General features: G+C 46.3%; 18 protein-coding genes across 49 annotated transcripts; 7 read left to right on the top strand and 11 right to left on the bottom strand.

The window, feature by feature from the left end:
- Positions 1 to 5218: 5218 nt before the first annotated feature.
- On the top strand, positions 5219 to 39722 carry CLUH (clustered mitochondria homolog). 3 transcript variants are annotated; one of them, XM_062012116.1, is made up of 26 exons: positions 5219 to 5383; positions 17080 to 17276; positions 18437 to 18608; positions 18757 to 18900; positions 19102 to 19229; positions 19857 to 20011; positions 20860 to 20985; positions 22619 to 22766; positions 23460 to 23552; positions 24073 to 24767; positions 25594 to 25811; positions 26320 to 26424; positions 27558 to 27658; positions 28709 to 28861; positions 29441 to 29503; positions 30106 to 30350; positions 31116 to 31200; positions 31779 to 31932; positions 32200 to 32339; positions 32452 to 32532; positions 33154 to 33279; positions 33737 to 33858; positions 35173 to 35266; positions 35909 to 36043; positions 37131 to 37204; positions 37920 to 39722. In XM_062012116.1, exons 1-26 carry the CDS (start codon positions 5266 to 5268, stop codon positions 38086 to 38088), a joined length of 4041 nt encoding a protein of 1346 aa, XP_061868100.1. In that variant the 5' UTR covers positions 5219 to 5265; the 3' UTR covers positions 38089 to 39722. The 3 variants fall into 3 exon arrangements, with proteins under 3 accessions (XP_061868100.1, XP_061868102.1, XP_061868101.1); XM_062012118.1 differs by lacking the exon at positions 5219 to 5383 and adding an exon at positions 6273 to 6541; XM_062012117.1 differs by lacking the exon at positions 5219 to 5383 and adding an exon at positions 8222 to 8294.
- LOC133627375 (uncharacterized) lies at positions 12861 to 15169 on the bottom strand. The gene is made up of 2 exons (XM_062012467.1): positions 13876 to 15169; positions 12861 to 13281 (listed from the first exon to the last, which is right to left on the bottom strand). The coding sequence occupies exons 1-2, from the start codon at positions 14271 to 14273 to the stop codon at positions 12870 to 12872; spliced, it is 810 nt and encodes a 269-aa protein (XP_061868451.1). The 5' UTR covers positions 14274 to 15169; the 3' UTR covers positions 12861 to 12869.
- A 6022-nt stretch (positions 39723 to 45744) lies between the features above and the next one.
- PAFAH1B1 (platelet activating factor acetylhydrolase 1b regulatory subunit 1) lies at positions 45745 to 75187 on the bottom strand. 2 transcript variants are annotated; one of them, XM_062012119.1, is made up of 11 exons: positions 74984 to 75187; positions 59261 to 59471; positions 57375 to 57459; positions 54812 to 54886; positions 53572 to 53778; positions 51507 to 51675; positions 50415 to 50517; positions 49432 to 49660; positions 47963 to 48064; positions 47154 to 47310; positions 45745 to 45915 (listed from the first exon to the last, which is right to left on the bottom strand). In XM_062012119.1, exons 2-11 carry the CDS (start codon positions 59290 to 59292, stop codon positions 45842 to 45844), a joined length of 1233 nt encoding a protein of 410 aa, XP_061868103.1. In that variant the 5' UTR covers positions 59293 to 59471; positions 74984 to 75187; the 3' UTR covers positions 45745 to 45841. The 2 variants fall into 2 exon arrangements, with proteins under 2 accessions (XP_061868103.1, XP_061868105.1); XM_062012121.1 differs by lacking the exon at positions 74984 to 75187 and adding an exon at positions 74740 to 74896.
- A 35387-nt stretch (positions 75188 to 110574) lies between these two features.
- On the top strand, positions 110575 to 144197 carry MNT (MAX network transcriptional repressor). Its single transcript, XM_062012485.1, has 6 exons — positions 110575 to 110700; positions 121399 to 121969; positions 123805 to 123846; positions 124530 to 124641; positions 138793 to 138985; positions 140481 to 144197. The coding sequence occupies exons 1-6, from the start codon at positions 110628 to 110630 to the stop codon at positions 141194 to 141196; spliced, it is 1707 nt and encodes a 568-aa protein (XP_061868469.1). The 5' UTR covers positions 110575 to 110627; the 3' UTR covers positions 141197 to 144197.
- A 6200-nt stretch (positions 144198 to 150397) lies between these two features.
- Positions 150398 to 197557, bottom strand: SGSM2 (small G protein signaling modulator 2). Of its 7 annotated transcripts, XM_062012466.1 has the most exons (24): positions 197392 to 197557; positions 190771 to 190846; positions 177633 to 177795; positions 174468 to 174629; positions 172014 to 172081; positions 171584 to 171729; positions 171035 to 171175; positions 170485 to 170609; positions 169417 to 169484; positions 168448 to 168608; positions 167789 to 167918; positions 166243 to 166377; positions 163295 to 163445; positions 162730 to 162794; positions 162150 to 162289; positions 161497 to 161625; positions 158690 to 158872; positions 157362 to 157730; positions 156592 to 156716; positions 155920 to 156002; positions 155717 to 155826; positions 154390 to 154486; positions 153216 to 153383; positions 150398 to 152017 (listed from the first exon to the last, which is right to left on the bottom strand). In XM_062012466.1, exons 1-24 carry the CDS (start codon positions 197446 to 197448, stop codon positions 151929 to 151931), a joined length of 3141 nt encoding a protein of 1046 aa, XP_061868450.1. In that variant the 5' UTR covers positions 197449 to 197557; the 3' UTR covers positions 150398 to 151928. The 7 variants fall into 7 exon arrangements, with proteins under 7 accessions (XP_061868450.1, XP_061868444.1, XP_061868445.1 ...); XM_062012460.1 differs by lacking the exon at positions 166243 to 166377; XM_062012461.1 differs by lacking the exon at positions 166243 to 166377 and having other exon boundaries at positions 153216 to 153290; positions 168448 to 168611.
- A 230-nt stretch (positions 197558 to 197787) lies between these two features.
- On the bottom strand, positions 197788 to 213356 carry TNFAIP1 (TNF alpha induced protein 1). The gene is made up of 7 exons (XM_062012453.1): positions 213282 to 213356; positions 210017 to 210353; positions 207793 to 207962; positions 206570 to 206659; positions 206415 to 206467; positions 204434 to 204629; positions 197788 to 203175 (listed from the first exon to the last, which is right to left on the bottom strand). Exons 2-7 carry the CDS (start codon positions 210231 to 210233, stop codon positions 202957 to 202959), a joined length of 945 nt encoding a protein of 314 aa, XP_061868437.1. The 5' UTR covers positions 210234 to 210353; positions 213282 to 213356; the 3' UTR covers positions 197788 to 202956.
- Positions 213357 to 213542: 186 nt separating this feature from the next.
- IFT20 (intraflagellar transport 20) lies at positions 213543 to 216164 on the top strand. Its single transcript, XM_062012323.1, has 4 exons — positions 213543 to 213740; positions 214401 to 214486; positions 214887 to 214990; positions 215762 to 216164. Exons 1-4 carry the CDS (start codon positions 213614 to 213616, stop codon positions 215841 to 215843), a joined length of 399 nt encoding a protein of 132 aa, XP_061868307.1. The 5' UTR covers positions 213543 to 213613; the 3' UTR covers positions 215844 to 216164.
- Positions 216165 to 216288: 124 nt separating this feature from the next.
- TMEM97 (transmembrane protein 97) lies at positions 216289 to 219470 on the bottom strand. Its single transcript, XM_062012478.1, has 3 exons — positions 219325 to 219470; positions 217631 to 217775; positions 216289 to 217214 (listed from the first exon to the last, which is right to left on the bottom strand). Exons 1-3 carry the CDS (start codon positions 219442 to 219444, stop codon positions 216964 to 216966), a joined length of 516 nt encoding a protein of 171 aa, XP_061868462.1. The 5' UTR covers positions 219445 to 219470; the 3' UTR covers positions 216289 to 216963.
- A 2999-nt stretch (positions 219471 to 222469) lies between these two features.
- On the bottom strand, positions 222470 to 272965 carry NLK (nemo like kinase). Of its 3 annotated transcripts, XM_062012403.1 has the most exons (12): positions 272947 to 272965; positions 271355 to 272385; positions 242825 to 242954; positions 242001 to 242056; positions 233754 to 233860; positions 232747 to 232832; positions 231649 to 231858; positions 230552 to 230653; positions 226229 to 226315; positions 224377 to 224575; positions 224005 to 224098; positions 222470 to 223496 (listed from the first exon to the last, which is right to left on the bottom strand). In XM_062012403.1, exons 2-12 carry the CDS (start codon positions 271810 to 271812, stop codon positions 223442 to 223444), a joined length of 1584 nt encoding a protein of 527 aa, XP_061868387.1. In that variant the 5' UTR covers positions 271813 to 272385; positions 272947 to 272965; the 3' UTR covers positions 222470 to 223441. The 3 variants fall into 3 exon arrangements, with proteins under 3 accessions (XP_061868387.1, XP_010201105.2, XP_061868388.1); XM_010202803.2 differs by lacking the exon at positions 272947 to 272965 and having other exon boundaries at positions 271355 to 272881; XM_062012404.1 differs by lacking the exon at positions 272947 to 272965 and having other exon boundaries at positions 223999 to 224098; positions 271355 to 272881.
- Positions 272966 to 273486: 521 nt separating this feature from the next.
- Positions 273487 to 304927, top strand: LYRM9 (LYR motif containing 9). Of its 9 annotated transcripts, none has more exons than XM_062012057.1 (6): positions 273487 to 273669; positions 276191 to 276315; positions 285516 to 285586; positions 297168 to 297308; positions 298003 to 298095; positions 299602 to 304927. In XM_062012057.1, exons 4-6 carry the CDS (start codon positions 297183 to 297185, stop codon positions 299695 to 299697), a joined length of 315 nt encoding a protein of 104 aa, XP_061868041.1. In that variant the 5' UTR covers positions 273487 to 273669; positions 276191 to 276315; positions 285516 to 285586; positions 297168 to 297182; the 3' UTR covers positions 299698 to 304927. The 9 variants fall into 9 exon arrangements, with proteins under 9 accessions (XP_061868041.1, XP_061868044.1, XP_061868036.1 ...); XM_062012060.1 differs by lacking the exon at positions 285516 to 285586 and adding an exon at positions 299259 to 299307 and having other exon boundaries at positions 299602 to 299689; XM_062012052.1 differs by lacking the exon at positions 285516 to 285586.
- On the top strand, positions 299779 to 331869 carry NOS2 (nitric oxide synthase 2). 4 transcript variants are annotated; one of them, XM_062012048.1, is made up of 29 exons: positions 299779 to 299861; positions 313379 to 313458; positions 313555 to 313642; positions 315081 to 315256; positions 316060 to 316156; positions 316376 to 316498; positions 316588 to 316736; positions 318139 to 318301; positions 318683 to 318774; positions 319140 to 319281; positions 319688 to 319827; positions 320395 to 320569; positions 321396 to 321497; positions 322067 to 322261; positions 322599 to 322681; positions 322998 to 323142; positions 323408 to 323512; positions 323655 to 323704; positions 323800 to 323974; positions 324455 to 324587; positions 324975 to 325053; positions 325919 to 326097; positions 326732 to 326895; positions 327697 to 327907; positions 328230 to 328317; positions 328747 to 328868; positions 329461 to 329609; positions 330335 to 330529; positions 331101 to 331869. In XM_062012048.1, exons 4-29 carry the CDS (start codon positions 315150 to 315152, stop codon positions 331194 to 331196), a joined length of 3459 nt encoding a protein of 1152 aa, XP_061868032.1. In that variant the 5' UTR covers positions 299779 to 299861; positions 313379 to 313458; positions 313555 to 313642; positions 315081 to 315149; the 3' UTR covers positions 331197 to 331869. The 4 variants fall into 4 exon arrangements, with proteins under 4 accessions (XP_061868032.1, XP_061868034.1, XP_061868035.1 ...); XM_062012050.1 differs by having other exon boundaries at positions 313594 to 313642; XM_062012049.1 differs by lacking the exon at positions 299779 to 299861 and having other exon boundaries at positions 313329 to 313458.
- Positions 331870 to 334732: 2863 nt separating this feature from the next.
- Positions 334733 to 397553, bottom strand: KSR1 (kinase suppressor of ras 1). Of its 2 annotated transcripts, XM_062012210.1 has the most exons (20): positions 397137 to 397553; positions 363789 to 363929; positions 353880 to 354027; positions 352490 to 352919; positions 351635 to 351639; positions 349851 to 349911; positions 349541 to 349624; positions 348943 to 349004; positions 348731 to 348837; positions 348283 to 348451; positions 347393 to 347434; positions 346414 to 346468; positions 346022 to 346071; positions 344935 to 345310; positions 343944 to 344040; positions 343218 to 343351; positions 342735 to 342866; positions 342320 to 342455; positions 341853 to 341986; positions 334733 to 337792 (listed from the first exon to the last, which is right to left on the bottom strand). In XM_062012210.1, exons 1-20 carry the CDS (start codon positions 397389 to 397391, stop codon positions 337714 to 337716), a joined length of 2697 nt encoding a protein of 898 aa, XP_061868194.1. In that variant the 5' UTR covers positions 397392 to 397553; the 3' UTR covers positions 334733 to 337713. The 2 variants fall into 2 exon arrangements, with proteins under 2 accessions (XP_061868194.1, XP_061868193.1); XM_062012209.1 differs by lacking the exons at positions 347393 to 347434; positions 351635 to 351639; positions 352490 to 352919; ... (1 more) ...; positions 363789 to 363929; positions 397137 to 397553 and having other exon boundaries at positions 349851 to 350541.
- A 24673-nt stretch (positions 397554 to 422226) lies between these two features.
- On the bottom strand, positions 422227 to 430831 carry WSB1 (WD repeat and SOCS box containing 1). Of its 2 annotated transcripts, none has more exons than XM_062012348.1 (9): positions 430695 to 430830; positions 429920 to 430088; positions 429034 to 429302; positions 428083 to 428214; positions 427595 to 427695; positions 425243 to 425415; positions 424765 to 424878; positions 423883 to 423990; positions 422227 to 423368 (listed from the first exon to the last, which is right to left on the bottom strand). In XM_062012348.1, the coding sequence occupies exons 1-9, from the start codon at positions 430732 to 430734 to the stop codon at positions 423209 to 423211; spliced, it is 1266 nt and encodes a 421-aa protein (XP_061868332.1). In that variant the 5' UTR covers positions 430735 to 430830; the 3' UTR covers positions 422227 to 423208. The 2 variants fall into 2 exon arrangements, with proteins under 2 accessions (XP_061868332.1, XP_061868334.1); XM_062012350.1 differs by lacking the exon at positions 422227 to 423368 and adding an exon at positions 423397 to 423592 and having other exon boundaries at positions 430695 to 430831.
- A 14919-nt stretch (positions 430832 to 445750) lies between these two features.
- On the top strand, positions 445751 to 529293 carry NF1 (neurofibromin 1). 5 transcript variants are annotated; one of them, XM_062012609.1, is made up of 58 exons: positions 445751 to 445959; positions 452544 to 452687; positions 455246 to 455329; positions 457480 to 457670; positions 459936 to 460042; positions 460301 to 460368; positions 460609 to 460684; positions 460770 to 460927; positions 461573 to 461746; positions 461926 to 462048; positions 462341 to 462415; positions 463094 to 463225; positions 465983 to 466117; positions 466628 to 466741; positions 467569 to 467648; positions 469019 to 469142; positions 469403 to 469546; positions 469988 to 470234; positions 470552 to 470625; positions 470734 to 470817; positions 471421 to 471861; positions 472256 to 472395; positions 472879 to 473001; positions 473432 to 473515; positions 474030 to 474146; positions 474710 to 474891; positions 474998 to 475209; positions 475838 to 475999; positions 476366 to 476469; positions 477285 to 477420; positions 481642 to 481704; positions 483572 to 483730; positions 484537 to 484634; positions 484774 to 484920; positions 485275 to 485421; positions 485717 to 485827; positions 503798 to 504230; positions 504453 to 504793; positions 505522 to 505724; positions 506722 to 506915; positions 508292 to 508432; positions 508661 to 508940; positions 510019 to 510233; positions 510440 to 510501; positions 510614 to 510728; positions 511618 to 511719; positions 512628 to 512768; positions 513038 to 513164; positions 513703 to 513834; positions 514337 to 514472; positions 515265 to 515422; positions 516293 to 516415; positions 517115 to 517242; positions 517952 to 518052; positions 519087 to 519229; positions 519380 to 519426; positions 520156 to 520372; positions 523904 to 529293. In XM_062012609.1, exons 1-58 carry the CDS (start codon positions 445900 to 445902, stop codon positions 524044 to 524046), a joined length of 8502 nt encoding a protein of 2833 aa, XP_061868593.1. In that variant the 5' UTR covers positions 445751 to 445899; the 3' UTR covers positions 524047 to 529293. The 5 variants fall into 5 exon arrangements, 2 of the variants coding, with proteins under 2 accessions (XP_061868593.1, XP_061868594.1); XM_062012610.1 differs by lacking the exon at positions 481642 to 481704; XR_009820141.1 differs by lacking the exons at positions 481642 to 481704; positions 484537 to 484634; positions 484774 to 484920; ... (22 more) ...; positions 520156 to 520372; positions 523904 to 529293 and having other exon boundaries at positions 476366 to 476455; positions 483572 to 483657.
- Positions 491372 to 493817, bottom strand: OMG (oligodendrocyte myelin glycoprotein). The gene is made up of 2 exons (XM_010197985.2): positions 493438 to 493817; positions 491372 to 492697 (listed from the first exon to the last, which is right to left on the bottom strand). Exons 1-2 carry the CDS (start codon positions 493441 to 493443, stop codon positions 491372 to 491374), a joined length of 1332 nt encoding a protein of 443 aa, XP_010196287.2. The 5' UTR covers positions 493444 to 493817.
- Positions 494600 to 497173, bottom strand: EVI2B (ecotropic viral integration site 2B). Its single transcript, XM_010197986.2, has 2 exons — positions 497087 to 497173; positions 494600 to 495933 (listed from the first exon to the last, which is right to left on the bottom strand). The coding sequence occupies exon 2, from the start codon at positions 495900 to 495902 to the stop codon at positions 495036 to 495038; it is 867 nt and encodes a 288-aa protein (XP_010196288.2). The 5' UTR covers positions 495903 to 495933; positions 497087 to 497173; the 3' UTR covers positions 494600 to 495035.
- On the bottom strand, positions 499343 to 502643 carry EVI2A (ecotropic viral integration site 2A). 2 transcript variants are annotated; one of them, XM_010197984.2, is made up of 2 exons: positions 502468 to 502643; positions 499343 to 500750 (listed from the first exon to the last, which is right to left on the bottom strand). In XM_010197984.2, exon 2 carries the CDS (start codon positions 500732 to 500734, stop codon positions 499976 to 499978), a length of 759 nt encoding a protein of 252 aa, XP_010196286.2. In that variant the 5' UTR covers positions 500735 to 500750; positions 502468 to 502643; the 3' UTR covers positions 499343 to 499975. The 2 variants fall into 2 exon arrangements, with proteins under 2 accessions (XP_010196286.2, XP_061868475.1); XM_062012491.1 differs by lacking the exon at positions 502468 to 502643 and adding an exon at positions 501022 to 501165.
- A 2764-nt stretch (positions 529294 to 532057) lies between the features above and the next one.
- On the top strand, positions 532058 to 552345 carry AKAP1 (A-kinase anchoring protein 1). Of its 3 annotated transcripts, XM_062012550.1 has the most exons (12): positions 532058 to 532181; positions 542933 to 544484; positions 544647 to 544850; positions 546225 to 546358; positions 546942 to 547068; positions 547532 to 547662; positions 548427 to 548604; positions 549280 to 549430; positions 550065 to 550132; positions 551550 to 551623; positions 551779 to 551844; positions 551979 to 552345. In XM_062012550.1, the coding sequence occupies exons 2-12, from the start codon at positions 542957 to 542959 to the stop codon at positions 552036 to 552038; spliced, it is 2721 nt and encodes a 906-aa protein (XP_061868534.1). In that variant the 5' UTR covers positions 532058 to 532181; positions 542933 to 542956; the 3' UTR covers positions 552039 to 552345. The 3 variants fall into 3 exon arrangements, with proteins under 3 accessions (XP_061868534.1, XP_061868532.1, XP_061868533.1); XM_062012548.1 differs by having other exon boundaries at positions 542933 to 544850; XM_062012549.1 differs by lacking the exon at positions 532058 to 532181 and adding an exon at positions 542711 to 542746 and having other exon boundaries at positions 542933 to 544850.
- The last annotated feature ends 13026 nt before the right edge of the window (positions 552346 to 565371 follow it).

Raw genomic sequence — 565371 nt, forward strand, 5'->3', positions numbered from 1 at the left:
TCTGGGATGTGGGCAGCTGGTTGACAGTCGGTCCCGTGGGTGCAGAAGGATCCCCCTTGCATGGGGCTGTGCCAGGTGCCAGGCCTGTGCTCCCTTGCGTAGAGGTTCCTCTGTCTCTAACACGGACGTTCCCCACGTTGCATTTACACACAGGACTTGGACAAGGCAGCTGGATGTGAGCCATGAGCACCAGCTCTGCCAGACACCCTCGGCTCCTCGTGCTGCTGAAGCAGGGCTGTGACCCACACTGCAGCCCTCGCCCCGTCTCCAAACCATCAGCCTTGTGAATCCATTCCCTGGGTGTTGTGACACAGCAGGAGGAGAGGATGGCTCCGGGCAGAGCCAAGGTCTTGTCGCTGGGGCACCAGGGGGACCTGCACCACTCAGGGCAATGCCGAAGGGCAGGTTTTGCCCTGTGCTTTGGCTGCCAGCCCTGGCCCCTGCCCTCAGCCAGCGGCCTCCCACAGCTCCCCCACGGCCTCTGTGGGCAGGAGGAAGCTGTGGGCCACGATCAGATCCCATTTTCTTCCAGTTCAGTTTGAAACCCCCTAAAAGCCTCGTCCGTTGTAGACCAGCCGGGCTCGGCCCGCCCGAGCCGCCCCGCAGCACGCCCACGCAGTCAGAGGTGTCTATTTTTGTAGTCGAATATTTATATACTATATTAAAATGCTTTTACAAGATTCTCAGCAACAGTCCCTAGGACAGCTCTTCGGTAAAACCAAACCCCCGAGTGTCTGAGCTGCACTAGCAGGACAGAAATTAGCAGCTTTTGTCCCGTTTGTTTCGCTGTGATGTGAACATTCAGGCTTTGGAGAGCACCCTGAAGGGTCGGGACCCCGCACTCCCCAGTCTGTAGCCCACCCCTGCGTGCGGGAAGAAGCCCAGCAAAGCCGTGCTGGGTCGGTCTCCCCCGGCAGGGTCCCTGGCTGAAGCCTTGCCGAGCTGTGCAGCTCCTGGGGGCAAAGGCAGAGCTTTGTGCCGCCCCTGATGCAGGTGGAGCCGCTGCCTCGGGAGCTCAGAGCCCTCGGCAGCTCCCGCCTGTCCTCCCCGGCCGGCACCCGCCGCAGAGCCCGGGCCGGGCGCTGCCGTGCCCCGGCTGCCAGGCTGCGCCCGAGCCGCGCTGCGAGGCGCGGGGAGCCGGGGCTGCCGTGCCGCCGGGCTGGGAGCTCCCGGAGCGGCTGCCCGGCGGGGCACAGACCGCGGTCTGGCTGCGGGGTGCTTCCCGTCTGTTTGCCGCGGCGAAGGGCTCGCGGGCGGAGCGCGCCGGTGCCGCAGCGCCGGCTGAGCGGGGCCGGGCAGGCTGCGAGCGGTGAGCTGCCGTTCTCTCAGGTTCGGAGAGGTTCTGCTGAGGATTTGTCTCTGTTCTCTTTTAACGGGAAGGAGAGTGATGTGTGTCGCTGCTGTTTGGCCGTGCCGGTGGCGGTGGGTGTGCACAGCTGCCTTCCCCTCTCCTTCCCAGACAATCCTGACAGAATACGTTGCGTTTTTGATACCGAATCCTTGGTAAGGTGATGGTGTTGATGAACACTGAAAAGCGGAGGGAGAGGTGTGATGCTTCTTCTGTGTAAATACGTTCCTAGCAATCATCATTTCTAGTGCCTAGTATGTAAATGAAGCAACTCTGTCTGAGCTGCAGGATCCTTTCCTCTTCACCACTAATTAGCAGCTTGCTCCAGGAGTTGATCTCGTTTCCAGTCCCCTTCTCGATTGCTTCTCCGTCCTGCGGGTGCCAGCGGGCGGCCCCTGGCCGTGCAGCGAGGGGGGCTGCTCCCACCGGGCGGGAGAGGGACTGCTCCAGCTCCCCCCTTCGATGTTCCGTGCTTGGAAAGCAGCTCTGGGGGCGAGCCTTGCACTTTTCCCTGGACGCCTTTGCCTCGGAGCAGGAAGGATCAGCTCCTGCACGCTGTACCTGCTTCAGTCACTGCTGCTTTACTTGGGGGGGAGGGAAGCTCTAGAGATACTATATATACACGTATAGCTATATACACACATGCACTTGTTTTGAAGGGAAAACACTGTATGATTGTAATAGAAATGATGTTGAGATAAATTATTTTAATCTTGGTATTTATATAAAGTGATGAAAGAGATCAAAATGGTAAAAAAAAAACCCCAAAAGAACAACACAGCGTTGCTGTTTCTCAGTGAGCTGCTGCTGGGAGCCACGGGCAGCACCAGGAGCCCCGGGAGCCACGGCAGGGCCTGCCACTGTGCCTGGCCAGGGCTCCTACAGCCCCTCAGCCTCACGCAGAGTTAGCCCTTGGCCTGTGAGGTGCAGCAGGGGTCTGCAGGTGCGTTTAGTTGGTGGTGCTGGACTCTGTGGGAGTCCCACGGGTCCGCACAGCTCAGACCCACGCCGTACACGCCACGTGTAGGCCAGGGCATGGAACTGCTGACACGACCTGCTTGGTGTGGAACAAGCAATGTTTGATGTTGACTCGTGAAGCTTAATGATTAGACTGCAATGGATGCATAGCAATAACGCTCGTTGTTAAACAATGCCTTATGTGTACAAACCACAATGTGCTGAGAGGTTTCTGCGTACAGCCGGCCAGGCACCTCTCCTCTGCACCCCCCTTTCCTTCTGCAGCTCTGCAGAGCTCATGGATTTCATGTGTTGAGTTTACTAGTCTCTCTTTCTGCTATTATTGCTACTTTTCCTAATGCCCTCTGAGAAAGCAATGTCTCAATTGTGCAGCCTCGCAGCAGGTGGGGAGGAGATGTGCCCACTTGCTCTATGGTCCTCCAGACTGGGTGCATGCTCCCCTGGACTTATTTTAACCCCAGGCAGACTGGTTGGGAAGTTCTCCCTCTTGATCCTGTTAATTAAAAAGCCATATTTTCGGAATGTGTTTGCTGGGGCTAATCAAAGTGCTCCTGGCTGTGTCCTTCCCATCCCAGCTGGGAGGGTGCCACTGTGAGGGCCTGAATAAGTAGCACAGCTGCTCCTTGAAACCCCCTTGGGAGGCTGCACGATCTTCCCTGCTGCTGCATGGCTCTGCCCAGAGACCTGACCCTGGGGAAGCTTTTCCAGAAGCAGAGCTCAGGGCTTTCTCTCAACCACCTTACTGCAAGTGTAATTAGGCTCAGGGCACAGCTGATGGCTGCTGTGCAGGGGCATCTGCGGCAGAGGGGCTGAGGGGGTCTCTCCTGGGTGCCCGGGAAAGCTGGCAGCCACATAGCAAGAAACGTCCTGCCCGAAGTGCTGGAGAGCTGGAGCCAGCAGCGGGCAGAGGGTGCACAGTGCATCTCTGTGGATGAGTTCTCCAAAACAAGCTCTCAGGAGGCGCAGGAGCGGCAGCAGCACGGTGCTGCCCAGCCAGCTCTCCCCACCGGGAAGGGAAATCAGCAGCACGCTGATGGACTTCCATTGCCAGCAACTAGGTGAACATTTTGAGGTCCTCGCGTGCAGCCTCGTGAAGCGGCTGAGCCGTGGCTTCAGCCCTGCTCCAGGAGCCAGCGGCCCTCGCTTCCCGTGCTGAGCCACTCTGGCTGCAGTGACGCCGCAGCCGCCTCGCTGCACGTCTGTTCTTGTCACCCTCTTGCACTGTTGGTGCCTGGCTGCCAGGCCCTAGGGGGACGTGACAGGAGGAGAGAGAAAGCGTCTGTACGTCGGAGGTTGCCTCACGCTGTGCTCCGGAGCAGCGGTGTCGGTGTGCCAGGCTGGGCCAGAACCCGGAGTCGATGAGCACAGCAGCCACACAGGATCCCGCCAGACGCCGCGGCCCGTAAAAGCACAAAGACCAAAGTGCCGTGTCTGCTCGCGGGCGCAGGCTGCCCTTTGCCCCCGCGGCCAGGGCTCTGCCCTGCTGCCCGAGGGCTGGCCCTGCAGCTGGCCCAGCTCCCCGCTGCAGCCACGCCAAGGGCCAGCACCCGCGGGCTGGGGCACACGGAGCATGACACCGGCACTGTATCACACCCCTTCTTTTCGCTCTCCCCTCACGCCTTGGGGCCAGGAACAGGGTGGCAAAGCTGCCTGTGTGAGACCTGTAACCCAAGGAGACCCAGGCAGTGGCGGCTCCTCCGCGGTGTGGTGAGGGCTCCTGCCTCTTCCCAACAGATTTCGCTGCTTTTGTGGCTTCCAAAAAAGATCCCTTTCCTGTCATTGCAATTGGAATGAGACTATCAGGCCATGAGAAACCCTCAGATCTCTGTGTACCTGAAAAAGCAGACCCTTTCTTTCCCAGGGGATGTGGGTAAGGTGCTGAGCAACAGCCTTTGGTCGTGCAGGGATGAGCACAATCTGCATTCCCTTGGGTGTTTCAAGGTCATGGAGAAGGTCATTGTCATCCCAGTTCCTGCCAAGGCTGCAACGTGCCCCCTTGGGGAAGCACATCACCTCTGCCTGGCCAGAGCTGTGCTTGGGACCCCAGAGAAGGCTCTGGCAGAGGGAATGAGGAGGAAGCACCCCTCAGTAGAGCTCCTACAGTACCAGAGCGGCCGTGCTTTCATCAGAGAAAAATACTCTCCTCGGTGTAGTCTGAGCAGTTCAGCTGAGAACAATGACAGCCTGTGCCTCGCGCTGGGGAGGGCCATTGTGGCTGGACAGATGCCAAAGGTTAGACGCCGCTCCGCTGTACCTGAATGTTCATTTTACTACATGACACCATTATCCGCCAGCACAACGTTACTGTCGACTCTGCTTTTTAACCAAGTGCTTTTCAAGACGTATTACTACCCAGAGACCAGAGGATGGAGCTGTACTTTAGGAGTCCTTGTAATATGCCTTTTTCTTAATAAAGACATTGAAATCGGTGCAGGGTCGCCTGTCCCGGCGCGGCGCGTCCCGCGCGGTGCAGGGGCTGGGTCTGCCCCGACCCGAGGGGCAGCGGGCGGCTCCCCGCCAACCGAGTGTGCTGCCCGGGGAGCGGCTCGCCGCCCCGAGGGGTCTGCGCGGGCTGCGGGGGAGCAGAGGCAGGGGCCGGTGCCTTCCCCCCGCGACCTTGAGGCCTGCGGGAAGGTCGCACGCGGCCGGGCGGGAGCGAGCGGCTGCGGCAGCCGGTGAGCTTCGGCGGGGCCTCGGGGGGCCGCGGCCGCGCCTGGCGCCGGGCCGAGCGGGGCAGCCCGGCCCCGCGGTCCCGCGCGGGAGCGCTTCGCGCGGGCCGGGCCGGCGGCGCGGCGCTGCCCCTTTAAGGCGTTGCCGCCGGGCGCGGAGGTTGGTCCCGGGCGGCGCGCCGTAGCGGCGCGCGGGGTCGCGGCACCACGTGGGGCCGAGCGGCGCTGTCCTTCGCGGCGGGCGGGCGGGCGCGGGGCTCGGCGCGGCCCATGGTCATTAAAGCGGACGAGATGCCGCCGGCCGCCGTGCCGGCCGCCGCGCAGGGCGCCGAGCAGCAGCAGCAGGGGCAGCGCGCCGGGAGGCCGGCCGACAGCCAGCAGCGCCCCGGTAAGGGGGCGCGGGGGGCCGGGGTGGGCGCCCCGGGGGCCGCCGGGGCCGTGTGGAGCGCCGGGGCGCGGAGGCCGGGGCCGCGGCGGGGGACTCGGGGCGCCTCTGACAGCTTGTGCTGGGCGTCCGGTGCCAGGAACCGCCGGCGGAGCGGCCCGAGCCCGACTCGCCCGTTCCGCCGCGGCGCCCGGCTCCGGCTTTGCCCCCGGCCCGAGGGACGCCGTTTCCCGCGGGGCAGCCGTGCCCGAGCCCCACGCCCAGTCCGCGGCTCGGGGAGGCTCCGCGCCGGGGAGCGCCGGCTGCCGGGCCCGGAGGCCGCGGCGCTCGCAGCGAGGCCGGGACGCGCGATTCCCGCCGCTCTTCCGCGTCCCGGCGAGGCCGAGCCGGAGCCGGGGCGCCGTGGTCAGGGCAACGGCCCGTCCGCGCCGTGCGGCGCCTGAGCCCGCCCGCGTCGCGGCGGAGCGGGAGCCCCGGGCCCCGCTGAAGGTCACCTTCACCCGGCCGCACACCGCGCGGCGCGGGGGGGGAGCGGCCGCTGCGGGCTCCGGGCCCCGCACGGCGCGCGGGCGGCGGCGCCTCGGGGCCGCGGGCCGGGGCGGGACCGGCGCTGCCGGCAGCGCGGCGCGGGCGGCGGGTGCGGGAGCGGTCGCCAGGCCCGGAGCGGGTCGCCGGCGCTGCCCGGCGCTCCACGGGCCGGGGTGTGGGTACGGGAGCCGTTGAGCCGCCGGGAAACGCTCAACAGCGAGAGCTTGGGTTTCCCTGGGAAGGGCGGACGGCTCGTTCGAGATCTCAGCTGAAAGCGTCCCGTTTTAACTAGTTGCGGGATGGCTGCTCCTGCTGTGTCAGAGCCCGAGTGGCTCGAGCCAGGGACAGGAGCAGCCCCACGCTCTGATGGTGTCCAGCGCCTGCTGCAGGGCTCAGGGCATGGCTCCCGGGGGGCTGTCTCCTGCTCTGCGTTTTGCTGAGCTCGGTGTGTTTCCTGTCCAAGAGAGCCCAGTCCTGAGCTTTCATCCCAGGCTCGGCCCTGTTCTCTGACTTTAAACGTACGAGAAAGTGGGAGAAGCAGGGTGCTGCGTCTTTGGCCTCGTCCCCGGGCCCCCGTTCCTGCCAAGTGACCAACCGGCTGCTTCCTCTCTCCCGTGATGTTACAGTGGCAAGGTGAATTTTTGAAGTTTGTCACCCAAAGCAAAGTTCATGGCTGTTGAGTGCTGGAGCAGGCTGGATGCAGTTCAGGAGTGGGGAGCGGGTGCTGAAAGCCTCCCCCTCCCCCTGCACGCCCGGGTTTCCAGCAGCCGCCACGCTTGCAGTGCCAACAACTGGGTTAAAAAGTTACCCCGGGTAATCTGTGCCTCTCGGGGCACAAGCTGATTGCCTGAGCCGGGAGGTGGAAAAGTCCCCCCCACGTTTCAGAAGTGCACAATTGCTCAGGCACCTCCTGGCTTGGGGGAGGAGAGGGAGGAAGGCTCTTGTCCTCTCTGGGAGCTGGGCAGAGGTGCTGGGCTGTGGTGGAGATGGGGGCAGCCTGTCCACGTTACCAGCTCTGGTTCCCAGGCCCCACTGTCTGCCAGGGCCAGGCTGCTGTGTCGTACCTGCTGCTGCCCTTGCAGCATATGGAGCCCCTGTCTCGGGCACATGCTCTGTGTGCAGGAGGCTGTGGGCAGCTGGGCCCTGGGCAGGCTCCCGTGGGCTCCTCGCTGGGGAAATGCACCTCTGTGCTGTGCCAGCTGAGGGGACCTGGGGGTGTCTTCTCTGCCTTTGAAAGGTAAGAAGGCTCTTGCTTCCCTCTCCCTCCAAACTGGACAAAACTTGCAGCCCTCTGTCCTTCTGAACGCAAAAACACACACAAATGTGGACAGTTGGCCTTACTGTGGTGATTTCTGACAGAGGCAGTTATGGGCTCCGTTACCTTTCTCATTAGCCAGCCTGAGATCACTGTTGTGTGCAGCGTTTCTGGGATGATTTTTGTTCCTACAGTTGTCACTGCCCGAGAATGAGCTTGTCTCATGTGCAAGTTTAGCAGTGCTTCTGGCTACCACAAAATGCTTTTCAACCTCACCTTGCCCAAAGATTTGCTTTTTCTAGCCAGGTGTCTCCGTCCCTGTTCTTCGTGGCCACCCAGATCTTCAGCCCCATCTGTTAAAAAGCAGGAGAATGCAGGTGTTAGTGGAAAACTGCTGTGGAGGCGAGTGGAGCTGGGCGTCAGGAGCAAGGTCAGGAGACTGACTCTTAATCTTGGGATCTGCTATCGCTGTCTGTCGCCCGACCTTGGAGGTTTGCTGGTGTTTTGGAACGGGCCAAATTGCTGGCAGTTGAGGTTTTAATGTGCAGCTGTAACAGGCGTCAGGGAGAGAGCTGGAGGAATATTGTGCAAGAGAAATCCGATCACTGCTACAAGGTTAAGAAGAGGAAAGGAGTGTGATAACACAGCGTGTGTGGCAGGAGGGGGCTGGGAGCCTGGGGTCACGGCCAGCGGGAGAAGCACGGAGCTCCCTCTGGAAGCTCTGCCCTAGCAGTCTTGCTCACGGGTTTCCCAGATGAAAAGCAGCAGTAAATAGGTCAGGAACATGCACCTAGATAAATCCACTGGCAGGACTGCCTTCTGCACAGTAAGAGCACGTTGTGGTGCCGAGTCCCGTGTTTGTCTTCGTTGTCTGCAAATGACTAAACTTGGCAGCGCAGCCTCTCCTGGCACAGCTTCCAGCACTCCCTTTGCTTTCCTGCATCGTGCTCTGTTGGTTGTACTAGAAAGTTGTTATTTCTAGAAGCTTTCAAGGTCTGAAGTTCATGCATTTATTTTATTTGCATTTGAGAAGTAAAACCAGTCCACGAGGCAGCGCTTGGACAGTGTGAACGATGAAGACCCAGTGTGGCTACTCCTGTGGTGGCTGTGGCTGTTGCTTTTTGGAAGCAGGTCAGTTTTGTTTGCCAGTAGCAGCAAGGCTAAAGGTTAGCCAAGCACATGGGTGATGTAGTGGAGCTCACACATGCCCATTTACCAGTTGAGCTTTCTGTTGCAGTTCACCTGTGTGAGTCTGGGATGAATAGTTATCTGGCATTTTCTTGACAATTCAGTATAGTGACACTTACAGAGGTGACCAACCTTCCTTCTTTGGGTGAGGAAAGTAGATCTACACTTGCAGAAGTAAGCTCTCTTCTCAAGCTGAAGAAATAACTGCTGTGGCGCTCACCACATCCGCTTGACTGGTCCTGAGGGAAGAATCCTGTAGAGCAGGTCACTGGAGTCAGGTTCCCTCCAGCTGAGGGACAGGAGAGTAATGGGACATTTGTTTAAGGAAGCATTTCCTCTGTTTGCTCTCTCCTTTCTCCCTAAAGAGAAAAGCTCTACTGCAACCCTTTGACGAAGCTGCAGGCTCAGAGGAGGTTTGTGCAGTTACTGTCCAACACCACAAACCTGCAGGACTGTGACTCTTGCAGAGAGCTCCACGGGCTGGGTTGGCCTGGCACTGGCCTTTCTTCCCAAGCTCTGCACCACCTAACCCCTGCCCTTTGGCTGGGGCAGACTGGGAATGGCAGTGTGGTGCCAGCTCTTGCAGAGCCCGTTGCAGGGCTGGCTGGGCAGGAGGCTGCAGCTGATCAGCACGTCTGTGCTGCGCGATGGCAGTAGGAGCTGCTCAGGGCAACATTACAGCTGTTGGGTCTCCCCTGCAATGCCTACCCAGAGCTCCCTGCTCTCAGCTCAGCAGGTCTTGTTGCTCTCAGCTTCATTAAGGCTTCATTATTTATATAGGGCTCTTGGGACCAGCAAAGTTGTTCTTTCCAGGTGTGTGCTGCGTGGGGTTCTCTGCAGAGCTGCTGTAGTTGTGGTGGCAGCATGGGATGAAGCTGAAGCCTTCCCTGTGCTACTGTGGAGCTGTGGCTGTTGCTTCCTGCCATGGCTGTTCTTGTCTGCAAGCCTCGTGTTCTGCTGGTCCTGCTGCATGCAGAGCCTAACAGGGTAGTTCATTGTCTCTGGATCTTGTTGTCTCAGTAGCTTTCAGCCACTAAGGTCTGTGCCAGAACAGAACACACGTGTGTGCAGCATTATTGATTCTTGGTAGCTGCCTGAAATGTGATTCCTTCATCTGTCTCCTCTTGAAATTTGAGAAACGTGCTCTTCCTAACAGTTGATGTTTTTGTTGGTGCTGATCTTTGCACTTTGCCTTAGGTCCTGCTCTTTGTTTGAGTTGCACGTTGCTGTAGCAGGGTCACCCACACAGATACTTCCAGGATGAAGTTTCCAAAGTTTTGGTCAGATAAAAAGTTTACAAATGAGTTTAAATGTAGTTCCCAGGTGTGGAGAGCACAGCATGGGGAACTCTGGGTGCCAACTGCAAAGCACGAGGCACTTCAGTGGCTTGGAAGTGCCTGAGACAGCAGGTGTGGGACCCACCAGTGCCACAGTGCACAGGGAGGCACCTCGCGCTGTCTCCCACCTCCCCGACGGGATGTCCTGCAGAAGTGTTTCCAGCAGGGCTGTCTCTGGAGCTAATGCCTGTTCATTTAGTCAATTCATTTGCATTCATTAAACTATTTTGATTTATTATTTGGCTAATGTTTCATTTGCACTTGCTTACTGGCACCATCTCCCATGTTAAAGCTGGCACCACGCTGCTCTGAACTTGCCTTGGTGTGAGCTGAAGAAATGCTTCTTAGTGTCTTGAGACCTCCTCACCAGGTACTTCTCCAGGAGGAGATTTCACCTCTTCCCAGAGGTCTCTTGATAAGGAGGAAGAGTTGAAGCTGTGAGTACATCTAAACCCCTTCAGAAATGATCAGAAAAACAGAGTTGGTGCTGGCCCCTGAGGCCGAGGGCTGCTGTGTCTCCCAGGCCCTGTGGCTCTTGCACCAAGGAGCAGCCACAGGTGTGCCATTGGCTCCCTGCTTATTGAGGCAGGAGCTGGAATAGATTGGACAGACAGCTGATTCCTCTTCCCTCCAAAGGGACAGGAGAAGCTAGCCAGGATTTTCTGTGGGAATTTTGCTGTTATTCAGCTGGTTTCTGCCCTTCTCCTGGCTGGTGGCTGGCTGGCACAGGGGCTCTAGGGGCTGTTCCTGCCTTTCCTGATGCCTTCCTCAGAGAAGGGATTGCCCTTGCTCTGTGCATGTTGTGTTGGCCTTGAGCAAGTGATCATGTAAGCAGTGTGGGCTTGGCTTGGTTCTTCTTTTGAGATTTTTGTGCTAGGGATGTGACAGTTATTTCTCCTCAGTGTAGAGCTGTGCTCCTTCCCATCTGTGAAGCTGTGTTGAGCCCTCAGGAAGGAAGCTGAGGAAGCCTGGGCTGCACCCTGGGCTGCCCAGGGGTGGGGGGTGGCTCTCAGGTTTCCTCACCACACGAGAGCCTTCCCCATCAGGCCAGGCTGCAGCTCCTGCACATCACATCGTGTGTGTGAGACATCCAGCCCATCAGGGAGCCGGGGAACTGAGGCCGAGCTGGCTGCGTGTCGGCTGTCAGAGGGGCTGTGCTGCGGGGCTGGGGCTGCTGCTGAGGGCGAGGGTGGGCGGCTGCAGCGCGGCCTCACTCAGGTGTGCTCTGGCTGCGCTGCGGGCACGCTGCGGTCTCCTGGTGATGCAGAAACCTCCGGCCCCAGAATCCCTGCTGCAGCTGCCAGGATTTCTTAAAGTAGCACGGATAGAGGCGTGGCGTTAGGGGCCTGTGTGTGTGGTTTTGTGGTTTGTGTCTGATATGACAGAGCAGGGCGGGAGGACAGAAGATTTGTCTGGGAACCCTTTCCTGGTTCACTGCCTGGCTGTTTTGTGCTTGCCTGCTTAGTATGGATGGCTGTGCCTGGGCCCAGGCGTGCCATAGTAACCGTCCTCGCCTTGTAATTCAATGCATCTCACTTGCTCGCAGGTTTGGCAGTGCTGAAGGGCTCCAGCCCTCATCCCATGCTGCACCGGTGCAGCACTCGAGATCCGGCTATTTATATCCGCTGCGGGCCGGGGCGATGGGGCTGCGCTGCCCGCGCCTGAAGAACCTGTTAGATACAGTCTGGGTCTGCTGTGGCGCGGTGGGGAGAGGAGAGCAGAGCTGCAGCTGCAGGGAGCTGCGCTGGGGCTTGGCAGGCGTCATGCCGCGCAGCAGGTGAGGGTGGCTGGGCAGCACCCCGGGAGCAGCGCAGCGGGCCCAGCGCACGGCTCTGGTGAGCACACGGCGTGAGCTCAGGGCCCCGCGCGGAGTCGGCCGCCGGCCCTCGCGTCCCAGCACCCTGGGACCAAGGAGTTTCGTTTGGGGAAGGCAGCCCCGGCGTGAGAAGGCAAGCGGGTCCCGCTGTGGAGGGCGAGGGCTGCTGCGTGGGAGTTTGCCTTGTGGGAACTTTGGTATTTGTGTGCAAAGAGAACTAACTTTCCTAACTGGGTGCTGTGAGCCAGGCTGCCTGGGAGCATGGGGAACAGCCTTGTTGCAAACTGCTGCAGGCAAGTCACCGATCTGATCTTCCCGACGCGCAGCTGTAGCTCTCCCGATGAGAGGTCACCGCTCCTACCAAAGCCCCCCCTGAGCTGCACCGACTGCGCAGAGACGCCAGGAGCTGCCCAGCGCGCTGGGCCGTACCCAGACATCATCCCCAGCGAGGCGCTGCCCGCAAGCCCGCAGAAGTGCGCCGAATACATCCGAGACCTATCCGAGGCCAAGGACAAAGGAGGGACGGTGCTGGTCTGTGATAAGAGCCATGTGAGCCCCTGTGTGGGCGCTGCCGGCCCTCCCCGGCGGGCAGAGGCATCCCCTGCAGCCGCCGTCCTTCCCGCCGACCTTGGGGAAGGGCTGGCGGGGCCGCTGGATCACGCTCGGGCGCTCGAGCCCTGCCAGAGCCGTGTGAAACCTGAGGCCGGCGGCTCAGCCCACAGATCCTGCCGCCGGCCGCAGCACGTGGCCGCAGCTGACGGGGGAGATGCGGCCCCCGGAGCACGTCCCGCCGGCCGCAGCGAGGGCCCAGCAGCCCAGCGTTCAGACACGGCCGCGGTGGGCCCGGGCGGGGTGCCGGGACACGGCGGTGCTGCTCCCTCCCCAGGGAGCCCTGGGATGCCACCCTCTGCTCTGCCAGCCCAGAGCCCAGCCCTGCCGCCGGCCTCCCCTGGCGAGGTGTCACCCAGGGCTCGTGACAGGAGCGCGGGGTTGGCAGTGCCAGAGCCTGCTGCCTGTCCCGGCGGCAGATCAGGCTGTGGTCCCGACTCTCGGGTGCAGGCGCTGCCCTCAAAACAGCAGCAGAAGAAGAGGAGGAGGAAGAAGCAGCTCACACTTCTAGGTGCTCAGTGACATGGTGCTTGGTCACATCTCTGTGTAGCCATGTGGCTGTCATGGGAGTGGGTGGCTGCGTGTGCCCGTGGGATGGGGCAGGACAGAGGAGAGGTGAAGTTTTAACTTCACATCAGAAGGAGGAGGAGGAAGGTGGCACGATATCCCACCCCAGGGTTGTACCACAGAGGGACCTGTCTGTGCCTTGTCCCTGTTAGCAACACAAACATAAGGAGGTTTTGCTTATTTTGTTCCTTAATTCGTAAGGCAAATCCTGCTCTTGTTTGTGGCTGGACATGGGGCTGTAAGGGACGGGAGCAGCTCTGCCAGGCCTGGCCTGCAGCAGCACAGTGAGGGGTCTGCTTGGAGCCTTGGGCTCCTCCAGCTGAGCACCTGGGAGGCAACACCTGACCTGGAGAGATGGAGCAGCTCTGCGTCTGCCCAGCGCAGGGACGGGATGTTCCTCCTCATCCTCCTCATCCTCCTTCCCTCGGTGCATCTTTGCCGCCTGTGGGGCAGCAGGCCCAGGTGGTTGCTGCAGCATGGGAGGTGTTTTCCTTCTCTCCCTCTGCTCCACAGCAGGCGTAGCGTGGCCAGGGTCTGTGCCAGTTGCTCCAACATGACACCAAATGGTAACTCGGGCTGGCTTTTGTCCTTGCCAGGACTTCTAGGACAGGAGAAACACAGATTACTATTTTTGAAGTCTCAAGGTCAAATCATGCCTTTCTGTCACCGTGTTTCTGTTCAGTCCCTGTGCAGTGGCTGGTGTCAGCCGCTGTGTTTGGGTGCCACTGGTGGAATGAGGGGCTGTGCAGGGTGACTGGTTGCTTGGGTTCTGGTTTAGTGCCTTGCTTGCTTTGCACATGGCTGTGCCTGTGGTGGGTGTTCAGGCTGCAGGCACAGCTGGGTGAGAGTTCCAGGGTGCTCAGAATTTGAAATGCCTTTGAGGAGGGAAGGGTAGAATTTGGGCCCTCAGAATGACACTGGAGCAGATCATGAATGAATGGAGCCCTACCCTCAGTGACAGAAAAGGGAGGAGTTTAATCTCCAGGTTTGTGCCTCTGAACCTCCGCTGTTACTGAGCACAGGGAAGGAAAGTGCTCATCTGCAGAGCTCTCCCCTTGCCATCAGCGGCACTGCCCGTCCCTGCGTGCAGACAGCAACGCTCGGCTGGGTGTTGCACCCTGTGTCAGGCCGGGCTCGCAGGGTGCCCACCGCCCCTCAGGCTCGTGCTAAATGGGATGAGAACAGGGCTTCTCACCTCGGTGTGTGTGCTCCTTGTCCAGGGACAAAGATGAAGGTGAGTGCTCCTGCTGATCCTCCTCCAGGGAGTGCGGGTGGATGGTGAGGTGCTGCCTGCGCCGCCTCCTCCCCCTCCCTTCGTTTGCTTTGCAGCTCTGGAGGCTTCAGGCCTGTGTGTGCTCGAGGTCTGTTCCTGCTGTGCCAGTCGCAGTGAGCACACTGTGTTACAGCTGGGCTGCCTGCCAGCGCCAGCACAAGCTCTGCAGCCTGACCAGGGGCTGCCTGTGCGTCCCCCAGGAGATGGGGCTCCCGGCGCTTGGCCAGCCCACAGCTCCGTGTGTGGGGCAGGTCCTGGGCCGGGACTGCTGCACAAACCAACTGCCTGTAGTGAAAAGCAGGAGCGTGGTCCTGTCTCATGACTTTCCCCTGCTGTGTGCACACTTTCCCTGTCTTGCTTTCCTTTGCAGCTGAAGGTGGTTGCTGTGCTCAAGCCCAGCGTGTTCATGGGTTGTTCAGCTCTCACATGAAGCCTGTCTCTTCTTGTTTGGTTAGTGCCTGTGCCCTGCTTGTCTCCTCCCCATTCCCACTCCAAGCAGGCGCTTTCTCTGCTGGATGGTGCTTAGAAAAAAAGACATAAACCAAAATCACGTTTGCTCAGAGCTGACAGGGTCCCTCTCAGGAGTATCTGCCAACTGTTGTGGCACAGAAATAGTGCCCACCTCGCTGCTGCTGCTGAGTCAGTTGGTTGGGAAGCATCCTTGATCCAGCCTTTAGCATGACTACAGGGCAGAGGGTGCCTGAAGCATGGCCCAGGTCAGACTGCAGGAGCATCAGGACAGGAGCCATGGCAGGGAACGAGAGCAGAGAGACAAGAGCTGGCACATCCCACAGGCTGCTCCTTCCACACCTCAGCTGCCAGCCACAGTCTGCTGTTCATAAGCAGCACCTCGAGCTTCTCATCTGTGACACTATGGGGAAAGTTCTTGGGCATGGACAGATGGAGATGGGGCACCTTGGGCTGTGTCTGGCTTCTGCCTGTGGCTGCTGCCACAGCAGCTGAAGATGGGCTTGTTGGGTCTTCGGTCAGTGCTACAGCCTTCCTCGAAATGGTGTCTCCTCTGCTTCAGCAGGAGCAAGACTGCAGTGATGCTGCTCTGCTGGGGTGGGCAGGGGCCGCACCAGGCCTGGCCCTGGAGCTTTACAGGTTGCCCTGCCTACAGTGCTGGTAGCCCCCAGATAGAGCGTTTCTGCTCATCCCCAGGCACTCAGGCAGTGGGGAGCAGGGCTGTGCCGGCCCTGGCTGCGCTGAGGGGCTCTCCTCAGCCCTCTGGGCATGGTGTGGTTCTGAAACCACGTCTCTTGGGGCACTCTTGCGTGGAGCTTTTCTCTCTGTTTTTCATCATGACTGCAGCATGCTAGAGGCAGAGCCAGGCCTCTCCCTGGCTTGCCCGTGGCTTCATCTGTCACAGAAATGAACAGCTTGTGTTAAGGACATGGGCAGAGTGACAGGGAGCATGTGCAGCAGCTGCCGAGATGCTGGAGGCAGCAGAGGCTGCTGAAGGCAGCATGGTTACCTGCTGCCTGGTGGGATGGGGCTGCTCTCCTCGTGTTTCTTGCTCTTTCACCGTCTCCCAGTTCGGCCCTCACAGTCTGTGAGGTGGCTTTGCTGTTGGCAGTTGCGTGGAGCAGGAGTGTGACCCGGCAGGGATGCTTCAGCAGTTTGTTGCTGCAGCCTCCTGTTGTGCTCCAGAGGCCTGCAAGGGAGATAGACTGTTTCAGCCCTGTGCTTACACACAGTGAAGGTTGAGTGACTGTTTGGGCTGCCAGAGCAGTTGGGGCTGATAGGTGAGAACCAGCTGTGACAGCTTTAGGTCTTCAAGCCACAGCCCAGTCTGCATTTGAGAAATGAGGGAGCTGAGCTGCCATCTCCCCTGGAGCGCAGCTGGGGCTGGGACTGATGCATTGCTGGGAGGTGAGGAGGAGGAGGAAAGAGACTTGCCAGGTGGAGCTGGCTGGAGGACTGAAGCTTGGTGCTCAGCAGCCTTGGGGCATTATCCTGGCTTTGAGCCACCCTGACCCTGTGCAGCCTTTTGGAAAGGCTGTTCCCAGTGCCCAGGGAAGCCCCAAGCCCCTCTGACTGTGCAGCTTGGGAGCACCAGGCTCTAACTGTGTGACCCTGGGGGTCCCGTGGCCAGGGTGTGCTGGCCATGTGTGGCCAGGCTGGCTGTGCTGAGGCTGTGCCCCATGTGTGTGATGCCCACTCCTCTCCAGCACCCGCTGCCCAGGGAGGCAGATGAGAGCAGTGCTCTGCCTCCAGGCTGGGCCGGGGGGGGTCTCTGCCCTCTCCCAGCAGCTGCCATCAGCGGCTCTGGCCACGGCTCCAGCTTACCCTGGCAGTGCCTGGGCCTAGGTGTGTCCTCCTTAGCGTGGTCCCCAGCAGAGCTTGGTGGGTGTAGGCTGCTCCAGAAGACCCGCAGCTCCCCAGATCCTAATCAGCGCTGTGACGCCAGCTGCCTGGCTGGAAAGGAAAACAAGGCATTGGGAGGGCGCAGTGGGCGCAGAGCTCCTGCCCGGTGACGCATCTGCCTCAACCAGCACTTAAAGTGTCGTCACCTTTTTCCTGAAGAAAATTGCCTGGGCACAGCCTCGCCCTGGCACCCTGGGATCTCAGCAAAGCATTCTGGCAGTGCAGAGGGTGGGCAGATGCAGGCCGGGGCGTGGGAGCTGTTTGTGTGCCTGTGGAGTAACCTGGCTCCACGTGATGTGCGGCTCAGCAACGCAACCGCTGCCTCTTCCCCTCCCAGAGCCTACCAGGAGGGATGTTAGAGCTGTGTAACATGTTGGTGCAGAGGTTACAGCTGCCTCCGGGCTGCACAGCACCACACACCCATTTCTTTTAATTAAGAGGCTTCTTAAGACTAAGCTGAAATGCGCTGTACACTGACCCATCCTTCCTGCTTTCCTTCCCGCCCCTCGCTCAGGGTTTGTGGAAGATGCAAACCCTGCAGGCGAGCGAGAGCACGTTCAGATGCTGGGAGGGAAGGGCCTGGCACACCTCTGTCTAGTAAACACCCACTGCAGAATAAAACGTTTGCTGCCTTTTAACCCCTGGTTTGCTTGGGTGGGCCAGGGGACAGCGGTGGGGCCCGAACCAGTCTCCAGCCACTCGGAGAGGAGCCTCCCTTTGCTCAGACCACGTCTAAACCTCTCTCTTCTCGCCCAGAGCACCCCTCTGGCGTGGCACTGATGAATGGCAGCGGCCCCCACGAGAGCCTCAAGGGTGAGAAGGATACCAGGCAGAACGGGCACGAGGAGCCTGACCCGGGCGAGGATGGGAACGACCAGGAGGTCATTGTCATCCAGGACACGGGCTTCACCGTCAGGATCTGCGCGCCAGGGATCGAGCCCTTCTCCCTGCAGGTACCTCCCTTCGCTGGGGAGGGCAGCAGGGTCGTGGTGCTGGCAGGAGGAGGCAGGGAGGGCTTGAGCCAGGGCACACATAGCACTGTCCCAGGGGATGGGACTGTGCCCAGGGAGGCCCCCCTTAGCCCCCATGGCCTAAAAGTGGGGTATGCAGGAGAGAAACTGCCTGACCTTTTTGTCTAGAAGCCCCAGGAAGGAAGACACAAGCAACAGGCTGTCTGGCACAGGCCTGCCTGGCTTTGCAGGGACAGGGAGGTTGTTTTGCTCCAGATCCGAGGTGTGGAGCAAAGGGAGGGAGTATTAGCTGAGCTGTAGCTGCTGCTTGTCCATTACTGGTGCTCCTTGGGCTGACCTGGGTCTGGTCAGTACAGCTCAGGGAGCTCAAGCCTGGAAATGAAGGGAATGATGGCAGGCCCCACTTCCCCTCTGCACAGAGAGCTCTGCGTGCATCACATGGACGGTGACGTGCTGCCAGCCCAGGACAGGTTCTGACATGTCCACCTGGTATTCTGATTGAGCTTGATACTTCACTGAAAGCAGTTCAGGTGAAGGATCTCTAATCTCAGGGAGAGGCATCTGGAGTCTAAACCCAGTTGGAAGTCTTATGTCCCCAAGACCAGCAGAGGTTCAGTGAAGCTCCATCCCCTGTGGAAGTGGCTGCATTGCAGCCCAGCTTCTTCTCTTCTTTAAATCCCCTTGGCTGTTAGTTTTAATAGGCTAATAATAGCAGCTGTGTTGTTCACAGCAGCTTATGTAAACTACCCTGAGTCCTCCGAGCTTGGGAGCAGTGTCAGTGGTGCTGGAGCCTGGGCAGGGAGGCAGGAGCAGCCGTGTGCCCTGGAGCTGTGACCCTGGCACAGGCACCGCACCGCGCACAGACCGTGGCAGAGCCAGCAGAGGAAACGGGGTGTTTTCCATGTGTGTCACTCAGATGTGCAGTGTGAATGGATAAGGGAAGAGCCCTCAGTTTCCCCCACCTCCTATTCCTTCGCTGCCCTTTCTGCTACCTCTGTCCCATCCCTGGGAGGGAGAGCTGGAGCTGCCCTTCCAAGCCTGGAGAGCTACAAGAGGTGTTTGATTCTGCAGCAGAGGGAGGAAGTTTGGCAAGACCACGTGTGAAGAGGGACAATAGCCATCTGTGTTCTTCCCTTCTGAAGGTCTCTCCTCAAGAGATGGTGCAAGAGATCCACCAGGTTTTGATGGACCGTGAGGACACCTGCCACCGGACGTGCTTCTCCCTGCAGCTGGAGGGCAACGTGCTCGATAACTTCGCTGAGCTGAAAACGATTGAGGGGCTGCAGGAGGGATCGCTGCTGAAAGTGGTGGAAGGCAAGTTCCCCCAGCCCTCGGGAGGGACTGAGGCCTCTCACAGGGAGTAGTTTTGGCCACGTGCAGCCCTTTCCTGCAGTTTCTTTTTGAGAACAAAGGTGTAAGCAGCTGTGTAATTGCAGTTTCTTTCCTCCCTTTTGCTCATCAGAGCCATACACAGTGCGAGAAGCCAGGATACACGTGCGTCACATCCGGGACCTTCTGAAGAGTCTGGACCCATCAGATGCTTTCAATGGTGTGGACTGTAATTCACTGTCCTTCCTGAGTGTTTTCACTGAAGGAGACCTGGGAGGTACGAGGGGGAAAAAGGCTTCTGTAGTGTGCTGTTTCCTGACTCCTTGCCTCTGTAAAAGGCACTGTAAGAGTCAGCTGTCCCACATGGTTCAGAGGTGCAGAGAAGCACTCTAACACTTCTGCCTTCCTCCTCCAACAGCTCCTGGAGGAGGGAATGCTCCGTTTTTCAGCACTCACTTTGTATCTCTGTCCATTCTAGACAGTGGAAAACGGAAGAAGAAAGGTACTGAAATGGAGCAAATTGACTGCACCCCTCCTGAACATATCCTGCCAGGTAGCAAAGAGAGACCCCTGTGTGCCCTTCAGCCCCAGAACAGAGACTGGAAGGTAGAGTTCTCCTGTGTCATTAAAACAGCTATTGGCACATTCCTTGCAGCAAACTGGTGTTCAGGGATTGAATCCTGCATTCAGGTGGACTTTGGGATTTGCTCTGCTCGATGCTTAATGAGTGCTGGAATAGCAGTGTTTAGCCAAAGAATAAAGTCCAAGAGCTCGTGTGCAAAACACTGGACACCGAGTATGGACACCTGCAGAGTGTGAAATGGCCAGTGCTGTTGGGAGGGGTGGCAGGGAAGGGAGAACAGCACTTCTCTGCAAAGATCACTACAAATTACCCTGAGCTTTCCCATACCCTCCCTCCTGCATTCTGGTTCAGAAGCTGCCATTTGAAAACCAGTACAGCAAGAAATTTGTGCCTTGTGCAGCCCAAAGGCCCAGGGTGGCTGTTTTTACCTATGTTTTATGGTGTGAAAGGCAGCAAACTGAGGCACGGGTGGGGATGCAGAGGGCTGGGGCAGGCTGTGCTCCTGAGACCAGTCCCTTTTGTTTTGTTAAGCTTCGTCTGTGGGACCGAGCGAGGGCAGCGGGGGAAAGGAGCGTGGCGCGTGCATCGGATGGCTCTGTAACGCAGGGGAAGGAGCTCCTGCTGACTGGAGTTGTGTTCTTCTCCTGTAGCCTCTGCAGTGCCTAAAGGTGTTGACGATGAGCGGCTGGAACCCTCCGCCCGGGAACCGCAAGATGCACGGGGACCTGATGTACCTGTACGTGATCACGGTGGAGGATCGGCACGTCAGCGTCACCGCCTCCACGCGGGGCTTCTACCTCAACCAGTGAGTAACGGACATTCCTCCTGCCCTGCCCTGCCCTGCCCTGCAGCAGGGACCTTGTGATAGCCAACTGCAAAAGAACCCACAAACAAATACTGGCTGCTGGGTTTTTTCGGTGGCAAACAGCCTGCTTTGCTTCCCTCTCACGTGGGCTCGCGGGAGCTGCTGTACTGGATTGGGCTGTTCGGTTACGCCCGGTACCATCTCTGCACAGAGGATAAATGCCTGATGCTTTAGGGAAAGTTTAAACACCCCATAATGTCGTCAGCTAATTAGAGTAGTTTATGTTGGGAGGGAATTCCTTCCTGACCATTGCAGCCGTCTCATTTTGCCCTGAAGCAAACCCACAGCCTGTCGGAACTTCCGAAGCCGGGCACAGATTTGACTGTTCAAAATAAAAGTGACTGGGAGCCTGCTGAAGTGTCTGTGCTGTGCCTGGCTGTGCTGAGGCAGCTGCAGGCTCCGTCCTGCCCAGCGGCCTGTAACAGACCTGTGGAGTTGTGGGTGGAGAGAACTTGAGAGCAGCAAGCCCTGCTGTACCTGAGCAGCCAGCGGCTCAGAAAAGTCTCTGGGTGGCCTCAATCCTGCAGCCCAGATAATTGCCTGGGCAACTGTAACTGCATGGTTGAAATGCAAGGTCATAATTCACAGGAGAATGAAGCTGTCTGAAGAGAGCTGAAAACACAGGGGTACTAGCTGTGTCTCACATGGAGAGACTGGAGAGGGCTCTCCATTTGCAGCAAGGGCGTGTTGCACAGGCCTGTTGTTCGGGGTGTCCACGGACGGCACTGCTCTGTGCTGCGGGCACTCGGCGATGGCTCGTGACTTTATCTCTTTTTTTTCTCTTGCAGGTCTACTGCATACAACTTCAATCCCAAACCTGCAAACCCCAGTTTTCTCAGTCATTCCTTGGTGGAACTACTCAACCAGATCAGCCCTACCTTCAAAAAAAACTTCTCTGCTCTGCAGAAGAAACGGTAGCAGCACCCTTTCCTCTCTTGTAGCCTGGAGTGGTCTGTTGGGAAGTTGCCTGCTGAGACTCAGCTGTGTGGCTGGTTCTGTGGGCACTGGCTGCCACCGATGCAGCCAGGATTGGGACTCCTGCTTCCTCTGAGCTCACGTAGTGGTGGGTGGTTGGGACATGAATCTCTGCAATAAAGACCACAAAGCACCTGCCCAAACGTGGAGGCAGCACATCATGTAGCAGCCAGTGTAGCAGCTTTCCCCTGCTCAGAGGATGGAGCCACAGCGCTGTGCCTCAGCTGCTGCTGCTCAGCACAACAGCAACAGGCCAGGGGAAGCCCAGAGGCCTGGCCTTATCCAAGGGATGGCTGCAGCTCCTAGCTGGCTCGTGCTTACAGCACATAGATTTAGGGGTTTTGGTTCTGCCTAAGGGACAGCAGCTCCCCATTGCCACAGGAGTGTCAGTTGTAGGGGCCACCTGGAATTCAGCCTGACCTGCTGAGAACGGAGCACTTAGGGCAGGTGTGCACAGTGGGAGAGAAAGCCCAGAGCTGGGTTTGTGCAGGGGCAACTGCTGATGTGTTCCCAGCTCCTGAGATGGGGGTGTCCTTGCTGGGTCTCTGTGGTGGCTGCTGCCTCACAGGCAGGCAGCAGAGTGCACATGAAGCACGGCCACACGCTGCAGCACCCCTGTGCTGGCCCTGCCAGCTGACCCCTGCTGGGTACCTCCTCTGAACCCAAAACAGACACAAGCATATAATACTGGGTAAAGTCACCCCATGAGGGCTTTGTGCAGGCTTACAGGGGAGAGTGAGTAATTCTTTTAAACATGTCTGTTCATGTTCACTTTCTCTAACTTCCTCTAGCTCCTACAAGAAGAAGAATAATAAAAACTAAGAATGTATTGTTGTATTCTGCTGCCCTTGCTGCAGGGACCATTTATTCTGCTCCAGGACAGTGGGTCCTGTGCAAAAACCTGTCATTCTTTAGAGCCCACTTAATGAACTGCCTCGGCTCAGTAGGGTGCAAATTGACAGGCACATTGTGTGGCTTTCAGGAGCTCTGCTGCTGCTCTCATTAAGAAGATGAAAGTGACACTAGACAAGGGCTGGAAATTAGCTGCAGCCTCCAGCCACTACTGTGACTATCTGGCCATTTAAAAATGATTATGCTGTATTGGTTCTCGGGCCAGAAGTAAATACAGATGAGACTCCAGCACCTGCTGAGAGCAGACAGATTACACAAGAGGCCATTTGGTGAAGGTTGCTTTTCACTTCATTAGTGGGTGTGTGCTGTAGGCTGGTTTTGTGATGCAGCCCGGGTGGGCCAGTCCGAGCTGTGCAGCTGGGGGTGGGCACCCTCTGCCTTGCTGCCGAGGGTGATGGGGGGCTCCAGCGGTGCCACTGAGGATAAAAGTGGGCAGATGGGGCTGGGGAGAGCCCGGGTAGCTGTGCAGGCTGCTGCTGAGAGCTGCTGCCCCTGCCAGGCAGTCAGCATGGGCTGACTTGTTAAATGAAGTCTGTGCTGCTCTCGAGGCCTGCTCTGGTTTTGTTTGTCAGAAGCTGATGCTGCAGAGGGAAAGTTCTCTCAGAATAGAAAGAAGGCTTCCTTTGGAAAAAAGTGTAATTGTTTTCACTCCCAAACCAGGGTTCAGAGACACCCCTTTGAGAGGATAGCCACTCCTTTCCAAGTGTACAGCTGGACGGCTCCGCAGGCAGAACACGCCATGGACTGTGTGCGGGCAGAGGACGCTTACACCTCCCGCCTGGGCTACGAGGAGCACATCCCTGGGCAGGTACTGGCCCTGCTTTGCCTGGCAGCCTGTGGCTGCCTGCTGTGCTGGGAATCACTTCACTTTAAACAAACAGACCTCGTATTTGGGGAAGGGTATTTGCTCATCAAGGGAAAACACGGGAGTTCTTGTTCTTGACAGTGCTTTTGACTAGAGGGGTTGTGCTGCTCTGGCTGCAACTCCCATCACACAAAGGTCTGAGAGGAGCCTCTTCTGCTCAGGTGTTTATAAATCCCATGTCTGTGCTTCAACAAGGCAGAGTGCTCCTCCGTGCCAGTCAGGCCTGAAACAGCTCTCATGTCTCTGAGCAAACCATTCCAAATGCTTCAGTTAGAGCTCTGTAGCATAACATCTTGCAGGGCAAGTGGTGCAGCACGGCGTGACCATGTGGCAGTGTGCTGCCAACAGCCCTGCACTGTGCTGCTGAGCTGGCAAGCTGCTGTTGCACTTAAACTGCACCACATGGACTGTTCTAATGTGAGATCTGTCCCAAACTGCTGTTGAATATTACTTGAGCCCACTCACAATGAGTGTTCATTCCTGCTGCTAGTTTGTTTCCCCTGAACTCCACAGCAGCCTGAATTCTTGCCCCTTCCCCTCCCTTCTCTCACAAAATGCCTCATAAAGCAGAAATGCTGAGTTGCCAGCCCCTTCCTACACAATGTATTGCTTCCAACAAGGCTTTGACTCTTTCAGACCAGAGACTGGAACGAGGAGCTGCAGACCACGCGAGAGCTGCCACGCAAGAACCTGCCTGAAAGGCTGCTGAGAGAACGAGCCATTTTCAAGGTAACTTTGGGATGTGCAGGGAGCTCTCCACATGGCCTCTTGTCTGCTGCCCATGTCACATCTGGATATGTCTCCTGGGCTATCCTTAGCAACTGCAAGAGCAGGATCCCTGTTTAGAAATTTAAGGGGTCTTGTTCTCTCTTGCACATTATCATCTGCTCCCAGCTCCACAGTGAAGACTTATGCTTCTTGAAGCCCGTGTCTCCCTGCTGACCCCAAGGCAGCCTCCTCTTAGTCCTCTGCTGCTCTGTCTGATGCAGTTCTTTGAGTGGGTGGGAGGAACAGGAGAAGGAGACACACGCTGTGCTTAAGCCCCCTGCAGAGAGCTAATGAGTCGAAGCCACACTGATGTTCTGCCTCCTGGAGTGTGTATCTCAGCCACTAGCCAGGCTCACAAAAAACAAAGCCACAAAGAGGAGAGGAGCGAAGGAGAAGTGTGCAGGGAGCTTTGAGAGCGAGGTGTGGGAGGGTGGGAGCCCTGAGCCCTTCCTTACCCAGTGCTCTCTTCCCCTCCCTCCAGGTTCACAGCGACTTCACTGCAGCAGCAACAAGAGGTGCCATGGCTGTCATTGATGGGAACGTCATGGCCATCAACCCCAGTGAAGAGACCAAGATGCAGATGTTCATCTGGAACAACATTTTCTTCAGCCTGGGCTTTGATGTCCGTGACCACTACAAGGACTTTGGTGGAGACGTTGCTGCTTACGTGGCTCCCACCAACGACCTCAACGGCGTGCGGACCTACAACGCGGTGGATGTGGAGGGGCTGTACACGCTGGGGACCGTGGTGGTGGATTACAGAGGCTACAGGGTGACAGCTCAGTCTATCATTCCTGGCATCTTGGAACGGGAGCAGGAACAGAGTGTCATCTATGGGTCAATAGACTTTGGCAAGACGGTCGTCTCGCACCCCAAGTACCTGGAGCTGCTGGAGAAGACCAGCAGGCCGCTCAAGATCCAGAAGCACAGAGTGCTCAACGACAAGAACGAGGAGGTGGAGCTGTGCTCCTCGGTGGAGTGCAAAGGCATCATTGGCAACGACGGGCGTCACTACATCCTGGACCTGCTCCGCACCTTCCCGCCAGACCTCAACTTCCTGCCCGTGGAAGGGGAGGAGATGCCAGAGGAATGTAAGAAAATGGGGTTTCCCAAGCAGCACAGACACAAGCTTTGCTGTCTTCGGCAAGAGCTTGTGGATGCCTTTGTAGAACACAGGTGAGCTGAGCTCCTCCCTTCCTCCACCTGCAACTGGTGGTGGTCCAGGTCCCAGGGACATGGGCAGAGGGCTCCCAGCAGGGCTCACTGCACCGTTTGGCCGTGAAGATGCAACTGTAGACCCTTAGGTAATAAGAACACAGTAGGGGCTCTGACAGGCTCATGGGGAGATGGGGAAAGAGAGGTTTTACTTTTCAGTCTCCAGATCTTTAGTTGTTTTCTGTCCAAACATTTAGAAGTTCTGCAGACACCCCGTGCACCTGACAGTAATGGAGTGGGAAGGATTTATTATTCTTTTTAGGGCTCTTGAGGTGTCTTCAATGCTGCCTTTGTTTCCTAGAGGCTGAAAAAGAGCCAGTGCCCTTCCCTGCCACCGGTGCTATGTGCCTGCAGCAGGCTCTGCTGCTCCCTGGGACAGCCCCCAGCCCTGGGGCTGTGGCTGCAGGGTGCTGCTGCTGCTCCTTGGCTAGCAGGGGCTGGGCCTCTCTCTGCTCAGATCTGGCAAAGTTACTGCTGGTTTTTGGTTCAACTGGTCCTGTGCATCTGGCAGTGAGAGCTTCCTGAGCTGATGCTGCATGTGGAAAGCAATCTATAACCCCTGCAGGGAGACTGGTTTCCCATTGTGATGGGCAACAAAAAACTCACCTCTGATAAACTGATGTACACTGCTTTGATTTTTGGAAAGCTCATGGGAAAGGGGGGGTACATCCTGCCTCCCCCAGGGAGCTGTATGGTCTGCACAGCTGACTTGGTGAGATCTTCAGCACAGAGCAGTGCTGATCCTCTTGGATTCCCCTGCTTGCTGAACTCTTTTCCTTGACTGCAGGTATCTGTTATTCATGAAGCTGGCTGCACTGCAGCTGATGCAGCAGAAAGCCAACAAGCAGGAGAGCTCAGGCACGCTGGAAAATGGTGCTGCTCCGGAGAATGGCACTGCAGACAGCGACAAGGCTGAGTCAGAGGATGGTAAAATAGATGATAATGTGACTGGACTTGATCAGGTGAAAGAGCTTGCAGAGACCATCGCATCTGATGATGGAACAGGTATCCCATGCTCAGCACTGGAGGCAGGGGGTGTTCAGGGTGATTATTGTTCAACAGGACAAGCACTGGCTGCTTCTTTCAATATTGTCTTAGCTCTCTGCATAGAGCTGTTCACATGCTAATGAATTAGTCACCATGGGGACCCACTGGGCTGACTGTGACCCACAGTGGCTCTGCAGCAAGCCCAGGGGCAGGAGCGAGGGGCTGTGCTGCCCAGTGTGGAGCTGTGCAGGGTGGGAAGTGTTGCAATGCACACACAGCTTGGGATTTCTGAGGATCTGCGCTGGGGCAGGGGGAGGGCCATGAGTTTTCTGGGTCATCTTATGTGCCCTCATTCAGGCTTTGTGTTTTGCAGCCATCCTCCTTTCCAAGTACCTTCAGACTGGTTGTTTTGTGTAATGCCTTTCTGCAGAACATGCCACCTGCCTGTAGGAACAACAATTTAGTAGCTGGCCTTGTCATTTTCTGAAATCCATTCATTTGTATCCTGTCTTTCTTCCTGCTCCAGTGGATCCCAAAAGCAGAGAAGTGATTCGAAATGCTTGCAAGGCCGTAGGCTCCATTAGCGACACCTCATTTGACATTCGGTTTAACCCAGATATCTTCTCACCAGGTAGGTGCACAAAGGGCTGGGGTCAGCTCTCCAGATTGCTCCTGCACCAGCCAGCTCCAGGCAGAAAATGGTGCTCTGTAGCTCAGCATGTTGCAGCTGTTTGGCTGGCTGAGCATGGTGCAGGACTCCCCATGAAGCACAAAGATACAGAAAAGAGAAAGAAGTGTAATTGATTGCAGTGCTTGAAGTACCCAGTGCAGGCAGCGAGCTCTCCCACTGCTGTGCCCTGGGGAGTCTGCAGAGTGCTGCCAAGAATCTTCTGTGATTCTGCAGCATCCCAGCTGCCAGAACACATGAGGAGAAGGGAGGGGGGAAGGAATTTCAATCCTAATGTAGTGGTTTACACAAAAAAACAGCAGTTGCAGTTGAAAGGCTGATGTTGCATCCTTCATGGAGGGCAGGGCTTGTTCCAGTAACATCACAGTAAGCAGGTCACAGTGCCCTGTCAGATGCATCAGTCACAGGTTGTATGTGGCCTTCCATGGCTGGATCAGGATTTGTTATTTGGAAATACAGAATCTCTAAGGGTGTTGCTGGGAGTAGGTACCAAAGCTGCATGTGTGCATGTTGCATGGCCATGCAGTTAAATAATGTAGCTTGGAATAAATGTGTCAGAAGGAACACGTGCTTTGAAATATCCCCAAGGATCCCTTTGAGCCATCTCCCAAGGCTGGTCAGGATCAGTGCTTTGGCACCAACAGAACTGAAAACCTAATTGTAATTTTGGTGTGCAAAGGCAAAAAGCTCTTGAGTTTGTAGCACTTGCAGTATTTGCTGGGGCATCTGCTGGAGCCTTCCCACTCAGTGTGGCCAGCTGGCTCTTGCAGTACTGCACACAGCACTTTGCAATAGGTAGAGTGGAGCAAAGAGCAGGATTGAGGCATTTAAAAGCTGCATGAAGAATGAATGGGTGGATGGAAGCAGCACAGCCATTAACCAGCCACACAGAGCAGCTGATGCTCCTGCCATTGAAACCTGTTGTAGAGTAGATGAGGCTTTTGAAGGAGCATCTTTAATTCCAGGGAGATAGAACCTTTTTAACTATTTACCTGCTCTTACTCTACACTTTCTGTATAGGACTTGGTCCCTCTCTGAGCTGATGGCTTTGATGTTTTTCTCTTTTCCCCTCCTAGGTGTTCGTTTCCCTGAGTCCAGCAAGGACGAGGTGCAGGATCAGAAGCAGCTGCTGAAGGATGCTGCTGCGTTCCTGCTGTCGTGTCAGATCCCAGGTTTGGTAAGGACCTGAGCACCAGCAGCACTGTCACTCCTGGCAGGAGGGGCTTTCCATTCCCTGTCTTACATCATGGCACAATTTTCCTACTTCAATCCAACAAAGAAATGTTGTCACTGGTAATTAACAGCTATTGCTAAGAGTTTGGGGCACTAAAGACCACGTAAGTCACTCTCCCTGGCCCTGGGCACAACTTACTGTATTACCTGACCCTGACTGTGACTCAGTTGGTGACAAACCATTCAGAGTGAACTGGGAAATTGTTCTTAATATCTACTGTAAAAACTCCCTCTGTAATATCTCAAGGATTTTGGATGATCCCCCATTCACCTGGATAGAGAAAGAAACACCTTTTCCCTTCTAAAGACACTCTGAATTGACTGCTAATGCAAATGTTACAGCTGGTGCTTGCAACCAGGAGGACAGAAGGGATGATCTCCATTCCAAGAGGTTCAGGAGTGTAGGAGGGGATTTTCCTTGCTGGAAAGTTTCTTCCTCACTCTAGAACCACTAGTTTTGTAGTCAGCATAACCTTTGAGACCAGCTATTCAGCCTTTAAATGAAAAAAGAGGGGAGTGAATCAGAAAAAAGGGCTTGGTGACTTCTGTTGTACAAGATAGTCGATAGACTGGTTTATAAACTCAAAATGCTGCATGAGCGTGTGTGTGGGCAAGCTGCTGGCCAGCAGCTGTGAGCAGGCAGAGCTCCACACGCTGCTATCAGACAGCAACTGGTGCCACTCCATGACGTGAATGGAGGGGCTGTTATCAGCACTGCAACACTTGCAAGTGCCATCTCCCTTTATCAGCTGAGTGTGCACAATTCCTTGTAGCCTTTTAATTGGAAATGTTTTTAGTTAGCGACTGTGAGGCCCTGGAGGAAGGGTCAGCCTGCTAGTTCCACATGCCTAGTTCAATGAGCCACGCCAAACGGAAGGTGGTTCTCGCTGCCTGAGCCTCGTTCCCTCTCCAGTCACGTTGTTTATGTATTTAAAGTGGAGGCTCTTCCCTCTGTGCCTGCTGTCAGTGAGGGAGCTGTGCCTGTGCCCCACAGGTCAAGGACTGCCTGGATCACACGGTGCTGCCGATGGACGGCGCGACCTTGGCAGAGGCCATGCACCAGCGCGGCATCAACATGCGCTACCTGGGCAAAGTCATCGGCTTCATCACCAAGACCCCGGGTCGTGCTCAGCTGGATCACATCTTTGTAAGCATCAGGCTTCATTTCAGGCTGTCAGTTAAAACTGCCTCTGGCATAATTTGCCCTATACAGCTTCCAACTTGGCCAATAGTTTGTGTAAAAGTAAACAGCTTCAAAGAGAGAGGAGGGAGAAGGACAAAGCACCTGCAAGTGGTGGATGAGGAGTTTTGCTCCCAAATCCTTACTGGCTTTCCTAATGTTGGGGGTTTGACTGTCCTTTGGCATGGAGAAGTGCCTCAGGGATTCCCAAATGCAACAGCAGGTAACACAGCTGCGCTTTAGGCCATGCATTTTTTTAAGCCTCCAAGTTTTGTTGGGGCTTTGGCTCCAACTGGAGGGTGCTGTGAGTGTGGCTGCCCAGGAGCAGCTCCTGGGAGCAGTGTCAGAGCTGAGCTGTGCCCCATGTGGCGGCTCTGCAGGGGCTCCTCTCCAGCTCCAGGAGTGATGTCAAATGCAAAGCAGCGGTGCTGCAGGGTAAGGACTGCAGAAGACCTGCAGATCCTGGTAACAGCTCACTTTGGAAACTGTATTTCTCACTGTTGTTCCAACTGACTCTTAGTCTCTGTTCTTTGTTCCTTTGGGTAGAAAATAGGAATCAGTGAATTGATCACTCGATCGGCTAAACACATCTTCAAGACGTACCTCCAGGTATGAGCCGCAGTCTGACCTCTTGCCTTCTGTGTCCTCTCTAATGACTTTTCTCCAGAAATAGAGAGCTGTTTGAGTCTCTTCTCTCATTAGGCAGCTCATGGGGGTTGCTTAGCAACAGGAAGTACAATCTCATTAGTGCTAAAATAGGTACTGGCTTGTGTGTAAGGGAAAACAAGTCCCTACTTGAAGATAGCTTCCTCAGAGTAATCTCAGCTTGTTTTCCTTGTAATACCTTTTCCTCTGTAACAGTGTTGGTTTTGCACTTCTAAGAAGCTTTTTTAGTATCATGAACACCAGTGCATCCTCATCCCTGCCTGTATACAGCACAGCAATGTGCCTGGCTTCCTTCCAGTGTCAACACCTTTCCACTCTAGTTTCTCTGTCCCAGGTAGCAGTCTGAAATGGAACTGTGTATTTGTGTGTGTGAGTAGGAAGATCCTTATCTCCAGTACCCACCTAATTCTGTGCTAGTTCCACTTGCAAATATTGCCTTCCTCTCCCTCTCCTGGCAGACTTTGCAGTGTGGGAGGCTCATGGTCAGAGCAGTGGCCCTGTGATGGCAGGAGTCCTCCACCACTGATTTTGGTGTCTCACTGTAGGGCGTGGAGCTGTCGGGTTTATCAGCAGCCATCAGCCACTTCCTCAATTGCTTTCTAAGCTCCTTTCCAAATCCCATTGCCCATCTTCCAGCTGATGAGCTGGTGTCCAAGAAAAAGAATAAGAAAAGGAAAAACAGGAACCTTGGAAATGCTGATAACACTGCATGGGCCAGCATGACCCCTCAGGAGCTTTGGAAGAATATTTGTTCAGAAGCAAAGAACTACTTCGACTATAGTCTTGAATGGTAAGCAGAGGCAATTACCCCACGTGGGCCAGGGCTCACCACAGGTCTGGAGCTCTTACTGTTCTTTCATAGGATTTAGTGTTTTGACTTTTCTTGTTTGTTTGAATATAAATTCGTGCTCTTGAGGGAATGGAAGGATCAGGCAAAGAGCAGCAGGGGGACGTGTGAAATTTGAAATGAGATGAAACTTCTGAGGCAAAGGCAGCTGGGAAAACCAGAGGAGGAAGGGAAACCTCTCCTTAGTGGTGCAGGGGGGAGCAGAGGGCAAGCAGCTGAAGGACAGTAGTCACAAGGATATTTGTTTATATAGATGATGATTTAAGCTGAAGGGGGCTTGTGTTCCAAAAACAAGGACAGCTTCTCCTGTATCTGCAACAGGGATGGGGGAGAAGGCTGCTGGAATATGCCGACAGGGAGTGTTAAAACTGGAAGCACAAGCCAAGGAGCCCGAGAGAGAAACCATGACTATTGGCTAAATGAGTGACAGCCCCCATGGGGACAGCTCCCTCTTTGCCTAGGCACTCAGGCTCTCACCTGAACCCTGCAGTGAGCTTTGAAGAGAACACACGCAGGATTTGAGTAAAGAGAGCTGTTATGCATCTGTGTGAGCTTTAATAATAGACCCTTAGCCACCAGTGCCGTGAGTCATGGGTTGCAGTCAGCACTGAGCTCTACAGGGACCTTGTGCTTCAGATACACCCTGGGGGGAGATGTCCTTGAGCAGGACCTTACCCAAGAGCTGAACCTCATGTGTGCTCTTTGCAGTGAGAATGCTGACCAAGCAGCTGAAGTGTATAATCTACAGAAAATCACCCTGCTTCGGGAAATCTCTCTCAAAACTGGAGTCCAAGTAAGACCCACATCTTCCCTCTCTTCCCCATCATGTTCTATACTGACAAACACCACGACTAAGTGAAACAGCTTTTCACAGTGTGAGCCCCTAAAGGTCTTTGTGGTGTTAATGCTGGGATACAGGTTCTAGCCCTGGGGAAAGATTTCTCACCCACTTCCCTTCTAGGGTAAAATTGCTGTGCATCTGCCGTGGAAGATGAGCCATCCCATACAGTGACTGATAAACACATGCATACACATATTGCCCATCCTGAGAGCAGCAGCTCCTTGGCTGAGCAGAAGCTTTGGGGTGGCCTTTGCCTGAAGAACAAGGGATTCTCTCCCCACAGCACTGCCTGCTCACTCCTCTGCAGGGCAGGGGAGCTGAGCTGGATGTTCCTGTTAGGGCTCCAGGACTGTGCCTTGGCACTGGGCTGTGGTTCCACACACACATAGGTGCACACCTACAGGTGGCCTTCCAAAACTGTCCCCAGGTAGTGGCACAGGAGATGTTCTGCCTCACATGGAATTCAAGGCTCATTTTCTCCTCTTGCAAATACCTGTCAAAGTGATGATCTGTCTCTTCTGTTCCTCCAGATACTGCTGAAAGAATACAACTTTGACAACAGGCACAAGCCCACCTTCACAGAAGAGGATATTCTCAACATCTTCCCTGTAGTGAAGCATGTGAACCCCAAAGCCTCAGATGCTTTCCACTTCTTCCAGAGCGGGCAAGCAAAGGTTCAGCAAGGTACAGACCTGCCGTGCCCCTGCGTGCCCCCACACACCCCCTCTGGGTAGAGTCCTGGTCTCCGGGACCACCTCAAACACATCCTGAGGGAAAGTTACCAGTGATGAACAAAGATGATGCAGGGCAGTAATTTCCTTCTCCCAGGCTTTAGTCCTTGCACGAGGCAGTGACCTGTGGCTGCGTATCCCATGCCCTTGTGCAGCAGCACTGGGGTTATTTCATACACACACACGTTACATACACAGATCTGCATGTTACTTTTTCCAGGTTTCTTGAAGGAGGGCTGTGAGCTCATCAATGAAGCCTTAAACTTGTTCAACAATGTGTATGGTGCTATGCATGTAGAAATCTGTGCCTGCCTGAGGCTGCTAGCTCGTCTCAACTATATCATGGGAGATTATACAGAGGTAAGTGGGGGCTCAGACAGGGTCTGTCCAGTCCTCTTGTCCCTCCTTCACGCCTGCTTGCTCAAGTGCCCAGTGCTGTGTAACTTGCTCTTGGGTCATCTGCTCTCTTTAGGCCTTAAGCAATCAGCAGAAAGCGGTGCTAATGAGTGAGAGGGTCCTGGGCATCGAACATCCCAACACCATCCAAGAATACGTGAGTACAGGGTGCTGGGGGAGAAGCAGCACCTGGAGTCTCTGAGCCTTAATTCCTCTCTCCACCTAGAGAACAGTCACAACTCTCCTTCCCTGGCAGTGTTCCTCCCAGAATTCTCCACTTCATCAGGAGTTTTGTATCTTATCATTGTGTAACACAAATACCCAGGTGCTGGCATTTGCAAGCATCCTGCTTGGGCAGCACTTGTCCCACTTCATTGACAAGCTGGGGGGTTGTGTCCTGAATGTGTATTTACATTCATTAATTCTGCTGGCTTTTGCCCTGGGCTTATGTCAAACACAAAGAAAAGAGAACAAATACCCCCAAAACCACAATCAGAATATCATACATATGGGTCAGTTTTGAAACCATCCTTGAGGTGTGGAAGAGAAACTGAAATGTTGCACTTCAGCTTCCTCAGTACTGTCCTGCCCTGACAGCTCAGTGGAGCTGCAAATCAGCCAGCAGACCTGGACCCTTCTGAAGGTCGAAATCCTTGTTAACCATAAAGGAAGAGCTTTTTATTTGTGTGCAGCAGAGGGGAGGAGTAGAAAAGAGCGATGAGTTTGCTTTACAGAGTGGTAAGTAAAACCCACCAATGCTGGGTTCCTTCTGTTCCAGATGCACCTTGCTTTGTACTGCTTTGCAAACAGCCAGCTCTCCACAGCACTGAACTTACTGTACCGTGCACGCTACCTCATGCTCTTGGTATTTGGGGAGGATCACCCAGAAATGGCACTCTTAGATGTAAGTAATCTTTCAGACTCTTCAAACTTCTCATCTCCAAGGAACCTCTTGACTTTGAAAATGCCCACAGTGCTGGCTGTTTATTTTGAACGTGTAGGCACTGCTTCTTCCTCTCTGGGTTCTACCAGTCAGTACTATTAGAAGAAAGGAAAACCAGAGTTTGACTGCCAGCTGGGAAGGTCAGCCTTCTGTGGCTGGAGCTCTGCACTGGGACACTGGAGACATGGGTTTGAGTGCCTGTAATCCTTGGGCAAATTCCTGACTTAGCCTGTTCTCATTGCATAAAATAGAGTTCTCCACCTCTCCTTTGTCTGCCTCGGACTGAGCTCCCAGGGGAGAGTGGTCTCCTGCCACGGTTGTGGGCTATAGAGGTACCTGCTGTGGCCCTGGGACTGAGGAAGCAACAAATGCTTAGTTGAGTTTGCTTTCTGAAAGCTTGCTTGGCTTCTTTGTGCAGAACAACATCGGCCTGGTGCTCCACGGGGTTATGGAGTACGACCTGTCCCTGCGGTTCCTGGAGAACGCGCTGGCCATCAGCTCCAAGTACCACGGCTCCAAGTCTTTGAAAGTGGCACTGAGGTGAGGCCAGTGGTGGGATGGGCCCTGCTCAGGACAGGGGGAGGGGGCCACAGCTCAGGAGAGCGGGTGCCTTCACCATGTGCTCACCTGGGAGGGATCCGGTCCAGGTGGATTCCCTGAGATTGTCTTGTCTAAGCTGTCAGGGGACTGCTGGCCTGCATGAGTTGAGGTTGTACTGTCTCCAAAGACAGAGATCCCTTGTTCTTAAAGTCAATTGTGGGATCTGCTGTAATGCTGGTTACCCTAAAAATCTGCCAAGATGACCCTGGTCCTTGGAGACTCTCAGCAGAAAAACTGAGAGGCAAGGGAAGGCTGGAGAGCGAGGCTAACGTGATTTTACTGGGAGACTGGGATGACACCTAAACACTCGTGTTTAATTGTTTCAGCCCTCAGGGAGCTATCTTTGAGAAGCATATAATTTGCTTTTGTCCTTTGCCATAAAGCCTTGTATTTAATGAAATACTGAGAAGCTTTCCAAGGGAGCTTCGGGTGGTTGGCACGTTTAGGATCTGCTCTAAACAGCCCCTTCTCTTCAGTGCTGTAGGCACTGTCCTTGAATGCAAACCTGGCTCACTATCAACCAAGCAGTGGCCCACTCCTAATTGCTACCACCACATTACAACCCATCTGTTCTTCATCAGGGTGAAAATAAATCTTACTAAGCACCCACAAGAGTCTGGTTTGTTTTCCAGCAGCTGATGGATATGCATTCTGCAGAAGGCATCTTGCCTTCCCTTAGTAGCGCTGGGATGCTTGATGAGATTCATCGCCTCCCAAAGAGTAATGCTGCCAAAGGCACAAGTACTTCCTCTATTCCAGGAAGATGGGAAGCAAAGTCCAGGCCCAGTCAGCTCTCCCAACCAGAGAGCCCAGATGCTTGGGTCCCAGCTCTGCCACTGTTTGGCTGGTTGTTTCTGTGAAACATTTGCTTGCTAAGAAACAGAAAGGCCCTTTTTTGAAGGCTAAGGGCTTATGGCTGCTTCCTTCTCCAGCTAACAAATCCTGCCCTGAGATGTTCCTGGGGCTGTGCTGCCTCCTATCAGTTCACCACCATGGCCTTCAGCTCTCCTGGGTGAAGGAGGAAACAATCCCCAGTTCAGACTTTACTTCTGTAGGTCTCCTCTCAGCATTTCAACAAAAATCCAACCTGAATAGTGTGGTACATGAGTTCCCAGGGGAGAAGTCGCCTCCTGGACGCTGTGTTCAGGGCCCAGCGTCTGTCTCCTTTCACACTGGTATTATGCTGGTCACACTCACTGCACTGCAGAAATGTTTCTTCAGGAAAGTACTTCTAAACCCTTTTCCTTCCCTCAGCCACCACTTGGTAGCCCGAGTGTACGAGAGCAAGGCAGAGTTCCGCTCGGCTCTGCAGCACGAGAAGGAAGGCTACACCATCTACAAGAACCAGGTGGGAGCTGCTGCTGAAGGGGCACCTGCCTCCCCTGCCCCCTGCCTAGCACACCATGGAAGGGCTGGTCCCACGCAGCTCTGAGCACCAGGCTGGGACACAGCTGCTGCCCTGGAGCACACGTGGCTGCTCCTGGGGCACAGTCTGGCCGTGCTCCTGCCAGCCTGCTCCCCGCTCCTGCCAGCCGCAGGGCTGCATGGGCCAGAGCCCTGCTCTGGGCTTTCCTCTTTCTGCACCACCCATCTTCTACCAGCTCCAAACAAGTTTGGTAGTTGAGCTGTTTTCGTGGGCAATACCTTCTCCTGCTGCACAGTGAAACTTCTGCCTCAGCCCAGGGTCTGCCCGAACACGTCTGCAATGCAGAGGGTGATTCAGTGCCCTCTGAAGGCTGACGGCAGGGGCTGGCCCAGGGACTGCAGCACCCTGCAGACATGCTCCTACTTGATGGAAATATGTAATGTTGATCATACGGCTCCTAGAGGGGTTTTTTGTCTTTTGAATGCCAAGGCAGGTGAAATCCAGTTCTGATTGGTCTCTATAAGGATGTGGAGCTAGCAGAGGCTAGGAGTGCTCCCTGCTTTGGCTCCTGGGCTGATCTGTAACATCCTGCCTTTATTTTTTTCCCCTCCCTTTTCTGATTAGCTTGGAGAACACCACGAAAAGACCAAAGAGAGCTCGGAGTACTTGAAATACCTGACTCAGCAAGCAGTCGCTCTTCAACGCACAATGAATGAGATTTACAAGAATGGCTCCAATGCTAACATCATGCCCCTCAAGGTAACCACGAGTGCTTGCCACTTGTGTTTAGCTGCTCCCGAGGGACACGTGTGTGCACGCAGACGCTGCCAGGGCAGGAGCTGACAATGGCTGTGGCGGTTCCAGACCCTTCACGAGCAGGAGGTCCCTGCAAAGGCTGAGGCTCAGACAGACATAGCACAGCGAGCACTCGTCCCCTCTGCTTCTGAACAGTGCGTCTGTGGGCTCTGGCTATCTCCTGAGCACAGCTGACCCTTGCAGGGCACCCAGGACCCAGGCAGGGGCACACAGGGCAGCTCACAGTGTGAAGCCTGGCCTGCCCACACACAAACTTGCCCCTCCCCTGACTCTCGGGCTGGGGGCAGGTTGCTCAATCCAAAAGTACCTCAGTTTCCTCATCCTAAGAGACGCTGTCATGTCACACCGGGTGCTTTGTTCTCCTTCCAAGGGCTGTGTGCGTGGGGAGGCAGCAGAGCAGAGCAGGGTGTCCCTCTTGGCCACCCTCAGCTGCTGGGCTCTGCCCTGCACGTGGTGGGTCGCACCAGCCCGGCTGTGGCAGCGAGGGGGCTGCCAGAGCAGCCACAGCAGTGGGAAGGGACAGAGGCAGCAAGGGCAGAGCAGGGCAGTGCTCCCTGGCAGTATTTGTGTTTTCTTCTCACTGCCAAGAGCTGGGAACAGGACTGAGGAACTTATGGCAGAGTGAAGCGTAAGGACCTTCAATTGAGTAACTGGTCAGGCCCGGAAAATAGTGTGCAGCTAACAGGCTAAACACAGAAATGGTGCTGAAGATTTTACCCTTGTTACAACACTTAAAGGAGGAAAAACACCCCAAAAGCCAATGCATTTTGAACCGACCCATCAGTGCCTTTGACTGAAGCCCCACAGAGCTCAGAGAGGAGGAGGCTGTGCACAGTGACTGGCTGGGATACAGAGGCAGCTTCTCAGCCTATAGGTAGAAATATCAATGATGCCACCTTACAGTTCCTGGTGTGTCATGGGAGCACTAGGTTTGTCTGAACTGTTGGTGAGGGTGTCTGGACTTGCTTAGGAGCTCTGAGTTGTTCTGGCTGGGTTTTGACTTGTAAAACTCTTTTCCCCTCTGCTGTAGTTCACAGCTCCCAGTATGGCCAGTGTCCTGGAGCAACTCAACATTATCAATGGAATTCTCTTCATTCCACTAAGGTAGAGTGATACCTCTGCATGTTGTACTTTTAGAAGCCAGGTATTCTCTTCATACTGTTGTTGTTCCTGAGACAGCATAAACCCAACACTTCCCTTTGCACTGGGAGTCCCTGATCAAAGCGTGGCATTTCCAGTGATCCGAGGGGCTGCTTCAGGCAGCACTGGGCAAAGGTTGGCAGAAATGGCCACTTTGCATAAAAACTGCTTTTGAAGGTGCTGGGTCCCCTGAAAGCAGTCCTGAGCATGTGTGAGGGGATGTGCTGCACGATCCCTGGGCAAGCCCTTGTGGCACTACAAAAGCTCCTGGTTGGCCAAGCACTGCAGAAATGTTGGGTGTCTCTTTCAGAACTGTAATGTTTCCCTTCCCCAGCTCCACAACATTTGTTCACAAAGAACATTAGCCAAGATGGCAATACTGGCCCCTGTTATCATCATTGTCATCTTTAAGACATTCTAAACAACAGTACTTGTATCATTTTTCATTTAACCTCACTGCCTCTGCCGGGTCACATCATGGTGCCTCTTGGTTCTAAAGCCAGTGGCAAACCAAGCACCAGCCCTGCTCAGGTATTGCTGAGATGGGCTTGGGAGCTGGCAGGAAGAGGGCAAGTGCTGAGAGCATTTCCCACTGGATTGAACCCTGCCTTGTCCCTGTGTTTCATGCCATTCCCCAAGCTCCTCTAACGTTTGCTACCCTTCCTGGTTTCCCCTTCAGCCAAAAAGACTTGGAGAACCTTAAAGCAGAGGTGCAGCGACGGCAGCAGCTCCAGGAAAGCATAAAAAGTGGTGAACAGCTAGAACCAGAGGACAAGGCTGTGGAGGAGAAAGAGGCTGAGCCAAGCATGCCTTCTGCTGAGATCCCCTTAACACAGAGCTCTGCTTAATGTGTACCTCGCTTAAAAAAAAGTTTAAACCACCCTTTTCTGAATCTGACCCAGGGTCTCGGACACCCCTGGAGCAGCTCCTCCTTTTTTGACAATGTTATTGCACTGGTACAATTAATACACAATGCAAAGAACTAATCTGAGCAATGTAATCTGTCTGCCTGAGCTGGTGCTGCCAGTGCCCCTGGCGAGCCCTGGCCCGGGGAGCGGGGCCTGAGGTCTGTGTGTGCGTCTCATCCCGGTTCTACTTTGTACATATGAATTCCAAATGGACTGAATGGAGGTATGTCACATTTCTCAGGTCATTTTTATGTTGACTAAGGACACTGCTTTGCTGAAACAGTACAAACCCAGCCCCATCCACTGCTCAGTATTTGTGTAAAACGTGGATTCCAAGCCAAAAGATTTCTTGTCCCCCCCCCAGTCACTATCCCAGTCTGTGCTAAGGAAAGTGACACAGCCATATTTGTATCACTCAGATGCCTGGAGCCTGTGAGGTGTGTGTGTGTTTGGAAGTGGGGGGATGTACAGCATTTTCTACATCAGGATATAGCCATTGGATTCCTTTAACCATTTTTCTACGTTTGGTTGGCAGTTTGGCAAATCAGTGGGGTTTTGTAACATTCACATTCTAATTTTCAAGGTAAAGATATAGAGAGAAAGATTATATATATATATGTATCTGTAACGATACTCACAGTTCCAGCTCTGCTCTGCTTGCAGCTGAGTAACGTAGGATCCCGTATCCAAAGAGTGAGGGCTTGATGTTTAAAAAAGCGCACAAAGTTCCACTGCAATGGAAACCCCAGTGCCTAAGAGAGAGTGGGAATGGCATCAGCTGGGGTGAGCTGCCCTGGCTCAGCCCCACAGCGCAGCCCGAGGGGGACAGGGGAGGAGGCAGACGTAGGGATGTGGTCTCCGTGGCAAGAGACTGCACTGAGGGACATCAACTGGCAGGCACAGAGAAGATTGGAATCGCATTTCCCACAACCTGAACTCACTGGGCTCTGGGAGGGGCTGAAATAGAGCCCACCCTTCTGGCAGCACTGGGGCTGTGGCTACTGCCCACAGGCCTGTGCACACAGGAGCTGAGACGGGCTGGGGAGCATCCATTGCTGGCAATGGGCGTTACTGCACTGGCAGATGTCTCTCAGCCCCCTCACACAGCCCACGGGGATGTTGGTGGTGGGCATGTGCTCCTGTGACCATGCTAGTCACAAAGTAGGTCAGCAGTGGCCGCCGCAGGCCAAAGCCTGGTGACACAGTTGAATGTCCTTTCCTGAATAGCTCAAGCTGTAGAACAACTCCACAGGCCCCTGTGGTGACCAGTCCGGCCTCTCCCCCTCCCTTGTGTTGTCTGTCACGGATTGTACCCTGTGCTACTTCGCGTTGCTGCTTTTACTGACCCTCTGGAGAACAAGTGCTGTCCCTGTGCTCTGTACTCTTGGTTTCCTGTGCTGCATTACAGGCATCTGTAACTTGGTGTGGGGTTGGGAAGGAGGGGAGCAGCCTCTGCAGCGTTGGAGATGACAATGCAGGAGTCTTTACTGCAAAAGAACTTGCTCCTATTAGAAAAATTCTGAATTTCCTGGAAAGCAATCAATAAATGACTACAGTGCATCTTTCCTACAAGATTTTTCTTTTACTAGTGTCTTTCAGTCCATTAAAAGCTTTTTAAACTATTGTAGGTACTTCACTGGTTTCTTTACAGTTTGGATACTGTTTACCCAATGCCATCCCTGGAGCCACCAGTTCTGTCCTTTTGAGCAGGAACAGATGTGCCAGAGGCTTTAAAACCTGGGACCGTACTGATTGCTTCTTTCACCTGCAATGATTTGTTCTCTGTGTCCAATGCACACTTTTCCCCCCAGCTCACAGTTCTTAGTGATGCTCAAGGTTGGTGTGTGCACACGAGGATGTTTTACTGACCCACATAGGGCTGAAAACTCGTGGAGTGTTTTGGCAGGTGCAGTGGTCACCCACGGTTCAGAGGCTTGGGGGGTAATGCTGCCTCTGCTCTGTGCCCATTTCCTCTAACAATGCACCCCTGTGGACAAAGGAACCGACTCCAAAAGCTCAGCAACAGAACTGGTACCAGAATCGCCACCACTGCACCAACCCCCAAGAAGCAGGAACCACCCTCTGCTCTCAACAGAGGATTTGGAATCGCTTTTGCCTCAAAGGAGAGGAGCTGCTGCTTCTCTTCAACAGGGTCACAGGTGGAACATTGTAGACATGAAATGAAGCCAAAGACTGCAAATCCCAGTAGTAAGGCCCCACAGCAAAGCAGCTTGAACACTGTCATTAGTTGCTCAATAACTGCATGATGACCACAGACATTGGGCAGTTCTCTCTACTACTTTTGGGTGGGAGTGTTCTGGGGTGCTCCCTTCATAGCTCTTAAACAAAAACAAATGCAGAAGACTATTGCTGAGGACGTATGGGGTTGGGGAGGACAGACGTTCAGGAACCGAACGCAGCGCTCCTGGCCTCAGAAGGACTCACCTCCGGGGGGCCACCTTTGTCCCTCGGTCACATCGTCCATCTTTTCACCACCTCAGCCCTATCCAGGCCTGGCTCGGGCAGGATTTAACACCCTGTGCACAAGCGTCCTGCAGAAGCACTGCCCCTCAGCTGCTCCCGGAGCTGCCAGGCAGCTGCACGCTGCTGCCCAAGAACTGCAGCAAAATGAAATGATTTCAGAGAAAGATTAAAATCATCAGCAGTCCTGAAGGAGTCACACAGAAATACACTATTTTTACCCTCCTTGCCTTCTTCCCAGAGAGATATCCAACACTTAACATCATCAGACACACCACATAACAAACGCTACGACTTCCTTTCCAGGACAAGCCACCAGTTAAACCACTGCTGGTTCAGTGGTCGCACTGCTCAGGAAGCTGCTGGACTGGACATGTGACCTGCCCACCATTGACCAAAACTCTTACATGTGTAATTGCTTTTCATATTCTGCCTTGTCTGCTGAACAAAAAATGTTTGAATCCCCATCAGTGCTGCATTGAAACTGGAACCAGCTGCCAGGCACGTCTCATAAGCTTACAGAGGTCCTTTCAGAAAGGCACCCGCTGCATCTCCAGCTGGGAAAATGAAATCCTTCGACTACCCAGATCCCTCTTGGCAACTTACAGTTCAAAATCCCTTCTCTCTCCTTTTTGACAAGCGTACTGCATTTGCAAATACAGAGGAGGCTTTCCCCTCAACCTGCACCAAGAGCATTTCTGCTGAACGCTCAGACCTTTGTCTCCACCAGGTACTGGACTCGCCCCTTGGCTCTGACAGAGTGAAATTCAGTTGTTTTTCCCAAGTGAAAGTCAGTCTCCCCCAAAAATCTCTCTCGGCTCTCTTCCTGCTACCAAGCGACATTGTTCAAGATGCTTACATGGGACATGGCCAGCAGGAGCTTTGTTTCAATCTCTCCCCCACATCATGGTCAAGGTCATGTCCTCACTCCACCATTGACAAGGAACGCACATTGCCTCTTTGGTTCACTGACCCAGTTACAAGCTGCACTCAGACAAGGCCAGAACACGGGAAAAACCCAACTGAACAGCACTCCAAGGGAAAGACAGACAACTGGAAACAAAACCTCAGAGGGAGAGCTGGGTGCCAGGTGCGCCTGCTCCGGCCCCTGCTGCCCGTGGGCTCACTGCTGAGCGCAGCTGGCAGCGCCAGAGCCCCAGCCCTGTCAGCAGCAGACAGCTCTCACTGGGGCTGCTGGGAAGCTCAAGGTGAGAGGGAAACAACCCGAAACACTAAACCAACAAAGAAGTCCAAACAAAGGCATCAAGGGGAAGGCAGAGTAGCGAGGGGGGGGACCAGCCAGAGGGATGCTGCTCAGCCCTGCACAAACCAGGCTCCAAGTACAGCCTGGGCCTGGGACAGGTCTGCAACCATCTCCAGCCACACACAGCACAGTTCTCAGAACAGCTCCCTCAGCACATGAGCCAACCAGACCTTGGAGTCGGCAAACGGCGACTGCCATCAATGAAACCAGACTGAACAAACAGCAGGTGCAGCAGGCTCTGGAAGGGGGAACACCAACAGCTTTTTTCCAAAATAGTTTTAATTCTTGCATCCAAGGAAACAAAAACACATCTAGTTTTATATGCATTTAATAGTTTACCAATTGGTACAATAAGATTTTTTTAATATGCAGAAAACATGAATAAATTTTGTTTTACACAGTCTTGAGAGCAACAAATCTTACTGTAAAACACAGAGCAGTATTATATACATTCCTTTACTGATTTCATAAGTTTTCTTTTAAAATGGTGTCAATAGCTTCAGTTAACTCCTGCAGTCTGGGAACTGTTGTCTCAAATTTCAACCTCTTAACATCGTTCGTAAGAAAAAAATCAAGACATTTGCCTTCATGTCAATGTCAGGATCAACTTCTAAACCGCGAGGATTTTGCTAACGTCTCTTCAGAACAAACTGGGGGAAGCCCGAGGGATCGGCAGGACAAGAAAGCAGCTACTTACAGGACACAGTGGAAAGAGAAAAAGGCCAGTTAAGTCCAGTCGTGACTTGTAAATCCAACTCGAGCTCCTCCACTGCCCCTGCTCATCCCTACAGCCCCTGCACGTGTTCTTGCTGGAGACTCGGTACCGACGTCTCTAGGTACAGCTGGACAGCAAACAACTCATTCTAAGGGCTTTGCCCTTCACTGAACTCAGGTGTGTTTTTTAATATTCAAATCATTAAAAGGATCATCAAGCCACCACTGTCTACAAAAACAAAGTATAAACTTTTCTTTTAAATAGCTCTCCCGCGGGTCAGAAGCTATTTAAGAGTGGTATCATCAGGCAGTTCACAGGAAACGGGACGAGGCAGAGAGGAGAAGCAGGGGACTGACGGAGTCAGTAGACTGGGCTTGGTGAGTCTATAGCCAAAGCTTCCAAACACTACAGTGCTCCACAGCCCTCGGACAACTCGCTAGCAACTAGGTTTGGTTTTTTCTTTTTCATTAGTGCCCCGGGCACATCATTGGTCACACCACACACAAAAGCAGGACGGGTTTGGTTTTTTCATCCTCTAAAGTGCAAGATGCTATAAACCATCAACTTCCAGATGATGCCTAGACCACAACAGACACTGCACTTTTCAGAATGCACCTAAGACCTCCTGGGCACGCTGCGTTCGTGTGGCACGGGAGGGGCTGGCTGGTTTCAGGCCAAAAAGTCTGTGCTGTCCATTTGGTAGCACAGTCTCCGTGGAGTTGGTTTTTTTTTTCAGGTGAAGCCAATTTTAGTCAGGAAAGTAAGAAAGCAGCAGTGAACTTCTGAAACCCTCCAATACATTTCTTTTGTAACCTCATTGTTATACTTATAGTCCCAGGAAAGGCACAGGATTAGCTGACAGAAAACATTGCACAGGGAAGAAGTTCAGCACAGCACAGTATCTGGGAGAGACAGTCAGGGAACCCTGACAACTCAACTCCTGGGCAGGGCCTGCACCTTTTCCTCTAAACAGGGCCTTTTCTTTTGACCCATTCAGGACCATCCCTGAGATTAGTCACGGCTTTTCAAAGGAGAAGGTTGCAAATGGCATTGCAGAAGTGCTTGCAGGGTGTTTCACACAAGCAATTAAATGCTGCTTAGTGACTTCCCCTAAAGAGGTGTATGCTAAAGGGAAAAAATGCTGTAGACAGCTTCCACTTCACAGGTACCTTTAATTTCTCATTGTTGATGAGTTCTGTACATGAGGGCGGTTTACTTTATGCTTAAATAAAGTTTATAGATCCTATCAGGAATTTAACAGATGTGTTACTTTACAGTTGCAGATGCACTGAGGAGTTTTAAGATGCACTACTTGTGTGTCTGGAATTCTCAAAGAGGATAAGAAGCAGCACATTTTTCCAGTCCAAGCAGCTAACAAATGAAAAAAAAAAACCCCAACTTTATTTGTGCATGCTTAACTGCAGAAACACACACTGAAAATTACATAAATCACTGTATTTAAGAGATTGGCCTGAATCTTACACTGTCTCCCCAAACCCATGTCAGAATCTTTTCCTCCAGCACTTCCAGAGGCAGGACCCAGCTGAACCGCACTCGCTCCCACAGAGGACGGATCCTTCAGGAGGTGGCTGCACGAAACGAGCCCCTGTACCCCACACCACACTGGGACACTCTCCAGCCCCCCCGGGTTGCTCAAGCGTTCTTTTTTTTAAAAGGGACAGCTTTAAAAGCCATGTATTAAACGAAATAAGTAAAATAAAGCACAAATTCACCTGTTAAAAACATCAGACTGGTACTTCATCACACGTAAAGTTTAAAGTGGATTTTTTAAAAAGACCATGTTAGTTTGTAAGTACTGAAATTCTTAGTTATCTACAATGGAATTTGTCACAAAAATGCTGATTAAAATATTAATTTATAATATTTCCATTCACTTTAGATCAAAATATGTAGCCTCAGGGATATGCAAATTACAAGTTGTAGACACCGAACACCATAAATAACCAATCGGGGCGATGGCCACTGGTTTGGTTTTAAGTGGTTATATGACAGCATCATTCCCACAGATGGGCTTTGTTTTGTTGGTTGTATCTTGTTTTTCTTTTAGAAGCCCATATCAGTCTGTATCTGCCATTATAATTTGAATCTCAAGGTATCTGGTGCTTTCTTTAAAGCATTTAAATACTATATCCCAAGACTTTTCTCAATATGCAAACCACAGTACATTTCTACTTGAGCCACCTGGTCTTGTCAAGGTAAGTATAACCTCATTTTCCAAAGGGTTGCCAAAGAGGCACTAAAGGAACCAAAAACCTTTGCACCCCTCAACCTCTTGCAAGGGAATGAGAAGGAAGTGTACTCCGAGGCTGTCGTGTGACAGGAATTGCACATCTCTAACACACATGGAAAGCAAACAGTGAGCTGTACCATGGCAGTCATTTGGGAGACTAAGCTCTACTGGAAACCAGATCACTAAGTTCTAGTGGGATGGACAACTCCTCCTGGAAGTTAGCATTAAAAAAAAAAAAGCAAAAATAACCCCATTTAAACTTAGTTTAACAGCACAGCTCAACCACTGAATGACCAAATAAAAATAAATACATTTATCACATCAGCTGCTACTAAGATTTGTTGTCTTATTTCAGGTTTACAGTTAGTTATATAAATATACCAACCCCTGTGCGATAGGAGGCCAAAACATGTGTATTCTGTTGATTTGGCAAATGTCTCATGACAAATATTCCCGAGTGTCATTAATTTCCATTAATTACATATAAGGTTCAGAAGATTCTGAATTGCAGCCTTATTATCTAGTATTCTTAGAGAAGATTTATTAAGCACACTTAAGTGATGTTACATAGATACACATTTCTGAAAGAGCCCTACAAAACTTTTCCCAAATGAGGTCACCAATTCAGGCACCAACAGACAGCAGAAAGAAAAACAGGTATAGTTATCCGACATAGAACGACACTGTCAACTATTCAGTTAAGTGCCCTATTTCAATTATCCAACTTCTGCTCTCTTAGGTCTGATGTGACCAATGCCAGCCCATGTTCTTAAACCTATGGTACTTCTAGACAACGTATGTAAATTTACAGTATACAATTTGGATTCACCATGCATGAATACTTTGTGTGTAACATTTAATAAGCTCAATCTACATCCAGAATAATTTACATGAAAGGACAATATTTATTTAAACAGAGCTCAATGGGTAACCATGGTATCTGAGTGCATCCAGAGGAAAAAGGGGTCAAATGTGAATTCAATCAACGGCACTCCCACACTTTTACTGTTTGATCTACACTTCCAGTAACCACATACGGTGCCGTCTTGTGGAAATCTGCGAGGAAAGAAAAGCCGGTGTTAAGGGCGAATCCACAACGTCATTCTTTCCCACTCATCGCTTTGTGAAAAAGGTTATAGCAGCTCAGAGACTGAATCCCATCACGTCTGTCATTCTGAAGGCAACTTCTCTCATGCTATAATTCCATACAGCATGCAAACCTACTTTCAGTTCCATATAAAGGAGCTTTCGTGGAAAAGACATCAAGATAAAGTTTTAAGGGAGAGGGGTCCAACCCATCTCAAACTACTAAAACCTTTGAATACTACCAGCAAGACAGAACTTCATGTATTTTACATAAGGTATTCAAGAATCAGAAGCCAAGACTTGACTTTTTGCTGTAGACAGTACAAGATGTGAGCTAGTATTTACTGTTTCTTGGGAGAGCCCAAAACACTTCACATATTTGAGTCCAGCCTGGACTACGTCAGGAGAGTACAGGGCAGTCTGACCAAGAGAAGTCAAAGCCTCACTGTGTAAAACGGTTCAGCAAGGCAACTTGTAAATTGAAGCAGCCAATTCCAAGGTTAGCTAATCCATGCTAACAGCTTCACATTCTTCAGCTCCTAACTCTTCCTTGCCCCTTTCTGGTCAGCTGTCTTCAACAATTTAAGAGTGAGGTGAAGTCAGAAATCCTACATTTTTATTACACCTGCAAGTTTGATTAGGAAGCCTCAGCAGTTCCAAGTTCTCTGCTAACCTGACTCACACAGCTTCACTGAAGAAGCCAGAGGAATACAGAGGAAAACACAAGAGAAGACTCCGGAGTAAAGCCAGCTTTGTTGAATAGCTGGGGGTTTGTTTGGTCTGGGTTTGTCTAATCTGTACCAAAATCTGGTAGTACCAACCAGGAATGACCAAGAATTCAGGGTAATTTTTTTCCTTACTGTTTTACTTTGTCTTCACTCCCATTTTCTTTCTTTTTTTTTTGTTTCCCCCGGGCAAGCATTTGCAACACAGCACCCCTCAAACCCCTGCAGACTGTGGTGAAAGGATGCAGAACACGGGCACGTAAAGGCTCCATCCAATGTGCAACACTGGCAATGGAAGTGGAAATACCCAGCTCACTCAAAACTCCTGTCCTTATCTGATTAAAGCACACATAGCACAAAACTTCACTAAAATGCAAAGCGTGACTGTCTAAACTTGGTGCTCAACTTCGGCTGGTGAAGATGTAGAAAAAACTGCCTCTCTGGCTCTGTACTTTGCACTAAGCACCGTAGGACAATACATACCCAAAGAGGTAACAAAGTGTTCGTGCGCATTGAGGGTTTTCATGCATCGCTTGTTCTTGAAGTCCCAGACACGTAGAGTCTTGTCATCAGCACAGCTCAAAATAAATTTTCCCCCAGAATGGAACAGAACGCCACGTACCCAGTTATCATGGCCCACCTTGTGCATAAGGAGAAATCAGTGAGCAGGTGCAAGGTTTCAGTGCTAAGCATTCTACAACTTATGCTGTGGTAAACCAAGTGACTCCTTGCCTTGTTCCTGCAAGGAGAGCATTCAGGTTTCTAAAACCTACTAGAACTCAAAGTTTATCTTCAGTTCCTATTACTACATTTGTATCAGCACTACCAACAATGCAAGTTCCTGTCCTCAAAGGCAAACAAACAGAAGTCCTCATATGATCTGCACTGATCCTGCTCCTCACCCCCAGCACTAACACTGCCCAGCCTGAACATAGGCTGGGAAACAGCACCCTCAGCCTGTGGGAAGGCCCACACATTGAAAGAACACAACAGTTTACAGGAGACAAAATTCAGATGATTATCAGGCATTCCTGTAGACAAATCAAGCTACTCATCACAAAAACTGCACCACAGTACTCCTGCATTTATATTATGTGTTTTGAGATTCTTAGTAGATCTTGGCAACAACAACATTTGAAATACAGAAGCCCTTAAAACTGTGCATTTCCAGTGTTTGTTTTCTTTCAATTATTCTAGCTTCTGTTGAAAACAAACATGCATAATCATTAGTTCCATTAAAACTGGTTTTACATATGCAGCTACAACCACCAGAAAAGCACCAATGAACTTACAAGTGTCATAAGGCACATGCCAGTGCTAATGTCCCACATCTTAATGGTCTTGTCTCTGGATCCAGACAGCAGAAAAGGCCCAGGCTTGCCACTCTTCTTAGTCTACAGAAAATTATGTTTGAAGTTATGGCACATAACGGGGAGGGAGGAGGGAGGGGGGAAAGAGGAGGGAAGAAGCAGATCCTTTCCAAGTGGTATTCTTTAGTAGCAAAATTAGATCCTATGACAGCTTTCAGCTAATAAACACACAACATTGAAACTGAGAGTCACAGGCATTTTGTAACTAATAACAAGCCAAATAATCCTTTGAATCCACACTTGTCTGCTACAAGACATCCTCTTGTAACAGTAGACACCGTTCAAGGAGAGCCAGACATCTTGGGACAACAAGAGTATGAAGTTCAGACATACCTTTGTGTTCTCATTCTTCATAAAAAGTAATGAAGAAAGTTTAAGAACTTTTGAAAAGTTTCTGCTCTAAACTTACTGGTATTTTTTGTTATTATGCAAACTATGAAAAAAGGCTCCATTCTCAGGAGGTGAAGCACTGCACTGCAACCCTTCACAGGCTGGTGCAGGGAGCGGCTGCAGCCCCACTGCAGGCAGCCACCTCCACAGAGGCAGAACAGCTGGAGTTTGGCTTTAATTGCTTTTAACGAAAGGATTATAAGGATCTTTTAAGTATGTATGTAAAGTTTGACTGAAATTATCTGTAACCTTCATCACTAGACAAGTCCCTGTCTTCAGTGTATCTACTCCTCCCCTTGGGTATTCGTGTCCTTTCTGAGGAAGAGGGCAAGGCAGCAATGTCTTAGGTTGCCTCAACTAGAAACTGCAGTTGATTTCTAGTTCATTTCTTCTGCTCTGTCACCCTTAGATGGAAATTTTTGCTGCCCTTTAGTAAGACTTTCTTGAAGGTTTAGAAACTGAACCAGAGAAAGGTATCTGTGACCACACAAATGGGGATTTACGTTTTGCTGAAGAATATGTTCTGTTATAATTAACTTTGTACACTAGGACACGACAGCCAAAGCGTAAATCCAGCCCAATACACACAAGGCAGCTTCATTTCTGCATTTCTGACTTGCTGCATCCCTCCACACCTTTCAAATGCTAAGCACCTTCATAATCATCACCTTATGCCAGAAAAGCTACCTTTCACATCTTTCAGCAAAGAAATGTGGAAATGGTCCCACTCTCACCCTTCTCAGAAGTAGAGCATCCCTCCAAAGCTCAAGTTCATTAGTGCAAAGGTAGAGTCCTACCAGTAAAAACCACAAAAGCATGCATCCTGCAAAGCCAAGATGAGGAATTAAGAGTGCACCAAGCATACTCTGCAAGAAAACACTCATACACGTCCTGTATCTGCCACATATATTGAGAACAGTCGTTCTAAACACTATCGAGTAAATTTTATGTAGAGCATAGTGAAAAACCTCACTGAATATCAACAGCATTGCAAATATTACCTCTGATCCTGTAGCTTCTGATATGGTGGAGTACGAGCTCTCAGGAGCCCAGGAAATGCATTCTACCACATGCTCATGTTCTCGGAGCTCAGCTTTGCATTCCTTCGTCGCTACCACCCAAACACGCACTGTCTGGTCATTAGAACAACTGGCAATTAAGGTGCCATCCTGGTTAGGCCGCACCATGCGCACCCATTCTCTGTGACCCGTGAAAGTCTTCACACAGTAACTATTCAGAAAAGAGAGAAATACAGCTTGACTCAATTCACATTGCAATAAAAGAACGCTACTCATGCCTTGGAAGTTTAAGGATGCTTGACCCACGCTTTGAAGGTAAGGTAAAATATTTTAGCATCCCCGTGTCCATCCTGGAAGTGCATGACCATAACACAGCTCATGGGAAGGAAGCTGATGTGAGAAAGAAAGGACAGCTAAGAAAGCAGGAAGTTCAAGAGAAAAATGAAGCTGACAGGACAGCTTGCATTAAACAGTTATTTTAAGAACAAGGAGAGATTTACAGATCCTTCACACAGCTTTCATCTACAACTTTCAGCAAACGGATGGAGCAAAGACATAAATGATGAATGAAACAAGCAAGAAGACAAAAAAATAATCAGGAAATACTTTGATCTGTGTCAAGAAAGGTATCAGATTTCTACTCCCTCCTTTCTCACTCCCTTTAAACTTGTGGTTAACCACTGAATTCATATTCCTAAACTCATCCTGAGTTCTACACTCATAGCTCCCAGAAAGATATAGTTAGTTTTATAGTTAGTTTTAATTAGTCAGTGCTAAAACCCTAAACCTCTGTCCTTAATGATTTAAGGCAGAATCCTTAAATGAATTACTCTAAAGGACACAATATTATAGCTCAGTTCAAATAATGCTTGTTGGCATTCAAGATTTATGCGGCCCAGTTCTTATTAACAGCGGTTTATGCTTGTTTTGTTCAAGTGCTGATGCTTAGCCAGAAGTGCACTTACCCTGTCTGGACTTCCCACATTTTGATAGTTTTATCCCTTGAGGCAGAAACTATATGATCTCCATTGGGCATGATGGCTACTGAAGAAACGTTATGATCATGACCTAAAAACAAAATAAAATCTTTATTAAGTGGCACTGTAACAGTCTTTACAGAGCACAAAGGACTTGCTATTGACTTCTCTTGGGCAGGCAGCTACAGCAGTAGTGTGTGTTTCATGGAATAAGCTTTGTACGTAAACTTGAGGTTTTATGAAGTGATTTTTATTTTTGTTTTATGAAACACACTGTCCAGACATGAACCACTATTTTGTACTGTCAACCAGCTGTAATGTCTGTTCCTCCTCAACAACAGTGTTCTGTGTTGTTATAGAACTGTATGCACAGAAATCAATATTTTGTTTTCTTCAATATATGTGCATGCATATTTTCATAAGCCTGAAACATTCTCTCTTCCTACTCACCAATTCTGCAAGATGATACTAAAAGCTAGACAAGCAGCACTACAAAAACACTTTTACATCAAGACTATAAAATAAATAGCTGCTGTCAATATTAGAATCTTATACTTTTGGTTGTTTTACTTCCCTGTTTCTTCCCGTGGCTTTTGAGCCTAATACAAGGACACGTTCATTTGGAATTGGACATGAAGCAAAACACCACACAGCACACATATCCCAACCTCTCACCAACTGCTTCCATCCTGAAGTGGTCCATCAGGCAAACAGAGGAGTGGAGCTAGTGGTAATAATTTACTGTTTTGAAGGCACAGATTTATTGTCTAGTAAGCATGCAATTTTGAGTGCTAAACCCCTTCACTTGTTTTCAATATTATTAGGGATGTTTCCCATAGCCTCATGCATAGCAGATTTGAGATGCCATTTCATTCCATAAACACTAAACATATATTTTATTTACAGCACACTAAAAGCATCAAAATATCCCCCCTCTTTTGGGCAACACTCTGGTTTAAAACTCCATTCCACTTCAGCAGCTTTCCTGGATTAAAAACACTCGAAAGCAACACCCACCACAACCAAAAAACACACACTTCTTTACACTTAGCCTGCTAAATCAATTCCTTTTATACTTACCATGCATAGTTCTGATGCACTCAAAGCCTTGGAAATCCCATAGCTTAATGGTCATATCAGCAGAACAGGAGGCCAATAGTTTGCCAGTGTGGTCGAAGGAAATGTCTTGCACAGAGTCTGTATGCCCCTTAAGGGTTCGTTCAAAGTCTCCTGTTTCATAATCCCACACCTGACAAACGAACAGAAAATTCATTAACAGCAACCTATTACTCTGTGTGTTCTCCAGCCCTGCATTTGAACTCTTCAGGCTGGTCTGACACCTTACTCAATAATTACAAGCAAGAGACTAAGACAGCCCTAAAAAGCTTAGTGTCATAGAAAGTATTCTTCTTATATTATTTTGTTACTCCCAAATTAACTGAATTCAGGCATCTTGAAAATTGTTTTTCAGGTAACAAATCATTACAAACACATTAGGAAAATAAGTTTCACTCTAACTAAAAGTCTTAACATCCAATACTCTTAAAAACAAATAAGATTAATTTAGAAAACATTGGACAGAACAATCCACTTCGCACAGATTGTTTTTCCCCATCTCTTCCTATGTTAGTTCCCTAACTCCAGCAATACAGCCTATTTTCAGTTGGTGGAGAAAGCATTCTCTTTACCACCATCCCCCACTTCCCCTCCTTTCCCAAGCTTTACTGTTGCTCCAGAGGTTACTTGCTGCTTCAGAACCAAATGCAAATACTCTGCATCATAAAGAGTAACATTTAAAATGCATTGGTTTAGGGATGATAATCCAAACCACACGGAAGAGTCTGATATGCACACATTTGTAGATTACATGATTTGTCAGAAATTAAATAAACATTTGCAGTTAACTGTAAAGTGGCATAAAGTCCCCATTCTCATCAACTAATTAAGTCGGTCTTCTATCATCTAACCACAAACAGAAGCCTTTGAAACAAAACAAGCTCCTGCAGATGTTACAGTGTCTCTCTCCAGCACAAAATTAGACATCACTTAATTATACACTGAACAATAACAAACGTCAAAAAAATCCCCCAAAATCCCACCATCAAAACACACCCAACAAGAAGAACTCATCTCAATAGATTGCAATCACTGAGAATGCAACAGTCAGAAATTAAGCTACACATCTTGACTTCAAGAATAAGGAAATTCATTCAGTGCCTCCGTAAGAGGGAGCAAACCCAAAGCACATTAGGCTTCTCTAACATCTAATGAACACAGAGCTGTCACTGTTTCAGCTGGCTGTCTACTTGAAGAAAATAAACACCAATTCTCTCTGTTCAAGTCTGCTGCAGAAACAAGAACAGGTTAAAGCTTTGCATTAGCTAGATCTGGCTGATACAACTTGCATTTTAAGCACACTGCTTAATATACTACTCAATATTTTTCAGAACAGCACTTCTCCAAATAATTCTCAAAACAGTGCAGAGGAGAACAATGAGAAGCATCAGTTATTGGTATAATTGGTGTAATTGTGATAGTCAAACAAACACAACAAATTGTGATATTCAAATAACAAGAAAATGTGCAATTGTGTATGTATTGGATGCTAAAATAAGAAACCACTGGTCTAATACAACAAGGCTCTTCATGCCACTGGACATCACAATAAAGGCCTAAGCAGAACATTTAAAGCTACCGAAAGGCACTTTTTCCATTTAGAATAAATGAGAAGTCATCTTCAGTTAAGAACAGAGCTGTTTAACCACTTTAATTCAGCTTTCAGTTGACTTGAGGCAACTATCTTCCTCCTCCAGTCACCACTCCATGCACTGTGCCATTCCTCCTCTACTGAACGGTCAAAATGCATTCTTTATTTATTTCTCTAGTCTCTAAATCCATGTTGTTTAAATTATTTCTTCCTCAAGTCAGAGGAGAGTAAAATATGCTTGAAGATATTAATTGGACCAGCATAAAATTAAAATCTGCGGATGACACAGGACATCATAATTGAAAGAACTGTCCCTACTGAAACTAAAGTAGAATCTGAAACAATCTGCCATCAGTACAACATACGTCCTGCTTGAAAGACTGGTGTTACATATTGCACATCCTCTGACTTGTTTTATTTTCTGTAGCAAAAACATACCTTTATTGTGGCATCCTCTGAAGCAGAGACCATAACACTGAAGACTGGATGGAAAATTACTCGAGTGACTGGACTCCTGTGTCCACTCAATGCATACTTCTCCGGGGGACGAGGAATCCACTCTTTAGGGTCTCGTTTCTGACCAAGAGGTCCACCTGATGTAAATTCTTCCTTAGCTTCATTCAGCTTCGATTCTAATTCCATTACCTAAGATTATGAATTTTAAAGTGACCATTAATTCTAGTTTTATACAAGAGCTAATTTACCTTCACTCTTTAACAACCCAAACATCAACTGGCTCCTGAACTCAAAGTAAAGCAAAGATTGCAGAGATCCAAACTGACTGCCAACTTTCAATAGTGTTGGTATTTCTAAAAATCAAACCTAAATTAATAATTTATAGTTTATTCTTTAATAATGTAATCATCTATTCTTCTCCAACTTCCCCAAAATTTTGAAGGTAAACAAACTCTATCAATCACATTCACTCTGCCATTGTACATGTCTGAGCTACTTTGACAAACTACTGAAGGGGTTCTGCTAAAAAAAAAAACCCGAATGCTACAACTCCAATAACTTTTTGTATCCCTGAGCTGGCATGCATGTCAACCAACAGCAGAGAAACTGAAGGTGTAATAAAACCTTAGGTATATTAGCCTTCAAACAGATGGGTCTTTACTGTTGGCACACTGATTTGTGGCTTGTTGAGGTGGGTTGCTTTTTTTGCTTTTAATACACTCTAGATGCACTGAAGCATTACTAAAAAGAGTTTTGTAGTGTCCACTTGCAGTAGAATCACTTGGTGCAATGCGCTGGAGTTAATGGATTCTTCCCTTTAACGTAATAGCCAAAGACATCTGGCAGCAGAGGTTTTTACCTTCTTTCTAAACCAGCCAAGCCTTCTGGAGATAGCTATTCATTCTTTGCACTCAAACTGCCTTAAGGCGCCTCTTTCATTTTCAGCTTCAGGAACTGCACATGCAATCCATAAGCTGAAGCTGAGAACTTTTTATAAAGATACTGGACAGCTGTCTCTGACAGCACTGACACAAAACGCTTCCCACAACATGCATTTAGCTCTTTTTCCTACTTAACCCCTCAAAATTCATCTCTGAGGCATCATTTTCTAAACCCTGGATTTGTCTTGACAAAAAAAAATATGCAACATTCTGTTCTGCAGTTAATGTTTGCTTTCAGTCATAACTTTCTATACAAGTAAATCCATCAGATCTCTACTTACCTTCTTTTGTAATCTTATAACAGATGTCCATTTTTTTTCCAGAAGTCCAGCATACTTCTTATCTAACTCTTCATTCTGAAGCATTTAAATGAATTAAATTATATATTATATTTTGATATATTATAATAGATTAATAGATTTAGTTCTAAAACTCATATAAGTTTCTCTAAAGGCAATGTAGATGCTCATTCTAATAAAAATCTCTTCACCACAGAAACAGAAATTTAAGAACCCTACAATCAGTTTTACTAGTTAAATAGAACAACCATGCCTGAAATGTTAATAGCTACAATTTACACACACAGAAGAAAACATGAAAAAAAAAATCTTGAATTAATAATACTGCAGCAGTACAGATTAACGATGCTGGATTCTGTAGGCAAAATCCAAAAACCATGTCTCAACTGTTATCTGTGCTGTTTTCTGTCTTGATTACTTGAAAGCTTTTTAATTGCTCTGCATATCTTACAACGTTGTGTCGTATTTTGTTACAGGATTTGCCCCATCCCTCTGCCCAACTAACTCTTACAACAGCCAACAGCAGACAGCACACACTGACTCGGAGGACTGAGATATACCAAACTGGTAATTAATTTTGCAAAGATAGTCTCCTTTTTCATGTCTGCCAACCAGAGCATTAGGAACTCATCAGCTCCTACTTTCAGAAGGAAGAGTGTGCTACATTATTACCTGTTAGCACAAAACACTTCTCTTAGGGAAACACAGGTGGCTTTAAGCAGCAGCCAGTTGTTGGAGTAGGATTACACCACTCAAAAAACAGTTGGTCCAAACTAACTCCACTTCTTGAAAAAAACAGAACTTCCTTGTAGTTAATCTCAGATGACCACCACAACACTGCATTCTTTTGTGCTACCTTCTCAAAGAAAAGCTTCGAGTCTAATCTCTCTGCATTTTTACTTCAGAAATTGAAGCAGAAAGCAGCTTACGGCACCTGCCCTGCTGAACACCACCTCAGGTATGGAGAAATCAACACTCATTTTGCAACTCTAATAAACTTCAACAAAAAAATAACTTTCTTCTGCTAAATATTTTCTCCTTTGAGTGCTGAGGAGCAGCTGAGGGGCAACAATGAGCCGTTGACGTTATTGTGAAAAACGGGGGTTTACTTTTTTTTTCCCCTCTCACCTATTAAAACAGGGAAAAGGAAGAAAGCAACGCTGAAAAACAAGCAACAGAGGCACAGAAGAGTAATTAAACACTGTGCACTTTCCACATACAAAATGACAATCTTATACTAGAATAATGCTGTATTAGATGGGGAATAACAAAGGCATGAGGAAAATAACAATGCCATTGTTTACTTCACAAAAGCTCTGAGGATTGGTTACTCCGGTCAGAGACTGGCTATTAACCTTCCACTTCAGGGGTATTTTTAAGAGCTCGAGTTATCTGCAGGAACAGTCAATACAAAAGACCAAATCTCTTTGCAGAGCTACACTTTAATCCATCCCATTTACTGAAATAATTTCTGCCTCTACATTTTTTTTTTTGTAAGTTTAGTACAGTCTCATCCAATTCACATTTTCCTGCAAGAAAGTAATGCAGAACTTTTAGCAACTGCATTTTCTATTTCCCTCAGGACCATTTAGCCTATTTAGATTGCCTTTTTAACCTTTGGGAAGAGAAGACTTAATTAGGTTGATAGATAAGGCAGATAAGGGAATGGTATTAGGATTTTCAATTATAAGTATGGTATTCCAATTTGTAACTTCTACTTATTTATTAGATACTGGAAGTAGATTGGAGAAATGCAGTCAAGTTTGAACAAAACTTTTTGGAAAAAGAACAAAGCAAGACTTATAACAGAAAAGGCAAGGATTTATCAGAAGTCAACACACAGAATGTTTACTACTCAGTCCAGTTGTTTCCAGAGAAACTTAAAATTCAGATGAAATACCCATCTCCTGTGCTGTCAAGTGGCAGGTTTAAAAATAATAGCAAGAATCACCTGTTACAAAAGCAAATCAACAGAATAGAGTTGCAAGAAATGACTCGTCTAAGTCACTAGTATCCATATAGTCTTAACAAAATAATTGCTTACCAGATCCCATCAACTTATACTATTTCGGCTTGCCCACTTACAACACAGTTAACTGGCATGGAACGACTTCAGGCATTGATTTAACTATTGTCTCAATTCTTATCACGAGAGAGATGTGACATGCATTTATGTTATCTTTTGTTAGCTTTGCTTTTTAGCACCTTTCATCTCAAAGTATTTAAGTCCACTTAGGACTTGGATCCTTAAAAAGCTATTACAGGAAAAGCTCAGCACTGCACAGAACAGTGTCAGTTACACAAAAAAGTAATAATTTAAAGACATGCCCAAGTGATCAGTTGAAGGTGGAGGTGAGAGTTTTGCTCAGAAATTGCCAAGTCATCCAGTGTTTATTTTTTGATTTTATACCAAGACAATGAGCTGTTTATCACCTCAGGAACCAGCAGGAAGATAATATATATGCATGCTCAGAATCGATGCAAGTGCTGTAAAACGATAAACGCTTTGCTTAGAACATACATGAAGAATCTTGTTTGAACTCACCACATCTAACTCCGCTTCCTTTTTAAAAACTGAATATGCCTCTTCGTAGCCATTAGAACGAAGGTAATCTGCTATTGCTCGATTTCTGAAAAGCAAAGAATGGGATCTTCAGCCACATTCTGAACAAGACCTGAATTGGTTCAGACTTTGTTTTTGTAAGAAAACACGATCAATATCTAAGTCTTCAATGCAGCACACCTAGAATTAGATTTGGTTCAAGATGCCAATAGTAGGATACACTTTTTACTTTATGTTTGGTAAAGAGTGTTTTTTCTTTTAAATTACCAAATAGTGAAGTAGCACAAACATTCTAATTAATCTGTATCGTACATAAACCCCATAGCAGATACAAAAGTGACAACCACATCTACATATTAAATTTGTGGCTTTATCTTTGAGGGAAAACTATGCCAGGCACAACAGTCTAGGGTACAAAATTTTACTTCAGTGAAACTTTAATAAAATGCTCAGTTCCAGAGCACAAGTCTTGTTCTTCAGAATGACAACATCCAATCAGATTACAGAAAAGGATATTGCCTGTGACCAAAAGGCACAGTGCTTCAAATTTCACAGTATTCTTCAAAATATTCCGCATTTTGATACGTGACAATTACCAAATGAATCTGTCCATAACTCCCTCAAGATCACATGCACTTGTTTTGGACTTATATAGTTTCAGTATTACTCTAAGACCTCAACAAGCACTCAGCACCTTAAGAGAAGAAGACTAAGAAACCTCCATTTTCAAAATTTACTTCAAATGAACAAATATTTTCATTACACACAAAAGAAAGTTTGCTTAAAGCAGCAAGCTTTTCTAAACAGATTTGAAGATAAAATTACTTTCAGTGACTCTATCAGCCTCCAGAAGGAAGCCTGGTTTTGTTTTCTTATCACCACTTACATACATGTGTATATGTACATATACAGGAAGGGAGGAAGGGAGCAGGCATACACATACTACTACAATATTTAGGTACACTCATATCCAGATACTTTAAAAAAACAAATGAGGAGGTCACCCACAGAACGCATTCATGAGAAAATACTCGTTGCAAGCTGAAGAAAGAAGCAATGATGACATTTTGTTCTGAAAAGAATTTGCTTCACATGTGAAAATTCTTCTTGTGGCTTTCATCACATTCTTCTTTCCTACCTATTACACACATTCAATCTCTCCTTGGACATTCCATTATAAACGTAGCTCTGCATTCGAGCAGAAATTCCAAATTCCTCCCCATGAACAATATATGCTAAAACAAAGTGTTGCCTCCTCATCAGACTTCTAAAGTAAATCCTACATGATCTTTGGTCATTTCCCATTTCCATTTGTAACAATTACTTCCATCTTCCCATTAAGGCATGTACTCTTCATAGTTTTTGTCAGAAAAACAACTTCAGAAAATTGTTTAAAAAAATGAATCCTCAACGTATTTAAACCCCAGAGCTTCTCCAAAATGGAACTAACAGTTGTAAAAATGAAAATCTGAAAATTGCTTCTACTCTATAAGAAGCAAAACAAATATTTAAGTATGTGAAACAAAGAAGTAAAACACATTTCACATAAAGCAGGTTGAATCATTACTAGAAATTACTAGAAGCTGTATTTAAAAAAAGAGCATACCATGAACAAGAGAGACACCAAATAACTTGGTCTCTACTTCTAAAAGGAATTAAAAACCAAACCCAAACCAGAAATGCTAAGTTTATAAATTAAGTTTATAAAACTAGGTATCATGTGAGACGTTGTCATCCCAATTCCTGCCCCCGACTCACTTTTCCATGACTGATTACAGAAGAGAAAGCAATCTAAGGCACTAAACTTGAAACTTAGATATTTGAAGTTTAATGAAAAAGCAACATGATCAAAACCAATGGTTCCTTACAGTTCATCTCGTTGCCTTTGTGACAGCACCATTGTGGCTGCGATGTCAGGTTAATGTGATCCAGCAGTGACTGCCTCCTCAAGATCTAAAGTCTTAGGAACCCTGGATCCACAATTCAGTCTGCCACAGAGTGGCTTAAATCAAAAGTACTTTCCAGATGTGAAATCCAATAGGAAATCCGGAGGCATTCAACACAGAAGATTCAATCCATCTAGAAGGAAGAGAAAGAGACACCATTAAACTCCTTCAAATAAGCATTCAGTCATTCTGGACTGACAAAGATTTCTGTATTCAGATTGCAAAGCCAGTCTGGACAGAACAAACTGACTAGAATTCTAAATGCACTCTTATTTTGCTAGTCTGGATTATGCTTTTACAGCACATCTCCAACTTGGGTCAAGTAGTCTGGAGAAACTTGTACAATTTTCTTTATTCCCCTCTCTTCTCCTTCAAGAAACAGGGAGCTGAAAGAGATGTCTACAGCAGCAGTCCAGTTCTGGTTTGCAGGCAACTCCATCACATGTTCCTGTGATTAAAAGAACTCAGGCTCACCACAAACATCTATTTTTCACACTCCCTATTCCTATATAAAAGCTACCCTCCCAAAATCCTCTATGCTTATGCTAGATTTTTTTTTCTCTGTACATTTCTCTCTCCAAACTAAACCTGGCAAGGTTTACTATTTTCAACACACACTAGAGATGATCTGTTTCAGGCTTTGGTGAGATCTTAGGGCCTATGGAAGACTCTATAGCACATTTCAGTCTGTAACCAACAGCATCAAGACACACTCATTTGTGTAGCTCATTCTGTGGCATCTTTAAAGACTACAGCTATAATTCAGCACACTAACTTTATAGGGAGATTACTACACAAGTATATTAAACAAATTTCTACTTCTAGCAACATTACCTGAAAAATTTCCAAAGAACCACATTCTAAAAGACAGTAATTGCCTTCTTTTTAGTCACATTACTATGGCTTACCTACAGTTAATCTTTTATCTTGCCCATATTTGGAGTACAGCAAATTTTTAAAAAGATCTTTAATCTTATCCAAGTAGCACAACTCATGGTGCAGAGTTGCCACAAGCCTGATCCTTCAGCTGAGTTCAGACAGTGACTCGATCACTACATTTCTGTCAATGCAAGCTAATTCAGAATATAGTCAAAATTTGACATATTGAAGAGTGTTCAAGTCATAGTTTTGGCTTTCACAAATCACATTCCTCCCAGACACACACTATTTAACATCTTCTTCTTCAGTAACATGAACTTGAATATTCTTAGCATACCATCTACTTCAACTGGACGGTTTTAATCTTCATCAAGGTAACATCACCAAATCATTCTGGCTGCACTGCCTTTTCATGGTTGCACTGCAGGTACTCTTTTTGTAAACAATATGATTATGAAAAATGCTGAAGATAGCATTTCTTGCATACCTGACAACAGCCTGTATACAACACATAATTTACTCAAGCAGTTTAGCAAGTTTGACCAATCGCCTTTTAGCATCGAGACAAACTGAACATGACAATAGACAAAGACTTAGGAGACAGCAATTGGGTTTGTAAACTTTTTACCAACTGCTTCAGGAAACACATGCTGCCATTGCCTCTCTCCTACTAATTCTCCATTAAACACACAGATACCTGAGGTTCACTGTAAAAGTTGGATAACAACTTTGGTAAGAAGCCCGTTCTAAAAAAGAGCCTTTCTTATACAAAAAAATAAAGAAAAGAATGAACTCGTATCATTAATGTCTACTTATCCCTCACAGGGGATCGGGAGCTTGTTTCTAAACCTATCTAGGCTCTGCTGTCTGCTTCAAAATAAGCTTAAGCAGCAGGTTGCTCGTATTTCACTCCGCTGGTGGATTTTCCATGTCAAGTGCTATATGCCATAACACTGCCCTGCAAGCCATTTAGGACAGGAGCGTTCTAACCAAACATGACATTATTTAATTAGTTTGACCTCTTTCCTAATAGCTATTTCAGAAACAATTCAGTTGAAAACTGAGAGCACAGGCTGCATCCTTTCAAAGAAGAGAAGCAAACATTTCACTTATTCTCGTCCCATGTCTCCATTCCTGACAGGTACAGAGACAACTGGTTTTCAACTAGCTGTATCTGGTTCACTACACAGCAGACTATTGCACACCAGTTAACAGAAATTTAGTTAATATAAAAACCCCTCTACTGCAACGACCCGAAGAAGTGCCCTCTAGAGGGCAATCCTGCTATAAATTTAAGTACTGAAAGACACAGGCTTATAATGGCTGAATCTCTGTACTTCAATATGAACATAGCAACGCTCTCAGTTGTGGTAAACATTGTGGAGAAGAACAAAATAAGGTACTTCTTTACACATAGACCACAGTTTGAAGTGCTGAATAGGAATATAAAGATATAAACTTTCAAATTCTGCTTGTAGTAGTACTGTATGCAGTAAAAATAATAATAATTTTAAAAAATCACAGGACTAAAATCAGAAAGTGGCTTTTGTGTCATGAACTACCACTGAGCAGTGAAAGTCTTGTAAATCCAGCACCACTACAATAACTCCAGTAAAAATCATACTCCAATATTTTGTCAATTTTATCTAGGAGATGCAACTATAGCACCTGACTAAAAATAACAGCAACTGTGCTTGCAAGGCAATGCTTGTCATGTCATCCAGTTAGAAAGGCACTCCCTCCTCAGTCAAATCCCTAAACTTCTCTTCCTGTATCCCAAACACAGACTGATGGAGCAGGACAGGCATTGCAAACTCAGAATTGTTATTCTGAAACAGATCTCAGTACTAGGTAAATGTCAACAGTTAGAAGCCTAAGCAGCTATTTCTGCTATTACCAAATTATAGCTGATCCACAGGAAGTCAACAATCAACTGATTCTCAGTATCCCGATTCTCTTACAAGTGTCTGTTCCAAGCACCCTTCTCAGTATTACTGATTTCTTTTTAAAGGACAAAAGCATCTGAGTATAAGGCAAAGTACTTATAGGGCAGCTTCCTTCATACAGACCTTTTAACAAAATGACAAAATAAAACAAAAAGAATTAAAACTAACGGAAAACATACAGAAAAATCCACTCAAGCAAACCATGTCCAAAAAGTCCAGAGGACCCAGCTTTAATTGTACACCTGTGCCACTTTCAGAAACACCAGAGGATGGACAACTGTAGTGCCTATGCCTTGCCTTTTTTTTTTTTTTTTTGGCTAGAGAAGGCTTTGTGACATACAGAACTCTGCAGCATGTCTAACCAGTCTTCCTCCACTGCCTATCGGTCACTACTGCGTTATACACTCACAAACAACCTCAGTAATGAGAGGAAGTAAGCGTTCAAAGGGAATCTTTGAGAAAAAAAACCCCATAGCACAAGAAACAACACATGTGCGTTATGTCTTGCCTGAAATCAGTAATTTTTAACATCACAGCTTATTGTGAATAAGGTGCTGTCAGGACTGAGCTAGATTTTTTCTGAAAGAAAAGATGTCTTTGAATGAATTTGTTCTGTATTAAGTACATAAAAAAAGACTGAACTTAAATAGAGCCATCAATTGAGAACAGCTACCAACTAAATACAAAACAGGATATGCCTTTTATTCGCAGCCCCACTCACACAGCAAAAAGTTTTAATTTCTAACTTAAGACCTATTTGATCACATATCAGTAGTCTCCATATATAAAAGTGCTGAGTGGCCAACCTCTGCATATGTACAACCTTGCAACAGAAGCAGGCTACAGGTGTTTTCAGAAAGACTAGTTGTCTCTATAAATATTTTAAAACTGGGAGTTAGACCTGGCTGGACACATAGCACTGGAACAGCTATGGCACATCAGATGATTGCCTCTTACTCCTCCTGGCACTACAGTATCTGTTCAGCTTTCTAGAACGTACAGGAGCCTGGTGAGAGAAGAAACATAGACATTTACCCACTGAAATTCAGGTAGGTTACTTCTCTATGAAACACCACAAACCATTAAAAAACTGTATGTAACATCCTCCTGAGCGCTCCACGAGACTCACACACACTGTACCGAGGAGACATTTACTCCTATTGATACTGCTTTGAGGCTCAGAGATTCTGGCTGACACACGTTTAAGGATGGTCCTGCCCTGATGGTGACTAAATATCTACCTTTTGCAACCGGTTACTGTCAAGGCACTCAGCCAGGTCTAATTTCACACTTGAAAAGGACACCACAGATCTCCCATTGTATAGGAACCACCCTCTTCCTGAAAGTGACTAAGCATCCTAACAATTCAAAAGACAGTTTCTTCTTCCTGACTTATATTATATATATCAGATATATTGATGTATATCAGTGTAGTTCAAATGCTTCCTAAATTACTGGAAAACTTTGCAATAACTTAACAAGAGAAACCTGTTAACCATAAGATGCACAAATAGCAGTTATACTTGTTAGCTCTTCGACAAAGTTATACCATAGGTATTCAAAACACAATGGCTGAACAGAACCAAAGTAATGGGGCAGGAAAAGAAAAATAACACTTTCAGGCAAGAGATAGTCAGAATTCCCCTCAGTTCACAATACATCATACCAATAAATGGTAAGCCTTGGCTCATAGATATTTCTATGACGGTGTTTTTACTTGCTTCAGGTGACATTTAGATGTTATTTTCTGCAAATATTAAAACAGGTTTTATCTGTATGTGGTAGCATACCATTCAACTCTTTCAAAGTAACATATACACCGTACTGTGACAAATTGAAGCTATAAATATGGAGGTCAAAGAAACCATTAGCTGCTAGTTATTAACTCATGATATAAATCATATCTTCAGCAAGATGCTACACTAGTCCCTGCAAGGTATTGGTGCAGTCAGGGATTTCACATTCCTGGAAGAGTGAGGGCTTTTGTCCTTTAAGCCATCCATGGGAATCACACCACTGGAAGGAACCACACTTGTGTGCTAGCAGCTGGTAAGCACAAACAACCAAGCTCTTTAACTTCTCTGCTAACATTGTCATCAACAGGGTGTTTCACATTAAGCTCTTATGAAGCCCTTTCAAATCAAAGCATTTTCATAAACACATCTTATCAAACTCTGCCACTGCCATCAACCATATCTTTCTCAGTATTTTATCTGCAAGATCAGTTCCAAGGTTCTCCATTGTCTTTCCTTCATCCCCATCAAGTGTGTCACAAATATTGCTTAGGGATTGACACCAGAAACAAATTACTGAAATAGCTCAACTGACCAACAATACCCATTCCTGCTCTTCAGAAAAAAGCTACAATGAACTTCACTACCAATTGAGATATGATCCATCTAAAGTGCAGTTTAGCAAGTTAAACTACTGCATATTTTATTTGAAACAACTTACACCCCAGGAAACATCAGCATCAGCACCAACCCTGGTTCATCCTGCTGATGTCTAGCAGTCTAACAACCTCTGCTGACCAATCTGTTGCTGTAGATCTCGGAATACATGTTCTGAGCTCCTCCAGGAAGGTAAAAATAAATTAATTACATTTCTGCAGTTTTAATGACCGTTCCTTAGGCTCCATAAACAGTCTTCCCCACAAAAACACAAGCTACATACACGAAACAAATTAAATGTAGCTCATTATATCCAAATTTAGAAGAGATAGATGGCATAAATTAGAGTAAATGTATTAGTAGGTACATAACAGATCAAGACCATTCAACTCTGAAAGCTTATCAAAGAGCTTTGCCCTGTTTAAGAACAGTAAATTTGGGTTTTTTTTCCAGAATCCTAGTATCTTAATGAACTTGACCACAAGATCATTTGCTTTCTATGTATTATCATGAAATAAAGATACTCTACAAGAATGTTTCTTTGAAGGACACAAAATCTGAAACCATATTCAGTTTAGGCAAGTCTAACACCGAGTACTTGGGTGTTAAAAAGGCATACAAGACTTCGAGCACAAGGAACACAGTTATGTTCACATTATGAAATCAATTACAGAGGTTTAGATTGCTCACATTTAGCTTAAACTTAAATGTTATTTTGCAAACATTTCAAATTCCGGCAACCTATGTAAAGCTCAAGATCGTCTTGAGTGTCCAGCTCCATGCTACCAACTTTCAAATGGTTTCTCTAACACCTCCTACTGTTCTTAAGAAATGTTTTACCTAAAAGAAAACTCTGTATGTTTTCTTCAAATTTTGTTAATGTACCTGAAATCCCAGTTCAGTTTGCCTTCTCTCTCCAGGTAATGTTTTAATCCCAGTGCAAAAGCAAGTCACTTATGAAGTCGTAGCAGAGAACAGAGCTACCAAAAAGACTAACTGAATTGACATAATCAGAAACAAATTCCTTAATTCTAAAAGTTTAGACAATTCATTTAAGCATTAACAAAGTAGAAACTCTTGTTACACCATCTCTTGCTACATGCCTGGCACATTAGATTAAGACAAAGTTTTTCAACAGTGTATCTTGTTTTGTAACATATTAACAGGAATACTTAAGGTGTTTACTTGTATTTACAAGAAATAAGGGCTACAGTCCTTTTTATGAGAGTATAGACAGTACTGCCATGTATCTCCAGATTATATTGCTAACTTCTAGCATTTAGCTATATGCATACACATTGTATATAGACAAGTACATCTGAACACTTCCTTTTATACTAGTCGAACTTTTAATGGTCTGATTTTGTTTTAAATCCAGTAAGCAAAAAGCTGCTTTATAAAACTCAAGCCACAGAATGGGACAACTCTTCCCACAAAGGCACTCTAGAAACAGATTCCATAGAAGCTTCCATTTAAATATAAATCTAGTTAAAAGTGAAGTAATAAGCATATTTCTTGGGCATAACTATTATGACATGAAAAGGTTTCTTAGGAATCCATTTCCATCTGTTGACAAAAAAAGAAAAACAGTAAGAAAATAAAATGTTCAGTTCCTTTTCCCCACTTTCTCTTAGACTTAACTACAGCAGAAAGGCACATACACAGCATCATCACAAGAGAACAGCCACGCAGTTCCTCCTACCATGTGGTGCAAACACCTTATCCTAGAAAATGCATGCAGGGATGAGTGGAGTACAAGAAAGCTACTCATTTATGGGCTAGGCTATTCTTTTTTACACTTTTGAGCCTACATCAGCAAAGTTAACTGAAGGATTATGGAACAAAGAGCTCCAACAACTATCTTGTTCCGGAAAAACAAAACAAAAAGCAAATCTGATCTGACTTACAACTCAGCCTTATTTTTAATTCACGTTTACTAAGCCTGTTATTCTGCAATTAAGTCTTAAAATGCCGTAGGTCTTAAACAGAAATGCTTCGCCAAATATATCAACACAGTATTACACACAATATAGCATTTTGTGCAGTGTTTGTTCACATTTTGCAACAAGTTACCAAAAATATTTTCCACTTCAGTTTAGTTAAAGGTTTACCAAAGCAAATCTTTTTAAGATTAAAAAAAAACCAAAAAAAATCCTCTGTTTTCTTATCCATTTCACCTACTTTTAGAGGTTAATTGAATGGACTCGGCTAAAAAAACTGATAGTTTAGTTTACTTCTGAAAATAATTCAACAATAAACCCATGGGGAAATATAATCTATATCAGATCGGGTAAATGCCTATGTTCCAAAGTCTTGTAATGTATCTGTGAAACAAAGCTAAGAAACATCATGAAGATACCATAAATGGGGTGCAAGTTAACTGTATATTCCCTAAATAAATAATTTCAGTCCTATTTAGCAAAGTGCATTTTGAAATAAACTTATAAGCCCCTCCACTTTCCTGTATTATTTCAAGTAACAGATCACTGGAAGCCACTGCCTACCTCTAGGGCTATAAGACAACAGACATTTTGGCTCCCAGGCATCAGTATTATATGACTTTTCAATACATTCATACCCAATTCACCAGGAAAAAAAAATCTTTTTGTGAAAAGCAGTCTTCAAATTAATTCAATTTTAACATTTATGCTTTGCTACTTTAGTTTTGCAATGCTGATAAAAGTCATGGCACAATTAACTCTGAGGAGAAACATCTCAAGTACCCAGTCACTACATGTAAATTCCAGTGCCTTTAAGCTTCTTCCAGGTCAGAGCTCAAATTTGTATACTAAATATAGACTTTTGTATAAAACAAGTGAAAACATTCTTCTTCTAGCCTGCCTGTTCAGTTCTGTGTAACTTTAGGTTAGTTTCAGTATCAGTAAATGAACAACCTGGGAAAAAAGCAAGCTGCAGTAGAAATGTGTGGGGAAGTTTTAGATATGGAAATCTTTATACTGCTGTTCAGTATGCTGTGACAGTGAAATGGTAGCAAGGAATTATGTAAAAAAATTAGTTTTAAATTCATATTAACCCCCACTGGGTTTTCACTGAACTTCACTAGAAAGCTGAATAACTTTTTGGTCAGAGATGGATTAGTGAAGCTAGGGATGTGGGGATAAAAGAATGGGACTGAGGGGGAAGGGAAGAGAAAGGTTACTGTTACAGTGGGCTAAAATATACCAAGCTGCTACTCTAAACTTGTTCATAGAAACGAGCAATACACTCCATTGTTTATTTGGATTACTTCAGCAACATACTTTTCAAAACAATTTTTCCTAGGTCAAACAATAAATCCATTTCTTGTGCTAGCAATCCTACCTATCCTGTATTTAAGCTACTTTCTCTTAGCCACCAAGAGAAGAGTATATGTACTCAGACTAGTTTCTTGCAGCTGGTCATCACTCATGAGGTAGATTCGACCTTCTGTCTTTTTGCTTCCTCACCCTTCTGTCTACTTCTCTGGCTTGAAAAATTAGGTAGTCCAACTGTAAGGGAGGTCACAGGGGTATATATGCCTGTTATATTGGAAATATGATGTTAACAATTAGCAGGAATTGATTACATTTAGATGCAAAAAACATTTGGAAGGGAACCTGAAGGAACACCTGAATTACAAGCTTGACAAATAGGAGGTCAAAACCATAAAGAAATCTAAAGAAAAATTCCAATAGAAATTCCACTCCTTAAATCATATGAACATTGTTAGTCCTTTAGCAATTTTCAAGGTTTGTTGACCAAAAATGGCTTCACTTGACAAATAAATAGGGGAAAAAAAACCCCACCAACCAAAACCCAAGCATCATTATAGCCATATATACACCTCATCCCATTACAGGAAACTGTTTAATCTTTCATGACACTGATATCAAAAGTAATGAAATCAGGGTTCCAGCAGAAGATGTCTCATCTTTCTTATATCTTCACCTACTACACTATTGGCTATAAAGCGGATCTGAAATAGGGGGAACCAATCCCTAAGAAACACCTGTCTCTCTCTTCACAGCTTTACCAGAGTCCCTTCACTTCCCATCTATTTGCACATGAAGCAACTCCCCTGCTGTCCCTGGAGGAGGGTCCCTCATCTCAGCCAAGAGAGCAGAAGACAAATGCAGAACTACTTCCTTTACTTCTGGAGTGGAAAACACCTTTCCAAGAAGCAATGTTAGATAACACAAAATAGGGCCAAGACCAGAAGCTAGGCAGCAGGCCACGTTATTCACAACCCTCTCACTTCTCATTTTGTTGATGTATAAATTTGTGACTGGGATACGCTGTGGTACTCATCCCAGCCTTATTAGTGTGTCAAAACCATGAAAAAGATAAAAGCCAAGTTTGTTGGAACAGCATTAGCTATTCACAAGATTTTATTACAGAAATGGCATGGATGTTTGAAATTCAACCCCAACCTCACTGTCTGCTGTGGATGAATACTAGGGTCAGAGCTCCTCTGTTAAGCTTCCTCCAATCTAGTGCGTGCTTGTGGCCTACAAATCCAGTTGAGTGAGAACCAAAAACTTCTATCATTACTGACTTAATAGACACCATCTGTTTAAAAATACATATACACACTCACATTAACGACTTCTCCTTAACAGCTTATAAAGACACTAGCATTTCAATAAAACTAATCGTTTATACAATCTTTTTCTTCCCTTAAAAAATCCCAGGTGAACCAATCACAAGACAAACTGCCAACATTGTTTCCTCACAGAAGGGAAAAAAAAAAAAATCTACAGGTAAGCAGACTAGATGTTTCTAACTGATTTTCCTCTGGTCTTAAAGAAGGATAAGCCTAACACCTTTGCTTTAGCATTAAGCTACCTTCATGCAGAAAAGAGAGTGAGAGGCAAGCTGCAGGAGGGGGTGGGGGGAAAAACTTGTCTCATTAAACCAAAAAGAACTTAAGATTTGTGGAGCACAATAGGAAAAATTAACATGAATACAAGAGAGAAGGTATAAATAATCCCAACAATAAAGGTCACTGTACTATCTCAGATGTAAACTAGTAGGACATCATGTCATAAAACCTGTTACTTTTAGCCTTACCTCAAAGGAGGTGGTATGCCAGTTGACTCACCAACAAGCACTGGAGAGCAAGAGGAGCTTCAGAAACACCAAGCTAAGATCTCACTTGACAGGGACCTATTTAACAATGGATCTAAGAAAATTACAGGACAGACATTTGCTGCAGCACCACCTACAAGCCTCAACCACAATGGATTGTCCCGTAACTGGAAATACTTTTCCAGAGCTGCAGCAACTAGATACTGATTAAAAATACCAGGTAAGCCTTCCACAGTCAATGGAATCAGAATCACAAAGATGTATTTATGACATTGATTTAATCACAATCCTCATCCAGAAGTCTACAAGCAGACAGGGCTTTCTCAGACGCAGTACCAGTAAGGAGGAATGGGCTGGAGTATTTCTAAAAGTATCAACTAACAAGTACTTTGAATTCATAAACGTTAGGAGTTTTTATGGAGTTATGCATGCATGAGTGCTACTGATACTGCTTAGTATGACAATATTGTGCACACATGATTTGCTTTGAAGAGGACTGTATGTTTATAGTACTGATGATATGGATCACAGCATACACGTATTTTGTAAGTAACATTTTTCTTTGTAATTTCCGTAACAGTATGTGCCAGCACAAAGTGGTATGATAGGTGATGTCCATGATAATGAACTAAAAGAAAGATAGCCTAAGTCACACTTACCTAACCCCCTAATGAGAAGGCATGATATTAAACACAGCAAAAAAGAAAGAATGATATTTTAAACAGGCTAAATGAGACAAGCAAGGCCTCATTCAAGCCCTGTCTCAGTGAGTACTAAGAAGAAAAGGTCTTTCTTTAAACAATGAATGTACAATGTAAGTTAGATATATACATTTGTTGAAGCTAATCTGCAGTACTTAGCAAGTTCACTAGGTTAAAACTAGACCAAAATTATTCATCAGATAAAAATCGAGGTTCTTTGAAATGTTTCTAATATGTAATACCCATCAGCAGGTCTCAAGACATGGTAGGAATGAGGAAAAGTATTGTTGTATGACTGTAATACAAGAAAAACAGACATTTAACTCAACCTAGGCAAAGGACACCACAACAAAGTTGACAACACAGCTACAGCTCAAATCATCCCACTGCATTTTCAGTAATGGCACAAGCCTCCCCTGCAGATGACCATGTGCGTGCTCCTAACTTGGGCAGCATCTTTAGTAAGAATGCTGAAGAAATTACTTTGTGCATTTGAAAACTAGTTTTAAACAGGTCAGGATTATGTCTTAGTGTAAATGCCCATTTTTAAAAACTTAAATGGAGGTGTAACCTACTGTGCTAGCCAGATCAAAAGGCAAAGCATCATCACCCATTAATAAACACCTGCGCTCACAACACCCAAAAACCACATTAGGAGCCCCACTTCACTTGTGCCAGGTAATAACGTAGCTCCAAAGAAAGTCATTCAACCCAGGGAACGCTTAAACAACTGAATACATATTTAGTAGATGGGTTGTTCTGCCAATGATATTTAAGCTCTTATGAAAAGGAGAAAGAGGAGAACAGCTGTAACTTCATTAATAAACCTGCATGTATAGACAATACATAACTTACAATTTATCTATAATAAACCTCACAGAGGAAACACAAAACCATTTTGAATAATACATGTGGCTCTGATACTTAGAAAACATCTACAATAGCTATCACAAATTACATGTTATAGGCTGGAAACTCTTCCACATCCTATATGAAACCTGAAAAGATCATTTATTAATACTAATTATTGATTTTATTGACCTATTGATTTCCTAAATTTAGGCCTAAGTAGTTCTTATTTTCAGGCTGACAAGTATTTCAGTGCCCACTTCACACGACATTTCGGCAGCCCTCCCACAGTCTTGGCCTTTAGTTTAGAAAATGGGCCTGAATTTGACAAAAGTAGGGTAAAGCTGACTGAAACAAAACTATTCAAAAGCATCTCCCCTTCACACTACAGTAATTCCAACCACTCTAGTTCATGAATATCAGAAGCAGCTACAGAGGGTTGTCAATACTCCATAACAAACATGCACAGTATATTTCTGAGCTATGGAGAGGCAGCGGTTTTCCAGATATTGTTTGCCTGGAATATTTTGCAAGAAAGTATGAACACATTCTAATTAGCACCAATGGGAGTTGGTTATAGAGTTCTTGAAGAAAGACAAAGCTGGAGTGTTGGGCAAGACAGTCAACAGATGCTGTCCCATTGACAGTGAATTTGATAAGACAAAAAAGTTGAGAGCAGATAAAGAATACCAACCAAGCACTTGAGGCTGGGTGAAGCATAGAAACAGGCAGAAGAGTCAGCACTATGTGCAATACAGACCTTACAGTCATAAAGGCAAGTATTAATGCCTTTTTCTTTTGTCAAACAGAAATTAGAGTTACCCCTGTACAGAAAGTAACTGCCATCATCTCCAGGAAAAAAAAAAATAACCAAAGTTGTAAGGAAGTAAGTGTTTTATTGAATTCTTCACTGCTCTCAGCCCAGACACATTTTTTTGGCACAAGCATTTAGTGAACAGTGAATCCTGTAACATCTACTCTAAATAAATTAATTACATCTTATAAAAAAAGCCTCCACCCTTTAATTTTTGTTGAATTAAACCAAAAAAGTCTCATCTCCAGCTGCTGCCATCAAAAACTAGACTCCAGCACTGAGGCAGACCCAAGAAAAATAAAAACTTCAACCTGCTTCGGAATCATCCATGTTCAGTGTTGTACTTGCTCCGATTGACACTGAATTCAGGTGGGAACACCATGAGCCACATCCGGAATGGGAGAGCACTTCTACAAGCAGCCCTTCCTGGGTACTTCATCTGATCCCTACTGTATTCTCCAAATCCTTTGTTCTAATGCCTTTCCTACACAACTTTAAGTCTAAGCATCAGTACTACCCCCATGATGCAGCACTACCCAAGTGGTACAGTAATGCCCTTACAAAGCCATATTGTTCAAAAGAGCTTCCAAAATCTTGAGATGTTATTTCACATGAACTCAGCACAGGAAAAAAGGTAATACAATAAAGTCCATGTACTAATGCGAGTTATTCTACCAGGGTCATCAGAAAAAGCAGCAATCGTCTTTTCTTGTGTGCCCAGCCATAACCCTGTCTGACCACGAAGTTACATGAACAAATAAGAGCACTAAGCAACAATACAGGGGGTTCTCTATATTTCAGAGAGTCTGGTGTGAATAATACCTGCACAAAAATTATAATTCTTATCTAAAGTGTAAATAAAATAAATTCAACAAGTGAATATCTAAGTCCATAAATCGAAATGGTTCTCAGGCACAAAAAAAAAAAATCTGGCTTTGCAACAGTGACTGGTCACTTCTCACTGTCAGACAAATCAAGATCCACCCTGCAGAAAAATAAGCTTCAAAACAGAATGCGAGATCTGTTTCATTTCAGAAGGTCCCTGTACCATTAGATTATTCCTTAAAGAAGAGACTTCATTGTTACGGCAATTAGTATTCCTCCACCCCAGCAAAGGGAGAAAAAAAAGCAAGCTATGAAAGGGTAATCTAGCCATTTCGCAGCTTTGCCTCCTTACTCCACCCAGTCTCTTCTCTGCTCAATGGCTGCACATAGCATTCATAAACATGGCAATATCAAAAGAAACACACAAAAATGAGATCCCTAACAACAAGCTAGAAATTTGCAACAAATCTTTCTGTTTAAAAATAGTTTCTTTGTTTAGCTCCCTAATGTAATTTTCCTATTTAACAAAACGATTCTAAGGGCAAGTAACATTTTGACAGCAGACCCTCCCTGTTCCGAAAGCCAGCCGAATGCTGCACAATCATCTACAAAATGATCACCACCGAATGTAGGTTCTTTAACCCCCATCTCATAATACTATAAACAATACTGTCATAGGAAGGCACACTTAAAAATCTCCACACAAATACATAATTTAGACAGGTCAACGTGTCCAAATATTTATTTACCATAAAATAGTGTTTATTAAAGATTTTTAATATAGGTTAGATTAACCTTCCACCATCTCCTGGTTAGGTAATTCATTACGAATTGACTTGACCTGCAACAACCAAGCCCTCTGCTGCAGCACCATCAGCAAGGAAATTTTACCAGTGACACTATGGCAAAGAAAGGGAAGGTGTCACATTATTATTGGTAATAAAGGTCAAGTTTAATTGCATCCACCTTAAACAACAACAAAAAAATCTCATACCCACAAAACCGAGTAAACCCTAAACTTTTTAAGGGAGGCACCACTCCCACCCCCCAACTTCCACCAAAAACCCTGCCTCCGTATAACCTCCTGCCGACACAAAAACTCAAGAGCAGCAACAAACAGATTGTTTTAGCAATCTCGTCTGCTATTAAAAGGTTTTGGAGGAAAGTCTGTAGGCAACCAGGCAGTGATATGACCCCAAGAAGGAGAGATTACACCTCCCTCTCCCGTTTTTACTGCAGCTGGTTCTGAAGGTCTGAGCCACCTCCTACCAATGCTCTCCCTGTTAGATCACTGCAGGAAAACAGAGTGGATGTGAAACAGTTTCTTAAAATCACAGCTGCTCCTTTCCCTTGCATTATCAGTTCTGGTTTTGTTTTCTGTGCTGCGGCCGACTCCGGAGATCTGGGCCACCTCCTGACAAACGTTTGCCTTGCCCTCGGAGAGGACGGGGAGCGAGAGAGCAGGAGACCCTCCCGGAGGAATTCGGGGAAGGGATGCTCGGTCTTTCCTCTGGCACACACACCCCGGCCTTCTCGCCTCAGACCATTTTTAAAATTATTATCCCCGCCTGGCCCATCGCCGCCTCCCGGTATCTTGCTAAGTCACCAGGAGACATGAAGCGGCCTGGAGGCGGGGAGGACACGAAGGCCGGGAGAGCCGGAGCTCACGGCAGGAGCTCCTGTCCTCTCCCCTCAACCCACGCCGCTCCCTTGTGTGGCCCACTCCTCCCCCGCGCCCTCTTTTCCTGCTAAGTCACCGGCTGCGAAGACGGCGCCGAAGCCCGGGAAGGGTCAGTGAAGAGGTGAGGGAACGGCGCCCGGCGGCCCCCACCCCACTCCGCCGGGACGCGAGGACCATCCCCCGCGTCGCCTCCGTCCCTCCCGCCCCGTCGCTCTGCCTCCCCCGCCTCCTCCCCGGCTCCCTCCTCACCAACGGGCGCGGCCGCCATTTTGAGAGCGAGCTGGAGAGAAGGAGGGAGGGGGCAGGAGCGGGAGCGGAGGGCGGGGAGCAGGAGAGGAGGGGGGTAGGAGAGGGGAGCCTCGCCGGCCGCACGGCCCGCCAGGCCCCGCCACCGGCCGGATAGCCTCCCGCGAGGGGCGACGGTGGCCGGGGGCAGGGAGGCAGAGCAGAGAAGGAGCAGGGAGGGGAGGCGGAGGCGCGGCCCCGGCCTTACCCGAGCCGCCGCGACCGCCGCCGCTTCGCTCTGCTCCGTGAGGCCGGCGCCGCCCGCCTCTCCCATTCACCGCTGCGGCGAGACGGGGCGCGGAAGGTGGGGGGGTCCGGGGGGTCCCGGAGGCTCTCGGCGCTCGCTCCGCTCCGCTCCGCGGTCTGTCAGTAGCGCCCCGGCCGCCGGGAGGGAGGGAGGGAGCGGCGCGGCCCGCCGCGGCACTGCGCATGTGCGCGGCGGGGGCGGGGACAGCCGCCGCCCGCCATCTTGGGAGGCTGAGGCGAAGGGCGCGTGTCCCGGCGTGCCTCGCGCCAGCAGCCTCCCGGCCTGCCCCGCGCGCGCCCCGCCGCGGCCTGAGGGGACGGGCGCGCGCCGGGTTCGGGCCTGACGGGCCCCGGCCACCGCAGCACCGGCCACCGCAGCTCCACCTCACGGTCCCTTCCCAGGCGTCTGCGCTCCTCACGCTGTGACGGCTGTGGCAACCTGCTGCCCTGTCACACACACACCCGCACCCTCCACATCCCTGACCCTGCCGTACTTTGCTTCATCAGCGTTTTAATTAGTGGTGGAACTGCGTTAGTCGTGGCTGTTAATGGCAAAAAAAGCTGCAAATGCCAGAGAAGAGACTTAATACTGCTGGAGGGGTAAGGAAGAGAGAGGCAAAAAAGGCAAAGTAAATGTACACATTCATTGGTGTGGTGCAGCTTGAATGCTGTTCCTGGACTGCCCACACCAGTGGTGCCCACAGGAGACAGGATGCACCGTGTCGCGCCGCTGCTGTGCGGGGAAGGGACAGGACAGTGATGTGGGGCCCCGCGGTGCAGCGCAGACAGAAAAGTCTTAAAGCGAAGCTAGAGTGCCCTTGTCTGTGGGCTGTTGCATTTGGTCTCACCGCAAAGATACACTGCTGTGACATGTTCTGACTTGCGTGGAATCTGCTCCTGAGACAGCATTATTTTTAGTGAGTAACCTTGTCCTGCAGACCTAGAGTTACCAGATGTGAAAGAGGCATGTGTGTCATCTGTGACCGTTACCTCTGCGTGGCTAGAGATCCAGGAACTTCTTGGCTCCCTGTGCGTGCTACTAGTGCACATTGACAGGTTTGGTGTGAAAAAAAATCATGCTTTCCCTTTGGATAGAATGTTTTCATAATCTTATGCAAACCCCTCCTTAGTTAAATCTCAAGATATCCTTGGTTTAATAGATCAGTGTTCCTAATGGTAAGCTGAGGCATAGACCACTGATAATGTCATCAAGACGCTCACAAGAAATGGCTGACAGAAGAGAGGAGAAAGTCCTAGAGAAATGGGCTGCTGCCCCACTTCGTTGCCTTTTGACAAATATCGTCAAGAAAGTGTGTACGTCAGAAGTCAGATTCTCTCCTCAGTATTGATTTTCCAGCCCTTAGGGTGTTCAGTGGTTTGAGTACAAGTGACAGCAGTCCTTTCCCAGGTACATTGCAAGATAGCCTGGTAAACACCAGAGATGAGCTGGCAGTGGGCCCAAACAGTGTAACTGCTTAATGGCAGTAAATCCAGATGCAAAACAGAAAGAGCCCTGCTGTTACAGGAAACAGTTACATGTGTCTCTATCAAAGACTGGTGACCAAAGTCACCTCTAATGTTGGCAGGAGTGACAGCATAATGCAAAGTTTAATGTGGGCCATAAAGTTTTCTGCTGACTTGAAGAAATGAGTAACTCCACATATAAAGTTACCTGTGTAGCAAAAACTTGAAGAAATTTCAAGAAACACTGAAAAATTCACAATCAAAAGCTGTATAGTTTTATCTGTTTCTATTGCAAGTAGCAAGTGACATTACTAGTATCTAAAATTTATGTCATGAATCTGCATTTATGTACAGAAGGCACTTGGCAGTGCTTTCTGTCATCTTCACTGCTGTGCCATGGCTTGTGCTCAGCCACTTCCTCTTTTGCTTATCTTTTTATGTTATATAGCAGTAAGCAAGAGAGGGCTATTTAAACCAAATACACAGTGCAAAACTGCAAAGGCACCCGGGATAAATTACGAGTGTGAACCTGCCTTTAACTTACTTTTTAATTACTGGATTACAAGTTTTAGATCCATTTAGGCCTCAATGGTGTCATAGCCATTCCCAAATACACTGGTGACATTCAAAATGGCCTAAGTATAGAGTAAATGTTCTTGTGAGTTAAAGTAGCTGCCAGTAACAGGTATATTCCTGTTAAAAGTATGGTAAAGTAAAGCAGGGACAAGCAAAGATCCACCTTTGGCATGCACTGTTCACTTTTTTTTGCTCACACCTATAACCTTTAGAAATCACAGTTCAGAATGAAATCAATATGTACACTAAGAATAAAAGAAGCTATTTAAGATTGTTAGAAATTTTGATGTACAAATTAATGTAACAAATTAAAAAAAGCAACTGCAGCAGAAGAGTTGATCAGGTGGGGAAAATCACCAAAGCATATTAGCTAGAGACAGTAGCATTAAAGGAGGGGAACACAAACTAACTTCAATGTATTCTTAATCCATAGTTATCCCAGATTTGGATTAAACTGCCTTCTGGAGGTTTTTTTAAGGCCCTTTTTGTACTGAAGTGTTTACCTTTGGTCACAACATTTCCCCTTCTAATGGGTTTATATTTTTAAAAAGACTGAGGTAATCTTTTCTGCCCAGTGTATCAATGGAGTTGCTGCTGGCTCAAAAGCATAGTTAAAACCAAAGCAAATATGATGGGTTTTTAATTCTTCAAATTCCATTGCTAATTATAGTAATGTCTAATCACGTATGTTGTTACTGCTGACACTATCCACCCCTCTTCTAAATTCCTTTCTCTATATTCCTTTTCACTTGAAATAATAAAGGACTGCCAGCAATGCTAAATGACATTGTTTGCATTTTCTAGAATCATAATACAGCAAAGGGTAGTTTCATTGCACTCAACCTAATACTAAGAGATGTTCTTGAGTTATTTTTTATGCTTTCATAGAGCTATTCAGAACTGTACACGCCATACCAATGCTTCGGTTTTTAAATGGTAGGATATGTGTCATTACCAGAAAATTCAAATTCTCTTTTAGGTTAGAAAATTCATAAGTGTTGTTTCTCAGTGTCATCATGAATGTTATTGGTCTAACTAGAAGGCTTAGAAGTTAAAACAGGTGTATACTGCTGTAAATATTTTAGAAGATGACCCAGGTTCCTTTCTAATAGGAAGGAATGTTGCAGCTTCCTGACAACCAGGAGGTAAGTGGCTCATAATGCTGTGTGATCCACATACGCAAGAATGTACCACAAGCAGCCCAGGTACAGATACTCACACGCCCTAATCAAATTATATGTTTGACATGTCCTTAAAATGAAACTTTCTGAATGCGATTATAGTTGTTAGTTGTTAGTTGTGCTATGATTCAGTATTGTGGTAGCCAGTAATGAAACACGTCAGTGGAATTTGGCTGTTCTTCATAGCATATTTCATCGGGAACAGTAACCTTAGCTTGCCTTTTCACCACTGTTTTTCCCCTGGAGAACTGCATAATTAATATGATGTTTCTAAAGTATATTGTGAAGAAGGACCACTCACAGACATTGCCTGTTGTAGAAGGAAGAACCACCTGTTCATTTTTTTAAAATAACAAGCTCTGAACACTTAGATAGGGTGATGTTACCCATGCTGTGTTCTCTTAGTAACTCCTTTAAAATCTGTTGAATACTTCTTAAAACATTGTCGTTGTTATATTCATGCTGCAATAAATGTCACCACAAAAAGAATATTAACAAGTACTGTAAAAAAATCTCTTTCAAAACCTGTGGTAAAGTTCTAGGTGCCTGTGATAGACTTAATTATGTAACTGGTCACACTGCACTGGCTGAAGTGCTTTCTCAGACCTTGGGTTTACTTCTGTTATTTGTTCCAAGCATAATTCGGTGCCTTCAGTGACTTTATTGTGTTTATAATTAGAAAAAGATACATTTCAGGTTGTGACATTTTCTTGTCTGGATTAGAAAGTGCACTTAATTACAAATGCTTTGGAAAGGAAGAATTATCCCTGACTCTGCTGTATCTTCTGCATTAAATCCAAATAGGAAAAATTGGTATGTTACCTAAAAAAAAAGAAAAAAGAGGTAAATAATGAGTTCTATGATTTTAAGAGCTCTTTAAGAAAAAAGGGAGCAGAACTTTACCTAAATTCACCTTTCTGCAGCTACCTACACATCTGTAGGAACAAGCTTTCACACAGCTGCCGAGTATCAGTCTAAGAGCTTGATCCTGAGGCAAATGTATACACACTTGCCATTTGTCACAGGCTGTTGCAGAAGCAGAAAGAAATTAAGCAACCCAGAAACTTCAATGAGTTGAAAAGAAAAAGTGAGTTATGAGGAAAAAAGCCAGTTATTTGGGAAAATCAGTTTGGTTTTTCGAGGGCCTGATCTTCCTGTATGGACTTCTGCTTTCTCCCTCTCCTATGTTCTCTGTCCACTGATGTTCAGGATGCTTTCAGCTTTTGTTACAAAGTGAGCAGGACTGTGTTCTGTGTGCTAGCGTAGCTTTCAGAATCATTCTTTGAACGTAGAGAAATATCTGTAGGCAATTCCAGCAACAGCTTTTATTTCATTTTTTTGACAAAAAAAGACCAAGCACCAAAACCTGTGATGGTTAAATTGTAATATAAAAAACCAAATCACATACATTTTACAAGTCTAAGAACAAATGCTCAAGGGAAAATAAACCAAAACCTTTCCACCTTAAACCTAAGACATCAGTCTGCAGATTGTATAACCTGCCAGATTTTGTATGTTCACTGTTAGGTTACTTTGTATAAACTACCTTTTTTAGTTCAGGGTGTTTTTCCCACAAGGGAATCTTTCCAGGCTCCAAGTTAATTATGTTTCTCTCCTCTTGAGTTTTTTACTACCTAGAAATTTAAGCTAATGTAGTCTATTTTAGACTTTTCAAAGTGCTCAGTGCTATGATATCTATGCATTAATCTAAAAAGATTCTAAAAATCTGAATATGGGGAAGTAAGAAGACAGCTAGGGATCATCATAGTCCCCACAGAGCACACCTTTGGGCAGCTTAAGTAATTGTCCTGAAGTAGGACTGCATTATGCTATACAGAATGTGTGTATTTTGATGAGGTGAGTTAATCCCTATATTCTAGGAAAAGATCTTGATATCATCATCTGTCATTACAATATTGTCTGTATTCGAGTGCACAGAGCTATTCTTGATCTGACAGACCAGTTAAAGAAAAGTAACCTTCTACAGGGAACTAAAATTCAGTTGCTTACAGGTTACTAATCAGTCACTGTATCAGAACCAAGTGTGTATCAGAACCAAGAAATGACTGCCATGTCTGAAGTGCAATGAGGGCACTGGCAAGGCACTAAAGAGTAACTCACTGGCTTTTGCTGGTTGTAAGGGCTCAGCAGCACTCAGCTCCAGTTTGGGTCAATATTAGCAGTGACAGCTAAATAACAGAAGGAAAGCCACATACTTTTACCAAGATAATGCCAAATGCTGAGATTTTGTAATAAATCCTTTGCCCCCCTATTTCTATCATCCTTGTCCACAGATGGAAGCCTTCAAAACCTGTTAGCAAAGAGCAACAAGTATTCCACTGACACCTAAGACAGGGAAAATAAAACACCAGCAGTACTGAATGTCATGCTTGGAAATGACAATCAAACTTGTTCAGCAGCCCTTTACCAGTTAAAGATTAAAAAGTAAGTGGGTCCTTGCTGCTGGGATGCATGGCCAGTCAGAAAAATGGAAAGGACTCTCAGATCAGAAAGAGCTGAGCCAGCTGAATGCATTCAAAGGAGCTCTGTGCCCATGAGCTGTTACCTAATAACAAGCTCTGATACAGAGACACCTGAAAGCGAAAGTCTGCCAAAACCACCAGATTTTCTTTTTCAGTATCCGTAGTCTGGTGGTTGTGTGAGCTGTGAGACATAAAGGGGAGCAAAATGAAGTTATAAGTGGCTGTAAAGCCAGAATGGAGAAGTGGGGTCAAATAAACAAGAAGGAGCCTCTGTAATGTGGGTTATGAGGAGTGAGGTCTCCATAGTCCAGAAGTGACAGGACACTGTTCCCAGGAGCAGATGCCAATGCCACATGTAAGATGATGGAAACGCACACGAGTCAGCAGGTACAGCGAGAGCCAACTGCACTACAATACCTTTTTGTTACCACTTTCCAGGGGAGTACTGGAGTGACCCAATAGGCACCTGGTGTAGTGATTGCAAGGGGCAGTGATGTCGCTCTGCAGGAGAAGGCTTCTGAAGGACAGGGATGTTCTTTCAGTGGCTGGTGACATCCGTGGTTTGGTCTGTGGGTTCCTGACTCATCTGTAAATTCTTATAAAGACTGGCAGTAATTTTATTGGTGGAGATTCAGCAGGTAAAGGAGAGCAAACACTGCTCAAAGATAGTAAAAGATGGTGCTCATGCTGGTAAGGACTCCATGAAAAGCAGTAAGAGTTTTCTGAAACCTTCTCCAGTGTGGATGCAGGAAAATCAGTTGTCCATCTGAAACAAAAGGTTAAAAATAACATGAGGACAGTAATTTGTATTCAGTCCTGACTTAACAAAGATCTAAAATGCTTTCTTCCACCATTAGACTGTAAAGAGATATTCTTCCTGTAGTTGCAGGGCTGTTATGAAAATTGGAAAGGAAAGGGAAAAAAAGCTACAAAAGATAAGTAGGTTAATTCCAGGAAAGTATCTGTAGCATATACACAATGAAAATGGAAAACTGTTTCTGTCATCTCTACTTGGCTAAAGCAGAGTGTCTCTGTTAATATCAGTTAAACGGTGGCTGCTCAAGAGTTCAGAAAACTTACCCCTTGGCCTGCTTTACCTCTTAGCTGGGGCAAGTTCTTTAAACTAATGGCAAGTCCCCCATTAGAGTCAGCTGGAGCAGGGTGTTTAAGGTGCAAATGAATCGTTCGTTTAAATTAATGAAGTCACACCAGGAGTGAATGTAGCCCTATTCCAATCAGGGATCTCATTTTTGTACAATGATTGCAATTAACAAAGTACATTATTTTCAGATCCTTCTTAATGGATGCGAGAGGTTGATATTAGTTACTATTGTATCCCCAGATCAGCGTAAAAACACTGCAGAACGTCCTCTTAGTACATTTGAAACTGAGTAGAGGATTTCAGTACTTGTAAGACTTTTTCTTCTTTAAGATCTTGAAGTAAAAAAATTAATTTTCATGGCACGACTTAGGGTGTTTCAGTGGGTGATGCTGATAGTACTCTAGACTTCTTTACTGATGTATTTTTGTGCACTTCATTTCCCATTGCCTTGCTCCTTGTGAGGTAATTTACATATATGCAAAATGAATATTAAAAAAATCAAAATTGTGGCCTTTCTCACTAAGGTTTTGCAAGTGCTGATACTAAAACAGGGTGCAAGGCAAGTGGAGAATATAGCCTTCAGGCATGAATCTGATTTCACATTGTTCCTGTCCAGTTCTTTGTTTTGATGTTATTCTTGTTTTCTATCAGTTTTACTAATTAAAAAATACACACCGAACTACATCATTCAAAATTGTTGTGAAACTCATCAGCTAATACAAATTTTAGTCTGGAATGTTGAGAATGATGGTGAGAAGCAAGGCAGGATGTAGTGGGGGTAGGGAGCTTGGAATAATTTAAAGAAATTGGAAGAGAAGGTGAGAAGCTCATTTTATTCTCATTTAGCAATTAAGGCAGGAGTCTGTATCCATCACAGCAGGCAGAGGAGAGTAAAGAGAGGAGGAGGTCATGAGTTAGGTGGGTGTTTCTTTGTGAGAATGCAAGTTGTGAAGAGAAAAATGAATAGAGCAAAAGAAAGAAGTTGCTGTCAGTGTTGGCAATAAAGAAATGTCTTAGTAGGTTGGCAATCAGTTCGTCAGAGATTCTGTAGCCCTCACATTAGCCAGGTGGCCAGTTCCCCACTTAGCCTGCCAAGAGCGTTGATCATCAGCTGGGAGCCAGACAGAGTGCCAGGTGGCCAGATCCATCACTCTGCATCCAATTAACAATGACACTGGTTTGGAGCCAAGTGGAAAGGCAGCTCTGAGACAGGGAGAGGGAGCATCGCTGTGCCACCAGTCCAGTCCCCGTGTCAGGTCCAGCTGCCTTTCATTTTTCTAGAAAGCTTGATGTTGTTTTGAGGCTGCCTTGAGTTCTTTTGGTTGGTTGGCTTTAGGTTTTTTTTTTTTCAATAAAGTTGACTAAATCTTTTGGATGTCTCCAGCATTATCCTTTACAGCACTTCCTCAGTGCCTAAGAGCAAAACTATGCCATGCTGTAAGTGGTGGGTCTGTCCATACTAGAAAGGAGTTACCCAGGTTATTAACTTCTGATGGGCACTTGAATATTAATGTAATGTAGGGGATGTTAGTCTGGTACTGGGTCTCATGTCACAGGTGGTTCTCACCTGATTATACCTGAATCACTGGGTTTAAATGGAAGTGTGAAATTCACTGTTTGTTGTGATTATATGAGTCTAATCATGCATTTCATAAGCAAGCTTTGGAAGACAATTAGAACTTGGGAGACAGCATAGCCTAGTGAAGCTAAGTAGAGAAAATGTGATGTTTTATACACATATCGTGGATAAATAGAGGTCTTCAATTTGTAGTATCTTGTATAAGTGTTAAGATACTAAAAAAAACAGGGAAAAGGGAGTATTTAAAATTTCCTCTTTCTTTAGGCCTCTCAGTCTGAAAATAGCATTCCACCTTTAGGCTGGCAGTTAGGGCAAGATAAACACTTTTGAATGAAGCAAACCAACTGGCCAAAAGTGAGATAATGATTTATAGCAGTAGAGCTATATATAGCCAGAAGGATCCAGCAGTTTGAACTGCAGCCTCCCGTGACTCACTGTCAGCCCAGGGAAGGTGCTTGTGAGGGAGAGGCTTGTCCAGCATCTCAGCACTGTTGCTGCAGTTGACACAAATGAAGAACAAGTGTCAGAGGTTTATGGTCCTACCTAGGCAGCTACAAATAATACCAGCTAAAACTCAGTTCCAGCAACCGGGTATCAAATTTGTCATGAAGCAGATTTGTCTGCTTCCTTATACATTAGTACAAGGATGTAAGAACCATTAGCTACACCAGAAGAGATAGTGGTTATCTGTCAGATAAAATGAAAAGTATTGGCGCGCTTTTCAAATTCTCAAATTCAGTTAAATCATGTAACACTACTCTGCATCACATTTCTCAATGATGAGACAGGAATAACAGTTTTGATTCATAATTCCTTAAAATCAACAGAATATCCCAGCATTTTTTGGATGAAGGAGTTAGTAACTGATGTGGTGTAATCCTGAGTTGTCTCAGAATAGTAGCTTTGTGACCTTGTGTTAGCCTCTCTCATCAGTTTCCATAGGTGCAAGATGGAGCTAACAATGCTTAATTACCCACTTTATCTACTAAATAGGGTTAAGGCTAGAGATGCTGTGACCATTTAATTACTCTTTGTAATGAGCTCTGAAAATAAGTGACTAAGAACCAGAGTTGTAGGAGTAAACGGCTGCTGGATAAACTTGTGTGGGTAGGGTGGGTCAGGCGGGAAGGCCGAGTGTATGCCAAGGGCAGCACAGCATATGCAGCTGCAGCATGTCACCGCTGTCCTGCAGCCCTGGCCCCGCAGGCCTGGCTCCACAGCCCCAGCCCTGCAGGCCCAGCCCTGCAACCCCGGCCCCGCAGCCCCGGCCGGGAGGGCGCCAGCGCGCGGCTGTCTCGGGAGGATTCCAGCGCTTCCTCGCCGCTTACGAAAGGCAGCAGTCTAGCGATTGCTAAGCATGATGCCAAGCTCCTTGCATCATCCACTCTCCTCCCCCTCTCTCCACCACAGCTGTGATAGTAACAATTATACTGGGAGGAGTATATCTATCTGTGGCATTTCTACGCATTTGATCCCTCTCAGACAATCACATGGAGGTGGGGTTTCTGCCTTGCTTACGTGTCTGTATTTTTAAGTAAGCCTCTCCTTATGTTGCTGCTCTGCAGTCAGCACACCCCCAGACTGCGCTGTACTGGGTACAGCAGTGTCTGCATCACACGGTAGCAACTTGTGGCTTGCAAACTGCATCCAGCTCTCCACAGCCCCTACCTGCATGGACCCAGTACCCAGATACCCGCTTGCCTCCAGAGCATCTGCTACTCATCTCTCCCCCTCCCGACCCACCAGCCCTTCCACTGTATTCAAGGAGGGAGGTGTTCTTTCAGTCCAAGAAAATTTGGAGAGAAAAAAGGCTTTGTTAGGTCAAGTGTTGATTATCAGTGGCAGGTCCAAGTCCTAGTAGAGGACTGATGCTGCTCACCCCTGTCACCAGAGATGCTGCACACAGCTATTCCAGCAAACCTAAGGGTAACCATCATCTCTGGCCAGTGCATAGTGAACAAGCAGAGCAATTTTAGTCCCTGAAACTGATTTATTTAGAAAAACAACAAGTTTTTGCTTCTGGCAAATTCCAGAAGTGCTTTGCTGTCTTTGTGAAATATAAAGAAATGAGGACTTTGTGCCTTTTTCTTGTATTTTAATGTGACTGCTTTTAGAATATCTCCATTATTTTCAATCAGAAGAAAGGTATTTTCATGTCAGCTTCCTAAAGGCAGTTAATTAATGTAGTAGTATGCATGGATGAAGATAGTACCCAGTCAGAGAAAAAAGGCAGAGAAAGGAATGGTCAGTTTTACATATTTCAAAATGAAAAGTATTATATAGGTCCTTCCCCAGATAACTTTTTGTCCATTTTAATTAATTCTTCAGTTTCTGTTGCTGTTTTTTACCAGCATCATCAGGCAGTATTTACATTTGTTTATTTTTATATTAGAATGTTGATTAACAATGTGTGAAAGAGTCAAACCAAAAGGAGTTCAAAGATATTATCACTTTGTCATTAATGTAATTTGAGACTTGTTTATCAATGATCTCACATTCTCAGATGCTGGTTGAAAATCTGCTTAAGGAACATTCAATTGGAATGAACTGTCTGTAATTGAGTCCAGTCAGCTGCCATCACCAGGATTCATGTAATCACGTTCCTAAACGTCTGTGACACCATAGAATTTTGTGGCGTTTTTTACCACAAGAGAATGAGAGTCTTCTCAGGTTAGAAGAACCTCTCCTGAATCTCTCTTCTCTGGTGGCTCAAAATCCATACTACAGGCAGTTGACTGTCTCCTGGATAGGTAATAGGGAGTATTTTGGAATATGTTTTAAGGGTAAAACTACTTGCTTTGATTGTGAGTGGCTTTCCACTGGCAGCACAACTAAATTCAGGCTAATTTCAGTGTATATTTGACATGTCAGGCCCTATATATTTCTAAGGATGAAGCCAGCAATTTCAAATTTCCTTGCACCAGTCCCTCTGTTGCCCCTCTTGACAGCCACATATCCATTATCTGCCATTGCACATAATCTGATCCTAATGCAGCCAGTGCAGCTGTACGTGCCTGGCAGTGTGCTCATGAAGGGCCTGATGAAATACAGAAAGCCCCTGCCAGTCACCATAAACAATGCTGCCCCAAGGAAATGAAAAATTGCCTGCCTGTTTTACACCCATGTGCTCTGCAGATTAGAATATGGCTGGAGGTATTTAGGTGCTTTAAGCCTGGCTGTAAGATGTTTTTACCCCCCATAATAATGAAGTGGAACTAAGTGATCTATTTTCCAATATGCCACAAGGCTGATTAAATAGGAGACTGGGAAAGGGAGTTTAGAGTCAACATTCAGCTTAGGGTATTCTTTTGTTTGTTTGTTATTTTTTAACAGTGGGTTGGAGAAGATTACAAAGCCTGAAATGAATATAAATAGTTTCCTGATTTAAAAAAAAGGCAGAAAAGGACTTAATTTAAACCTTGCCCCAAGGAGCTGGCAGCACAAAGGCAACACTGCAGACTCGTGTAGTAGAACTGTGAAGAGTAGTTCCTCACCAGAAGGAAACACAACTCATCTAGTTGGTTTTTGCTTCTCAATGTTCTTCTAGCGTTATCTTCTTTTTTTTGTGGGACGGAAGCTTAAATGTCCATGTTTATAGTTGCATGGAACAAGGCAGGCAGGGCCTGGTAAGGTATTTGAATAAGTCAGGAGTGCAACACCAGCCTGCTGTGTCCCAGCTCCTAGTGTGACCTCCAGACAAGCTCTTTCTTTTTGTCCTAGCACTTGGTTTTTCCAAAGAAATCTGGCAAAGGATCAGGCAAAGTGTAATGGAAAAGCTGTTGCATGCTGCAAGCTACAATCCCCACAGCGTTTTGCATTTATTTGTGTTGCATTTGGAGACATGGACTGGGTAATCTAATGTTTTTCTGTCTTGCCTTGTATTGTTTGTAGCAAGATTGTTTAGTGAGCATGCCACCTTTAGGCATTATTGATGAAAAACATTTGAAAATGGAACCTTAACAGGCTGCTGCTTAAGAAATGTAAAAGCACAGATAATGCTTACAGCAAATCTAGGGCTACGTTGCCAGCCAGCACAAATAGCCATGATTTACTGCCTGCTGAGTGATGCTTACTGAGGATGTGGCCCACTAAAGGCATGCTGTGCTTAAATTTTCTTAATTTAAGACTTTACATATGAACATATGATAGAAATACAATGAAGCAGTTTGGACATCTTGGTGGAAAAATAATACACCTTTACGTATTCCTATTTTCTTATATACCGATCAGTGCAACCATAAATAACATCTAAACATGTTTGTTTACATCCCTGTTGCATCTTATATCTGTTAATTAACAGGTACAAATCATCCCCATCTCTGCCTAGTGCATTAGCAGCTAATGTAGAGGGGTTTTTGAATCACTAATTAGTATAGATTTTCTTATGTTTTGAGAACAGAGCTGAAAGTGGACTTAGCAAAAAATGCCCTGTGGTTGGTGTTTTTACTGGTGTTCTTTAGTGAATACCACCCAAAATGGTTTCAGCACTTGCTGTACTTTGCTGTCTCTACTAAGTAGAATACAAAATTATATATAAATATATAATTATACATTAATTTAAATATATATATGCACTTAAATTTAGTTTTATAGCACTTTGGGGAAGGTGGGGATAACTCTGACCCAATTTTTCACTGAAATTATTAGTGTTTCTATATACCTCAAACTGAAATACATTAAAGGGTGCTGTCTTGTTAAAGTTTTATCTCTAGTGATCAGGTTTCTTTGAGAAGTCTGTAGTTAACCACTCAAAAATAGATTCACTAACAGTCACCAAGTAATTTCTGAATATTTAGGTCAGTCATTTTTCTCATTTCTAGTTTTGAGCATCTGAGGCAGACCTGGTACAAGCATTTACTGGCTTGAACTCGCCTTGGTTTCCACTAAAATTACTGCAAATTTTGCTGTTAACCTCGGTGGTCAGGACTTTATGTAAAGGCTTTCTCTAAAATGATTTAAAGATCTGTTTCCTCTTATCTGGGGAAGATGGTTGCAGAGCGGAGCGTTTCCCATGGTGGCTGCATTCTAATCTGAAACGCACCACTGCTTTGCTAACACACCTGGTGGTACCCAGGCTTGCGCGTCTTTCACCAGGCCCAAGGATGACTTGATGGTCAGCGAGGAGAGACTGAGTGGAACATGCTCAAATTGCTGTAACAGGGCAAACAGACACCTGACTAAGGGAGCTTGATTTGAAGAATTGTCTGTGTGCTGCAGTTTCTTTTTTCCTGTCCAGTTCATGTGTACCTTTTGCCTTGGGGTTTTAATTTTTCACTTTATTTAGGAGTTGGACAGGAGCCAATACAGACCCCTGGATTGCCAGATTAGACGTTGCTGTAACTTTCTTTTCACGGTGAGGGAAATGTCTCTGTGGGGTTTGTAAGCTATTATTAAAAAGTCTTCAGCATGTCTGGAGAACCACAGCTACAGGTCCCTGCAGCCTGGTGCCGTGTTGTGTAGCACTGAGCCTTCAGAGCTCAGGCTGGAGAGGTCAGTAGTCTTAACACTGCAAAGCCACCCCTTGAATTTCAGTGTGTTCACATCCCCTCTTCCCAAGTTGCCATGCAACCTGCAGAAGGACACTGTTAAAAGGCAATGTTAATGGCACTTACTCAGGTCTTTCAAGCTTAAATGTAGCAAAATTGCAGCATTGCTTCCACTGCAGTTTCATGTTTCAGGGTTGATGGATACCTCACTTCTGTTCAAGACCAATGGTTTTAGTTAGTTAGGAGTTCTTTTGGCTGAAATCAGTGTAAGCCCAAGATGGTTTAGGTTTTCTGGTATAACTTCTTTCCCTTCCTTTTCTGCTATGTCAGCTATATCTGGACATGAGCATTTGCTGGGCTTTAACAATCCCATTATAATCAGAGCAATGCAATTTGCCTGTGGACAAGCTGTTAATGTCGTTTACAGTGATTATACCTGTGTTAAACTTACAGTATTAGTTGAGAGAAGCCTAATTATTTTAAATAATTATTTATAACAAATTGGTCATCCTTTTCAATAAAACTGCTTCAAATGTTTTTTCTTCAAATACATTTCTCTTCGATGTATTGATATTATGAGGCCTTCTCTTGCTCTGTCTCACTGAGTGTCAAGTGTAGCCAAACTCAGCTTGCTTCAGTGTTCAGACTGTTGTGCACATCTGGCCAAACAGAGATGCCATCGATCTGCCCCGTGCTGCTGCCGGGGATCTGTCTTGTGCTCCGTCTTTCCTGCAGCAGGAGGAGCATCGAACTGCGATGTTTGGCTGTGCACACAGAGCAAAGGGAAGGGCAGTGAGCCTCGTCACAGAGCCCTGAAGAAACCCTGTGTATCACCACGGGCAATTCTCAAAAGTGACCTTGCAGCAGCAGGTCTCTTGCCCTGGCTCCAAGTCCCTTTTATGAATGCTGCTCTTCAGGGATGTTGTTCTTTGAGATAAAGAGCTTCTAATGAAATGTTTTCTATCAATTGGATAATTAAATGGGCTTTTGTTTTAGGTTGAAGAAGTGTTGGAAAAAATCGTGCTGTTAATTTTACAGTAGGAAATCAATGCACAGAAGTACATACATCAGGAAAATGGACCCAGTCCCCATTTCATTGGTTCTGGTTGTGTATCGTAGACTTCAGGGCAATTGCCACCAATTAACTTTGATTTTTTTAATTCTAAAGGCTGGTGATAATCAGGTCTGATGTTTCTGATTTCAAAGTTGTTTTCTGGTGTTTATCTTAATTTCCAAAGCAAACCCCAATTTACATGCCAAAATAACTTTGCCTGGATTGCTTGTGTGTATGATTTTGTCACTATCTGTTTTGTTGCTGTTGGGAGGATATTCAAGAAAGATTTTTTTGTGTGGGTTTTTTTTAGTGTTTCTGTATTTTACTACAGCAGATTTACACTCTAGGCAAAATGAATCACAGTTGATTTTTGCTGCAAGATAACTACCCTGACCCTGTATGAGAGGTGATGCAGCTGGCATTCCAGGTTTCTCTTTTGTACTGCCCACAACTGGCTCTCCTTGTGATATAGCTGAGACCCTGCTAAAGTGAGGTTTTATAAGATTCACATCATCTAACTAGTAGAGTTGGATTTTCTATGTATATTTTTATTGTAATTTTCCGTATCTTCCATTATCTTTTTACACTCCTTGGCTCCAATTCTCTGTTACCTTGCACCTCATTCAATGATTTTATTCTTGGTCTGACTGTTTGTGCTAACACCCTACAATGCCTTTGACAGTGCAACTTTTCCCACCCTTTGGAGAAACAGATCTTCTGGCCCTTAACCCTGCAAAGAAGAACATTAGTTTAGTTTATCTTAGTTTTCTGTACTTTGATACTTGATACTAGAATATTTTAGGAGATAAAGAATAGAAGTTTCCCCTTCTTCTCTTCGAATTCAACAGTATTATCTCGACAGCTCCTGATTCGGGACATTTTGTGTAGCTGTGACCCTGGACACGCTTTGATCAGAGAGAATCAAATTTGGAATTGAAGATCTCAAGGCAGCTCTTGTCTGCACTGAAAAGCAGGCGGCTCTGAAGCGTCTGTATTTGTGCTGTCCATGGGAGGGAGACAGTGAGCTGTGCCAGGGGTATGGAGAAGGGGCTTTTCATCCCTGGGAAAAATCGCAGTGTAGCAAGGTCTACCTAAGGACTCTTTGCAGGATACCTGGGTCTGGACGCTGGTTCTGCGTAGAACTGAACATATGGCACAGGGCTTGAGTTTACCATCAGGAGGGGAGTGAAATTTGGAACACACTAGTTGCTATCAGTTTCACAAATGAGTCACCAAAGGAGAACAAAAAAGTATGAAAGCAGGCACTTCTTATACCATATACTTGATAGAAATGTGAGAAATTACTAAATGCTTTCAGCATCTGAAAATATTACTGGTGCGTTGTGTGTTCAGATTATCCTTTCTAAACATTTTTTTAATGCCAAACAAATGCAGTTTGGGTTTCTGTGCTCAGACTAACAGTGCCATCCGGTGGCTGCTCAGCCCAGCCACAGGAACAGGAAATAACTGTTTCACTTATCTCTGTTTAGTGGCTTAATTTATGACAGATGATCCCAGAAAAAATTATTGTAAAAATCATAGTACCAGTAATAGAGAAATACTGCCACAGTACTACTGGAAGCCTCAAACACTACACTTGTGAGTAATACAGCATGCCTATGTCATCTCCACCATCAGCATCCTCAAGGTTTAGCAAAAAGTCTTGCAAAATACTTTCAAGGCTCACAGGTCAAGATTAATCAGTTGTGACCTTGAAACACAGCTCCTCTCCTCATGGACTAAAAGCTGAGTAAGGGACACTGAAACAAGGTTCCATACATTTATATACATTTATATATAGCTTAATATGATGGAATGATTAAAATCTATTTGAGCAGCAAAAATAACATTCCTTTGCAGAGGAAGAATCAAAGACTTGCAGGAAAAAGAGAGGTAAAATGCAAGCAATGTTTCAGTGCAAGTAACATTGGGAATTAATCCCTAACATGACTGAGGTGGATGGTTATAGTGTCCCTTTCCTGCTGTAATTCTTTCTCCAGAGCAATTCTTCCTTCTTAAAATATTCTGCAAAGAAAGATATAAGTATAAACGTTTTAAACTGCTGCCAGGTGCTTTGGTAAGAAAGTATTTGCTGCCAGACAAAATGTCAGAGCCTGAGCAGACAGATCTCTCTATATGCTAAAGCTGAAAAGAAGCAGCTTTGACAGTGGCTTTTTAGTAATTTCCTATCTTTTTTTTTATACCTACCAGAGCATCTCAGATCTCTACCCCACTGTACCAATACAGTTTCCCTTCCCAAGGAGAATTCCTGACTCACTGTTTCAGACTGATGTAAGGTTATTTCATTCTGCTTGTCAGGCTTGGCACAGCAGACATTCTTGACCTGATAGTTTTGATGATTTGTATTTATGAGTCTGGAAACAAAAAGCCTTTATAGTTCCATGAATAATACTGGCACGAACATCTGCGTTCTGCTTGTGGTCCGGCTTCGGTGATGCTGTTCAAATTGTGCTCAGCTGTCTTTACAATCATGTTTAAATTGTCCACTCTACAGTTTAGCAAGTCTTCACCTATTTCCACAGATGTAGAAGCAATTCCAAACAAATAGTATTTTGCTGAGTTATTTAGTTTTCTCTGCCCTGCTCTATTCTGTGCATTACCCATTAAAGTTTGCATGTGCCTGCATAGAAAATGCATGATTGTTACCATAAAGAGTAAGTATTTTGAGCCACAACCTTTCTTCCTATTACCTTCTGGTTTTACGTGCCTCTCTAGCAAGACTAATCAATATGTAAACCTCAGCATGTTTGTAGCTAGATCCATCTTTTTATATTAAAAGTTGTAATTTCATCACAGCTTTCACAATATTCGCCTTTTCCTTAACTCCTTCAGGCAAGAGTTTTGTTATTTTAAACATTCCTTATGGTTTTGCAGTTGTTGATAAAAGCTTACAAATAGGACCCTACAGGCTGGCTGATTTCTAGGGGCTTTGCAAAGCACAACAGCTTAGCTGTTTAAAATAGGGTATTCTTTTAAGGCTTAACTTGAGACAGTCCTCGTAGCGATTCATGGGTTTGGGATTGCAGGACTGTATCTAATCTGCTGTTCATTCTCTTTATTATTTTATATTGATGTGCCAACCCAGAGGAAAAAACTGAGACACCCTGTTGTGGTTGCTGGTAGCCCTGGAGTAGCCCAGCTGCGGTGCCTTCCCTGCCAGCAGCACACAGCCTGCTGCAGTGGTGCAGAGCAGAGACCTGCCCTGGCACGCGGGGCCATCTGGCAGCACCAGCCCTGCCAAGGCTGACGGTCACTGAGAAGTCACAGGCGCAGTTGTATCAATTTCCATTTCCATTTCTTGTGCCTAGCACTGTGCTCTACAGCTTGATGTGCAGGCTTTACATCGACAAGTGTTGTTTGAACCTGAAATAGGATTTCTACTATCTTTTCATAAATCCACTGAATCATTTATATTTGTATTAAGGTTTGTAATCTTGTTTTTGAGAAAGGAGCACTGACCTTCGGCCTGTGTCACTACCCAGACTTCCCCTAAGCCGTGCCACCAGGTATTACTGGGATAATGAGGTGGAACAATTTATTAATCTGTCATCCTTGAGCAAATGAGTTACATTTGTTTTGAAGCCTTAATGTAGTGGTCATAGGTTAACCATCTTGTAAAATCCCTTAGGCTTTTCTTTTCAGGTATGAATAAACTAGGGTCTTACTGACTTACCACATATCAGGGAAAATGATGGGTGAAATCTATAATTAGTGTCAAAACTTTGTGTATTCTCATAGGGTCGGGAATTCACTGATGCCTTCAGTGCTGCAACTCATTGCACCGACAGAGCTCTGTACTGACTTTAGAAGAACTTTATCCAGCACCACAATTTTCAGGTTCATGATCTAAATTGATAAATATGTTCCCCTGGTTTTAGCCATCCAGCAGCCATTGTTTTCAGACATCACACACGTAATGAATGCAGTTATTGAACCGTTGACTTTTTTAAACTGTATTTTCATAACCTTATGTATCCTTAACTGCAAAATCTGTTGCAATTCACGTAAAAGAGACTGTGGAATTGACTCACAGCAGTTTAGTGTTACTCAACAGTTTCAAAAATATCTCAGAAAGGACAGAGTTTGTTTCTAACACAGGTCAATCAATACAATACAACAAAGTACATTCCAATATGCATTTAGATACTCACAATTTGCACAAAGGGGTAATGGTGCTGGCTAGCAAACTCTGAAAAGTATGATTTGCCTCAACCTTATAGCAAATTCGTTCAAAGTATTATTTTCAGTGTTTGGTATTTTTTGTAAGAGAGTACTGATGACCCAGTGTTTGATACCAGCTGTCTCACCCGACATTTTTTCCTGTTAATCATCATGAAGAATCTTATATGTGGTGGATATTTATGGACAAATATAATTCTTCTTTAGTTCTCTTCAGGATTACACTTTCTGGTAGGTAGTAGATCTAATTAGGTTAGATTGTGAACTTAAACAAAAATCCCACCAGAAGCTTTGGCATGAGATTATTGTCATGTGCAGAATGCTGCTGGTCACCTAACTTACATCGCAAGAGCTTACAGGTCATGCCTTTGGTGTGGGTAAAGATCAATTTCTTCAGTGTAAGTGTTCTTAGCTGCAGGACAGGGCCTGATTGTATATGAAGTAGATAAGAAATTGCTACTCCATGACTAGAACGTAAGGGTTATAAATTTGATTCTGAATGAATTAAACCTTCAGTTAAGGCTGCTTGGCAGCTCCCTATGTGTTTGTTCTGCATAGAAATGCAAATTTACCATTAGAAAAACACAGCATTTTCAGATGAAATGAAGTACCACTGCATTTTCTTTCTGAACTTTAAATGTTCTTTTTCATCATCTGTCACACACATGTTTGTTTGTATTTAACATTTTCAGCTAATATGTGCATAAAAGAAATTTCATCATGAAAACACCTGCTACAAGTGTGTTCTGTTGCTCTCAAAGCGTGTGTCATTTGAACAGTGTGTTATAATCCTGGATTAGCTTCTCTCCCAGCAGATGCTCCCTAAACTGCTGCATCCAGTCAGGGCCTCATGTCCCACATGTTCTTGGCCTGCTGAGTCTGCACACAAACGTTGTCAGTCTGTCTCTGAGCCTCTAGTCATGCACTCCAGATGCAAACCTAGTGTCTGATACCACTTTGGCAGCAGGAGCTACGGTCTGGTTGCTTAGGTGCTATCATTAGTCCTAGCTTTCTAGGTCTTTCATAATAGCTATTGAATAGGCTTGTATTATTTCACAACTGTGCACTCACTACTTCACTGTTTCCTTTGAAACACTAACAATGGAAAACATCAGGGCGTTTATGTGCTAATGGCCCAGATAGCAGACATGATAAACATAAAAACCTGGAGGAATTTAATGCAGATCTTTGTTTCATTTTTCTTATGTATCCAAAATCAACAAAGACTTTGTCAATGTCTTCTGACTTCCTACATGACCTAGTTCTCTTTTAGTCTAGAACCATTCCCTCCCCTTTACCTTTCCATGAGTCTTCTTTCTACCAAACTTTTAACTCTCTTGTCAGCTAAGCTGCTGCAAGGACAGCAACCCACCCAGAAGAATGTATTTTATGAGGAATTGTGCTGCCTAATGTCTGCAGATTTTCTCATCTGAAGAGATGATTATCCTGTAATAGCCTCTGATCACTCTACGTTTGCCATCCTATAGGTTTGACAGTGCTATAGGAATCACAGTTAAATGATATGGCATAATTTTACAATCATCTCACCTGCTCTTTTAAAATCAAAATATGCTTTGCAATTAGAATCTGGCATATGCAGCCATATCCTGATTTGGCAGCCAGTGCAATAGAAGTCCTTCTTTAGCATTTGCATTTTGGAAAAGAAATCTACAGATCTCTCCCCAGAGCAGCTGCAGCAAGTCAGCAATGCCATTACAATCTCACTTACTGTGCTTCCATTTGTTCTTCTGCCATGAAGTTTTGGTGGTCTGCTCTTTTGTTTTGTTGAAGAAGATGAAGAATCATAAAAATCACTCACATCCATCTCCCATTCCAAAGAAACCAAAACATTCGGTGGTTCGTCTGCATTCTCTTCCCCACTCAAGTTGAGCAGAGGGCAGAGCTAACAGCTCTCTCAGTTCTCAGCCTTTGCTGAGTGCTCTGTGGGCCTGTATTTCTCCAGCAAGCTGACATCTGTCTTGCCCACTTGCATGCGGTTGTCCATCTCAGCAGGACCTTTTTACATGTCCTCTGAATCTGAGGTGGATCCAGTGCAGCTGCTCCTTTGCCAGGATCCAGCCACACAGCCCGTGTCATGTTGATGTTGCGATGATGTAAGATTAGAGCTTTACCCAGCTGATTGCCCGCAGTGGGGAGTGCTCTCACAGTACAAACTGTTATTTCTCATTTTGGCAGTCTGCTGGCACGACTGTGAACCCATAAAACTGTCTGTAGTGCCTGCCGAGGTATGATGTCATGGTGCCTGCACAGCAAAAGCATCCTCCCTGTTTCAAATACAAACAAATTATTATCTATCCAGACCTTCCTCATCATAATCCACACGGTCTCCCTTCAGCCCTCCTAGGCTAAGATGAACAGCTTGAAATCTGAGATTCTCTCTCATTTCCCTCAGGCTACATCTTGTGGTGTTTGTCCAGGTTTAGCATGGGCTGTTCCCCAAGTTTCAGGATCTGATGAAACTGCAGTTCCTCTGTTAATCCCTCCTGGGTTGCCTCAGCAAAGACAGACTTTCACAGAAGTCTCACTTAACCCTAGTTAAGTTCCTAGTCCGGTTCCTCCTGTGCATGGGAGGACACGTGTACAAAATGCAGCACCTTCGTGCTTTACAGCCTATACATACCATCAGAAAAGTTGGCTTTGTTGGTTTTGTTTGTATCCCAGGCATGAAGAAGAGATAACCATGAACCTGAATGAGTGCAGAGCCGAGTTCATTGCTGTAAATTACCAATATGGTGGCTAATTTTTGCCTTGAATTTCCAAAAAAAAGAGTCACACCTTTCCAGGTTAAGGCTGTAGTGCAAAATGCACAATGACCTGGTCCTGTGCAAGCAGACTGGTTGCATCCTGTATGCTAGTGCCTGAATATCAGGCCACTTGCATTTTAAATATCCAGTTCAAATAAATACAGCTTAAATGAAGAGTGCTACCTGTCATGTTCAGGGCAGAGAGAAAGTCTAAGTTACGATATTGCTGACACCACTGTTGTACTGTGATTAAAATATGGCTTTTCATCAGTAAACAGACGGATTTTGATCTGCATCACGAGCGTGAATGAATTTGTTGCCAGTTCTTGAAGCGATTCGTGTTCTTGGAATCAAACTACCAAACAGTAACAGATGTGAGTACATTGAGCTGTCAAGAGCTTAATGAAGTAAAACCAAGATCACTAACCAGTCTTAGAGAAGTGTTAACGGGAACCCTTTCTGAAAGCTAATTATTTAGGACAGCACACCTGTCATTAAGCAGCAGAAGATACCAAAAATTAACCATTGTCTCGCATGAATTCTCGCTCTGCCACATGTGGTTCAAATGATACACAGAGCTGTAGCTCAAAATTAATTAAGCTTTCAAATCTGGAAATAGTGGAAGAAAAAAATTGTTGTAGTGTTATTAAAACAGTTGAAATCATTAGCACAGCAGCCTTGCATTAGCATAAAGCATTTTCTTTTAATTCTTAATATCATAAAGACATTTTGGTACCCAGAACACTGATAGTTAAACCTGGAGACTCCTGCTTTCAGCGTGGCGTGGCAATACAAAGAGGAGTACAGCCTGGCAGGGAAGGCAATGCACAGGGCAAGAAGATCCTGAGGTGTCTGGGTCTGCTCGTGGGCAAGTCACTTAGTGTTGAATCTGGAAGAGTAACACTTCTCCTAGTCTGTGCAGGCTGTGGACCCTCTCTGGCAAAAGCCACTGTAATGCTTGGACAGTGCCCAGCACTGGGCCTTCTTCACTCAACCAAAGGCTTCCTGGATTGCTGTTGTGAAGCGACGCCAGTGAGCAGAGAGAGTGCACAATGCCTTTGTTCCATTCATCTGAACAAAGTGTGATCTTCATTAGTAATTACATTTCTGCTTTGGTGGGGCCATATTGCTCAATTAAGTCGGGAGCTGTGCCTTTCTCTGACCTAAAGATGTAAGTACAAAGTCACAGTTAAGGCTTTGAAGATGCCATCTATTGCTCTTTGTCCCAAATAAAATGTGGTGTAAAAGCCAAGCTATGGGGTCAGGCCAAGGCTGACGCGCCCCGAGAGACCCCTCGCATCTCACAGCAGCAGCTGCTCGGCAGCAGCCTCTGCCCCACCACGCAGCAGGAGCAGCAGCCAGCGTGGCTGAGGGAGGTAAATCACCTTCTAGCAAGGGACACTTACATTGCAGTTTGCTTATTTGGTCCTTCCAGTGTGAACAATTTAGGTTAATCGCCGATCTCATTACTCTTATTGGTGTGGTAAAAATAGCCATTGTGAGACATCAGTACCTGCCACATTAAAATTGTGTTTTCTGAGTACTTTCCAGTGGGAAGTGCTTCCTGTGCCCATGCACAGAGAAACATGATCTTTTCCAGTCCTGATTTTTTGAGGGTGTGTGGGGGTGTTGGGCGTGAAGCCATCTACACAGATACAGAAGTATAGGAATTCTGCCAACAGAAAATGTAAGTTAAAACTTATGTCTAAAATAATCGTGTCTCAGTGACAAGTATTTCCTTGACATCCATCAAATCCGTATTTCAACGGCGTTTGCATTGCTCCTGTGGAGGGCTGGTGACCATGCCAGTGCCTGCCTGGGGATGGGAGGGATCTTCATATTGAAGATGGTCTTGGGGGCATGATGCTGTGCCGGTTTCTGTATGTGAGTAGTTTTACTCGTGTGACTCATACTATTGAGACCAATCACCTACTGCTGGCAAATACAGAGGCTTTAAAACACAGGCATGTAAAAGACACACAATGGTTGTCTGGCAGCAAAAGTGTGGAAAGAAGAGAAACATCTTTGTTAGTATCCCTTTCTGTGGTATCTGAAGGATGCACGTTTCTGACCCTGGGGCTCCTTTACAGCAAAGCAGGTTTAGAAGTCTTAGGGGATCTCTGCATTTTTATAGGAGATTTAGGTAAATATATAACTGCCTCCTTAGGAGCTTTTTATCATTTTGCATCCTACTAATGCCTGGTTTTCCTCTCCACAGGAATCCTGCCACAAAATGATTGTAAATTGCCAGGCAGAAATCTTTGATCATTCACCAATTACCACTCTTCCTTTCAAAATGTAAAGCTCTCTGTATGAGGTAACACTGGTAACTTCAGTACAGAGAGTAATGTTTAGCATCAGCATAGTGGGAAGTTGGTTACCTGTTACTTGTTCTTGAAGAGATTTCCTCTGTGGTTCTTCTTTTATACTGTTCCTTTCAAAGTAAACAACATGAACCTAGTGTGGATGCTCGAATGGCCTTACTTATTTCCATATCCACTGTTACAAAGACTTCACTCTTCTGAGACAAACTTCAATCTTTGGGCTTCCTAATAACACCTTGTCATAAGAAAAGGGCTTGAGATTAATAGAGGACTCTCATTTCTTACCTTCGACTTTTCTTTTTATTCTTGGAAGATGGTGGGAAGCAGTGAAATAATCAAGCTCTGCTTGAACTTAGCAAGTAAGCATGAACTCGGCTTTAGCACTGCCACTGCCCTCAGTCCTGTGCTTGAAATGAAGGCACCTTGCTTGGCTGGAGATGACATTCCTAAGGGGATCATACTCCTTTATTTTTTAGAACTGTGAAGAGAAAGATGAGCTTTCTTTCAAATAAGGTATTTTCCAGTTGTAATTCTGCACAATTTTTGTATTTTTAAGGATTTCCTGACACTTTCAAATGGCAAACACCATTTTACAGGCTGCAATGTCAGTGTGACTTCAGCCAGGTTACAACTAGGGGACTGAAGTCACATGTGAGTTGCACCATTAAGTGAACTGGGGCAGCAAATCTCTCTGCATTGCTATTTACAGGATTAGGGTTTATATTTGCAGAAGTTTGACCTTCTTAGGTCAAAAGAGTTCAGCTGATTCATGCTACCTCATCAGTGGTGGTTGCCAGGCAGAAGGTCAGCTTTGGTTGAACCAACTTCTCGAGAAGAGTGAGGAGCATCCTGAGAAGGACCTTGAGCCCTTTCCCTCTACCAGGAAGCTGAAGTCAGCATTGCCACTGGGGAAGCACAGCCTGGGGGCATTGTTTTGGTGTGTGGGACTTGTACTCCAGTGCACAGAGCTCAGGCACTGAAACAGCTGCTGTGGTACACAGAGAAGAGCCTGGTAAAAACAGCAGTGGTTGAGCTGCCAGTGTTGTGCCCTGCTTTAGTTCGTACTGCGGTGCCACTGACTTCATCAAGCTTCTCTTTAAATACAAATTGGAAGAAATTCATTCTTCAGTATTGGCATTTTACACAATTTCCCTCTGTAAACCACTGTGGAGTTTCAAGTTCTCATCTTATAGTAAGTTTAGGGCTTTTATTTTCCTAACTCTGCATTATCTTACTTATTCCTTCCCAGAGGGAAGTGTCCCACATACTGAATCCAGCAGTGTCACTCACAGAATTAGACTCTTGCTTCCCCTGTGAAAACGTTGCAAAGCTTCTCTTGAATTTTGTTCTACTTCTGTTAAACATAGAGAGTGAGTTTTATCTACAAAATAAATTTTACTGACTCTTGCACTCCCAGAGCAGATTATCTGAAAAAAACCCCAGTGATTGGTACGTATCCATATTAGAATAACTATTAAAAGGACGAGGGGACATGTTACCAGTGAAACAGATCTTGTCTGTTAAAGAATAAAGCCATTCTATAAAAATTATTTCCATTGAAATAGTTCTGTTAAATAATTCACTTATTGTTTGTCAGCAAAAAGAAAAGTTTTCCTGCTAGAATGTCTTGAAGTAAATATGTTGGAGGAATTAGGGGGGTTTTATGGATGTGTCTTCCTTCATAAGCAGTAGATAATTGCATTAAATTGTCTTTACCTGGAGGGGTTTGAAAATGGTATTAAACCCAACAGTCACATCACTGCTCAAACGACATAGATCACTTACAGATTAAGCTGCTCCCCTCCTCTCCTCAAAGCAAAAAGACCTTTTAGAAGGAGAGGTGTTAGCATCCACCACCTGTCTCTCCAGCTGCCGAGATCCTGACTCAGTTCCTTGAAAATGTGCAGCTTTTAAATTACGCACCTGATCGTGTGCTTTCTGGAAACTGTTGAACTAAACTGAAAAACACCCTCTCTGTGCTTTTGGTGGTGACTGGTGTGCCCTGTGCTGCAGGAATGTGCTCTCTCCATCATTTTGATCACTTTCCTTTGGATCATGGAGCCGTGCTTGTGGGCCCAGGTCTGGCACTGGGGCATCTCAGAGCTGTGTTATCTCTAGCTCGGCTGGTTCCCTGGGTCATATCCAGTGGGCAAAAGCTGGTCTGGGCTGTACACTGCCCTACGCTCAAATGCAAAGTTTCAAATGTCTTTTCTGTTTGGGGTCTGTTTGTTTTTTCTTTCCTTAGAAGTGAGTCACGAAAGATTACAGATAAGAATAGGCAGAAAGTGGGCTTTCTTCCCTTTGATAGATTGGTTTTATTTATAATCCAACTAAATCTTAACAGCCCACTGGAATATATAGTAGACCATTTTTCCTTTATGCCACCTGCAAGAGAAGGTGCTAGAAAAGAAGTGAAGCAACTTGCCCTTGAGTACAACTAGAGGTAAACCCCACCAATAGCATGCATTCAGGGGACAAAACTGAACCAAAGGATCGTTCAGCAGCAATCGTTTCTATGCAATTGTAAAAAGTGTTTGCAAAGACATTCGTTTTTTTCTAGGCAACAGCCCGTGTGAGGAGAACACATCTCATCCAGCCACTCCTGGCTCTTCAGCTTTCAGAGCTACTGGCTCATCCATCAGGTTTTGTAATTATTAGTTTCAGTGTTACCTACTGGGGTTGCCTTGATGAAAAACACATGTGGGTGAGTAAGGAGTAGCAGCTCAGACGTGTATCTGTGTTCGTACACATCACACAGCCCCTCCCTTGAGCCCCGCAGAGGGCTTTACATACATTAATGACCCGTGCACGTTTCCACCCCGCTGAGGGCTCAGCCGTGTTTTACAGATGAGAAATGTACAATAGGGAGGAAAGCAGATTATTTAAATCAAAGGTGACTGGATTAATCCAGCACAAACATTTCATTTCAAACCCATTACTTTTCTAATGCTCCCTGCCCCGCTGGTGGTGGAGGCCATGAGGGGTGTCTTTGGGGTGGCAGTGCCCAGCCGCTGCCCATTCCCGGTCACCCAGCCCCTGGCTGTCGCTGCCTGTGTCCGTGTGCTGCTGTGCTTGTGTGTGTGCACACATGGAGCTGCAGCTTCCTGAGGTGGTGGGGACAAGGCCGTTTATTTTGAGGGCAAAATGAATGCAAGTTGCTTGTACAACCCAGGGATGCACACAGGCTGAGGAGCACAGCACGAGCAAGAGCCAGCTAAGCAGAAATATTGGCCTACATTTTTTTCTCCTCCTGGTGGAAGGCATGCGAGTTTCTATGGCAACTTGTGGTTTCTGTTTGTCAGGCCTACTGACTCACTTCTGGGGGAGCCACACATAGAAAAAAGATTGTTTTCTTTCCCTGCCAAGTCAAGTGGCTCCTTTTCTGCAGCCTATTGCTCTCATCCAAGCTTGTCTGCTCAGTGTTTGAGGCTGGTGTGGCTTTGCAGAACCAATTTAGGGCCACAAGAAAAGACAGTTAAACGTTACAACGTCAGTGTCACTAAGTTGAGGTTTTCTGCATTACGAGAGGATGTGGGCCTGGCTGGAACACGGGGATGCGCTGGGCTGGCTCTGGTGGCGGCACGGGGCTGTGCAGGACAAGAGCGTGGCAGCTCCCGGCACGCTGCTGTTCACCCTTGGGGAAGGCACGCGCTGCTGTGCCCGTGCTGTGGCGTAGACCAGAGCACCCAGCCCAGGTGTGCCCGTGACCACTGATGAAACAAGGGCCTGAGGAGATGCTGCTCTCAGCAGCGTCTGCCCACGGGGTGTTGCGAGGGGAACCTGAGCTGGCAAGGGCACGGCATGGCACGGCAGGAGGAGTGGCTCGTGTTCAGAGCCCAGAGCCAAGCGGTGCAGAACACGTTTGTTCCTAAGTCCTCCTGTGGTGATATGCCTTTTGGATTTTTAATGTACTAGTCCATTTTGTCTTTGACTGAGGTGTTAGGTTGTCAGCCTGGCTTTGACAGCTGTCTCCCAAATGGCTTCCCCCATGCAGACCAGTGTCCATTGCTACAGTGTTTGATTTGTGGCTCTGTGGTGACATCTTGAGCTTCCTGGATCAAACTTCCAGTGGGAATGGATCAGCGTACCCTCCATTATATCACCTGATCACTCTATTTTTCTAACCTGGAATCTTCCCTAAGTGTAAAATCTTGATTTTTCAGCAGAGCCCAGGCTTGCTGAGTAATCATCTTTCCTTGAAAGAGAGAGGGAACTGTGCATCCACTTCCCTCAGGTTCTGCTGAAAACTCAGCTCTATACCCTGGAGAACGCTGTGAACACTCCCATGACCTGCAGTTCTTCCAAAGCTTTTTCTTTTGCCTAATTACAGACATACAGCACACTTTAAGGGACATTATCTTTATGTTGCTCACTTTAAAATGCAGCCTTCCTCCAGCTTTACAAGGTCACAGCAGCTATCCATTTCAGTGGCAGAGCAGCAATGTTAACGCAGCGTGACCTTGGTCAATCAGTTAATCTTTCTCTACCCTACTTACTCCAGAAAAATCAAAATCCTTCCCCACACCGCACCGTGCTTTGAGATCCTGGGGTGAAAGGTGCATCATAAGCCAGAGGATTAATTAAGCCCTGATAGTATGCTTAGTACTGGCAGGAATACAGAGAATTTACTGCGTGTTTCTGTATCGCTGCTGTTGACACGGGCTGCAGCCATGAGGCTGTCAGTTCCCTGCCCAAGTGCAAGGTGTGAACACGATACGTTGCTTGTCCATTTTTGTGCTTCATCTCACTAAGGTTTAGAAATTACAAGGAGGTACATGAGGGCTCAGGCAGACACAGTACTACTACTTCAGGGAGTAAGAATGTTTTAAAAGACTGATGTCAGCATTTTATGTAGAGCTCCATATTAATTACACTGCGAGGGAGAGGAGGGTTAGGATGTAGCCAGCCCCAAGAGTCATAGTGCATGCTGTCAGCCCAGTGTGTATCCTACAAAATGGTTTATGTGTGTAACGTGGGGGAGGCAAAAGCTCGTTCCTCTTGCTTCGTGTTGCAAATGCAGCTCCTGAGGTTTTGTGGGAAAACCTAATCTAAACTTGCTCATAAATTGGTTTTCTGGTTGTTACATTAAGCTGGATTACACAGCGTAAAGCATTGATTTTTAGATTCTGGAATGATGAATAATTTATGTGCATGTTGCCTCTGAAACTAGATGGTGGCAGTTTGATTGCCCTGGCTCTTCTCAAAGCAGACCCAGACAAGGATTCGTTTAAGATACAGGCAAGCTTTGAACTCTCTTCCTTTTTAGTGACTGCTTTAAAAAAAAAGGGATTTTTTCTAACATTATGTTATGTTATTGAGGTTTTATTTTACGGCATCCAGTAGTGTCATCCTACTGCAGGCACAAAGCATGGGGTTTAGAGCCGATCTTCCTTAAAACCTGCTTTTACTATCATTCCATTTTAATATGGCCATATATTACGATACAGAAATGTTCAATACAAGCATGAGTACATATAGACAGAGAGAGAAAATTGTATTTTTATGAGCCATGCAGACGTTGATCATAAATCTAAATAAAATCCTTTTCAGTACTTTTGTCAAATTGAATTGGCTTTAGCCATTAAAAACCTTCTATTTCACACATGGCTATTGTGGAAGATATTGGAAAATAAAATAGCATGTTGACAGCTTAGTTATTTAACTGGGTGTTGCACTGTCATTGTGCAGAGACCTTTTCTTTTAATACACTCCCGTATGGGTTCAAGTTGTGTACTGATGTTGATGATAGGTATATCATTTCTGTAACCACTTCTTTTTATTTTTAGTATTCCACATCTTTACAGACTGTAGCAAACAGCGCAGAACGTGTCGATTATCCCCTTGTGCTGGGTCAGCTGCGGTTAAATCACCAAAAGCAAGAGACATCTATTAAGTGCTCTTTCGCTGAATCCTCAAATTAAATGAACTTGCAGGGAGCAGCAAATATTTTTCCTCCTGTTTCTCTACCAGTTTCTGTGTCCCTCAGAGGTCACGGCCTCCCTGGAGAGGAGCCTGATGTCTGAGGAACACTGCTCTTAACAAGCCCAAATGCTGCTATTCAGCAACACTGCAATAATCTAACTGAAATACACCAGCTTCCATCCCTCAAATGATTGATCCTATGTATGAAAGCCCCTCAGTAATTTCAGTCACACAATGCTGGCTGGCAAACTGGTCTTTGCGCTAGCCTTTACCGGGACGGTGCATTGTCCTTACACAATGAGTCACTGACACCACGTCTGAGGCTGGTATTTGTAGTGGGGTTATTGACAGCGGTTGCTCGGTGCAGGGAACGGATGGCTGCTCGCGGCGCTCTGCATCCTGCCCCATCACACCTGGGCGTTGCAGACACGGGCACAGAGACCTCTCCCCGGCAGGGATCGCCCAGCCGAGGCCGCGGCTCTGCCAGGGGTACCCGAAGCGGGGGCCGCCTCTGCCCTGCGCGGGGAAGGCACCGGCGTCCTCCCGGGGCAGCGCCGGCTCCGCGCACCGATGCCTTGCTCGGTAAGCCGGGACCGGCTGCTCGCCGCGCATCCCTCTGTGCTACTCAGGCAGATGCGGTTCCCGCGACCGAACTCTCGCGTCCTCGGTGCTCACCTGGCTGTTTCACCAGCCTGTTCTCTTTTGCCGGGTTGCTTTAATTTTAGTTGTAGACTGAAACTGCTTTGAGTGGCTTTGCATTGAAGCCAAGGGCTCGGGTGGCGTGTGGGCGCTCCCCAGGACCGGCGCCGAGCGCGGGGCCGGGCCGGCGGCGCCCTCTGCGGGCGGCGGCGCGCACTGCAGGGAGGGGATCCCCGCGCCGGGGAGCGACAGCCCCGCACACCCCCGGGGACGAGCGGCCTGGGGCTCCCCAGCGCCCCCCGGGACTCCTCGGACACCCCAGCGGCCCCCGGGGCTCTCCAGCGCCCTCCTGGGACTCCCTGGGGCTCCGCGGCGCCCTCCGGCCATCACGCTGTGCGGAGCCCCATAACGTTGCCCCATCTCTGCAGTCCTGCTACAGAAGCACCTCTGGCACCAGGGAGATAGGAGAGTATGTGTGAAACCCTGAGGTTTTGAGGTTCCCTGATGCAGCGGAGCATGGCGGGTGTTGGATTTGCCAAAATCGCTCTGCAATGTTCTTCTCCAGTGCTCTTTCATTTGGCACGGATTTTAACACAGTTAAGATGCGACTCTGGTTCTCAGTGGTGAATACTTGGATTTCTCTGTGTACTTCCATCGTTCTGAGTAGGTTTTATCACAGGTGGTAGCTGGCAGCAAGCTGAGCAGATAGGTTCAGTGTTCAGTTCTTGGTCAGCTGTTGCTCCCCAAGCCCAGGAGGCCCCAGCCTGCAGCCTGTGGACTTTGGATGGAACTTTTCCCCCACTATTTATCAACAATTCCAGCAACACTTTCAGCAGCCAACTGCAGTCTATCAATGCTGCAAGGCATTTCCTTGTTCTGTTGTCAGTAGCAGGTCAGGTTTTTACCTGCTTAGAAATCTGCAGAGCTCACACAAACTGACGTGTGCCTTAGCACGGACCATGCCACAAGTTCAGATCCTGACCGGAACAAACGCCCACATTACACCAGTAAACACCACAGGATTTAGCAGCATGTCTCCAAAAGCCAGCACAGCGTGTGAGCTCTGGGCACCCAGCAAGTATTTCTAAGGGCTGGAATCACTTTTTGGTTCAGTTTCTGTGAGCCAGTCTCCCGTAGGCACTCCCGTAGCAACGTGTTCCAGGCAGCGCAGGGGCAGAGACATTACGTCGGGTGTTGGGGAGAGTGCAGCCAGAAGGAAACACCCGTGGTGGCACTGCCGCCTGCTGCAGGACACACAGGTGGTTGTCTGAGTATCTTGGGCTGGTTTGGCACTAGCAGAGATTTTACTAACATTGATGTGATTGACACAAATACATTGTACAGAGCTTTGGTGTCCACAAGAGTGACTGACAAATGCAGAATGGAGAATAACTACTTTTAATGCTTCTAGGAGGTTAACATTAGTATAGCTTAGAGACATAACTCTGTCTGTTTGGCTTACCCAAAACACCGAAAGACAATTGCATTGTCCTCCTAGAAGACAACTTCTGGTTTGAAGAAACATGAGGTTCTTGTACACAATCAGTCCCTTCAGATTGCAGGGAAAGCTGTCAGGAGGCCGAGCAGTAAATAGCCACTGAGGCAGGTGGCAGTGCTGGCTTCTCCTGGTCATCATATTTCCAGATAACTTTTTTGGGAGATGCACCTTAACATAATCCCAGCTGTCCTTAACTCATGCTGAAGTTACTGGCTAAAACCAGGAGCAACAAAGTATTTAAGCAGACAATGAAACTTTAGGCCATCAACTATTCCAGAAGGATTATTCAGAGGCCCAAAGTGAAATCTGCAAAGTTTTAAAAGACTCTCCCTAACTGTTCACGCAGTAGATCCAGATATCTTCAGCTGTCTGGTTTATTACTGCCTCTCCTGACGGGGTCAAATGACTCAGCAAAGACCTTTCTTAGTACAACCCTCCAGAGGTAGATGGATGCACAGTTGGTGGATTTGGGATGTGTTTCCAGGCTGCTGTGTTGGTTGGGCCCGAAAACGTGCAGTAAATTAATTTAATCAGGATATGAGTGTTTAATGGCACTGATTTATTCTTGCAGTTGCCAGAGGCAAGAGCTCAGTTAGCACTCGAGAGCCTGCAGAGCTCAAGGTTTCAGAACAATCAACTCTCCTTGAAGATTAAAGTGTTGCAAAAGATGTTACCAGACAGGCGAGGAAAGTTTTGCCTGCTACTAAAGCAGCACAGGACTCAGCTGTTCAAAAGTGCCTGAAAATGTCTCTTTTAAAAGCTGTGTTATAACTTGTGCACTCCTCTAGACCACTGGCTGTTGTGTGGTCAGTAAATTCCTCTACTGATTCTCTTTTTTTTTGCTTTCTTTGAAATCTCACACACTAAAAGCCGAGCGTTTGCAGCCCGTGCAGGGGCAGCAGCGGGGCTCTGAGCAGTGCTGCCAGGCTGCAGGCAGGTACTGGGGCTGTCTGCAAGGGCATGACTTCTGTGGGTAAGATTTGTTGTTTGTAGAGCGAATTTGATCACGGAATAGCAACTCCTCCTCAAAACTGAAGCCATCTGGGAGAACGCTGTAAAAGTGTATAGTTTGTAGGATTACACAAGGTGTGAAAGACAAGAGAGAGGTGGTTGGAGAAAGAATCTGTGGTTCACGGCGCTTACACACATACAGAACTACAGCCTGCATCATCAGCTTAGACTGCCACACGTATTTGTCTCAGCTGTGGATTTCAGCCCTCCCAGACAGCCTAAGTCAGCTCTGTTGTGGTTGTCCTGCTGTCTGAATGCCCTACTTTCTGAAGTGCCACGTTGACCAGTCTAAAGTCTGAAGTCTGATAGTTCTGTAATAGGCACAGCAAAAACAGCACGAGTCACAGGCTGTCCTACCTGAAGCTCTGCTGGTGCTCTTCAGCCTTGGCTCCTCTGCTGTCATCAGACAAACTGGGTTTTGGTTGTAACATATACAACACATGCAAAACGGACCTAACTATGTCCAGGTTACAAAGAGAAAGACAGGAAATGTCAGATAAAGTTTGCCCTGGCGTAGCTCTCACGGAGCTGCTGAAGGTTGAGTGCGCTGTGTGAGTTCCATCAGTAGCCACGCTGGCTTTGTGCAGGCTCCGTGCACAGCCTGCGCGGCTGCTCTGCGGAGTCAGAGCTGGGTGGCAAAGGGCATTTGTGTTGTTAAAACTCAATTAGTGCAGTGGCTGTGAGGAGCAGAAAGAGGACAGGCGACTGAGAAGCGTCTGAGCGGTCCCTTGGCTAAGGGAGCACGTCCCTGCATCAGGTGCCTGTGCCCAGGGCAGCCGTGGCAGCTGGCCTCCCACACCAGCACACTCAGCAGGGAGGGATTCAGGTAACACAGAGGTGAGCTCCAGGAGAAAACGACCACTTCCATCTGCACACAGACCTGAGGAGGCCACGGCCTGGGGGGCTGGTGCGTGATGGGTGCACCTACATGGGCCAGCCTGGCCCAGCACAGCAGGCCTTGGCTTTGCCACCCACCAGGGCTGTCCCTCAGTGCACATTTTGGTCTGTAAATGCCTAAATTTTCTAAAATAGAATTAAAATTCCTTCATGGAAACCTGTTTTTTCCAATCCCATTCCTGCCATGAGAACTGTGTTTTTACTCAGGTAAGCTAAGTCCATCAGAGGCAGACACTGAGCATGGAAACTTTCAATGTGGATAATTACACTGTAATTCAGCTTTGTGGGCAACTGAAGAAAGGGCCTTACAAAGGAACAGGTTCACCAGCGTTAACAGTAGGCAGCACCTTCATCCCCACGCTGGGGCTGCCCGAAGGAGCAGGTGCCACACGCCGTCACTCTCTGCAGACGCTGCTCAAATGCTCTTTCTTTGCTTTTGCTGCATGGAACGGGCTTGGCAGTGCCTTCCCCAGCAGCCACGGGGCAGGGAGGCTGACACGCCAGAGCCCTCGGTGGCTGGGAGCGGCTCGGAAGAAGTGCTGAGGCAGGGCAACGGAGAGCCCCGGGAAAAGCTCTGCTGCCAGAAAACACCGTGTTCCTGGCGGCTGTGGCACGCCGGGTGGAGAAGAGCTTTCATACGGACAGTCCGTAAGGATGGGCGCTGGCTCCAGGGTATCTGGGGACAAGCCGGTGGTGGGAGCAGGGGACAGAGGCGCCGCGGCCGCGTTCGGGGCCGGGGCTGCAGCGCGCCGCCCAACTCTGAGACAGAGAAACGGTTTTGGGTGCACCGGCTGCTGCCGGCCGGCGCCGCGCCGCTCCCCGGGGCAGGGCGGGCCCCGCAGCGCCGCGCGGGGCGGCAGCGGGCGCGGCGCGGCCCCTTTAAGGCGCGCGGCGGCGGCGCGGGGCGCCCATGTGGAGGTGCTCCACGCCGTGTTGTCCTCCGCGCCCATTGGCCCGCGCCGCGCTGACATATTGTAATGGGCCGCGAGCGCACTGCGGGGGGAGAGCCGCCCGGAAAACGCGGCGGCCGGAGCGCTGCGCCGCTGGCCCGGCCCGGCCCCTCCCGCGCCCCGCGCCGTCCCGCGCCCGGCGCCCGCCCCGGGCCGAGCCCGCGGCCGCGGCCGTTCCGCGCGGCGCAGCGGGGCCGCGGGGCCGCCCACGCGCGGCGGCGGCCGGGGCGGGCCGCGCCGGTCCCGTCCCGCCCCGTCCCGTCCGGGCGGCGCCCGGCGCTCCGCGCCGCGTCTTGCCGCCGCCCGCCGCGTAGTAGCGGGGCCGCGCCAGCGCCCGCCTGTTGTGTTTCTGTTGCCGCCCGCCATCTTGTCGCCAGCGCTGCTGCCGTCGGGGCGAGCCGCGGGGCGGCGCGGCGCCTGCGGCCGGGCCCGCGCGAACGGGGAGGCGGCGGCGGCGGCGGCCGCGGCCCGCGCCATGAGCATCGAGACGCTGCTGGAGGCGGCGCGGTTCCTGGAGTGGCAGGCGCAGCAGCAGCAGACCGCACGTGGTAAGGGGCCGGCCGCGCCGCGCCGGGGCCGCCGCCTGACAGCCCCGCGGCCGGCCGGGGCGGCGCGGGAAGGGGGCGCGGGGGCGGCGCGGCCCGGCCGGCCGCAGCGGCGCCTCGGGGGAACGCGGCGCTGCCGGGGCGAGGCGCCGCCGCCGGGGGCCGGGGCGGGGGCGGCAGCGGAGGAAAAAGCCCGCGGCGAGCGGCGGCCGCCGCGCGGGGAAGTGACAGGGCGCGGGAGACCGGCGCGGGCAGCGGCGCGGGGGGGGAAACGGCTGCGCTGCCGTCCCGGCGGGGAGGGGGCGGGGGGCTCCGCGCGCGCGGGGCGGCCCCGGGGGTCCCGGTGCACGGGCCGCGCCGGGGGGCGACGGCCGCCCCCGCCCCTCCCGCGGGCGCGCCGCCGCGCGCGCTGCGTGTCCCCGCGCCGCCGGCGGGGCGGGGGCGGGGCCGCGCGCGTCACGCGCCAGGCGCCGCCCGCCACCACGTGCACGCGGCCCCGCCCCGCCCGCGCGGGGAGCCCCGGCCCGGCCTCGCGCCCCCGGGGGGAGCCCCGACCCGCCCCGCGCCCTGCCCCGCGCCGCCCGCCCCGCTCGGGGTCCCGCCGCCCCGGGCGCCAGTGGCCGTGCAGCAGCCCCTGGCCCGGCGGTGACGCCGGCCGGTTGCGGCTGTTTGGAACCGTCGCGGCGATCGCCGGCTCCGGGCCGGTTGTTTCCCGCCCCGCGGGGGGGCCGCGCTGCAGCATCGGCTCGGTGACACGCGTGTCTACCTGCGGCAGCGGCGGGGGGAGCGGCGCTTTGTGCGGCGCTGCCGGGCGGCAGCCGCAGCCCCATTGTTTCAGTGATGAGTCATGCAGGAGACTGGGGGTTCTGTGAAGCAAGACAGCGCCGAGACGTGCAGGGGCGAGAGCGTCCTGCGGGAGGGACGAGCCGCGGCTTTGTGGCCGCAGGGCTCCTCTCTCCGGCCTGGCGCTGGCCCCCGGCCGAGTCGGGGCTGTCCCTGCGGCCCCAGCGCGGTGCTGACAGCTCCTTGCCCTCTGCCTGAGGCAATTCCCTCGCCTTTCTCCTCAGGCTGAGCTCAGATATTTGCAGCACTGGGGCTTGCAGATGGTGAACGTGTTCTGAGTGTAGCAGAGGTTGAACACTGTTCAGCAGCATTGCTTCGTGTCATCTGCCGCTGGGAAAGCTTTTTATTGTTATCCAGCTACTCCACGGGATGGGATCGGTTTGTAAATGGATGCAACAAGTGAGCATCTGGGATATGTAGGAAGAAGTGTTGTCTGCAAGGCAGGAGGGGCAGAAGCGACCTGGCTGCATTGGGTGGGGTAACCTCTGCAGGCAGAAATCGTTTCGAGACAGGGTACAGGCAAAGCAATGCACCAAAAATACCAGGCGGTACCTCTAGTTACGAGCAGCACCACGTGAGGATGTGTGGAGATGCTGTTTCATACCAAAGCCCACTCCAGGTAGGATCCAGCCCTGTGCAGTGTTCCCTGGGTGGCTCTGCTGTGATACACACAGTTACAGTTTCTGCTGCAACAGGCACGTCGGGGCTGAAGTGGCAGATGAGCCACAACGTCAGTGCAAACGTGGCTACTTCAGGGCAGCCGTGAGCACCAGGAAGATGTGTGGCACGAGAGGGAGGAGCCCATCGCTTGAACTTTGGGTAACAGGAAGATATCAGGGGAGAGCACAAGCAGAGAAATAGCCTGGAAAGACTGTTTGGGCAACAATAAAGTGTTGTAAATTGGCTTCCTCCCTCACTGCCTTCTTCCTCTCCTCTCCCTTCAGCTGTGTGTTCAGAGAAGCTTTACGCTCAGCATCACACCCACAGTTGTGCTGCATAATGCTGGGGGTCCAGCCTGGCCTCAAAATCAACCCAGCAGTGAAAATGTAAAATAAAACTGACTGAAGGCTGCTGGGTCAGAAGCTGACAGAGATGCTGCAGAGTGCTCAGCCCTGGGTGGGAGAGCAGGATGGGAACCTGCCTGGGCATTCCTCTGATGCAACGGTGAGCGTGGTCTGTGCTCGTTGCTGACTGCTGTCCAGACTTTCCCACCACCTAGAGATGGTAAAACACTGTAAATGCTCAAGCTGGTGCTTTTTCAAACCTGAGAATGAAGAAGGAAAAAGTCTTCCCTTCAGCCAAATGTTCATTATCATGTCTTTAAAAGGAGGAAAACAGATAGAAGGAAAAACAAGAAAGGTTCTGGAGAAACAAGAGCAGAATGGCTTTAGGGAGCAAAGAGGGTTGAGGTGTGTCTGGGCCCCTCCGCAGGGATTCCCAGTGATGTGGAGCTCTGGGACTGGCACGTGGACTGCAGCGTGTGAGCACGGCCACTCATCCTGCCTGCGTGGCGAGTGCCGGGGCCGCTGCCCGGCTGGACAGAGGTGGTGGAGCGCTGTGTGCAGCTTGTGACTGAGAAGGAGCTTTCTGAAAGAGAGGATGAGGAAGGATTCACCCAAAGCAGATGGATCGTCATGTTTTCCTTGGACTTGGCAGGAGGTCAGGCCAGCGGCTCTTGTCACTGTTTAGTACTTGTTGTAGCTGATGGTTGCTGGTGCGCAGCTTGAAAAGTCTCAAGCTTTGGGGAGCATCATGGGGTGCAGATGCTGGGAGAGCTCTGTGGAGCTGTCCTGAGTTGTGCTGCTTGTTGTTAAAGCCAAGTTCAGACTTTGCTGAAACCCTTGCTGGAATTTGAAGGATGCAGCACAATTGGGTGATTGGTTGGTTGGTATCTGCCAGGGAAACTGGGAGCAAATGAAATGCAAGTAACGGACTAAGTTAGAGGGAGTTGTGTGCTTATTACTTAAACTACTCTGCAGATACATCTAATGGTTCTTTCATCTCTGGGATCTCTTGGTGACACTTCCACAACACAAACGTCTCCGCTCTGCACTGGCTGGGAGCAGTGGGGTTTGGAGGCTCTCTTGGCTGTGTGCTCGTTGCACGTCCCGGTGTGGTGCTGTGGGCGTGTGTGGGTTTGCTGCCTGCTTTGTGCCGGCCTTGCACGGCTCGAAGAAGTTCCTTACAAATGTGGGGGGTGGATTTGTGTAGCTGTGCAGGGAGCTGTAATGAAAATGAAACCTGAGTGGTTTGGCTCGTCATCTGTACTCCGGTTTGGATGCTCAGCAGACCCGTTCTCCTCTGTGATGACAAATGTTATGTAACTGATGATACCAGTGTTGATGTTATTTGGATCTTGATGATTTGTGGAGAAGCAGCTCAGCAGATTTGGGGGATGTGAGTGGGACAGTCGCTGCTACGCGTTTCTTCTTGTAATGTGGACGCCATGGGCATGCAAACAATAACAGGCACACCCTGGACACACTGTTTTGGCCACATACTTTCAATGTTTTTTGATTGCTTTGGGAGTCTGGATTTTGAAGGGCTTTATTCTCATCCACATGCTGCCTTCATGCTGCTGCTGCTAACCCTTCTCCTTCAAACAAGTGGCTCACATGCACTTAATGCACCTGTTTACACGTGCACAAACCCACAAGCTTGAGGTCCTTTTTCTGTGTGTTCTTTGCAAAATCCAGAGGCATTTGACTTGAATTAGAGGGTGTCTAATGTCTTTGAGTTTAAGTTGATCTGAGAATATGTCACAAAGTTACTTACAATTACAAGTAACTTGTTTTCTTAGGGTCTTTCCCATAGATACTGGGCTAGGACTGGACTCAGCTGGCACTCTGTCTCGCTTGTTCCTGCTCAGTTATGTTTATAGCCTTTTGTTTCTTCAGACATTGCCAGCAAGGGTGGTGACTGAGCCATAAGCATAGCTCTGGTCTTTCCTCACCTCATCTGACTGCCATTTTGGCACCCATCTTAGTTGTGTGGGATTGATAACAAGATGTGTGATGACCAGGAGAACTTCCTTCAGTGCTAGCCACCTGGTGCAGGTGGGTGAGGAAGAGGAGCAGCTCACAGCCAGCACCCGTGGTCTGTGTCAGCCTCCTCTGGTTGTCTTTCAACAGGTCTCATCAGTGTGATGTCGAGACACATCTCCAGAAACCCTGTAGGGCTTCAGGTATTTTCCAACTGAAATGATTCCATGATTCTGTAACCAGTCTCTTGAGTATTTGTGTGACTCGAGAGACTTCCTCCTGCAGCACAGAATGCTCCCTGGTTCAGGATCCTGGCGGGATCCTGGCTAGTGAGAGACACTGTAGCTTTTGCCTGTGATGTAGATTGAGCTCTTGTCTGTTTGCAGGGAGTCAAGTGAGCAAAGACTACACCAAGTATTTCTGAGGAGGAAAGCACAGGGGTGTGTGCTTGGACCCGTGGTGCCGTGGGTTCAGGGCTTTTGTTGTAAAGGTGGGCAGAATCACAGTGATGCTGTAACGTGTGCTGGAGGAGGAGGGTGCCTGCTCCGAGAATCTGCTCTTCCTCTTGGGGTACTGGTGTGCTGATTCTGAGCTAACTTTGGGAAGACAACTGAGGAGTGTCCGTGGATCCAGGGACAGCAGGGGTAACTGCCCTGGTGCAGCCAGTGAGGGTGATGGAGGAAAGCTTCTGGCTCCTGTGCAGGTGTCTGATGGGCAGATCCCCTTGGGTTATTACCTCCTTTCCTTTTTCAAGGGTGCAGATAGGATTCTGAAGGGCAATTTGTACAAATCCATTCATTTCCTTGAGAAGAGAACTGATTAGTGTAAGTAGCCTGTGGAAGCAACCTCTGTCACAGCCCTGAGATGAAACTGCAGCAGTGGGCTGTTCTCATCATAGGGAGCGTTAAGTGAAGTGGTGTCGAGCAAATATGCTTAACTAACAGGCTGGTAATTAACTGACAGATCCAGTTTTGCCATGACTCAGCATGTGACTTGAAGTCATTTAACCTGCCTTTGCTTCAGTTTCAGTGAAACACAGTATGTTGTCTGACTTAGAGCAGTTTGCAGACCACTTGCATGCTGAGGGTCTGAGACCTGTTTGTGAGGGGGGCTCTCGGAGTCTCTTGTGTGGGCACAAGTATCTGGGCTTTTTAGTTGATTAGAAACGTCTCTGCTGGTGGTTTGCCTGGATGCAGCTCCTCCAGAGTCAGCTGTGTGCTGTGGGTGCTCACTCTGGTGGCCAGAGCCTCTGTTTTTCTGCACTTCATCCTGAGTTCTGCAGAAAGGTACAACAGGAATTGTACATGAGTCCAGGCTGCCAAGGGCATGGTCAGCACCTTTGTGGCTCAGAGGCACTGGGGTGCTCTGTGCATATGCAAAACTGCCCACAATGGGTTTGGTTTTTTAAGGAGTTTTGATCTGTTTTCTTTTCTTTGTAGTACTCCTGAATCCTGGCCCTTTATTCATTGCTTCTGTCCACTAAGAATTAGTTGTAACTAAAACGCAGCTAAAATGACTCTCTGGGGCTGATTCAGGGTTTCAGTCAAGCGCTGGAATAGTTAATTACAGCACAATGTAAATTCTCCATACAAATGCGAGGGGCTGTTGCTTTGAGAAGGCTCTGCCAGGTGTTTAGTTATGGTTGATTCTTTTTAGGATCTTGGAAGATGAACTGCATGATTTCTTGAGGGTCTTTCCAACCTTCCTGTCAGTGTTGCAGGAGCAGCGATGGTTTTGTTGAGAGGAATACTTCTTTGTAAGCCATCTGTCCCCGTAAGGTAGGAGTGAAGCTCGTCTGCTCCCTGGATTCTATCAGGTAGTAGGATCACCTTGTTGTTTCTCTAGTTTATTTTGTGCTTGGATATTGGGATCACTGGTTTCTAAGAGTTACAGGTAAATCCATCCTGCTGAAACCACCAATGTTCTGTCCTGGGTGGTGCTAAGGAGGGATTCTTAGCGTGGAGGCCGATTTTGCTTTGCTTTTGCAGATATGACACGTGTCATCATCCTCTGGCTGAGACAATGGAGACTCAGGTGTTTTTGTTGTTAATAGTGAATGGTGACATTGTCTGCAGATGAGGTATGAAGAGCTTGTGGTGTGCTGGTGTAGTGAGGATAGCTCACCAGAGACTCCTGGGAGCTGGGGTCTCCAAAACCCTGCAGTTGACATCCCAGGAGGGCTGGGGTGGCTCTCGCTGCTCTGGAGTGTGCCACGAGCTTTTGACCTCTAATCATGAGGCATTTCCGTATCCCTTGTGGGTAGCATGCTCTCCAAGTGCAGTTTCGTCTTTAAGAGGACAGTGTTTGTGGCCCAGCCTGTGTGAAAAGGAAGGAAAATGTGGCATTTTGGTAGGAGGCTGAAATCTGAGCAGAGCCCCTGGGTGAGCGGCAGCGAGCGGTTGTGTTGAGGAGCCGTCTGTTCCCGAGGCAGGCGGGGGCACAGCCGGAGCCCCGCGGGGTTCTGGGGAGAGGTGCTGTGTCTGGGGGCAGCCACGTCACTGGTGAAGGAGCAGTGCAAGGGATGGACACCAAGCAGTGTTTTTAGCAAAGATGGGAGGGAAAAGTCAGACTTGTGCCGCTGTCAACCAACATTCAGAGGGGCTCAGAGACGGGGTCACAAATGGGCTGGGTCAGTCCTCCAGCCCGTTTGCAGGCACTGGAAAGAGCCAATGGCTGTTTGCTTGTGTAGCCTCCTGTGTCAGCAGCCTTAGTCATGACTCAGGGTGAGCCTGGCTCAGGCTGAGCATTACTGACCTCCGGTGCTGCTGACTCTGCTCTTATCTCCCTTTCCTGGTTCTCCCCTCTGGAGTCTGAGACCTGCAGAAACCAAAACCAGCCCCTGTGCTCCAGCCTGCCCTTGTCAGTGTAGCAGCCCCCTCCCCGAGGGTGGCCAGGCCAGCCTGGACATGACAGTGTCTGCAGACTGTCCCCAGCACTTAGCTGGGATGAACCTGGAGTGGCTCCTGGGGGTGAGGCTGCTGTAGAACCGGTGTGAGTGCAATCCAGGGCACGCTGCTCTGGGTCTGCAGCGGTTCATGGTGTGCAGTGTAAGCTCCCAGAAGCATGGGATGATTCAGAGAACCAGTTTGAACTATTCAGGGCATTATACTGCCAATGCTTAACTGTTCACAGAGTTAAGTGATTCCTTCTCTGTAGCTGGGGACAAGCCTTGGAGCGCACATAGACGTGAGGTGCTTGATTATGCAGAGGCACATGCTGTTGATAAATTCCAGGTGCTGATGGGTCCCTAGTACAAAATATGAGCATTAAAAAGGGCACTGAGGTGCCATGGGGGCAAGCTCCTGCAGGGCTCTTGCAGCGTGGCTCGGGCAGCCTGGCCCGGAGGCACGTGCGGTTCTGCCTTGGCTGCGCCCTTGGCTGGCGGCTCCCTTGGCTGGTAGCACTGCTCCCTCAGCTGGCAGATGCTCCCTTGGCACCTTACCCTGAGTGGCATTTCCAGGGCAGACGGGGAGGAGATAACTTTAAACCTGGCAGGTTATTAGGTTACAAAGTTTGTAGGGCCTGGCACCGTGTGTTCCTGGGCTGAGGGTTCCCAGGGCTGGGTAACTTCCTTGGTTTGTTCCGCTCTCCGTCCCTTTGATGAGCGTCAGCAGCCAGTGGAAATGACACAGGGTTTTGGTGTGCACCTTCTGGTTCAGCTGTCCCTCCTAGCCCAAGAAAATGCCCTAAGCCTCCTGTGCCTTTCCCATCCTGGGCTTGCAGAAGCTCAAGTACCAAGCGCAGGGCACGTGAGGGCTGAGCCACGCGTGTGTCTGAGCACGTGGTGCACTGGTTGCTGTCCATTGCTTTTGTCTGTGAAGAAAAGTGGGTGAACTTATTTCATGTGAAAAATCAAAAGAGCTCCAGGAGCTTTCTTAAAGTGTGTCTTTAGTTTGTTGGCAAAGTGTGAGTACAAAGTGAGCAGGAGGCAGATCTTGGTGGCTTGGGGGCAGCGTTTCTGTTCTGAAGCAGGTTACGGGTGTTGGGAGGAGGTGGCTTAGAGACCCTTCAGTCCTCTCGCTGGTAGTGTGATTCCTTTTTGCTCGTGGACAAGTCAGACACAAAGGAGAGTGGCTCACTGGTGTCAATTTTTGTCTAAAAAAAGTCCTTGAAATGAACTCTTCAGCTCAAGGGGCCTCAGATCTGCAACACCAGGGGCCGTGTTGGCAGCTCCTCAGCAGCCTGGGGACTGCACCTGCCTGCAGAGACGTTACATAAATAGCTCTGCTCAGGAAAGCCTCTGCAACGCTGCTGTCCTGCTCTCTCAGTGGGAATTCCTCAGTGTAGGAATGTCACTGCTGATTCCTGCTCCTGCACCAGAGATGTTGCCATCAGGGCTGGCTGCACGGCTGTCCTGTGCCAGGGCAGGGGGTATCCAGCACGGGCAGGTCCTGCCATCCCCATCAGCCTTCCAGCAGCACCATCAGCTTCCACTGGTTGCCTTCTCTGCTGCTGCCCCCTTGCTGGGCTCGGTGCAGTTTGAGGCTGTGGGCTGCCCTGGCTCAGCCCAGGCACGGCCACGCGCACCGAAACACCGTCAGGCACCGGGCTTGAGTTTCCTCCTGTGTCCTGTGCCAGGGCCGTCACGGCTCTGGCTGCAAACCAAACAGGAAAGTGGGGCAAAAAAATGCTGACAAAGGGCTTTAATGTATCAGTTATTAATGTTGTTCAGTTGGACTGGCCTGAAGTCGTCAGTAGCTGAGCTTTATGCTGTTTGCCTCAGGGGATTGATTCCTGCTGGGGTCTTTGCCACCTTGCCCTGCTTTGCTTCTTCCTTTAAGGAAATGTTGATAATTACCCTGAGACATTCTGAGGAGACACAGAGGAGTGTTGCATTGGGACTCTGAGCCTCTGTTTCAGCAGCCTTACATTCTGGAGTCAGTCAGATCTTGAGCTCACTTACCCTCCTCTCTGGTGCCACAAGGAATGGGATTAGAATTTGGGATTTGAGTCTGAGGCAGCCATGGAAAGGTGCTTTTTGTGTGTGAAATCTCTCCAGGTCACTGGGTTTCACATGGTGTCTTCACAAGTGCTGCAGAGGCTGGAGGTGCAGCCCTGGTGCTGGAGCTCGATCCAGGTGTTGCTTTCTCTTTGTGTGGGTTCTGGGGCTGGCAAGGTTGCCTTACCAGGGCACATTTCCCCTTGTTCCACTTCTTGCTTCTTCTGGAAGATGCTCAGGGGCCTGAGCATAACCTGTTAATTCCAGGTTGCAGTGTACATGCATTTCTGTCAAATTTCCTAGAGATGTACTCCAGGGTTTAGGTCAAGCCCAAGCTTGTCCTTTGGATGGTGTCTTTTGGGCTGTCTTTGAGCTTCCTTTACCTGATACTGGCTGCCATATAGGACAGGAAATCAGACTGTATGTGGTGTTCTTTGCTTGATGAAGCAAGGGTTTATTTTGCAGGTAGTGGTACATTACTCTGGAGCAGTGGTGGCTCGAAGTGTGCTGTTGGTGCAGCTCCTTGGGGGTTGTCAGGAGTGGGATCTGCTGAGCCTCGTGGCCAGTGGGTTGGGAGGGGTTGGGTTGAGGCTGTGAGATGTCCAGGGCTCATACAAATAAATGTCATTTGTGCCATGTTCACACAATTAAAGCTGGAGACCCAGATCACATTTAATGAGGTTTGTTTTGTTAGTTGGGCCACACAGATTGCGTTTGCTTTGTCTCGTGTTCTGGGAACGTGGGAATGTGTGCACATCACAGCCAAGTCAAAGAGCTTGAGTGAAATCCACAGCAGTAAAGACGTGCCCTGGTGGGTTTATATCAGTGTAAAGTCCATTCAGCTGAAGTGTGCACTTGGTAGTATGAAATACAGGGCGTTTCAGCCCAAGGAGCCTGGCCTGGCCTGCAAGGGTGGTTGGTCACGGCCGGCTGCAGTCCTGTGGGGGCTGTTCATCTCGTGGCTGTTGGGTGTCCTGGCTCAGTGCTGGCAGTGGGGGATGCCTGGCTGAGGAGATTTCCTTGTCTGCTGCACACTGGAGGTGATCCTGAAATGCAGAGTTCTGTCCCAGGATGGTGCTGGTCAGGGCTGTCTCCAGGCTCGTCCTTCCCTCCTGGAGGCACTGGCAGTGTCACAGGGTGGGCTCCTTGGTGAAATGCTCAGGAACTCTTTGCCAGTTTAAAGACAGAAGAGGAAGAATTGAAATGTTTTGTTGTGGGTTGATTTCTTCTGCTACACAATAGAGCACAGGGATGTGTTTACAAATGGACACAGGCAGGGAGGGCTTTGGGAAGGTGTACAAGTAAGCATTGCTTGGGGTGCTCAGTCCGTCGTTGTGGGCTTGCACAAGGGCAAGCGGGGGCTGATCCTGCACCTACACTGTATCCCTCTGAGGAGTGGGTACAGGCTCTTGTTCGCATCCTGACACAGCTCTTGAAGGTCCATCAGTCTTACTCAGCTCAGTGATAAGCCCAGGGCAGAAGGGCCTTGCCATTTGTGGCTTTGGACCTCAGGAGTGGGAACTGACTGGTTCAGGCCATTTCTCTCCATGCTCCTGGGACAGGGAAGAAGGAGACTGGTCAGATGGTGACTTGCTTTTCATCTGCTGGTGTCCTCAAAGATGCTGAATGGTGGAGGAGCCAGAAATTGCCTCAGCAGCTTGGTGTCAAGGGCTGGATGTGAGGGCAGCACGTGGTTCGTATCTGAATAGCGCATGCTGGAGTGAAAGGGCAATGAGTGCAAGGTGCAGCGTGGCTGGGACATGGGACGGGCTGGAGGAGCACAGGTCCTGCGCGGGCTTGGGGAGCGCCACGGGCACAGACGCGACGCCTCCGATGCCCTCTCACGCAGGCAGGCAGCCGGCCCCCGGCCGGGTTAGGGGCCTGTGGGTGGGCAAGGCCAAGGACGCGCCGCTAACCACTGTCGTGTTTCTCTTTCAGAGGAGAATGAGAAGCACGAGAAGCTGCGGCTGGAGAGGGAGCAGGAGCAGAAGAAGAACGGCAAGGGCAGCGTGGCGCGGCCCAACTGCGCCCTTCCCCCCGAGGAGCCGCGGAGCGAACTGCTGGTGCCCATCTCCCCGCCGGCCGCGGCGCCCCCGCCTCCCCCGCCCCTGCCAGCCCCCATCTCGGTCATTCCCATCCCCGTCGTCGCCGGCCCCCCGCAGCAAGCGGCGCAGACCGCGCTGTCCCCGCCGCTCGTCCCGCGCCACCAGCCCCTCGTAAGCACTCCCAGCGTCACCAAGGAGGCGGCCTCGGTGGCGCCGGTGATCCAGCGCCCGGGCCCGCCGCTGCCCGACGGCAAAGCCGCCGCCACGCCGCCGTCCGGCAGCCCCAAGCAGCTCCAGCACTACGCCGCGCCGGTCCTGGCCATCTCCCAGCACCACGTGGTCCCGCAGCCGCTGCAGCCCCACCAGCCGCTGCCGCACCCCGCGGCCGCCCCGCAGCTCGGCGCCCTGAAGCTGGCGCCGGCGGAGGACGCGAAGCCGAACGAGCAGAAGAAGAGGCCGGGAGGGTGAGTGCGCCTCGTGTGCGGCGGCTTCTCAGCGCGACCGCGCAGGAATGAGCCGCTCTCGGGCTGTCTGGGGTTTTGGTGGCCGGGTTTCGGAGCTCCCTGGCTGCACACTGTGGCACTGTGCAAGGGGGTCTGTTTCCAAGCCAGAGCTGTGTTAGGAAGCGAGTCCCAGCGCTGCCTGTCTGGCCTCAGGTGGCATCTGATGTTGTGCTTGGCAAATGTCTGCGTATCCTGGGCAGGGGAGCCATGCAGCTGTGCTGCTTGCAGGAACGTTTCTGGCCACTGGTATTGGCTCTGGGAGGTGTTATTTCCCAAGACAGAGGTCACTTTAGCTGCTGTTTCAGTTTCTTGGTGCTGTAAGTGCTAAGGGCCTCCTGCTTGTCCAAAACTCCTGCAGCTGGAAGGGACTGAAGGCTGTTTAACCTGTCCTTGCTCTCAGACAGGACTTGTGACTGACGTTGCTCCAGGTCAGTGTTTGTCTAACTTGTTCTTAAGGACTTTGGCTGCTGGAGAATCTGTCTTCTCCATAGGCGGTTGTTTCCAGACCACAGTAGGGGAACAGATCATTCTCTTCTTTGCAGCAAGCTTATACCTGTTTCCCTTGGCCCTTCACTCCTCCTTCCCTTGGGATAGAGGAGCTACATCTGCTGAGACCCAGCAGAGCTGCAGCCCGTGCAGTGAGAGCAAGTGCCAGCACAACAGAGGCAAAATGCATCCCGTCCCAGGCTGGGGACCTGCTGGGAGAAGAGTTTTGGCTGGGCCAAAACCTGGCCTTGCCTTTTCCTCCCTCCTGGAAGGAGCTCAGTACTTTGAATGTCTCAGAAGGTCGGGACATGGCAGATGACTTACTCTAGGTCCTCTGTTGTTCTGGTGTTTGCTCTGGGGTGTCACGCTCTCGTGAGAGGAGCCCGAGTGTGGGGCTGTGAGTTGGTGCTGGCCTTCCCTCGGTGTGGCCTCCATGCAAGGGCTGGTGGTTTCAGAATCATCTTGTGGGAGCAGAAAGAGACACAAGATGGAGCAGACAAAAAAAGGGGTGATGGTGTCCTTTGGGATGTAGCTGTTCAAATACTGGTTGTAAATACCTGAATGTTTAATATTCCGAGTCCCCCTGCAGTGCTCCCCGCAGTGCTGGGCTGAGCCCAAGGCAGGTAGTTACTCTCACAGCATACAGAAGACATTTGAAATCTCCACATGTCACCACCATAGCTGAAAAGCTCAGACAGCATGTGTTTGTTTGGCTTTTCCTAAAAGTATTGCTCTGGTTTGAAAGGCAGGGCCAGGCCAGAACCCCAAAACCGAGCAACTCCCCCTGGCTCTTCCTTCAGCAGTGGCTGGAGGGTTCCTGGGTTACTTCATTCCATATTTATGCCCAGCTGTGTTATTTCAGGCACAGTAACAAATAAAGTGGTTTGGAGTGTGTCTGCCAAGTCCTGTACACTTTAATTTGAGACTGCATAAATCTCACCCCACTGGAGTGCAGACGCAGATCAGAAATGGGTCGGAATCCGGGCTGCTTAATATAAGTACATGCCACTCATACTTTGTGTCTTTGCCTGTGGTGGTAGTAGCTGTGTCTGTGTGTACACACAAACATCAGACCTGTTTGTATCTTGTGTGCAGCAGATGTGTAGCACTTGTCCCATCTAATAGCCATGCAAAGTGTGGATTTTGCCTTGATCCATACGGGTAGCAATATATATGCAACTAATGTTAAACACCTCTGTTGCTGTTTACTCTTTACCTGTGTGTCCGAGGCACCCTGCTGAAAGTACGGGTTGAATGGCAGTAGGTTTAAACCTGACACTGAGTTTGTCTTTGTTCTGTTTGGGTTGCAGGGTTGGGACCAGGGAAGTACATAATAAACTGGAGAAGAACAGGTGCGTAGAAAGCCGGGGGTTTGGGGCTCTAATGTTAATTCCACTTCCTTTTGGTTGGGGTTTTTCTGGCCTATAGTCTGTGGATGTTTGTTTGGCTTTGGCATTTGGGGGTTGGTTTGTTTGTTTGGTTTTTAACAACCTGAACAAAATTCTTGGTGGCTTTTAATGAACCCTGCAGCATTGCTTTGCTTTCTTACAGCTGGGTTCTGCATCTCTTTGCTTCCCAGTGTGTTCTGCTTGACTGCATAATTGTGTTACAATAACCCTGCAAAGCCCTGATCCTGCAGAGTAAACCCACCCGTGCATAACAGTGTAACCTCTCTTGATTTAAAGTAACCAAATAGCCAAGGTGAGGGTCAGTGTACCGTGTGAATGCAGAGTTAAAGACCAGTTTCTGATCAGAAACACGGTGCAAGTGGAAGCAGCAGCACAGGGAGAGATGTCGTTTGAGTTTGCACGATGGTTTCCTGACAAAGCTAGGACAAGAGTCCATGCAGACAGCCGTCTGGTCTTTGTGCTGATTGAGCTAGCTCAGTTGTGAGCATGCAGGGGGTCCCGGTGACTGCTATGCACATCTGTCAGTGCTTTGCTGGATTAAGGCTCAAATTAAGCTCTATCCCTCTGCTAAGTCGGTTTCTGGTGCCTGCTCCCCCGGGCTGACAAACCCCCTGTGTTCTCTTTAGGCGTGCACATTTGAAAGAGTGCTTTGAGACATTAAAACGCAACATCCCCAACGTAGACGACAAGAAGACCTCAAACCTCAGTGTCCTAAGGAGTGCCTTGCGATACATCCAGGTAGGTGTGGCGTCGGGCTGCTCCCAGAGCCTGTCTGTAGGGCACTCTGCCTGCTGAAACCACGGGATGGTGCTTTGCTTGAAACAGGTGACTTATCTTGTTCCTGTAGTGCAAAGGGAAAAGGAGAGAGGAAAAACTCCCGTTCCTCCTGCTCCTCCTCCCAGGCGAGCGTGGTCAGCTATAAACTCCAGATTGCCAGAACATTTGGCCCTTCTGGGAGCATTTGCTTCGTGTGGTCTCTTTACCCTGGAGGTTCCTGGTTAACCACAGCCATCCACACTAGTGACGGTGATGCAGTGAACAGATAACTCAGGTGGTCCCAAAGAGGAGCATCCAGGCTGTGTGAACTTAAGCTGCTCCTTTTGGGTTAAGATGAATTTCGATCCATATGCTTTGAGGAGGTTTTCTGATTGTTTAACCAAAACAGATTTCCGTGGAAGCTTTGAGTGTCTCACGTTTTGGTGAGAGCTGTAAACACAGATCCTTTGTTGCAGGCAGCAAAAGACTGGCATGTGGGGTTGTGGGTGGATGAGGGGCCAAGAGTGAGTCTGGGGAAAAGGTCAGGCGTGGTGTTTGCAGGCTGAAGTGTCAGTGTTTGCTTCTTTAACGTTTGTGAGAGTGGTTAATGGTAGCACAAAAGAAATTCTCAGACGTGTCCTCTGTGGCTGTGAGGTTGGTGGCATGTAATACAACTAAAATCCATCTGGAAGACGGAAGGTGCTGAGCTCATAGTGCAAATGAAGAGAGCCAGTTGTCCTCATACATCTTACCTGCAGTAAAGGGTGCTGAGGGCTGTTCACAGCGGGCTTTGCTATGGAAGTCTCGCTTTTTCCTTGCTTTCTTCAGCCTGCCCCAAGTACTGTTTCATTCCTACGTTCAGAAGTACTGGTCATTGGTTACTTGCATCAGCTTTACTTTGGAGAGTCAGTAATTGCTCATCACCTTTCAGAGTTAGACCAGCTCAGCCCTTACTAGTCTTCACCAGCCCCTCCCCTTGCAGAGCCTTTGGTCTGTGTGCCTCTGGTGGTTACTGGTGCAGTATGTCCATGGTGTTGGGACAGTCACGCTGTGTGTGGCTGTGTCTGCCCCGCTCCGGTCCTGCCGCGCTGGCCCCGTGCACCGCCGGTGCCTGGCCCGGGGGAGCCGCTGCCGGGACTCTCCGTGTGCAGCGCCTCGGAAACTCCCCTGGGAGCCGATGTTCCCTCTGGGCTGGCTTCAGGGAGCATGCACCGAGTGGCTCTCCCCTGCTGCCACTGGCGTGAGAGCAGAGACATTGAAACGTCTCCAGCTTTGCTCTCAGAAGGGTGACGGAGCTGGTTTTGTGCTGGATCCGTGGGGCTGGGCTGCCACAGCCCCCGGCACGGAGCCGCCCCGCTGTGCGGGAGGGGAGACTGCCTGGCCCACGGGCCGTGGGTGCAGGGCCAGCCCTGCTGCCAGGAGCCAGCCTGGGCGTGCAGCGAGGGGCAGCTGCCCGTCACCCAGCGCAGTCCTGTGCCAGCCCACGCGCTCCTGTGCCAGCCCGCGGCCGGGCGCTCGCCCACCGTGGCGCAAAGGGCGGGCTGACCTCGGGCCCGGCCCGGAGCTCCTCTGCCAGTGGCCAGCTCCACGTGTGCAGCGAGCACATGGTGAGTGCAGCCCCAGCCCCAGCCGCTGCCTGCGCAGGGTGGCCAGTGAGCCGGGGGGCTGGGCCACTGCCCCACGGGCACTGGAGCCGGCAGGGCCATGCTGCTCCCGGCAGCCCCAGCAGCCCCAGCAGCCCCCGGCGGCCCCGGCCAGGTCGGTGTGTGCCTGCCCTCCCCTCGCAGGCCGGCGGGAGCGGCACTGGCCGTGGGCGCTGGCCGTGGGCTCGCGGGGAGGATCCCCACGGCAGAGCTGTTTCGCTTGGCAGCGTGCGCCTGAGTCACGGGACGTGGCTGTGCCGAAAGCTTGAGCCTTGAGCCTTGGGTTTATTTGCTTGAGCAAACAGATTGTTAGAAATCTGATTTGAATTTTCAGAGCTCAAAATTAAAACTGAAACGAAAGCGTGTGTTTGTTGGTTTAAATGCAGTTGAATTCAGCTTTGCTGTGTCTCTACAAGGAGAAGGCGTGTCGGGGTGTGGATGGGGGCAGCCGCCTGCAGCCAGTGCTCACCTCTCCCCGGGGTTACAGAGAGCACAGAGGGGCTGCAGGTGGGGCTGGGACCTCTTACCAGCGGCAGGGGAGGAGGGGAATCCCAGCCAGAGCTGCAGACAGGAGCACAGAGCTGGTCAGGATCACAGGAAAAGAAACAGAAACGTTGTCCTCTTGGCAGCAAACACGCGCCAGGCTCAGCAGCTTTCACTCTACAGGCTCGACGCTCACCTCTTCCTTGGAAGGAGAATGGGGGAGCTACACAAAGAGGATTTAAAAGTAAAACCTCCAGCTCTCAGTGTAAAGTAGTTTTTCACTAAAGGGGTTAAAAAATGACTCCAGAAACCCAAAGCCAGTGAGTGTTGCAGAGGAGGAGTGCAGTGTGCTGGCTCTGAAGCTCTGCCTGGCCGCTGGTCCGTGCCTGCGAGGAGCATGACACTGCACTACTTGTTGCAGCCTCTCTCCCTGCAAAATCCTTTTCCCCCTTTCCAGCAGGAACTTCTTAGGAACAGGCTGTTTGTTTCCTTGCTGGATTGAAATATTTGTGTCTGCATCAAATCAGATAAGTCAGAAAGTTAAATTCCAAACTTCCCATGGAGCTGTCAGTTTAATTTATCCTCAGAGTTGGGCTTGTGCTCTGCAACAGTAAATTAGAATCTGCAATTAAACACACTGTTGCACAAAGGAAATTGGGCTGAACGCAGCTGGAAGTTAATAATCCTTTTAAATGGTGATTCAGCCGTAGGCAGCGTTGGCTGTTGTGCTGTGGCCTTGGCTGAGGGAGTTGTCCCTGCAGGCCAGGGCAGCGGGTGGGCTCTGGTCCGAGGCAGAGCCTGCCATGGGGCACACGGGTTCCAGGGCCCACCTCACCCTTTGCTCTTTCCTCCCAGAGCAGTGTCCCCCAGCAGAGGGGCCGTGTTCCCGTCCCACCCAAGCCACGCTGCGCCAGCGAGCCGCACGGTGCTCCGTGTGTGCTGGAGAAGGTGATGCTGGAGGGGCCAGGCAGCACAAGTCGTCAGACACAGCTCATAGCCAGCATGTCTGTGCAGCTGGGTGTTTTGATTCTCTTTGAAGGATTCCTTGCCCCTTAGGAAATGTTGTAATCATCTTAGTTGGAAGCTAATTGAAGCCCTTAAGCAAGGCTGTTTTCTCTTCTGTGTTCACATATTGTGCCTGTCGCTATGGTACCTGAACACCTTCCAGTTTCAGGGGTTATTTTCTATTGCTTGTTTCCTGTAAGATGATGAGGAGGAGATCTGCTCACCAGGTGACGTTGGGACGGCCAAAATGAGGCAGGTTGGGAGCAGCACAGCCTGGCACAGCTCAGACCACGTCCTGCTCCTTTGCCAGCTTCCCCGCCACAGCTGGAGTCAAGTGCTGACTAAATAATAATGTGCTTACAAAATATTAGACAAATGCTGACTGGATGATAAGGTGCTTACAAAACATTAGACAAAGCCAAGCTTCCCAGGGCGTGCAAATGGCAAAGAGTAAAATCCTCTGAGGAGTGCAAAGCAGAGCACCGCGGGGATGAACGACTGCATGTGCTGCTCAGGTGCTGCAAAGAGCTGGGGGTGGCACGTGGTGACAGGTGTTGGGCCGTGGTCTACAGCAGAGCATTTGCTCAAGGAAATAGACTTTGCTTACAACGTCACAGAAGTCGTCTGTCGGTCCAACCCGCTGCTTACAGTGTTGGAAGATAGCTGTGGTGAACTCCTGGCTTGTGACTCGATGAGGTTGTCATTGATTGCCTCGGGAAGGAGCGGGAAGGGTGTGATTTCTGTCCTGGGGAGCTGGGCTTGGCGTTGGACGTCCTGTCCCGCTGACCCGGCTGTGGGAGCGAGGCCACTGACTGACCCTGGCTGAGAGCTCGTCCCCTGGGCCCTGCCTGTAGTCTGCACAGGGATCTCACAGAGAAACTTGTGTTGCAAACCAGTCTTTTGATTTATTCTTTGTCTGGTTACATGTGCTCAGAGAAATGCACAGAGGAGTGGCTGAGCCGTTTAAAAGTCACGAGCCTGCTCGTGTGGACAGACTGCAGGCCTCTCACTGTCACTGTACTATGGACCAGCTACAGCCTGAGAAGTATTTTACCAAAGTAAAATAGCCTTTGTGATGGAAGCACAGCCAAGGCTGGAGCAGGTCCCAGGCTGCAGCTCTATCCTAGCTTCTCCAGTGCGCGAGTGGAAGCAGCACCTACAGTTTCTGTGGTCTGATGCTTTACCCAGGAGCTAAAAAAGCACTGATGCTAAAACACCCCCTGTTGTACTGGACTCGAGATAATTGTCATCTCTTTAGATGCCCAAGTAAATTACTGCATTGTGCATTTTGAGGGAAGTGGGCCCAATTTCCTCATCTGATTACGAGCACCAGCTTCCTCAGCTGAGCTGGCTTCACGTGGCCGTGCCGTGGCCCCGGCTGACCTGCTGCCTGGGTCACTGCTGCCCAGGTCGATGCCATTTTCCTCTGTCATATGTAACAGCTTCAGACTGAAGTTAAAGCAGGGGCAGAAGTTCATAGGTCTCTGATCATTGTCAGATGCAAAGAAAAACAGTAGTTCAGCAAAGCAAGAGCAATGGGCGTGGAGGGAGAGGTGATTTTCCTAGGTGGGAAAATGGGCTCTTTCACAAACAAAACCCTGTGATCCTGCAGCAAAGGACGTGGCAACATCAGTCATTGTACTTCAGTGCAGGAGGCTGGGTCAGTTTTTTGCTGTTAGCATGTTGGTTATTTTGGCTTTCTTTGTGCCTGTGTCCTTTGCCACTGCTCTCTGCAGCACACGGGCCTCTGCCACCCCTCCTGCCCGCCTGGGGCGTTCTCAGTGGCCACCGACTAAGCTGAGAGCACAGGATGCTGTGTAAGACAAACAGTGAATGACAGAGCTGATTCCTGACCTCCTGGCAGCCAGGAGAAATCCCTCGTGAGCTGACTTACCTGTGCTCATCAGTAATGCTCAGTGTTTATGGGCTATGTTTAAGTTGTTTGTCCTCACCTCGTCTCCTTTGGCTTTTCAAACTGCCCAAAGCAACACGCTGTGCACCTAAAAATGGTGCAGTTTCCCATCTGTGACAACAATAAACAACAGAATTGACTTCCTCAAGGGCAGAACATATACAAAGTACTGTCCAAAGATGCCTGAGCAGTGTGGGTAAAAAACCCTTTGTCCTGTTGTTTTTAAGCTGATCTTGTGGACATGTGAGCAGACCAGATACCGCTCTCACATTTGTTGGTTTTCTTGTTAATAACCGCAGCATCTCTTCTTCTTTTGCCTTGGTTTTATTTATTGGTTGCTTCAGCAATGCCTGAGCACAATAATTCACCCCTGTCTGGTGCTGAGGACCGGAGCATGACCAGTGGATTTTTCAGGTCCTGTGGTAATGCTGCAGTTAGAGTTCAGGTGTGACACAGGTACGGGAGGCCACTGCCAGCATGCTGGTTCCTGGTGCAGGGGATGCTGTAGCGCAGACACAGCCCCTCAGATCTGGTGTTAGCATTTGGTCTTGTATACAGAGTAGAGCTCATTTACATTCAGGCACTGTACTGGCTGGGTTATTGATCAAAATGCATAAACCAAGCTGAGGCTGAATCCAATTAAGTTCCCACCTTGAGAAGCGTAGCTGTTGTTGTTGTATTCTGTGCCAGCTGCTAAGTCAATTTGCTTCTCCTCTGTAGAACTTGCCCAGTAAGAACTGGGTCCATTGGTGCTTTCAGTGCCTCCTTCATGTGAGCAGCACTCACGTGCCAAGCAGTGCTGCTTCGTGTTGTTTACCTCACCTGATCAATTGGTTCTATCTTGCCTAAGTGGCCTGATTTTCATTGCCAATAATAAAGACTTTCAACAGCACTGGGCTGTGGTCATGCAACGTGGTGTCATCTGTGGGTTCCAGAAGGTGATCAGAAATGAGCCCTTTACAAAAGTAGTGTTTGGTACAGTGAGGCAAGTTGGGACCTGCTTAAAAGTATGAGCAGGTAAGAATTGGGAAGTAGAGCTGGTGTTCCACCCAAGTGAGAGGGAGTTGTTCCTGTGCAGCAGATGCAGGGTCTGGCTCCTGCCCTTGATGGAGTTGCTGAAGAATCGATGTTCAGCTTGAGAGGCACAAGGTCAGGCTGTGTTGATATGGGAGGTGGGGTGCTCAGGGAACTCCCTGTCCCTTGGCAGTCAGCATGCAGGTCCCAGCCAGAGCTTACACTGTCAGGCATGTTTCAGTAGCTTCCAGCCCTCAGCCTGGGGCTGTGCTTAGCGTGCAGTAGCACTGGCATTGTTTTGCCTTTGACTTGCACGGTCATCGAGTAGAAGAAATGTGGGATTCCCATCTTGAATCGTAGAGTTTGGCACTTGAACTGGCACATCCACCAAAAGTGATGTGGGCTCCCAGGCAGCTGCAGGCATCTGAACTGAATCCCTGACCCCCTCTGCTGTCCCTCCCCACCACAGGCTGCCTGGAGGGAGGCCTCAGCCAGAGAGCCATCGGGGCGTTTGTACTACAGCAGCGGCTACAGCACGTGTTGTGCTACAAGGTGTTTAAAGTGCCCAGTGTGTGAACTCTGTGAGTGAGTGGAAGCTGTTTCTCAGCCTTTGCCAAAAGGGATGGTGACTTTTGGCGGTTGTTTTTTTTAGCAGTGTCTCATTTCTGACTCGTGCACAGGAGTTTGGAAAGGGTAAAGGCACGATAAATCCTGTACATGTCTTTTCATTGTTAGAAAATCCACGTCCATTGTACTGCTGTCAAGTAGCAGTTTGAAGAAGCACTCAAGGTTGCAAAAACTAAACCAACCTGTAAGTGGAGCACAGAGCAGGGTTTCAAAATGCTGGTGTGTTGCTCATACTGCTGTGACATCTGTACTGGGGTGACATCTGCCAGAGAGCACACGTGATGTGACAAGCGTGGTGATAATTAGAGCCTGACTGCATGGGCTTTATTTTGTGTGTAGTGTTGCAGGAGTCGCCTCTGAAACGAGGCAAAACCCACAACCAATCAAATATCTCCACTGACATCATCACTGTTGGGGTTTGTTTGTGTTTCTGTATTTCCCCAAGAGCCTGAGAGGGAAGGGGTCAGGGGCCCTGTGCACCAGTCACAGGCAGTTTGGATTCCTGCTCTTGTTTGTGGCAGTAAAAGGTGTGTGTTGAAACTCTTCAGAATTAGGGTGATGTGGTGCCTGACCAATTAAAGTTACCAATACTTGCAAGCAAACAATAGTCATTGTGTGTGCCCAAGGGCAGCAGGGTCCAGCCCACCTTACAGAAAGCTGCAGGTGTTGGTGGCAGCCGTGCAAGACATTGTCAACAGCACAGTAATAAATATGGGGGATGTGGAGCTGTGTGTTGGACAGCAGGAAGGTGTTGGACAGCAGGAAGGTGGTCTCAGCTTGAAGTGTGCAGCTGTGACTTTTCCCCCCCTTTGCTGCTGCTGTGGGGAAGGCGGGTGCAGGCCGTGGGAGAAGGGGTGAGCTGGTGCAGCAGCCTCTGCACAGGATGTTGTCACACGCATCAAATAAACCAGAAAAGAATGGAGTATCTTTTCTCCAGTTCTCTTTTAGCTGCGTGGCTCCTCTACTATATCATTATGAGTTAAAATACCAGATCAAGTGTACATTTAGAATGTCCTTTCACTGCAGGTTTCTTACTGTTTTGTTAAGCCTGTCTGGGTGACATTGTGTTCGCTCAGGGACAGCCAGGAGAGCACCCACAGGAGCAAACACAGTCCACAGCTCATAAAGAGGGTGCAGGGCAGGGACTGTTGGTCCTGTCATGCTGAGGTGCATCTTGATCTGGATAATTAGGCTGCTTGTGTCATCCTGAGACAGCGTTCAGGGAAAATGATGTCTCTGGTTGACATGGGAAGGTGGGAGGCAGTGACATGTCCTGCAGGACTCCGCTGCAGGTCGGGTGCCATCTGCAGGTGCCCAGTTCCTCCTGGAGAGCAGGAGCTGAGGGTGATTGTGTAGTTTCCTGTGGCATTAGAAAGAATAAGTTTTCTTTTGCTCCTCTTCCCAAAAGGCTGAGCTATTTGAGAGGAAAGTGGCTCTAAAAGAAGACTGGTGTCACTCTGCAGACGCTCTGTGCTGGTGTTGGTGGTGTGCAGGTGGGGCGGGTGTGCAGAGCTGCTCCTTCTGCTGCATTCTGCTCTTTTAGAGCAGTGTGTGTTGTCATGCAGAGCTGCTCATCCCCAGCAGCTGGCACCTTCCTGTCACTTCACATTCAAGAATGTCCTGGGGCTTTACCTACACCAGGGCAGCCTCTCAGCCCAGTGGGCATGCTGCACCACACTGAGCTGCAGCCTTGGGACCGCGCTGAGAGAAATCCTCTGGTGACCCAGATCTGCCCCGTGGGCTGTAGGTGGAACCATTAGGGTGTGAGTAACTGGCACTGACCTCGTTCCAAAGCTGGAGAAACAGGGAAGAGAGGTGGTGTGGGAGGATCAGCATCCTTTGCTGAGTCACCAGCACTTCAGCCTCCCAGCTGCAGTACACGTGGGGTGGGGAGAGGGGGCCCCTTCTGCCGGGCAGGGTGGCTCTCACAGCTCATGGCTGTTGGGGTCACCCTCACTGCGTTTTGGGAGGTGTGCTTCTCTCTTGGGCAAAGCCTTCACCTTCCAGCTACATTGTCAGGTAGGCTTAGGAGAGGCTTGCAGGGTCCTGCATCCAGCAGCTGTGTTGCTAACAATAGCAACAGGCAGAAAGTTATTACAGTTAAACCAGTGACGTGTCTCCCACACCAGACAGAAACACCAAATAACAAACTTCACGGTATTTAGAGATCTTTTGGGTCTCCAGAATCCATCATTTAGGTGTCTCACTTATTTTGTGAATGGCAGAGACTGTTTAAATAAATAAGGAAAGCAAAGCATGTGTCCAGACTGCTTTGACAGCAGCACACGGGGCTGCTGCACATGGTCCTTCCACTTGTAAATGTTGAATTTCCCCTAACCTTGAGAGTCATATCAAACAGTAGCCCAGATCTGCTGAACTGGTCGAAGCCAGTGTGGTTTTGGTGACTGGCCCTGGTTTGTGTTTGTTTTCTATGTTCCAGTCATTTGCTGCTTTGGAGGGGTTGGGGATTTTTTCTGAGTTAATTCTTTGTCTCCTTAGTTTAGGTTCTTCCTGCCCTGTACCCTGGTAACTGTTTGTACTTTGTCCAGTGGGTCAGCAGGCTGGGTCCTCGTGGTTCTGCAAGGCCAGTGCAAACAGCTGCATTTTTGTTCCAGAGATTACTGCCCAATGCCTTTTTTTATCAGGGATCTGAACTATGTGCAAATCATAAATGTAAATAGCGATGCGTGTTCTCCTTTTTCCATGCTGTCTCTGCTCCAGGCAGATACCCTGTTCTGGGAAGTGTTTCGGTATAGATGTTCATCCTTTGCCACCAGATTGAACAGTGATGGGTGCACAGAAATGTGGTGATGACAAGCCCCTGCCCAGCACCTTCCTCCAGTTGCAGAGAAGCTGCTGCAGCCCCTGCAGCAACCAAGGTGCCAGTTTCCCGGCGTCCTGGTGCCAGCTGGGTGCCGGCGGGGCTGAGCTCAGCTCCTGGCACACGGCAGTGCCCTGGCTGCTGGCACTGGCAGATGTGTGGTCAGGGCTGTGCTGGTGAGTGCACGGTCAGGGCTGTGCTGCCCTGTGCTGAGGCTCTGCCCGGGAGGCTCTGCCCAGGAGGCTCCGCGGGGCAGCGGCCGTGCCTGAGACTGGGCCAGCGACGGGCTGCGAGGAGTGTGGGACAGTCTCTATTTCACCTTTCAAGTTTGCTTTTGGTGCTTGCATTGAGTGTTACCTGAGAGCTCAGAGGCCTGAAGTCAGTGTGAAAACAGCATCAGCCTCAAGTCCTTGTCCCATCTCTCCCTCTAGGCACAAGCTGCCACTTCTCACAGCTGGCTGGGAGCTGGTCGCTGCAGGACCCTCCCCAGCTTTCCTGCTGTGCTGAGCCTGTCACCCTCTCACGTTGATGTCTCAGGGCTGAGCCTGTCACCCTCTCACGTTGGTGTCTCAGGGCTGAGCCTGTCACTCTCTCATGTCTCGGTGCTTTGGGTTCAGCCCGTCCTGGGTCTGTGTTTGTTGTATCTGGCGAAAGCGAGACCATAATCCTGCCCTGAGTAAAGGCTCTTGGGGAAAGCCCATGAGAAGCTGCTGTGGTGCAGACTGTGCAGCTGCTCGTGGGTGGTTTGTGGGGAGGCTGTGCCTGTGTGCAGCAGCTGCTCGTGGGTGGTTTGTGGGGAGGCTGTGCCCGTGGTGCCACGGGCTGTACCAGCGCATCGGCGCTGCTGCGGGATCTCGTCTCCAAGAGCCAGCCGAATGAAGCAGTTACCCTGGAAACCATGGCTTTGGTTCCCATGGCAACGGAGGGGGTTCCACACAAGCAGGGGAGGCACCACCAATCCCTCTGCTGATGGCTGGATCCTGCCTGGTCCTGCTGGCGTGGGCAGGAGCTCTGGTCGGGGGCTCTGGGCGGCGCGGGGAGCGGGTCCCGTGCCGGCTGCTGGCTCCCTTGCAGGTGGGCAGCGCTGCTGGGGCACGTCGCTGCTGCCAGGGCTGGCGGCTCCAGCCCGATGCCATGGGGGCAGCCAGCTCTGTTCTGCTTCCATGGGCTCTCCTGGGCCCTGTTTCACCGCAGGTTGGGTTGAGTTGAGGTGAATGATTTCTCTAGGTGCTGGGCTTTAAACAAACTGCTCTCTGCACCTGCAGAACTTCATGGAAAGTGTAACAGGATTCAAAGTAGGGATACCCCAAAGAACTACAGGTGAGTGTGGCACCTCTGCCAGCAGAGGCTTTGGGGGCTTGGGCTGTCTGGGGCCTGCAGGTCCTGCAGCATCCTTCTGATGCTTCTGGTTGCAACACTTGTGGAGACAGGCTGGAGGACTACTCATGCTGTACATCTGCTGCACTGTGGCAGTCCTGGCAAGGTTAAGATCCTTTTCTTGAGATTTAGCTTTTTTTCCCCTGATACATAGGAATCAAAATGGTGTGTGGCAGTGGAACCTGTGACTGGCTGGGTTGGGTCTGTGCAGAATGGCATCGGAGTCCTGGGGTGGGACTGGAGACCTCCCCTGGCCCAGCAGCCATGATTCCAGTGGCAAAGAGTTAAAGAATCTGGCTCAAAATTGCAGATCACTGTGGTGCTTGCTCATTGACGAGGAATTTTTAATCAGTGAGTGCCACGTAACAGGACACAACAGCTGAAATATGCTTCTGGATAAAGCTCATAATGGAAAGTGTGGGTTTAAATTGCTAATATAGTGTTTATAAAGGGAGCTTTTTAATAAGACCTTTTAAAACCTTACTAATGCCAGCTACAGGGCTAGCATTATTCTTGAGGCAGGCACAGAGAAAGCGTTTGGGGGAATTATTTGCAGTCTTGACATGAGAATAAGCAATTTAATTACAGGCAGCTATAAAATGGGAAATTCTTTACAGTGACAAATGGCTGTTGCTGCACAGTGACAACAGTGGTTTGTGTTTGGTTTGTTTACCAAATAATGGCAAGTGGGATGCTCACAGGGACCAAACTGCAGCACTGCAACAGCGAGAAGAATGGGCACAAAGGAGCAAAATGCTACAGCTAGTAATGCATTGGGTGTGTGCCGTCACTGCAGTGGTGCTGGCCTGGCCTTAATAACCCCTGTGGGAAAGGCTGAAGCTGACAGCTGTGTGTGAGGGAGGAAGATCAAATACAGAGCCAGAGCAAACCCACGGGTGGATTCAGATTTGGTCACTGCTGTTTAAATAAAAGATGCAGGGGCTCCTGAGCACTGCCCTCACTCGCCTGTCCCTGTCCCCAGTGCACGCAGGAGCAGCAGCCGCTGGAGGGGTCCTGGATGCTGCAGGCATCCCCCAGCCTCCCTTGGTTGTGTTTTCCACATGACCACTCTCATGCCTCATGTTACACACGTGCTGAGGTGTGTAGTGTGTGGTTTCAAGTGCAGCTTTCACGTTTGGGATTGTTATTGCAGGGATGCCGATCCCTGCAGCAAATGATTGCTGAGCACTTGGCCTCAGCTTCCTGCTTCATCTGAGGCTGGGAGTGAAACTGCAGGAATGGTGGATGTTTGGAGGGAAACGATCAGCTCATTTTCACCAGAGCCAGCAGCTGATTTGCAGAAGCCATGGGGTGGGTTCACATGAAGAAACCCCATCGTTCCTGCCCGGAGCAGATGAGCTTCCCCCCAGCGGGGTCGGCATCCGCTGGCTCGCTCCAGTGCTGCTCTTGTGGAATGTTTTGAAGTGCAGAGAAGTGAAAAACAAAATCAATGTTAAAGTTGTAGTTCCTTATACTGCAGAGTAAAAGTTGCCTGGGCAACCAGTTTCTTAACACTAAAAAAAGAAACGCTACAGTCATGACTGCACAGACGTAAGGAGAAGGGTCTGTGCTGGCTTGTGTCTCGGAAAAGAGCAGTCTCAGGGCGGGGGTTGAGCGTCTGCTGAGCTGGTGGAAGTCATGCCACCTTCTGTGGTACACGTGGGTTGTGCTCAAACCACGGCTCCCAGTCAGCAGGGACAGGAGGGGACATGCCCCCACACCCCCCCCACCCACTGCTGCTGTGCAGGAGAGGAGGGTCCTGACCCACTGTCCCTCTCCAGCAGGTTGCTGCAGCCGTAGGGTTGTGTCTATTCCTGCTCCCAGGCTCTGCAGGAGAGGCAGGAAGGCTGTGGTTAATCACCCTGGGTTCATTATTAGGCCAAAGCAGCTCAGCCAAGGGATCTGTCTTTACTAAGTGATCCACAGTGAATTGCATCCTAGAATAGTTTGTGTGAGATTACTGGTGCCAGCAGAGACTCCAACCCATCTGCTTCCCCAGGGGCTTCCCTCAGAGAGCTCCCAGGCTGCGAGCACAGCGGCCAGGGGGCTGCAGGAGCCCGGGGGCTGCAGGAGCCAGGGGGCTGCAGGAGCCCGGGAGCTGCAGCCCGTGGCCAGCACGGGCAGGCAGAGGCAGAGCCCTGTGCTGGGAGCCTGTGCTGGGGGAGCAGAACACCCGAGAGCCGTGGAGTGGGCTCCCTGGCCCCGCTCACTGGGAGGCTCATCCTGCTGCATGGAAGGGGTTGCCTGCCCGTTCAGTAATTAAAGGCTTGTACCTAATTGGCAGCTGCCCTCCCTCGTAGCTGTGCTTTCCCCTGGTGTGGGAGTCCTCTCGCAGCAGGGACGGAAGCCAAGCGTGCCTGGCTGTGCGTGTGCCGTGCTCGCTGCGGGGCCGCGTGCCTTTGGCTCTGATGCTTCCTGGAAAGCCATGGCACTGCGTTCTGTCCTGTCCTTGTGCCCTGTGCGTAACCACGGAGAGCTGCTTGGAGAGGAGTGCTGCAGAGAGGGGCTGGGCTTGTGTCTATAGCAGGCTTGCTCCTGCTTGCTGCTTTCCTGGTTAGACAGTAAAGGGGCAGACGTTCTGGCATACTGAAGCCTGAGCACAGGAGCAGGCACCTTCCCCGTGCCCTTAGCTTTGCCCTCTGTGTCCCACTCACACCCCTCCAGCTGCAGCTGAAGAGACCTTTGAGCTCATTGAGTGCAGCCTCTGTCCCAGCCCTGTCAACCACTAAAACATTTCCCTAAGTGCAACATCCAGCTGTGTCTGAAACCCCTCCAGGGACAGTGACTCGGGCACCTCCCTGGGCAGCTGTTCCAACGCCTGACAACCCTGTCAGCACTGAAATTCCTCCTCGTACCCAGCCTGAACCTCCCCTGCTGCAACTTGAGGCCATTTCCTCTGTTCTATTGCTTGTTATGAGGGAGAACAGACCCACCCCTCACCTCACTACACAGTGAGGGACAGAACTGCCCTCTTTGCCTGAAACTACCTGTTTCAAGAGGCTTTTAGCTCTGCCAGGGGGCAAAGCATGAGCCTCTCTGAGAGCTGTCTCCGTTCACACATCTGGAACAGTTGTGCCCTGCTGATGTGCTTTGTTTGGCCATTTTATAAACACTTCCTTGTTCTGTTACTATCAAGACAAAGGCACCTTTTTTCCCATTTGAGTTTTCTATGAGAAGGGACATGGGAGTGACCAGGTCAGGTTATGCTGGTCTTTGTTCTCCTTACCTTTCTTTTTCTTTCCTGACTTTAGACTTTAAAGAGAAAGGAAAAGGAATATGAACATGAGATGGAGCGTCTGGCAAGGGAGAAGATTGCAACCCAGCAGAGACTGGCAGAGCTGAAGAACGAGCTGAGCCAGTGGATGGACATCTTGGAGATCGACAGAATCATTCGTCAGACGGTTCAGCCAGAGGATGACCAGGCATCTACCTCCACAGCATCAGGTACCCACAACCTTCCTGTTCTTGTAGTCATCAGCGTGTGTTACTGACACAGTCATGTGCTGGTGGCCGTCTCCAGTCAGCACCATCGAGGTTTCTTTGCATTCAGAGTAAAGTGAAAGGGTTTTGAGTGTTTTGTGGTCGTTGACGTTGGCCTGATTATACCCTGCTGCTGGCGTAAAGTGGGCTGGGAGTCGTGCATGGATGTCAGGCAGGTGCAGGTGCAGGTTTGCACGTTCAATCTGCTGATCTCTGCCTCCAGAACTTTGTTTTCCTCTTGCACAAGTGTGCATCCCTGCTCAGCAGAGCTGCGTGGTGTGTGAGCGTCCTGACGTGTTTGTGCATGGATGTGGGAGGGTGTTCAGCCCTATAGAGAACAAATTGGTGCAGGAAGGATCACCAGAGCATTTGAACAGCTTAATAAGCCTTTACATAGTGTGAAAACACTTGACAGTGAAGATGAAGTGATACTCAGGAGTGTGTGATGTGCTGTTCCCGGTAGGAGGTCTGTGTGGGGTAGGAGAGGGCATGCTTTTGTCCGTGCCAGCGCTGTGCAGCAGGACGAGCAGGCAGTCTGTGGCTGCGCAGCGTGTTGCTTCCCAGAGATGAGGAGGCTGTAGCAGCCCAGAACCGTTTGCAACACTTCCTTCAAATCTGGACAGCGTTTGCTCTTGGCACTGCAGGCAGGTTATCATCAGTGGCTTCCAGGATGGGAAAACCTGAGTTCTCTGGTTCATTCAGGCTTGTATGGGGCTGGTCACCTTTGAAGCCCCTCTCTGAGTGTGGGCTGGTGGAAGCTGTAAGTGGGAGCACTTTGTCAGCAGGAGCGTCAGCCCCCACCCCTCAGTGGCCTCTGCTGGAAACTGTCGCCTCCAGCTGCGACTGACCACAGAGTGTGCAAAGGGGAAGTGTCTTCGCTGCTGTTCCTGCTGCTTCCGTGTCTTCTGAGGTCTTTAATCTGCACTGTGGGGCTGGCTGTAGAGCAGGCAGTGCAGGCTGCCCTGCTGTCCTCCTGAGCTCCACAGGGTCAGCACGTTCCTGCCTTGCTTCACTGGTTCCTGGACTGGACGCGAGGAACTGTCTGCCCTGTGTCTCCATGGCTGTTTCCTTCCTGGCCTGGGAGCAGAAGGGATGGTGCTGGTGGGCGGAACAACGGGACGGGAAAGGAGACCCTGGTCCCCTGCAGCCCAGGCGCTCTCTGGCTGCCCCTGCACGTGCTGCTGCCCGTCCTGCCCGTGAGATCACCCCTGCCTGGGGCCGGGGCTGTGGGCTGGGGGCTGCTCACACCTGCCTGCTCTGGGTCTGTGGCCCACCAGCAGTGAGGAGAGGGCCGTGCCCTGCCGGAGCCTGCTCTGCCCTGCGCCTGCTCGTAGCTCAGTGACTCCTCCTGCTGTTGTCTTTTCTGCCTGTGCTGCCTTTCAGGGAGGCTGGTCAGTCCGGTTGGTGCTCTGCTTTCGTTTTCACGGGAGTTTCTTCCTTTCCTTTCGTTTCCTTCCAGAGGGTGAAGACAACATGGATGAAGACATGGAAGATGACAGGCCAGTGAACTCATTGCCAAAACTAACCCAGCGCCAGCACCCGGAGCTGCTGAAAGCCGTCCCATCGAGCGCCGCTCCCCACCACCCGGCAGTCCTGCCTCAGCACCTCTCCATCCAGCAGAAACAGCCCCCTGCCCACGCCCAGCCTCCCATCCAGACACAGGCACTGGTCCAGCCGCAGGCGATCGTCCCCGCACAGACTCACATCGTGGCGGCCTCGACCGTGCAATCGACTGTTATCGCCCACACCGCCACTACCCACGCCTCGGTCATCCAGACTGTCAACCACGTCATTCAGGGTCCACAGACCAAGCACATCGCTCACATTGCACCTTCCACGTCCAGCCCCGTGCAGCTCACCACCGCCGCTCAGCCCATCGGCCACATCACTGTGCACCCGGCCACCATCAACCACATGGCCCACCTGGGCCAGCAGCTGCCCATCTACCCCCAGCCCGTGGCCGTCAGCCAGCCCGTGGTGAGCCACATCGCTCACACCATCTCGCACCAGCAAGTGAACGGAACCACGAGCCTGGGCCAGCCGGCGGTGATGGCCAAGCCCGCCGTAGGAACCCAAGTGGTCCATCACCCGCAGCTGGTGGGGCAGACGGTCCTAAACCCGGTGACTATGGTGACCATGCCGTCGTTCCCCGTGAGCACGCTGAAGCTGGCCTAGCGGGGGCCGGCCCGCGGCGAGGGCTTCCTTGGGAACCTTTCCTAAACTCCACACATTCCACCCCCGTCCTCCTGGGCGGGAGGGAGCGCGGCGGCGCGGGGCCGGGCTGTGCCGGGCTGCGCCCCGGCCGCTCCCCGGGACACTGCACAGACAGTTGTTGATGGTGATTTTCTTTCCCTTTTACGTGTAATCGGTGACATATGGATATGATGTTCCTCAGACTTTAATTTGCCCCTTTTATGTGTCGCTTCTTTGTAGAATACAAATTGCTGATCTCTTACCGAGACGTGGCGTAGAGCGGGAGAAGAACCATAGAAGTCTATATTTATATATATGTGTGTATGTGTGTGTATAGGCTGTATATACATATATATATAAATATAACATTTGAAGAAGGCCTTTTGTAAGGGTGATTATTTTGCAGGATTATTAAAGCTCGTTTCTGGAGGAAGAAGGCAGAGTGTCCTCTCTAAACAAGAAGCTTGGAGGTAGATGGTTTGGTGGACCAGGGTACGTGCACACTGACAGCAGTCAAACCGTGGGGAAGGCGTTTCCCGGCGATGTATTACATTTCAGAAAAGAAACAACCACCATCTAAAATCACTGTGACTTGTTATGGCATTTTAAGGAAATTCTCTGTCCTGTCTAATAAAAGGAAAAAGAATCCACAACCAGACTTCCTTTGTTGCAGTTTTATAAATGACCTTTATAGCTCTGTCAGAAGAGGAACGCTGTTGATTGTAACGGCTGGCAGGGTCTTGTCCGGATGGTCTGGGGGGCTCTGTGCTCTGTTCCAGCATGGTTTTGCAGCTGCAGTGGTTGCTTTTGCAGGTCTCTGTGCGTGGCACTCCCCCTCTCGGGACTCCTCCCGCCAGTCCCCCACCCACAGCGTTCTCGGGTCAGTTTTTGTTTGGCAGAGGCAGATGCTTTGTGCTGCTGGCAACTTGCAATATGTTTGTCTGGCCTGATAGAGCGGAGCCTGGGACAAGAAGGCCAACAGAAATGAAGTGGATTTGCTGCATGGCTTGATGTGCTTTGTTAGCTTGTTCCTGAAGTGAGCAGGTGTTAGTGTGGGAGTCGCTGGAGGAGGCAGGGTGAGCGTGGATGTGCACGAGGTGGAAGCGCTTTTGGCTGTTTTACTTTGGGGGGAGACATAAAGTCCGATCCCTCCAGGTTAAGGGTGTAACTGCAGGAGATGAGCGTGTAGAGCCGGTGTCTTACAGCAGTGAGATGTGCCCAAAGAACAGCCTGGTCCCACGCGGCCCGCGGTCGCCCCCTCGGGGCTGGGTCACGGCGGCTCCCGGAGCTGGGAGAGGCGGCTGCTGGCCCTGGCTGGTGCTGGCCAGCCCTCCTGGCAGTGCTGGGGAGGCGTCTCGTTGCTGCGTGTTCTGGTCTGTGTTGGTGTGTAGTTCTGCTGTCAATGAGCTGTTCTCCGTCTTCCTCTCTCAGCCACAGCCTCTGTGCAGCCCTGGGCGCAGGCAGGTCCCGGCATGGGCAGGGGCTGCTCGGGGCTGCTCTGGCGCGTGGCAGCAGGCGAGGGGCGCTGAGCGGTCCCACCTGCCCTGGGCTGGGGGCTGCATCGAGCTCTGGCTCGAGGTCTCCCACAGCACCACGTGCTGCCCAGAGCCCGTTGGCTGCAGGGGACTGTTGTCTGGCTGTTGGGCTGTTGTGAGCAGTGGCAGAGCTTTAATTAACAAAACTTGCCAGTTGAGTAGTGTCTGTGCTGTGGTTGAGGCTGTGCTGGAGGCAGGAGGAGTTACTGCAAACAGATGGGTGTGATTGTACCTTCTGAGCAGACGTGGCCGAGAGCTGCATGAAATCCCTTCAGCAAGCCCTGGGTTGCTCCCCAGGTACAACTTGTTTTCTCCTTTCTTTTTTCCTTGCATCCTTGGGTCCAGGAAGGTCTGGCCCGTGGTGCTGCCGCAGTTTCTGCAGCAGGACGGGTGAATCTTCACGGGCTCCTTGTCCTTACGGTGCGTTTCAGCAGCGGCCGCGGCTCTGCCGGCCCCGTGGTGCCTTCCCAAGGACCCTGTGCTTGGGCTGACAGTGTTTCAGGGAACAGCGTTAGGTGTCAGGACACTTCAGCTGTTCCTCATCAGAAACTCTTGAGAACTGAATGTCTGCAGCAGGATCATCTCCCTCCTTAGGAACGGTGTGGCTTTGCCTTCTGTAGCGGCACTGGCAAGGGGAGGAGGCATCGTCCTGCCTTTCTGTACTGTCCCAACCCACAGAATGACAAAATGGGAGCAGGAAGCCTTGTTACCAGCCAGGTGTAGCTGGATGTGGAGGAAGAGGAGCAGCACCCTCTGCCCCACGCGCTGCCGGCTCCCAGCCCGAGCCTGGCCCCAGGAGGGTGCTGGTGCCCAGCACTGACCCGGGTGTTGGGGCTGGAGACGAGGCTGCCCTTGGCTCAGCACGAGCTGTCTGGCAGTGACCCTGTGGCCTTTCCCATGGGGACACGTGCTGCTCACTCATCTTTTACTCCCTTTGGGGTAAAGGTACCGGGGTCACTGCTCTGCTCCCGTGGGTCCTGCATCCCTGCCAGGTTTTCTCTTCCCCCTTGGAGTTCTGTCTGAGCCCTTCATCCGTGATAGCTGCACGCAGCTCGTCTTCCTCATCCAGCCCAGAGCTGGGCCGGACCTGCTGGGTCCCCTCTTCCCATCTGCCTTTCCCAAGGCTCACAAATGCTTCTTTGGGTTTTTTTCTGTTGTTTTTTTAATTAAAGTCAGCAAACTTCTTTCTGTTCTGCAGGGAAAAGAGCAAACTGCTGCCCTGCTTTGCCATTGTCTGTCGTTCCTGCTCAGAGACTTCAGATTTATGCCAATGCTCTTAGAAATCATGTTCAGTACTGTATAAAGGGGCACTTCAGAAATGTCTCTCCTCCTTTGATATATGTGTTTTCCCTATGGAGAAAGCTATATATAAATATATATGTACACTTGGGGATTCAGAAGATCTAATTTGTCCCAAAAAAAATCAATAAATATGAAGTTTACAAGAACTCTGTTCTGTTGTTGAATAATGTTAGTTGTTGGTAACCATACCAGACAAAAAGCAGCGAATGAGGCTTCTGTGCAGTAGTTTGGAGAAGATTCTTCTGCCCTCTCAAGCCTGGCCCAGAGCCTGTAGGTCAGTGGAGATGCCTCCAGCCAGGCAGGCTCTGGGTCTGTCATGGCACTGTGCTCCCCCTGCTCCCCCCCACGCTCCCAACAGCTCAGACATGCTCAAGAGCTTGATCTGGGCTCAACATTTCAGCCAGGTCAGTTGTGTCTGTCTGAAACGGACACCAGTGGGTCTGTGAGCAAAAGCCCTGGGCAGCCGTGCTGGGACGGTGCTGTCTGGCTGCAGCGAGCCCAGGCTGGGCACAGCGGCTGCCCTGCTGCAGGCTGGGCTCCGGGCTCTGCTCTCACCAGGGCTCTGCTGTCACCTGCCAAGGGCCTGTAAGAGCAAAAACCCACAAACTGCTGCTTGAAATTAATCCTGCAAGGAGTTCTTAGAGCTGACACTTTGGTGCATCTCTGAGCTCAGGGATGAGAGTCAGCCAGGAGCCGTGGTTCAGCCAAGGCAGGGAAGCACCCGCTCCCCGTTGTCACCAGGCTGAGGGGGTGTGGGGCTGTTCCTCAGCACAGGCTGCTGGTGCTGCCTGGCCTGTGCCGTGCTGTGGCTGGAGCTGCTGCCCCTGGCTCTGGCTGCTCAGGCTTTGTAGAGCTCATCAGGCAGCAAGGTCAGGGGAGAGGGAGGTTTACAAGAGGCAAATCAGCGAGGCAATGTCACCATTTGCAGTGTGGGTTCAGGTGGACAAATGCAGGAACGTTTGGATTCTCAGTTCATGAGCTGGGTTTTAAAGCCCTGCTGAGTGTTTTGCCCTGTCCCCAGCACGGGGTGAGGGGTTGTCTTGGCTTTACTCAGAGTACAGCAGTGGCTCTGCACAGCCCCCAGCTCTGGAGCAGCTGCCTCGGGGCTCCTGTGTCCAGCCCTTCAGTGCATTTGGGAGCTGAGTTTTTGACTGGGAACGTTTCTCTTGTGTTTTTACCCCCAGAGGAGGAGTGGCATGTTCGGTGTGTGGTTTGCATCCCAGAGGGCTGAGCAGGGAGGGCTGTTGGTGATGCAGCAGGGACGGGGCCCTGGGAGCTGCCCACGCTCGGGGGGTTGCTGTGGTCTGTGGGGTCCCAGCCTCACACAGGCCTGTGGCGAGTGGGATGGAGCTGTGCCCGAGAGGCTGGGGCATGGCAGGGCAGCAGCCACGTCCCCTCGCCCCCAGCTGAAGCCAAACCACTGTGTGTGTCGGGCCATGCTGGGGATGAACACGGGTGGAAGGCAAGGAGGGCTCCTGTGTGGCAGCTGGGCAGCCCCTGGCCGCAGCAGGATCAGGTTAATGTTTTCTGAAGCAGAACTGGAGGCTTCTGCCCTTTGAAACTCATCCTCCGTTCATCCAGGTGGGAGATGCAGCAGCAGCTGACTGGCACCTGCAGGTCGAGGCACTGCCCGGGCTGCTGGCGGCCCCTCTGCTGGTGTAAAGTGGCCTTCTGTGGGATAAAGAAACAAAACAAACATGAGATGCCTTGAGGTGGCTTAGGTGGAGGTGAGAGGTTTGCTGCTTGTGTCGCTGTGGGTGTGCCTGTTGTGTGCACGGCTGTTGGTGTAGCTGTAGGCGTTCGGTGCGGCTGTGGCGTCGGTTCTGTCTGTGCCCGTGTCCCTGCGGCTGGCTCCTGTCCGAGGGGTTCCTTGCATTTAAACGTGTGCGAAGTGCTGTGTGTGGGGAGGGTCCGGGGGGGCTGGGGGTCGGGGGCTGCTGGGCAGGGGCGGGGGCAGCGTCTGCCCAGGGTGACCCTGCGGCTGGTGCTGGTTTGGCTCTTTGTGCCAGGGCAGGGCTGGGCCGGGCAGCACGCTGAGCTCTCGGCGCAGCAGCTCGCTGGCTGCAGCCTTTGGCTTCGGGCACTCGCCTGAGCTTGGTTAGATGTGCGGCTGTGCTGGGACCTGATGCCCTAAGGCTGCTGGGGATGGAGCTGCTGAGCACCTCACTGGGGAGGCTCCTGTCTGACTTTGCACCTGACTTTTTCTCGAGTGAAAAGTTCATTTCGTTCATTTTAAATCTGAAAGGTGCTGGAGTGAGGAAAGGAAAACTCTCACACCTCTGCTTTCCATCCCTTGTTCATGTTTTGAACAGACTGATTCTAACTCTGGATTTAGGTGATTTGCTCCCTTAGTCAAACCAATCGTTAGGAACAGAGGTTTGGGGTCGAGGAGAGAGGCTGTGGACAGGGTCAGTCACAGCATCTTGCTGCGACTCAGGAAGATACTGATCCAGAACTGGAATGATTCAGGTATGGTCGGAGGCAGAGGCCGGGGAGGCACAGCCCGGGCAGACGCTGTTGGGCTGCTCCTGCTCCCGTCCTGCTGCACAGCACGCAGCCCACGCCGGGACCTGGTGTCCTCACCCACGGGGGCCGTGTGGCTGGCTCTGCGGTGGGGCAGGATGAGGCCCATCGAGTCGCACCCTCTGTGCCGCCACAGTGAGTCTGAGAGTGAGAGCAGCAGCAGTGAGGGGCTCTTGCCTCCAGGGAAACGCCCCAACCTCTCTGTGCTGGGATCTTCCCTGGTGGGCACGTCCCCGAGCTTTGTGCTGCTGCTGCTGCGGGCGCCAGAGGTTCCAGAGCCTTGCAGCCGCCTTGAGCAGCCGAAGGGGTGCTTGTGCGGTGAGAGCTGGAGCGCTAACTGCAGCCGCCGCGGCGTCCCCCGGCCTCTGCTCCAGCCCGGCCCGGCCGTGAGGAGCTGTGGTGGGAGCTCCCTGGCTGTGCTTCACCCACCCTCGGGCTGACCCGCCCCGTCCTCGCCGTGCTCCGTGCTGGGATGTTCCGCTGGAGATGCCGGCTGTACGTGCAGAAGCGCTGCCGTGCTGCAGAGCTGAGCCGTGCTTACGGTGAGGATGTGCCACTGTTACCCCTCCTCTGAGACACTAAATACTGAAAAACCCGGACTGCAAAGATTTGTATGTGTTTGGATACATCTGCTAGGGGAAAAAAACAACTACTTTTGTACATATTGTATTTTTACTACCCAGCTGTACTGTCCTGGCTCCTCACGCCCCAGACCTGAGGTATCCAACATGAATAAAGTCCGTGTAATAAGCACTTGCCTGAAATAAAACTGAAATAAACATGCACTGAAATCTGACCCAGGATTCTGTGTTGTCCTGCTCACGCTTTGCGTGCAGATGTTTCCCTCCAGCCGTGCTGCTCCGGCCCAGCCCCTGCCCAGCCGGGCAAACGCTCACCCAGCCCCTGCAGCTCGTACAGCTTGGAAAATGGATGTGACTGGAACCTGCAGCAGCAAAGCAGCTCCAGTTCGAGCGTCCTGGGGAGATGCAGCTGCCCATTGGGTGGCCAGTGGTGCCCCATGCCCTGTGGGGTGGCTGCTGGGGAGCCCCTGGGGCCCTTTCTGTGGGTCACAGCTCACACCCCCATCATTCCCCCCTCACCTTCAGCTTTGCTTGGGCGCAGACTGGGATACTTGTGCTTATACTGGCACAGACTTGTCAAACTCAAGAGCTCTGTCAGCACTATTCTGTGGGGGACTGAGGCTGGCAGGAGACCCAGAGTGCCTTCAGCCTGTGGCTCTTCCTCACCTGTGAGGGTTTGGGTCCCTCTGGGCTGAGCCCCCTGGCTGTGGCATCCCGGGGGTGCTCCCTGCCTTGTCCCAGCACGGCTGGCTCCTTACTGGCACAAGCTGGTTGGAGGTTTCAGGGACAGCCATTCTAACATACCACAGCAACCTTGCAAAGGCTGTTAATTGGCAGTCTAATTAGCAGCTGAAAGCCTTAGAACAAGCCTTGATGCTGGGCAGCTGCTGTTGCTCCTGTTGGCAGTGTAGGGAGGGGTGTGCCAGGAGGGTGCTGCCCCATCATCAGCCCTTCCCTGTCAATGTCAGGGCCCTGGGCTGAGGCTCCTTGTGCCTCAGGAGCTGCAGTGGGACCCCCATCCTTCCCGTGCTTGGGGAAGGGGCTTTGCCTGTGTGATCTGGAACACACAGCCTGGCTAAACTTTCTTCACCTGGCTCAGCTGTAAATGCTCTCTCCTGCAGATGATGAAGCTGGAGTCTGGGGCTTTCTTCGTGCCTTTCCCTCTGGTACACAGACACAGAGCCTGGTGAGGCAGAGCAGGGTGAGTCACAGCTTTGTGGCAGCTTTGGTGGTGTTTGTGGCTGAGGTTGTGACCTGCAGCATTGTTGTGGCAATTTTTAACAGCCGTATCTCAGTTTCCCCACACAGACCCCCACTCCTGCCCCAGCCCCTCTGAAGCTCTCTCATTATGCCCAGTTTGATTGTCTAAGGTTTCTGTTGAGCCATTGCTGCAGGATTTTCTGGGCTGTCCTGTCAGCCCCAGAGGTGCCTGTGTTGGGTTTGGTTATCAGATGCTATTGAACAGCCCAGGGAGGTCAGTAACTGCTGTCACTGGTGTGGAAATGGTCTGTCATGCAAGGTGCTCAGCTGAGTGTGCACAGTGCCAGACTTTACAGGGGATCTGAATGCCCCATGTTCTGAGGAGGCGGCTTCTGAGGTTGGAAGAGCAGCAGCAGCTGGACTGAAGCGCTGCAGGTGCTGGTGGGACCCAGCTCCCCAGGCACAGGGACCCACAAAGGAGTTGCCTGGCTGCCAGTCACCTGAGCAGAGGCCCCACAGGAGGGTGTGAGCTCTCTGCATGCTCAGCAGCTATTCTGGCTTCTCCTCTCCCATCAGAAGTTGTTGGTTCTGTCATGTAGCAGCTGATAAGCTGCTCTGGGCTTTGGCAACTTGGGTGGGTTAAAGGGCACTTCTCAGGCAGTGGCCTGGAAAGGCTGAATCGCTGTGCTGTGGTGTGGGGGATGCACAATCAGACCTTGTGAGCTGCAAAGCAGCAGAACCTGTCTCTCATCTTCCTCAAGTGTCTCTTTTTGAGCTCTTTATGGGGTGTGGGAGGTGCTTCTTCACACACAGATGGAGACAGGGCAGCTGCCAGGCTGGGGTCTGTCCTGAGGAGGGGCTGCTGTGGCTGGGGCTCTGTGGCAGAGACTGTCCAGTGATGAGGTGTGACCCCCCCCAGGAGCTGCACAGCTGGCTGAGGCTGCAGGAACACAGGTATGAAGCTTGGGAGGGGAGGCAGTGGCTGCTGCCCCAGAGCTGGTTGGGAGCTGCTATGGGCTTGGCTTTGGGGTGGTTTTTTTGAGGAGAGTACTGAAAACTATTTCTAAGTGTGCTTCTGAAAATGGAAAGCAGGTCTTGGACTAATTCACAGGATACTGGGAGATGGGGCACTAAAGTGCAGGTGCCAAAGCTGCCGTGTTTGCAAAACTAATGGTAGAGTGGAGAAAGCAGCTGGAACTTCCCCAGGCTGCCAGTGCTGAGCTGGGGGGAGAAAAGGGGCAGCAGATGGTGACGAGGCCTCCTTGGTGTGGTTTTTGGCTGTTGGCTGGGAGCATTGGGACTTTCATGGTCACAAAACATCATTGGGATGCTGTGTCTTGCTGGAGTAAACTCCTGTTGCTGCAGAGCCTCTGCAGCTCTGGGGGAGAATGGGCTAAATATCTGCTGTCAGAGTTTCTGAGGCTTTGCAGAGGCTGCTGGGGTGAGTGTGCTGCAATAGAAGGTCCTGCACAAACCAAATCTAATCCTAGTTTAGCACCCACCCCTCCCTGCCCACCCCAAGTCTCACGATGCAAGAAGGACCAAGGCAGAGGACACAGGAAGATTAATTAAGCCAATGTGTCATTGGAGACACCTCAGAAAGGGCTCATCCTGCCTTACAGGGATAGATACCTGATTAAGGGCTGCAATAGCCACAAGCAAGGGCTGAGGGATGCTGCACCCACCCCAGTACAGAGCAGGCACCTTGGGACTATTCGCAGTAGAGGGGGGAAATGCTCTGTTGCTGCCATAGGCTGCTTCTGCTCCCAGCCCTTCCCCTGGGCTGAGCTGGACCAAACCTGCCCACAGAGTCACCTGAGGGACACACCTGTGCAGCCCGTGGGGAGCTGCTCCTTAAAAATGCTGCTTAATCCAACAGCCACGTGTGCTCCTCACAGGAACGTTCGTTACCCATCCCAGGGACTCGCTGCTCCTGCTGAAACCACCTCAGAGGGACAGAAACTGCTCCCACAGAGCCCCACAGAATGCTTTGCTGATAGGTATTTATTAATATGGTACATTTAAACATAAACAATTGAGCAATGCAATAGTCTGTCCCCAAGAAAAATAAATAAGTCAATACACAATACCCATAAAATACAAGTGGACAGTGTTGTAACAAACACAGCAGCTGGCACAGGGCTGGGCTGTGGGGCTTTAAACAGAGCTCATAGCACATTCCCAGCATACCAAAGGAAAACAGTGCAGTTGGAGTTTTCACATCACTCCTCGGGCTCTGGGAGGGTTCGTTCCCTCCTGTCACTGTTCTTAAAATACTGTTTCAGTTGGGAACAACCAGCCCCAGCAGTGCTGTGAGGCCTTTCAGCAGCCCCAGGACGGGGCAGAGCCGTGGCTGAAGCTGCTCTGTCCTGCACAGCTCAGAGGAGCCTTTCCCTCAGAGCTGCCTCATCCCAGGGCTGTGCAGATGGGGGTTTCCCTCCCAGGGGTCTCTGCAGTTCCCTTCTCAGCACAGAGTCAGCTCCTCTGTTCTCACTCTTCTTCCACGAGCACGGAGACCACGCTCCTATCTGATGGCATCTGGTAGCATCAGGACCCGTGTTGGCTTTTTCCCCTCCCTCCCAGTGTTGAGACGCCAGTTTCAGGGGGCCCTGGCTCTGTGTGTGCATTTTTTCCCCTTTTTGGACTATTATTTCCCATCTTTTACTGCAGTCATACAGACCAGTGTATGGTCAGAGCTGTCAGTCCTCCCAGAGCTCTGCAGAGTGGGCAGGAGCAAGGGCAAGGAGTGTGCAGTGAGGAGAGGAGAGGCTCTGTGCTGCAGGATGGGGCCTTCATGGCACAGATGGCACCTGGGAGCTGCCAGTGTGAGCAGGGACCTGTCTGTGCTGAGCTCGTTAACCTGAACCACGGCCTGCTGGCTGGGAATAGCCACAGAGGCAGTTGGCAAGGTGAAAGGAAGGAATGTCTGGGGCAACAGGACTCAGGAGCCCGAGCTGAGGCAGCAAAGGGTAACTGATGTTTTCAGCATGTGTTGACAGATCTTCACTGCTCACATTAACCACAGCATTTAGTTCAAGGGTATTCTCCCAGCTGGTAACTTTATTTACCTTAACTGCTGCTCAAGACTCTGCTAAATACACGCCCAACTGTTTTGGCCACAGGTGCTCATGCACATTCTCTCCCCTGTTCAAGGCACAGACGAGGAGCCCTCGGCCAGGCTGGGCCCTGCAGTGAGCGTCAGATCCGGCTGCACCTCCGTGGAAGGGGCTGGCACAGCACACAACACACATCCAGGCTTTAAAGGTGTGCAGGGAGTCAAAATACAAACGTTCTGGTATGTCAAATCCCCCCTTTTTGATATCTCAAAGCTGTAGAGAGATGGTCTAGAGGGGGAAGTAGGAGAATGCAAAAAGGTTTTGTCTAGAAATACAAAGTGAGTGTAACAAGGACTATCAAACACAACCTCTCTGGGGAGGGGGAAGTTCTGCTTTTAAAAGTCTGTTACAAATCTCTCTGGTATTTGTTACATTACATGGAAGATGCAATTAAAACACCACTCTGAAGTTACAGTGCAAGAACTGCTCCATCCAACAGCCCCCAGCCTGGTCAGTGTCACTTGTTCTCAATCAGTGTCTGCACTTTGTAGACAAGGTCTCTTGCTATCCTCAGGATTTCCTCTGCATTATGATGCTCTGCCATCTCTAAAAGACAGACAACAACACATCAGCAACATGCCTCTGCCCTAGCATTGCTAGTAATGCAGCCTTAGCATTAATTAGCATCAGTGTAACATCAGCAGCAACCCAAAAGCATTGCAGGGGGTGGGTTTGTAGAATTAAGCACAGAATGAGGGGCTGAAACCCCGTTGTGCTGCAGAACCTGGCATCGAGGTCTGATCCTCGTGCTGCAGAAACCCCGTGACCCTGGCGCAGGAACAGGGGCTCTGTGCCCCCAGGTGCCTGTCAACAGCCCTCCTGGGACCTCAGAAAGGGCAAGTTGGACACGACTCCATCGAGAGAACCCAAGTGGTGAAGCGCAGGTGAGCTGCAGCCAGCGGCTCCACGGGCACGGCGCGAGGCGCCCACAGCTCCTGCAGCTGAGGGCAGCACTGGGGCTTGCCTTCTGTTTGGGGATCTTGGGTGTTTTTGGTGTGGTGGGTTTTTTTGCAGGAAGCATTAATATACAGCTTTGGAGTAAGAGTGGCTGAAACAAAAAGACCCCAACTGTGGGGCTTGTGCAACAGCTGGCTGAAAGGCACAGCACTGACAGCTCAGTACAGCACTGGCACTGCACAGAAGGGTTTGCAAACCTCCTAAAACATCCCAACAGAGAGCACTTGCTTGGGGCTAACTGCAGCCAAAAGAGACCCAGCTTGCTTTGGCAGAACATGTTTTGCTCCGGCAGTAGCTGGTGGCTACTATCTCTGGCCACTCAGTGGCCACCAGCCATGGAAGCCACTGGGGAGGTTGTGCTTAAACATTCCAGCCTCAGCAGAGTCAAGCCCCATAGACAGAAATGACCTTGGCAGTGTTTAAACCTGTGAGAGGCTTTTGCAGGAATTAAGCAACGTTTCAGCACCTCCCAGCCAGCCCAGGGCAGGGTCTCTGTGGCAAAGCTTTTCATCAGAAACTGTGCAGTTTGCTTCGTGGTAAAAATTACCCCTGGCACTGGAAAGGCTGCCAGCTCCCGTGGTCCATGGAGCTCCTCAAACCCTCGGTGTGTGTGCACCAGTCAGAGCTTCAGAAAGCACTTCAGAATCTGGGCACTTGGTGTCCATGAAGGGGGATGAGATTCAGAGGTTACAGTGACCAGCAAGGGCACTGCAGGGGTGAGCCAGGGAGAAGGAGCAAACTCATCACTTGCTTTTTATCCAAAGGCTCATTTAAAACCATCTCTTACCATTAAAAAACTTGATGATATCAGTGAAGTCCATGTTGTTATCTCGGATAATCTCTCGATAAACTTCCACAAGTGCTAAGGCAATGAAAAGGACAAAATGTTCTGAAGAGATGTGCTTTGCTGCCCAAATAACTTCCCACACTGTAAATACATCCTCGTACAACAATTCTGAATGGGAATAAACATTACAAGAGCATCTGATTATTCAAACTGACCATTTCCCTCTCCCTAACTAATGCCTTGCAGGCCTTAAGCAGACATGAACAGTACTTTCTGGTGACTTCCCTTTCCCCCTCCAGCCAACTCCCATCATGTGTGCAGCAGAACTGGGGTTAAAGGAAGGAAGAATGGAGGTGTGGTGGTGCAGGAGCAGCCCTGGGGCGATGCCTGAGGGGCAGGCAGGTGGCAGCAGCACAGGCAGGTCTCTGTGTTCTAGGTAGGCTGCAAATCTGACTGCCTGTGCAGGGCCCCCTTCTTGGCTTTGCAGTGGCCCCTCAGGACTAAGGCTCTGCTGCCTTTAACTGGCAGCAGTTAATTGCACAGTGGACGTGTGTGTGTCCTGAAGGTGTGTTCTCTCTGAAGGTGTAGGCAGATGTTTACTGTTCAGTTACAATTCCTGCCCCCTCATAATAAATGGCTGGTGGATGTCTCCCTGTCACCCTTGTGCTTGAGGGATGTCTTCTTTTGGTTCTTGCAGATCAGTCAGTAACTCAAAGGAGCTACTGCCCCAGCTGATAGCAAGATGGGTGTCTGTTAGCTGCTGCTGTTGGGGTGGGTCTGCAGGGATCCTGAGGTCCTGGGCAGTGCCACAGTGTATAAAGTACCTCACCCAGTAGCTCTTGGGCTACTGCAGAGCTGCTCCTTGGTAACAAATGGATGGGAAAGGAGATATCAAAGCTTACAAAGGAGTGTGATCAACTTGGGATCACCTTCTTTAGCAAACAGGCATTTGCCCTGAGCAGAAACTTGGCTTGAACCACGTTATCAGGAATTTACAACGCTCCTTTCTAAGCTTTGGCTTCATTCCAGTGACAGTTCATCTCACATTCACATGAGCTTTCAAGCTCCAGCCTCTCTCCTGAGCTCAGCTGCTACCCACCATCCATTTAGACCAAAACACAGAGCTAGTCACAGTTTTGCATGACTCTAAACCATAGGAATAGAACATTCTTACCTCTTTTGAAGTCAAGCAGGAACCAGCGGTAGCAGAAGTAGAAGTGAGTGTAATCTCCATTCTGGTGCATCAATTCAAAAAGCTCAGAGTCCAGAATCTAAAATGCAACACATCAGCTGTCAGGCTCTTGTCTGGAAGGAGCCAAGATCAAAGGGGTTGGAGCCTGGTGAAGGTTCCACACTGCTCTTTACCCCCCAGCCCTGTGGTCAGTCAGCAGCTGCCGAGCACAGACACATCCCTTCACTACATGTTTGCAAAATGCCTGTGAGCTGGGTGCCCTGATGGAGTGATGGGGGAGAGCTGCTGCAGGGCAGCTACAAGCTGACAGCAGGGAGGCTGCACTGTGGTTTTAAAGGTCCAAGCAGTGGGTCACGACCCTGCTGATCCTGATTTTCATCTTCCCACCCTACGCTGCTCTCAGATTTACACAGGAACTGGGGTGCAAACACTGACATCCAATTGCCTGAGGAAAAGAAGGAAGAGGATTCTTCACAGCAGGTCTGTGCTTCTGGGGAGCAGTGGCACAGTCCCACAGTGCAACACTGGCACTGAACCACGACTTGCCAAACCTCTGGTAGGTGTCTCAGGTCTGTAAAGCCCATCTATAGCCTCATGGCTGTCACCCTCAGGGCTGCTGGATAAGCAGGATGGCATCCTCTGACAGTCCTGTTCCTCAACAGGACCACTGCAGCCTGCACTGCCATCCTGGCTCTCTTCCTTCTTGACTCATCTTTAATTCCATTACTTTTTCAATATGTCCCCTATCAAACCAAACAATGGCTTCTCCTGATAGTTTTCACCCTCTTTATGCTGATCTTGCTCAGGTGCCTGCTGCTTTCTGGACTGGAATGTCAAGGCCTTAAATCTGTCCAAAAGATCCCCAGCCAGCAAGCACCCTGTGTGCATGCAAGTACAGCCATGGTGTGCTGAAACCTGTAAGAAATCAGTTTGTGGCACAAATATCAGCGTTTTATCTTCCAAAAAGCAGTGAAGACTGGATCCTGCTGCTCTTTCTCATTGACTTCATTTGGACTGAGCCATCAGTGGGAGCCCTTACATGACATTGGTGCTGTACTGGAGGCAGATGTTGTGAAGGTTTGTTTTGTTTGCCAAGTTGAGACAAATTGACCTGGCCCAACACTGTCCCTTGAGAAGCAGGAAACCAGCTGGGGCTGCATAAAACAATTCTGGCTCTCCTCAGCCCTGAAGGCCCAGCTGACCAGGAACCCCAGTCATTGCAGTTCCTGCCCTTCACCGTGTCACCAAGCTCGTTCTGAGCCTCTGCCACAACCTCCTCTGCTTTCAGGTAAGATGAAAAGAGACTCACCTGGATCAGGGACCGCATGTTGGCAAAGTGTGTGTCCATGGCTCCGCCGTTGGGGAAGTTCTGGCTCATCCTCTTCATCAGGTGGCTGAAGCAGCTGTAAGCCAGCTGATCTGCAGACACAGAGTGCTCAGTGTTGCTAAGGGGGTGACACCCCTGAACCAAAATAACCAACTCCATGTGTTCCAAAAGAAAACCCTTCTTACCATTGTCAAGTACAACCATCAAAGGAGCCAGGAGGTCACACATGCCTTGAACATAACCAACTTCCAGGTGCTCCCAAACATAACTGCAGAGAGAAGAATACAGAAGAGGTAACAGGACTAAAAATACTCTTGCTGCATGCTGGCCTCAAAAAGGTGTCTTACACCTAAAATGCAGCTCCTCTTGGAAGCTTTTAACAGTGTCTCACTCTAGAGTGCCAGATAAAAGAGATCTATTTTACTTTGTCTCTTTAAAAGATAAAGCTGGAAGCCCACAGAACTGCAACAACTCAAATCTTCCAGCATGGTGCTAGAAAATGATGAGTATTTCTGCTGTGGGTTTTTTTCCAGACAGACAATCCAGCGAGGACAGAGCAGCGTGTGAGATGGGAATCTCTCCAGCAATGTGACTCTTGCTGTAGGGTCTTCATGTGCTGTGAAAGGGTAAAAATGGGAGCAATTGTCTCCTGCCAGGATGAATTCATCCTGAGTTTACTTTCAAGCCTTAGACCACCTCTATCATACCCACCCTCCCTAACCTGCCATCCTACTTGTTCCTCTTCCATCTGAGATTTTTGTTAGTGAGGATTTTTGTAGAGAACATTATCTGCATATTATTATAGTTCCTGGGTTATGACACAAGTGTGAAGAGTGGTTCAGTTTACAAGCTGTTACCTGCACATGACATTTCGGAGCTTCTCCAGGTTGTCATCAGTAAAATACCAGTAATTCCGGTCACACCTCTGGACATCTTTATCAATTCTGTGCAAATTTAAGGCAACAGTGTCCAGTAACTCTATCTAGAAGAGAAAAGGTTTAGTTAGATGTGCTGAGTTGAGAGTGTTGCCAAGACTTGGTGCAGATTTGCTCTGAGACCAGACCTAAGACAACGACACTTTGGGCACAGGAGAGCATCAAAACACTCGGTTACTGTCCGTGTAAAAGGCAAACAGCCTCCCCTGGTAAACGTTCCAAGCCTGGCCCTTTGCCAAAGGGTTATTTCCAGATGAACAACTTCAGCACAGAGAGAGAGGCAAAAATCTCAACTACTAATCTGTTGACAGCAACACTAAGACAGATGGTGGAGTCCTGAGTCTAGATTCAGGTTGTGGTTCACACTGATAAACGTGGGGTTTAGTTTGAATTAAGTGACAGTGTCGTCCACACTCCACACCTGCTCCCAGCCCCTGGAAAAGTTTGGCTGCTAGAACTGTACCACAGTCTTGTCCTTGCTCTCCCACTCAAAACAAAACCTATTTCTTTTTTGCTGTCATTTCAAATCCAGCTCAAAATCCCGACAACAGACTGGGACACAGAAACCCTCAGTGGTTGTCCCGGCAGCCGTGGTTCTGGTTTGGGATCATCTCTCACCAGACCCTGTCTGAGAAAAGAACGAGTCTTTGCCAGCAAAGCAATGCTGTGCAGGGGACGATGCTGAGACTTACTGTGTAGGACGCAGCGCAGACAGAAGCAACATCCATTAAATAGTCGCCCTGGGCCCCCAGCTGCTGCTCCGACACGGACTCCTGGGGCCGCAGCCCTGACCCGGCTCTGTGCGCGTCCGGCCCGGCCCGGCACAGCTCGGCGCTGCCCTCGTCCTCAGCCCCTTCTTCGAAGGAGCCGCTCTGCCCGTCGTCGATGCTGGACAGGACGCCCGAGGCCACCGAGTAGTTCCTGGAGGACGGGAGCCCGGAGTCGGGGGAGTCAAACTCCACGGAGTGCGGCTCGGGGGCAGCCGCGGCGGTCACGGCGGTGAGGGAGGGATCGGCCCGGCCCCGCTCTGACGAGTCCGCTTCATCCACCGAGATAAACACCTGGGCGAGGGCAGGGGAGAAGAGAGAAGCAAGAGACGTTGATATAGCAAACAAACCTTCAGCCACAAGACAGGAAAGACTCGACCGAGCTGCCTGGCAGAGCTTCCCTGCATGCAAGTAGTTGAGAGCTCCTCACTCAGTCCTTGTACTGAAACTGCAACTCTAAAACCACTCGCAGTTTATGATCTCATATCTGTCTGCGAGGATGCTGCCTCCCCCTTTCCTAGTCTTCAGTTAGACATACCTTGGAAAGCAGTGAAGCTTCTGTGTCTGCAACATCAACACTAAAAACATCTGGTCACTGCAATGTATCTGTGAAGAGGATCAACATACCTCCAGTTCAAATACTGCTCTTTCGAGTCAAGACTGGCTTCCACATTCTGTCCACCACGTGCTTTACTTCTCTTGCTAAAAAACTCTGTTGAACTAGATTTCAAGTTCTTACCTACAGTTACCAGCTGTGTGAAGTCTGCATAAGTAATGGATGCCCAGACACACGTTTGGCACACACATGCCAGCTTCCCTGCCCAACAATGTGAAAAGAAAATCCTTTCCTGGTTATTCAAGTTACAAAAGAGTTAATAAAATCACATCCAACCTGTTGATCAGGGACACAACAGAATCAAAAATACACTTTGAGAGCAGCAATCGTTTGCTCTGTGCTGGATCTGAATAGAGCACCAGTAAGTGATCTCCAAAGCTCTTCCTCTACTGAGAGAAGCATCTTCTGTAGTAGGTGAACCCTAAAGCCTCTTGGGCAGGTCCTGCTTAAGAACTGCTACAGATTACATCAACTACATCCCTGCTCTTAAAGAGGCACTACAGCTGCAGGTTCTGTGCAGGATTCAAGCAGCCTTGGAGCCGTGCTAAGCCAAGTCTCTGCTCCCCGGGCTGCACCTCTGCACACACCAAGGCTCCCGTGCTGCCTGCACCCAGGGGGAAGGGGCAGGGGTACCTACGTCATTGCTGATGGTGGAGTCCCTGTGGATCAGCCGCTGCACGTGGCTGTCAATGCTGCTGCCTGATGAGAACTTGGCCAGGGTGGCAGAGTGCGATTCCTTCTCTCGCTGCTTTACAACGACCTCACAGGCTTTCCACTCAGCCATGACCTTCTGATAGCGCAGAGCGATGTCTTCATCCACCTGCAGACAGACAGACAGATCTCAAAATGCTGGTCCTCCTTGAAAGACAGCATTAACAATGACTGGGAGCCAGAAGGGAGAGGTCTAAAGCAAGTTTAACATCTCAAACTGAAAGCCTGAAGGATCGCGTCACTGTGCCTGGGAAGTACAGCAACTGGAGCAGTAAGATTATTGTGTATTTACTGCAGGGAATAAACCATCACTGTAAAAAAGCCAGAGAGGATTCATATATGTATGTACAGACACTATCAACAGTGCTTCAGCATTGTTTAGGAAAGAGCACTGCAGGTCGCTGCTCCCATGTGAACCCTCACGTGTAAGTCACAGGGAACACGATGGAGAGATCACCGCCTCGAGCCAGACCATTCCTCATTTCATTACACCTCCTGCCCAACTCCCTCTCTATCCCAACCCCAGCATAGCCCTTGCAATGAATCCCAGGCTGCAGCTTTGTAGACATCAGCCTACACAGAGATGCTGAGGAGGCTCCAGGCCAGCAGCAATCGTGGCTCTGGCTGCCTGGTCTGGGGTCTGCACTGCACGTGGCCAGGTCCAGCCACTCTGGTGCCTATAGCAATAAACCAGCTGGCTTCCTCTGTTGAAAGACAGACCCAGAACCCCTCTTTGGGCTATTATGAGAGTAGTGGTAATGCTACTACCCTGTCACTTGTCAAGAGCTGAAGAGAAGCCGCAATGGTGAGCTGGCTTCGGGCTGCAGCCTGGGCGGGCGCGGCGGCTCACGCCACCAGCTGCAGGCTGGCTGTCACTCCAGCTGGCTCATAAATCATAAAATACAACAGTTACTGGAAGGCTGGAGGAAAGCCACACTTGGGAATGCCCCAGGTCTGATGGATGACTGAAACAATATAATCAGAAGGCAAAGATGATGAATCACCCACACGGACTGCAGTCAGGGCCACGCTGAGTTGCCCACACCTGCAGATGTTTTCATGTCATTCTCATCATACTCTTACATTCAATGGTAAGCTTTGGACTCCCAACAGCAGATTTCTTTGAGGAGATGTTTATTACTGTTATTTACTACTGGTGCTAAGTATTAGAATCCCAGGTAAGGTTTGGAGCACTCCTGGTGTTAGTGTGCTACAAACTCAGCTGGGGAAAAACCCCCATGCCTATGGGTGCTCACAGGGATATAAACTACCCCTTGGGATATAAAGTAATGGTGAGGTAGCAAATGCTGCATGTGTCAATATATAAACCATTCCTTATCCATTTAATCTAGAACAAGATCAGCTGCTGCATGAGTGCTACCTCCCTGGCAATAAAACAAATTAACGTGTTAATTGCATCCCAGGGCAAACCTCATCACTGCTCTGTCCAGTTCAGCAAACGTTTGGGTGGTTCTCAATGGTAGTTAAAAGCAAAGTTTTAGCACCATACAAATGCATCCCTCACCCAGTGTCCTGCTGCAGTCCTGTGGCCCTGGGAAAGAGAAACCCCTTCACTGCTGAGCAAAGGGAGGAAGAGGAGCAGCAGTGTTGGGGTCTGTAACTGCTGCTCCCGCCACGTCTGAGCCCAAGGAGACCTTTACAACAGTGGCCTTACCCCACCTGCTCCAAGCAGCAGCCTACACTTCAGTTCTTGCTGAATGCCACACAGCATCCACAGTGGCAGCTCCCCTGGATCAGCTAAAGGCTGCTGCAGCTGCTTTTGAAAGCACACGGGAGTAAGGAATTGAAATATTGTTGTATTTGGCTCAGCCCTGAGGCCCAGACCACGTCCAGCTCCTGTTCAGAAAGGCAGCTAAGAACAGGCCCAACAGCCTGCCATGTCACCTGGCTCTGCCTAGTACCAGCCTGGTTTATTACCACTGCACTTGCCTGGTAATTACAGCAATGGAAGCACTCAGCAAAGTAAAAAGTTGGTATTGCTATAAACACATGAGCAAAGGGAGATGGCATAACCAAGAGATGGGCAAACTGTGGTTTTGTTAATGGCAACTCTAATGCTCAATGCCAGTTTCAGACTGCAACATAAGGCCACGACGTAGCCCAGGCAATTAGTCACTCATCAGTGTTAGCAGCAGCGTGGGAGACATTAAGAGGAATAATGTCTCATCTGAAATTGCACCTTGTGTTTTACAGAGGCACATCTTATTTCAGTCTAGCAAAAGCATAATGAACTTACAAACCAAACCTTCCTCTGTGCACTGTTAGCCTCTAGACAGTAACTCCAAGTGCACTTCAGAAGGTGCATCTGGGCTCTTCACAGCTCCAAGTCCACACATGCAGATGCAGTGTCGTGCAGATAAAGTAGCATTTGGAAGCGTAACTGGCTAACACACCACAGAAGAGAGGGATGACTCCAATTACTATCCAGATGTCCACGTGTCCCCATTTTCTAAGAGACAACTTTGTGAAAACAGGATTTACTCAGGGCACTGCCTGTCACAGAGCCTGAATGCAGGTTTCCTGACTTCAAGAAAACTCCCTTTCAGTGCCATTCAGACATCACGACATCGTATCATAATCCTCTACTAACGTGCCACTTGTTTCAGTCGCATCTTTCCCTTGGGAAGATGAAACGATAATCAAGACAAACGCTATTCAGAGAGCAAACCCCACTCTGCACACATACCTCACATCCCAGAGAGCTGTGCTTACCTGCTCCATTTCCTTTTTGGCCATGCCAAACCTGTAGTGCCCCAAGAGGAAGGGCCAGACTTCCTTCCGAATCTCATGCTGCACCCCGCCGTAGTAAACTCTTCTCAGCAGCTCCAGCTCCTTGTAATTCTACAGCAGTTGGGAGAAAGAGCTACTGAAGGCATTACACCTCTACCCTCCTCATGCTCCTATGCACTTAATGCCAAGGATAAAGACAGCAAAATGCACACACAGCACCACAGGAACGTTGCCAGTTGCTTCAAGCCTTTGGGGCTGTAGCTCAAATCCAGTCTAACAGAAGCTGCCATGTCTCCCATGGAACTAGTCTAACTTGTAACAGACCAGAGTCACCATGAGATCAGCTGCTTAGATGCTATTTGATATCTTTGCCATCATCAGAGAAGCAATGGCTAAAAGAGATTGTAAGAATCACAGAATCATCTGGGTTCTTAAAGCCCTTGACACCCCTCTCAGGGAAACCTCCCCTGGGGCAGCTTGAGGCCATTAATCAACTCACTAAAAAGAGAGAAGTGGTGCTCTGAGACTAGAGAACACGTTGAACAGTTCTCGGGGTCTGTTGTAAGGGGTATTGCACCCAAGGCAGCAGCGTGTGGGAGCTGGTGCCATGGCCACACAGGAATTCTGTCACTCACCTTCTTGTCCTTCTGGTACTTGCTCCAGACCTCCTTGGTGAGCCCGGCGGCGCTGGGCCTGTCGGGGGGGACGATGGTGTGGTTCACCAGCGCCGAGAGGTGCGTGCGCACCGTGCTCAGGTGGCGGCAGTGGGCGAGCCCTGCGGGGCAGGGGGCTGTCAGCAGGGAGCAGTCTGCCTCCTAGCAGCAGCCCTCAAACATCAAACCACGACATCTTAAACCTGCCACCAATAATCCTCTGCGAACCAGACTTGCATTTGCTGTGTGAGAATGGAGAAAGGCAACAAAGCCAAGGAATTCTTTACTCTCACCCAGGCTGGTGCAATCCGAGTCTTACACTGCAACGTGAAACTACATTCTGCCTTCACTAAGCATCAGTTCACCCACTGCTATGTGCCAAACCCAGAAATAATGGAATTAGGAAGCTATGACACTTGAGTCATGTCCCCTCTACTGCCCTGAGGTGATCTGACTCACAACAACAATCCTGGGTTTGGGCTGCTTTCTAAAAGCAGCATCACATGGCTTTTAGATTATTGTATGGGTACCACAGAGGCTGGACAGAAGCAGCTTCACTTACATCCATAAAAGGCTCTGGAGACGATTTGCCTCTTCATGCTTTCACACAACATCTTTAATGGAGTTCTGTGGAGACACATCAACAGGAGCATGATAGGTCATGAGGACAGGGATCATCATGAGTGTTGTGCTGATCCCCATGGCCTGCACATGGCAATTGTGTCTCTGCACCAACAGTTATGACAACAATAATGACACACTACACTTTTAAAGCATTTTCTCCACCAACATTTTGACCCCAAACAGGTTCCCCTGGCACATTTAGCCACAATTACTGCAGGTGCATTGTAAAAGTCCCTGTCAGATTAATTGTTGCCCTTCACTGTAATTGTTGATGACTTGTGAAAGAAAACACTTCCAGAACTGAATTATGTTAAACTAGACAAAAGAACTAGATGCAATTTTCTATCACAACTGACTTGAGAGTGGCTTAACAAGGTTAGCTTTAACAAGCTGAATTTCTTCCTGGATAACTCCATCTTTTGAAGTCAGAAACTACTTGAAAATCATTACACCTTGTGTGTGGTGCTGCAAGCAAGGACACCTCCCTGCTTTGAACAGCTTACCTATCATGGATGCAGTTGCAACAGCTGGGTATATCGTAGGGGGAGCTGCCTGTTGAACAGGAGACACACGAGGAGCCTTGGCTGCAGTGCTCCAGCTGCCACGACAGCAGGTTTGCTCCAAAGCCTTGCATCTCTATCATTTCACTGGTGTCTAGGGAAAAACCCAAACAAAACAGTAGGCCATCAACCTTTTTTCCTTCTTTCCCCTTCTTCCTTCTGTGCATCCTGATGACTTCATGCTTTATATCTCAGCAGGCTCTGAACCTTGGTTCCAGAAAGGGGAGCAGCATTGAGTGCCCTCAGCGACACTGCTCTCAGCACACCCCCACCAGCAGCATGCTGTGCACGTCACCCCTCCAGTCAAATCCCTTCACCATTTCCCCCTTTCGTGCCCATGCACATCCCAGTTTGTGTTTCAAGAGAACAGAGAAAAGGGTGCTGCAGTAACAGCTAAAACTGGTGGTTGTGTAATGCTATGGTAATGTTATTTATGGCCAGAGGAGATCATCTGACCTGACCTTCTATTTAAGTCAGGTCTCAGAATTTCATGTTGCAGTTCCTGCTGGTCCAGCTCCAGTCAAAGTTTGAGCATAAAAGAAATTAAACTGATTCAGTTACTTTCAGAAGATGCTTCTTTCCCCCTCCAAACCAGATCCTAAAAGATTTAGCACAGAAGGATAGATCAAGTCCTGCTCATGTCAACACTGTGTTTATAGAGGTAGGATACTCTGCAGGAAAACGTGATCCAACAGCAGCTCCTGGAGTTATCTCTGCTCCACCAGGTCTATTTGCTTTTTTAACCAGGAAGGCAACTCCAAATAGCACCAGCTGCCTTCAGAAAGCTTGGCTTCAGCTCTTCAACTTTCCCAGCTGGCATTTGAGCTCGTGGGCTTTTTGGTTTATAATAAATAACTGGCCTTTCAGCTCACCCATGATTAAAATTAAGGCAAATGCCACAACACTGTATTGTCACTAAATTAACAAAGCAAAATCCAGTCCCCTGGGCCGTGCTTTTAAAACATACATTTGTTGGGTGGTGGTAGGGGCGATTCCAAACCATCTCATGCATTTTAAATCAAGGTAGCATAAAGCATTTTAGTCGTGCCTATTGGAGAGTGGGCATAGGCGAGGAAGGAGTGGAGTAAAACCATCTGTTAACAGAAAAAGCACAGGCTCATGCGGAAGCAGCCACGTGTGTCTCATTTCACAAAACAAAAGTGTGATGCAAAAATGCTCTTCACCTTAATTCTTCAGGAAGGAGCTGAATGACCCAGTATTTATTGCAGCTTCTTATTGGGTTCAAATAAAAGCCATTGGACAGACGTTTTTAGATGGTGATTTTTGCCTCCCCTCCATAGACAGGAAAAGTGGGTTTTTCAGTTTAGATTTTTTAGTTCAGCTTTTAGAGAAACAAGGAAAGAACCCCACAGAACCTAAAGATTCAGATGAAAGGTGCCTGAAGTAGTGAAGAATTAGAGTGAACAGCATCTTTTATTGAATTGTAGTGGTGTTATTTGTAACTTCAGCTACATGCAAAAGTCGAGCATGTTGCAAAATGTAAAAGCAAATGGCTAGCAAACCTGCTACCACAGTGTTGTCATTACTGAGAGGGGATGCTGCTGGAGAGACAACGGCCAATCCAATCTACTTCAGCAAGAGTCACTTCTCAAGCAGCAAACTCCTGACTCTACCATTACCATGGAGATTAAATAAGCAAGAGCAGATACCTGGTAGCCACTCAAAGGGGATAACTTAACATTTCCATCACCTGACTAAATCGTGTTTCTTACACCTTAGACCCCAGCATCCACCTCTTAACGTGTGTACGTGGCAGTGTTAGACCTCCCTGTCTGTCATCACCCATATCCAGTCATGATCAGATCAGACACACAGAAACTTCCTGAAACATTGTCTTTCTTTTCTGGGGGAACACTATATTTGGAGTTTCTTTCCACCCATACCTTTCAAGAGCTCTGTACTAACTTGGGCTGGGCTTTATCAGTTTTAGGGGCTACTATCTTGGAATAAATGTGTGGGCAGCCTACAAGAAACGCAGAGGATCTCCTTGAATACATGTTCATATCCTATTAACCAGAACTTAAGCACAGTACAGAGCTGCAGGGCAATTACTGTGTCCTACAGTCAGTCCCACCAGACCTGGGCTAACATCAATTTGGAACCAAACCCACCACTTCACTGTTTAAAGGTACCAGTGTCTTATCTGCAGTAAAGATACATAATGTTCTTCTTAGGAAAAAGAAATGCCAGAAAAAGCATGTTCATGCTAATGTAAGGAACAAAAAATAGAGACAGGAGCCAAAGTTGCAAGCAGTTACTCTCCTTCCTGCTTCCTCTGCAGATGTCAACCTCCTGACAGCTCCTTTACAGCCTGGTAACCCTCATCTGAACCCCACCTAGCCCAGGAATGCAAGAAGTGGAATGAAGGCACATGACCACAGAAAGGTATTGCATCTCACATGACCTTCTCTGCTACCTTACAGAGGTAATACCTGAACCATCCCTGGGCTCCATCTCCACAGGCACACTCCGTGTCTGGCTTGGTGCAGCACATCACTGCTGCTGGTGTAATGCTCACCTCTGATCCTTCCTAACAGGGCTGCCCTCTGCACACAACTAACACACAGACCTGCAACACTCCCTCCATCTCTTGCTCTAGTGTCCAGCTTCCCTGAAGGTGGGCAGGAAGCCTCTGGAAGGAGAGGAGGTTTGTCTGTTCAGCAGCATACAGGCTCAAAGGAGCAGGAAGATGCTGTTGGTTCCACTTCCCAAAGGCTGTGAGCACATTCCCAGCCTCTCTGCACACTCAACCTCCAGATCTCACGGGGTGAGTAAAATGTTCTTCCCTGTCATAATGCCAACACTGTTGTATGCATCAGTGGAGCGAGCTGCAATAGAGCTCTGGGAGACAGGGGGAGGAGGATAAAAACCTTTCATCCTATTAGGAGCTGTGAGGTTCCGAGAGCAGATCATTGATAGCATTGCGTGTAGCTTATCTTCCTCCTCCTCATCATCGTCAACAGAGGTAGAGCGGCTGGCAGCTAAGTGGTGGTAGTTAATAGTTACTGCTCAAAGAAAATAGTGAGAGGAGCATAAGAAGAGAGACCTTGGTTCTGTGGGAAAGCTCAACAGGACACGTTCAGCAAAGACACAGGACTTGAACCCTGCCCTCTTCTTGAAGGCACCAGCTCCTCTAAGTGGAGATGAAAAATGAGTTTCTTGCAGGACAAAAAGCATGCTGCACCAAACCCAGGCAGCCCTGGGCTGCTCCCAGAGCACACGTGGCACAGCGTGGCAGAGGAGACAGACCCCAGTGCCAGCCTGCAGCAGCTCAGTATGCTTTTTAGCAAAACTTCCAGGGGAATTCTAGGTTCCAACTAGCTTCTCTCCTTCACCATGCCCCTGTCAGTGCTGTGGCCTCTTTTTCACCCTGAAACCTGTGCCAGATGCATCTGGCCAGCAAACATTCTGCTCCCCAGATGACTGGCACTGCAAACATGCAAGGTACAGGCCTCCTCCTAAAGAAGCCTGAGGCAGGAGCCAGCTCTCTGTCTTGCACTCAACAGGCAGGTCTGTGCTGAATGTGCCCTCAGAATCTGCAGTCCCTTTGATTCACACAAGGGCAGAACATGCTTTTGCTGGTGTGTGTACATGAACTTACCTGTGTGAATGCAGCAGCCCTAATAAAGCCTGGCCACCACTGTGATTCAGTCCCCTGGGGTAAGGAGGCTTCAGCTGAGATTTGACAGCTGTAGTAAGTCCCAATATGAGCAGTAAATCCAAATTCCCCCTAAACTTTACGGTCTGATCTTCCTGGGAAATTCTTGCTTCTTCACCAAGGGGAATAAAACCAAACATGCTGTTTGAGAACTAGCCCAAATGCCTTCTTGCATGTGAGGAACTGGTATTCACTGATGACATGAGGTGGTTTGGTGCTTGGGAATTCATTCAGTTTCCTTGGAAGGGGCTTTATTTACCCATTGTTAAGTTCTTGCTTCCAAGCTAGGAAAACTTAGCCCAGGGACTTCTTGGGGCACTTTAAGAGTTGAGTTTCTGTGATTTTTTTCTAGTGACAACATTATGAGCAAGTAGTGTGGCCAATAAAAATATCCTCACTTTGGGAGCAGAACTGCTCCTGGCTGGTCAGGCAATCTGTTTGCTTTTAGCCTCAGTTTGCAAGCCCAGGGGAGTATTTTGAAAACTTCCTCTGCAAAATGCAGAGTAAATGTAAGCAAGATGCCCCACCTCACCTCCACTGCCACGAAGATAAAGTCTCACTGCATTACGGAAACCTACAGTAAGATGTACCTGTTATCACAGTTACTATACAATGGAAGTTTGTGATAGGGTTCCCCCCTCCCCAAAAACCTGTCTTGCCTTGTTACCTTCAGTTACCCAGGATATTATTCCCAAGTTTCTTAGGTTTTGGGGTTTTTTGGTTGTTGTTTTTTAACAAAGCAGAACAAATGCACTTACTGTTTTCATGCTTGTGTCCTGGATAGATAATTCTGAACACATAGTCTGTAGAAGTGTCTTCAGCTGGCATCTCCTCTAGGTCCACTGATCTGTTGCTGTTCCGTTTCCGAAGCTTTGGGAACACCTTACCCTGAGAAAGCAATTCCAGTTCAGTCAGCAGTGACTAACAGCATCATAAACCAAGTACTGCAGCCCTTTGGCATCTTAAAACTAAACTTTCAGTGTTGGGAGGAGGTGAGGGAGAAGACAACAGCAGAATCATACACAGCAGGGGGTTTAGAGGTACCAACCACAACTTCTCTGTGTACTTAAAACACAGCTTTTTTCTTGTAATCCATGGGTGCTGGGCACCAGCCTCTTCAATAATCCAAGCCTCTGACAGCAAGAACGTCTCATTCTATCTGAGTTCCCATCGACTGGGTTCATATTTTGATACAGCAGCAGATCCCAGGGCGTTACTCAATGGGATAATCAAAGAATGAGCATTTCTTATATACTATTGTATAAAAACCAAACTTGACTAAATGGACTTATTTTGTCTCCCACTTTACTATAAAGCAACTGGAAATCAACGCCCAGACTCTGTGGAGCAGGATGGTGGTTGAAGACATGAAGATCAGCCCTACCTCCCACAAGCAGCCCATCAGAAAAGGTAGTACCTTGCCCTGCTGGGACCACAGCGGCGGTTCCAGCTGGCCACGAGGCAGGAGGCCGTTCTCCAGGCAGGAAAGGAAGGCGAGGAGGTGACCTCCTTGGGGGAAGTGCAGTGGAGGTCTCTGAGTTCCATCCTGACTCACCAGGACTAATGTCCATCTGCTTTCTGCTGCAAAGGAGGACAAGGGAAGTCCAGACTGTTACATCACAAACTCTGTATTTTGCTCTTACCTCCTAAGTAAATTTTGTGATCATGTCTGAGTAGATAAATGAACTCTGCAAGCCACAGTGTGATCTCAGTCCTTCAGTCCTGCAAAAGCTCAAGACACTAGCAAACTGTGACAGGCCTCATGCAGAAACATTTAAAATTACTCTGAACATACAATAAATAATACAAGAATAAATAAATGAGGTCTCTGGTGTATGACATAGCCTGACAAAGGACACACAGTTTAGAGTGAACACCAGCCTAATTGGTACAGGAATTAGCAATTGTAGATTTTTCTCATCTGTCTTCATTGTCACTAGAAATTTGGCACAAGTAAGAAAAAGCAGCCTGGGCTCTGGATACTCTTTGAGCATGATAATCTGCATCCTGTATGATCTTCAAAAGAATATAACTGAATTAGGTTCTTAATTTCCTTTTCCAGAACTGAAAGAATGAGGCATGGAGAGCCACCTGGGTACAGGGGGATGTCTGAGAGCAGGATGTGCCCCACAGCGTGGCTGTGCAAGCTGCAGGCTGGTAGCGAGGTGCTGGAAAACAAAGAACATCGAAAGCAACTGACAACTGCAGCACTTTCAGGCAGAGGAGCTCTTACCAGGCCTTTTAGTGAAGACATCTGCAGAAGAAAAATGGTTTGCCTCCTTCTGCAATAAACCCCTAGCAGGCAGCACGTGAAATGGCAGCAGCATGAGCAGCACTAACGCTCACCCAGCAGAGGAGTGCCCGTGAGAGGAAGGGTTATGCTTACGTTGCTGATGGCAGTGAATGCAGACGATCTGGCTGAGGGGCACTATCAATGCGTAGTCCCAGTACACACTGGTAAGGAAGAAAAAGGGCAGGAAATGTCTTGGGTTTGTTTTTTGCCATATTCAGGAGTGCTCGAGGTTCCAAGCACCCAATAAAAAGACTCTGCTAAGTTAACAACTGCTTTTTAAATTGGGTCAATTACGGTAAATTAATAGTCAAGTAAAAGGCAAAGAAACTACTGCCCAGAGTGGCTACACCTGACACCAGCCTCTCCACCACCTCCCCTTCCCTCCCCACCTCCCCTTCTCTGCCACCACCCCATGCTGGGTGAGACCAGTGCTCTGGCTCAGACTGAAGTGCCTGGGGCACAGGCTCCACGATGGCCTTGGAGCTGGGGCTCAGGACAGCAGGTTCAGTTCTGTCTTGCTCCTGTGATTTATGGGCAGCAGCATGAAGATGCATTGGGGCTCGAGCTTACAGACTAAACACTGGAAAGAGCTTTGAACCCTCTGAGAGCAACTTCATCAGTCTGGCGATAAAAGCAAGGGTACTGGGCTTCATTAATGTGCCAGTAAAAACTACACATGAAGCTTTAGAAAAAGAATGGTGTGGATTAAGCATTTCAGAGCAGTGTCCTGAGGCTGAAGGAAGCTTTCCCTGAGGAGACACACCTGCCTGGCTCAAGGCTTTACCCATCCTTCTACTGAAGTGGAATGCCAAATTAGATGAATAGCTGATCTAACGAAAGACAATGACATTGCCTCTTTTGAGGCTGAAATTAGCCATGCTGCCAACTGATTTGTGACCCTCTGAAGGGAGGGACTAGAATTGTGAACAGCTGGAAAAGCAGGCTTTTGTTTTCCTTTTGAAAAGGCCTTATGTCCAAGTGCATTAAAAGACCTTTGGAAAGTGGCAAAATATGAACAGAACCCAAGCCAACACCTCAACCTACAGACTGTTCAGAAGCCCTTTGATTAAATCAGCCTTGTTACACTTAGGTCATATTGACAAGCATACAAGAAATCAACACCATAAATGCCTCTGGTCTTGCCCTGAACGCAATGATTACCTCTTCTCCAGCTCTGAATCCCCAAGGGTTCCATTCATCAGTTGATTTGGAGTCCATTTTAATGTCAAATTATCTGCTGACTGATGAAGGGAGAGATACCCAGGAATTGCCTCCAAGTCGTCTTTCTATTCACAGAAGCAACAAACAACCAACTCAGGTGACGCAAGTGCACAGCTGTGATTGCCATGTTCCACTCTTCCTATGCCCCACCAGTTCCAGAGCACTGCATCATCTAGGACCTTCTGAGGAAGCCCCAACCCCAAAGCACTGGGATTTAGCATTACTACTAGAAAGAGGGGAAACACACAACAGAGTGACTGGGTTTATGAAATACAGCCTACTGTGCTCGTTCCTACCTATAGGGCCCATTCACAGTTCACATCGGCCAGGCAGTGAAAGCATTTGTCACGTCTTAAGGAGCCGAGTGGGAAGGCAGCACTGCCATGAGGATGAGACTTGAGAAGCCCACGTTGTGTTCTGACCTACGGCGCTGAGCTCTGCAGCCACAGCCAGGCAGCGGCCGCGTGCCGCCCAACGCTGCGGTACTCACCGGCTGGACCAGGACGTTGTTCTTGCCGTACAGGAGGTGTGTGCGCGAGTTCTGGTGCAGGGACTCCACGTACTCCCTGGCGGAGGCGGCGAAGCGATCGCGCTCCTCGGACGTGCTCCCGCTGGAGTGCCGCTTCCGGATCTAGCACACACACACGGGCAGGGCACGGCGGCTGGCACGGGGTGCCCGCACTGCCAGGCCGCCCAAACGCCACGGTCCCACTCAGAACAACACCCTGGCTTCTGGAGCCAGGAGGCCTTGCAGAGAAGTAACCTGGACTCTCACCCGCCCCTGGCCAAGGCAGCTCATGATTGCTTGGGAACTACATCACAAGTGTCAAAAGCCACAGAACTTAGTCCTGGGTCTCGGGCTTTTCTAAGTGTAGGTAAAGAGGGTATTTGGGCCCAAATGGACTTCTGATTTGTGACTGAGGCTCCACTACAGGAGAGAAGACAAAGGCTGTTCTAGAGTCAGATCCCTCCCTCCTGGGGTTGTTTGTATCACCGACCCGTGCCTCGACTCAGAAGCAGGTACCCAGTAAACACCTACTCCCAGGGCTGGGCGCTTCGAGGGAGAGTCCTGGCGGCCGTGCACGCCGTGAATCCGGTGCCGTTGCACCAGCTCGTCTGCCGAAGGGTCTGTCCAGTAGTGATCTGCTGTTTTCAGCTTGGTGTACTCCAGAGCACATGGTCCAACTAAGAAAACAGCCCAAGACAGACACCTTCTGAGCCCATTCTGAAGCATACTGACCCTTATCCTGCTGGCAAAGTACTGAAACTGAGATTTCCTTCTCAAGCCATGTGAATGTTGATGATCACTTAATGATGCTACAGGACTGGCCCATACACAGACAACACATACAATAACATACCAGACCCTATCATCCAGGGCTGGAGATAACATTCTGTCATAAGCCTGTCAAAAACATTTTCAGAAACAATTTCTTTTCATTAGAAGCAGTAACTTTGCAAGAACTCACCTAGAAGAGAAGCCAGTATTGGCCCACACACTGGATCTGCCAGTAAAGCTTCTTTCTCATAGTATTTACTAGGAATAAAACATGAGAGCCCAGTTAAAAACAGTGGTTGTTACTGCAAAAGCTCTGATGCCTCCTGGTAACATGAGTCCCTTGACTTTAAAAATATCCCATGCTACCACTTGCAAAAAGCAATGCCAAAGGATACCAAAGGCAACAAAAGAGATACGAGCAGAGAAACTCAACACACCACTCTGAACCTGACAATTGCTTGAGCCTCTGCTGTGATCCCCTGCAGCCCAGGGGAAGCTGGCTGCCTGTGCAGGGGAAGCCTGGCTGCTGAGGTCATGTTCCAGGTCAGGCTTCGCATTTCATAAAAACTGAGGTCAAACTCATTTCAAGAGCAAGCCTACACAAAAAGGAAGGCTCAAGAGTTTAGAGTTCTGAGAGCTTTACCAAGGCTGAAAAGGGGATCTAGGCTGCACATCTGGAGTGCTGTGTACAAACTGAAGCAGAACACATATTCAAAGCTTGTTTTAGTTACAGTTCTAATACAAAAAATCCAGCACCAGAATTTTGTTGTGATTACCAAATACACTCTCTCACACAATGAGCTGACAAGAAAACTGTGTAACTAAACAGCCAGAGACAGGACCAAAGGGATCCAAACCCCCTGTGCTTCCTGAACTTGACAGGTATGGCAGTTGCTAGGATTACTTAGAAACCACTGATGCTTGCATCTCCTTTAAAAGCTCTAGCAGAGTTTGACTGGCTCCTCTACTGATGCAGAAAAGAAGAAACATCGGGTTGGGCTTGCAGGTAAAGAAGCCTTTTACACATAGGTGTGTCCTCAACTGTTTTTAAAGATCATTAGAATATACTGTAAGAAAGCTATGGAGAAATTCATTTAGCCCATTTTAGGTATCTGCTTTAGAATGAGGTAATTTCCTGACCTACATCAATAACATTGACTATGTCTCCAGGGAGTGTTAAGGAGGCTAGAGCAACCAGTTCAATAAGCCTACAGACTTCTATATTTAACAAGATGACCACCCCCCTACTTTGGGTCCCTATTCTGCCCTGGATCACCTGTGTATCTCAGGCACGTTGCCTCTTCTCAATATGCTCATTCTGCCTCATCTATTTTTGAGCTGAGCTCTTGAGAGGCAGGAGCTTGCCTTTTGCTGAATGTGTTTACCCAGTATATTTGATTTGGGGCTTTGGGCACTAATGCAATATGGAGACAAACAATAACTCTCTGCAAGCAATTGTGTCAGTTTTCCACAGAGACCAAGAGATCCACACACTTTCTTAAAACATCTCTTCCATCTGTGAGGAATCATCTCGAAACACTGTCAAGAACAATGAACTCCTACAAATGGCAGCTCTTGCCATGACCCCGAAGTCTTCCCATCACAGCAGGCAAAGCTGTGAAAAACCACACAGCCAAAAACTCAAACCTCTCGTGTCTCGAACTGCATTATCCTCTGCTGTCTCCTCCACTAGATGGGGCCCAAACTCTAAATCACCTCCTCTTCCTCAAGAGCAGAAGAGCTGAAGGACTTGAAATGGAGCATTTCAGCAGTAAGGACACAAAAATACTTGAGAACAAGCCTTATGGAGAGGTTTGTTTTATTCAGTAAGTCAGGTTCTCAGTCACACACCTGCAAACAAGGCCCTGATCCAAACTCACCTGAATGGCTGGAGAAGGCAGCAAGGTGAACAGCTACAAAACACAGGCAGGGAACAACTGAGGCTGAACTCTAGACGTGCCTCCAGGTGAATTATGTACATCCATGTGCCAGCAGACATACTGATGTGCTGGATTTCAGTGCTGCAGTTATGTCTCTGGGGTGCAGCCACCCCTCTCACTGCCTCTGCTGCACACAGCTCTGAAACTGGCATTAGAAACCCCAGAGCAACGGTTCACTCTGCACAAAGACTTTTCTTACATTCTCTGTCTTTTTAGTGGCAAGATAGATGATGAAAATAAAGCTGATGACAAGGAAAACAGTAATGTAGGCTTGGAAAATGCTGTGGAAATAAGTTCCTCTGCCCTAGCTCTCCTCTTCAGACCCATGGGCTTCCAACACACAAGATGTGTCCCCCCAGTGCAGAATTACAAGAGCACCACTGTGAACAAATTGTAATGACAGTGAGTTACAGACAAACCTTTCTGGGACCACACTGAGCTTTAGGGCTCCTATCTTTCTCTTCTTATGGGAAATCTGGCACCTTACATACTCCACGTTAGTTTTTCAGCTGATTTCAGAAAAGCTGTATGGCCAATACTTCCTGTCCATGACTCAAAACAAAAGCACATGTCTGTGCAACTGGTTTTCTTTGTACCAGAAGTCTGCATCACACCAGTTTTCAGAAGGCTTTTGATGAAATTCCTTGTTGCAGATATCCAAACACGAGTCCAACAAACCCCCGTGCTGCTGATTCTCTCCTTACCTGCAGTTATCGACAATATACTGCACAATCTTGTCAAGCACCTTCTCAATCAACGCTGTTCGAACCCAGATGTGCTTGATGGCCTGAGGTGTCAGCACAGGTGTTTTGTTTGTGGTTGATCCCTGCCTCTTGAGGGGCTCCTGCCCGTTTGGCTGGTTTTTCCTGCAAAAGCAAATAGTCAGAATTGAGACTCCTCACAGGAAGCTCCTCTGGTGGGAGACTGCATGGAGAGGTGCTGGAGTACTCAGCCTGTCTCTGACACACACATACCTGTATCCAACCCATCTACACTACTGAGCCACTATTCACTTCCACTGGTGTGTGGAGTTTTAGTCAGTCCATCATGAGGGACCTTCTGAAAATCATGCCTTTAACGATTTAGGATGCCTCAGTTCCGACTTCTAGAACGGTGGGGGTTGGAAGGGACCTGTAGAGATCATCTAGTCCAACCTCCCTGCAGAAGCAAGTTCACCTAGATCAGGTCACATAGGAACGTGTCCAGGTGGGTCTTGAATAAGAGAAGTCTGTAAAGATTATCTAATTCACAGACATGCTAAATAAGCCCTAAAACCCCCCCCAAACAGACCTGTGCTGAGTATTATGGGCTACACGGTCAACTACTGAAAATGCCCTTCCTGCTTCTGGACCTCCAGGCAAATCCCCAAACTCCCACACACTGTGCTGAAATCAACAGGCTGTAAATCCAGCCCAAAAGACTGAAAAACCAACAAAATACAAAGTGTAGCAGGAAATAAGTAGCATCCAACGAACAGAAGTCTGCTTCTTATCAGAGCTTCACACTTAGCTGTGAAAGTCACCAAGAGGATGGCAAAAAGAACATTCCTGTCTCTCAGCTTTGCCTGATACCTTCTGGCTAAAGCTATTTGGGACCCCAAGGAAGGCATACAGCTCCTTCTACATGAGATATTCCCACTGAGACCTGAAGCATGGAGTAGGATTTGGGGTAACACAGGCAGAGCTTTTCTAGGGACCTCCTGCCATACCATCATCAGGCAACCCCTGGGCACAGGCCCATCTCTTCATTCTCTCTGTGAAGCACCATATATAGCTATAGCACAGTCTGTGCTAGTGTCTTGGCAGTAAGATCCTATTTCCTACCACCTACAGAATGACAACAAGACAACTAAGAAATAAGCAATATCAAACTGAGAAACTAGAACTATAGCAAATGAGCATTCAAAGCCAGCTGGGAGCTTTCTTACAGCCAAGACCCCCTGCTCGTTTCTACAGCATAAGCCAGCACAGCAACAGGTCCCCCTCAGAAAAAAAGGAGCTTAATGCTGCCTTTTTGTGCCAGGATGGCAAGCTGGCTATGCAGCACAGAATCCCTTCCCAAGTGTAGCTGCAGACAAGAATACAGGGACTGTCAGCACGGAGGTCTCTGCACCATGCAGGAAGCTGTCATTCCTCTCTGGGGAGTCATCTGCTGCCCAGAACTTCTACATGACCCCAGTCCAGCGAGGGACAGCGGTGTGCTGTGCCACAGGCATGCTGTCAGGAGGTGTTTTGCCACGTGAACAGGATGGTACTGTTCTCTGTAGACCCCACGTGTGCTGCCATGGCACTGCACAGCTCCACGTGGCTGGAGTTGCACTTTGCATCGTGCCAAGGAGCAGCTTTGTGACTCCTCAGCACAACACACATGCTCTCACCTGTGCTGGCTGTCCTGTCACAGTGAGCATTCAGCTCTCAAACACTGAGTACTGATGTCCAATGCACATTTGCACAGAGACAACAATGCTCCCTTCCCTTCCTTGGTGGCACTGACACAAATTATCACTTGTCACTGTTGAGATAATTAACGGTCTGAACAGATTTAGAACCAGAGGCTGACTCTGAAGCTGAATGTGCTGCCTAGAGCTTTCCCGTTTCTAAAAGGTGGCCCAGAGAAAGGCAAATAGGTTTGTTTTCTCCATTTCTCTTTCCTGCTGTCTAGCAAAGCAGATGAAATGTGGATTTGTGTTCCCTTCCTCCTCCCCACTAGCTTTGCCTGCAGCACGACTTATGTAAGACGTGATGACAACACTGCTCCAGGCCCAGCACCCAGCATGAAGCAACAAGTCACAAAGCCCAATTTCCTAAGGTGGTACCAGTCACACATGGTCTCTGGTGACAGCACTGGTGGGGTGCTACCCAGATCCTCTCCTCCTAAAATACACAATGCAGCCAAGCCACCTGTCCACAGCAGAGCTGGTGGTGAGGCTGCCTCAGCCCTGCCATCGCATCTTGTGGCGGGTTCACACTCCTGCATCAGGCGACATATTGCAGGAGAAAGGTGGACTATAAATCTGAGCACTGGGAGAGCTTCCTACTTCTGTATAGCACTGTAGGTTTGCCCTGGCTCTCCATACACAGCATGGTGGCAGGGGAAGACTAACCCTCTTAATCTCTTTCTCTGAAAATTTTCCCCTTAAAATGTCAGAAAGAGTTTAATTTTGTCCTAGTAAGGACAGAAACCCTGACATCTTCAACAATGCAGTAGAAAATCCATGTTCTCAAATGATCCTGCTCTTTGACAGCACTCAGTTCCCCTTTCAGGAACGGGTTCAGTCACAAAGAGTAACTACAATGGTTGGGTGCTGTTTGGAGTGAGATCTGTAACTCCCCTCTGTGTTTACACGGTGCCTAGTTCCCTGTGATGCCATGACAGCACCTCTACAAGGCAACACACATGCAGTGACAATCCCAAATCAAGAAATGCATGACACCACTGACCTCAGAGGAATGAAAATGTCTTTAATTGCATCTAAATAGAGGCTTTCTTAAGTCACAGCCTCAGGAGAAATCAGACTGCTACAACACTTCTGTCTCATTTTACACACACAACAAAGCAAGTCCAGCCCCCACCAATATTCCTAACACAGTCTCTTTGCTGTACATATTCTCTACTGCACTTCAGATCTGTGGTTGTCAATAGCTGAAGAACACACAAAAATCCACCAAGAGAAAGCATGGAATTTAAGTTCATTGTCTCCTTCCTGTTAGAGGACACAGCCAAAGGTTTCTGGTGCTTAGAGCAGGGTTTGGGTGGCTCTTAACAGAGCAGCAAGGCTGGAGCAGGTCCCTTTACATTTACCATGCAGTCTCTGTATTGTCTCCAGGCTGCACACGTATCACATGAACTTTGCTGGTAACAGACCTCACCTGCCTTCTACCTGCTGCTGCAGTTCCTGCACTTTCTTGCACACATCTCCAGCTACTGCATACGTCTTGCCAACCTTGGTGAAGAGCGCAGCCACCTTGTCAGTCCGCAGGAAGCCGGCGGCCCTGCGCTTCAGCATGTGCAGCAGACACGCTTCCACCACACCTGCGAGACAGGGAAGGACACGAGGTTATGGAGCTGCTGCCCTTCAGCCTTCCCTTTGGCCAATGTCATTTGCTAAGTGTGGAGTCACGGGAACGGCTGTGTGGGGAGAGGCAGACAGACAGACTAGAGCTCAAAATCAGGGTCAATTCTAGCAAAAAATGAGGCCAAAGGCAAAACCTCTTCTCAGCTCCTTGTGGCAGAACCAGATCCCCCAATGCAAGACACAATAAACTAGAAATCTGCTTTTACTGATGATCTCTGTTTTGAGCTGAGGCTCCTGTTTACCTTTGTGAGTTCCCACATCCTTTTGTGCCACTTGTATTCCTCCTCATGGTCTGGTGTTTGCCATGAAAAGGACTAACTGGAGGTTATACTTTTCTGTTATTTGCTACTCACTTTCAAAATCATGTTGTGGGAACTTTAGCACTGGCCTGTGAAGAATGACCCTGGCAAGAAGGAACCTCATGTAAGTTACACAGACCTGATCTCTGAACACAGAATGTGAGACATGCCTGTGTTTAACCAGCTACCCACATGCAGTCAATTGCTGTGTATCATTTACTCTGTCTAGTGCCCACACAGCTTTTGTTGCTCCAGGATCTTGATTTGCAGACACAGGGCAGAACAGATCACCCTTTCCTTTCTGATTATAACAATGTTAACTCAAATTGTCCCAAATGGAAGTGATTTACTTTCATCATGCCATCACTCACTGGAAATAGGTATGAAAATAACCAAAAAAGTCTACCAGGTCCCCTCCCAGCTGCCTTGGAATGTCACTCGCCTCTGGCAACGGGAGGACTATGAAAAAAGCGTGAGACACGCAACTGTTACCACACACTGGTCAGTACGACTGGGAAGGAACTCAGATGCAATGAGACTGCAGCATATGTGGAAATCTATGAGACAGGCAATGCTGTGTATCAGGAGAGTTAAAGCTGCTTTTGTTATGTGTTTCTCTGTTTAAAATGGCATGTTCAAGACAAACCCACAAGCTGCTCCTAGAGTACTGCTGCCTGCAGATCACTCATGTGGTGAGTAATGCAAAACTTGAAGAGATGAGGAGGCTGGGTGAAAACAAAACAAACAACCATAAAACCTGGTAAGACAGGCTCACCTTCCAACAGAGCCCATCATCTAGCTTCAGAAAGAATGATCAAAAGCCTACAGACTGAGAAGATGTAATACTACCACAGCCTGAGAGGGAACAGACACAGCCAGATCCACAACTCCAACAGATCCACCTGTCAGGGTCATTTTGCAAATCTGACTGTAACGTGCTCTGATGGTCACTGGGAAAAGACTGCAGTGCACTTTCAGCCTTGCAAGACTGTGCATCAGAAATCTAACCTGCTCTCCTTTAAACTGCTGCAGGAAAGAGAAACAAGATAAACACAATAAAAATCACAGTAAAAAGCAAGCCTTCCCTGTCTATCAGCTTTCATAGTGAGACTGCAGATGACTCATCCAGTCAACACTGTCCATAAAAAGGCGTGAGGGAGAATAGCCCAATTCATTCACAGGCAGGAGAAAAAGCCCAGTGTTATCTGCAAGGTGTGCACTCACCAACGGCCACACAGGCACGTCAGTCCTGACAGAGGGGGCTCAATTGGGCACCTGGGTGATGCTCTCCTGTGTTTAATGACAGCAGGCAGTCCTGCAGTAAACTGCAGCTGGAACTGCCATACTACATTTTGGTGTGTGTGCTCTGATACACATCCCATCTCTGCTGAGGTCTGGCAGCTGATGCTGAAAGGAGGTGGTATTTTGTTGCCCTAGAAGCCCAATACTGCCAAGTGCTGAGCACTGAAGACTCCTCCTCCTTCCTGTACTCCATGGCCTCCAAACTCCACAATACCCAAAAGCCTGTGTCTAAGAACAACCTATCCCCACTGCTGAGTCCCTGACAACTAAGCCATGGAGCCTGACTGCCACAGAGGAACACCTCCTGCATTTTGCTGGTCTAGAGGCCGCGGCAGCCGGGGACGTGGGACACGCCTGCACCCAACAGTGCTGGCAAAACCCGCCCCTTCCAGAACTGTTGCTTTCTCCTGCACTTTGCTTTGCTTTGAAAGACTGAAGAATGACCTGCTGAATGAACAAAAAGTTAAGCAAAGCTTAAATAATAACTTCATATTCTGTGTCGTATCGCACTGGAAGAAACCCTCAGATTGGCCTCCTCTTATCACCCGCTGCACAAATCAACCTAAAGCGTGTTCAGAAAGCACAAACATCTGCTCTCAGGGTGCAGAAAACAGCAGAGAAAAACAAACTGGAAACGTGCTGTGGGATAACCATGCCACTATTTCGCTTTCAGTGGTGAAGGCAGACATGGTTTTAAGCTGAGTTACATTGGATAAACTCTGACAACAGAGAGTGTTTCTGTCCAAAGCCGTGACGTGCCGGTGAGACAGCCCCTGGGGCTAAATACTGCTGAACTGGGGATTTGGGATTGCTCATTTTTAACAATTTTCACTGAGGTACAACTAAACTGACTTAGCAAAACTAAGCCTTCTAATTGTATATCCTGAGTTCATTCTCTGTAAAATAGAGCAGTCAGCACTCTCCTTCTCCTTCCTAGTCCCAAATTTATTTAGACTGCAAATTCTTCTGAACAACTGACATATTCCCTTATTGCACAACCTAGATGAGAAGCACAAATGAGATGGACAGTAAGTCACCATGTTTCTCCTCTCAATCACATCCCCAAGACGAGAACACCAATAACCCCTCCATGATGAGAGCTTTGTCAGCCTGGGGCTATCCTGGAATAACTGTCCTAGCATTTGTTACTGCTCAGGCAGAACCCAGAGCAGTCCTAGCCCAGGAGAAGCAAAAACCAGGCTCACTGAGATGTTACATAGCAATAATGGAACAGTGCCTATGGCCTCAGCTTTCACAGACTTCTGTTCTCTTAGGACATGGGCTTTATTGCATCAAACAAAGGTACTGAGGAGTAAGTCTGACACTGCTCCCCAAACACAACTGCTGCCTCAGAAAACAACTGCACTCTTTTATTTTTTACCTATACTGTGCTCAAAAGAGTAAGCATAGCATTATTCCCTGAAAAGAGGAGCAGGACACACAGGCACATCCCTGCTTGACCCCTCTGAGCAATCAGGTTGTACCACGGAACATCCTCTGCAATCAAAGGGCATCTGTAGGTGGCAAATACAGAGCCCGTGCTCTCAGGCAAGCTGGAGCCCAGTGTTGATGCCATCCCTGCAAGCAAGGCTGCTTCCACTCCAAGGGAGAGGCAGCATCTGTGCACCTACACAGCAGCAGCGGGGGCGAGCACTGTCTGGCTGCCCGTGGGGTTTTGCAAGGCCACGCAGAGCAGGCACGGGAAGAACAAAGAGTGATGACAGCGTGGGGATGTTCTTCACGTCACAGTCATAGATCCCGTCTAGCAACCGTCACAACTCTTAACCCAGCTCCTGTTTTGCTCTGTCTTTCAATTAGAAACACAGAAAATGAGAGAAGCCAAGCAGCTTTCCGGATGCCTGAAGCAATGCAGCAATAATTGGTTCCAAATCTTAAATGAAGCAACCTGCCTTTAAAAATAACTGCAAAGCAGCACACTGCTGTTGCTTAGGAAACAGGCTTCTCTTACCACCTTCACTGTTGTGGGTTTTTTCCTTCTTTAAAACAATAAAATATTAATGAAACAAATTTAGTGAAAAGCACAGCAGACACAGCTTTAATTATTAATAAATGCTGCAGCTGCCACGGAGGGCAACTTCCACACTGACTGTCCCTACAGCCACAACGCTTCATTGTTCCATTGTGACACTTCTCATCGCAAGGACTTGGCATAACATCAGTCCCCAGCTGACTGCAATATACATGTAGTGGTTATTTGCAAGGGGAGAGACGCCAGAATTAGCTGCTGGGTTGCCTCAAGACGTATGTTCCATGGGATGAGAGATGAAGGCACCACCTCCAGTTCTCCATGTAAGGCACCCTCAGATCTGGGTTCAGGTTACAGTCCCTTCCTTGTCCCCTATTTCACCCACAGACTGAGGCTAACAGTACTGTCTGTCTCCAGCTTTCTCTCCAGGTTCCTTTATACGAGGCAATAATGCCTCTGACCTAACCTGAATCAGCTTACAAACACAAGGTGGCTTTTATCCAGTTTAACCATGAAACATTTGAGGGCAGCACATCTTGCAGCACAGATGCCCTCCTCCTGCAGCCCAAGGGCCCGTGCAGCTGCCAGCCAGGTGGCATTCAGCAGGGAAGGCCCTGCTGCAGCACTGCACACGCTGCAGGCAGGAGCTGAGCTGAGCTGCCAGGGGCAAGGAGGGCTTTTTGCTTACAGGGTGGCTGAAGGCAGACACGGATCTCAGTGCACCCTGTTCATATCAGCCATAACCACCTTCTGCATGTGCACACACAAGTTGAGCCAAGCCAAAAAGGAAACTTTTACACATCCTGAGCAAACCTGCAGGAGAATCACCCCAAGCTGCAGGGTCTTTCAAAAGACATGACAGGACCTTGGCAGTGGTGCTCAAATGGCTCTACAGACTCTATGAGGATGTCTCCTTAGCTCCACTTACCTTTTCTCTTTTAGTTTCTCTTCTGTTTTAAACCAAACACAAAAACTAGATTATTTTATAAGAACTGGATTAAAACAGTAACCCCACACTTTTCACAGTGAAACAAACCAGCATTTACAAACTCTTCCTCCTGAAAAACCCCCTCACCTGCCCAGGAAAGTCTCTTCTGTGCAAGAAGGCTTCCACAAACCCCTTGCTTTGCAGTTAGGCTGCTTATACTTTGTGCATTCTGGTGATCTGCAAGGGAATTAGCATTGTTTCTTGGCCAGCTCTTGGATTTAAATCAACCCTTCATGGCAGGCTCTCAGCATTCACCTTGTAGGCTTGTGGGACACAAACCGAACTAACTCATTGACCCTGGATTTCATAGGCTCCCCTCCTGTTGTTCTGCTGGATGGCGTCAGAAATGACAACAAATTTCAACTGAACACACACAGGGTACAGTGTGCACAGACACTCCCCTTCTCTGTTTCCATAGCACACAGCATAACTCTTCAATCAGCTGAAATCGATACAGACTGAGCATCACATCCACACTGAGACACTTGCACAGAACCCAGCCAGCATGCAATGGAGAACACATCAAGAACACATGGTAGAGCTGGGGGGAGAGGAAAAATAACCTTGACAGAGAATGATTTTGGGGGAGGAGAGCTGAAGGGTCAGGCAAATCAGCTTTCTGTGAACCTGCTTTTCTTTAGTTTTGAGGAACCAAAAACAGGCAAAATCCATCTAGAGCTGTAAACTGCAGAATGCAGAGCTCAGATTGCTGCCTGGAAAGATGACACAAAACATTTCAGGGGTTATAGTTAGAACAACCCCTGGGACAGGAAAATGAAGTTATTTATCTATTTTAAAGAAAATGAACCATTTTGCTCTTTTTGGAACCTGACACTCTAAAAAAGACATAAAAATAGATGAAGATGTAGCTGTTTCTGGAGGAAGCAACAGAATCAGAACGACATCAACAGGTAGTTTTGAACACTCATACAGAGGCTTCTGTTTACATGTGCACACACATGGGTGTGCTACTGAGCACTGCCCAGCCCGCTGCCGTTCCCTCGTACGGGTCAGCTGACAGTAGCCACCTAAAAATTCATTAACTTCTGCCAGTTTTGAGGAATGTCCCCTGCAGAACCCACCACTGAATTTAATTAAGTGCAGATTTGTTATTGATTTACAGTCCAAATAATCACAGTCCCCAATGAGCGTTGGAAAATGTGACTTTTGCATGGCTTCACCGAAGGAGCCTCTCGCAGTGTCTCATGAACACGTTCAGCTCTCCCTTCTTTTGCCTTTATGAAAATCTTGACGTGACTTAATGGGATGTGAAATGAAGGGAGCTCTAGGGTTGAGGCTGGGAGGGTGGTATGCAGAGAAAAGAAAGCCTGTGGAAGGATTATTTATGGGGTTTATTTAGCAGATGAGATTTTCCTTGGACAGGAAGATATACTGCAGCTAAATACCTTGTTTTCATGGAAACTGTGCACAGGGAATTGAATTCATGAGGCTGAAGACAGCAAGAACAAATGAAAAGAGGAGGATGATACAGAAGCAATCAGCTGCTCCCCATCTCCAGCTGCTGTTGCTTTACCTAGCTAATCACAGATCTGCCCAGTTTGAAACCAACTTTATTACCAAGTTACAGCATGTTATGTCATTGTGAAATGCCTACTGAGTAGATGAGATCCCCAGCTGTACCTGACACTAGCTTAAGAGGCAAATGACTGCAGAGGAGGTCTTCACATTTGCTCACTTGTCCAAAGTGTACTGGTTTGTGCATTTCATGGAAGAGGGATAAACTGGGTATCAAAACCATGCTGAAGTCTCAATCCTCGTTTAAGTTCACCAGGACTCAAGCTACTTGGGCACACAACAGGACACAGACATATTTTCAATAAATCCCTGTGGGAAAAATAATCTAAATGGACAATCCTCAGTTCTAAAGATAGCTCTGGCTGGGAATCATCAGAGCTGGAAGTTAGTGGCTGCTCCTCCTTAAAATCTTGACCATTAAGCTTCAAAGATCTCAATAACCTTCAGAAAATGGAAATGTTTCCATTAAACACTATTAAGGCTAAATCAAAATTACTGATGTTTCTCTAAATAACTGATTATGATCCAATTTGATGGCCCAGGACTGAAGTAGAATGTTCAGCAGAGTGTTCTAAAAAGCACTGGAAATGATATTTCACATCTCAAACTAAAACCACGTGCAGCTGAAAAACTGTTTGAATTCACATCAGAGCTAACAGTCACTTTTTTTTTCCTCTATAGCACACCACTCATTACTTCAGAGCAGTTCTCTTTGGAACACAACCAAATTCCTTCTAAAATTGTGTGAAAAAATATTAGCTTCTTCACAGTTATGCTAAACTCTGGTAATCTCTTTGGGCTAAAGTATTTATGAAGTGAAGGAGAACCTCTGGAAACTTTTATTAGCATTAATCATCACTGAATATGTTCCATCTGATTTCCAAACAGCAGCAGTGATACAGAGAGGCCCATAGTTTGTTGATGAGACCATAGCAATGAACCACATCTTGAAAAATACCCATGCCAACGGTAGAAAGCCAAAGGAATTAACATAATGGACTGTCTAGGCTGGGAAATGGTTATTTACATACATTTCTACACATTTCTGTGAGCTAAGGAGAAAAGAAAGTGAGGAAACTGATTTCTTTTGTCAAACCTGTGCTATTTAGAAGTCTCAAGGGAATTACTTAAAAACCCCAAAGCACAAGGCATTGCTTCCTAATGGGGCTGATTTTCAGGGGAACTGCAAGGCTGTAAGTCCATCTGAAATGGATGGGAACAGCTTGTTGTGTGGACACTCGGGACACACCAAAAGCAAAGTCCAGACTAGCTCCAAATCAATCTCCTGTTCCTTTCCTCTATTAACACTTTGTTGCTGTACTTTAAATAGGAGGCAGAGAAAGGGTTTCTATCTGGAACTTACTTCTTACTTCCTTAAAACCAACCAAACAAGTTTCCTACAGTTCCTCTTTGCCTCCTTCCATGATTTTACTGCAAGTCTGTGGACAGTTGTCTTCTGAAAGCCTCCCAGCCCTGAAGCATGCCCCTGGACAAGAGTATCAGGATAAGAAATGTAGTTCAATACATTTCTACTCATCAGTTGATGTTATTTTCCTGTCATGAACTTAAATCCAGTCTTGTAATTTAGGACCATGAAGGAAAAGATTTCTGACTCATGATTTTTCATTGCTTGGGGCCGGCAATCGTGACGTTGGGTGACTCTGGTAATTGCTTGGATTTCAGGCCCTGACCGAGAGAAAACAGAACACAAGCCCCAGCACCATGCAGTCCTTGGTTCCTAATTAGATCTTCTCTTTCAAACACAATTAACTTTGTGCAAAATGAGATAACAAGTCATCATAAGATCAACAAAGAAAACAGTCCCACAAGTAATTACATTGTTGTGGTTAACCCTTGTGTTAGCAGCTTAGATCCCTAACCAGCAACCCCGACCTGCTATCCAGCCTTGAAGTACCCCAGGTAACGTGTCCTGAGGAGCCACCACCCATTGTTGTGTTCAGGAGCTTCCTGGTTTTCCACTGCTAGCTTTGACAGACATAGCCATGATTTCACTTCAAGCTAGCTGAATGTATCCCTGCGCACATTTACAGACCCTGACACCCAAGATCCTACCTGACCTCAGACTAAGCACACAGCTCCAGAAAATCCAGCCACACAATTGCTTTCCTGTTGTCTGCCACCTCCAAAGAGTATGGAGTAATCATCTGCTTTAGAAAGCTGTGATGACACCTAATTCAAGCTGTGAAGTAACTGTTAACTTGTTTGATAGAAAGTCCAATCTTAATAATTGCTTTGCTCTTTACTGAATGGGTTCTGAAATGTTAACGGGCCTCAAGAACCATTCTGTTTCTATTTGCTACTCCTCCCTGTGAACAGACACTGACCCACAAAGAGCTATTCCAACCAGCACTTCCCTCTGCTGATTTTACAAGAAGGAAAGTCCTCCAGCATGAGAGGCTCCAAAGGAAAACGGGCACCAGTCGCTGACATGGGAGGAAAGGACCAGAGAGCAACGATGCCCCTGCAGTGCAGCCACCCACTCCCAGCACAGCCCCGCTGCCAGTGCAGGCGGGTCCCCAGGGAGCTCCAGCAGCACAGCTCCCAGACACAGCAACAGAAACCCCCAACTCTCTCCTCTCCATCCGTATCTAAGGAAGAGATGGAAGGCAAACCTGCAGTCCTCAAAGAAGGTTTAAAAGAAGCCTCAAGCACAACATTAAACACTGTTCCACAGCTTAAGATCAGAACTGGCTTTTTCATTCCAACCACAACGGGACTCTGTACATGGTAATTAACAGGTTTAATTACTGGTAGCAGATTTATTATTCAGGCCAAAAAAAAAAGGGGTTTTGTGCAGTTCATCCCTTCCCCAATTTGATCAGAAATCTCACTGAAAAGCCAAGTTCTGCATGTTTGACAGTGCCCAAGTTCCCACTCTTACTCAAGTTTACTGCCAACCTTACCCACAAATGCAGTAACTACATTCACTTTGACAAGCAGGCACACTGGATTCACAGCTACACAAACGTTTTGGTTCTGGCACCTCCCAGCTCTCTGTAACCCACCTGAAGTCTATGGCACTTATTTTACAGTATAAGATTTCAGTATTATTTCATTTAATGTATTCAAATTACCTATTCAAAGAGAATAAACTACTGAGGCTCATTTCAAATCATAACAAAACAGAAGTATAAGCTAGGCCAAGCACAGTCCACTCCTATGTACAATAACTTCACTACAAGTTAATTGAAAGTTCACTTTTCCTTTAAAACAAACGCGCAGTGAATGCTGAACCTTTTGTGCAATCCTGGCTTTTATTTGTCAGCATCCTTGCTACACTGAAAGGAAAATCACACCAATCAGAACAACACACCCTTAACTCCACTGAGGGAGATGCTGTCTGGACAAAGTTTGTTTTCAGAGTAGTTATCAGTTTACCTTTAACAACAAGACATTAAAAATATACTCTACATTTAATTACTGCTATGATGGGAGCACTGTCCTTCTGCCAACACAACCCATTCCCTCGAGCATCAACCACACACCGTGTGCACTGCTTGCTTTAACTGCCTTGTCCAGGAGAAGGCTCCTCACACACTCCATTTTCTCCCTCCAATGAATAATGCAAACAAATAGAGTATACAGTCTGAGCAACCAGGGGTGGTTATTGCAGCTCTGCACGTAGAGTAAACAAGCAAAACACAAAGTGCACTAAACAAATGTCCTGGTGACCCATGCTATTGCAAAGAACTGATTCTGGCCACTCGTTCCAGTGTGGATGCAGTAACTGAGATCAATAGCAAAGAAGGAAAAGAAGGCTGCAGAAGCCTTTCCCAAAGCTGCTCTTCAAGGGCTACCCAAAGACCACCATTCGTGTAGCCCTGTCTTGGATGCACTCACAACTAAGGCACGTTCCATTATGCTTGCTGTACAAACTCGATTTAAACAGGTTTGTAATGCTTTGTTTGTAGCAGTTAGTGTCAGACCTAGAGATGGGCAACCATGCAGAAAAAGGCTTAGCAAAGCTGCAGGTACTTTGGGACAAACACGGGGAGTTTAATGCGCTGGACTGGAAAACTGCCTGCTGATCACTGGTAAATACACATCAGATAACTGCAGAGACAGAAGAAAAGCTTCCTTTTTCTTCCCCCTTTCCCTCAGAAGTGTAAAAGCTAGAAGAGCTAGTATGTCTGTGGAGAACATGAGCAGCCAGGAAAAGCTGAGTGGAGCTGGTGCCAGGAAGGGCTGTGGCAGGAGAGCGCAGGTTGTCCCTGGGCTGCAGAGCTGGCGCTGGCAGCAGCCCAGCCTGGTCCCACCTCAGCCATGGCAGCAGCTGTTCCCAAGGAAACGGCACCAGATAACCCCAGCTGCAAACAGCCACATCCAGCTGATCACAGAAACATCCTCTAAAGACACCCCAATATCCACAGAGCTGGGGTCCTTTCATTGCACTGACAGCACACACTGCTGAAATGCCCTCATGCCAGCCCTGGGGTCTGACACTGTAACAAAGAGGGACCCAAACAGGCCCTGGGAAAAGCGACACCTGGTATTTAATTAGCACCTTCAGCCAGTTGGGACCTAGGAGAGATAGGAAATGTTCAGTTACCGATGCAGACAGGCCCTGGAAATCAACTACCATGTATTTAAAAGTCTCCTGCTAAACTCAGCCTTGCAGGAGTGTAAAATGATTCACGAGAATTCTATATTTGTAACGAAGATTCACTGAAAGTGACTCATGTACTGAGCCAATCTAATTTTAAATGGAAGGGAAAAACCTCTTGAAGAGGCACATGGAACTACAGTGAGGAAGAGAACTGCACACACATAAGAGCCCCAGCCAAGAGCTGTTAGCCAAATCTACTGGAAATGGTTTCTCCATTCAATTAGCTGAAGTGGTAGCAGAACATTCAGCTGCACCTACTTCTGGTTCAGAGTTAATTAAGTTCTACATTCAAAGCAGCTGCAGGTTGGAATACTTCCTTAGGACAGGTAGGATGCTGGGCAATAATAAGGAAGCTCATGGGGAGTTATTAATTCTTCAGGCCCTACAGAATTCAGAACACAAACCCAACTGGAATCACAGTGGGAGGAAGGGAGAAATACTAAGAAGATTTTACAGTATTCCTAATTTTGGCTGAGCAGATTCTAACAGAAATAGCTGCTTCCCCACTACCCCTGACATCACCACTGCAGCACATCCTACAGAATGCAATGTCAAAGGGAGGACAGACACACCAGGAGCTCTCTGGATCAAACAGGCAGCCTGCAGCAAGGGCACTGGCTCAGGGCTCCTTCACCTGCTCCAGTCCTGGGACCTGCTATTTTTCCTTACTTTTTCTTCTCTGTATAGTACAAATATACAGTAGATAAAAGGGGAATATTTAATATAATCACAACCTAAATGGAGGAAACAGCTGTAGTTTGTATCAACAGCAACACAGCACTTGCCAGAAAACATGGACTTGCATTCCTGTCCACAATACGTAGGGATTAATAAAATCTCCTAAGCTCTAAGTAAAAGATAACTTGGAAAGGGCAGCAGGCTAGTGAAAGATTAGCCCTGCACACAGAGTAACCACAGGCAGCAGAGCCAGCTGGAACTTCAGTGCTGGGACGGGAAAAGGTAACTGCTCTCTGCCTTTGGCGTTCAGAGACGTGTGTCCATACATCTTTGTCTAAACAGTTCACTTGTGTCCAAAGCCAAATCTAACTTCCACTCCTCCTAACCTCTCCACTGGCATCAACACACGACTGGCTCTGCTTGGCTGCAAATGCTCCATTCTGTGAAATCCAGAGGTGTTCAGATGGTGGCTGTTCTCCAGTCACTCTCAGCATTGCTCCCAGCTAAGGCTTCAGCTTGAAGTACCAAGAGAAGGAGCCAAGAACTCACAGGTCAACACATGTATTTATGGTTGTACATAGCTTTCATTCTCTGCAGCACCTTGCTGTGATGTTTCCCCACACACCAAAGTCTGATGAACAGGGTTACATTTGTACTGGTCCTGGTAAATGATGGACTAGATTCCAGACCTGTTGAACCAGCATTCAAAAGTTCCTTCTCAGGCACTGAATGAAGTAGCAAAGTCTCCAAAGCAGTCCTTGGTGTGAATCCAGTGCTGAGAAGCCATCATTGGACCATCCTTCATCCATCCACCCACCCAGGGTCTGCCTCACTCCATCACATCGCAGCACACACACACTGGGCTACGTCTGCAGGGACCAGGCAAACCACCACCGAATTCTATAAGTGATTCACACTTTGATTGATTCACAGAGTTCTGAAACACCAGCTGCCCTTGGTATATGTTACCTCCAGAGAAATGATATCCAGTGCACAGAGAAGGGAGAGAAGTGTTGTGACGATGTGAAACATCCCAAGTAGCCAAAAGTCACTGAGATTTTCATTGTTGCTCTTAAGAAAGGCAACAGCTCTCTCAATGACTTTTTGGGCTGGATTCTGTCACCTGTACTCAAAAGGAGACACCTTCAAATACATTGAGACAACTTACAGAACCAAGTACTTTCAGCTGGAATGTAGCTACGAGATATTAACCCATGGCTGTGCAAGTTCCTTCTGTGGGCAGTTATCCTGTGTTGTACCCTATCTCCAAACACATATAATTTAACCTACTAGCGTTTCCTAGCAAATCACCTTGTTGTTTGGGCTTGGTTCTTGGTTTGGATAATGCCATTTCAATAACAGTTATTGTTTGTCATGTACACAGAAATGTAGCAAACACAAAGAAAAGTTGACATAGGCCTGGACTCCGTGATTTGAATATTTAAATCCCTGCATATACCTTTCTATAGGAAAAGTAAGAGTATGTAGCATTAGGCTCTTTTGTGTGTCATTTACCACATAAGGCAATGATGTGACTGCTGTCTTCATGTACAAATTTCCGGGTGACAGCTTCTTCCATGATCTGCTTTACCTAAAATAAATAGAAAGAAGTGATGGTAAGATGCCAGCACCAACAAGCACAGCACTGGAGTTGCAGTTTTAACCTTTGCTTGCCCTTTCCCCATCACCAAAAGGCCAACAGCTCAAGCAAGTTACATTTTGCAAGGAAGGAAAGATCAAAGCATTTAAGGGGGGAAAGGAAGGGAAAACCTGAGCAGCTTTTCATGGGATGAGGGAACCTCTGGTAGAACAAGGACAGGCCTACTTGGGGCGTGCCTCGTAAAAGGCTGAACTAATCCAAGTGCCCAGAGTGCTCTCTGGGGAACTTCTTCAGCAAAACTTCTTATACAATTCATCCTTGGCTTTCCTGCACGTTATAACTCCTGCTCCTGGAACGAGACTATGTATTGCCATGTCCTCTTTCCACTTGTGGCATTCTGCTCTTTTCGAAGCACCAAGAATCCCTGAGCTACACAGGCACACATCCCAGGAGCAATCTTTCTCCCATTTGGGGACTTTACATGCCACAGTAACTATAAATCATGCTTTAAAGCTGTGCTGCTCCAGACACTATATAAAAATAATCTTGTACCCCTAGAGAAGACAGTGCATCCAGTCTTCACTGCTAGACACAATTCAGCAATTACAGAAAAGTACATTGATTGCACTTTGTAATGATTTAAAACAAAGTTCTCCCCAGTTTCAAGGCTGAGATGTCAAGCTCCAGAGCGAATTCACTGCAAATTACTGACTTGCAAAAAATAAAGAAGAATGCAAAGACAAAAAAAGGGCCAAATCTTACAATTAGTCTCTTGAAGAGAGACTGCACTCACCCCACATTCATCTGCTAGCTTATTCCTCCCCCAATGGCTTCCTCAGCCTGATACCAGATGAAATCTATTTGCCTCAACCAACTCATTTGTCAGACATTTGATTCTTTCTGATGATGAAGCACTTGCTTTTCCAGATACAAATCCACAGTCTTTTTTGGTCTCTCTCATTTGTGAGCTACAATTACAGGGTTAGGACACTCTGCTGAAATAAATGCAACACTGCTTTCAGTATAGGAAAGGAAAGGCTACTGTGGCAGATGATTAAAGAAGGTATCCTCTCCTTCCAACATTTCAGACTTGAAAACAAGTTTACATTGGTCCTGGGATCCAGCAAACAGCAAATTAACTGTCAGGCAGTCACTGTGTGAGCACTCTTTACCAACAAGCTCAGCAGCACAGCCTGTATGCCAGCCTGGCAGGCCCCAAGTGCCAGCACAGGCTGTGCAGCCACGCTGCCCACCAACTCTGCATCCCCAGCCCTGCTTCCCAGAGGGGCTGGCACCTGGGTACGCTGCTCTCCTCAGGCTGCAGCTGGGACCTGAGATAATCAGTGTAAAGCCACCTGGGTCACCACTTTTTTCCAGCACTGACAGGTCCAAAGGTTTTAAGCCTTCTCACTCAGTGCTGGAGCCAGGGGAAGCTGCAGGTGCAAAGCTCAATGGACAGCAGGGCTCTACTTGCACCGCTGTGATGATGAGGCAGCAGCTGCCCGTGAAGGTGCTTTCTCCAGTTTGGAGGGCTTCCTCCTCCAGTAAGATCACTTGAGAGGCCAATTCTGGATGCTGCAAGCAGGCATGCCTTCCTCCAATAACCATCTTGAGGCCACCATGCCCACTCCTACACCCCCGCCCCAGCTGGCAGCAGCCTGCAGCTCCAGCACTTGCTGCACGAGCCTTGCAGCACACGGCACTCTCCTCACCGCAGTGTCGGGACCGAGTTGATCCTACAGAATTTGGGCTTCTTTTCAAGCAGGGGCACTCCAAGTTACAAAGAAAACACTGGGGTGGGATGAGAGCAGAGGCTTTGGAAGGAGAGTACGTTTTATATCTGAGGACCTCAAAGCAAGTGTTTTGCACTTTCTAAAAGCTGGCTTGCTGCTCACACACTGAGGAGTGACAAAAAACCCCCTAACAAGGCACTTTGGGTACTTTTCCCACAGCATTTCTGACATGGCTATTAGAACTTTGGACCTTACAGTAAAGCTGTGGGAGTTGGAGTAGTAAGAGAATATCAAGAAAGAAGCAAAGGTGTGAGAAGGTCTCGTGGATGGCAACTCACACAGGAAGCATCTGGATCACCCTGTTTACACAGTAATCCCCTTCTCACATTTTTATTCACATCACTGTTGATTTACAAGCTTGATGTCTTCTTGTTCTTGGCAGGAACCAAACAAACTCTGTTCCAAACCTCACCTAGATGTTTGAAATCATCTAGATAATAGCACTTAGGCAGCCCCCAGCTAGGCAAAAAGGAGGGGGCAGGACAGCTGCACAGCTCTGCCCTTTTCAGTTCCAGCTCAGATCCTGACCTGCAATTCCACACGTGGGAGGCAGCATGTTCCAGCAAATACAGCTTGCAGTGGGAGAACAGGGACAGTGCCATCCACTGTCTCCAAGCCAACTCATCCCTGTGCCTCAGCTGACCCATTTGTGAAAGCAGGAGGGTGACCCAACCTTTACAAGCTGTTCTGATTTCACTGGATAAAAACTATATCTCATCTACCAAATAAAAGGTCTGATTTACTAATGGGCCTCTGGGTGCCAAAGTTGAACCACAGAGGAAGCACAAGAGAACTGTACCGGGATAAGTCATGCACATGCAATTCAGGGTCACAGACATGAATTTAGGCACCATTCAGGACTGCAGACTGTGATCTCAGTCTCAGCTCCCCAGAGAAGGGTAAGTAGAATCCAATCCCTAACAACAGGGAGGAAGAGGAGCTGTTTACTAGGAGCAAGAGCTCTGGAGCTGAGAGGCCAGCTCCCTGCTGTCACACACTCCCCAGGCGTACCCCAACCATTAGCCCTTAGCTCAGTATATTATTTAGATCCCACTCTGTGTCCCAGGAACAAAAAATCTGAAATGAATAAAAAAGTAGAAAGAAAAAGGTTTCAGATGCAATAATCAACCCTACTTTTATCCAGCAGCACCACACAGTCAGCCTGCTAGCAGGCTTTGAATCCAGGACCTCTAGAGCTGAGCAGTACAGACCAGGCAAGCAATCAATGTCTGTTCCCAGCTGCCGCAGCTTTTGCACATTTTCTGGAGAGCTAGTGAATGTTATTAGAAAACACTTTCAGGGCATAGACAGTAGATGTGAGGATTCAAAAGCTTGAATGCAGCGTTCTTCAGTCCTACGTCATTCTTCACTGCCACGTAATTCAGGGATGCTCCAGGCAAGGAGCTACATCAAATGTTTCTGATCAAATGGAACAAAAGCTTTTTTTTTCCCCCTTGCAGTTTTAGGCAGCTGGTTGTAGGAATTGTGCTGTCATGTCTCTGTGTTCTGGGGAGGCACTTGTCAATGAAGCTCTCTGAGCACAAGCCTACACAGACACCCACTGGCAGATACTTGCAGACCTGACCAAACTGCAAATTAACCTCACTGGAAGAAACATCAGCAGCCTGTCCCATTGCATTCACCCATCCACCTGCAGAGACAGAGAAATTCATTCAGCCTCCTGGGCTACTGTTTGTGCAAGGGGTGGGAGGTTGTCTGCTCCTTCAGTTGGAGCCAGAGCTGCCGACAGGGAGGTGCTGGGGAGAAACCTGCTCCGGTGGGAAGGAGGCGGCAGAGGTTGGGATGAAGCACGACACAGGCTCCCTCCATTGCCCTGGAGACACTCCTCCCGCTCTCTCTGCCTCCTCCCTAAGATCCATACAGGATCTACTCATCTTTACCAGGCTGCTCATTTACGCCTGCCAGGTGGCACAAGCATGCAGAAAAGCAGCAAGCGCATCGACTCCTTGTGCTTGAGTCTCTCCATGACCCAGCAGAACTGCACCAAGGGAACCAGAGAGAGCTCTGACAGGCCGCAGCAAGAGGCTTACAGGGCATCCTGTTTTCCTTGGAAAAGGTGCCAGGCTCTGTGTGCACCTTTTACCAGCCACGGGAGAGCCGGGAGAGCTCTGCTTGCCTACAAGTAAAGAGCCGGGCATGTGAGGAGTGAAGCGTATCCTGGTGGCAGCACTATCCAGGAAAAGCAAAGAGAGTTCTCCTTGAATAGCAGCTGGCAAGCATTTGCTTGGTGACACAATGGATCATTGCTCTTTCTCCTACACGTTAACAATGGCCAAAACTTTCAGCAGCAGTGAATGAGAATGACCAGACAGAGATGAGACTGGGAGGCAGAGCCTGGGTTTAAAGGGCTGGAGAAGAGGATGGTTGCTTTAAGAACAGACATGGACCAGTCAAGGTTTCAACATAAGACCACCAGCACACAGTGTACATGCAGGTCCAAGCAGGGGAGTGAAAACTCACAGAATAAAAAATGAGGATGAACACTCTATTGGAAAAGGTTAACTACTGTCATGAAGGGCAGCACGATCTGGTGGGTGGTGTACTAGTGGTTTGTATTCCATTCCTGGGTCCACTGATTCTCCATTCAAAAGCAAAACAAATATCTCAATGTGGTATCTCTGCCTGCTAATATCCCTTGTCCTGCTGTGAGCAGAGCAGATGGGGTCCCCTGGCACACGAAATATCTCAATGTGGTATCTCTGCCTGCTAATATCCCTTGTCCTGCTGTAAGCAGAGCAGACGGGGTCCCCTGGCACACGCCCGTGCAGCGCACAGGCACGAGGCGCTACCTGAAAGTGCACACAGCACCAAAAAGCTCTCGTGCCTTTGTCAGGATGGAAAGCTCCGGGCAATCCCCCAAAAGCCAAGTCAGTGTAAATCCTCCAAAAGAGCATTTGTGATAAATTTGAAGAGGAAAAAAACAAATCAAAGACAAAACAAATACACAGATGACACAGAAGGTACAAATAGCACTTCCAAGCATTACCGAGTAATTTAAAAGCTAGAGCCCAATTAAAAACGTTTTAGAGACTTTAAAAACAAATTAGCCTCAGACTTTTTAATTATCCACTACTTGTTCTCCTCAGCTCGAGCCGGCTTGCATGACAAAAACCCATTTCATTTTCCATCTCGTACATTAGCACAGGATTGCAACGCTCAGAGCTGGAGAACATTTGTCACATTTGTTTATACATTTAAACATCAGCCCAGGAGAGCAAGTGCACACTTTTAAATCAAACCTTGCGCTGCCTTGGCCCAAAGGTTGTAGTTTAAGCTAAAATTTCTACGTGAAGGGGCAAGGTAAGGGCTGCATTAAGCCGCAGCACTCAGCACGTGAGCGAGCAGTAGGTAACGCCTGCTCAGTGCCCTGCAGCCAGGTGCTGGCTGGGTCATTCTGGGACACCGTCCTACAGCTCTGCCTGCAGATCGTTCTTTACGTCTCTGTCCCTACTCTGCCTCTTCCAGACAATCCACACTCACTGAAACATCTGGTATTTTCCAGTTTCAGCACTGAGAAGTATCAGGACACCAGATGTGGGCTCAGGAACCTTGCCTGTTAACATCACCTTTCACTTGAGCTTTAACAAACCCTGGAACCACACAGCACTCGGGTGTCTGGGAGAGGCGGCCGCTCTCCACGCCAGCCGTTCCTCCGGGAGTGTGCTCACCGAGGTGCTCAGACCGGGCTCCCCACCAGGCACCTCGGCTGGGGCCCCAAAAAGCCGCCTGTTACAGCACGAGCGTCACTCTGTGGCAAGAGATGCTCCACACAAGCACAAAGCCCCTCAGGAACCTGTCCTGCTGAGCACATCCCACCAGGCAAGGAGCATCCCTCTCTGCAAAGACTGACGTTCTACAGGTCCAAATGCAAGAGCTACCCAATGCCACCGTCCCCATCCAGGCACCGGGTGCCTTGGATCTCAGATCGCCCCGGCACATAAATGTCACACAGCTGCTTGTAAGAACAGACACCCAAATTATCCGAGCTCTCCGTCCCTCTCTCAGCACACCTCCTGTCCCGGAGCACAGGTGTTACCACCACAGCAGCAGACACTTCTGCGGGGGCTCCAGCACTCGGGAGCCGACTCGCTTCACTCAAAGATATCTTGAGACTTGCTTTGTTATCACTAATCTCCCTTTCTCCTCCCGAACTCACAGCTAGGGAAAAGTTGGTAAAAAACAAGTAATAGGGAAATAACACGCCAGGGAAAGCAAGCTGGACTGTCGGCTCGTTACCGCAGCAGAGGAGCACAGCACGGGCTGCAAGGCCAGAAGGAGCAAGCCCGCAGAGACAGGAGCATCCCTACTCCGCAGGTTCGCTTTGGAAAACCCCAACCAAACCAGCGGCATGTTTCTGAAGGAGCGTTAGGCGTCAGCCTCGACAGCTGCGCCACGCAGAGCCGTAATTTGTGCATTTCGGCCACGGGAACGTCGCGTGTTCAGCGGCAACAGCACACCGCCGGTTCCACGGCTGTAGCCGCGCAAATCCTCCGCTTCCCATCCATCGCTCCTCAGGGGACGCCTGCCTTTAATTCAACCTGGCCAAAGCTTTACTTTATCTGCTCCAGGCAAACTCTCGGCCACCGGCCGTCCTACGAGAGACGGCGAAGCCGCGGCCCGGGCCCCGCAGCTCTCCCGGGGAGAGGACTCGGCCGGCCGCGGGCACCTCTGCCCGTCTCACAGCCCCGGCCGCCCCGCGTCGGGCGCCCGCCGCCGCCTCACCTCCTTCTTCACGTTCCACAGCAGCTTCTCCTTCACGGCGTCCGCCGAGCAGCTCATGGCGGAGCGGGGAGCGGGGAGCGGCACCGGCCGCAGCTGCGGGCGCTCAGAGCCGCGTGTCCGCGCCGCTGCGGGAGCGCCCGAGAGGGGACGGCTGCGGCGGCCCCGCCGCCATCTTGCGCTGACGTCACGCGGGGCGGCGCCGCACCTGCCGCGGCTCCATGGCAACGGCGCGCGGGCGCGGCCCGGCCCGGCGCCAACCCGCGCTGAGGGAGCGGCGAGCGCGGCCCCGCAGTCCCGGCCCCGCAGCCCCTCAGCCCCTCGGCCCCGGCCCCTCAGCCCCAGCCCCGGCCCCGGCCCCCCCCGCTCCCGAACCGGCCTCAGAAACAGCACAGAACACAAAATATAGCGCTTTATTAAAAATTAGTGTTCCGTTTCCATTTACTGCACCAATAAAACAGAAAACACTGTAATCGATAGCTAATATGGTTACTGCATTGAACTATTTCATCTGTAACTCTGACCTTTAAAAGTTAGTCACAACAGTAAAACAACGGCTGATGCTGTGAGGAAACGAGTTGATCACAGAGTGTCAGTTTCAACAAGCTCAGCAATTGTATTTGCTATCCTCTGGATATAAAACCTTACACAAATTCAAACTCCCTCACTATTATTAAACAAATTAACCTTCAACCCCCCTCCCCCCATTACAGAAACACAAAGTCCCTTACTTTTATTAAACAAATTAAGCTTCAACATCCCTCTGAGGTAGGGGAGGCTCTTACCAGCATTTTATGCCATACGAGGAAAAATTAGACACAAAGAAAAACTGACTTTCCGTATGTCACCCAGTTAGTGGCAAAGCTGGCAACAGGACTCATGCCCACTCATCTCTTAATAAAACCTCCGTTCTCCCAACAGAGGGGATGGGGTGTATTCTGGCTGTAAAGATTTAATGCCAATGATTGTCAGAAGATATAATCCAACTGTGTAAGACGGGGACTGCTGGGCCAGACACTTGCAGTTACCGTGTACTTCAGAGTGAATTGTGTCTGAAAACTGAAAAACTTCATGAAAAACCCCTCAAAACCACAATAAGCATTGATTGCCTGTTCCACACAGATCACAGCTTTCCAGTACCACCACTGTATCAGCCCCCCCAGTGCTACCCCAGTCTTGGACAGTTATTTAGTATTTTAACCAAGTGCAAGAGACAAGAAGTCATCAGAATGGAACGATAGGATAAACGCCTCCTCTTCCAAAAACTAAATGTCAAGGTGAAGGTTAAACACTTAGTTTTGCCTTGGCATTATCAAGCAGTTGGAGGCTGCTGCCCATAGAACTCTCCCTTCTGACATTATTGCCCAACAAACCCTGCTGCTGAGGAATGTTTCACACAGGACATTCACTCGGCACCCAGCCTCCTTCCCTGTGAGAAACTGACCGAGGCCCTGTCACATAAACACGTGTACAGATGGCAGTCAATGGTTTCCATTCATTCTCCTAGTCTAATGTAGTATCTGAGTGCACAGAAGTTCACTTACATTTTAGAATAATGAGGACAGTAATATTTCCAAAAGAGCTCCAGCAGCTAATGAACTCCAGCTGATGGAGTCAGAATTCATACATTACAAATGAGGCAAAAAAGGCATTTCTTCCTCCTAAAGCCTACTATAAATCCACGGGCACATCAGTGAGCACATCCACTGCCGATGGCCTGTGCAGGGAGCCAATTACAAGTCTCTTAACTCACAGACAAATGCATATAAATAGAAATGCACATTTTCTTAATAGGGATCATAATTTGGATATTTAAAGCCAGCAGAGTGCTCGGAAGCACAGCTGTTTGCTCTCTCTACAAGTGGACAGCTTACTACAAATAAATGAATGCTGCAGTTCCAAACTCTGTTATCCTTTTCAGCCCTGCTTTTCCTCTGCTACACCAGGTTGTAAGAGTATGTTCTAGAATGTCTAGAACGTTCTTGTCAAAACAGTTTGTAGCCTCTAATTAAGTAAAGGATTACTAAGATGAGAATACAGAGCATGTATTACAGCAAACCACATATTTGAAATTACCATAACCTGGTAGTACCAAGACTGTATAAGTCAACATGCCACGATTTTGGTGGAAAGAACATTCAGTTAACATCCTCTATGGGAGCAGCTCCAGATCAGCAGGATGCTTAGGAGAAAATACAGTGCTCTATTACTTGTATTAGAAAAGTGTTTGACCCATGAACTAAGTGATGGCTGCGTGTATGTCTACATCCAGACCTACTGAGACTCCATGTAAATGATCTAATTTTGTAAGCACTAAGGGAAAAAAAAAACTCCAGGCATTAAATAACTCCAGGCATTCCTGATTTCACTGGAAACCCAAGCCTGGCAGCCTGGTGTAGGGAGGCCATCTCCATCACTACGGTCATTTTCACATACCACACTTGCAGGAACACTCCAACACAGAGCATTCCCTGATATTCTCCCACTCCCCACTGTCCACCTGTGAGGGTCCACAGATCTGCTGGTCTAACCTGTGAGGGTCCACAGATCTGCTAGTCTAACCTGTGAGGGTCCACAGATCTGCTAGTCTAACCTGTGAGGGTCCACAGATCTTCTGGTCTAACCCAGGCACTGGCATTCACCTGGGATCTCTCGGCCATATCCTGAAAATCCTACCAGGAGAAACACCAAGAGCGTGGTTTTGAAATCTCTTTTGTTTTGACAAAACTTTAGTGTTTATGCAACTAGACTGTTACATTGAGTAAAGTTTACAGACTCTGTCCACAGTGGCCAAGAATTAACCCCCTTTCAGTTCTAGTCATACCTTAATCTAAAAGTAGATGTTCTGTGATCAGTATGAATTGGAGGCAGAGAAGGGAAAATGAATGGAGTTGAAAGAAAGATGTGTACATATTTAAAATCATTCCTAACTGCTTACAGTTCTTACTGATATTCCACGTCTCACAGATGCCAAGAAGTTATTTTACACTCTTTGAAAAGATTCTCACAACCCAGATGGTTCTCACAACAGTTTGTTTTCAAGATTAATCTAATCTGAATTCAAATCAGAAATTAATACTATTTGTCGGCTTTGGGAGACAGGGAAAAAAAACCCAACTAGAGCAAAACAGAAGCTTTTCTCTGCTTCTTATAGCATAAGAATTCACAGTGCCAATCCTGGGAGTACAGAATGCAACCATGGAATGAAAGCCTCTGGACTGCACACAGATCTGACACTCATTCTCTTTCACATACTCCTTCCCGTACTCATACTCCCCAGAGACAAGAAATGCAAGGATGACATATTTCTGCTTGTCACTTCTTTAAGGAGGATTTTGCAAGGCATCACTCACCTCATCTGGCAACATTCACTATGCAAGAAACAAGAAAAAAATACCATAAATCATGTGCTGAGGAGCAGAAGTGCCACACACGGACTGGAAACGGGAATCTTGTTTGTTACAAGATGAAAAAAAGGTACAAGAGAATAAATTGAAGCAATTAGTAGTGCACAAAGATCTTATGACTACAGGAGCTGCTGGTAGCTTCAAAGCACCCACCACAGTGTAATTTAAATGGCAGCAGCAGTGGGGAAAAAAAAATCAGTAAAAAACAGTCCATGTCCCACTCCAGCAGAACTGGAGACAAAAACCACAAAAGACTTTGTCAGAACGAATCCAGCAGCTGTATTTTCACTGGCACAACAGAAAAACCAGCTGGAAAACAACAACTTACAGAAAGCAGTTACCAAACAAAAGAAGCTCTGAAGTGGCCTTTCACAAAAAGGCAGGTGCTTCACTGTGGCAACGGCACTTCCTGAATGTGGAGGATGAAGTGAACGCCTGCACACGCAGAGCTCTGGCTAGGCAGTAGCACCCACAACATTTGCAGCCATTAGTGTTTTCTTACCCAGCCTCAACAAACTCACTTCCAATGGCCTGACTGGAAATGTATCTTTTCTTCCCTTCCCTGCCTCTATTCCCACCAAACCACTCACCATCTTCATTTTGCTTATGACTTCACTGTATTAATTTGGGATTATTTTCTTGCCAGGCTCTTGCAGCAATTTGCCCTAAAACTTCCAGGTAGATTTGGCACTGCTCAAAGCAGTTGAAGACAGACTATGATGAGGTCTGAAGCTTCCACGTTTACAGATAACATGGGAACATAAAGGCAGCTGTGAAGCAAGCTCCACCACCTCACAGATCCACAGCTGCCAATGAAGAGCCATCCAGTAATTACTGCCCCTGACAGTGGTAACCTTTGATCTGCAGCCTACAGCTGAAACCTACAAGCAAACGCTTAAAAATACAGCAGCAACTGCCCATACTAACCTTAAAGCTGTTTCCCAGACACCCAATTTGCAGAGCAGCCTTGACTCCAACTTTCTGACAGGTCTTTTACAATCAGCACCAAGCCAAGCACTCAAACTGATGCCCTCAGTTTAAAACCCAGTCCCAGCTGCCTCTCTCCTGTGTCCAAAGCCTCCATGCTAGAACACCACTTTTAAAGCTCTTCTTTCCACTTCAACTGTTCATGCTCTAGAGGGATTCAGGACATGAAGCCTGAATTCACCCTTTGGTGTTTGAACACTACCTAGCCTTATAAAATGTGGTTTAGCCTCTGCTTCCCCAGCCACTGCAATTTTCCCCCTGCTGCTTCAGAAACTCAACATCAAACAGCACTTTTGGGCCACAGGAGGAAATGAATACATGTAAATGTAAAACTAATTTCCTAGAGTGCTGTTGTTTATATAAACAGGATTACACTACACAAGCCTAAACAATGGCAACTCTGCCACAATCTGTTCCTGAAGTTTTCTTACTCGAGGAAGTTTCTTCTCTCACCATGCCCCATTTCTCCATCTCCCAGGACAAATCAATACATATGCATTTACCTCTTCAGAGTTTTCCCATTTCTCACAGGGGAGGGTTTTGATGGCTTGCCTCTTACCTCTCTGGAAGAGCTTGCTTTAGAATTTGAGAGTTTTAGACAGCTGTCTTGGAACACAAAGTTTTGCACGTCTACTGGGGGAAAGAGGTGGAAGAAATCACAAGTGCAGTGCACCTGACTACTGGATAGCTAACCATTGCTTCTGGGGGATATCAGGTGTAGTGTTTGCTAAGAGTAGCAGTATTCCAGTTCTCTCCAACCCCTCTTTAGTCTCTTGATTTAAAATCTGGAAGTTCCATTTCCACACAACCCCAAAAGGGCAGGTATTGAGAAAAGGATTTTCAAACCACACCATGTCATGCAGCAAAAGGAAGTAAAAACACTGGCAAGTCACTAGATATGAAGAAGCAGCCACAAACTGTCAGAATGTCTTCAGAGTTCCATTCCTCAGGTGGCATGAGAGAAGGGGCCAGTCTGTACAGAAACATGGTACAAATTCACTTCTTTGTTCTCAAAGCCCTCAGCTTTAGTGTTGCACAAATGCCCATTTGCTTCTCTAGGGAGTCAAGAAGCCAGACGAAGAGCAATCCACAGAGTGCAACCGATCCCTCCCTACTTCCTGATCACCCTCCAGAACACTGACACAGCCTTGCCACCAAACCCTTTGTCATAGTGTCAGTGGCCGAGCTGCCGGTCGTCGTAGGTGCTGTATCTCTTCACGTGGATGCGGCGCACTCGGTCCCGGAGCTCAAACCCCTCATCGTCCTCGCTGTGAGACGCCTGGCTCCGGCTCCTGCTCGTGGCCTCCAGCAGAGAGTTATCAGGAACCCGGGGTGTTTCATACAGTAACACGTTTAGTGTTTCTTCATAAATTCGTGCCTCGGGGAATTCAACCTGCAAAAAACAGCACATGTCCTTTTCCTGCTCTCCCAAGGGTGAAACACATACCCCCAGCAATAACAAGGTACACACTGTACAGAGTAAAACAGCAGTGAATTGGAGAGATGAGGAAAGCAGCCTAATTCCTGGCAGGGGATTGCTCCAGTCACCTGATCGCTCACCTATCCTCTTCTTTTAGACTGTTCCAGAAAAGAAGCAGAATCACTGTATTCCAAAGTGCTAACGTTGGACCCTGGTCACCTCACCTGCACCACTGCAAGTCAAGGTCACTCCTGACCCTGGTCACCTCACCTGCACCACTGCAAGTCCAGTTCACTCCTGAGGTCAGGGAAACTCTGTACATTTGTCATGCTGTTGTATTTTCATGCATGTACCTCATCTCTTTAGGATGTACTGTGTGGGAATGCAAACCTAGGGAATTTTTGCAAAATCAGAGGTGGGAAGACCATGAGAAGGATCACTTGCCATGTGGGGAAATGAAGAGGGTTGATTACTGGGAGCCTGCACTCCGGTTGAACTCTTGTTTTTTAACAGATATGTTACAGATTTGCACATATCAGTATGACAACAACAAAAATACCACGTTTCTAAACAGTGCTTGAGCTCAAGTTTCCATTTCATTGATTTCATCCCATCCATGTCACTTAGGCAGGTTGGGACAGATCAGTTTCTGTCTTCTTTTTGGCATCTATATTCCAGCACTCTGGAGAAATTTATACTTCCAGACATAACCATTTAGTCCAATTACATACAGTGATTACATCAGTGCAAGTGAAACGCAGTACAAAGTAACCACAACAAAGCAAACTTAGGTAGGCATAATTAGGAGTAGAATCAAGATCTTTGCTTCATTTAATTAGAGAAGAATATAAAGGCATTTACATACTTCAGGGACACAAAGTCCATCAAGTTTAACAGAGTAATGCTAAACCGCATGTGCTTTCAGAATTACCTTTCTGCCTTTCCTTCTCCAAACCTGCTACTGTCTTGAGTCTTCCCTGGATTCCGGTCAGTGTGCAGACACTGGCTCCTCCTGCAGCCCCTTAAGCAGTGAGCCACCCTGGTAGTTTAGATGTCACTGACCCTCAGCTCCAGCCATTACTCAGGAGAGTTGGTATCAAAGCTTTTCCAGTCAATGACATGGCTTGCCAGAAGCAATTTAGCTTCAGGTACACAAATCTGTATCTTTCTGCAAGATGTCAGCAACCTGATTCTCTTCCAACTATGAGATAGGTGCATAAAACTCCATTACCTTGGTTTGCTTCTTCTCTGTAGCATAGACTATAGAGGTACAGCAGACTTCAGCGAGTTTCCGCCCCTGCCCGTAGAAGGACCAGCAGCAGATTTCATCCCCTATAACATCCTTAATGAAAAGGACTCTGCCGTTGAACCGGAGAGACAGCTTGTCAAACAGTTCTATGTTCTTCAGTAAGTTGTCATCTGAGTTACTGAAACACAGCAACAGAAGAAAGGGTTTGTGGGTCTTCAGCTGGCCATCTCTACAGAATTCATATGCCTACTCCACCACCGTTTTAAGCATTGATCTAATGGCAGAACACAAGTAAGCAGTGACTCACTGCCGTATGCTGTCAAGAAAAGAGAGGGCAAGAGCCAATTTCAGATACAAATAGGATGCTCTGATCCCCATGAGCAAACACACTAGCCTTTAGAAGCTGTTATATAATTAATAACGACAGCACCATTTCCCAAATCATTACATCAACTATCTCTTGACTGACGCTCCAGACGATTAAATCATATGGTAACTGCAGCTCTCTGGAGCTTCCTCTCCCAGCAAGAGCCCAAAGAGGCAATGCATGTCAGAAGGCCAGCTGAAAAGCAAGGTGTTCTGCACATAACACTGCTGAGACCGGCCCCACATTCCCAGGGTGAATACATTATTTAGGAAACTTAAGTTTCATTGACAATCAGTGTAATGCAGGATCTTAATTGTTTTCCAAAGCAGGATTTAGATGTTCTGGGCTGAATCCCAGATTGCTTTATCCAAAGATTTCTGTGAGCTGTAGATTTTCTCTGGTTGCACATCAGGCTGTTTTGATTGAGATCTGAACAGAGCCTGAGAAGCAACCTGGGATCTGGCCAGTGACAAGACCCAGGGTCTCCCAAGTGGCAGAGCTGAGAAAACAATTTAGAGGTCTTCTTTGTTAGACCCCACCAAGAGCATCACTGAGAAAGCTCCTTTTATGCTGTTGGTTAGGAAGAATGGATGGAAAAAAAAATCTTTGCTTGCTAGCAGCCAGTGTGGAATGTTAAATAAAGATGTGTCATTTAAATACCACCAAGGCATGCAGATTCATGCACAAGGAATAATTAGAATCCCACAGCTAGTCGAGATACCAGCACCTTCTGGTATCTAGGATGCTGTTGCTCTCAATGCTAGCACATTTACATTCTCAAACCCATGGTGATTAATGTGCCATTCAGAGCCTGCACCACTGCCTCAAGCTACAGGGTAACACAGGGAGGACTCCTACAGGACCTGCAGGCACTGAACACAGTCTGCTGACAAAGGGGCTGCTCCTCAGCACTCCCACAGGTAACACTGCCAGGCTACCTGAAATATCGTGATTAGAATCCATCCCTCTGATAGACACACAGTCAGTTTGTCTGGAGAAAAAAGTTTCCAAGATTGCATTTTGGACAGAAAGGGCCAAAGAGGAGGATTCTGCACAAAGGATTATTCACATTGCTTCAATGACTGGTTTGGGAAAATCCAAAGCCATTCTGATAGCACCAGAATAAAGGGATCATGGTAGTTAAGAACATAAAACTAAATAAACAGTTACTTTGTACAGGAGGAAGGCTGGTAAATTCTTCTTCAGAAAGCCTGTGTGGGTTGTTCCTGAGAACAGATACTTCCCTTTGGAACCAAATACTCTATTATTTTAGAGGCATTGGAGTTACACCCCTTTCAGCCAATATCAACAGCCTCATCATCCTTAGCTCTTATCCCTTGTTTCTGTTTGCCTTTCTCACTGAGCTGTACACTAGACTTAAACAGAGAAAGTTTTCTGTCTTCTCCCCCCTTTAGACTCACATCAATCAAAAATAACTGCACTCAAATCCACAGAAGAGCATTGTATTAATCAAGAAAAACCCAAGCCAAACTAACCAAACAACAAAAAAACCCCAACTAGTTAGGTTATGCCACATCTTCCTCCACTCCCACGTCAAGGGAACTTTCCCATTATAGCAGGGAAAAAGACACATACCTGGTGTAGGAGTATTTGTTGTTGCTTCTGTTATAAAGCAGCTTAACAACAGGCTATTGGGAGAGAAAGAAAACAGCAAAGAAGGTAAGTTCTGTGTTTGAATACATTTGGTATAAATTCAGTTTCTCACTGGATAGTGGTGGAAAAGCAATTACTTTCATTGATGATTCTATCAGCCTCTCCTCCTCTTTTGGAGATGTGATAATAGGGATGCTACAGACAGGTTCATACAAGTCCTTCTTGTCCTGTTTTAAAGAAAGAAGAGAAAGAGTAAATAACCTCAAGAGAGAGAAATGCTGATGCCAACATCTGCTGCTGTCTTCTCCAGCCCCTCCAGCCATGTTCCCAAATCCTGTGATGCAAAGGACAAAAAGCCCCACCGTGTGTTGCTATAGTAACCTCACAGCATTACCTCGATGTGCAACCCAGAGCTACGGCTGAGAGACTTCTTACCCCCAGAAGGCAGCAGTAATTGAAATACTGGGATGCAGGTGCATGACCTCAGCTACAGCAAGGACTCTGAGCTCAAGCCACATTTGGTTTAAGCAGGTTTATCATTCTGACATTTTTTTGAAGAAAAGGACACTAAGAGTTAGCACCAGTGTTAGTGAACTCAAAGCCCTGCAGCAGATAATGATATCACAGTCACTACAAACTGAATGCTTGGCAAGAACAGAGTCACCAGAACACACTTCAGCCCCTGATACAAAAGCAACACTCAAGAGCATGTGGCACATTCTGTGACTCCAGATTCCTCAGGCAGCAAATGAAGGAAAGCTCAATGGCTAACAGGAAAGCCTGAGAACATTTTGTTTTTAGAACGGAGCTTTTAAATTTCACACCAGAAGGAAAATTGTGAGTGTGGCTGTGCATTGCTTTCAGTGTACAGAGGCACACTGAACCCAGCATGTGAGGTATTTAGTAATCACCAAGTTTTGTCCTGCAAGAAACATTCATTTCACAATCTTAAGACTAATAATAAGTTCTATATATTGCACCTGGGCTAACCTTATTGAAAAGGGGGCAGAACAAGCTGATTTCGAGCAGCTGAACCCATAGGCATTAGTAAAGTGACTACAGCTACTATGGGCCTACATATTTGCAAACAGTAGTAGTAAACTGACACAGGTCCTGAAGCAGAGAGTTTCCATATGGGGCTTTTTCTCCATTGAGACTCAAACTTCTATTTCCAAGTTACCACAAGTTCAGAAATTCAAACCCATTCTCTCTATAAATAATATCTACCTAGAAGTGCCGTTAACTTGGAGGAAATGCAGACAAACGCCGTAAGGTCTTTTAAAACACACGGAGTTGTCTTCAGTCAATTTTATAAGTAAAACACCCACAAAAAGCTTTACAGGCTACTTCTGTTTCTTACCTGCAGGGCTGCTTGGCACATGTCCACTAAGCCCTGAATGAGATAATATTTGGCTTCTGCCATCAACTCTTTGATCTCCTGTCTGTGTTTTGGAAGTGCAATTGTGTCATCTCGGAGATAGTTTAAAATCGTTCCAAAGTGTTTCCCACAACGGTCTATAAGGATCCAGCCTGAAAAACAACCATCACATCATTTCTATCACCTCAACACTGAGGGGCAAGAAAAAGCTCCTCAGAGAGGTTAAGTAAGCCTCATGTTTTCCGGAACTGCACATGATACTCCTCTCCCATTTCATTCCTCAGAGGTCTTTACTGACACTGAGCAAACGGAAGTAGGCTACAGAGCAGGCACTGACAGTGGAACTCCTCTGGTACCCCCAATATGTTCACTATTTCCAGCACTCCAAAAGAAAAGCCTCAAGCTAAAAATACTTGGCTTCCTATCAAAATACATTCAAACTGCTGCAGGAACCAGGCTGCACTGTATCAATGGATCAGTCAGTGGGCTGCCAAACCAAAATTGTTATCTGTGCTTCATCTTTTCTGGAGTAGATTCTGATTAAAGGAATCAACTGTAACAATTACTTTAAAAAGTCATCAGTTTACATTTATTTAACTGACTGTTCAAGCCATTCAAACCACTAAAAAAAAAGCTTACTGTTAGGTAGGTCTCCTCTTTTATTTAGGGGCTTGTCATAGTCCCAGCAAAATGGGGGTGTGCTGTATTTGTATGGAATAACTGCACTAACTGCTGCCACTGCATAACGCTGGGCAGTGAGAAACTTGTCTCTAAGAAAGCCAAGGAGGGGCTAGAAAAGAGAATTCACAAATATCTGCAATAGTAGATTTGGGGTGTTTGGTGGTCTAACAAGAAGGACTTGGTAGTTTTCCAACCATATCTTCTGCTGTTGTTTGGAGTTAAGAGACAGAAAAGTGTTCTGCAGATGCTGAAAGGCAGACTAGCTCAGAAAACCTACTATGGGACAAAAGCTGTTCTCGTCTTCAAACGGGAGCAAAAAACAGGAGAGAGACAGATGAAGAGGAAGTGGAGAGGGAATTCAACATAGGAAACAGCAGCAGATAGATCTTGCCATTGTAAAACATCCCTGAAGTCACATTCAGCAGGAAACAGGATGTCTGACTCGCTGTGAACAATAGCAGTGTAGGATGCACATAGGCCAAGGGCTCAACACAGGGCCAAACCCTCTCCTGTAATGTGGAATGCAGACAAAAAAGTGCCATTTTGGGACTTATGTACAGAAAACAGAATGGCAAAGTAAGCTAAACCCCTGCTGGACTCTCAAGCTGCAGCTGTCAGAACATGAACCTGTCCTGCATTCAGGCTCACACAAAACTGCTGGACTCTATGGATTTAGCTGCCCAGAACACCCAGAAGACTCAGCCCACCCAGGAGAACTTGGTTTAAGTGATACACAAAACCCACAGGGAGCTGTCTCAGTTTAAGCAAACACACTGTTGTGCATCAGGTGTAAGCTGATGGAACCTGGGCATGCAGAAGAGCTTTCACATGGGAGCGTTCAGAAACAGCAAGAGGTCAAATACTTGCCAGCCTTGCTCAGCCTCTTCACAGTACCACAACCCTCATTTCTAAGGTGTCACTTTGCCCTCGACCACTCAAGAAGAAAATAAAAGCACTCACAGCCGTTGCTGATATTGGTCTTCTTACTTGTTCTACCCTCTGTAATGTGTTAGGGATTTTTATAATGTCAGTGTTTGTAAGAGGTGACATACTGCCTGCCTGGCAGCTAAATCCTGTCACAGCACCATAAGCCACAAATGGAACATGCTACTGAGCTGGGTTCAGGATGGCAAGCAAGGTGCTCCTGAGTTTGAAAGATGGAAACCAAATGTCCCTCCCCACAGGTGCATTAGAGATGATGCCACTACATGACACCACATAAATGACCACCCACATACTGTCTGTTCAGCCTTCATAACAACCCCAGCAATCTGCACACCAGCTGTGATCGTGGCACACAGAACCAGTCCTTCTGCTGATTAATTTTAGTAACAAAAGAACACATTTGATCCAGCACAGAGGACTGTCAGTGCCAACGGCTGTTGGCTGCCCAAGGCTCCAAGCCAGTTGTGGAACACATCTTTCCCTACAACCTTAACTCAGCATAGTCTTAAGATAATTAAAAAACCTCCACCCAAACCCAGTTGTTTTACAGAACTGGCAGCAGCAGCAGATGTCCCCTCACCTTCCTTGTCTGTGAGCACTTCCATCCTGCCACTGAACATGGCCTTGAGCATCGTGTCGTGCCTGGTCAGCACTTGCACCGTTGTGTAGTACAGAGAGCCCCCAACGTTCAGTCGTACGTATTTGTTGCCAAGGCTGCCCCCTTTGAAGCTGCAAGTTTTGGGCTTGGGCCCTGTGGCTGGGCAGAGGGTGGTGGTTAGACACGTGTCCCCTGACATCTCCTTCTGTAGGTAGATGACAACCCTGCAGAGCGTGGGCCTGACGGACTCCGCCGTGGCTGGTGAGGAGTCACGGGGTGCCAGCGGAGGGTGGCGAGGCTGGAGTGCTCATAACAGGCCCTGAAACACAAACACCACACGTCAACACGGAGGCCTGCAACTCCCAGTGACAACACAAACATGAGCCCATGCTGGAGGAGAGAGGCACTTGGTGGGGTGCTGAGGACACATCTCCACACACTCTGACAAAACAAGACTCATCTGTCTGTCAGACAGCTCACCCAGCGATGGAGCGGCTGCCCAGCACCACGCAGCTGCCGTCCTGTTACTGAGACACCCCCTACTCTGCTGCACTTCCTGCTGTTTTGCCTTCAGCCAACGCTACAAACCCCACACAACACCAGAGACCTCGCTCAAACACTCGCTAGAATTTCCCTATCAGCTTCTGAAAGAGGAGAGAAGGGCTTTCTGCCCCCTGCAGCTGGGGGTGGGTGTCTGTGTGTGGGGTGGCTGCTGCTGTTTCGGTGTTTAACTGGAGATGTTTACGTCTGTCTCTGAATGCCTCCACACTGAAATGCTGGACTGTATTTCCCAGCAACTATTTCTATTCAAAACTCTTCCTCCTCCACGCTGGAATGCTGAGCAGGCAATGCAGTTTTAATTAAAAAACAACTCCACCCCCCCACCAAGTATGTCCAGTCTGTGCAATATTTATCTCAATTAAAAAGCCAGCTAGACATTCTCTGCTTCTTTCTCTCCCAGGTCTCATTGTGCTTATCTTTCCACTGGCAGTAAGCTCAGAATGGAAACAAAGACACGAAAGAATGAAACTGAAGATCAGAAGATCTTTAGCTGGGAAAGAACAAGCACAAGTTTCTTACCTCTCCACCTAACAAATGCTGTTCTCAACAACATTTTGCTGTTGCTTTTGTTTGCGCTGGGGTTTTTTTGAACTTTCTCAGATAACAGATGACAAGCATCTCCCTTCTCTGCTCTGTGCCTATGGCACATGAATAACCTTTTACAAGTAAATATAACCACCTCCTAATTAGATTGTTATTCTTCCAACATCCCTTTTCCTTCTCACACCACCACAGCTTTCAACACAGAGGAAGAAAACAAACCACAACCAACCATCTGCACAGCAAATTTCTTGGCAGCTACAGATGGGATCTTAAAATTGCCAGAGATTTGAGTAAGTACTGAACTTAGGACAACATAAAATAGGATGTTATTCTGCAATGCCTAACTCAATTAAGCACGCACTACCAACAACAGTTATTGAATAACAAGCAAGACAAATGTTTCACAGATATCAGGAGACAAAGCAATTCTAATAACTTTAGTGGCAAAACCCCTCAGTAAATGCTTTAACTGGAACTCCCACTAGCTGTCACCATTCTCTGCTTTTGACTCATCACCATAAAACACAACAGCAAGCTCCAGCCCACATCTGGGCAAGCCCCAGTTTGTCCTGGAAACAGCACTTGAGTAGTCCATGAGCAAATCTAAGCCAAAGACAACTGCATGCTGCAATGGGAACTGGTCAGAAAAGTAACTCCCGACTGGCAAGCAAGCAGCAGCAACCAACAGCAACCAAAAGCTGTGCATTATGGTTGTGGTGTTATGTAAGACGTTAATTACACAAACAAGGCAGCTGAGGATTATAGCAAAATCAATTAGAAACTGTCCAAGCATGGTAACACAGTTCATCCCAATTAGCCAGAGGTGTTTACTACAATCCATTACCACTAGGGAAATCAAGACCAGAAGCAGCTACACCTTGTCTTGCAGTCAGGAGCTTTGATCACACTGCAGTTACATCAGGTCCCCACATCTGCCATCAGCCCCCTGCCTCGCTGCTCTGGAGCACAGTGTGTCTGCAGCCAGCCAGGCCCCAACCCCAACACCCACAGAGCTCTCCAGCTCCCACACTGAGCTGGTTAAATGTTTTCCTCAGAATCAAGTTTTGAGTCAGTTCTGCCAATTCAGGTATTTTCTTACTTCTCTGTCCAAGCAGAAGGTGAGCAGAAACCCCCACACAGCCAATGCAAGCAGGATTCAGTACTGTTGCTCTAACGTGTTTGCTAACTGAGCAGCCAGAGGCTGTTGTCGTATACAGCAATGGAACCTTTAACTATTCCCTATAACCCTTCCCATATCCCTTCCTTCGTGCTCCACGTGGGAGGCAGTGGCAGGACTGACAAGGACAGAACAGCTTGGCCACCACACCAGGAAATGGCCCCTGCTGAGAACACAGAATCCCAGCACGGTGGGGGCTGGAAGGGCCCTGCAGAGCTGCTCCAGCCCCAGCCCCTGCTCAAGCAGGATCCCCTCGCTCGGGGTGCACAGGAACGTGTCCAGGTGGGGTTGGAAACTTCTGGAGACGGAGCCTCCACACCCTCCGTGGGCCAGGGCTCCCTCACCTCAGCACCAAAGGACTTTCTCCTTGTGTTTATGTGGAACTTTTTGAGATCCAGTTTGTGTCCATTACCTCTTGTCCCGGCACTGGGCACTGCAGAACAAAGCCTGGCCCCATCCTCCCGACACCCACCCTTTGGGTACACGTAACTGTTGATGAGGTTCCCTCGCGGCCTTTTCTTCTCCACGCTGAACTTGGCTAAAACAAGAACCATCTGCACTCCTCAGGGGGATACCCCAGCACCCACCCCGCCGCGCGGCACCACTCGCCAACCGGGCACGCGTTCGGGCCCGGACGGCTTCATACCCCACGGTCCCCCGGCCTCCAGGCACCGTCAGGCCGCGGCCGGACAGAGGCGGGACCGCGGCCGCGCCGAGCCAGGCCTGGCCGGGGCCGAGCAGCGCGGCCGGGGAGAAAGCTGCGCCTGCCCCGCGCCGGGCTCCGCGGCCGCCGCCCTCCCGCTCAGGCCGCGGCGCGCTCCCGGCAGGGCCCCGGCGGAGCAAACCGAGCCTGCGCCCCCGCCCGCGGCCCAGCGAGCCGTGCTCACCGTGCTCACCGCCCCAGCCCCGGCGCGGCCGCCGCTCCCTCACCCGCCCGCGGCCGCCCCAGAGCTCCGCGGCCCTCACCTGAGCTCATTCCTCCACGCCCGCTGGGAACCGGCCGCCCGGAAGCGCTTCCCGCCGCCGCCTACAGCTCCCAGCGTGCCCCGCGCCGCCGCCGGGACCACGGCTCCCAGCGTGCCCCGCGCCGCCGCCTACAGCTCCCAGCGTGCCTCGCGCCGCCGCCTACAGCTCCCAGCGCGCCCCGCGCCGCCGCCTACAGCTCCCAGCGTGCCCCGCGGCACCGCCACGGTGGCCGGCAGGCAGCGCGCATCGGGGCCGCGGGTCGCGCCGGGGCGGCCGCGGCGCTCAGGGCGGCTCCGGGGCGGCCGCGCCCCGCTCTCGCCGCTCTCCCCGCGATGGCGCAGGCGGCGCTGGGCGCGGCGGGGCTGCACTTCGACGAGCTGAACAAGCTGCGTGTGCTGGAGCCCGCGGCGGCGCAGCAGACGGGGCAGCTGCGGGAGGAGTGCGGCGCGTTCCTGGACAGTGAGTGCTGCCGCGGCCGGCGGGCGCGACGGGCCCAGCGCCGGGGCGGCCTCCAGACCAGGCCCCGGCCGCTGCGGGCGCGGCCCGGCTGCGCCTCCCTTTCCTCGCCCTTCCGTAGCCAGGGCACGGCGCATCTCACACGCCGCCGGTCCAGGCCCTCGCAGCCGGGCCCGCTGCCGCGTGTGGCTGAAGCACGGGCCGTGTCACGGCCGGGCCCGCTGCCGCGTGTGGCTGAAGCACGGGCCGTGTCACGGCCGGGGCCGGTGCTGTGTGTGGCTGAAGCACGGGCCGTGTCACGGCTGGGCCCGGTGCTGTGTGTGGCTGAAGCACGGGCCGTGTCACGGCTGGGCCCGGTGCTGTGTGTGGCTGAAGCACGGGCCGTGTCACGGCTGGGCCCGGTGCTGTGTGTGGCTGAAGCACGGGCCGTGTCACGGCCAGGGCCGCTGCTGTGTGTGGCTGAAGCACGGGCCGTGTCACGGCCGGGGCCGCTGCTGTGTGTGGCTGAAGCACGGGCCGTGTCACGGCTGGGCCCGCTGCTGTGTGTGGCTGAAGCACGGGCCGTGTCACGGCCGGGGCCGGTGCTGTGTGTGGCTGAAGCACGGGCCGTGTCACGGCTGCTCCCACCGTCCCGGCACAATTCCTGTTTTTCTTTCTTTGCAGAAATCGTAGAATTTCAAAAAATAGTGGGTAGCTTAATCGAACTTGTTGACCAACTGGCAAAAGCTGCTGAAAGTGAGAAGATGAAGGTACTGTGTCCCTCCTGGCTTGTCCTGTGCTGGCTCTGGGCGTGACAAACCCGCCCTCTCCCCCCCTTCCTCTCCCGCATAAGCAAGCCTCTGCTGTCAGTACCCAGCGGCCCTCCCGGGGTAGTGACTGTCCTCACTGGGCAGAGGGCTGGCTAAAGACACATCAGTCTGTAACTACCATCAGAATCTCCTTCAGCCTCTTACAAACATCACTAGTTGAAGAATGCCCCAAATGCCCCCATCTGCTCAGCCTCGACAGGGCCTGTTCCACCAGCCACTTGCTATCACGAGTGTGTTAGTGTGGCTGAAACACTTAAAAAGCGACCTGCTAGTACTGGAAGGGGTCAAAGTAATCAGGAATCCCCACGCAAGCCCCTTCCTGACAGCCCTGTCTTGACAGGCCATCGGTGCCCGGAATTTGCTGAAGTCTATAGCAAAGCAAAGAGAAGCTCAGGAACAGCAGCTTCAGGCCCTGATAGCTGAGAAGAAAATGCAGTTGGAAAGGTAAGTTTTCTGTTCAGTCCTTCTGGGGTAGGGTGTAGGCTGGAAGGTGAATGTGGCTGTGGGAGTGTGGCTGCAGGTCCTGCCCGAGCCCCTGCAGCAGCCTCCTGCTTCGGCCCCTGCTGCCACAGCAGTCCCTGCACAAAGCACACGCAGGACAGCGCGGAGCCACGGGCACAGCGGGACCTGGGGCCCTGCCTGCCATTTGCCCAGCAAGGTTCATCTCTGCTGACTCACAGAGGCAACGTGAGGTCATGCAGCTGAAGGGAGCAACCCCTGTGACACCGTGCCACGTGTCCGGCCCGTAACGGCACCTGAGAGCTGCAGTGGCCTCGGGCAGCTGCCGTGTTGCGGGTGACGTGAGGTGCTGAGCACCCTGAGCTGCACCCAGTGTTACAGGTGATGTGCCCATGTGGTGCTGAGCACCCTGGGCTGCACCCAGTGTTACAGGTGATGTGCCCATGTGGTGCTGAGCCCCCTGAGCTGCACCCAGCGTTACAGGTGATGTGCCCATGTGGTGCTGAGCCCCCTGAGCTGCACCCAGCGTTACAGGTGATGTGCCCATGTGGTGCTGAGCCCCCTGAGCTGCACCCAGCGTTACAGGTGATGTGCCCATGTGGTGCTGAGCCCCCTGAGCTGCACCCAGCGTTACAGGTGATGTGCCCATGTGGTGCTGAGCCCCCTGAGCTGCACCCAGCGTTACAGGTGATGTGCCCATGTGGTGCTGAGCCCCCCGGGCTGCACCCAGCTCCCACCATTGGTGTGTTCCTCCAGGTACCGCATAGAGTACGAGACTCTGTGTAAGATCGAAGCGGACCAGAACGAGTTCATCGACCAGTTCATTTTTCAGAAGTAGAGGCCTTCCACACCAGCCCCAACGTGGAGCTTTTGAGCATTCCAGAAGCATCAGAGTCTCACAGATATGCAATTTCCCCGGTGTGAGTGAGTGAGGAGATGGTGTGTGCGAGTGGAAGCTCCCGATTCGAGTGGCAATAAGGAGAGCTTTCCAACAGCTCTAACGACTGTTCTGTCCCTTGATTTTATAGCAGTTTTGTACAGTCAGTAGTTCTACACTCAGACTGGTTGAGTTGGTCCTACTGGCGCTGTGCTGTGTCTCTCTTTTGGAACTGCACAGCTCTTTCAAAGAAACTGGGAAATAAATCATTTTCAGACTTTCTGGGTGTGCCAGACTCAGTTGCTCTGCTCCATTATTTGCAGCTCAAGAGTTCACAACTCCCTGGACAATCCTGTTGGGTTTCTTACCTGTAGTAGCTTTCAGGGCAAAGACACAACACACAGGCAGCAGTAGCAGTTATCTGTATTGAGAGGATTCATTATTTCTATAGAGTTAGGAAAACCCCCCAGGACTTTGTGATTAACAAAAGGGATCAACTGCAGACACACAAAGAAGCAGGAACTCCTCCAGGACCCCTGCCTTGCTGCCAGACAAAGGTCCCTTTAAGCACTGACACGTTCATGTTTTGGCACACCTGTCACTGACCAGACGTTGACAACTGAACTGAAGCAAAGGACGGTGCAGGTCTGACGGAAGGGGTGAGGGAGCTGGGAAGCACCAGCAGATGGGGAATGCCCATCTGAAGCACAGCTTTGCAAAGGGTGTGAGCAGGTTTGGACTTTGCAGAATAGGCTCTTGGAAGACAGTGGTTTTCTAACACACATCTTGGAAAAAAGGAACTAGAAAGCACCAGCCGTACTTCCCCCCCTCACCACACCGTGACACCTGGAATGGTTAAAGCCCCTGGTCCTGTGGCTGATGTAGGGCACAAACCCTGTGGGAGGGGAGCGATGCTGGGAGCCCCCAGGCTGCCAGAGCCCCTCCTGAGGGAAGGAGAGTGGTGACCTCCAGTGTGTTCTCTGCGGGAGGCGGCTGCTCTGACGCTCATCCCAGAGGAACACGTCAGCACAGGGTCTGAGTCCAAGCCAGCGAGTGTCGTGTGTGCAGCAGGGAGACAGCACTACTTCCTTTTCCTTTTCTCAGTGTGGCTGTAGTGGGGGTTGCAGAGCATGGTGAAGAGCAGGAGCAGTGGGATCAGCAAGTAGGGCAGATAGACCGACAGCAGGAGCAGGCGCTCGCGCTGCGTCCGGGGACCCCCGAGCTCAGCCTTGGAGAAGTCGTGGCACAGGATGTGTGCGAGGATGGGCAGCAGAGTGGTAGCCACGTGTGTGGAGTAGATAATCGCAGGAGTCCTTATCCATTTGCAGCCACCTGCACAGAAGCAAAAAGGGAACTATTTTAAGTGCTTGGAAGCAAGCAGAATTCATCAGCATTTGAATTACCAGAACGCTGAGCACCACACCTCCGGCAGGATAAGCCATTACTCAGGTAGCAAAAAAACCCCCTGAGTACAAGTAACAACCCAGGAAAATGATCTGTCTTTAAGGAAATTCAGTGATGGTGGGATTGTGAAAGTTTTAAAGTAACTAAATGAGCACACAGGCTCGACCCAGAACTTTGTCTACCTCGGAAACGTGCCAGATCTCAGGGGCTGATGTGGGTTAGAGACACAGCTGCAGCGCACCAGGGCCTGGACTCATGGCTTTGTTTCTGACAGGCCTCATTAAAAGCAAAGGCTGGGCAGAAATGCTGCACAGGTCGTGTTCTCACACTCGATCTGCACCAACCTTTCAAGAAGGCGTAGAATGCCACGGGGAAGAACGGCAGCTGCAGGAAGGCTTCGCAATAGACAAACGTCTTGAACCACTCCGGGGGCTGGAGCATCAGGGGGTCTCTGAAGCTGGCTGCATACCACTGCAACAACTCTGTCAGCTTGAGAAAGAACAAACCCACAGATTAATACACCCATCACCCGCAAGGAGGCGAGGGCTGACCCCAGCTGACGTGTCCCTGCAGAGGGGAGATGCAGCCCTCTCCCACAGCAGCTGAGCTGTAGCAGTGAACACGCTCCATTCAGTACATGAGATGTGCACGACAGGTGATTGCAGTACAGCTGCTTTTCCAAGAACTATTCCTGCAATGTCAGCTCCTACCACAACAAAACCCCAAACCACCAGAGATCTGCACCTTGCCACTACTAAGTGTTATTTTCCTCTTTCCGACTCTCCTGGTGCCAGCTGCAGCAGCTCCACGTTGCGAATCCTGGTGAGCACGTGCTGTCTCCCCAGGAGATGTGATCCCAGCCCAGCTGGCTGAGCCAACACCCGGGGCCTCCCTCCCTCAGGAAGCCCATGGCTGGGTGACGTGGATCCTGTCACTGGGTGACAGATCCCATCGCCCGGTGACGGATCCCATCGCCGGGTGACAGATCCCATCGCCGGGTGACGGATCCCATCACAAGGTGACGGATCCCATCGCCGGGTGACAGATCCCATCGCCCGGTGACGGATCCCATCGCCCGGTGACGGATCCCATCGCCGGGTGACGGATCCCATCGCCGGGTGACGGAGCCCATCGCCGGGTGACGGAGCCCATCGCCGGGTGACGGAGCCCATCGCCCGGTGACAGATCCCATCACTAGGTGATGGATCCCATCGCCGGGTGACGGATCCCATCGCCCGGTGACAGATCCCATCGCCGGGTGACGGATCCCGGCTCCTGCAGCTTCAGCAGCTCAGTGTGAGACGTTTACCTTGGGGAGCTGAAATTACCCTCCATGCCAGAGCTGTAACCTTCAGCATGGCTTTAGGGTGGACTTTGCACAGGGAGATACGTATTGAGATTTGCTAGTTAACTATTAATTAAACCCCAGCTGTGTAAGGGAGCCGTTCTACAGGCAACCCTACCGGCAGACACCAAACCATTCATTGTGGAGCCCGTGTGGGGCTACGGCCGATCTCACCGCGATGAACACAGCCGATCATCTGCCATCTAACTCATTTAATTGACTTTATTATGCTTATTGTCTCCTGCAGCGTTACTCCGGACCGAGCAAAGCAGCGGCGCTGCCGGTGAACGGGGCTGGCGGCGCAGCCCTCCTCAGCAGCACGTTTCTGGGGGGTGTTCGAGCCGAGGCGGGGACCCGGGGCCCGGCAGCACCTTGAGCTGCCCACACGGGCACCTTGAGCTGCCTACACGGGCACCTTGAGCTGCCCACACGGCCAGACGGCAGCGGGCCCGGCCCCGCGCCGAGGGAAGCGCCCGCCGGGCTCCCGGCCGCGGCCCGACCCGGCCCCAGGCGCCGCCGGCCCCGCGCCACGCTAAAGCGCCGTTCCGCTTCAGGACATCCACGGCACCTCCCCCCGGCCCTCGCGTCTCGGCAGGAGCCCACACGACCCGTTACACCCCGCGGAAAGCGCCGCGGACACGCGCTTCGGTGCGACCCCCGGCGCGACCCCCGCCCGACCCGCGCCCCACTCACGGCCGGCGGCTGGAGGCCCGCGGGCAGCAGCGGCTGCAGGTCGATCAGCAGCGTGATGGGGATGTGCGAAAGGAAATACAGGGCGAAGAGCCGCTCCCGCCAGCGCGGAGCCGCCGCCATGACCGCGTGGGCACAGCCTCCGCCCCCGGCCCGGCCCCAGCCCGCCCCAGCCCCGAGCCCGCCCCCAGCTCAGCCCCGAGCCCTGTATCCGCCCCGCGCCCGCCCCCAGCCCCAGCCCGGCCCCGCGCCCGCCCCCAGCCCGGCCCCCGGCCCGTATCCACCCCCGGCCCCGCCCCAGCCCGGCCCCGCGGGAGGGGGAAGGACGAAGGGCGGGCTCAGGCCTCGTCGCAGCCGCCCCAGCGCCGGGAGCGCGGAGCCTCCGCCCGCTGCCCTGAGCCCCGGCACCGCTTTCCTGCGGTTTCACTCAAGCACAATGAACTCCCCGTTGTGCCACTCGCGCCCGCCCGGGCTGGCTGCCGCTTTCCTCTGGCGTTTGCGTCTAGGGTCAGGCTGGGGAAAACACAAATCCCTCACGGCTGCCCCCGACCCGCTGAGCTCCGACCAGCCAGCACAGCAACTCACGGCCCGCTCGGGTAGCTCAGTGGGGCTGATCCCATCCTTTATTGAGCACAGAGGCTGTGCGGGGTGTACACGCAGGTCATGCGTCAGTCTGCCCGGAGGCCAGTCTCCCCCGTTACCAATGCCACAACCAGACCTGAGCAGGATTACAGAAGTACAGCAAATGATCTTCCATCAAGTCAAACTCGACAGAAGAGCTTTAAAAAGTTAAAAAGCACAGACGGTTTGAGGATCTCACACAATACTCCGTTACCCAAACAAATGAAGGGTGCAAAAATCACGGTGATTAGGAAAATTGCCGCCCAGTAAATAGGAACCCATCAGTCCCAGCCGGGAGCCACACGGCCAGCAGCCCGAGGAGCCAAGTCCCAAAGCCGCACCAAGTCGTCTGAAGGAGGAAAGCACTTCGTCACTCCCACCCAGGAATGGGTTTGAAGCCGTCGGTGACACTCCACCACGCACCGGGAAATGGATTTTAGCCACTTACTTTTCCATGGTCAGCTCCTTCGCATCGCCGTACACAGACCAGGCTCCCCCTGTCCGATGCTCCTCCGACAGCCTGTGAGCCATTCTGGAGGTGTTCTTTGCACTCACTACTTCTGTGCTCTTCCCAAGGCACAAGTAATAGAAGGAGATGCAGGAGCTAGATTTAGAAAGCTTAAAACTTATGATTACAATCTGTGATTCATTGGATACTGATACCAACACAGCTTAAATGGTTACAATGCAACTGAAAATGGCAAGCCAGGTTTTAACCTCACTGGGAAAGAAAGCAGCTCCCCCGACCCCACATCAGACCCCGAGGCACACACACGTGTGCTCACTGCAGAACCACAGCTCCCTCTGCCCAAGGCAGCTCTGAGGAGGTCCCACTTCCAACGGAGTCCAGTCACGTTAAACGTGTAATAAATGCAGCTGAGGCTACAGAAAACGTCACCCGCAATGGCTTCATGGGTATATCTGCACACAAGGGCTTAGTTACACATCTGTGCCTGTTCCAGTCACTCATCCGGCACCGTGCCTTGCCCACACTCCCAGGAAGACACCCTGAAAGGTAAATGTCCAAAAGACATTCTTGTTACGTTCCTGAAGGAGATTAACCCGATGACCTCTTGGCTCCAGACCCCACAGCGGTGCACAGAGCGGTCGCTGCCTGTTGGTCCCACAGCTCTGCACTGACAGAGGAGCCTTTGAGCAGAACGAGTGAAGATGGCAGTGAATTAATGGCAGCCAGTTCAGCAACAGGCAGCCATGAAGGAATGGTGTCACCACCGAGTCTAACGTGCTGAAACTTAGCCCATAATGGTACAGAGACTTGTAAGAAGAGGTTTGAAGGAGAGGCACACACACGAGTCCCCAGCAGCAACAAAGCACATGCTAAGGAGGCTCAGCAGTCTGCTTCTTGAGAGGTCCTGAGGCTTGAACTACAAAGATGAAACAAACTCAGGCATGAGCAGATCACACTGATACAACAGGGCCCTTTCCAGCACGGCCCACAACGCCACTGCCTGCTGGGACCTTTGCACCAGCACCGAGGAAACAATGGAAGCCTCTGTGCTGGAAAAAGGGACATCAACTCTGCAAGCTAAGGAAAGCCCATCTTTGACTGGATGTCCTTCAAGCTCCCAGTACACTGCCAGTCAATTGCTTTTTCAGACCTCACCAGTACCACAAATGAACATCTCGCTTGAGAAGCCACGTTTCTGTACAGACGGGCATCTCTGTATGTATAGGCATGTAAAAACCAAAACAGCCCCAAACAAGATGCTACAAAGACTCTTTACTTGTGTTCTTTTGGACAGTGCTTAAGATTGTGACAACTCATTGTCAAATAAAGGTGGGGGATCAGGCAGGAAAGAAAGATAACACCACTTCTTTTTCAAATGTCACATTTAATGTTTCCACCACTGTACTTCAAATCTACATTTTACAAAGTGACCAGCAAGTGTGCCACATTAACGGACCAACCTCTGAGATTTTACCTTTCATACCAGTGTCTTCTCGGGCTCTTTTAATTAAACACGTTTCTCACTCAAGTGACCTGAAATGCTTCCGTTGGTTTTATTCTCAGGAGCCTCACAAAAAACAAAGATATTGCACCATCTTTGTTCGGTTATTCAACGTTTGTCTCTTTCACAGCAAATAATTACTTCATTGAAGTTAAAACTTCCAAACATAACTTACTAATAGTCTCCCATTTCAGCTCAGATCACTCTTGTTGAAAATACTCTGCTAAATACAGATAACTTACAATAACTTTAACAGTTAATTGTCCATAACAAACACCACGGTTTTTCTCCAGACCAATGCTCAAATTTCAAGACCACCCTTTAGGATTTCTTTGTACAGGTGAAAAACAGTCTTCGATTTTCTAGTCTTGTTTAAATACAAAAGTTGGAAGGGACATTCAAGTTTCAAGTCTCCACACTGAACTTAAAAAAAAAAAAATCATGTGGAGGTAAACAAACCAAGTTGTACACTCCAGGAGGTAGAGGCCTTCAATTGTGTTCATATATACATATGCACAGAATTCAGTGTTCCAACAGAAAAACAGTTAGCCAAAAAGTAATAAAAGTCATTTACTACGGTGACATTTCAAGACTTCCACAGCTCTGCCTAAGACACGAACACAATAACAGAATTCCCTATGTGCTTGGTTTTTTCCTTGTCTCTTGGTTTCTCTCTCTCTCTCTTCTCTCAACTGTCCAGTGCAGGAAAAAAGTTCTCACAAAATTTCACAGACCTAAAATGTGCAAGCTAGTTTCTCTCTATACAGCAATGATGTCAGGGATCTCTGAAATTAGCCCATAAATGGAATTATTTACACACATAGAAGATGCATGCTGGGGGGTTTTATGTAAGAAAGAGCAGAAAAACTTCTAATAAAAATAGATTAAATATATATATATATTTATACTGGGTAAGGAAACAGAAGTTTAGTCTCTCCTAGTCACAAACTCATTCTCTCTACTCACAACATTTGATTTTAGAACAGCACACGTCACCACCACAGCTCTAGTGAGAAGCTATTTATAGGATTTGACCGTCAGGTGACACGGCCACACACCGTGGCCGCCGCCGCCCGACGTGGCTTCACGATTGGTCGCAGTCAAGGTTTCTGTGTTCCTTAGTTTTAGAAAACCCCAAATCTTCAGGAATGGCTCAATATCAAAATGTATGTCTATCTTTTTGTACAATCTCACTTCAATAAAAAAAAAGAAGAAGAAGAAAAAGGAAAGAAACCTCCCCAAATTTGGTTCAATTCTGTTTGTTCTGAGCTGAGCCATCACAGCTGCACTAGAATTCATAAAACACGTGCAACTCTGGGTAAAATATTTTCTTCTAAAAGCACAACCACTTTACAAGATTAAAAGTCTAGTACATTTCTAAATATTATTCATATTGTACAAGTAGTGGTTGTTAATTTAAAACTTCATTAGTAAAATTACAGTACAAGCATGATTAACCTCCAGAATTGCAAATCCCAGACTCCAGTGGAAAGCTACATTACATCTTCAGTAGTACATTGTCTTCCACGTTATTCCCAAACCAGGGGAGATGGCGGCATCTCGGATGGTTGAGCAACCGTGGAACTAGAATGCAGGCGACAGAAAATCAGTGTTCATTTGCAGCAGCTCACAGAGAACAACGTTAATGCTCGACCAGCACACAAGCACTTCAGGAAAGCAGAAACCCCACCGAAGCCAAACCCAAGCACCCCAAGCCCAGCACCGACCACACTTTGCTCTACTCCATCTACTCATTTTCTTAACGACTTCTCCTCTACTGGTCACTGCTTTTACGTTTGGACAGTGCGATTCGAGGACCAAAATTCAGCTCAGCCTCTCGGTTCTGAGTTTTACTCTGATTTCGGGACTTTTATGCAAAAACGTTACTTGAAGCTTTTGCACATTCTGCTTCAATTCCAGAAGAATTCATACAAGCACTTTTAAAACGCAACCATACAGGGTTTGGATTTGCAGGAGTTATCTATGGGCCTTTCCTACTCCTGGAAACTTGAACCATGAGACACACTGGATATGTGAATTCTGTACTACTAAGAAATGTGAATTAATATCAGAAGTGATTACATACAGTTACCTAATAAAGCTCTTAAAAGCAGCAGACTGCGGGTTGATGCAGAGAGGCACTCTGTTTCCTTTCTGCTGTTCCAAAATGAACTGATGAATTATTTCTGTACACGGGAGAAAAAGAAACAACACCACACCATCAGCACTTTCTGCTTCAATAAGATTCCAAGTAGACTGGAGGAAAACAGAACGTGCATTTCAGTAAGAAGAAGAGAACTGCAGCTTCCCTGAACCTCGTCTGATGCCACACCTCACTGCATAAATTCACACAGAGCTCGTATGTGCACGCAGAAGTGGATGTATATGGAATGAAGCCCAGTCACCTCTGTCACACTGACGTGGCAGGAGGGTCATGCAGATGCAAGGGTTAATTACCACTTACCTTTAACCTGCCGAACGGAACTGAGGTTCTTTTCAAAAGTGTCATCAAATTTGGGATTGGTGATGGGTTCAAAATCACTGGTATAAACTCTTCCAGTAGAGGTGGAAAAACAACATTTACACATACAAGTGTGGTATCGCAACCGCCCCTCGTCGAGATACGGGTGAGCTAAGGCATCCTTAGCAGATATCCTTTTGGACTGGAATGTGGCATAAGAAAATGAAAGGAAAAAAAGTCAGGATGTTTTCAGAGGTACTGAAACAGTCTAAAGAACCCTTACTCATCAATTGTTGTACATTGTTTGATAACCCCCTGAGCACATTAGAGGCTTAGCTCTGTCAGACGCCTGAGCTGCAATCACTGCCACTGGGGGGAAGAGTTTACCCAAAAACAAGCAGCACTGCCAAGCTGACACTGACCTTTCTGTGCTGCACTAACAAACTGCTGCTAATGGCATTTCTGGAAGTGTATTCTGTAAGAGCTACTTTCTCCAGGTAAACTTGACATTGTGACTCCTACAATCAATCAAAGTAAGCCCCAAGAATTGTTAGCAAACACGGCATCTGGCAGGTCCATCTCTGCAAAGCATTTAAACGTGTCGTGTTTGAAGCAGAACACAAGTTGAAGCATCACTGCTAACAGAGGAACTCGGGTTATGGCATCTGGAGTAGCGAGAAATACTTTCCACATCAAATTCCAGAAAGCAAGAGGTGAGGGAAGTGCAGGGAAGAAGAGGCCTGAGCAACTGCTTCCATTGCAAAGTCTGCTTCCACAGTACTGAGGCTCTCTGTGCATAACGCAAGGAAAGGGCTCAGCCTCCAGCTGCCCAACACCACCCTGGCAGAAAAGGAGAACACTCTCTGTTTCTAAAGAACTGCAGACAGAAGCCCTGCTGCAAGTTCAGGGTGCAATGCAATCTGCTGTTATAGGTGAACTAAAAACCCACCAAAACAAGCCAAAACACAGAGAGAACCAAAGTTACATGCTCAAAGTTGCAGAGCAGAGGCAAAGTTTGAAGTAAAACCCACGTGTCCCAATTCCCAGGGTATTCTTTTAGATGAAATTAAAATCACCTGTTCTAAAGGACTGTCCTGATTCTTTTAAAAACCAACCCCACATCTATTGAAACGTGATTTGGGAGCAACAGTGTGCTACTGAGGAAGGCAGAAAGGAAAAGAATAGGCTTATTTACATGGAAGTTATTGAACATTTCCATGGTTTTGTCCAGAAAAGCAATCTTCAGATTCAAAAAGCAATAATCAAAAGGTACTGCCTTCTGAATTCTTTATCAATGACAGGCTTCTCCCCTGCAGCTCAATCTGTCTCTTTTCCATTTGAAACTTTAGGGGGCTTCTGTAAGGATGAAACAATTCTGATCATCGATTCAGGTACCAGGTTTTCTAGTGCCCATGGTGTATAGTAAACCCCAGAGATGAAATCCAAAATCCACAGCAGCACATTTGTGCTAGAAAAACAGACCCTCAGTGGGAAAAATCCTGTTCTGTGACTGTGTGGATGCAGGAGGAATTTTTTGTGTGTTGCAAGACCACGAACACCCACACACCTCTAATTAGAACTGCATCAAAGTAGCTGATGTTCTGCTACCTACACCTAGCTAGGAAAAGATAGCATGATTCATGAACACCCTCAGCTTTCTCACTCTGCCGTAGCCCTCTTCAGAAGACTACTAGACTTTAAATGCAAAACCCCCATTCCAGGGGGAAATGAACTGACCGGTTATAAGACGACACTTCAGTCAGTTCAAGCAGCTGTGTCAGTAACGTACACATTTAGCAGCAGACAACAAAAACTAAACCAAAAAGTATCAGAAACAATTCCAGGTCATACTTACTGGATCAAAGACCAACATTCTGCAAAGGAGATGAACTGCTTCATGCGTAGCTTGACTGGAAAGTGTATATAGGACAGGAAGGGATGGCTGCAGGGGAAATGGGAGAGAGAAAAGGACAGACAATTGTCCTGTCAGATCCATCAGCAAGGAAACACTGCTGGAGTGCGTTGTTTCACGGCCACCAAGGACAAACTTCTCGTTAAAGGACGTGCAGTGCCCAACGCTGGCTGCCCAGCAATGATCCTATCACAGAATGCAGCAATTGTCATAGAGATCCAATTGATTATTTCTTCCCCTAGCTCAGATGTCATCCTTGGGCAAACCCACATTTCATTTATTTCTTTCTTTTCCTGCACAGACACCACTTCAAGCTGCAGCTTCTCGGGGCCTCGATTCGCCACATCACTTCCAGTATCTCATTTTTCTGATCTCAATCACTGCCAAATTATGGATTATTTTGCTTTTCCTTGCCCAGGCAATCCATATCTAACTGACAGTGACATCTCCTACAATTAAAATGACCTTCAGGCACACAGCATTTCACACAGAGATAAATAGGCCACTGCCAAGGCTTGGAGGACTGGGGGAGGGGGAAGGGGGGCTGGGGAACTCCCCCTTGTTTTATAGCCCATGAACCACATAGTCAAAAAAAACCTGAAATGGCCCAAAATGAAAAATAAATGCTCATCAGTAACGTTGAGGCTCCATGCCAGAGGTTTTAAAGCCCCATCTATATCCTGGACTCTCTGGTAGGAGCTTCAAAGATCTATTTAAGGCCACAACAACGCCAGTTTCCAAAATCAACTGAAATATTTTCCTGCTTAATTGACATTATTCCCATTCCCAGCCAGCTTAAGAACAGAAGTAGAATGCACTGCAGTGACTCTTCAAAGCAAAGAAAGGTGCTGCAGACCAAATGAACAGTTACTGCTCTCAAGTGACAGGCGAAACGGGGAAAAAAGACACTGAGATGGGACAAAGTCTCACATTTTTGCACTTAGAAGAAAGCAAAATCACAAACCTATTGAAAAAAAGAAACCAAAACCCCCAAGCAAAGATAAAAAGACCTTTCAAACAGCTTTGTATTAACCAGTGAGTGCAGGTGCTGGGAAGAGCCATTAGGGCAGGAGGAATTACACAGAGTGCTTCACTAGCACGTGTGCTTCACTGCCACAGAGATGTGGCAAGAATATACTGGCCAGCTGATAGAAATTACTCCAATATTCTGCCTCAAATCCCACAACTCTACTGGAAGCTCACTGGCAGATATTAAGGGGCAAGATTCACTGACAAACTTTGCACAGATCCACGGGATTTCCATTAACTCTACACCAACTGAACTGGTGTGCAATGCTAACATGTGACAGGCAGCTGTTGCCTCTACCTGTTTAGCAGATGAATACAAGTTATTTACTTGCTCTAAACTCACCAGTGTGTGTATAAATTACACCTCCACAGTGACACAGAATCCAAGTTTACCTTGAACAGCACTAAGCACTTCTCAGCCTCAGTCTCTAAGTGCAGTCTACAGAATATAAAGCTGTAATGTTTTCTAACTTCATACCATTTTTCTGATCGATAAGTACCAAAAAGCACTGCTATCCAAGCCCTGTGATTAAGCAGGATTCATCCATATTCTGGGGCAGGAAAACAGGATTGCATTCCTTCCTTATGGAAGCTGTTGCATCCAGTACAAAGAAGGATGATCTTCCTTGTATTGCTACACTAACCCCCCTTCCCCTGCAGCTTCCCTGCCCCTTCAAGAGCATTTGTTACATACAGGTTTTGGAAGAGCATTTTCTCAGCAAAATGCAATCAAGCCCACAGCTAGAGATCAGGAACAGTCCTGAGGAGAGTACTAGCCAGGGCAGAAGAAATTGGTGAAGACTGAATTGCTGTAAGATTTGATTACCATGGAATCAAGGGTCAGGTCTTTTAGCAAGTAAAGCACATCATGCTGGATCCCTCTCCCCTAACAGACCCAGCACAGGGAGGGAATGCACCCCAGCCCCTGTTACTGTGGGAGGTGGGTCAGCAGGGGCTGCCAGCGTGCTCCCAGCCCCTCGCAGCACACTGTGAGCTGCCCCAGGGCTGACAGTTCAGCAGCTCCATCAGCCCCCACTTCAGGAAAATTTTTAAACACAGAACTGACAAAAAAGTCTATGTAGTATGTAAATTCCCATGATGCCAACACACAGTGAGCTGGGGCTTCTTGCTCAGAAACCTCACGCATTAGGCTATTTTTACCTAAAGCACCAGGATGCTTCACCCCTCCACTCCCACTGCGCTCACCTACAGCCATTAAAAATAGTGTGTGCGACAAAGTAATCACCAGTTGCTAACTCGGGTTTCTCTCCCTGCTAATCTAATTAAGAAACTGGTAAGTTAGCTATTTATCATCAGCAAAGTCTCAGTTTTAAAAGATGAAAAGCCATGACTTTGCATTCAAACACGAAATGTGCTTGAGACCAGAGAAATATCATTAAAGCAAGCAGCTAGATGGGCCGTAACCCACTGTTTCTAGCTGAGCACATGAGCTCCAGATACTGCCCAGCCTCTGTGGCACTCCATGAAAAACAAGGGTTGTTTTCTTCAAAAGACACAGAACAAACTGCTCATCATTTCTTTCCTGTGACCTCGTGGCTACAGGATGTTGAATCTGTGCAGGAAACATTTGGTACCGTTTCACCTCACTTGCTTTTTAGTATTCCCATCATTCGATGGGCCAAGAGACAGGCAGCTCTGGAGGCCTGCACAAGAACAGCTGTGGCACTGGGCTTAGAAGAGCAGAAGACATCCCTGCACTCATTTCAGTTCTAGATAGACATCCTGGTTTAACAAACTGAGCAAGTCTAACAAATACACTCCAGAGTTCTTGCTCACTACTACTGAGAGCACAACTCCTGCACTTTGGAAGAGTCAAGTTGTTATCAAATGGTCCTACTTTACACAATACACTGGGATTAAGTTGCCTGGAGGTATTTGCATACTGTTACTTATGTTTCATGTCCATAGACTGAATGTATTTCTCCCAGTTTCAATCGCTATAAAACTTCTTTTATGTAAAAAAACGAATCTCAGAGCTTGAAGGGGCAGGACCAGAGGCTGAACAGTGGCAGTTCCAGCACGTGACAGCTAAAAAAAGGGTTTGATTTGTTTTAAAACTGGTAGAGAAAGTCCTAAGGAAATCCTCCTATTATTAATGTTAAAGGAAAAAAAAACCTGTCACCAAATGCAATAGAGACAACTTGATGTAGTGAATCAAAAGCGCCAAGGAGGCAGAACTCCCACATGTTAATAATATAGCAGAAGGTATATTCAGGGCTCATTTCTATGGTAACTACTATTGTGATGAGTAGGCACTGGAGAAATTACTTTGACATGCAGAAAATAAAGATGCAGACCTCAGTGCTGGAAAGATCTGATGTATTAACATGTGCAGGTTATTAATTTTGGTAATTCTTACTATCTAACTATCATAGAAATGGCCACTGTGGATGGACATGCTGCTTTATTACTGCACAGGCATCTCTCTGTGTCTCTCACAAGTATATTTCGTTTGCCCTCTTCACTGCCCAGTCAGCTCTGTGACATTATCCTGCCTTTCCTTTCTGGTCTGTTTTTTGGGTTGTTTTTTTTCAAATTAACTTTTACTTCAGCGATGTTGAATGTTGTATCTCAGCTTTCAGTGTCTGGCTAAGCCTGCCAGGAACAGCACAGGTCAGTGTGCAGATGTGTGAGGGGACCCTTTGGTGAGGAGCTGTGGGACTGTTGTGGTTACAGAGCTGGATAACGGGTGATTTCCACTTCCAGCACTCTGGATCGTGTCAGTGCAGGAGTCCCTCCGGGCTTCATGAACTACGCTGTCAATTTTCATTTATGTCTCTTGCCACTATTATCACTTACATTTAACATCTCCATTCAAACAGCTATCAAAGCTCTGCCTCTCAAAATAAAAGGAGACTTTCACCTGTGCCATCGAGTCAAACACCACACACAAGACAGAAGCCAGAAATGCACTTTACTAGTGACAAAACACCTTGTCTCAAGAGGAGTTGGAGTAACTACCCCATTGACCCATGGCACTGCACCACCATGAGCACCTTGGGTAAGCTTCACCCACCTGACAGGCAGCACCAGCTCTGAGGTTCAATATTCAGACTTGGGAGTTACCAACAGACACACCACAAGAACTGAACCAAGCCACGAAGCACTGTGATGGGCAGCAGCAGTGCCCTGCACGGAGGAAATCCCAGCTCTGGGGGGAGACTGAAGGACTGCCTTGTCCCAATGTAAGAAAGAGGCCTGACCCTCCAGCCATACCTGTTTATGAGGACCCCTGAGTATATGTGCCTTGGCGCCTTCACAAGCCGTCCTCATCGCCTCCAGGGACGGCGTTCCCAACAGGTCAGTGATCAGATCCAACTGCAGACACACAACACACACAGTTGAGGTCTTAGACATATGTGAACATATCTCACTATGATAGCATCTTCTTAAGCTAACAGAAGTTACACTTGAGGTATGAAACAGTTCCAAGCCATTATTTTACAGCATATTTAGTAGACAGCAAATACAAACGTTTTTTCCCTCACAGAAGTTGACTCTCAAGTTTTTACAGGCTTGGTAAAATATTTTATTGCCATTTAAAAGTCAGTTTTACATCACTAAGAAAACTATTAAGTACTATAAATGGTGTGCCACTCAGTCTAAACCCCAAACATTCTCAGTTGAACATCAGCAGTGCACACCAACACAGCACACAGAATTGCCCCAAGAAACAAGCCAACTGCCACTTGACACTAAATACTTTAAATAAATATTTTAAAGACTCCTTTAGTGAACAAAAACAAACAAGAAAAGCCCTGTGTAAGCCAAGCAATAAGTAAATTCAGAAGTCTGTCAGTGGTGAGAGCAGCACCCTGGCTCCAAGCATGCCCCTCTGCTCAGGAGCAACTGCAGAGCTCTACTCTGAGATAAACCCATCAGTAGCATCACACAGGCCTTGTCTGCATGAAAATCACTGACTGTTGGTGTAGCAATGTGAAACAGGACGGCTGTTACACACCAAACTGTGCAACCCTTCAATTAGGGGGTTCTCTCCATCTCTTCCCCCTCTGCAGCAGAACCATGTACAGGGACTGAACATCCATCCTCCTACGGGCCTGGGCAGCGTGGGGCCAGGGCTGCCACCACTCCTGAGAGGAGTGACTGCAAAGTACCTGTGTTTGTAAGGAGATGGAAAACTGGATGGGGAAAAAAAATCCCAAACCTTGAGGGGTTTTGAGGTAGAAAAGATGTGACTGAGAGACATGGAGCTGATTCAATAAACTAAAAAAACAAGCAAGTCTGAGTGTAACTGATGCCATGAAATTCTGCAGTAAAAAAAGAGGAGAATGTAAAGGGAAATGTAATGGTACCTGCTGTATGGGACTCTGTGCCTGAAACAATATCCTTCGCCCAAGTAATTCTGCAAAGATGCAGCCTACAGACCAGATGTCAATCGCATTGCTGTAGTGACGGCTGCCCATCAGGATTTCTGGAGCTCGATAATACTGAGTGACAACTTCCTGAGTCATGTGACGAGATTCATCTAATTCTTCCACCCTGGCCAATCCAAAATCACAAATCTAAATTGAGAAGGTAAATAAAACAATTAAAATAACCCAAACGCTTAATGCACTTCCAATAGGCAACGTGCTGGTAACAGGGAATCCCAGAGCACAGCAATAAACGTCTCCTCACACCACATAAGCCAAGTGAAAGGGGAACAGGAAGAAATTATGCTACTTTATCCCACATCCATTTAAACTTCCTACAGTTTTCTTTGACATCACAGTGCATTTTTAGTTGCCATTAGAACATTTATCATCTACAAATTAAGGAACTTTGCATTCAGAAAACCCCCAAACGTGTTGCCAATGTCTGTGCACAGAACACTTAATCCCAAACCAGATTTCATTTGTTCATGGTAAGTCTCAAAGTGTCACAGGAAGATTCAGCCTGCTACTCACTCTGGCTTTGGGAATCTCTTAAATTTCCTTGAATCAGAACTCGAGAAAACAGCAAAACTTCCACAGTTAGGATGCTTAGCAAATATGTATCTATCTATGTTTATATCTTTGGCACAGGTACACAACGTGTCTAAGCCTCCCAAAGATTTATGGGCCCAAGAAGTTACTGGAAGGGTCTTGGGTGTTCTTCACAGCCATGCTGTGACCAGCACACTCAGCACTAATGTTACAACACCTGCCTCTCGCAACCGCTGAGGGCACAAGAGATCCCACGCCAGGCAAATCAAAGAATCACGACAGTCTTGCTTTCACAGACTTGGGGAGAGGTGGGGGACGAGGATCTTTGTTTCATTTATAATTTTTAAAGAACCTGTGGGGTTTTTTCCTTTTAAAGTGACTTTTGGGAAAAATGTTCCTATGAAATGCTTTTGTTTAAAAGAACAACAAACGATTTACAATGAACAGCATAAACAGATGTACAGTTTCAATAAAGTGAAGTAGCACCTTAAGAACACAGTTGCTGTTCACAAGGAGGTTCCCTGGTTTAATGTCTCGATGCAAAATGCCAGCAGAATGGAGATATTTCAGACCTGAAACATTAAACGAAATGAACATAAATACTTGTCTCTTTGAAAGAAGTTACAGGCTGACAGCATTTACCTGGAGGGTCCTGCAACTCCTGATCAGCAAAGATTAGCCACTGACTCATTTTTTATACGATTCTGACTTTCAGCTGTAGCACACCCAGTCACTCAATGAAAAGATAAAACAAACTAGACAGAGCAAGTAATTTCAGCAGCAATTTCAAAACACCACCACCACCTCACTGGTTGTGACATGGATACTCTGCTGATCACAGCTCTGAGTGCTGACACATGCCTCTTGCTGCTCTGCTTCCCAGTAACAATTTTAACTCTCGCTGCACTAAAACTGGGCTGAAGTTCCCAGGTAACAGCTGCAGTTCAGGTTGAACCAGGCTCCTTTCTGCAACTTGCGGGTTTGGGGTTTATTTTAATTTATCTGTTTTAAAATTACTTTTTTCCAAGTAAAGTCTCATAAGCCAGCAGCAGAAAATGTAAACCAGGGCTAAGAGAACACAGGCCCAAGCTGCAGTAAAGCCCAGGCCTGTCTCAACTTCAGTAGTGCAAAATACCCAAGCTAGAGCAAACAAACTGTGGGCATCTGATCACAGCCACTGGGGATGTTTCTAATGTTTAGATGGTTAGGGAAAAAAGGTCACTTATGCTTCCTTCTTTGTGCTCTTGCTCTCCCTGAAGTACACTTTTTTTTTAAGAAAATGAAATTAATGCAGAAAACAAATCACTGACAGGGACAGTGGAGAAAATGATATCAACGTGGAGCTGCTTGTGCACATGAGCTACCGGAGTTTCCGTGGGAAACTTCCTCAATATGAGGATGTCTTCAGAATAAACATTAATAAACAAGAAAAAAGAAATAGTACTACTACACAACTACATCATTTTCATCACATTTAAAAGAAGAAAAATTACCTCTTAAAATCTGGTAAAGAAAAACTTTGACATGATCCGAGCTGAGTGGCTGAGGAGAGACGATAATCTTATGGAGGTCACTCTGCATCAATTCAGTGACAACATATCTTCAATTTATTAGTTAAGGCAAAAGCAGAAAGTCCAGCACATAATCTCTTGACACATTTACTCTAACTCCTAGGAATCTGAGCTCTTACAGGTCAGAGCCATTGAGTGAAAACGAACAAAGTTTCTTCCGAGGCCAAGTCTCCAGATTCTCCCAAGAATGGAAATACAGAACGGGTTGTGAAAGAAAACAGATGACTCAATCCAGTAGCATTTGCATTAAGGAAGTTGTTACAAAATTATTCCACACTCTAATTACAAGTCAGAAAACAAAATAACATGTTAATGTAAGTAATGACATCTTGAAACATTTCAACTTTTCCTTAGGATGGGTAAACCACAAATTACAAACAACTAAAGTAGCGTCTTCACAGCAAACAGACACAGCTGAACCAGGCAAACTGGCAAGTGCAAGCCTGGGAGAGTCAGTTGTCAGGAGTTCTGTGGGTTGCCACACAATCAGTAACAAAGACTTTGAAAAACACATACACCTCCCCAAAGGGACGCAGCATCCACTGTTTCACCTTCTCACGCATCATGTAAATGTGCACACAAATCCCAGCCATAAACCCTCTTCTGGATTATAACAGGAGGTGAAAAGGGAAAATGTAAAACAAACAAATCCCACTGTGTTGGGTGCTCACAGACAGAGAGCACAGCAACAGTCGTGCCCACAGGCAGCTTGCACAAATACTTGAACATACCAAGAGTATATGCTGTGGCTGGTGCTAGGGTAAGGTGGAGACTGAGAAGGGCATTGTGTTTATTGAGAAGGGTTTTGTGTTTATTCATGAAGCACTAAGAACACTAAAAATGCAATGCTTTAAAAAAGGAGAAATACAGAAGAACACAAATAACATCTTAACCCACAAACCCAGTATCATAGGGTCAGTTTCCTGACTATGTTACAGTAATGAAACACATGCAAAAAAAGGTTTTGAGAAATACCTGGGACACTACAGACGTGCACTGCTTAGGAGCAACACAGGGCAGTGAGGACAAACGGCTTTTGCTGTGGCCAGCAAGGTATCCAGCGTCTCACCGAGCCCCCTGTGTTGGGCATTAAGCAGTACCAGTCACACCAAGCCCTTCAAGATTCAGCACAGACAAAAATATAGCAGGGAGGTGGTGCACACTGCCAGGGTCATGCAAAAGATCAAGGAGAGAGTTAGAAACAAAGCTGTAACTGCTGAGCCCCAATCTAGCATCTCCCTTGCTGTACCAGGCTCATTCACAGTGGAAGGTGAGGCCGCAGTCAGCTCTCAGCCTTCCAAAAACACAAAGTGCTGTGCTGTGAGGGTCGGGAGCAGCTGAGGTGCCTCCTGTGCCCAGCTTCCCCTTCCCCTCTGCGGGAAGGAACGAGGGGCTGCTGTGCAGGAGGAAGCGACACGCTTCAGTTCCACTCGTCCCTCATATCTGCCACGCACGAGCTCCGGTAACTTGATGAACTCTCTGACCTCATGGTGGTATTTTACGGGTGTGCTGTCCCGACCTTTCCTATGAAAGCAAAGCTAACTGGGTCAGCGCTGAGGGTTTAGGTTTGTTTTGTTCTTAAATCTCACTGTTATCCTGTAGGAGCCTGTAGTTGGGTCAGTGCTCTTTTATGACCAGCTCTGCTACGTATCAAGTTTGAAATATAATAGCAAACGCTGACTTCAGTTAAGATACATATCTCTTGGTACCACAGTAAGCAAGCCGGCTTCAGCAGAAACTGGTACTTGATCTTACCATTATCACCAACTCACTGGCAAGGGTCACGTTGCACCTGTAACCATCTGGAGAAAACTTGCATTTTCTTTCATCTCTATCTCATCGATGTTCTCCTCCCATCTGGTGCTCTGCAGACCCTATCTGGACAAATCCCTATCAGCCAAATTGTTCTCTGCCATCAACACACCACACGAAAAAGAATGTTATAAATTGCCATTTCTGACCAGAAAAAATCCCCAGTTCCACTTGCACTCATAAAGGATTCACACAGCAAAGCCACAGCCCAGCGGCACCACCATTCCTCGGCCTCTCATTTTCCTTTTCCCTTTACAAACACCCTCTTAAATATTTATAGCAGCCTTTTGGCTCGTACTGTTTGGTACCTTTTGTACCTTTTGGCTGCAACAAATCTTTACATTTCACTTTTAATGTAAAATGTTTTTTAAACCCTAAAGCATTACTCTGCAATTTATTATGATAAGATTTTTGTTTTGCTACACCACAAATCCTCCTAAATCTCAATCCCAAGCATAATGTCTCCCAGATGTCTCAACTAGTTGCCATGCCAACTAAAGCAGCTTAAATTAAATGAGGGCCTGAAATGGCACCTGCACCACTCCAGGTCTGTTGCGCATTAAATAAAGCTCTCTTGACGGGGCCTCCGAGGTGCCATTAACTTGAACAGCAGCTATCTGATTATTGTCTCTAGGTAATTTAATGAGGGGCTCTAACCAAGAGCAAAAGCAGCACTTGCTTGATGTTCCTGCCTTGTACAAATAGGGCAGCTTCTTAAACAGCTGGTACCCAAGCGGGTCAATGACTGCTCCGGCCAGTGCTACCAATGTTTAGCAAAACAAACTACAAAGCCCTAATGGCATCCCAGTCCAGTGTGCAAACAGGTACCTGCACTTGGCTTTTTAGGAAGAACCCTAAACTATGCTGGCTCTGAGGGGGTCACTGAAGCCGTAATATACAGCTAAGCTGAACACTACCACCAGATAAAAATTGCTACTGACAGCAGTAATTAGTTAAGTAGCTGTATAAAATTAGAACTACAAATGTACCAATTTGCTTCAGAATAATTACCAAGGTAAATGCACTGTACAAAAGAACTTCCCTGGCTCTGTTGACGGGGAGACCTGCTCAGTTGGTAAATTTTACAGAGTAAGAGGCAAATTCCAGAAAGGAATCAAGTACACTCAGTGACAGGGTGGTCTCACAACAGCCTGGCTCCTTCTTCACTGGGTCTCTGCATACTGCAAAACTCAACTTCTGGGAAGAGGCCAGTGTTCTGTGAACAAGATCTGCGGCAGGTGGATTAGCTGGAGTCTATCTGCATGATACTGTAAGAAATAGAGTTACAGCTTCCCAGAAACATTTTTATAGCATTCTCAGTTTGTATCGACACTCAAAACAAGGAAAACCCAAAACTGATCCATGTAAGAATAATGGAGCAGTTATTGAAAAAATAACGATTCTCATGAATGTGTAAATTATGTCTCATGCTTAAAATCTGCTGAATTTTATGTCATGTGTAAGGTCACTGACAGAAGTACATTTGCCATCAAATCACCTCCAATTATGCAATGCAGAAATGGCCATCTGTGGCAGGTGTCAAAGACCATGGAGAAGCAATAGTGGGAGCTTTTTGAGGGGGGACAGGGTTTTGGAGTCAGGGTGAGAAATACAAAAGACAGTTCTTCATAGCACAAGGAAAACACTGAAACTCCATCTGAATCTTATTGCTGTGAAAAGCAAGAGCTTCAAAGCTCTTGATGAGTTCCCAATACAGAGAAAATTCAGCCTTTCAACCTAACTGAGCAGGACAATGAGAGAAGCACTTAAGTGAGGCAGCAGCTCCCACCTCTCCACTCCTGCTCAGTTTCAAAACTCATCAGGACCTGGAGTTCCCAGCCTTCCACAGCAGCACCACATCATCAATCCACTCTGAGCTAATGGCATTGGTACAATCACCTGCAGCTCACAGCACCACATTTTGTGTTATGCACAATAAAATAATGAATCTTCATATCTCAATAATTCTACCTATGTATTTTTGACACAAAGCCTGAATGTTGTGGAAGCTCTGTTTTGGGAAAGACAAATACATCTGTCATACCACACCTGCAAGGTTGTGTACAGGCTTGCTGTGACAAGTTTTCTTGGCCCTGTGCTGTGGTTAGCAAGAGACATGCAGATTCTCCGGTGTCAGTAAAACAGACGTGTCTGAAGTGGAACAGGGAGCCATTCCCCAGAGCTACAGAAGGTTGCTGTCTGCAGAACACAAAAATTAACTCCACTACTTCAGAACTAGTTTGAAAATTTCACTTGGTTATTTAATTCTCTGGCCTGGAGGTTACCTGAATTTGATATTCAAAGGGAAAACACATTTGTGTTGCAAAGCACTTCCTGCACATCACTGCTGTGCCATTTACAGCGCTTACGGACAGATGCAGTAGATTTATCAAACACCTCCATGGGCAGAAAAAAGCAAAACAGTACAAGGCAGCACATGGATGAATCAGTCGTGGACCTGGGGATAAATTAGTGCCTACTATTGATAACTGATTCTACAAATGACAAAGTTTGAAGTTTAAAACCTTCCCTCATGGTGTCATTTCAGGTTGTTCAAAATGCAAGGCATAATCCTTAAGTTAGAATGAAGATAATTTATTGGGTGCCTATAAAAGTTTAAAACAAAAAAAGCCAAGGGGAAAATTTCAGTCTATTTTTACTGAATCATTGACTGCTAGGCACATACTGCCAGCAGATTCTGCTAGAAAGATCCCTGCTTGCAATACCTGATATTCAGCTTTAAAACCTGCCTGGTATTTCCTCATGCATACACAATCTTCTCAATAGAAACAATTTCATATCAATGCATATTAGGGAAAGCATTTGCAGTTCCAGGCAATAATACCAAACTAGATTTTGCAAATGCTGGAGTAAAAATATCACGACTTTACTGCTGAATAAAGCAAAATGTTAACCCAAGGCCAGAGGGCCTCATGTTGCAGAAAGAACAGAGCTGTTTTGGCAGACAGTTCATTCAAGCAGACATCTAGGACTCTCTCTCACACAGTTTATTGGCTTGACAATAACACCACCGTGCTTCCATTTCCTCTGGAAAGTACATCAAGGTCTTCTGCTCTCATCAATATCTAGTGAGAATCCAAGTCATAATCCTGCCTGACCTAACAACATAAACTGTTGTGTTACCAGGTGATACTGGCAAAAATATCAATACCCATATCAAGTGTTAAATGCTCACTTCATTATACATTCAAGTTGTATCTCAATCTAACAGCATGCAAAGAATTCTCATTCTAAAACAAACAGCTCACTAGATTAGGAATTCTTTCCTCCATCACCAGTTTGCTTAGAAATCTTTTCATTTTTCATTAAAATTTTAAGTCTGTTTCATGTGTTCTCGTTACAAAATACACTTAGCAATGACCTGACACTGAATTGTTGAAACTAACTCTGTCTGTTCATTTGCCACATGCCATTCACACAACTTCTTTCTATTTTTTTCTCTCTCCAAAAAAGGCACTGCAACTGCTCAGAAAGAATAAAATACATCAAGCAGTTCCAGCTCAGTCCCTTCACGCCTTTAGCACTGATCAGCACACCTTATGGTAAAAATGGAACATCACTATGATGTTGGCAGGAATTTTACAACTCTCTCCCCCAAGTATGGGACATGGTTACCTGATTTTCTCAAAGCAAATCTGAAATACCTTCTCCTCACACCTCTTGTAAGCAGAAGCACACACAATTTAAAACGTGCACGTAAACTGAAACACCTGGTCATTCATTCTCCTGGTGAATTTAAGGGTCATAAGTGCATTTTCTGCAACTGCTTCAAAAGAAAGGAGAAAATAAGTATGCAAAGCAAATGGCCTTCTGTTCCCCATGTTAGAGTCCAGAAATGCAAAAAGAGACAGCCCCATAACATACTAGTCAGAATGACTTACAATCAGTTAACCATGAAGGACACTAACATTTCTGGTTTTCAATTCAAAACTTGGGAGTAGATAAGCCCATAAATATCAGCTTATCCCATTTAAATATTCTTGATTGTACAATTACATGGAAGGAGTAATCCTTAACCTAGATCTGATTTACAACTCATATGACTTGCTTTAAAATGAGGGCATTGAACTAGTGCAAATAACCAAAATCCAGTTTTTGAAGACTACTTGTATGCTGTTCACAGGAAAGAAATATCAAGGCAAAATTTACAAGCTTTATCCAACATTCATACAAAAAAGCCCCAGTATAGTAAAGCAATACTTTCAACCAATCCATCTGTTTATCAATCAGTATATCACGCTGTACTTGGGTTAAAATCACTGAGTTTAAAATACACCTACTCTCTTCAACCATCAATTTCAAGTATAAATAGATCAGATTATATTTCAAAGTTCAGTTTACCTAAAAATAAAGAATGACAATATTCCAGCCAGTAATGGTCCTGTAAAGTGGGTCATACAAAAAAAAAAGGAGTAAGACCCATTAGCAATTAAAAACAACCTTCCAAAGTCCAACCGTAAGCGTGAGTGCAAGGGAACCTCAAGCAGCTCCACTGAAGGCTGACACCAGCATAATGAAGCCACTGGGAGGACAAGCAGAGCACATGACATGGACATCTGGTGCAGGGCATTCCTTCTTGTTTTTAAACCAAACTCTTACTATGCATCCCAGCAACAGAAAATGCTCTCAGATCCCAATTACAATTGTATAAAACCCATATCATTTTAGAAAGTAAAACCAATCCTCAATCACAGCACTTTACAGATGCTCCTGAATGTACATGCAGACATTTTCAGCTGAGCACTGATCAGCAGGCCTCTAACAGACACTCCCTGCCTGATTTTCAAGGAGATTCTGGTAACAATTTTGGATTTGGGAGGCATTTGTATCATTTGGTTATGAATTATAAACTTGAAAGCCTGCAAGCAAAGCTGTAAAAGGAGCAGCAGTGTAATGAGATGACACACAACTGAATGTGCCATGATTCAAGTGTTTGCTCTCAGCAATCCAGCACCGAGTTTACTTTCCAGTGTTTGCTTTTGGGGTTTTTCACAGAAAACACAAAGGTCTATTAGCTGACCTCAGCTGTATGGCAGGTCCCTGCACTGAAATGCAAATTTGATAATGGAAACGTCAATGTCTTAGGACACCTGATCATCTGCTCTCTAAAATACCACTGTGCTGAAGTCTACAAAGTGCATTTAGTTACTAACAGCATGTTGTAAAAATATACAAACAGTTCATAAAACTCTGCAAGTCATCTTAAAACCGTTTCAGCAGGAGCCAGGTAAAGAGCTTTTTACCCTACACACATCAAGTTACAATATAAACAACCTCATTCAGAGCTGGTTATGGACTTAGGTTTGTATTAGCTAACAACTTTTCAAAAACTGAGTCACAGCATTACATTGTTCAAACAGCACAGAGAGAGAACAGACAGAAGGATTAATCCAGGCAGACAACCTTTAGTATGATTCCTGGTCTGTAGCTCGAAAGTCTCTGCAGAGAACAGAATTACCCCTGTTCAAAAGAATTGTTGGTTCTACGTCCCACAGTGGTTCTAGCAGGTACCTTCTGTGCCATGACAATCTGTACTGAACTCATTGCCTTGAGTAATTTCTAGCAATTAAAAAATTAGAGTAAGTATTAAAACAAATTGCTTTGAGTCACAGAACTTCTCTTCCAACTAGAGTCAGTAGGAGCCTACCCAGCTGGATGACTGACTGCTCAGTCCACACGAGCACAGAAATTCCCAGCCCCCAAAAAGCAAGATAAACCCAAGTCTGAGAAAGGAAAAAACCCAAACCACGACATTCTCGTGTCAAGTTACGTACTGAAATCCAGTTTTACAATACAGTTAGCCATAGCATGTCCCTTGGCCTCAGAGACATGTTAAACAGCACACACATCTGTGAGAAACCTGCTTCCTTGATCAAGATAGAGGCTGAAGAAGGAAAACCACAACCCAGCCAGTCTGCTGAAACATCCCTGAAAAGCCACGGTTGCAAAGCCTGTGACAGCAGCACTCTCTGAAAACATGAGCAAGTATTTTAAGGTACTATTAACTGAAAGGAAGTTAATTACTGGATATAGTTTTCAAGGAAGTATCTTGGGGGGGATGGCCACTAGTAGCAGCAGCATCTGTTGACAAAACCACAATGCCTGGCATTTACTGGCTCTTACATCTTCAGAGCTTAATGTTCAATCCTGCACCATTTCACCTCCAGTATTAACATTACCCAAGAGCTCTTGACAGCACAGATTCACTTCTTCAAATAAAACTGCTCAAAGTTTCTGTAGTTCTACTGAATAGCTTCCATCAGCTGCTTGCTGTTTCTAAGCTAATGAAAATCACACCTACCTCCATTTAGATGCTCTAGTTTATATTTAGGATACATTTCTTCAAAATAGTCAATGTGTGGAGGCTGGAGTATGTCGAGGGCAGAGAGTACCTAGGAAACACCACACAAGATCAAGACCTGTCCCAGTCAAACAAAAGCAAATCCCTTTCCAAAAGACAGACTGTACCTTTCTCACAGAGCTTAGCTTTATTCTGTCCCATAGAAACAAACCAATACTCTATACCACTACATGTTCTGAAGCAGAAATACACTTCCTGATCCCATTCCACTAGAAGATAGCACTCCCAACGCTCACTGCTGCTCATCAATGGGAGAAGTTACCACATCCACAGCTGTGCTTGTGGAACAGTTCCTGTTTGTACTTTTTGAGTCACTTCAGACACAACTGTATCAGTCACAATAATTAAAAAACCTTTTAACTTCACCTAGCTGATTTTACCTAAAGCAGATTTGGGAGTGCTTGCACAACTGCTCTGCTGGACAAACTGAGAGTGCAAGACACTCCAACAAAGGAGAGAGGAAGAAATAGCTTGGAAGCAAAAGCATCTCCAGCTGGCATAGCTTTGTTCAGACTGACATTTGTTTAAGCCTGAAGTAAGATTAGGTGGAAGTGTGTTGCTTGTGTCTTTGTAAACACTTTGGAAGGACAATTATGAATATCCTTAGATTCTGATGATTTCCTTGTTTACAGTGTTTGCAACAGTAATATCTGAGTTTCCAAGGAAATCTGATAACTGTAATATTAGAGAATTTTTAAAGCATTTTAGATATTCTATCAAGAAAAGAAAATGTTATTGATAGTTCCAGCTTACAAATAGGCTTTATCAAAGACTTCAGAATTACTTTGATTTTACTTACATTGTCATGCTTAAAAAAACACAACATCTTCAACTCCCGGAAGACCCTTTTACAAGAGACCAAATTTTGGAAGACGTTGGGCATCTTTTTGAGTGCAACTCTCTTTCCATCTCGTGGATCTGTTACTGACCTACAGAATAAAAGATTTAGAACATCACATACTACTGTTAGACAATTTCTCCAAATCAGAAAAGTATATTTTAGAGTTCTTATCATTCTCAACTCAGATGGTGAGTCAAAACAACGTGAAGACACTTCTAGGGAAAAAAGTATTAAGCAAAGGGCATTATGCACTGCATTTCAGAGTCTGCATTAAATGTAGTGTCATCATTCTTTGATTAGAGTACACATATATATACCCAGTTGAACTGGATAGCTAAGTGCCTGGACACATGTACATCAGTGCATATACTGCCTGCCACCAGCACATGCTGCAGCTCAAAGTGAGATCAACACCCTGAGCTGAGGAGTGGGTGTGACAGTAAACATCTCCTTCATCTCCCAGAAAAGACTTATTAAGAGTAAAACATTTTCTCAGTTAGACAGATTTTCTTGTGGCTGTTGGGTCTACTGCTTTCTTCTTCCTCTCTCAAGAGGGCAGAAAATGTAGTAATCCCATTCTGGCAGAACACTGCCAAGTGTAAGAGTATTACTTGGTCTACCACTAAATCACTTGACATCTGCAGAAGCACCAGCACGTGGTATCCAAGTTTCCACAAATGTAGGCACGACACCAGTCTTTCTCCCATAGAGCTTACAGGGTGCAAGCATAGTAGTTCAGAAATGATAAGGTGCTTTGCACATGGCAAGTATTTTAACTTAAAGTAATTAGATTCTGAAAATAGAACTTTATAATGAGAACCACAAAACTAGAGCAAGGAGATTATGGTGCCTCAATTCCCAATCACGGTTTTTAAGGTGAGGCTTCTCAAACCTCACTACGAAACAAGGTTTCTAGATCTTCAGTTGGTAGGAAACCTTCACCTTTTTCTGCATATTTTTACTGGGATGACCAAAATAACTTTCTTCTCAGTGCAATGCCATAACCATGTAAGAATCTACGTCCAAGCTATGCACCCTGAGGACTGCATTTGTCATTAAAGTTGCTGGGTTTTCTATGTATCATGTAACTGTCCTGCAGAGGAGACATGGAAAGCTGCTTCTTCCATCTCTGGACCATGTTGTTTGAAGTATCTAAGTAAAAAATTAAAATAGGGTAACTGAATATCTACCTTAGCTGCAGGTACCCCGTCGGACTTCAAAATACAAACAACTCAATCAATCACAAAATTCATGAGTAGCCACTGATACCAGTGGTGCAGAGTCAAAGGAGAATTATCCCAACACACTCTTCGTCCTAGAACTCTTGTCAACACCCATTGCATATTTGTATTTTAAACAGGGGGAGGAGGAGGACTCAGAAAAGTTGATACCAGACTATTTCTGTGGTGGGAAACAGCAAAAAAACCCCTGAAAAAGTCTTCTAATTTGTTTCCTATTTTCTCCAGGACCTTTGCCTCTTGCCTCTAGCCTAAATTGGAAGGAAAGGGAATTAAATTGGAAGAGCTACAGAAAATCCATTGTTAATGCAACCCAGCACTCACCATTGGCCAGTCTGATATCTCCTCTCTCGTACTGTACATTAATTACATTCACAGATGATGTTTAACCTCCATGAGTCTATTTGCAAAACAAGGTATTATTTATCACGAGCAGAAGATGTTTCAGGCTGGCCCATAGCTTTGGGATTACAGTAGAGTTAGATTCTGAATGACACACAGCAGAGTCAGTACCAGTCAGTGGCTCACAAATTCATATACATTTGATCCCAGCATGAGCTGAGAGCTCCCACTGCTCACAAGGTCAAGCACCACTGATCAGCTAATTAGCGGTATTCTCTCTTTATCAGACAGCATTTCTGGCCCCTGCCAGAAAAAAAAGGCAAGCCACCAAACGTCTAAGCTGTAACGGAAAACTTAAAAGCTGCTGATTCCTGGGAATTACACAGATATATTCTAGTTACAGAACCAAAATGGTACCATTTTAGTCACAGAAATCCTCACTGATTACACTGCAGGAGCTACTGAGTTACCATTTTTTCCCTTTGGAGTTGTGACACTGCTCACCACTGTGCACACACACAACAAAACTTTGCTATCAAGGGGATATGCACAGCTACAGTAGAAATTCCACTAGTGGATCATAATGATCCAGATGCTGGACCTGAGAGTTTTGACAACATGAAATTTCCTCACAAATAACTGGTGATACCTAGGCAGACCACGAGCACCTTCCTCAGCTTTGTTATATTCAACAGTACAGTTAAAACCAGACTTCAACAGCTGTCTTGGCTGTGAATATTCAGTTTTAAACCTTCACAATTTATTTTATGCTATATTACAGTATCTTTGGAGCATGCTCTACAATTGTTTTTGAATAAGGTGAAGAACAGTAAATATGTGGAGTTTTTTACACGTTATTTTTCCTTATAAACAAATCTATCATGTTTTTAAATAGACACAAGTGCTATTTTTACACTGTAAACAAATTAATTCTCTAAAATTGTTTCAGTTTATTTGAAGACAGAATAAAACAATGCTTGAGATCCAGACAGCTTATATGAGAGAGTTCACATCTACTCCTACTATTGCTATTATCTGTAATAAGTTAGTGCAAGGCTTCACTGATCATGTCCAGGGGTTGTACCACACAAAAAGAGCATCACAAAAAACACTGGCAATTTGTCTGTAGGTTTACTTCCTTGAGGAAATCAGCTGCAGCTTCGCAGATTTAATATGTTTGTTGTTTGCTTTTTGCTTCAAATTACATAAGCTTCACAGAAACTCAGATGGACGGACCTGAAGAGTCAGAAGTCCGAAACAACATTTTTGCAGACAGACGTGTAAACAAGTCATGCAGCCTTCTGTGATTGATAAAAATCTGTCATCTGAAACTTGGGCATCGCCTTGACTGCACACAGCCAGAGGAAGTCACTGCTGCAAAACAAGTTACTGAGTTTGTGGGTTTATTCAACCCTCTTCCTCTTGTTCTGGAGACTTCAAGCTCTACAAGCCTTTTAAGGTCTTTGTTGTATATTTAGGCTGTATCTATAGCAATGATCTTCTGAGTTTTAGTACTATAACAACTGAAAGACACCATTCCAATTAGTCATAGAAGAATAACTCATTTTGTACACGTTAACAAGCAAATACCACATCAGAACCAGCTTGGCATTTTTGACATTACAATTTCATAACCAGGTCCGACATGCAATACAAGTCACATATCTACGTGAAACAGACTCAAGAAATTGAACAAGTGCTTGAACAACATGCAATTAATCAATCAATAGAACCATAATCATTTTGTTAAAAGAGCAAGAATAGGTTGCCTTTGGTTTTGTGCTGAAGAACTACTAAGAATCAGAAGACTGTAACAGAACCTGTTGTGGAAAATTCTGCACTGCTGGATTGAACCGGGGTCCTCTCTGCTCTTCAGGTGTTTCCTCATTATTAATGTCCTAAAGGCTTTTTAGGCCAAATGCACAGAGATAAAAAGCAGGCCCACTGTGACTACACACAGGGTGGGTTTTCAGCCAAGTTCAGGTCTCACTCTTGCAGCAGCACCAACAAGAAGACACTGAATTTCAGGCAGGCAACAGAGCTGTGTCTGAAATTCAATCTATCAGGAGGCAGGATGAAACCCATATGCTGGAAGAGAAATAAATACCCAAACAAGTTTCCACTTGCCTGCTGGTTCATTTCAAATTGAGCAAGGGGGAATCACCTGTTTGGTACCTGAGGATTTGGATACCCTTTCTCTTCCCTCATAACAAACACCTCGGAGGCTGCATGTCTTAGTTGTAGCAACACAGCTTTGGGAGCCTACACTCAAGACCTTTTGGAGTTATTTTTAATAGCCACCTTTTAATCATATTTCTGCCCAGAAAATTCCTATCTGCCTTGTCCCAAACCTTTGAAGTACAAATACTATTCCAGCAGCTGAAAAATGTAATAATATATATTATTAGATGGACCACAACACACATGGCTTCAAAGTTTGCATTGTGCCTCGTTAATGTTTTAAGGTAAAACTCACAAAGTTGCATTTCTTGTTATTACTCATGCAAAGACCAGTCATGCTTGTGGCTGGTAGCAATCTAACTCTAATGAGTGTGAATGGAAGTGCAGTAATTTCACGCCATGTTGAGTTTGTTCTCTCCTAACTCAGGGTAGCAGCTGCTTTGGTTCTGCACAAACAGTACCGGAGAAAACAGATAAGAGCTGAAGCCTGTTACAGAGGAATGCTTTTATTTCTTTGTTTCTGAAAGGCTTGCTGGGCTGAACTCTTCTGATTCTGCAGCACAGGGGTTATCCCAACTGTATTAGTAACACATCTCGGGCTGCACAGATAACGAAGGCAGCTTCCGCCAGCTCCCGTGGAATGACCCTGTTCAAAACGTCTCTGTCGTAAGGGTCAGTTACTTGTCAAACTGAACTGCACACAAAGTATTTAAATATTACATGTACTATGCTTTTAATGCACATACTAAACAAACATCTGATTTTTACATTTAAAAACTGCTTTTATTTTGATTTTATTAGTCTAAAACTCATAGTAAAGACCAACAGCTGCACCCATGTGTACTCCCGATTACCAGAGGGTGTCCTTTCCCTTGAGTTTGAGACTAAAATAATCACACCTGATTCTAATAAAATATTAAAATAGAATAACAGAATTCAGTTTTAGAATTGTGACTTGAAATATTTTCAGGCAAAGTCTGCAATTCAAAACTTGATTTTAAAAGAACAGAGTACTGCTATCAAAGTGTCCAAATGATGGAAATCTTAAAATACAGACTAGCATTCAAGTTATTTATATTCCCTGATTTACAATCACGGTGCCTCTGTAGTTGTGCCTGTTTCAAGTAAGCAGTCTGACCTCATCACCTAAATCGAATGGCATCTAGATGATGGAACCACAGCCAAACACATTCAGCTTCTTCCAGTTGCTCGTGAGCTGTGTAATCAGCAGCCACGGAGGTGATCTGGGTCAAAACTGTGAGAGTAATAAAGTTAAAACTCTGAACCCAAGACACAAATTCAGAGAAAGTCATCTCTGGAGTTCCAATGTGAAAAACAGGAAGTCTGAAGTGGAGGTAATTGTAAAAAGTTACCTAAAATAGGATTTTTGTTTTAAACACTTTCTTCAACTGTACTACCACAAAATGACGCAGTTGCATTCAAACACAAGAATCTAACAGGCAGCTTTTACACAAACTGGTTCTGATTGAAAGTAAACTTTAGGACTTGAATGTTGACTGTCTACAGCTGAGCATTTTGTGTCTACTCTGCAGAAAGTCATCTCTCTGACTGAAAGTATCTACTTAGAACTTTGGAGTACTGATTCCCAAGCATCTTCTCTTGCTGAGCCTCACTTGAGAAAACTGATAGCACTTTGCATGTACCTCGAAGTAGCACAGCCCTTTAGTTCACTATCCACAATGACACTTATCCAGGAACACTAAATTCTGTTGAGTCAGAACACAATGAGGCAACTGGTACCAGTGAACATCGGTGCCCTGTTAAATCTTACACCTCTCCCATGCATGTAGCTGTCACGCAGCCTCATTAGTGAGAGACAGAACAGCCAGTCTTTAATCAAGCAATACAAACCCCTGATTTATATTGATAGGTACCATAGATTTATTGATACTCTTTTTTTAATGAGATGCTGGATCCATTTAAAAAATAAAAAGAGCTGAACACACTGCTAAACCTCACCACAGCTGAGTAAGCAAGGCCTGATGTATCTGCTGTCTGATTTATCAAATGCTTCCATACAACAAAAATGGGTTTAGTTAAATAGTCTGTTCCTGGAGCTTCTGTTGTAATCTCTAATGAAGGAATGAGTTAAATGGAGTTACTGTGGCATATGCATTTGAAGCCAGTTTTTTTCTCTTCAATAATACAGTTCTACAAACGAGCCACGATCACCTGCAATATCCAGCATGAAAGCAATTCCTGTGCTCCTTACCCCATAGCTGCCACAATTCCACGCTGCTTCTCACTCCCTTGCCTTAGCTTGTGAGCTTTATACGGCTCACTAGCAATTTCACTTCAAGGGGCAGCACAAAACTAACAATCAAAGTTATGAAGATCAGAAATGTCAGGTCTGCATTCCAAGGAAGAACAGAAAAGAGAAAGAAAAAAGGAAAGGCAAAAGCCTGGCTGAAAGACTGGTATTCACAGCATCCAATAAAGATGCTGAAAATGTGTTGTGTTGGTGTACAGTACCTACTTTGATACTAGTAAAATAATTATTTATAGCAATATGCTATCAGGTCACATATCCCCAAGAGAAACCAGAAAAGCATGAAAATCTCCTAGGAGCTAATTGAGAGAACAACTAGAAAGGCAGCTTTACTTACTGCTGTTCTCAGAAGAACACATTTCAATTCCCTCCTCTGCTTTGTTAGGATATTACACCCTGAGTGAAACTAGCAGTAAGTGAACAGCAGGCAGGGAATCTATCCATTGCTCAGCAGTCAATGGGGTGCTCTTTCAAGCTACTACTGAAGTCTGCAAAGGTTTCACTTATTAAGCATCAACTGTAGCTGGGGATAAAGAGATAAGAGGCCAAGGTTTAAACTAAAAATAACTTAGCAAAAGATTATATATAGGTATGGGGCAAAATACAAGTTGATAAATATAATTTGGAGGGGGGAAATATCACAGAGTATCTAGTTTGGCTTTAATCATGCCTGTAAGAATTATATGATTCCAGATGTTTCTGTGACAACACCACATCATTTACGATTCTCTATTATACTGTATGAAACACGGCAAAAAGCTACTTTTAATGCTAACAAAGCAAGTCAAATGTTTTACTTTCACAGCAATTACAAGTCTTTCAGTGCAATTAACTTGTGCTCACAGCAGTCTTTGGTCGCTGTTGGCGAGTGGGATGCCTGGCTACGTGTTCATTAACACCAGGTCACAACCTTTCCTGCTGCTTGGGGCTGCCAACAGCAGCCACTTCTCTCCCCTTGTCACTCACACTCTCCCTACTCAGTTATGTGAGAATATTACGTGGTAACAATTATCAAACAATACATGTAGTGAAACGTTAACAGTTCATGGGAAGATGCTCTCCCTGTTCCAGCACCAAGCTCTCAGTACTGAAGGGGAATGTAAAAAGGCAAAGAAACCATTTACATTAATTTCCACTTAAACTAACTGACTTCATGATTCAGCCACTTAAAACCTGGTGACTAACTGCAACAACCATTTGTTGTAACAGTCTCACCTCCAGGCACAGGTAACACCACGACTATTAGAGCTAAAATATTACAGAAGGCTATTTCTCTGTTCTTGATTTCTGCGTATATTTGATAATATGCTGCTGTTATGAACAGTTCAGTTCCTCTGTAACATCAGTTCGGTCAGTTCTCCCATTTTATAAACGTGACAAAAATTATCCCTCTCGTAAAAAAGAGGGGAAAATAATACATACAGAGATGAGGGTAGAGGTGAGCAAGACAATTTGTCTTATTTCAGACTTCATCTCATGTTAAACAAAATAAATAGAACTCCACATGTATTGAATGTTTGACATGAGCCTGAAACGTTCCTCCATTGACCATTTTTTTCAGACACCAAATTTTTGAAACATTCTTCATCAAATCCTCATGTTGAAAACTAAACTTTCTGTACATAACCAGATCGTGTTACACATGTTCTGGACTAAAGGCTGCAAGTCCATCTTGTTTAATTCTGCCCTATCTCGACCTGCATTCACCAATAAATCTGAGCCTGCCTGTAGTATAAGCACAGCTACATTTGTTTTCCAAAGAAAAGGTACAATAAAGCAAGACAGCTAAATCTAGCAGAGCACTTAGACCTTTGTCTATGGCAGTAATTCAGTACTGTGTCACTAATGACCAAGCTGACTTCACAGGTAACATTTTTCACCAGAAAACCAGCACTCATTTCACCAGGACACACCAGTGTGAAGAAGCAGACATGCTTTCAGGCAAAGGAGCCCTTGCTCTGCCTGTGTCGCCAAACCATCACAGATACAACAGTACTTTTCCATGTAAAAGACTTTTATCCTTCCAATGGGCAAGTTAGATAAGGCCATACTTAGCCACATGATTTACTGACGCTGCGGTTTCACACTACACTATCTTGTACAATTGCAGGCTGCTGTGGGAAGAGGAGCTCCTGCTCCCAACCCTTGCAGGTCCACTCATCAGCCACTGCCCACGAGGTGAGTCAGCTCAGCGCAGCAATCCAGCACAGGCAGACTCGGCATCGGCCACGCAGCAAGTGCAATGAAGTCATGCCAAAGCCACCTGGTCCCCAGATGTGACAGAGGGGAAACTGGGCAAGTACACGCCTGGGGCAAAGTGCAGGAGGGTAATGTTTTTGGTAGCAGTCTGCAATTACTGCAGGTTAGGTACAGCAGGAAACCAGGACCTCGGTCACACTGGGAGCTTACTGACAGAGCCAGAAATGAGGATTCATCTCCTGAACTGCAGCTGAGTGCCCTCTGTAGAAGGGTCATTCCTCCACCCACCAGAAACTCCTTGTTCCCTGTTGCTATATGATATAAATACACACCTTAGAATAGACAAGTACACAAAAAAATTAAAATACTCTGACATAAAACATATCAATAAAGAGACTCTTTAAAAACATGCACACTCACAAAAGGCACCACAAAAGCTGCATCTGCCGTTCACACTGCAGCCAATCACTCCAGAAATAACAAAATGTCATAGAACTACAGAAAGGATGAATGATACAGCCCAGACTTCTAGATGAATTGTTTTCAAAGACAACTCTTATCTCAAAGAATTCTTGCAGGCATTTAGCCTTCCCAGTCAGGCACTGTAAGTCCGAGCAACTCTCTAATACACTGGTGGCAAACCTTCAAGGTGGAGACCATGCCAACAGCAGCTTTTTCTCTCTCCGAATCCAAGTCGACGCATAGACATTGTTCTATAGTTTCAACTGGTAGAAAAACAAGTTTGTGACTAGTCCATAGCAATCGTTACACAGAAACAAGATAATGAAAGAATGTTCTCAGGGGTGGTGTGGGAAGCTGCTGTTGGAGTTTGTCCTGAGAGTCAAAAGGAACCTTCCCTTCTGTTTATAGACAATACCTATCAATTTACATCAGGACTTACCAGAAGTGAGGACGTTTGATAGCATTACTTTCCCAGTTTTTTTACTAGTCAATTAACTGTTTTCCTCAATTGCTTGACTCTTAACCACACAGATCTTTTCCAGAAAGCCTTACTCTCAGATATGTAACAAACCTATTCCCACAAGCATTTCGCCTGCTCACTCAAGCATATTTCATACGCTGCATTTAAACAAATAACACAGCTATTATTCAAAGGCATACCCTTGTGCTACTCAATACACCCCTTTTTCAGTATACAGTATTGCAATAAATGCCTCAGTTTAAAATAAAACTACTGAGGTTAATAGGTACAAGTGTTCTGCTTTTGTATGGCAAGTGCTCAGACGCATTTTTTACCCCTATAACGAGGATCAATCACATCTCGGGATGTCTCAAAATGTATTTGAGCATGGGATGAAACAAAAAATCCTTTAGAAAAATTCACAAAACCAAAAGGTTTCCAAGACTGAAGTGAAAGGGCAAAAGAGAGGGTGTACAGTTATCAAATCATCTCTCTGGGAAATGTTTGATTGGGTACACAAAGTTTGCAGCCAGGAAGAGGCCACCAGATGCAGCGGGTCTCCTCTCTGTAGAATTACTAAGGGGCAATGAGTCTTACCAAAGCACAACAAAAGCTGATCAGCAACATTTAATGGACTATTAGGTGGCAGAGGAGAGAGGTGAGGAAAGCATGTACATAATAGATGAAAACATTAAGAAAATAAACCAATCTCTGTATGTACATTTAACAACAGATTTCTTATTGAAAAAGGAAATTGATACACCTTTTCTTTTAAGCAAAGTAGCTGCTTTAACAATTCTGCTCTTATAAACACTCCAATACAAGTGAGGCAGGACAAAGGTTATGTTCTAGATTCTCCAGTGACCTTGCCTAATGAACAGAAGTATTTTCTCCAATCACACACTCAAGCGTTGGTCGTCCAAACTGCTTCCTGACTGCCGGGGTGGTCACCAGTGCATACAAAAAGCCTCTGCGACTATTATTAGGGGAAGTTAAATTATTCAAATGCTAAATCATTTTCTCTGACTTTAGTAGACCAATAGTCAATTTTCCAATCTAAGGCTGTAAGTGTGGCATGCTTAACTTGGTTAATGATTGTTGCTGGGCTTCCAGACCCGACTCACCGTGTGGCTGTGCAAACAGCTGTGCTGGCACAACGAAGCAGAAAGCAGGAAAATAAGTAGCTGAGACAAAGGGGAAGACAGACAGACTGCTTTTTCAGTAACAATGACAGCTTAAGCATATGTCAAATGTGATCTAAGTCAGTCACACTGGCTCTGTCTAGTCAATAAGGAGAGGGATAGGTGGAATTAATCTGGTTTAGAAGGCTCTTAGATAATACGTGAACTGTTTCTCTAGAAATGCCTCACCCTACTAATTAACTGCTGAGAACCAGCTTAAAGTGAAGCCTCACTTGTAGGTAACCAAAGCTTGATTTGAGGGCCCTAATTTTTGAATTTTGCATGAGTCTTTTCTTCCCCATCTGCCAAGTCCGAGTTGAGAGTCAGTGCTGTACATTACAAATCACATTAAATCCTGTCCTACTACTGGAGTGACTTAGGCTTCCTTTGCAGTGAGAAAGAGGAGAGGTGGCTAACTGAGTCGTGTCAATAGAAGGGAGTTGGGTTTTAGTTTTGTCAGATTTTCACAACAAGAGAATTTTAGCATACACACTCACACAATTAGTATGGTATTATAATGTGTTTTACCCTCTGGCTGTACATGCATTGTTTAAGAGATGCAAAAGCTGATACAGCCTCATTTAAGGAAGTTATTCATAAATCATTCTAGCTACAATTTTTGAAAGAAGCACCACACAGAGATAAATTACAAAAATGAGCAAAATATTACAGCAGTGCAGTCCAGGCTTCACTTTATTGCAATGACTAGAACTCTCTGAAGGGCTGTTTTAAACTTACAGCGTGAGGCCTGTCACCACTAAGGAAGAATAAAGAAATGGAAACCAAGTCATCAGACAGCCATAGCATCATCAACACTGAAGAGGAAGCAGAAGTTAAAGCAGTACACTGACTGAGGATCACTACCCACTTTGGGAGAGGAAAGACGCTGACAAAAGGTGGATCCTGTATTCATGCAGTGGCCAGAAACACAAGTCATGGGGTAGATTACATCATTTCTTATCCTACCTCCAAGCTGTATTAAGTATCTGCTTACTGTAAGTAGCCCTAATCAGGACCCACAAGACAGACACATGTAACACAAACACTGGCACTTAGGAAGTGCAGCCATGTGTTTTCACCAGCAGTTCACAGACTTAAAAAGTTTCCAACAAAATCTGTTTAGGATTCTGCTGCAAATCATTGTCAAAGAGCTCGCAGTAGCCGTGGCACAGACTAACCTGTTTCTAAGGGAGTTTGAAAGAATACACTGACTAGAAGTTGGTACTGGTAGGAGAATTTTTAGCACACAGGCACAGAAAACTGAGAAAAAAGTTTCACTGTTAAAAGACATTATCAAAACCAACAGCTGTTATTTTTGAGACATTTAAGAAATGGATATGCTGTTGATGATTTTCAGGTCGCTATTGCTCTGCAGCAGCCTCCAGCTGGCAACACTTCAAAGATGCTAAAATGAAATATTAACAGTGGGTAAAAGAGATTCTTTATTTTGAAAGATATGATATGAAAGCAAACTAAAAAAATATAGCTGAGGAGATAGTACAGAGGAAAACTTTGATTTAACTTAGATTTAACTTTAGACACAGACATCCAAGACTAGTCAGTGCAAAAGTAATAAGGCGTCATGGAGCCAGTGCAATGACTGAGGAATGAGAGGAAACGGCTCAATGCACCTGTTGGATGGTGTAACAGCACCAATACCAGTGGAAGACACAATATCCACTGCCTTATCTCAGATGTGTTACTAACTCTCCTGAAACCATTGCAATGGGCAACTGAAGGCAAGATGCTCCAGTTTAACCTCAGACCACTCTCCAGGAGGAAGCAGCACGGCCCTGGCTGGGCAGTATTTGCAATTCAGCTAGTTTTTGTTATGAAGTCTTCACCACCAGCATTTGCTGAATTTTGTAGAGGGCAGAGGGGTAAAAGTGGCCGTTTATGTGTTTTGGGGGTATTTTTGGCCACTTCACAAGTAACACAGGTCTGTGTGCTAAATCTGCAGGGCTGGCTGGAAGCTCCAGTACTGAAAACTACTGAAAATTTCCCATCCAGATGTCCACTCCTTTCACGTTTTGTTGCCTACCTGAAGGTACCCAGAGGTACAGGATTCATTCAGGGGAAAAAAGGGCTGAATATAAGCTAACATATTTAATGAACAACTTTCAGCTGAGCCCAAAGAAAGCACCTAGAGCTAACTTTGACTAAAAGGTATTTTATGTGAAAGGGTTAAGCTACTTCTTCTTGGTACCACACTTCAAAGGTATGCTTTATTTTGTCCTGCTCAGCTGCCAAATGCAGGCCTTTCCAGAGCTCCTTTTTTCAACCATAGATGTCCTAAAAAGCCTTTTAACGTTGCGTTCTAATCACACCCTCAAGCATGTGCGCCATTATCACTTATTCTTTAAAAATCAGAGCTAAAAGCAAAACTGATTACTGCAAGAAATCTGTCTCCTTGAACAAAAATTGATTTGGAGTATCTTACTTGAAAGAAAGGAGAAAAAAACTAAAGGGATACTGTTATGGTTAATATCTTTAAAAATGTTTAATTTGTCTTCCTTCACAGAAGCTTAAAATTGAAACTGCTTTCCAAATCAAATTTATTTCCCTATTTACACAGAATTTTCCGGCTATGCTTGAGACCTTTTTATTTACTTCCCAACTGCCTATATGAGCCACAGCTAGAATAAGCTATTACACTACACAGGACATAGATTCAGATATACTTTTAAACTCCATACAAGGATTTTTTTCCCCCCAGTCCATGGCACAGCTGCATAAGGTCTGTGATGTTGATAAATAAATAACATGCCAAATAAACATCTCAATCTCCATGTGTAATTCTTTCTTTTTATAGTGTACACCACAATTAAACTACTATGTTCCTGGCCCAATTCACTGACCTCTATTCCCATTCCCACTAGCCAACCAAGGAAAACCCAAATGAGAAACCTTCTTCTCCGTGCCCAACAAGCCTCCAGGCTTTGGCACAGTTCCTAGAATATATCTGCACCTCCATAGTGAACTAGGTTAATGAAGTCTCTGGCCATATCCTCTAGAGAGATACCTGTTCCCCACAATAATCATCCCCAACATCTGAAAGTCTCCCTATCAGCTTTCCCTCATTCCTCTTCTTCCCTACCACTCTCTCCCCAGGGTGAAGGGACGGGGACAAAACAAAAGTACAAATTATAGTGACTAAACTTCTTGCCTTGTTACTCCAGTGAAGCTACACAGTAATCACTGTGAACCAGCACTGCAACTCACCTCAATTAGTATCTCAATACTTCATCTCCCAGGTTAAATCTATTGTATTTCAGCCATTCATTTTTTCACCACTATGATGTCTGGCTGTTTGCCAGCATCAGAAAAAACACCAGATGAGTATTCTGCAACAAATATTTGAAATACAGTACTTCACTCCAAAGTAATTACACTCCACTGTTCTCTGCTACTACCAAGGGAAATAGCTGTATCTGTTAAGTATTAAGCCTCGGGACTTTGATACATTTGTTGTATGAGGCTCACAGCACCTTTTAATTTTATGAAATACTGCTATTGATATTCATCTCCCCAAATTCTGGAGCAATGAGAAATCTTTGAACATTCATCAAGGTTTTTACCTGAAAGAGGCAAACCTTATTTAGTGACCTTTCAAGTTTCAATGTGTATCTTGCCCATTACTTATTATAACACCAATATTTACTACAATAACCCAGAATACAGCACTGCAACTCAGAATACTTCTTAAACTGCCACTGTCTCTTCTATTCCCTTTACCAGAAATGACTGTAAACAACAGTGTTTTTATTTATCTGTAGGCAAATGGATATTAGAATCTCAATCACCAAGGTAAACACTGACCAGAAACATCTCAGTTCCTCTTCTACCGAGTAAACAAAAGCTAAGAGCTGAGAAACAAACCAACAGCACATCTGACAAAAGTTAATGTAGTGCTACATCTTTCAGAGACAGTACAGCTTTTCCTCATAATGACAGCTCAAACTGAAGACAGTCCTTTATATACGTTAACAATGGTAGAGAGCCCAGCTGCATTAACAGCAGCTTCCTTCGTGCTGTGTACAAGGCAATCGAGCATCAGTTTCCCTGATGCTCGCTCTGTACCTTTTACTCATGTAAATCATTGTAAAGTGCTGCTATTTTTTTCCTGTGTAATGATTTCTGTGTGATCAACACTGTACAGTCATTCCTTCTTCAAATTACCGTAGGAACAGAAGGCACATGTCAAAACACAAGTGTGAAAGAAACTCATAACCTGCAGAATCCATAAGTCTAGAAGATGCTTTAGGGTTATGCGGTGTTACTGGAATGTGAAAGAAGTGCTTTTGGCTTAGCATTTCTTAATGAAGATTTAAGAAAGACCTGCAGCCTTGTGAAGCAGAGAAAACCAAAAAAACAGAGAAAAAAAAATCAGGCTTATATTTATTAACCAGGAGTGTAAAGAGACATCAGCTCCCATTACCATGGACCGGTGAAGTGAATGATCCTGTCACATACCATCAAGTCTCACGGTGCTGTAAAAATTCCACCCATTTCCCTGGCAATCTCAGTTACAATGAAGCCATAACCACTCCTTTGCATTAGACTCAAAAGGCAATTTCAGAAATATTAAGATATTAAAGTGACAGACTAAACCAGACAGGTAAATAGTATTAAGAGTCTGCTGAGAGCACTACAAGACCTTTTAAAATACTTCCACGTCAGCAACAGGCAGGATGTGTACCCAATGCAATTTCTCATCATGTTGATAAGAGATCATTTGGCTTACTACTGTAGAATTGGCAAAATCTAAATCTCCAGGTAAAACCAAGTCCTTGTCCACGTTATTTTTTGATGTAGCTGCTTGGTATTAAGGATTTGGCAGCCAGTATTGCTCTTGTCAAAGCTGAAGCCCTTCCACCTTAACCTACTACCTCTGTAACACTTCCCAATACTTAACATGATCCCCTTCCCAACTGTCACTAAGTACCTGACCATCACTCAAACAAATAATGAGGCTTTTTGCAAGACAGAACAGCGTCACTATGCCAGCATTACATTTAATGCCTGTCTGAAGCAAGGCATACCTTTTCAGATGGTTTGTTACAGCCAGTGAATGAACACCTACCCTTAGAACTGAGAGATTTTTGCATTGCAAGTCTATCTGATTTTTTAATAACTGCATAGTAATACAGGAAGAAAACAAACAATCAGTGTAAAACCAGTGATGACTGAGTTTTGCTGGTCTCTATTGCTGACTTTATTTTTGTTTCCTTTTCCAGGATAATATTTTAAGATTGAAGTAGAATTGAGTAATCAATTCATTGTAATGATCAATAACTGAAATATTAATCAGAGGTATTGACTATATCAAACCCTCAGAGATTAAAATACAAATGAAAATGAAAGACATTACTGCAGCTCTCTGGGCTGATGTGCAGGATATTTTCTACTGCTAAACAGAACATGTCACTTATTTCTTCTACTGGCATTCACAAATAAAGGAGAGATCATTCAGAACAGTCTTGGTCTATTAAACTCATACTTCCATAATATTTATTACATTAGCTTTATAGCTGCATTTGATCAGGGCATTTAGGTGAGATATGCTCCTTGGCCACTGATTGAAGTCCCTGGCTTAAGTTACAAAAAGTGTCATAAAACAGAGTAGCAAAGTTCAAAAGTCTATTGAAAGGCCTTGTCCCTGTTCCTCTCCAAGTGCTGATGCTGGCAGGACGGTACCTCCATGCACTGTTGGAAAGTTTTATGGTTTTTATATTAGTAAATTTCTGCAAGACTCATCAGCAGACAGAGAACCCCAATGAATCCTGTTAATCCCGTGGTGCCAGTGCCCAAGCCAGCCGGTCCGAGAAGCAGGCTGGGAGCAGAGTGCACGCTCAGGAAGGCAGCACTGTTCCAGTGATACGTGGCCTTTTCTTACCCCTTTTAAAACTTACCCACAATACCTAATCTCAGACAACTGTTTAAAATGCTACAAGACAGTGTTTCTTCCTTCTCCCCTCTAAAAATACCAACTTGAATTGTTTCAAACCAAATAATTTTCTACCCTATACAGCAGCTGGTTTCGTTTCACAGCATCATCCAAGGAACACGGAAGCCAGATCCGCAGGGCTCTTGTCTAATCCATTCGTTTCAAAGCTGTATTCAATTCTAAATGGTCTCCAGGAATTGACCTGAAAATCTTACTACAGGTTTCTCTATTCTGAGTCACCCAAAAATCTTGTAATAACATAAATCACTACCACAGGTGTAATTTAAGTCTTGGGACATTCTAAGGTAAAACACACACCCTTGGAAGAAAATTCAAAGGGGAATTAAATTAGTGGCTATAGAACATTTTAAACCTAAAGTTTAAACAATAGTGCAGTATGAAATAAACATAATTACAGCAGGATTGCCTTTACTGGGTCATAAGACAGGTGTGACAGAATCTTCTTGGAAACGATTGTGAAAGTGATGATATCCACATTTAATATTCAAATTACCAAACATCTGCCAGCTCTTAATGCTTTGGATGAGGCTTTAGATGAATAAACAGTAGCATAAAAATGATAAGGTGGCATGCCCAAGACAGAGATCAGAGAAAAAGCCACAAGTAGGTCAAGGCTGGTCCCAATTCTGTCAACATTCACCTACTTTTCTTCAAGTGCTTCAGAAAACAATAAACAATCCAAATCTAAAGAACAAAAATGATTTTCTCCTTCAGTAGTGGCAAAAGGAAAGCTGCAATTGAGGTTATGGGCTTTGTTAAGTATGGCAGTGACCTACTGGCAAAAGCACAGCGGAAGACCTTAATTCTCACTTTTCAAATACAATCAATGAGCAAATATCCTCATAAAAGCACTTTGATACCTCAGCTATCTACAATAACTTAAAAAACAAATACAAGGTACTTTCCATGTCACAGTTAAACCCTGCTTTTGGTTAAGCTGTTAGGTAGAATTCATATTCACTGGAATTAAATCAAGTAACCTAAGACAAAACAGGGTTTTTTTTTTTAAAAATTGCTTATCAGCATTGTTTTGTGACACAGTGTTAGAACAATGAGGCACAAAGACTGACAGCACACAGGGGCTGTGCTAGTTGTTCTTTAGCCACTGGCACAGAAGTATTCCACAGAACACACACTGAGACTCTCCCTCTCAAGAAGCAGTCTGGATCTATATGGAGAAGATAAATGGCAACTTTTAGTAGCTTTAAGATTTAAAGCTGAAAGAATTCTAGCAGGTCTTAATTTCATATTCTTTTGTTCCAGTTCACAATCTGAATATTCACTTGTGAAGCAGCACTCAACAGAAGACTAACAACTGAGGACACGCACTGAAGGTCAGTTCAGGCACAGTGGATGAGCTGCCGTGAACGTGGCTGCAGAATCGCATCCTTAACCAAACACAGCTCCTAAATTAAAGCTAAGTCTTTCAAGTCAGGTAGGTACTATAGTTGTCAGCAAGGGCGAGGCACATAAAAAACATCTAGAAACGCCATGAACAGTAACAGGGAATTTGTTTGGTCAATTGAAAACAGTGAGAGGAATAAGAGATGAGATAAGGCTTTCTCTCTATTTAAATGAACAGCAGTTGTTATGTGGGAACTTTCCTAAGTAACAATTTCAACTTAGACATAAAAATGCAGTAGATGCTAGTTATTCTGTTTACATTGAGTCAGATATTTTTCTAGATACAACCCTTGGCTGGTTTTGAGTATAGGATATTTATTTTTATTTACCTATGCTAAACTACAAAAAACCATAAACTCCATTAAACTCCATTGTCCTTTAACTGTACATCATGTCAACAAGATCACTTTCCAGAACGAAGGCCACATGCCCATAAAGCTATTGGCAGATCTTCATTTTCCAAGACGTCACTTTCAGCCTGCATCTACTCTTGTTTGTTCTGGGTACATCCTTGCAACTGAAATAGGAACCATGATGTGAAAAATGCTCGTTCAGTGGAAGACTCCTCACTTTTGTTTAAAAAAACCAGCAAAACAAACAAAACAGCATCTCAGTTTTTCTTGTATTGTTTTGACTGTATCTTTTAAATGCAGATGAAGAGTTCAGAGTTAGTTTGCAGATGCCTTTTTCTACGCTGTTAGCCACAGCTCAAGCCAGACACAGTAACTGTGGCAGTCCAAGCACACCTGGATCTTAAGTGCTCTGTAGAGTCTCCATGTGTAACCTTGTGCAGTATTACTCTATACATATTAATTTTACAATGCTCACATTTTTCCATGACCTATTTGATCCACATCCCTTCAGTCATTCAGAACAATAAAAAAAGAACAATTTTGCTTCATCAACATCCCCACCAGCTACATATCGACATCAAGGAGGTCTGGTCTAGAGAATTTCAAAAGCACTTGAGAACACAGACAAGGCAGAAAGCACACTGTGAGCTTCCACTTCAGGCAGAAGTATCATGCATAAGTGAAATGGGTTCAAAACAGACCATCATAGAACTTTTCTTGCATTTCCAGTAATAAATCTTAACTTATTAATTAGGAACCAAAACAGACAAAAGAAAATACAGTGGTTTTGAGTGAAACAAAGTCCACTGACCCAGGCCACATGCTCGACTTCCTCCTTGATCTACCACTCTCCTCGTGATCTACAAATAGATTGTCTTTCAAGTCTCATTTGCTGAGCTCAACAAGTGCTGGCACATCCTTCACACGAAGAACATGGCTCACTTCTGAAAACTGCTGCCACCTTTATGGAATAAGTTTTGTATGCATAGACAAATATTCTTCAATAAGTGCAAGATTTTATATGAAATAACACAAGAAAATGCATTATCTGAAATTAAAACCCCAATGCACACTTTTAAGAGAGACGGGAAAGTCAGTAGCTTTTCACAAAGCAACTAATGATGTAGATCAAAGGCAGAATAACTTGACCATCAGCTCACTACCAACCTCAGTCTTAACACTCCCATTTGGGGAAGGCCCAACTCCAACCCTACATTTAGCTTACAAAAGGAAGAAAACTCTAAGAGCACCGCCTGGTGGTGCCAGGATAATGAAGGGAAATACTGTCAGGAAACCAGGAGGAGACTTAGGATTAACATTTGGAACAGCACCATTCCAAAATGCCAAGATAACTGAAACATCAGTTTCTCTGGTGAGCAGATTTATTACATGTATTTAAATGTATTTTTATGTGGAAGAGAAGAGAGTCCATGGATTCCTACATTCCCCCGTCAGGTTTATTTATCATGCAAGTTCCTGCAGGAGTTCTCAAACAGAAGCTCTGGATTTATTTTTTCTAATTACATACAAGTACCATCAGATCATGTTCTAGGGAAATTTTTACAATAACAGAAGTTAATTTATCAAAGCACATACTGCACATACAAAATGATGCTGCTATAACTATCCCAGTATTACATCCAGCATCATAAACAGCATCAAAATTCCACTCACACACATATGCTTCCAAGCCTTTACAGAAAAATACCGCATCAGGAAATTAAAGAATGATACTACTAGGTTACATTGATTCTGCTACAGCCCCCATGATTAAAGCTCAGATTCTTACTAAGCACTTTTAAACACTGTACACGGCCATGTTCCAAAGTCAGCCATAGCCACAGTTATTTAATATCAAGGCTGACAGAAGCCTACCTTCATTTATCCATCATTCTCAAGTAACAAAAAAGATACAGCTTTAACGACGCAGTATTTATTTTCTATAAGTTAGCTTTCACATATGAACATTATTGCCTCCACTTAAACATTCTGTTGATAAGCTACACTTCATTCCAAGTAACACAAACAATGCAGCAAAATACTAAAAAAGGGGTGAAAGTGATGAAAAGGGACAGTCAGAACACAGAGGGAGAGCAAAGAAAACACATTACCTATGTTATTTTGTCAAAGAGCATGTCTTACTGCTCCAACCTTCTATAACTTCTCTGTATTTGATAGTATGGTTCATCCCAACACTCCATTCACTACCCATCACATCCACTACCACTTATATTCACTTTTTCCTGTTACTGTGCTTATTGTAGTCAAATATTATTATCAATAAATAAATGCATAACCACATAAGCCTCTATCCTTTACATACATATTTGTACTGTCTGTCATAAACCACTTCCATTTAAACAACTACTACCTCATACTATTACTTATTACTCCAAAGATTTCCCAACTTTACAGGTAAATTGAAGATAGGCTCAAACTGGCATAAATCCAAGGTACAGCATGGAAACTGAATTTGTACTTTGCCTACAGAAAGCAACTATATCATTGTTCTCTATTGCTTAGTGCCACATATTTACAATAGTCATTGATCACAGCCATTAAATAATCTATTGCAGAAAATTTAAATGGACATCAGCTATTAAGTACCAGGCCTACTACACACTTGAGTTTCAGAAACTAAATCCAAACATTTTCAGATAGATTACTCTCATAGTAATATTTGTAACTTAATCTTTAATCAAGTACTTGCTCTTAGATTCTAAAGGTTACAGAGGAAATTGCAGTAACCGAGCCAAGCTTCTTTTTATTGAATTCTTTTGACTAGAAATAAATGGGTGTTCAGTAAACCCTAGAAGCTGTTCTGAGCACTCATCTTACTTTTTACACTACTTCTCGTATTTCAAATGATTTTAAAATCTAAATTGCCCCGTGTCATTTCATTCTCTTTTCCAAGGACTTTAGTTTTTCAATGAATTCAAGAAAGTAGGCACTTCTCAGGAAATCTCCACAGTGAGGAAATAAGCACAGAAATCAGACTACCACAGCAAAAGTATACCCAACAAAGGCAGGGAAAAGTCTTTGTCTTAGTTGAAATTCTATTTGTACCAGTTAGGACGGTCCTACAGCATATTCCTGCCACTGGCAACTCATTGACACTGCTTAAACATTGTACCAAGTGCTGTGCTGGTGCTGGGGACAGCAGCATGGTTATAGGGGTGGCCATCACACAGTAGACCAAGCAGAATACAGGTATCAATTGATTAAATGTTGCAACCCAGCTACACACTCCATCCAACTCAAGTACCCCCAGCTCATGTAAGAAGATGGTCACATTCCCAATGTGGCCTGTCAGTCATTAAAAAAAATCCTGGGAGCTAGATCATTTTGGTACACAAAGTCTAGTAGTAAAGCTACTGTTCAGTACTTGCTTACAAATGACTCAGATAAATAAGACTTAAAGAGTTAACCCTTAAATATAGGACAGATGGATCTACTTACATACAGGAGCCTACAGAAAGAGTTTAACCTAAAATACACTATTATTCCCCCAAACATCTCCCTCCATCAAAAAACTCATTCACCTATGCTCCCTCTAGCAGATTAAGTCAGTTTCTCAATTCTTTTCTAATACTTAAATTGCAGGTGTTTGTGGATTTTTTTAAATAAACCATCCTTGAAAACATTATCCATTACATTAACAAACTCTCGTTTAATAAACAGTAAATTCAGTTTAAGTGAGCTCTACACAACTTTGAGCTGGCTTTTCTCATATGAAAAGCTGAACGTTGTGTCTTCCAGACTAGAAGGCAGAACTTTCCAGGGGATTAAAGATACATGAGACCCAGATACAACCACTACAGGTCATCAAAAACCGCTTCAAACATACCCCAAAGGCTTCTTTCTACTTTCCCTCCTCGGAGCTGTTTTCACTCTCAATGCCATTGGTCCCTCAGGAAATCAAGCAGCCTCATACACCACACACACTTGTTACTTGCCTTTATTTACTCTCTATTTTGATTGTGTAAAATTGGTATAAATGCTTATACCTTCACTCAGTTGCAAACATTAACAGCATTTGGGGTTTTGAATTAGTGAAATCAACAGCCATGGTGGTTTTAGTGCTGTCTGGATGCCAGATGCCCACACTCTCTCAAAAAAAGGTGAAAGAGCATGAGGTGGGGGGGAAGCACCTCTGAAATACGTGTTCTGAAAAAATCAATGTTAGACTGCAGATCCAGTCACAAGCTGCTCCACTGTAACACTGCAGAAATCAGAGGAAAGAGCAAATAACTGACTGCTAACTGTATTAACTGTGTCTAACTGTATTATCAGCCTGCAGTACACGGCAGCAGGAAGATTTGCAGGTGCTGCAAAACAACATGCATTTCAAGTGACCTGTAAAATGCTGACCTTGGCTTAATTTACAGGGAACTAATTTATCCAAAATGGTCCTTGCCCAACTTTGAGAAAAAAAAAAAGAAGCTATCCACATTCCTTCCTTCTTGCATCATCTCACAACATAACAATGAACAATCTAGTATATTACTTAGATACAATTTCACCTAATTCCCAACGTCCAGTGTAAAAGCAAGGAGTTATTATATCCATTTCCTTTAATTAGAGCACATTTGGGGAACAGTTATTTAAATGTTAACAGATTTTTTCCATGAAATTTGAAAAAAAACCCAACCCAAACAACTCAACATAAACTTAAACATACCAGCTTCCCAAAATTTCCCACAAAAAATATCTGAATAAGGTCATTGTTCTGTGACATTTCTTCACAAATAGTCAGAATCCAATTTAGATAAAGCATTCCTTTAAAACATACCGACATAGTGATTAAAGATAATCACCTGCAGATCCTTCAATTGTGATGGTAAGTGTGAAACACAATACACACTCAGCTCTGTAATGTGCCCATTGCCGGGATCCCCTCTTCTGCCTTAGGCATCCTCATGGTTTATTCCCAAGAAATAACTGGATAAAAACGACTTAGCCCCTTTCTTAGGAAATCAATGCCTATCTGCTTCAGGCACCTTAGACAACAGAGAAACTCTCTGAAGTGTAACAGAAAAAGTGGAAAGCCAAAAAATCCAGGATACTGTGCAGTGCTCCTGTCTAGATTGGTTCTGTTCCACAGTCCATTCAGGACAGGACGTGAGTAGTAAAAACCCTCCCCAGCAGAACTATGCACTCATTTCAGAAACATACTCCATAAGAAGGCAGGCAATGATAATGACATTTCTCGGCTTCTAATGGAAAGTGTTTGCATACTGGAATTAGGAAGAACTAAACGGTGGTAATCTTTTCCAACTGGAAATTTCTGTTTATATTTCTCTGTTATGGTCTGTGCAGACAAAGCAGATGCATCATCCGAATGGAAAAGCTTCACAGTTACCTGGATGAGTGAAGACCAGCAGCAATGCTAAACACAACAGTCAGTACAGACGCACAAGTCCTCCAAACACCCTGGAAGGATTCTTTTTAGTTGTTCCTGACTATTCGATTTATCCAATTTCAACATTTCTGCTGCCCATTGCTAAAAGCAAATGTCACTACACCAAACAGCAACAGATCCCACTGCAGATCTTTTCCACCTTAAGAAAAAACATGAGTTATATTCTTGATTAGTGCTGTTGTTACATCTTAGCCAGCTATAATATCAGTACTTTAAAAGGCTCTTTGGATTTGTCTTGGATTTGCTGAGTTTGAACATTTTGTAGGGATCTTCTCTCCAGATAGCATTATTGGTGTGGATTACTCCTTCCAGAGCCTCTTTATCCAATTCTGGTGGCTATTCTGTTCCATCTACCAGAGACCTGACTCCCTGCTTGCAGTTCTCCTTTTATGCTCTGCCTCATTAACAATGAGGGAGCTCCAGGGTAAACTTTAGAGTCCTTTTGTACTTTTTTGATCAACAATAAAAAAGTCATGTTAGACTAATGCAAAATATCAGATGCAGAGCAAAGCAAACAAAGTCCATCTAAATGCTAATTAACATGGGACATGTTCCTGTTGTTCAAGTACTGTCTTCCTCTAACAGGTGACTTTTGAGAGACTGGAAAAATATGATACAAACAGTTTAGGCTTAGGAAAGTCTCTTTCATACCAAAAGTCTTGATGGGTTTCATAAGCCAAATCCATAATTTAGCTTTTTCTAAACTCTTCATGCTTACTGGACTGGACTTTTGCATTAGTATTTGCATTAACTATGCAAAACATCATCATGGCTCACGGCAGTATCAGACATCAGAAGGGGAACTTACCCTGCCATTACTCATGCTTTTTTGAAGCTGTAACATTCTAGCAATTTTGTCCAAAACAAATTATCCACATTGCAGACTTGCTCAGCATGACACGTTCCTTTAAAGTAACAGTTACGAGATTATCCGTTTATCCTGGAAACGTCTTTCCTACTGCTAAGCTTGGTATCAGTATAGTGATAAAACCCTCCTAAAATAGTTCTAGGCAAGAATCAATTGTATGCAATATTCTTTGGATTTTTATTTAGCAATGACTTTGAATTTCAGCTCTTTGAAGACTAGGAATGAATGGTAGATTTAGGTTAAATTATTTCTCCCTTTATAAGTTACATCAGCCTGTACATAATGTCCTGTCTCAACATCTAAAGCCAGACTATTTGAACATTATACTGCTGTTTGACCATCTGAATAACAAGTGTTAGTAGCAAATACATTAGAAAACACAGTGCAATTTAACGTGGTGTAAATCAGGACTTGGGGGGGGAAAAAAGGAAAAAATAATTACTGTGTTGTGTAATTTATAACAGATTCCCCAGAGATGCCTTTTAACATAGATTTGATAATAATTTGCTGGATTTCACAGTCTTTGATGAATGACAATAACTTTTCCAAATTAGAGACACATACAAGACAACTACAGTCTCTCCACACCTTGCAAAGTCATCGTTTCTTTTCCCATGGGAGTGGATATATCCCAATCAAAACCAGATTTTCATAAAACTCCAACAGCAGTGTTGGCAGTTTGAGTCAGCAACAAAAGTAATTCTTCCCTGCCTGCCTCCACAGAAGTTGCAGCTCCTCTTCACTAGTGGAGAAATCTTGCATGGAAACAGCATAAGAGCCTCTTGCAGAGGTATGAAGGCTTTATCCTTCACTCCAAAACTGATGACTCTTAGCAGGTTTGATGGATATTTTAAATTATTATTATTAGTAGTAGTAGTATTAGTATTATTATTATTAAGAATCCCACCAGATGGCAGCAGCATGTCTCCCCAGTAAAACAGGGAGCACTTCTGCAAAGGACAGCTCCTTATTCTTGGAATATACACAAGACTTTCAAAATTCAGAGAGAGAATCACAAATCGAGTTTGTCGCTGAAACTAAAATCTGGGTTTTTTTCACCACTTTAAGAACGTGTTACCAGTGAACACTTTGGGAGTGAATTGCTCTGTTTTCAGTAAATGAAGTATGCAACCAGGTTCATGGCAATTTGCCAAGCTAGAGTGCAGTTAGACACATCTGCAGGACCTGGGAGAAGGTACCTACCCATCTTTTCCTGACTCAGCAACCTCCCACCCCCTTTTGTCACAGTTCAGAAACATCAAGCTTTGGTCTTGCACTAATGTGTGCATCATTAAGGTAAAGCACAATGAAAATGGATAAATACAGCATTTTCATGCCAATCATGCAAGAAATTATTTTCTACTTTGCCAGTTCGAGTTAAGTTCACTCGAAAATCTACACGTAGTCACAGGAGATGACGTGCCAAGGACAGCGGACTTAAAGTGGTTTAGACAATGGATTAGATGAGCAGGGATGCAGTTTATGTACACAAATAGTAGTGGCAGTAATATAAGCCTGCATGAGTTAATAATGAAAATGCTGAACTACCACGCTTTGGCTCTTCATGGGTGAAAAACTCCAGCAGCACATCAGCTACCTCAAAACATCATAAGGTACCATACAAATGAACTAACGACAAATGCTAATTCAACTGCCAAGGCAAAAACTTGCTCAATAAGCTGAGGGGAAACTCAATACCACACAGTACTGATTACTTACTTGACAAGTTAAACTTAACTCCAGGATAAGTCCTGTCTTTCTAGACAATGCAACGACACATCTGAGTAGCCAGACGAAAGGCTTCTTCTTCAAACGGCAGAATAATATCCATTTCCCTCAGAAGCACAGATATGAACTTTTCAGTTATCTATTAGTGCCAATACTTGCACAGAAAGAGATATAGATAAGCAATAGGGTCCTTATTCAAAATTAGCTTAGGTCTGTTACTGACATTTCTGTTACCCTTGTACCAAAGTATAAATTTTTCATGTCCAAGTCAGCTTAAACTACAAATATCCAAATCAACGTTTATCTTCAGTTGCATTATCTCACATGGCTAAAATTACATCAAACAGGCATTCCTTCACATTTTGAATGAAATCTAAAATTCACCTTAATTATTGCTTAGACTCTTAAACTCAGTCTGCCTTCACTTGCAGAAGTATGAAATGCCAACAGCCTAGCAGTGACCACCGAGTTAAAATATCTGTGAGCAAAGAGGAACTAATTTCAGCCAATTACAGTCTGTCTGTGCAGTCTCACCGAGGGAGAGCTGACCTCCCAGCTTCTGCTTTTGTTTTATTCAACATCTTCCCTGTTTTCTTTCCTTATTTTTTCTAAGCTGTTGTTATCTTGAAGTTAAGGTTGTAGTTAGAACTTCTCAAGCACAGCCCCAGCAGCAGCAGTTCACGTGGATGCACTCACAGGGTCAGGGGTCTCGGACTGGGTGGACACTTTCGGCGTTGTTCTACCAGGTGTCAGTCCAGGGCAGACCCTTTTTCTTTCCACACTTCACTTTCTCCTGCCAGCATTCTTAATGACATTATATTTAAATATGCAAACTTGACCTTTTATTCTACTGAATATTATGAAAGCAGATCTCTCTCTGCACCTTATTTTTTTGGCAAATAGAATTGAGGAAATAAAGCCCTAGGAACTACATACAGGTAAACAAAATATTTGTACCAAACGATAACAAGGTCTGATCTTACATAACAACCTTAATTTAAGCAAGCCTGTAACAATTGAGTTAAAAAAATCTTCATAAAAAAACAGACGAACAGATGGAAATATCTTTAGACATTTTTTACAGCAGATCTCTTGTCAGTTTGCATTCCTTTGTATCAACTTTTTAATAATGTACCTCAGCAAGAAAACAGCAATGCTAACTGTACAGCAGCACCTCTCCCACTTGGAAAACTCAGCACTGACATTAACTCCTTCGGGCCTCTGAATCACGGGACACGAGACCAGCTACATGAACCTTCGCCAAGTGTGGGCAGCTTGTCCGGCCTTCTCAGCAAACATGGTTTTACCACAAACGCTGCTCTGGTGCGAGTGACCAACGTTAAGGGGTGGGGCAAAGGAATAACGTGTCTTGCTCTTCCGAGGCCTGTCCTGCAAGGCACTCTGCCACCATACGCTGGTGCAGATGGCAGCCCCACTCCTCACGTAATTACTTCCACCTCAGTAAAAAGTAAAGCACGGACAGTACCCAGAGCAAAACTCCCTGGGTACCAGAGACTCTTGCCGACTGAAGGCTGTGACAAGTTCTGCAGGGACGTGACACAGTTGCAGACTTCAAACTTGGCATTTGTGATACAGGAAGTGTGCTGCAACACGCTTGCTCCCAAAAACACCACCAAGGCACTCTCATGTTTCTGATGAACATTTCAGAACACCGTGAACTGGCAACCACTTATAAAAAAAATCTATTAAAAAACCATGCCAGTTTTGCTTCAGGGACGATAATTTCATCCATCGTATGATGGTGGTCACAAAGTGCACCAGAAGAGATTATGCTCCACTGACAAAACGTTCTGCGATAGCAGCTGAGGGAATAAAAGAACTGTAGGCAGTGCTACAGTAAAACAGAAAATCCTCTTTACTTTTATGAGAGGAGGGCAAAGTTCAGATACTCTGTTTCAGGTAGCACATAGCATACTACTGCAGGTCAAATGTTCTCCTCGATAAACATCATGACAGGTGACTGAAGAAGGAAGACACTTTCATATGCTTTTAATTCCTAACTCTTAAGTTAGGTCAAAACATGTTTTCTAATGCATATTTGTCAACCTGAACCTTTAGGAAGCACAGTTCAGCTACACAACATACATATTCTAACAAAATGCGTAGAAGGTATTTAAACATGTTGCATTTGTCTCAAAAAACATTGATGGTGTGGCCTGTTAGTCAGAGGTTGCTCTTCGCCACTCTAAACCTCATTCTGTCAACACAAACAAGTGAAGCCAACTTTCTAAGAACAGAGAAGAACCAGAAAAATAAAGTAATCAGCATCCCTCCTGTGTTGTGATTCGAATGACGAAACCAAGAATGAATTATGATCTGGTAAAAAATGAAAAGAAAAAATTGGTTCAATGTTACTTTTTTCTTTACTCACCAGACAACACCAAAGGCTCCATATCCAATAGGTCTGTCCGGCTCAATATCCAGTTGCTGTTGTGGATGTTGTGAGTGCTGATGATGGTGCGCTTTAACTGCAGCAGCTGCTGCAGCTTGTACCTGAGCTGGGGCTGCTGCAGCTGGTCCAGGGGCCTGACCCGGTGCCGGTGATGGGAAATATGGCTGCTGCTGCCCTGGGTTTAACATTGCCGCGGCCGCGGCCGCAGCTGCTGCGGCTGCAGCTGCCGAAGAGGCATGCTGCTGTACGGGATGCACCGCAGCTGCAGAGCCTGGATGCAAGTGATGCTGAGGGTGGTGGTGGTGATGGAGGTGAGGAGGAGGGAGGTGAGGAAGGTGGTGGTGATGGTGGTGGTGGTGACCTGCTGCTGCTGCAGACGTACCGCCATTGTAAGCCGCCATCATTTTTGCGTTGGCTGTTGTGCCACAAAGAGACATTCAAAAAAATGCCCTTTGATTGGATAACAACGGGGTCAAGCTGTCATTTGGCCATAAAAATGAAATCTGCTACACTTTAAAAGAAGTTGGGTTTCATCACACACGGCCCACCTTCAAAAACATTGAGCTCAATGAGCTCAACTGGCTTTATCTCTTCACGAAGCCAAACAATTTGGAGAATCTCTTCATGGGTGCGTGAGCCAGAGTGCACAAACCCTCTTCCCCCAAGAGTCCAGCTGTGGTTGGCTACTGAAACTCCATCCTCGGGCAACTGGGTTGGGTTTTGTTTGGTCTTTCTTTTTCCTTCACTTTTTTATTTTTTTGCCTTCTTATAAAAAAGAACTAGAGTGGTCAATCCCCCTTCCCTCCAGAAGGAGGACTTGGAGTCTCTTCCCTGGAAAACCCTGAGAGGATTGGCAAGTCTAACCCTTCCATTCCCACATCCTCTCCATTTATCTCCTCGAATCCTCCCTGGGCGCCCCGGCACCTCCTACATAGCTCCCTCCTTTCAGACACCTGCTCCCTCAAATACGGCAAAAACACCTCGGGAGTTTGCAACTTTTCCTCGAAGGCCTGAAACACACACAAGCACCCAGAAAAAGTGAAGAGGGGCGGAAGGACTGAGAGGAGGAGGGCGAGGACAAGGAGGGGGAGGACAAATGAGGATGAAAAGAAGATAAAAACAGAGGAAGAGAAAGGGACGGGGCAGAAAGAAAACAACGGCGGAACGAGAGGGAGCGGGGGCGGGGTGGGGGGGAACGGGAAAAGTGACAAATGAATGACAGGGCAGAGCGCGGGGCCGCGGGATAAAGAGGGGCGAGGGGGAGGATGCGATGGGGGCGGCGAGGGACGGCGGCGGAGCCCCGGCCCCCTGACAGCCTGACCCAGCGCCGGCGGCGCCTCAGCGGGGCCGGGGGGAGGGGGGAGCGCCGGCCGGCTGCAGCCCCCCCTCCGGCGGGGCGGGGAAGGACCGGGGCCGGGTGGGGGGAGGGGGGGGGGGTCTCCGCTGCGCGCGTGCGGCAGGCAGAGGTGGGGGGTGGGCCGGCGGAGTCCTCAGGCCCCCGCCGCTCCGCGCCGCTCCGCCCCGCGGCCCCCGCCGCCTCGGCCGCCCGACCCGGCGCCGCCGCCACTCACCTCCTCACGGAGCCCCAGCGCGGAGCGCACAGCGGGCACGCGCACCCGGCCTGCCCTCCCCCCGCCGGCCCCCCCCGCCCCCATGCGGGGCGCGCGCCCGACACCCGCCCGCAGCCAATCGGACCCGGCCCACCAGGCTCCGCGAGAGCCGCCCCCACCCAATCACCGAGCGGGACCCAGCTCGGCCGGCCCATAGGACTCGGCCGCTGCAGAGACTCCCCGGCTCGGTCCCGCCCCCTTGACCCCGCCGCCCAATCACCGCGCGCCTCCGCGCCCAGAGCCGGTGAGACCCCGCGAGATTCCCTCACCTCACACAACCCTCACCCCGCGTGGCGCCGCCCTCTCGCCTGCCCTGCCAATCGCACGGCGCTGCGCCGGCCTCCCGGGCCGAGTCCCGCCCCCAAAGCCTGCTTTTTGTCCAATCGCAGCTCCCCGTCCTGTCCGACTAGCCAATGAGGAGAAACGAAAGCCTAAAAAGGGGTTACTGGGCCAATGCTGCTCGGAGGCGGGGCGGCGGCGTGATTGACAGCTCTCCTCACGAGTGGTGAGCGGCGGTGGGCGCTCATGGGGCCGTGCTGCTGCCAATCGCAGCGCGGGGCGCCGAGTGACGGATGAGGAAGCGGCCGGCGGGCCCGTCTGCAGGTGGGCAGCTGGCCAATAGGAGGCGAGGAGGCGCCTGACGGACGGCGGGAGGGGCCAATGGCGCTCCCGGGGCTGGGTGAGGTAAGGACGCGGCGGGGCGTCGAGGTCACTGTGGGGTCGTGAGGGGCGGCGGGGTGGGGGGGTGGTCGTTGGCGCGCGAGCGGGGCGCGTGCTGGGGGCGCCCTCGGGGGTCCCGCGGCCCCTTCCCGGGCGTCCCGCCGCGCCCTCGGGGTCCCGCGGCCCCTTCCCGGGCGTCCCGCGGCTCCTCCCGGGGGTCCCGCGGCGCCCTCGGGGTCCTGCGGCGGCCTGAGGGTGAGCGCGCGCCCCTCCGTTCCCCGCGTGCGGGCAGCTCGGCTTCCTGAGGCGAGTCGTTTCCCTCAGCCCCGCTCTCCAGAGGAAGGTGATTACTAGAGCTGTCTTTCACCGCAGAAGCTTGCGTAGCTCACAGAGCCGGGAAGGCGGCAATGCGTTATAGGCAGGGGCTGCCTTGTGTGTGTAGCTTGTTGGTATTTTGGGGGGCGAGTGGTGGTGTTTTGTGGTTTGAGGGTTTTTTCTGGTTTGTTTTTTTGGTTTGGGGTTGGTTTTTTTTCTGCATTCACTTTATGGGCCACAAGGGAAAGCTTGAAGGCTTTACCTGAAAGTCTCGAGGAAAGCTGAGGCGGGACAAGCTACTGATGGCCCGCACCCGGAGCAGGCAGCAAGCGCCGTGTCCTGCCGTCGGATGAGCTGCTCTCGGCCCTTGGACCGTGAGAGAAGAAAGTGATGAGTGGTTCTAGATGTGTTCAGTAGGTAGCTAGGAGCAGATGCTACAACCACTCCTCCCCCGGGTCTGGATTTGGAGTCTTGGTGCAGCATGCTCGTTAACTCGCCTAGAAGTTGTGCTTCAAATGTGAAGAACGTGTTAATCCAGGACCAAAACACGTTTTGGGATTTGTTTAATTATTGTGCGTGCTGGGGGAATGCAGTGTGGTTCTTTGAAGCATAAGTGTTCCCTAAGCATAGAGATTAATAAAAATGTGACAGTTTTAACATTTTCCATTTTCTTGTGTGAATATTAATCATATGTGATTAATAGTTTTCCTTCAGAAAAACTTCCAGTTACCAGAGCCTTACCCATGATGGTAGTAGAGTTAAATTAACTGTGATTGTGATAAAGAGGTTCCTTCATATGATTAAATGGGGTGAGGTGTTCTGAAGGAAATAAATCACCGATGGTGAATTTTAAGTGGCCTGACAGCTTTTCCTTTTCTGCATCTGATTCCTGTGTCAATAGGGGAAGAATATGAGGGAGAACTACAGCAGTGCAACTGCATTGCTGAAGTTTTACCAACAATTGTCTGGTGGCACAGTATCAACTACTGTGATTTGTCTTTCTATATGTCTCTCTAAGAACTGAACAACATCATTGGGCGTCTGTACAGCTTGGAGGAGACTAAATGTGAAAGCCTGTAGTAATTCCCAAAACTGGAGTGCAAAATCATTCTAGGAATGAGTTTTGGATGCTTTTTGTCTGTTCTTTGAGAACCTAAACAAGAAAAGTTGTTTCAGCATAAACTGAAAGTCTTGTAATAACTGCTTACTGAGAAGCATCCATAGACATGCAGTTTTGTTGACTTTTAAGAGCCTGATCTCTGTAGGCTTCTTATCAGTAGAGGGTAAGGAGGTAAATTGCTTGTCTGGACAAGTCCACTTTAGGTGTAGCTGAGCATCATCTTAACATTTCTGTCCACACTGACTATAGGGAGCTTTTAGAAGCTTCTGAGTGGCAATGTTTAATATTAAGGGTGAATTTCTATGATTAATTTTTGTCAATGAGTTGTCACCAGTTTTCCTGACAGCTTTTGAGCAGACTCTCCAATTTCCCTGTCCGTAAGGTGTAAGTACTTTATTGCAGTTTGGCTAAGTGCTGCAGCCATATTCTCCACCTCCAGCCTGATGAGATGGCAGCTGAAGGGATACATTTATCTTATATGTCCATATGGAGTTATGTCAGGTACCAGTGTTGAATGATCCCCCATATCTTCCTTTGACATTGGGTTTCTAAACAGTTTTTGTTGGCTTCCCTGCCCTCTATCATGCTGTGCAGCTTCAGATTGTCAGTTCAACTGCTTTTTAGGCACTTCTTGCTATAAAAATTAAGGGGGACAAGATGGATATAGAAGTATGTTTAAGGAAAAACTGTTTTCAAATAATATGAAGGAAATACGGGATTTGCATATGGAGTGTTCATCTCCTAGTAGACAGACCCTTTGTTTCCTCAGTACAGTTGAGTTACTTGAAAGTGTTACCTGTTAGGTACACGAATCACGCCTACCTAAAACGAGGCTGCAGGATGAGTTAATTGTGTGGTATTGTAAGTTAGTGTTTCCTTCTTACTCAATGCCTCTGTATAAGAGGTGTAAGTCTACTGAGGGGGAGCTCATTACAGAGCTGGCTCATGCAACTCTGAGCAAAAGTGTTTTCTGAGTAGCTCAATGAGCTTGAGCTGCTTGATGAGTGAGTTGGCAAAATCTAACCATAGTAATTTGAACTGGGCAGGTAGAGATGCTGCACTAGATCCTGCCAAAGCCCTGTTTGATTGCAACTAATTTATCATCCCCAGTGATGCATGGAGAGATGTGATTGGTGACTGCTGCTGATGAAACATGACAGATCAATTCTAATCTCTTGCTGGTGAAGACAGTTATTCATGGGGACATGCATCTGTCTCTTACCATTTTATTCACAGTAAGTGCTGTAAAGCAGTAGTAAGTCTGCTGTTTGAGCATAAAACACTGAATGTTGGTATGTCTAGATTTGCTGGGTGTTCTTTGCTAAACCCATTTTAAAACTGCATAAACAAGTAAATACTGTGCACTAGAAACCCAGGGCATAATCTTGTCCATTTTTGAAAATCTACTTTATTAAGTTTAGTCTCTTCTGACTCTTGAGGGGTTTATTTTCCTTTGGATTTGCCACTTGTTTTGCAGGGGTATAATCTTTTTGACAGCACCCTGAATAAGGGTAAGGGATGGAAGACCATTTGTAATCAGCTAGTTCTGTTTCTTTGATGCTCCTCAGCAGTGTTTTAACCTTAAAATTCTGCACAAAAGATTGTATCCTATTGCGCAGTACAAAACGTTATGGTCCTGTTCCAGGCATAGGCTTTGTCGGGTTTTTTTTGTACCACAAGAACTAGCTGTGAAAACAGGACTCTGAATATTAGAACAAGTCTTTTGATTTCATGGCTGAGTATTGTGCCTAAATGTCCTTCAGCACTTATTCATGTAGGGATTTTTGTGACCCTTTAATACAGAAAAAGTAACATTGAGTGGAACAAAGGATAACAAAAATGTTGGCACAGATTTGCCTCTGATCCACAAAAGGGGTACTCTGAGCTGCACTATTGATAATTTATCATGTGGGTGTTTGACAAGCCCACACATACCTTGATATACAACTCTGCAGCTACAGTCTTCAGTGCTCTGTAACAACCTGATAATATTTTATTCATAAATCCTGATGCTGAAGCCCTTTAAGGTGTCATGAACACAGTGTCTGTGAATTTGAGGGGGTGTGCTTAGTCAGATAAATAAAATGCTCTAAATAAGCTGTGGTCCTAACATGCAACAGAATAAATGTTGATATACACAAGGTATCAGAGGTTTAAAATTCCTGTCAGTATATATTAGTCTTTGCAAAAATAACTTTCCTGGGTTTTAATCTTCAAAAAACTGGGAAAGAATAATATTATTAATAAAAATGAAGTGTGGAGCAGAGGGAGAGAATATTTTGTTTTAACTTTATGGATGAAGGTTTGTGTTTTAAAGTGTTCAAGAATGGCACTAGGCCCTCATCTTGTTGAATGAGGGACAAACCCTTGTCCTGCTCTGAGCAAAGTATTGATTAGAAGATGCAGGGAGGGGAGTGAGGTGTAGAAATCAAGCAGTGAAACCAAGTGAATGACCTGCCCTAAGCTTGTTTGTCAAAAAAGCATGTTGACCAAGATAAACCTCATCTTAGTCTTTCAAGTGGCATTATGGGAACTTGGCTTCTTCTTGAAAAGCAGTTAAAATGATGGAATAGTACTTAGTCCAATAGAGCTGTGCAGATATGCCTGATACATGAGGGACAACTGGTGTGAATGACAGATGGTGTCATCTAAGATACTGCATGTCTCTAGTGCTGGAGATGAGACTCTACAGGCACTTATGTTGCTTCACTGGCCTGTCAGCCCTGTTTGTGGCTCTTGCAGTGTAGTTTTTTTGGTGGGCATGTTGCAATTGACAGCTTTGCCCCAAGTTTGTTCAGTATACTGTATATACAAATAGGAGGATCATGAGCACTGAAGCTTGGATTCATCCCAAAGACTGTCACCTCCAAAACATTGAACCCTGTAGTACTTTCTAGCCAAAAGTGATTCCTTTTAATTTTTCTGGAGGAGTTAATGAATTCATTACTCGCTGCAGAGCTGAGGCATGGGCTTTGTTTTAACTGGGACTGCTCAGGTGCTTACAGTTGTCATGTAATAATTTGCCAATTAAAGACTTCAGCCTTATTGTTTAGTTCTTTCTGTCACATTTTTCCTTCTTGCTGCTAAACACCAGTTGCAGGAGGTAGAGGGGAGGTCTTTATCCCCTGTGGCTTTTTGGAGAAAGTGACAGTTCTGCGGTTCTCTCTGTTCTGCATTTCTTTGCACCAGAAATGACCTTGCTGCTCTCTGTCACCAGTGTTTCCTTTTATGCCTCTCCTGGCAGCTGCTCTTGCTCCATTTTGATGTAGGAACAGCAAATGAACTCCCTTTGAAACAAATGTCACGCCAGTAAAGATGTTGAAGCAGCAAGAAAATCATCTCTGTTCTCCGAAGACTGAATTGAAGACCTTTGTGAATGAGATGTTCTTAAAATAGCTTCACAGCATGTTATCTTCCCTAGAAGGTGAAGAATTGAAAACGCCACCACAAGCCACTTGTTTTTTTGTGACCAGGATCCCCAAATGTTTTCTAGAGTGGGGAGAAGCGAGTTCTCTACTTTTCCTCTAAATTAAAATAGATCCAATAACACCCAAGTACTTTTTTCTTCTATATCTTTTATTCAGTGATGGGAGAGGGAGGAAGAAGGCTAACACACTAGTTCTTAGGGTATGTTGAGTTTTCTGTACTGTAGATTTAAGTAGCATTAAAAAAATACTGTTGCTGTAGTAGTATTTTTGGGAACACCATCTTGCAGAAATGTAACTTCCTGCTGTGGTTGTCCCACGGTTAGCTTCGTGTTGTCATTGATTCCAGTGACAACAAATTGGACAAAGCAATTGAGTTGATCTGAATTGATTGTACGCCTCTGTATGCCTCTTGCCAAGAGTTTTATTTGCAACATGGCTAATGGTCATGATTATTGCTTGTCCTGTGTTCAGTTACACTGAAACAAAGTGCTTGTGACAATTTGCTGTATCAGATGAGCTGTATTTTGACCGAATATTCTATAGGTATGAACGGATGAAGTCCTGAGTAGGAGATTAAACCCTTAGGCTGTTAGATTCTTGCAGATGATGATATCTTTAAATACCAGTTAGTTTTGTTTGCTTTAGCTTTATAATGATAGCACAAAGTCCAACCTGATTCTGATTCCTCTCCCTCCATCCCCTCTCCACCCCTCCATCCCCCTGCTTTATTTCCAGTTTGGATACTGCTTTTTCATATAATGACTAATTTTGTCTAGCATAATAGCTCATAAATCCTTCTCTGTATCAAAGTTCCTTGAGTGTTGTAATGCATGCATTCACTATCAAAACAAGAACAATGTGTTATGGGAACACTTCAAAGGTAATTTGTGAATTGCAGTCTCTGGAGCAGCACACCTGCCCGTTACAGCAGGGCAATTTTGAGAACGCAATTTAATCAGTTTTTCTCTGAGGTACAGCATAGTGATTATTCCCTGTGGTCTTGCCAATATTACTATATTTCTCTATCATACACAAATAGTCGAGACATGAATGCATACAGGACCAAGACCTCTGGAAACTTATAATTTTGCCAGAAATATGGAGAATCTTCTACAGGTTTATCTGAATAACTTATTTTTTCTTGGATTCAATGGAAGGGGAATTGATAAGTAAAAGTATTGAATATACAAATAAAATCAGTAGTTGAAGAACATGGACATTGTTAGCAGCTTGACAATATTAAAATTTTGACACATTGAATTTTTCACCTTTTGTGTCAAGGTGGAAGTGATTAACATTCCAGATGGAAACACAAAGTTTGCTCAATTCTCTTGGTTGTTTTAAAGCCAGAATGTTTTTTCCCAATCCTACATTTTGACATAATGTCCCTTAAGGGCTTTCTCTACCAGATCAATTCCATTCCTACCAGGAAGACTGAAGCTTTTCAGCTGTCTATCCAATTTATCCTTCTGGACTAAATTTCTCTCAATGTGATAACCAGCAGCAGTACTTCCCTCAGGAGATTTTTATCAATTAGTGATGCATCACTAATTTCTGTGGTATTGGTGGACCAGTCAGTTGTGGATGCTGGGGGTTTATCTTTACAATGTTTTTTTAGTAAGGATTTTTGTTTGGTTTGAAATATTTCTTTTTCATGGCAGCTGTTGAAGACCTGTACATTTGCACATGTGCATGAAGGAATGCAGAGTAGCTTTAGGCAGCTCCTTTTAGGATTGCTTCTGGAGTTCACATGGTGTTAATGAGGGGCTGCATTATACACAACTAAGCACATTTATTCCAAAAATACTTAATGCAGAATATGTCATCCAAGAGATCCAGGGCTTTGAAAGTACAGAAGTCATTTGTAGCTGTTGCATAAATCTGTTGTCTGTCGGTGTATATGTGCCTACTTCAGCTGCAATGGCACACTCTCTTAGATGTATTAGGCTGAATTCCAGGCATCCTAAAGGCTGCTGGTAACTTTTCTTTTGCCCTGTGGTCTTTGTGATATTCAATTTAATTCACTGTAAAAAAAGTGGGAGGCAAATATTCTGTAAATGAGACTCTAGGGTAATATAGTTGCAGTCTGGTATTGAAAAGGAGGTGCTGTCTGAAGAGAAACTGTATCCAAGATAACAACTGCAGTTCAGAAGCCACTGTTACAGCTTTGTAAACAAGGGAACAAATGAAGAAGGGATGACTTTCTCGTTCCAACATGCATTATGCCTTAATTTTGCAATGTGATGCTGTGCTGCTCTGCAGATCCTAGAGGATCTATGCAACATCAAAATCTCCACTTCTGTCTCTTGTAAGCTTCTCTGAATTGCTTCTGATAAGTTGTTTGGGCATTGCTTAGATTCCTGTTGATTAGTGGGGGAATGAAGTGTTTGCTTAGGCTTCACATATTGTGCTTCTACTGTCCTTGCGTGCAAGTCTTGTCAATGCACTTGACTACATACGTTTGTGCATGTATTTATCTCTGAGGACTTTTGTACTGTATTTGAAGAGACAGCCTTGGTGAGAGCTAAGCACATATCAGTCGTAGTTTATCCTTTGTAGCCACAGCAGTGTCAGCTCTTATACTGCTGGTGTCTCTCCAGCTCCTCAACATCACTGACCATGTTTGAGGAAGTGGAAAGAAGCTATGGTGCCATATTGATAATGAGTGGCAAATGCAGTCTGTCAGGAAAGCAACTTACTCCCGAACTGGAATGCAGACCCTGAGTTAATCCTTCCCTTAGCCAGAGAAAGGTGGGTTTGGTCTATTTATTATGCATTTAGTTGCTTTTATACACTGAAACGTCTGCAAATGCCACAGCCCTGTTACAGTCTTTTACTATCCATTTGCCATGTGAACACATATATCAGGACATGAAGATTTTTTAGTCACTCAGATCTAATCCCAAGGATCTTGTGAATTGCTGCGAGTTTATGCAAAAGTAAATGACAGTTTGATATGTTATTTCTAAGGACCTACTACCAGGCATCTTAGGATTTTTAGGCAGCTGAATTTATTTTCCCTGATGTGTAAGACAAAACTAATTTGATTATTGGAGAAGGAAAACTAAACGGACAAAATCTTACAGGAAGCTCAGTAGAATGGAAACACTGAAATAACTGAGTAATTGGACATGGATTCTGTCCTCACCCCCTCACTCACTTTATGAGCAATTTTGTATTAAAGGTAGCATGTTTACAGAATGATACCCCCAACATCTGTCGTTGCTGAAACAAAATGATTTGCTTGCATTTTTCCTCTTTCCACATTCTTCCAACATCTGGATGTATAGATCTGTCCTTTATAGGAATCGTATTTAACACTGCCTTTTCCCTGGAAAGGAGCATGGAAGGGTATGGGAACCTGTCCTCCATTAGAGGGGCCCGTTTGGGTGTGGGACTTTATTGCCATTCGCTTCTGTGAAGTGGGTGGCTGTAATGGAGTGATGTGAAAGAGGACTCAGGAAGCCCATGCACAGCTATGTTGCTTTCAAGTGTGTTTATGTAAAACAAAGTTCACAGGCTATGACTGTTCTGTGGAAATGTTATTATCACCTTGTATGACTATGCAAATAATTTTCCTTATTTTCTGTTCTTGGAGTATTTGCAGGCAAATCACTGGTTTTTAAAGGTGGTCCCCATTGACAGGCCTGATAATTGAGTTGAATTTTTTTTTTTACTTTGTAGGTTAATCCAATAAATTGATTACAAATCAATCTTGCTGAATGTTTACTTCTTCTATGACTCTGGCTGTGATTATATTGATAGGAAGCAATATATTTTCTTTGGTTTATGTTTTGAATGGTTGCTAAAATACATATGGTTGCTTGTGCCAATTTGGAGATTCAATGTATTAATGTCACTTGATTGCTCAGTATTTGTACTATAAAAATACAACTGAATAAAGGTTTGTAGGGAGAAAAGAGAAAAAAAGCTGAACAACATATCTGAAATAGTATTTTGAAATCCTTTTCTTAGCTCTAATTATCATGTGTCTTCCAATCTTAATTGTGCCTTCTAGTCTTCAAACTATGCTCTAGGTGAGAAAGCGCATGCTTAAATCCCTTCCTATCCAAGAAAATGCTTGAGCTTAATTTTAGGCAAGTGCATAAGTTATATTAGTTAAATGACTCACAACTACTTGCTTAAATCCTTTACACTACTTGACTACAATATATCAAATTGCAATGTAAATACTGCAGTAAATAAGATAAATATAAGTCTCAGTTTTGCCATGAGCTTAACACTGATTCTGACTCTTACAGTCATTTTTATGGTGTGCAATTGAATCAGGAAAGAAGTTTCAACTAATTTTTTAATATGCTGAAATGTATTAAGTTACACAAAAGAATCCATATTATAGTAATCCTGCATATATACAAGAAAACAGTACCCAGCATGCATGACAGATGGTTTCAAAGGAAATCCTCGAGAGCTAGGATTAAAAAGCAATTTTCAGCAAGTTTAAAATGGGTCTCTATATTTGGGTCACAGATATTAACTCTTTCATTGCAGACAAATGAGTTAGAAATCTTGCTGGATTATGACTGTTTCTTGATGCAAGCTGACCAGTACTCACTGTGGTAGAAATGAGAATGTCAGTTGATTCTGCTTCTGTTTCTGCCCTAACAACAGTGGGAAGTAGAGCTGTGATATACGGAGGCAGTGGGATGTTGCAAGTAAATGGGATTCATCATTCCTCTAACAAGCATTGGCAGTCCTTTTAAAAATTTCAGTTTTTGGCTGCCCACTGGAGCAGATTTGCATAAAGACACACAGAAATTGAAGAACAAAATGTAAGGAATGATTTTGATTTTTTGTTGTTCTAGATCTACAACGTTGGCATTTCTAAGGAAACCCAAGGTATAAAACCTAAAGCTCATTCTGTCTCAGATATCTGAACTCTGTTCTTGCCCCTGCCAGTTTTCATCGATTTCTTTGTTTTTTTGGATCAGAACTTTATATTTTCATACTGCAGTAGAGATCTGTGGATAAATCTTCTCCTTTCTCCTACCCATCACTTTTTATTTTACACTTTCTGGTCAATAATTTTTGGTGTGTTAGAAACGGCAAATCTATACCTGTTTACATTTAGTAAATTATACCTGATCACTATTTATTAAAGTGTAAGAACTCATGCATTTTTCTGTTCCATTCTGATGTGTCAAGCTTGTCTGATATATGATAAGTAAGAAATGGAACAGCAATACTTTTGTTTAATCACAGACAGGAAGGAAAGTGGGCTCCGAGTTTTGCTTAGAAGTATGTCTGCACTCACAAATGGAAAGCAAGCCTCTGGTTCTCAGGCGTGTTTCAGGGCATACCAAAACTGAATTTTTAATTTTGTTTTTACAAAAAGGTTATATTCTAACAGCAGCAGTACCATGCAAATGCTCTTGCAGGCTGCAGCTGTTTGGTACTGGTGTTTGAACATCCATAAATATCACCAATGTGATGCACAAAAGTAATTGAGGGCAGATCAGCTTTATTCTAAGAGCAAGAGAAGACACTGGGCTTTTCATTGGTAAAAGCAGCACAGCAAGTTGGAGATAATTGGCTTTAACTAACTTATACCAGCTAGTAAACATGTTGAGAATGTAGTTCACATTTCCATCACAGCTCCTTTATACACTTCTGTCAGCATAAAGGAGCCTCAGGTTTGACATGAATTAACTTTTCTTTGAAAGCCTCTTTTGTTTCCAAAGTAGAAATTCAAGTTAGACCATAGCAATGTTCATCACTAAACAATGAAGTATAACTACTGAAACTATTTTACTGTGTTTTCAAAGCTCAATTGATGATATTTTGAGCACATTTGGAAAGCTTTCTGAGCAAAGGTGCTTGATGCTCTGTGAAGTGAATTATAGAAGTAATTGCTGGTTTAAATTTCACTGTATGGAGAAGTTAATTGCATTGCTCTTTGGCTGTTATCTTGGCTACATGTTAACAGCAAAGGACAATGAACTTCTGAAAGGCATTATAAATGTCCTAGAGGGATAAGTAACTGCAGGTCTATCTACAAAATGTTAATTATCAATGCTAAATAATAGGTGTTTTCTACGGTACTGATCCAAGATAGATATCAGAGGTCCCATCTGTTATTCAGAAAAGAAAATTCATGTTATAAGGCAGCTTTCAGTGTTCAATTCTTGTACCAAAACTAGAAACCTTCATTGGACTTGGGAGTGGCTTTTAGATAAAGTTGAATCTGTTTTTCTAGGCCCTTGTTTTGCATGGCTTTCTGTGGGAGGTTTACCTGTGTGCATCTTGACATGACAAGACTCAGCTTCATGCATTCTTACCAGGTGTTTTTAATCTGTGCATGATCTGTATTTCAGATGATTATTCCAGCAAAAGGGAATTGTTAGTCTTTTTAATGGTAACAGTTGTCTCTTAAAATTCTTGAGGCATTAGAACAATGAATAAGCTCAAGGAAGTGTTTGAGGTGGAACATGGAAGTGGATTAGTGGATGTTTGCAGAGCACTCCTCTGTAGCATGGGAGCAGCATAGAAGAGAGCCTTGAGATAGACAGTACATTGAAAATCTCACAGTAAATAGTGGAAGCTAGTATTACAGGCTAATTAGAGACTGTCCTAATGTTGATAAATGCTCCTTCCAAAGCAGCGTTCTTTTCTGACAAATACATGTATCTCTGAAATGATGTTATTGTACAGAGTTCTGACTATTAGAAACTATGTCCCTTTAAAGTATTGGAATGCTTTCTTAACAACAGGAAATATTAAATCTTCAGTTCCACTGAGTGCTATGGACTTTTTCTATACTTGTATCTTTTTGTAGTGTCTGTTCATTACAAAGTGGGTTTGGAGTAGATTACTGAAAGCAATAACCTGTTGATATCAAGGCCATGAATTCATGTGTCGACGAACATGAAAGGTTACATGCTGATAACTTGTGCTGTAGATAGGCTTCTCTGCACTTCTTCATTGATGATGCCTTTAAGTAGCAAGTTGCAGAGAAACAGATAATGAAAATTGATTCTCCTCTGCAGGTCTCGCTTACTGTTGGACTTCAACAGACCTAATCTGTGAAGATAATTAAAATTCCTTTGTTGTGAATGCTGTAAGTGATTTTTTTGTTTGTTTTATGGAAAGCATTAGGAGTGTGTTTGCCTAACGTAAAGGAAAAAGGTGAAATGCCAAATCACAAACAAATGGTAGGTATTAAGTTGGTGCAGATTTGTTATATGACCATACATGTTTGCAGGAGATATTTCTACATAGTGTTTTGTATTCAGGAACACCCCTGTTTCCATTCCAGCCATGCTGATGAATGCTGTAGCAGAACCCAAATTGTGAATTGACCGTAAGGATACTTCTATTAGGACTACAACTAGTAGATTAGTAATCTCAGCATGGTGGAGAGATATGCATTTTCTGTGTGGGTTGTACTTGGTTGAGAATAAGCACCTGACATATTGGTATATTATCTTGAATATCATGTAGAGAAGTTGGAGGAATGATACAACTTGAATGAAATACTTTCCTGTTGGTAATGACACAGTGGTGGCCCTGGCTGTTACTGAGCGTAACAGTTGTTTCAGGAGCCGTGATAACATAATAGGAGACTTAAAATATATCTTTTGCTCCTGTGAGAAATCTATTAACCAGTAGACCTGCCTGCTTTAAACCCTATAAATGTAGAAGCATGGTTCTGGAGCATCTGGGATATTCCCCATAGTTTGTGGAATAGTGCAATTATCTGGTAGGCCATTGCAGGGAGTCAGAAGCTGGCTAGGAGGCTGGAAACAGAGGGCTGTGGTTTTGACCTTGTTTCAACATCCCTTTTGTATCTTTTAAGACACAGCTCTCCTGATCCTATAATGAATAGTTATGTTGTTCACACTTTTAAAGACACTCATAGAAAAAAAACCAGTTGATATTCTTGTATCAATGAAAACATGCAAAGACCTCTTCATATCCTTTTTTCCCCCAAAGCTGTGGGAACAATTTTCTGGCTTGTAGAACAAAGGAGTTAGATCAAATTACGTAGCCAACATCTGCACCTGGTGTACTTATTAACCGAGTATTTGGCATAGATGCTGAACTACCTCTGCCAAGAGAGTCTTGCTGATACAGTTGTTCAGGGATGAAGATGTGATAATGTCTTTTCTTTATTGGTTTTATTAAAGCTATTTTCTTGTTTTGTCAAAGTCAACGTCTTGTTGGAAAGGAAAATACCTTTTGACTTCTAAGTGTCAGATTATTTCACGGTTAATCAAACTTTCTCTAACCAACCATGTTAAGATGGTGTATCACTTCAGTTCCAATGGCAGACACATCACATATGGGTTGCCATTTTGATGGCTTTGGATGGTAATCTGACCCATAAAAACTGAAGCATAATATGCAAAGTGATTTTTTTCTGGCCCGCCCTATTCCTGATGCCATCTGTGTTAGAATGGAAATAAGCCTGCTCAAAATGGAGTCTGCCAGTTTTAGCCAGAGTGGTAGTGCCAATCACAGATGGATTTAGAAGAATAGCCTCACATGAAGGAGAGAAGGATGTTTCACTTGAAAGCACACTGTCTGTTGAATCCTGTGACCTATGGAGCGTCCATCAGACCTTTCTGTGAGTTCTTCACATGGATTAAATTGAAGCTGCTTTATAAAAATCAAGAAAACTCCCTCAACTTCCAAACGTTGCTCTTCCTCCCACCACTGCTTTCTATTGCTGCCAGCCATAGTGGAATACAGTGCAGGAAACCAACAGTATCTGATCCTGTCAAGTATTTGCAAGTATATCCATTCAGCAAAACCAGTCATAGTAAATTGTTTTGTAAGCTTTGTAGGTATGTGTGTGGTTTTCTTAATCTGCTATATGCATCTTGTTGAAGTCATAGCATTCAGAGCCCTGGGCTGCCATTCCTCAAGTGTTGTCTTAGACAATGTCTGTGTGTAGGTGAAAGTTAGCACCTATCTGCTGCTGCATCTCAGCTCAAAAACTGATATTTAATCACCTGTAGTCAATGAGTTCTCAATTTTCTTCCATTCAGTTTGGGAGAGCCTGTACTTTCAAATTTTGAGACTCAGTGACCTTATCTTATGGGTTTCTGCAAGTGTCTTGGTACTATGTGTAATCCAAAGAAGCACATTAAATGAGTTTTCCCTGATGAGGCATATGGTCTGCAGAAACTTCCGATATTTTTAATCTCTTTGAATTGATTACATTGTTAAAACAACCATTTGCTTTTGCAGTGAAGTATGTAAAAAGGCACTCGTCGATGAATTTCATGTTCGTGACACACTTGAACATCCTTCTCAAGTCCTCTTTAAGCCTTTTATTTCCAGGCTAAATAAACACCAATTTCAGCACTGTCTCATCTACTCCCTTTAATTACTGCTGTTGAGAGAAAGTTTCTGCAGATGCAAATGTGCTATTTTGTCATGTCACATCAAATTGCATCAGCCATATTTTTAGGAACAAAAAGAGGGGGAGGCTGAGACAGGATGTGGCTACAAATGGAACCAAAGGGTTTTCTTAAATATAGGCTGAAAATAGACAATTGAGGCAGTGATGCTTTTTCAAGCAAAAATCCATGAAAGGGAAAATCAAGTCTGTGACGACAGAAATGAAAAGCAGGGCTGGGGGTGTGAGAAGAGGGAGTTCTAGATGGAAACGTGGGCTGGTGTTAGGGAAAAGCTGATGAACTTCTCATTTATGCAGACACCCTTTGCATTGTCAGATTGGTGTGAAGTGGCTTTAGAATATGTTAGACCACATACATCTCCTCTTGTTCCTTCTGTGCTGGGTAAAGAAGTTGGTAGCAATGCTTTCCTCTAGCTTGTTGCAGGGCATGCCCCCTGGCCTTTCCTTTGTGATGATCCACCCTTCAGATCTCAAAGTGGAATGTGTTGATTGTTTCCCAACTTGACTTATTTTGATTGTGAAAAAAAATAATGAGCAATCTTTGCTAATTTGGATGTCTCAGGTTACCCCAATCCCTTGCAGCCCTTGCAGGCTCAGCTTTATTCAGTTCTTTGTGCCTATTTTTTCAAAGCAAATCATACAAATATTAAAGGGGGAAAGAGAAAGACAGATGTTGGTTTTTATAGTTGGGATTTGTTTGCTTTGAACCAAATAAGCCTTAAAATACTAGATAAAAACTGCAGATCAAGTGAAAAGGCTCTAAGTATTCTCCAGGTTGTTCATAAAAAACCCACCCAACTGACAACACTACAAGAAAATGTTCCTAATTAATGTCTTCAGTTAAAGGAAGAGCATTGTGGATCTCTTAAATATATGGTTAAATCTGTATTGTTTAGATAATAGAAAGGAGAAAGACACTTGGGCTGAGTGCTGTGTCAAATTCGTCAGGGCATGTTTTAATTCTAGTTGACTTGCTGGATTTCACAGCTATTTGTGTGGATATTGGGGTAATTTGGAGGGCTGAGTGAAGCCAGATGACTGTAATAAACTCATTTTGTGTCTTTGACTCATTCTGGCAAAAAAGATGCTATTTATGGGGTATTTTGTATTGTTAAGACTTCTGTTCCTCCTGTCTCTCAAAGTTTCTCTGGGCCAGTCTTTGTGCCATCACCAATAATTACATCAAATTAATTCAGCATAATTGAGTTAATTATTAGCACTGGAGGTTAGCAACATGACTTAAATTGAACCAAAGCTTTTATTCCACTTTTCCTGAGGTTTCACAAATGTAAACAATTCTGAATCATGGATGAAACCTAAGGCAGCTCCATTTCCATCAAGTGCTTTTGCCAGTCAGAACTACCCTGCCACATCCATTCACTCAGTTGTTAGCTGCAAAAGGAAAAGAACACTGTGGCATTCTGTGTCAACATCAGAGTACTGCAGGAAAAAAAAGGAAATATTTTAATCACCATTCTGGGAGGTCAGATCCTGTGCTAGAAATGACTGAAGGTTTGTTAAAAGCAATAGAGCTGTGTTAGCCTGTTGATATCCTTAGGAATCTGATCTATGGGTAGACTTTTGAAGACAGTCTAGAGTTTATAGAAGTGTCCTCTGCCAGCATACAAGTTCTGTTTTCCTTTTGGGAGTCAATATTAAATCAGAATAGGAAACAAGAACAAGGACTGAGCTAATGTAGGCAATGACACATGTTGTAGTCCTGAGTTCAAGCAATGTGTAGCCCTGCAATTTAAATATGTTACACTAGTCAACATGTGCCATCACTGTGGCAGCTGTACTTGTAATTACTTCCCTCTTGTAATTGGGTCAAATCATGAAGCACTGGAATCCATTGTTAAGTAGCCCTTTCTGGGGCCAAGTACTGATTTCCCAGATGATGGTGTTCCTCCAACATTTCTCTTTTCATCTCTAAAGAATATCTTACAGCTTTCTCAAATAAGAGTATCTTATAATAGGTAGAGGAGAAAGGTCTGGGAAAGAATGGGGGTCAAGCAGCTTTTACCCATCAAAGGTACAAGCCTCACCCGGCAGCTGGCTCTGAGGAGCTCTCTTGTGGCATCCACAGCAGCCAGCAGAACCTTTTCAGGAATAAGGGTCCTTTCTCAAAAACCAGTTTCTGGACTGGGAATTCTTCTCTGTGATGAGCTTATTGCTAGCCAGACTTCTGTTTTTCCTGTGAAGCAAATTCTCTTTGAGCTAGGCTAGTCCATGGAGAGGGACAGTAAAAATTTTGGGGAAAACTTGATTTACAGCTTTAAGACTCAGAAATATTCGTAAGATATGGTGGGCATCTGTCCACATGATTAGCTGTTGGTATGGTAACAATCCCTGATTAGTGAACTGTACAAGTTAAAATCCCTCTTAAGAGGCTAAAGGCTTCTGGACTTAAATGTTCTGTAATACTGCTGCTTATAAACATTTCTCCAGTGAACAGGCATGTATTTTGCTCAAGATATGGTGGGCCAAATGGGATAATTCCACCAAAAGGTTTATGTCAGGGAAGGTTTTGGCTCAGATTGTTGCTTGGATTGAGAGCAAAGGTTTGGAAGATGCCAGATTTCAGCAGGTGTGGATTTGAAATAATGAGATAGCAAGGTGTTCTTGATGCCACTGTAAAGGATAACGCAAATTGGGAAGGATGATTACAGGGTGAACTGCAGTTACCAGTGCATTGTGCAAGTACCATTGTCATTACTCTAGGGATTATGTGTCTGTAGGACTGGAAAGGATGTGCAGCTGTAGATCGGTGAAGTGAGAGGCCATACTGGAAAGCCTTGTTATGCTGCAGGTTTTATTCCCTTCGAGGCTGGATAGGATGGTTGAACTAAAGGAATGTTAAGAGTTATGTTAGACATTTTTGATATAAAAATACCCAACAGTTTTTAATTAATCTTAAATCAATAGCGTGGGTCACAGTGACTCCTCTTTGTACAAAATTTTGACCCTGTACCTTCCCATGACTTCGTCCTTCTATTGACCTTTTGTACTTTTTCTTTCCTAAGTAGAGCCTTTTCTGCACTGGTAGCTCTGTGTTTTAAGTAATGTCTAGGTATCACCTTTACTCTGAGTTGTTGGTATAATGTTCAGCTGTATTAAAGCACAGCTTTGGACTCGGTTTATCCAGAGATTTACCACATTCTCTCTAATTGCCCCATAGTTATTATGAACAGGTCTTGCAATTTTTATTGGCCTCAACTTTTACCAATTACAACTTGTATTTGCAGGGAGGCAACTGCTGATAGTGTTGAATAGCATTAGGCCTAAAGGTGATGCTGTAGAGCTGTGTGAACGGTGTCCAGCTAATGGTGATTCCTTGTCAACAAACACATCTGAGATGTATCATTTATCATATGTCATTTATACTTAATCTCTTGTATGCTCTACTAATATGATGCAAAGCTAACTTTACACTGCAGGGCTATGCCTCTCAAATGTGCTCCTGTTGCACTGTCATCTGAGGCTGCTTCTCTGCCTCATGCATCAAAGCATGAGAAGAACGGAAATAAAAGTGAACGAGACTGACAAACATCATTCATGCAATAGGACTTTGCAGATCATCTGTAGAAAGGACAAAATAAATGACGACAGGATAGAGCTCGTCAGAAGTGATCACATCAAAATAGCAGATCTTAATAAAAGCACAGCATGCTGGAGAGATGTGTTTGTTGGAAAGTGACTTCAGCATTGTATGTGCTCACGCACACGTGGGAAGGGGTGTATCGACAGAGCAGGCCATTGCCCAGGGCTGCAAATATTCAGTAGCTCTATGAGAGAATGTGACTTGTTAGGGACAGACATTTGCTGGTTCGCCTAGGGCAGCAGAACCCATGGAGCTGGCTGTGAGCACAGGGCACTAGTCACTCTCCTGTGACCTACTAGGGAATAAAGAAAATACATCACAGTGTAATAACCAGAGACAGCAGTAAGTCAATGACCCCAGTAAAGTCTGCCACTCTGCTGCAATAAATGCATTTAAGAAGTTGGAGCTCAGAGCTATAAGCCTTTTTTTTTTTTCCTTTACCAACTGGGAGCCTGTGGAACCTGGAAGGGAGAACTGATGTAGCCAAGTACTAAGACAAAATTCTTCTAAGTAGCAGTAGTCCATTTGAGTGTCTTCCTGAACTGATGTCAAAACATGAGTCAAGATGTTTTGTGGTTAAAGAGATTTCAAGAGGCTTCCAATTTCATTCTTATTTTGGCAGTTTGATTATTACCTTCCTGTGCAGAGAATCTGATCATCTTTTGGAATCTATATTCACGCTAATAAAAGCAGGTCTGGTGAAGGCACAATGAGTCAGGTTACAGAACTTTTCTATGAATTTTTAATAAGTTCAGTTGTGATTTTTTTTTTCTGGCAGAGTCTGTTATTGGACACTTCAAGGAGGACAAATAACTTTGGCATCTTAGATAAAATAACCATATAAGATGTTTTGAGTTCAACACCAAATTCCCAAGATACCTAGAGTCACATATAGGTTTGAAAAACACAGTGAATTTCTCTGGTGTTTTATGAGTACTTAAACTGCTGAGAATATTCTGAAGCATCTGCCTAATTGAAACTAAATTAATGCTACTCAATAGATGCTTTGCATTAATTTTTCTTTCATTGTTTACAGGGTTTGTTTGCCTAATCCTAATTTGTGAAACTTGCTCTGTACTTCTCAGTATTGTTTACAATTGAGTCCAAATGCAGCCTACTAACACCAGGGAGACAGTATGGGGGGATGGTGAGGAGTTTATTCTTGAACATGCAGTGTGATCAACTTGCATAACAGACAATCTGGAGCAAGAGCCTGGAGCCAGCTGCAAACTGGTACCAGCTTTTGGATCCCACAGGTAACTTCAGTAACACAAAGCAAACAGCAAAAAATAGTATCAAACTGTTCTCTGTCTCCATTTCTACTTTCTTTTCACTCCAACTTCTGTTTTATGTGCTTAGCTTTGTGTGGGATGGCAAGGGTCAATGGCAATGCATTCCCCAGCAGAGAAGCTGACTATAAAGATAAATTTGTCATGAAAGATGGTTCAGTAGTCAGAATGCTGAGGCAGTCTATGGGAACCCATCTCCATTCTGCTGAATACTGCCTAATGGTTGATATTCAGCCACCACACATCTCCAGCCTGAATGTGTGGGGGAAGAGAGGGAAGGGGGAGCTAACCTGTAAACAGCAACAGCTCAGGTAACTCTTACAGTCCTTTAATTAACACTTCCAGTCTCTGAAGCCCAGCTTTGGTAGCTGTTTAACTAGTCCAGGGAGACTAAGAATCTAAGCATTGAACTGTAAGGATCTGCTTTGAAAACAGTCACAATAGCAGAAACACCCCCCACTCCATCTGAGAGCGGTGCCATAGTGGCATATCAGTATCATCATGGGTTCAGCTGTACACTGGGTCAATTGACGAGCTTGCTAATGCAGAGTGCAAGATTAATTGTCTTTGGTCAGCCTTTGCTTCACTATCTGAATATCATTATCAGGGGTGTAAATGATTATGCAATGCAGAAAAATGCCACAATAGTCTCAATGTCTCCTTTTATGCTTGTCTTTTTTTTAAACAGGGCTTTATCTAAATGTAAATGTGATTTCAGCCTTCTGATTAGGGCATTATAGTCGCCCGTTCCAGAAAAACACAATTAGTGAATTATTTTATTTCTGACTCAATAGTTCTTGGTTTAGATAGTTTGTTTGTTCTGCTATGCATGATATTTAAGTTATCAGAAGGAGATGTGCATTATTAGTCAGGATTATAGCCAGATTTTGTGAGGTCGAGGGCTTTTTCATGGCAGATAGAAATGGTAACACTTATGAGATTTGAGGGAGGGTGTTTTTAGAACAAAAGGCAATAGTGCAGATTCTTACTATGCTTCGTTGTTCTCTTTTTGTGCCAAGTAAGGGACAAATTACAGTAGTAACTATGCAAATTCTCCAGTATTGTGGGGCTTACAAGTACAGAGTTTAGCCTGTTTTGAGACCTGTATGGAATTGGCATGTTTCACTGCATTTAGTGGGAATATGTGCAATACAGGGTCATGTTCAGTCTGAGTGGAACTATACCAATGCTTACCCGCCAAGGATCTAGCCCAAAAAACCTATGTGAAGTTTAGGTTCAGACCAATTTGAATCCAGCTGCACATTCTAAATTTCTGTACTGGATGATACAACCTATTTCCATAGGTTCTGTGTGAGCAACAAGATGAGTCCTACGCTCAGTTCTAATCTGGACAGAGTTCAGTGTTGATATAGACCCAGGACATTGTGGTCTGCTGCACAGTGGAGTGAGGGGTTAGCTTCCATCTAGGCACACAGATGGTTTTTCCTTTCTGCTCACTTGTAGCACCAGTGATGTGTTGGTGAGGCACAGCCAGGGATCACAGTGCTCTAGCTACATAAATTAAGGTCTTCATCTCATATCTTCAGCATGTACATGGGTTTATAATTTCAAGAAGCAGGACTTACACCTGTAGCATTTTTCCTTCCATAAAAGCTTTTCATTAAATAGAGAATTTTGATTTACTTTTTTTTTAATTTCAGGAAAGCTTCATTTCAGACTCAGTGCCCAGATCCCAACTTTGTCTACACTCAGGATTATGAGCTGGGTCCATTTTTGTCTTGTTGTTATTAATCTACATTTGTGCATATTACATGAAAGATAAAAAAAAAAATCTTATCTGTATGGAGAACGCAAAAATGATAATGGCAGAAACAGTTTAAGCTGGGGGTTTATAGTGTTTATCCCTTGTTTTCAAATATCCATTTTTCCTGTGGCTATTGGACTGCTTTAGTATTTTGAGATGCTGTACTTACAGGAGACTAGACTATTTTAAGAACAAAAGTGCCATGTATTCAAAGCCTGGCATTTAGGTTAACTGTCCGGTAATGAATACTGCCCAGCCTTTGCATTGCTCCAGGGACGCAGCATGATTTAGCACACTGTTTGTGTAGTAAGTATTTCTTACAACATATAGTGTAAGTTAGCAACCCTCAAATACTTTAATTAAAAGGATAATACCAGTTGAATGCTGAAAGTTTCATTTAAACAGTAGAGGAGAAAGAGCCAGGTATCTGGTGAAACTAAATCTCCTCAGCAGGGAAGGAAAGCAAAAGCCAAAACATTTGCATAACAAAATAAGGCGAATTTTAAAGTTTAATTTATCTTGTCACTGACCTGTAGTAGGGATGGACAGAGATATTGCTGAACTGAGTAGCATCATGAACATTCACATGTACCTGCTTGTATGGCTTAGAGTTATGTTTAATGATTTATCTTGTCAGGTCATGAGATAGCAGTTGTTAAGTATTTCTTGAAGACAATCCTCTTTTTCTCTTGGAGACTAGAAAAGCCTTTTCCAAGGTGGCATCAGAGCCTTTCTTAGGGGCTTCCATAGCACCATCAGCCATGACTCACTATGTTTCCTCAAATCCTTATAAAAAATAGTGTGATAAAACTTGCCAGTTGGTATCAGCCAAGCAGGTGGTGAGATATATTGTGTGCTCTATTAGTCTACACAAAACCAGGCTTCTATTACTGACACCTCCTCTCCATTCCCATCCCACCTGTTTGGCTCATCTGCCTTGTTCTGCCTCATGACTTGTCATTAGTCTGCCTTGTAAATTCTTTCTGGAAGGAAGTTTTTTCATCAGGTAGATGTGTATGTATATATAGTACTTACCATGCTAGAGGCTGAGTCTGCCTGGAGAGGAGGGGCACAATCCCAAGACAGATAATAATGCTAATATTGCAAGGTGTGTTCTCACTGGTTTCCTATAGACAAGAAGCTCTGACACAGGAACAGTTCCCTCTTGTCTTACAGGATGTTACTTTTGACAAAAGACAGATCCAAGGAATCAGTGTAGCACAGATTTCACCCAATCATTCACTAATGAGTATTAAAACACCCCAATAGCCTGTGGTGCTCAGATATGACTTTGTACTGCAGTATTGTGCCATTTGTGGTAGAGGCTCACTCCTCAAGGCGTATTTTGCATTTTTGTCATAGAATAATTTTCTTCACGTAGCAGAACCACACTTTTTGTGCTTAGAATGTTGATGTTTTTCAGTGACCTGTGCTACTGTAAGTCAGAAATAGCTTTTGTTACTGCTATAGAGGTAGACTAATTTATACCTACTTAGCTATAGACCGAGATGAAATTGTGTGTTACTGAAAGTCCAGGTGACAGCAGTACGTATCACAGCAGAGTGGGTGCTGTAGAGATACATAGTGAGGTGATTTTCCTCACTGCAAGAAGAGCAAGTCTGTGGGAATGCACGGTCCAGGCATGCCATAGCTGTGGTGTTCTATTCGGAAATAAGTTTGTCTGAAGGACTGAAATTACTTAAGAAAAAGGGAAAAAAAAAATCCAAATGATGAGTAAGATTCATAGCAGGTGCTAAAATAACACCATACACCTACTTCATTATTCAGTTATTTATTATCTTTATTCTTAAGAATAATGATGTAGAAGTGCTTTTTTCCAAATGTTAATGTAGTTCTCTGCAGATGGTAACCATCTGTTAAATGACAAGTCATTTACAGTATTTGATTAGCACTTTATATAGCTTGGATGGACTTAATGTTGCAATATGTAAGTATAGTTATGGAGGTGACACTTGTTAGACTTGTTCTTTTCCGTTGCTTTTACCAAAAAAGTGGAAACTTCAAACCTATCAGTATTTTTGCCTGTGTTCTCTATCTGTACATGTTGGTTCAAGTTAAAGCCTGACATTCATAGGCCAGTTCACGAGATGTTCTAGAGATTGGTAAGACCAGGAAATATTATTAAATTCCATCACCCCTTGTGGTAATTATGGCTGTCCTCATTCTGCAGTGTCACTATGTAAATGGACACTTATGGTTGCCTAAGGAAAGCACTGGAAGCTTGAATGAATCTTAAGAACTGTAGCTTAAGTAGAAAATTGCCTTGGGGCTGTGACACTGCTTTGTATGTTGAGAGCAGCTCACACTGTGGGCCTCTAAATGAGAGAAATGTCATATTGCAATAGACCTTAATGTTACCATCCTAAAGTGATCCTCTTGCATGAACTACACACTTTTGTATTCTAATTCTTGGATGAATGACAACTAACCCCCATCTCTCCATTATCTAAGCCAGTTCTGATTAATTTCGTAGTGTATTCAAGTTATGTTGCTAAAACTTCATTTGCTGGCCCTGTTTTCGTTGCTGTAAAATTAATTTACACTTTGATTTCAGTGTTTTCAATAAAAGTTTGATTTCTGTTTTATTTTTTTCAACAGCTAAAAAGCTTGGTAATGGCCCCACTACCAAATGCTGAACTGGTTCAGAACTCTCTGCAGTTATACCGTTACCTGCTTCGATGCTGTAAGCAACTTCCCGAAGAGAGCATTCGTCAGCATTACAGACATGCTGTGAGGCAGGTGAGAAGAAACACGGGACGTTTCTGTTTTAGTGTTGATCCTCCTACAGTTTGGAGCAACTTTTTATAACTCTTGGCACTGAAATTAGTCTTCTGCAAGCTTTAAACATTAGGGGCTTTGAGGGATTGTGCTGGGAATATGTGAAGGAGCGTTTCCTTGCTTTGGATCTGAAATCTTCTGTTGTCCTTGGCTTTCATCTCTAATTCTTGTATTAGTTGAGAGAGTAAACAATTAATTCCTCACTCACCTAAACACATCTTTTGTGGTGAATCTTTCTGGTTCCTTGTTGGTCTTTTTTAAAGATAGATATCCCACTCCCAACCTCCCCCCACAGGTGAAGCAAATCTCATTGTTCATAGGGAAGCTGTTTCATGCCTTTGCTCATACCTGTTGTCCCGTGACTTTCGGGTTTTTATGTATCAGACAATTTCAATTGTTGTTCTGAATTGAGGTTCTCCAGGGTTTGTTTGTTTTTGCTGATTTACCCCTACTGAAAGGAGTGTAATACTCAATGTGAAATTACATTTGACAAGGCTTGCTGTGGAAGCAGCGCAGCCAGGTGCTGCAATATATATATTTACCTTTTCAGAGCAGCTGTTTGTTTGCATCATTTTTTTTTGAGGTCTGAAAGTGATCCCCATTTTGACAACTGCTGTGTGAAGCTGACTCTTTGCTGTAACACTCATTGTTGCAGAGTTTCAAAGTTCATGCTGATGAAGATGATCCTGAGCGTATCCAGCAGATTATTAAGAGAGCCATTGAAGATGCTGACTGGGTCATGAATAAGGTGAGTGCATCAGATTGTCTGAGTTCTGCTGTCTCTCCATTCAGATCAAAGAAAAACACATTGTAAAACAAGTTAGGAATAGCAAACTATTCTATTGTCCTGCACATGGAGGTGTCTAGGTGAGAGGAAATACCTAGCCACTAGGGGTTTGTGATTGTGATAGTTCATGTTCAAAAATTCTTCTTTGTTGATATAAACTTTGCCTTTGTTAGAACCAATGATGCTTAAAGTTGGTCTCTCTATAAATCTGTTTCCATGAATATTACATTTTGACAGTGGTGCCTAGTGTAATGTTATTACAGAAAAATAAACCCTACGATATTTTGCAAGCCACAGTTTGTTCAGCTGCTTTCCTAACAGGAATCTCTTCTCTCTCAGCCAGTTTGTGTAAATTCTCCCAATAAGATCTGATCTTTTTTACTCAGCTCTTGCCTGTGGCTGCACAGATGAGAGTTAGACAACACAGTGGCAAAATTGTTCATTTGTGCCATAGTGAGCACCCATTGGATATGCCTCTCTCTTATCACTGAAAAATACCCCTCAAACTGGTTTCTTAGATAAAAGAATGAAGATTTTTTACTGTTAGACAGTTGCCACCTGTACTTCCTTGGATTTAAACTGGTGGGATGCATGATACATTAACATAGATTTCTCAGAGTATGATGAAGTCAAAAGTTCATCTTGCTTTAAATATCGGTGATTTAATTTACTAAATGACTCTTAAGTCCTTCTCTCTGCCAGTCCATGAAATCCAAATGGGAATTGTTACAGAGCAAGCATAGATTAGTCATAGATTATAAAATTACAGCAGTAGGCAAATCCTAGCAGTTACAGGCAAGTAAATAACTGTCTGTGTCTGATTTTATTCTCCCTACAATTATGAAAAGTCTCAATCTGATTCTGCTACAGAGATTGTAGTCTGCTTCATTGGAAAACTGGTAATAGAACTGTGAGAGAAGTGCATCAGATGCACAGTGCCTGCCAAGGAGCATTACTTTATATTTTAGAGGTTTATCAAATTTCAGTCTAATTTAAAATAAAGTGAGATAACTTTATGCAGATGAAGAGAGTTGTAAATCTGTGTCAGTATGAACTGTTTCCTCTAGATGTGTGTGATTTCCCTCAAAAAAGAAAGATGTCTTTTCTTTTTTTTTGTTTTTTAGTATAAAAAATGAAAATAGAAGAGGAATCATGAAGACAAGAATGTCATTGGTAAACATCCTTAAAGGACTTGCAGTCAAGCCAGTACTATGTGATAGTTACTGCTTGGAGTTTTCTTTCTATGGTACCTGTGCAATGCTTTGTCTCATTGGGATGTCATGAAGCTAAATTAATGTTTCTGAAGCTATTTGATTCTGTACACTAAAAGGCATGATCTAGGTTAGGTCAGTTAGACTACTGAGTGGAGAACATACCTACAAAACTTTAAGCCCATCTGAAACTTGAACCACAGCATTTTCCACCTGTCTGTGTGTCCTATGAGCATGTCTTTGTTCTGCTCTGCAGGCTTCCACTTCAACTGTTGGTTGGACTTTATTTGAAGATGGGTGCCTGTCCCAAAACTGTCACGGAAACAGACCCCATTCAGTGTCTGTGCACTGAGCATTGTAATCACTGACATGCAATGTTGTGCAGATATAAAGGACTTCACGACTTCTTGCAACATATAATAAATGCCCTTTAAAAATGGGAATCATGTCCTTATTAGAAAGACCGTCTCTTCACTACCCTAATAGATTTTCAACAGGGGAAACGCAACAGAAATGGTGGGTATCTGAAATAAATTTAAGGGTAAAAGTGATTCGTTTTGAAACATCTTTGCGTGTAGCTGTACTTGGAACGTCGTGCCTCCAGGTGGCAGTGCCTGCCGCCATGCGTGTCCCAAGGCCCGAGTGTTTCCAAGTTGGGGTTTCTTTCACGACTTCCAAACAGTTGAGCTTCTTCACCTGTCAAAATAGAACTCAATTGTTAAGGCAGATCTATTTTAGGCTCCAGATTTTCTTCTTCTTTCAGCCATGAAAGAAACAACAAAAAAAACCTAGCTCAAAGAATTTGCCAAGTGCTGTAAAACAAATGGGTGCCATAAATGACCATTTATACCATAAAGTATTGTATAAATATAATAAATTTATTGTATAAATACTGTATTGCATAAATCCTCTGACTCTGCTAACTCTAAAAAACACCTCTTCAAGACTTCATGCCTTCTGTTATTCTTTCCTCTGCACTGTCACTCACTGTTCCTCTCTTTGCTCCCACATCTTTCACATCACCTTAAACACCCTCAACTTGTGTCATTCTACGTATTCTTAATTCTGTTCTCTCTCGTCTTGTCCATCTACCCTGTTTCTTTATCCTGCTCAAATCCTTTCCTGACAGATGCATTAGAAAATACTCAGGTATTATGCTGGGGCCACCCTTCTGCTTAATTTCAGATAACATGTGCTATCATGCTGTACCCCAATTCTGTTTTATATGTTTGGCCTGTGGTGTGGAAGTGCACTGAACTTTATATCAGTGCAACACTGGAAATTATGACTCAGTAGGACTTAACAGTACAGAGACATAGTAGTTCCCTGAATTTTAACTGTCATGTGCTTAACAACCCTCTACTGCTTTAATTGTCTGGCTTTTTGTAGTGTAAGTCATAACATTTTGTTCAGTCACCAAAAAGGATAATTGTATGTGTTTAAATCATTCTTACATGCCTGTTATTTTATGAGTGGTTCAAGGGGGAAAGCACCAAGGAGCTGGAAGGTGCAACTGTGGCATATCTGCATCTCAAAATATCTGAGATATGGAAACATCAGTCCAAAGGTATGATAGAAGTATCTGTGAATGTAAGGTTCTAGAAATTGGTAGAGAATGCAGTTCTTAGGAGGATGCAGAAGGAAAATATAGTTACTGAGGCAGGAGACAGTAGTGATGTTTTGACAGTAGTGATTCAGTTATAGATCATGAAGTGTCTGAGTCTATGTGAAAACATAATCTGGTTTTCAAAACAACAAACCCTTTAATAGAGTAGAAATGTAATGTGAAGGTAACTGCTTACTCTGTTATGAAACAATTTGCTTGGTGGGGGAGACATCATGCAAACAACTATTTGCTTTTTTGTGACAGTGAAAGTTACCCCAATATGTAGATAAACATGTTTCTCTGACTGGGCTGAGAAGTCGGTCAGCTGCATGTCTGAGACTTTTATGTTTTCAAGATATTACACAAATTCTGTTCTTCAGCAGAATAATTTGAGACCAAAGATCACAATCACACAGAATCTTAAGGGCTGGAAGGGACCTTGAAAGATCATCCAGTCCAACCCCTCTGCTGGAGTAAGACCATCTAGAGTAGGTCACATAGGAACTCGTCCAGCTGGGTTTGGAATGTCTCCAGAGAAAGAGACTCCACAGCCCATCTGGGCAGCCCCTTCCAATGCTCCCTCACCCTCACAGTGAACAAGTTTTCCCTTGTGTTACTTTAGAACCTTTTATGCTCCAGCTTGTACCCATTGTCCCTTGCCCTATCATTGGACAACACTGATGTTATATTAGCCTAGATGTAGATGAGAACCTGAACTCTGAGAAGGGATTTGGCAGAGCTTCAGTACTTTCAACCAAAATTATTATCCAGAAAACTACTGAGAAATCATTTAATCCTAGAGTTGCCCTAATTTACAACTCAATAACCTGCTTAACCTCAGAGATTATACTATAAATTCAGTTTTCTTCATTAGTGTCCAGGTATCTTTGGGCAGCTCTCTGTGCTTCTGCCCCCCAGTCTTGCTGAGACTGAAGAGCTATTCTCTGTCCACCAGTGTCTTCAGTTGATGTTAATGCCACAGTGCTAATGATCAGCTGCCAGTGACTCTAACAGTGCCCACTGCAGGAAAGACACAGTTGCAGGCATAACTTTAGTCCTATTGCTCATAGAGGGACACTTTACTGGTCAGCCTCCTCCATGGTTCTCTGATGGCAGTTGTGAAGAAAATGCCAACACCAAGTAGACTGATGTGTCTGTGTTTCCATATTCAGTCATCCAGAATATCTGAAAATAGAGATGTTGTGTGTAAATTAAGTGACAGGATTGAAGGGACTATTGTATACTGTTACTACTATTGCAGAGTTTAAAAGAAAAAAGCTTGTGGTGCTCATTAAACTGTTGACACAACAAAGGATATTGTCAGTAAAAAGCAACAATTCTATTTCTAGGATTTAGTTTATTGAAATGAGGAACTCATTTCTGTACTTGTATATTACATCAGTTCTGGTAATTGACCATTAATAAGTATGTGCAATAATCACATGATTAAGGGCCTGCCAAAAAGTCATGTCAAAGCCTCAGTTTTTGTGGCCCCACTGATAAGCACTCCTATAGTCAGTGTTCAGTTACCAGCATCACTCTCCTACTGGAAGAGTATCACCTGTCCATTCATTAGCCTGAAGGTTCTCCTTGCTTACATAAATGTGATAACCGCACTGTGGAAACAACAGTTGCAGCTGGTTACTGTGAGACCTTGAGTCAATAACTTCTAAGTGCTCCTCTACAGTTAAAGGAGCTGGATGGAATTAGTCATTCAAAGGTTGTGTACAGACAACTCTGTCAGTTAAGCTGGAGAGAGGGTTTCACAGAAGGCTTGTTATGCAAGGTAAACGTTAGAACAGGGAAAGGACAGTTGGGAGACTAGTTTAAAAGATTGCAATCATGCCTTTAATTCTTGAGGTATTTTAGATTTAGATAACTATTTAGGTACAGAAAATAAGTTCTTAGTCATTAACTCCAGGTTTTAGACTTGTCAATATTCAGTCTAAGGACATAATCAAATTTGGTGCTCTCTATATATAGAACATTGGGAACCTAAAGCTGCAATTGTGTGGAAATACTCTGTACATTACAAATGTGGAAGAAACATGTCTAGAAAGACTGTAGCAGTGTATTAGTTGATGTGTTTTGTTTAACATATAGGTTCTTGCTCTAAACCTCACAGACAAATGTTAAAGAGTCTACTTTTGTTGGTACCAACCTGGGAGCCTCACGGAGGAGCTTTCAGTGTAGTGCAAAACTTTTGTAAAAACATTTGTTCCTATCAGGTTTTGGTGTGGAACAGATTGTAAATTTGTAAGTTGTCTAAAATCCAGGGTAGGATTCTGTACTTCACATGGTTAAAGACTTGCATAATTCTGATCACATTCTTATGTCAGAGTGTTACTGATTTCCATTCACTCTTGCCACTGAAAGGCATTTGAGCCACGTGTGTACCGAATAGAATACTTCACCCCAAGCCAGGCTTTGCTTAGCACCATTTGCCAATAACTGAATATTCTTTAAATCATTCTTTAGCTTTAGCACTTTGTAAACTCTTTTTCACTCAATTCATTATGTCACAGGCATTGCTTTTTTGTATAGAGACGTGTGAGCTTAAGAATGCGATGCTAAACAAAAACATCTCTTCTTGTGGTGTTTGGCTCACTTTCAAATGTCATAAGGAAGTGATCTTTGTGGTACTATAAAGAACAAGGATACACTCTGTTTCTGAGAGAAGCAAACAATATTCACTATGATCTTTTTTTGAAGGAAACAGTCTCTTATTTGTGAATAGCTTTTAACTTGGCATTACAAATTGTGCCTTCATATAAAGCTCTGATAAGATGCAAACCAAACAGACAGCACAGTGTCTCAGACATTTAGTATCAATACGCAGTTATTATGAGAGTCCTTGATGTTAAACGGTAAGAACAAGTCTTTAGAGCTTCATACTCCACAATGTGGTGTCCATCAGTGTCATCCACAATAGCATATGTATATTTGGAATGGATGGCTAGTCTCTTTGGCAGTAACACGTGAAAATGCCTTGTTGCTGTACTGTGCTGCGCATTTGGTCAGTTGCTTAACTGCAGTCTCCCTTACTGTTCAGAGGTGAAGTGTTTCTTTTTGAGCATAGGCCAGCTGGTGCATCTTTCAACTTTTGTATTATTTGATTAATTTATCTTATACTTCTGTCAAGGCAGGTTTTATGAAATAGTGTTAACTGAAGTCCACGCTGGTCATCAAGTGCTCCTTTCAGCTTGTGCTTAATGAAGGCAGACATATTAACTTTAAAAAAACCCTTCTTCTTTGAAGAATATTTTCTGTTTTCCTCATAATTATAATTGATACTTAGAACAGTTTCAAAAAGTTTAGAAGCAGAAGGGGGCATCTGTCACTTGGAGCTAAGAGTTTAAGAATGTTTGTGTATATCAGTGATCAGAGAGGTCCCTGATGCTGCACAGTTAAAGAATTAATCCTATATGTAAGGAAACTAATAGATTGTGAACAGAACAGTTCTGAAACTGCTGTTTATCGTCTTTACCTATAAACCAAGAAGCCTAAGAAATTAACTTCCCTATTCTCTAACTATCAACCTTGGTGCCTTTCCCCCCAGAAGAATCTGCTTCAATACCTTGAGTTAATCCATTTTGAAAAGGATTAACTCGATTTTTTTTTTTTTATCTGTAACTTCTGAGACAGCTTTGTTTGGGTGCTTTGCTACCCCATACCAAGTATTTCATTTCAGCTACTGCCCCACAACATTAAATTGAACTGCCTCATTACTTGTGTGCCTCCTTCTGTTAGAGTTCAGCTTCATCTGTCAAGCTAGTACACTTCATGTCCTTTTACTACTACACCTGCCTTATGTCCTTTTATTGCTATGGTTCTTTATTATTATGTTTTGCAAAATGTTTGGTATCCTTTTTGAAAGAAGTTTAAAAATGCTGTGTTTTTGGTTAATATTTCCTGCCATACTGCACAATGGATTTGAAACTCTACCAAAATGACAATAAACTCCTGCAGTTGATAAGGGTGACTCATGTTCTATGCTAGGTTACCTCACACGGAATCTGGGATTTTCTCAGTGGTCATTTCATTGACAGAAAGACAGCTGTACCTCAGATGGTATGAAACCAGGAACAAGGAAAACTGTTTCAAAACAAATATTAGAGGGAAGTTAGTAGTCTGGAAAATATTATATCATGATAACGGACACAGCAAAGGCTCTGTTTGCTGCAGTTACCTCCGTGGTCCTCTGAGGACTAATGTCATGCCCAAAAATGAAGTATTTTGGTTCTTTCCACAATTGTGCAACTGTAAGGGCTGAATTCTCTTTCATTTTCTGTTTTTTCCTTCTCTTTTTAGATGTCATAAAATGGTGTGTTTAACCACAGTTTACTGTCCAAAATGCAGACACCCACTGAGTCTCGGAGATTTCCCTTTCTGAAAGCAAAAGGGAAGACTCCTGTGAACCTCTGAGAGCATAAGAATCATAGAATCATAGAATGGTGGGGTTGGAAGGGACCTTTAGAGATCATCCTGTCCAACCCCCCTGCAGAAGCAGGGTCAGCTAGATCAGATCACACAGGAACGTGTCCAGGTGGGTCTTGAAGCCCTCCAAGAGAGGAGCCTCCACAACCCCTCTGGGCAGCCTGGGCCAGGGCTCCCTCACTCAAACACCGAAAGAGTTTTTTTCTTATATTTCCGTGGAACTTTTTGTGTTCCAGCTTCATCCCATCACCCCTTGTCCTGTTGCTGGCTACTATAGAAAAAAGGGATGTCCCAACCTCCTTAACCACCTTACACAATTTTTCAGTGCCTTGCATTCTTAGAGGAACATACCACACTTAATCGTGTTTACCAGAAGTAAAAGTGAAGCAGTTTTGCCTATCCACTTTTCAAAACATGGTCTCTACAGCAGTCCAAATGGGCCAAATTCAAGAGGTGGGTCTGATCTGTTAGCTTTCAGTGAGTCAGCTTGGAGACTGAAAGCAAAGGCATTATTCCTATTTACAGCTAATAAATAAGCAGAAGGCATAAAAAGTATTCTGAAGTTTCTTTGAGTCTTAATTAGCTGCTTTCATTTCCTATGCTCATATGGTCCTTTTCAAAAGGAAAAAAATAGAAGTCATGCTGATGTGTTCTGTGCTGAAGAACAATGCTTCTGTTTTCTCACTTTCAGCTCTTTCAGTATTAAAACCTACAGTCTATTTACAAATTAGTTGATGGATTGCTGATCATTATTTTATAGCGTGCCTAGTTGTGTGTGGCAACACTGGTCTGGAAAACTCTGATGCATACATGCAGATTTGCTCTTCCATTGGAAAGAAAAGGGATTTCAAAAGCAAAAAAACATGGGAAGAAATCAGGATCAGAGATGTTATGTTGGATGAGCATTCTCACACTTCATGGAAATACAGCAAACATTGATCCCTGCAAGCCCTACTAGGAAGATGAACAATGTGTTCTTCTGGAGAATTAGATCTTAGAATCTGGTACATGAGAAGAGAGAAGGGACTAACGTGGGGGTTTTCAGCCTGTGCTGGTCAGAGAGCTATCTTGAGCTGCTTTAATCTTACAGACTGTTGTAAAATTCCTTTCAGACACATCTCAGATGACTAAGCTAAAACTGACTCATCTTGTTTTTATGATGATTTAGGACATGCTTTTGACCAAAAACCTTACTATTTCTGTCACGTAACAGTGGGGTTATACAGTCTACATCAGCTCCTACTTCAGTGGCTGTAGTCCAAGTACCCCCTTGCTGCAGTAGTTACATGAAGCAATTAGGTTGCATGAGGGATTATTTTGCATATTCTGTTGGGAATAGAAACAAAAATTGTTATGGATAATAGCATCTGCTAATTAATCTGTAACATTCCTTTGATGTTTGTACTAGGACTGTTTATTATGGATTAAACCCTGTGATTTAACCCACTTCATAAAGCCATCCATCATTTTCTGGAATCTGACCTGACCATATATCAACACACATTCTTCCACATCTCTGGTTTTTATTTTTAATCAGTGACTTCTCAAGCTCTCAACTCATGTTCCACCTTACAAATGCAGCTTCAAAGGCTATCCTCTCTGTCAGTGTGATCAAGAGTTGTGTAAACAAGCAGTATGCTTGCTCACCAAATTAAAACCAAGCTAAAGAAGATGTCTAAAGATGCTGAAGAAGGTGCCATGGAAGTTGTAGTCTTTGGTAAGGAACTGTAGATTGGTGCTAGTAAAGCAGTTGTAAGCTCACTACCACAAACCCTCTAGCACTAGAATTCTTTTCCTAACAGTAACAGAGGGAAGGTAATTTTCCTTTCCCTGAAAGTTTTGAGAATGTGATGCATTTTTTGCAGACATTGAAAATTGTGTAGATTCAGGCAAGACTGACCTAACTAGTGCTTTGCAAGAAGCCATTAAAAATAACTTAAGCAGTAAAAAGGCTCATAAAGATGTAAAGCAGAGCCGTAAAATTGCCTGGGAAAGCCTCTATTTCTGTCCAGGAAACAATGGAAGGCAGTTGGACATACTTTCATTTTGTGTGGGCTGAAATATGCTGCCTTGATGCTTGAGCTTGCAGGAAACAAAAATGAGTAGGTATAAAGGCTGGTATAAAGGACAAGTTAGAGACTTGCAGGTCAGCAATGAAGAGAAGCATGAGTCTCATTGAAATCGCTTCAAAAGTGCTATATGTTTAATTAAAAACCAAAGGAATGGGCAGAGAAGTCTTCCAGTTAGGGGCTGCCAATTACTCTTGCTTTCTGTCAGAGAGACGTCATGCACTGTGCCGGGCAGGTGTGTATTAACTAGCTGCACTGCTGTTGTAGGTGGTAGTGGGAGGGAATGTTTTGTGTTTACTGAGGCAGAAAGACTTCACTGCTAGTTCTAATTAGGAAGAATGGACAACTTCCAGGTAGACCAAAAAGTTACCTTTAGAAGCTGTATAAAACATCCCCATCTCCTTTTCCAAACCCAAATGTACAAGTTTCTATCAATTATTTTCATATTGGCTCTTAGTAGTAGTCAGTTCCAGAGAGTGTCAGGGCAAATGGGGTTGTTGTACAGCTGATGTATTTGGGATGCATGTGTAATGAATGCCTCTCCCTGACAGGCTTTGTGTGGAGGTTACATCATGGCTCATAGACTGTCACAAGAGCTAAGACATTTTTAAAACTCTTCTGATAAACATAAGTCTGTCAAACCAGGCTGACCCAAAGAGTTCTGCATGGCTACAAAAAAGAGTGCTTTGCATAGCACAGGCAATCTGTGAGGTTGGGTTATTGACTACCAAAAATGAGTTGGTGTCAGGTGTCTATTTCCAGATCTGGTGTTTTCCAGAATAGTGCTTCATTAGAGAAGGCTGGTCTGTGGGCTTAGCAACAGCATGAAACCACACTCGGGGGGGATACGAAAGGTAGATCAATAATGTGAACAGCAGGAGGTTTAGCATCTGTAGCTGTGGGAAACTTCTGTGGCTGTTTCCTTCTTGATCTACTTATGCATTTAATCCCTTTTCTCATAAATCAGATAAGCAGCCTGGGACAGTGTTGTCAGGAATATTAGGCTATTTTAATTTTTTTTTTGAGAAAAGTTCCTTGGTGAGAAATCAGTTGGAGAAAAACCTCCAGAGGGTTCCTTCTCAGGCCGTGCTTTTGCTGCATTTTGAATCCTGCAGTTCACAGTTATTTCTAAAGCAAAACCAAATCTTTTGTCACATGGTAATCTTAAGGTCATCATTCTTCACATTCTGCTGTGACAAGTGTGAATTGCAGGACCAAAGATAACAGACACTGTTGTATACATTTTCCCTATCCTTATGCCAAGGATTTTCTTTATGCTCCAGACAGTGACATCTTCAGTAGCCTAAACACAATGAAGTAATGGCAGGAGGTATAGTGCACTAAAGCTTTTTGGCTTTAGTCTGCTCTTCCCAAGCCTGTCCTGCTGCAGCTGTGGCTGAGGATCCTGCAGTGAGTCAGTACATTACAGAAGTTGCTTCAGCTCAAGGCAACGTGCAACCAGGCACACAGAGCTCTGGTCATTGGCTGTCTGAGGGCTTTGCCCCTTTTTGGTTTCCTTTTCCATATTTGTAACAGTGCATACGGGTGGGAGTTTTGAAAAGGGTGGCTAATGAGGGATTTTAGTTATTGCTGCATTTCTGATTTGGGCTACCCTACAGCTGACAGGAAGGGATGAGTTTACTGGAACAGTAAATTTCACAATCAGCTTAACTTTCATTTTCACACTCATATGTTCATGTCATAAAATTTTCCACTCCATTGTCAGTTGACGTGCCAGCTTGCACTGCCTAGGTCAGGAGATGGGAAATGAAGCGTTGCACTTCTGCTGCTTTTAATCTGCCTTAAATATGCAGAAAATAAAAAGGGATCCAGATTTTCCATATCTCCATTAAACATGTAAAGAAGCAGAGGGTGAGAAAGCAGAAGTTTCTAGTCTATGCTGTTGTGTAGTTCTCCAGTGTGACATGTACATGCAGCTCTCATTGTTTCTGTCTCCATCCATTCATACAGAATATTTTCATCAAATTCCATGCAGGAATGAGCGTTTTTAAGGACAATGACTCTGAAACATGCTTACATGTCAGCAGCACTGAAAACACCAAGAGAAGTAGATCAATGAGAACTTTAAAGTTATTGTCATACAAGCCCTGGATTGCTCACAACCCCTGTTCCACAGACCTCTCTTACACTGCAGGTATCCACTGTAGGAATTTGGGAACTAAAAATAGCGTGTTTGTAGATAACACTTTTGAATAAGTGCAAAATTGCTTGCAAACTGAGACTTGTAGATACAATTCCAGGGTGGTCTGGCACCAGTCTGTGACACAAACCCCCACCGTTGTCGTTATTTATGTATTTATTTACCTCTGAGTTGAAAAAGTACAGAGGCTTTGCTGTGACTGGGTGCTCCATTGCATTAAGGTCTGGGGCACAGTACAAACAAAGAGACAATACCTGTCTTAACTTAATAATAAGTTATGTAATATACACTGTGTAGTCAGGGAAATCATGTCTCTTCTGCAGTCAAGTTATAGCAAACTGGAAAATGTGAACAAAGTCTCAGAGCTAGTAGAGAAATCAGAACTTTACTCCAGAGGAACAGAAAGTGAATGGATGTTGTTAATGGACCAAGGGGGCTCAGTGATATGTACCACAAAGAAAAGAAACAATGAGCCTTTTATTGGAAAGCATGAGTTCGTTTCCATGATCTAAATGGCCTTTTGTGATCTGACTCCATTTTGCATGATTATCTCTCTCTTTGGTGTCTCATCTGAGTAACTAGGCAGCTTTTTTCTGTTAGTCCTGCCCCTCGTACTGACTGTTCATTATTTGCTGGTGGTTCAACAATATCTTAGTTAGAGCTGATCTTGTAGATGGGGCAGGGAGATGGACCAAGTGCCATATGGGGGTACTTTCCAGACTTTTTTTAATGAGAATGTGTTACTGGCATTTTAAGGACCAGGTTTCCTGGTCAGCCCATGAAGTCAATCAAATGGAGCAAAGCAGGAAGCAGACTATGTTTCCTCAGGAAAAGGAAATGCATAAAGAACAGAGCCATCAGTTTGTAGCTGCAAATAGACTACTTCATCCTTGTCACAAGAGGAGCATGTAAGGGCTGAACAAATCTCCTGAAATGTCAAGTGTTTATGCCTGCAGTATTGTATTTCAAATTCGTGATGTGGTGTGCAACACTTCTGGAAGCTCATCGTGGAGACACCTCAGATACAAAATAGATAGATAGGAATAGGCAGTTAGAAAAAAAAAATCACTAGTAATTTTTCACAAGTTGGGACAATGGAACATCATCTCTGTAGGGTCACAGCCAGGTGGGAAAATCAGCCTTTATTATGATCAGCTTTGCCTCAGTGTAATACTTCTTTGAAGACTGAAGGTGTCGTGATCTCAGAGGAGCAACCTTACAAACAGCATGCTCTTAAAAAACCTTTTTGAGAATACAACTTCTTGAGCTGATGCAGAATATTAGGGTCAGACACAGAATGTGACTTGGTTTGAATGAAACTGCAGAGACTTTATCATTGAGGCTACAGACCATCACATTATCAGAAACAAAATTTAACTCAAAATGACAGCATGGTCAGAATGCAGTTGAATAGGTCACATTTTGCTCTAAAAGGCCACTTCTTTCATCAAAGTTAATGTAAGAAAAGCAACTGATTCTTGAATTGTGGCGTGGCAGAGGCAGAAGAAGCTGTGCAAAAAAAAACCTGTGCAGTGTTGGTTTTCTGAGGGGAGAACTTCTCAAGCGGTGTAGAATGTTTGTAGAAGGAGTGCACAGTGAGCTTGTTTAGTTTCTGACTCCACCTAAGAAGTGAATGATGGTCTCTTGTTCTTATTATACAGAGAGAGATTTATTATTGATTTTGGAAAGCAAAAGAGCAGGTTCTGTTTGAAAAACTGGAATGATGAAGCGGTTTCCTAGCAGTTGCACCTCAGCCGATCCTTTAAATGATTCTTGTAAGGAAGGATAATGTTTCTTCTCTTCTGGTCATTCCAAATATGATTTTTCATATCCAATCCCTACATTGGCTTTCCTTGATTTCAGCAGTGTCCAGGCAGAGGGAAATAAGGAAGCTGTATAATAAAAGCTTAGAAACCATTGGACATTGTTGAATTCACTGAAATTTCTGCTAAGATATGTTTTCTTTCACAATAATCGACATTAAGGTTCCCCATATTCTGTAGAGAAGAGAGACCAGATTTCATAAGAAAGGCAAGGATGCAAAGAGAATTTGTAAACCCTGACAGAACAGTAACTGTGGAGATGAGTGTAACCTTCTTTAGAGTGTAACTCTAAAGTTTCCTTTCAATTTAAGCACCTTTGGTTTGACACTTGGGAGGCATAGACCTGTATTCACTCTCAAGCAGTTGCAACTGTCACCGTGGTTTGGATCAGAAGCAAAGCTTACATCTGTGACATGGCATCGTGTCACACGTCCATTAGTGCTGCCTGCTCATTAGAATATTTTGAACAAAGAGATGTCAAGTGATAACTCTGGTAGAGGAAGGACGTCACATAACAAAAATCAAACATCTGAGTGTGAACATTCCTAAGCAGTGGATGCAAAGCAGCACAGACGTGATACAGACAAGCAGATGAATGCTTCAACTGCAGAAAACTCACATCTGTTTTTCAAGAGATGAATCTGTAGCAACCCTGGATAGAATCTGTACAGGTGTATTCCTGCATGAACCCAGGAACACATAACTTGCTTTACCTCTAGCAGTGCTTTACACAAGCTCTTTGTGTTAATTTTTAAAAACAGAAGCTGGACACAGTAAGAAGAAAATTCCTTGCCCAAGCTTGTCCAGTAAAAATGTGACAGGTGCAAATGTGTGTTTCCATGTTTATCCTTCAGCCTTATGTCTTGCTTCTGTAGCCCTTTATCAGCAGCTGTACCTCTCTGGCTGTCATTGTTGCCATTTTGACCTCGTGTCATCGCATTTAAGAATTTTCTTTAATTGGAAAACAGTTCTAAACAGTTTCCTTTAAATAGTCACACATGATGCCAATGAACAAATAACTCAGGCCAGATCCTTGAGTGTCTTGGCATACCACAGCATTTCTGAGCCGGCAGTTGCCTGGCAGCACTTTATACTGCATGCCACTGTTGGTGCCAGGATTGCTTGTGGCTTTCAGACCACAGGTAGAAACCTGGTTTTATAATATGTGAATGTCCACGTGTTGTCTAACACTGAAATTCTACTCAGTAATCCCATCATCATGCTGCCTGTCTGGCATTCACACATGCAGCATAATGTGAGGAGTTTATACTTCAGGGAGTTACCGTTTCCTTCCAGTTTTTCTGTTATGTTGGAAAAGCACAAGGGGACAAAGCTCACGGGCAGCAGCAGCCGATCAGAGAGAGCTCTGGAGAGGAGGAAATTCTACAAGTACACTCTTGAGAAAGATCTTTTAAAACTTGATTGAAAATAAGGGAATAATATACTTATGGTAAACTTAAAATACCTGTCTTTATGGTCATTTAAATGCTTTGTGGGTCCATTTCCCAAAGCTTCTGTAAAATACCTCTTGAAGCTGCCCACCCCTTCCTGCAGCTCTTGGTTTAACGTACAGGAGAACGGCCATCCAGTGATAAACCTGTGAGAGTTCTTTCAGGGTTTTCATTTTTTATGTTACTGTTGTCTGCAAGGTTGCCAAAACTGTGATACACTGTCCTTATCACAGAGCACATGCACAAATCAAGGGTAGAGCAAGCTGTGCAGGAAGGAGAGGATGCTCGTAACATCAGGAACTGGTCACTGCTCTCCCTCCCGTCATGGATGTTGTGTAATGTTACAGCAGCACAGCAGCTACACGCCCTCCACTTCTCAAAGAAATCTGGGCCTTTTTGGGATTTCCCTTTTGTGCCCTACCTATGTGTAGTCTTACACTGCTTTGCATATATGGTTCTGGAGTATAAAATGCTTTTGCCTCACAGGAGGGATACAGAGCAGGACACATTAAAGGAGAGCAACTTTGACAGAGACGGTCATCTCCTAGCAGGTTCCCAGAGGCACGGTAAGGCAGCTCTGTGTCTTAAGTGTTCGCTTTGCTGTTGTTTTACTGCAGCTCAAAAGTGAAGTAATGATATGGCAAACTGTTTTTCCATATTAGGAGTAAAGTGGTGGAATCAGTCTCCTGCTTTATTTCCAGGTTGTCCTGCTGCTCTGAAAACTTGATCCCCCTCTCTGCTGATTTAAAGGTTTGTGCATGTAACAGGTAATATTGTGAATGTTGTTTAAAGAACCTAGTTGTGGAGAACACAGAAAGCAGCTGCTCACCCTGATTGCCAGTGAATGGCAAATGTGTTCTTTCTCCTCTCTTTTGTATTTTCCTCTACTTTTTTCTTTTTTATTATTCTGTAATTTGTTATTATTTATATTTTTATTCTTATATTTTCCTCTAATTCTTCCCTTTTTTTCTCCCCTTTTTTTCCCCCTGAGTATTGTTTTTCTGGGTTTTTTTCTTTATATTTTTCTCTTCCTATTTGTATTTTTCTTTTTCTTTCTTTCTCTCTTTCTTTCTAACTTTCTTCTTTCCTCCTTTCTCTCTCCCCATGCTTTCCTTCTCTCTTTTTTAGCCTGTGTTTTATAAACATATATGGGCACACTGCAGCATTTTTTCCTGCAGAATAGTAATTTAGGTTTATTCCTATTTTGTAACTGCAGAGAAATACTTATTACATGCTATTTCTTTCACTTGGAGTAACAGACAAGTCCTAACACTTTACTGTTTCTGGAGAGGTAGTTGCCTGCATTTCTTGTGTCATTTGTACAGCAGACAGCATCTTGGGAGCCCAGCAATATCAGTGTGACTGAAAGGACTATGAGTGACAAAATATACATCATTTACATCAGGAGTATGTGCCAATGTGTGTTTTCTTTCTTTGTCTTTAATTTTTTGGAAACATGGTTTTGGTTTCTGTTGTGAACCAGATTCAAACAGTGAGGCTAATTCTGCTGTACCTAGCTAGTTTGCTCTTTTTCTCCTGTCACACCTTTTCTGGAGCAGGTTAGAAATTAGCAGAAAGTGTGTGTTCAAATGAACAGCATTTGTGTATTGTTTTATGTATGTTACATTGAAACATCCTCTGTGTGTATATGTATGTCCTCCAAAATACAGAGTTCAGGATCTTGGAACTCCCTTTGTCTCTGGCAGATGAACACCTTGCAAAAGGTTTTAGTTAATTGATAGACTTTGTTTTTTCATCACTTTATGAATTAGACAGCAACATTTTACATCCCTTTTCCTAGCTAACACCTGAGTTAACACAATGTTTCATAACACTTAACAAACTTTTGGAAAACAAATTACTTAAAAGAGCCCAAGTTTCAAGGAATGCTCTTCACAGAAGTAAAGCATGCATGCATCTTCCTTAGGTACTGATATTTGCTGGTGTATGCAACTGGGGGGCATTTGAAATGCTCTTGCCAGTATTTTAAAACAAGGTATGGCTGCACTGTTGCACTGACAAACATGACAGCTTTAGTATCAATATTCTTAAGAGTCAAGTAAGTTTCTTTTTTAGAACAGGAAGTTAATTAGATCAGATCAGTTAGTCTGCAGGATCTCTGTGCCTTTTTAAAGGGAGTTACATTCTTAGTCAAAAACTGACCTTGCTGGTTTTTTTCCCTGCTCAGAAGTGTTCCCTCATCACACGAAGCAACATCTCAACGCTGTGAACTAAAATCAAAAATCAAGCACACAAAATGTTGTGCCCATGGCAGTTTGTATTCAAACCTCGTGCTGCTAAGAACCAGCCCTCTGAAGAGAAGGATATCAATAACAATGTGGAGAAAAATAGGAAGATCCACGGGTAAGATCTTTGTCTTTTATTTGCTTCATAGTTTCTCTTTCATTTGAAAAGGAAAGGTGAGTGACATGGGTTCTGGAGAATGTGTCTCTAAAGCAATAACCAAAGAACAGATGTCCCTGGGTCACTGGGTGGTATTTACTTGATGAGGTATATTTAAACTTTTGTGTCTAAGTCATACAGTCATTGAGGAAAGAAAACATCGTGCTTTCTCTTTCATATTTCTAAATGTATTTGTTGTGCTGTAATGGTTTCAGGCATGCTAGGACTGGAGACATAGGTATGCTATAGAAATGAGTAAAGTCATTATTAATGCTATTAGAAGTTATGTTGGTAAAGTATTTCTGTGCTACAGTTTGTACAAGACATTGTAAAGTAAAACAATGTAGGAAACAAAGGAAATTAGTATAAAAGTATGTTGTTTGCTTAATAAGTTGAAGACTGGACCCAAGTGAAATTTGCACATATTTCCCTGGAGATTTCAATCTCTTCTTTGACTCCTGAGTATTTTCTGGCCAGATCATAATTGTACAGACGTCCTCTGTTTAGCTTACAGCAAAGATACTCAACCTTTAACATCCCAGGTCATATCTGTTGTTTTCCTTCCACATTGTGATCTGGAAAGGTTGATTGTAGCTTTACTCTTGACTTCTGTTCCACTCCCCCCGTCATGCTGCTGCAAATGACTGATTGACTAGATACATCTTTCAGAGACATCTCTGAGCATCTCCCTTCTGATGCTGCGGGTAAAACTAACAAAAACTAAGCCCATTGTGTATAATGAATTGTCTTTCTCTCTTTTAAAGCTTAGAAAATGGTGATGCCAAATTGTATGATCTGAGCAAGAAGCAGGTAGAGATGCCACCTATCGTAACTTCAGCAATGGCCAGTGATGGGAGAGAGGTATGTTTTTAGCTTCATTGTTTGATACTAACAAATTGTTTAATACCTTTTTCACATTTCATATCAAACTGTGGATTAGATCAATAGCTTTGCACTCAAATTAGTAAATACACTGGAGAAGATCATATTTCTATCTAGTTTCTTGAATTTCATTTGTAGCGTTTTAGTGGTCAAAATAGGTCTGAGGAAAGTATGTGTTTTTATCTTTTCTCTGTCCAGAACCCTCCTCAAAATGATATCAAATCTTCAAATCAAATATCAAAGTGTCCAACACATGTAAAAGTAAGAAACTTGGAAAATGGATCCAGCTTTCTTGACACACTACACCTGTCAGCAAAGGAGGTAAAACATGGAAACCTGAACAGTGGTTTTTCATAACTTTGGAAGGATACAGAGTACAACATTGGGTTTTGACATTTGGTGTTCTTCAGGTTATCAACTGCCAGACAAAAGCCTGCCAAGGGGCACTCATGACCCCAAAGGGTCTGGTGAAAGGTACTAGAGATGGGCCAGTTCCACCAGCAGAACTTCTACCTCAGGCAACAGACTTTATCAAGCAGTACTACAATTCATTTAAAGAGTAAGCCAGCTTTACCTTCATTTTTGGTATGAAAGTCCTCTACCTACCTACCTACCTATCTGTGAGACTAGAGGAGTGTTTGGTTTCTTCACAGGTATCAGTAAGTATCCCATTACACAGCATGCCTTCAAAAAATAGATAAGGACTATTAGAAAAGGTAAATAAAACTACTGCTGCACTTCACATGTTATATCTGCCAGTCCTAGGTCTTGGGAATACAGAAATGGACTCTGTACAGTGCAATCCTCAGCCCCATCCCTTCTGAGGGATATGGGTGCATTATAGTACGTTTGTAATAAGCAGGTTGATCAGAACTCTCTTACAGCATGTTGGCTGCTGTGTTGTTAACATTGGATGGTAGTGGAATCAGCTCCTACTCAGATCAGTCTTAGACGTGAATAGTGTGCATAATGCTTTTTGTTTGTGCTGTTCCAAGTATCTCTTCTCTGTGTGCTTTTGTTCTCTGTTTTGACTCTCAAGGCTTTAGCCAAAGATTGGAAGGCCAGTTTCTTACTTTTCAACCTTGCTCTGTGCTATCAACATAAGCTTACTGAGTATGTTGAGAGGTGTGCAATAGCTGCAGAAAAGAGGCTTGTTTTCAGAGAAATGGATGTGGTGCAGAGACATGTTGCAGGAGTAACTGGCACATCTGGCTGTAGATGATATTTCACATGACAAGCTTCATGTTTGCAGATCCCATTCTAAAACATTATCAAACTTTCAAAGGGACTCAGCCTTTTACATAGCAGCTACTTCCCTGGACACTTTGACCTGTTCTACAAAGCCTTTTTCCATCTGAGTCTCTCTGAAAGTCCCTCTCCTCACACCGACTGTACTCTCTTGCCAGCGCATTACATTCACACATCTCTGTGTTTCTGCTCATGGCTATTTGATCACATTGATTTACACTATCTTACATACTTGCCCTTGATCTTTCATCTTGTTGAAAATGTGAGAACTCTCAGACAGTGCAGGCTATTTTCATTCTATCTGTGAGCCAACAAAACAATTTTTGTCTGTGCTGTGATAAATATTTCCTAATGTTTTGACTTGATTCTCTGTTATCAAAGTAAAGAATTTTAGAGTTGGTTTCCCTGACAGAGGAATTGCTCAGCACTTCCTTTTAGGAACAAAAATCCTACTTTGCTCAGAAGAGTTGTGTCCCTGTGGAAACAATAGAACTTTAAGAGGACAGTCAGTATAATCCTACATGTGGGCTGAAGTTAGCCCGATTCTGCTTTTCATTGGCCTGTGATCTGACCATTTTTTCCAAACTAATCTAGAAATCCGAATTTAAATCAGAAAGTTGATCCAGAACATAAGGAGAATGTCTGTAATTTAAATCAGTTCTAAGTAATGAAGTTCTCATTGTTTCTTTTCGTGGCTGTTTCCCGTTCAAAAGGCCAAAAATAGAAGAACACCTGGTCCGTCTGGAAACAGTGACCAAGGAGATAGAAACAACAGGAACCTACCATCTGACAAAGGATGAGCTGGTCTTTGCTGCCAAACAGGCCTGGAGGAATGCACCTAGGTGTATTGGGAGAATCCAGTGGTCCAATCTCCAGGTAACCCTCGGGTCTAGACATGATGGGCCAAAGAGTCACCTGCTGTAAGTCAGGATGTTCTTTGCATTGGCACTTGTTTCACCTGAGCTCAGCTTCCTCCTTTACGTAAGATCCACCTTTTTTTCATAGTTCTAGGAGCCAACTATGTCATGGAACCAGGTGCATGTCGTGGTCCTTGGAGGATTGATAGGTGTGAGAATGATGCATACAAGAGCAATACAAATAACCTTTCCTAGTGGAGATAAAATGAAATTGAGAAATACTGACTTTTCATGGCACTTTTTTCCTTAGACTTTGCTTAAATATATAAGAAAAATCATGAGCTTACATTACTCTTCCAAAATCAGGCTTCTTCTTTGCATTCCTTTTGGAAACACACAGGTGTTTGATGCACGTGACTGTAAAACAGCGAAGGAAATGTTTGAGTACATCTGTCGTCACGTTCAGTATGCCACAAACAATGGAAATATAAGGTAGGTCTCCAGTAAAAATCACATCCAGATCTGGAGTCGAGGCTCTATGCAAGACCTGGAATGGCCTCTCTAAATATTCTGGCAACTTGTCTCTGCTCTTCATGTTCCTGGTACTTACATGTTCCTCTGATATGTACTATCAGCCATTGTGAAGCTTTGTAACTTTCATGCCTGATGTTACAAACCCTTTTGTGATTCCTTCCCTGATTTGACCGGGGGATTCAGGGAGGTGGGCAGAGGGGGAATGATTGACCTTTCTTTTAGAAATATAACATAATTGCTGTTGGTAACAGTTTGTGCCTTGATAATCAGAATGTTTGCTGTGCTGCTGTGGTGTCACAGGATTTGATTCTCTCTCTGGGCAGATCAGCCATAACTATCTTCCCTCAGCGGACTGACGGGAACCACGATTTCCGTGTTTGGAACAGCCAGCTCATCCGATACGCTGGCTATCAAATGCCAGACGGGTCTGTCGTAGGAGACCCTGCCAGCGTGGAGTTCACACAGGTACAGTTCTAGACACAGAACCACAACTGCTTTCCTTCTTGCCTAAGCCTTCTGTCCTTTTTGGTGTTTAGCTTGCATGTTTATTCAGAGTGAGAGGGAAGTGTGCTAGTAAAGAGTGAATGAGATGTTTTGCTCCACAGGTTCTAGGTGTAGGCTGGAACAATAATTTCTTACAATTGTGATGTAAAAATGCTCCCCTCCTCAGAGCAGGGTGAGCTGATGCTCCCCGTAAGTCAGGGACACAACCAGTACTGGGACAACACATCTCAGCACTGTTTGAATGAGAAAGATAATCTCTATCACTTAGAATTTACCTCAGCATGTTTTAGAGGATTAATGTTTTTTGCCTCCATATCCTGAAGGGGGGAACTCGAAAAACCCCAAAAGGTACTTTCTTTGTTTGCAGTTGTGCATCGAGCTTGGGTGGAAGCCGCGGTACGGCCGCTTTGATGTAGTCCCACTTGTTCTCCAAGCAAATGGCCAGGACCCAGAAATATTTGAGTTCCCGCCAGAAATTGTCCTCGAAGTGCCAATGGAGCATCCCAAGTAAGCATGCAGGACTTAGATAATTGCATTTTTGCCTCTGCCTCACCTTGGCAGGTTATTAGCCTGTGCCTGTGGCTGTCATGTTATGAGTCCTTTGTTAGGATGAAATAATTATGGTAAATTGTCCTGAAAGATAATATGCCTGTTAGAACAATTACATGAGATTTAAATTGAGGAAGTCAATAGTAATTCTGATGGAAATCTTTTTTTCCCATCCTATATTTTAACCATATTCAGAATTTTAAACCTCATAATTTCTTATGCCAGTGTAACACACACGTAAAATGCGGCTGCACTCACAGCTGAGTGTTTGTTGCCTTTCTCCCTCTCTTCTTTGTGTTTGCTTTGGGACTGGCCTGCAGGTTGTAGAACTCTGTAATACTGTTCAGCAATTTCTTTAGCAGCCAATTTCTTATCACACTGTAAACAAAAGCCTCTGTGAGCTTTTGCAGACCCTGCTTTGTGGGTCCTTTCTCCTAGAGACAGTACTCTTTATCTTTCTGGACCTTTCTGGTTATCACCTAAAGGAGGAAAAGACACATAAAGTGATCAATGCTTGTTTAACAGGTATGAATGGTTTAAGGAGTTAGATCTGAAGTGGTATGCACTGCCTGCTGTCGCCAATATGCTTCTTGAGGTGGGAGGCCTGGAGTTTACTGGATGTCCCTTCAATGGCTGGTACATGGGGACAGAGATAGGAGTGCGGGACTTCTGTGATGTGCAGCGATACAATATCCTCAAGGTAATCTTCTGAAGCAGAAGCATGTTATCTGCAAAGGAATAAACCTGGTGGGAAAAGTGTTTGCAAGTGAGCTGCAAGCAGTCTTTGCTGGGCTGGGTGTTGTATTTGCAGCACCCTGACACTTCGGTGCTGAGCTGACACAGTATCCCAGCTGCTGCAGGACACCTCCAACTTCTGCCGAGATTACGACTGCCAGATTGTATGAGTGTTTTTACAGTGTTGTGACAGTGTTTGTTCCAAATAGCTGGATAGAATGGTGAGAGTGCAACTGTAAAAAACAACAAAAAAAAGAAAATGGTATCCAAGGGGAATTCTTCCCCAGTTTTACCTCAGTCCTGCTGATTGGGGATTTTTGGTCATTTGTACATTTCTCAAATGCGTATTTCTGTCAGTTCCAATTTGCTGCTGACAAGGCAGTGGAGTCTGGTGGTTAGCTGCAGCTCTTGGGCACCTTGTAACCAAATACTGTCACTTTTGAAACCATTTAGTCCAGGAGAGAACCAGTCCCTGCTTTACCAAACTGGAATAGCCTCAAGAGCCAGAACTCCGTAATTCAAGTTTACCTCTGATTGCAAGTGTTGTGCTGCCATCACTTTCCCCAGCATAAGACTCTTTCCCCTTCTGCAGTACTTTCGTAGAATCAGAGAATGGTGGAGTTGGAAGGGACCTGTAGAGATCATCCAGTCCAACCCCCCCCAGAAGCAGCTCCCACCTAGATCAGGTCGCAATTTCTCCTGCATATTGATGTAGTGAGGTGGAGAAATCGTGAGGTCTAAGTCCCACGTAGTAAATTTGGATTGCCCTTCTCTCTCTCTTTCACATGTAGGAGGTAGGGAGAAGAATGGGGCTGGAAACAAACAAACTGTCATCGTTATGGAAAGACCGTGCCGTTGTAGAGATAAACGTGGCTGTGCTGTATAGCTTCCAAGTAAGTCAACAAGTGTGGGATCTGGACACTGTCCCTCTTTCCTTTCACTTACAGCAGCTTTATACAAATGTAGTGCCAATGAACTGATGCTCAGTGGAGGTTACCAGTGTGATTCCAATAGAGTTATTCTTGATTTGCACCTGGGAAAGCAGAGGAATCTGTATTTCTTCTCATTGCCAGAAAAAAAAAACTCAAGTAAAGGCAGAAGGGAGAGAAAAAGAAAAGGAAGTTAAGGGCAGTATTGTTCATCCTTTCCACACATATGTCTGAATGACAAAATCCATGTAAAGCTGTTGGATTAAAATCTCTATTTACAATTACAGTTTATTTAACATATCACAACAAAACGGAAGATGGGTAAAAATGAACCAGAGGCTCTGCAGCATGTACTGCCAGTGCTGGAGACACCATGACCTGCACCCGTGTAACAGTTGCTGATAATAGTTAGTTCCCAGCACTGGGAAAAGCCCTTGAAGTATTAACCAAAGCAAAAGGATTACGTGAACTACAGCAGGAAGATAGCAGATTGGGCTTTTTAATGTATGTCTTTCTTTTTGCAATTACTCTAGAAACAAAATGTGACTATCATGGATCATCACTCAGCTGCTGAGTCCTTCATGAAGTACATGCAGAACGAGTACCGTGTGCGAGGCGGCTGCCCGGCCGACTGGGTGTGGATTGTACCTCCCATGTCAGGGAGCATAACTCCCGTGTTCCACCAGGAGATGCTCAACTATGTCCTCACTCCTTTCTATTACTACCAGGTACACGTTACCCAGGACAATGTGATTTTAGTAGACAGCTTCAGCAGTGCAGGTGATAATATGGGACCTGAAGAAGTCTGGGTGAAAAGCCCTGCTTAATGAGAGTTCACCAGAGAGTTGTAAATAGCAGGCCATGTCTGTTGCACTGTGGAAGGCTACAACAGTTCTGTCGAGTTCTCAAGCTGTGAAATGCAATTTAATGCAACAGAAGCTGATCCCATCCTTGTACACAGTGGATTATAAGTGCAGTTTCTATTTAATCTGGCCTTTTCAGAGACATATGAGTGCTGTGTTTGTTATTTTACGTTTCTTACCTGAGCTTTCCTTTTTGTTTCAGGTGGATGCCTGGAAGACACACGTCTGGCTCGATGAGACCCGGAAGCCAAGGAAGAAAGAAACCAAGTTCAGTGTCTTGTCAAAGTAAGTTGTTCAAATAAAAGTCTTTCTGCTTTTGTCCAACTGTTCTGTTCTTGTGATGCCTCTGTTCCACTTTTTTAAGTACTTATTTCAGTTAGGACTACTTGAGTTGTTTGAATCCCACACTTACCTGACCACAGTCGGGTAATGCTCATATCTGAGTTTCTTACTCAGGGCTATCTATAGTGTTTTGCTTACAAACGCTGTTCTGAGGAAGAACCATGCTCCAGATCAGTCTCTCCAACCTTGTTTGGGAATCAATCTGAGTTATGCTGTTCCTACATTAAAAATGATATGTTTAGGGGTTTTTTTTCCCCAGGGCTGTGCTCTTTGCATCTTCACTCATGCAACAAACAATGGCAACCAGGCCCAAGGTCACTGTCATCTATGCAACAGAGACTGGGAAATCTGAAACACTAGCCAACAACCTGTGCAGCCTGTTCAGCTGTGCCTTCAACACTAAGGTAAGAAGGTATAAACCGTCCACACCAAATGGAGAAAGAAGTTTGGCTAGTTTCATCAGCTTTTCCAAGCTTTTTTCATTCTGTAAACCTATGTTTTGAATGTTCAGTAAATATAAGTAAATACAAGACCAGAGCTTTGATTTTTTGGTAAGCATTTGGCATAGTGCCTTGTAAATTTGGTTAACAGTCATCTGCCGATCACAGAGATATCTAATGCTGGTTGTTATGTCTGCTAGCAGTTTCTAATGAGCTTTATACCTTCCAGGTTGTATGCATGGATGAGTACAACATCTGTGACCTGGAAAAAGAAACACTTCTTTTAGTAGTTACTAGCACTTTTGGAAATGGAGATTCTCCAAATAATGGAAAGGTAATAGTCACCTCAGAAGTCTGAGACTAAAGAGCCCTTTCATTTGCCCCATGTACTTGAATAAGATATGGATCAGGGTCTCACTTGTGTTTTAAATCAGAGTGTTTTTCTAACCTGAAGTATTCTATGAATTCTTACCCAGACCTTGAAGAACTCCTTGCTCACCTTGAAGTTGCTGAGAAAAAAAATTAGGTAAAAACACTATTTTGTTTGAGTTGCATGTGGCTGAGTCCTTTTGCAGTTCATTCAGCATGAGATAGTGATCTTACTTTTATCTCCTCCTGCAGATACGCTGTGTTTGGTTTGGGGTCCAGCATGTATCCAGAGTTCTGTGCCTTTGCTCATGCCATTGACCAAAAACTGGCCCAACTAGGTGCTTCTCAGCTCACTCCAATAGGTGAAGGAGATGAACTCAACGGGCAAGAGGAATCCTTTCGCACATGGGCAGTCAGTGCATTCAAGGTGACTGTATAAATATATAGGCACATTCCAGTTTGTTCATTCATTCATTTGATTTTTAGTATTCACCAGTATGCCATAAAAATGGCCAAAGAATGGAGGAAAAAACCCTTGGATTTATATCTGAATTTTGAACTCCCCTCTCTTCTGCTTGTCCACGTTGAAGAGGGAACTGAGCCCCTTGTCTTGTTTGTTTAACATTCACATAAAGTTCAATGAAGGCTTTTGTGAAGTGGGATGCTGAGTATGAGCAAGGGTGGTAACTGCAGACGTCAGAGGTTTTGGAAGTAGGTCAGCTTTTTTATCCATAGTGGTGTAGAAGTGAAGGATTCCTGAACTCACTGAACCCCTGTAAGATCATTGCATTCAACAGAATCAATGAAAAGTAGCAGTCTGTGGAACTAGTATCTCCCCAGTAGGGTTATGGCAATGCTAAGAATATATTTTTTTACTATGATTAGCCTCACTTTTAATTTTTCCTAGACTGCCTGTGACATTTTTCACATCCGTGGGAAAAACAGCATTCAGCTGCCTGAGATGTTCACCTCTGATGAAAGCTGGGAGCCTAGGAATTACAGACTAGTGCATGACTCACAAACCTTGGACTTGGCTAAAGGTATTACCTCTCACCTTCCACTTCCTCTGTCCATTTTGCTTCAGACAGGTCTGGACTGTAAAGGTTTTCCTAAAAGTAATGCTGGTCCTGCTGGATATAATCAAATACAGCAGTCAGAAAAGACCAGACATTGGTTTACATTGCATAAATCGTCTTTTCCAGCACAGGAAGATCAGAACACTCCAGCTAGCATACATTCTGACAGCCCCAGAAGAACAAAAGCTGAGATGAGCTACTTTTAGACAGGGAAGGCATGTGTATAGGACATATAACTGACTGAAAGTATGTCACATTCTAGGGGGAGCATGGCTCAGTTCTTTTCTGCATAGTATTTGAAGACATTTTAAACAAACCTTATCACAAAACTGTCATGTCTGTTCTCAACAGCACTTGCAAACATTCATGCCAAGGATGTAATTCCCATGAAGCTGAAATTCAGACAGAATCTTCAAAGTTCAAAATCCAGGTATGACACCTCATTCTTTTGAACGATGCAATACTGCCTTAACTAAAACTACAAACACCTGAAATTCCTGGTTATAAACATCTGCTCCCTGCAGTTATTAAGAAATAGCTATGAATCTTGTACCAGTGTTAGCAAAAAGAAATCATTATCACAAGATCACAAGAGTACATCCAGCCTTAGCTCTGCTTTAGATAGGAGATGACTACCCAGGAGTCTCTGGGAGTGTAAGGAACTAAGTAACTTTGTGATATGGCCCTTTGATACGTACTGAATGGAGAAGGTCCAGTGTATGATCCCTCTCCCTTGCTTGATGTGGTACATGCCAGGCAAATGTTTACTTTGTTTAGGGGAAAAACTGCCCCTTAGTAGAACAAAAAGGAAGAAGTATAGTGCCACAAAGCCAGCTGAGACAAGACCATACACAAACAAGTACAAAAGGAGAATCAGTGCTAACATCTGTCTTAGAAATAGCAGCTATAAATGGCTCTTCATCATCCTCCAGTAGGTCTCTCTTGTCCCTGTCCTCAATACAGTCATCTTATGGGAAGTCCTCTGAGCTGGCTCAAGATGTGAGCTGTTCTATCCCCAGTGCAGCTGCACTTCCTCTCATTGGCTGATTACAGGCACATTTGTTTTGCACTGGACAGATCAGACAGCACTTCAGCATCAGTTTTGTTTTGATACAAGTACTCCACATGTCTGGACTATTATTTGCTTAAATCTCTGTGAAGTACTCAGCTGGTCTGGTAGTTTGGCAATGAACACAAGCCCTTGCCAACTGTCACTTCAGATTTATTCCTCTCTGTGCAGTTGGAGGGAAATCCTGTCGGTGTAACCAAGATCTGTCTGATCTCTCTTTCTCTAGTCGTGTTACCATTCTGGTTAAGCTTTCCTGTGAGACTCATCAGGAAGTGCACTACCTGCCTGGAGAACACGTTGGGATTTTCCCAGGCAACCAACCACAACTAGTCCATGGCCTCATGGCGCGTGTCAAGGATGCCCCTCCAGCTGATCAGACTATCAGACTGGAAACCTGCACTGATGGTAAGCTGGGTGTCTTTACAGAAACTAACAGAGGATGTTTCACAGATTTTCTGAAATCCCAGAGAGTTTGTATACACTGAACTTGAATCTATTACTGTTTTCAAGTTTCAGTGGCATTTTGCCGAAGCCTTTGGTCACAATGATAATTCTCCATTCTGCTTTTGCACCCTGGCAGTGCACAGAAACTTCACCAGTGCTGGCAGAGTTCTCCTAGGTTTGCACTTTGTAGTTCAGTGGCTGAATTGGCCGTTGACTGCAATTAAATTAATCAACAGAGTTTGCCTATTGTTGCTGCATATCAGGGTCCTAAAATACATGTAGCTGTTGTGACCATCTTTTCCATCTTAGCAGGGACAGTCGTAGGATTCTCACACACAAAAAGATGATTTCCTCAAATGCAAGACTTCTCATTTTCAAGTGGTGTTTTGTCACCATGTAATTCTCTGCATCAGATCCTCCCCTTGCCAAGAGTTCGAAACCTCACATGAACTTCTTTTCAGAAGCTGTAGACCTGTGTAGACCTGCTGCAACCTAGTCTGAGGTGGCATTTTGAAGACACTGGGTTTTGCAAAGCTCTACAGCTGTCAAATGCTGTGGGGATTGCCAAATGTTCTTTTGTTTCCCTCATTTCCAGGTGGCTACTGGACAAGTGACAAAAAGATTCCAGCCTGCACGCTCCGTGAGGCTTTGACATACTTGCTTGATATTACTACTCCACCCTCCCAGCAACTGCTTAAAAAACTGTCCCAGCTGGTAACAGCAGAAGGAGACAAACAGAGACTGGAAGTTTTGTGTCAGGTAAGCGTTAGGGCTAGATTTATGTTAGAAGTGCTGTGTATCCTGGGCCATCTGATGCTCTTACTGTGTAGCAGAAGCTTTAAAAATTGTTTGTACTGATGATACTTGATTTTTATTCAACTGTTAGTGTCCCATGTACTTGTAAAACCAACCACAGTGAGAGAAGGGATGGTCTTGTGGCTCAACTTGGGTGTGGGAATCAAGATCTCTCTTCAGAGCTGGTATTTCCTGTGTGGTCTGGGTGGGCCATTTGCCTGCCTGTTTCTCTTGCCTGCCCTCCTGGTGGTTTCTGACAGTACACCATTCAAAGACCTTGCAGTTTGCAGGTGGAGTGGTTGGAGGGCAGCTGGTAGATATTTCTGTCGGAGCATTTCTTACCATGAGAGCAAGAGGGATGTTGCTTTGAGTCACCATGACTCTAGGTGTTAGTGCTTGCTTCTCCTGCTGGGTTCAGCAACGCTCCGTGGGTGTCTGGGCCTGGGCCCACATAGTTTTGTGGATACCCCACAGCAGGGGGCAGAGAAACAGGTTCTACTTCAGTTTGTCCATCCTCACTGAGAACACTGCTGTCTGAGAGAATTAGAGCAAGTATTCTGTACTTCTGTTTTCAGAAATCAAACCCTTTCTCAGCAAACCTCAGAACAGGCCTAGGCAAAGCTGAGGGAGTTCTCTGTTGATGTACCTGCTTCTCTAACTGAATGTAGAGCAAGAACCTTATAAACAAGGGATGTTTCAAATATCCCTGGTCCCCTGAACTTGGCATGACCTGGTAACAATGTGATGGTGGCCTTTGGCTTTTAGAGCATGGAAGAATACAATAAATGGAAGTTTTACAACAATCCAAACATCCTGGAGGTCCTGGAGGAGTTTCCTTCTGCTGAGGTCTCAGCTGCTTTCTTACTGACTCAGCTGCCACTTCTGAAGCCCAGGTACTATTCTGTCAGTTCCTCCTGTGACGTGACACCCAGAGAGATTCATCTGACAGTTGCAGTTGTAAACTACAGGACAAGAGGTAATGAATTGGTGTTTCATTTCTGTCTTAATAGAATGACATTTAGGCTGCACTGTGGCTCAGAGAAGCCCTGTCTGCCATGTGGGATGAAGCATATCTGTAGCAGACAGTCCGTGTCGTGCTACACACAGAAGAGGATAACGCAGGGCAGGTGATCCTGCTGTGTCAGTATTTGCTACAGTGCTGCAGCAGCAGCAGTGTACCCTTGGTTTATTTGTCATTACTAGACATACACTTATTTTAAAGCCATACCTTTAAGTACAGACGGTGCTTTTATGAAACACTGAATACTGACAGAGATGTTTTTCTTTGCTCTGGTTAGATGGACAAGGGCCTTTGCACCATGGAGTGTGCAGCACCTGGCTGAATACAATAGGTCTCAATGAAACAGTTCCATGCTTCGTACGCAGGTGAGTGTATGACAGTGCAAAAAGAGGAAAAGACCCAAACCAGCAGCTCTTAGTTCAGCTTCTTCAGGGGTTTTTTTGTTGTTTGCATATGATTTTGAAGTGACTATTGAGAGCAGGTTGGAACATCTGAGTTTGAACTCCCTGTCTTCCAGACATAAGATCCTTTACTATGTCTCATGTTGAGTAAAATCATAAATCATTAGACAAATCAGAAAGAATTCTGTTCTTGTGACACCATCCCCACTGTCTGTGGGTCCACTCTAGAGCAAGGAAAGCTGAGGAAGCAAGAAGCAACCACCACCAAGATAAGCCCCATTACTCTTTCCAAATTGGTACCTTAGGCTGTGCTGCCTAAAAATCAGTCAGGAAACTGGCACTGAGATGTCAGTCATAAGCTAATTACCTAATTAGCACACTTCTGCATTTTAGTGCTAATGAATTCCATCTCCCAGAGGAGCCAGGCAAGCCATGCATTCTGATTGGCCCAGGAACAGGAATTGCTCCCTTCAGAAGCTTCTGGAAGCAGCGTCTCTATGACTTGGAAAAGAAAGGTACTTGTGGGGATTGCCATGAGGGGGAGGCCATGATGCATCCAGGAGCAGAAGTCATCCCTGGTCCTCCAAGCAGAACCTCTATAGATAGAGAGACCCAAAAACGTTACCCAGTAGAGATGTCTCCTAAGCCTGCCTGGATGCTGCACTGAAACAACTCATCCATTCCAGTACAGACCATTCTCTGGTCCTGAGGTATTTGGTCACTCAGAGGGAGCAGCCTGTGTGTCCCTGTAAATACTGTGTGTTCAGTGACTGCCCCAGATGCTCACACAGGGACCACAATATGGAGAGGGTCACTTTGGCCTGTCTGTCAGCCTGTTTGGGGAACCTGCTTCAGCAGGTGATTCCACACAGCTCTCCAAGGACTTGGGCAGGTTTCCTCCTACTGCAAGACCCTGAAACCAGTGGCTGTCACACACAGACACACTTTCCTTCTCAGGTGTTTAATGGGAAAGACTAATTAGCAAATATCTGTCCAGACAGCTGTACACAGCTGGTCCCTGTGGCAACGGGGCCCTCTATGGAATAGTCCTAACAGATAACAGGCCTTACCAGGAAAGACAAAAACCCTTTCCAATGTTGGTTTCAGGGATCAAAGGTGGTGACATGACTTTATTGTTTGGCTGCCGGCAGCCAGACCTGGATCACATCTACAAAGAAGAAACTGAGGAAATGAAGAGGAAGGGAGTCCTGAAAGAGGTCTACACAGCTTACTCCAGACAACCTGGCAAAGCTAAAGTAAGGCTGGCTCCTTTGTTCTTTGAGACCTGGCTCCTTTCACAATGGTCTCTCAGGTTAAGATTTGGGTTCTGTTTAAAATAAAAGTTAGCATTTGACTGTGGTGTGTAGTGAACAAGTGCAAAAGGGCCCTGCTCCTTCAGAATAAAGGAGAATCCACCATGCACTTCAGGACCAGCAAGCTACGTAAATATAAAGCCCTCACTGCCACAGAGAGAGCCAGAAGCAAAACTTGAGGTGCAAACAGCCTTTGAGACTAGAACCTGCAACATTTTCAGAAACCTTAAATTTGGCATGATCTGATTAGCCCAGGGATTAGAAATGAGCTGGCTCTGGCCATTTGCCACCATTTCAATGACACAGTGACCTTGGAAATTGATTTTGCTTAGATGAACTGTCAGCTGGAGAAGACAAGAGTGCTTAAGCTATCCTCTTCTTAACTATGCTGTTCTGGAAAGCTATGAGACTTTGACAGTTGTAACTGATTCTAAAAGAGAAGAGTCTTAGTCTGGTCTAGTTTAATCAGGAGACAGGTCCAGCCTCCAAATCTGGGGCTTGTAATGACAGCATTAAGACATTTGTTGTCTCCTTTGCTGTGGTGCAACATGCAGCTGGAATAGATGGAGCATTTAGGACCTTACTACAGAGACCCACGTTGCATTTAGAAAAGCCAGTAGCCAAAGTAGCATTTAAGAAACCTTGTCTAATGATCCTTTGTTTCTAAGGTCTATGTTCAAGACATTCTTCAAGGCAAGTTGGAAACCAAAGTGTACAACCTCTTGCATAAGGAGGGAGGGCACCTGTATGTCTGTGGAGATGTGCGCATGGCCAAGGACGTTGCTCAGACTTTGAAAGGGATGCTTGCAAACAAACTGAACCTCAATGAGCAGCAGGCAGAGGAGTATTTGTTCCAGCTAAAGGTATGCTGTGATATGCAAGGTGTTCTTTCCAGTCAGACTGTGTTCCAGGATGGGTTACAGAAGGCTTCAAAGCCCCACTCAGGATCTTGCAGGGTGCCATGAGCTGCTTTTGCACAATGCACGAGGAAGAAGAATCTTCCAGTGCTTGGCTTAGTCCACTCACCGAGATTTGAAACACACAGTTTCTGTTTGGTTAGAGTTAAGAGTGACACATCATGTTCTTACATCTGCCCTGTTCCCCTTTGGGTCCTGGGCGTGAGATTTGCAGAGTGTGGAACAGGAGGAGTCAGAGACTTTGTAGTACTGATGGAGGAAAGTGAGTTTAAGAAATTCATGGGCCCATCACAGAAAGCACAGTGCCTGGCTCTGATGGCTTTTAGGAGTTATCAGAACTTGTCCTGGAGTGTGTGTCTGGGCTTCAGATAAGTTCCTTTTATTGACAGTAACAAAAGTCCCCTGTCACAGAACCAACCTTATGGATGCAAAAGACCTTTGAGTGACTGAACTGTTCCGAAAGGAGGAGCTGGCAGTATTTAATTCATCTCTTGGGTTTCCTTTCTTTGTTTTACAGCACCAAAAGCGATACCATGAAGATATATTTGGGGCTGTATTCCCACATGAAGTCAAAAAAGGCGTAAAAGCTTTGCAAACCACCAGTCCAAGATGAATCCATTTACGTTTTAAACAACATTTGAACATTTGTTACTTGCAAAGATCAAGGGCTGGAATCCTCTTCCTTGTACATGTGGCATCTACACATGTATGTGATTGCAGGGTTTGACTTTTAAAGCTCAGCCTGAACTGAGAAATACATCAAATGTAAAGTTAGTTGGTATTTATTCTGACACTGCTTTTACTGGAGCATCTTACAAGTGAAGAGGAAACTATTTTTGTAATACTGTTTGTGCTGGTATAAATCTGGGTTTGTAAATACAGGGGAAATTCAGAGGGGTTTTTACTGTGTGAGCAATACTGAAATCTGCTCTTCAATGTATTGTTTACCTTTGTGAATTTATTTATATCAGATTGTTTTATTGTGCATATTCAATTTAAATCAAGTAAATGGATGGTTGTGTCACTTGGAAGTGTATAGACCTTGTTGCATCTGAAGCAACGTTTGCAAATGAGATACTAGAATGGTTCCTAAGTGGAAATACCCACTGCATTCCCTTCAAATGTACGTACACGAGGAGGCAGTAGCTTCGAATGCTGCTTCATGTCATTCAGGTACTTGAACCTGAATTGTTACAGAGCCTCTGGCAGTAAGGTTCAGAAAATCCCACAGCACTTTGTACATTTGAACTCTATACTCTGATTTACTGGATTTGTTTGTAATAAACTGTGCCTTCCTATTGATACAAACAAGCTGGTGTGGATTGAATGCACTTCCTCTTGCTGTTGGCTTCAGCCTAAAAAAGGAGACTTCCAGTGATGTGGGTTTGGGCTCCAACCAGCACTCCCTCCACGAGTAAAGATCCTATCTCCAGATGTAGTGCAGTCTGCCTAAGATGAGCTGTGCATATCTGTTACTGCCAGGAAAGTGTGAAGCTGCACCAGAGACTGGCTTGCAACCTGCAAGTAGCAATGGGAGCAATATATTTGGCCCTAGTTACATTTTTACTTTGACTCTCTCTAAGCCTTGCAGTTCTGTCAGAGCTTTTGGTTCTCTCTCTAACATTACCAGGACCATATGATTGTGTTAAAAAAGCTTCAGGTGAGATTTTCCTGTCATCCCTGTCTGCAGGAGCTGGAATCTGATGAAAGAGGAGTTGAGTCTCAAAAGTCAACAGTGCCATGTCCGTACAGTGTGTTTCACGTGCACTTCAGGACAGCCTTAGACATAAGATCTATAATTCAGCATAGATGAAGGAATGTGGACAGTGGCAGCAGAGAACAGGACATGCCAGACAACAGCTACAGAGAGAGTAAAGGACAGAGGAGGTTCCTGGCAGGTATGGAGTCTTGATGGCCACCTAATATATATACACTGTGCATCTTACTTCATATTTCATATACTCAAGAACATCTACTCCTTCATGGGCCCCTGTGTATTGTGTGTGAACTCAAGTTGCATGATGTTCCATTCATCTGCTCTGAGTTGATGAGGCAAGTTTTATTCGAGACCTTTCCATCTCAATTCCACCATTGCAAAAACTTCCCCCTACCAGAGAGGGGAGAAGGCAGTGAAAGGGAAGGGTTACGAAAAGCAGACATCTGGTTTAATTCTTGGTGAATTTATTGAAACGGGTCCCCACTGTAAGCTGACTTCAGTGGCAGCACTGATCTGAAGCTGTGCATAACTGCTTTTCCTACAGACAGATAAAGTGCAGATGTTAAGGTCAGTGGATGATTATTCTATTTGAAGATAAAAACTGAAACCTCATTAAAGAAACCAGACACAAAATATACCTTTTAAAATCCTGAAGGTGATCAAACAGCCTGTTCCGCCGTTACTAAAGCATCCATTGTAGCCCCCAGGCAGTACAGGACTTAAGCATCTGCATTAATTTGAGCACTTGAGGGGCAGCTGAGCTGGGGCAGGGCCTTGTCAGGGGAATAAGGAGCAGCTGAGCTGGGGCAGAGCCCTGAGAGGGGAATGAGGAGTAGCTGAGCTGGGGCAGAGCCCTGAGAGGGGAATGAGGAGTAGCTGAGCCGGGGCAGAGCCCTGGCAGACAAAGGACTGCATGGTGACAAGGTGCAAGGCTGACTAACGCTGGGACAAGGCAGACAGAACAAGCTCAGGTAGGTGAGAGGCTTCTTGCTTTTTCATCTTTCATTGAAATGATGTATTACATTATGTCTGTGCAAAGTTTTCGTCTCTGGATGTGTATTTGGAGTGACAGGGGCTTCTGGGTGGGCAGGAGACTTGCTGGCCCCAGTAACCCTGCTGGGAAGGCAGGGTTGGGCCAGGAGGAGAGGCTCAAACTGCTGCTTTTGAGGGCAAGAACAGACTGAGCTCTGAGAGAGGATAAAACTGTGATGTGTTGTGTCCGTCTTCCCTAGGTCTTGTTTCATTGGTTCATCTGTGGCCTGATCGATGGATTGTGGGTTCTTTGGTGCTTTCTCTGAGTTAACCCCCATTTCCACAGCTGTGTTGAGATGGTTGGTGTGTGCTGGCAGGAGTGTTGGGGAGCCAGGAAGGTCTGTGTTTTCAGTGCTTGCACATGAGAGGTCTGGGTAAGGTGGCTGAGATGTGGTGCTGCTTTACCCCGCTGGGGCCCTTTCGCTGCAGGACACACCGGTGCTGTTGCTTTCAGCATAAAGCTGTTGGGCAGCAGCCTAACGTTCCTGGGATTAATTAACCCCCTGCAATGTCACTTCACTGAGGAAAGGTTATACCCATGGGCACAGCTTTTTCCCTGCTCTGCAGGTGAGAGGTTTGTGTCGGGGCTCTGGCCAGGCAGGGGCTGGTGCCTGTGAGGGGAGCAGGGTCACCCCATGGGCCAAAGGCCTCTGAGACTGGACTTGTAGGGACAAACAAAATGAACTGTGCTGGTGGAAGAGACACTGTGAGCTCCTTTGTGCAAGAGTGTTGGTGGTTGGCAGCAAATATAATGGGAAGAAAGCAAATGGGCTCTAAGGCTGTAAATTAACAAGTCAGGGCAGTGAAGGAAAGCTGAGAGGTGCAGCAAGGGCTGAGACACGACCTGTCACCCCGAGTGGTTTATCTCTCATCTTGCTTTTATCTTGGCTCCCCACTGCTGTGGTGAGATCTCGGCTCTGTGCTCGGCTGTGCTGTGCACTGGGGCTGCCTTTGCCCATTGCCAGGGTCCCACTCTGCTCATCTGCTCCCCAGAGCTGACCTGTCTGATCCATGCTGCGTGTCTGTCAGGGGAAGGGAAAGGATGGGGAGTCTCTTTTGGCTGCTTCCCTCGGCGAGGGAAGGGCGGGGGGAGAGGGCACAAGTGATGATTGAGCTGGTGACCTCTGTCGTGATAGGATAATTGACTTTGTCCATCCACTTCTCTCTCTTCCTAAGCACCTCCCTTGCTTTCTGGTCTTTGAACTATATTGCTTTGAATTCCTGAGTTAAACTACTTAGAGCAAGCTCCTCTGGGAGGGAGCCTCTGCAGCCCCGTGTCCCTGGCACTGTGTCCCCCAGCACCGCTGCCTGTCAGGAGTCTCCCTGGAGATCTGCTCGTGGCTTAATTTGGCTACAAGGAGATGGGGGAAAAGGTCAAACCACAATTCTGTCACAGTTGCTTTATCCAGAGCAAAGGTTTATTCACTGAATAGGTTCCTACATATCCAGAATCCCATTAGCACAGAGTGCACTCGTTTTTCCATTGGGTGCTTCTTTGTTGGTTGCATAAACTCACACAGAACCTGGTGTTAATACTAACGGTTTGAATTAATTCCATAGCAATTCTGGAAGACACTCAGTTGATAGAAAATATAAAAAAAAATCTGTACTGTACAAAGTTTACATCACATTGGAAAAGAAAAATGTCCATCACCGGATTACAGACTCATGTACATTCACTACTGAGGTGTGGCTGCTGCAGCAGTGTGCAGCCACCTTCACATTTACAGCTCCCCAGGGCCCAGGCCCTGCACCAGCACACGAGGGGATGGCCAGGACCAGGAGCACCCCAAGGCCTGGCGCTGGGGCTGCAGCGTGGGGAGGGGACAGAGCTCTGCTCTCTGCCGTGCCGTCGCTCCCTGCCTCCCACCAGCTGGCCACAACACAAATGATCCTCTGTACACTGGCTCCAGGAGGCTGGGGTTTGCTTTCATGAGCAATTGAGGGGTGTCAAACGTAAAAACACGGTCAGGTTGAAGCAGAATCCCAAATCTCACGAGTCAAGGCAGGTTTTGAATCCCGTCTTGTGCCCAGGACCGTGTCCCCGTGGGCACGGGCAGGAAGCCTCAGAGCAGCGGCAGCCACGCAGCCAGGGGGCAGAGTCTGCAGTGTTTGAACTGCACCGAGGGCAGCCAGAGGAAGGACAAGTGGTTGGGGTTTTGTTAATGATGTTGTTTAATGAGTGCTGGCTGCCCTTCTCCTGGCCACTCAAGATTTGAGGACGCATTGCTTTCCCTGCCCCATTCACACAGCAGTGCTGCTGAAGAGGCAGCAAACCCTGACTATTTGCCACCTGGGCCACTGGTTCCCACAGGGAAGTTTGGGGTGTCCCAGCACTTGGGACAGGTTTTATGCACACAGAGGCAGAAACAAACAGCACAGAGCCCCCAGAGCTGCTGTTCACACAGGCCACGGGGCAGCGTGTGACCTGCAGCAGCTCCGGCTCCTCTCCCAGGCACGAGGCACAGGGAAGCCTTCAGCCGAGGGGCAGCACCTTCCCCTGCTTTGGGCTGGTGCTGGGCTGTGTTAGTTAAGCAGCACTTGCTGGGATAAACAACTTCTGCTTAAAACTGCTGACACAAAAGCTACTGTGTGAGAACAAACAGTAGCGAGTCCTGAAGAGACCCGAAGGGTGTAGGTGAAACACACAGTGCAGCTGGAGGGGATTTATTTGCTTTGCAGAGGTGGGATGAGGAAGGAGGTCAGGGAGTACCACAGTGCCATGCCTGGCTACCACCAAACCCAGCTTTTCTTCTGTATCTGAGACACATTTTAAAAGCCACTGTATCAAGGTATTTGTAGGAGAACATAAGACTTGCACAGAGCAGGAGGGAAACTCTCTGATGCTCCACAGGACTCGGGATGGTTTTTTGCCACTGAAGTTTTCTACAAGAGTCATCCACCTGCAAGGAGCCAGACTGAGTGCTGGTCCCTGTGCTGGCTGTGCAGGGGGCTCCAGAGCTCCTTGTGTCAGACCCTGGTGATGATGGTGTGGGGGTGATGTACTAGCGCTGCTAGAGAGGTGACATGGGGTGACTGCCAGGGAGCTCTAATGAACCATCTCAACAAAATGAAGTACCCAGGGTCAGAAGGAACTGAATGTTCAGGGTATGAGAAGGGTCCTCCTGGCCCTGGCAGAAGGCAGAGGAAATGAAGGGGGAGCACAAGGAGCCTTTGCTAATGCAGCTCACAGCTCGTTTGCAAGGGGGGCAGCTCTCTGCTATGGGGCATCCTTCAGCACCCACCTCCACGCCCTGGAGGGACCAGAGTGTGGGCAGGTGTCTGAATTTTAACCTTTGGAGCAAGTCTGAGCTGTTGGGCTGTCAGGCCTCTAGCCCCTGACACCACTGTCCTGCTTGCAAGATTGCCATCGTTATTTTCCCCAAACCATTGCTTTAGTCCTAAACCCTTAAGAACAAACAGCAATTGAGTGTGACTGGCTGTAAGACCCCCAGCACTGGGGGGTGACTCCGAGCCTCGTACCGAGCTCTGTGCATCACGGCCACCTTTGAAGCACTCCTGAGGGATGGCGTTTCCCTTCTCTGGCCTCTCCCTGCAGCTCTGGAAAAGGTCTTTTCCTTCCACGTGTGAAATGGTGATGAGGCAGTGAGTCAGGGCTGGCTGGTCAGTGCTGTATTTCCAGGAGTGCTGCTCGTTTAGGGGACTGGAACCTGTTGTGCCTAAAACTTCAAACAAAGGATGTGGCCCCTGTGTGCAGAACTGTAACAAACCCTGGCGTTGTTTCTGCAAAGGTCAGCCCCTCTTGAGCTTCCTCGGGGATTGTATGGGAACAAGCAGCCTTTGCTGTGAGCTCTGTGTACAAGAGCACTTGAGTCTTTAATGGAGACACAGCCCCTGTGATGGGAAACTCGCCCAGCAGAGGCAGCTTTGTAGCTTATGTCAAGGTAACGCGTCGCTTGGACCCGCCCCGCTGAACTGGGTGATTGCTCTGGGCAAACCCCACTGCAACAGATGAGTCTTTACCTTAACGAAAGGAAAATGCAACCTGCATCTCCAGCCCCCTGTACCAGGTGCCATTCTGAAACAAGCCACTTCCACCTCTCGGGGAAACCAAACGCTTTGAAGGCAGAAGACGGCTCCCGCTGACCTCAGAGACGAGAGGGAACTAGAAATAGCTCTTCTGTTTCTTAGTGCTGTGTGAGAATGGCTGTAGTTAAACTTGATTCACTCTTTATTATGTTTAAAAAAATATAGTCCACACAAAAGTATCATGTAAACATTCTTGGAGAGCTGCTGGTGCTCAGGCAGGATCCAGACTTTGCAGGGAGACGCGGCCACTGGCGGCTCTGCTGGGCGGCCTCAGGGGAGGTGGCTGATGCTTTGTGGAAGCAGGACAAGGTTACCACAGTGACACACCATGCTAGATCTTTTGATTACTTGGTTCCAGGATTCCCAAGCCAAATCTTTCAAAACGCAGGACAACTTTGCTACTGTTAATGCTGGAAAGAGTGGGGAGGGAAAGGGGAGGGGACAGAGTTATTGGTGTTCTTGCTCGCACAGCTACAGTCCTACAAAAGGAACCACACGGGGTGAGACTCTGACCTCGCCCAGCTTCAGAGCACCCAGAAGGGAGGCTTAAGTAAACAGCAAACACATGAGCTTCTTCATGCCACCCTCACCAGTTACACATACAGGCAAACTGCCTCCAGTTGGAGAAATGGGAGGTCTTCACAAGGACTTGGGGTGGGCAGAAGCCTGACGCTTGTTTTCAGTGGGCACTTGGGTTCCTTCAAGTAGAAGGGAAGGAAAAACTGACTTACAGGATTTTCTGTCTCAAGAGAGAGGGATGTTTTGACAAGATATGTTAAAAACCCCACCAGGAGAAACCCCAGCTCCCTCACTCCTTCACAGCCTGTAGCAAGTGCATAGAGGTGTCCTGTCCCTCGCCCGTGTGCTGTCAGCAGAGGAGGGGAAGCTGCTCCCTGCTCAGGCAGCGCCTGCAGACGGGGAGCATGTGGGGCTTTTGTCCTCACTGAACACACCAGAAACCTCCCCAGGCCTTGGGGCGTGTTCTCCTCTGTCCCTATCCTCCCTCCTCTGAAACAAGGTATTTTTTCAGCCCATGACCGGGTAAAGAACACAACAATGACCTTGTGTACGAAGGCACGTGTTTCCTGCTCCCTACGGCCCTGCAAAGCCCCTCACGCTGAACAGGGCATGTAAACAGAAGCAAATGCTGGAATCCAGAGCACTGCTCGTGCAGGGAGAGGAGGAGCCAAAGGGCCACTCTTGCTTTTCCTCCTCCTTCCCACAGCACTGTGGCTAATCCCATGGGGGCTAGTTCTGGACACCACTTGTAGCCCAGGCCCCGGCAGGCTAAGGGACCGCATCTGCTCCAAGCAGAGCAAGGACCGTCCTTCCTTCCACTGGAGAACGGTCCCAGCGTCATCCAGCCTCTGCCAAAACGGACCCCAGGGAGCCCCAGCACCCGTAAGCCAGTGGTTTGCAGCGGCTGGAGAGCTGCGTGGGCGGCTGTGCCTGTGAGAGCGTCCCGTTAGCCTCGGTCACGCAGCCACCGCCTGGCACTAAGGCTGCGGGTGGAACCCCGGGCTGTGCCTGGGAGCCCTCTGCCCCAGGACAGCCACACCAGCAGGGGAACCCCCCCCAGGGGGCAGGACCCCGGTCTGGCCGGGGCCGGCAGCTGGTTAGTCAGGGAGCAGCTCCCTTCCAGGAGCTGGCAGCTGCCGACACGCTTCGGAAGGGAAAGACGGCCGCGTTGTTAGACAGGAACTTCTTGCAGACAGGAGTTATTCAAGCTAACAGCCCACACCAAGCGGAAAAGGCAGGAAAGGAGAACTTGGGCAGAGTGTTGATTATGTCCATGGGTTAATTTCGTGGTTTGGTTTTGCGTTTTAATGGAAGGTGATTGTCCCAGTTGCCGTTAGGATACAACACATGGAAGCATGCAAGGTGGAGCCCGTTATTGCACCAGTAGCTACAACCTACAAAGAAATACGGGAGGGAAGGGAGAAAGACACCGTGAGAGTTAGTTTTCAGTTACTTGAAGCAAGCCCTTGAGAAGTACGTGTTCTAAAGCTCCCACCAGAACAAAGCCGGGGGCAGAGCAGCGTTCCTCAGAGGGGCCCCGGCCGTGCGCCGTGGCTCTGGCAGCTGAGCAGGTCTCTGGCTCCCACACGTGATGAGCACACAGCACTGTGCAGGGCATGGACAGCAGGGCTGCCTGCACTTCCACTTCAATGAGCACTAATTCAGCTGTCAATGCTGATAATTAATACTGACACTTGAAGTACTTCTCCCCTATTAACTGCTCGGAGCAGACACAAAGCCGTAATGGATGCAAATCGACAGGAGCCACTTGTGGGGTGCAGAGGGGTGTCAGGCCAGCTACCCAGCCAAAAATAATTAGAGGAGCTGCTACACAAGACATCAGCCTGTAGTTCAAGCTGCTGAAGAGTAACTCCCTGTGGAAACACTAATCCAAAATAATCAGTTGGTGAATTGCTGTGGAATGGAGCATTCCCCTGCACTCCCTGCCCATCCACGGAGCGTGGCTTCAGGTTCCTTCCCAAGCTGCTGTTTAAGGACAAAGTGAGTGTGACTGCACAGGAGTGAGAGCACAGCCCCAGCTCTGTGCTGTCTGCTCGGGGAGCTGACCATGTCAAACCAGGCATCAGTTAATGATCCAACACAAGTGCATCTGTATACAGGGAAACAAGGGCATGGACGTGTGACACGAGCCCGGTGCTGGAGTGAGCCCGGTGCTGGAGTGAGCCCGGTGCTGGAGTGAGCCCGGTGCTGGAGTGAGCCCGGTGCTGGAGTGAGCCCGGTGCTGGAGTGAGCCCGGTGCTGGAGTGCAGTGTGTTTCTGTAGAAAGGAAAAAACGTTACCACAGGGCACTGCTGCACCAGGCAAATGTCCTGGCAAAAGAATTGCTGTGTTTGTAACACAACCCAGCTTAAACACACCATCATCCCCAAGGGCAAGGGAGGGTGAGCTTAAAAAATACAGGAGGAAGTATCACCAGTGAAGCTGGATGACTTGAAGGAACAGATAATGGAAATGCTCCTGCTTGGGGTAGCCAGGTACAGACCTGGCCAAGGCAGGCTCTGCCTGGGAAGGGGCTTTGGTGTGCTCTGGGCCAGAGGAGGGGGAGGAATTGTCCCTCTTCAGTTGAGACTGAAGGACAGACAAGCAGCAATCAGGGGCAGCTCTCAGCTCAGATATGGTTGGTTTCTCATTTAAACTTCTGTTTTTAAAACTCACTTTTTAGAATGGATTTCAGCTGCCCTCCCAGGGGCTGCAGGGCTGCTGCCACAGCTCTGAGGGGGCTGAGGGTGCAGACCCCTGACCTCCCACCCGCAGTCCCTGTGGATGCCAGCAGCCCCGGCCCGTGCAAGGCCCCTCAGCCTTTCTTGTGCTGTGAGACACTCACACTTGTGTAGTGTGAGGCAAATGGACCAGAGGGCTCTGCTCACCAGGGAGCAGGCAGGAAGCATTCACTCTTTGCTGAGTAGTACTGTCCCTTTGTATAGAAGTGAGGCCACAGCCTTGGAGCTGCATGGAGAGCTGTCAGACATCACCACGTGTCAGGGAGCCAGGGCCCATGTCAGGGAAATTGTGCGAGAGACAGATGTGGACATTTTGAACCAAACCACACCTCTCAAAGCACAAAAGGCCAGCACAGTCCCCATGAGAGCAGACAGTTGGTTAGTCTGATAAGGTATTGCAGGAAGGTGGTGCAGGGTTGTGGGACAGAAGGAGGCAGATTAGACATCAAACAAGGAGAAAAGAAGTATTAGAGATTCAGCAGATGCAAATCAACACTGAGCAAAGTAGGTGGTAAATGGGCACTGGTCACAAACATGTCTGATCTCCCACTGACCTTGAAAACACTGAGGTCACCCAAACCTCACCTTGTGCCTGAGAGAAGCTGGGAAGGTGTTCCTGAGAGCTGCTGGGGGCTGGGGGTGTTGCTTCACTGAACCACCTGACACACAATTACCACCTCTTGGGTTTTCCCCCCAGAAGCCAATTATTCTGAGTCAAGACTAACTACCTGCATTCCTTCAGCTGCCTGTGGAAAGTGGGCCTGCTCTAAAGGAGGAGGAAGGGGCATTTTTTCTAGAGAAAGGCTACAAACTTAGGGCTCTTCCCTTGAAACTGAACTGTCCATTTTTGGGACACAGGTGACACATTCTCTGGTCATTCCCTTCCTCAGTACCAGCCATTATAGGGGAAATTCCAGCTGCTTTGGGGCCAATGTGGGCCCTTTCCAATCCTGCTGGTAGACACTCTGAAACCAAACATCAGCTGGATAAGTAATCTCCTGCAGGAGGGAGGTGAACGTGTTACAGTAGGAAATGAGCTGTCTGAAGCATCAAGCTTAACTGTGTTGTGTCCTAGTAACTAGAAGAGCAGAAGAGCACACTGTCACTCACATCACAGGTCTGGCAGCCCCAGGAAGGCAGGTAAAGCCCAGAATGATCAATAAGCGAATTCTGAGCAGCAGAAACTTCCTTAACAGCAGCAAATACTCACTCAGCAGACTTCCAGAAATGCCCTGGGTGGGAGAGCCGACGGTTGAGCTTTGGCAGTTTCTCCAGCATGTCCATGAGGACAGTGAAGCTGGGTCTCTCGCTCACCTCGAACGACCAGCACGCAGACAGGATCTCCTGCAAAGGGAATTGTGGCTCGTTATCTCCCCTCAGGCCACAGCCCCAGGAACTGAGTGAGCACTGGGGCCTGGGCAAGCCCAGAGACACTGTTTACAGAGGTCTTGGGCACTTCTAATCAGACAGCATCCTCTGTACCAGTGTGTGTCCAGTGCTGCATGACAGGATGGGAGAGGGTGAGGCTGTCCCATTCTAGTCTGTTCTCTCTCCTGCCCTTTATCTTGTACGTTACAACATGAGTAAAACAAATGCAAGAAACCTCTTCTTTAAGCAGCTCCCTCTTTTGCTGATAAATAGCTCTAGGGGAGGATTCCTGCAGCTGAAGCTACTTACATTGACTTCCTTCCCCAAACTAACAGTTGCAAGAACTTGTCTCACTCCTTCGCCGCTGCCAATCTGCCAGATGAGTGCCTCTGCAGGCTGGTTCTTGAAAGGCCATTCTCTTGCTTGGAGCTCATACCAGACAGTCCTGCAACACCAGCACACAAATCAAGCCTTGGCCTGCTTTTAAGAGAAAGATACAAAACCCTGACACTGCTCCAGGTTCTTCAGATAAGCTCTGGAAGGTGCCCAAGGCTGTGCAGCAAACCCCTGCCACCCCACACACCTCCCACCGTGGCTTTGGTAGCAGGTGAGGGAAATGCTCACCCTGAGCCTGTGAGGAGAGGACCACGGGCTCACAGGGCTCAGCTCTGTAACAAATCCCATTTAGCAAGCTCCCTGGTACTCTCTGGTGTTCCCCTCTTACCCAAAGGCATAGATATCTGCAGCTTTGGAGAAAGGCAGCTTGTCTTCATCTTTCCCAGGGGCCATCTCACGAACAATCTCAGGGGCCAGGTAGCACAACCAGTCGTGAGGCAGCTTCAATTCATTCTCCCTCCTGAGTTCAAAAGAAAGAAGAGGCACTGACACACTGCTGCTTCAGCCACACAGCAGCATCTGGAACAGGGCTGTGCTTCACCTGATGCCCTGACTTTACTCACCTGCTTTGGCTGACATTACCTGTCAGGTTTCTTTGTCCTGTCTCTTACTCCATTCATAACTTGTAGCCATGTGCTACAGGAGCTGGAGAAACAACTCTACTAAAAACCCACCAAAACCAAATGTGTTCCAGAACTGTGTGTGTGTACTAACACCCTCCCTTTCCCCTGTAACACACCAGAATGTTTCCCTGTCTGACCATTACCGCTCCTCTAGCAGTGGATCAAACGTTGAAAGCTCCTTCACTTACCTTCCCTCCTGAACCACACCAGAAATGCCAAACAGTCCAAAGTCAGTGATGACAACTTTCCCATTGTCATAGAAAACATTCTTGGATTTCAGGTCCTTGTGGACAATGCCCTTGGCATGCAGGTACCCCATGCCCTGTGAGACACAGGCAGAGGGAAATGTCGTTAGTCCCAAGCCGGGAGCTCCAGGCACACTTTGCTTGCTGACACACGTCACTACTCAGCACAAATGATTCATTGCAAAGGGACACACAGCAGCTGCCTGACAAGTGCAGGAAAGGTGCAAGGGAACTCTGCAGGGAGGCAGCTCTTGGTGCTCAGCCCCTGCACAGCAGAGCTGAGGAAGGGCACTCCTAGGTGAAAGAAACTGGTCACAGTTCTGAAGAAGTCTGTATGTGTCAAAACAATGAAGCACTGACACAAGTTTGCTCGTTAAATTCACAGGATGTGTCTGCCAGAAAACATCAGCTTTAGAAATGCTGCTTCAGCTGAGAACTACTGGAAGCAAGCACAGAAACCACTGGGCAAAGCTGGGAGAAAACATCTCAGTGCATGAATTCAGCTGAACTGAGGCAGGGACAGAGACCTGTCCTGCTTACCCTTCTTCATTGTTCCCTTATCCCAATCCTCTCTCCCCAGCCCCTCACTGACAAGCCAAGGCTGTATTTCTCTCCTCAGCCGTGCAGCCTCTGAGCTCAGATCTCTCCCTTAGCATAAGGTCCCCTTACCTTAATGATCTCCTGTGCTATCTGCCTGGTTTTGTTAATATCCAGGGAGATCTTGGGGTCCCTTACAAAGGAGTGAAGTGTCCTTCCTTTGCAGAAGCTACAGGAAAGAGGAACAACAATCCTTGAAAAGGTCTTTAAAATACTGGAGGGAAACAAGAATGCAAGGCTGGACATTCAGTTGGCTTTCTTATCATGCTGACAGAATTTCAGCCCTCTCCCACTGCTCACAAATGGCATTTTGAACAACTTCAGGGACCCAGTTTCTTCCCATCTGTGTGGGTGTGCACATGTACAGGAGACCTATTGTTAAAGCATGCTCAAGGATATGCAACAAATGCTTCTGTGTTCCTCAGAGCCTCCATTGTGCTTATCCTGCTCTGACATCTGAAGGCATTTGCAGCTTCTGCTGCGGGTGCTACTGGGCACTTCAGCAGGAAATGTCTCCTGGAACTGGCAATTAGAAATGACCAAGTGCCTCCTGGGCAGACTAAGAATGGTATGCCCTTGGCCTTGCTTAAATTCAGCCTGCATGGAGCATCCCAAAGCTAAAGAACAGCTAAATGATCCTCATCTCAAATAATGGAAACAGAAGAGGGGAGAAGAACTGCACAGTTTTGCCTCATCAGCCAGTGTCCTTCGAGGGAACAGCGAGGAGGAGAGAGCTGGTGCACTGTCAGCCTCACACCCTGGCTTGCTGACACTGTGGGAGCCATCTGGAAGCAGATGCCCCAGGAACAGTGTGCTCCAGATTGTTTGGTTTTATTCAGCTTTTTGAATTTTCTTATTTGAGAATTCAAAACTAAAAAGAAAGGAGCCAAAAGCTGTTCTGTGTTCCCTAACAGGAGACATCCCCAGCATCCAAACCTCTGGGCAACACCGACTGCATTGCTGTCTGCCCCCTCCTGACTGCAGTGACAGGTTTATCTCTATTTAAAAATTACCTATAGAATGTGTGTATATTAAGAGCAGCACTAAGATGCTCTGTCCTTACCTGGTAATGATTGCTAAATGAGGAGGGTTCATGCATGCTCCCATGAAAAGTACCACGTTCTCATGCCGCGTCTGTCTGTAGTTCATCACCTCCTTTTTAAAGAGCTTGAGGTGATCCTGGTTGTTGCCATCTATCTCCAGCAGCCTGATGGCCACCTCCCCGTGCCACTTCCCCTTGTAAACCTTCCCCCACCGTCCCTGGCCGATGGGGTCCCCCAGTTGGATCTGTTCAAAGGGAATGTCCCATTCCTGCAGGTAGACGCTGGTCTGGCTGGGCTTGCGGTAAATCATCCCCTGCAGGTGCGGCCGTCTGCTTGGCAAATCCTCCACCTCATCCTCATCATCTTCAGGTTCTGATTTATTAGTCTCTAGTTCTTCTACCTGTTCACAAGAAGAGAAAGGAAACTCATACTGAGGGTCTCATCTGAGAGGCAGAAACAGCCTCCAGCCAGCAGCAAAGGCTGCTTGGAGGGCACATCAGGGGTGACATGTGAGTGTCTGGTTACAGCTCTAGAAACAGACCTCACGGGGCTGAGTCACCCCAGAAGGCTACAAAAAGGCAGCTGTCTGTCTGTCTGTCTGTCAGTGCAGCCAGGTGAAGACAAGAAAAGCTTTATCCCACAGGGTTAAATCTGTAAACTAGCACTAACATCCAGGCACCTGCCTGCAGTAGGAGGCAAAATGCTACAGGCCCTTCTGAAAGGAAGGGTCAAGAAGCTCCTTGCTCTTCAAATACACGTGGGCACAGGGGGGTTGTGATTACTGAAATTCTCCTGTTAGAGAGAAGTGCTCCAAAAAGCAAGAAGCTTGATCCAAAATCCAGTGACTTCTGCCAAAATCACAGATTCTACCTCTGTTGGCTTCCAGAAACCCCTGTCAGTGCTCCTGCCACACACTGGACACATGCTTAGGCACTACCAACATCAGGCTCTCGTGACCAGGCAGGGAAAGCCTTCCCTATGCAAAATGTAAGCCCCTGCTAACAGCCTTTGCTGTTACAGCCTGTGCTCCTAAATCCAGGGCCACAGCTTCTCCCTTGCACGATCACCAAGGCACTTCTGATCAGACAGAAGGGCAAACCAGAAAACCTACCTCTGCTTCACATTCAACTCCATCTGTGTCTGGCTGTTGATCAGCACTAAGGAGAGAAGAGAGGTTTGCAGTGAGAACAATGTCTGCACACCCACCCGAGCGAGAGAAGGGGCTGTGGTGTGTGGTGCCGCGGGGACGGGCACAGGCAGAGGCCAGACCTCGAGGCCATTAGAGCAGGTCACAGAGAAACATACAATCACTGCTCCACTGCACAGAGAAGGCCTTCCTAAGCTTATTTTAGCAAGTGAGGGACAGAGACTTTGATGGGACTTTCACTGATGAAGTGGCAGGAGTGGATAGGCAGTGCCACAGCTCCTAGCACGAGGTGCCAGGTGGCAGCTGCCCAGGGGAACCCCAGGCAAAGGAAGGAGCAGAAGCCAATACTCACGTAGTGTCTGTGGCAGTGTCGGGAGGATGGGCTGCTTGTGCAGGGCTGGGAACTTCTGGGGAAGCAGAAACATTTATGATATGTATGTTACACTTCAGTGTCCTACCTGGAAGCTTTAACACTGCAACAGTGACTGTTTGCTTCGTACTGAGGAAAACTGAACCACAGGCAATATGGTTTTATGCTTCTGTTCATTTAACACTCTGCTCATCTTTCCTGGCACTTACACCCTTGTACATTGACCAAGCCCTGTCTTCTTCCCATTCACCTACTTGTCTGTCATGCCTTTCAAGATCAGCCCTTGTGAACTGCTCACACGCCTTCAAGTCGCCCTGGACAGTCAGAAACACTGAAATCCCCTCAGAAACGGGACACTTGAATTTGTCTCTACTGCAGGTACCAAATGCATCTGGTTTGTCCAGTGTCACCTCTGCCCAGGAAATCCAGCTTGGGTTGCAAATCCTTCCAAAATTCTGACTAAATACTCTGTACCTGGCATCCTACATCACCACTTCTCACTTTGCAACAGACTTTCTGAGGGTCCACGAGCAGCTGATTGAGAGAAGTTTGTACGTGCAAATCCACACGAGTAGTGTTGCACCAAGGTGGAAGCCCACAGGCAAGGGCCTCAGCCCATGCAGGCAAGCTCAGGGTTCCTGGACAGGGACACTGACAGCAGCTAGGAACACAGCCCTAGAAAGCAGCCTGCTCAAAGGAAGAACATGTCTGTGTATAGAATCTGTGTATAGAAAGCTGCTGGTTTACAACTAAATATTGATGGTTCCACCTTACTACACAGCTCACATCACTCCCAGAGAGCAGGAGTTATATACTGAGATAAGAGGAAGTTTGGATTGGTTTAGACCCTTTTTGCTTTGTTTAAGCAGAATTTTTGTCCTGGGGCAGCATGCAGAAGTTTACAAACAAATTCCTTTTTGGCAGCAGAAGCTGGTTAGTAGAATTAAAACAATCAACTCACCTGGGAAGATAAATTGTTGTCTGTGCTGAATGTAGTAGGCAGCTTTTTACAGAATTGGGGGTTTTTAAAACAAGAACAGCAAAAAAATTACCAGGAGAAAAAAAAACACAAACAGGTTAGAGGATGATCAGTCAGGGCCCCAAAGCATTCAGTGAATTAGTCCCATCTCATGGTGGGAAACTGATTAGTAGATCATCAGGCTGCTGGAGGAGGGCATTTCAGCACATGCATTTTTAGGAGACTATGACAGCTGATACCTATCCCATGAAAGCTGTGTTACTGACAAGCAAAGGGTCTGGTGGGAAAACAACACATTCATCCTGTATGGGGCAGAAGCAAACAGAGAGCCCAGGCATGCTAAAGGGCAGCCCCACAAAAGGCTGCAGCTCCCATGTGCTGTGTCTCAGCTTTTCAGAGATGCACCTGCAGAAGCTGAAGCTCAGGAGCCATCCACAAGCAGTTTTGTTTCAGTGAATTTGAGCAGTACATCCTAACACAAAGTAGTTGCAGTAATGTCCTAGTACCAAACTGGCTCTGCTTCTGCTCCTTTGAGTGGGCTAAAACCTGCACTCCCAGATCAAAGGTGTGATGCCAGACACAGGGAGGCTGAGGGCTGGAGGCAGCAGCTACTGAGCAGCAGGGACTTCAGTTCCAGAGCAAAGGAACTAACACTTATTCTCTGTAATCTGACTCCTGCAAAGGGTCTTGTTGATACCACTTAAAACCAGACCATTTTCTTTTATGAGGTGACAAGACACACCTTCACACCTTGCTTATGACACAGCCATGTGTTCAGAAACCTGCAACTACCTCTCAAGCCTTGGTCAGCCTCTGCTTGCACAGAGGCCTTTCTGGTCCTGGCAGAGGTCTCCTGGAAAAGAGCAGCTTACCTGGGAAGTTAAATCGGCCGTCCCTCTGGCCCATAGGAGATGGGTTTGGGGGAGGTGTTGCACTGGGAGGGTTGGAAGACTGGAAAGGTGCTGGAGAAGATGGTGTGGATGAGGTTGTAGAAGAGGGATTACTGCTAGAGTCCAGATGATTTATTGCTGGTGCATGCTCCTGCAAAGCAAGGAAAGTCACTTGTGAAACAATCAAAAGCAAGAAAGAATTCCCCTCAGTGTTTACTGAAGAGAGGAAGGAAAGCTGTCCCTGGCCTTGATCACAACAGCTTTTCTGAGTAGTCACCTAGAGCTGTGCACAGCCCATGTTTTACAGAGAAAATGTCACAGATCAAAGTCTTCTGTGAAAGAGAAAGCTCAGGGTGCAAGATGCTGCTGCTGCCTCTCCTTACTGTAGCTCCTCAGTGACCTACAGGCACAAGACTCAGTCACCACATACCTTTTTAGTTAGTGCTTTGGGAAGAGTTCCAAACTGTGGTTCTGTTGGTCTGTCCACTGGATTATTGATATCAGAAGGGACAGATTCTGTTCTTCTTATTTTTGTTACTGAAATACAGGTTGGAGAAGAGAGAAAAAAGGCTTTAATCAGACCTCTTCTTACCACACCATCAATTACACTGGAAAGCTCAGAATGTGCACAAGATTACTTACTGGGAAGGAAGGATATTCTACAAGCAGGTGCCTCTTTAGTACATTTGTTGTGACATTTTAATCTGAAAGAGACACATTACATGTTAAATAGCAGCTTGTTCTTTCCCAGAAAGAGGAAGCCTACCCTTAATTTGTAATTCTCATGCTAATCTCAGAGGGAGTTCTGGAATGCTCTGGCCCCAAGCAGCAGGCACTCATATGAAGCATTCTATTCTGTCTGTCATTAGCAATATACACATCTTAGCATCTCATTTAGTTTTAATGTAGGTACCTTCTGACTCTCATCCAGAGACGGGGAAGCACTAAAATCTCAGTGCTCTGGACTCACAAGCCAGAGAGGCAAAACCTAAAATCCTCGCTGTTATTTAGGTACCCAGCTCTCCCCATGAGTCTGCCCATGATTGCACAGGAAGCCTGTGCCAGGGAAATACATTTGGTTCATCCATGTGCCAGGCTGCCAACCCAGAGCACTTGTGCCAAAGCATCCCTTTGCCAGCTCAGAAGCTGCCTGAGGAACAATGCCACTGCTAAGAGATAAGTGTGACTGGCAAACTGGAATGAATCCAAGTTCTTCTGAAGACCATCCCTATGTGCTCACCTGCAGTACTTACACTTCACCCCGAACATCATGCTCTTCTGACAGACTTGGCAAATCTGAGATAACCAAGACTTTGTAGAGAACCTACACAGAGACAAGAGTGGAAAATGATGTTAACTGGTGCCTAAATGAAAACTAACACTTGTCCAGGCTTCTCAGGGTTACAACACTTCAAGTGCATGTATTAAAACCAGCAAAGCTGAACCTGGCAAACGAGGGACTGACCCAGAGCTGTGAGTGCTGCACACAGGAGCCTGCCCTGCCCTGCCCTGCCCTGCCCTGCCCTGCCCTGGCGCCTCCTGGGGCTCACCTGTGTGTCACAGCCAGGCCAAAGTCTCTTCGTACCATCTGAGGGGATCCTTGGGAGAGTTCTGGTGGAGAAGGAGAGGATGTGTTAGGGATGTGTTACTCACGGGTGTGAGCAAAGTGACCACTGTCACTGACAGGGACTAGTAGCCACCACACTGTTAGTAGCACAGGTGAGGCTGGTTGCTTTCTGCTGTAAAGCTACTACCAGACACTACTCTTTGGTGGAATCACAATTCTTTTGGTTCCATCAGTATGGTTTATGGTTTGGCATTACAGAAGTCCATCTGATGAGCTCTAGGCCATTCCTGAAGTGGAAAGTCAGACTTTACCCCCGAGGGGTTTGCCATAACTGCTGTCACCTGGTTTCATGCAGTGTCAGTCAGTAGCTGTTGGGTTCCTCTTGTTCACAGTCATTGTCTCCATTTCACACACAGGCCAGTGTGACACAGAAGCACAAAAATATAGCCATGAGATTACTTGGCTAGCTGGGAAGTGCAGAAAGGGAGACCTGGACCCCAAAGTGCCAGTCCAGCACTCCAGTGGTTACACCACACAGCTCCCCAGAACCTCTCAGACACTGGGATTCTGACAGATTTCCTGACCTGCATCTGTAGCCACACTGCAAATGTGGAGAAGGCTCAAACCTGCCAGTACCAACAGAGCTTCCAGGCTGGACACTGTCAGAGCTTAGGGAAAGCCAGTCTCCTTCTTTGACCCTAGATGGCACCAGATTCTTTTTTATCATTACTCCAGTGAACTTTTAAAGGCATCTGTAGTCTTCCCCACTTTAACATAGGCTGGGATGACCAGCTGCTCTTTCAAGGAGTATTGCTGGGGTAGTGTGGCCATCCAAACACACAGTGATCTGAATTAATCATGATCAAGATGGTTGTTAACAGCAGCTAACGTGGCTAAATCCTTACTAGAGTCTTAATGAATATTAAGTTTGTAATGGAATGAGACTTGAAAGAACCTCTGGATGTTAAACCAGACAGCATGATCCTGTGCTCAGGAGCACCAAGATTCTTCATTTCTGTTTGAATTTATTCCAATGCCTTTTTAACCCATTGCACTCATTCCACCACTCTTTATAAAGAAATTGTCAGATTCCTGCTCTAACTTCATGTTACAAATTTCTTTCTATGGCTTTTCAGCTCTGAAAAGAATTCCAGGGATTCTTGTTCCATTACAGGATGCCCAGGTCTCTCTACATGAGCTTCCAGGGTCACAGGTTGAGTCTGAGACAGACACATGGAGTCACATCAGGATAGCTGAAACACCAACTGCACTGATACCTCCCTGGGGATCCCACAAGCCCTGGTCCTGGAGGCACTGTCAGGGGATGACCCCCTGGATCCCCAGGACAGCAACAGAATGCTGAGGCGTCTGGCAAAGGTGCACACACCAGGCTGATTTGTGGCAGAGGCACTTGGCAGTGAACAAAGACACTATATGGAGCTATTTCTAGTACCAAATGCATCAGTAGCAGCTCTCTGAAGTCACAGACAAACAATTACACCCAAAGCCCTTGATTTAACTCTTTAAACACCAGTGTTCCTGCTCCTTGCTTTGTCATCTGAAGAAATACCAGGCACAAGAGAGACATGCAGGCATCCTGCTGTTCTCCAGGGGGCCAAGCTTCTGCCAGAGGTAACAGAAACTCTGAGCCAGAAGACCCTACTGAGGACCTCCAGAGGTTGCACAGGCAGGACCGACAGCTAGTTGCCAAGGCCAGGTTCTTCTCTCTCAGCAGTGAAATGAGCACAGCCCTGTAAAATGTCTTACCAAACCTAGAGAGAAAAACAGAAAAAAGGGGTTTTAGGCACTGCTATTGATGGGGCAGGACACAGTTTGCTGGGGCAGAAATTCCTCTCTCAGTGTGTGATGTCAGGTTTGCAAACATCTCTGGCTTTGCACAGGCTCCTGAAGCTGCTGCATAGACAGTATTTTCCTGCCTACAAATGGCAGCCTTTGCTGGGGAGGGCTCCAGTCCTGAGTGAGCTGTACAAGAGTGCATCTCAGTTCTGGCTTCCAGAGGGGGCTGCACAACTCTGTGAGCTGGCAGCCTCAGGAGGGGCCTGAATCACAGGAGGGACATTTGCTCTCAGACATAATCAGTAGCACCTAGATCACAGCAGGACCAGGCTCTACCACTGGATTTCAAAACCAAGCTGTGCACTGGCCACAGATGCTTCCTTGCTGCATTTAAACAGTTTCAGTTTGCAGGTTTTAGGATGTCCTTCCCATGCACTCACTGTGTGTGAATGCTGTACTGCTTGCCAGGCCCCATGCTCAGAATGAACTCTCCTGTCAGCCAGCAGGCTGCACAGAACTGCAGCAGCAAAAGCACAGCCCTAATGCTCACACCCAGGATCTCGACTCCCTTCTGAGCTGGAATGCCTTCCCTGTGTAAAGGTGTCATTCTGGCAAAAAAGCCCCGAGTAGAGCGGGGCCTTTGAGCTCTTCCAGGTGCTCAGAGTGTTGGGGGAAGTTGCAGTGATCCAGAACCTGCCACAGAGTTTGGACGTGGGCCCAGGTCTGTGACGTTTGGGGACAGCCAGAGAGTCCCCAGGGGCTCGTTTCCTTCCCAGTGAAATGTTGGACCAATACCTTGCACCCTGCCTCCACTAACACGCTTACTTTATTGGAGGAACTTCATCTATCCTGTTCCCCAGCTGAGACTCGTGGGACTTGCTCCTGGTGAGGGCTGGGAAGTTGGGCAGCAGCTGAAACACCTTCCTGCAGGGGGGAGGAGGAGTCCGCGGCGGCTTCAGCTTGTGGCGTCTCTTGGCCTGGGGAGTGGCGGGTGGAGTGATGGTGATGCTGTGGGGAGTCCTTGGCGTTAACCTTCCGCTGTGTGCGGGGAAAGCAAAAGGGTCCAGCAGGTTCTCTGCATGGACAGAAGGTCCGTGGCTGGAGGCGAGCGCGTCCGAGGGCGGGCCGGCCGACACGGAGCCGGAGCGCGGCTGCTGGCTGCCGGCCCTGGGCAGGGCGCACGAGCCCTCGGCTGAGCTGCTCTCCCGGCGCGCCTCGGGCAGGGTCAGCAGCACGTCGTCCTTGAGCTCCCCACCTGTTCACACAGCGTGGACACGTTAGTGACCGACTGAAAACAAAAGCTCCTGTGCACACACATCCCCTTCATGCTGCCGTGGGCCCTACAGTGGGGCTTCCCCTGCTTTGCACCTGGCCAGTGTGCAAGCCCAGCCTCTCCTGCCCTGACACCCATCGGCTAAAGTAGCCTCTAGAACAAGACTGGCAGTGAGTGCCCTTCCTTCCCCTCTGTAGCTATGCATCTCCAAAGCTAAATCAGGCTGCTCTGCTCTAAGGTGGGCTGAGTTTTAACAGATCCTTGCCCAGATCCCTGGCACGCTGAACACATGCATTGCTAATGCCATGGTGCCCTTCTCCCATCGCTGCCAGGTTCAGGATTTCTCTTGAATCTGCTGCTGGGATTTGGCTAATGATTCTATCGATTCTACCAGTCCAAGAAGGAGAAGTGAATCACCTGAGACACTGCAAGCTGCACAGTGACCCAGGGTTGTCAGAGCAGTGTTCTCCTCTTCCAAAGCACTGAGATAAACAATACCCAGGCTTCTGAGGAAAGTAATGCCAAACACAATCACACCTTCGCTTTGAGCTGGCAGTGTTTGGGGAGGGGATTACCTTCGAGAAATTTGGTTGTGTTCATTGGCTCAAGGATATGTGTGCTGGATGATGGAGGATTAACTGGAGCACTAGACACACCTCTGAACAGAGAAAGAGCAAGGACATACTCTGTTGAGTAGGAGAGGATATTTCTGCATACATCTATTTCCACTTATTTGACGTTCTGTCAAAACCAAACCCAGTCCTCAGCTCTAGATGTGTTTGATGGCTGCAACTTCATGTACATCCAAAAGCCATAACCCAACACTGGTTACAGAATATACCCATTCTCCAGAGGATTTTGCAGATTGTCTCATGAAAAGAGGCAGGATGGGGGCTGAGTTGCTGAGAAACTAATTCCACTGAAGGACAAGGCAGTCTGTACCTGATTCAGTCACCTTCCTCAAGCAGCTCAGTGCCCCGTTCAGTCTGGAGCACTCCTCATCTCTGGCACCACATCTCTTCATCGTTTCTTTCACCTTTGACTCGTTCATTTCTAGTAAGGCATCGAGGGTCAGCTCCTCTGGTATTCGCTGCACAGAAACAAGGTGACACCACTTTTTGTAAATGCACACAGATACAAGACTGTCACTTGTCATGCTGGTGTGCTTTGAACAGTGCCACTGTCACTGCCCAGTCTGACTCAGGATGTCCCCAGGTTGGCTGCATCTCTGCTGAGGATCGCTGGGTCTGTGGTGGATCTCAGCAGTGCTCACAGCAGCTCGCTCTCCTCCCTGCACCACCAGAGACCAGTTGTGAGCTGAGTGTGCTCTGTATCACCAGGGTGTTATGGTTGTTCTCGGGTATGGAAGGTTGGATCAGAAGTGACTGAAATGTTCCTCTCCCCTTGTGGAAAGTTGTCACTCTGTTTTTGAAAAGCTCCTAAGGAAAGCTTAACCTTTGATGAAAACTGGCAGTCAGAAACAGGCCTAAAATCTGAAAAGATGTCAGATAAAGAGGTTGGGCTTTTCAGCAGGGAAAGGGAAAGTAAAAACTGTGAGGAGAATTACTTCTTTTGTTAATCAAATGACATGTTTTGACAAAGAGAGAGCGACCTCCTCCTCAAGCAATGTTCTCTTCATCACAGAACCAGCCTCAACCCCTATCTCACTTGGAAAATACTTGTGCAGAGCTCCCTGAATGTCTTACTACACCCAAGCCCCCAACACAACACGATAAGCTTTAGGTCAGGCAGACACAAAAGATAGGAGAGACTGGAAAGCACGAAATGATCTGGTATTTCCTGACACAGCACGGAGCTGTCGCCTCTTTCCTCCCCCATTCAAATGTTTCCAGTGTGAGTCTGCAGCAATTGTAGTTCATAAACAAAACCAGGATATTTAGCCCAGATACCCAGGAATTTCCCTGAAAGTTTTGCCTAAACAAACCTCAGTGCTGCCTGCTCTCACAGTGAGGCCACAAATTTCACAACGTTTGGCCTCTTTCCTAAAGCTTCAGCTCCTGGACTCGAGCTATGCAAAAGGATCTCAACTTGTATTAGAAGGGGAAACTCAAACGTGTGTCTCTGCTGGAGAAACAGAAAGCTTGAAATCTTCTGGACTCTTCACGGGAACTCCAGTGTGAGTGTTGCTGAGTGTCCTTCAACAATCGCATCTTTCTTAACCAGCCCCTGAGATCTGACACATGACTTTTAACTGTGACAGTGCCAGAACAGCCCCAGCCTGCAGAGTTTGGAGGTGGAAAGAGGCAGCACATAGTGTCTGTTTTTAGTAACTGTTGCATGAAGCAACAAAAAAGAACAAATTAAGAAAGGGCAGAAGTGTGAGAAATGCATCCTGCATCTTCTGTCACATGCCCTGAACTGGACGAAACACAGAACACAGCTGACTCAAGGGGAGGCCAAGAATTGAAATGAGCAGTAAGCACAAAGCAGCTCCAGCACAGAGTTCAATGAAGTTTGGGGAAATTTTCTTGTTCTTCTATAATTAATACGAGCAGAGTAACAAAAGCAGGGATATCCCAGCTGACACTGGGGAGTATTGGTGGCTTTTCTGCACACCTGCACCACCAAGATGCAGGAGCAAGGCTGCCTCAGAACACTTGTTCCTGAGCAACTTCCACTGGGACAAAATGCAGGAAGCACAAAGACTCCAGGGAAAACAGAGCAAAGTCTGTCCTCTTGGGATTCCTAACCTGATACTGCACTCCAAAGGACAAAACAACCCAGGGGTTCAGATCATCTGAGCTGAAACTGGAATGGGTTTCCACAACTCCAATATTCCAGCACGAAGCCAGTACAGGTTTGCTCACACAGAGCTCCAGCCCGACTGGGCTGATAACAGCAGCACTACACCAAGTGTTCCCTGCAGAGAGTTGTTTCCCAGCACCCCCAGGATTCCTCTCCCCGCACGCAGACGGCAGCTCACAGAAGCAGCTTTGTTCCCTGGTATCAGGGTGGCTCTGCCATGCAGGAGGCAGCCTCACGCCACACAGGCAGCTCTAAAAGGGACAGGGACTGGGGACAACGTGGACAGTTTTAGGGTAACATGGGAGAAGGTTCTCTACAGCACATCCCAGTCTGAGATACCAGTATCAGAGTCACGTTACCCAGCGTCACCTGCCTTCCCTTTGCACGACACAAATGTAACCAGTCACTTACCAGAGCTATTAGTAAGTCAACCAGTAAAGTGCAAGAGACTGACATGGCCACGGGGACAGGGCTGGTTTCTGCAGTGCCTGGATCAGGATCCACTGATCTGCAGCGCTGACACTCAGGGCAGACACTGGTACAGGAGGTCTCAAGGCTCAACAGCAAACAGCATTTGGGCTGGCAGAAATGCCAGTGAGCCACAATGCTTCATAAAAGCAAGTGTGGCATCAGGTACTGGAAAATGTTCTCCCCTCCCATTTTAGAGATGACAGGAAAGGCAGCAGAGCAAAGCCCAATAACATAAGTTTCAAAGGCCCAACCAAGAGGCCAGAAGAGGAAAAAAGGAGGCCATGGTGTGATGTGAGGTGTGTGCACTGGAGGAGGCAGGGTGCAGCCAGGCCTCTTCCGTCTCTTCTCCTTTTACAGGGAGAGCAAAGTCCAGCAGTTACCTTGGGCAGATGCTACCACACCTCTGGCAGGAGCCCTGTTCCTGTACTGTCAGTGCAGTAATGGACTACTAGGCCTTTGGGCTGAAAAAACAGAGCACATGCTGAAAGGCTCTAATGGTTCCCACACAGCACAGCTGAGCAGCAAAGGGCAGCCCCAGCTCCGCTGTGAACCTCCCCCTGCGTCCCTGCCACATCTCCCACAGCCACACTCCCCGACAAAGGGCCTGCTGCCAGCCTCCCTCCTTCCCAGGCCTGCTTCTAAAGGCCAGGCTACTCCTTTGCTCAAGAGTTTAATTTTAGAAAGACAGAATAGCAAGTTGTAGGAAAGTATAAGTACAGCAAAGGAGATTAGATTTAAACAATCCCAATGACCTTGAGCTGGGGGAGCTCAGACTTTGTGAACCTGCTGCCAGCCCCCATGCCACGCGACCAAAGAAATAAGCCTTCAGAGAGGGGAGGGAGGGGAAGTAAGAGGCTTTCTGTAAAGAGCCACTCATGTGCTGCACATATGTGGTGGCTTAATATCAAACTGGTCAACCTGATCCCTGTAAGACTGGCCTGATATGATTTAGCTCTGTGTCAGCCCCTCAGCCAATGTGATAATGATGGGGGTCACTAGTTCAGGATGGCTCTTACAACAGGCTCAGTTGCTGCTGATGCTCTGGCTCAGCTGTCAAGTTGGGGGGAAGAATGTTCCCTGTGAAGGGCCCTGACAGTGTCCATCTCGGAGCAGCACGTGGTGGGCTCCAACCCCCTCAGTGCAAGTACAATTCTGAACCCTTGCACAGGAGTTACTGCAACCTTCAGCACTGAGGGTGAGAAATGTGATTCCAACAGACCTCTCTCCGCTGCTTCCTCACGGCTGCTGTGGCTTTAAAGATACAGCTTTAAAAACATGCAGCTTAAAGGCTTGCATTAGGGCAAAGCCAAGTACCACCTCCCTGGGCACACCTTGCCTTGACACTGAATGCCAGGGGAAGCTGCAAGTTCTCCAGTACCTTAGTAATAACGTCAGATTAAAAAAATGAGAGGCAGAAGAGCAGCAGAGACAGAACCTGCTTTTCAGTCCTTCAGCAGCCCAAAACTGCCAGCAAGATCCAAAGCCTTAGTCACCTCACATCACTCAGAAGTGATGCTACAGAGCCCAAATCAGGAAATACTTCCTCTCTACCACAGGCAAGGGGACTTTGTGCCAAAGCTCTCCTGCTCACCAGCCATCCTGACTGTGCACTGAGAGAAAAGCAAATCATGGTGTGTGCAGGAAGTCACCCAAGGGTGAGCCTCAGTTAGTCAGGGTGAAGAGTTCACAAGTCTTTAATCTTGTTTGGTGTCCAACTTAAATCCCTGAAACATGGCAAAAATGCTGGTATCTAACACAGTGGATGGGTTATTTTTGGTAAAGATTCCTCCCTGCAGATAAGCCTGCAGAGCTAATGCTGCTGCTAGCAATGCAAAATCACTCTGACCTGCTCCTCCACCTCCTAGACTCCTCCTATAAAAGCCAGACAGTTGTCAAGGCCCAAATGCCTCCTCTTAAATCAATACATTCCCTCACCAATCATCTCCAGTAAAGCAGCAGATGCTAGAAGAGAAAGCCCATTACATAAGGTGCTTAAATTCCCACTGATAGCTCTAAGCAAAGCATGTAAGGATGCTCTGAAGAACATCTTGTGCCTGCTAGTTGTTATTCTGCTCTGGTTTGCTGGTGTCCAGTGAAGAAGCTCCTGAAAAACTGCTGTATTATTAAATTTCTGGAGATTTTCTGGGCACCCTGGAAGCCTCTGACACGAAATTCCCAGCTTGCTGTGAGCACTCACAGGCAGTGGCTTCACAGAACACCTCTCTCCCCTCTGTGTGACCTCACACCACGGGCACGGTGGAGAGAGGCTGCCAGTCTCTGGGCATTCCCCTTCAGTTGCTGTCACTCACTACTCTTGGGAAGACAGAGGCAGCTTTGCAGTGTTTCAGTGCAGAGCCTGAGAGGTGGCAGAAGCCTCACACTGAGCCCAAGCCCTTCCCAGTGAACAAGGCTGCAAGGGGCCCCTGGACTCCTTGGCAGGGGAAGGGAATCCTGGCAGCAGTATTTTCTGAGGTTTACACTGGGGAGGGGCCTTCAGTTGGAACATACTGATGGAGTTTTGGATCCAGGAAGCCTGCAGGACAGAGTTAATTTGCATATACACAATTAGCACATTCAGGATCTCTGCTATCTGGTGGTTCAGTCAGAGCTTCTGCTGCCAGACCCATGGAAAGCCCCATCAGACAGCCAAAGCACTCATAGTCTGTTGATGCAGATATGCTGACAGAAAAAGATGAGAGGATACAGCTGTGGAAACCTGATAGGTTTGGGCAGATCTGCCTTATCTGTTCCCCCAACCAAAGATGCACACACATAAACCCCACACTTTTCCTCCAACAACTGACCAGTACCATCTCGGTCCAGGCACGTACAACCATCTGCCATGGCCTCGTGGGATCAGCCCTGTGCAAGTGCCTCATCCTCTACAGATTTCCCAGGGGCAGCAGGAGTCTTAGCAGACAATTCCTACTCAAGACACGGCCCTTTCCTGCTGTGCTCCCCCCATGTGCCAGGTGCTGGCCCAGCTCGCTCAGGAGCCACTCAGCTGCTTACAAGAGGTCTTTGGTGTAAATGCTAAATGGAGAATAAGACCAGCAAAGAGGAGGTATTACAGAAAACAGATATACATTAGGAGTCAAATACAGTCCCCAAAGGGAACATCTGCAAACCAGACCCAAGCACAGCAGCGTTTCACCTGCTCCCACTGAGTGTCCCCGGTGACAAAGCTCTGCTCAGAGCCAGCAATCACTGGGGCAGGATTTGCCCCTCCCTGTGTGGGACAGTTATCTGCTCTAAAAACAGCTTTCCAGACTTGATTGACTGGAACCCCTGCTGCATGGGCAGCAGGGCTGGTTCAGACATGTTTCAGAAGATGATAAGGGGATGACTATATTCTTAAGTTACTTTGGAAGATGGTGACAAGTTCTGTGTGGGAACAGATGCAATGGTTACGCTTCTGGGAGGAACAACGGTACAGGCACTCAGGATACTTTCTGTGCTAAATAAGCCTACAGAGATCTTCACATCTCTTCTTTCTGATAGATGTGCCCCAAGCCCAGACCCAGTAAGCTGCTCTGCAAGAGACTTCTTCCATCAGCCTGAGTGGGGACAGTGCTCTGTACACATCCTCCTGCCCCCTCACTCCCCCCTCGGTTCTTGACTCCAGCTCTCAAGGGGAGCAGGACAGTCCAGATCAGGGTATTTCTCTAGGTTTGCTTCAGAGCAACGTTTACTCACTGGAGATCACTCCACAGCTTCAATACATCTTCTGTCCATCGGGTTCTTTACCCCATTTTTGCCAGTTCTCAGATCAAATCTCTCTTTTCCCAGTTTCAACCCACCATATTTAACCATTTATGGACATTTTTGGTATTAAACTTGCCCTACACAGTTCCAATCAAGCTCTGGGACTTCTAGCAAAGAACAAGGACTCCAGCATTTCCTAGAAAAACACTTAAAAAGAAGTTACAGAACAACATTAACCCAGCTCCCAGGCAGACCCTGCTCCACACCAGCTCCTGTGGTAAAAATCTGTCTAGCAACTTATTAGAGGAACAATAACAAAGCAGCAGAAATGGCACAAGTTGGGGTGAGAGTTCAAAACTTCCTTACCCCTCAGAGCTGTGTATTCACAGAGAGTGAACAAGATCACCAACTGGAAGCTTGCAGTCTCACCTACCTGCTCGTCTGCCCCAGTCAGCAGCCCCTTCACGCTACGCAGCACGACTGGCTCACTGTTATCCACCTTCACAGGAGCTTTAGCTGTTGCCCAGCGCCATAAACAGTGCATTGTTATTACTATAATCTCTTCCAGAACTAAAGGATTTTACAAGCAACCATTATTCCTGTTGTAAATATAGGTTTTCAAAGAAAGAAAGGAGCCCAACACAAGACAGCAATTAAAACAGCAAGAGCTTTCCAGCTTCACAATGTCTAGAGCAAGTCACTGAGCAAAAATAGTCTTCACTCTGGGCTAGAGGAGTCAGCAGATATTCTAAATTGGAGCCCGTGCTCTATTTCTGACAGGAGAGCCTGGGAGCTTCTGTGCTTCTCTGCATGGCAGCTTTATTTGGGAGAGGACAGGGGAGAGAGGGGAGGGGAAGAGAGAGAAAAAAAGAGCATTGTTTCTCTAACTGCTGGGCTAAATCCTGCTTGCAATTAGGCTGCTTTTCAAAGGTGTTATGTCACAGATTAGCAGAACCCTGAAATACTCCCCCCAGCAACACCAGACATGCCAAGGGAGAAACACTGAAAAACAAACCCCCATGAACTCAGAGCTTGTTGCTGGTCTGTCCCTGACAAGCAGTGGGCCAGAGCAGACCCTGCACACGCCAGCACTGTACCTGCTGCTCTGTTCAGATGCCACAGGTGGGCAGGAAAGGCTCTGGAGCAGCTCCCTCTGAGATTCCACAGGTACTTGGCAACTGCTTCAACTACTTTCAGAGCTTCAAAGTCTCCAGAAGAGAGGGCTACTGGCCTGATGTGAATATACACTATTACAACATTTGTGGGGGGTTCCTTCTCTCTGTAGCACTTTTTGGAAGCATTAAGAAGGAAAGCCAGCAGGACTGTCTCAGTTCTGCCGTGAGCCAACAGTATCTCAGAGAGCAGAGCCATTGTACATAGGACATGAGGGGCCTTCTCTTCATGGTCTGACCTACTCAGCCTTCTCTTTGAAGGCTCCCTGATGGCCTCTCTCCCCAGTCATGACACAGGCAGTGTGCATAAAGCTAAGGGAAACCATTAGACATTTCTTAATAACCAACCCATGAAGGCTCTTTCTGACAGTGATTTCCATTTTGAAGCATTCAGCTGAAATGCAGCTCACGAGCTGTATGGAATCTAAGCAACAGCAGGAATGCTCCCATGGTACCTGGAGCATATCAGAAACATCACCACCTCTTCCCTGCCCTGTCTGCTGATGCCCACACCACAGACACCAGCAGTGGCTGCATTGCTACTTTCTAAGCAGTGAAATAACAGGACAAACAAGAGACTGCAAGATCAGAGCAATTAGTTTATTAGCCCAGCGCTGTCCGTTTCCCTCAGGTCGCAGCTTGTTCCACTGTGCCTACTCAAAAGTAACTCTGATGGCCCCAGTGAGTGCTGCAGTTCTCCTGTCCAGCTAACAGAAATGCTACAAAATCTGCCTGCAGCTGCATGACACAGATGCACAACGTCTTTAACAGAACCACACATCTGGAACCACAGAGGAATTTAAACACTCTGCACACCTCTGACATTGCTGTCCCAGAGAAGAGAAGGAACACAGCTCGTTCCACTGGTCATTGCTTGGGAGGAGGTAGCAAGAGAGCATGAACAAAAATACTAATCAGCTGGAAAATGTTCTCCTGCCTGAAATCAAACCCGAATTTGTTCACCCCCTGCAGTGACCTCGCCTTGGGGAGGGCAGCCCCAGCCCCTCTGCTCCTTGGATTAGCAGCATGAACTGTCACCTCCCCCCTCCTTTCCTCCATCCCCTTCTCTTCACCTCTTCCCTTCCCCCAGTTCTGCAAGCATCACAAAGGATTTTAAAAAGAGCTACAAAGACATTCTTTTAGGCTCAGGCAATTCCAGTAACCTTAGAAACCAACAATGGTTGGGAGCCCGGGCGGCTTGGCCAGGCAGCCGCTGCTTTTCTGTTCCCATTGTCACTGCACCTTCAGCTGTGCTGCCCAGACCCTCGCTGGGCTGGCAGGCAATGTCCAGCATCACCTTCCAAGAAGCAGTAAATAAAAGGGATATCTCTGTCCTGAACTCATCCTATTTCACCAGAGCCTGCTTGGTTACATCAGGGCCAAGCTGGAATAACTTCCATGCAAACTGGCTCAGTTTTCACTCAGACAGATTCCTGCTGAAGGCAAAGAAATTTTCCCTGTGTAAGGATCAAAGGAAGCTGAATGAGATCACTGAGATGCAGCCTGCAGAGCCAGGAACGGGAAAAGCAATGGAAAAAGCCTTTTCTGCTTTGTCTAGCCATCAGTGGTCTGAGCTGTGCTTATGCTGCCATGAAGGTTCCACTCGAGTCCCCAGGACAGAACAGCGTGGGGAAGTCACGCAGAGTCCATACCCGGGAACAGTCTGACGTCAGTGCCCTGCAGTCCTGGAGCTGCCAGTAACCACCTAAAGGCAGATGGGATTTCAGGCCCCTCCTCCCAAAAAGAGTCAAGAGACAGGAGCTGAGAGCCTTGGCTTATCTGGTCATTTCTGATTCCAGCAGAAGTGTCAGCTTGTTCTGTGCAGTAAAGAGGCTTCCAGTGATTTCCATGCTAAGAATTAAACTGTAAGGCTCAGAAGGAGCCATGGTCTGTGAGCACGAACAGCTGCCCTGGCCACCCTGCAGACCACCACAGGAGAGTTACTCAATACATTCTTTTGCAATGCTCTGTGGTATCAGTTTGAACCAGAGACTTCAGGCACCTATAAACCAAAACACCCCTTTTTCCTCCCCATGTATGAAGTGAAAAACCTCTCTGGTTTCTGAGAAAAGACTTCCACCCAGTCAAATCCACATCAGAATCCCCCTTCTCGTGGGTGGGTTTCAGCCCACTTGATTTTGTCCTCTGAGTCTTGTTCAAAACCATCAGTTTGGGACAAACTTCTAAACTCTGACCCCTTTTGTGGGTCCATTTAGAAGCAGACAGTGCTATTGTCTGGTTCTGGATCTTCACTAATTTATATTTGTGGCATGTGTGCTTTTAGAAACAAACAGGCTGTGACAGTCCAGTGGTCTGATATGTCACTGCACAAAACTGTAACTCTAGGTCGTTTCTGACTGCTCTGGACACACAATACAGGGTGGTACAATGCTGTTATAATCTAAAGGCAACAAGTGATTAAGTTCTGGTGTCGTTCTCAGCCCCAGCAGGCAGCAGGGAAGGTCCTGGTGGGCAGGACTTTTGCCTCATTCCCAGCAGTATGTGAGGCATCCCTTCAAATGCTACTGTGAGGGGATCCCTACGAACCTCAGGAGGCCTGGGGGGAGGGTTTCAGCACTGCCACTCAGCAATCACTGCTCTGGGACAGATGAAGGACCTTTCCACCAACGGTCCCTCTGGCAACCCCTGGCTCCCACCTTGCCTGAAACCCAGCAGGCAGCTGGGAACCTCTTGACCAGGCAGGAGGGTTCTGTGCTGGAGGTTGTTTTCCCCTTACCTGTACAACTTCTTTCCTCACATTGACAATGTCTAACCAGTCATTGAATCTTGGGTAGCTGTTGAGCTCTGCTGTCCTGTCATTCAGGGGCACACTCAGCTTACACTGCCGTTGTCTGTGGATGTAGTCAATCAGCTTCACCTGTTGGGATGCAGAAAGCAATCAGTTAATCCTTGGGATGGTTATGTCTCCTGGGCAATGTTTGTAGGTTGCTAGCCAAGGGGGCTGGCTGGTGAGTGGGGCTCTTTACCATATGAAATGACATACTCTTACAAGCCCTGGGAAATTCACACAGGGAAGCATTTCCCTCACACTGCACATCTTTACAGCTGGCATTTCAGCAGGGGGCAGGACCTGCCAGGGCCAATCCCTGCAGGACTTCTCTACACCCATAATATGAGAGGTTCTGTGCAGAGCCTGGGTGCTGTGCCAAAATATGAAAGGGCAACGCAACCATCTGGAGCAGTGAATTACCTGCAGTTCAGAGGCACAGCACACGTACATGCAGCCTCATTCTGGACACTGTGGGTATTGCCCTGTCACCTGCAGGACTCTCTGCCCACTCATCCTTTGCTCCTGCATGTTTGTGACATTCTTTCACATCTGGCCTTCATTTGGGCTGGATGATGAGTGAGGCAGGAACAGCCAAAGCATCCAAAGACTCTGAAGCCTGTTATCTGATGGGCATTTTTACTACAAAATCAACATTGAAAACAATGATCTTGAACAGAAATTCAGGCAGCTGGACCAGATGGTTGTTCTACAGCTAAAGTTTTATTCCAAAGCATTTACCACCTGACCATCTCGTGCCAAATGCACTACACAAACCCTCACTTCAGGCGCAGGAAAATAGAAGGACAAGAAGGAGTACTGTCTGTGTCTTATGTTTGCTTATCAAAAAGAAAATAGTCTCAAAACATCTCTGTGTGTCACACATTCCCATGGGGCAGACTTCAGCTTCAAAAGCTTCCTAACAAAACAATGCCTCAAAGCAAGTTAGTTGATCCGTGATTTATAAACCAAAACACATTCTTAATCAACAGATTTTAGCATTTGGGACAAGATCAGACTATAAATGTACAGGAAAAACCAAACATGGGTTCTCTGACCACTGTAAGTGTCTGCTCAGAGTGGTTGTGGTCTATGTATCTGGATGATGCTAGATGTGACTTGCATGCACAAGCTGTTACACACAGGAAAGAGAATTAGATCAGCTCCTCCTTGCCCAGATGTTGGTTATTCCAGGGAAATAGGTGCTGTGTTTGAACTCAATGAATGACCCTCACATGGAGCCTGATGCTTTTGGCCTGCTGCTTGCTTTGGGGAAGCTACTGCTTTGTAATAACTGTGCTAGAACAAATGGAGGTTCTTCCTTGGAAATACGCAGGAATTGCTTGCTTTGTTGAAAAGGGGGATTTTTTCTGCCTCTCATCATGTTTGCTGTAAGCCAGTCTCACAAACGAGGCTGCTCCATGTGCTCTTACACACAGCCCTGCTGAATTAGCAAAGCTCTGCAGGGGATAATAGCAGAACATGCACAGAAACAGAGTCAACCATAAACACAAACTGAGCAGGAGGACCTGTACTTGCACAGGGGAACCACACTCTGCCACGTTGTTACATTGCTAGTGCTGCTCTTTAGGAAGGGCAGATGAGACTGTATTTCTAGCCTCTGGCTAATTTCTTGAGACTCAGGCTGCCGTGGGCCTCAGATTTTGCACATGGCCAAGGGCTGGTAGTCAGGAGTAGGAAAAGCTGTGAAGGCAACAGGTTACAGCAGCGTCTGACTGAAGTGACTGCGCCTCAGCGTGGGGGTCCAGCACATCCAGCTGGATGTTTGCAGCTGTAACTTCAAAACTAAGCTATTTCCATGTAGGTGGAAGCAGCACAGAGATCACTTGCACTGTGGCTGCAGCTGAAGCCAGTGGAAGCCGAGTGGCAGCTGCAGCCCCAACCAAAACCATGCACGGGATGTGTCTTGGAGACCTGCTGCATTCTAGCACAGAGCCACCAGTTCTGTGTAATGAAGAAAGCCAGCAGCTGTTGACAAGGCATTTCTAGCTTGTGCTTTCCTGTAAAGTTAGCTGGGGGCTCTGTTGTCTGAACAATCTGACTCCTCACAACTACCAGGTGTAACAGGTTTGTCTGTGCCCACAGTTCTGATCTCAGACAGCAGTGCCGTGGAGTTTGCAGTTTATCACAAAGTGTGTTAATACAAAAGTGACTCAAACGCTTTGAATACAGAAATGCAAAGCTGTGCCACTTGTAGGAGAGGCAGGTGTGCAGTAAAAGGACTGCTGTGTCCTAGAAGACTCGGGCATCCCTTTGCATTTACACTCTGAGCCCAGTTGAAACCAGGGGAACCTTTACCGGAAGCTTCCTAATGTGACCTTGGAGCACACGACCTAAAAGAAACTACCTTGGAAATCCCACTCCATTGTTCTTAGTCTCAGTACCTCTTTTCAGAAAAAGGGGACGACAGCACTTCCTTTTTTACAGCCTCAGTCTGCTTTCTTGCTGCAGAGCCGAGTCAGGCAGGTCCTGCAGCCAGCCCCAGCTCTGCCCAAGCCAGCTGGGCTGTGATGGGCTCAGCCTGGGCACCGGCCACAGCCGCCTTCTCTGCCAGTGAGAAATGTTAGTGAGTGTGCTCCCTCAGCAGTGCCATATGCTGGTGTGACTGTGTGACTTTTACACACTGCTGCAGCTTGTTCCTCCTGTATCTGTCATGGATCATGACTGTTACTTTTGCCTATCTGTCCAAAACTCCCTTTTTAACAAAACCCTGCACTCTCCTCACTAGGGTTTCATTCCACACAAGATACTTGGTTCTGTTCTTATTGTCCCCAAATGTGTCACATTTCCATCCTTTTTCCCTCAGAAGACATTAGGAAGGATGAAATTAGAATGGGAAAGAGGAACTTTGCTGCATGTAAAGACGAGAACAGGATAGTCAAAGCCCTGACAGGAGAAGTGAGGGAAGCACGTTTGCCCTTCTTCTCAAGGAACAGAGGATCTTGGCTGCTCATGGGCTAGAAGTGAGCCTAGAACACAGATTGGGAATGGAGCAACAGGAGCAATGAAGAACTGGTGTGGATAAAGAGGGGTGTTCCCCTCGTGAGAGGCAGAAAGAAGAGGCTGCAGGAAGCTGGGGAACTTCTCCATATACCCCAATATGCCAGAAGTCAGGCTACAGAAATCAAAAATAGCTGTGCAACAGGTATGTCATGGAAAGAAGGAAGATGGAAATCACCCAAGCCTTCTCTTTTTCTGGAGGCCGTTCCAAGCAAGTTTCAATGATGATCTGCACTTTGATACACAAACTGCAAGCACAAAACCCAGCCGAAGGCGAACAAGTCAGCTGGCACAAGTAAGCTGTGCTATGTAGAATTCCCAGGGCACTGTGGTATGTTACTGCCTCTTCCCCGCAGTTACCTCACCCCTTCCCCATTCCTGGGCACACCTCAAGGTTGCTGAGCAGCCAGGGTGAGATGCAAGATTGCACAGTGATTCTGAAACTGGCACAGGCAGCCACCACAGGCCCATGTGTAAAAGTAGCACCTTGGCTCTGTCTGGCTGTAATCTGTTATTTTAGTGTAGGACCTCCCAGCTGGCAAGATGTGCTTTCCTGGAAGAAGGACCCTCTATCAGCACACTCTCTAAAGCCAGAGCTCCACACGTGGTTATACAGGACACTATGCAAATGCCTTAAAAGTAGCACATGACCCAGCACAGAGCAGAGAACTGCAAGCACTGACAGTGGCAAAGAAAGGTGTGAGAATCTGTCCCAGTGGGAGGCAAGGACTTAGCACCTATTTATAAACAAAATAACCACAAATTCAGTAAAAGAAATGATACCAAAATGTGTGCCCCTATTGTCCTGTTGGAATGCACAGTGTCACGAGGACAGCTGGATGCTTTGAGGAAGGATATTCTTGAGATGCAGCCACTATTCGTGCACTCCCACAAACGGCCTCCCTGCCAACTTCCATGCAACACCAGAACCATCACACGTAGCCAGTAAGAGAAAAGACCTCGGCTCCAGGGAGCTGGACTCCACTCCCAGCTCTGCCCCTGACCTGCTGCCTGACTCTGAGCAAATCACATCATCTGTGTCCCCTGGTGCCCGTGGCCCAGCCGCTGCTGCCGCAGGAACCTGGAGCAGGCGCCGCTGGTTTTGTACTGCTTGAAAACATTCAGGTTCAGAGATTTTCACTTGCCCAGTCTCAGCCATAGCACAAAGGGCACTGCTGGAAGGTATTCTATGCAGCACAGACTTCAATGGCAAACTTTTCTTTGTTGAGATGTAACAAAAATGCCATTGTCAGGAATGGCAAAGCAGGCTGACAGCACAGATCTGAGGCTCCTGCATCACCCAGTCCAGTTTTCCCATGATAACTCCTTCACATTTACTTTTCAAGTCCAAATTTGTTTTCCCCTAGTCCTATAAATAGGCCATTTGCATTCCCTTCCCACCCTACACACACCACGCTTCTCCCCTAGGATGAATTTCATTTTGTTATTTCCTGCCCAGACATTTAACTGAACGGCATGGTTTGGCTTTAATAGCTCAGCTCTTGCAAAACCCTTTTCTGAGAATATAATAAAACTTCTGGGTTCAGTGACGCACATAAAAACCCACAAACAACACACAGGTCTCCAACCACAAACTAGACAGAGATAAAGCCAATGGTAAGCTATTCACTGCCTGCTTGCCAAACAGCACATCCTACTCATCACAAATGGCAAACCCCACAACAGAAGCCACGATACTCAACAGCCTTAAACCCACAGAGATGGGAAGGAACAGGAACAGCAACAGAACAGGGAGCAGCTGGAGTAAATGGCTGTTTGCAGGGTGTGCTCCAGCAGAACCCTCCTCCTCGCTGTCTGGTGTAGCTGATGGCCCAGCACACCCAGTTCTCATTTACTCCAGGAACTGCACATGCTGTAAGGCAAGCTGCAAGGCATAGCCCTGCGTGCACCCTTACCTCCTCCTCACAGCCCTTTTAAATGATTATCCCTTTACAGCATGTGTGAGAATCAGGCCCAAGATGTTCAGGATAAAACTGCCAAGCTTGTACTTTTTCATTTATTTATACCAAGCAAGCAGCAGCTCTCATGAGATACAAGTGTGCCCCTATCTGTGACCTCGAGCCAAGGGCTAGGAATTTAAACGATCACGAGCAAAACCCAAACACCCAGAAGTTCTTTAGTTGTGCTTCTGCAGACATGTCACAAGAAAGCAATGGCATCTGTAAAACTAGTCCACTGACATCAGGGTGCAAAATTCAAGAGCCCTTGGAAAGCAAGGACGAATTGCAGGGATGAGCTGGAAGAATTCAGTATTCAAACTGCAGCCTGAATATTTCTGGTTAATTGATCAGAAATCACATTCTAAATTAGTCAGAGAATGTTAATGGTTATGGTCTTTAACTAGAGAAATTTCCAGGCACTTGGAGGCCAACTGTCTCTCAGTCTTGTCAGTTATCTTTAGATAAGTGGCATCTTATTCCAGAAGTCATTAAAAGGCAAGTTCATTAACCTATTGCAGCTTTTGCACCTGGCCAAAACCCAGTCTGAATTCAGTCCAACTGATCTGAATGAGCAGGGGGAAAGGAGCAGAGGATAGAAGAGTTTGCACTTTTCTGAAGTCTTCCCTGGCTTATTCTCATGCTTTTAATCCACACACCTTGGATTATCCTATAAATGCAGCACAAATTACTTTCCAATCACAAAAGCAACGGAAACTGAGGCACGGAATGGAAATTACACATTAAACAACTTGTGGACAGCCAGAGGGACTCTGACATGGATTCTGCTGTGCCAAGATGTCAGCTGAGGCTTCTTCAGCGTCTCAACAGTTGGATTCAGCCACACATTTCCCAACCAACTGCCATTTTTTCACACTTTGATAAAACTGAAGAACTGTTCTGCTCACCGATAGTTTTCTGACGACTCGAAGCACAGGCAATGTTTAGAAGAGGGGAGTTTGCAACACCCAAACCAAACAACTATCATTAATTAACAAATCAAGCACATGTTCAAAAGCAGATCATGTTTCTCCTGTCCCAGGAGAGGAATCTCATGGAGTCTGGCAGCACTTGACAAGATGATAAATATGAGCTTACACCAATACTTCCAAGCCTACAACCACTTACTGGCTTGCAATGTAACAAGCTGGTGTCTGAAGTTTTAAAAGGATTGGATCAATGTATGACCCAGCTCTTAGATGTGGCTAGGAGAAATGCAAATCATCTATCTTTCTTCAGACAGGAATTAATCAGGAAGGAACTCCTCTATTAACCTTCTGCCAAGAACAGGACCCAGTGGGCAAAGCTGCGCTCCTCAAAGCATCAGGCAACCGCTGCTGCTGTAGCAGGACACTGCACTGGCTGCATCAGGATCTCATACAGTGAGGGAGGTTCTGCATTTCTACCTCCTCAAACTGAATGAAAACTTCACAACTTCAGAGTTTATCTGCATGGGACACTGGGGAAAGTAAGACAAGTCATTTTAAGCTATGCAGTGAAAGCGGGCTCACTTCACACCTGTAGCTGACTCTTACCTGTCTTCCCACTGCCACGATATAGACAAACCCTAAGCCAGACCAAAAAAAAACCCTTGAGCAACTTGAGCACTGAAGAGAACACGAAAAAGTCAGAATCTGACTTGCCAAATTTCTCTCTGAAGTCATGCTCAGCAACCATGTGAGAAACTGATAAAGATCTCAACAGCCATTGGAGACCAGCAGCAGTGTGAGTGTGCTTCAGGGCACTTCTGTCCAAGTCATCTGAGCTAAAAAAGCAAAAAGGTGCAACTGAATTGGTCCATGCAAAGGAAAGAACTAGTATTTTGAGTTCATACAGTAAGCTATTCTGTGTGCAAAGCTCCTTTCTTTGAGGTGTGAAAGCTGAGAGCTGGGGAAGAGCCTGTGATGTGAACAGCAGCTCAGAAAGCCCCGTGCAGACACTGGCACGACGAACAGCACCTTCCTGCCCTTGCCCATGCGAGGCACGCACAGCCGCTCGCTGCCCAGCACAGCCCAGCCGTCAGGGGAACAGGGACAACCCCGTCTCAGCGGGGCCAGGCGATCTGCTCTGCCTCAGGTGCCCACCCTTGAAATGGCTGTAAGAGCAGACCTTTGTGCATGGGATTTGGAAGGCTGTTCCCAACAGTTAGTAAGTCACCTGGATACCAGAGCAACAGGGCAGGAATACTCAACTGGGGGGAAGGAGCAAACACCAAAGAAGTAGAAGTGCTGGTTGGTTTCCCCAGTTAGGACTGAAATCCAGCAATGCTAAGTGTGTCCAGAGCAGAACTTTCCCTGGTGTGCAGTAACCACAGCGATCCCAGTTCGTGTTCAGAGTGCTGCTGACCCTGAACGCTTATCTGGGGCTAGAGGAAACCCAAAGAAACACACCAGGACAAAGTGCACAACCAGAGGGGTCAAGTAAGGCCAAAGAACCATTATGCAGAAACAGTGCTGAGGTTTTGCTGGTCTGTCCTGTAGACTGCATGGAGCCAGGAGCACAGATGCAGGATCACAAGACATAGCTCTGGTCTCAGCTCTGCCAGGGATCTGCAGACACGGGACAAGCCACTTTCATGCGTGCCCATGAGGCCTGCTGTTCAGTCAACCATCCTGAACTGCTCTATGTAAAGAAATGGCCTGCAATACCCTTCAACTAACAACAAGTCAACTGTCTTTGCAACTTCAGTACCACACAACCCCACACTGAGCCGTTCCCTTCGTGAACCTAAGCTTTAAGCAGCTGACTCATTTGAATGTCCCCCAGCTATCTGCGTTGTTATCATCTGATCATACCATCACCAAGCAGCATCTGAAGGCTCAGAAATCCTCATTTCCCCTCTGTGTTCACAGAACTAGCTCCCTGTGCCTATAAAGAGACCTTTTAACAGTGGTCCACACAGTACTGTTCCCTTTCCAGTACAGGCAAGAACTAAACCAATGCGTGGTTTTGACAGGTTTAAAACCCAATCTGCCTGTTGAAATGGAGAGTGGGTCTGTACCCTTTTACCATGACATATGCTCGTTTGGCAGTGAAAATTCATCCAATGTGCACAGAACATTTTGTTCGACCACACGGGCAACCACCCTTCCCATCTGTGCTTCATTAGGAACACTCGAATGATGCAGGATTCAGCAGGAGAGTCCTGCAGTCTCACAAACTTCAAAGCTACCTTGGATTCAGCATGGAATCCCAACAGTTCTTTTCCAGACAAGCACAAGAGCTGCACAGCAGCAAAATGCACAATGCAAAATAAGAAGAAAGGATGCAAAACACAAATCAAAGAATTATTTGTATCCTATAAAATGAGGTCACTCAGTACTTCACCCACATGGCTTTACCCTCAACAACTGCAGAACTGAATCCACTGAAGGCTGATTTTTTGACATGCATCTGTACCGGCCATGAGCACAGCCAAGCCAGCAGACCAAGAATGCCAAGGAAATAGCTGGTAGCGGATTCGTTTGAGATGGTATCTGAGACAAGGAGCTCACACACGTCAGGCACTGGCAGGTTCTCCTGAACTCAGCTGACTCATTCAGCAAAGTGTGGCAGAGTGAGCTGGACTCCTCTCTGAGGTGTGAGGCCTGGCTTCCAGATCCAGCTCTGCTACAGTAGTAGCCAGAGCACTCACTTCCTTGGGTCTGTTTCCCATCACTTCTCCACGAGTGCAATCACAGGCCCGGGCTGTGTGGGTTACAGCGTGTGGAGCCACAGGCACAGTCCCCTTTGAAAAAGATGGCTTGTAGAACAGTGCCACTGCTCTGAATGCCAAAACCAACTACAAACATCAACATCTCACAGGAGCCCACGTGGTAACACCTTCTGAAAAATAAGAAAGAGGAAGAAAGATTAAAAATAATTTGCAGAGAGTGAAGTAGCAGTTCTAAAAACAGGTCAGCAGAGACCCAGCCTTCAGTCCTCTGATCTAACCACTAGATCATGGCAGCACTGACTGCACCAGAGCTGCTAAAAAACAGAGGAAAACAGAAGGCTGAGCCGGGAGGGAACAAGCCCTGAGTGAGAGCTGGGCCTGGGGGCACTGTGAGCTGCACCAGCCAGCTCACATCAGCTCAGGGCCTGTGCCTGGAGGGAGAGTCCCTGCCAGCCTTACTTGCAGCCACCTCTGCACAGAAGCGACTGGCAGCCTGTTGCTTACAAAAGGAAATAGTTTCTCAATGCATTGCTAAACAAACCCTGCAAAACAGGACCCAGCACAAGCAAGCAGAAAAGTGCACAGACAAGGTATGCTCTGAGGGAGGGGGCAAAGTTAAAAGCCGTAAGAGGAATTAGTACGTAAATGCACAGAGAGGTAGAAGGACAGGGAGAGATGGAACACCAGATGGGATGGGTTTTCCTTTGAACCTTCAGTCATGCCTGAGGCTGACACAATAGCCACTGCCCAAACACTACAGTATGTTGTTTCTGCTTTGTCAGATGATGCAGACAGCATCATTTCTGGGTCACTTGGAGGCCACATACCACCCTTTTTCCCTCCCCTCCTTTCTTCTTCACAACCCCAGCAACTGTCAGCAGTAAACACTCAGTTGAGGCCTCCCCAGCTAAGAGTGGGTGCAGGAGGATGAAACTGCACAATCAAGTGTTTCCCTGTGCCCAATAACAGGATTCTCTTCAAAGATTTTATCGTAGGGAGGCAGCTGAGCCTAATGCAGCTACAGAAACAGTCCCCTGCTTAAATATCAAAGATTTTACACCCACTGAACAAGAAAAATGAAAGCCCTCCCCCTTCCTTTATAACTTGAGGACATGCAACTACAACAGAATGGTTAAGAACACTTTGCAAGACTAAGAACTGTATTTACCATTTGCTGAGCACAACCCTGCTGCTGCTGCCACCTCACACCTGCAGCTCAGCCTCTGAGCTCAGACTCTCCAGCACTCATCTAGTTTCTTTAGCTCACAGAAGCTTCATTAGAAGCACACAAAGACCAATACCTTCTCTTGCACAAAGCATATACTGAAGGATACCATTGCTCCATCCACTCATGAAATGAAGGCATGTGCCATTGATCAGGCTCACGGATTTACCCCGCTATGAAGGATCCTTCTGTCCAAGCACAGCACATCTTCTGTTTTCACTCCTTTGACTCCTTCCACAGGGTCCTCAGATCCTTTATCTGTTCACATACAGCCAAATCTCAAACAAACTGGGTGACCATCTGAAAGAGTATCACCATCAGTCCAGAACCTGGTCCTCAACAGCTAAGGCTTCAACAAAGTCCAGTTCAACTATCTTGGCCCTCGACCAAGATCTTTAAGTTAACAAGCATCTGTCAGAAATGGAGTAGGCAGAGCTACTCATGCCTTTGGCAAGACAGCAAAAAAGAGATCTCCTGAGATCCCTTCCATGGATTCTACACTGGCTGAGACACTGACCCCATCGTAACAGACTGAAAGAAATCTGGGGAGCCTCAAGGAATCAGACATACATCTCCCTGCCCCAGGCAATCATCAGCCCTGAATAATTGTTTTGTGCCAGTTGGGGAAACCTAGGCCCAGATCCTTCCTCATCTTCCTGCCTCTTGCATGCTCCTAAGCAAACCACTGCAGGTTCAATAATGAGTTAGGAGCTTACGTACTTTGAATGTTCCACATCTCACAGTTGTCAAGGCTCAGTTCCTGGTTTGTTGGAGCAAACACAGTGCTATCCTACTTCACAGAGCTGGGGAAGAGTTTATGAGCTGCTCAGATCCTAATACAACACAGGCTTCTCAGGGTACTGCAGACAAACAATTACTTGTCCAGCTTATCTGCTGTAGCCTGTAAAGTTAGAGGTGAATGCAGCCCAATGATAACACTAATGCTGTGCTTCTGGTAACTAGAATTGTTCAGTGTGTTGGTGTATCCATTTTATCTCTCTTCCCATAAAGAAAACAGCTACCCCACATCCCCCACGGCTTTGACAGTGACTGCAGCCAGAAAGCAGCGACATGGAGAAAGATTACAAAAGGTTCCTAATCAGGAGAGGAAACACCAGGTCATGTTGTGGGAACAGAGGTTGTGTTACAACTCATGGATGTCTCTGCAAAATTCAAAACTTCAAGTGCCTTTAAAGATCATATCCTCCATCATTTTAATGGCTGCATGAGTCATGCTCATGCCTCTAAGAGACCTCTCAAGTACATTTGATTCTATGGTGGGGGAGGTGAGAATAAAGAAACCAACAACATGTGCACGTGTAAACTTCAGCACAAGGAAAGAAGCAGCATTTCCAGCAAAAAATATAGTCAGACATTTCCTTCAACGTGGTCAGGAAGGGAATGACTAATTCTAGGTCCTCGTTATATTCTTGCACTTCCCTTTCCTCTTCATTGCAAGCCTCATCCTGCAAGGTACTGGGCACCCACAGCACTCTGGACAGTGAGGCCCACGGGGCAATACCTTGCCTCTCCAGCCCAAAAGCTCCCAGTACTCTGAAGGAACTGAGCGCCTTTAATGAAGCAGCTTAGTGCCCAGGATGCTGTCCCCAATCCCAAAGGGTTTTCCCGTTTCTCTTCCCTTACACTTCCACAACCACCTTCTGGGGTTCCACTTCTGTAACCTCAACTAAAAAAATACATTCACAAACGTGTCTCTTCCATTCCCTCAGGTAGTGGCTGGGGAATGAGACAGATTAAGTGTTCTCTGCAGCCCTCGGATTTATTAGCAGACCAAGGGAAGGAAGCTGAACGAAACTCTCTGCTTGTTTGACTGAATTATTTGAGCACTTGAGGTGTTGCACCCCCTCCTCCCTCTGACACACTCACCTCCCCAGGCTGCTGCTGGGTTGGACTTTGAGGAAGACGTTTCCCCACATGAAGTGTAAGTCTATACAGGAAGAGGCTGCAGTCAGAGCTGCAGACATTGTGTCTCTGCACCCTGGGAAATCTTCGCTAGGAAACCATATTCTGAAAAATGCCCAAATTATCAGCTTCCCACTAGAAAGAACAGAGCTGTTGTGGCAAGCACTAGGGTTGCATCTCTCTTTTCACAGACACTGTGAGAAAGCTGCTGGGGCTCACTGCTCACATTTTGCTTTTACAAAAAGCTCTTTGGGGCTCTGTCTTACTGGTTACCATTTGCCTATAGCAACCACACAGGGTTTCAATCAGGAGTTTAAGTACAAGTAGAGTATTTAGGGTGGAGACATCTGAATCCAGATTCCCACCTCACAAAAGAACTTTTCTTGGTGAGACTTTCACCTAAACCACGTTGTGCTCACTCAGAGAGTGCAGGAAGATACGGCTGCTGACCGAGTGGTAGTTGTATGAGGAAAAAGACCCAGGAGACTGATAAACCACAGTTGTCCATACAACAGACAGTTGTGCAGCAGCTGTTTGGCACCATACAATGGCCTGGAAAGATTTTAATCAACACTTGAAAAATTATCACATGCACGCACAAAGCAACAAGCTCCAAGTTCTGCATCTTTAAGCCAGATACAATATCCCTGAGTTGTGAACTGCCACAGAAACTCAACAGAGCACATCTGTCTCTGTGCTTAGTCAGAAAAGAAGGTGGGGTTTCTTGGTTGTTTTTCTTTAAGTGTGTTCAGAAAGCAATCCCAGCACGAGCCTGTAGAAACCCTGCTACAAAGTGATTGATACACTTGTTCACCTCCATTCATCTGCTTTGCCATTTCTCACCTCTTTCATTCTTCACGCTGTACAGCCTCCTTAGGAAACACTCTTCAAAATACTTCATCATCCCTTTTGCATGTCGTGTGCTTAGTTAGATCCCTTTTAAGTATCTCCTCTGATTATCCACTGGAGAAGTTTAGCAGTCTTTGGGGCCCAGGATTTCAGCTCAATCTCTTGCTCAGATGACTGCATCAGAGGAGGGACTCTGCTGAGTGACAGCGACCAGAACTGGGAAGAAACCCTGACTGCTTATGAGAAGATAAAAAGTCATTGTAACAGGCCTGGATGCTATTTTGTAATGGAAATACTCCCCTCCTAAGGAGCTGAGGAAAGACAAAGGACTCTATGTTGTGTTTTTCTGCCTTTGAACCGACAGTTCTGAGTGCTGGATACAAGTTCATTCCTTAAGCTTTGAGCCTTTCACTGTAGTCAATCATACACAGACCACTTGTGTTTTTCAGACTCATTTATAGTACCTGGTGTTTCCAAAGGGACATGAATAAGTTAGGTATCACTGAAAACACTAACTTACCCAGGATGTTTGAACACTCAAACACCACACCACCGGTACCCCGCTGCACCTCCTGCTAGGTGTAGTAAAGCACTGCTGGGAGCCATGCTCCCTACAGCACTCCTCCACAGCCATGAGGCCACAAATACAACAAAGGCCTACAGATGTCTGAGGGGTGCAGCAATGCTGCAGGTAGCTTCTTGCCTATCTCACAGGCACAAAGTCAGTGCCCATAAACATCTTTCCTAATATTTGGCTTGTTTGAAAACAGCACATCAGCTCTGCTTCCAAAGCTCAGCTGTTGTGAAGGTTTCCACAGGTACACACATCTGCGTAGGTGAGGAGGGAACAAAACAGCAGGATTCAGTCTTTGGCATCCAGCTTTTGATTCCAAAACATCTTCAACCAAAAATACTTTCTACCTCCCCCCTTTCCTCACAGTCTTATTTCTCCTTTGCATTTTGGCAAAGGGAATTCATAAATTCAACAGCATTGTTTATAGTGTCATGTTGAAAGTGCAAATAAGGAGCAGCAGACTGTTACTAGCTTTCCAGCTGTGACCTGCTTCCAGGAACACTGAAGTTACCTGAAACTGATTTCCCAGAATGCTGGATTAGGTCGTGGTCAGTGCTGTCTGTTACCCTAACAGTACAGCTAACATCAGAACCTTGCTCTTGGGTAGGTGAGAAACACAGGCAGTTGGTAGCTCAATACAAGCAGTGTGGCTGCCCAAGCTGCTCCTCATCCTCGTGTCCTGGAGTCCACAGCCTGCCTGCAAAAAACCTGCATGTTGAATCATGTCTCTGCAACAGTGCCACTGCCAATCAGTTTCTTGAGTTGATAAGAGAGAGGGAGAGAACTGAGCAGTCACCCAAAAATAGGAAGCTATTGCATTACTCACTACCTTGAGGACTTGCTTGCCCTTCTTCCTTTTTGATTACTCAGCAGGTGCTCTTAAATCAGTTATGTAGGTTTTTAAACACACCTGCCAAAAGCTGATTTCACAGGACATACATCCACCCACTGAATTCAGTGAGGCAGTTACTGCCACCCCCTTGCTGCTGTGAGAAAGAGCATGGCATTAAGTGAGCCTCACTCATCAGACACAGCAGTGCTGCTGTAGTTGAACAAGTACCTGTTCATTCCTTGATCACCAGCTGAAATCTACATGGGCAGGATTCCCAAAGACTTTACTACTGAGTTGCTTCTGAGGTCTGCTGCAGTAAAAGGATCATCTACTCCTGTGAAAGAAAATGTTATTTCTAAAAAAGCCACAGTTCTTAAAAATTCAAGTTCTGCCTGTGACAGGCTCCGAGCCCAGGCTCCAGCTTCTGTTCTCACGCTGAGACAGAGTCACTCCAAGCTACTGCTAACAACCCTCCTGCTCCTGAAACTCCTCAGCACAGAGCAGAGGATTCTTCGACATCACCTCACTATCCTTGGGGGAGAAGAGGTGAAGGGGGAAAAAAAGACAAAACTCAATCACATAAAAGCTTTTATTTCTTGACATAAAGATATTTGTCGTGCCAATACTTGTAAGTCTAAGAATAACTGAGTGTCACACAGCTGGGCAGATGTCAGCTCCTGGGAGTGGATCCTCTGTTGCTGGACGCCCCTCTCAGCCATCATGAGCTTTTTTTAAACTAGCAAGTCATATACCAGAATACATTTCTGCAGAGCAACTCAGAGGTGAGCAGATGTAAAAGCCTTTAGGCTCTGCACTGTAACTGGAGTGTGAATATATAACCCACTCAGAAAGGGAAAAAGGGTGAAAATATGTTTTATTTACACCATACTTGATATGAAATGCTCCTCACCACCCCACACTAACATTTGTTTTCCAAGAGATCAGATGTTTACAGTCAGATCTTTACACATCACAATGAATCCAATCACACAAACATGCCATTGAGACACCGGCCTTGCAGCACCGTTTCCCAGAGAACACACCTCAAGTATATAAATATTAATACAGGAGCAGGGGCTTCTGTGATGGGAGGTGGGATTCTTTTGCTTCTTGCAGTGAAAATGGAGGAGGGAGAAAGCTGATAAAGCCACATTTAAAAAAAATTCTGTCAACTATAGGAACTTGCTTCACTGGAACGTGGCAGGCTGCCCACCGTCGCTGAAAGCGGCCCTGAAAACAGCAACACGGCTTATTTTAACAAGCTGCTGTGAGACTGCACTTTGGGAGTGGGAAAGAACAAAATACACCCAACCCCACTCTGTTAAAATGCTTTAACCCTGTGAAGCAAGTTCCTTTATTTTAGATTTTAGGGGGAAAACATGAAAAGCTTTGGTGTGTTCTGTGAGTCTGATTCTGCTCTGCAGAGGGATCAGAGACTCATCAGTTTTGGAGAGTGCTTCCAGAGCACTGTGCAGAATGCACCGAGGCACGAAACACAGGAGTAAAAACACTGCAAGCTTAACTGAGATTCAGCTGCCAAGTACAAGTGCAGCTCTAGAAAATACTCCAAAAACAATTAAAACATAAAATGCAGTCAATGGATTGTTGAGCTTGCTTTATTTATCTTTCCTCTAGGGCTGGGTATGTCATTAGCAAGTGGGAAGTTTGTTTTCCTTCTCAGAAAACAAACATGTAAACCCACACAGCTTATCTTCCCAATTGCCTCTCTTTCTGTGTCCTCAGGTGAGCCCTTCTGCTGTCTCAAGATCGGGAACACTAGAGTCTCGGGCAAACCTCTGAAAGGTGTAGCTGACTAACCAGTGGGAAGACAATGTGAGGGCCTGGCCCATGAAGTCTAAGACATGTCTCCAATCAGGCAACAATCCCCAAACCAGCTCTCATGCAACCTGGTGAGTAAGCACATCTCTCCGTCAGGCTACAGAAAGCCCAATTATCTGAGTTATCCTCAGCTGAAGAGTCACTTCTTTACCAAAACACTCCTGATTTCCTAGTGTAGGGGTACTTGCACTCCTGGTGTATTCAGCTAACTCTGATGTTTGCAGAAGGCTGAAGACTCATGAGATTTAGCCCTGTTTTGAGAAATTCACCTCTAAGCAACTAGGAACAAGACAGAAGAGTATTCTGGGCAGCAAATCACCCAAAAGGACAGGAGAGACTTCGTTGCAGTGGACTACAGGTAGAAACCCCAGGAACCACTGAAGGAGGCAGTGTTACTGTCATGAGAATGAGAGACTAGTTAAGAAGTTTGGGTTTGACCTGAGGTGTGGGGAAATGCCATGAAGCAGGAGAATGGTGGTGTTGCAGAAAGGCTTTATTCATTGCCTTTTTCCTGATCTTGAAGTTACTGAGGTGAGCTACGTGCTCTGTTATAAAATTGCTGTTCAATTGCTGTGTTTCTTCCACTGTGTGTTGAATGAGGTTTTGTATGGGACTAGTTCTCTTTCCTTCCTACTCCCACTGCTAATCTGCAGGGACATGAACAGAAAGAGCAGAAGTTGCCTCTACAGAGACAAAGCAGGATGTGACCTCTGTTCCCTAAATAGGGCACAAATGGTCAGATCATGATGTCCAAGCTGGTGTCTCCTTAAAGGACAGACTATAGCAAGGACTAAAGTGAAGCTGTTAATTTTGAGTTAGAATTTAATGACATCAGTGGTGCTTTGTGGGATGAACTTAATAATTAACTGCAAAGAACTTGAATTAGTGACTATTCTGATAGAGTGTCTGAGCTTTGTTTAGCTGGAGTCCAGTATTTCTGTTGGAGCCTCAACTCTGCAAAACTTTGATCTTAGGAAGTATTGGTGCTGCTTCTGCCTGAGAGCATCCAGCTCCTGCAGCCTTGGTGCTCTGCTCACATAGTGTCTGGAAACCTGTGGGACCTGTTTGTCCAGCTGAGGCCACCTTTCCCCATTTGGGCTGTGCTGCCCTATTCAACTTTGCCTTTGAATTTAACAGCATATGACACTGGTTTGTTTCCATGAGCTGCCTGACCCCCTCTTTCCCAGGGCAGCATACAGATTACTAGCTGGAACAAAGCAATGAGAGTGAATTACCATAACGTGGTTTCATCTCCAAGTGCAGATACTGAGCTGTACAAAGTGTCTTTTCAGCCTCACATCTAGCAATCTGCTGTATTTGCACGCAGCGAAGTACAGCTGAGGGAGGCTTTACAGCTGGTAGCCAAGCACCCTTACTACACCTTAGTGCTCCCATGCTGGCTACAGTCACGATCAGATTACTGGTGTTGGGATGGTGCAAACACCAAAGAGGTACCCCAATGCCAGAAGTTCATACTCTGAAGACAGTGATTCACCTAGTTCAGCCTCTTTAACCTCCAGTCTAGGACACCGCGCCAACAACTTCTGAACATGCCTGCCTTCAAAGTCAGGGCTTTGGGTGATCTTGTCTGTGAAGAATTTCTAGTAGTATCCTAGAGAATAAGAAAAAAAGCATTGCAGTTAAGATAACTGGCTTAGAAAATGGTAGCTAGGATGACTGACCTCCAGAGTAGCTACAACAGGGTTGTGATGGCAGGTGGAATTGCTCAGGCTGTGAAGTTAGAAAAGCCACATCTCTTGTGGCCACTGAAGTCTGACTCCGAGCCCAGCAAGGTAACTCTGCTTATGTTTTACTCTGCCATGCCCTGGCTCTGGGGTTCAAACACATACTGAGGCAAAGCTAAAAACTGTACTCCATCCATCTCTAGAGACTGGAAAGGGAAGCTGCTGCTGCTGTTTTAGAGCTTAGTCCTTCTGGTATATCTCTTCTACTGGAAGGGACCTTAGTTTAGTATGCATGACTGTTGAACCAGCTTCTTGCAGTGCTTCAACTGCAAGTTGCTTTTCCTGTTTAGCTGAAACACTTGTGTATTAAGCTAAGTAAAACTGACCTAGAGTTTGTTTATGCTCTCAAAGGGTCTGTGTTCTGTGCTGGAAATGAGTACCTCTAACCAGATTGACTGTACTACAATAATAACTGGAAATGAACTCTGGACCATCACCTCCCAGCCACTCTGTGTTAGATCATGTTGCATAAATAATAGCCAAGTCTGGGGGAGGGGAAGACTCTTTCCATGACAGGGAGCAACTTGCCTTCTGCTACCAAGGCAAATACTCTCCTAGCAGCTGCACAAAGCTTCAGATCAGTAATGATATATATATGAAAACAAGCACAGCACTGAGAGAAGGGAGGAAAAATCTTTTGGGTTGCACAGCAGCTGAAAGGAAAGAGACTAGGCTATAAAGCCAACTACTATATAGTTTCACTTGAGTTTGAACCTTGAGACTAGCAGATAACCTGTCAGGAGTGTGCTTCAGATATCCAATCAGACAAGCAATGCTAACGCTCCATTTGTCTCATAACCGTGAGATCTTTAATAGTCATTCCAATGCAAGAATTACAGTGCAATGAAAGTGCCATTAAGTCCCTTCTTATCCCAACTTCCACACTATCCTGTCTCCTATGTAATATCGGGACTACAAGCATTTCCTCTAAATGCCTCTGTCCTAACTACTTGCCAAGAGAGGTTACAAAATCTGTGGCTAGTAGAAGTGCTCTCAGGAAGAGGTGGACTGCTTTCAGTCCCTTTCAACTGAGACTGCAATGTGCTCAGATTTCACTTACAAACATTACAAAACTCTCTTCTTGTCTTTGGTCTTTCTGGAGAAGAGGAAGGATAAAAGAGCAGCGGTTGGGTATAGGCAGTCCCTCCTCTTATTGCAGGGGAGGGATTGTGGAATACACAACTTCTCACCCCAATTGTTCATTCTGAGGAGCCTTTCAAAACATGCTGACACATCCAGTAGACCTACACAATAAGATTGTAAATTAGTCTTTTCCTTCACAAAAGGCTCATGACAAATGATGATCTCCAATGAGACACAATGACCTGTTAAATTTTCTATTGGTCTCTTGGGGGGGTTCCAGGACCTCCCTGAACATCATTTCCTGAAGTCAAACATCTGCACTTACCCACTGAAAGAATGCATGGCTTGGCTAATGGTAGTCACTCTCCTAACATGCTATTCTTGATTCCTAACTATACTAATGGTTTATTATCAGTCTCAGATAAAGGTTCAAGCTCTTAAAAATGCAGATAAAGGCCTTAAGAGTAACTGGACTTTAAAGCATTCCTGTAATCATGTCAGTGGCAGAGATTTTAAAGCTAGGTGTGAACAAATGAAATCTTTCTACAAACAGTGAACATTATTTAGGCCAATGGGTAGCAGCAGTTGCATGTTATAGGGGCATGGATGAGAGCATCATGCAAAGAATTTCTTGCCACAAGTCTCAAAAGGAAGAAGCACAAATAACAGTTGGCTATGGATGCTACAAAGGGGTTGAATGAGCTGGAGCAGCAAAGCTGATATGCAAAGAGAGGAACAAGGAAGAAGGCACTAGAGGAGTGGCAAGAGCCAAACACAGGGTTTAAAAGGTGCAATAGCTCTGATGGTGTGCTATCATTGTCAGGTATTATGCCAATGTATTGTGATATTGGCCTCACACATGGTGTGAGAAAACCAAGTTAAAAGCCCTTGTCACATGGTCTTATAATCTTGGTAGCAGTTCTTTGTCCTTGTGCAGTGGTGTGGAGAAGTGGTGAGTTACAACTGTTGATCTGGAAGCATCAGCCTTCTGAGGGCAGGATGCTTTTTATATAAATGATTAAAAAAGTTTATAGGTTGGAGACCAGAAATGGCAGAATAGCTGGAAACAGCACTCTGGCAATCACTGCAATTCCCTTTAAGCCCAGCTTTACATTTCGTGCAAGATACATCACATTTTGTACTTATGATATTACAAAGGCTGTATAATTTCTGCTATAATTTTTATAGACCAGATGCACAGGATAAGTTAACCCAGGACTTGTTTCTTTAACACTCATACAGGAGAAACAAAATGAAGGCAAAGTCATTGGTCAGATGTCTGATATGGCCTTCCATGGCATATGAAATATCTTTTCTCCATACACTGAGTTGAGATTTGTGCTTCAAAATGAAGGCACATTACTGTTCTCTGTTCTGGATCAGATCACAAAGCTTCAGCTGAGCTGTATTTGTGTCTTTCAGCACTACAAATCTCTCAAGTGGAGCAAGACACCACCAAGAACCTGCAAAACTATTTTTTGAAATCCTCAGTGGAAGGACTGATGGAAGCAAGAAAGACAAACCCATCTGCAAAGGTACATGGTAATCTTCTCACAGTGAGTAGAACTTGAGTTGCACCTGCAGGCTGCACACCAGCATTACAAACATACCCAAGCTTATGCTCATTGTAAACACCAAATAAGCATAATAAATACCTGGATTAAGGTTTCCATAGGTGACAGTTCTGTAACACTGATTATATGTCTTCAAACTGCATTTTATTTCAGAGGCTGGGTAAGTACCGCATGGAAGACGGGGATTGCTGTAAACTTACAGGCATGCTGGGGTGGAGACAGGCTGCTGTCCTTCCATGCTGGGGCTTTCTCACAAAGAACGTGAGCTGAACTGGAGAAAAGAAGTAACGTTGCTCAAATGAGCATCCAACGAGATGAAAGAAGGGGGAATATCTTACAGCTGTAAAATTTTCACCATCTTAAGGATCAGGTGAAATAAAGCATGGCAAGAATCCTTCTGTAGTCTAAAAATACCCGCTTTCTCAGTTTATTATCCTTTGCTATTTGGGTGTAGGTTTTTACTACCTTGCCCTTTCAAGAATCACTTAACATCAGACTCAGTCTGAGGATAGTAAAACAGCACTTCTGTTTAAATAGCTGGAGCTCAAGTGAAGGTCAAGGCCACACTGTTTAAGGTATTCAACCTTGAAAGGCACTTATAAAAGAACCAAGCAAGCAGAGACTAGAGCTAAATTCAGCTCAGCCTAGTTTTAAACTGCTTTGTTTTCAGGACAGCCACATTTGGTTTCTACTATTGTGAAGTGGGCTCACATAACCCAACATCAGATGAATGTCAGATGGATAACCCTGAGGAACACAGACAGGACCCCAAGATAAAGCCAGCATCCTCTTTGCTACAGATGTCACTTATGTGATACCTTTAGCAGACCCAATGTTCCATCAAGTGATACGGCTGTAAATAATTTACCAGCAACCCCATAACACTTGATTAAAACCTACTGAAAGAAGATCTAATTAAATTGTGTCTGAAAGAACAGATAATGATATGATGACTGTGTAAAGGGCAGATGGCAAGCAGAAGCTCTTCAGAACATGAGAAAATAATTTAGCTGAAGGTACTTTTATCTGTATTGACTTGTGGTGATCTCCACCTGTCTGATGCTGTCTGTTCTGCAGGTCATTCCCTCATTCTGCCTTTGGGCATGTGAAGTGACAGCAAGAGTACTGGCTGTCCTCATAAGTGACTTTTGGATAGAGTAAGGGCCTAATCTCTTAGGCAACCAGGTTAGAAAACATTCACTGCATCTTTTAGTGATGAGCAGCAGACAGCTGGCAAAGCTCAACTACCCGAGTCATAGAACTGGCAAACTCTGAGGCCTGTTGGGAGAAGTCAAGCCATTAATGAGTACAGTACTTGGTAGCCAATTAAAACTTTGCAAAGCCATTAGTTTTAAAGTTGTGTATCTGCTGTACTGTGAAAGACATGGATTAAATAATAGCTGGAAAATCCATTAGAGGAACATAATGACTACCTTGCACAAATCATGTGCTTTAAAATACAGGCATACAGCTCTCAGCAGATGTCCTCCATGCCTTTCACCCTTTGAGGAAGAAGAGAGCTGTATTTCTCACCTCATGCCTAAGAGGAGACACATACATAAATGTGCCTAACATCAGGGAGTCAAGTATAAATCTACAGTAGCCCCAAAGTTCAATAAATTGATACACACCTCCAGGCTGGGTCCCTGACACTGGGCATAGTAACACTAAGCTGATTTTTTGAGTAACAGAACAAAGTTAGGGTAAACATAGGAACTGGGTTGAGTGCAGAACATGGAGTGGAAACTGCTCCAGTACCATCTCAATACTTTTTTAAAAAGTTAGCAATGCAGACACCCAGAAAAATAGCTCTTGCCCATATAAGCCCACATTAGAGAATGCAATACCCAAAATAAATCATCCCTTCCTCATACAGAGTTCATGCCAGCCCTAAGCCACAAATGCTTATTTATAACCCAATTTGCCAGCACCTGGAAACAGGTTCCTTTTGAGAATGTATTGCTAACTACTTTCCCCAGGCTCCAACAGCAAAGGCACAAACAGAGATGGAAATGAAAGCAACATTAAAAGGCAATAAAATTAAAATTTGGCAGGTACCCAAGCACACCATTTCTAGACAGATTTGGAAGGTGGCCCAACAACTGGACAATAGTCATTAAGGAAAGAGATTTTTCCAGTCATTCACTTTGGAGTTAGCTGCTGCACATGCACCTTCAGTGGCGTGGGCACTGTGATCCCCAAATTAAGGAGACCAAACAGGAAATGCATCCTGCTTTGGGGTCAGACCTTTAGCTAAAGCTAAGGTCCTATTTCACTTGAACCTATGTGAAAAGGATTTAACCCTTTTGAGTGAACACATTAAGACTACCTCACAGTTCAAACATAAACACTGCAAAACCCAACCCTCTCTGGTGGCTCTCAACTGCTGTTGTGCAGGCTAATTTTTAAATCACCTCTCCCATCATGCCTAACCTTTAGGAACAGGAAGGCCACACTTTAGAAAGTCTTATCCTTAGACAACTTGGCAACCACCTGCATAGCAGCATGGAAACCACATCACACTCTCCTGAAAGCAGAAGGTGCTTTGGATTACTTAATATACCAATACTGCAAAAAGAGGTGGCACCTTCTTCTTAGAGGAGAAACTCTCAAAGTAGATTTTCCCAAATAAACGCACCTCACTGATAAATCCCTCATCCATCAAGGTGGCTTTTCAATTTTCCCCATGTCCTCTGCCCAAAGTTTCAGGACAGATAAATCTCAGAGCCACAGCTACTTGCATTAAGGAGCTAAAAGCTCAGCATTTAGAAGAACTGAAGAATTCTAGCAATGCAGAAACTCGCAGTGCATGCTGACACTGTTCCCACACCACTGCAGCTTTGTCCAAAAAGCTGACAAACACCATGCTGCTAACCCACCCTGCAAAATACAGTTTGAATATGGTGACTTTATTCTATGCAGTATAAAGATGCAATGCTTGATATGGAAGAGATCTCACACCAGGCTCCTCTCATCAGGAAAGCAGAAAAGGCTGAGACAGCCTATTTATGCAGAGGATTTGTGAGGAGTGAAAAGGAGCAGCAGGGACCAGACCACACGTTTCCCCTTCCCCCCTGTACCTTGGTTTTACAGCTGCAGGAAAGATCAGGCCAGAAATGTGCAAAATTGCTGAGTCAGACTGTCAACGTGGAGCCCCAGAGAGTCTGTCTGCAATGCTTAAGGCAGAGGACAAAGCCTTGTGATCAGATAGAAAGGTGAGCAGCTGGAAAGATACTGCAGGATACAGACAGTCGAGGGGTACGGTGCACCCACTGCAAGCAGAGGCAGGGCTCACTAGGCTGGGGGTGCATTGTGGAGCCTTGCCTGGGAGAGATTAGGAGCCAGAAGCATTTTGCATTCAGAGAACTGGAAAGAGGGTGCAGGTTAAAAGGATTTAGCTAGTCCTGGGCTAAGTTAGCACAATTAAGAAGGCCAGAAACAAGCAGAGTTGCTTTGGTAAGCTACCCAGCAGCCAGCACAATGCCCTTCTGACCTACAGCAGTAGTCTCTTAACAATGAGACAGACGCCCTGAAACATGCTGCAGGCAGTCAGGACTTCTGGGTTGCCACTGAGTTCATGCTCCCCCATTTTAAGGACCTGCAGTATATCTATACAGTCTTTATCTCAGCAAGGAAGAGCCAGCATTCTGGTCAGAATCTCAGCTGCCTTTATCAGATGTTAAACTCAGAGAGGTGAGGGGTTAAGAGTAACCGGCCTCTGCAGTTAAACGGGTAACAGGTATTTTATACTACTTCACTTCCCAAAGACCTGTATGTCAGCAGTGGGCAAGAATGCCCACAACAGTGCATGGTCAGCATGTTTCCCAGCTCTTACTGCTCAGTTCCTGCAGGACCAGGCATTCTGTCAGAGATGCCTGAGCCACCAGCACTGCCTGATGTTTCCTCATCTCTGTCTTCTCCACTCGCCCTGTTCTGAGCAGCTCCTAATTGCCCCTCCACATCACAGTGTTAACTAGCACAGCAACAATCAAAGCAATTTCTATTAGTGGTTTTAAGGAAGAATATCTTGTAGTTGTCAGGTCTGCATTCTCTTCCCTGAGCTGCCAGGAACAACTGGGTACCTCCAAGCCAGATGCCAAGTGTCTCAACTCATACCCTTCTTGGCACAATAGCTCAAAAGGACACTGGAAAATCTGTTAGTAAAATAAATGCTACAGGCAGGATCTGCCTCTTCATTAAGGAACATGACAAAGGCACTTTACTACAAAGAGGAGCTGCAAGGAGCACTCAGCACTACCAGAGACCTGTGCTAGGAGCAGTGCTGCATCATCACTGCATTGCTGCTGCCAAAGTACTCATCTCTCACTCAAATGAAGAGACAGACACTGCTACCTTCAATTTGAAATCTTCTGTTGTAAGGTGTCCATTAACTTCAAAGCTCTTCACCACAGACCACAAACTAGTTATTCTTGCCAACTGAGGCAGTTTGAATAACACAGTAGAAAAAAAATAAGAAGCCATCAGTGGAAGTGGAGCATGCCTTGGCAGCAGAACGGGGTGCAGATTTAGCTTCTGTAATAATCTTAGCGTCACTCTAGTACAAGTATTCAGCTAGCTCTTGCTAAGTTAGCTACACCTCCAGTTTTAGATTGGCAGACTAGAACTGATAAGGTCTTTTTAATTAAATACAAATAGGTAATTACTGCTACAGAGGCACATTCAACATCATTATAAAAAACACCTTCCCCAAAAGTAGGATTGTGTTTCCTACAAACGTGGTCTCGGCACAAATCCAACCAGGGTTTCAGTGCAGCAGTGAAAGAGCTGGGCTCACAGCAACACTCCTTTTTCCCTCCAAATGTTAGTTTCCACAGCCCTGTAGCAGTCAGCCAGTGGTTCTACAAATATTACACTTGACCCACAAAGCAAGACCAAACGAGTTTTAACACACATTCTGGCTTAATACAAATGAGGTTGACAAGCCCTTTGATAGCTACTCTGGGGTTTCTCCCAGCTTAGTTGTATGAGCAAATGCTAAAAGTCTTTGGTGTTTGTGCTCACCTTGGGTGACTTCAACACTATGACCTCCTTTCTCTTCCAGCACTTACAGACACCCTTGTGATTCAAGGGAAAAAAAAAGAAGGGGGGTGGGGGGGTGGGAAGGGAATAAACAAACCTTTCTCTTTCCTAAGGGAGTAGGTTGAAGGGCTATGCAAGTCTCCTGAGATGGGTGCTGTCCTGGTAACAATACCTGTGTATTTTAGTCGTGTGTTTCCTTAAAACAAGGGAGAATGGACAAGGGCATAGCTTCCAGAATTCCCTAAAATCAGAGGGGGAAAAAAGGTAAATCTGGAACTGATGTGCACTAAGAGAGTTTAACACTAGCTGCTGGTGCTGGCCTGAGGCACTCGTAACTTGATGACGATTTCTGTGGATGGTTCAAAGTCTTCATAAGATATGTTTTGCTCTGTGGAAAGTTTCAGTTTGGGTCAGAAACACAGAAGACCATAAATTGAAACATTTCACTTGGCTGATGAAGAACAGTTTTTAAGAGGGAAATGTCTAAAAACATTGGGAAGCTTTAAACAACAAAAATCTTACTACTTCTGCTTCAGTGGATCTATGCAACTGTATCCTAAAGCAGTTACGATACAGTCCTCTAGTTTAAAGGTAAAAATAAGGTAACACTGCTCTGGAAGATGAAAACTGTTGCTAGAAAATTCTCCGTGCTTTGAGGACGGGTAAGAAATGCCATGGAGAGGTTCTTAGTGCATTACAGGTAGCCCAAGGGGCTCTGACACACATCTGCCAGTAGCTGTGCTTATGACAGATCCATTCACCTCCCCTACCTAATATCTCTCAGTGGTGATGTTGAAGTTCTCAATCTGCAAAACATATTTCTTCTTTCCAGTTTATTCAGCATCATTAATAACTAAAAATAAAATCTCACACTGGAATCTGCAACCTTCAACAATAGCCCACACACAGCAGCAATGAGAAGCAGCAAGACTTCCTTTCTAAATTTAGATTGCTTCAAACAGAAGTGAAAGTTATTTGACAAATCAACAAACCCATGGTTTAGAAGCACATAAGGAAAGTAGAACACAGCAGAAAAGTGCATGCCTGGCCTGTTAAACTTACTTGCAAAAGGCTTCTGACGATGTTCAGGGACGCAGCCCCAAGGCTCCTGGCTGCATTCTGAACACTGTGGTCAATTACTTGTCCTGGCAGTGTCAGATCAGACCACATCAGGGCCTGATCTGCTGCATCCCAGCCAGATTCCTCAGCGTCATGTTAATTATTGCTCCTAAGTGGATCTCACAGCTTCTGTTATTAGAGCTCTTCCAGTGGGGATGATAATCATGGTATCAGAGGCACTCGGTAGCCCCTGATCAAAGCATGATTCCTTTCCTACTGATTAAGTGTCCTGTGATCCTTCTCTGCTTTCCCAAGATGCAGATTTCCCCACAGTACAAGTTCTCTCTAGGCAGAAAAGGAATGGCAGGACTCAGCCTCTCTTCACTTTAGAAACATTCCTGAGAGAAAAATGCAGCTGTATTTTAACTTTAAAGTCAAATTTTAAAGTATCAAAAGCAAGATGGAGGCAAGGGATCCAATTCTGCCTGCAAAACCCTGAAAGCAGACAGGGAATGGCTAACAGGCATGAAGCACCTTCATTGCAACTGCTCCCATGAGTTATGCCAGCAAATATCCAGGCAGGTTCTATAGAGGGTATTTGTAAGTACATATACACTGGCATTAAAAGAATAACTACTGTCCAACTATCTTCTGTACAGTGACTGCTCTAACTTAAGGCAAGGTAGTGTTTCCCTGTAGACACAAGCAAACATGTCATAGCTCTAGTCATGAGTCTCAACAGACTCAGGATTAGTCCTTTAAAACACAGATCATCGTAATAGTATTTTCCCTACTGAAATTTAAAACCAGGACGTCCTGGTCAGTGGCTTGTTTTCCACTGTGATGGGCCAGGGCATCCTTTATCTCTGTCTAAGGGTTCAGAAAAAAAGTCATCAATCATATGTCATTAATCTTAGCCTTAAATGAAAGGTGAAGGTTTATCCCTCAAGCGTCTGAAAGATCTATACTGGCAATATTATTTTAGGCATAACTATTCCCTAAATAATTTGGTGCATCACATGACTTCTGTTAAGTGTTCCTACTTATAAACAAAAAGAGGTGATAGACTTGTTAACCACCATGCTGACTACAGCTGTAGTCACTAGTACGTAGCTGTAACAATAGTCAGGGTTGTCCTTGCGTAAAATGCAGTTGATTGCTGGCATTTCAACTTGAGTAGCAGACCAAGCTCTCCTCAGGCAGCAAGCTTGGTTACATCCATGGGTTTAGCTAGACACAGCTGAGGTTCAAGTCTGGTAGTTTCATTGATTAGATCAATTCTCAACATGCAATAAACATTAGAAATCCTATGTGGAGACTGAGGCTTGCCTGGCATGACAGACTGTGGGCTCCTGTCAGTGTGTGCAGGCACATTCATACAGAGCTCTAAACTCCAGGCTCCAGTGAACTTCTTTACTGGAGTTCAGTTGCTGAAAAGGGTCTCCAAGCTGAGCGGGCATGAAGATGAGCAGGGATAATTCTGTTTTAACACAACCTAGTGACTACACAATCTGTCTTAGACAAAAACAGCACGAAGTCTTACTCTGGTACTTCTTTTCTTATCTCTCAATCAGTGCATTGTAGAATCCAACCCAAGGCGAGAAGCACATACAGACCTTGACAGAAGAGTGAAGAGAGTCCCTTGTCGTATCTTCATCACGACCTACTCATCAGAACGTGGCCTAGAAACTCCAGGTAAGTTAAGACACTTGACAGAAAATGTCACATTTATACAAAAAATAAAAAAAAAGGAAAAAAAAACCCAAAAACCCAAAAGAGAAGGGAGGAGATGAGCTGAATGCTGTGACGACATGCAAATTCTGACCATACCCAGAAACACTGCCAAAAGAAAGTATTATGTCTACAGATTTGATAATCATTTATGGTTCTTCTTCCAAGCCAAACAAAATCTCTTTTGAAGCCTGAGGCAAGCAAGAGCACAAATTTAAGAAAAGCAAGAGTCCTATAAAAAAGAAGACACCTTGAAGAAAAACAAAAGTGTTGCGTATATGCAAAAAGTAAGATGAAGTAATAGAGTTTCTTCTCTTACATAAGACCTGCTGGGAAAGGAAGTCTTTTTAGCTGAACAAGGTTCATAAACATGTGGCTACAGGTTACAGTTTGGTCTGAAAAATTCACTAGTCAAGCTACTTACAATTTACAAACACATGGTCTTATTTTCCTTATGCATACCACATACCCAACTTCCAGTCTGCAAGCTGGGACGATTACAATTCCTCTTCCTCTCATGCCTACCCCCACTTTCAGAGCATTTGTTTCTGCTTGGAGATTGCTTGGTAAGAGATAAGCCTCTTCTAGCCAAATTGCCAAATGAATTGAGATCATGCCAAAGCAAGTTCAAACATATTTAATCCACAGGTGTCATTCAGCCAATATGAACAACTGATTTGTGGAGTAGTAGACTTACTTATTTGTGACACAGCTGGAGTCAGGCTTTCTGATCTGGTATTCTACTTTCTGGAGGTGCTGAACAGAAGACATTCCTGAGGAAGAAGTCAAAGTGATCTTTGCATGCAGGACCACAAGTGTCTCTATCACAGGCACAGTCCAGCCAAAGAGTTATAAGGACAGTTTTTCCTCAAAGAGCAGGCAGATCTTAGCACTGCGTGCCACTGCCCCACCCCGACACTCCCACCATAACCAGTTTGGAGACAGCTTCCATGCCAGAATCGCTGCAGCTCTTATGGTGTAAGAACTAAGGTAGGAAAAAAATTCATCTGCAATCTGAACATACTCTCGGTCTCAGTTCAGCCTGGTCCTGCCTCTTCTTTGCTGCAGTTAAAAGTGGCAGGCGAGCAGAGGAGGAATCATCCCACATCTGGCAATCCCCACAGTTTACTAAACCAGCTACGCTGTTTCCAGCAAGAGACTGACAAACCATAGGAACCTTGCTTTGCAGCCAGCACACAGCACTGCATTCTCCTCACCTCCAACAGACTAGCTGGAGCTGCAGTGTTTGGGTTGGACTAGATGATCTCTAAAGGTCCCTTCCAAACCCTACCATTCTATGATTCTATGAGTTTCATGTGTTTCACTACAGACATCAAACCAAGTTCCACTACCAGCTTCCTGGCCAGAGAAATAGATCCAGAGAGATAGTGCTTTTACAAAGAAATATGGATAAAAATATGCTTCTAACTTTGCAAACCCAATTTAAGAGTCATGCAAGGTAGATAGTTAAAGGCTGACAGAGTTGTTTCTTTCCAAGGATGCTCTTGTTGGATGCTCACCACATGGCAAGACATTTTTTGGCCTCATAAGTATGGGTTAAAATTATCGTTATTTTCCATTTCAGTTTTGTAGTCGACTTGAGAAGTGAGTAAACCTGCTAGGACAGAACTGAAAGCAAGCCACATACTGAAGTGTTAGGTAGAAAGAAAAACACTCAAGCACTTGTTCGGCAGAACATATAAAACTTATAAAAAAATAGCAGACCTTGTGGCATCAGAAACCCTACTCTGCTAATAACCAAACTAACACAATCGACTTTCCACTACAGGGAAAGCCCCTGCCCTTCTAAGAAGCTGCCTTGCTACATGTGAAATAGGGTCAGCTCATGTAACACATCTACACTCAAGTCATTATTTGCAAGCAATTCCCGTAGCCCTTTCTTTCTCCCCCGTATTACAGAAAGTTCTCCCTGCACTCATTTGAGCTGCCATGAGTGCTTATCTTTACCTGTCAAGGTCCCAGTCTGAAATCCTTATCTACCACGTGCTTTATTTTGAGAAGACCTTATACACAAGAGGAATGAGGAAGGACTTAAAAGCATTTCAGTAAATTGGGAGGGACATAAGCATGCACTCAAATACCTTTAGTTAGGCTGACATTCTTGACTTTGAAACACACACACACTGTAAATCATGTGGTACATGCAACACCGATCCCAGCTGTGAACAGGCACTGAGACAACTGGTGCTAAAAGGACCAAGCTAGTACATCCAGTGTGAAAAAACAGAATAGCACAAGCACTTAGATGAACTTGCACTTGTGTTTTGGGCAATTGGTTTTATTCACTTTATAGCTGCTTTCAGAATTTTGTGGTTTTGCTAACCTTGGGATTAGAAATGGCAATGAGCTGCACTGCTGCCTAACCTACACTGGTACAGAGTTTAGACAGCCACATCCACCTGAAGGCATTCACCTCCAGGCACGGATGGTGAACCTGCAGTTCACTGATAGAGAAGATTATGTTCAAGGATATATCCCTTCACCACTTAAATTCAGTTTTGACACCAGAATTAGACATTACAGAAGTCAAGAGATCTATGAGCTATATACAAATTGTACTGTGGAAGTCTCCTTGCCTTTTTATCCTTTGGATGAAAAACAAAAAATGAAACCAATGAACTGATTTTTGGCTGAGTATATTGGACTTTTTTTGAGTTGCAAATGCGCAGCCTTGCATTTAGCCTCAAGAGCTGCTGCTTTAACTTCCAGTTGAGTCCCCTTCCTTCCCAAAGTAGCACTTCCTGCTTCTACTTTGCTGCTTTTATCCATCTTGTGTTTTATCATTTCCATGTCACTTCTCTACACTTACCCGTTGTTCTGATACAGCTAAGTCTCCGTAATTCTTTTTATATGCAAAAGTTTCTTCACACAAACCGAAGACACGTAGCTTCAAACTCAAAGTACACACAAGGCTTACAAACCCAGCAACCACACCGCTGGTAGCCACTATCATGGCTCACACAGCCATTTGACAGTGCATCAAGGCCACACCAATAGCCACTGTGGGCTTGAAACATCTTGGAGCTCCCAGCTCTGGGGAAACTACTGACTGTTGAGGAGCAGCGTACAGTCCACACAGAGCTGCACACCACAGTCAAACCAGCAGTAAGACTGGCTCTGCAGCAGCAGAGCACCTGCCTCTACCGATGTGATCCGATAGGCAAATGCATGTGACCACACACGCGTTTCTGACACATTAACCAAGGCCCAGTCATTACACCGGTAATGCCACGGGCAGGGCCACCTGCTACTTGAGATGGCGCTGCAGCCCACCACCCTCTGCTGCACCGTGGGAAAGCACAGCGTGGGGAAGTACACACAGCCCCTCATCTCCTGCAGCCTGCTGCTCTGTTCTGCGGCTGTAGACAAACCCACTGCAGACTGGCACAGGGAGCTCAGCACAAGACTTGGGCTATGCTTGACAACATGCATTTTGGTACAGTCAGCTGAACTGAGCAAAGGGCATAGAGTCTATATCCATGCCCATAGCTTCACGTGTTGGCAGAGATCCAATACTTGGTTGAATTCCCAGAGAAATCACATACTGGACCGTGCATCAAAGAGAATTTTTTCTGGTCATAAATTTTATGATCATCAGTGAACGTGGCACCCATTTGTTCAAGCAGCTTTTGCTGCTTTTAGAACCTGAAGATGACAGCAGTCCCTCATGCTTTGTGAATAAAGGTTTCCTTTTAGAACAGGTCCACCAGCAAAGCTCTGATGATCATTTTCTGAAACGATGCTGACATTGTTTGAGCATTAAAAAGCCCTCAGTAGGGTGGCCAAAAGCCTACACAGATAATAGTTTCTAAAGAATAGCCTTTTGAAGGCTATTTGGAGGTGGCAGGAGGAAAGAGTGCTACAAATTAAAAAAAAAAAAAAACAACAAAAGAGAATGTGCCATAAAACAAACAAACAAAACCACAAAAATGCAGAGGAAGAAAAAAAGGAAGAATGATAGATTTCCAAGAGGTTGTGCCAAAAGCTACTCACCCATTGTTTCAAAATTTTTTTTCCTAACCTTCATTTCTCATGTGATGGATTTTGCAGCACCTATGTTTGTTAGAGCTACACTCTTTTAATGATCTTTCTTCCTAAATGCCCAGAGCTTTACATCCACAGCCTTCCTAGAGAAAAGGGCCATTAGCCATTGCATGAAAGTTACATCAAAGAAGGGCTCTGGGAGGGTATTTTTTACTCAGAGTAACGCTACCTGCACACAAGGTAAAAGAAAATGTTACTTAAGTATCTAAAGGTCAAAGGAACTAAGCAAGAATAAATCTATATTGCCTTTCTAAATATTTATGCAGAGTCGTACATGGATTGAGCTCTTCTTTGAAAGCATCACGTTTTGTGCTTACAGTTTCATATAATCTTTCCAAACAGCAAACCATCTCTCCAACCGGGACTGCAATGCTGGTCGTCAGCCACACCAACGGACTGAAAAGGAGGATCAGATGAGATCAGTGAAACTGATCCAGGGACGGAGAGACAGGCCTGGAGCAGAGAGCAGGGACTATCAGAAGTAAATGCTGAAGACCCGCAGGAAAGCTCCCGCTTCCCAGGACAGGCGATGTAGCGACCCACCTCCTGGTAGGGAGCATCGAGTCACCTCCGGTCCCCAGCTCACATCACATCTACCTCCACAGTAACATCGAAGCCCGGCCAGGCCCAGGGCCCCGCGGGGGGGCGGCGGGGCACCACCACACCACAACACGCAGCTCCCGCTCCCCGCGAACCCGTCTGACAGCCCGGGCCGCCGCACGCCCGCTCTCAGACGCGGCACCCGCGGGCCGCCGCTCCCGAACCTCTCCTTTCGCACCACCCTCCGCGGGACGTCTTTCCAGCGGCGGAGGGCTGGGGGGAACCCTGCCACGGCCAGCCTCACCGGGGAGGGCACCGACAGCAAGCTGACAGGGCTGCGGCGGGGCCGGGGGTCCTTCCCTTCCACATACAACGCCACAGCCACTCTACCCAGGGAAGAAGGGGAGACGGGAGGCGGTGCCTCACGGCCCAGGCATAGGTGAGGGCGAGTGGCCCTCACTACTAAGGGGAAAGGGCGCTGTGGGAAGGGGCAGGCCGTGGCTCCCCGGTTGTGAGGAACAGGCAGCCCCGGAGATAGTTGCGGGGCTCCCCTCCGGCCCTCTCGCGGCTGCCGAGCCCCGTACCTCCAGGGTGCGGATCTCCTGCTGGGTGAGGTCGTTGGACGCGGCGCACTTCGTGCGGAGTCCGCGCAGGTTGGAGAGCGAGATGTCTATGAGGTCCTGCAGTAACCCACACTGCTGCAGCGTGCTCCGCACGGCCGGCAAGCCCCGCGCCGCCGCGCCCGGCCGCGGCCCCGCGCCGCCGCCCGCCGCCTCGCCGCCGCTGCGCTCCTTCCTCTCCAGCATGCCGGCGGCTCGCAGGGCAGCCGCTCTATCCATTCCTCGGCATCAGGGAGGCCGGGGAGGAGAGGGCGGCGGGGCGAGCAGCAGGGAAGGAGGGCAGGCAACCGGCGGCGCGTTCCGCCCCGCCTCTCCGCTCCTCTCCGGGCAATTACGGCGCATTAACATGCACGCCGGCGAGGCACCGCGGGCGCGCCCGGCCCGCGCAGGCGGCAGCTGCTCCGCGAGGGGGCGCGGCGCTCGCCTCGCCCTGCCCCTCTGGCCCCGCCTCAGCGTCTCCCTCCGCCTCACTCCCCTCAGCGCCCGCCTCAGCCTCTCTCCGTCTTCCCTCAGCGCCCGCCTCAGCCTCTCAGGGCCCGTCTCAGCCTTTTAGTGCCCGCCTCAGGGTCTCCCTCCACCCTCCCTGAGCGCCCGACCGAGCGTCTCCCTCCGTTCCCCCTCAGCGCTCGCCTCAGCCTCCCAACTCCCGCCTTATCGTCTCCCTCCGTCCCAACCTCCCTCAGCGCCCGCCTCAGCCTCTCTCCGTCTTCCCTCAGCGCCCGCCTCAGCCTCTCATGGCCCGCCTCAGCGTCTTCCTCCGTTCCCCCTCAGCGCTCGCCTCAGCCTACCAACTCCCGCCTCAGCGTCTCCCTTCTCCCCAACTCCCCCTCAGGGTCCGCCTCTGCCTCTCAGGGCCTGCTTCAGCCCCTCAGCGCCCGCCTCAGCGTCTCCCTTCTCCCCAACTCCCCCTCAGGGTCCGCCTCAGCCTCTTAGGGCCTGCTTCAGCCCCTCAGCGTCTCCCTCCATCCTCCCTGAGCGCCCGACGAAGCGTCTCCCTCAGTTCCTCCTCTCCGCAGGCTCCCAGTGCCCACTTTAGTGTCTCCCTCCGCCCACCTACAGTTCCCGCCTCAGGTGCTTAAGGCCCGTCTCAGTGTCTCCCTCCGCCCACCTACAGTTCCCGCCTCAGGCGTTTAAGACCCGTCTCAGTGTCTCCCTCCGCCCGCTTCAGCCCTCAGCGCCCGCCTCGGCGTCTCTCTTCGACACCCTCAGCGCACGCCTCAGCCTTCAGGACCTGCCTCAGCACCTCCCTCTGCTCTCTTCAGCACCTCAGCACCCGCCTCTGTATCCCTGCTGCCGCCTCAGTGCTTCGCTCTGCCCGCCTCGGCCTCTCTCCGCCCTCTCTGGCCACCTCATCTCTCCCACAGGTATGTTGGGACTCGCAAGGAGTCCCTTGCACCGGTCCACTGAAGGAAAAAGGGGCCAGGGGCAGTGCTGGGCCTGGACAACCCAGCCGAGGTGTGAGGGCCTGTCTGGCGGGTGCAGCCTCCCACGGTGGGCCAGGGGTCCAGCCAATTACACCAGCACAAACCAAGGGCTAGCTATAAAAAAGTCACGGCCAGAGAGAGTTTTCCTAAAATAGCCTTTCCTAAATGTTCTATAAATCAATAGGGTACCTGTTTTATTTGACATAAACATTTACTTAGTAAAGAGTAAGTGCAGGTCTAGTACATGAAGTGGGCATTATTATAAACATCTTTGAATATAAACACTTGAGTGCAATAGTCGTATGAGATCATTCGTATCATGAATAAGAGGGAACTTTATTATGGCCTCATAGAACCTCTGTGGTTTCAACTTTCACAGTGGAAATTCTAGAAAAATAGTAGAGGTAACGGCATTACAGGTGCATTTGGTTGCATATCCTGTCTGATGGGCTCACACAGAACTGAGATGTCGTTGCATGAACCACATGTCTCCCAACTATTAGAAGAATTAGCACTGTTCATCTGACATGAGGCATCCAGAAAGACAATTTGTTTGCATCTTACTGACAGAAGATGACAGCCTCCTTAATTTGGACTAGATTGACACCAGGTTTTAAAAGCTAAAATGACATCTGAGCCATATGTGGCAATACAGCAGAGAGTTTTAATGCGAATAAGAGGGAAGAAACAGTAGAAATATATGAGGCAATGGAGCAGGGCAAATCAGCTGACACTGAGCCCTTTTTTTCTCATGGTTAGATGGATACTGGCATCCACATTATTTTGTACACACTTGCATCAAGTAGTGTGACAAATGCTGTTTAGTAATTTTCTTGAGAATATGGGTCAGGTCAAGTACTTGCTTTTATTGTCATTATTCACGTGCTGTACATTTCCTACATAATAAGGGCTTTTCTGGATTAGGGTTTAATTAGTTTGTCATCTGATGAGTCCTGTGGTTTTGGGAAAGTAACTTATTTTGCTTATTATCTCCATATTTCCGACTTTGTGAAAAAGTCTTTATCTACTCCCTCTCCTATTAGGACCACCGCAAGTTTAGCACTGAAAATTTTAATTTGTAGAACTCTGGCAGAATGAAATCCTCAAATACAGGTGATCATGGAACTGGGAAATATTAGTAATTGGGGTATTATTGTCACAGACATTCTACGTATACCCAGCTGAGAACATCCATTTGCTGATAGGCAAGAAACAGCATGTGTTGCATAAGAAAGCAAACTAGGAAAATTGTGGGCTGTGCATCACAAGATACTTGGCATTCTCTGCAAGTGTTTGTGTACAGAGTTGGGAGTGCCGGCCTCATTAACTGGCTACCATAAGTGGGCAGCATTCCAGTCCCAGCATTCAGGACTGCCCTCCAGGCCTGCCGGGGAAAAATGTGCTGACTAAACACTCCATGCGCCGTGCATTCCTGTCACTGCTTAGCCTTGCTCCCTGGCTCATGTTTGTGAGGCTGTCACATTCACAGGAGAATTGAGGAGTCACTGAGTACGCTTCTGTGGAAGCAGGTTACATGCAAGCAAAGTGCTCTCATTCTAGCCAACTGCTTCGCCTGCAGTAGCAAGGCTGAAAAAAGAGGTAGAACTGCACACACTGAACCACAGGGGAACCATTGTCTTACGCCATCAGAAACCCAGAGCTGTGTAAATGCAGGACTGCAACCTTGGGTCTCCCACAGAATTGCAGCCTGCGTCATCCAGTGACCATTGAACAGGTGTGATGCTGAGGTAGCAGGAGCAGGCATTTGTGAACATGGTTGTGGGGAGGGACTGTAATCTTTGTGATTTCATGAATGAGGCCAGCAGGATCTCACAGGGAGTGTATCACTTTTTCCAGACCCACAAAACCAGCTGTGATAAAGCATCCTCATACACTGTTCTTATGATGGGACACAGAGTCTGTTCAAATGTCACACACGTCTACATTAGGGTCTTCTATTCCTTAAACACACTGTGTTTCATATGAGGTGTGAATTGAGAATGCTTATTGGAAGATGCAGCTCAGAGTAGGGGAAAAAATTATGCCAACTTCATTAGCATTTGTGCCTAGTGAGCAGTATTCCCCAGCATCTTGTACAATTTAAAATTCTGCCATGTTGATCCTGTTGTGATTTTTTTAACGGTCTGTGCCTTGAAAACAGAAGTACTGAAAGAAATGGAAGGAAAGCATATTGATTGGCAACTAAATTCAGGTTTCTGTTTCACCACAAACTTTGTGTGCAATCTTGATAATTTAAGTCATCTGGAGTGACAGCTCTCTAAGAAAAAGGTAGTCTTTAGAACTGCATTCTGTAGAGGAAAACAACCACTGTTTTTTCTTGAATCCAGGAAACAACAAATACATTGTTTGCTTCATTCCTATGTGAAGTGTACAGTGGCCTTTTTTGCCTGCCAAAACCCACCAATACTTTTGAAAAAACAACAATAAAATGTGGAATGCCTAAACTGGATGAGAAAAAAAACCATTAAGTCCGTGGTTAAATCACTGACCTAAGAACTGAAAGGATTTCTCTTTCCTGTTATCCCCCATATCTCTTGCCCACACAGACAAAATTCTCTAGGAAAATAATTTTCCTTAGATAACTACAACAACAAACTCCTGCCCTTGCTAATCACCTCTAGGAAGTCCTGCCTTATAGACCATATTAAGGGTCTTCAACTCAGAGGTATAAGCTCACTGGAGAAAAGCAAAGAATTTTTTCTTTTTTCTTTCCTGAAGAAAGAAAAGCAGTGACACACTTCACATGGTGCTTTTGTGAAAAGCTTCTATTACCTTTTTAGCTAGCTTGCCCCAATTTCATTCAGTGATCACAACACTGAATTTAGATGATGAGACTGAATTACTGTACTTGATGTGTTTAACACATAATAGAAACCTGTTTTAAGAAAATGCAGTGTTGGGATTTGAAGAGATGAAATATTAGGTGTTTCAGATAAAAGAAGTCTTTATTATAAATGATTTTCCCCTCAAAGGCTTCCTCCTACACAGACAGTAAAAGTATTCCTTTCTCTTTTCAGTGCAGCACAATAATACACAGTAGTTCTGGCATGCTTGTCTGCTGTGAAGTTGAGAAACTTAAGTCCCAATTTAGACATGCTGCTGGATATTCTTATTAGGCTATACAGAGAAAGTGAAGATGGTGACACGGTGGTCATGGGAAAAATCCTTGCTATTTTCCCCAGTTTAAATATCTCTGTTGCCTGCAACCGAGCCAAGCCAGTTCATATCCATTTCAGATTTGGCCTGAACCTTTAAGAAAATTCTTAGCGTAGTTCCACTTCTTCCAGAGACTTCTTAATGCTCAGCATCCCGTTTGGTGAGCCTCATGCAAAAAATAGAGCAGAGGCCACCTTGGGTAGGCAAAACACCCACTCCTTTCTGTCTGCTTGTTTTTTCCTTTCTTTTAATCACCTTATCATCAGAGAACCTGGGAGTTTAATAGGAGTCTTCTGGCGGTTAAAATGGCAAGGTCAAAAGCAAGGGGGGAACAGCCCATTGACAGGTTTGACAGTATATACACCAGTGAGCCATGGATGGATACAGGAAACTGAGCTGTACATTGAGAATAATGGAGGAAGAGATGTGAAAACTAAACATTACTGTTCTGAAAAATCATTTTCATGGGTGGGGAAAAACCACAATGCTTGGGTAATCTAAGAGAAACAATTCTTGCTCTACAAACAGAGGGCACAAGAAACTAGCTGTGTAGCTACACTCAGTGTTTTCTGTAGACAGGTGAGCAGAAAGTTCATCTTGTAAGTCGTCACCTCCTGGAGTCACGGGAGTAAGCAAGAATTGCAGCTGTTACAGCAACTAAAACCCTTCTAGTTTAAGAAAGCTTGAATATACAATTTTAATAGTCTATAAAGCAAATGAAAACTTAACATTTATTTTTAGAAAAATCTCATGGGTTTTGCAGTCTTGCCTTGGCATTAGCTGTGTTGCAATAATGCTGCCTTTTCTCTGCTATTTATCGCCAGTCTTTTCTGTTTAGACTATAAACTGTTTGGGCCAGGAAGTGTCTTTTACTCTGCTTGCACAGCCATGCCTGAAACTCAGCTAGAAAGAAGCCTCTGAGTTCTGCTGCAGTGTAAATACTAAATAATGATAGTCACAGAGGACTTAGACCCCACCCCACTTGGAGGCCTGCCAGCCTGTGGGGTTTGTTCTAGCAGCAAACATGACAACAGTGAAAAGTGACAGATTTTGTTGGTGAAAGATATTCATGGGTCTAACAAGGATAAGGAACACCCGCCTCTAGAAACAGAGGCTTATGTCTCTCCGAGGATAAACACACCCAAGATTGACTCATACTGGCATAAGCTCCTTGTGCAATTTGTATATTGGCATTTGATGTGTGTGAGGCAAAAAGACAAATATTTTGTTAATAAAACAACTTTGGGATAATAAAAAATAATTGGGCGGCTTTACCTCTCAAAACGCTGCAGCAGGTGAGCTTCTGCTCTTCTGCTCTGGCAGGCATACCCAGCCCTGCAAGCAGAGCTTCCTCATGTTCTACCTACAGCAAAATAACCAGTTTATTTGGTTAAATGTTATAAGAGTTACATAAATAAATAAATAGATAAATAAAGTCCATCATCCCACAGTCTAGTAAGGGAGGGGGGTATATGCTGTGGTGGAAAAAGCAGGCTCATATTCTCCAAGAGTTTTGTCAAGCATATTGCATAAGGAGATTACAAGTCTGAGTGTGAAACACAGCTGAAGGTTTTAGTTGTTATTGCTGCTACCTCTGTTATTAGCATGCTACTGAACTGCATCACAACAGCCTCTCTTTCATCTGTGTGAAAAAGGCTTGAGGTCCATCACATTTTTGAGAGCTGTTGCCCCTCATAGCTATTAGCTTCGTTCCCCCAAGTCCTTTCTTGTTGTTTCAAATAAAGGGAAAGGAGAAGGATGGGTTAATCAACTGCTCGCTTTATACTCACCACTCTTGGGTTTGTTGTATGTGACGTGCCTGTAGAAAGAACGTGAGTACAAGATTCTGGTTTGCATGTTTTAAGTCATTACAGTGATCAAAATGGAAAGGACATTATATTCACCTGTCAATTAATCTAGCTCTTGATGATTTGAGAATTGGTGTGCAGAAGTAAATGCAAACACAGATCTTTTGTTCCTTCTAATTCACAGTCCTTTGAAATCAGTGTCTTACCAGTCAGTAAGTTTTGGATTAGATCCTCGTTCTGTCTTCCTTTCCCCTGTCCCTACAGTACCATGAAAATTCAGGCTCTTTCTCTCTACTTCCTTCCTCTTCATAAAATGTTTAATAATCAGCCATCTGGTGTCCAAGATGCCTTGAGTATTAGGGCATTTCCTTTAGCCAGGGGAGGCTTGTAAGAAGAAAGATAAATATGTTCATGACCCATCCCTGCTGTGTGCTGATTAAGGGTTGGCATTTTTTCTTTGTTCACACAGATTACTGTAGCACTAAGTTGTTTGTAGAGAAATGTATTTGAAGGGAAACTCTTGGTTTCTGGTCTAGCAGATTTCATTACATTACTTATCTATTCTTAGTTAGACTTCTGTGAAACAGTATGATACTTGTAATATATGTTAAAGATAGAGTGGGATTTTGAAGGGAAGAGGCAAAGGGAAAATCTATACAAAGTAGTGTGTATTCTGAAGAACTGCATCCTGGGTTCATTCTCATTTTAATTATGGCTCACAGTGGACCTATTTTTCAGAACTTGCTAAAAAACTTAACCCCTTCTTTTCGTTCTGTATGGCCAACTAGTAGCCAGAGACTCAAAGCTGCAGCATAAGCTGTGTGCAGGGCTCTGTTCAAGTCACTGACAGTCCCTGGGGAACAAGGATTCTGTGTACCATGCTGTATGAAACTGGGTCAGCTGTCAAGGTAGCCAATGGATGGAGATTCAAGTTTAAGAGGAAAATACTGAAGGGCAGAGAGAGATTGTCACAGAGCATTCACCGGACCTTTGCGGTTTTTTAAAGCAAAGCCTGGAGGGAAGGGGCATGACAGTAAAATGAAGACAAAAGCAGCAGGGAGGATTTGCCACCGTAGCTCTTAAGCAGAAGACAAAAAAAAGAACTACTCCTTTCATTCTGTGATGACTTGTAGGCCAACTTCTTCTTGACATAAAGGAGATTTGTGTCCTGATTTGTGGGCCCTTGAGAATTGCATTTTTTTTCTTAGACTGTGGTAGCATGAAGAGATGCCAATAAGGTTCTGTTCATATTCACAGAGTAATACTCCCTTCCCATCAGGGTGTGGACTGTCAACAGGCATTTGTACCAGGAGTCTTCACTTAATGATATGTTTATAAATAGTAAACAATTTTGGTTGAACAGTAGTTTGTCAGGTGAAACACAAGAAGACACGCCATGAAATACCTTTAGGCTGTTTCTGTGCACCTTAGTTCCCAGCAAATACTTATCTTCTTTTTTTTTTTTAGTTTTGAAAGTCACAATTAAAGGCATTGAAGTCTTCATGCAGTTCAGACCCTGGATTATGGTAGTCATCCCATATTAAACCCTTTAGTGCATCCACAAATTAACCAGCTAATAGCATAAGTTAGCACCAGGGCAGGAAGTAATAAAATAGCCTAAGCTTTCTATGCAAGACTATGTGAAACTTCCTTTAAATGGAAACATTTGTTTCAGTCAGTGCAAAGAGCCAGAGCTTCGTGAATACACTTAAAGTGTCATACAGCAGATCGTTGCTGCCCAAACTGCCAAAGCTACTCACCAAGAACAAATGTACATGCAGATAAATCTTTTTTTCTGATGATGCAACAGAAAATAGTGAGCCACACATTCTGCAGTCTACTCAGATGCAGTAAAAGTCTTTATAAAATCAAATGAGCATATCTTTTACATTAACATTTGACTTTAGTTTCTCATTTTGAAAGCATACCATGGTAGAAATGCTCTCTGTTTTGTTTCAGTTGTTATAATGTATTTATATTCCTAAATATGTAATCACATTAGTCAGAATAAAATAGTGTAGTGTAGACCATTTCAGACAAATAGAGGCAATTTCAAACCATCTATCCAGATGGCTGAGTTTTGGTCCCTTTGGTGTCAAAAAGCCTTTGAGCTGTTGTGCTGACCCTTTTACCAGCCTTTTCCTGCAACAGGCACTAGCAGACACTGTATGTCAGTTACATGTATGATTGATCTGTTTAATTGCTTCTTGGTCCTACTTCAGTGCTATGGAACTTTCTGGGGAGGCAGGACGGATAAGGTCTTGATAACCTGAAATCTTGGACTGAGATACACAGTTACCTTACAGCTCCTGATACTGACTCAGATAAGCTTTTTAAACACAAGTTTTTATGCTAAAGTGAGGCTTGGAGATGTGCTTCTCTGTCTTGTGGAATCAGGGCACATAAAGAACAAGGTGATTTAGAAATTCAACTTCAAACTGGTCCTTATTTTGCAGTGGTCGTGTTTTTGTACCTGAGCTGTATTCTACAGCTTTGGTCTGGTGTCGGCATGCTGCAGTCCCACTGCGCTCTCAGTGCTGCAGCCCTGCTCTTCTGCTTGCTGCTGAGGCTTATACAGGTATCTGGGATGGGTATCATTGCTCCGATTTTAGAAAAATCACCTTAGATGGAAAGTGCTAGAAAGTACAAGTTGTCTCACTGCCCTGTTTCTGTCAGTAGCTGCTAGTGTGGTAAGGCTCAGCTGCCTCAGTTCTGCACAAACACACACTCTCACCTCACTGAATGTCTCTAGAGAGAATGGTCATGGCCAGTTCTTGTCAGCATTTGAATTCAGTTTCTTGGTTTTCTGCTATTTCTTCTTCCTCAGTTTCCATTACAATTGTCAGCTTTCTCAGTAACACCATCTCTGGAAATGGTTTGCACCGGAAACAAGATAAGCAGAACATGAATGCTAGCAGGAGCTGAGCCAAAGGTTTGAAAATTCTGGCTCTCAACCCACAGCACCAAATAGGAAGCCCTTTGCATTCATGGCAGACAAATGCACAGGAAAGGACAAAGTAAACGCTTACCACTTTCCCTCATATTTGTAGTTTTTCCTGATCCAGCAGTTCATGTATTTCTTTACCTTTGCTCTCACTTCAAAACTGAAGAATTCAGCCCACTGAGAAATAGTCAGCTGGCCCTGGTGACTGCCTGCTGCTGCAGTTCACAAGGTAAAGGTCCCTGTTGTTTTCTGATGGGGGATATTGCCTGACAAGACCTGACAGCTTGATCACAATAAGAAAAGGTCTCAGTACAGGTAAGTGCTTTTTATTCATGAGGTTGTGTAAGGATACAGTTAATTTTAAGTTCATACTTAAATGTTACAGCAGTCAAAATGACAGAAACATTTACATTGAAGTCAAGTTAGTATCCAGTTTTAATTACTACTGCACAGGCTTTCCCTAAGCATGCTTTGAGGTGCTGCCTTGGAAGGAAACACGAACCAGCACAGGCATAAGTGCTTTGCTAGATCATAGTTTGCTGTAGTACATTTTCTCACTCTGGATTGTCTTACTCCATTCATGGAAGAATGGTGGAAGAAACCCAGCTTTTGCCATTGGAATGATCCCTGTGCACCCCAGAATCTTAAGTTACTTTCATTAGAAGAGTGACTTGAAAAAGCTAACACAGAAGACATCATACTTCCATAGGGCACTGATCTTTTTAGGGAGTCTGTTAGTCATGTAGGTCCAATTCAAGCCGGAGGAGAAATTCCCCTTGACTTCAATTAGCTCATGGTCAGGTTCTGAGCAGGAGCCACAAGGTTGTGACCTTCTTATCACTAAATAGCAGATGACTCACAGCTTCTGACTGAGAAGTCAGGAATTCTAACTGCAGGTCCTGAAATTGGTGGCACTCTATTTTCTGAGCATCCTAACAAGGGAAAGGCAAATCTCTGTGAAAGCAGAAACTTGTAAAAAAGCTGAACTTTTCCATATCTTCCATATGCCATGTCCTACGGAACAGAAGAGAGAGGACTTTCACTTTTAGTTTGAGCGTCACGAAAAGACACTTGGAAAGTTGTATCTGTCTCTACTTGGGGATGACAACCAGTTTATACAGACCTTTGCCTCTTTGCAATGCTGTCTCTCACCATGCACACTGATATAACAAACGCCCTGTGTCAGGAAGTAATGCTAGCACATCCTCTTTGCACAGATATCTGAAAAAAACTGGGAGGAATTTGTTTCTGGCTGAAGTAGAGTGACACCAGTCCTATAACAGCTGTCTGCATGCCTCTCCTGCTCCCTTCCTTGTTTTTATTCTTAACTCTTTTTGTTTCCAAACATGGCACATGGGATTCTGAGTTGCCAGGTTTTGCAGTTTCTGGTTATTTGCATTAGATTAATGCAAAATATTTGCAGCAGCAAATCTGTCTCCTCTTCAAGTCAGAATGTGTTTTTATCCCTGAAGAGCTAAGGGAAATATTCTGAAACTTTATTTAGGCAGTGCAAGGAAAGAGTCCAGAACTTGCGGTTTATTGGCAGTATGTGTTTCCACTACTTTGGCTTCCAATCAGTATAATCATGATTTTGGAAACCATTTCAAGGAAGGGAATGATGACTCTGTGGTTGAGACATTGAGACGGGACCAGTCTGTTTCAGTTCCTGGCTCTTTGAGAAAGAATAGCCATGGGCAAATCATCTAATCTCTCTGCCTTCCCTGTGAAGTAGAGATGATAATGTTTCCTCTATCTGGTATGACTGTTTATACAGAGCACTTAGCATTTAAAATTACAAGGATGAAAAGGGATCCTCATCTGTACTTCTCATAATCCTTTGCAAAAGGTTAGATTTTTCCCATTACAATGAGCATAATAAAAACCAATCACATTGGTTTCGTGGAGTTACTCTATGTTCATTGAGTTAAATGAAGTCAAAACTTACAATGCTAGATCCAAGTGCTTTGTGTTGTTTCTTCATCTTTGACGGGATTGTAGTCATAGCTGTTTGAAACAGAATGTCTCCATCTCTGTCCATCCATGAACCTCTTTTCAGTTTCAGCCTGTTAGCTCTGTAGTTCTGCATCATCTCTGAGATCTGCAAACTCCTTCAAATTAAAAAACATGGTTCAGTTGTATTGACTATCTTTTACCAAAACGTGAAGCAAAAAGCTCCCTTCAAACCATAAACACCGTAATTTACCCTAAGCTATTCACATTTAAAACAGGAAATCTGAAATATCAAAACCACAAGCATTCAAGTGTTTCTGTAAAGCATAATTGAGATGTTGGACTTGCTAATAATTTTCTGTAAGTGTTCAAGCTATGAAAAAACTCATGGTTCTCTTCAGTTCTGCGTTTCTGTCAAAAAGTGATATATGTCTTTAGAATTTTAGCAGTTGTTGGCTGTCCTGGATGCCTTCAGGATAGCATGTGCTGTTAAGCTATGCTGTGAGGCTGGGCATTTTAGCCCACCTGATGCTCCCTGTACTTTACATCCTGACCCCTCCATACCCAGCAAATGGAGAAATTTTCAGAGTCAGAAAGGTTGTTGCAGAAATTTGCCCAGTTCCACGTATCAGCCTTGGCCCATCTGGAAAACAGCAGAACTGGAGCTGCAAATGTCTTTCTACTCACATCTTTCTCTCTCTCATATGCCCTAGAGCCACACAATTGGAAAACTGTTCAGAATATCGTAGTTTTGCTTACAGCTCCATGCCGAACAGATAACAGCCATCTGCAAAGAATTCACGTTTCAAGACATGCCAGTTCCAATGTATCTAAAAATCACAACTAGTCAGCAGAAGTGGATGCAGTCTGCATTGCTAAATGCTTGGGTGCAGTCATATAATTGCATAATTCAGTGTTGTGAACTCTCTCTTTTCAGACAATGTGTTTTAGATATTGACGGCATAGAAGGTCATCTTATGCTAGACAAACAAACAAGCTGCTTTGCTTAGTGCAGCAGTAAAGGGAAGGCTAGGAATGGGCTGTGATGGGAGACATTTAGCCGTGTTAATTGTTGTTACTGTGGTGTGGTCAAAGCATTTCAGCCTGGCTTTTAGCAATCCAGACTTAATGTGCTTTTTTTCATACAGTGATGTGTAGGGGGACTAATCAAGATTGGCTTTGATTACATTAGTCATTACATAGACAGTTGTTTTGTTTTGGTTTTCCCCAGGGTATTTATTTTCTAGGGTGAAGCTTCAGTTATAAACATGTTAAGACAACCTTTTTTATTTATTTAGAGAAATGAGAAATGCTATCTAACTTGTATGATATAGGGGGAACACTGCCTGAGCAGTCCATCACCTCAGCCTCCTATAATGTCACCCTTCTAGAAGATACATTTTCTGTATGCACTTCTCAGAAAGCACAGATGCCCTGATGAAGTAAGTTAAAATGCTGCAGGTGACAGAAGATAAATATATTAGGTGTTTCCCTGATGGCTGATATGGAAGTGGGGATAAAGCAGCATGGAAAAACACTGAAAAATAACAGGCCATGGAGCCCTGTGCATGTGTATCTGTGAAGGAATGAAAAAACCTTAGCAAATTACAAGAACTATCAATTCAGATGCTTATAAAACAGCTGTAATTGGTTCTCTTCAATGCTCAATTAAACCAGCGCGCTCTGGAGATTATGGCATGGTATGAGGAGAGGAATGCAGTCCTGGCTTGCCTTCTGGGTTTGTGATATATAGCTTTGGGCATATCTCATAGGTAATCTTGTGATCTCCTTGTAAACTGGGGCTGATCAAATTTACCTAGCTATCTCTTTCACAAGGCTTTTTGAAAAGGTTGATATTTAATTAGGAGTAATTTATCATGGTGACTCCTATTTAGAGGACTTTTCCAGACTTCCTACTATTCTAGGCCCTAAATGGACTTTAGAAACAAGTGGTGTTCAAAGGCTTGCAGGACCTGGGAAGGACTGGAGGGACAGCTAGTTGTCAGTTTTATGTTGTTGGTTACTGGCAGAGCTGAAGTGGACTCTTAATTATTTCATCTGGCAGCCTAGGAAATGCTCAGTAAGTGTGAAATTATAGAAGAAATGGTTGACCCTGAAAATCAGGAAATAGACTGGACAGTCTCATCCCCCACGTGACTGGGCACTCCCTTCTGATTATTACCTGGGACAATGACAGCAAAGAACAGGGATGTAGCCAGAGTATCAGAGGAGAAGGATCTGACCTTGCTGTGCAGATGTGTGCTAGAAGGTCAGCGCAGGTTGCTCCTGTTCTTGGCTGCAAAAACTTAGATGAAAAGCAGTTTAACATGCTACAACTACAACACAAGCTTTCTGTGCACATAGAAACAATTGTTTGTAGGTCAGCTCCTCATACCAGTTTTGTGATTTTAAATTATTTGGCAAAGAGGGGAAAAACCCCCAAGTCATTTGACATACATCAAATCCACCTGACCTGGGCTGTGGTATGTATGATTCAGTTGAAGAGTTCTAAGCTCTAGAAGTAATGGCTGTTGGGACTCTGCCAGTGTTCACCCAGTCAGCAGATTCTGTGTGAAGTAAATAAAAATCTGCCTGCATTTCAGGGAGCAGGGAAGTAAGGAGGTGCAGTGACCTCTGCACAGCTGAATCACTGCTGTATGAATCCTGTATTTCTGGCTAAAACTTTCTCTCCAGCTTGCAGTACTATTTCATTCTTATAACTGAAATTTAATCTCTTTTATCTTTGCCACACCCTGGACTCCTTGTTTATTTACTTCAGCACATGGAAGGTGAAGGACTCTCTTCCCATGTGTCTTGATGTAAGCTCACAGAACTGATGTTTTCCACGGGCACAGGGGTGTGAGCTCACGCGTGGAAGTAAGATTTGCAAATTCAGGCCGGTTGTCCCAAGGGCAGTACAGATTCCACAACCACTGGTGGAAGCATTTCTGGTCACTGTATTTTCCCATACATAGAGAACAACCTCGGAGAATTTTCATAGAAGGGAAGAAACAAAAAGCCACTTGCAAAAAGAGACAATGAAATCCTATAGTCATCTTATCTGCAATTTGCACTCAAATAACCCAAAATAGCTGCTGATCTGTAGCAACAGGGGAGCTCTTACTGACTGGAAAAAAGTAAAAATAACCAACCAGTTCTGAAGGGTTTATCAAGTTACTTAGATAACTGTTCTGCTCTGATGTCACAAAGGGAGTAAAGGATGAGGTCACAGGGAAAATGCAATCCTTTTCTGTCACTGGGAATGAAGGATCTTCCCTGCCAAACTCAGATAAAATCTGAAATGTGACTCATTTGGGATGTTCAGGGCTGAGATCTTACCTGTCTCCTACATGGAATTTGCAGTAAAAGGTTCAACAGTTTTTGCATAAAATAGGGCTATTTGAAGATGCTGGTATAAAAATGTATAAACACTTCAGGAGAGATGCTAACTGTCTATGGAGGCTGCTTGACATGAAGCATTGGTGTTGTAGATAAGAGTAGTGCTTATTTCCTCATCCAGTGTCTCTTGAAGTCTTGAGAAGGCTCCCAATTGACTTGTCTCTATTGCTCTTTCTGCCAATACCAGACATGGTTATTTAACCCATTCTCCTTGTATTGCACAAAGAGCATCCTCCAGTGAGACGGACTTGCTGAATTTATCAGAAGCTAAAAAATATGGTCATACTTCAAGCGCAGCTGTTGTACAGGGCTGGCTTCCCTCCCACCAACCACTTAGTTCTCTGCTGAAGTGAGCACTTGTCATACAGGAGGGAAACAAGTTAACTGTGTGATTGTCAGAAAAGTGACTGCAATGTGCCCTTTTGAGGTGGATTATTTTACTTCCTCATGTGTTCAGATATATCAGTAAGGACTATAGTCTGGATGATGTCCCATTCACTAGGAGTGTAGTATGTGTTCTGGAAAGCAGTGAGTATGAGCCCCTTGCACATCTCTGCAGATTTTATAAGAGCCATAGCAAACCCAGGGACTGAAGTGTGTCTGAGCCAGTGTGATTGATGACTACGTCAGTGTTGGTGTTGCTGTGGAGGTGACCGTAAGCTCATCTCTGTACACCAGCCTAGGCAGGAAGGCCAGAGCGTACCCGGAGTTGCTGAGGCTTCATGAGCTCTCTCAGAAATGAGCAACATGTATGAGTTTTACTGACGTCCCCTGTGCCTTGAGGTGACCCAACAGTGAGAAAACATTGCACAATTCTGCATTTTCTCCCAGTCCGGGAAATTACTTAAGAAATTGAGCTGGCTGGACCAATGTGTTTGTTGCTACTGCTTTTGACGTGCTGCAGCCACTACCCAGATGAAAACGTCCCTCGGGGCTGTAAATCCCCATCTCCCCTCCCTTGGACGGTGGCGTTGTCTCTCCCTGCTACCATGGGCTCTCCAGCACAGCAGCGGCAGTGCCAGATGGTCCCGAAGCAGCGGGAGCGTTTCGTAACAGGATTCAGTGTATCCCTGCACAGCTACAACTGCATACTGGGCAGGGGCTGGGCGCTAGCCTACGTCCCCAGCCCCGCAGAGGCGTTTGTCTGGGCCGCAGCGGGGTTGCCTCCGGACGCGGTGGTTCCCTCTGCAGCCGGGCGGGCTGGACGCTGCCCGGGAGCTCCTCGCTCCGGCCCCGCAGCCCCCCGTGGCTCCGCAGCGGTGCGGGAGCGGGGCTCGGCGCTCCGTGGGGGGAACTGCGAACAATCGCAGGAAATGAAGAAATGCAATCCTGCCGGGAGACAGCTATTGTCATTCGAGGGACTTAACACGCTGGTGTCCGGGTGCCGCAGGCCGCCGCCTTGCAGACACGGAGGGTTTCCGTGCATGTGTGCACACACAGGGCTAGAGAGTGGATGTATATCTTTCTCCCGCTTATATTTTATGTTTTGTTTATCTCCATCCGTGAATTCTGTAAAATACAACCTAGAAATCCTCCTGTGTGCTTTAACTGAGCCACATGCAGGACAGATAAAGGACCTACTCTCTTTAAATGTGCATAAATCAAGAGCAACTCTCTTGCAATCCCTGGACTAACAGCTGCACATATAAACTGAGAGTCAGACTTCTGCTTTCTGTCTGCTTGCCCCTTGTGTCCAAGTGCTGTGTCATGCACTTATATTTAAAGTGTAGACAAATAGAAGCTGCCCTCCCCACATCCAGTTGCTCAACATAGACAAGCCTCTTGCATCTCCTGTGGACCTATTATTTATGAACCTAAATATTCTTCATTATGCCATGCATTTATTCATGTTTTTGTACCAGGAGCCTCAGTCAGGGATGCCTCCCCACTGTTGGAGTCACTAGGGAATATAGTTAGGCACAGATCTAGAATTTGGTTCTTGCCCCAAAACATTTACAATTAATCTGTGTGTGTGTATGTTTATAAAATAGTAGAGCTGTGTATACTTTTCTATATATATAAACCTCAGGAACAAGAGAATATAGGCTGCTTCAGAACATGGAGTAAATCAGCAGCAGTCTTAACAGGCTCATTGCATACCTCATTGTCAAATCTACTTTCTTCTAAGCACTGCCTGTGAGTACAGTTTCTCTTTTTGTGAGCATGGTGGAATAAGATGCATTCCAGGTGATTTCTTACCTCCCCACCTACCCATTCCCTCTCTACCAATAGCTGAAATGTGGAGGCAAGTGTGAGGGTTGACCTCAATCCATCTCTGCTACATGGTAACACACTGTGAGTTACTCAGTCTCATGTCCTGGTGGAGTATTTTTTCAGGTGGCTGTTTTAGTAGTTTGAGTCTTAGCACTGGAGCTGTACTCTGTTGGAGAACTTTTGGGTTCAGATCTTTCCCTTCTTTGTTTCCTGTTGTTGAGGTTGTTATTTTTATAAACACAGCTATTCTAAAATCATTGCTGATGTCCTGTATAAGCAATATCCCACTTTCTTCAAAGGTATGGTTGCTAATATAAGTTTACTTTGATGTTCTTGGCACAGCTTTGTCTTCAGCCCCTAATGTGTAGGTCGTAGCATCTCTGGTCAGGAAAAAGAGCTCCTGGCAGTGGCTGTTGCTTAAGCACAGGTGTTGTGCAAGCTCAGAGGAAGAGGATGTTGGACCCCTTGGGCCCAGCACAGAGCTTTGAAGTCATTTCAGGCTGGTGGCCAGCTGTAAACTCAGTAGATTTATCACAAGTGTTTCTGGCAGGCAATGTGTCATTCAGCAACCACAATGAACACTTTCTTGTGGACAGAGCCCCGAGTCCCTTTTGGCATCCCTCCTTTCTTGGGGATGTAAGGGTTCTGAGGCACGCCATGGGATTCTATAGTGTAACACCCTCTGTGTCCATGGGGGAATGCTGATGTAAAAATTCTTCCTGAAGGGAATTCTGAGCACTTTACTTGGTGACTCTGCTGAGCCTCAGTCTTAGCAAAACGTTCCTACCGTGTCTTTCAAAAGCACAGAGACAATTAAAATAGCTCCTGCTGCTAGTGATGATTTCATAGGAGGTAAAAATAAACAGGGAAAAACAAACAAGACACAGGAAAGGTGTTTTGTGATGGCAAAGTGTCCTAACACAGAGACCCTAAAATAGGAGGTGTTTGTGTGTTGAAGCAATTTCAGAAAGAGATTTGGCTCCTTGTGCAAGTCACTGGCTCAGCATAACTCTGGATTTGGCCTGTGTACACATTAAGAATTCCCTTACAATTTCTTTGAACACAGGTAAGATCAAATCTTTTGCCACAACACTGAAAGTTTGCCGCTGTGATTAGAAACATCATTGAATCCAAACAGCAGTGAGGAAAGTAATGATGCCAGCTTGATAGGGTTGAGTTTTTCCTGTGTGCTCAGGTGACCTGTTGGCAATGACAGATTTTCAGTGGGGCTCAGCACTTGGGGCTGCATCTGTACTCCTGAGCTCAGTGGCTCAGCAGGCATTGAGCTATGACTGCTGGCATCCTGGGGATGCAGAGTACATCCTTTCAGCTAGACCAAGGTGGGTAGTTAAAAGCAGAGTAGCAATGTGGCAAGTTCATTGCTGGGGAGAGGAGCCCAATAGCTAGCAAGAAGCCAGGTATTTTATTGCAAACTAAAACCTCAGGGCAGTTTTGTCATCCAAGATCACTGACCCTGCTTAGCTGTGAGATTTTGTGCCCTGTAATCCCACATTGATCTGGATTACTTCTTTATTTAAAGAATCTGACTTCCAGCAGCCACACCAGGTCTCTGTGGCCCAGCAAACGAGTCCTGAGCATCACCAAAGAAAAAAAGTTCTATTTAAAACCAAAAATGACAGTGACTAATATTTGGCCTCAATTAAAAGGCCAAGGAAAACAGGAGAGCATTATCTCACATAGCTGTTACCATTTTATTAGTAGATTAACTAGTTTAACAGATCTCATTTACAGAGAAGTTTCTCAATGAAGAAATGAAGAGTTAGCAAATATTCAGCACATTTGTGAAGAAATAAGGCATCATTAAATTCTGGCTTCTCATCACTAACAGTCAGCCTCATTTATTTTGTTTTTAAAGAAAGGATAGACACATCCATAATGCAAGTATTAACCAAAGACATAGGAAACCCTGGTCTGACACACACTTTATGTGTGTCTGGGTAAGTTCCCCACCTTCTCTGTGTTTCAAATATACTTTAGAATTTCTCTGCCTCCCAAAGATGTCACAGTGTTGCAGTAGGTGACACTTAGGTGCCGTAATAATGAGGCTGTGATAGTCATGCTACATACAGAATTGGAGCTGAAGAATATCACAGGCACAGTAGGTGTTTAGGCACCATTTGCCCTGAGTCACAGTGCATGTCATCCAAGTCCCTTCTCTCTGTAAGCACCTCTCTCATGCATTTTCCTAAACATTCTCCCACGCCTTTGCTATTTTTAGCCTCTCCACTCTGCTGAAAGAGTCTTTTTTGCACTCTCAGGTATTTCATGTGACTTTGTAAACTCGGGCAATGCTCACTCAACTCTCTTCATCATTATAACAGAAACAAGTCCTAAGAGATCCACTCTTAAACTTCCGGTTTAGGCTTCTTCCTAAAAATAGTCCTTGGATTGCATGTGGACTAGAGACATGATTTCATACCTGCTATTCCTGGAACTTCTTTCCTGACTATGAGCACCACCCATTTATAACCCCTCCTAAATGCTTCTGGGGTTGCTTTGTCAACAAGGAGGAGACTCTTTGTCTCCATTGAGCAGGTTCTGGAGACAGGTATTCCAAGGGACTCTGCATTCCTGCCACCCTGTTTTGTGTTTGCATTCTCATGCTGCCAGTGTTTCCTATTTCACCGTTACCCCCAGAGCTGTAATGTAGTAACCCCACGTCTGTAAGTCTGGGAAATAGCTGTTCACATCCATGCTGCCATATTAGAAAAAAACTCATTTTACAGTATAGTGTTCAAGATGAATGAGAGTAATTCTTCCACATTATTTGCAAGACCCAGGTTGGGGTTAGTGAGCAAAACAGAACATTAACAAATTGCAACAAAGCCTCGATTCTTTAACAAAATGTCATCTATGTGTGTCAGAGGAACAAAGTTGTTACAAAGATGGAAGCCTATAAAGTGGTGACTGATGGCTTCATTGTGTTTGGGACAATTTCAGAAAGCAATTCCTCAATACTTGCTGGAAGAGCAGTTTTTCCACTCTTCTTAGGCTGGGAAGACAGGCTGGTATTTCCAGAAGTGATGAAAATAAGTAGCTTTAGCTGGAACTCTCCTTATGCTTTCCAGCGAAAGAACTCTGCCAATATAGCCTCTCCAAACAAAAGTGTGTTTGTTCGCAGGCCCACGAAAGTAGTGCTTGCAGATGATAAGTGAGCAACTTTAAAAGGGGAGACCAAGTTTTGATAGATGCCAGTCTCCTGTCACCATCAGGCTGCCATCAAGCTCTGGTGATTCACACACAAAGGCCTAGAAAGCTGTGCATAAAGTGTGATTTCCTTCCTCTTAGTCTCTGAGGGCAACAGTTCACATGTGGCCCAAATAACCTTTGGCCTTTGAAAGGATGAGCGACTAAAGAGTTGACAGAGATGGGTATTCAGGAAACAAAGCTTTGAAGTCTTACATTTATTTGGGTTTCTTTGACTTCTTGTGTTTCATGTGTTGATTCTTTCCAAGTTACAGCAGGGGAAACAAAAGAAATCAGAGATTTGCAGACCTGTTTCATACTTGGTGAGTGTGTAGAACACTGAGTCAGTTGCACCCTAACCCTCTCACACTCCCCTGCTGGCCTCCTTGCCCCTGTGTCCTCAGAATGCCTGAGAGACTGGGCTTGGTGCCTTTTGGTTGCTCTGGATGAGAATCCCTTTGCTGTCAGTGCAGCCTCAGAAATACCTTTTGAAGAAATTTAGTATTGTAACCATTGCAGCTACTGAAAAGTTAAATTTTAAGTAAAGCTTGTTAAGTCAGGAATACACTCCAGGATCTGGTCCCATGGCAGCTGACACCAAGCACGAGAGATGGAGAACAGCAGAGATTTGCTAACACCGGGATGGTGTATTTCTGGCTATGTTGCTCTTGTTTGCAAGCTGTTTCTGCAGTTACAGAGCAGGTAGAAGCTTGGCAACACAGAGTGCACTGGTTTTTTTTTCAGAATTATGAGGCAGCAGCTTCCTCGGTTTCCATCGAAGAGGCTGTTTCAATTTCACACCAGGCGAGCAGTAGCGTGTGTCACCCAGCAGAGAGCACTGCGGGCCTGGGAAGGCTCTGCTCTGCTCTGCTCTGCTCTGCTCTGCCAGCGACCAGTTCTCACAAATCGGTCACAACAATTGTTGGGTTGTTGGTTTTTCTTTTCCCCCTGGTAAATGAATACAGTAACAAGTCAAACCAATCCCAGCTTTTCAGAGTTGAACAGATCACAGTTAAGGTCCTGTGTGAAAGTAAAAACTCATCAGGATACACACGGGGTCAGAAGCGGGAGTAGTGCTGGCAGCCACACTCATCTGAAGCGGGAGGGTGGCTATGAAATGCCAAGCCTATCTTTAAAGAGGCTGTGGCCTTAAAAATTACATGATCCAGGTGCCTTGGTACTTCTTGATTTCAGTACAGAAATAATTAGAGATCATGTTCTCAAACACTTCTCTAGAAATATAACAAATCTTTGCTCTTGGTTTGAGGTGAGATGCAGTTCAGATATTTCTGTTCTGGAAATTGAGCTTTTAAGAGCGTGGTTTGAAATCACAAAGGTCATGTTCTGAAAGAGCAGAGAAAATCAAGGCAGCAGCAAAGCTACATTTGTGATAAATGAAGTCAAATCTCTGGAGCAGTCCCTGTACACTGAGTTTAATGTGCTTATATGTGATATTTGTCCTCAGATGCAGGACAGACGTGTGCCAAAGGTACTGTCTTACCACATTAGGGAGGAAAAGCAAATTCTGAGGTTGGCCACAGTTTTCCTTCGAGGCTTTCTGTGCCTCATTTATTTACCTGTAAGTGAGGGATTATGTTTTCTGTTCACAGCTTGGTCTCTTGTCTGTTTAACTTAGGAGTCCTTTGGACTGGAAAGACTTGTTTATTAAAAGGTTTGGATGCTACTGTTTGCACAGCTTAAGAAAATCCAAACATTTACAGATTTCCATAAGCATTCTGAATGCTGTTATTCTGTACATTTCCCCCTGTATACTACTGACTTATATTTTGATTAATGTATGATTTGAGATAATTGGATCAAATACCAGTTCATTTCTGAAAATAAGCAGTTAATAACATCTGCTGTTGAAGCCAAGAACTATTAGAGAGTAAAGAAAAAAATGGAATAAAAAGCCTCTCAACATCAGTTTTCTTATGAATTGCTAAACAGAACTGAGACTAGAAGGAGGAAGCCATTCTACACGCATCACATTCCAGCTGATATATAAGGATCTCTGTTAGGAAAGTCTGAGGTCTGGCTTAGCTTTCTTGGGCAAAGAACTCCATAGGAACAGGGTAGTTGAAGAAATTGTACATCCACACAGATGGGCATCTTGAATTAATTTCTTTTGGATCTGTCGCCAAAAGCGTCGATGATCTGGCCTGCCTACTGCTGTGCAGACTGTAGCAGTTCTGTGTAAACCAAGCCCTCCAGGTCTGATTATGCAGATTAGCTGCAAAGAGACTCTTCCTTGCCAAGTACAAAGATGTGCACTGTGTATTCCACAGCCCCAATGAGTTTTAAGCTAGGGCAGGTCGTTTTCTGTTGTTTAGTGACTCAGGCCTTTATCAAAAGCGGGTCACATCAGAAGACACTTACAACACTTACCTTGGCTGAACGCCATCCTGGCAGCTCTTCATCAAATGCAAACCTGTAAGCAGGTCACTCCACTTCCAGCTTTTCTAGTGTCTCATGAGGCAGTGGACACATTAAACAAACCTTGTGAAGCCAAGCGGTCTCATGAAGCCTTCTCCTGGGACACCACAGGAAATGCACACACAGATGCTGCCTCTCCAGAAACAAGATTATTGTGCCAGTTACAGCATGAGTACCAAGTTTTCCCAGGCTTAGGAAACAAACCTTAGTGGTGAGCTGGGCATCACCATGTTTGAATTACACGTGGATGGAAGCACTCAGCTCCTCATCAGTCATAATCAATGTACCAAACTTCCTTTTCTTTATCACAAGTCTTTTCTCTGCTGTGAATGTGACTTATTAGGATTTGGTCATTCGTAGATCAGATTAAAGTCATGATGTGCTCTTTTATTCATGATGTTGTGTTGGCATACAGTCAGGAGAGAGTTTATAGGCAGTAGATCAAACTCACCTATGATAGCACTGGGATCAGACAAATATCATTAGCAAATTGCAGGTCAGATTTAGTGCTGGTTTATAAACATAAAAAAATGTCCAACCCACCTAATTCTTGTTTGTTCTCCTGAGCTGCTTCACTTCAATAGGGCTGATTGAACAGTGCCTTTGGGCTCCGTGTCAAGAAAATCACTTAGGATATTAGAAGCCTCCCTAGATGCCAGGTGGCCTGTAGCCCTTCTAGGGTGTCTTCCTGTTTTGTGGCTATGTTGCTGAGGTCTGTAGGCATGGTGTAGTTGCTCAGCTGCCTCCGCTCCTGGAGGGATGCTTATGTCAGAAAAGCCAATGGCCTAACAAAAACCAGAACAGCTCTCTGGATTAGGACAGCAGCAAACAGATATCTCAGTCTTGTGACATGCCACATCAGGATCAAAGTTCTTGCCAAGCTAAGTCTTCTCACGCCCGTTATCTGCAGTGGACCTTGGAATTTTTTTTCATTTTTATTTTTTCTTTCCCCTGATGCAATTAAGGTGAAGCAATATTTCTCTTTTAAATCTTGCCTCTGGACATGTTTCTTCTGCTGTGACCACAAGGAGCTAGTCAATAATTAATAGTACCGCTATAACATACCCTGATGGCTCCTGTGCACGTGCAAAGTAAGATGGGAATTTACACTGCTGATAGCATAGAGAGGTATTTTTTTCCTATGCAATTGTAATTGATTTTTTCTGTGCTGGTATTTATATTGCTACAAGACGCTTTTTGCAAGTGATGTTGTGTCATTTGAAAGCAGATTAAGATAATCTTCCCAAAGAGGTGCTTGTCTTCTGGAGCAGGAGGTAACAGAGAAGGAAGTAGCATCAGTAAATCTTACTGATTTAATTATAACGGTTTAATTAGGAAGAGAACATGTATCCCCAGGTCACTGACATGATGAGCGTTTTTGTTTGCCGTGTGTACATATCACGATGGGATTTCTGTGGCCTAACATAACTGAATTCTTAACAAAAAGCCCAGAGAAAAGCGGAAAAAAGCATAATCTAACAGAGCAGTAAATGACACCATACACATACAATGTTCTTTTATAAGTTACTGTGAAAAGATGTGCTTCTCATCTAATTGCTCAATTATTATTTAGCCATCTGTCTCTTAAACTGACAGTTATTGACAAAATAAAAAAGAACTCAAAGCTTCTGTTGAATTGCATGGCTGTTTCCCCAGTTAACCCTATCTGTCCTGAACTTCTGATCTGAGGAGTATAAATGCAGCCAGAGTGATGCTGTAAGTTGAATCATATCCATCAGAGCAGCTATTTCTGCCCTTATGCTTTCAGGAGATTAAGGGTGTGTTCAAGGTAGAGACCTGTTGGCATGCCAAAAACACTTTTTCTGCAGAATGTACAAGATGTGGAAAGATTTGTTTACAGTGGTTGGAAACAGTGTCCAGGGAAAACTTCCTGGAAAATAGGCCTGGGCATCTGGGCTGAGCTTTCTACAGCTGAAGATTGCTTGCTTGCTGTTGTGGTTGTCTCTCCTCCTTTGTGTGTGTGTGCAAACAAATTTAGTTACATGGAAAACAGACTGAAATACCTTGTTACTTCTCTTTCACTGGCAAGTGTTGCCAGTTGCCAGTGGTGTAGCAAGACACAGAGGAACAGGGAGATTTATAGTTTTCTCAGCCTAAGGCCTGTGGGGCTCTGCTCACCAAGAGTTCTGCCTTCTCATAGGCTTTTCACACTTCCCCCAAGAAAATGATATAACCAAAAAATACACCTGCCAGTGGGACCAGCTTATTGAAGGAGAAAAATGCCTTCCAAGGCACTCTGATGCTAATAGCATGTCTGAGAATGAATGAATTTATCTCACTATACTTATTTTGTATAGTAGCTAAGCTGGTGAAAATCAGGAAGGAATTTAGCATCATCCAAGCAAAACATAAAAAAATGCATTGATCAGATGGGGTGGGGTGGAATCTCCTTTCTAGACACAGTCCTGCGGCAGCACATCCCCTGGAACTGCTGCGGGTAGACAGTTTTGATAAATCAGTCATGAGCTGTGATATCCAGAAACTTTTATACAAGCTTTTAATAAAAAAATTCAACAAAAATATATATAATCAGGCATTTTATGCAATGCATACATTCTTTATATCTGCAGGTACAGATAAATAACAGAAGGCAAAACCAAGTATTTTGCTTATCTTTGGCCATTAACCAATAATCACCCCCAAAGAGATATTACAGGGTTAAAGAATAATACACTGAGTCTGTAAATTTGTCTCATTACAGACAAAGTATCAGGCAATAATACAGTAGTTACATGTTTAGAACTGTAAGGAAATACTTCTTTAACACTGCCTAATACTGAAATTTTACCTGGTTTGCTGCCATGGAACTTAAGGCCTTCTTTAGGTGACATGGAGGCAACCTTTCTGGGTTTACATTAGATATAGTCCAACCCTTACCTTTCCCTACTTCCCTTCACCATAGATTGCTCTAAAAAGCCAAGCTGTACCTCTTCAGGAAAGAAACTAGTATGAATTCTTATCAGTGGATCAGTTTCCTGAACCCCAACCACTGTACATACATATAGAGCAGTTAAGCTTCCTTAAGTCAATATTGTTTCTAACTCAGTGTCTCAGAATAAGCTCTCCTTCCACTTTACAGCACAGACTTCTGATGGCTCTACCAAAGCAACATATACATGATACACATCAAAATAATCAAAAAAGCAAACTGTAAAGGTACATTGGTAACATGTAGCAGCTTGTGTCTATGTATGTACATGTTTTCACAGTTACATTTTAGAAATCTGAGAACACCAGGAATACTTCTACTGTGTTTTCTATAAATATTTTTAAATTACCTGTCAGGCCTGTTAACAAAACAACATTTAGGGTCTCACTTTAAATAGCTCTTGAAAACCTGTAGAATTTTAAGCTTAAAGGCTGTAAAGTTTGAGGACTCGTTTAAAGTGTTTAGCCAGTTTCAGCAGCTGGGCCACCTGCCAGGTTGAGTTGGTTTTGGTTTCTTTAATGATAAATTCAGATCTGGTAACAAAGGAACTCTACCACTTTAGGTGGGATAGGCAAGTTCCTGACTTGGCTGGTGGGCATCACTCTTCGAATTGCCATGCGACACAGATGTTGGAGACTGGAAACTTGTCTTGGAGTTGCCCAGAAGTACACGCTGCCATCCTGTGTTCTGCACAAACAAACAAACAAACAACCCCACCAGAATTAACCCACAAATTCTCACATACATTGTTAGTCAGGGGCAATGTGTGGTAGACTTCCTGTGGCTTAGTTCTGGCTGTTCAGATTCAATTACAATAGATGCCAGCCTTCTTTTTCCAAGCAGCAGAAGCACAACAAGCAACTTGCTGATCTATGTGACAGGCCTGAGCCAACAGCTACTGAGTACAGCACCTGAGACAGAGTAACAGAGATATATCACCTGACAGTAAGATTTATTATCTAATGGTCTTTTCCCAACCCACATGTTTGTAGGTCTGTCCTTTATTTATTCTCAAAGATAAGAAATTAGTTTATCAGTTGCTTGATTTTGCTGCTATTCCAGGCACGTTTAAACAAATAGTGCTAGAAGTAAGTTAGAAGCATCAAGCTTCAAATCACAACTGAAGATTTTTAGAACGCTCAGCCAATAAACTTTTTGTGTTACATTAATATTTTAGGAAGAAAAAGAAGTATATACTTGCCCTGCAGCTAGAACACTGCCATCAGTAGAAAAAGTACAGCAGAGCCCATTGTTCAGAGGTGCAACTTGTACAGGGTATTCTTCATCAATTCTCCAGAATCTTACCATTCTGAAAATGAGAAGAACAAGGCAGCAAGTTATCAGAATAGACATTTAATTCTGCCTGAGATTTTCTCTGACATTGCACAAGAAACTAGTCTGAAGCAGAGCTCAGGGAATTTTTATAAACATTGTAATATACATTCAAGGTGTTTCAGATTAGACCTGAAATGCTAGGCCTTCTTCATTTTGGATGTGTATCTTGATCTGTACTACTTAATCCATTTTAACTCTGCCAATTAAAAGAAAAGATAGATTGCCTTCAACAGCAAAAAAGTATAGGTTTAGACAATCTTTTTTTCAAGTGTTATAGACCAGGAAATCCCAACAATCCTTGTCTTCATTTGAAAAAAACCCTACACCTTCCTGTAGCTAGTTTAAATCCCTTGCTGTCACCTTGAGAAAGCACTCTTCATAGTCTTAAAATACAGCTCTCCAAAATATTTTCAATGTTAGCCGAAGTTGAAGGTGCCACAAAACACTTCTCTTTTTGCTTTGGAATCTAGTACTCTACAAAAGCCTTACCTGCATTATTAACTCCATTTGGATTTTTCACTTTTAGCAACCCCCTTTTGTTCTGGTTTCAAGTGCTACACACTGCAGTTATTCACATCACCTATTCTGTACTTAACTATTTCTGCAGTCAGAGCGAGCATTAACATCCAGCAGACCACTCTTCCACCCAGATCACTAGAAGTCCTTTCTGATAAAAAAAAGCTTAGTATTTAGAAGTTTATGTCATAGGGGAAGCACTAGAGTTTAACAAGCCTTTCCTCATACTTACTTATCATCAGCAAGGCTTGCAATATGTAGTCCATCGTGACTAAAAGATACTGATCTGACCCATCGGTCATTCGCACCTCCAGCAAATATTGGAGTAGGAGGGGGAAACAGATGCCTGGAGAGAGGGAGAGAGACACTCAGCTCACAGCATGTTTAATAAGTACAGAAACGTTTCCTTCAGCCATGACTAGCAAAGCTGGGGAAGAAAAAATGAACATTCCACTATGAAATCAGGAGTGGAGATTGCACCACTGTATCTTTTGTAGTACTGAACACTTGAGTTTTGTTGAAGATGCTTCAATTAGAATTTAAAGCACTCCTATTGTAGTGTGTACTTTCTCAGAAAGATACTCTCCCTTGCCGTGCCACTTCAGGATTTCCATCAGCCACTGCTAAGATTTTTGCCAAGACTAAGTGTTAGTTGAATACACACACCCATTAATTTTCACTCTATGAGGTTTCCAGATTTGACTGCTTACCCAAATTCCATGAGAATAACTCCAACATGTGGGTCCCAGACATAGACTCGAGTATCATAAGATGCAGTAGCCAGTAGAGCTCCATCAGGAGAAAACTCACAAGCTACAACATCATTGTGATGCCCTTCAAGTTTCCGTATCATGGAGTATTTATCCATATCCCAGAGAAAAACCTGCAATTACATAAGCTAATGTTATAGCTCTGCTCAGAGATGCAACGAAGCATTTACTTTTTCTTTAAAGAATAGCTGCTAGTCTTATTTAGGATTATATTAAAATCAAGCATTATGAATTACTACAATTACGAAATATGCTCAGTGTCATACTCAGATTAAAATCAAGTTTTAAAAATAATAATTAAAGCAGACATGCAAGTTCTAACTGAAGTTTGTTAAATGTTATTAACAAAATAAGCCAAAATATAAGATAAAGGCAACACGATTTAACCATGTAGCTTACTGAAATTCATGTATTACAAACTATTTTATTAAAATATGCAGAAATAAATAGGGTTAAACTCTACAGTCCCCTCTGTTCAGTAACTACCCAAATTTTAAGAAATATACAGACAGAAAATGTAAGGTTAACATATTGTTACTCCAGTGGCATCCCTTTGAGTTTAAGATCACTTGTTTACAATTGGCTTGGATCACCAACGTCATCCTAGGAAGAGAAACAGATACTGCAAGCAAAAAGAATTTTCACAGCCAAAAGTTACGTCTTTGGCAAAACAACAGGGAACTCTAACCACATTATTAGAAAGAATCTATGCATTTTAAATCAAGTTAACAATTACAAAAATGACAATAATATTACAATTTACCCAGCTAATTACATACTGTAAAATAAAAACTGACAAAAGAAGATAGTATTCTGGGATTTTACATGCATTTGGACATGATATAGCATCAAAATAAAGTCTGTGCAGAATTACTTAGTAAGAACAATCTATGTACTGCAGCATAATTTTACAGAAAGTAGGAATCTTTAGAATAAGATGTAATGTCCCTAAAAGGGCTCATTGAGGTCCCTGATTTTTTTTTTCCCTGACTCAGTTTGACTGCACAGATGAAATACTGACACCTTGGATAAATGTCTGTGTTTGACCAAAGCAAACACAGCCTTAGTGCCTCACATAGCTCCTAAAACTGAACCATTTTACACTCAGTTACAAACGTGTTACCCAATTTCTCCCAGGAGACCCTAGCATTCCATACAACTGGAGATTTAAGTTGTAGGGTCAGTGTGCTTCACTGCTGTGAGAATTATTAAAAAAAACCAGAAAGAAAGAAAGCAGAAAGTGGACATCAACCAGCACCTGCGTACGTACAGGACTCCTTGCAGTCGAATGCAAGGTTACTTCGTCCTACGGTAAAGTTCGCCCCCAGCCTGGTAGCCAGAGATGCCACTCTTTCTGCCCAGCTAACACCATTGTGCTCCTGTGTGAGTGGTGCCAGCTTAACCTCAATCACACCAATATTGCTGCCACCACCTGTGACAGGGAAAGCAAGAAGCTTATGGAAAACACACAGCCTAAAGATATCAAAGTATACATCCATATCTGCTCTAGTTTAAGAAAAAACAAAACCCAGACCTCAACTATTCTCTACCAAATCTGCACTGAAGTATAAAATGCATTTGAACAGTCATCCATATAAAGTGATATCCAATGACTGAACTGTGCTTCTGACTCAGTATCACTAGGTGCCATTAAACTACCTGCCAAGCTCCTGTAACTCGACAGAATTCCTCTTTCTGTTTTATCCTAATTCTTCAGTGCCAAGAAAAGCAGCTTATGGCATATGTGCTTCACCTGCACTGCTTTCAGTTCTCTAGCAGAGCATTAGAATACAGATGAAAACAAAACCAGTACATTGTTCTTTGTTCTGTATCTTTTACATATGAGGGCTACTTGTACTGGGAAACAGGTTAGAAACATTTTTGTTCAGCAGGAGGTACGACTGGCTCAGACTTTGCAAAGTCCTTCTCATTCAGCAGGAAATAGAAAGGATAAAATCAACAACAAAACCAACAAAATAGTTTTATGCATTAATCTAAGTGTCTTTTAAATTGGAAACTTTGGTCATCTGGTTTTGCACTATGAGCACGTGCAGATCTGTAAAACCATCTCTCAGAGAATGCTTACAGTTTCTTCAACTAAAAGCAGTGCAAGTTCCATTCATGAATCAGTGTCTCAATGCACTATTTGCTAGTTCAGTTTCATGCACTCTTTTACCATCATAAAACATTAGAAGTTCATGACACCGAGCACAAGCTGAATGTTACTTAGATTTTAAGATGATTATGCACGTAATTCAGTAGATCTAATGAACAAGAAACTCTGACACATACTGCTTTACTAGCTCCAACAGAACAGAGAACAGAAGAGTCTGGAGAGAATGCACAACCATATACCCAGTTCTGATGTCCTCTCAACACTTTCATCATATTTCCTAAAAAGAAAGACATTCCTGTAAGAATTGAGTCAATATTACAAAGTCCCACTGAAAAGCTTTTCCAAATGACTTCTTTATAACAGTTTACACTATTTTTACAAGTACCTTGCAGAGTCATTGTACACTGAGACAACAATTCTGTCATTTGCCCTCTAAATTCTATGTCCCCATTCAAAAGATCCCTTCATGAACTCTTACGTTCCCCCAGCACCAGCTCAGCCTTTAGGGTACATAGAGGCAATATCAAGAGAGCATACCAAGTGAGTCACTAATAGAACAAAGTTGATGTTTTAAGAAATGCTGACCTGAGTTTATAGCAATAAAAGAGGAGAGTATGTGGCTATTTCTTCTCCGTGTTACAGCAGATAAATGTAAAATACATACCATCATCTTTCAGGTCCCAGACTCTCAGTGTCTTGTCTCTGGATGCAGACACTAAAATCAGGCTGCCATCTGGGGCAAAGGTTAAATCTCTAACAACTTCTGTGTGGTCCATCAGGTTAAGGAGGAGTTTTCCTGTTACATGAAAACACCACAGTTTAAAAGGAAGGGCTGTGCTTTTATTGAGATCAAATGCTTTATGACTACAAAGACAATTACAGCACGTAAACCACGTTTTCTCTGTAGGAATGCTCCCTACAGTAAGAAGCACGTGTATCCTTTCAGACTCTTCCGTACTGAGAGGTGACTTTCTGAAAAGGTAGTAAATCCATATGCTAAAACCATATGGCTCAGAAATAAGGAAAGACTTGTCTTTTCACAGACATCTCGTAAATTTAAGTTCTGAACAGAAAAAAATTACTCAGTCATTAGTTCAGTTTTCATACAGCTGAGCTCTCTTCCACCCTAGCAGCTGCTCTCAGCTACACCGAGATCCCATGATTTCAGGTTCAATCCCCTATTTCAATAATTACTTACTTTTACAAAAAATAAAAGCTCTTTTCAACATAATCCTTCCCCACACTCATGAACAGAGAACCACCTAATGTTCTGAAAGTTTCCTTTGCTCGGAAGTCTATCAGAACTATAACCCAGTGGAAGACTTTAGAGGGAACAACGAATATACACAAAGTTGACCACATACTTGACCATTTTGCAGCGACAAGGCTTCATCTTGGGCACCTCAAAGCATGCCCTGAACCTGCTCCTTCCTCTAACAGTGTCTGAATGTTTCTAGTTGCAGGAGTTTGTGCTTTTTTCTTTTTAAGATTATTTCATTTCTATTCAAGGTTCAGCTCCCAATTAATGTTCTGTAAGGGATTCATTCTGGGTATTAATGATGTTACTGCTGCATGAAGTGACAATCAGGTGCCGGGTTCCTCTCACATACTCTACCTGTGTACACATCCCATATCTTGATGCGCCCGTTGTTCAGGCCCGTTGCCAGCAGAAGCTGGTCTTGCCCAAACTTGAAGCGGTGCCATTCTATATTGACACAGCGGCTCTGCTTCTCAGGCACCGAGGACCCAAAAGCAAGGCTCCAGACGATGTCCCCACAGTCTATGACGTGTTCACAAGGCTTGTTTTTCTGACCACTGTCACTGTTCTGCCTTGGAAGTCTGGTACTGATAGAATTGGCAACATTCTTTGTGCCATGCAACGAGCTGCAAGACAGACAAAGCCCACAAAAAATTAGCAGAAAGTATCTAGAAACAGAAATACAACAAAAAGGTCTTTAAGATGCAATAAAATCTGTGAGGTGCCACAGCTGATGCTTTGGAGGCCCATCATGATGCATTTTTACTTTCCAAATAATAAAAGCAGCTTTTTCTTACAAGTGTCAACCTGTTACACAATAGAATCCTGACAGCAATACATTAACTGTTAAAAACAGCATTTTCCAGCATTTACAGAGAAACAAGTTACAAAAGTTACTAAAATGTTCTGCTAAATAAGTTCCCTGCAATTCACTGACATGCATTAGAATGCAACCTGCAAGTGAAAACAGAATGTGTCTTTTGGAACTTCCCTTGCATTCTGACAAGAATTATAAAGAAAGAGGCTCAAGTAAATTCCTAGAAGGCAAAACCAAACAGCTTTCTGATAGCAAATGCTAAAAGTCCAGTTCTGCCCAAGTCTTTAAATTGCCTTTTCCTCTGTTTCCCCAAGACACCAAAGCCTGCAAAGCCAGTACATGCCTTTTATCCTATTAAAAGCAATCTCCTGTTTTGCAATTCCCATGTTTTTCAGGTGAGTTAAAAGCCAGAGGGTTTTGTCTTACAAGTTATGAAGGCACTGAGCCCAGGGGACCAGCTTCACTATGCGATGCCCTTGTGACCAAGCAAAGTAGGATCCATCGGGAGCGAACGCAACAGTCCAGTTTTCACGCCCACACTTCTTGTCAAAAGGAGAAGTTGGGGCTAAGAGTTCTCCCACTGCACGTGAGCGTCCTGAGGAGACAGCAAGGAGGAAACCCCGTTTTGGAAATAAAAAGAGACAGCACAATTTAACAGTGACAAGGAAATCAGGCAGTATATTATTTTGCTTTTATCTCGTGATACTTGGAGTAATTGTGGAGGAAATGTCACTGTGTGACAAGTCAGCTGCAGAACAGACTGAGTCACTAAGGAGCAACAGCGCAGCGTTACAGCGTCCTGGTGGCCATGCAGGCAGTGCCGCAGCCTGGTCTCGGAAGCAGCCGCGCAGCACCCACCTTTTACATGGGGAAGAAAGGGCCAGTAGCTGCAAAAGGAACCTAACTGCTATTTAGCAGGATTTTGGCTGTTCGGGGAAGGCATCCTCTCAGCAGAATGCGTTTGGTTAGTTTAAAGCGGGCTGTGCAACCGACCGCCACTCCCAAAGCCAGGACGGCGGCGTTTCCTCCCCCATCGCGAGCTGCTGCCGCTGCGTACGGTGAAAGCCAAGCGGCCCCGGCCGAGGCGAAGGCACCGCCGGCCGCTCGGCCCCGCCGCCCCTCGCCCGCCCCGCCGCCGGCTCCCGCCGCCACCGCCACAGGCGGCGCCCGCCCCGCCGCCCCGGCCGCGCCCGCGCCTCACCGATGAGCTTCTCGTTGAGGCTCAGGGGAAAGCTGGCCATCGACGGGGCCGCCCTGCGCACCGCCTCGGGTCCTGCAACGGAGCGAGAGCGACCGCGGCTCGCCGGAGACACGGACACTGGGACAAAATGGCGGCGGCGGCGCGGGGTGTAGCGCGGGGCGGGCCGGGCCGGACGCGCCCTCCCTCGCTCCTCCCGCGGCCGCGCGGGGCCCCGGCCGAGGGGCGGCCGCTGCCTCAGGGCCCGGCGCCGCACGGAGCCCGGGGCTGCTCTGCTGGGGCTGCCTTTGCTCGGGCTGCCCTTGCTCGGGCTGTCCTTGCTCGGGCTGCCCTTGCTCGGGCTGTCCTTGCTCGGGCTGCCTTTGCTCGGGCTGCCTTTGCTCAGGTGCTCGGGCTGCCCTTGCTCGGGCTGCCCTTGCTCGGGCTGCCCTTGCTCGGGCTGCCTTTGCTCGGGCTGCCCTTGCTCGGGCTGCTGTTCCGCGCTCTCGCCGCCGATTTGGTTTCTGTTCCTCGGCCGCGCCGCTGGTCTCATCCCGGGTGTAGCGTTACCCCTCGTCGCTGGACTGCAGCGCCCTGGGTCCCGGTACCCGGCAGCGCGGCCTCGATGCCTCGTCCTTTCTGCCCGGGCTTTGTCTCTCCCTGTCCTAGGGAGCTTGGCCTCGTCCACCCTGCAAAACCCACCGTTATGTTCCTAGAGATGGGCAAAATGCACCTGATAAGAACCCAGCCTTTGCTGTAAAATTGGCTCCAGGACATGCTTAAAGGTTCCCCTGTCCCTTGTGTGTCTGAGGGGAGACGGTACACGGCAATGCAGTTGCGAGGCGTGGGCTGCCGTGCCGTCCTGGCAGGGTCTGCAGTTACAGCCTGTTTTAACATCTTCCAATCCCATCTGTGCCAAAGGATGAGTTACTATACTAAGGGACTAAATCTGTAGTGATTTGGCCCCCTCAAAACATGAGGACTCACAGTACAAAGAGGAGCTGTAGTGATTTCCCCAATACTGCTATCAAAAAGCTTGTTATAGCTGCTGCTGGGGGAGGTACCAATGAGGGTGTGTTGATAAACTGCAGAGTCCTCACATGGGATAAGAAATGTTCTTATGTTGCTGAAATGCCCAGCCAGCAGCAGTTAACATTCCTGACGCAAAGAGTTAGACAGAGGCTGTCTCCATTATCTTTTAAGCCAGGTTGTGACATCCTTGGTGTCTGTTTGACCACGGGACTACAAGGGAACACGTAAACCAAAAAATATGCAAAAGCCTATGTGACTGCCTTGCGGAATGTGTGTAGGACAGTGACGTGTGCACTCCATTTCATCTTTCCCAGTTGGGCTGGAAAATTCTTGGGAGTTTGCTCCCCTGATGTTTCTCTCTAAACCTGTGTAGTTCAGCATCTAAATCTTCTTTTGCTTATCTGAGTTCTGCCCCTCTTCTAGACCAGATGATTCTTCCTTGGACTTTCTTTGGATTTCACAAGAGCTCATATCAGGTTAATTAACTGCAGATAATAATAACTCTGATTCCATTCCCAAGTAGTGGCCTAGCTGGTAGGTGCACTGAAGTAGCTGCATGGATTAGCTTTCAGCATTAGCAACATCCAGAAATTACCCTTATGTAGGCAAGGCCAGTGAGGCACATTTTAAAATCACAGAGAGGAGATGAAAGAAAGGAGCAGGAAGAAATTTTGAGAAGTGTTGCTGTTCCAAACACTAGCATGGATTAGTGCTCTCTTAGCACATCGCAGCCCTCATTTCACACAGTACTTCTTAGCAGCATAATCCTGTTCTGCTCCATCAAACCTCTGCTGCCTGCAGATGGAAAAGCCATGAGCAGCTATCTTCACCTAATCCCTCAGCAACTTCTTCTAGCAAGGCAGATTTGTAGCCAGTGAATATTGTGAAATGCTGTTTGGAGTTACTCATAAGTTGTGAATGTCTGAAGGAGGTCTCATAGCTGAGATGACTCACTCTGTAAGATTTCTCCTGAGGGTCTGAGCCTCACACAGAGCCAGAATAAGCTTGAGTTTTGTTTGCTTACCTTGGGGGGCTGTTATAGCCAGGGAAAGATAGTGGAGTTAGGCAGCTTTGCAGGAGTGTTACCGTGGTGGCTTCCTTGCCTGCTTTTCTAAAAGAAACCACATATTTGGCAATTTGTTATTTTCAAAGCCTCTGTATTTCTGTAAGTACTGCTCCATCAGTTGGTGTTTCTTCCTCAGTGTGCCTCCTGCTTATTAGTGTAATAGATTTGAGAGCCAGAAGAGAGATGATTTAGTCCGGTCTTTGTGTAACAGGGGAATACAAGTTAGTCAGGTTTAATACACCCTCGGTGAGGATTTCCAGCAGCTTCCAGACCATTGCTCAGCCTTTTCAACATCGGAGTCCGGATGCCAGTCGTTGTACTTCCCAGTCCATGGTTTGTGCTATGGACACAGAGGCAAATTGTGCAAATTCCCAGGGTTTTGCAAGCTTATTAGAAATAGTTTAGTGTTGCAGGCTGTCCTGAAGATGTTATTGGCACTTTCTCTTTTCATGCCTGGCTGTTGTCTTGTGTTTGAAGCCAGAGCAGGAGAAGCAGAAAGCTGGGTTCTGTCTGCAAGCCACCAGCTCAGCCATTCTGGTTGGTAAAATATGTGTTTCTAAAATTCATTCACAACTTGAGGAGATAAAGAATCCACACTTTCCTTTCTCAGCACCCTTGTCATGTTTATTTTCCTTGTAAGTGAACCACACGATGACTTTCTGGATGATTTTTACTGTTCCTCCCGGATGAGGCATAGCTGTGGAATCAAGGGTGGCACCAGGCTGCATACCCCACACAGTCACATGCTGCAGGGGCCTGCAGGGCTGCTCGACTGACTCAAGGCTGATTTATGTGTTTTCCATTAGCTTCCTTTACCGATGCAGCTGCCAAGTCTGCACAGTGCTGTTCAGCTGGGAAGCTAATAAGCTCAGTGCCATCTCTATCCATCAAGACTTTACACAGTGCAATAAGCTTTCACAAATGAAAGGACTTTCGTTGTGTGCCTGTCTTGGAAATACTTTCCAAGATCCAGGTTATGCAGCTTTCCCCCAGGCTGCTGAAGCACCAGGATCTGCTTAGTTCACATTCTGACGTGGGGAATCTAGTTATACCCATTGCATTTGGTTTTTCTTCTCTGATTTTTTAACTGATCTGTGACTGGAAGTTTCTTAATCAGCTTAGTTGAAATCTTTTTGACTTAGTCAGGCATTAGAGTGGCCTATAGGAGCCATTTGAATTGAGTCGGATCCCAAATAAGGGACTGTGCTGCTTTCACAGAAATTGGTTTGACTGCTTTCTTCCATTTGTGTCCCACTGCAAGGCTGCTCTTTCTGGTTTATGAATCCTAGTACAGATCTGAGTGATTTTCCATCCAAGTTCTTATTGTGCCGTTCCCCATTCAGTTTGTGTGAGACAGCCCAACAAGGTTATTCTGTTCAGGGACCACTGAGGCTATTGGCTCCTGTTAGTTGTGGCTGTTTGGATCGCATAGACAGACCTCAGGAAGTTAGATCAGTACATGAAGTGTAAAATGCATAACAAAGTACTAGAAAAGCCCATGGTGTATTTTCAGGCCCACTCCTCTTCAGAGCTGTCATTCTGCAAAGCACTCCTGACAAATGATAGGTGAGGGAGCAATTAAGGCAGTCACAGTAAGACCAAGGTAGCTGATCTGTGCAGTAGTGCATGCATCTTGGTGGTCTGGCTATCATTAAAAATGATGCTATTTGTAGTCTACACTGTTAATAATTCACAAGCTCTTGTTTGTTTTCAGTAGCCTCCTTGAGACAGAGAAAGTTCAGCAGGAGTTTATAGAGGGAAAAGAGAAGGTGAAAGGAAAAAGCAGAATGGAACAATGAAAAAGAGGACAAAGAAAGTTGAAGAGAAAAAGGGATTGCAGTGAAAAGAACAATGAGCAGCTCAGAAGTTAGAGAAGAAAGTGCCATCTGAGTCCCAGAATAGATAGCTGCCATTATTACCACAGTGTGCACTGGAAACCTCAGCACTGGCCGAGGTTTCCCTCGAGAGGCTGGAGAGGTGTAGTCCTTACAGATACCATTGGGAACTGCATCTGCCCACTGCAGTCTCAACAGAAGTGTTACCCTGTAGGTACAGACACACTCCAGCCCTGCAAGGGTCTGTTAAATGTGTATGAGACCTTGTATACTAGGCCTTGCAGTTTCATATACTGTACATTTTTTTTTAACTAAGCAGTCTCTGCCCCGTCCCACTGCCAGCCCTGCTACAGTGTGTTCCTTGCTAGGAAATGCCCTGTGACTGGCGCAGGTTTGACTGTTACTTCGTTTCATGTATGTGTTGTTATTTGCCTGGTGGCTACAAGCAATATTGGCAGGGCTCAGCTGCTCAGCATGAGACTTCTGGCCCTGAAGAGTTTGCAGTTGAAATAGACAAGACAAACAATGGTTGGGAGGATAGGCAGGAAGATGAGGCCACTTTCTCAGGGTCATCGCGGAGGAGCCAGGAACATAATCTTCTGATTTCCCCACCAGCACCTCAGGCACTAAATGTGGCTGCCTCCCTTGCTGGAATTCTGAACTGCCATTTCTCTGCCCCAGTCCTCTCCATTGCTCTGTAGCTTATTCACCATTCCTTAGTGTGACAATTAGTTTTGTGTAGATGGTCATAAACTGATGCATGTTTGGGTTAATCTGCAAAGGTCTGCTAATAGAGTATGCTGTGGAAAAGTTGCCCAGATGGAATATCAGAGAGAGGCTACAGTAATTTTTTTCTGCATTCTTTTGGTCTCTTTGGGACCTGACAATTTTCAGGCCTCAATTTGGGTAAAATGAATAAAGCAGATGGCTCAGTGTGTGGTGAATCCAGCACTGTTGTGATGAGTAGCTGCACTGGAATAAGGGAGACAGGGGTTTGGGTTTATTCCTTTTAGGTTCCAAAGCATTCCTTCTTTGTAGGCTAGCCATGGGTACCTTGTAGGGAGCCATTTTCAGAAGCTGTGCTAAATTTACCCATTGAAGTTAAAAGAGCTGTTATCTCAGATGGCTGAAGGTCATGCTGAGAGTTTTGAACTCAAACTGTCCTAAACAAGGATAGTAGAAAAGAATTCCTCTATTACAGAGACAGCAAGTCAGCCTCCCTTGCATTCACTGTATCCACACCCTAATATATATCAGCATAGTCTCAGATATCACTGACCTCTACCACACAGCTATTTTTTCTTCTTCTTTAAAAAATGCTTTCTAGTTTGATGTGTTCCTCTTCAGCCTGTGTTTTCTCTGAACTCAGCTGCCAGTAGCCTCAGTGTGTTTGGAGGCACTTGGGCTCCTTGGGAGGAGTGTGATGCCTGGCAGGCCCAGGCACTCATCCTGCAGTGTTCCTGTGTGGTTTGAAGTGACATTATTTTCCACTGTGCAGAGAAAAATGTTACTGAGCTATTTTGAATTCCTTTGGCTTTAGGTCCCTCACTCTGCTCTGTAATTATATCTGGCTATTTACAAGGGCACAGAATGCAAAGTCTCTCATTATGATCAGGGTTAAAAACATTCTAATTGGTTCAGTTCCGAGGCAGAGACTGTTCTGGCTCCCCAGCAGCATGCACTGTCCTGGGGGAAAGGCACCCCGGGGTGTTTGGTGCATAGAAGCTGGTGCTGGCTGTCCCAGTGTGTACCAAGCTGCACCTTTCAATGTGCTGCCTCCACAAGTGCTGAGGGACTGTGTGCTCTCCTCTGCTTGCCGTGATCATGTGTTAGCTGGGAAGGGGATTGGGAAGCTGATGTGGGACCAGAGGAATGTCAAAGCAGTCACACAGCAAGTCAGAATGAGGGCTATATCTTGGCTTACTCTGAGTGTGACAGATAAAAAGACAGCAGAGAAGATTCTGAATTGTTCCAGTCCCACAAAGTTTTGTATAAATATGAAATGACATCCTTTTTCCTTAACTAGCTGACCCAAGGCCGAGCTGCCCAGTGGTTCATGCTCACCTGGGATGTGGGCATGTGGGCAGCAATTACCCCATGGACGTGTTTACAACAGAAAGAATATTGTGCTGCTTTTTGTGGAACCTGTGGTTTGGCATTGGGCTGCCAGATCAACTGCATGAAGGATGTTGTTGTAAATGTCACTAAACTGTCTATAAATTCAATGTTTAGAAAAGCAAGTTGGGTTTAATAGGAAAAATGGTAGGGGTAGACTACTTGTGTTCTGTAAAGCAGATCAGTAAGGCAGTAAGAACAGGAAAAGTCTGTGTGCTGGGGAATCACAGGGCTCTGTCTAACAGCTTCTGCCTGGAAACAGACAAGTCTGCATTCCTGCTGCAGCTGAGTTGGGAAAGAGCAGGTTGCCTATAGATAAAGAGTGTTTGCTTACAGATCAGAGAGAGGCCTGAGCTGATGTGGGACTGATCCTGAAAAATTTGGGCGGCTTGTATCCAAGGCTGTTGTTACAGGGAGTGTATGCAAAGGGCCACAGAAAGGGTGAAGAATTTGACAGAAATGGAGGTTCTTTGAAGCTGGAGATTGGACAAGATAATGTCTGAAGGTCTCTCCTGGCCTCCATTTTTGATGTGTTGTAAAATGTTGGAAGTAGGTAAAAGAGTGAGGAGAGAAAATGGGAACTGGCTCGTTGACCATGCAGCCTTTTACCTTACACTGAGAATGTGTGCCCATGTTTGCCCAGTGTATACAGAGTAAGACTGGTGTAAAGAAGTCTGAAAGTAAATATTAGAGCATGAGCTTGAATAAATAGTAGTGTAAAGACAGATATTAAGGCAAACAAAAGTAATATCGTAAGACCAAATGTCTTTATTAGGAACCACATATACCTCTGCTGCTGGGAGAAGTCCCACAAAGTTCAGAGGGCAGAATCTCTCCAGGCAGACATACTCTGAGGAAAATACAGGTGGAGTTAGTACAGGTCCCTAGTGACAGTTGAGCACAGGTGAGTATTCTCAGTTGTATCATTGACTTACAACTTGCATTTCTGATAGACATTTGTAATCTTAAAGCATGACAGGAGAAGGAGGAAGAACAGGTTAGGGGAAGGGGCATTGGGCAAAATTAGAAAAACAAGATTTTATATAAAATCTGGGAATGGTTTAGGAAAGTTTGTTACCAGACACGACCCTGGTGTCTTACTGGGACAGCTTTTACAAGAACTTGTCATTTTCACAGGAGCAGGAATGGCCAGCAGTGCAGTCTCTGGGTGGCTTTGCAGTCAGGGGTGATATCTAAAGGCTAGAGAACAAAGAATGAAGGCAATTTAAGCAGCAGAGATTTCAAGCACATGAGCAAAAATCCATTAATAACCAGAGGCAGACACAGTGTTTAGGAAAGGTTTGTCTAGTTCCTCTCATGGGACTGGGTTAATCGAGCTTCCTTTTCCCTGTGTATTTTATCCTCTCTTGTAAACATGGCACTCTGCAGGCACCAAAGGAGCTCTTGGCCTACAGGAGGGCAGTGTGTGGTGATAGCACTTTCCCAGACACACAGCAATGCAGTTTAAGAACAGCCAGCCATGCTGCACCTTCCAGTAGTGTCATCTTCAGTTCTGGCTTCCCCACCAGATCTCTGCTTGTGTTCCTGGGACGTGGTAGCTGAGCAGCACCGTTTGACAGCTTCGTGAGATCTGTGCAAATCCAAATGCTTGTATGCCAGCAGCTTTCTCTGGCGGTAAGTAAAACAGTCTGGGAAGCAGACGTGGTTAAAACACTACAGAGTCGTACCACAAGCAGAGCTGTAGTCGTATGAAAGCGCCTTCTGTGAGCACAGCCCATTCCTGTAAATTAAAGCAAGAAGCTGTGGCAATACAGACACAGCTACCCTGTTTAACTGCCTCCACACTGCAGGCTTGGCTTCATCATATTTATTCCTAAACAGACCTGGATATGGGGGCACCAGAGCCGTGGCTGTTGTAACTGGCCTCCTGCATTACCTTTTTCCCCACTGCAGAATCACGCCTGGCTCTGTGATCAGCTGGATGGGTCACTCCAGTGAACGTGGGAGCTTTTAAGGGAAAGACCTGCCCTCTGCATTAATGTAATTGCAGGCTATTATGTATTGCAGGAGATCCTGTCCATGTCTTACTTCCTGAAGGTCTGGCACAGAAATCCAGTTTTGTAATCTGAGTGCTAAAGAGTGTCTGGATGTAATTATGTGCTCCATTATTCCACCAGTCCCTGTAGCACAAGAAGTAAAAGCTCGGCGTTGCCATCAGTACTGAGTGTACACGAGATGGTACGTAATACCTTGTGCAGTGAGTGGTGCAGTGGGGGAAGCTTTTGTGCCTCACAGGTATAACCTTGTCTTTCCCTTTCCTTTCTTTCTGAGCCAGGAAGTATTTTTCCCTCTTGCCTTCCCTCTCCTTTCTTTTATAGCTGGCTTTTCCTGCCACACCACATTACTTGGCATTTTTCCCCGCTGTTTCCAGTTTTGGAACGCTTTCTTCCTGTTTCTCAGTCCCTGCTATGACTGCAAGTAAGGCAGAGGTAGTGACTTTGTTTCACTGCTACTTTTAAGTGTAATGACTATCTTCAGGAAGTCTGTGGGCCTGCAGTACTGCAAGATTACACCCTTCATGAAAAAAGACCACAAAAATGCAGCTTGGGTTAGTGAGTGCCCAGATCCAAAAGACCACAAAAATGCAGCTTGGGTTAATGAGTGCCCAGATCCTTAAAGCTCACCTTCAAGGCACCAATAGCTGTTAGTGGGCAGCACTTTGGTTCTCCAACATTTTCACTGCCCAGGTGGCCAGGTAATTGAAAAAAAGAAACAACCCCAAAAGACAAAGTGGCCCCATGTTGGATCCAACCAAGAGCTCCCCAGGAATGTGCAAGGGTAAACACAAGGGCCATATTCAGAAGAGGATCATGGCTCTGGGATCTTTCACAGGGCCAAGTATGCTGTTGCTTTAGGGACTAAAAATCATTAGATGCCCACTGTTCTCAGAAACCAGACAGTAGCAAAAATAGAACCCCTGGTTGCTCAGCAAGTATCTGTCTAGCTGTCTATCTACCTCCCATGTAAAGGATGACCCTCAAGTTTAATTAATTCCAATGGGGTTAAAATGTACCTTCCTATGTTTCTCCCTAAGGATCTTCAAATATGAGCACTGTTACTCTTCAGTCCTAGGTGAGTTTCAGTCTCGATTTTCAGTTCTATTTAACAGCAGCTTTAAGACACAGTAACTGAGGACTCCATGCCATTCAGCATCATTTGGAAGCCCAGCAAGCCAGTGAGTATTGTCCCCAGGGGCAGTGCCGTGTACCATCCCTTCAAACATTTGATGGCTGCTTCAAATAAGCTTTTTTACAAATTTATTTTAGAAAAGCCTGTGTGGGCTTTAGCAGCAGTTGAAATTAAATAGGACAGCATAAGCTAATAGCATGACTCATGGGAAGGAAATAGAGCAGCAGTTGGTAAAAACTGTTCAGTAACAAAGACTCTTTATATTCATAAAGTCACACAAGCTAATGTGGGGCTCACAAAGAGGTTGTTTAAGAAGCAGAAAAATGAATTCTGGTCTTGAGATTCTCCCAGTTCTACAGACTTATCTTTCCATCTGGCACTTTCCCTCCTCAGTTCCTCCTGTATACCTGTTTACTTAAGAAGGGAGAGGAGGAATAAAAGGCAGTCTTTGGTGAATGGGCTGGTTCTGTGGCATTTCTGCATGCTGCACAAATAACAACAGAGGTACACCAGCTGTGAATTTATGCAGATCTTTGCTCAGCCATTGACTCATACCTGTAGAAGTAAATGTTGTGTTTCTGAGACCAACCATTCTGTCATTAATGAATTGAGCAGGAGTGTGGTATGAATGCTATTGTGTCAATCAGTGTGCTGGGGTTACTGAATCCAAATCCTGGCTCTGAGACTACGTGATTATTGTCTAAAACCATCTGATCTAACTGAGAAATGATTCCACTGAAGCTAATGAAAATCACACAAGGTTTTATATAGTGTCAGAGCAAAAAAGTGTCAGGCCTAGTGTTTTATTGTGCAAGTTGAGACTGGTTTTAATTTCACAGTTTATCTGAGTGATGAGCATTCATCTGTAACTTGCTGGGTAGGTTTGTGTGGGTGTGAGTAGCCTTTGACACAGCTGATAACTAGGCAAGAGAAAGCTTTATGAAGACAAGCACTCATGCAAATATAATATGATTTTACAAAGATTGCTGCCTGGTGAAGTGAGGGTAAGGCATTAGGCAGAAGGAGCATCACTGTAAGTGGGAAAACTCTGCAGGTTAAATCCTGCAGGATGCAGAGTAGTTGGAGACTGTAAGCAAGCTGAAAAGAGAGCGAACGTACATCATCCAGCAAAAAACCAGTCAGGAAGAGCTTCCCTGTTCCCAGGTGGGCCATGCTGCTGCAGGGAGTACCTGGAGCAGGTTAGCTGGCTTTGCCACCAAGGCAGAGAAGTGTGCCAACGTAACAGGCTTTGCTTCAAAGACATCAGACAATAATGCTGCCCAGCATGAGTCAGAGGGCGAATTCACTAAACATGTAGGAACATCCAATTTCCCGGAAGGAATGGAAGGATGCTGGATGCAGTGATTTAGAACAATTATTCACAGCACAACCAAGAGATGGAGGTAAAAGTTTGGGTGATTTATATGCTATACATGAATATATTGCTATGCATCCAGTACAGGGATACTGTGATAAATACAATACAATACAATCCAAAAGTGTTTCAGTGCCATTAGGAAGTAACACACAGGCACTTCACCTGGAAGGCTGCATCTAATGAAAACACCTTATAGTGAAAGAGCACTGGAGGCTCATGACTGGCCTGCAGCTCTTACTGCACTTTTCTCTCTCCTGATCTCATCCTAGTGATGCTCTGGACCTCCATCTTTCCTTCTGGAACTAAACCTCCTGCCTTTTCTATGAGATCACCCAGGAAGGAAGCCAGAAATATCAGTCAGTACTCAAGTCACAAGGTCTATCCGGCCTTCCTCTGCTGTGAAATCTCTTTCTGACCTCAGTTGTATGATAAACAAGTAAGGAAACAGAATTTTGGGGAGAGGAAGTGATAACTTTGAATTACCCTTTGAGGCAATGAGATAATCTGAGCCGAGCTGAGCTGATTAGTCACCCAGGACAATTAAAATATTGCTTTATTATATCAGAGTAACTTAACCTCTGCAAACAACTAATATCTGGGATAGGCATTGCTTGCCAGAGGAAGAAAGAAGTAGATAGACAAAATGATCTCATTCCCCTGAAGCTTTTTAGAACATAAACACATACACGGGATCGTGATCAGACAAAGCTGAGCTAGGACTGGACAAAGAGCTGCTTTATAGCGCTGAGGCAGCACGGCAGCCACTCACTCAAAACGTCGTTATCCATTTCCAGGGCACGGCAAAAGCCTCAGTTTCAGAAAATACTCCTTTTTATTAAGTTCTTTAGAATATCTCAGCTCTTATGACATCTTGCTAATGGACTATTTCGTTGTATCAGATCAAGCATCAGGGATTAAACTCTTGGTGTTTTGCATCCCAATGAGGTTTCTACTGGAACAGAAATATTTGCATTTCAGAATGGTTTGTGTGAAACAATGTGCTACAGTTTTAATTATCCTCTGCTGATTGGACTTTGTGGGACAAAGGTTTCAGTGTGAATATTTTGCATAGAATCTCTAATTTCTCTGAAGTATAATCCACCATTCTGTGAGCACTGGTACTGTGGGCAGGTCATTTGCTGACTGCTCATATTTAACAGATCTTATTGCAATCAGGAGGAGTTGGGAAGCACAGAACAAAAAGAAAAAGCCACGGCTTAATCTCTCAGAAATAGTTTCTTCACCTTCTGAAATCCATCCGGCACATGTCAGGTAAGTCAATGATACGTATCATGGAGAGAAAACAAAGCCAGCACTCATTGTCGAACAAAAAGAAATACGGAGTGGTTGCGGGTCTCCTGGGTAGCGCAAACTTCAGGGGTTTCAGTGGCCTCTAATGCCCTCTAACGGACAAAGCTGTTGGAGCAGTGTCCTCTTGGAGACCGTGCAAAAGGGGCTGAAACCGTCAAGTATCTCAGCGGAGAAAGAGCTGTAGCTCTGCCAGCGAGGCTGCTCCGCTTCCACCGGGAGCCTGCCAGCGCCCAGATTAACACCCGTGTTTAAGGGGGTTGTAGCTTAGAAACATTAAGCCGCCTTTTACCCAAAACTTGGCAGATCCTTTCCATCCTTCCTCCCTTCCTTCCTCATTTACTTCAGTTTGTTTGTTTAACTTCACTTAAGACCAGTAGGAAAATATTTTTGACTGTGATCCCAGCTTTGGCACATTTGCCCCGGAATGATGCCCTGTCCTGCAGGAATCGAACCCACACGGGTGCCTGACACAGCAGTGCCTCTGGAAGTGGTGGGCCCAAAGGAGAGAAATAGAAATTAAAACATATCACTTGGCATATTTGAGCTGCTGCTGAGCTGTTTGACAAATGGTGGTGAAAATGAGCAAGTGGGTTGGGAGGAATGAAAAGAAGAAATCGAAGTATGAAACAGAGACTTGGGTGAGTGGGAGGAAAAAAGGATAGGTTAATAAATAAGGAATTTGAGATGAAAAGGCAAAGTAGAGAAAAGCAAAAGATAAAGATGTGGGAGGGCGAAATGCATGTTCTCTGGCAAGAAGCCAAGAGCAGGGTCACCCCCCAAGAGCCTGTTCAGGTGTAATAGAGCAGAGGCCCAGATCTCCTGAGTAAATTGTGATATCTAGAAACTGAGTCTTAAAGGGTGAAACACCTCAGAAACAAAGGAAATGTTTAAGAGCTTCTGACTTTAAAGGCAATTATGTTGGAAGCTGTGTTGTTAAGTGGTGCTATTTAATGACATAGGATCAACAATTTTACTTTGGAGTAAAGGACAAAGCATGTGAGTTGAGAATGTGTGTGGATTTGACTACAGATCTGGCCAGGTCACTTTGTGTGCCTCGACTTTCCCATCTGGTTTGACATCCTCTTCCCCAGGCAGAAAGCAGAAGTGCCAGAGTGCCTCCAAGGAAGCCATTCAAGTGGCATTTTTTGGCTTGACTAGAATCATTGGTGCCTGGAAATTTCACAAGGGGGACTGTTCCCACACAGATAAATTTCCAACACATACTTCTAGTGGCTTGGCTTCTCAGGCTTAAGTGAGTCTACACCTATGCTGAGAGGGAAGAGAGGCCAGGGCAGGGACTTTCCTCTTACGCTGTGACTCTTACCACTAAGTGCCACTTTGACAGCCACAATGGGAAATTTTTAGTGATGAAAAGCCACTGACATTCACACTAAAACCTGACTTTTTGGATGCCTTAGGCTGTAATTTCTTATTTCAGGTTACATATAAGCTTAAGGAAAGGCATTCAGAAGCTCTTGCTAAAGTGTCTTTAAAAAATCCCCCAAATAACCAAGGAACACGTGATTGTCAAGAGCTGCTCGAGAAATGGTACCACAAGTCAGACGTGAGCCGGAGCTAGAGGGCTTGGAATGATTCAGGTTCAAACGACATCTAGCCAGCACTTATAAACTGTCATGAGTCTGCCTGATGGAGGACAAGACATGGGGATTGTTGTGATCCAACAGACAGGCTCCAGCACAACAGCTAGTAGGAGAGATGCTGTGGTTCTTCTAGGACAGCAGAGCGCTCCAAGGCTAGTGTGTCTCAGGGCACTCTGTACCGAACCTAAGAAGAACGGGAAACAAATAAAAGGAAGCAGGGAGCACTGGGAGAGAGCAGCCTTGACCAAATACTGGCTGGAACTTTCCAAAGAGTTTAGGGAAGAGGCTCTGAGAATTTCCCACATCTCCATTCAGCCTCAGAAGTTTCCCATCCCCCATAGAAGATCTGGGAATGCTACAGCAAGTCAGGTTTGCTTGTAGGGAGCAGATTTGCTTTGGTAAAAACATGAGAAACAGGAGGCAGATGTATGCATGTAGCATGTAGGTTTGGTTGGGATATGAGTATATATAACCAATACATTAGAAGGCTTTTCTAGAACATGAGACAACATTTAGTTTTGAAACTCTTTGCACCATGTTAACACTGACCACTGTAATGCACTCTAATGCAGAGGAATCAATAGCCTTTACACCACAGCCACGTCATTGTGCACAGCAAATGAGTAACACAAAATTCAGTGCATTAACAGCCCGGTATTAGCGTCAGTATTGTATAAATCAGAGTGCTTTCTGCATTTCCCGAGTGCCACAAGTTGTACAGACACAAACCTACTATTTATTCTTCAACCAATTAATTTTTTCTTCAGCAGAGTATTTGCCAGCGATTTTCGTCTTTCATAAAACATCTGCTCCTTCAAACGTTTGCTGTGAACCAGGTTCCTGAACCTGTTGCTGGAATGCAACGCAACTGGTCACACCGTGAGTGCGAATTGCAGGTGTTCAGTTGTTCATCACTGACAGGGACAGTTGCCTCAGAATATGTTTCATATCACTATTGCTGGTAATAATTAGAATGTGCTAGGATTCCAGCAGGAGCCTCCAGGTCAGCTCATGGCCCTGCTGGGTAACGGGACAGAACGACTCTCCATGTGCATTGAGCTCTGCAAATAGCACCTCGCAGAGGCCATTGCTGGGCAATTCCAGCTGGACTCCAGCGTGAAAGGACGTTATTTTGTGCTTCCCTCTGCCCAGAAGGGAAACAAATCAGCATTCGTGAGAAGGAACCTGGACGTGGATGTGTTATCCACACGCCCTGCTGTGAGTCGTGAGGAGCGACCGACACAGCGCGCGTGGCGCGGGGGGCACCTCTGATGGCACGGACAGAGCCCTGCAGTGACGCCCTGAGATGGCACGGAGCCCTCAGCCTGAAACCGGCTGCTAAAAAGGCTCGGACCACCAGTGTCGGCAGCGAGTGCCTGAGCGCCGCGGGGAGCGGGGAGCGGGGCAGGGCCGCAGGGCCCACAGCGGCCCCACAGGCGGCTCCCGGCCGCGCGCGCCCCCGCTCCGCGGCGCAGGGCTGGGCGCATGCGCGCTGCGTCCCGCGCGGGCGCCGCCCCCCGCCGCCCGCGTGTCGGCGCTCCCCCTGGCGCGGGCGGGGGCGGGCTGCGCTCCCGCTTCCGGTGTGGTGTCATGGCGGGCCCTGCGCGCTGATGGCTGCGGGCAGCTGAGGGCCCCGCGGCGCGCCAGGGATTGCCCAGACCCTCCCCTCGCCCGGCGCCTCTGCTGCCGCGCTCCCCGCGGGGATCCGCCCCGCTGCCCGGCCGGGCGGGCGGGGGGGGACATGGCGGCCCACAAGCCGGTGGAGTGGGTGCAGGCCGTGGTGAACCGCTTCGATGAGCAGGTAATGGGAGCGGCCGTGAGGAGGGGCGGCGGCCACCGCGCCGGGCCGGAGCCGGCGCTGGGCAGGGGCGGCGTGGGGAGGGCTGCGGCGGGCCGAGGGAGCCTCTGCGGGCCGGGGTCTGGGGGCGCGGGCAGCGGCGGGCGGGGAGGGGGCGAGCGGCGGCGGGAGGCTGCTCCGCTGCCCAGGGCGGAGGCGGCGGGCGGGAGCGCAGCCTCCTGCCTTCCCCACCGTCCCGGCCGTGCTCGGGGGCCCAGGGCGCCGGACCCCCCTCAGCGCCCGCCCGGGCGGCGGGTCCCGGCTCAGCCCGGCCGGGGGGCGGCGGCTGTCCGCGCCCATTGTGCGGGGCAGGGTGGCTGGGTGGGGCCGGGTGCTGCCGCCCGGTCTCTCGTCCCTCCCAGCCAACCTGATGCTTTCCACCTCCTGCGTGATGTGGGGGTCCCCGTCTCGGGGTGCAGAGGCCTCCGCCGTGCCGTTCTGCTTGAGGTGCAGTGGCGTATCGCTCAGTGCTGTACTGGGAGTGGGGGGATGAGATGCCCGGGTCCTCCTGCTGCTGCTCCCCCATCTCTGCCAAAGTGTGTGTGCTGTTGGTAGACATTCCTGGGAAATTTGCTTCGTTGCTTTACATCATCTTGCTCCTCAGGAATGAGTTTAAGGAGGACTATGTGAAACTGTTCAGGCAATTTTGCCGTGTTCCCTGTAGGATAACGGTGGATGTCAGTGTGAAATTTCATCTGCATCACTGGGAGCACAGTTGTATGGGATGAGGAGGGTTTTCTAGCCACTGTTGTTATAGCAATAGGTTTTTCTGTTTACAAAAGTCAACGCTGAGGATTTTCTGAATGGAAGGAAGAGAGATTTATTTGCCTTAGACTTTGTGTTTCTCTGATCCACACGCAGAAACTGCTTACTGGGATTAGGTGACATGGCTTTCTCAGTGGGGCTAAGCTTCGTGCTTAAACTGCATTTTCACTCCCAAGATGCTTTCCTGACGTGGAAGCATGAGCTCAGTTTAGGCTGAATGATCAGTTTCTGTGTTGTCCGTCTCATTTTGCTACCCGGTGAGTCCAGCCTTTGTGTCACACAGGACATGGCTCTGTGAGCCCCTCTGCGGTGTAACGTTGATACAAAATGTTAAGCTGTCTCTGTGGCATGAAGCCTGTTCACCTGCCTTACGATTGTGTGTCCCTCTCAGCCGTTCTTGTCTTTTAACAACCCATGGAGAGGCTGTGGCCTGGTTGAATACAGGCAAGCTGTTCATTTCTACATAAAGCAACTATAAATGAAGTTTATTAAAGAAAGGAAAATATCAAACTTTGTCTTTTGACGTAAAAAGGTGCAGATTTTTCCAATACATTTTAGGCACATTTGCATGGTTAATTATTCTCTCCCCTTATCTGGAGTCATAGATCATTTTTTCCACAAACTTTAGAAGCATGGGACTGATTATGCTCCCAATAACGCCAGAAAGTATTTCTTTGTGTACTGGTGTTAAAAGGCCCTAGGCTTCTCCTTTGCTTTGTTATGTATATTGTGGAATGGGGCTTGCCAACATCTGTTAAGAGTTAAGAACTTCAGCTTTTCAAACAGAAGTATTTTCCTGTCGGTTTTATGGGGTAGTTAGGAATAGGTGTAGGGGAGAGTCCTGCCTTGGAAGGAAGCAAGCTGTTGTGATTCTTGAGATGCTATTGGAGTTGCAGGGGCAATACACATCAGACAGTACAGACCGTGGCAGTCAGCGTATCTGTGTGAGAGGTGCCAGATACAAACTTGCAGTGGTTAAACAAAAACACGCAATGAACTAATCAACACTGAGTAACAAAGGTATGGTACCATGAAATGACTGAAGCCTGAAGGAAGGGTGAGCTGCCAGTCTCTACTTTTTTGTGAGTTTTTGATTTATTGATTCCTACTTGAGGATTCTTCATTTTGCTTATTTGCTTGTAATGTCTCGTTTCCTCTGCCCTGCCTGGTGTGACAGTGCTCCTCACGGCAGAACGCCGACTGTTCCAGACCCCGTGCCCGAACGGCAGGTTGTTGTCACACCATCGCTGCTCCTTAACGTGTTGCAGATTGATGGTGATATTTAGGTGCTCCTTGTAACTCCTGACACTTGTGTCATTACTGGGTAGTCATGTGGTTATTGAATTATCTACTTGTTAAATGTTGGACTGCTCCTTTGAGCATGGAGTTCATGCTCCATGAAGGCGTAGTGACTCTGTGCACATTACTTTAGGGGTGAGCTTTCACTGCTGGGTTTTGGTGTATCGTGTCTGCCCTTCTACGTGCAAGTTTCTTGGTTCGGCACTGAGAGGGCCACTGCTTATGCATCGTGTCTCTGTTTGAATAAGGAAGGGGAGCTCATGTTTGTTGGGGGTTGTTTAGGGGATTTTTTTCGTGGAAGAAGACAAAATTTGTCAAGGATCCTTCCTGTGGAGGAAAATACAACCACGTTTCACCACAAGTTGTAGATGCAGGCTGGCTTTTCATTCATTGCTAAGTGCTTGAATTCATTTTAAGGTGGGTGGGACAGCAACCTGGGAGAATGTTAATGTGTATTGAAACAAGAAAAATCAGTGCAAACCAATCTGTTCTTGTCTGCTCTTGTTCATTGTTATAAATGCTGCTTTGACCAAAATCTGCCTCTGTGTGTAGAGTTCTGTGGGCCTAGAAATGACTGACAGGCAGAGTTTTATGGAGTAACCCTTGACTGGCTCACTGAGTAAGTTTTCAAACACTCTGCCAGTGCTGTCCAGCTGTGCTCCTGGGACTACAACTGCTGCAGGGACTCTTCTTGGAGCCACCCTCGGTGGCTGTGTGCAGGTTTCATCTTGGTGCAGAAACAAGCTGTGGATGGTTACACTTCTAATGTAGCACATGCCCAATCAGTCAAGAGACTTCACATATAGTACAAGCTATTGTATGTTTCCCAACTTTCAGTGATCATGGTGGAATTAGGCTGCAGTAGCACAAAGAGGGTCAGCTAAGTTTCAGTAAAATTCTTTGTAATTCAGACATAGTCAGGTCTTTGTAAAAGCAAATTACCTCTTTTTTCCTGGAGAAATGCTCACTTACAATTTTATGCATTGTGTTTTTGTAGTGTCTTTAAACACATTACAGGGAAGGCTGATACAGTAGTGAAACAGTTCCAAGCACAGTCTGAAAAGCCTTGCTGCCTAAACCATTTAAGTCTAGACTGTTTTAAAACTGTCAGATGTAATAAAAGGTATTAATCCTGTGTAAACTTGTGGTGACCAAAGTGATTACGAAGTGCTTGAAAGAAAGAAGCCCTTTATTATGTGGATTATGGTTTGGGCTCCCCATTTGCAGTTTATGAGATATGGTTGCTTTCAGTTCAGAAAGCTTTTGTAAAAACTGAAAGCCAGTAGGAATGTTCAATTCTTAGTTTCATTAAAAGGCATTAAATTAAAGCAAATATTCCCTCTTCTTGTTGATTCTCTGCAGCATTTGAGGTCTGTACAGAATCAGAGACCTGAAAAAGCCCTGGCTGCTAGAACTAGCTTTGTGTTTTTCAGTGCTGTTTTTCATCTTACTGGGTTGAGAAATTACTGGTAGTAATAAGATGTATTTGGAAGTATGTCACACAAGTTCTGCTGACTGTGCTCCCCAAATGAAGTGGAATCTTTTGCTGTAAGGGATGGTCTGTGCAGAAGATGGAACTTTTTTCTCCAGCTACTGTGAAACAGGTTTCCACAGGAGCCAAGAACTGAGGCAGACTATAGTACTGCTCTAAGTGCAGAGTGTGCCCTTTCATCTTTCTCTAACATAAACCTGAAGCAGCTTTGGTCTCGTGTGTGTAGCGTATTTCCAAGTGAAATGCTGCACTGAACACAGGGAGTGTCCTAAAGAGTATCTAAAGGAATGGCTCGTGTGCAGCAGAGGTTACCTGAGTCCATTTAACGGGCTGCTGAGAAACATTGGGATGATTTGATGATCCTGCCTAATTTAACACAGCAGTTTGTGGTAACAGTGTGGGTAAATCCAGGTTTGTTCAAGAGAGCTGGCGTAAACACTGGCAGATACCTTGGTGCTTCATCTTGCAGATTTGCGTTCCTGGTTGTTTCGGCAATACCTGATACACCAGATGACTTGTGTGCTGAATTCAGGATGCACTAGGTCTTGCACTGTATTAGTGTCAGGTTTAGATATTTAGTGGCTTTTCCTTGTCCTTTGCAGAAATGTTCTTTTTAAATTGATCTTAGAAGATTAAAAATTCCATAGTTGGAAAGAGTCAAGACTTCATCCAGCTGTTTGTCTGATGCCTCAGCATGGCAGGGTGCTCAAAGCAAATAGCTGAGAAATGAAAAACCACCAACCCAGCATTGCTAATATTTCCTTTTGATAGAGATTCTTATTTTAAATGGTGGAATAAAAGCAGCTTTACTGCTAGGTGACCTTGCTGCAGTGGTTGTTGTGGCAGGAAGCTCCTAAAGTGTGTAATATGGTGTTTCTATGGCATGGAAGCACGCAGGACTAGATCTATGACACAACTTCTTTGAGAGGCTTCTCTGAAGTGTTTTATCACTCGGTGCTGTTGAGCTTTTCTGTGTTGTCAGTGTGGAGAGTTGAAAATTCAAATAAAAAGCACTGGTAATGGTGAAATTTTTAATTAAATGTGTCTATCTCGCACTAATGACTTCCGAAATGTATTGTAAAAATAACATCCAAGGATGAAAACAAAGCTTGAGTCATACATGCTATTTGTTCTGCTTTTTGCAGTTTTAAAACGAGCACATTGAAATGCGTCGCGCTGTTCCGAAGCAGTTCAGTGTGAACACTTGCAAGAGAGTTACCAAATGAAGTGGAAATTACCTTGATTGCTCCATGGAACTTGTTGCTGTAGGAGGTAGCACAGGCAGAAGGCATCAGACCTTCCTGGGGAGGAGCAGACCGTGATGTGGCTCCCTGGATGTAAGACTTGGCAGTCGGTCTCTTTTACTAAGAGTCAGCCATTCTCTTAGGGAAACCCCAGCCAGGTTCCACTGTGATCCCAGTCTGTGGTACCAGGAGAACTGGTGGTTAATTGGGTATTTAAATCAACCTGAGCCACAGGTCCCACGGAGAGGAGATCACACGCACATAAGAACTAGAGTGTATTGGAGAGGTCCATCTCCCTGCAAACAGGAGACGTCAGTGTTAAGTGGGTGACGTTTAGTGACCAGGTCAAAACAGTTGGAAAAAAATAGTTCCCAGTTTGGGGTTGTAAGCCAGCAGTGTTGAATGGCTGGCAGAGATGCTCACAGCTGCTGACAGCAGTTTAACTGGATGACAGCATGGAAAGTACCCTCACCAAGTCTGCAGAGGCCCTCAGCCTGGAAGGTTGCTCTTTAAGCATTTTGCAGCTGTGGGGTTGATTGCAATTTCTTGACATCCTCCTTTTGACCTGAAATCCTCTCTCTCTCTTTTTTTTTTTAGATACTTTTTCTAATGCAAAAGCACTACATGGTGGCTTTTACTGTGAGCTGTCTGAGTCTTTCAGAATGGGTGTTTATTGAGGATTCTAGTCAGTATTGCTTAAAACTTGTAGTAGCCATTGAAGTTTCCATAGATAGTGAGTCCTGGGTCGTGTTTTAAAGTGCAATGCACACTTGAATTCTAAAAAGAGGTAATCATACTGATTCCTTTTTCATTTCCACATTTGCTTGCTTTTTGAAAATACAGCTCCTCAGTAAACTGGATTTTTGGGCAGAGTGGCTCCTCAGTGGCACGTGGTGGTTTGGAACAGGCCGGCTCCAGTGAGGAGTGTGCAGGGGAAGGGAGAGCGTGCTTGGGAACTGACTCGGTGGTGACCCTTGAAGAATGTGGGTACAGCGTGGAACAAAGTGCCTAGTGTTCAGCAGTAGGAGAAACATCTCAGTTTTGCACAGTCACTGGATCTTATCTTTCCTGGAAGAGATGTGTCTCAAGGCTAGTTTTTCCTGCTGACTGTTGAGCAAGGGTAGGCGACGTGGGCTCACAAGTTGCCTTTGACTTGCGAGTGCTTGAAGTGCATGTGAAGCTGTGATTTCATGGCTGATGATGAGGGTTTTGCATGGGGAGCCTGAGTAACCCACGTCCTCAGGGCTGGGGCAGATTGCTCAGGACTCAGTTGTACGCCTTGGCCAGTTTTGGCCTGTGGAGGAGCAGAGGACACTCATGAAGCACTGTTAACACCTTCCACCTTACGTGCTTTGTGAGCTGCTCTGAATGTACCCCCTCTCAGGTTTTTTCTTACAGGTATTGTCCTTGTGAAGATTTTTGGTGTTTAACAAGCTCATTTTTTTGAAACAGAGACATTTCTTCTCAGAACTTTATCTTTCTTACATTTTTCTGCTTCTTTTGATTGCTTTGATGTTTAGTTTGTAGACAATTTATCACAAAATAGAGGTTGTTTCAGAAAAGTATCTTCAGCATCTTGATTTATAGGTAACTAATAGGTGAATGTGGAGGAAATGAAGGAATGCATTTGTAGTTGTCTCATACAATGTTTGTCAGTGTCATTTCTGGTGTATCAAAAATTGTTAACCCGTCTTTGAAGTTATCAGTTCCAGTATGAAACAGCTTACAATACTTACCTCTTGTTGTAGCTTCCAATAAAGGCTGGCCAGCAGAATACCCACACCAAAGTCAGTACGGAACACAACAAGGAGTGTCTCATCAACATTTCCAAGTACAAGTTTTCCCTGGTCATCAGTGGTCTCACTAATATCCTAAAAAATGTCAATAACATGGTAAGTGTTCGAAGTTTGGATTGTTGGGTGATTTTTCAAAATGTTCTTTGGTTTCATCTCAAAATATTGGTTTTTTCGTGGTCTACAATGTGCAAAGAGTCACCTGAAATGTACTCAGGTTGTTGCTTGCCTTCTACTCCACATTTTTTTCATCCTGACATGCCCAGGTTCACCAACAGCACTGAGCTGTGTTACATGTTAAGGCATGATAGTTGTGGCAGAAGAATCTCAAGGAGGACAGGGCTTAAGGGGGATGTTCTGTTAGCCACGGGAGCAGTCCACTCTGGAGTGTGTGGCCAGCTGAGGAGTGAGTAGGTAGAGCGAGGTACCTAGTCTTGCACTGGGCCTCACAGTAAAGGTTAGATACTGGCACAGTGTGCTGCTTGTTGGGAGGTGGAGGAAACTGTTTTCTGTCTCGTGGAAAGGTGCTGCAGTTCTCTAGGGAAGCAGTGCTAGCAAAGGAATGCAGGAGAGCAAAGGAGCCAATGAGCAGCAGGACTGTGAGGGTTGGGTTTTTTACCATCTTATCTGTTCTGTCATAGCAGGACCTGCCAGGAGTTGTTTTGGGAAAGGAAGAAGGGGAAAGGGACTTAAAACTGAGAGTGCTTGAATTTTGCCAGGCTGTTTGGATGTTTTGGCATTTGTATGTGTGTAAGATACATACGTATTGTAATGCTCAGATCAACTTCAGTCAGAACCTTGTAGGAAATATCCTTGAAAACAATCTGTTGTGTGACATGGTCACTGTAAACTCACAGTTCCAGAGGGATACCTTATCAGACAGTAGGAAAAGGAATGAAAAATGTGTGGGAGTGATACGTGTGTCTCCAACTTCTTGTGCTTTATGGTCACGGCCTCTGATTAAACCACTCGATGCTGATGCTTGAGGGCAGTAGACTGGTGTGAAGGGATGAGATTCAATGTGATTTTTCTGTGTGTTCCCAAAGAGCCAGATGTCTCAGTAGATGATTTCCTTCTGCATACTGGTTTTCTCTTCTGCCTCCAAGGTAACCATAACACGATTCCTGAGATCCATCAAAATATTTGACTCATCAGCGTTCTGAGATCTGTCATGTAAAAGAAATCTCAGTGGAACCAGAAAAACCTAGAAAAGAAAAAATTGAATATGGGTCTCCATGGTATCGCCTCTAGAAAAATCATATGACCATGTATGGGCAAATGGGAAGTTCAGGAGAAAAATGGAGTTTGGTTTGCTTTTTTTTTTTTAATGGAAAGTCTGGTTCTGGATTTGTCATGTCAAAAGTTTAGTTCATGGAGTTTTGAAGCTGTGTGGTTCGTGATCATGTGGAATGTCCACCTACAGGTAACAGAATTGGCCAAACTCCAGCAGTGCTCGTTATTTGTTTATTTATTTAATAGTTTAGTTTAGTAAGACAGTTTTGGTGAGCTCTTTTGCATGTTGGTCCCATAAAGATGTGCCTCTGCTAAAACACTGTGAAGGGCTGACAGATCAGAAAATAGGTTGCCCTGCTGTTGGGGATTTTAGGCTGCTGAGAGTGACCTGAAATCCCTTTTGAGAGGGAATTTATTGTAATTAAACTCCATAGTGTTAATGTGTAAGATGTCTGGTAAGTGAGAAACCTGTATGCTTAGAACAAGTTCCTGTACATGACGTGTGGAGTTTGAGAGGAAAAACAGCAAGGAATGTTGATTAAGAAGTCAGCGTTTGCTGTGCAGCGAGGAGCAAGTTTTCACATCTTTTATGTTTGTCCTGAGCTACTGTATGAATCAGCAATATGCTGAAGGATTTGTGGAGCTGAGATGAAACAGACAGTAGGCTGTCATCATGGACTGAGTTTGGAAAAGTCTTGAGGGTTTGCTCTGTGCTGAAGCTTTGGCTTAGCTGAGATAACCTCTTCTGAGGTTCAAAATACAGCTTACTTCGGGTGACTTCTGCATGTGTTCCATGTGTAGGCAGTAGTACCAGTATTTTTTTGGCTAAGTCTTTTCTGCTTTATTCTGCTGTCTTAATATTGCTGGAACTTGTCAGCGTTGTTGGCAGTAAAAGTGGGTGCTAGCTTAAACACCCGTTGGAGTTCTGCCTTCATCCTGTATCTGAAGTGTGTCATCTCTTTGGAGGGTCTCTTGTGTTTCTTCCTGTGGTCTGTGCTAAATTTTGCAACATTAATAAGTTTGTTGATATGGATTTGTTGTAACATCAGATGCTGGCAATGAAAGGCATAATTGGAAAAGAGTCAGCAGTAATTGATACCAAAATAGTTTCTGAAGAGGTGTAACCTTCCCTTCTGAGTAAGTTACAGACCTGAGGAAGGGAAGGGTCTGCAGTGTATCTCCAGGCTTACTCTGTGGTACTGTTTTTCCTTGGCAGATTTGGCTTTGCAGTCTGGACAAAGCAATTTCTTCATCGACAAACTTTTAATTCCTATTTTCATCTAATTTTTGCTGACTTTGTTTCTAAACTCAAAACCAGAGCCATAAAGGAGCCATAACTTACTGTGTCACTTTATGCATTACTTTAATGCATTACAAGTCAGGTTTCTGTGTCTCAGATGCATCTATGTCCTTTCTACTTCTAGAGAATATTTGGAGAAACTGCTGAAAAGAATTTATATCTATCTCAGCTGATTATCTTGGATACACTGGAAAAATGCCTGGCAGGGGTGAGTAGACTTGCATAAACAATAGCTAGGTTGGGATCAAATGAGTTAGTACAAGTCAAATGTTTGTATGTCTGTTGCTACTGGTACCAAAGTTCATCTGATGTAGAGCAAAGCAGGATTGGTGCCATTTAAAAATACTAAAACATCCCATAAATGAGAGTAGTTGATGTAATTGATAAATTGTGGATTTGTGGAGTTACACAGAATGATTTTCTTGTAATAGTTTGTTGAGAAGAATTGCAGAGAACTGTACTCAGATGTGTGAACTGGAGTAAGGGAAGACACAACCCCAACTGAGGAATTAAATGTGCTTATGAAGCTTTGCTAGAGTTTCGTAGGTTCTGAGTGCCTGTGGCACATTCTGCTCAGTATTTCTTCAACAGATGCATCAAAACATTTCCATCCCACAGTTAAAGCAGACGAAGTAATGGTAATTCAGTACAAGTATTTCAGCCTTATGCTTCTGAGTTTTCTGCATACAGTGGGATTTTTTTCTTTAAATATCTTAAAACTTTCATTTGTTGAAGTAATTTTTCATGTACATACAGCAGAAACATTGCTATCACTATTCTGAAGATGACTTTTGCAGGTGTTTCCTAGATTACATTAGTTAACCACGTCCAAACTTCCACTGGGAGTCCAGTCCTGAGGTTTCCAGTCCAAGCTGTGCTGGGAGGCAGTTTGCTATTACCTTTGGGATGTAAATGGTTGAACAACTTACTGTGCTGAACTGTGTAATTGCAAAGCCAAACTTTACTGTGAGCAAAACTTGCAGTGGTTTATTTCTTTAACAAGACAGGAATTGTTTTTTAAGGCTGTATTCCTGGCTGAGTGTCAGGAACAGTTCGGAGGCCCAATGTGTTAAGAATCACCTAAGCTCTGAGCTGTTTCCCTGCAACACTTTTTGAAGGTCATTTCTTTATAAGGCAATGACCTTACTATGGCCAGATTTGTTGAGTGGCATGTTCTATATGACAGTACTAAACCAGTCTGAATAATTGTGGATTGTTGTAAATTCACAAAAGGTGCAGATAAGTCCATTTTCCAGAAGAACGTTCAGCTTTTACGGCTGAGGTAAATACCTCTTTCTGGCACTTCTCCTGTCTTTGATGCAGTGAGCAAAAAACCCCATGTTTAAGCTTCAGAAATTAATGATTTTGAGATATTTCTTACATGCCAGTTGTTGGAAATGTTAGTGTTGTTTTCATGGGAGATGATGATATTTCAACGGCCTAAAATTGTGCTCAATCCTTCTTGCTTTGTCTGTAGAAATGAAGGCAAGTTGAGTCACTATATGTTTAAAAAGACTCAGCCAAAGTTCTATACAAAGAGTATTGTGTGCTGTGATATCTTCACATGTATTTCTTGCTTGCTGTTCTTGCTCAATGTTTCATCAAGTTCTCATGGCAACAGGACGCAGGTCAACCAAGTGGGAGTCTCTGAAACTTCTCAATTCCCTGTGGTAAATTCACTGGTAGAGTTTTAGAAAGTTGTAATGCTGACCCTTCTGTTAAAAGTTGCTTTCAGTAGAGCAAAGTTTCACTTTGAATTCTTTTGTAAATAGTTTCCTTATGTCTCACACTGTGCAAACTGGCAAAAATGAGGTTTTTCTTCTGCAGGAAAGTGAAGCCATTTTTCACTCCCATAGAGCGATCCCAGGCAGGAGTAAGGGAGAAGCACCTCTTTTCCAGTTCATGGTTTTAATAGAAAGTGTTTGCTGTCAGAATACACTGGTTAGAATTACTCCCCAGAAGAGAAGTAAAGGTGGCTCTTGCCCTTTGAGCTTCCATTCAAAACTGAGATAGCTAATGCTGCCCTGCTGGCACTTCACATGGACCAACAGGATGCATTCAGCAAAACAGAGTGTGTTTTACTTAAACTGGTTTGATACTTTGCTTGGTATTTGATGACATCCAACAGCTTGGTGTCCTGTGTGCTTTCCAGACTGAAAGGGTGGGATGGTTTGAATGACACAGGTTGTTGTTCACACGGAAAGAAGCCTTTTCTGTGTAGATGACTTACGCTATGGCCAGTGGTAGGCTGCAGGCAGTTAGAAGCTGAGGTTCAGGTCCTGTGCCTGCTAGTGGCACATGCTCTGGCTTTTTGCCTCCAAACCAGAATTTCATGAACCATGGAATGTTTATTTTTAGCAACCAAAGGATACCATGCGACTCGATGAGACTATGCTGGTGAAACAGTTGCTGCCAGAGATCTGCCACTTCATCCACACCTACCGTGAAGGGAACCAGCATGCGGCTGAGCTGCGGAATTCTGCCTCTGGGGTTCTTTTTTCTCTGAGCTGCAATAACTTCAACGCTGTCTTCAGCCGCATTTCCACCAGGTGGGTGTTACCAGCAGCCTCGCTCCGTGTATGAGAAGATCTGCTGCGTACTGACGTCTACAATGTCTGTCAGGAGTTGTAGTCTTTCTCATTTCAGAGGAGGTGGCTGTTCAGATGATATCGAGCAAGATAGTTCTGAAGTGAAGCTCCCTCTATCTTCCAAAGCTTTCATTGCTGTTCAGGTTACAGACTGAACCTGTTCCATGTTCATTCCAGCTTACTGCCAGCATATCTTCTGTATTTTTTTTCATCTGCTTTCATGAGCACAAGTCAAATGCTGCTTTAGAGTGAAAATTATAACCCAACTGAATGAGTTGAGTAAGTTCTTGTTGGTGCAAGGTGTTTTGGAGTAAAAAGGATGCTGAAGTTAATGGGTTGTATCCCTTTTACATATGAATTTAGGATGTAAAATTTCTTGTTGTCTGCAGCTGTTTTGGAGCTCTGAAGGCTGTTTTACTCCTTGATCTTTCCTTCGTGAGACTTTTATGTTAAATCTGTCTTATGCCTGAGGGGGACATAACAGCTGGACTGGTTGGTGATTGTCCCATTTGTTTTCTGACTTGAGTTTCACAGCACATTTACTGTAAAAATAACTGTCTTTTCTGCTGTTCTAAGTGAGAGGACAGACAGGCCCAAAGTTTCCACCTATTCTCTGCTCTTTTTGCCCTATTGCAGATCCTTCTGATGCTTCAGTGCTTGCCAGTCCAGTAGAGCTGTGTGTTAAGCTCTTTATTACTGAAATACTTGGGTGTTTTTTGAAAGTTGCTTGAAGTAGCTTAGCTCTTATCACACTGTTACAGCTAACATCAGCTTTGATTTTAGAAGTGGAGCTTGGGCAGCCCTGTGTGGGTGCATAGCCATAAGTGTGCCATTTTAATTGGAACAAAGGTTGAAATATTCCTTACAATGTGAAGACAGTTGCAGTCCAGCATTCAGGATGATCCTTGCTCTGCTAAATCAGTCTGAGCTTACTTAATAATTTCAAATTTTAAGTATTTTAAAAACTTTTGCTGAGCCTTTGAGTAACTTTGGTTTCAAGCACATAGACTTGGCAGCTAGCATGGAGGATGTGGTTTTACTCAATAGGTTGATTATGTTTTGTTGCTTATGGATATGGAAACAATTTCTTTTGCTGTTATAGGAAGACTTTTTCAGTGGCAGCTTTTTGGCAGTTCTTGAATGTAGCCCATGGATCTATGTTTGTTGGCATGGCTGTAGGATGGTTCAGTTCTCAAGCTCCAGAGCCCTTCCTGCCATCCGTTTGAGCTGGAACATGGTGCTCTTTCTGTAACCTGTTTTTCCCTTCAGGATGGCTTGTACATAAACAGTTAAATGTTTGACCGATTGTTGCTGGTCTCCACAGGGGTCAGCTTGCCCACAGTCAGCATTGCTGATCCTTTGACCTGTGCTTCCTGTTTAGGAATATTTCTAAGCCTTGTACAGCAGCTGGGGGATTTTTGGCACGAAAAGCACAGCAGTGGGGACCTTCCCATTCCCAGCGAGGGCTGTTAAGTTTCCCTGGTGTTGAAGAAATGAAGAACTGCTTTTGTGCGTAGTACTAGAGATCACATTCCATGTCTAAAACACATCTGTAGCTTTGGAACAAGACATGGCAATCTTCAGTCTGTGAGAACATACGATTTAGTTATTAGTGGCTTAGTGTCTGATGAGATGTTGAGTGAATCATCAAATACAGAAGTGTGAAAAGATGCCATTGTGTTTAAACTGGTGCAATTAAACTTCATCCTGTTTGTTCAGGCCAGAAAAACGTGGACATGTCGCTTACAAAGCCTGGTTGTAGCTCTCTTCACTGATATTACCATCAGCCACTGCTTTATTCTTGAAGTTAGCTGGGGCAAGACTTGCTGTTAAGGAGCAGTAGTCTAAAGATGGCGTGATTCCATCAATATTTATTAGAAAAGACAACAAGATTACTGCTACAGTATGGCAGAGAACAGAGGAATTTAGACAAATCTTGGGCATAAACAGACTCACCAGATGGTATTGGTATCCTGTAAAACTCAGCACTGCTATTTCCAGATCCATTTTCAGTGTCAGGATGTAATAAGTCTGTAATACTAACTCTCAGTTGTGCAAGATTTATTGTCATTTCTAAACCTGCAAAAGTTTATGTGAGGAGATTGTGTTTCATGAGGAGATAATATAATATTGCCCTGCTGCTCCAGTGTATGGAATCCTAGGAATGCATTCATACTTACCTGACTCAATCTGATGGAGAAGTTGGTTTACTTTGCATGTTTTTAGATTACAGGAGCTGACAGTTTGTTCAGAAGATAATGCTGATGTTCATGATATTGAACTTTTACAGTACATCAGTGTGGATTGTTCAAAACTAAAGCGGCTCTTGCAAGGTATGAGTTAAACCTGTGTTTTGGAATAATTCTGTCTGAATGTGGCTAGTTAGAGATTGCACAGTGGTGTTGATATGTATGGCTATTTATTTCTGTGTTTGACTCCAAATAGTCCTGTATTTACCAAAATATGTAAAAATAGGTAGTATAAGGACATTGATTTAAGAATTACTTTGCACTTCGAATGTCCTTTGTAACCTGTGTTGCTTTTTAGAACCAGGTTTCTTTTCTAAATGCAGAAATGTTTTACCTTTACAGAGACTGTGTTCAAGTTTAAAGCCCTTAAGAAAGTAGCTCAGTTAGCTGTTATCAACAGCCTTGAAAAGGTAAGTATTTTAGTAACTATCTTCTGCTTCATTGCTTATTTGCAGACTTTCTTTAATAATAGTTGCAACCGAGGAATTTACTATAAAATGCAAGTTGGTGCATCCCTTTGCATGTGTGTTTTGCAAGAAATGTGGAGTGGTTAGAAGGCAGAGTAAAATCTGTCTTCATTTATGTACATAATTCAGGAAAAAAAGTATTTTGAAGCTCTGGAATGTAAAGATGTTTTGCATTATCTGCAGGCATTTTGGAACTGGGTGGAAAACTATCCCGATGAATTCACAAAGCTGTATCAAACACCACAGACTGATATGGCTGGTAAGGCATAGCAAACTATTTGTACCTATTCTTTACCTTTTTGTAATTAAAATGAGCATTGAACTTGGGGTTATATTGTATGCAGATTGTGCAGAGAAGTTGTTTGACTTGGTGGATGGCTTTGCTGAAAGCACAAAACGTAAAGCAGCAGTTTGGCCCCTGCAAATCATCCTCCTGGTCCTGTGTCCAGAGATAATCCAAGACATAGCAAAGGATGTGGTAGAAGAAACTAAAATGAACAAGGTAAGAGAAGAAAAGTATCATCTGAATTCTTGTTCCTAAAGGATGCTTATTTTTGCTTATTCTGCCTTACAGGTGTATTTTACTTTGTCTTTCCTGCCTGAAAAGCATGTTACAGTTGCATATGTAAATTTATGCACCCTGGTTAAGTTCTCACATATGTTATTTCACTGTTAATAATTCATACAGACAGTATGCCCCAAACAATGTTATTTTATAGCTTTTTATATCTCCTTCGAGGTTTGAATCACAGTGTTGTGATTTCCTCTGCCTCCACTGTAGCAAACTTAGCTTTGCTTCTAGCTGGCTTGGATTCTACCACTCTGGGTTTCTTCAGTGTGTGCAATGTGTGCCATAATTGCAGTACCTGTGGCAGATGTTGGGTTGTGGTGGCAGACATCATGGTTAGGGGTAAACAACCATCTGTCCTTGTGCCATTCTGATTGCCCATGATTATTCAGAGTGAATGTCTTCAATAAACATAAGGTTTCTCCGGAATGCCGCGTCAGGTTGGCTGTTGCAGCCCCAATCTCTGATTTCTGATCAGAAAAGGCTATATTGTTTGTTTTTAATATTGAAGGTTCTACAAACCATGACCACAGATTTCCAAAGCTCTGATTATAACTATTCCTGATTTGAATTCTGCAGAAACTGTTCCTGGACAATCTCAGGAAGGCACTTGCTGTCCACAGTGGGAGCAGACAGCTGACTGAAAGTGCTGCTATTGCTTGTGTTAAACTGTGCAAAGCATCTACCTACATCAACTGGGAAGATAACTCCGTCATTTTCCTTCTAGTGCAGTCCATGGTGGTAGATCTGAAGGTAAAAAAGTCTGTTTCCTAATTGCACAGAAGAGATTTGGGTTTTCAAATACTGAAAGAAACGTTGAATTTCTCTGTAATTAAACACCAGCCTTTCTCAGTGGAAAGTTTTGTATTGGAAGTGGATAAGAATGATCTTGGCATCTGACCTATATATCTCTCTTTTTTTGAAATACATAGAATTTGCTGTTCAATCCAAGCAAACCCTTTTCAAGAGGCAATCAAAACGCAGATGTGGACCTTATGATTGACTGCTTAGTATCCTGCTTCCGCATAAACCCTCACAATAACCAACACTTCAAGGTGAGAACACTACTTACTGGTAAGTCGTTCTCCACGCACTGTTGATGAGCTGTCAGTTATAAAAGATATGCTAACAGCAGATGGAAGCACATAAATAAGCTCAACCGTGTAAATATCCTTAGTAATAAACCCCTGCATGTTCTTATAAACCTTTTCTTGTCTGATTGGAGTTTCTCGTGTTTAGATTTGACAGCTTTGTCAACTTAGTAAAAAGGCTCCAGTATGTTACTCAGTGTGATAAGGAAGATGGCAAAGATGTTCCTAAGTGGCTTTTTATGTACTTTTATTGTAGATCTGCTTGGCACAGAATTCCCCATCAACGTTTCATTACGTTCTGGTCAATTCGCTTCACCGAATAATCACAAATGTAAGTTCTGAATGTGTTTGATCTCCCAGCAATCTGTGGCTTCCTTTCAGATCAATATCTGCCTATTAAATACAGTTTGAATAGTAGGCCAAATCTTATTGCCTGTATCCATGCACCAGGAGTTGCTGGTAATGAGTCTTTGTTCATGCTGTCCACCAGTTGGATCCCCAGTTTGAGAGCTTCTGTTAGAGTATAAAAATTCAGTACAAATCTGCCTTAGTACCCTGTGATGTGGGATGACAAAAGACTCTGATGCTGCCTGGATGTGTAATAGGTTCTGCTTTACTGATACATCAGAAACACTCTCAGGACGTGCATAGTTACGCCACCTTTGGGTACTTCTGTTGTGTTGGAATGAGAACTTGGGGCAAGAGCAAGCCTCTGTGAACTTCAGTAGTGTTAGACCAGAGGAAATGCTGGCTGCAAGAAATATTTTGAAAGTTTGTTCAGTTGTTCAATTTTCTGTTGTACTTCAAGTCACTAAAATGTGACTTCAGTCTCTGCACCCTTCAGGAACACTTTCCTGACCAGTGTGAAAACAGAGTCAGTGCTGAGCAACTCCTGCGTAAGCGTTGGTTATACCTCAGCTTTGGTAGCATTTGGAGGGTTAGAGGGAATGACAGTGTAGCTTATGGATGGGCAGTTCAAGATTGGAGCATTTCTGTGTGTTGATTCTAGTCTGCACTGGACTGGTGGCCCAAGATCGATGCGGTGTACTGCCATTCCATGGAGCTGCGCAGCATGTTCAGCGAGACCCTTCACAAGGCGATCCAGGGCTGTGGCGCACACCCGGCCATCCGCATGACGCCGGTAAGGCTTCCAAAGAAGCTGTTAAAACACAAACTTGCTGTTTTTCCTGTGTCTCTATTCCATTCCAGCTTTTTTACTCATTAACTTTAGACTGGAAACTAGAGGGGGGATGAACATTGCAATCCAAAAAGCAACAGAGAGCCGTACATGCTCTGTAGACCTCGCCGATTCCGGTGTGCTGACTGTTTCTGGTCAGTTAGCGATGTGTGTTTCTCAGTTTTCATGCTGTTTTCAAACTGTGGCAACATAGAAGTATTTCTTCTCTAACTGTCCTCTGTGGCTAACTGTTCATGTTAAGCTTTCTTGCTTTGTGAGTAACTAGGTAATATGCCCATTCTTGTTTAACCTGAAAAACAAAAGCATTCTGTATGTGAAGGTAACCTGAAAACTGCAATGCTTTTACCATGATTGGAATGAGTGTCTCCTCTTTTCATTTGTCTTGCTTGCTTTGTGTTGAGCAAGTTGACTGTTTGGTCTTGGTGGCAGCAACAAAGTAAATTTCAGGCATTATGAATTAAAGTCAGTGTTCTTGGTTGTCTTGGAAGAAGTCTTGAATAAATTCAGTCTGTAGTCCATCCAGAACTTGTGAAGAAGTTCCCGTGCAGCTGTGCTGCCCTTTCTTTGAGCTTTCCATTTAGGGCTTTCCATACCTCAAGTGAACTTTGATACATGAAAATATTCCTGTTGGGCTTCTGAAATGAAAGCAAATGATCCAAATACCTTCAGTTGAAAGCTGCGAGATGTTTAACTTGCTTTTCACATGTGTGTATTCGTCTGTTGAGAAAACAGCAGGGATATCGTAATGGCAACTCTGACATTGATTGGTGGTGCTTTGTCTTCTGCTTCTTATTTTCCGTTCTTATTGGCTGCTGTCGCTCTCATGGTCAGATGCCAACCAGTCACTGTTTTGCATGGCAGTGGGCCTCTGTTGCTGTAAGTATGACCCATTGTAACTACCGCAGAAAAGCCTTTCCTTGCTCTGACTTTTCTGTGCATAGTTACCGCTGCAGTCACCCCACTTCCCCTGGGACACTCGGGGGAGCATGTTCTACGTAGGAGTGCAGGGCTGGAGGAGACCTCGGCAGTGCTGCTCTTGGCAGTTGCAAGGCCATCCCAATCAAACCAGTTGAGCTCCTTCCAAGAAGGAAAGGCTTTCTGTTGGTTCTGTTCTTTTCTGTCTGCCCCCACTTTTCCATTCACGATGCTTTTCCAGAATCTCCCCACTTGGTGCTTTTCACTGTTATCTAATTTCCAGCCTAAACTTAATTATGTCTAACTTACCCCTACCTGTTTTTGTTCCAGTGTTGACTGATAGCTTCAAACTGGTGTTTATCCCCTTGTTGTATTGCAGAGAGCAGTCATGTCCCTGTCTGTGTATTGATAGTCTTTAGTTTTGAGTGTGTGGAGTAAACAAATTGCTTCCCAGAAATAAATCAGCTTCTTTTGCCATGGGCCTGTTCTCAGGATTCCCTAACTGTAGCAAATAAGGTTTAGCACAGGATTAGTTACCTCTGCCATTGTGGTATCAATTTCTCAATCAGATGCTTTTTATGTGGTAAATTTGATTCTGCATATTTCCACTGGAACTATTCAGTAAAGCAGCACAAGGTTCTAATTCCTTGCAGAAGTTAATTGTACAGAGTCATATCTCTTCAGTTACCTTGAGGATGATTTCAAGTGGTTTTTTGGTTCAAGTTACTGTCTTGTAACTCCCTTGGTAGCTGTAGGCAAAAGTACTCATTCAGTCCCTGCTGACAGAAGATTAAAATAATGAAACTATAAATTCAATAAACTCACTGAAGAGAGGTTAAAGCCTCTTGTCTTTGGACACACTGGGAACTGATGACCTCGAGGTCACGCTTTTTTAATCTGTGTGTACACACACACACACAAATCTCTGTAGTGTGTAGATTTGGATTCAGCATGCATCCAATTTGGTTTTGTTGAGATGAAGAAACTGCAGTGGATTGCCATACAGGCAGGTGATTTGCTTTGGAGGATTGTGCACACTGTAGGATTGAGGCATAACTCAATTTCCAACATCCTCCCTCCAGGAAGCATCCCACACATGTACTGGTCCTGTTGCTACCTGGATCCTGTTACGTGAGCAGCAGTGGTAGAATATGATAACAATTCACACTGGAGTCAAACCAGAACACCTTATGTGAGCTCTCAGTACATCCCTTAAAATGCCTTAAAATGCCCTCCCTCCCACCTAAGGAAGCTGACTGGTGCTGAATCTTTTTACTGATTTTTTTTGGGTGGAGCTGGGTTTATTTTTCAGTGAAGCAATGCACTGTGCACCTTCTCAAAACTAAAAGGTTCATTTTGCAGAGGCTGTAGAGATGAAGGTGCTGTCATCAGGCCTGTGGTTATGGTACTGAGAATATTTTGCCTTTGGAAAGCAGTTCCCTTACTGGGGAGCATTTACTTTTCTTTCTTTCTCAGACCACAGTAAACTCCTGTAAATGATTTTTCGTTCTTTTATCTACTTTTCCTCTGCCACAGTTTGTCTTAGGCAAAACTTGGGCTGTGACCACATGCAGCTCACTCAAACAATTCTTAAGGAAACTAAAGATATAAGAAAGTGATGGCACATGCACGTGTAAAAGGGGATTTTTAAGCAGAGTGAATTTAATACACTTTAAAACTTTTTAATGAATTATAACTTGTAAAAGCAATGCACTTCATAAGATCTTTAACTGCTGTGTAGTAGACTACCTTGCTGACAGTGACTGTGATTTTTCCTTCCATCAGAGTCTTACATTTAAGGAGAAAATGACAAGCCTTAAATTTAAAGAAAAACCTACTGATTTGGAAACCAGAAGCTACAAGTTCTTGCTCTTATCCTTGGTAAAACTGATCCATGCTGATCCAAAGCTTTTGCTCTGTGTAAGTAAATGCTGAAATTTACTTTTGAAGCTATTAAAATTAAAAACATAAACCTGGTGTCTGGGATGCTTCCCTACTCATTCTTTTCTCTGGTTATAATGCTGCTGTGCTTTCAAAGGAAAAAGGCAAAACCAAAAAGAATCTGGAAGAAATTTCACAGCACCAGAGCAACACAATGAAAGGGAGCACAGAGATCTGTAACTCTGAAGGGAAGAATAGAAGAACAACAGAAGTAAAGTGAGGGGGGGAATTAGTCATCCTTGCCATGAGCAGACACAGATGTGTCTTGGATCTTCCATGTTTTTCAGTCTGTTTATTTTACAATATGACAGTTTTGGTAAAGGTCTGATATGGAAGGGGATAGCACAGCTTAAAAGGTACTCTAAAATCTTAAAGATCCATAAATCCATGTGGTTTGCTTACAGCATTGCTGTGGTAGCAGTGCTCAGTGTCATGGGCAGTCATTGAAAGGCTTTACAACTTAATGCTGCATTCCCTTTTGCTGTTTAGAATCCAAGGAAGCAAGGGCCTGAGACACAGGGTAGCACGGCTGAACTGATTACAGGCCTTGTACAACTGGTTCCCCAGTCCAGCATGCCAGATATAGCACAAGAAGCCATGGAGGTAAGGAGTAAATGTTCCTTATGCCAGATGATCAGCACACAGACAAATCAAGGCGTTGGTAGAAACTCTGAAGCATTCATTGATCAGCTGTGAGGTTCTGGTTCAGTGTTTGGTCTCTGTTGATCCTTTTCTGTCTCCTGCACTGAAAGTTTTGCTGAAAACACTGAAAGCCTTGACCACACAGAGTTGTTCAGCTCCTGTGTTCCATCTTTGCAGAGAGCACCATTAACTTGCCCTTTTTCTTCAGTGTCTCTGAGTGAGTGTGAGAAAAATGCTTAAGGCAGTGGCTGGTGCTGTGTTCAGTTGTGAATTGGAGGAGGTGATGGGTGGGAGGGGTGGGTGAGATACTTTAAGGCTACTCAGATCTTCCCACTAGCTTGGTCTGAAGAAGCTGTATGTTAGTCAATGTCTACTGCTATGTATCAATATATGAAACAGTTACAGATAGTTCAGTGGTGGATTTCAAGAGTGTTTCTTGTATTTGGATAATCCTTTTCAGTGTGAGGATCTCTGGGGAGACAGTAGCATTGCTGTGGTCAGTTACAGGAACTTGGAGATTGGAAAGTTTTGGCCATTATGTAACTTAATTTCAATGTGCTGCTCAGTCTTGAATCTATATTGATCTTGATCCCGTCTAACTGATTATTGGCTTAACTGTCTGAGGATTGGCCTCTCATGTCTGTTTTTGTAGGTTAGTAATTAGATTCTGAAGTATTTGTTTAAGCTAAGAAGCAATTGATAATGACTACTTCAGTGTTGCTGCAGAACATGAGGGGCTGGGGTTTTAAACACTGCTTTTAAATGAAACTGCTCTGTTTGCAATTTAGGCCTTGCTAGTTCTTCACCAGTTAGACAGCATTGACTTGTGGAATCCTGATGCACCTATAGAGACATTCTGGGAAATTAGGTATGTAAGTTAACTTCTGTAAACCAGAGAAACAGCTGTTTTCATTTGTCTTCTCTTCTGAAACAGCCATGAGTGTTTTGGGAAAGCTGTGCAACCTGCAGTCAGACTCATTCTGTGTGTTCATGAAGAAGCTCTGTGTGTACAGAGCTGTGTGCTGTAGTAGGATATACTGCTTGTACTACCTGAATTTAATGCAGATGCAGTAACAAACATTTTTCTGGCTTTCTTAATGACTCTTCAGGCTGATATTAAGGTCTAGAAGTGATTGTTAGGTTGAAAAGCTAGATAGTCTTCCTCCTCATTCAAGTGTTTGCTGCTTGTTTACATTCTGTTTTCTCCTTTTGTGACTGAGGGAGGGTGATGCTAAGCAATTCTAGCTGTGTGGATTTACTAACCTAGACTCTGAAGCCCTCACCTAATAGAAGGTGGTGATTTGCCCTGTAATCTCCACTGGTCTTGCCTGTGTATTTAAGGAAATGTAATTCAGTGGAGTTGTGTTGCTCTGTGTAACTCCATCACAGCTGTTGCAGTTGATTTCTTGGAGAATGTAAAGGGAAATACAGTTCAAAACAAGTCAGAATGACACCAGGTACTGAACTGAGAAGCAGGAATCTGTAAACTTGGAAACCCAAGGGTTGTGTGAGCTAAACACTGAAAAAATCAGTGGTCTCATGTGAGTTTGTCCTGATGTTTGTTTAGCAAAAAGGGAACAACAGTCTAGGAGGAACACTCTGAGCAGCACCAAGGAATTGGCCTGAATGACTGCTAAACAGGGCCAGGGGGATTGTGCTGGGATAGGTTTGGGGCTGAGCCCTGCCTAGATGGGTGACAACTAAAACTTATTCCTAAAGGTTCTCATAGTAGAAGTGAGTTTGTGATCTGTTCGGGCTGGGGGAAAAACCCATTAAAATTGACACTAATTTGGACCCTTTGGCAGTTTTAACAGAGAGTGTGAGGCCTGAATGGATATGAAGAAGGAACATCCCTAGATGTGTTCCTTCCAGAACAGAGTTGAGACACGTTGTCAGAGCAGTGTAGGTAAACTTGTACTGCCACTGTCTGTGCTGTATCTGTTCTGTGGATAAATTGAGGACTTCTGAAGCGACAGCCCTGGAGTCTGGACTTCTAACAAGTACCCAAATTGCTTAACTTCCTCTAGGGAGCTAAAAAGGCCAGCTGGGAGGTGGGAAGGGTCAGAGGGGAGCTTGTCATTTAGAGCATACACCTATGTTCTCTCTGTTGCATCTTTTAAGATGTGATGCTGGTCTGTGTATAGGACGTTCATGCTAAGTGCCTATTTCTGTGTAAAATGTAGTTGCATCTTCTGTTACTAGCTTGGGAAGCTAATGCTGAGTTTCATTCTGCTGCAGTTCACAAATGCTTTTCTATATCTGCAAGAAGCTAACCAGCCAGCAGATGCTCAGCAGCACAGAAATCCTCAAGTGGCTCCGAGAGATTCTCATCTGTAGGAATAAATTTCTTCTAAAAAACAAAGTGAGTAAATGTTAACATCTGTCTGTTGGGATCATTAAAACAAGCTCAGACTTGCTGTGTTACCTTCTGAATTGAAGAGGTACTGGAAAATAAAATGGGACTTGTGTTTTTTCTGTCTGACCTGAAAGCAGCTGAGCTGACATCAGCAGGAAACTGTCTTAGCTGTGGTGTACAGTGTGCTTGGAACAGGCCTCTTTCAGCAAGAGGATTTTTAAGTTTCAATGACTTCTTAAAAAGTTGATTTCCCCCCTTGTTCATAGCAATCAGATCGGAGCTCCTGCCAGTTTCTCTTCCTTTATGATGGCTCTGGGGGTGGAACCAGTCAAATTTCTCTGGACCATGAGGAGATGATACGCTGTGCTCCAGGACCTGCGCTCAGGAAAGGGAAAGGGAATTCTTCCATGGTAAGTAATAAATGATAACGATTCTTTCCGACCCGTGGGGGGAAAAGCCTGTGTGCAGGTAGAGTGAAATTACCTTGGGAGTAATTTGTAACTATTAGGATGAATTTTTTCTGAGGAGGAAGAGAGACACCTGGATCCTGCCTTGTGGATGTAATGGAAGAGGAGTTTTAGAATATATTTTACGAGCCAAAACTTTCATTTTGTCTTTTGATGTGCACTTGTCTCCTCAGTGACATTTTCCTCACTGCGTGGTCGTTCTTATGAGAGCAGCAGCTTCTGAGCCGCAGTGGCTGTGCAGCAGCGGGTGCGAGCTCTGATCATGTTTAGAGTTGCTTATTCCTAGTTGGATGAAAGCAGAACTGTTTGGAGAAGGTGGGGTTTTAGTAAAGTTGCCACATTCATAAGCAATATTACCAAATCTGGACCTGTGTGTCTCCCAAGGAAAGCACAGCAGGATGCAGCGGGACACCCATCTGTCGCCAGGCCCAGACCAAGCTGGAAGTCGCCTTGTACATGTTTCTGTGGAGCCCAGATATTGAGGCAGTGCTCGTGGCAATGTCCTGTTTCCGTCACCTCTGTGAGGAAGCAGATATCAGATGTGGAGTAGATGAAGTCTCTGTGCATAATTTTCTGCCAAACTACAATACTTTCATGGAGTTCGCATCTGTGAGCAATATGATGTCAACAGGTAAGAGTCATGAATGTGTCACCCTGTACCTGTTGAGTGAGTCTGTTACTTGTGTTTGAGTTCTTTAGGCAGGTTGAGATTCTTGATTTGGTTTCTGCTCCTGCTTTCACTGAAATACCTCAATTGTTGAAGCTGTTGGAAGGAGCAGGGAGTTTGGGTGACTAGTTCATCAGTTTCAAAGTGTAACAGGAATCTTTTCCTGAACACTGTAAGGGGATCTGTTCCTCTCTTAATTTAGTAGTTATTTCCCAAGATCTCGTCCTTGATGTAAATGAGGTATCAGAAACCTTGGTGAGATGTTCTGTGCCTGTTTGTAGGGAGAGCAGCTCTTCAGAAACGAGTGATGGCGTTGTTAAGACGCATTGAGCATCCGACTGCAGGCAACACAGAGGTGAGCTGGCTGCTCCGTTTGGGTGCTCGTTGCATGCACAGGTTTTGGAAACAAAATACTATCACTAAAAGCTGTTCTGAAGTTAAACCTTGATCTGTCTTGTTTTAGGCCTGGGAGGATACACATGCAAAATGGGAACAAGCCACAAAGCTGATTCTTAACTACCCAAAGACCAAAATGGAGGATGGGCAGGTGACTGACTTTTTCTATAGGTTCAATCCTTAGAAATCAAAAAGAACTGTTTAAGCTTATTTATTTATTTAAAGGAATTGGATTTCAATCTAGAAAATGAGTTTTGTAGACAGACTTGACTCCCATGAAAGTACTCTGAAAAAATAACAGGAGTCAGTTGTCCACTGTACTTGTTAGGAGACCAAGGAGTGGTTTGACTTAAAGTGCTGGAAGAGAGATGGAGGCTGAGAAATGGCCAAAAAGAACAGTGAAAAACTCTGGAATGCTGAGAGAGAAAATAGGAAGTCTCTTCCACTGGAAGCTGTTAAACCAGCTGCTGGCTGTCAGGGTTTAAGCCTGCTTTATCTTGGTGCAGAGCAGGGAATTGCCTGGGCAGCCTCCTCGTGCTTTTTAGCTCTCCTTTTCCAGCTTCTCTGCAAACGGTGCTGCCGAATGGATTCCTGTTCCTGCTGCCACAGGAAACCACCAAAGGTGAATCTGAGGCAGTTCTTGAGACAGGAACTGCAAGTGGCAGGACATGTTACAGAACACTGCAGAGTCGTGACCTGTTCCCATGAGGTGTCTCTAACAGAAGAGGTTTCATCTCCAGCTGCTCTTTTGCAGGTGGCTGAAAGTCTTCACAAGACAATTGTGAAGAGACGGATGTCGCACGTCAGCGGGGGAGGCTCCATAGACCTGTCTGACACGGATTCTCTTCAGGAGTGGATCAACATGACGGGGTTCCTGTGCGCCCTCGGGGGCGTGTGCCTGCAGCATCGCAGCAACGCGGGCTTGGCAACCTACAGTCCCCCCATGGGCCCTGTCAACGAGCGCAAGGGCTCCATGATCTCCATGGTGTCCACGGAGGGCAACGCAGAGACTCCCGTTAGCAAGTTCATCGATCGGTTGTTAACGCTCATGGTCTGTAACCACGAGAAAGTGGGGCTGCAGATACGGACCAACATTAAAGATCTTGTGGGTTTGGAGCTGAGTCCAGCACTTTACCCAATGCTGTTTAACAAACTGAAGAACACCATCAGCAAGTTCTTTGATTCTCAAGGGCAGGTAAGGTGGTGATACGTTCCTTCACATTTGGCTTGGTAAAAAAGTGTCAGACTTGTCTTTCACGTGGGTACAAAAACCCTGCCAGCACTGAGGTTGTGTTTCACAGCATGCAGTGGTAATCACCTCACTTGTGATTCCAGGGTGTATTTAACATCAAGTAATTGAAAACATTCTGGAGTTCTTAGTGAACTCTTGAGTACAGATCTGTGAGAGATGTTCTCAGAATCGTTATGGCTGGCAGTGCTGATGTTTAATCTTGACATGTTTTGGAACTCTTTGCCTAGGTGACAGCTAGAAAAATGTCCAGTAGATTTCTGAAGTACTGCAGTACATTTGGTAAATGCCCTTTGACTTGTATGTTTAAACAATTAAGGTCAGTAATTTTCTCCTGCAGGTTTTGTTAACGGAGACCAACACACAATTTGTAGAACAAACCATTGCTATAATGAAGAATTTGCTTGACAATCATACAGAAGGGAGCTCAGAACACCTTGGACAAGCTAGTATTGAGACAATGATGCTGAATCTTGTTAGGTAAGAAATCCCGTGGACCTTTCTGTACGAAGTGACGTGTTTAAGAAGTGGAGTAGAGCTTTCTAGTTTCTCTCTCCTGCCTGCAGCCATGGAGAAGCAGCAGCTCACTTTCTGATCATCCTCCTTATGGATCTGACAACTTCAGTTATGAAGATGATTTACACTGTAGCATAACGTGTGCTGATGGAGGGTGACTTTCTTATCTATACAGTGGAGTTAGTGGTTAAAAATCATCTGGTGGGCAGATTTCTGATCATTTTTATACTAATAGAAAACGTCTTTGTCCAGAAGCAATTTATTACTGGCCTTGAGCTGACAGAGGGGCTGGCTTGCTCGAGGAGGGGGGAAAAAGGTAGCCCAAGCAGTTGGTAACCCATTGTGCCAGCCTGAAGGTTCTAGCTGTGAGCTGAAAAGCTTTGTCATATACGTGGGCTTTGAAGTGACATCAAGTATTTAGTTCATGTTTTTGGTTTTTTGCTTCAGGTATGTGCGTGTGCTGGGAAATTTGGTGCACGCCATTCAAATAAAAACTAAGCTCTGTCAGTTAGTAGAAGTAATGATGGAAAGGAGAGATGACCTGTCATTTTGCCAAGAAATGAAATTTAGGTAAGTTTAGTGTGCTGTGTGTGTAGGATGTTGTAGTGTGGACAAGCTGCATTTTGTTTGGTTATGTCTTTAGAAAAACAAACCAAAACCTGCCTCACACAAGTGTTTTTGGCACAGTGATGGTACCCCCCCTCCTTGTCTTCAGACTAATTTAGAGCTTGGTGCTGCCTCAAAATGTTATTTTGCTTGTGGGGATACTAAACACATGTGAAGTTCTGTGTGTGGGATGCAGACTGAGGTATTACTTGGTGTGGCAGAATTCGTTCAGTTCATCCTCAGTGAGATAGTTCACAATTCCTACACTGGATTTGTGATCATTAGGACTGTTGCCAGCAGTGGTGGTTGTGTTGGAGGGTAGGGCAGTAAAAACCCACAAAAGCCAAAACAACAAAAGACCCCAAAGCTGAAGCAATTTCTCTGTCTATAACAGGAACAAAATGGTGGAATATTTGACAGACTGGGTTATGGGAACATCTAACCAAGCAACGGATGAGGATGTGAAATGCTTGACAAGGTAAGAAAGGACACTCTTAAACTGCTTCTGAAGTTGCTAACAGTGTTCCAGGCAGCATTTGATGCCCGGAGATGAGCTGGTTCATGTTGACTTCCCTGAGGTGGCTGGTTGGTTTGTTTTATTTTAAATCTATTGGGTTTATTTAATCCCTTTTCTGATTGAGCATTGGGATCGAACAACTTGTTTGCTAGAGCTGTGTCTTCCTGTGATGCATTCTGAAGAACAGAATGATCAAACATTGTAGTGTTGAATTTGTACTTCACTGCTTTGTGAATGACAGATTGGGTTTGCAGTTGTCCCCAGGAGACACACTGCTTGCAGCTGTGCAGAGGTGTAAAGGCTCTTCCCCTGACGGCCACAACTCTGCTACAATAACTCTTTTTTTATAAGATTCTTTTCAAGTGCAGCTATGTGTGAGGCAGAGAGAGTGGGTACTGGATGGGAAAAATACCAAGGGGAGGGAAAGGCTGAGCCTTGATGAACTGAGTCTCAGCTTGAGAATTTGTTTATTCAGAGATTTGGACCAAGCGAGTATGGAAGCAGTGGTGTCTCTGCTCGCTGGACTTCCACTGCAGCCTGAAGAAGGAGATGGTGTGGAGCTGATGGAAGCGAAGTCTCAGTTGTTTCTTAAGTAAGTAGTGACCTTTCTGTAGACTCAGAGTAGGCAGTGACTCTTAAGTAGATCCTCACTATGACTTGTATTTCCAACCTTGGTTTTTCTTCTGTCAGAAATAATTTGATCCAAAGAGGAGTTACCTCATATATCCCATCTGGGAAATCTCTGCCTCCTAAGCTGATGGAGACATTTTATTTAGAATATAATGATAAAATCTGGCTTTGTTTCTGCTGAATGCAGATGTTTGCTGGATTAATTCATGGCAGGCATTGCCTTGCTTTGATATGATGTTTTTATCCATGAAACTTAAAATCTCTGTCAAGACATCTGTTTGTAGAGGCACACCTGTGAAATTCACTTGCTTGTTGTAAGAAAAGTTGCACACAAATCCTAGGACAGAGCCTTCTTGCTGTCCCAGTACATTGGGAAGTTTGGGCCATGTTACAAGGACGATTACTTGGGGCAGTACAAGAGGTTTTTGGAGGCCTATTATCTGTTTACTGCTGTATCCAATCTTTGCAGGCATTTGCCTCTGCAGAACCTGTTTTACTTATCCAAGTCTTTGCCTCTTTCTTTAGATATTTCACACTGTTTATGAACCTCCTGAATGACTGCAGTGAAGTTGAAGATGAAAGCACGCAGACAGGCGGCAGGAAACGCGGGATGTCGCGCCGACTGGCTTCGCTGCGGCACTGCACCGTCCTCGCCATGTCCAACTTACTCAACGCCAACGTGGACAGTGGTCTTATGCACTCAATAGGTAAAGTAGTGACCAGATAACTCTGCATAACTGAATACATAATGAAGACATTGGTATTTCATTTATTTTTACATCTTCCTTAGTAGTTCTGGGTTCTTTTAATCAGGCTTGGGCTATCATAAAGACCTGCAAACAAGAGCCACGTTTATGGAAGTCCTCACCAAAATTCTGCAGCAGGGAACAGAATTTGATACGTTAGCAGAAACAGTGCTAGCAGATCGGTTTGAGAGATTGGTGGAGTTGGTTACAATGATGGGTGATCAGGGGGAGCTTCCTATTGCTATGGCTTTAGCCAATGTGGTGCCTTGTTCTCAGTGGGTAAGTTGATTCATGCCTTTTATTTCCTATATTTATAAAACCAGTAAGACTTGGGATAAAAATTAGTGCAGACATTAAGGGTGTAACAGCAGTCTGCTGAGGAGAGCTTAGACCTGCTGTTTGTGGCAGCCTTTCCTATGGTGTCCTCAGGAAGTGTACTGAAGCCAGTTGTCACAGGTCTGGATTATAAGCAGCATGTTTATAGTAACTAGTTAATATCTAGGAATAATTTTACCTATGGTTATTGTAATAAATGCATCTCTTGGGGCTGGTTGGTTGTTAGAGTGGGTATACTCTGATGCAGACAGACAGAGCTATATTTGCTTCTGTAGTCTTTAGCAAGATGAACTGAGCTTTGTTAGATAGCAGAATAACTGCCCATCCAGCTGGACTAACCATTATGAGTTTGTATGACTGGATTTCATGAGGCAGAGTTTTAGACAAGCAATGGCATAACAACTATTTAAAGGGAGAATGTGTGTGCTTAGTTCAATATTTACCTGCCAGACTCCACAGCAAATGTAAGGTGTTAGTACAAACTGCCTGGGGGGGTCAGAGTTCTCTGTTTTGGTGTGTGCTTACTTTGGCTCACTACGGGTCAGATTAACTTCTCACTGCTTCCTTTAAGGATGAGCTAGCTCGTGTCCTGGTCACGCTCTTTGATTCTCGGCACTTGCTCTATCAGCTGCTCTGGAACATGTTTTCCAAGGAAGTGGAACTGGCAGATTCCATGCAGACACTCTTCCGAGGAAACAGCCTGGCCAGTAAAATAATGACGTTCTGTTTTAAGGTACATGATCTGATCCTTCTCCCTGCTACAGCCCACTTCAGTAACAGGAAAAGTTCAGTAACAGAAGAGTAGGAAGCTACCAGTCTGTGGTGTTAAGCACTTGAGTAGCTGGATTAGCTGAAGACAATACAGTTGCCTTTGGCTCTCAGTTTCAGTTAGTCTCAGCTCTCATATCTGTTAAGTTTGCCTTGAATGTTCTGATTTGTGATGAACTCTTGTCACACCCAACTGAGAAATGCAAATCTGTCTCATGCCAAAGCAAATACAGAGTTTTCAGACTCTTCAAACACTTAGAGACAGTTTTGTTGTGATCCTGTGAATTGCTGTGTTGATCTGGCTGCCTATTCTGATTTCCTTTCTGTACAGGTATATGGTGCTACATATTTGCAGAAGCTTTTGGAGCCTTTGTTAAGGACTGTGATCACATCCCCTGAATGGCAGCATGTTAGCTTTGAGGTGGATCCAACAAGGTTTGAGATTCAAGTGGGGGAGTAAATGTATTCATTTGTAAACACGGTTCCCAGTCATTTCAAAGACAGTAGGATTCCTTTTTCCTTGTTGCAGATGTTTTGCTCATACTTTCATACTTTTCCACTTCTCACTTTACCAGACACATTGATTGTATCTGCAGTCCTTGTGCCCAGGGAGAGTTGTACAGAGCTGTACCGCACAGTGGGGCGAGGTTTGCTGCATGTCCTCGTATCTCTGAGAGGATGATTAGATGAGAGGATGATAGAGGGCTCCTGCAGGACCTCTTCTCCTACTTGCTAGTCCCTATTTCTATGTAGGCCACTAATGTGGAGATTTCCAGTAGTACCATAAAGCATCTGCTTTAGGTCATTGAATTAATCACAGAAGCAAGATGGAATCTTGTGTGTAACTGTTTTGCTTTGATTTCTCTTGCATTACTTCAGGACTTTGGTTTAGGAGCTGTTGCTCTATTGCTTTGAGGCATCTTTGAAGTAGATTACCAAAAGTGAGGCCTTGTTATTAATAGTTTAACTCTCAAATATCTGTGACTGCCTCAAAAATTGCTTTCAGAGAAGCCATCATCCATCATCAGTTGAGTTCTGTATGCAAGTCTTTGTATGGAGTGGTGTGAGAGAACCCCACTTAGAGCTGTGTGGTTGTTGCTGAGTTTTAAGTGACCTTGCATGTGTAACTTGCATGGTTTAAATTATTGATGGGACCTTTTTTGTAGAACATCATAAATATTTGTGTAAGGTTTCTGTTCACCCAGCTAGATGGTTTGATTGGTGGTCATACATTTATGGGTCTGTTTCAGGCTGGAGCCTACAGAAAGCCTCGAGGAGAACCAGCGGAGTCTCTTGCAAATGACAGAAAAGTTTTTTCATGCAATCATTAATTCTTCCTCGGAGTTCCCACCCCAGCTGCGCAGTGTGTGCCATTGCTTGTACCAGGTATGCCTGCAGTGGTTGCCTGTCCCTGCACTTGGGGGTTTGTTTCTATAATTCTAGCAGTCTGGAGCCTGGTCCAATAGTAGGTGCAGAGTCAGCATGTCTTAAACTCTGCTGTCAGGTGTTTGTTAGCTAACAGGAACCTAAAGGTAGGGACTGAAGGCTTTTTAAGACTTGGGTTAACAATCAAGAGGTGAATAAACATTTTTAAAGGAGTTGAATCGCGGCTGAGAAGTCAGAACTAGTAAGGCAGCAATAATCTCTGCTTTGGCATCTCTATGGCAGTACTGAAGGTTAACTAGGGTGGTAGTGGCTGTACTTGCTCTTAATGCTATTATCAGTTTATCAGTGTTATCAGTGTGGGCCTATGATTTTTTTTATTCAGGTCATTGCTCCAGGAACACAATTTAGTTGTCCATTACAAGTGAGCACAATCTTACACCTTTTGTATGGACTTGCTGTGTGAAGCAGGTTAAAAAGGGTGTTAGGTGCTCGTGAGAAGAAGCCTACATAGCATCCAGTGATCCACTGAGCTGTAATTACACATCTGAAATGGTATAAACTGGGACTGAAGCTGAGTATAAATGCTCTTTGCTGATTTGGGTAGAGAATTGTTTGTGGCTACATGTGCTTCCCTAAAGAAGATCATTTGCAGGTGAGGTCAAGCCAGTGCATCATTCAGGCTTTATTCTGGTCACGCTCAGTGTCATGTCTCATAGTGATGTGCTGAAAGCAGGAGTCTGTTGCTGTGCACAGCTGTAAGGAAAGCCATTAACTTGTCCTGGGGAGGAGGACAACTTGCATATGGTTTGGTAAATAACATTAGCCTTGTACCTGGAATGCTGCAGGTGCTCTGTGCTTCTGAGGATGTAAGGTTCTTGTATCTGACAGGTATCTTCGGTCTACAAAGTAAAAGATGTGAGCAGTGCATTCTGATGGGAGTACTGCTGTCTGTCAGAGACCTGGGGTGTGTTGTTGTATGCAAAGGGCTGCTGTACTCTGATTAAGCAGCTGGCCAAACATGAGAAATTCATCTGGTGGAAGAGAACCTGGAAGAGACAGATGAATGTATTTATAGAGGTGTTTGAATGAGGCAAATTACAGACCCTGTCTTCTGCTGGTGGCTGAAACCTTATTGCTGCCACAGAAACCTTGGAAAGTTACCAAGCTGGGAACACCCTCTTGCTTGTTTCTGGTACCATTTTTAAATGGTGCTCAAAGAGAAGCAGCCTTCCTGAGTGCTGCCCTGTCCTCTGGAGAGGAAGGTCCTCTCTGGCAATACCCCCCTGGCTGCCTCCTGTTTCAGTACCTGCATTCCCACCCTGTCCCCGATTCCTCTGCTCTCTCCCGTTGCTGCTGCTCCCCACAGCAGCTCAGCAGCAGGTTGCTGAGCCCAGTATGTTTATAGGTGTCTCTCTTGCTCTTTGTGTGTGTCTAATGGGTTTAGCTGCTGCTAAAAACTCCCTTGGGAGATACTCCTGCTGCCCTGAGGGCTCATAGGGGACAATTCTCAGTCCTGTTGGAGGACCATCACAGGAGAGCTGTGTGTGGCAGAGTTTCAACTGTGATCTCAGTTCAGTGGTCTGGAAGAGCTGCTTTTGCCCTTTCAGCCATGGTGTCTGTATCTCAGGTCTAAAGTAAGGCAAGGAAAACAGATTTTTCTCAGCTGTGCCAAGTGATGTGAGTAACAACAAATTCTATGCAGTGTAGACTAATCATATTCTTACAGTGGATGCCACTTCAGTAAATGCAGCTGCCACAATTCTCACAACGTGGATGTGAGAAACAGTGCATGGCATGTTGTGACTTCTGTGGATCTTGGGGGGTGGTTGTGAGCTGCTGGAGTGAATTAGATGTGCACATGCTGTGCCTTTATTCCTCACATGACAACTTGTACAAACGGCTTCTGTAGTCATCAGCCTCTCTTGCAGATTGGTTGTACATGGGTTGATGGGAGGTGGGATTTTGGTGGGTTTTGTTTTGTTTCCTTGTTTTAAAATTGAGACAGGAGGGGGCAAGTTGGATTCCTTCAGGTTCAAGTAGCCACAGTCCCACAGACATTGACTGGGAGTGTGTTTGAGTGACTCAAACTGTCACACACAACCTCCATTGTTGCTTCTGTTATTTCTGTTTCATCTTTTCCTAGAGTTGCTTTTGTCTGCTGTGACTGGGCTGCATCAGATTTAGTTCCATTTCAGTGAGATATTGCTAGAAATTATTTCTATGCAACCATTTCTAATGCCTACATGAAGTGGAACTGCTGAAATGCACTCACCAGTGGGCATTGTCAGAGATTCTTCCACAGAAGCATGTCAAGTCTGTTGGGTTTATTCTTGCCTGTACTTTTTCTTTGGTAGCAAGGGCAACTTATTCCTCAAAGAGATGATTTACTGGCAGATGTGTATGTAACTGATATTAACTGATACTCAGCTTCAGCATTTACTACTGTAACTGTTTCTAGTAGCACTTGTTCTGTGTGCAAATGTTTGCTCATCACAAATAGTGTAATAATTCATACTTTCAAATTCCAGAGAGTTTTGAAGAATCTAGCCTTTACCTGAAAGAAAGCAGAGTTAAGATCTGAGGAGTCTTTTGTTATTAATCCATTTTTATCATAAGAACCAAATAGTTGTTTTTTACAAGGTAAATTCATGTCATGAGGTGAACATGTGCCATCCCTAGCAGTGGTGTAAGACTGAATTTTGCAGTGTCCTTTTCTGCTTAGGGTTTTAAAGTAAGTGTATGTGCAAAAAATACTCATCAGGTATGTTCCATAAATGATTTGTAGTTAATTTTAACCCATGGAGCAGCATTCTGGAAGCTCTGTGTTTAGTTGGATATTGAGGTCCATGGGGGCTGGTGTTTCTGTTCCCAGGACACAGCCCTAGGAAGTGTTTCTGTCTGGAAACATGTAACTAATTACTGTGGCAGACTGACCCTTGCTCACATGGAGGTCATGTGCATTCAGGAGTGTTACACAGTCAGGACAAGCCCAACCACAGTGACTCGTGCAGGGGGTTTATGGTGATCATACCAATGCACAGGATTTCTCCTAAGAGAGATGGAAGCTTTACTTGCTTCTAAAGCAGAAGCCTGAAGAATAGACTGTGTATGTGAGTGCTTCAGAAGCAAACTCTCTAGAAATAAGTCAGAAATGTAGCCAAAGCACCAGTAATTGAATACTGGGGGGTGCTGCAGAGGTTTGAGCAGAACAGCTCTTCCTGGCGCATTCTGGGGCACGTCCATTTTCCTCTGTTTCTCCTCTTCTTCCTGTCACATTCTCAAGTTGCAGAAATTCTCTTCCAGTTCCAGTTTGTGTGATGCTCTGAAGATTATTTGAACTGCTGGTGCATGCTTTGCTCTCAAACTGCTAAGTACTGCTGGCTTTCTGATGGTGCAGCTTGAGGTGTTGCTTGCTGTAGGGCTTCTCAGTGATGCTAATGCACTGCTGCAGTCCATCTGAAGGATGTAGGCTTGAGCTCCAAGAGCAAAAGGTCCCTCTGGACAGGGGAGCAGCACACAAGGCTGATGCATACAGTTTTGCTCAAATCCTGATGGGAGATGTGAGAGAAAGTGATGCTTCTCAGTGAGGCCCTTTGCAGTTGAGTGAAATGCAGAACTAGGCACGATCAAGTCAGGTGTCTTCATTTGGAAAATACAATAAATCAGTGTAGACCTGCTGACTCTTTTCCTCCCTTTTCCACAGAGTGTTTTATGGCAGTGTTTAGCTATCAGAGTAGTAATAACCATGGTCACTCACAGATCCAACTAAACTGAAGGACACACAGAGAAACACTGGGAAGATTCGAAACTCTAAATTTGCTTTAAAAGTAACACACATTTGAAAGGTTTATCACTTCACTATTTGCACTATTGAAACCATTTGGGGATGGTGAAACACATTTGAAAGCTGAATATACCATTTAATGCCCAGTATTGTACATCCTGAGCACATTGATGTGGTTCGACTTCTAATCTAGCCAGAAATAGTAGAAATGATTGAAACGCAACATTTGCTTGTTTTGTATTTAGTGCTTTGTAAATAAGATGTAATAAAATTGTGGAATAAAACCTCCATCATCAGTCTTTAGTTTATATACTTCATTTTCTGTTGGTTATGTTTGTTACATTTTACTGTGTAATTTATGTACAAGTCAACATTGGTTTTTTGTTGCTGTATGTAGTTGGTGCTGTGACTTGTTTGTGCTCATCTCTGTTCTGTAGGCAACTTGTCACTCTCTACTGAATAAAGCTACCGTAAAAGAAAAAAAGGAAAACAAAAAATCAGTAAGTTTGGAGACCTTTTTATTAGCCATTTCTTTCAAAGCACAACAGAAACCTTTTGCTGTTTGTTCGAAACATCTTCACTTCAGTCTATTTGACCTCACTGTAAAATCATTCTACTAATTCTGGCACAAAATAGCTTTCATTTCAATTAACACTGGAATTATATTTAAAATATTCTCTGTGTGCCTATTTGAGTAAACACAAGACATTTGTAACGTTACTGCTCAGTGTTTAATACTCTGACCCCTCTCCCCTTGCCACCATCTTAAAAAAAGCCCAAAACGCAGAGGAAAAACGTTGCCTTTGGTTTGGGGCAAAGTCTGAGTCTGTTGAGCTCATTTAACATGTGGCAGGTGACTTGACTTCAGCTTGCATCCTGGGAGAAGAAAAATTGGTGTGGGTTACTGAAGAGACTTACATGACTTGTTTCTGATCTGTTTTCTTCTGTTTGCCTTGTGACTAAGCAATTAAATTTAACATCTGTGTTGATTTCCTGAGCAAAGGAGATTTCCCACTTCAGTAACTAGCTGGGCTGCAGAGTTCAGAGCTACAGGTTGTAACAGACAGGTCACTAAAACGTGACAGAACTTCAAAATGCAAAGTGTGAATAAAAGGCAGAATGGAAATTTAGGCCTTTGTTAAATATTCCCTCATGCTTTTCTCTGTGAGCAGAACAGTAATCGTGTCTAAATGCAACATCTGTGTGCAAACTAGCATTGTACAAGAGAATGTCAGCAGTAATTGCATCACAAGGTAATGGAATGAGGTTGCTACTTAACCAAAGTGGTTCTTTCTGTCCTAGGTGTGTACTAATGGCTTTATCTTTGGGATTGCACTATTGAAGCTTTGAAGTGGTTTAGTGAAACGGGGCTTGTTTGATTTTTCTTTTCTTTTAAACAATATCACTGAAAATACCAGGCTTGCTCATTCCATGCTGTGAAGAGGTAGACTCTGACTTCTTTTGATTAACCCTTGTTACTCATAAGAAAATTTACATACAGATACTGAGTCTTTATAGAACCACATGTGGCATATCTGAGAACTTTATTTTTGCCAGGGAACTTGCTTTAACTGGCTTTGAAAGTCAAAGGAGAGATAACCAGAGAACAGGCTGTCCACTCAGCAGTGACAGTTATTTCCCAAAAGGAGAGATGTCTTTTTGTTCTTATATTGTCAGAAAATAAGACTTCAGTTCTTCTGGCAAGTTTCTGCTGAGTGATTTTACATGGTGTTTGTATAGGCAGAGAAGTACACTGGCCACTCAGCTCTGGCTCATTCTGTCTTTCCTCCTTTGGCAAATCGATTGAGATGTGGTAGTCCTCAAGAGTATTTCTGCAAATAGCTCCTTCCCATAAATGCAAAATTGCTCCTGAAACTTTACAGCATAGTTCTTATTGCTGGAGAGACACTTGTGACCAGTAGTGAAATCATAAACACACAAATAAAAGACCTGTTTATTTAAGAGAGTTGCCTGTGTGTGATGGGAAGTCTGTGCATGCCCGAGGATGAGCACAGGACATCTGTCTGCCTTGCTGTCAGTGGCAGGCTGCTGGAATTAAGTGGTCAGTAACTCTGAAGTACACCTTCTTACCTTTGTCCAGTAGTTGCCATAGCAATTTCACCCTAGCAAGAAAGCTTGTACGAAAGCTGAAGTGAAGCTAAGTCCTGCCTGATAGCCTCCTTGCCCCTTACTGCGCTCCCTCTTGATCCTGATTGTGCTGTGATGCAAGATTGTCAGAGCAGGGGAGTCCTACTCAAAGGAACTTGGCTGGTATGGAAAGAGTGCTTAGCTGGCTTACCATACAAAGCTTTGCTCAGCTTGCTTTCCCTTTAATGCAAAAACATTCTATAATTGTCAACTTCCTAGGTGGTCAGCCAGCGCTTTCCTCAGAACAGCATCGGAGCCGTGGGCAGCGCCATGTTCCTGCGCTTCATCAACCCTGCCATCGTGTCCCCTTACGAGGCAGGCATCTTGGACAAAAAGCCTCCACCTAGAATTGAGAGGGGATTGAAGCTCATGTCAAAGGTGACTCACTAAATGTTTTTTGTGTGGCTCTGGTGTAATCTGCCTGGTTCAGTTCTGTTCTCTGGCTGGTGCGAGGAACTTGAGCTGAACCTGTGTTTTTGTGTAACAACCATCGTGTCTATTGAAAGTGCAGCTTCCACACTGTGCTTTTACATCGTGGTGTTCATGTTGAAGCTCAGAGTGATGTACTCTGGGGAGCAGGCTCTATGGAAAAAAACCACTTTGCCAGAATGGTATCTAAGACAGCAGAATGCCTTCTGGCTCTTCACTTGAACTTGGAACCTTGTTAGAAAACAGAGGAACCAGCGTGTCTTTGAGCATGGTGAGAACAGCAGCCAGATGCTGAGTTGATGCCAGCTATGAAGTGGGGTCTTTTATCTTGAGTCTCATTGGTGATTGTTCCCTGTGAACTGTTAGTGATGGCATATAAATTCTGCAGCCTGGGCCTGTTCTCCTTTTCATATGTTGGTAAATGGTAGCTTCCAGTAAAAGGCTTTTGCTGTTGCTTTTACGTGGTTCCATCATTTCCAGAAAAAATAGTTAACATACAAGAAATGAAGGTTCTGAAAGATGATTGATTTTGCTAGTGTAAGCCTCAGTATAGTTTGTAAATAAAGGAAGTCATTTTCTAGTACTCTAAAGCATGTGAAAGAGCATTTTTAAAGTGAACACATTTTTATTGAGGTGGCCTGTTGGTGCTTTTTTCTGGGGGCTTCACAAGTTACAGAGTATTTCTGTCAGTGAAGTTACACTGACTGCTGTAATGGTTAATACAGTAAACTTTTGCTTGTCTTTTTATTCTTCAGATACTTCAGAGTATTGCCAACCATGTCCTGTTTACAAAAGAAGAACATATGAGGCCTTTTAATGATTTTGTAAAAAGCAATTTTGATGCAGCACGAAGGTAAGCCCTTGGGCAGGTGTCACAGTGTGGCTTGTGTAAAGAGGAAGCACAGAAGGCTCTTTCAGCCCTTGAATTTATACTGAGTGTACGTTTTAAACTGACCTCACACACTTATGTTGTTACTGGTTGTGATCTCCAGGTTCTTCCTTGATATTGCTTCTGACTGCCCAGCCAGTGACACTGTCAATCACAGCCTGTCTTTCATCAGTGACGGCAACGTGCTTGCTTTGCACCGCTTGCTGTGGAACAATCAGGAGAAGATTGGCCAGTACCTTTCCAGCAACAGGTAGGAGTGCTGAGACATGGTGAGGGGAGTAGCAAAATGAATATTTGGAAATACTTTCAGCTGATTTGGTTATTATTACTGAGAGGAATGTCGTGGCTAAAAAGCTCTTATCTGTGGAGCCGTGTGGAGGGGACAAGCTGTGTGGCAGCACAGCAGCATCTTCCCACCTGCAGTGCAAGCCTCCAGTTGTCTTCTCTTCTGTGACAGTTGTTGCATGTGTAAGAAATGTTTTTCATATTTCTTTGTTGAACACTTTTAATTGTAAAGAAGAAAATTGGGCCTGTTCAAAGCAAGGAAGGGCAGTGGGCAAAACAGTAGGAATCGCTGGGTAATGAATTCATATGCTCTCTCTAGGGACCACAAGGCTGTTGGCAGACGACCTTTTGACAAGATGGCTACTCTTCTTGCCTATCTGGGTCCTCCTGAGCACAAACCTGTGGCAGACACCCACTGGTCGAGTTTAAACCTCACAAGTTCCAAATTTGAAGAGTTTATGACAAGGTAATGGGGTGATAGTGGAGGGGACACACTTTGTGCGTTTCTAGACTTAAGCAGGTAAAGCAGTGTCAGTAGCTGTTAAGACTCCAGCTTTTGCTGTTCAGATGTGTAACAAGCTTCTGAGTAGATTTTCGTTTCCGAAATGGAGTTGAAGGCTGGAGCCAGCAGTGTCTGTGGTTTAGCAAAGGTTCAGGTTTCTGTGAACTTGGTGTTAAAGATACAAATGGAGGAGGTTTGGAATGTTTGGCTTTTTTTGAAGGCAGATGTGAAAAGCTGGTCCAATGTTTCTCTTTTTCAGACATCAGGTACATGAAAAGGAGGAGTTCAAAGCACTAAAAACATTAAATATTTTCTACCAGGCCGGGACATCCAAAGCTGGGAATCCCGTGTTCTACTACATTGCTCGGCGGTAAGGAGACCTTTCCCTTTCCCTGGCTGACCTAAATGTGGAGTCAAAATATCGATATATATGAGAAAGGGAAATCTGAAAATAGTTTGTTTGTTAGATTTTGGTGACAATACATTTGATCTGAACTGTTTCCTAAGTCAGAACTGTCATAGTTTTTTCACCCAGGAGTATGTGAGTGTCTGTGGAAAAATACCTACAATTTTGAACACATTTTACTCATCTTTCACTGTCTCCAGTAAACTACATGTGCACCACATCCCTCTGTGATTCTAGCATCTTCATTTTCTGAAGTACAAATGAGCAACAAGCTGAAATACGGGATAAAATTGCTCAGAATGGCCCCTGTATCCCAGTGCAAAGGGCGATGTGAGCAGTTGGAGGCTTCACACATAGTCAAGACCATGGTGTTGCTTCAGTTCAAACTTCAGGAGCAGAAAATGGATGTTTGGAAACTCTGTTTCCCCCAGTTGTTGTGTTTATTCACTGTTGCAATGGAGTAAGCTTGAAAGTCGACAGACTTGCAAATAGGAAGGATGAGAGGCAGCCTGCCCACTCCCACCAGTTCCCTTCTTCCCCTCAATTCCATCAAAGTAATTTCAGAGACTGTTTTTGTGAGACTCAGCAATTACATATCACAAGACAAAATAGCCTTCCTGTAGGGTTAAAATAATTAAGTAGAAGATAAACTTTCAGGAATATTCCAACTGTTCAGACAGCTCGTCCTTCTCCAAGGCGACTGTTAGAGTGGTGGTGCTCCCTCAGCATCTTGCATGGGTTGTGTTGCAAATACAACCACAGAGATAGTAATATTGGTAGTGCTGTAGTATCCTTGCATGGTTAATGTTAGTGTGAGTGAGCCTATTAAAATGGGGTGTTGGCTTCCTCTCTTAAGGTGAGATATGTAGTGGACACAAGTAGATACTTGAAGAGAACTTGGAAGGCTTGGTGCCTTAATTTGGGGTAGGAGGATGGCATTTCATTTCCTGCTCTTTTGCATTGCCTGTTCAGACAGGACAGAGTTTTCAGAGTGGAGGCTCCATGGTTCTGTGTATCTTACCACTATGTTTGTAACTCCATTTACATCACCATGACACTCCACAGTACTCTGTGTTTTAATTGGTTTTACTTTGCAGAGTAGTATGGATGGCTGTGACCTTCTGTTTAGGAGCTGATGCTGAAGGATTGTTGAGTTCAGCAGAAGGGACTAGATGTCTGATGTTCAAGCTTTATTTTTAGTCAATAGTGGAAGTGAATCCTCTTTCATAACTGCCCATCTGAAGACGTTTGGAGGGAAGTGCCTATGAAAGTTTGCCATGGCGTTTTCCTAGCGCTGCTCTCTGTGTACCCCACCCAGCTGGGGAGTTCAAGAGTCAGCAAAGTGTCTGCTCTTGAGCGGTGCTTTGAGAGTGAAAAGAGACTGTAAATACTGCTGAGCTCCAGAACTGACCTTGTGCAGATTGCTGCTGTTCATTCTCGCAGCAATGGAGTCGATTTTCCTAGTTTGTGGTACAGACATTCTGGAGTTGGAATCACTGGCTGAGTTACTTGGCAGCTTAACGGTCTGACAAGGTGTCTTCAGTAAAATACCTTTGTAAGCTGGGTACAGGGATTGCTGAATGAGCACAAACCTCAGTTCCTCAAAGGAAGGTGAAAAATCGCTACAAAAGCGTAGTGGTCATGGTAGGAGCCAGATGTGCATTCCTGCACTGCATGAAGGGCTGCTGAGGGGCACAGTGCCGTCCCTTTTGTCCAGGTACAGGACACTTGGTGAAAGTGCTGTTATACCTCAACAGAGGCCTCACTACTAGGTGAACACTGCTTGCCTTTACCTTCCTTTTCATTCCTTGCTTTCTTTGCAGCAGCTCTGTAGTTTTTCAATGTCTCTCCTTGAGCTGCCTTTTCAAACCCAGCAGCTGGGGCTTGGCTCTGGAGTGATACTCTGACGTCTTTCCTACTGACAGAGACTAAGCGGTGGTTGCTTTGCGTGTTTATCTCGTGGTTCTGCACCAAACATCGTTCCTCAAGGTGTGAAGTGTGTGAAGGAGCTGCCAGGATGTTTGAGGGTTTGCACTAGGCTGGTGGTTTTTTTGGGGGGTTTTTTTTTGGTAGCTTGAGATCTTGTTGCTGGGGCATTGTTGAGTCATTTTACTGGTATATCTGGAGCAGTTTATAGCCTTTTTGTGCTGTGAAATTTAATTCCTTCTGTCATCTTCACATTTTGTTTCCTGGGCAACAATCTGACTTCTGAAGCCAGTGCTCTGCTGTTTTTAATCCCTACACTGTTACTGAAGTGGTCGATAAATCAATAAATGTAGATCCCTGAAGCAGTGCCAGTAACTTTTAAAGCTGATCCCAAACTAATTAATAGGAATAGAAACCTCTGAGTTATTGCTTCGAATCATAGCTGTCCCTACAGCAATTTCAAGCTTTCAAAAGCAAACATGTTACTGTTAAGAGACGTGCTGGACCTTTCTTGGTTGTTTTGAGCATTGTCCTGAAATGCTGAGTAGTGATTGTAGAAAAAAGACTTTATGAGGGAAGAGATGATTTTGTTTCTCATGGGCTGAACGAGCAGGGTGTTTGAGACAAGCCTGTGCTCCTGGCTTCACAGCCATGCCCATCAGTTTTATTTCAGTTTGACTGCACTGTTGCCAAGCAACAAGTGCACGACTCCCACATTTCCCTGCCTACTCACTGCTCCCTTATCAACTTATTTATATTCCAGAAAATAGAAGGGAACCTACATTTCAGTCAGTTTTAGTCAAAGCAGTCTGACTAAGAGCCCTTGTACTTGCAGCTACCACAGGCAAGGTTAGGGTAGAGAATATAGCCCTGGGCCTTGAGGGTGCCCATCTTACTTTCATACCCATCCCCACTCTGTTTTGGTATCCTACCTTTGGAAAACCTCATAACCTCATTTCCACCTCCAGGCCTTTATCAGTATGCTTCAGACTTTGAAGCCTGGGTGGCAAGTCATTCAGTATGAGGACTTGCAATGTGCCCCAAACAACTGGAAGACAATACTTTATTTCTCGAGATGCTGCTCCCTGAAGTCTCCTTGTGGTGGAACATTCTCGGAGCATTTGAAGTTGCTTCCATGTAGGTTTTTTGCATGCAGTGGAATTTGGCATCATGTGTTGAATTGTTCAGCACACACATGTGGTACTTTGTGTCATTTCCTCAGCTCGAGGTGGCTTAGTCATAACACCTCATTTTGTGATCTGTCCTACCTTATGAGCTGAGCTGCCTTAAACTGTGTGGGGTGAAACCATGTGAATGGGAGAATAGGAAATACCTGCTTCTGAGTGTAAGTGGGTTGATGCTGTTTTGTAGTCAGTCAGTACTGAGCAAATACATTGACTGTCCAAAGACAGCAACAGGCAGTTTAATACTGATGCTAGTTAGTGGGATTGATCATTTCATGGCAAGTTATTTAACCTGGGGAAAATATATGGAATGTGCAAGGGGGCAGCTCTTTCAGGGGGCAGCTCTTATCTGATGAGTCACTTCAGCTGGCCATCAGAGGAACTGCTTCTGGTCTAGGCTGTCCAAAATTTGACCTGGATAACTAGTTCTTGTCTACCTAAAATGTGTATGAAATGTCAGCCTTTGGCTTTGGGGTTTTTTGGAAGTTTTCTGTCCTATTAAATTAATAGTTAAACATAAAAAGTCCCCTTTTGAGAGGGAGAAAGAGCCACCTTCTCCTACTGGATAGAAACAGGCTGTGGGTGTTTGCAGGTTCGAAAGGAAAGGGAAGGGCAGGCCCTATGTTACTGTTACCACCTTATTGATAAGCACCCTTGGGGATACATCAGTAGCACAGTTATCATTTGATCCAACCGTACATTTCCTCCATAAGATGTGAAGATTGAGCCAAGTGTCTGCTTGAAGTGGGTTTGTGTAATACAATGTTATCTGTTCAGTTTTACTGCAATGCTTATTTGAAAAAGAAGCACTGTCACTAATCCAGTTCAATACAAATGTAACTTTATTTTTGCTTAAATGCCAATGAAGTAGCTGTACAAATTCATTGTGTAACGTTTACTGTTAGAAATTAAAACACATTTCTGGTTATAGAAATTCCGTTCACAATTGGAAAGTTTCTCTGGTACCAGTGGTTGAAAATGGTCTACAGCCCTCATTGACACCTAGGAGAAGTAGGTAGAGGACTCCAGTCTCAGTAGTGAGGTTTTCTGGGTTTTGCAGCACCTTCATGCTACAATAACTGGAAATTAAATGGCCTGAAATGAATGGAAAACGTCGTCTAAAGATTGGTAATACTAAGTGAATAATACTTTTTCAATTAACTTGTTCTTCAGTTTTCATTTCATGCTGTTTGCAAAACTTCATCTGTAGTATATCAGGTACCTTTGCCACATAATTGATTTCCTAGAGTGGACAGAACCATGCGTGCAACTATTTCTACTCGCTGATGGTGCGGATGTCAAGGAGAATAGCGTTCATGCTCGTCCTTATCAAGCAAGGCTTTGGGCTTGTTCAATGCCATGGACTGAAGTAATTTCATTTTAAGTCACAAGAGTTAAGGACTGTTTCAATGACAGCTTGATAAATAATTGCTTAATTGATTTCTTATATAACTTGTGTTAGAAATTGGCTGATACTTCATTTTACTGGTCAAAGAGTTTGGCACATACTGGCTGATTGGTGATGTTCTCAGCACAGTACATTGACATTTCAGCTCTTTGGGTGTCGTTTTAAGTGAAGTCAAGGAGTTGCATTTCATGAGAACGTGTAGATAACTCCTTGTTGGAGAGTGTCATGGCATTGAACACCTCCTGTGTTCCTCTACTGTTATCTTTTTACATGTGGAGAGTGAGAAATAACTTGCCTGCAGTCTCTAAGTCAAGACAGAGTAAAAAGAGGTGTCAGCCCCTACCACTTTCCCCATGCTTGAGTTGTACCATGTTGCCTTCTCAGTATGCACCCTCTTGGTAGACATCATGGCACTGTCATATTGAATTCCTAAGTTCAAAACTGTTGTTCTTCATATTTAAAATATCCTATTACATATGAAGCAAACATAGATACACATGCTAGCGATTCTTCTCAGGAGTAACTTCTGCTGAGCGGAACAGCTCGGTTCCGTTCCTGTGTGTTCATCCCTTCCTTTTGCATGTCCTCATCACTCACAAAGAATCTGTGCTGCTATATTACAAGAGTTGCTCACTGGCAAGTCAAGCAGGACAATGCAGATATGATACAGGCCTTCTATTTGTTTCCAGTTGTTTAATGTCAAAATCATACATGAAGTCAGTACTTGAAACCCTGATGGTTTGTTCTGTGCAAGTGAAATTAAAAATTCAAATACAAAATAAGCACATTTTAAAAACCAAAATCATAGGTTAGTTTTACTCAGTTCAGACATATTAAAATAAGTAGCAGCTTAGTATCAAGACATTAGTGTGCACTTCTCTAAGAACTGTTACTTCCTTTAGATCAGAGCCAGAACTTCAGGCTTCTTGTGTTTTCATTCCTTGTTTGACCTGGATGTCACAGCTCCAGCTGTGTATCGCTGCAGGAAACTCAGGAACTTTCACATGCTACAAGCCCTTGGACAAGAAACGTTGCCACTGCGTTAAGCATTACAACATAAACCAAATACACGTCACAGACACTTGCTGTGGAGGGCACACGAGTATTCAAAGTGTTTGTCGTGGATTCCTCTTTCCTCAAGGTAGCAGTTGTGCTCTGAGGCCTTCTGGAGTAGTTGGTTGGGATTCCACTGGTGATGCTTAAAGTCATAGGGGTGGTGGATGGTCCTGTTGAATGAGTCAGGCTTGAGCTCGCCTCAGTTGAATCTTTGATGTGGATGGTGTGTGTGGCTGCTGCTTCTTGAGAACTCACCTTTGGAGTTGTCAGGTCTTCTGGGTAGAGAAGCAGCGGTCGGTCCGTGCTCGTGAACAGGACGGTTTGGCCTGAGGTCCCCAGGGGAGCCCCTTCCTTACCCTTAAATTGTTTATGCATTTTGGTCACTTTGCTCGGTTCAGTGGCTTTGTCAGCCGCCTTCATTCCCTTGATCATGAGGCCAGAGTCCATAGCTGCAGTTGGTGTGGCGTTGATCCAGAGCTCAGACTGGTTAGCACAGGGAGCCCCTGTGACAGTGGCAGCAGTGCCCTGCACCCAGTTCAGCAGGTACTGGATGTGCTGTTTGTCGCTGCAGGACCACGGGTTGTTGTGTAGTGTGACCACTTGCAGCTGAAAGAGCTGATCAAAAGCTTTGTCAGGAATGTATGTGAACTTGTTGTTGTGCAGGTAGAGGCTCGTAAGGTGATGTAGTCTCACCAGTGTTCCTGGAAGTATCTGAGACAAAAAGTTGTTGGATAGATCCACTGTCTCTATGTTGTAGGGCATATTGGTGGGAACTGTCCAAAGCTTGTTGCTGCTGAGATTGAGAAACTTGAGGCTGCTGAGCGTGTTGTTGATCAGAACAGCTCTTTCCACCATATTCCTGGAAACATCGAGCACTTTGAGATTCCACTGGTAAGCTGTATCGAGCTTCTGTAGGACTTTGATGTTGTTGTTTATGGCATATAATTCCCACAAGGACTTGGGCAGATGAGCAGGAACGTTCTTGAGCCAATTATTTGAAATATCAAGGGTCCTCAAATTGGTGAATCTTGTGAGCTGATGATCAAGATCTACAAACTGGTTAAAGGACAGATTTAAGTATGTAATGTTGTCTTGCAGTGCATGGGGCAGTACAGTTAAGTTTCTGCCTGAACAGTCCACATTCCTGTCGTTTCCTGAGCATGTACAGTTAGAAGGACAGATACCCAAAGCAGTGGGTATGCAAAACAGAAGGACCAGCAGACAGGTAGATGTATTCAATATCTGGTATTCCATTGTTGCCTGAAAATAAATACACCAAAATGACACCCTTTAAATGCACGTAATCTGCTTTGTTTCTTTGTGAGGGTTGTCTTTGCAATGACCACTTGCAGGAAAAATTAAGTAAAAAATATCAATAAACCCCTTTGTGGCATGGTCCTTTTTAGAATTGTTCAAGAGAGACTTTACAAAGCATCCCTTCATAGACTGTCATGTTGTCTGGCAGAATGAGACTTGTTTTTTCATCTCCCTTTCCCCCTCAAGCTCAAATGAGGGCTTTCTTCCGAAAATGCAAGTCTCTTCCAAACGTTACACAATGTCTGCTTCTTGTTTTTAGTGATTTCAAGCCCATATTATGTTTGGAATAATGTGTTCTTTTATACAGGATGAAAAAATGGCTGTCAACTGGATCTGCTTTACAAATCTCTGCAGCAATGTAGCAGTCCCCCCCGTACATGCATGCTGTTTGCTTAAGTAGAATTGGTTTAATACATCTTAAATGCTCAGGAATCTGGTTTGAAACCTGAATATCCACCTTCATGCTAACATGCACATTACTGTTTGTCCTTATTATAGTGTTAATTGCATTCTGAAAGCTGGTAACACATGTTTGAAAGCTGAATTGATGTTAGTAAGAAATCTCTGACACTGCAGCAAATCTCTGGTGCAAGCATCTGTCATCAACCCATCTTTTCCTTCTTATTTCTGTCTCTAATTTGGTAGCAGGATTTTGTAGTGAAAAGCAAACGCCACAAACTTACCGTCATCTCCCGGCAGCATCAGCACATCCTTGCTGTGGAAGGTTTCGGCTTAGAGGTCGTCTTGTTCTGGAGAGTAGCTCCAGTTGCTGTCTGTGGATTGTGCTTGCCTCTTCAGCTGCATCGTATTGCTGCTAGCTGGGGCTCTGCAACCACCTGATCTGGAGGACTGCAGAGCTGTCGCTGCTGCTGACTCAAATTTATTGCAACTGAACATATTCAGTAAAGAGTTGGGTTTTGTACTTTGACTCAGCTGGCTGCTCCCTATCTGTATTTTATGCTGTGTTAGTGCCTCAGAAGGGAACACGTAAGGTTGCCTACGTAAACAGTGCCGAGGGGAATTTCTGTAGGCTGTTTTAGCTTCAGCTATGGTTCCATTTAAATGTTCCTATTTAAAAACTCAGGGTAAGTTTACATTCTCTTTTTGCCTTTGATTACCTGTAATAAAGGGTGCTGTAAATTCAGTTCTTACCTCCTTTTTTTAAGCTACACACCCAGAATATCTTAATTTTAAAAAGCCCAGCTTTGTGCTGCTCAGCTCAGGCTGGCTCTGGGTTGTCAGCTATCAGGTAGCTCAGCCTGCAGGATTTCAGAGATTTCAATAGCCAAGCTTCATCTGACTTTCTCCAAGTCACACAGGAAGAGTGGATGTAGTTTATACTGCTGTTGTTTTTAAGGTGGTTTAATGCAACAGTGCACAGAGCTGATTGTGCTGTCGCTTGCCTGGGTGTTCTGCAAACTCCTCCTGTTCTGTCCATAAAAATCAAAAGTATCGAGGGAAAATAAAGCCCTTTTGTACTTGCTTTTCAAGTGTTTGAGGCCATTTCAGCTTTTTAATGGCCTCTATATTAACTGTTCCCTCTCCTGATCTCTGCTTTACCAACCAGTAGTGTGAAGCAACGGGAGGTTTTACACCAGTAAACTTTTTGGCAATGTTTGATTTAAGGAAGTCACACAGCTATTGGTGAAGAGCTGCTGGCTCTTAGGAGGGTTTGTTTCAGGTACCTGTAGTCCACTGTTACCCAGTTGCTACCCAGCCATACCCAGAAACGGGCTTTTGTAGGAAAGACGCCACGTCTGCGTGTCAAAGCATTTGGGCTTTGGTTTGAATTCGAAGCTTTGTATCTAAGCAAATATTCAGTGGTCTTTAAGTGACTGAAACATCTTTGAATTGGAAAGCTTTATTAAAATTAACATGAAGTGATTGTATTCCCTTACACAGCCAAGTAGAACACATAATGTTTTGAAGCTCTGAGTCCCTCTGAAGCTGTACTGGCTCGTGAAAGCTCGGTGTCTGTGTGTGACAAAGGTGTGTGTGTGCTGTCACACAAAGGTGTGCATCCTGTTTTCTGTAGTCTCCAAAATCTGGAATCAGTAGTTACAGATAACCAGTGGGCACAGTCCATATTGTGGGTTTAAATGACTTGCTTCAGGCAGAAGCAGGCTGTTCCTTTTGTGAAAGCTGAAGTTAAGAAACACTGGGGAAATGCCCATGCTGTGGTCTTACTGTTCTTCCCTGTATCAGCTTCTCCTTTTTTCAGTTGTTTGAAGAGCACTTCACTTAGAAAAACGTGAGGTGTGCTGGAGTGAGTGGTGGCAGCCTAGGAAGGATGTTGTGGCTGTGGCAGCTGGGGCACTGGCTGGGGAATCTCTTGAACGAGTACATCAGGTGGGGGGGGCAGTTGTTCCTCTGTTTCTGAGTGAAGTTCCTGGTCCTTGCTGAGATCTGAACTGTGATCCTCCACTGGTTCCTTGAGCCAGTCGGGTGGAGGTGGGAGATGGAGGGATGTGGGTGAAGGCTCTGGGTGAGGACAGGAGTTGGGTGCACAGCTCGCTGCTTCTGCGGTGGGAGCTGGAGGCTCCTCTGCGTTGGGAAGCGAAGCACTGGCTGTGATGTGGGCTTGGCTTGTGGAAGGCAGTTGGCTGTTTTCATTGCTGGTGGTACAGTGGGATGGTTTGTCCAGTGCAGTGGGGTCATGCTGTAAGTTTGTGTCTTGTTTCAATTTCCAAGGCAACATAAACAGAACAGATGAACGTTTGGTGCCCTGATCCGAGTCCACAAAGACATCTGGTGTGTCTCCATCTGCAAATGGAGAAGGACCTGCCCAGTTTGAGTCAACCAGAACTGGCCTCCTGCAGCATTTCCACAGAACAATTACAATAATAGCTGCTATCATACTGATCAAAATGATGCCAATGATGAGTGCTGCTATCCAGCTCCCATCGCTCGGTTCTGTGTTCGCCTCGGGGAACTGGGGACCTGGCGCAGCACTCAGTGCTCTTCTAGACTTGTGTGCACTGGCTCCTGTTGCTTGCAATTGATACAGCAGGGCTTTGTCTTCTGTTGGGCTCCTGATACTGGTACATGCACTTCTTTCTTTCACGGGAGCCATTTGAGGTATTGCTGTACAAAGTGATTTCCAGATTTCTCCACAGAGGAGAATCAGAATTACCTGGTGGCTGGTCATTGTCCTGCAGCCTCCTTAGGAGTGTCCTCTCCTGAGGCAGGGATGAAATGCAACATATTAATTTACAACCACGTTTGTTGTGTTGTTAGATTTTACTGACACCAGACAATTTCAGGTTAATATCCTAGCACTGAAACTAAGATTAGACCAAACGTTTACAAGGTGAGGCCGGTTCCCATCTGCAGCAGCAGCTTCGTCACTGCCTTGGCAAACAACGAGCAGATTTTCAACATTATTGACCATCCTGATTAAATTACTTTTTTGAGAGAGTGTCTTGGCTGTTATTACCTTTTTTGACCTTATCAGAAACAGGCAAGAGCAGAGACGTTTCAACAGCGTTTCAGAGTAACGTTTATCGGCCGTGCTCTGGACCTGGCACGGAGTGTGAAGCAGCAGCGTTGACAAACAGGATTGGCACGGTGAAGAAAAGTGTCTCGTTTGGATCGATACAAGCTGAGACCTGAGTAAAAGGCTCTTTACAGCTCTCTTAAGATTTGCTTTCCTGTTCATGCCTCTCCAGCAGTTAAGGGTAGAGTGTGGTAATGTTTAAGGTTTCCAGGTACTGATGCTGTAATGGAACAGCTCTACCACACTGAACTCTCTTCATAAAGAAATTCCCGCCTGTGGAACACTTTCTGTGGTAGGGGGGATGGTGTCACAGGCCTGCAGCTGTTGGCACCAAACAGATTCTGGTTTCCCCGTGCTGCTCAGGGCTCTGAGAAACTCCACGAGAAATGAACCACATTGAACACATCTGCTGCTTCAATAAAGTGTTTCTATCTGAAGTTACTTTCATGCCACTTGAGCTAGTTTATCAGTTACTGTCATGTCAGTCATCTGAAGCTGTTCTGGGAAGTTTTTATGCATAAATCCTCCGAGATTTTCGATGCAACAGCGTAAACACACAAGTGGTAAATGAATGCTGCTGGAGAATATTGGCTACAAGATAAGGTTCATAACAAGTAAAAATGATTCAGTTTAGTTTTTCTTTTCCCATCTTTCAAAAATCTAGTCAAATAGTACTGACATGTCGAGCTCATGCTAGTTCACAGCACCCCTAATACTTTTAAGATACGTTCAACAAGAGCTTTGAACGTAGCCTGCAGTTGAGACATCACAGCACAGTTCCATTTAAACCAAGCAATAGGAATATTAAGCCTTTCCATGTTGAAGTTGTTTCTTACCTGCACGTTTGTCTTGTCAGGCAAACATCACCTCACTTTTTTGTTTGAAGCCTCAGGCAGTGTGCTGAAAGTTCAAGCAGCTGAAAATGGCTCGTTTCACGTTGAAGTAGGTTTCTGCAGCTAAAGAGGAAGTTTGCCAACAGTTGCTGCAGGAAGTGTAGGAGTGGGGAGCTTGCTGAGAGCCTTTCTCAGCGTGCACACTTCACAAGTGAACTTTTCATCTCTGCTGTTTTTATACATCTAATGTTGTGGCTCTTGTCTGGGCTGTTCTGCTACACAGATTCATAGATTTGCCTGTGTTTGCCTGTCTTTGTTGAAACTCGTTGTTTCTGCACGAGTCAGAAATGATGCAGGTTTGGATTAGATTTGAATCTTGCTGATTCAATTTCAGTGGTGGATTCGGTGTGCTGCCATGGAAATGGGGGAGAGCGACCTAAGGCTCATTGCAGTGAGTCACCGAAGGCTCTCTGATCACAGGATGCTGGCGTGCCTGTGCATCTTCATTTGTGTAGTCGCATTAAAAGGCAGAGAAGTACAGATTTCACCTTTCCCCTGCCCCTGCTCTCCATGTTATTTTCTGCCTGGACTACTTTGGTACCTGCTGCCATCATTAACAGAGGTCTGTGTTCTCTAAGCAGTGTTTGTCTTTCTCGGTGCCGTTTCGTGTAACCCAAATTCTTTTATTTCCTTGAGCGTTTTTGCCCAGAAAGGCTGTCTGGCAAAAGGAAACCCACACAAATATGCCCTCATGGCATTTTGCAAGTGAATTTTGCCAGTGACAAGTAGCTACTGCCAAGTCTTTCTGCAGCTTCTCTATCTCCTCCCGATTTTGTTGTTGTGCCTCTGTTCTGATTGCACTGGCTCTTTTTCAGACTCCCTTTGCTCCTACAGCAAGCACAAACCTGATCTTATACTTTAAACTATAACTTGACTTCTTGTCTTATTCCTTCATCTTATCCCCATTCTCTTCAACTCTCTTTGCCACAGTTTCCCCCTCTTTGACAGTTCTTTTTCCTTCCACTGACATGACTGATTCTTTATTCTTTGCCCACTCTTGGTGATGCTACTGGTGATGCCTCTGATGTGCTGCCTGCCAGCAATTTACTGTGTTCCTGTGTGCAGACTGGGTAACACTCTCACAGATTTGTTCTCCTGCTTTAGTTCTGTTACCTTCTTATCTATGAGCAATTTTACACCAGATTAGATTCTCGTCTTTGCTGTCTCAGATTCTGTATTAGTACTTGCACAGCCTTTGCTGTTGCCTCCTGTGCTGTGGTCATTTTGGGGAGGGAGAGGCTAACTGCAATGCAGCATCCCCCAACCCTGACCTTTAGCTCTGTATTCTCATCTCTTCTAAGGCTGTTGTCACTGATCAGTCACAGTTTGTATTCTTCTGGTGTTTCTCCTCATGTTTTAGAAATGCCTGACATAATCCCCTGTCCTCCCATTCTACTTGTGTGTTGTGTTGGCACCGCCTCCCTTTGAGCTCTGAAGTGGAGCTGAACATGTGGTTTATCACAGATTCACTGGAATTTCCCTTGTGGTTGGGGTTTTTCCTGCTCCAATCCACTTATTTTCTAATGACTCCTGTTCTGGACTGAGCTTGGGAACTCCTTCCCCCTTCATCCTCACCACTCAAACCACCCTGAACACGGACACTTGCGTTGTTTTTGAGATCCTTTCTTGGCTTCTATGACACTGTCATTTTGCTTCTCTGTTCCTTCTTGCCCTTTCAGCTAAGTTTGAGTGATGTAGTGGAGTGTGAACTGGGGACTCAATCTTACATCTCAATTATTTGAAACTCATGCAGCCATCTCTGTTGTCAAGGGATTCCTTACAGGTGCACAGGTTGTCTGGAGCTGGGTCACTGTGCAGGTTTAGCACTTGTAACCGTGGTACAACAGGCTGCTTTAACCTGGGAAAAGCTGCTCATGTCTCCTTAAATGACAAAGCTCTGCTGTAGTGAGATGAGGCACAGGCATCTCCCCAGAAATGGGGAGAAATCAGGTCTCTGTTAGAATAATGAAACTAAAAGTGGATTTTGAAGATGTTTTGCATGTTCTAGTTGGTTGTGTTAGGATGAAGTGAAGCGTGTTTGCCATGCAAGACATTGCAGCTGGTCATCAGAGAAAACCTTTACTGACCTTAGCAAATGTTATAGGGGTATCATATTCTCAAATGCCTTCTGTGGTGGTTTTTGCAATACTTTGGCTTACAGGGATTGTATCACATAAGTCATTTAAAAACTGGTGTTACTTGTTTATTGGAGATAAAGAATTCAAACAGTTCTCGTCTTCTAACATATGATACAGACTCGGTGTATTGATACAGAAAGTCCAAACACAATAAATATGGTTCAAGTCTCAGTCTGGCTCAAAAGCAATTAAGATGGTTTATGAAGCTCTGGGTGGAAAAAGCTGAAAGTGAATTTTGGCAAATCAGTTCCTGATTCAGAAATTGCATCAAAGCTGTGACTCAGGGTTCTCTCAGAAAAGCAGCTTCACTGTCCCTGTGCAGCACGGCAGGGTTTGGGATGTTTGTTGGACTGACAGTCATTTACTTCTGGTTATTCTTTTCCCCTAATGGTCTCTGAGAATGAGCAGACTCCTGTCCTGTAGCTTTATCCTGTTCAGCTCCTATTTCTGGTCAAAGGGATAAAACTGGTCTTTCCACCATTTATAGGAAACTATTTAACACAATCCCACTCCTTTCTGGGTCTGCAGGGTGCTGCAGTGTTCTGCAGTGTTCCCACTGTGGTAAAAGGAAAGCCCCTAAGATCTGAATTTAGATTTCCTGTGTCAAAGTTGATGTTGTGACTTGGCAGCTGCATTTTTGCCTTGTGTTCATGATGTGGAGAAGGCAAAATACGAGTCTTTACCTGAGTAAGAGTTAAATCTCAACTACAAAATTGGCTAGAATGGGTTTGGGTGACTTTGACGGGTGTTTTTCCTGTTTATCTATTTCTTTGGTGAGTTTCTCTGTACTTTCGTCTTCAGTTTTCCTTTGGGTCTCGGCATCTCTCCCTGATATTAACTCTTGCATTATCAGGTCAGTTGCAGTTGTCTCCTTAGGCATCCTCTGCCACGTTCCTGCTGCAGTTGGCCACAAGCTGTTAGTTGCCAGAATGTCACCGTTGCTCCTGGGCCTCCGTTTTCCCCGATGGGCTTTTCTGAGAGATGACATTTTGTTTGCTAGGACGACTGTGGCCAGCAATAAGAAGGTGCAGATGAGCACAAGTACTGCAATTATAATGAAGCAGATCAGAATAAGAGACTTATTGTCTTCACACGGTTCTTTTGCCATTGTGCCCTTGGGTTTGCCGGGGTTCCTGGGTCCTCCCGTGGCAGGAGCAGCACTCCTGGCAGGGCAAGGACTTGAATTTTGGGCCGTTGTGGAGGGTGAGGATTGCAGGGTACTTGGCTGCGTTTCCAAAGTAGTCACTTTGCTGCTGAAATCAATACTCAGGGGGGAATTTGTATTGGTTTCTGTTGTGTTCTGCCTTCCACTCAGGTTTTGGCTGGTAGGATTCCAGGTTTCATTTATAGCCCTAGGATCATTGGTATGGTTTGCACTTGTTTGCAGACACAAAGAAAAGATTATCACAGCAGGGAAGGCGAAGTGTGTTTTACTGCATCCCTCTGTCTTCATCTTCCTATCTAGTCACCTGCAAAAATACAAAGAATTTTATTTAGCAAATGCCAGCTCATCAGGGTTTGAATCCAGCTGCTCAGGGAGCTGTAGGCAGCAGCCTTTTGGGTGAAAAAAATAGACTACGTACCCTGACCTCATTTTTAGTGATGTAGGAGGATGAGTTCAAGTACTTGCTACTCTGAAAGGGTGTCTTGAGCTTCTGACAGTTTGAGGTTTACAGAAAATATACGAAGATGAAAAAAGAACATGAGGCAAAGAGGAAAAGGAAAGTGTTTCCTACTAACCACTCTGATGTAGTGGCAGGCTGTGGTAGTTCCTCCTCTTTGGTAGTTCCTCCTCTTTAAAGCTGCCCATATTGCAGCTTCAAGTTCATCGTTTCTGCTTTTAGCCAGTGAAATGACAAACCCATGTCAGATTTACAGATCCTTACTTCCTTGCATTGCCCTGAATGTGGGAAATGGAACCACACTTGTAAAAATGCTCAAGTCAAAAACTTCCATCTAAAATGTTACTGTGACAGCAGTAACTTACTGTAATTGATTAGAGCTCAGCACAGCTGCCTGGAGTGTTCAGTGAATACCCAGGAAAAGCTTTGTTCTCCAGATTTTCTGCTGTTTTCATAAAGACATTTCTTCTTGAAGCTGTTACTTTAAAGGTAACAAAGCATATCTGTGCCTGTGTAAGGTGATGTTGGATTTGAGTGTTTTGAAACATTCCAGACAATGTTTGCTTTAATGGCAGTCAGAAGTTAGCTTGCCTGCCAAAGGACTCAGTATACCTCTCCCAAAGTCAGAGGGGTGAGCTTGCCTACCTTGCAAAATCCAAGAGGCAGTGCTTCAAATTGCTGAAGTCTCCAGGAAGAGGAAAGAAAGAAGTGATATAAGCCTTGTGTAACCAGGGAACAAACTGTGGGTGTCTCGTGCTGCTCCTTTGCATGTAAGGAAAGGCACGTGTGGCATTTACCTTGCAGTAGACTCTGTTCTGAGATTCTGTTCTAGTCCTTATTGTTAAGTTTGAAGTAGAGACTGTCCTCAGTTATCAGCTAGAGCTCTGCTAGAATGTTTATCTTTGTCTGGTAAAGGCTGCCTAGAGAATGGCTTGTAGCATCCTTCTAACAGGGAAAAAAGCAAAACCAGCAAAGCCTTTTGGAAACATTTCACACAAAGTTGGTGCCTGACTTGCAGAACTGGGCTCCAGCTGTGGGTGAGGATAGACTCCAGCATTTAATGTTAGTGAGGGTTGCAGCTCTCTGCCTGCTCCCTCCAAGAGTACATGAAGCCCAGTGTTAATTGTAGAGTTCTAGACCAGATGTGCTTTCCTTAAAAATAAGCAAATGGTGGTGTGAAGGGCACGAGAGCAAAGGGACTGATCCTTCAAGAGATGGATTTTGCCTTTAGTTCAACCTTTTGTGCCCAGGGTTTCAGAGAGTCTTGTCTCACTGCATAGTAAGGTCTGCACCACACAGGATCAACAGAGCTGAGCAGAGACTGTCACTGTTAATTCTTTAGGGTCTGCTGGTGAATAACATTTAACATGTTTAACAAATACAGTTGCATCAGCTTCCTTAATTCATCCAGAGACAAGACTGGTACAGATTGTTGCTACTTGTGAGTTACTTGAAGTTCTTTAAAAATACCTTTGCATATTTTTCTATATACATATTTTTCTGCAAAATCTATAAGAAAATTTGAAGTGAGACTTAAAACAGGAGAAGGAAGATGTGTACTCACCTGGCCCAGCTGCAGCCAAGGCAGAGTTGCTGTCTCAGGTATTTTGTCCTTTAACAATAAAGTTTCTTTGTGCATAGATTTGCTCTTGGGATGCAGATGACCCTTAACATAGAGCAAGTAGATTTATTTAGACAGTACTGGTATGTTTTAAGCAAATCTGTAACCGAAATGATACGTCGTTTGCTCTAAGTGGAGAACTAAAGCCACAGAGATGACACATTTCCTTTCTGTAACAAGCACACTGTGACAGGCTGGAGGGGGAAAAACACCAGCTTGCCCAAATTAGCTCTCAGACAACAGGAAGTAACGTGGTGGGGGAAAGTATCTTTGGCAGTAAATCATTCTACCTTGATGAGGTTTCTCTCCTCAGTTGTCCTGCACTCAGGTGTTTTACCTCAGATGTTACCGAGAGCAGTGTCAGTGCAATTAGAGCTACTTGTGTGCTCACAGGACTGGTCACCTCTGTCCATAGCCTGGTGCCTGCCTTGGAAGAGCTGAGTTAATGCTGCCTTGGGGCAGTGACACTACTGTAGATGTTCATGAACTGCTGTTGGGTTTGATTTAACTGACTCTCCCTGGCAGGGTGCTGTGTGCTGTGCTGGCTCCAGGGATTGGCTTCAGGCAGATGTTCTGCCCAGTCTCTAACATTCACAGAATCCCTCAGTGACAATAAAAGCTTCTTGAAATTTATGTGTTGTCTGAATGTTTTTCTAGGAAGAGTTATTTCATAGGCAAGGCTTCTGTACTCCTCTGAGGACTGACCATTCTTAGAAACACTCCCCCAAGCACTAGAGTACTGCAGTGTCTGTGGCAAACAACATGAGCTTGAGACCCTTTGAAAAAGTTGCTGTGTGGAGGCTTGGCAAGACTCCAGAAGTAAATGTGTGTTTTTCACATACAAAAACAGATATTTGAATCTCTAAGAAGTTAATCTGTGAGGCTTTGACTTTGCAGAAAGCCTGAGCTCTTTTCCTGTAACCCAGCTTTGAGTCAGTTGCTTTCCAGCAAGGATTTTATTGTTTGCTTTAGTTAAATAAGCCTCTGGTCTCTCTGGAGGTTGCTTGGCTGTGGGGGGTTTGTGTGGCACTTCAAAATGAGGCTGAGTGAAATCCCAAGTCAAGCTTCATCATAATGGGCACTAAACCTGGTTGGAGCATGAGCTGAGACAGAAGAGGAACGTGCCTTTGGGCTGGAGCTGTGGCCAGTGTCATTGCTTTGGGTGGGTGGTGTTAGAGCTGTGTGAGACATGAGTCTGGTTTAGTGTAGCAGGAGAGTCTGCAGCGTGGCTCCAGACTGCAACCCCAGCAACGTCTGTCTCGTTTTCTCTCAGGTTCAAGACCGGTCAGATCAATGGAGATCTGTTGATATACCACGTGCTGCTGACTCTGAAGCCATACTATGCAAAGCCATACGAGATCGTAGTGGACCTCACACACGCTGGCCCCAGCAATCGCTTTAAAACAGACTTTCTTTCAAAATGGTTTGTAGTTTTTCCAGGCTTTGCTTATGAAAATGTCTCAGCAGTTTTTATTTATAACTGTAACTCTTGGGTCAGAGAATACACCAAATACCATGAAAGGCTCTTGACAGGTCTGAAAGGAAGCAAAAGGCTTATTTTCATAGACTCTCCAGGGAAACTGGCAGAGCACATCGAACACGACCAGCAGAAGCTCCCAGCAGCTACCTTGGCTTTGGAGGAGGACTTGAAAGTATTTCACAATGCTCTCAAACTGGCTCATAAAGACACCAAAGTTTCTATTAAAGTAAGCCCTTTTTAATGCCTTCCTAGTGACTTGTGATATTGTTGTAAGGATTTGAGTATGATTTTACTCTTAACTCTCCTGTCTGGAGGAGAAATCACAGCTTACTGCTATGCTCTAGGAATTAGTGTGTCATACGTTTGCCTCTGTGAAATGAGAAGTGTGAGACTTTTGTCTCTGTATTGTTACCAATAGATGCTGAGCCATTTTTCTCCTCTTCCTAAGGTTGGATCAACAGCTGTGCAGGTGACATCAGCAGAACGAACCAGGGTCCTGGGACAAACAGTGTTTTTAAATGACATATACTATGCCTCTGAAATTGAGGAGATCTGTCTTGTTGACGAGAACCAGTTTACCTTAACCATTGCCAACCAAGGCACGCCGCTCACGTTCATGCACCAGGAGTGTGAAGCCATCGTCAGGTCCATCATTCACATCCGCACACGGTGGGAGCTGTCGCAGCCCGACTCCATCCCCCAGCACACCAAGATCCGGCCCAAGGACGTCCCTGGCACGCTCCTGAACATCGCTCTGCTCAACCTGGGCAGCTCAGACCCCAGCTTGCGGTACGCAGCCCTTAAACGGCCGTCGGCTTCGGTCGCAAACGGCAGCGCTTCTGCAGGTTCTGGTAGTGTTGGCAAAGTCTCTCTCGAGCAAAACACTTGTGCTTGCCCCACAGCCACACACAGTGTACTCCTTATACAAAGAAAGGCTGGGGCTTCTGTGGGTGGAGAGAGGCAGACCTGCATTCACAGTGACTGAGGGCACGTAGGGAGCTGAATTTCCTAAGGAGGAACACGTCTGCTGTGTGCTACACGTTTGTTAGGTACCTTTGGCTTCTGTCGTGTTGAGCTTGTTTAGAAAATGGAAGCTGTGCCTTCTAGAGCAGGCTCTTGGGTCTTGCCAGGAAGGGCTCCTTGCCTGGGAGCTGGTTGTGCAGCCTCTGGGGCCCTTGGCAGTCTCTCTCCCAGCAGCCTGGGTGCACTGGGAGATATTTAGGATTTCCTGGAACTGAAAGCTGTTCTGAGAAGCCCAGTGCAAACTCCACCAGTCAGTCTTGAACCTCATCAGAAATTGTTTAAAGGAAGCAGAAGAGTAATTTATTTCACATCTCCAAGGCACACGTTTTTGTCTCTGAGTTATAACTACTGCAGGGAAAAACCCCCAGGATTGGAATGTAACCTGTTGTGTAGCAGCATTGATGGGAGTTTGCAGATGTCAGCCTTGCTCTAATGCACATATTTAACAATGTACAAGACAACTATTACAAGTCATGTTGCTTGTTTTGTTCCAGGTCTGCTGCCTATAATCTTCTATGTGCCTTAACCTGTACCTTTAATTTAAAGATTGAGGGCCAGTTACTGGAAACTTCAGGTCTGTGTATTCCTGCCAACAACACGCTGTTTATTGTATCTATTAGTAAGACTCTTGCAGCTAACGAGCCACACCTTACCTTAGAGTTCCTGGAAGAGTGTATTTCTGGATTTAGCAAATCTAGTAAGTAACACCAGTTATTCCTTAATGCTAACCATGAATTTGAGAAGGTTTTGGTTGGGAGCTGTCTAGCTTAGTTAATTAAACTCCCTCATTGTAACTGAGTCACAGTAAATTTAAATTGCAAATGCTTCTTAGGGCTGTTTTAGCTGTTTTCAAGATCATCCCTTTATATCTGTTCCTTCAGAACCCAGTTGTGTAACACTCTGAGGCCAGGCAGTTTCACAAACTGGAATGGCATCTGTTGGAAAAAGCCCTTTAACTGTTCCCATTTGAAAGTGCCCTTTCCTTTCTCAAGAAGTGGATTAAAAGAAGAGAAGCAACTGCATTTTAAACTTGGAGGTTGAGGCTAAGAGAAGGTTTAGTGGACATCTCATTCACTTACAGGTTTAAGTTCACTCAGAGAGATGACAATGCAAATATCATGTGTTTCAGATCAGTGTTGGTAGTTTGTACAGTGAGTGCTTTGGATGGATCTCCACCAGCCTGTTACTAATTCAGCAGGAGCAGAGAATATTGACAAGTCAAAATCTGGGGTTCATGATAGTGAAGGTTTGAACTCTAGAATATACATACACAGAGAGTTTCAGGGTTCTTTAGTCATGTCAAAATTAATCTCTCCAGGTGTATTTTATCTCTCAGTTGTACATCTGGGGCTGTTGCTCTGCTTTTGCCATCCTTTGCTTCAGTCATAGTACAGCTCTGACTTCACTGTTGGAAGCTGTTTAGGATACTCGGGATTAAAAAGAAATTATCTGAAGTAGTGCTGTCTGATACTGCATGAACACAGCTTTGACACATCTCTTAATGAGACGGAAATGTCAGCATCTCTTGACAGGCTCCTGCAGATGTTGCTTGGGTGTGTGTTTCTTTGTGAAGCTCGCCTGATTGCCCAGCTCTCACAGGGCAATAAAGCTGAAAGGAAAGGTGCTCACAGGTTATTTCCTTACAAATAGAGACCAGTACTGATCCTGTGTTTCATGGTGAATTTGCATTTCAGGTATTGAACTGAAGCATCTTTGCCTGGAGTATATGACTCCCTGGCTGTCCAACCTGGTGCGGTTCTGTAAACACAACGACGACGCGAAGCGCCAGCGGGTCACTGCTATTCTGGATAAGCTTATAACCATGACAATAAACGAGAAGCAGATGTATCCTTCCATTCAGGCTAAGATATGGGGAAGCCTTGGACAGGTACACATTCTGCATAATTCATTGCAATTCCTTTAGAAGCAGAGTGTAGTTTTTTAGCCACTTCAGTGTGAATGCTGGAATATCCAATGGATCTGGACCCAAGTGTGTGAGCTGTGTGTGGAGAGCAGCCTGTGAGTTCTGCAGTTCCCATTCTGTGCAATGCTTCATGAAGTCATACATGAGCTCTGGCTTCAGGGCCCTTTCAGCTTTTGAACCAGATGTGTTTTGATGGCAATTAACAGAATATCAGTGCTGCTGCTGCTCATTAGCTCAGCACTGAGCCAGATTCTGTGCTCATCCTCCCTCAAAGGAAAGGCAATGAAAAAGGTGAAGCTGACATCGTATGTGCCCCTCGTAAAGGAGGTGTGTAGACAAACGAGACTGGCTTTACTTGCTGTCACCAGGCTTGCTCACAGGCTTCATATCAACTTCCTCATTGTCAGGCTAGTTTGACTTTTTGTAACTGTCATCCAAGCTGCTGCAGCCCAGTGTCACAGAGCTGCTTGTGGACAGTGTGGGAGAGCTGGCAAACAGATGCACGAGTGCATTTTCTCTCTTGGTCAGATTGGCCAACTCCCCCACTCCAGCCCAAGGCAGAACCCAGTGTATTTCAAAAGCTTAACTCACCCTGAGAGCAATCTGACTTTGATGTCCAGGATGAAAGTCACACAGAGAACACACAATTAAATATGAAATATTCCCCAGCAGCTGGTGGAAGTTACTGACTTACCTGACCCAGGGTAACCGATTTTCATATGTAATGAGAGCTGAACTTGAACCATTACTGAGAAAACATTAGTCTTAGCCTGCATGTTACATTTAGAGTTCTCTCTGCACTGGGGCAGATTTGATTCTTGCCTGCATATATTAAATGTCTTTTGTGGAGGTTAAAAAACCTCCACAAAACAACAAAAAACAAAATAACCAAAAAACCCCAAACCCCCCCTTGGTCCCTGGAATTCACCTTCACACGTGGATAGTGCTCTAAGCAACACCTTTGATAGCTACAGTCTTGCTTATTTTCCTGTGAGTATGTTTTTTCCTCCACTTCCAATGCAGTTTCTGGTTGGGGTTGGCCTGTTATGGATAGTTATAGTTTAAAATGGAAAATAAAAATGATTACAAGTTATGGATTACCGTTTCTCCCCCGTTCTGAAGGACTTTGATCCGGACTAAAACCTGCTGGAATTCAGCTTCGTGTGTCTAACATGCACATGAGGCTTTTGTCAAAGGATAAGGAATGACTAAAAGTGATGCTTCAGTTTATAGGAGTTGTGCATTTTCAAGTAAAACCACGAATGATGATTTAAAAGGTAATTTACTGTGGAAAAATAATGTGACTGATAAAAAAGACGACTTTCTTTTTTGTCTAACAGATAACAGATCTGCTGGATGTAGTGCTGGACAGTTTCATCAAAACCAGTGCCACAGGGGGCTTAGGATCCATAAAAGCTGAGGTTATGGCAGACACAGCTGTAGCACTTGCTTCTGGAAATGTGAAATTGGTTTCAAGCAAAGTGAGTTCCCTCTTTGCTCTCATTTCCTTTGGACAGTAATTTCAGCATATATACAAATGTGAGACTGAGATTTCCTGATAGCTCACTACAGGCAGTAATGCAAAAAAACCCCATGACCAGATAGGTTATAGCAGCAGAATTGTTCCAGTGTTAGGTTGTGGTGGTTTTTACTGGCATTTTGAGCTGTGCTCTTCATTTGAGTGAAACAAACCATTGCTCTCTTTTCAGGTGATAGGAAGGATGTGTAAAATAATCGACAAGACTTGTCTGTCTCCAACTCCTACGCTGGAGCAGCACCTGATGTGGGATGACATTGCTATTCTAGCACGTTACATGCTGATGCTCTCCTTCAACAATTCTCTAGATGTGGCAGCACACCTCCCCTACCTCTTCCATGTAGTGACTTTATTGGTGGCCACTGGTCCACTTTCTCTCAGAGCTTCCACTCACGGTCTCGTCATCAACATCATTCATTCTCTTTGCACTTGTTCACAGCTTCACTTTAGTGGTAAGTTCTTTTCACATTTGCAATGAAGCTGATTGAGCCTCAGTTTGTTTAGGAAATATTTGAGTTGTCTTTCTCTTTAAGCTGTTCTGAGAGTTGGAAAGTACTGTGTTGTAACTCAGCTTGCCTACAAATCAGAACATGATCTGCAGCAAATGAGTGTGGGAATGATAAATGCCTGTCTGGTCTAGAGCAGGTGCATAATGGAAATGGTTTATATAATAGGTTTTAGAGAACAAGAAGAAAATCCCAGTAAGTTCCTGTAATGCAGAGAGAGGAAGATATGCCTGTGCTAAATCTGGCTGATGTGCATCCTTCGAGCAGTTGTGTAATTTGGTAACAGAAATACCAGTTACATCAGGGACTGTGAGCTGTCCTGGTAACACAGGTGTTCTGCACGCTGCCGTGCTTCAGCAGTCCTAAAATAATCGGTATTGGCAAGTGTGTAGCTGTCACTTCTTACCATAGGCTAGATGTAAAAGTTTATGTAATCCTGGCTTTTTTTAAGTATCTGAAAGCTCATTTTCTATCTATGTAATACCCACAGAGTGTTTGCATAAACACACCCACGTGTGCACTTGTGCAAAGAAAAGCTTTGCTGTGACACGGGGCGAGGCAAATGTTCCTGATGAAACAATGCATTTGGAGCTCACTGAGGTGAACTGAAAGTTCAAGATTGTGAAAATATTCAGTGCTAGTAGCAGGGCTGTCGTTTTCTTTGGAGTCAAATGGCTTTATTCATTCCCCTGCCAGGGCCAGAAGCAGAATTAGCTCGGTTTGAACTTTACGGGTGGTTTCAGAGCAGGGACTCTCCAGATTTCCATTTTCTGAATCAGTGTGAGGAGAAGTCTCACAGAACCACATCTTTAAACAAGTTTCTTTCTGCAGTCTGTGCAACAGAGCACAGTGCTTTTGGGGTGCTGTGGGAGAAGCAGCCAAGAAACCAGTGCTGGAATGTGCCAAGTGACGTGCAGAGTGACCATGTCCCTCTGTATTCACAGGAGGGTCGGCCTCAGCAGGCTCAAAGCATGGATTGAATTTCAGTGGGTTTACATCTAATGTGTACACATTTATTCCACAGAGGAGACCAAGCAAGTTTTAAGGCTGAGCTTGACTGAGTTCTCTCTGCCCAAGTTCTATTTGCTGTTTGGCATCAGCAAAGTGAAGTCGGCCGCGGTCATCGCGTTCCGCTCCAGCTACCGGGACAGGTCCTTCTCACCTGGCTCCTACGAAAGGGAGACTTTTGCACTGACTTCCTTGGAAACTGTTACTGAAGCTTTGTTGGAGATCATGGAGGTACGTGGTTCAGAACAAAAGAAGTGGTCCATATGGGAAAGCAGCACTGCTGGCATTTTGTACAGGCAAGCAGCTGCTGAGCTGTGCATCCCATGTTGTGCTACTACATAGTTACTGGCTGGCTTCTGAGAGTTAAACTGCAGGGTCTGGATGTTAAAAAGCACTTCTGAGTGTTACATGTACTCAAACAATACAATTCTTTTTAGGCTTGTATGAGGGATATTCCAACGTGCAAGTGGCTGGACCAGTGGACTGAACTAGCTCAAAAGTATGTCGTAGATGTCAAAGCACATCCCCTGCCTGCCTGAGTTCTCACCTTTTCGTTGTACAGCCCGTTTGTTGGACATTTGGTTAATTCAGTGTTGTCTGTGTCCTCACAGGTTTGCATTCCAATACAACCCATCTCTGCAGCCAAGAGCACTGGTTGTCTTTGGCTGTATAAGTAAACGTGTGTCTCATGGGCAAATAAAACAAATCATCCGAATTCTTAGCAAGGTATGTGGGTCTAAATCTGTTTTCCTTTGTGACTCATAAAGTAGCTATTTGAGCTATTTTTAGCTTTATCGTCCCATCTGTCACAGTTCACCCTCAGCCCCACGCAGCTGCTTGCTCATACCCTGTGCCCCAGGGGGATGGGGAGGGGAACTGAAGAGGTAGAACTCTTGGGCTGAGATATGAACAATTGAGTAACTGAAATGCAGTTAAATGTAAGAACAATAATAGGATATAATAATAATTGAAATGAAAATGGATATAACAAAGAGACATAAATAAACCTCAAGAAAACCCTTACTCTGTCCTCATGTAGTGACTTCTGGATCTCTCGCAGTGTCTCAGATGTTGAACTTAATATTACAAGCAATGAGAAATCTTCTGTTAAGACATTTAGTGATTCACAACTTCCTTGTAGAAAGAGGATGTTAATAATGTAATGTGCTGTAAGTAACTACAATAAAGAGCAGGACATTCATTTCAGAAGACTTTGGAGCAGGCTGCCTGGCTCGGCAGTGGCGCTCTCTGTTTTCTGACGGCGGTAGCGTCCCGTGGCAAGTGAGCAGTGGGCTGAATATGTTGCCTTTAAGCATTTGATTAGAGTTTTATGGACATAAACTTCAGTTGAACAGCATCTGAATTGTAAAAGAGCTGTTCCCTAATCCTTGCACCTCACTGTTTTGGTACACAGCGTGCAGTTGTGTTCAGCAGTGCCTGTCATGTCTGTGTGAAACGCCACTTGTAGCAGGTCTTGAGAACTGGGTTAAAATGAGCTCAAGCTTTGCAAATTAACTGGGAGCAACCATTGCTGGTTAGAGCTTTGATCTTCTTTTTACAAAGCAAAATGTAATTATGGCTGTATTTTTAATTCCTTCTTTTTCCCCACAAAAAGGGACTGGAGAGCTGTTTAAAAGGCCCCGATAATTACAACAGCCAAGTTCTGATCGAAGCTACAGTGATAGCACTCACCAAGCTGCAGCCTCTTCTCAATAAGGTACACAACTGGCTTGCTAGAGGGAACAGAAGACATAAAAGTTATCATTATGGGTATAATCTCAAAGATACAAGTGTTGTGCTGAAGTTCACACTTCAGTGCTGTGACTCACTCTTGAAAGCACTGCACATGGGCAGTGGGACAGATGTTGTGTGCAGAGGCTTTGCACGTGCTCTGGAATGTGCTGTCCGACTGCGTCACACTGGCTATAGTGACATAGGCAGAGGTTGGACCACAGACTGTCTTGGTTCTTTCCAAAAGACAGACAGTCTGGGCTAATATATGCCTTTCAGGTCATGGCTTACAATATGCATTAGTCTGATGTGATTTGCTGGTAATTTAGGCAGCTGTATGTTACTTTCAAGTTCATTACTCGAGCAGCATCCCAGTAGGGACACCTGGGAGAGCCAGGTGTGTCTGTGTAATGAAGAGCCTTGTGTATCTGCTGTTAATAAATAAAACTTGTTCCTAGAAAAATCTGCTGCTGAAGGATTTGTTAAATGCCAGTTCCTCCTGTGTGCTTTGGAGGAGAGAATGTCCAGCCAGTTGTGTGTGCAGAGCTGCAATCCGTTTTCAACGTGTGCTGTCAAATTGATAACAAAAGACACATTTCTGTTGAGTGGTGCAGGGCAGTGTGAGTCTGACATGTTTGTGAGCAGGGGAAGGAATGTAAGAGAGAAGGAATGGCTGAGGGGAGACTAGGGGAAAGGCTTGAAATGAATTTACTCTCTACTCCTCAGCTGTTAAGGGTGTTCATACTACAGAGTCACCTGGATGTCTTTTGTTGGAGTGGATGTGGTTGAGGACAGAACCTGCTGCAATGCACACACAAACCCCCATGTCAGCCCCGTTTATCATTTGCAGGAACTGACTTGAAAGTGATTGTGGCTTTTGCATTTTCCTTCTAGGACTCTCCTATGCACAAGGCCCTGTTTTGGGTAGCTATGGCCGTATTGCAGCTGGATGAGGTGAACTTGTACTCGGCAGGTACAGCACTGCTTGAGCAGAATCTGCACACCTTGGATAGCCTCCGAGTGTTCAATGACAAGGTAAGCTGTTAGCAGTCAGAAGTCACCATCTCTTGGAAAAGTAAAACTTCCCTGTCCTTGTGGACACTCGTTGAGAAACTAACACTGAGGTTTGGATTAGAAGTGGTTTCACTGGGGAAGTATCAAAAGTAAAATTAAGATGGAGAGGTGGAGTTCTTATTCTGTTCTAAACTGGGACAGAAATGTGTGCATGTGTTGAAGAGTGTGTTTGGTGTTTTCATGTAAGCTCTTAAGGTTACTGATGAGTTTGGGGTTTTTTTCTGGGTCAGAGCCCGGAAGAGGTGTTCATGGAGATCAGGAGGCCACTTGAATGGCACTGCAAGCAGATGGATCATTTTGTTGGGCTAAATTTCAACTCCAACTTCAACTTTGCACTAGTGGGACACCTTCTGAAAGGTAGGAATGAATCCATCCTGCTCTTCACTTCAGATGAACAGTCTTAATTCAGAAATAAACACAAGTCCAGGGATTTAGGGGGAAAGTGGGTGGTGGATTTGAAGTGACTTGGGTTACAAAACAGATACAGAATTAAGTGGTGTTCATTTGCCAGGTTTCCTTTACATGTCCTGTGAAGGTCTTTAGTGCTAATGACAGAAATGCTTAACTGTCACAGGATGTGTGGCTTCATTTGCTGCAGTTCTTTACTTCTTCCTTCAGGCATGCTGCCTTTCTCTGGGTTTGCCTTCCTTCAGGCTCACTGTTGCTGTTAGAGAACAGATTTGTGAGATAATAGGTGTATGCACAGGCATTTGAAATGATGGGATCTGGGCTTGGCTGTGCAATTTCTGTTAGCATTTTGCTTCCTTACTGTTTATCTGAAGTGTCCTGAGAATGTGCTAATAAAAGATGTATAAACCTGTTCAAGACATTAATGCTTGATAAATTGCATTCACAAATTAAGTACACTATTTGATTTCTTCGCCTCATTTCTTAGGGTACAGGCATCCTTCTCCCACCACTGTAGCAAGAACAGTAAGGATCTTACATACACTACTAGCTCTGGTTAACAAACACAGGAACTGTGACAAGTTTGAGGTGAACACCCAGAGTGTGGCTTACCTGGCAGGTAAAATTGAACAGTCTTTTAAACTGGTGCTAAGTGCAAAGGAATGAGCTGCTGTGAGAATCCTTACAGATCTGGGTTGATAAAATTGTACCAACATAAAGGAAACTTGTAACTGGAGTTGGACAAGAGTCTGGGCTAAGCTGGGGTTGTGGACTGAGGGCTTGCCAGCACAGGACTTGCTGGGCAGCTCTGACAATACCTCAGGGAGGCTGGAGGTTTCTTGGGTTAAGTACTGAAGTGTGTGCCTTAGAACATTCAGATTTCCAGTGGTCTAGGAGTAGAAGCTGTGACCACGTGAAGGCAAATGTTTAAACCTTGGAATGTTCAGTGGATGGGGAATAGAGCTCTTTGTAAATGACCTACTTTTCATCTCTACATTTCAGTGAGGTGTAACTACATCTCAGTGGTTTCCTTTGTACTAAGTAAGAAGTTAAGTTGATGGAATATTGTTTACATTCTTCCTGTGGTGGGAAACTCACACTGGCTTGCTTTGCACTTTTAGCTTTGCTGACAGTATCTGAGGAAGTTCGGAGTCGCTGCAGCCTGAAGCACAGGAAATCTCTCTTGCTGACAGATGTGTCCATGGAGAATGTTCCTATGGATACATATCCCATCCATCACAGCGACACTAGCTATAGGTTGGTTGTCTAACTTCTGGATAAGTTATCCACATTTCAATGTCTGTCTCCTTTAAGTTGTCTAAAGGTAGCCTGTGATGTATGGAAAACTGAAACCCACGTTGATAAAGCCCAGTCACAGCTGGTTCCAGGCCCATGTGCTCCTTACACTGTGATCAAGAGTCACAGAGGGATTTGGGTATCGAATTCACAGAGGTTGAGTTTTGAGATGCATAAAGCTCTTTCAGAGCTGAAATGCTTTGGAGGTTGTTGAACTTTTTGTTACCTTTCTCCAAGCCCTAATTTCTTTTCATTTTTCATTTATATTTTAAAAGAAAATTGTATTTATCCTTTGAGGAGCTTCAGGGCATGTCCCAGAGCACTCACTTGCTCTGTCCTTGCAAGAGCTGAACACCTTACAGCCTGTCTGTATGCAACCCCAGAGATCAGCTAAGAAATCTACCTAGAAGTGACGTGGAGAGACAGTTTCTGTCAGCAGGGAGCATTTTATTTAGTGTCTGTCTTTTTAGCATCCAGTATGGAGCAAGTGATTATTAAATACCTTCCATCTTGCCTGATAGGCTGAATTGCTTGTGTTCTTTTCATTGCCTTCAGCATTATGTTAATATCAGCTTGGTAGTTTCCACAAGCTCAGACAGTTTTGCAAGCAAATTAGTTACTATTTCTTACATGTTTTTGAGAGATTAACCTTGGCAGGGGTGGGCTCAATAAAGGGGAGCTTGGCTGGTTGAAACAGTGATGCCTAAATGTGCCCAGTTTTAAAGATTTCCTTCATTTTCTCTGCACTTTCAGGACACTAAAGGAAAGCCAACCATGGCCATCACCCAAGGGGTCAGACAGACACCTGACTGCCAGTTACCCGACAGTGGGACAGATAAGCCCGCGGACACGAAAGTCCATGAGTTTGGATATGGGGCAGCCTTCACAAGCCAACACTAAAAAGCTTCTAGGTTATTAAGATAACTAACTTACCTATCTGCCTACAGAATACCCCAGGAAGTGTCACTTGAGGAAACTGACACCCGTATTTATTCTGACTTCAAGTGCTCATTCCCGATTTGGAGGGATATCTGCAGCTCCTGCAAAGTACAAGTTACAGAGCACTGCACAGTGAAAGAACTGACTCAGTTCTTGGTCACTGAGGGGGAGGGGGAAGCAGGAGTGAGTGGCACTCCAAAGCTGTGTGGTGAAAAAGACCAAAGGTATTGCAGATACTAAAGCTTCACAGTGACACTTGTCTGCCAGCAGCCCTCCTTCACCAAGCCCAAGCAGCTGTACTGGGTACTCTGTCTTATGCCAGAGAGATGGTCCCAAAACATTTCACATGTTTTGTAAGCAATCTGGTTTTTATTCGTGGCTTCTCAGTGCATCACGTTTACAAGCAAAGTCAGGGGTTTCCCTGATGCTGACAGAGAAACAAGAGGAGGTGCTTTGTACAACTCATGGGTATCCTTTTGTTATGGTACGGTGTACATGGAAGAAGAGGGGCATTTCTTTCATTACAGTCCTACTACTGCTTCCTTTTCAGTAATCCCATGTTGGCATGTTTATTTGATGTGATGTGTTGACCAAGAACCCATAGCATGCCCACAGCTTTACATGATTAAATTGCATGCTTTCCTCATGTACTGTGAAGCATTTTGGAAACTGTGATGGAGAGCGGCATGGTGTGATCGTATTTACCGTCCCTGGCAGTGGAGGTGTCCCCAGATTCCTCCCAGTACGCTGTGGCTGGGAGAGTGGCTTGGCCAGAAAATCAGAAGAAGTTAGAGTATGGATTTAGCTTTAATGTTTTTAATTGCCTGATAAATTGTTTTTAGGTACAAGGAAAAGTTTTGACCATTTGATATCGGACACAAAGGCTCCTAAAAGGCAAGACATGGAATCTGGAATCACAACGCCTCCCAAAATGAGGAGAGTAGCCGAGAATGATTATGAAATGGGTGAGAAACAGGACTGACCTTTTAAGAGTAATGCTAATTATGAACGCTTTGTATACATATACAAAGGATCCTTCCTAAATTGAGTGTTTATTTGCCTAGGTGACACGAGGTAAGGGAGAAGGGTCTTTCTTGACAGTGGCTTCTGGAGAGTGCAGTCTTCCATATCACTGGCAACTGAGCCTTGAGTTAGCGTTGCTGAGTTGGCAGGTGCAGAGTAAGGGGCAGCTGTAACGTCCTGCAGACCCCAGTGAAGTGAAGTGAATGAAATTTGGCTTTTTATACGTTCATAAGCCCTCGCTGCAAATTCCTGCAGGAGATGGAACGTGACCTAATGCCTAGAATGCCTCTCTTCATCTTCTCCCACATCTGCTTCCTGTGCCCCATCCCCAATTGCAATGCAAGACCAGGGTTCTTCTGTTCAATCTGATGTCAGTCTGCTGCCTGACCCTGAACTTGGTACTTACCACCCCTGGGCCTGTATTTCACCACATAGGAAATTGGGGTTCTTGTCTGCCATGTGATGACACATCCCATGTAGTGATCTAGCGCTGCTGGTATTAGTAGCTGTTGCTTCGGTACTTTATGAGAGGACGGTGAACTCTGAAGTTTGCGTACGACCGATCTGTTGTGCGAGAGCTGATTCTGTTTGGGTTTAGGTTGTCTTGGCTCTGGATGAGTTGCTCTTTTTTTATCTGGCAGAAACCCAGAGAATATCACCGCAGCAGCACCCACACCTTCGGAAAGTGTCTGTTTCTGAGTCAAACGTCCTCCTGGATGAAGAAGTTCTGACTGACCCAAAAATTCAAGCACTGCTGCTTACAGTTCTTGTAAGCTTTCTTCTCTGTTGTCTGTTATTTTCTGGTATTCTTTTGTCTCCCAAAGAAGCATCTTCCTTGCAGTGTTTCTAAATCCATCTGCATCAGAATCACTGTGATGTGCCAGTCGGTTCTTTTGACGCTTTTGCTTCCAGTTTTTAGGAGTTGCTGTTAGAAAATGGATGCATTTTGTACTTAGAAACGAGGCTTTTTGGAATACATTTAAATGCTCTTTCAGACTGACCTCTCATCATTCTGTAGTGGTTTGTAGAACATGTCCAGCAGTTGCCCCTTTTCCCATCAGACTCATCACAAGCTAATGTTATGTAATCCAAGAACACTGATGTGTTACACTCCACAAGGGAAAACTGTTGGAATGGCAGCGTAATTCAGTTCTTAAATTATTAACTGGCAGTGTAGGTACAGTATGGTAGTGCCTTCTTCATAGCTACCAGTAGTTGCCATTCCTGATAGAATTCAGACTCAGTTGCTTTTGTCAGAGTCTGAAGTGAAATGAGAAGCTGTTACCAACTGTTTCTATTGTTTCCCCACATACACTTGAAATACCTTGATTCCACGTTCAAAGAGGACATCAATTAGTCTCTAGAATTCTGCTTTCTGCCATTCAGACACCTTAAAACCTTAAACTACAACAACAAAAGCCTCTGACTACTGAAAGTGAGTTTGAAGCATGCTAATGGAATCCTTTGCATTGTGACAGGCAACGTTAGTGAAGTACACTACTGATGAGTTTGACCAGCGGATTCTGTACGAGTATTTAGCAGAAGCCAGTGTTGTGTTTCCAAAGGTCTTTCCTGTTGTGTAAGTATCTAAAACCCCATTTACAATGACTCTGTACTTGGCCCTTCCTTGACAAGGTCTCTGGTCCAGGACAGGCACATACAGGTACTTCTTCTTGGTAGGTTACTGCTGCAGTCTGTCCATGGCTTGAGACCAGTGTCCACAGCGATTTCGGAATCGTTCTTTTTGCCCTTGTGAAATGAATCTAATGTTCTCCCTGGAACAGCATCCTCAGACCCACTGCCACAGATGGGCTTCTCAGGCAGGCTGCAGAGCGTGGGAGAGCTCTGTGCTGTTGCTAAGGAGCCTGTCTGGGTCAGGGACGTTGCGTGGCGAGCAGCAGAGCACGTTTGAACATGTTCATGTGCCCTCTCTACAAGTCAGTACATACTGGCTCTTAAATATTATTTTCACCCCAGTCAGACTCAGTTGTTTTAATTACTACCCCAGGTGCACATCAAAACTGATTTAAAGCATGTTTGAAGATACTCATTGGATGTGTTTGTTTAGGCATTAGAAGCAGCGTTTGCTGGAGTCAGTGTGGGTAAGAAAAACCCAACTTCCAGAAACTAAGATGAGTTGACTTCTAAAACTGACCTGAGAATGACTTACAAGTAATGCAACCTTTCTGTGGCTTTACACAGAGGTTCTTTGAGTTATTGAAACCACAATTGTAATTGGCATTTGTATTAAGAAGACCCAAACGTGGATGAGATCTGCAGGGGAGCTCAAATGAGACATGACTCCCACAGGGTGGAAAAGCTGCTCTGAAATGCCAGCTCTGACATGGACACAAGTGCAGTGCATTGGGGCTTTACATACAATATTTACAACTGAAAGGGCCAGTTGAATGCTTTAATGGATTATATTCTTAGTAGAGGTTTCTGAAGGTGTCGCTCATAAGAGTCCTCACAGGAGGTGGAACTGCGGGGAATTGTGTCCTACTGGGAGCAGCCTGAAAACCCCACCTGAACTGCTGCTTGCTAAAGTCAGTTGGGAACTGCAGGTGTGATTTATTTAATGAACAAAAAACAAGCCTCTTCTCTTTTTCTCAGGCATAATTTATTGGATTCCAAGATCAACACCCTTCTGTCGCTGTGCCAGGACCCAAATTTGCTGAATCCAATCCATGGGATTGTTCAGAGCGTTGTCTACCACGAGGAGTCTCCTCCCCAGTACCAAACCTCCTACCTACAGAGTAAATAGCTCTCCTTTGGTTTTTTAAAGCTGTATTTTAAGTGGGATTTACTACTGAAAGTGTTTCAGAATTTCAGCCCTCCTAGTACTTTCCAGTTGTTTCTGTCAGGTCAGAACTGCTTTCCTGCTAACACCCAGTTTGTTGTTGCAGGTTTTGGATTTAATGGGCTGTGGAGGTTTGCTGGCCCGTTTTCTAAGGTAAGAGCAGGACACTCTGGGGAAGTTTTCCCTTCACATTCTGTATGAAGCACGTTGGTACCCCAGGAAAGGTGCAGGTGAATGACAGGTCACAGAATTTATGTGAGTTGGGCTCACTTCGGTAGCTAAAACAGTTTTTGAGCCTGCATCAGATATTTTGATGCTCTATAACATCAAATGACCCGAGCTGGGTGAGAGCAGTCAGGTGTGTGAATGCTCCCAGGCTCACTGAGGGGCCTTGGGTGAACATCAGCACCCAGCAAGCCTTTGTTACCTGTGCCTTACGCTGCAAGGGGCTCATTTGATAAGAATGGAAATTCCATAAGGTTAAATTTGGTGTTACAGCAGCACCAATAAACTGAGCACTGACCATCTGGGCTGCTGTTTGTCCCCATGGGAACAAGAAGTAGAGGGGCAGAGTGGGGAATGTTCTGGATGTTGGGCAGAGATGTGGTGGTTCATCTCATGGATGGAGTGGCTCCTCGTCTCTGACCTCGTGCTTCCACACACTGCTGGAATTACACCAGCCAGCAGACCTTACTGGGTATGTTTAGATTAATCTGTAAGAGGCCACAGTCAGCTTCTGCAGTCAAATGCTTGTTAGAATTTTCAGTGACAGAGCAGTGTGCTCTTAGAGCTTTGCCCCAGGACTCACTCTAAAGCTCTTCTTGGCAGACAAGGAGAAAGAAAAGAACTGCTCATTTTTGGTTTTCCCCCCATCATCCCCAGCAAACGCAAATCCCAGACTATGCTGAGCTCATAGTGAAGTTCCTTGATGCCTTGATCGACACATATTTGCCTGGAATCGATGAGGAAACCAGTGAAGAGTCTCTCCTGACACCCACATCTCCATATCCTCCTGCAGTGCAGAGCCAGCTTAGCATCACTGCTAACCTCAACCTGTCCAATTCCATGACCTCGCTTGCAACTTCCCAGCACTCCCCAGGTCAGTAGCTCTTCTGGTACCACATGCAGAAGGGAGACGTGTTCAATTGACTGGGTCTGTAGCCAAACACTCGTCCTTGTTGTCTCTGTGGGTGTGTTTATGCATCAGACGTGGTTGCAGTCTGGAGTCACATGGGTATGAAGGTGTTTGCTAAGCCATTACTCAGTTTTTCAGGTGTTGGGTTTTGTTCAGAACAAAATCTGTCTTCCAGGTGGTTACAGTGAAGGAAAATAGCATAAAGTGCATCAAATGAGAAACAGCTGCATCTTGATATGGAACATCTGCAGCAGAGGAGCCTTGACAGTAACTAAGCATGATAATTTCAAGGAGAACGATACCTGTCTGGGCACTACAAAGGGACATAATAACCCAGAGCTATGCTGTGAAGGACTGTGTCTGGGCTGCCTCAGTTTCAGTTGATTACATGATTTAAGGCCAATGCACATACAGGCAGCATCAGGCAAAGGTCAAACCTGCCCTTGAATCAAATCAGTGTTTGTGTAGGTGTGTGTGGAATCCTGGGTCAGTTCAGACTCTGGTATTGCCAGAAGTGTGCTGATGATAAAGTGAAAGCATTCAAAAGAAGATCAATCATCAAAGGCAGTAAATGGATCTCTTCTGGCTTGGGGAGAAGAGAATTACAGGGAAATACAGAGGTTAAATGTAACATCATGAATTTTCAGTGTAAAAAAGAGGGTAAAAGTACATTATGGGCAGTATCTTTCCCTTTAGCATGTGGCATCTGTGGCAACTCCAGCAGTGTTTTGGCAAGGATGAAGGGATGATGCAGGATTAGGCCCTCTACAAGCAAAAAAAGCATTTTGCTGTGTGCATGTCTTCCTTCCTTCCACCTCACTGCCTGCTCCTTCATTTGTTAGCCTAGGGGAAGGAATTAATCCAGCTCATCAAACATTTCTTCCAAGTGTTCTGCAAACAGAGGGTTGTTACCAGACACTGGTTAGGGGCCCATCTCCACAACTGGAGTTAGGAGCTAGTGAACTTGTTCAGGGTACTGGGGAGTCCACAGTGGGGTGGACTCGATGCTCTTAAAGGTCTTTTCCAGCCAAAATGATTCTATGACCATTGTTTTATAAATGTTTTGTCTGTCATCATCTCTTCCTCTTTCCCTCCCCTCCCCCTTGTCATGGACATTGTTCACTCACATTTTTTCTCTCATTCTGTGAAGCTTCTCTGCCTTGCTCTAAATCTGCAGTTTTCATGCAGCTTCCTCATCAAGGTACACTCTACTCTGATCATACTTGCACGAAATACTGCTTGGTCTGCTTTAAGGTTGGGCTTGCAGCATGAGAAGAGGTTTATTCGTCTCTTAGACTTGGGAATGGCTTCAGTGTTAAGTGCTAAGCTGTTGCATTTCTTGTGTGGTGCTGATTAAGCAGGCAGTCAGTCACATCCTTAAGAGTAGGATAAGAGAGGTGGATGCTTGGGATGTGAAATGACTCTGCTGCAGGTATTAAGCTAAAATGGAGACCTGTTTCACCTGAGCTCTTTTACATTCACTAGAAGTTGTCTTTAACTTCAGTTATGCACCACGAGGGCTTTGGCCTAAACAGCAGCAGACAGCAGCTCAATAAAATGGGTACTCAGCACCATTTGATTTCTGCTTCTGTATGAAGAAGGAAAAAGCTGCAGAAGAGATTTTTTCCCTCAGGCCCGTGGGTTGCTTCCTATTCTCATTGGAGTTTGTGGTTTTTGTAAGCTCACACCACAGGAGGAGAGGAAGGATGATGTAGCCTGCAGCCAGCTTCTGGCTGGAGTTCTGAGTTGGTCCCTCTGCGTGTGGGAGAGAGGGGAGTGTGTTCTTTATTCCTGCTAATCCCAGTGAGACTCGGTTTCTTACAGGAATGAGGCACAACTGAGGGAGATGTCATTTATAGTAATGGGATTTTGTTCTAACCCTTTTATTGGCTGTCAGACATCCCAATTTTTGCTGCTGATTGTACTTGTAGCCTCTTGCATAAGAACACCCTTGCAGCTATTCATTTCAGTGCTGTGCACGTCCTGGAAGTGTTGAGTGTTGCTAAACACACATCAAACATACTCTGTTGCAGAAATAATGTGACAGCTACAGTAAGATATTGCCACAGGAATGGTTAACTCATACTAGCATCAGCATACAAGTAATAATTGATTGGAAGCTTGTCTGCATCAAAAAGAAGTCTCAGCTTTTACACCTTACTGTGTCCAAAGCTGTTGGAGTAGCAGCTCATAACCAAGGCTTTCACTTGCTCTCATCACCTCAGCATGAATCTTACACTAAAGCAGTTTGTGGTGATTCTTTTAGCAAAACAGAATAGTTACCTTGTTCTGCAGACAAAGCTCATCAGAGAAGTGTGTGCACATGTGTGTAAAGCCTGTCCTGTCCCATCCTCAGCTCGTATCCATCAGCCCCCTCCCGCCGTAAGGAGCTGAACTGGGGCAGGAGCAGACGCCTCAGGATTTCCAGCCCCGCTTGCTCTGTGTTTGCTCTGAATACTCTGCTTAGAAAGTGGTTTCTTCAGGTGCCTTTGTTAGAAGTTAATGGTTGATTTTTGATTGTTTTTACTCCCAGTTGGCCAGGGTTTAAATCCCTGACTGCTGTCTGCATTCTGGCGTTTAACTCTTCCAAGGAGCCCCTGCATCAGTTCTGGTTCTGCTGCGTGTGCCAGGAGCCAGCTGAGCCTTTCATTCCTCCCAGTCATCTGTCACTCCTCCAGTCTGTGATTTGTACATAATGTACTTTTACTGATCTTTATTTGTGAGCCAAAATTCGACACTGAGGGGACTCGTAGGTACTTGTACACTGACAGATCTTCTCTGGCAGCAAGAACCAGCCTCTGCCGTGGCAGCAGTTAATGAAGCTTCCTCACCCAGAGCGGGCTGTGCGGGCGCTGTGTGATCCTTCACCTGCCTGCGGGGCCTGAGCCCCTCACGCCGCCTTCCATTCTTGTGTTTAACCCACACCCGGCCTTGGGGCGGCGCTGCGGGGTCTGCAGTGCCCGCCGCCGCTGGGCATGAGGCTGCAGGGGTCAGGGCGGCAGGGCCCGGGGCTGCGGGACCTGCAGGCACCGGTGCGGGCGGCGGCCCGGCCCCTTGCCCTCAACCCGCCCTGGCCCTCCCCTCAACCCGCCCCTCGCCCCCGGCCCGGCCCCTCGCCCTCCCCTCAACCCGGCCCCTCGCCCTCAGCCCGGCCCCTCGCCCTCCCCTCAGCCCGGCCCCTCTCCCCCGGCCCGGCCCCTCTCCCCCGGCCCGGCCCCTCTCCCCCGGCCCGGCCCCTCGCCCCCGGCCCGGCCCCTCGCCCTCCCCTCAGCCCGGCCGCCGGGCGGGAGCCGCGCGGGCCCTGGCGCTGCCGGAGGGCGCCCCCTGGCGGGCGGCGGGCGGGACTGCGCCCAGGCCCGGCGTCCCCACAACCCACCCGCCTCGTCCCCCCTGTTCGCTCCCAGGTCACCCCCCTGGTTGCCGGGCGCCACCTCCTGCGTGTCTGCCGACAAAGCCCCGTCGCGGGGGTTCACCCCGGGCCTTGTGTTTCCGCAGGGATCGACAAGGAGAACGTGGAGCTCTCGCCCACGGCCGGCCACGCCAACAGCGGCAGGATGCGCCACGGCTCCGCCAGCCAGGTGCAGAAGCAGCGCAGCGCCGGCAGCTTCAAACGCCACAGCATCAAAAAGATCGTGTGATTGTTCCTGGTTCGTCCTGTTGTGCTGCGTCGGGGAGCCGCCGCCCGCGGGCCGCTCGCCCTCCACCGATTGTGATGCTGCACTTCATTTCTCAAGCCCCCGTCCCGTCAGCGTCTCGCCAGACGATCAGCTCCCGAGACATTGCCCGAGCTTTACCGCCTCCGTTTCTCTCGTGTGTTTCCGACGTAAGCCGCCGTTTCGGGACCGCTCGTGCGGTGCCCCAGGGACCCGTTGCTGAAGGAGGTGCTGAGTTCTGTAACGCTGCACGGCCGGATCTCGTCCGACCCCAAAAGCCATCTCCCATAGACAGCTCGCGCGTCTCGTGCCCGCCCTGTTTGTTTCTGCTCTAAAGGAAAGCGTTAATCCTTACCCCTGTTTGCACACTTTGCAAGGTAGTGGCTTTAGGAGTTATGGGGAGGTTCCTGTAATCCTGGGTTTAATTCAGACCTGTAAGATTTTTAGCTGTGGACTTTTTTTTACCATCCTGCAGAGTCGTAGGCCGGGTGCGGTGGGATGAGCTTGACCAGAATGGCTGATTAGGCTGAATTTTTAGCAATTAGCAATAAATACGAGAGGACAAAGGAGGCTGCAGAGTCTCCCATTCCCTGTTCCCCAGCCCATGGCTTCACACACTTGGACTGTCTATGGACCAGACTGGACAAACTGGCTTTTTTTTCCAAAGCAAATGTTTTGTTTGTTTGCTGTACTTTAACTGCACTAAAAAGGTTGGGTAGTGGAAAGGAAATGGAGAACTGACTATTCCACTGTCACTGTAGATGCTGAAGATGTATCACTTCTTTCTTCCGTTGAGCACGTAGGTCAGTGACAGGCACCTCCCCAGCTCCTGGCAGGATCCCCCGGGGGTGTGGACGGGAGAAGTGAATGAATTTGCTGGCTGATGTGATTGCAGAGCCTCTCTCCATCATTTTTGAACAACCATGGAGCACAGGCGAGGTGTCTGAGGACTGGAGACAGGCCAATGTCACTGCAGGCTGCAAAAAGGGCAAGAAGGATGACCCAGGAAACTCCAGGCCAGTCAGCCTCACCTCCATCCCTGGAAAGGTGATGGAACAGCTCATCCTGAATGTCATCACTGAACATGTGAAGGATAAGATGGTTATCAGGGGGAGGCAACATGGCTTCACCAAGGGGAAATGCTGTTTGCCCAACCTGATGCCTTCTATGAGTGCAGAACCAGCTGGGAGGATGAGGGGAGAGCAGTGGATGTCATCTACCTTGACTTCAGCAAGGCTTTGGACACTGTCTCCCACAACATCCTCATCAGAAAGCTCAGACAGTGTGGCTGGGATGAGTGGACAGTGAGGTGGATGGAGAGCTGCTGAATGACAGAGCCCAGAGGGTGGGGATCAATGGCACAGAGTCAAGTTGGAGGCCTGTGGCCAGTCAAGTTCCACAGGGATGGGTTCTGGGGCCAGTCTTGTTCAACGTTTTCATCAACCACCTGGATGAGGGGACAGAGGGACCCTCAGCAAGTTCCCTGCTGGCACCAAACTGGGAGCACTGGCTGATTCCCCAGAGGCTGAGCTGCCATTCAGCAAGATCTCGACTGGCTGGAGAGTTGGGCAGAGAGGAACCTCCTGAGGTTCAACAAGGACAAGGGCAGAGTGCTGCAGCTGGGAAGGAACAACCTGCACCAGCACAGGCTGGGGGTCAAACTGCTGAAGAGCAGCTCTGCAGAGAGAGACCTGGGAGTCCTGATTGATAATGAGCTAAATATGAGCAGCAACGTGCCCTCGTGGGCAAGAAGCCAATGGCAGCCTGGCGGCATCAAGAAGAGTGTGGCCAGCAGGTCGAGGGAGGTTCTTCTCCCTCTGTACTCTGCCCTGCTGAGGCCTCATCTGGAGTCCCGTGTCCAGTTCTGGGCTCCTCAGCTCAAGAGGGACAGGAAAGTGCTGGAGAGAGGCCAGTGCAGGGCCACCAAGATGATCAGGGGGCTGGAACATCTTTCATATGAGAAAAGGCTGCGGGAACTGGGGCTGTTTAGTCTGGAGGAGAGACCGAGGGGAGATCTTATTAACATTTACAAATATCTAAAGGGTGGGTGTCAGGAGGTTGGGACATCCCTCTTTTCTATAGTAGATAGTAACAGGACAAGGGGTGATGGGATGAAGCTGGAACACAAAAAGTTCCACTTAAACATAAGAAAAATCTATTTCCCTGTTCAGGTGAGGGAGCCCTGGCACAGGCTGCCCAGGGGGCTGTGGAGGCTCCTTCCTTGGAGGGCTTCAAGACCCACCTGGACACGTTCCTGTGTGATCTGATCTAGGTGACCCTGCTTCTGCAGGGGGGTTGGACTGGATGATCTCTAAAGGTCCCTTCCAACCCCTACCAATCTATAATTCTATGATTCTATGAATTAACCTCCAGCTCTGGGGGTTGCATGTGGCAAAGCTGCTTTTGCGCCGCCGCAGCAGCGATGTAGAAGCAGCACCGTTTGCTGAAGGTACATGGATTTACAGCGACTGACGCTGTGAGGGATCCGGGTTACGGCGGAGCGTTTGCGGAGCCGTTGCTGGTATCGGCCCCCAGCTCCGCGGCCGTGCTGCCTGGCACAGCTGCCCAGGGCAGGCAGGGCTGAGGGCTCGTGGCGCTGCGGGAGCCTCGGCTGCTGGGGCAGCGGGGGGCTGCTCAGAGCCACATCCCTCCTCTGTCTTAGAAATTAATCTCCAAGTGGCTTTAAAGGAAAAAAACCCACCCCAAGGATATCCACTATATAAATTCAAACCCTCTAGTGCAATTTTGTTAGTGGCTTTCAGTAAATCAAACTCCACAGCTAAATTATTAGAGAATGGTACAATTAAGTGTTCAGATTTTATTGATATAGCACATAATTCACATGTATCCACAGAGTAACAGTGTAACATTTATGTAAATAAAAATACCTTTATTGTATTGATTCCTAAAATAACCATTTAATTTCTTTGTTTACAGTCCTGGAAAAACCATGAACACAAACTCAATATGCAAAGAGCTTGCCAAAACAACAGGAAGACTTAGATTTAGCAGACTTGAAATAGATACATTGGAAAATAGAGAGGCTCGTGCAATTAACCAAACTGTTTAATTCTTGCTCGTGTAGGAGCTGTGGTAGAAATGTGACAGAGCTGTGCAAGGGACGGTGAGGCTGGAGCTGAGCGTAGGGGCAGAGCGGAGCCAGGGCCTTGGCCCAGCTGCTGTGCAGGTAAAACTGGTATCAAACCCTTCTCATCTCATCCATGGCACGGCCAAGAGCTGCCCCTCTGTCCCACAGAGCCAAGTGAACTCCGGCCCTTCCTGCCCTGCAGAAGACAGTGAATTGTAGGACCTCGAAGGTTTGTAGGTAGGAAGGAGAAAGAATCTGTTGTGAAGGTAATCTGCCATTAGAAAAAAACAAGTGTTGAGTTGTTTCTCCTGCGAGCAGGTTTTCCTTTAAAGAGAAACAGTAAGTGCAGGTGAGTTACCCCATTGCTTTTGTTTAGACGAGGCGTTTGAGAGCGACTCTTTGAGTATCTTGCATTGCCTGTGTAAAACCAGAGTCCCTAAATTAGAGTTAATGAACTCTTTGAAATACAGGTAGTGTGGAAAATGGGCAGTGATTGCAGTTGCCTTTCATGTGGGAACTACACCTACTCCAGGCTCTCAGTCCCAGCTGAGAAAAACTGATCTCTTCATAAAGTCAGTCAGCTAAAGTGGGTTTATCCTGTTTCCTGGAAGGCAGGGGAGGCATTTCATGTTCTCCATGAGAGGGCCCGAGCTGCCTCGGCACAGAGGTGTCAGACACACTGGGGCTGAGTGGGTGTAGGTACAGCCGACGGCTGAGGTTCAGTCAGGGACCACGTGTGCCGAGGAGGGTGATGCCAGCACTGGCCCCTGGGATGCTGGGGTGGGCTCATGGGGCAAACCCCAGCGCCCTGTAACGACCAAACTTCTATTGGTAATTAGTTGTTCAGTGCCTTACTGTCACGTTCCTCATGTCACCTGCTCCCTGCAGCAGCCAGTGCCCGCCCTTTGCCTTTTTCTTTCTGGCATCCTCCTTCATTTGGTCTTTTTTCCCCCTTTGAAATATTCTCCACCCTGCTCCATTCCTGTGACACCCTCTTGGTCCCATCCCTGTCCCTTCCCTCCTCATCCTGCTTCTCTGGTCCCAGAGGGACCTGCAGGTGGGTGCTGGTGGCCGTGTGGGCCTGAAACCTGACCTGACACGTGGGAAATGTGGCAGGGTTCAGCCCTGGAGTGGCAGCTCCAGGCAGCCCACGGGCTGGGGTCACTTCCCAATGGCTCCTTCTGCTTGCAAATGGAAACCTAGAGTAGAAAAATCAGATTTTAACATGTGGACCATAGAACCACGTCCTGGGGCCTGTGTGTCTGACACCCCTGGTTCAGAACACGTCACCCGTTAACGCACTAACGACAGCGAAGTACTGTAAAGAGGATTATTCCCCTTCTGTTTGTGTTTGTGTTTTCCCTGACTTTAGGACAATTCAGTAGTATTTGGCTAGTGCATAACCTCCCTGTGAATGATGCCAGTGTCTCTGCTTCAACATGCATGAGGTTTCCAGGAACAGGAACCGTTTCCAGTAAGTGTCATGAGCCGAGCAGGCGGCAGCGTTCCAGGGCTCTGATCCCAACTGGCCTGTAGGTTTTAGGGCTTGTTCCGTTTCATTCTAAGGTTTGGGGTTTATTTTCCAGCACGTCTCATTGTTATGCAACAAACTTACACAGAAAAGTCACTTTTAGTGTGGGTCCCACCGTTTTTTTTAACGCAGTACATCCACCTGTAAATAGTTTTTGTGTAAAATTTGACAGAAAAGTATATTTACTACACTGTAAATACATGTGACAATATATTGTATTATTTTGCTTTTTTTGTAAAGCAGTTAGTTGCTGTATATGTATAACATACAGATTTGATTATTCTAGTGTTAGTAACTGTTAACTCCTCCTCCTCCTTCCTGCTGTTGCGTTATGTCATTTACAACCAACGGATGCTGTGTACTATAAAGTCCCTGTGTACGATACCTTACCGGCCCCATTTGAGCCTCAGCTTGGAACACGTTTCCTGGCCCCATGATCCTGTTGATGCTGCGGCGGCCGGCGGAGCCCTGCTGCCTCCAGCACCGCCGGGGACTGGAGGTAAAAGTGGTGGAAACGTGGTTTCACATAACTCCTGTTCACCCCATCTCCTCTCATGTATGTACTTCCCTCTTTTTTTTTTTGTTTTGGAAGTAAAATGTAAATTGAACCTGCTCGGAGTTGTTGGGACTCATTGACCTGTGCTGCGGGACGAGAGCGGGGCGCTCGTGAATCCTGCGGGTGCTCTGGGTCTGAACCAGAGGCCCCATCACAGCACAGGCTGGGGCCAGACCTGGAAACCCACTTTTTGTGGGGAAAATTAGAGTCGAGCTGAAAGGCAGCGTCTGGGATTCGGCCTCCTGCACACATCTAACTGCTGACAAAACCCGCTGTCTGCGGGTAACCAAGGGCAGACTTTGGTCAGAGTAAAGCCCGTTCTCCTGGATTCCACATCACTTCAGTAACATCAGAATCGAGTAATAAACCAGAATATCTCTTTTTTTAATTGTAAATTCAGTATTTTAATAAAACAGCTGCTTGGTCTTTAAAGGACATTCCAGTACAGTTTGTCTGTTTGAGCTTTTCTGGCTTAGAAGCTTCAGGTTTCAGCTGCCAGGCAACTTCTGTGACAAACGATTCAGCAAATCTGTTTTTCCTTTAGTGGGATATTACTTTCCTATTAAAAATGTCTCAGTACACATATTCTGGCTTTGGGAATCTTAAAAGGATGTACAAGTACATTGAAGTGTGACTGCCTTGAGTTCTGGTGAGACGTGGCATCCTTCCTGCACACGAGCCAGAACTGCTGAGTTTCAGGAGCATATTCTCCTGATGTGAGGGGAAATGTTCCTCAAGCCCCAGTCAGAAAGGGGGAGCACTGCCTGGAGCAGGGACCGCGCAGGAGGCAGCTGCTGACCAACACCTGCTAGAAACTCTGTTGGACAGTTGAGCTTTCCTGCTGCTGGGGATCACAAAATACACTGTAGCTATGGTGAGGGAGTGACAGGGGAAAGAAATGTACTTCAGTCAGGTCTGTATGCAGCTGGAAAAGCTATTCAGGGAAAATAATTGCACTAAGAAGTTCTGTCTTAGGAAGCAGCTCCAAGTCCTTGCCCAGCTGGTGCTGCTGAAATCAGAAGGGGAAAACCAAGTGAACATTTAGGACTTCCTTGATTTGGGGGTACAAATTCCATTCTAGAGCTGAATAAGGCAAAACTGTACAAGGAGAAGAGAAAGGGAGTTGTTACTCATGGGCAGTAAGACTGACCTGCAATTCCTAAATGCCAAACTGTCTCTCTGGCTGGCATCAGTGCTTCCAAATACCGCTGTGAATTAAGTCTGCAGGATATTTGTATGTTAGATAACACAGAAGTTTCACACTAAACTTGTAATTCCCTTAACAGGAAACTTTCCTTGACACTGAAACACTGCAGAGAAACGTGTACAGGAAAGGTGGACAGAGAACACGTGAACCTAAAGAGTCACTCGGTGTCACTGAAAGCCAAAGCCCAGCTCTGGGGGCTGAGTGCTGCTGGCTGTTTGTCTCAAAACAACGGTCCCTTCCCATGGCTGACAGAGCTCCAAGTTACAGGTGTGAATCCCTCGTGTCTTGGAATGTTGGTTTCTTCAGTTGGCTGCTGCAATGCTTAACAAGCTCTCACACAAAAATAAATCCCAGGGCTGCGTGGGTGGAGAGTGTGGAAAAACATCTCCCATGATGTGACTTGTTAAAACAAGTACAGGTCTGTGCTTCAAAGCAGGAGTGAAGAAAGGTCTGATAGGGATATCCAAAGGATAGTGCTATAAATAGCGATGAGTAACTATCATCAAGAAAATCTCACTGAATCATTCAATTGTACTTCAGGAGTTGTTGTTCATAGTACTTGTCCTTCAGAAAAAAATAACCCAGCAATCTCTCTCCTGCTGCTTCCAGCCGCAGCTGGCGATGGTGGAGTGAGGCCTGCCCGGGGCTGCTGCTCAGGGGAACGTGCTGCAGACTGAAGATCTGGGCACCCAGACCTCTGCTGGGCCTGGAGACACAGGTAAAAGAGATGGACGAGTGCACTGGAGGTGGGCCAGGGACAGGCCAGACTGGCAGTTAGCTTTCTAAGCTCCAGCTTGTCAGCCCTGCTGTCTGGGATACAGCTTCCTTGGGACACTGTATTTTAAGGATGAAAACAGCTTGAGGGAAGAAATGTCCCAAGTATTTAACACCACAATGACAAGGAGCCTCCCTCAGTTCCAGCTCTGGAGCTAAGCAGTAACCGGTCCCAACGGTTTTTGCTTCTCGCTGCGGCTCAGGCTGGGTGGAGAGCGGCTCCTGTCCCGCGGCGCTGGACGTCGGCGTCTGCTCGGTGTCCAACGCTGCACTTTTGCACGGAACTTGGTATCAGGCACAGCTCCAGCTCTGTTCCCAGCTTCAACGCAGGGTGCGGGCTGGCAGTGCGTGTTCAGGAGACAAGGGCTGTGGCTGCGGGGCTGAGATGTGCTGATGAACAGGGCTGAGCTCCTGGAGACCATGCGGGTGCTCAGCTGCTGCCCTGAAGGCCGGCGAGAGCAGCGAGAAGCCGTTCCCGGCCGTCTGAAGAGGTGACTCAGGCGCCCGCGGCAGGAGGCGCGGCAGGCCCCGCCAGTGAGAGCCAATTAAGCGCCTCAGACAAAGCCGGCGCGCGGAGGCGGCTGGGGCCCCCGCCGGAGCCCCGGGGCACGGGCGGCCGCCACTGCGGCACAGCCCCGCGGCCCGGCCGCGACGGACACGGCGGGAGCCGCCAGGGACACGGCGGGAGCCGCCGGGCCGGCTGCGCCCCGGTTCGCCGTGCCCGAGGCCCCCGGCCCGGCTCCGCGCGGAGTGCGCAGGCGCGGCGCGGCGGGCGGGTCTCGCGGGAGGAGGCGCTCTCGCGAGAGGGGCGGGGCGGGGCGGGGCGGGGCGGCGCGAGCCGCTGCATGTCCGAGCCGGGCGGCCCGGCCGGGCTGCACGTGGGGCTTGTGGCGGCCGCCACCGGCACCGGACCCGGACCCGCTCGGGCGGCGGCGTGGGGACGCGGCGTCGCGCCGGACCCGCCGTGAGTACCGCCGCGAGTACCGCCGCGGGCCGTCCCGCCAGCGCTGCCGGAGCGGCGGGCCCGCTGCCCCGCGCTGTCAGGCAGCCAGCTCTCCGCGCCGCGCTGTGGGGCTGAGGGGGGCGCCGCTCCCGAGGCTGCGGGCCGGAGGGCACCGGCCGCGCCGTTCGGAAGGGCTGCCGCTCCTGGGGCCGCGTCCGCGGCGGGCGGGATCGCACACAGCCCGGCTGCGCCCAAGGTCAGCGCCGCCGCGCCCGGCCCCCGGCCCGGAGGTCAGCGCCGGCCCCTCAGCCGGGCCTGGGGCCGGCCCGCGCCGCCGCCTGCCCGGAGCGCCCGCGGCTGTCCGCGGCCACGGCCGTGGTTCTGCCGGCAGCGTCGCTCGGGGCGTCGAGCCGTGCCCGGCGGGTCGGGCCGCGCTGTGCTGCCCCGGCGGGTTGCCGCGGGGATGGGGGCCGCGGCCGGCACAGCGCGGAGGCACTCTCGGTACCCTCAGGGGCAGTCTCGGGCCCGTCCGTGTCTTCATGCGTGTTTTACTACTTGTTTCTCACTCGATAGTAACAGTCAATTAGTACACCCATGAGAGAGGGAGCTGTGCAGGCCCAGGCAGCCGTGTCTGTACCCAACGTGATTCATTCCCGCTGTGAACAGAGCTGCGCCTACTTAAAAATGAAAGTGGGAGATGGCACAAGTGTTGTAGACTTGGTAGTAAAGATTAAGGATGGCTTGTGTTGTCTCTTGTATGTCTGGTATGGTAAGGCTTGTGTGTGTTATGGTAATGGCCAACAGAAACTGTTAGTACAAACTTCCCATGTGTCACAGTGACCTGTATTTGTAGGATGGCATGGAACATAGGCTGGAGTGAAGGAATATTGGTACTGAGATGGTAATGCTTCTGTAGTTCTTGCTTTCTTGGAAGAATCCTTGTTGTTTGACTTCTCTTTTTCTTCTCCTCTTCCCTGAAGCAAATAAGGTGTAAGTTATTCATGTTCCAGAACTGGCCAACTTGACCTGTGTCTGGTTAAGTTCTTTACTGTAGTCTGGTAAGTTATATGATGAAGTGGGGAACACAAGATGAATAGCCATCTCAGTAAGGGCATCCCCTCATGGAAGTTATCTGTGATAGTAGGAATTGGCAACAAAAGCTGCCCTTGCCCATGGTCTGTCCGTGAGGGGCTGCAGCATGGAGGTGACTGTGACGTCCTGCACTTCCCGGGCCATGTGCTGCCTTGGTGAGGCCAGCGGTTGTGTTAGCACCTGCACTGTTATCAGGGACCCTGTGGACTTTGTCTCAGGGGAAAGGAAAGGGCCCATGGCTGGGGAAGTAGTAGCAGGAGAAGGTAACTTTACTTTTCTCCTTTTTGAGCCTGTGAATGATCTACCCGGTTCCAGCCCTGCATCTGTGTGTGGTGCAGCCTGGGAAGAGCACGTGGTGTGATGGAGAGTGGCACAACTGCCCATGAGAGAGGAATGGCTTTTGCTTTGCAGCACATGCCACAGCAACGGAGCTGAGCTTGCTCATCTGCTGGGGGTCACTGTGTGACCCAGTTCAAGTCATTTAGCCACCTCACTCTTTAATGAGCTTCCAGTGTAAAGGGTGAGATGCTGTGCAGGCATCCACTGAGCTGCTGTACCTCTCATCTCGTAATCTCAACATACCCCTGCTTCTCAAAAAGGGTAGTACAGCTTCACTATGTGTATCTTGGTGGTATGGTTTAGTTCTTGATTAACTGGTTTGCTTGCAGTTGCTGCCTAGTGCATGGAAGGAAATGACAACCTTTAGTAAGTTAAAAGGAGCAAGAAGCCTGTAGAACTTGAGCTGCACTTGAAGCTTACTTGAATCCACCTTCTTATTGCCCCACTTGCTATCCTGGTGCCTCCCATCTGACAGTTCCTCAGCTCCTGTGTCAGTGTTTCATTGAGCTCTTGAAGGAATTCAGTAAGCTCTCATGGGACACCAGTGCCGGGGGATTTAGGCAGATGAATCTCACTGTGACTGTAACAGTATCTGTACAGCAGGGCCATGGGCTGTTTGCTCTCAGGTGTGAAACCCATGTTGGAGGATGTGTGTGAATGATGCTCCAGGAACCCAGTTGTGTCTAGCTGATTCTTTCTTAGATGTGCTTTCCTTAGTTGTACCAAGTGTAGATACCCATCCTGGGAAACTGATTCCTTCTTGAAGATGTCTGGAGATGGATTGAGATACTAATCCTGAAAGTAGTCAACTTCTTAGAAAGCCTTGACTTCAACCTAGGCATTCCTTAGTGCCTGAGATTAAACAGCAGGAATTCCCCTCACCACCTAGGGTATGAAATGAAGGTACCTGCAGTTCAGATCCACAGTGGTACCTACATAGGCTCTCTTGGGAGTTAACAGTGATAGAAGTTTACTTGAGGATGGCAGCCAAAGCCTTTCAGAGCCAGAGGCAGATGGTTTGCTATGCTGAGACTCTTGTGTTCATTTTGGAAACTTTGCAGGCTGACATTGGGGGTATTTGAGAGCAAGAACATTTTTGCAGCAGTAGAGTTGTCTGAAGAGCATAAGGCTTTAAAAGCAGTGTACTCCACTTATGGCTCTCATCTTTCATGTGCACTTAACTGATGTGAAGAAATTACTTAAGGTATTTCTAGTGTCTAGGCAGACTGCAATAAGAGCAAGTCTGGTATCCCAGGTGCCCTTAGCAACATCTAGAAGTAATAAAAAACCATTAATTAAAACATCAATTACTTTTAATTGTTTAATGTTTCAGATCTAATGACTAGCCTTCTTAAAATCCTGATTTCCAACTTCAGTGCTTCTGTGGAACTCTCCATGCAAATGGTGGGTTAAACTTCATGAAGTGGTGATTAACTTCTTGCAGGCACTTTCAGATACTTGGAAGAAGCCATTTTATTCAGCAGGTGCTTAGTATTTCCTGGAAATGAAGGCTGCTGAGTGCTTCTCCTGGGGATTGCTGAAGGTGATATGTCTACATGTCAGTCGCTGCTTTTGCAAATGGTCTGTCCTTAGCTGCTTCACTCCGGGGTTTTTTGGTTGTCCCCTACCTGGATCCTGTTTAACTTTGGTGCGTTTCATACCCCGGCTGGAAGCTGAGTCTGAATTTGAGCCCTGTATGTGGCTACTAGCAACGCTGAACATTTCCTAGAAGATCATTTAAAATCATTCTTTGTCAAACAAACCCCTGTTTGTAGAGCTGCAGAGGTCCCGATTGCCTCTGACCTCTGCTGCCACCTGGCAATGAGGATGAGAAACTTACCACGTGTGTTAGCTGATTTTTGACTCCCTGTGTATAAATAGCAGCAGTTGCTGGCAAAAGCTCATGATCTGCATGTGCCTCTTGTACTGGGGCATTGGCTTTGTGTAGGGATAAATCTGTGAGTTGGAAACCTGAAGTCTGTAGAACACGGTCTGGGGTGTGTATCCCCATAAACCTCGAGGCTGTGATCCTGCAGTTTCTTCTTCCTTAAAGAGGAGCCTCTTTTGTTATGAGCTTGGACTGTATTCCATTTCTTGTTGAAATGCAGGGTTAGAAAAAGTTGCTGGGTGTTCGTGGGGCACAGGAAAGGAATTTGCACATTATTTCCCTAAAATATTTCACGTGGAATGAAGCTTGGTGTTCTGTTTGCCTGGTAATGAGTATGGGCTCCTGTCTCAAGTTGGGAGTACCTGCTTTCTGCCCCTTGTGTTTCCTCCAACTCAGTGTTACTGTAGGAAGGTCACTTAATCTCTGTCTTGGCTTTGATGTTGGGGGTGGGGGGAAGGGTTGCCAAAGCTGAGGAAAGGAGGCAGCCTGCAATCTAGAGGAAGCCTTTCTGTGTAGAACAGCCCCTGGTGTCATTTGGGCTTCTAGATGTTACTGTAGTATGGATCAAAGGGAAGCGTGTCTCAAGCATGTTGTGTAACTTCTTGTAGCAAGCTTGTTAATGTGTACAAGTTATCACCCTGCTTGTTCAGAGTAAAGGGCTCTTAGGGAATGAAGCCTTTGCTGTTCCTTCCTAGTGCAGAGGAATACTCAGTGCCTTTTTCACAAATGGCTGATATTCTTCCTCTCTGTGTGCTTCTGGGACTTATTCTCAGCAAACCCAGGCCTGGGCACAAGGCTTGCAACTGAACACCGCTGCTTTTTGCTGCTGAAGTCTCATCTGGCTTTTGTTTTGAGAAGCTGTTTATCAGAGCCTTTGATGTGCACAGTAAAACTCCCAGTGAGGAGGTCCTGATACCCATTTGGTCTCAGTGCTGCATCTTGCCTCTCAGTTCATGGTGCTATCAGTGTGTTGTAAACCTCACCATTCTGTCTCCTTTACACTGAAATCTGTGTTTTGTCACGTGTGCAGAGTGTGTTGGAAGCCTGTGGTTAGTTTAGTCTCTGCTCCTGGGTATTGTGCATACCCACTTTTCAGAAGTCAGTATCAATACCAGACGTTTGATTTGGCTTTTACATGTTCATTTAAGCGCCACACCTGCAGTGGACACTGTGCTGCACGTAGCAAGGGCTGGATTAGGTTCTTTGGCAGAGAAGCAAACACAAAGTGCTAAGGATTGGGTGTATTTTGTCTGAAATTCTGGAAAGTGATGTATTGTATTCTCCAGCCTGTGTGAAAATGCAGAAAGAGTGGAAAGCAGATGAGGTCTGGGTTTGGGGAAGGCTTTTGTAGTATGTTGGTGGATTCTGAAGGTAATAAAAGCTGCTTTGCCTGTGCTGTGGAGAACTGATTCTCTTTAGTCTTCTATGGAAAATACTTTTTAAAAGTTGAATCTAGACTGGTGGGTATGTTGAGGAAGCAGCTGTTCAGAAAGAACCCCAAAGCTTGGTGCCTCAGCCTCTGGGCTGTAAGAAGTGATATTCCTTCCCCAGTCAGGGATACCTGTGCACACAGTGGGTTGGTCTGGTGCACAGACCTTTCTCTGCAGTTTGCAGCCTGGCAATAATAGAAAGGTTGTGTGGCCTCTGGCTTATGTGCTAAACTCTCTTGGCTAGCTTGAAGATGCAGAACATCTGGTCTGTCTCTATTTCTAGAGCAAGCTCCAAAGCTGGCAAAAACCCCAACCCAACTCCACCACATTTTGAGGAACAGCCAAGAAAGATAAAGGTGATATTGGTGAAGGGGTGCAGAAGTGATCTCTGAAGTCTGGGTTTTGTATCCGAGATGCCTTCTGGCAAAGTGGTGATAAATTGATCTCACCTCCCTCTGTAATAGAGGATTGAGAGGGAGACCGTGGCTTGGTTGAGGAAACTATAAATAATGAAGCAATTGGAGAGGGGAGGTAACAAGATACGAGGTGCAGTAAGGAGCTTGATCTGATAGGGTTAATGTTAATTACAAAGTGTAACCTGTGACTTGCTGCATGGCAGGAGTGATCAGCTCAGGGCCTTGCATTGATGCATTGGGCAGTGCTGCTGGTGGTGGATGTCTGCATATACACCAACTGCCTGGTGATTCCCAAACATCTGTTTGGCTGCCGTTTGGCCAGACTGATGCTCCTATTCTAAACCTCTGCTTTCGAGTGTGTGAACAGAAATGTTGAGCCCTGTTTTGCCTAGAAGTGATGCTGCTGGGGCTGTGCTGGGCCAGTGTTCAGCTCCTGAGAGGGAGAAAATCCACAGAAGCAGTGACTGTAAAATGAAATACTAATGAAGGCTGGGCCATCAGCTGCAAAGGAGGGAAGTGAGCTGTTGTAGGAACATCAGTGAAGGCAATTACACTGAAAGCAGTTTTTATCTTGGAGATAAAAGACAGCCCAATGTTGATGGTGTCTCTTGTTCCAGGGCTCTAGTTTAGCTCTACAACAACCAGGTTTTTCTGCCTTTTACTTATGTCATAATTTGCCCTTCTGCAGATGAGAATGTTGGTTCCTAAATATTTTAAGGTTGTGGAGTGGCTTTGTTAGTAGTTTTCATTCGCAGAGGAGCCTGTTTCTTGAGCTCTGGAGCCCCTGTTAATTGAGCTGTGAGAGGGTGGTATTGCTTAAGGGGTATCTCTTGCTGTTCTTGTCTCAGTACTAGTGTTTGAAGCAGAAATTGCTGCACAACACTTAAGTTTCTCTATACTTACACAACTTACCTGTTTAAAATAAGTCCTATTCATTTTGAGATCTTGCTTGTCTGGCTCCTACCTGTCTCTGGCTGTGTGTAGCTACTGAGTCATGTTCCCTCAGCCTTTGGGTCCTGTCGGTGTTGATGGTGGTACACCAGGCTGGTCTGAGGGAAGAGTGAGAAAGGCTGTAAATCACCCAAACTCATTGACAGAGTGGTGATCAGGAGGAGTATGTGTGATGTAAAAGTTCACAGCCCACTGACAGTAGTCCCCTGCCAAGCCACAGATCTATCCTCCAAGGTCAGCCTCTGATGGCAGCCTCTTTGCTCTCCACTTTGTAGCAAGGTGTGGGAGAATCATTTAGATTGGAAAAGACCATTAAGATCATCAAGTCCAGCCGTTAACCCAGCACTGCCACATCTACCAGTAAAGCATGTCCCTCAGCCCCACATCGCACCCCCAGGGATGGGGACTCCATCACTTCCCAGGGAAGCAGCTGATCCCTCTCCTGTGGACTGTCTGCTTCCTTTATCTTTGTGTGAAAGACACAGAAGCTGCAGTTTAGACATTGCAGTGCCACATAACAATTCAGCTTTTAAGATGCACCTTATGCCGAGGGTAGATGAGTAGGATCTGTGCCTCTGCAGTAACTTATCTTATTTTACTGGTAGGGCCCTTAGTTCTTTAGGTTTTTGTCCACTCCTATTCTTATGCCTCCTGTAAGGCAGAGCATGTGTTACTGGTTATTTTTAGCATGGAAAATGTTAAGAGCCCACATGGTCCCGTTTAGTTTCAACTGTGCCAGCCTTGTCTGGTTGTCTTTCACCCAGATCGTATTTATTTCCCAAGTGCTGTATTGCTAACTATAGGGTTTGCAGGGAGCCATCCTGGCCTTGTGTGGAAGCCACGTTTTCAATTTAGCTACCTGCTTTTTTGCTTTGGGTTCCTTTAATTCCATTCTTGACTTCCACTGTTGTCAGTGTTTGGCAGTGTAACCTCTTGGGTGCTGGGGCAGAGGGGAGGCGGAGGAGGCAGGGACCAGCAGCGCTGTAGGGTACAGCCCTGCAGAGTGTGGGTGCTCAGTCACTTGGGGGGTGTCCTTGACCCTCCTCATGTGTCAGACTTTAAGCAGCTTGCCCCCAGAACAGACCTTCTTGTGTGTAGAAAGCCCTGAAAATCTGGAGTGCTTGCTTGAACTCTCCTCTCCAACCTGGAGAAAGAATGATCTGGCTTGTCTGTGAACCTCGTGCTGCAAACATATCTAACCTTATAAGGCCGTGTATACTCAAGGCTTGTTTGTCCTGGCTGGAGAAACAAGGTGGCTTAAAACTGCCCTGGGACCCTACTGCGAACAAGCAGAGTAAGTTGACTGTCCTTGGCTTGTTTTATTAAGGTAGGTGAGTGTGTGCATTCATTCTTGTCCTCCTCTCCCTCATCTTCACCAAGAGTTTTCAATAAATCAGGTCAGGTCACGTATTTAAGAGCTGCCTGACCCCTCCTCTCCTCTTACTGTCTGAATGCCACCCTGACTTACCCTGGGGATTATTTAGCAAGTTGGAGAAGCCTCAGCCGTGGCTGCAGCTCTGTGGCTGTGCCATGGCAGGAGGGTGACATTTGGAGGGGATTCCTGAGATGCCGGCAGGGAGGGAAGCGGCGAGGTGAGCGCGTACAGTGGCAGCTGCCCGCTGTTCGTGGTGTGGGGCTGCACGGGGCCCTGTGTGTTGGGCAACACGTTGGGAAGCTGCTGTGGGGCATCCAGCACTTTGCACTGGTTCTGGCTCTTACAGCCTGATTGTCTCCAGTCCAAAGCCTCTGGAGCTGCTGTGCTTCCCTGGCTGGCTCCTCCTGCCTGGAGAGGGCAAGGACTGTTGGGCCGGACTCCCTCCCTTTTGGCAGCCTTTAGGGCCATGTGATTTGACAAGTTGCCATTTTCTGTTCTGCTGCTGGCAAGAAAATCCCAGGCTTTCTTCCCCCTGTGTGTTTAAATGATCCCATTGCCCCTGCAGCCCTGAACTGGCTGTCAAATTGACCACGAAGAGGGGGTTTTGTCACTCCTAAGCGTGTTGGAAAATAGATGTGGGCTTTAGGAGCTCTCCTGTGGAGGAAATGAGAGAGAAGTGTGTGCTGCATCCTAAAACCGTTCAGCTGGGCAGGATAAAAATCAGCCATCTTCTGGGCATTGAATAAAAAGGGACATTGTGACCAGCATATCAAAATCGGACCCCTGAAGTCGTCCTGTCGTGTTGCTGTGAGATGTTTGTTGGTGTCAGCTGTCCCCCAGCCAACACAGTGCCTTGGCATGGCTGCTGGCACCTCGTGCAGAGCCACTGCCTTTTGTCCCGAGCTAGTTGGTGGGAGGATGTGGAATTCCCATTTAACACCGTCACTGATGGGATAACGGAGCGTTGGTAAAACCAGTCAAACTCAAAACATGAGGTCAAATGGTCTTTGTGAGGAGCAGTCAGCTAATCCCCCAGTGCCCACTGAGGTAAACAGCACAGGAGAGGGAAGCTGTTCAATGACGTTAACGTTTAAAGTGACTCTTAGGACTTTCTCCTGGCAGCCTGCAGCCAGGCCTGTCCCTCTGCAGGGCATCCTGCTGCTGTCCTGTGCCGAGACCTGTCTGTGACTATTGCTTGTGCACTTGGTGCAACTTGACAGGGAGTCAGGCAAGAAAGGGGCTGTCTGGTTAATCAGGGAAGCTCGCTGGGAACAGAGCTACTTTAATTTGGGTTTGTGGTGTGCCTGTGACACAGCCTGTAGGGTGGTTCTGCATTAATTACAGCTTCAGCAGACAGCACTGGCAGCGCCTCACAACGTGCCGTTGTGCTGGAGAGCATCTGTGTGAACCCTTTGTCTTGGGAACGTAGAGGCTTCACCCTTTCCATCTACTGACTTCCCAAACCCAAACACACCAATGATTACATAGGTTTGTTCTTGTAATTCCAAGTCTCAGATGTGTCTGTTGGCTGGAAGTTCCTCCTCAGCAGTGCAGCCTGCTCCCTGCCTGCACACACCCAGCCAGGGGTACCTTGGGGTTGGAAGGTACCGTGGATGAATGTTCAATGAACACAGACACCAGTTACTTGTGTAGAACAACACATTCCCTCATTTGTGATGTGCAGGAGTTCTTAAGTCATGTTTGCAGCTGACCTGTGGTTTGGGATTGAGCAGGAATTCTTCTGGCCCCTGTTTTTGCTGGGCGTTTATTGACTTGCCTCGGTTGTTAGGACTGTGCAGTGAGCGCTGCAGGAGCAGGCTGCTGTCCCAGCTCGGTCGGGTCAAGCTGTGTGTTTGCTCCTGTGGGATGGACACTGTGGCTGCAGGGGGTGAGGAATCTGGAGTGACTATTAAATTGATCTGAGGCTTGGGTGCTGGAATCCAGCCTGATGGGAGGCATGGTTTTGTCCTTCAGCTAGAATGTAATCAGCTCCTTGTGCAAGTGGAGGCCCTGGAGGAGAGCTGTGTTTGGAAGCTGTGTCCCAACGCTTGCTCTGATAACAAAAGGTTTATTCTGGATGAGACAGACTAAGCGTAGGCAACAGACTGACTTATTATCTTCTCTTGTCTGAGAAATATTATCCTTCTAAAGAGGAACTAGATAATGCTCTTTTCCAGTGGGTGCTTCCCATTTCTAGGGCTTTGCCCTCTCCTGAAAACCAGCTTTTTGTTGCTCGTTGACAAAGGCCTTGAGGCCTGTTTGGAGAGAAAGTCTGTTGTGTGTAAGCATTGTCAGATGTGTGGTGTTTGGCTTTAATTCCTGCTCAGTGAAAACATAAACCAAGTGCTTTGCAGCAAGGCTGTTCTGGGGATGTCAGTAACTGTTTAGCTGTGTTCCAGCTGTAGACTTTCCCCAAGGAAAAGGAAGGTCATGTCAGCCCTGCTTTGTATAACCCAGGTGAGCCTTGTTGGAGAAGCGTGAGTGGGACATGAGTCTCAGCAGTGATCTGGGCAAGAGGTTCACGTGCTTTCTAGAGTAAGAGACAACTTTCAGCCTCAAGTCAGAGGAGCAGCAGCTGTCGATGTAGTAAATGTAGATGTAGAACAAACTCTGGTGCTGGGCTCCTAAGCAGTAGTGTCTCTGAGATAAGGGGACTGCTGGCTATTGGAAGACGCTGGTTTCACCAGGCTGCAGTCGCTCTTTGCTTAGGAATTCCTACCCTGCATGTGAAAGCACAGAGCTGTGTGCTGCTGTTCAGCTCCTACTGACTGCAGACTTCTGTCCCACCAGCCTCCCATGATGCTGTGGGTGAGAATGTTTGCAGAGCACTTCACCTTCAGTGGGTTGTTGTGACTTAGCAAAGTGTGTGTTGTCAACCTGTGAAGTTCTCAGGAATGTGATGCTGTTTTGCAAGCAGGGAATTGGGCAGAGCTACAGCGTGTCATATCTGCCTCTTGGCGTGTTTGTGGTACAGCTGGCTTGTGATCCCAGCCTGATGCTGGAGAACATTGTGGTGCTGGATACTGTCCTCCTGGGAGTACTGAAGGTGAGGCAGGAGAAAGAAGGTGAAATGGTTTTAAGTGTAAAGGTGTAAGGTAAGGTGAAATTGAGTCTGAGGATGAGAAATGTCCAGATAGCATCAACAGGCTTGTTAAATCCAGATCTCTCTGCCCCACCTAAGTCTTACCTAAGGCTGAGGATAAGAGAAATACTTCAAGACATTTATGAAACTTCAGCCTTCCTGTTACCTTCCCTTGAACACGTTTTGTTTCTCCTCCTAGATCCAGTTGCCGAGGCCGTGCACCATGGCTCTGCGCTTCCGCAGTTTGATCCCCTACGCTGTCCCGGGCGTGCTGGCGCTTCTTGGCTGCTGGTGGATCTACTCCCGCAGAAAAAAGCACGCAGGTTATGCCAGTGAACCAGCAGCAGCCATCGGAGAGGAGCAGCAGAAAGAAAGGACAGAGAATGATTCCTTGCTTGGAACAGAAGTGTGTGTTCCTCAAAGGCTGCCTCTCTCATCAGAGGAGTGCCTGAAGAATGAAGCCTCGACCTCCCTGCTGTCAGCAGGGTCGATGACGCCCTCTCTTCTACGTCAGACTCGAGAGAGGCCAGATCTCTCAGAGGACCTTCCAGATGTGTCAGTAATGACAATTCAGCCCAGCATTCTTGAGGACGACAGTGAAAAACTAGAAACAATAGAATCTCAAGATGAAAGCAGTGTCCCTGCTTGTGTTTCTCTCCCTCTGATTTCAAAGAGCCTTATAGAGAGTTCAGGCTCAAGTGCAAACCAAGATCAGTGGCCATCAGCATCGATGACACTGGCACAGGAGTATCTGGGAATCCCAGAGGAGATCAGCAATGCAGAGCAGTCAGGTGATTCCTCATTTAAGCCCCCTGAGGAAAGCCAGATGCCAGAAATGGTGCCATCGGATACTGGCTGTGTTACAACCCTTTGCTTGGGATTGGAGAAAGAAGCCAGTAACCCGCAAGCCTTTCTCAATAGTGAGGTGCAGGTTCTATCAAGACCCAGGGGTTCTTCAGTGAGCATGTTACCAGACAGTTTGGAGCAGTCCAGGAAAGAAGAGTCAATTGCCAGTACTCTACCTAGGTGTCAGGAGGAGGACATGCAGCCAAAACGAGATGAGCTGGAGAGAGAGAAGATTGGAGGAGTGAATTTGAACAAGGAGGAATTTGGGAAAATTGAGCAAGTAGCAATACAGATCATTTCCAGGGTCATTCTGGCAGCAACTGGGGAAGTGCTGTCTGGTGCTGCAAGTGATGTGCCCACTCAGATCTGCCAGGCTGCAGCTACTCAAGTTGAGACACCGCTGGAGATGGCGAGTGGTGGTTCCACTGATCGAGTGCTGGCAGAGGAAGCTGCAGGAACTGCAAAGAGTGGTGCTGCGGGACTGCCATCCCCACAGACAGAGGGCTGGGCTCAGAATGTGGCAGCTTCCAGCTGTTCAGCACACAGCCAACTGTCCCTCCCTGCTCAGGGACACAGAAGAGACCATCAGGGGAAGAGCCGTGTGCGTGGTGAGGAGCTGCCGCCCGCCGCCAGTGATGCGCCCGCTCGGATCTGCCAGGCTGCAGCTGCCCGAGTCGATGCTCCCCTGGAGGTGGCGAGTGGTGGTTCCTCTGAGCAGGTGCTGGCAGAGGAGGCTGCAGGAACTGATGAGGACACTGCAAAGCGTGGTGCTGTGGGACTGCCATCCCCACAGACAGAGGGCTGGGATCAGGGTGTGGCAGCTTCCAGCTGTTCAGCACACAGCCGACTGTCCCTCCCTGCTCAGGGACACGGAAGAGACGACCGGGGGAAGAGCCGTGTGCGTGGTGAGTCCCGAGGAGTTGGTTGGACTGCGGTGGGAAATGATGGAGGGTCTATGGAAAGGTCACCTTTGGTTATGGAAGACTCTGGGTGCAGCACATCTGCATCTGGAGGTGGCACAAGTGTGGTGGACCTGTTGCAGAACACAGAGCTGTCTCTTGCTTCAGGCCAGCATTTGGACTCACTGAGCTTATCTGCAACCCAAGATGTGTCTGCTGAGCAGAGCCCAGTACCAAGTGAAAACCCTTCTGCTCTGAAGCTACCCGAAGACAGACAAGTGCCATACAGTAATGGGACAATGAAAGAGGATGGTCCAGATGTGTGTCATGAGTGTCCCAGGGCAACAGGGATGGATGGAGAACACTCTGAAGGTAAGAGATTTGACAGTCCTCCTACAATGTGTATTGCAATCCTCCCGTTTCAGAACAGGTAGATCTTCATCATGAACTTCTACAGGAGAAGAATATTTAGTCCTCATGTGCAGGTGGGTATGCATTTGCTCTCAGAATTCCCATCTCCAGAGGATCCAGTGTTAGCTGGATGATCTTCAGGGTGCACTGTGAAGGGGTGACCAGGCTGGTCCCCTATGAGCACAAAGCTCATTGGCTGAAGCTGAGCTGTGCCTGAGTAGCCCAGTGAAACAGCCTGTGTCTGGATGTAGGCTGGGCTGTTGAACACCTTGCTGAGCTGAGACCTGTTTCTGCTTTAGTTGGGGGCAGCTTTCTGTAAGCATTGGGCTCTTATCTGTGCTTATGGGCTGAGAGGAAGCTGTAAGGCAGGTTTCTGAGGTGCTGCTGGAGGAAGCAGGGAAGTGCTCTGATGAATTGTGATAAAATCAGTTGGTTACAGACCAATTACCCTGAAGCCTTTTTACTTTCAAGGGTAGGTTTGTGCCAAGAAATGCCCACAGGAAGCCCTGTTCATGGAGTTTCCCCATCTGTCTCTGTGTTGCTTTTGCCTCCTCGATCCTGGATGATGTGTGCCTGACAGAACACAAAGCTGTCTGAGCACATGTTAACCCCTGCGACCTTGGGGATGGATATTAAAATCCCTTGTAGGACCCTGTGGTGCCAACAGCCCTTAATGACAGGATGTCTGTTGTAATTGCTACCAAGTAGTTGGAAGGCTGCTTGATGCTGGATTGAGTTTGCCAGCAATTAAGGATTAAACCCTCAAAACATTTTCACCAGTGAGAGTAACCACAGGAAGAGAATGGTTTTGCCTTGTGACTGCTGGTGTGACAGAGCAGGTGAGGATGGTGATGTGTCTCTGTTGGGTAAGAGGTCCTACAGCTGACCTTCAGGCCCAGGCTGTGACTGAGACCTTCATCCTTGCCTAGGGAGTCTATGGCAAGTGGCTGCAGTGTTTGCCTTTGACCTTGTAGGCAGCTGTGCTGTGTTGTCAGGTAAGATGTGGCAAATGTGGAGCAGCTGTTGGGTTTATCTCACTCTTTGGTCTTGCATTGGATGATCTTGAATACTTGCAAGCAAGCAAACAAGGATCTTCATGCTTCTGCTGCTTAATCTGGAGTGTTAGACTGACTTTATCTGGGGTCTGACCAGGAGGAAGCAGTTTGTTTGTCCCTTTTTCATGTAGAAATGTTCCTGGTATCCACTTGGGGTTTGAGACTAAAACATCCCAGCTGAATGCTTGGGAAGCACTCACTGTAACCTCCCCACAAAGGGGTGTATCTTCCTGGCCTTGTGTGGGGTGTCTGACTGCTGACGTGTGTGTGTGTCTCCTAGGGCTGGAGGAAAATAGCGTGGATTTTGTGGACACTGGCAGTGCCATGAGGAAGACAGTGTCTCGCCAGAACTCCAAGCTGAGAGGAGAATCCAGCAAGTCTGACTCCATTATCTGGGAAATAGAGGTCCCAAAGGTAACCAGTCCCTGGCCTGCTCATGCCTCCTGCCCTGCCCAGCCCTCTTTGCTTCTTCCAGCCTGGTACTGACTCGGTGCCATCCTGGGGAGATCAACACCACAGCAAGGAGCGTTTGAGTGTTTAGGTGCCACTAGGACTCGGCAGGAGTGAGGAGACAGTATGTAGCTGTAGACAAGAGGTGTGTTGGGGCTATGCCCAGGGTCATGTTCATTGTTGGACTCCTTTGCCATTGTCTTCCAATCTGTCAGTCTGATGCTTTGCAAGCCTTCAGAAGGCTTTGAGGGCACACAGGTATTGAGAGCAGGTGATGATTTTTTCCTTCCACTGTGATGGGAGGTTACATTTCAACTGCCTGTCCAAACCCTTCCTCACACACTGCACACTCACCTGAGCTGTTCAGTGGAGCTGCCCCATCCCTGTCCTTGTAGTGACAGTACCTGACCAACTGAGCTCTGCACTGGCCCAGCACTGCCTCATGCTCACCCTGCCTGGTTCTGTGCTGCAGGGAATGGGGTGAGAACACTGTTGTCTGATCTGCATTTCTCTCCCTGACTCTTGCTTTCTTGTCCCTTTTGTAAAGGAGTTAGTTGGACGGTTGATTGGCAAACAAGGAAGGTTTATGAGCACCTTGAGGCAAGCATCTGGTGCCAAAATTTATGTCTCAACACTACCTTACTTCCGTGACTCCCAGGTCTGTCACATCGAAGGTAAGTGCAGTGCCCCTTACTCAGGGTCTCGTGTAGCTTGGGCCCCTCAGCTAAATGGGGAGGAACTGCAGCAGATGGAGTGGCTTCATGAGTCCAGTGCTTTACTAAACTTTTCTGCTCAGTGCTGTTCCAGTAGAGGGATATGCCAAGCCCCTGTGCCTTGGCATGTGAACCCTCTGCTCTAGGGGTAAGAATGCATTTTAATGTCTCAGAGTAATTGTAGCTGAAAGGTATCTGCCACTGAATTCAGTTCATACTGGAGGCTGAAGCTGTTGAAACTGGGGCCTGGTGGCCTGAGCTGCTTGTGTTGGTCTGATATCAGGTTCTGTGGCCAATCTATTCCAACTTTAATTGTTGCTGTAGTGCAGAGGGCTTCTGGCAGCTGTATTGCTTCCATGGCAGGGGTAGGGGTGTCCTCAGCCTCCCTGTGCTGCAGACTTGCTGTGGGGTTTTTGTCTTCCAGGCTCCCCACAGCAAGTAGAAAAAGTTCTGAGCCTGATTGGCAGGAAGTTCAAGGAGCTGTGTCTCACCAACGTCTACGCTGTGCCTCCCCCAGCACCACTGACGCTTCATTCCCTCCTCATGACTGCCTGGGTGAGTCCCAGCTGCCTGTGCTGCTGGCAGGGGAGAAGGCTGCTGGTGGGCACTGTCCTTGTCATGTGCTATATCCATGTCTCTGGTGCACAGATGCCCTTAAACAGTGTGATTTTTGTGTGGCTTTCTGTGCTCCAGCTTATGTAGCTGTTATGGGTCAGATTTATCTGCCTGCTTTTCCACTGCTGTCTCCCTTCTGCAGGTGCTGAGAAATGCAGAACCTTAGAGTCACTTAGGTTAGAGACAGACATGTCCTGCTTTTGTCTGGGATAGGGTTATTTTCTTCCTAGTAGCTGCTTCAGGGTGATGTTTGGGATTTATGCTGAAAAGAATGTTGATAACACAGGGATGTTGTAGTTATTTCTGAGCAATGCTTACACAGCTCAAGGCCTTTTCTGCTTCTCACACTGCCCTGCCAGTGAGGAGGCTGGGGAACACGGGAGCTGGGAGGGAGCATGGCAAGGACAGCTGATTCCAGCTAGCCACAGGAACATTCCAGACGTGGGATGTCATGCCCAGCACAGAAACTGGGGGGAGTTGGTGGGGAGGGTGTGTTGCTGCTCCAGCATCAGTGCTGGGTGGTGAGCAACTGCATGGTGCATCACTTGGGGTTTTGGTTGGGTTTTGCCTTGGCTTTCATTTCTCTCCCTTCAATTATATGTTGTTGTTATATTCTATTTCATTTTAAACTCAATTGTTGTATCAAAACTCGTGGAGCTGTGCTGCAGTAAGCACTAATGGGAATCCTTTCCTCCACGTGGCAGCTGTTCCTCCCAGATGGAGTCACAGTGGAGGTGGTTGTGGCCAACCAGGTGGATGCAGGGCACATGTTCCTGCAGCAGCACACACACCCCACCTTCCACGTGCTGCGCAGCCTCGACCAGCAGATGTTTGCCTGCTATTCCCAACCTGAAATTCCAACCCTGCCCACTCCAGTAGAAGGCAAGTTACTGGATGCTCACAAACTGTTCATTTGAGAAACCTGCAGGGCCACGGGGAAGCCTGATGCCCCTGCCTTAGGCTTGGGGAGCTTCCCAGTGAATGAGAATGGGATTGTGCACTCACTGTTTGATCTTTTTTAAAGCTGCTGCCAGAGTACAACTGTTGCTCTCCCCTTCCTTTCCCCACTCATCCCTGGAGTACTTCCCCAGCCACTTAGTTGCATATTGAAATTCAGCAGGAGATAAAGTCCCTGTCAGGTTATTTCCAGTCAACTTGGCACCTGGTGTCTTTTTGCTGACAAAGTGTGGAACTGCTCCCAAATCTTCCCAGTGTCACTGTCTGCACGTGGAGGGTGTGTCTCTCACACAGAAGGGGGTTATTGGCACTTCCTTTCCTCTTTGGAAACAGAGCTCCCTGTCAGTGACCAAAGGCTGGAAGGGAGCTGTCTGCCTGGGGAGAGCAGCATGGCAGTGGCAGGCAGACCCAAGTGCAAAGCCCCCTTCTCCTCGTGCCAGCTGCAGGCAGTGTCTGATGGGGTGTGGGTGGTGAAGGAAGGCAGCAGCAGCATAAGAAATGTTGTTGCATCTTGGGAGAGAGAAGTGCAGCAGCACTAATGCCTGCAGTGCTGACTTCTGGAAATCCACTTGCAGTGAGCCTTTCTTCTCTGTTTTGCAGTTGGTATTATCTGTGCAGCTCCAGGCCTGGATGGGGCATGGCTACGGGCTCAAGTTATCAGCTACTTTGAAGAGACCAGTGAAGTGGAGCTCAGATACGTGGACTATGGAGGATATGACAAAGTGAAAGTCGACACCCTCAGACAAATCAGGTCTCTGGCTCCTCTTCGTGCCCCGAGGCCAGATGTGCCTTGACTCCTCATCAGAGGCACCCCTTGAGCTTGGATGGCTTAGAGCTTTTCCCCCAGCTGAGGTGGCAAGTGGTGGAAGGGTTTATCTGGGCAGTGGGGGTGGGTTCCTGGGGAGCACAGCGAGCTCTTGCAAGGCTCTTGAAGGAGAGGAGAGAGAAAATTGCAGCTTCTGCCACTTTGGTGTGGAAGCTGAGCAGAAGAATGCCTTCAGGAGCCCCCAGAGGGTAGCTGACTGAGCTAGGAGTGACATTCAGCTTTTTCTATGCCTCAGCCCAGTTGGCTGGGAGAGCTGTATTGGGTGAGGGTTCTCTTGCACAAGCCCATTCAATGCTGGATTGTGCCCCAGAGGTGGGAGAAAAGCAGCACGGCCTCTGTTACGGAGGCGTTTCTGCTTGGAGCCCAGCCCACCCTGACACGCTCTTCAGACAATTCACTGCTGCTGAGATCACTGGGACAAGTCTGAGGTGGTGTATTTTTTTGGCTATCATCAGTTTTGGAGTGAATCCCTGTCAGAGCAATGGATAATCAATGTCACCCTGAGGAATGCAGCAGTGACCTCAAGCCGGGTTCTTACTCTGATTCTTTTTCCTGGAAGGTCTGACTTTCTCTCACTGCCTTTCCAAGGAGCAGAGGTTTTACTAGACAACGTGGTGCCACTTCCAGGTAATGCAGCTCTCCATGCACCACTGGCACCCCTCCTGCAGGGTTAAATGGATGCCAGCTGTGCATGAGCACTGACTCTGTCTAAACCTTCTCCCTCTTGGTGCAAGCGCTGCCTCTGACGTGGCAGGAGCGAGGGCTTGGGAGGTGGTGTTCTGTTCTGAATGTGCCTGCAGGGCACAGCCTGCCAGGCTCCAGGGGAAAGATGAGAAATGTCCAGGCCTCTTCCTGCATGGAACAGAGAATTAATTACTCTCCTAAACAGCAAGCTGGCAGGACTGGCAGGGTGACGTAGCTGTGGCTGCTCTGCCTTCTGTCACAGAGCAGCCACAAACAGGAACTTTGTTTTTAATCTGCCAGAGGAGGATCTGACATTTTCCTACTCAAATGACTAATGTGTGCAGTTCTGTGTTCAAAGACTGCCCTCTGAGCCCTGGAGGCATGTCAGACCCTGCCTACAAGTGCTTTCTGGGGTTCTTGTGTGTGTTTGTTCCTGGTGGTGTCAGAGGTACCTGCTGTGCTGGTGCCTGAGAAGCTGCCCTCCTGGGCAGGGAAGGGGTGGCTGCAGGGGCTGGGGGTCAGGCCAAGCTTCAGCACTGGGGGCTGTGGCTGGCAGGACTCCAGGAGGCTCAGGCCCTGCCAAGGCTGTAGATGGATGGTGGGGTTTAAACTGCTGCTGGCAGAAGTCAGTGTTTTGCACATTCCCTGAGGTAACCAACCTCCTTCAGGAGTTGTGAGGTGGTCTGGAGTGAGCTCACTTGCTCCAGGAGATGGCCTCAGGGTGAGGAGTGCAAAGGAGAAACTTTCTTTTGCAGCAATGTGGGAGGAAATAAGCAACATTGCTCCCAAACGAGAGCACTCACGTCTGGCCTGCAGTGTAGACTGTAGCTGTATTGCCTGGGACAGCAGGGTTTCCCACTGCATTGCTGGTGTGGAGGGAGCAGCAGTACCCACATCAGCTGCTGTGTGGCAGCTCAGAGATCCAGGCTGCCAGTGCTTGCAGAGAGCACATTTGGCACTGCCCAGGTGGCTCCCACCCACAGTATTGCACCCTGTGCAGAATCAGTGAAGTCCTGAGGCCACTGAGCTGAGCTTATTAAAGATCAAAATGCTAATGGCAGATCAAAGGTACTGCAGGAGTCTACTTTTCTGTCTTTAAAGCCTCCTAATTCATCACCCCTTTCTGTTCACATACACTTGGCCAGTGGCTTTAGAGAGCCCTTCATCCCTTCTGTCCAGCAGCACAGCAGACCTGGTACTTGGGTGATCTCCAGGGGAAGAGATGGGTTTCAGCAGATGAGAACAGGACTAGTGGGTGGGGGTTCTCTGCCCTAACTTCTGCAGGAGGTTGGACAGGATGAGCTTAGTCCCTGTTAAAGCCTCTGAGTATCTCACTTGTTCTCCTGCTCTCTTTCCACAGATGAGGATCACTTTTCCCCCGAGGCTGATGCTGCTGTTACAGAGATGACCAGAGGTGCAGTCCTGGTGGCACAGGTACAGGAGAGCTGTCTGGAGGGGTCCTGTTGCTCACTTGACTGCTGCTCTCCACCTCTGTCCCTTCACATAGCAGAGCAAAGCCAGAGCCCCTGAGCCTGGCTGCTGGGCTCAGACCAGAGCTGCTGCACATCAGTGTTTTCTTGTGTTTCCAGGTCACAAACTATGACACTGCAACGGGTCTGCCACTGATACAGCTGTGGAACCTGATGGGAGATGAGGTGTGTATGTTGATGTCCCTGATTTTTCAGCTCTCTGCAGACTCTTCATTGTTGATTGGGAACTTGCTGATGTCTCCTGCTGGTTGGTTGTTCACCTTTCTCCCTGGTTTGTTGTTTTTTCACCTCCCTTTTAGGTGGTGTCAATAAACAGAACTCTGGTGGAAAGAGGATTTGCTCAGTGGCTTGACTACTAGCAGTGTCCTAGATGCCTGACAACTCTGCAGAGAAAAAACAAGAGACAAAGTCTTATTTTGCACTGTTACAATTTGGTTTGGCAACCTGTCATGGGAAGACCCGTTCACACCGGAGCTGCTCAACTGTTACCACTTCACCAGAAACACATACCTCATCTCAGTGAAAGGCAGGGTGTTAAAAGCCATAATGACAGATACTGTATCTTTAAAGCAAAAAAAATCCTCCCTTGCCTCTGCTCAAGGTGAATGGGAAAAACCCTTAAAACCTTGGCTCCTGCCTGAAGCCAGTAAATGCCCTGAAACGTTACCTGTGGTTGCATTTTTGTTCGAGACGTGTGGTGCCCCGTGAACTTGTCTGCTTCTCCTCAAAGCTACACTGCTGGTCTGTTTTTAACAGGCTCTGCCTAATGATGAATGTTATTGAGGAACTGAATGTTCAGTTATGGATTTTTCCTCTCTATTGTGCCACTAACCTGCCCAAACAACACTCATCTGGTGTCTCCCTTACGCCAGGAGGTAGATGGATTGCGCTGGCTGGGGCTCGTGTCTCACTGCAGCCGTGGGTTTTAGGCTGGGTCTGCTTGAGGAGGCTTCTCTGCAGATGCTCCAAGTGCAGGATATGTTACCACTACAGTTTTTGCTCTGAGATGTCATATATTTAAAGAACTGATTGCCAAGCCCAATTGTAGTTTATATTTTTCTAGCTGTGCAAGTCTGTAAATAGATATAAAAAAATGCAATTGTAATATTTTGTACAAGAAAAAACACTGGAAACAAAGGGAACTTCACAAACTTTTTCACACCAAGATGTCCTGTGTAGGTAGAAGTGGTTTGGAGTGCATTAGGGTAGCCAATGTGTCTGGAGCGTGGCTGCTGGGAGTGCTGTGCCCAGACTGGGCTCTGTGTTCTCTGCTGTGTCACTGCACAGAGCTCCTTCCAAACATCAGTAACAACTTGGCATTAATATTGCAGTGGTGTTCTCTCTCTCTCTCTCTCTCTCTCTCTCTCTCTCTCTCCCTCTCCTTTTTTTTTTTTGCTCCTTTTTAGGTTTCTGTGACATATTTAAACATTTTCTCAAGTAATTGAAGCTGATGACCCTTGAACACCTGCCCTCTTATGTCCTTTTAGATATGTGCTGAGCTGGGAGTTATTGCTGGCAGAGAAGATACTTGCCAGGGAAGTGTTGATGTAGTCAGTCCTCAGAAGTTTTTCCAGATAGATTCAAGGATATCCCCTCATCCCATGAGCTGACATGGCAGTGTGTAGCACACTTGGATAGTTGCCTACAGAGGCATTTGGGCCAATCCCTTCTGACACGGTATGGTTATATCCTTCTCTTCTGGAGTTCTCCTGTTTGGCACTTATGGTTCAATGTTCATGTTTGCAATAACAGCCAATGAAAACTAAATTGGGTGAATCAGTTAAATCTATCAAACATATATCCTCTTGGAATGTTTCTTTCCATTTCAATTAAAGCTTGAGTTTTAAGCCATCTTAATGACACTGATGACTACGAGCCTTCATTTCCTGGCCTCTTGCAGTGTGGGCTTGGGAAGGGAGCTGCCTGGGGTAAGCAGGTGAGGTGACATCCCCAGGGCTTTGCAACAGATGCAGAAAGGTCAGGCTTCAGAGCTCCTGGGCTTCCTTTCACTTCCAGCCGAAAACTGAGTTTCTTTTTATGATGAATCACTTATTAAAAGCCTTGTTGTGAGCACTGGTACTCCAGGATGTTGACACTTAGGTATTTGTGGAGTTAACTTGCTCTGGACACAGGATGTCCCTTGGGTCACGTTTGTGTGTTGAAAAGTGAAACCTGGGACTCTCTTTCCATGGTGCAGGCTATAAAATCCCCTTTTCCACATGTTGACAGGTGTCTTGTCCAAGCCAAGCAGTGCAGTGATGTCAGTTGGTGTCCTGCTGAGCAGTTTGTCCATACCCTGGTATTGGAGCACCTGGGCAAGCGTGTGCTTGCAGGAGGATGGATACACTCACAGTCTCTGCGTGGCAAAGGAGCCAAGGTCTGGCTGGGCTGGGCTGGGCTGGCTATGGGTGGGCTGTGCTCAGCAAAGGGTCTGCAGCTCCAAGGGCTGTGGATGTGTACACACACACTCCACATATCAGTCACATACACACACACGCTCACTCACTCTCCACATGTCATTCTTCCCTCCCTCTGAGCGGTCTGTCCAAGTCAGGAGTGCCCAGCAACTGCTGGCAGCTGCTGTGGGGAGCATCCCCCTGGCTGCTCCATGTTTCCCTCTGGCTCTGCCATGTAGAAAAAGATGCTGTTCCCTTAGTTAAATTGTGAGCTGATGTTTATTTTTTAAGCTGTTGTAAGTAGAATATTGTAGAGCAAGATTCACCAAGATCAGGAGGTGTTGGCAAATAACAAATAGGTGTCTGTCCTGTCCTTAAAATCCAAAGTCTGAGCCTGTATAAACACAGTAACAGCTTCAGTAGTACCCCAGTACCCCGGTTTGGGCTTTGTTTGTGTGGTTCTGTTTAGGTTTTACACTCTGGCCCAAGGTGAATGACATCAGGGGGAGGTGAATACAGACTCCTTGGGAAGGAGCAGAGGAAACAAGCGAGTTTATTTCAGCCTTCCCTTCTGAGGTGCAGTGCTGGTGCTTTGGGCCCTGACAGGGCTCAGGAATGTGCCTGGGGTGGGTTTTGGAGGGGTTGTAATCCCACCCGTGTCCTCAGAGTGGGGCTGTGATTCTTGGCTGCCAACCTGAGGTGGAGCAGAGTGCATCAGAGCTGAGCCTCCCACGGGGCTGGTCTCACTGGAGCCATTCAGAGGGGCTTCCCCCTTGCAAAAGTGGTGATTTGATTTAGAGTGAGATGAAGGAGATCTCTGGAGACACCTGGTTTGTAACTTCTGCCTGGGAGCTTCCTGCTGGCTGCCAGGCACAGGGCAGTCCCCAGCTCAGCAGCCCTGGGAGCCCAGACCTTCCCTCTTCGGGCTCCTTCCTCGGGTGGCAGCTGCTTCCTACAAGGCTTCCTCACCTCCCAGCCTCTGCCCCTCAGCTCCTGCCCTGGGCTTGCGGCTGGGACAAGTGGCACCTTCCTGCAGCCTCTCCTGAGCAGCAGAGCCAGTCCTTAGGCAAAGCCTGGAGGTGTTTTGCCTTTGACTCAAAGGCTCCTTAGTGAGGGAGGAGGGGAGGAGGGAGAGGAGAGTGTTTTTGGAGCAGATGGAGAAGAATGGTGCCCCTGTCTGCCACTGCACTTGGAGCCCTGGCACAAGGAGCAGCTCAGCCTCTCCTCCCCAGTGCATTCCACTTGCTGACTGGCAGGGAAGCTGCTGCTGTTTCCACAGAGGGAACTCCACTGGCACTGTGTTTTTCCTAAAAAGAAAAATCAGATGCAAGCTTTATCTTTGATTTGTGTCCACACAAAGGGCTGGGGCCCTGTCTCAGTGCTGTCCCTGGGAAGTCTGGGGCAGAGGCTGCTGAGCAGGAGTTAAACTACATGCAAGATGTGTTCTTATTGCCTCTGGCTGTGTTTTGGCTCCAGTCACCTCTGCTTCCTCTCCCCTTCTTTCCCTGCCCTCTTCAAAAAAAAAGCCAGCAACGCTGCAAAGCAAGAGGAGAAAGTTTGTGGCTGCACTGGGCAACAAGGGGATGGTGGCACAGGGAGGAGGAGCTCAGGCTTTGTGCCAGAGGAGATGTGAACAGTTCTTGTAAGACAGAAGGGATGGGGCTCTGCAGTGTGAGAGGGGATGTGGCAGGCAGTGGGCTGGAGCTCTGCCTGACCCCTCTGACAGACCCTGTAATTGAGGCAAAAGGTACAAAGGTGAGATTCCCTCCAGTTGCTTTTACTGGACACCCGGGTTCCAGCTGGGAGCTGTGCAGGGCTCTCTGAGCCCAGTGCTGCACGTGGCATTGCACTTAATGGACACACAGAGAGCACCTCTGGTGAGTTTGTGTAATGGAGTTCCGAGTCCATTTGTCCTTCTGACCTTCACCACATCCTCTGGCAATATGTCCCACAACTTAATTACGTGTGGGTGGAAAAAAGTGCTTCCTGTTTGTTTCCTGAATGGCCTGAGAGAGTCCCAGGCTCATCCATCATCCCCACACTGCCCTTTGCTCTGGCCTCTGTACTGCCTGAGAGTTTATAGACATCTCTTGTGTCACCTGTCTGCTCCAGGCTGAAGCATCTGAGGTGTATTTAGCTCTGTAGGTGGGAGCAGGTAGGTGCTGTACATCCTCCCTGACACCCAGCTCTGCGCCTTCGCTGGCCCTGTAGTGCCTTCTCTGAGGCAAAAGTGTGCCAGAGCTTTTCTCCTTTTGCTGAATCAGGAACAGAAAAGAGCTGCTGCAGATTCCCAGGTGTGTGTTTTGGTGCCTGAAATGGGGGTCAGGTGTTTATGATGGAGTTCTCCATCCCTGAGAGAGGAGATGACAGGAGTTGTGCTGCAGCCCTGACTGCACTGAAGTTTCACCCTTCCTCTCAGAGGGGATGGGATCAAAGAGACTCCCTGGTTTGTGTAGTTCGTGTTCCAGCTCAGCTTCAAAACTCTGTGTTGTGTGTGTGATGTGGTTTGTTTTTTATACTTGCACTCCACAGTGAGGTTCAGGAATGCTGATGAGTTGTTTCATGCTGTTTCAAGTGAGGTGCCCTCATTTCTGGAAAACAGCACTTTCAAAGTGATTTGTGTCTGGGTTTATGTCTGGGTCTGGAGTGTCTGAATGCACCTAAACTGCTCCCTGTCCCTCTCAAGAGATGCTCTGTTATTTGTAGACTCAGGTAGCAACATCAGCATTTCTTGGTTGTATCACCTTGCCCTGCTAAGCTCTGGCCAGGATTGCAGGAGCAGCTGCCCCTGAGGTTTGCTATAGACAGGTAGACACTTGCTGGAAGTCAGTGGCCAGAGATGACACAATCCCTTTAGGAAATATGTGGGGTCTTCCCCCCCATTTCTCCCAGATCCCTGTGCACAGTCAGAGGGCAGAGAGCTGGGCTCAGCTCAGCCCAGTTGGCTCCTGGGCTTGGACTCTGCCCTCCTGCCCCAACTCCTCACCAGGAGTCTTGCAGCTTCTGCCAGTGTGCCCTGTGCTGCTCCTGCTCTGAGCACGTGGAGTGAAACGGTGGGTGGGTGACAGGGACGTTATTGTTTGCAGGAGAGCAAACAGAGATCCCTCAGCTGCCCAGTGTCTGTGCTGGGGCTTCCTGCAGCCTCTGCCCCCCGCTGCAGCCTCTGCCCATCCTCTGCCTCCCTGTCCCTGGGGAGGAGGGGAGTCCTGGGGGGACACTGGGCCCTTCCTCAGGAGCCTTGTTCTCAGCAGGGAGTTTTGTCGAAGCGGGAAAGGAACGTTTGGCTGCGTTGTCAGGTCTGATTCTGCCGTGTTTCTGGCGTTGGGGGCCGGCAGCGCGGCTGCAGCGTCCTGTGCAGCGGCTGCGGAACGGCAGCGGCGGGCTCTGCCCCCGGCACCGCCTGCGAAACGACGAGTCGGAGCGGAGGAAAGGTGCTTTGTGGCCCCGTTCCTTGCTTAGGAGGCCGCCAGCCCTCGGGGCCAGCAGGGAGCAGGAGAGCAGCGCCCTGCGGGGCCGGGGGCTGCGGGGAGCAGCAGAGGGCGATCGCGCACCGGCGGGGACGCGGCGGCAGCGCAGCGGAGGCGGCGCCGCTCGTCGGAGCCCTGACGCGTCTGCGGGACCGTGATTTACATGCTCTGGATGTTCCCTCTCTGCTCGCAGGTCCTGATTGTATCTCTGCTTGTGCAGGTTTGTCCTTACACTGTGTCTGGGCTTGAGGTGATAAAGGAAAAGTGTTACTTTTCCCTTGCAGGGACTGACCCCTAATTGGCTTGAGTTTGGCTCAGGGATGGCTCTGCACAGCCCTGGCCCAGGGCACAGAAGCACAGGTGGGTTTTAAACTCAGATAAGGTGGGTGAGGGGTTTTTTCCCTTAAGCAAAGTGAAGCAAACTGATGGTGATTGTGTTGGAAAATGGACTTGGTGTGGGCACAGCAAAACACAGCTCAGTGTGCTTCTTCCAGAGAGGCAACAGCCAGACAGGTACAAATAAGTCAGGAAAACACGTTCCTGTTGAGTTGCTGCAAAGATGATGCGCTGAGGTGGTTTTAGTTTGTTTAATAAGCAATAAATTCAGACCTTATTTTTCATATTTCCAAGCCCTTTTGCATTTCAGAGACAGATCACAGCCTGAACATGTATCATTCCTCTGACACAGGCAGAAGCATCCCTTTCAGGAGCCCTTGGTGGGTGAGGGGTGCTGCTGGGCTCTCACTCTGTTCTGGGCTGGGCTCTGGCTCGCCCAGGTTTCACCCTTCAGCACGACCGGGCTGGGTTTACTCAGGAAGGGTGAGGAAGCAGTGCCCTGTTGTCTGCTGAACAGCTTGAGCAACCCCATCCCAGCACGTGGGTTTGCTGGCAGCCTGACCTCTCAGGCAGCGCTCTGCCGCTGGCCTGGCTCCTGTGCAATGGACTAAATGCTTATTACCTTTTTGTAGCCTTTTCCAGTTGCCGATCGGATGTGTCTGGTCTGGGGTTAGTTCTGTTTCTGTGTTGCTGTGACTATGCAGGACACTCTGTCTTGCTGTGATTACGGTTCCATCCTTGTCTTGGCAGGGGAACATCTGCTGTCTCCCTGCCATCTCCACCTCTTTCTTTGGAGCATTTCGTGGATCCTGATGACCTTCCATTTTCCAGAACACCTCTTGCATCTCAGTGTACACAGCTGGTTCTCTTGCATTCCCCTGTCTCTACAATCTACCTCTCTTTTTCCCCTGTCACCATCTCCAGTGCATTCAGGATTTCAGCTCATCTGCTTATCGGATCGATCTCTCCCCATCTCCTCCGCTGTAAACACAGCACCTTTGCACCTGACTCCTCTCCGAGCACAATTCATCTTCCAGCTCGCATCTGATGTCTTTGTTCTTCTCATTTACCATTTTACAGTTAATTTTCTCAGCCTCTTTATTTGGCTGACGTTGTGCTCTCTGGGTCTGGGGCCCGTCCCTGCGGCTCCCGGCCGGGCGGGCAGTGATGTGCTGCAGGATGGATGGAGGATGTTGCTGTTCAAGGTGAAGTTGCTGCTGACAAACTACAGCAAAGTCAGAGCGTGGTGAGGAGAGAGGAGCTGTGCTGGGCCCTGGGGCTGGTGCTGCTCAGCGAGGCGGTGAAGGGGCTGTGGAGATACGGAGTACTGGTGTGGTGTGACCTTGTTTAAAGAGCGCGGGTTCCGTGCGGGTGATGGACGGAGATACTTCAGTTTTTATTCCATTCTGGCACCTTTATTACCAGACTTCAGCAGAATGCCTCCTCTCTTAAAAAATATTAATAAAAAGATCAGTCCTGTATCTGCTGCAGATGGACTCATAAAATCTGGAGATGACAGGACCTTAAATCTCTGCTTTGCTCCCTCTCTGTCCAGCGTGCATCTGGCAGCAGAACCCCCAGCCTGGGCTGCTGGGTCGGGCCAGAGCAAAACTCATCTCAAGACTATTAAAAGCACGTGGGTTTTAATTGATTTGATTCACCCTCAGCCCGTGGTCTTTGTGCACCTGAGCTGGCAGTGTCCTGTGCCTGGAAGGCTTCGCAGGAGCTTGGCACCGGGCAGGGGTGACCGAGGAAGGGCTCTTGTTGATGGTTTTCATCCCAGAGATGGTGATGTCAGGGCTGGTGATTTTTTTGTTTCTCAGGGCTGTAATAGAGATCCCTCCCTGAGCCCAAAGGTGTTGTGTCAGTGCTGGTTACATAAATGTGTTCCTCTGGGTTAACACAGTGTGATGGGAGATTAGGCCTCTATGAATTTCTGTTTAAGGCCCCCTTACCCTGGTAACATCTAAGTGACAAAATGTAGCGTGAGTGGCATGGTGTGCTCTGGAAAGGGGAACTCGTGGGCTGTCTGGGAGACACCTTGGTTTCTTGCAGAGATGCAGATGTGCAAAGCCCTGGCAGAGAGCTGCCTTTGGAGGCACGGGCAGGGTCAGCCCTTTGTCACCACATTTACATTTCTACTGGCCCAACATGAAGCATTTGGCTCTGCTCCACTTGTGGAAGGGATTAGCTACTTCATAACATCCAGACAAGATAATCTCTCCAGTTTTGCCTGGAAGAAGTCCCTGACAAAGAGCAGCAAAGCTACAATAATGCCAGATGAAACAGTAATTAAGTTTGTCTTCTTATTACTTTCTTGACTAAGTTTGTGTTGCATTTGATTTCATGTTGTTGTTGCTGTTGGCGTGGAACAGCTCAACACTGTCCCTGTGTGGAGTCAAGGCAGCAGTGGTGGCTCTCTGGTAAAGCACAGCAGTGAGGGGAGGGAGGAGGAACTGTGAAAAGGTGTTTAAAGCTTCCATGTGTTTTAAAAGAAGAGTCAGAAAGAGACAAAGCTTTGGTACCTGCTGCTGCCCATCGCCTGCTCCTGCGAGTGAGCTGTGCTCCCAGTGGTACTGAAAGCACACGTGGCAGGGAGCTGTCAGCTGGGGATCCCACCAAGGATGGGACACAGCGTGGTCCTGGAGCTGGTGCAGAGCCCTTTGCTGCCCAGAGCCACGGGGCTGTGAGCTGAGAGGTGGCCCTGCTGCAGGGAGTGATGCTTGGGCCTGGAAGGGAGGGAGTCAGCAAGTTTTGCTCATAGTGTCCAGCCCTTCAGGACAGCAGGATTCATCCATGCTGATGGCCACTGGTCTTGGTTTGTACCTCAGCCTGAACCATTTATAATCTTTGAGATCAGAGGGAGAGAAACACAAGCAGGGACACTGCTTTCATCTTCAGCTCCCATTGGTTCTGGTTTTTCACTGTTGTCCTTGACTGTGTCCCAGTAGAGCCTGGGAGTGTTCACCAGGCACAGCAGCTCTTCTCCAGAGACCTGGAAATGGTCCCAGCTGGGGCACCTCAAAGGGAATAAAACCAAGTTTCAAATAAGCAGTCCCAAGCTTCCAAAAGTTTCCGAAAATCATAAATGACAATGTCCTGGCTGTCCTGAGCATGTTCTTGCTGGTGGATGGTGGGGTGGCGAGAGGCTGGTGCTCCGTGAGGAGTGATGCGTGGCTGGAGCAGTGGTACAGCACCAATACATCACGAGAGCGACAGAGCTGTACTGATGGATGACTCCAGCATGGCCTCAGTCAGGAAGAACAAGCCCAGGAGCCTCTGTCCCCCCCAGCTCAGCATCTCACACCCTTCCCACGTTTTTTTCCTTTCCTTGAATGAGGATCCTGATAAGAAACGGGGTGAGGAGCAGCCACTGAGGATGCTGCTCACTGAGCAACAGCTCTGAGAGATGGTCCTTGGATGCTTTTTATTTGTCATCTAGTATCAAGGCTCTAAAGGTCACACTTCTCAAGTTCTTCCCTTAGAGCTTCACAGACTGTACATGAAACAAAAAGAGAAGAACAAAAAAAGCAGCTTTAGAAAACCACTCCCCAAGCAGGGGCTGGGGAAAGCTCTCCAGATCAGCCCCCAAGCTTGATGCTCCCAGCTCAGCTATAACCAGCTGGTAAGTGTATTTACACTTAGAAATTGCATAATTGCAGCTGTGCCTATTAAAAAACAAGTCACCAAACCCCTGTGAGAAATGCCCTGTTCCTGTGTCAGTCAGTTAAATGTGCACCTGACCCCGTGCCAGCCAAGTCTAAACTGAAGCTTTGCTCCAGGGCAGTGCTCCACGTGCGATCACGGCACTGCCTGGGTGGTAGCTGGACTCCTGAGAGGCAGCTTGGCTGTGGTGTTGGCTGTGGCTTGCCCAGGCTTTTATACATATGTCAGTGTGAGCACTGAGCTGACCTGTGCCAGGTGGCTGATGCAGGAAGTTAAATGAGGAACCCAAAATCTGGGTCTGGCTCAGAAGGACCAAGGAGAGTGTTGTTACAGATCTAGTGACACAAAACTCTTTTGGCTCTTACTTTCCTGATGAAACCTGTTCAAATTATTTGCATAGCTTGATCGTAACACCACTGAAAGCTGCAGCTGAACTGTGGCCAAGCAGTGACAGGTATGTCACCAGCAGTTGCTTCGTTATGTTTACATCTGAATTGCTGCAGATCTTCACTTCCTTGAAAGTGATCTTCCTCTGCTCTTTAATTTCACAGAACAATATGAAAGGCATGAATCTTCATGAAACCACCCTCCTAATGCAGCAGAGACTCCACAGGCTTGCAGCCTTGGCTTTTTATCACAATCCCAGGGGAGGTTCAAGGTAAGATCCTTGCCATCTCGGCTCAGCAATCACAGAAAGCCAAATAAATAGAGCAGGAAGTGGGCAAAGCCCTGACTCAGCAAAGGCAGAAGCACAAGTTCATCATGAAGATGATTTGGAACACAAGAGTTTACCTCATGGCTGCCCAAAAGTCACGAGTCCAGGACCTTGCCAGTCAGCACATCGTGGTTAAATATGGGAAAAGAATTGCTTCTGGGTCTGAGGGCTCAGTGAGAACTCCAAGGTTGCTGCAGGTGGGTCTGCAGTTCAAACACGTGTGAGCCCCGGTTGGCTGTGCCGGGGCTGCCGGGGCCGTGGGGAGCGGCGCCGGGCCGGTGTCGGGGGGCTGCCGCCATCCCTGCGCCGGGGGCAGACAGCAGCTCTTGGTGCTGATGTGATCCGATCTGCGCCTCCCCAACGCCGTGGCTGCAATTGCATTATGGTGCTTTAATGTAGTTACAGCTGCATTTTCCAAGCACGTCTGTTCCTCATGTACGGTGCTGGAATTGCAGATGTGGCCGGAGGCTGCGTGTGCCTCGTCCCTGGGCTGGTGGCAGCCTTCCTGGGGGCTCCAGCAGGAAAACTGAGGGGTCCCATTCCCAGCTGCTGCTGGATGACAGTTTTATAGCCCTTGACAATCTGTGCTGAGATAGTTTAAGGCTTCATGGAAACTTTCTTGCTTTTGTCTCCTTTGGTGTGAGCTAAGTGGTTGTGGAATTCAGTGTATCAGCACCAAGAACTGTGTAACCGGAGAGGAGCGAGTAGGTAACTCACTGAGGTGAGCCAGCAAACACCAGAAAGAGGTGGGTTTGCCATTTCCAGGGTGCCAGGGTGCAGGAATGCCACAGCGTCACAAGGGGACCACTGGGCAGAGAAGAGCTTGGCTCAGGCAGTTAAAGGGACGAACTACTGCAGTGGTGGGCACCAAGATGCCTCCCCTCTGGGAGAGAGGATGTGGTGGGATGTGTCCTCCCCACGCTCCCCTCAGCCAGGCAAATCAGGAACATTCTTTGTTCCCACCCTTCAGCCACTGAGCACAGCTGCTTTGGGACATAACTGCAGCAGAGGGGATCTGCAGAGCCAGGAGCCCTGTGGAATGGCTGCCTCCACCTCCTTGGGCCTCATCACCTGTGGTCTCCCATCGTTGAGCTTCACGGGGTTGTGTTGGCTGTTCAGACCTTGTGCTGGGCTCCCCCAGCTCATCCCTGTCAGTGAGGGTGAACCCCCATAACCGTGGGCATTCCCACCATCTCCAGAGCTGGGCTTTGCTCACCAGCCTTCCAGGGTGCTTTCCCCAGGGCTGATCTGCCTGAGGGAAATGTGATTTGGTTTTCCTGCCCCCGACTCAGCTTCAGACTTGTGAATGGGAAGTGCATAAGCACCTAGAGGTGTGTGTGTGTGTTCACACAGACGCTGCCTGTGCACGTTTCACAGTGATTCTCCTTGGATGCTCTTGCTTTCTCCTGCAGTCAATTTTTTTGAATGACATGGAACTGATAATGAATGTGGCTTCAGCACCGGCTCATCGGGCTGGCTCGTCTCATTCCGCTTCTCCTGGTTTGGAGCAAGAATGTGAGGACTTGCTGTGTCTATTTTAGATTCCATCAAGAAAGGAATAATTGAGATTGAGATTCGTAGCCACTCGATGCAGAAGGTCAGGGAATTAATGCTGTGTTACATCCAGACCATTCATTTACTGAGCTTCCTCTGGGTTTTTTTTTCCCTTAACTGTCTGTAGGGGAAAACAAATGTGCCCCAGGGAAGGTAACACATCCTGGATGCTGCACACATCCCCAGCCTCTGATAATACACGCTGTTTATCTTTATTTTGGGGGTGTTCCAGGGTAGTTTTATCATCATAATTGATTAGTGGCGACAGGGGAAAAAAAAACCCAGGAGTAACAGGAAGAAATGATTCCAGTGAATCCATTGGCTGGGTTGTAGCATTGATCTGCTTCTGGGAATTATTTATAGGAGAAGATTCATAGTTAGTAATATTAGTTTGGACTTCTGGAACAGTTTATCAGAGGATCCTAAAGGCCTTTGGTAACAATCAGTCGGGTAGAAAAATAAGGTTGACAGTCTCATTTTGGGAGAGGGAAGGAAATGAGATTCTTGGCATAACTCTACCCAGGAGTATCTGTGACCCCAAAAGCACATTTCCCCACACTGCAACGCTGGTGAGAGGCAGGGGCAGTGCCCAGGAGCAGTGCCCAGGAGCTCAGGTGCTTTCCTGGAGGGGCCAGAGGATGTCCTGCTGCTGCTCCCTGAGCCCCAGGCCCTTGGCTGCTCTCAGCCTCTGCCCAGCACAGCCACCACAGCTGCTGGGAACTGCTGCCAACCCAGCCCGGGCTGAGAGGCGCTGTGAGGGGCAGCTCAGCTCACTCAGGTGTCTCTGAGCACAGACAGGGTGCCTGGGCTTCCACCCACTGCCAGCCAAGGCAGTTGGACAAAGGTCCTTAAAAGAAATCCGCACTAAACCTCTCCTTCAGATGAAGTGAAGGTGTCTGCAGGATGGTCACCTGAGCCAGAGCAGGCAGGGATAAAACAGAACCTCCTCTTCTCCTGCCTCCTCCTCCCCATTTGGTTTTTGTTGTTACCTGAATTACTCTGTGCCCTGCAACTCCCCCCGCAGGAGAAACGGCACAGCTGACACAAACAGGAGGATCTGCTGAAAGCTGCCTGTTGGGTTTTGCAGTGCACAGACAGCGTTGCCTGGAAGTAGTAAATAGAATTAAACACTATAGTTCTGAAAAACAAAACTCTCAGGGCTGTCTGTTGATTTCAAAGCTGATGAAAACAAAGCAGGCTTTGAAATCCTTCCTCTCAGAGCTTCCCTCCCCCAGCCCCTTATCATCTGAGAGATGGACCTGATAATATTTGTGGTTTATTCTTCTTTTGAAACAGTGGAGAAGTGCTGTTTCCTCAATTAAGATTAAAATCCCAATGTTTTTATCAAGGTCAGTGTAATGCCTTCGCTAGCAAGACGCTGGAGTGACTCGATGCAGATTTAGAGCTTCCACAGGGAACACTGGTGTGTCCCCACCTCTGCAGGATTGCTTCCCTGAAATCACTGCTGCTGCCACAGCCTGTGTCAGTTTAGGGATGGGGCACCGTGGCTTTCAGTAACCCCTCTATGTGCAGCCAAAGTGGCTCTTGTTATCTTCCC

The sequence above is a fragment of the Colius striatus genome, chromosome 20, assembly GCF_028858725.1.
Source record: "Colius striatus isolate bColStr4 chromosome 20, bColStr4.1.hap1, whole genome shotgun sequence".
Lineage (NCBI taxonomy): Eukaryota > Metazoa > Chordata > Aves > Coliiformes > Coliidae > Colius > Colius striatus.

Bases quoted from the DNA above. Each gene is read 5' to 3' on its own strand.
- EVI2A (XM_010197984.2), bottom strand. From the start codon at position 500,734: ATGAAGACAGAGGGATGCAGTAAAACACACTTCGCCTTCCCTGCTGTG.
- WSB1 (XM_062012348.1), bottom strand. From the start codon at position 430,734: ATGGCCAGCTTTCCCCTGAGCCTCAACGAGAAGCTCATCG. The intron at 430,089-430,694 runs GTGAGGCGCGGG...CTGTCTCCTCAG, and splicing joins CCTCAACGAGAAGCTCATCG to GACGCTCACGTGCAGTGGGA. The intron at 429,303-429,919 runs GTAAGACAAAAC...TCTGTCTTGCAG, and splicing joins GCTCAGTGCCTTCATAACTT to CTCGTTGCATGGCACAAAGA.
- TNFAIP1 (XM_062012453.1), bottom strand. From the start codon at position 210,233: ATGTCAGGGGACACGTGTCTAACCACCACCCTCTGCCCAGCCACAGGG. The intron at 206,660-207,792 runs GTAAGAAACAGA...TCTTTAAAACAG, and splicing joins TGTGCCAAGCAGCCCTGCAG to GACAAGAAGGACTTGTATGA. The intron at 204,630-206,414 runs GTATGTGTCTTT...GCTGTGTTTCAG, and splicing joins AACAAATACTCCTACACCAG to TAACTCAGATGACAACTTAC.
- NOS2 (XM_062012048.1), top strand. From the start codon at position 315,150: ATGTTGTGCCCATGGCAGTTTGTATTCAAACCTCGTGCTGCTAAGAAC. The intron at 324,588-324,974 runs GTATTACCTCTC...TGTTCTCAACAG, and splicing joins AACCTTGGACTTGGCTAAAG to CACTTGCAAACATTCATGCC. The intron at 329,610-330,334 runs GTAAGGCTGGCT...TTTGTTTCTAAG, and splicing joins GACAACCTGGCAAAGCTAAA to GTCTATGTTCAAGACATTCT.
- AKAP1 (XM_062012548.1), top strand. From the start codon at position 542,957: ATGGCTCTGCGCTTCCGCAGTTTGATCCCCTACGCTGTCCCGGGCGTG. The intron at 546,359-546,941 runs GTAACCAGTCCC...CCTTTTGTAAAG, and splicing joins GGGAAATAGAGGTCCCAAAG to GAGTTAGTTGGACGGTTGAT. The intron at 548,605-549,279 runs GCAAGTTACTGG...TCTGTTTTGCAG, and splicing joins CCTGCCCACTCCAGTAGAAG to TTGGTATTATCTGTGCAGCT.
- PAFAH1B1 (XM_062012119.1), bottom strand. From the start codon at position 59,292: ATGGTGCTGTCACAAAGGCAACGAGATGAACT. The intron at 53,779-54,811 runs GTAAGTAGAGAT...TCATAATCTTAG, and splicing joins TTATAAGATTACAAAAGAAG to GTAATGGAATTAGAATCGAA. The intron at 50,518-51,506 runs GTAAGTATAAAA...TTTTGTTTTTAG, and splicing joins GTGCATCAGAACTATGCATG to GTCATGATCATAACGTTTCT.
- LYRM9 (XM_062012052.1), top strand. From the start codon at position 276,286: ATGCATCTGTCTCTTACCATTTTATTCACA. The intron at 276,316-297,167 runs GTAAGTGCTGTA...TTTTTTCAACAG, and splicing joins CTCTTACCATTTTATTCACA to CTAAAAAGCTTGGTAATGGC. The intron at 297,309-298,002 runs GTGAGAAGAAAC...TCATTGTTGCAG, and splicing joins ACAGACATGCTGTGAGGCAG to AGTTTCAAAGTTCATGCTGA.
- NLK (XM_062012403.1), bottom strand. From the start codon at position 271,812: ATGTCTCTTTGTGGCACAACAGCCAACGCAAAAATGATGGCGGCTTAC. The intron at 233,861-242,000 runs GTATCCTAAATA...AATAAATTGAAG, and splicing joins ATTGACTATTTTGAAGAAAT to ATATGTTGTCACTGAATTGA. The intron at 231,859-232,746 runs GTGCTACTTCAC...TTCTCAATTTAG, and splicing joins ACAGCAACTGTGTTCTTAAG to ATTTGTGATTTTGGATTGGC.
- KSR1 (XM_062012210.1), bottom strand. From the start codon at position 397,391: ATGGATAGAGCGGCTGCCCTGCGAGCCGCCGGCATGCTGGAGAGGAAG. The intron at 345,311-346,021 runs GTTTTCTGGTTT...GTGAACAGGTAG, and splicing joins TGAATGTGAAGCAGAGGTAG to AAGAACTAGAGACTAATAAA. The intron at 344,041-344,934 runs GTAAGGACAGAG...TCTTTCCTGTAG, and splicing joins CATTTAGCAATCATTACCAG to CTTCTGCAAAGGAAGGACAC.
- NF1 (XM_062012609.1), top strand. From the start codon at position 445,900: ATGGCGGCCCACAAGCCGGTGGAGTGGGTGCAGGCCGTGGTGAACCGC. The intron at 455,330-457,479 runs GTGAGTAGACTT...GTTTATTTTTAG, and splicing joins TGGAAAAATGCCTGGCAGGG to CAACCAAAGGATACCATGCG. The intron at 484,635-484,773 runs GTAAGCCCTTGG...TGTGATCTCCAG, and splicing joins AATTTTGATGCAGCACGAAG to GTTCTTCCTTGATATTGCTT.
- MNT (XM_062012485.1), top strand. From the start codon at position 110,628: ATGAGCATCGAGACGCTGCTGGAGGCGGCGCGGTTCCTGGAGTGGCAG. The intron at 110,701-121,398 runs GTAAGGGGCCGG...TTTCTCTTTCAG, and splicing joins GCAGCAGCAGACCGCACGTG to AGGAGAATGAGAAGCACGAG. The intron at 123,847-124,529 runs GTGCGTAGAAAG...TGTTCTCTTTAG, and splicing joins AATAAACTGGAGAAGAACAG to GCGTGCACATTTGAAAGAGT.
- SGSM2 (XM_062012466.1), bottom strand. From the start codon at position 197,448: ATGAGCTGCTCGGCGGACGCCGTGAAGGAGAAGCTGCTGTGGAACGTG. The intron at 190,847-197,391 runs GTGAGGCGGCGG...TATTTATTTTAG, and splicing joins TGTGGAACGTGAAGAAGGAG to GTAAAGCAGATCATGGAAGA. The intron at 162,290-162,729 runs GTAAGTGAAGCT...CCTGCCCCGCAG, and splicing joins CTCCAGAGCCTTTTATGGAT to GGCTCGCCCACTGCCGCCAC.
- IFT20 (XM_062012323.1), top strand. From the start codon at position 213,614: ATGGCGCAGGCGGCGCTGGGCGCGGCGGGGCTGCACTTCGACGAGCTG. The intron at 213,741-214,400 runs GTGAGTGCTGCC...CTTTCTTTGCAG, and splicing joins GTGCGGCGCGTTCCTGGACA to AAATCGTAGAATTTCAAAAA. The intron at 214,991-215,761 runs GTAAGTTTTCTG...GTGTTCCTCCAG, and splicing joins AAGAAAATGCAGTTGGAAAG to GTACCGCATAGAGTACGAGA.
- CLUH (XM_062012116.1), top strand. From the start codon at position 5,266: ATGGTCATTAAAGCGGACGAGATGCCGCCGGCCGCCGTGCCGGCCGCC. The intron at 17,277-18,436 runs GTACCTCCCTTC...TCCCTTCTGAAG, and splicing joins TCGAGCCCTTCTCCCTGCAG to GTCTCTCCTCAAGAGATGGT. The intron at 20,012-20,859 runs GTGAGTAACGGA...TTTCTCTTGCAG, and splicing joins CGGGGCTTCTACCTCAACCA to GTCTACTGCATACAACTTCA.
- LOC133627375 (XM_062012467.1), bottom strand. From the start codon at position 14,273: ATGAGACAGGACCACGCTCCTGCTTTTCACTACAGGCAGTTGGTTTGT. The intron at 13,282-13,875 runs GTGAGAAGCCCT...CTCCTGTCCTAG, and splicing joins CAAGGAGCACACACACCGAG to AAGTCCTGGCAAGGACAAAA.
- TMEM97 (XM_062012478.1), bottom strand. From the start codon at position 219,444: ATGGCGGCGGCTCCGCGCTGGCGGGAGCGGCTCTTCGCCCTGTATTTC. The intron at 217,776-219,324 runs GTGAGTGGGGCG...TTCTTTCTCAAG, and splicing joins CGGGCCTCCAGCCGCCGGCC to CTGACAGAGTTGTTGCAGTG. The intron at 217,215-217,630 runs GTTGGTGCAGAT...GCTTCTGTGCAG, and splicing joins ATTCTACGCCTTCTTGAAAG to GTGGCTGCAAATGGATAAGG.
- EVI2B (XM_010197986.2), bottom strand. From the start codon at position 495,902: ATGACCAGCCACCAGGTAATTCTGATTCTCCTCTGTGGAGAAATCTGG.